Raw genomic sequence first — 444,275 nt, forward strand, 5'->3', positions numbered from 1 at the left:
GGAAGTTACTTTTATATCAAATTAACTGTGAGAAGTAATATATTCTATTTTTGTTTTTAAATTACAACTTACCATTTCACTTCTAAATTTAACCCTTGAGGGGTTACAGTATCCAAAGTGTGTTGTAGTTTATTTTATGTCCATCATTTTGTGTTTTAAAATGTATGTTGATTTGTGAGTCTCTACAGGCCTTGGTATTAGTGGCATATAAATAAATTCTAAATAGCTCTTTAGGATTGTAACTAATGCCTAGTATATGTTTAGAGAAATGGACTTTCTTCGTTTCATTGACTTTGGATCTGTATTCAGCAAGTAAGCTATTAGAGGAGGATAGGAGTTCAGTTGTACGATATGTACGCCATTTGCATTGGCTTTCAGGCAGAAGACTCCTCACACTTTTTTTTAAGGCTGGGGTTCACCATGGTTGAGTTATATTAGAATGGTGTAGAATAACTTACAGAGGAGCAAGCCTGTCAACAACTGAGCCCAAAATTGAGTCCTATTTTGTAACGCTGGAATTAACCTCACTAGGGTTAAAAGATGTTACTTTTACTAAGTTATATCAGTAAATTCCTCACAGTCAATGTGTCCTTTCTTTACAATAACGTCATGAGACGCAACCTTTGGCTGACATGTTATGAGGCAAGTTAAAACTAGTTAGGGCATGGTCAGACCATGGAACATCAGAGAGAGCACAATGGACTTGAGGCAGAGGTATTAACAAAGATTCGGTCTAATGTGTGTCTTGAGTCTTATGAGTGGGCTGGTGAACTAACTGATTCCAGCCCATAGAGAATAATTTATCAAGGAAACAAACACAAGGTAAAGGCAGAGGGACCAATTCAACATCTAAGTTAGAATCCCCAAGAATTACCATATTGTTTAAATTGGTCTTGGAAGAAATCAACTGTTCAAAAAAGGGGGACCAATTAAGACTGCAATAGTGAAGGTGGATAATAAGAGTGGCAAATACTGAAATGCATTGAGTAAAGTATTAACATTTCGTTAAGGAGCATTGCCACTGATTTTCCATAGACTTCTTTCAGTGATCTTTAAAAATAATCATAATGGCCTCTTTCTGGATTGAGACACGAACACATAATCAACTGGATACGGTTGATTAAGAATCACATGGTCTGAATCTAACATCCAAGTTTCTGTAAAATGGAACAAATCAGATATTTCGTGCATACACTACAATTGCCGCAGGGTCTATGTCCTAAATGAATTTTAACCATAGGTTGCATAATGGGTAAAGTAGATGGGGACAAGAATTCTTTCAAATTCTTGTCCCTTTTATTGGCTACCATAACACTAGTATCTTGAAATGCCGGAAGTATTTGAAGGATGTGCCAGGTTTTTTTTGATAATTTTGATGATGTCGTGAGATAACCCAGTAAAAGTAAGGGGACAAATGATTATTTTATTTTATTTTATTTGTTTATTTATTTATTTATTTATAGTCTGTTGTTCTTGGCTGGTTTCTGTTTGGGCTTTAATAGAACAGAACGTTCCTGTATTTCTGCTCTAGAAAATCCATCGAGGATATCTTTGTTCGGGTATCCCCTTTCCAAAAAACGGCTTTGCATCTCCACGGATCTTTTGTGAAAAGTATTTTCATCTGTGCACAATCTCTTAAGGTGAAGGAATTGGCTATAAGGTAAATTGCGTAAAAGTGATTTGTTATGATTACTACTAAACTTCAAAATTTTATTGGTGTCCATTGGTTTCCTGTAGATGTCTGTTACAATCCCTGTCGGAGTATTTATATTGAGGATATCTAAAAAAGGAATTTGTTGAGTATCATATTGCATCTTAAATTGTAAATTGGTATCCAGGCTGTTGAGCCAATTTTTGAAATCTACAAGATCATTGGTAGTTCCTTTCCAAATTAATAGAACATCATCAATATACCTTTTCCATAGAATGATGTTGTTTGAATATTTGTGATGTGTAAGGAATGTCTTCTCGAAGTTAGCAATGTAGAGATTGGCAACAGATGGAGCCATGGTGGATCCCATGGCTACTCCCTTAATCTGTAAATAATATTTACGATCAAAGGAGAAGAAATTGTCGGTGAGGGCGATGGTGGCCAATTCTAAAATCAATTGGTTAGGTATTCTTATGTTGGTGTTTCTCTCTTGGATTGTCTGCCCAATAATTTCTATTGCTCTTTCTTGAGGGATGTTGGTATATAATGAATCCACGTCCAGTGTGACCAGAATGATATTGTTATTTTCAAGATGTGTGTTCATGAGAATAGTAATCATGTGTGCAGACATGATTACTATTCTCATTATATACCATGTTATAAAATCAGGCTTACATTTGTGAGTGCCAGGTTGCACGCACAAATGTATGCCCGCGCGTACCTCTTAAAATCCGGCCCTAAACCTTATGCTTTCCTTTGATGCAACTCCAACATTACTCTGCAACAATGGCAGGGGATGGCAGGAAGTTTGAATCAAACAGTTACCAACAAGGGCCCTGAACTTGGTGGTCAGTGAAACAGATAAGTATGGGGAAAAAAGTGTGGGAGCTTGCTGGGCAAACTGGATGGGCTGATTGGTCTTTTTCTACCATCATTTCTAGGTTTCTATCTAGACCTGTTGGCAACCTTCAAGAACTCAAAGGTTCCACGCTTCTTCAGTCACAGGTGGGACCCAATATCAATGGGCATCAACACTCTTGCTCAGTAGTGGCCATACGGTGGTCATACGGTGCCCTTCTGTATTCGTTTCCACCCAGGTTGGTCCAGAAGACTGCAAGTCAAACCAGCACCGTCCTTTTAGTGGCTCCGGATTGGGCTCCAAAGGCTATGGTATGCCGATCTCCAGAGACATCTGGTAGGCAGTCCCTTCTGGCTACTGTTTCAGATGGATCTATTATGTAAGAGGTCCATTCTGCATGAGGATCCGAGTTGATTCTCTTTTACATTTAGGCCATTGAAAGGGCGGTGTTTTTCACCTACGGTAATTTCCACTCTTCAGGCCCGAAAATTTTCTACTTCTCTAGCCTATGTTAGAGTTTGGAGGGTCTTTGAGGCCTGTTATTCTGAGCAAGGTTCTCAACTGCTCATGGTGGATATTCTTTTGATTTTGGAATTTTTCCAGGACAGCTTCCTTAACACCTTGAAGGTTCAAATTGCAGCCCTGGCTTGTTATAGGGGAGAGTCAATGGAGGACCTATGTCTTCCCATCTGGATGTCCTGTTTCTTGCAGGGAGTTAAGCATCTTTTTCCCCCATTGTGGCTTCCAGTGCCTCTATGGGACCTTAACTTAGTCCTCAAGGCTTTAGCAAATCTGACTTTTTGACCATTGCATGCTTTTTCCTTGCAGCTGCTTCCCTTGAAGATAGTTTTTCTGGTAGCAATCTGTTCGGCATGTTGGGTCTCTGAGCTGCAGGCTCTTATCTGCTATGAGCTTTTTCTCTGTATGACGCCGGGTGTGGTTCAACTTCAAACTGTGCCCTCCTTTCTGCCCAAAATAGTTTCAGAGTTTCATTTGAATCGGTCCATTTCTCTGCCTGCCTTGAACAGGGACATATATGAAGCTGAGTACTGTGTTTTGCATTCCTTGGATGTCAAGCTTCATTTACTGTGGTACTTGGAGATGACTAAGGCTGTTCGGAAGTCTGATTGCCTGTTTGTACTCCATGGAGGAGGTAAGCAGGGAGCACCAGCGATGTGAGAAATGATTATCCACTGGGTTAATTACGGCAGCCTATGTGGCTGCTGAGGTTGCCTTACCAAAACAGATTAGACGACATTCCACGAGGGCTCAGGTGGTATCATGGGTGGAACTTCGTTTGTTGGCACCAGCTGAAATTTGCCGAGAGGCAACATGGTCACCTTTGCACACCTCCAAGCTTGGATGTTAGGGCTAGGGAGGACACCGTGTTTGTGTGGGTGGTATTGAGCGCTGGCAGCCTCCTGCCCTTTTCAAGATTATCTGTGGTACATCTCACTCGTTGAGATTAACCTGCCCAAACGCTGAGGAAGGAGAAATTACTACTTACTTGATAATTTCCTTTTCTCTAGTAAGGGCAGATCAATCTCAGACCCACCCTCAGCTGCTGTATTTAAATTTCTGGTTAACCCTCTTCAGGCAAGCTATGCAGAGTATGATTCTTGCACTTCTGGGAATACTGGTAAGTGGCTTCTCTAGCCCTTACTTTGGTAGATATGTTCCTTCTTTTAGCTGAACTCGGTGTTCCTGTTTGTTGAGAAACATGAATGATTGGCTATTGATAATCATGTTCCAAGTATAAACAGTTTTGTCCATAGTTTGGCTTTCCCCTAGAATACTGGCAGGCTGATGACTAGGTGGAACAGTATAGCCATCACATCAGTTTTTGCTCCATCTCCATCTGCTGGCAGAGATGCATAACCCACTTCTTGGGATTGACCTGCCCTTTCTAGAGGAAAGGAAATTATCAGGTAAGTAGTAATTTCTCTATTTTTTTCTCTGTAAAGTCAACAAAATATGTCCCTTCCTTTCTAACACACTACCAAAGTACTTATCCATTTTTTCATCTTCTCCTGCTTATGGCTATTGCAGCCTGCTCCTCCCATATCTTCCCCTACACTCTATTCAAGATTCAGCTGTATGACTCTTTCACCAGTCTCGCTATACCCTTATAACCCCTTTACTCAAGTCACTGCATTGGCTCCCTATTCACTTCTGTGTACAGTTACTGCTTCTCTTGCTTGTCTACAAGTGCATTTATTTTTCGGCTCCTAACTACTACTACTACTACTACTTATCTTCCCCTGCACCCTTCCTCCTGAACTTCACTCATTAGGCAAGTCATTCTTATCCATGCCCTTCTATACTGCTATAATTTGGGATAGACATCCTGAATTTATCATGCTCCCTCTCTGCTCTTAATCAAATCCAGTGTAAAGACCCACCTTTTCCTGACTGCTTTTAAATCAGAACTTCTGTTTCTTCTGATCTCAGCCTTGTTGATTTTTAACAGTTTTCTTAATAAACTCCCAAAGTCTCATTTGTCCTCTTTGTCTTGGGTAGATTGTAAGCTCTGTTAAGAAGGGACTATAACTTGTGTGTGTTTGTGAAGAGCTGCATACTAGGAGTGCGCACAGAAAAATTTGTTTTTGGGAGGTTTTTTTTTCACAAGAATTTAGGTTCATGTACTGTTTGATTTGTTTCATTCGTGTGAAAAATGAATCACATTTAAAAAAAAAAGAGGACAAAACGAAACTGGCCCTCCCATCTCTCCCTGCTACCTACCTGGATAAATATTGGGGCCAGGATACCCCCAGCACCCACTTACAGTCCAATGGAGATCCACCAGCAAGGCCCAGGCCAAAGTCTAAGCCTTGCATTGGTTGAAGAAGTGGTAGGTCACCACAACCTCATCCTCAGCCAATGCAAAGCCAATGCCTAGGTTGGAGACCAGGCTAAAGCCAGAGGCCAGGTCCCAATGCTGGGGCACCAACTTAAAGACGGTCCAAATCTCTAGGCCTCAACCTAGAACCAGGCCCAAGACCGGAGCCAGCCTGGAGGCCAGGACCCAATGCCTGGGCCTCAGCCAGGGCCTGGGCCTAGGGCCAGGTCTAATGCCAAGGCCTGGTTACCAGGTCTCAGAACAACTCTGACTTCAACTGACACCATCCAATGGGAGTTAATTAACTCTGGTGTGACCCCAGCGGACGACATCAATTGAAGGAAAGAGGATGTCATCGGAGCTGCTTGGTTTTGTCCTTCTTAGCAAGTTCCCACCTTGAACTTCCTAAGAGTATTTCCCTAAAAGTTCTTACCTTGAAGATAATCTTTCTCATGGCAATTTGTTCGGCCAGACAGATTTCAGAACTGCAGGGATCCATTTTTGGAATTTATAAGAGATGGTCAAGATTTGTATGGTTCCTTCCTTTCTTCCAAATGGAGTGTCAGTTTTTCATATGAATAAAACAGTCTGTTTACCTTCCTTTCGTAGACATACTGAAGGACTTGGGTACAATGCACTTCATTGTTTGGATGTCCGGAGAGTTTCATTGAGAATAAATGATTTCAGAAAATCTAATCACCTGTTTGTTTTATACTGTGGTTTGCAAAAAGGTGAGATGGCTAATAAAGCACATGGGATTAAGTAGGTCATAACAGCAACTTATATTAATTGAGGAAAGACCTTGCCTAGTCTGATCAAAGCACATACCTCTAGATCTCAAGCAGCTTCTTGGGCAGAACTATGGTTGGTATCTCCACAGGAGATTTGTAAAGCAGTGATGTGGTCTTCTTTGTATTCTTTTTCAAAGCATTATCATTTAGATGGGTGGGCCAAAGAAGAAGCTTCATTCGGTGTGGAGGTATTACAAGCGAGTGGTCTGAGTGGAGGAAGTGGAAGAAGAAATTTGTACTTATTGGATAATTTCCTTTCCTTGATTCTAGGCAGATCAATCCAGAATCCTCCCAATTTGTTTGCCAAACCAATACTTAATTTCAGTCAGAAACGCAGTTGCATGTGTCTCAAGATTTATAGGTATGTTAAACATTTGAACCATGAAATAAAAAAAAATCCATTATTGAAGGGTTCATTACATTTTCAGAGTTAGCTTGTTACATATAATACTAGCAAATTTAAGTCAGCATGAATGCCTATATAGGGTGAAGCTGTTGATCTTTGTCTCCATCTGCTAGTCAGTGAGCATAACACACTCATCTGGAATGGTCTGCCTGAACTTGAGGGAAGAAAATTATCTGGTAAGTACAAATTTCTCTTTTGTCATAGGAAGGACATTACATTATCCTGATTAATCAATCTCCTGGTTGTGCAATGTGATGGAACTTGTGAGATTTGTGGTGGCAATACTTCACTTTCAAATTGTTTTATACTTAGCTTGCCAAAGTTATCTTAGTTTATGGTTTCACAATTGAAAACACAGTTCCTCCCTGCTTAGTAGAACAGTCTTGAAGTCTTTCTTGTCAACTGCTCTGTAAGAGGAGAAGGTTAATTCTGTATTCAAGCTCTGATGAGGGCCAAAGGTAGACTTGAAGTAGAGATTGTCTTTCACATTGGTAGGAAGAGTTCAGAAAATTTCATGGAAAAGACAAGAAAAAGTCAATCATACTGTCTTTGCAGGCCAATCCAATAAAATCTTTATGTTGCAAACTTTTCATCACGATAGACATTCTAAACAATGTTCATTGATTTAGCTGTCCAAAATAATTTTAAAGCCACAGCATCAACAAGTACCTTAAAGGAATTTAGTTGGCAGTTAAAATAAAATTATGATCCCCTTTGTGTATAACATGTTTGAAAGATACTCTTACCTAACCACTTCCAGTCTGAGTGCTGCTATGCAGATCTTCATCAGAACCCCATACAGTTACTACTAAATCACCTCTTTACAATTAGACTTACTAACTCATTATCTAACCTGATCCTTCTGGATTGAATAACTTTCTATATTATTGACCCTTCTATCCTGTTAGACATACTTCATTTTGTGTGTTTGTAGTTCTTTTTCTTGATTGGTTCTCATTCTGTCTTTTGATGTTTTCCAGAGTTTGATCTTTGCTCCTCTCTTAGATATATTCACAGTTCGGGACCACTTATTTTTCCACTTATTTCTATGGTTATCACTTTTGTGGATGACACCAGATCTGTCTTTCCTTTTCCTTCCTCCTCCTCAGTATTGGTTACTCTCTTCCTGCTGTCATGGATGTATTCATACTATCTTATAATGAATGTGTCTAAAACGGAGGTCCACTTCTTTGTCTAGCACTTGGGTTTCTTTTCATTAATTCCATTTCCATGCCATTCCCAGAATCTGCCAGGGATCCAGTTGTCTGTCCTCTTTCACTCCGCTCTTTCTTTCTGTTGTCAACATAGCTATGCATGACTAAAAAAGATATCTGTAGTTTTCTAGCGTGTAGCCAGATGGACTCAGGACCAGTGGGTTATGTGCTCTTCTGTTAACAGATGGGAGACTGAGTCAGATTTCAAAGCTGGCGCACTCTAGATATACCTCTGCAGTACTGCAGTAACCTCAGCTCTTCAGTATCTCTCCATCTCCTAGCAGATGCGGACACTATCCCACACACTACACAGTGTTAAGAAAATTACAGCAAGAACACAAAATTACCTTAAAGAAGATCGAGCCCCGCTCTCCTGCAGTGATACCTAAGGGTCCCTCTGGTAAGCGCCGAGCCCAGGTAAGCAGAAATCTTTAAAATCAGGTCTCTGGTCTCCAGAGCTCGGATTGCCGTACCGATTCCTTCTTCCAGCGAGGTTAAAAAGGGAGTACCGATTGGGTTGAGCAGCCTTGGTTGGGCTAGGCCCCAATCCACTGCAAGGGTCCACACATGTGGAGACCCTCGGGGAGGGGGCACCATCTTACGTGCAGGAGTCGTCGAGGGAGCAGATTCAGTCTCCTCTTCTGAGGAGAGGTATCGGCGTACCCAGAGAGACCATCTTCAACTTTTCTCTTAAGAGAAACTTGTTCAATGCCCTGAGGTCGAGAATGGGGCGCAAGCCCCCACTACTGTTCGGTATGAGGAAATACCTCAAATAGAACCCTCGGCCCTGCTGAGAGTGAGGGGACGGGCTCTACAGCTCCTGCCACGAGAAGGTCAAAGAGTTCTGTCCGAAGTATAGCATGTTGGGTGGATGAACCTCACGATGGACATGGGGAGAGGTCCCTGGGAGCCGTCTGAAGTTGTTTGTACCTCTGACGGACTATAGTAATGACCCATTAGTCCGAGGTGATTTCCTCCCAGTGATGGGTGAAGTTGAGGAGCTTGCCTCCCACTGGGGGATCTGGCATCAGTGGTATACTCGGCTGACTTGTGCTCCCTCGCCACCAGTCAAAACCCCATAGCCAGGGCTTGTGGGGCACTGGCTGAGGAGGATAATATTTCCTCTGCCTATAAAAGGACTTCTTGGAACTGAGCCTGGAAGATTTCCTGGCAGAGGAAGGGGCGTCAGAGGCGGTAGCGGAGAGCTGTTGAAGGGTATCATGGTGGTCCTTCAATTGGGCCACCGCATCCCAGACCTTATCCCAAAAGAGGTTGTTACTTGTGCAGAAGAGGTCAGCTAGCTTCTCCTGTACCTCTGGATGGAGGTCAGAGGCCCTGAGCCAGGCCATCCTGTGCATGCAGATCCTCACAGCAGCTACACGAGCCGCAATTTCAAAGACATCATAGGTGGACCACACCTCGTGCTTGCTAGCCTCTAAGCCTTGCAGGATAATAGCTGAGAGTGCCTCCTGCTGCTGCTGCAGGGTCTCTGCGAGATCCTGGAACCGCTTCCATAAGTTCCAGTTGTACTGAGTCATAAACAACTGATAGGCGGCAATATGAGCAATGAGAATAGTGCTCTGGAAGACTCAGCGGCCCAAGGCATCAAGCTCCCTATGCTCGCAGCCCGGAGGGGCAGAAGCGTGGGTACAGGAGCACCTGACTTTCTTGAGGGCAGACTCCACAACCATCTACTGGAGGGGGAGATGTCACTTCTTGAACTCCAAGGCTTGCTGCACCAAATAGGTGGCATCCGCCTTCCGATTAACAGGAGAGATGGAGATCATGTGCTCCCGCATCTGAAGAAGGAGGTCCTTGAAGATGTTGTGAATGGAAACCGCCAAGATCTCCTTAGGAGCGTCGACAAAATGGAGTACCTCCAACATCTTATGTCATGCATCCTCCTCTGTAAGCAGTTGGAAGGGAATGGCCTCCGCCATGGCCCTGGCAAAGCTGGTGAAGGACAGATCTTCCAGTGGGGACCACTGCCTTTCCTCAGGCGGGGAAGGCTTGGAGAGGGAGTCATCCGAGTATTCAGAGGAAGACTCTGTGGAATCGTCCCCTCATGTGCTGTAAAAGGCCCTTCCTCCTCACTAGGGCCAGGGAGTCACAGGTGAGGCCTGTGGGGGATACCAGCCCTGGGCTCCAATGGCTTCGGAGATTTCGAGGGCACCACAGGAATCTAAGGTTCCCCTGGCATCGAGGGGACCGATGGCCGTGGGAGGCTGGAAGGCCCCAGTAAAGGCTAGGGGAACAGAGGCCTTGGGAATGTGGCACCGGCCGCGTTTTCAGGACCTGATAGGGATCGCTCTGGAGGGGGGCATCGGTGGCCACTGGGGAACTGAAGGTCCCTCAGGCACTGGTTGCATTGGTAGGGCGCCCAACAGGACGTCCTGACGCTCAAGTAGAGGTGCTAGGATAGACAGCAGAGGCTCCAGCACTGGCATGGGGGCCGGTGGCATGGCCGGCTTGACGCTTGAAGAGCTGTGAGCACCACGGTCTGCACCTTGCAGTCCAACTCCTCCTGAAAGTCTGGAAAGGCCAGGACTGAGGGAGGGGGATGAGGTGTCACTGGCTCTTTCTCGGTTCTCCGAGGTGGCACGGTGCCAGCATCTATATCAATGGGGAGCACCTGGGGTTCCAAGGGACGTCGGAGGATGGGGCCTCCGATAGCCAGGGTCACTTTGGTGGCGGTGCAGCCGCCACTGACACCACATCGGAACTGGAGCTGCGTGCTGACAGTGACCCTTGGCGATGCTTGTGGGATCTCCCATGGTGCTCGGCTCAGTCTTTCCCCAGTGCTGAGGAGGCAGAGGATCCCAACATCCGGGCCACTGGTGAGATCATGGAGGAATGGTTTCCATCCCTGCGATCCTTCGAAGAAGTGGAGAGAGGAGTAGTGAGAGGGAGCGTATTGAGGGGCTCCCCTCGACCTCTTGGCATCGATGACTCTGCTGCGGGTGTGGATGGAGCAGACTTTGTGGAACCGAATAGTTTCTCCATCTTATCAAGATGCACATGACGGCCTTCGGGGATCATCTGGACATACAGCTGACACCCATGGACGTTGTACGAGGTCTCCAGGCAGAGGATACAAACCTTATGTGGATCGGTGATGGACATGGTCCTCGGACACTGGGGGCACCAACGAAAGCCGGACGACGCCATAAAAACTACTCGACATGCGGTCGATGACCGGCAGTTACCGAGAGGAATTGTGCCAGGAATAGACTGCAAAAAAGCGAAAAACAGTGACTTTAAACCTACCACACCGATGAGGCACCGACTGCGAAGGGGGACCCGATGATGGAACAGGAAAGACACTGTACTTTTCAGAAAAAAACAAGAAAAAAATGGAGCTCCACGAACCGCGAGGCAACTGCACCGTGGAAAAGAAGAAATTGAAGGGGGACTGTTGCGCTTCCTGGCCACGTTCGCTTCGTGGCCATGCCTGCTCACCTTTCTCGTCCATCCACGAGCTCCGGGCTATCACACTCCGCAGCTGCAGCCAGTTCGCGGCGTCTCCCTTACGGGCCTCATGGCAGGGCTCAGCATCCTCCGTGGCGTCGGCCCTGCGCCTAGGCGCGTGCACGCACGGATCGCCCGGCCTCTTAAAAGGCCAGGGGTGGATCCCACCTCCGCGGTGCGCCCTGATTGATGGCTGTATTAAAGGAAGTGGTCTGACACCACTTCCTCGCCTTGGCAATCGGGTCGTATACTCCGGTGTCTCTAGTTTGCCTTCCAGCGTCACCTGTTCCAGTGTCTCTTGTTCCAGTGTCTCCTGATCCTTCGTCTCTCCATCCCTGGTAGTACCCTTCGAACTGATCTCACGGTAGTGACCATTGCTTGCTCCTGACTACTCTTGATTGCTGCCTGGAACCGACCTCTGCCTGACCACTGACTACTCCTGATCACTGCCTGGAACCAACCTTTGCCTGACCACTGACTTCTCCTGATCACTGCCTGGAATGTGACCTCTGCCTGACCTGACTACTTCCGGATTGACTACAGGTACTGACCCCTGCTTCGGCTGACCATTCTGAACTGATACTCTGGCCTTGATCCTCGCTATACACTCGGACTCTCTGTTCTGGCCTCCTGTGACCTCTGGACATTATTGTTTGGACATCGACCGTGCACCCTTGTTCATGGTGGGCACTCCTCTGCACTTCCTCTCTAGGAATCCTGGAGGCCCACCTAACACCAGGCGGCCCGGGCAACCAAGGGCTCAACCTGAGAGAACCCCGGGTTGCTATTGGTGAAGCTCCAGCTAGCCTCTGTCTCCTCCTGTACTCCGCCTCCTGGTGGCAGGCGCTCTCTGGGTCCAACTGGAGGGTCGTACCAATTCTGCACCAGTCCAAGGGTCCACCTCCAGTGCAACAGGGATGCCTGGATAGTGGCATGCTGGGCATGCTCAGTGTGCAGGTCAAAGCTTCTAGAAAATTTGACAAAGATTTTCCGTGCTGGGCTCCATCCGATGATGTCACCCTCATGTGAGGACTACCAACCAGCTTGTCCTAGGAGAAAGCTAATTGCACTATGATAATTTTATTGGCTATCTGCTTTCTGAAGGCTCTTTTAGAACTGCATGTAACTCTAAAAGGTTGCTGGTGAGACCCAAAGGTTTTGGGTATGCAGCCTCTTAAAATAGCCTCATAGAATTCATTGTACGATCATTCTGGTATTGAGTTTAGAAAGGAAGCATGAACAAGCCAAAGTCTCTCAGCTCTTCCATGACATGAAATTAGTCCTGCAATCTCTGGGTGGCTTCAACCTACTAAGATGTTAAGGGCCACTGGGCTTGTATCAAATTGTCAAGTGTCATCAGAGTTACATAAAACAGTCCATAGTTGTAAGGCCCAATATTCTCAACATGGACTATCTGAAGTCTACCAACTCTGAATTATCCTCCCTGTCAGGGCTACAATGTTATGGACCAGGTTATCAATGAGATGTGCCTTGACATAAATCTCAAGGACAACAAATGGCAACTTGATACTTCTGCCAGATTGTTTTCCATAGGTGCCAAATACGTGATTCTTAGATCATCCTGACAGCTTCCCAGCACAGAAGGACATAAGAACTGGCATATTGGGTCCATCAAGCCCAGTATCCTATTTCCAACAGTAGTCAATCTGTATCACAGATACTTGGCAAAATCCCAAGTTCCTCTTCTTGAGGCAGTCTATGGCTACCTAATTTTCCGTGTGGATTAAGACAATTTGAAGAGCTACATTGTGATTCAGAAAACCTTTAAAGCATAACACATTCCTCTAACTCCAGGAGCTTGATATGAAGTCTTTTTTTCCCCCTAGAGTGATCAGGGACCCTGTGTACGCAGCCCATTTAGGTGAGCTCCCCAGATCAGGTTGAATGTATCTTTACTTAGGATAATCGAGTAACACCTGTTTTTACCCATATAGTTCTCAACTAAGACTTTGAAAACTTACAGCATGTGATTCCCTGACAGAAAACCCGTGTTTAACTATGCAAATTGCTAATTAAAGACAAATATGCTTCTTCACGTTATAGCAGCATATCACATAGTATATAGATAGATAGATACACATTCACATGCTATTATAAATTATTATTTAAAAGGGTTACCATTTTGTAAAGTAGTTAAAAGTACATTTATATTTTGGTTTACAATTTTCTGTTAAAATATTTTATAATATTTAGAAAAACATTAAGAAATCAAGACTTACAAGGTGCATAATACATAATTTAACAATATAGTATACACAATTAAATGAAGTGTTGCTACAGTAATTCAGAATAGTTTTTGTTTGCAAAATGTGAAATTATCAGAATCTGCATCTATACACAGACTAATCAGTTACTGAAAATTAACATTATTATCAAGCCCCTTGTAAAAATTATATAATGAACAAATATACAAATTTAGGTACTTAAAGCTGTTAAACATGATTCTTTAATATTAAACTGTGGGTTCTCCTAAATATGCTTTTACTATAACATAATTTTCTGTCTTAAAACCAAGTTAAAAAAAAATCTCATTGGTAAAGGTTTCTACAGTTAATATGTAGAAATAAAGAGCCATAAACAATTTGAATCATATCCTTAAAACTTGACTAACATAGCCTTCACCATAAATTATGGGACACAGTTAATAGCAAGGAAAATGGCTGATTGACAAGTCCCCTGAAGCTAATTTAACCATGTTTGAAATTACAAGTAATGAACTTGATTTTGGTCCACCAGACTAAGGGTCAGGTAATTTCATAAATGTTTCAGTGTGCTATTATGGTTTGCAAAGAACTGCTTTCTCATTTTATAGGTTCATCTATTGCGAATAAGTGAAGCAACATATATCCACACAGAAAGTATGTTTTTTGGATAAGCATGAATATACACTGCCAAAGCAAACTCCACGTTGGGAACTTCTGTGTTGTGGACTCCTGTGCTGTACACAGCTTCTATGAGAGGTCTCACTTCAGAAAAGGCCACGTGAATAGGAAATCCAGAAAACTAGGGGGGAAAGAAAACATTAATGAATCATTACACATAATTCTCAAATACATTAAAGGCCCGATTTTAAAAGGCCTGCGCGTGTAAAACCCGGTAGATGCACAAGTGCCGGGCCTCTTCAAGGGGCGGGCCGGGGAGCAGGGTCTGGGCGGGGGGAGGGGGGTTGGCTGGGACAGCGCCATTGTACGCTGTCCTGATGACTCACATGCCGACAGCCGGCCGGCACGCACAACTTACTTCAGCTCCGGCCCTGAAGTAAATTGAAAAACAAAAAAAAAAAGGATAGATAGGGTTTAAGGGGTGGGGAGGAGAGGGGAAGAGGGAGGGAGTTGAGTGTGGTGGTGGTGGGGGGGGGGTTAGGGAAGTTCCTTCCCAGTCCGCTCATTGATTGCGTCGCCGCATGTTATTTGCAAAAGTTCATCCCCCCCTTGCATACACGGCCACCCAATTTTATAACATGCGTGCACATGTTATAAAATAAGCGCGTCCATGTGCATGCTCCGGGAACTGTGCGCATCTTTTAAAATCTACCCCTTAGTTTAATTCTTGTATTCTTTAATTTTTTTATTATAGGTAAATTGGAAATAAATGTTTCAGCAGGTAAAAGCAATTATAAAATTTAAGCTACAATTTCCAAAACCTTGTAAAATCCCTAACTTCATTAAGGCATTATGGTTAGGATACAGTACTATGAAAGCTGAAACCCCACAGCTCATGTCCATCACTCATACGCATTATGACCTCTTTTCTCCTGTTTCCTTAATCCTTTTGAAATAGAGACCTGTGAATATTTATGTGCCATGTGATGCAACAGTACAGTATACATTTATAAATATGAATAGTATTAGTATAAAACTGTCCAGTCACCATAAAGTGAAGCAGAGAAATCTGAAGATATGTAAGAGATCCAATTCCAGATCACTAAAGAAACCTTCTTTCCCCCGCTGCCACCCACCAAAAAACAAAGAAACAGAAATGACGGCAGAAAAAGACCAAATGATTCACCCAGTCTGCCCAGTAAGCTTATGCTTATGCCAGTATCTGCTGCACTGTGCAGGTTACCCCTATGCTTATCAGTTTCCCAGAGCGTAAAAGTCAGGGCCCTTGGATGCTTTTGAATCCAATTTCCCTTAATCCTTGTCGTGGAAGCATAGAGCAATGTTGGAGCTGCATCAAAAGTATCAGGCTTAGTGATTAAGGGTAGTAACAGCTGCATCAGTAAGTTACCCCCATGTTTATTTGTTCCCCAAACCGTAAACGTTGGGGACCTCTTTGGTTGCTGTCTGAATCCAATTCCCCCTTTCCCACTGCCGTTGAAGCAGAGAGCAATGATGGAGTTGTATTAACAGTATCAAGGCGTATTTGTTAAAGGTAGCAACTGCCACACCAGCAAATTACCCCCATGCACTCTTTTCTTTATTTCCATCCTCTAGCCTTTAGGGATCCACAGTGTTTATCCCATGCCTCTTTGAATTCCTTCACTGTTTTCATCTTCACCATCTCTTCCAGAAGGCCATTCCAGTCATTCACCACCCTCTATGGGAAGAAATATTTCCTGACATTGGTTCTGAGTTGTCCTCCCTGAAATTTCATTTCATGCCCCTAGTTCTATTGATTTCTTTCCAATGGAAAAGTTTGATGATTGTGCATCATTAAAACCATTCAGGTATCTGAAAGTCTATCATATCTCCCCTGCACCTCCTCTCTTCCAGGGAAAGCATATTCAGATCCTTCAGCCTCTCTTCATAAGTCTTCCAATGCTGACCCCTCACCATTTTGGACGCTCTTCTTTGAACCGCCTCTAGCTTGTCTTTATCCTTTTTGAGATACTGGCACTAGTACTGAACGCAGTACTCCAGATGAGGCCTCACCAACGACCTGTATAAGGGCATTATCACCTCTTTTTTTCTTACTGGTTATTCCTCTCTATGCAGCCCAGCATTCTTCTGGCTTTAGCTATTGCCTTGTCACATTGCTTCTCCGCCTTCAGACCATCAGATACTTTCACACCAAGGTCCCTCTCCCAGTCCATGCACATTAGTCTTCACCACCCATCACATGCAGCTATTTTGGATTGCCACATCCCAGATGCATGACTGTACTTCTTGGCATTGAATCCCAGCTGCAAAATCTTTGATCACTCTTCAAGCTTTCTTAAATCACTTTTCATTCTCTCTACTCCTTCAGGCATGTCCACTCTGTTGCAGACCTTAGTATCATGCTCAAATAGCCAAACTTTATCTTCTTTCCCTTCTGCCAGGTCACTCACAGATACTGAACAGAACCAGTCCCAAAACAGATCCCTGTGGCACTCCATTTAACACCGATCTTTCTTCAGAATAGGTTTCATTTACCATTGCAGGCTATCTCTCAATCAACCAGTTTTTAATCCCCACTACTACCTTGGCAGCCACTCCCAAGCTTCTCATTTTGATCATGAGTCTCCTATGTGAGACCGTATCAAAAGCTTTACTAAAATCCAAATAAATCACATTGAGCATTCTTCCCTGATCCAATTCTCTGGTCACCCAATCAAAAAAATCAATCAGATTTGTCGGTCAGGACATTCTCCTAGTAAATCATTGCTGCCTCAGGCTGAGCAACCCACAGGATTGTAGTTCACTATCCTTTCTTTCACCAGAGTCTCCATTAATTTTCCCACCACCGAGATGAGGCTAATTGGCCTGTAGTTTCCAGCCTCCTCTCTGCTCCCACTCTTGGGAAGTGGGACCACCACTACTCTTCTCCAATCTTAGCACCACTCTCGTTTCCAGGCATGTACTGAACAGGTCCTTCAGCGGATCCGCCAGTACATTTCTGAGCTCCCTCAGTATCCTGGGATGTACCTCATCCAGCCTCATGGCATTGTCCACTTTCAGTTTTCCTAGCTCTTCCCATACATTAATTTGTGGAAATGGAGTTTCATCTACTCCAACCCCATCCACAGTCTTGTCAACAAGCGATGGTCCTTCTCCAGGGTCTTCTTTAGTGAACACCAAACTGAACTATTTGTTTAATATTTTGGCCATTTCTTCGTCTCTCTCCACACATTGATCTTTGTCACATTTCAATTTCACTATATCATTTCGGACCTTTCTTCTTTCTCTCATATATCTGAAAAATGTTTTGTCACCTTGCTTTACCTCTTTGGCAATCCATTCTTCCACCTGACTTTTTGCTTTCTTGATTTATTTATTCATCTTCCTCAGTTTTACCAGATTTTCTTTTCCTGTAGTCCTCTTTTTGGGATCCTTTACATTTCTTGAATGTTTAATTATGGGGATGGGGTGAGCTAGCATGATTTGCTGAGTGGGGAGGTGTATATACTGCAGAGGAGTTGTTGGAGTAGGGGGAATTGTGAAGATGTGGGTGGTGAGAATGAGTGGAGGGATGTGGCAGGCTTAAAAATGGCAGGGAAATTGGGGATCGGTGAGGAGGAGGGCAGTTGGGATGTGTGTGAGGGAGGAAGGTTCTAGTAGTGGGATAATATTAAGGAGGTTGAAGGGGTTGGAGACTGGTGTGGGGGTGGGGGTGAGGGAGTCTCAGGGGGCTGCGCGAAGGGGCAGGCTCCTTGATGCCCGGCACCTGCAGCCTGCAGGCAGTTTTAAGGCCTGTTCCTGCTCTTCGCTCCCGATGACGTGGAAGGCAGTCTTAGGGCTGAATCTGGAGCATTGATGGAGGCGGCGGGGCGGGCCTAGAAAGGCCGAGGGGCTCTTACCCTGATGAGTGTGCGCTGAGCTCGAGGGCCGCGGGTCGAGGCACCGGGTGGCTCCTTGTGGGGGAGGTGGGGCAGGAGATCATCCTTCTCACATTTGTGAGGATCACATTAGTCTCCATGAGCCTAAGTTAATCATCACCTCTGGTGTGCTGGATGACATAACCTCCCCTGCCTCCTGCCAGCATGCTCTGGCAGGGCAGTCTCTAAGAAGGAGTGGGACAGTCCTAGCATGGGACATCAGCTCTTCTGATGCACTGATAGAGCCATACCTCATCAGATGCCTGTGCACATTCAAGTCCAGAACATATGTGGGAATTGATACTGACTACTGCACATAGCCCACGTGAGGTGCCATTGAACAGCAGTGGGTGCTGTCCGGTATCGGCACCATGCACAACTGGACACCAGGTGTTTTCAGCCATGGTCGACAGTGAATGCCATCCAGTAGCATTGGGCACCGGCTACTGAGGGAATCCACGCAGATGAGATGCATACTCCATACTTCTAACAGGCCAATGAGAGAAATATCCAAAGGAACGCTACAAGCCCCTCCAACCAAAGCCACACGACTCATCGCATCCAGGGACCGAGCATTTTCGACAGCAGGCCCAGCCATCTGGAACAACCTCCCTGCAGAACTTAGGCTGGAACCTTGCCTGCTAACTTTTAAGAAAAAACTCAAAACGTGGCTGTTCCGCCAAGCCTTCCCAGAACCCTGGGATACACATTAGGCGTTATCTACCCATGATTAATGGATCCTCCCCTCCTCTGAATACCTTGACAGCATGGATACCGACTCTAACATGTGGACTATCTCTAGTCTGGACTACCTCTAGTCCGGAATTTGTTTCTCTCCCTTTAACTTAACTTTATATTTCTCTTCTAGCTTCCTAAGCTTCCAAGTTCACAGTCCTCGTTGTAATGTAACTTTGTTTTTTCTTCCTTTATCTAGTTATTTTACCCCTGTTCGATGTAAACCGTCCTGATATGGTATTTAACCATGAAGGTCGGTATAGAAAAATGTTAAATAAATAAATAAATGGTCGACAGTGAATGCCATCCAGTAGCATTGGGCACCGGCTACTGAGGGAATCCACGCAGATGAGATGCACAATGGGCGATGGGTGACATCAGCATAATTGCAGAGCAGTACTGTGAGCTCCACTGAAATTGATGACTGTTCCTGCCATGATGTGGGCGATAAAACATGCCGCACTATGGGCATAGGTAGTAATACTGATGTTGAAACATTGTCTGGTGCTGTGTCAAGTACACCTGTGCCAATGACTACCCACTCAAGCACCACTATTCTGATGTTAAAGTGATAGAGACTGTAATGATGTTGGTATTTAGGGGGAAAGAGAGTTTTTAATTGAAATCAGAGTAGCCAAGGTACCCAGGTTATAAGCGCAGAGTATCCCTATTTGATACTCTTCCCATTTGCTCTCTGAAAAATGATTTAGCAGCTTCTCAGTGTCATCTGCCAATTCGAACAACTTACAGGTAGGGAAGGGGTCTGGTCGCATATATGGAGTGTACATTGACCAGAAGCAAGGCAGGCTACAGCCCCTGCATGTATAAGTGACTATTGCTAAAGTAGGAAGTCCATTGTTAAGTATTGTGTTTGCTTAATAAAGTTTTATCTGCACCAGAAAGGCTGGAGTCAGTGTGACTTTCTGTCTCCAGCCAGGGAAACATCGCTCGGTCTCCCACAAAATAATTCCAGCAAGTCTTCTGGTTATGGGAACAAATGGTTTTGATCTACTCTTCCAAACTCCAAGCCACCAAACCTTTTGTCCTGTGTGACTTTAGCAAAGAATTGCTAATAATATTTTCTCAGAATGTACACAGAGATCCAACTCAAATCTATAATCAAATCTGCTAGGCTTTTGGCCATCTGAGTGGGCTTTTTATTACTAGCTAAGGATGGCAATTATTTCATCAACATACCAATGTTAATATTGAATGTGATTTCTTTAACCTTTATAAAGTACAGATGCAAAGTATTCAGGCACTGCCCTACTGTATCTTAGTTCTCCGTTAGAAATAGTCCCTGTTCAAACTTGCAGGTTCCTTTCTGTTCATTTATGTAGTACTGCATTTTTAGTTACTTCTGCTTCTGCATTCTCACTATTCATTTTTCTCCCAAACATGTTATTTGTCTATACACTAATCCTCACTGGTTTCTGTATTTCTGGATACTTTTTCTAATACAAGATTAATATGGTGAGGATGAAATGGTATCCAGATTTGTTCCATTACCCTGTAATCGCCTAGTTGTTTCTGCAGCTCTGCTTGATGATCATCTCCTATATCTCTTCCTTGATTTTGCTCCAGCAGAGGCAAGAAATGTCGAAGTGTGGAAGTACAGTATCTGTTCCATCGAGTTGGGTGCCTTGGCCTCCAGTCCATGATTTTCTCCTTCAGTATCTTTTCAATTCTGCATAGAACATGGTTATCTGTCAAATTGGTTTATGCTTTGCAATGTAGAAAAATAGTTACTGTATTTATTGTCCATTCACTTTTATTACCTGTCTTGTAGTTCTGCAGCAGAAGCTTTATCAGTAGGATGATAAATTAGTTCTTCAGGCTAACAAAAAAAAATGGATTTGTAAATAAAAGTACAGCATATTTAATCTGAAATTAAAAGGAGGATGTTTCATTAGGTAGATTACAGAAATCAGGAACTACTCCATTCTTAAACAGGCTCTGAATTTTACAGGGCTATGCTGAAAGAAGACTACTCTTTTTTTTTTTTTTTTGATCTGGTAGCTTACTCTTACTCCTACTCCTTTGGGCTTCCAGCTCAGTTGGAACAAAGACTAGGAACAGGTACCATAAGCATTCATTTGTAACTACACAGGAATTATTCCCTGTCTTTATATCCCTTTTGAACTTTCTTTAGTCCAGTTATAGTAGCAACAGTCCTTGGATGTGGGCCAAAACCCTGCAATCATGGGTACCAAATCAGGCAACAACAGTGCCTTGTAAAAGTCTTGAAACCCTTGTACATTTTTCAGATTTTACTGTCTAAAGAATAAAATCAAAATTCACTGAAGAAGGAGTTTGTTTCACTGATCAACACAATGAAGTGAATTTTCAAAGGAGTTGCACATGTAAAAGTACATATTGTAGCAATTTTCAAAGTCCATTTATGTGTGTAAAACCTTTTGAAAATTCAGCCCTATGGAGTGAATTTTCAAAGGAGTTACACACATAAAAGCACCAATTTTCACAACTATATGTATGTGTGGAAAACCTTTTGAAAATTACCTCCAACACACTCTATACTTTGATTGTGAAAGAACAATTATAGAAATATTCCAAAATAAGTAAGAAACTAAAAAGTCTTGATTGCATAAGTCTTCACAACTTTTGTTATACTAAATCCAAATTAGCTTTGGTTAAAACAATTGTCAAGGTTCATAATAAGTTAGAGTCTAATCACAGTCCTCGAGCTGATTTGAATACTCCTGGATTAAGAATCAAGCTGTTTGAAGTGAATCTGAAGACAGGCTGAAACATGTCAAACAAGGAGCTGCTGAAAGAACTCCAGGATATTATTCTTCAAAGGTACAGATTGGGAGAAATTATAAGAAAATGTCAGTGTTTGAATATCTCTAGGGGCACTGTTAGCTCTATCATTGTAAAGTTAAATTGTTTAGCACCACCACAATGCTGCCATAATCAGGCCATCCCTCTAAAGTCAGTAGGCATGTGTCAAAGATACAGAAGGTCACTGTGAGGTCTATGATTACTTTAAAAGAACTACCGAGGTCTCTAGAGAAAATGATGAATGTTCAACAATTTCAAAATTATTCATAAACATGGCCTGTATAGGAGGGTGGCAAGAAGGAAGCCTGCACTGAAAGAAAGCCATACGATCTGCCACATAGCGACTGCAAAGGATCACTCAGGGGACCCTGCACACATGTGGGAGAAGGTTTTGTGGTCCATTGCGACCAAAAAGGAACTTTTTGTTCTCAATACTATATGTGATGTAAAACAAACACAGCACATCACCCTGCTAACACCATCTCTACAGTAAAGTATGGCCATGGCAGCATTATGTCAAGGTGTTAGCAGCAGGGGCAGGGAGGCTTGTGAAGAGCAAGAACAAGATGGATGATGCAAAGTAAAGACAGCGGCTGGGAGGAACGATTTGCTCCAGTCTACCATAGACCTGAGCCTAGGGAAAAGAGTCACCTTTTGACAGGACAATGATCCTAAGCACAAAGCAAAAGAAACAATTGAGTAGCCCAACAAGAAACAAGTATAACCCTATCCCCAGGTGCAGATTGCTCCCCGATAGGTCCATAGAAGTATTTGTTTTTACTCTTTAGGGATGGAATCTTCCCAGGCTATCTTGAACACCAACCCTTCCTTTCAGGGCCTAGGATCCTTTGTCGAGTTGGTGGGGGGAGATTACTCCCAAGGCCCTGAGTGCTAAAAGTGGCTCCCGTGTGTCCTTGTCCTTGGGGAAAGGGATACTTGTATGTCCCAGTGTGTGCTGTAGCTGCCAAATAAAGTCACTGGAGTCACTTTGTTAATGTCCAAAATAAATCTTTACTGTTGAAAATGTATGAAAGATGGCACAACACACTGTCCACAGCACAACAGAATCTTTCCTTTTACAGTCTCCTCCTCAATCTGCGCAGGAAGACCTACGGCCAGAGCCAGGAGAACTTTTAGCCTCCACAGCTTGGAAAAATAGAACCCTCAGGTGGGCAGGGAGTGTTTTGAATGGCAGAACACCCCTTCCGACTGGCCAGTATTACACAGATACTGTCTCTGCACAGAGAGAGAAACTTTCTCTTGCCCCAGGGATTTGGGAGCATCTGATGAGTGTCTTCAATGATGTTAGGCTTTGCCTTTACTCACAGTTAGCTGATTTCCTACTTTCTTTGTTTCTGAGGCAGTCTTTTTGTTCTTTGCTGTTGTGATCCCTGATGGGAGGGATCCCCTGAAGCAGGACACTCTGTTGTTCAGTCAGGAAGGGCAGTCAGAACTTCCTTCTGATTCTTGAAAACCAAATCTTCCCAAAATCCGAAGATAACACCGAGTGTATCTTTATAGCAGGTCACAAGCACTGCTTCCTTGTGGAGGGTATAGAGGACATGTCTTCTAGGGATGTGAATCGTATTTCGGACGATTGAAAATATCGTAGGATATTTTCAAAATCGTCAGAAATCGGGGACTCCCCGAAACCGATAGGAAAACCCCACGATATTGTTCGTGGGGTTCTCTTATCGTTTTGGGGGAGGGCGGGAAAAACGGCACACAAAAATAATCCCTAAACCCACCCTGACCCTTTGAAACTAATCCCTTAGCTTCCCCCACCCTCCCGACCCCCCCAAAAACTTTTCACAGGTACCTGGTGGTCCAGTGGGGGTCCCGGGAGCAATCTCCCACTCTCGGGCCGTTGGCTGCCACTAATCAAAATGGCGCCGATGGCCCTTTGCCCTTACCATGTGACAGGGTATCCGTGCCATTGGCCGGTCCCTGTCACATGGAGGGAGCACTGGATGGCCGGTGCCATCTTTAAAAATGGCACGGGATGGCCGGCGCCATCTTTAAAAATGGCGCGGGCCATCCAGTGCTCCTACCATGTGACAGGGGCCGGCCAATGGCACGGATACCCTGTCACATGGTAAGGGCAAAGGGCCATCGGCGCCATTTTTATTAGTGGCAGCCGACGGCCCGAGAGTGGGAGATCGCTCCCGGGACCCCCACTGGACCACCAGGTACCTGTAAAAGGTTTTGGGGGGTGGGGGAAGCTAAGGGATTAGTTTTAAACTGTTGGGTGGGTTTTTTGTTTATCGGCTTGGGCGCAGCCGATAAAAAAAACCCAATCGGGCCGGACGACAAAAAAATCACGATGTGAATCGGAACCGGAATCAGAACCGATTCCGGTTCCGATTCACATCTCTAATGTGTTCCCTAACCTGCAAAGCCCAGATCCAGGGTTTCCTGTTCCTTGGGCCCAAGAGGTGTACAGGCTCCAGTAAGGCTCCTACCCCTTAAAAGGTTAAATCCAAAAAATGTACCCAGAACGGAAACACCAAGACCAGCCATTGAGTGGACTGGAAAGGAAAAAACCCTCCTGACCTTGGTCAGGACCACCAAACAGGATTTGCTTGGCTCCTCTGACTGGGCCTGTAAAAACAACAGATAAAAAACTGTCTACCTCTGAACTCTTTGTCAACTTAAAAGGACTGCCTCCCGAGCTCTAGCCAGAGCACTGCTTTACCAGGGGGACGGCCATTCCAGACCCCACAGAGGGAATGGCTGTATTTGAATGGAACTTCCTCATGAACCATCCTAAACTAAATAGCTGACATTTAACACCCAGCACTTACTGGTAGCATGACAGGTAGTGTCCACTACACAAGTGAACGCCTCGATTTTCCCAGTCAAAGCCCAGACCGGAATCCAATAGAAAATCTGTGGCAGGACACAAATACTGCTGTCCACGGATGATCCCTAGGCAACTTGAAAGAGCTTGAGCTATTCTGTCAAGAAGAATGGGCAAAAACTGCACCGTCCCGTGCAAAGATGATAGATACATCCTAAATGACTTATTGCTGCAAAAGGAGCATCCTCCAAATATTGGGTCAAAGGATGTGAAGACTTTTTTTTTCTTTATTTTGGAATATTTCTAGAATTGTTCTTTCATGATGAAAGAGTTGAGTATGTTTGTGTAGATCAGTGAAAAACTCCTACTTTAATACATTTTGAGTTGTATTTCTTAGTTATTAGAATGTGAAAAATGTATAAGGGGGTGGGGGGGTTAAGATTTTTACAAGGCAACTGGCAGATCATGTTAGACCAATAATTCCTTATCTGTTGTTTTTGACCTTATTACTACGTAACTCAGGCAAGAAATATTTGGGGCACTAGACACTGAAACATCATCTTAAACATACAAGGGCTCCATCACTGCATCACCCTGTCATATTCTATGTCTCATCTATTATACATATTGACATAGCACTTCTAGGCTAGGATGCCCTGTGCACCTCCTATTGACAAAGCTCTGAACAGGGGTGCATGCTAGCAAATTCAGAGGTAACCATGTTAGATGTACACAAATGGACATAGTTGGAGGCCAGAGTGACTGCTGTCAATCTCTTTTCTTGCCCCTTCTCTAAATATTATTGTTAATGATCATCAAATAGCACAGGATGCCTGTCAGATATGCTAGAAGGTACAAACGGAGGTTAAGCAATACCTCCAACTGGAGATATAGTTGTATATGCTGCCGCCTTTCCTGCTTTGCACTGTTACTTTCAGTGTTTTTGTGAAGCATCGTGATTGGCCTTTTAACTGTTTTTTAACTTTGCACTTACATGCTGCTGCTCTGCATCTAGGTGCAGTAAGAGGAGAAAAAGAGACCCCTGCCCCCGAGAGGCAGGACAGGACCTGCAATGCCCCATTTATCCCCCCCCCCCCCCCCCCCAACCATAGAGGCATTATGACATTACCGCCATCTATACCCAGGAAGGAAAGGAAAAATTAATATTTTTAGTGGATTTTATTTTAACATAGTAACATAATAGATAACAGCAGATACAAAAAAAAAACAATTGGCCTATCAGTCTGCCCAGATCGCTTTTATTTTTTGATAATTTCTGTGTCCTGTGTGTGCTATGAATAGGTTAAATGATATGTGAATGTGAATGATGGGTCTTACTGTAAGTTTTAGTACTTTAACTGTATTAGAGTGATGTTTGAAAGCAGGACGCAGTGGGATTCTTGCCACGTAGGTGGGAACTGCCAAAATCACTTTTCAAATGTTAATTGCCACCATGTGCTGCAGCAAATCATGATACTGTCTCTTTAAAAGCAGCATAAACTGGGCTTTATTTCCAGTTCTTTCCTGTTTTTTTCTGGTTCCACTCTGCATGGGGCTAAAAAGCCTGATAATGGAGAATTATAGATTAGTTTTGCTTCCTGTGCAATTCAAATATTTTATGGGGGTGATTCCCAAAATATTTGGAGTGTTTCAAAAACACTGAATAGTGGCTGACTATCCCCTTTTATGATTATAGAAATTTGCAAAACATGAAATTTGGGAGATAATCACCTAGTGGAGGCACAAATCTCTGGAACAGAATTGAGCACATATTTAGCTTCACAGAAAACTCAACATATGAACTGAAGTCAAGTAAAAGGGTTTCTTAGCAAGTTGCCTAGCTGACAAAAAATGTACCGTATATCCTTTTCAACATGATAAAAATAAAAAGAATATGATCATACTGTACCTGTACACTGGAAAGACCAGGGTATGGAAAGTTTCTGGAAAAGAAAGGCTTCCACAATTTGGGTTTCTTCACATCAAAATTTAGACTCATTGGAGAATCATACTGCTGCATGTTAAACCAAATCTAAGAGAGAAAACATTCTTAAAGGTGATGCATTGGGATCTTTTAAGGAGATAAAGACAGCCTATAGATACTGTATATGTATATTCTCTCATGCACTATTCCAGAAGAATAAGTGAGAGCCCAAGAGTGACAGGGAAGCTATCAGGGTACAGAGAGCACCGTGAAAGGGCATTTTTCTTGAGTTTGCCATTTGGATTTAGATCAAATACATCTACATACAAGAGATGGAATAAAATGCCACTTTCGTAAATTCCTTTGTTGTCAAGGGGCCCTCCGGCATTGCCACTCCATGTTTCTTTACCTTCCAGCAACTGTAGGGGTACTACCCAGCGATTAAGGTGATAAGGAGAAATTACTACTTACCTGAAAATTTCCTATCCTCTAAGGAAGGCAAGCCAATCCACACCAGTGGGTTATGCACTCCTACTAGCTGATGGAGTAAAGCCGACTCGCTGACATCACTGACAAAGCCCTGCCCTGACATCAGCCCGCCAATATTCTCTGGAAAAGCCAAACTGTGGACAAACTGATTAATTTGAACATGACTATTAACAGTCAACCACTCATGCTTCCAACCAATTAGGAATGCTGAGCTCAGGGAACAGAGTTTTCAAGATGACGGCTTGAACGGTTGTACTCTCTGCAGCAGAACCCGGTACCACCCCAGAGCAGAGATTTATATCCCAATACGCCGTCCCATTACAAACCATGCCGGGGCTAAGCCCCATTGACGAGGTAAGGAGAGGAGACTTAGTCTCGTCCGGGGATGTTACTCTGTCCCCGCCGGATCCTAGACTCCCTCCGTTGGCTTCTTCACCAGGCGCATCGGGGCATGCGGAGGCAGTGGATGGTGCTCCCGTCGGAGGCCTCGTGCCAGCTGGGATCCCCGATGCTGAACCAGAAGTAAACCCTGCTTTGGGAGAACCAGCACTCCGAATCCCTGAGAGTGGAGGGGCAGTTGGTGGCCCCGAATCCGCCGAAAGGGTAAGAGAAGTGCAAGGAGTCCCCCGTGGAATATCAAGTCAGCGGTATGAGGATTTAATAAAACCGGAGGTGGTGACGATGGACTTCCTTTGGGAGTGCATGGCAAGCATGTCGAAACAGTTACAGGAACAGTCACTTCGGGTGGGGAATGTGGAAGGAAAATTAGACTTAATAATAAGAGAAGAAGGCTTGGCTGTACAACAGCAGTCTCAAATTGTGGAAGCATTAAACAAGATGTGAAGGATATACAAAATTCTACTGGGAGTCTTGCACGTGAAAATGTTATCTTATCGCGGAGACTGGAATCGGTCGAAAATTACTTAAGACATTTAAATGTTAGATGTCTGAATTTTCCTAAGATAATGGGAGAATTGCCTCTACTTACGTTGAAACGATATTTTAAAGAGGTTTTAAAAATCCAAGATGATAAGATTCCATCATTTAAGAAGATCAGTTTCCTGACTCAGAAAGCTGTTATTTCTCAAGAAGAAAGGGAGATAAAACCAGATTTTCAAAATCTGACTCAATATCTAGAAAATTCGGACTTTGAAGTTGTGGATAGAGCGACATTGTTTGTGTCATGTTACTCAGAACAAGATTTTGCCTTTATTATGAAAGCTTATTTTAAGAATATAAATGCTCTATTCCATGGTCAGAAAGTACGACTGTTCCTGGATTTGGCCAGACCTACTCAAATAAGGCGAAAAGAGTTTATGCTATTAAAGTCTGAAGTAACAGCAATTGGGGCGACGTTTTTATTGCATTACCCTTGTCGCTATATTATAAAAAAGTCTAATAATACTTTTGTTTTCTTTATGCCAGAACATTTGAAGCAGTTCCTAGTAACTAGATGACAGGACAGTGCTATTGAACAGAACTAGGACATGAAAGAATGTAATTGGTCCGCCTATCTGAGAAGTTTTTCTATATAAGATTAATGTTCTAATGTGTTCCTCTAAATGAATAGAAAATACTCTCCCAAACTTTTCTTTTTTAAGGTTCGATAGTAATGTAGAGTTTTGTCTCTCTCATATAGGGCCTTATTTTCCAATATCGCATTGGTAACGCATTAGGGGGCGTTACCAATGCAAATGAGGCTTCTTTCGTGCAGTGGGGAAAAATTGCGTGCGGCCATTCACGAAAACATTAGCGCCGCACGCGATGTTTTCCCAGTGCATGATGACTCTTTCAGTCTTTTATCGCGGTGCACGATATTTGCCGGTTTCTTTTATCGCGGTGCACGATAGTCCCAGACAGCCTGTTTCAGGCTCCCGGGGGGGGTGGGGGAGAGAGAGAGAGCCTTACTATAGTGCCTATGCCCTACATAGGTATTTTAACCCCTATGGGAGGGCCACCTACTAACTCGGGGTGGGGATTAGATATGAGCGTTGGGGGTTGGGGGCCACTTTCGCATTCCACATGAGACCTACGGACAGAACAGTGGTCTCTAGTGCAGATTTTCTGGCTGTCGGAGTGAGGACGCTCACTCCAAGAAGTGGTTTGGGCAACGTTCTCTCTACCTAGCTTGATGGACACTCTACCTGGGCAACAACATGCTAGGTGGAGAGAATGTTGGCCAAATCTCCGCTTGGAGTGAGCGTCCTCACTCCGACGGCCAGCAAATCTGCACTAGAGACCACTGTTCAGTCCGTAGGTCTCATGTGGAATGCGAAAGTGGCCCCCAACCCCCAACGCTCATATCTAATCCCCACCCCGAGTTAGTAGGTGGCCCTCCCATAGGGGTTAAAATACCTATGTAGGGCATAGGCACTATAGTAAGGCTCTCTCTCTCTCCCCCACCCCCCCCGGGAGCCTGAAACAGGCTGTCTGGGACTATCGTGGATGGCGGTAATCCTTTTCAGGCCCGTAACGCAGTCCATAACGCAAGGTTGGAGTTGTAGTTATTAGCCGCGATAGCAGCCGCGCTAACACTGCGGCTGTTTCGCCGCACACGATACACAGGTTCCCGCTTTACATATGCTCCGCCCCAACTCCGCCCCCTGAATACCAAATGACTAATTTGCATTCGCAAATCGCGTTAACAGCTGTTAACGCGATTTGCGAATTTATCGCACGCGGTAAAGTGCTCGGAAAATGAGGCCCATAGTGATGTATTGTGGTTTATAACCTTAAAATATTTCCTATTACTATTATAACCATATTTCATGCAAAATATATTCTTTGTTTAATTATTGTATAATTTTCAGAAATAAAAAATTTAAAAAAAAAAAAAAGGAATGCTGAGCTCAGCCATAACAATTTAACATGCACTAATCTTAGAGACTGGTTATGTCACTTACCAGTCCTTCAAACGAATACACAGTAATAACACTTCATCATCCGCATATAAGGGATGAACTAAAAGCAAATAGGCAGCTCAGAGTGAGTTGTGAATTGGCCTACCTTCCTTAGAGGAAAGGAAATTATCAGGTAAATAATAATTTCTCCTTCCTCTGACTCTTGCAGGCCAATCCACACTAATGGGATGTACCAAAGCTACTCCTGAAAAGGGCAGGAGGCTGCCCACACTCCCATTAACACCACACGAATGAAGGCTGCTTCCTCCTGGGCCTGAATGTCCAAGCGGTAATGCTTGGAGAAAGCGTGTAAGGAGGATCACATTGCTGTTTGGTAAGACAGCTGAAGCTCCACCCACGATACCATCTGAGCCCTAGTGGAATGAGCCCTAACCTGTCTAGGCTATGGAACATCGGCATCCACATAGGCGGCCGTGATGACTTCTTTTATCCAACAGGCTATAGTAGCCCACATCGCCGGTTCATCCTGTTTACCTCCACCATGGAGCACAAACAGATGATCAGACTTCCTGAAAGATTTAATAATCTTCAAGTACTGCATCAGATGCCACCTGACATCCAAGGCATGCAACAAATGATAATCACGATCGTCTCTATCCATGTCCAGCATGGGCAGGGAAATAGTGTGATTAAATAAACTACGAAACTACTTTCGGCAAAAAGGAAGATACTGTTCTAATCTGTACCGCCCCCTGAGTCATTTGGAAAAATGGCTCATGGCAAGAAAGAGCTTGTAGCTTGGAAACCCATCATGCTGAACTGATTGCTAAGAGAAAAACTGTTTTCAAGGTGAGCAGCCGCGCAGAGAGATCATGCAGTGGCTGAAAAGTAGGACCCTCCAAAATCCTCAAGACCAGATTAAGGTCCCAAAGAGGCACCTGTAGTCACCACTCAAAAACTTGGGCACATCTGAATGGGAAGACAATGCCCCTCTATTGACTCACCCCCTATAACAAGCGAGTGCTGCTACCTGCACCTTTAGAGTGTTAAGGGCCAAGTCTTTAAGCAAGCCTTCCTGTAAAAATTCCAGTATCAGTGGAATTTCAGTTCACACCAGTTCTCGAACACTCACCAAACTCTAATATAAGCTAGAGATGTTGAAAATGTCCTGTTAAATAAGCCGACTGAATGGATGGAACTGATAGTAATCCTTTATTGGCTGACCTTAAGTTTCTTTCTGGGGTGTGAAGGTGAAGCGAGGCATTAAGCCATTCAATGCTGTCATGATTTATGGATTTATGAATTAAGCATAAAACTTTATAATCTATTCTATAATGATAGCCAGCCAATGTAGGTTGATAAGTGTAGGTGTGATGTGCTCATATTTTCTACCGCCACAAAGGACTCTCGCAGTTGCGTTCTGTAAACTCTGAAGAGGTCAGATGTAAGAAGATGGTAAACCAAGTAATAGAGAGTTACAATAATCGAGAGTAGAAAATATTGATTGTAAAATGGTTCGAAAGATGTTGAATTCTAGTACTGATTTTAGCAATTTTAGAACGTGAAGTTTATAATATCCTTCCATGATTTTGTGTTTTATGGCAACTTTCAAGTTAAATTTACAATATGTGCAGATTCAAGCCTCCTTTTAAACCCCCCCCCCAACCTCCCGGTGCCTGTTGCTCCCTGCCCACTTATTTGTCTAAGTAAAGAATACACCAGGCTATTCGTGAGATCATGAATTTTGTGTGGGTAAATTAAGGTCGCAGCACAAGCTTAACATGACAAACTTTTATACAACCAACATTTTGAAATTACATAATCGCTATTCAACTATTAAAACAACTCTTGTGCAAGAAGGGGTTTTGGTGACCATACTGTTATCGCTGCTGTCTATTTTCTTTGTTTCCTTTGCTCAATGTCCTCGCCATCCCGGCTATTGAAGCCAAAGTCTGTTGGCGCTGTTGATACTTATTTTAGCTGGAATCCCCGTTCCGTAAAAGTGCGGGTACCCCCGACTATCTGCTTGGAATGGTTAGCTGCCCCCGCCGTTGAAGCGAAGGGTGTAAATTCTGCAGACCCCAAATGCCGGGGCTCATCACTGCTCAAGGCCAGATCACACTGAGGACTCCTTTGTTTGTCCTCCTTATCCATTTGTCACCCCGCCACGGTCTCCCGGTGATGAAACTTCTATCTGGCAGGGAACTTTATCTTGTATAATCCCTAAATCTCTAACTTGGGCTGCGGCATCTATCTGCATTAAATTAGTTTTAAAATGGAACTTTTCGTCTAAGGTAACTTTTCTGCTCAACAAGATTATTTCAGTTTTTTGATGGTTGAGTATTAATTTCATATGTGATAGAAGCTGTTTAATAGAGGAGATAGAGTTCAACTAATTTAAGAGTTTCAGTCAATGAGTCTTTGATAGGAATCAAAAGTTGAACATCATCTGCGTATATAAAATGAAAAATACCTAATCCAGTTAAGAGTTTACAAAGGGGTAAAAGATAGATGTTAAACAGGGTCGCTGAAAGCGAGGATCCTTGTGGAACCCCAGTGTTGGAAGCAATTTTTTAAGACATTTTTAATTTAATTGGTCTTGAAAATAACGATCAGAGAGAAAAGATTTGAGCCAGGAGAGAATGATTCCATTTATTCCAATATTGATTAATCTTTGCAGTAAGATGGAATGGTCCACAGTGTCAAAGGTTGTGAACAGATCTAAAAGAACAAGCAGATAAGAAGTACCATTGTCAAAGCCCCCAAGGACAGTATCAAAAAGAGCTAGTAAAAGGGTTTCAGTGCTAAAATATTTTCTAAATCCATGCTGTGAGGGAAAGAGAATATTATTTTTTTTGAACTATTTTTTCAATGATTTTAGCAAGAAAAGGTAAATTGGAAACAGGTCTGAGATTATTGAAATCAGAAGGATCTTTCTTGTTGTTTTTAAGTATTGGCTTGACAATTGCACTTTTTAACGGAAGGGGCATAAATCCTTCTGATAAAGATAGGTTAACTATATTGGTAAAAGCAGGAAGAATCCCGTCTGAGACAGGTTTTAAGAATTTTAAGGAGAATGGATCCCAAGGATGGTTTGCTGGTTTAAGATAAGATTAATGAAATTTCTAAAGAACTAGCCGGCTCAAAAGTAGACCAGATGATGGAGGGATCTTCTGCCAAAGAGATTGTTTGGTTGAATATGGCTGGTAATTTCAAGGTAAGGTTGGATATTTTTTCTTTGAAGAAAATGGCAATGTCATCACATTTCTTCTGAATATCATCACAGTTAAGAAATAAGATAGAAGAAGAGGAGTGATTAAGCTTTGTACAAAGGTAAATAAGGCCTTAGGACTGAATTTTAAGCCATGTATTTCGTTTCCATAGAATGTCTGTTTAGCCTTGTTAATGATAGCTCTATATTTAAAAAGCAAAATTCTATAACTGGAAAGATTATCCGTATTTGGATGTTTCCTCCAAGTTTGCTCTTTTTTTCTAAGTAAAGTTTTCAATTCTTTCAAATTTTGTATGAACCAAGGGTTTGTTTTTTTATGTACTAACGTTTTAGTGATGAGTGGACTAATTTTGTTGGCTACTTTTTCAAGGGCCCTGGACCATTGAGAGGTGGCTGAAGCAGAGTTTTCAAACGTAATACTATTGATTGCATCGGGAAGATCATTGTTTAGGTCTTCAGATTTAAATGGTTTCCGAAAAGAGAATAGTGAGTTAGTCGTGGATTGTACAGAGGGAAGAAATTTAAAGGTTAGGATACAAGAAATGAGATGATGATCCGACCATGGGATGGCTTTTATGTCACATCTAGAATCATTAGAAAATTGATTCCCTCAAAGCCATGGGTTGGACTTATGATGATTTGATCCCATCCCATGGCTTTGCAGGAATCGAGAAAAGTCTCACAAGAGGAGCGCAGGACAATGTCGGAATGGAGGTTAAAGTCAGGGCATAAATGTGTGGCTAGAAGCTCAACTAATGGTGAGCAGTTAAAATCTAGAGAACCTGGAGGGCAATAGGTGAGACATATTTGCATAAATTTAGATTTAAAAAGGTATTCTTTAAAAGGAGCAGAGATGTTGATCTGCACTTGTTGTAACATTATTTATTTTTTTCATTATTAGCATGATGCCTCTGCCCTTGCGGTTCTGACGTGGAAAAGAAAAAACATCAAAAATATTTTTTATTTGATTAACTAGAGCAATATCTGACAATGTCCAACATAGCTGCCATCGACCCCAGATCTCGCAGATAAGACCACACCTATAGGAGAATAGTCCTTCTGAGGGCATGAACTTGAGTAATTAACTTCTGAATGTGACTCTCTGGCAGAAACACTCTGCCCTGCTCTGTACTGAATTGCATGCCAAAATAATCTACAATCTGAGATGGCTATAAACTGCTGTTGACAATTTCACCATGCAACCTAATCCCTGAAGCAAGGAGATCACCTTGCGAGATGCCAAGTGACTCTCTTCTGCACTTTTGGCCCAAATCAATCAGTTGTCCAGATATGGATGGACCAAAATGCTCTCCTTGTGTTGATATACTGCTACCACCAACATGACCTTGGAGAAGATCCTGGGCACAGTAGCCAGCCCAAAGGGCAGGGCCTGAAATTAATAATGATATCCCAGAACGGCAAAGCGCAAAAAATGCTGATGTTCCTGGAAAATGGGGATATGTGGATATGCCGCCATCAGGTTGAAGAGATGTGAGAAATTCCCCTGATTGTACTGCCATTATCACGAAACGTAGAGTTTCCATTCGGAAATGAGTCACAAGCAAATGTTGATTGACTCATTTGAGATCCAGGAAGGGCTGAAAAGACCTCTCCTCTTTCTTGGGCACAACAAGATAAATGGAATAGCGACCCATATTTTCTTGCAATCTGGGAACAGGAATTATGCCCTTCAATCCAATATCATCCTCAACATAGTCTCCACTGCCACTCTCTTCAGTAGAGATTTGCATAGAGAGACCATAAAGACATCCGGAGGAATTCAGCGACATTCCAGAGCATAGCCATCCCTCACCACTGGGCCCACCTTTGATAAGAGAGATAGGTGCCTGCCTATCTCCTAAACCAGTAGGTGAGCCCTGATGCCTTCATTGTGAACATCAAGGTGCTCCGGTCCCGGAGCCCACATCCTGATGAGGCTTTCTAGGCCAAAAGGACTTGAGATCTTCCAAAGAGACAAGACCTTTGAGTAGATGCTCCTCTGTAAGGAAGAAACAGATGGGAATCCCTGGAGCGTCCCTTTGCCCCAAAGAGATGCGATGCCACCTTCTTGTCCTCTGGTAAATGAAGAACCTTGGATTCCCCCCAGCTATTCACCATTTTCTCCAACTTGCTGCCAAATAAAAGAAAACCCTTAAAGATTAACTTTGTAAGACTGGACTTGGAAATATTGTCTGCTGTTCAATTTTGCAGCCACAACTGATGTCTAGCTGCTGTCATGGAAGCCACCCTCTAGCAGCTGTGTGCACCAAGTCACAGCCACATTGGCTAAGAATTTGGCTCCCAGTTCCATCACCGATCCATTATCAGACTCCGCTCCTTGTGTCTCCTGAGAGACGGAAACCAACCCGAGCACCAGGCAGCAGCAAGAAGCAATCTGCATATTCATTACCATGGTCTCAAAGGCCTACTTAAGGATAGCCTCAATCCTCCTATCCTGAGAATATTTTAGAGCTGCCCCTCTTCACCAGAATGGTGGTTCGCTTGGTAATAGCGCATACCAAGGCATCCACCTTTGGGAATCACAACTGATCCCTTGCCTTCAGTTCAAAGGGGTACAAACCTGCTAAAACATGCCCCCCCCCTTAAAACTTGCTTCCTGGGCACTCCATTCAAGGTTAACCATGATGCTTTGCGTAAGGTGACTAATATGGAATCCTTCTTTTGCAAGACTACAGCGTCACCCCCATCCACACTGAGTGTCTTCAGGGTCTGAGCCAATAGACTTGGCAACTCCTCTTTGTGAAAAAAATGGAGCAGAGTCTGATGAGGTTCTAAATCAGATGGAATTTCTCTCATTTCCAGAGGAGAGAAACCAAAGTCCCTATTGGAGTCATCTGACATCTCATGATCCACATCCCCCTGACCATCACCAGGGATAGCTTCCCTGCAGTACTGACAAGTGGGAGGCTGGAGTATGTGAGCCCTTCTTAGTAGGTTGCTTCACCTCCACTGAGCGCCCCTACAGAAATACTCCACCCAGGAAAAGGAGGATGAATCCAGACCAGGACCTATAGACCCAAACCTGATATTCACCAACCCTTCTGTCGGAGATGTCTCTGTCATCGGGAACAAGGGGGGAGGGGATACATCCACTGTGTTGCCTTCTGCCCCACTCCATTCTGGAATCACTATTTGGAGGGGATGGCCCAACATCAGCAAAATCCATACAAGCCAAATCGTGTTGAGCCTCCAAACAGCACTGACACAGGCGTACAGAAAACAATGGCTGGATTGCTCTTATATGGCAAGCCTCAAAGACAGCAAGGTGCTTAGACGTTTTGGCTCCCGGCGCTATATCCTGTATGCATTGTACTCTAGGCGATCTCCTGCATGCCCACCAACAGTGTTCAGAAGTATACAAGCAAATATACACCCAAAACTAGGCCGCGCACAAATACCCTCGCATGTGCATGCCTATGTCAGTACACTGCCACGAGGTGAGAATGCACGCACACACCTGTGCATGGGAAAAATCACTGCTGCAGCCTACTACGTGGCTGATTGAACCGAGCCTGAAGAGCAGGGCCTAGACAAAACCTGCTCAATCCACCGAGCCCATGCCACCTCCACCTCCTCAGAGAAATGAGAGGGAAAGGAGTAAGGGATGCAGAGCAACAAAACACCGAGAGAAGAAGACCCGGTAAGGAAAAAGAGAGCGGGACTAAAACTTTCCTACTCTCATCTTTTTTTTTTCTCTGTACCTGAGCTCAGCTGGCTGACAGCATGATCAGGTCACCAGCTACAGTGAGAGAGAGCACAAGCTCTCACCACAAAGCACTCCTCTAACCGCTTTTTCTTTTTTGTCTACACTTGCCAGGCTCCCAGACTTAAAACACTCAACTGAGGGTGGGACCAAACAGGTCCCACCCTCAGTTTTCCTGATGGACCCAAACAGGTCCATCAGGAGCTCAAGCGACGTGCTGAAATCTTCTGTCTTCTCCTATTTTCTCGTCTCTCTCTCTCTTTTTTTTTTTTTACCACAAGCAATCCTTAGTAGGGAGATGCTTGTCCACTATCTGCTGTAGACAGAGAATACTAGAGTAGGCTGATGTTGGGCTAGGGCTACATGTCAGTGGCATCAACAAGACAGCTTTACTCCGTCTCCATCTGCTGGTAGGAGTGCATAACTCACTGGTGTGGATGGGCCTGCCTCAGTGTAGAGGAACAATAGTTATGTTCCGTAAATAATGAAGGCTAAAGACCATTAATCAGCTGATTAAGTTGAAAAAGGACATGGATGGAAATCAGCATTAACACAAGAAACCAACACTTCCCAGTGCACAATAAAATCCAACAAATTCAAAAAGATATCTATTTTTATCTTTAATTAAACTCAATTTCCCTATGCACACTAGTAGTGTGCACCATAAATTATTTTCACGAAAGGGAAAACTTTAGCCTACACAGAAAACATTCTTCATTCTGTGTTCTACACATGGGCTTCAGCTGCAAACATTGGAAATCAGCATTGACCTAAGGCATTGTCCAGCACTTCCTGTAAAGAATGGGTAAAAACTATATAATCTAAAACTAAAACATATAAAACTCAGGTTAGGAGCCATGAAAGTAAATAATCTTTCTTTACTGTCCAAATGGAGCTTTTCGGAAAGTTAGGTAGACATAGACATTAGATCTATCTCTCAGTTAACAAATCTGGATATGAGAGGGGCCTCATGACTTAATATGCCTGGAAGAAGAGGTAGAGATGTGGTTGATATTAAATTGGGCAAAGATGAGACAATGGTCATTTCCTGTGAAAAATAAATATGAAAGCAGCTTTTGAAGCTCACTTTTCACTTGTTCATCATCTTGGGACTTTGACTAATATTTCTGTGTTGCATTAATTGTCAAAGATTGTTTTGTTTAATTTTTTTAGTTATTAGATTTTTTTTTGGCCCAACAGTTTCTTCCTGCACATTTGGATTTCCAGCTCAATTGGAACTGGACAATTGCTTGCCAAGAGTTACTCACCTCCAGAACCCAGTATATGTGAACCTTGGCTGGTTAAGACTCCCTACCTTTAACCCTTGCCAGTCCGAGGAGCAGAAGCCATGTTTGGGAATAAAACCCTGATTCCCACATGGCAAGATACAAGACTGCCACTGAGCCAATCAGCCTCAGCAAAGGTGTTTAATTTTTAATGGAAAAATGTTATTCTCTACAGTAACACTTTTTTAAATACAATTTTAACAGGTTATACCTAAGTGGCTGATGTATTAAAGTGCATTAACATTAGCTGGTAATGCTCTCAACACAGTGTTTTATATACATATTAATGACCAATGTTAATGAGATGCAAATGACACAAACAATACCACAGACAGTAAAGTAGGCATGTCAATGCAGAATGTATTGCAAAAACATAACTAGATTTCTGAATAAAGTTTCTGGTATTAATGCATCTGTGTTACATTTTGTGCATTTTAATGTGCAGACTTTATTATTGTACTCACAGATAATGAGTTATTTTGTATACTTTTGCATCACATTACCTCATTAGGATAGATTTCTTGTTATAAGTATTGCAAGCTAATTTATGTATGTTAGCATTGCTAACATGCATTAACTGCTTGCGGTAGCATTTAACATACTATAGTATGAGTTCCCCAATAAAAATAAGTGATTTCTTCAGTTGCTAAAGGACTTGTGGCCCAGTGAAATATTCTGGTTTTGTCCAACACTTTGCTCTAGAATACAGATATATGAATATAATTAAAAATGTTATTTCTGTTTAGGCTGTTTCCCCAGTGATGCCACATCCAGAATCTAGACTGCAAAGTTCATTTATCCTGAAAGATGATCCATCACAGATCATTTTAAAAAATTTGGCTTCATGGCAAATAGATATATCAATAGCAATAAGTCATATTATATATTAAATAAAATGATGATTTTTAGTGTTCTTCCTTGAAATACATCTCAGTAAATATGTTGCAAATGTGCTTTCATAGGTCTAACCCAGTACATTTATGAATAACATTTGGGAATTATATTCTTTTCATTAATGCAATGCAAAATGAGTCAAGGATAATGCCCAATTACACAAGAGTGATGGTGTAGTCAATCCGAGGTGTAAGCACAAAACCAGAGCAGCCAATACACTGGCAAGGTGAGTCAGATGGGTTCCAAATGCAATAGCAGTAGGGCATCTTCCCTTCAGGTTGAGCCCTTGGGTGCTGGTAGCCAACAGGGCTTAGGTATAACGCCGGGAACCAGGAACACTTTGGGAAGCACTTGTGAATACTGGAAACAAAGAGACAAATCAGAAGATCTGGAGAAAGGGAGGAATACACTGGAGTCAATGCAGCGAGACAAACTCTGGATGCAGAACTTCAACAAGAGGGCTGGAGAATGAGAACCAAGCTTTGGCAACCTTGGAAACACTGAGATCCATATTCAAAAGTCATTTAGACGGATAACTTTTCAGACACGTATCTGGCTAACTTATAGGCAGATAACTACTTATCCAGCTACAATTTAGCTGGGTATGAAAGGGGTGTTCCAGGGGCGTTCTGGGGAGGGGCTCAGTTATCTGGCTAACTTAGCCAAATATTGGGTATATCTGGCCTCTTGTGGCCAATTAACTAGCTACTTACCTGGATATCTTCAGAGATATCCAGGTAAGTAGCGCGTCTTAAGAAAAACAAATCTGAAGTTGCAGGTCTCCGGGCCCAATGCCCACCCTTCACCACATGTCTCAACCCCCCTTCCCCGCTCTGCTCTCCCAGAAAGTTGGCACCTAAAAAAAATGTTTACATTTAAAAAAGACGATCACCGCCAGTCCATGCCTCCCCCCTCACAAAAAATCGTTAACTTGCCCCTTCTGCCTCCCCGCACAGCCCCCCCCACCCCAAGATGCCAACTTCCCATCCACCCATTATCTTCGAAATTGTCCCCCGCCTTGTCCTTGCCAGGATCATTGTCTTCTGCACTCCCAGCCGCTTCCAGTGTTACTTAGGTAATAACGCTGGAAGGGTACTGTTTGGTGTACTGTTATGCTGCCTTCAATTAAAACAAGGGGAAAACTATTTAGAAAACAGTGCCAATGGGCAAAGTGTTTTTGGGTAGTAACAGGCCACTTTCTCATTTTATTCTTTATTTTTTAAAAGGCAGCCTGGAAACAATAACAATGGGCCCTAGGGGAGGGGATGAAGAGACTCTACAGGACCAATTTGGGTTTTATGTACATACTGTTGATTTTAAAAATTATGCAAATAAATTGACCCACATATGCTATGCCTTACAAAGACCAGGCATAATTTATTACAGTTTAGTTTGTGCATGTCTCTAGGGAAATTGTCATAGTGAACTTATGGCAATGCATAATTATACGTGTTATAAAATTACTCTCCCTATAGGCTATTTCGGAGTACATGTAGGAGTTCTACATGCCCATCCTAAAAGCATATACACATACTTCTGTATGGAGTTGTGGTACCTATTTGAACATTGCAGAACTGACCAAAGCATATGCATGACAAATCAACTGTCTTGCCAGGAGACTTTACACAATAATGGGATGTGGATATATGGACTGAACTCCACATCACAGCTTTGCAGATCTCGTCCATGGAGGCTGATCTCAGGTGGGCCACTGATGCTACATGGTTCTAACACTATGAAACTTCTAGAAGCATTGTAGTAATCTGCGCTGGCCAAACTCTGTCAGATGACATCACCTATCTGTGAGGACTGCACATCCTGTTTCATTTTATGATTTTAAAAATAACATTTATATTATAATCTGATTGGCAATTAACTTGTATATTCAGACAACATCTTGACTCATTTTACAATGACATCATTAAGTAAGTATAAATCTCATAAACTAGGCACAAATATCTGAAGTTAGTCCAACACAAAAGAGATTACTTGTTATCTTTATTTCTATATAAATTAACTGAACTAACACAGTGACTTCATTACTTTAGCCAATATTTATTTATTTATTTAAACAGTTTTATATACCGTCATTAAGTTATTCACCATCATAACAGTTTACAATAGGGCACCTATATCAAAGGAAAATATATCTCATAATTTACATTCTATTTAAAAATGTTTTCTAATTTATTTTTACTACTATCCCTATAGTTAAATAAAACAGACTCCATATAGAGCAGAATTTCTGTGTATGGATATGAAACATACTTACGTTGTCCATACCAACCAAACAACCCACGCTCTGCAGTGGACAGAAAGTGTCATATTGCCCATAGAAATAGCCATTACTGGGATTCCAGATGATGTACTGATTCTGTTCCCATGTGAGAACATATGAAGTTGGTCCCTGGAATAGAAATCATCATGCAGCTAAATAGACAGTTAAAGTTTCTTATAATGGAAACAAGACTAGAAAGTAGAAAACTGAGGTTAAGTCTTAATGCACAAACCTAGGTTACTGCAGGACTAATATGGCTATGAGATCTTGGTTTGGTTCTATGATAAAAGTGATAGACTAAAAATGGTTTTCTGTACAAATGACCTAATTTGGGGGCACTGAGGATCAGGATTCAATACACGTCCCTTTAGTCATGTTGAGGAGTTGGCATTCTCATGGAGGTGTGTTTAGGTAAGGGGAAGAAAAGTACACATGTAGATTGTGTTTTCAAATCTTCATGTGCACTTTTCCAGCAAAACTCTACCTACAGAAAACGCAGGTGAAAGTATACAGAGTTCACAGGGATAAGACATACATGGTCTTTGTCTTACTGTGGACAGTTTGAAAACTGCCCTAATAACATACTCATGCAGTAAACCCACATTTCTATTTTTATCTCGGGACTGGCTGCAAGCAATAGAATGACAAGTAGTTGTAGGGTCTCATTTTGTATAAACCTGTGACCTGAAATTGTGTCATGCACCTGGCTATATGGTTAGTCTGCAGTACCTCTTATAGTTTACAAAGGGCATTGGCCCAAGCAGCACAGGAGTGAGGGTAACAATGGGAATTTGGGTGATGCTGGCCTTGGGAATTCAGTGGTTGAGCTCAGCTGGAGATGAGCCAAGGGGTTTGGTTTGGCTCTATCATCCACAATAGGAGCTAAGCCAATCAATTTAGCAAGCTTACTTTTATATGGTGTGATAGAAAAACAGATCAAAACTCTAAGGAGCTGTGTTTATAAGTTTATTATGGCCAATGTCATCTTGCCTTTTCAAGCACCTAGCTTATTAGCCGGAGCTTAGCTTGTAGCTATATACTGAGCTGCAACAGTAGACAGTAACTTTTATTAGGCAGAGAGCAGATATGCATACCTGCTTGTGCAGTAATGAAACCCACGCATCTGCCAACATTCTGGATGTTTGTCTCTCCTGGCCTGCTATTCTGACAACTGTTCCTTCTGTTGTACTGCTACAGGGAGTTTGCCTGCTACTCTACTGTCCTCTCATTAACAACCCAAACAGTACAATTAAATGTAAAATATAAAATGTCATAAATTACTGGGTGAGCTGCAATATGATTTGTCTATGTCCCTCCAGCAGGAAAGGCTAGATCTGACTTTAGTCTAGGTGAAATCAAACTCCACATCCCCAAGGGATGTCAACTTAACCATTTCCCAGAACCAAACACTATGATCCCCTACTTTGCTATGCTTTTAACATACCATTTAAACAACCAGACTCAATGGTAAGCACTGCCATCTAGTCAGAGGACCCAAGTTCAATTTCTGGGCATGTCCTAAGAGATACAGCATGACCTCAACAGAACTAGTTTCAAATCTTTGCAAAATCCTCTGTTAATCGAATTGTGTTATTTAGTCCACAGAATCTCAACATTAACAGCCTTAATTTTAAAAGGCCGGCGTCCGCCAATACCAGGAGATATGTGCGAGGCTGGGCCGTGCGCGCACTGGGCCAGATTTTTAAAACGTTACGCGTGCGGCCTATTTTCAAAAGGCCCAGCGACGCACATAAAGCCCAGGGATGCATGTAAGCCCCGGGGCTTTACTAAAGGGGCGGGAAGGGAGCGGGGCATGGGCGGGGTCAGAGGCTCCAGGCATAGCGGCCATTTGCCGCTGTGCTAGGGATTGTGTGCTGGCAGTCGGCCGGCAGGCGCAAAAGGTAAATTGAAAATTTTTTTTTGGGGGGGGGGGGGGTTACAGTAGGGCTAGGGGGAGGAAAGGTTAGGGGGAAGGAACGGGGGAAGGCAGCGCGTGAAAGGTGCATAATTGTGCACCCCCTTGCCCAGGCCAACCCCTGATTTTATAACATGTGTGCGCGCCTGCGCACACATGTTATAAAATCGGGCGTACATGTGCGCGCGCCGGGTAGCGCACGCACATATAGGCCGCACACGCTTCTTTTAAAATCTACCCCACTGCGCGCATTTTCAAAGCACCGCGGTCACATGTGTATCTCCCAGTACACGTGGAAGAACCCGATGCGAAAAAAGGGGTGGGGCGGGGAGGGCCGGGACAACGCCTAATGGCACTGTCCCCTGAAGCATGTGCCAGCAGCCTTTATTGGAGTGGACTGGGAGGGAACTGGGAAAGGCCCTATAGTGTCACAGCGCAATTCTTACAAAATTTACCACCCTTATGCGTGCGAGTCAGCACTCCTGCGCACATGCCGATATAAAATCAGGTGCGCATCGGCGCATGCATGCTATAAAATCGGTGTATCCATGTGTGCACCCTGGGAACCGTGCGTGGGTCTAAAATTCACGTTTATGCATTTAATAATATTTTCTTCCAAACAAAGGTTCCACAGCTTAACTAAACACCTGTGAAGAAAATGTGAGCATAAGCAGATGCTGGCTGTCTGCCTTCTGAAGGTAACTGTCCGAGGACATTAGTGGTCTCTGGTTGCATATTTCGCTCCAACAAGGAGGTATTTGAGGAGCACAATTTCAAAGTCATTTATGTATGTAAATAGAGATTTTTGCGCATAAACTGGCAGCCTGAAAATGGTCATCCCTCAATACGCACTTCCAGCCTCATTTAGAGATCATGTTTCTGTTGGGTGAGGAAAATACTGAGCGTAGATTGCCTTTCCAACTGCATGCACATTATTTTTTGTGGGAAAAAGCAGGTGTGAATGTCTGCAGCAAAAATGTATATCTGTCCCTAGGCTGATGCAAAAAGCTAAACGTTAAAACTGTGCACTGAAATTCAGCACACAGTTTCTCAATGTACAAGCTCATTTTTTGTTCAACTCCCAATGCAATAAGCTAATGTTATGCTAACAAATCGGTAGTTAAAATATGCGTATACACAGTTAATATGTCTGCTTAGCATAGGCTGAACGCACATTTTAACTCGAGGGAGTGGGGAAATCTCTAAGACATATGATTTATGCATACAGACATGTTCTATGCACATAAAAGACTTATGCACACAAAACATTTTTGTGCCCATAAACAAAGGGAACACAATAAAACTCAGCAATGGTGTTGCAAAATAAAGCAGGGATTCATGCTATGACACAGATTAAAACCCACCGTAACAAGTGCTTATGCTGGTAGGGCATAAATAGTAAAGTTTTATTTTATTAGTTGTAAAACACTGGCTCCCTTTCTACAAATATCATCTGCAAATGGAATAATAAACAAGACAATTGCTCTAAAACCTTTTGTATTGCAAATGAGTTTTTTTGCCAGTCTCTTTCTATTCACTTGCACGTCTCGGTTGTGTGTTGCAAGATTTCTTCGGAGTTTGAGCTCCCATTTCCCCTACAAACCTGAGAGTGGAGCCATTGAGTATATTAAGATATATTTAACAAAAAAAACCAAAACAAAACAGAAAACGGAACAGGCCACCAAAAAAATCTAGAGAAATATAGCTGCACCTTTTGAGTTACAAACTTCACCACAGACTGCACAAGTCCTGAGATGGCTGGTAGTATGGATTTCTTCCAATCGATGATCCAGCCAGGGCTTGTTAAAGGGACAGCTCCTCATATGCAGCTGCCATTCACACCTGGAGGATTTGCACCTCTCAGCCCAGAACACACACTTTATGCACAAAGAACATGCTTTTTCTGCCCATAAAATACCAATTAGAGATCCAGGCATCAAATTCTTGCTTCTGCCCAGCTAACAGTGGAAACTTTACTCCACCTCAGACCAGGATTAAAATTTCCAGCATTAAGAAGATGTGAGTTAAGCCAGCACACCTCGCTGCATTGGGGGACAATAGTTAATCCCTTCATTTGCATGGGATTTCCTTGTGATGGTATTAAGCAGGATACACAGTTTTACAGGCACATTTTATGCACATAAAACTCATTGCTGCATCGACAGAAAAATTTATGTGCACAAAATGCATACACAGGTCAAACTGTGCATTCAGGTGAACATGTCTTATTACATCACTCTGATAGGCAGTTTGAAAATTGCGCTTTTCTTTTGAAAATCTGTATATCTCACTCTGTGTTGGATTTGGGTGGATGTGTAATACTCTCATGCATGGATCAAGGTGGATGTGTAATACTCTCATACATGGAATTATTGTTATATTAAAAAGTTCACTGTTTATGTTTTGGATTCACAATAAACATTAAACTGAAAAAAAAAAGAAAATTGTGCCTTTCAAGTGTTTATTTTATGTTCACACTGTTTTATAATGCCAGTAGCTGGCTCTTACACAAGGACATTTTCTTGCAGGGTAACCATACTGGAACTTGAAAACTAGCAAAAAACACAAGTAAAATATGAATGGTAAGGGATAATCATTTTGTAATCTCTGGATATTAACCTCTGAACATACCAAAGAAGGGCAATGTAACAAGAAATTATGCCCCACTGAAGGACAATGATTTATTCTAAAAACCAGAGGACTATGATATTTGGGATATGTGAAAACTGTGTCTCAAAACCGCCTTTATACATGCTATAATACAGTTTCCTTAACAACAAATCCTACTAATTTTATGGCACTTGAGTGGTTCTTTTCTGCATGCATGCTGCATTTATACAAGCAGCTGAGAGGCTACTGCACATTCCTAGGACTTTTATATTAAACTAAACTAATAATAATAATAATAATAATAATAATAATAAAAACTAGGGTCTTACCTCAGGAACAGCATTTCCAATTATGAGCCAGGCACTTTTGCCCATAGCTAGAAAATAATTACACAGTAGAACTGCATGTTCTTCCTCATCCCCAGCCAGCAGATCCAGAAATTGCTATTTAACAAAAACACAAGCGTAAAACTTTTACTGCCAACCTGCAACATATAAAAATATTTGCTGTGTGGATACTCACAGGAATACTGTATCACCATAGCCAGACTCTTACTTAACCCTAAGGGAGTCACTAACAAAGCTGAATGGTTTTAAGAACTGGCAAAAGGCAGGACATTGATTATTTAAGTGTTAGAATGTCATGGGTCTTGAAAGCCAAAAAAGTCTAGAAAATTGTGGCAGAACACTGAGTCTTTGAAAGAACATTCTGGGAAATTAGAAGAATTATCTGCTAAATGTTCTTCTATGAATGAGTGTCAGATTTCCTTGATTAATAAAATAAGATTTTGTTGCAGAAAATTGAAAAATGTGGTAATCTTGCAAAAAAATTTGAAACTGATTTTTAGATTCTCAAAAGTGTGCACTGATTCCACCTTTAGAGATGCTGCAGAAATGTTCTTTTTACTATCTCCAAGGAGCATATGCCTACCTTTTCAAAAGCTTATTATTTACCTTCTGATATTCATAAATCATATTCTCAGAATTTGGGTAGAGTTGAATCTTTGAATAAGAGTTTTGGTAGTTCAGAAATTTTGGAATAATCTCATTATGTAATTAATGAAAGAACCACCTTGTTTAGTGACCTTTAAATCTAAGGAAGATAAAAGATTGACTTTGAGATTTTTTTTAGAATTAAAGATACTTGTTTCCTAGGGAAAAAAATTGTGATATTTCTAGATGTCGAAAGAGTGAAGTGTAGAAGTATTTCTTTTGAAGAAGCAAAGAGTTCTTGCCCTTGGAGCTATGTTTTCTTTTGAAAATTCCCTGTAGATGCTTAGTTAAATTCCAAGGGAATAACTATGTGTTTTGTGATCCAGTGCAGCTGGAGAGCATCCTGCAAAATAGGGAAAACCACGGAATGTATCCTGACCTATTTGACAGGCTTGTAAGAATTTATTAGTTGTAATCCTTTTTTATTTGTTTCCGTAATTGTTCCTTCTTCCCTTGATGTAGTTTACAATTGCATCTAAGTTCCATTTATTTTTGGGTTCTTGGATTGTATGTTTCTATACAAAGTTTTACTTTGTATAGAAACATACAATCTCCTCAACCATCACTGACTCTCACTCTCCCACCCCTCCCCAATCCCTACCCCCCCTCTTTTCCCTCTCCCCTTCCCCCCCACCCAACCTCACCCTTTCCTTCTCCCTATGGACATACCATGCTAATAACTGCCTAGGATAAACCTATGTTTATGTATCTTATAGTTTTTTGTTGATTTATATATTTATCTCTCTCTAATCGTTTCTTAGTTTAAACTCTGTACTGTCTTCCATTGCCCAGGTTTTACGCTCCCTGTTTAATGTAACTTTACTTTCTACCTTGATGTTAATTGGTTTCCCCTCAGTTACATTGTAAACTGGTACGATAAGACCTAGTCTTGAGCATCGGTATAGTAAAAGAAACTAAATAAATAAATAAATAAATATTAATAAACTTATTAAAAAAAAAAATAATAAAAAGAACTATGTACACAAACACACATTTCCAGTTTCTTCCCCAGCATTTATAAAGCAAAGGATTATGCATACGCCCAGAAACATATTGGTACATTTGAAGATGAGACTGCAACAGACATTAAAGGCCACTGCAGCACAAAACTGTTGCATGATCCTGCTTGTAAGACTACTTCATCAATTGAAGCTCATGGGTGCAAAATTGGCAAAACTTGCAAATTTGTGAAACAGCGCTGCAGTTAGGCTTTCAATAACTTTTGCATTCAGTATGTACTCCAATTAACAATGGGCTAACTGCATCATCGACTTCTCCGCAATGACTTGTACAGCCAACCGGTACTGCAGAAGCTATGGGATCCCTTCAGGGATGTCCAGCGACATTATAAACGCAGTGGCCTCTGCCTTGGTGGAGAAAAACAACACTTTGTTTTTGTGATGCACCCGCAGCTTAGCAGGGAGGAGAAGGGAGAATCAACTACCTCTGCGGTGTAGTTCTGTGCAAGAAGGCGCCATTTCTCTTCGATGCGCCGCCACGTGAGCAGAAAAATCATTAAACAAGAGAATCTTGCTACCAGATATTCTACTTGCCTTTGCTGTCGGTATGCTCTGAGCAATTTGGTTTTATGAGACCAGTTTAATATTCTTGCCATCACGGGCCACGGTCTCCCATCTTTCTCCCTTACTGGCCCCATACGGTGTTCCCTCTCACAGCAGCGGCAATATCCCAAATCGGCTAGGCTCAGGTACTCAGGAAGCCATTTCTCTACAAAATTACATAACTTCTTCTCTCGCATTGTTTCTGGCAGCCCCATTATTTTAAGGTTATTACTCCTGTTCCTACTTTCTTGATCTTCGATGTAAGCAAGGAGATCAGTGTTTCTGTCCCGAAGCTCAATAATATGGCATTGCACTTCCACCAACCTGTCGTCTTGTAAGGAGATTCATTGTTCTGCATGGTCCAGCCATTTGGTATGGTCTTCTAGCCCATTTTTTATCTCGCCCATTGCGGCTTAGATTTTTATCAGTCATTAGTGTACAGCCAGGGTGACACTATGTGAGATTTGCTGGAGCCTGTCTTCCAAAATGTCTGTCCGCCAAGAACCATGCCTCTTGACTTTCAAAAAGAAGCTTAAGACTTGGCTATCACCCAAGCTTTCCCTGAGAGCTAAAACCTGATAATACAATAGTCGTTATATATACCTATGTACATATGTTTTCTGAGTTTGGATCCTAGTTTCAGTTAACTGAGTTTTTGAATGTCTCCCTAAAACTGTTCCTGTACACCTGTTATAATGTATTCAGCCCCAGAGGCGACTGTTCAGTTCCATGTAAACCGGTGCGATATGTATTGTATACAGGATCATCGGTATATAAAAACAAACAAATAAATAAATAAATAAATAAATAAAATACTAGCGAGAGTTTTATCTCCATTGGGTCATCATTTTTCCTCCAATGGATTTCTTCTTGGTTCTGCCCATAGGCATAGCAACACCACACACAGATCCCTGCTTCCTTAAAAATAACAGAACAATACTGTCCTATCCGTGTTGTGTAAAGGCAAAAAAATATATGATGTAATTTGCTGATTTTCATGGAGACGCAGTGGAGCTCTTACCCCCGACATCTGCTCAGGACCAAGCCATAACCATATGTCCAGTGTTTCTTATTAGTAGAAGATGTACATATACCCCAAGAACATAAGAAAGAACATAAGAAAATGCCATACCTGGTCAGACCAAGGGTCCATCAAGCCCAGCATCCTGTTTCCAACAGTGGCCAATCCAGGCCATAAGAACCTGGCAAGTACCCAAAAACTAAGTCTATTCCATGTAACCATTGCTAATGGCAGTGGCTATTCTCTAAGTGAACTTAATAGCAGGTAATGGACTTCTCCTCCAAGAACTTATCCAATCCTTTTTTAAACACAGCTACACTAACAGCACTAACCATATCCCCTGGCAACAAATTCCAGAGTTTAATTGTGCGTTGAGTAAAAAAGAACTTTCTCCGATTAGTTTTAAATGTGCCCCATGCTAACTTCATGGAGTGCCCCCTAGTCTTTCTACTATCCAAAAGAGTAAATAACCGATTCACAGTGTACACAGTCTCCGATAACTGGGATTTGAAAACAGAGTGGGGTAGATTTTATAAATTTACGCGCGCGCGTACTTTTGTTCATGCACCAGGCGCGAACAAAAGTATGCTGGATTTTATAAGATACGCGCGTAGCTGTGCGTATCTTATAAAATCCGGGGTCGGCGTGCGCAAGGGGGTGCACATTTGTGCAACCTGTGCGCGCCGAGCCCAGCACGCGCTGCCTGTTCCCTCCGCCTGCCCTCACCTTCCCCTCCCTAACTCACCCCCTACCTTTGTTGGCAGATTTACGCCTGCCGAAAGCAGGTGTAAATATGCGCGCGCCAGCGGGCTGCTGGCGCGCCATCACCCGACCCGGGGGGCTGGTCCGGAGGCCTCGATCACGCCCCAAGGCCGGCACCACGCCCCCGGTCCCGCTCCCTCCCGCCCCTTTTACGAAGCCCCGGGACTTACGCGTGTCCCGGGGCTATGCGTGCGCCGGCAGTCTATGCAAAATAGGCGCGCCGGCGCGCGAGGGCCCTGCGCGCGTAAATCTGGCCGGATTTACGCGCGCAGGGCTTTTAAAATCCGGCCCAGTATGTCTATAGAAGCTAATGTTCAATGCTGTCCTGATGTGTAAAAACATTAAGACAGAGTTACACATTTAAACATTTATTACGTGTGCTAAGAATCCAGTTTACAGTATTTTGTATGTCAGAATGCTAGATTCTTCTGATGTACTACATTTTAAAATATAAAAATATTCTAATATGCTATAAAACTGTGGATGATTTCATAACCCCTCCCCCCCCCCTTTTTTTTTCTGGCCCAGAAGTTTCCTCCTCCTCGTCTGGGCTTCCAGCTAGAGATGGGCTAAGGTTGCCACCTTGCCTACATCAACCCAAACAGTTTATTCCAAGACCTAGTTTTCTCCCTTGTATTCATAGAAACATAGTTCTTATTTCCTTAGGGAAATCAGTACTACAACTCCATGTAAGCAATGGGCCAAAACTAAGACTGCTTCAGCCTGTTTGGGCTGATCTGCATGAGATGGCACCCTTAAGAAGGGCAAATCAGGTAATTTGTTAGACAAGCAAGTGAAGGAGTCTGACTTGACTCTAACACCAAAATATGAGCTGAGCTGAAATAAGTGGAACAGACAAAATAAAATCCGGGACTGGTTTCATGGCTTGGCTGCAGTGCGGGGATGCAGGGGGGCTTGGTTTTGCATATTCTGATGGGATATCGAAGCTTGGGCGTGCTACAGAGCTGGTACACTGAACTTCCAGGAAAGGAGAGAATAAGGCATGAAGGCAAGTTTCTCCTTTAGCCCTAGACAAGTGAGGGAACCTGAAGAGCGTAAGCTTGGGTGGAGGAAGGGAAGGGAAGGAAATTTAAAAGCTGAAGAAAACCAAAGAGCGGAGAAGGAGAAAATCAGCAGGCAATCCTGACCAAAATTAAAATAATCCATTTCCTAATCTTTTAGTAACTCTCATTTGATTTCTCCTGTGGCTATTTGCTCTTTCCTTTCTTGGTGTTCTCGCAGTTCTCTCTTTAAATGGTCATTCATTCTCTTTTCAGACTTCTCATTTTCTGTCTTAGTCTTCTTTCTAGAATTTCTCTATTTTTGTTGCATTGCACTTTCCTTCATATGAATAAAGCAGTTTATGCCTATCTGCTGATCCCACATGTCTTTACAGCTTTCCCCCTCTTCCTGTCTCTGCAGTTCAGCTTGACTTTTCCACTCTTCCTCTTCTCTCTAGCTTTCTGCCCCCCCTTCAGCCCAGTTTCTCTCCCCATCATCTCCTCCCTCCTCCAAACCTAACAATTCCTTCCCTCACTTTCATCCAACCTGCAGGAGGCACAATTCATCAAGGGATCAAATGCAATAAAAACAAGTGGAGGTATTCTCCTCCTCCTTTTATCCTTGCAGTTTTGCCCCTCACTGATCTCTCATTCTTCCTCTTCCTCCATTTTAACTTTTCTTTTTCTGCCTAATTGTTTCCCTCCAGTTCTCTCCATCCCCACATTTTCTCCTTCCATGTCTTCATTCTCTCCATCTCTCACACTCCTAGCCCTATCCTTCCATCCATCTCAGTCTCTCACATCTCATTCAACCTCCCATTACACTCCTTTCACCCTCCTCAACCAGGTTAAAACTCAACACTAATCCCACAACTGGTTAATCTACCCTCCCTTCCCTCAGCAATGCCATTTAAACCCTTGCTCTCTCTCTCCGACCTGATTACCTCAGTTAACCTCTTCTTGCCCAGTCCCATACTCAGCAAGCCAGTTCTCTCTTTATTAATTTGGATTTTGCTTATATTTTTTCACTGGTAGCTCAAGTGAATTACATTCAGCCACAGTAGGGTTTATAATCCAAGGGGCTCATTCACTAAGTCGCATTAGGCTGTTTACCAAGCAGTAAATGTCCTAACGAAGGGATAATGTAAGGCAGAGGTCCCCAACCTTTTTTGCACCAGGGACCAGCTTCAAGCAAGACCATTTTTCCATGGCCCGGCAGGGCGGGGCAGGGGCGGGGCTATGGAGGGGGTTGGATTTTAGTGCACACTTATCATTTAATTATGACATTTATAATGTGAATGTGACTCAACTCACCATAGGTTCTCACATGCATGGCACACTGACCCATGATCATCACGGGGCTAGATGTAAAAGTACAGTTTGTATCCACGGGAACCCCCCTGACCCCCAATAATGGATGTAAAGCAGAATTATGACATTCCCCATACAACTCACCCTACAAAAAAGATATTCTGGTTCTGGTGACATCTCAGTATCAGCAACTCAAACTCCTTCTACTTCCAGGCTCAATAGCCCTACTTATGAAAAGACAGCAGTTTACCACCAATGCATGTCCTCTTGAGAAAACACAACAAATAAGACCGATACAAACGCTTACATGCTAGCAAAATATCTCATCTCGGTAACAGACACAGAACCGACCTAACATACTCCCAGGATCTGTAGTAATGCACATAAACTAATCCGCACACAGTTACACCTGTATTATGGAATACACTCAAACAGGAGCAACCCTATCTATGAAAAGGCAACACTACAAATATTAAATCAGGACCTAAAAACCAATACACCTCTTACTAGGAAAACAGAACAAGCAAGCAGCTATAGATCCCCACACAGAAATAATTGTAAAACTATACTAATAAGCAGAATAAATGTTTCAAAACAGCTATGAACAGAATAACATCCAACAATTAAAAACTCATAAAAACTATTAAACATTCTCCAAACACCAATAAAATATTTCAAAAAAACAGACATCACACAATTAAAATGGCAGTCAAGAAAAATAAACTTAAAAAGCCACCTTTACTTACCCCCTCAGCAGCTCTCCTACTCCCCTTCCCTGCAGGCCGTGGCACACACCAGAAGCAGCAGTAGAAGCTACGCTCTATACTTATGGTCCTCTTCCTTAGTGCCCATGTCTCTCACACACACACCATACCAGTCATGCTCCCATGACCAGTTTCTGTCTCTCACACACCAATCATCTCCCAAACAGTCTTTGGCACACACACACCAGTCACCTTCCTGAACAGTTTCTCTCATGCCATACACACACACACAGGCTTCCCACTCCCGTGTTCTACTTACATATATGGGCTTCTCACTCTCATAATCACTTTCTCTGTCTCTCTCTCTCTCTCTCTCACACACACACACACTCACTCACTCACCAGTCTCTCACTCCCATGCTTGTTCTCTCCACATGCACAGGCTTCTCATTCCCATAATCACTTTCTCTCTGTTACACACACACACCAGTCTCTCTCATTTCCATGCTCACTCTCCACGTGCACAGGCTTCTCATTCCCATAATCACTTTTTCTCTCTCTCTCTCACACACACACACACACCAGTCACCTGATCTCGCTCATGCATACACACACACACAGGCTTCCCACTCCCATGTTCTCTTTCAGATATACAGGCTTCTCCCTCCCATGCTGTGTCTCACACACACCCAGGTTTCTCACTCCCATGCTCACTCTCTTCACATGCACAGGCTTCTCATTCCCATAATCACTTTCTTTCTCTCTCTCACACACACACACACACTCACCAGTCTCTCACTCCCATGTTCTCTTTCAGGTATACAGGCTTCTCCCTCCCATGATGTGTCTCACACACACCCAGGTTTCTCACTCCCATGCTCACTCTTAACGTGCAGAGGCTTCTCATTCCCATAATCACTTTCTCTCTGTTACACACACACACCAGTCTCTCTCATTTCCACGCTCGCTTTCCACGTGCACAGGCTTCTCATTCCCTGAATCACATTCTCTCACATTCACACACACCAGTCTTTTTCACTCACACACACCGTCACCTTACCAAGCAGTCTCGCTCTCTCATGCATGCACACTCACCCAGGTTTCTCACTCCCATGCTTTCTTTCACCCCCACAACACCAGGCTTCTTACGCCCATGCTTTCCCACATACCCAGACTTCTCACTTCCATGCTTTTTCTCTCTCTCACACACACATCAGTCACCTCCCTGAGCAATCACTTTCATTGTCTCTCACATACACACACACATCAGCTCTCTGACCAGTGAATCACACACAGGCTGGCTGCTGCTTCTCTCACTCACTTCCTCTCCCCACCCCCCGAGCACAAATGGGAGCTGCAGCAGCCCCCCCGCAGGCCAAGAAAGAAGATTCCCATCGGTCGCGGGAGGCTCCTGCTGCTGACTCCTTTCTCGATTACCGGCTGTTTCAATTGCTCGGGGGCCGATGCTGCAGCCGCCGCTGCTACTTTATCACGCGGCACGGCTCTTTCTCCTTCCCGCGCACTGCGTATCACGTCCTGTTCCGGGTCACGGGAGGTGGGGGGACAGGCGCGGGAAGAAGAAAAGGCCCAGCCACGGGTGCCACAGCTTCTAGTACCGCTGCCGTTCCCACTGGGCTTGAACGTACTTATAGCCTGTGGCAACGGCAGCGGGAGAGACTGGGAGCGCGCAACACACCTGCCGGTGCTTGGCGGCGCTGCGGACCGGCAAAAAACTCCCACGGCCCGGTCCCGGTCCGCGGACCGGTGGTTGGGGACCCCTGATATAAGGTATTTCAAATACTTCATGTTATTCTGGCCCCTGCACTGTGCGTATTTAAATGAGTTGATTTCCAAGCAAATGCATGCTAATCATCTCATAAATACACTAAATGATGCAAATCAAATAACACAGTTTGCCAGAAAAATTGCAAGCTGTGTTATTTGATGTGAAGTTAGCTACAACTCTTAATATGTGTTATTTCATCTGAAGTTAGCTACAAGTTCCACCAGGAGCATCAGGATGCTAACGCACATCCTAATATTTCCGGGGCTTAGCCTTAAAGGAGCCAATTGACCCTGAATCATTCCCCCCCCCCCCACAAGAAAATGTTTACAAAATCCAAGGGGTCTGCATAGACCTTCTGTCCTGTCCTATATCTCCCCCCCCCCTCCTGTCACCCTTGACAGCAGCCATAATAGAAACACATTTTCTAAATCATTTAAAAAGTGCAGCACAGGCCCTGCCCCTAACCCATCAATGCAAAAATCTGGACCCCAAGGCCAGAAACCCATCCCTCCAAACCACCCCAATACTCACTACTTTGTCCCTAGTGGTCTAGTGAGGGCCCAGAGCACCCTCTAGGCTCTGGACCCAGCAGCAGCCATTTTTAAAAATTGTGCCAGGCTGTTCTTTGCCCCTATCACATGACCTAGGGCCCAGATAGATCCTAGTGGGTGCTCCAGGCCCCCACTGGACCACCAGGGACAAAATAGTGAGTAAGGGGGAGAGGCAGAGGGTGGGTATCCTGGCCTTGAGGGGGGGGGAGGGAAGATTTTTGCACTGATGGGGAGAGTTTGAGGGCAAGGCCTGCACCGCACTTTTAAAATGATAAAAAATTTGTCTACTACAGTCGTCTCCAAGGATGGCACGAGGAGTGGGACCAGGAGTCTATGCAGATATCTGTTTTTTTTAAACACTTTTGGAGGGGTGGGGTAGGAATCTGGTCCAATCAGTTCCTTTAAACCATGGTGATCTCACCAACCTGAGGCTGCTATCGCACATTTTCTGGGGGCATTTCCTAATTTGGTATTTTTCCCCGCAGTAAATACCGCAGGAGTCACAAAGCAGCATGTGTAATGAAAACATACGGTACAGTATAGTCCCCTAACCCTTTCCTGAAGACACGCCACCTATCCAATCTGGTTTTCAGATTTCCACAATGCATATGCCTGACAAATGTTTGCATATCCTAAGTTTCCAATGTATGCAAATCCATTTCATGCACATTCATTATGAATATTCTGAAACCCCAACTGGTTAGGTATGTCCCTTGAAGAGGGTTAGAAAAACACTGCAATAGAGAATAGTCAATATATTGAAAGAATTCCACTTTCCTCCTGCTGGTGGTAGAGGAAGCGAGAATTAAGCTCCAAGGGACCAAGGTTAGAAGAAGTTGGAAATGAGCTACCCAGAGTGGGCTGCAACGGAATGGGGAATGAGTCATCTAGAGGGGAGGAGTCACAGGATGAAGATTAAGGGATGGATCAGGGAGCTAATGACAGCAGGAGGAAAAGCCATGCAGATACAGTAACACTAGCATGGGATGGAATGACTTGGCTTAGCTCACTTTTCCTTGTCAGGAGTATGAACCAAGTCAGAGCTGGGTGTTGAGATCGAGCAATGCACGAGTCTTCCAAAGCATACCCAGCTCTACTTTCATCTCAGTTGGTGTGTCCTAATGGAGCCAAGGCACCAAGAGCCATTTTTCATAATTTACCAGGATTTTTCTTCTTTTTTTATTTCATCTCCCAGTTTGTGTAGTCAGAATGGAGGGGCTCTTGCCAGCCCTGCTTCACTCAGTAAGACATTTTTTATTTTCATAAAATAATTCAACAAGGGACTCCAAAGAGTTCATGGGATCACTTTCCAACACATAACTGCTTTCCCTGCTCCCCTCTAGCCCAGTCTTACAACAATAGTGATCTCTGGCGGAAGTGCATGGACCGCAATTCCTTCCATAACCCAGCACAGGCGCACGCTTCAGCAGGTTAATAGATGCAGTTCTCAAGTGATGATGGGGACTTCCTCTCTCTGGACCCCAGATAACTCAAGGAGCAGGAGTGGGTCTAGGAACTGAACTTGGACCCTTTCCACAGGCCGTGAGGCCAGCCCACAGAAACATATTTGACGTCATTGGGATGTAGTGATAAAGACAATGGGTGTTGAATTCCAGATTGTAGGGTGCCTAGAACTCTGAATTTTCTGGTTTGTATGTGCTTATCTTTTATGCTTTTACCTTATAGCCTTCAAATTTTTGCAAATGAACATAACAAAATGGCTTTTGAGAATGTCAACCCTAATTCCAGAATCAAATGAAAGTTTAGACCTTTACTTACATCTGATGTACTCCATAAGTCACAGATCCCAGAAAATGACACATTGTCAGGCAGGAAAGGGATCAACGAAACATAATGAGCAATCAGCTCCTATGATAAAAATAAATGGCACTTTTAAGGTGATATTGAATGTGAACATACAGTAAAAGTTCAATCTAGCAATTATTATCAAGCTGTGGATAACAGGGTGCATTCGTATGTGTAAGCACCCTGCATGGTTCAATATTCTTTTTAAAATTTGGTCTCAAAAGATTCACATAGTATGGATAACTTTAAAACAAGTGCACGTACACCCATATATGCAGCTATATGGACATGTGTGCAAGCATGCACATATATTTTATATCATGTGTACAAGTGTGTGCATACTATATAAAATACACTTAAATATACCCAACGTGTTCACATATCTAAAAGATACGCAGCATGTATTTTCCACATAGCTAGATAAGTAGCAGTATCTTACTTAGCTGGATAAGTAGCGGCTCTTGAGACTTATCCAGCTAAGTGGAATCAAGTCACCACTTACCCGGAGAAGTCAAAATTTATCTGGATAAGTGGCACAAATCTCCTAATCACGAGTATTTGTGCTCCTAATTTTAAGTATTTACATGTGTATTTTCCACTCGTGTAGCATTTGTCAGCTATTACATATGTAAATCATCACATTTTGTAACACACACGTGTGAAGGAAATTAACAGTTTTATCAATGAGGCCACCAGTTTGTCCAGACTATCTCTAGGTCAACAAAACTCTCCTGGTTCTTCAGCCTGAACTCTCCCCAGTTTACCCTGACCCCTCATTCAGTCAGTATTTGGCTATAAAGAATTTTATTCTCACTTACACCAGATAATTAACAGCTGTAAATATGTGCAGGCCACAGACATACAAAAATCTTTTGGCAGGTTATAATATTGCAACTTATATGCGCATATGTTGGTTCTATCCTGTGACGCCCCAGCAATCCCTTTTTTTATATGAGCAAATTTATTTGTGCACCATTACTTGCACATTTATGTTTGAGGTTTATAAAATAGCATTGACGTGAATATGTGCTACTGGTGAGCACATCTGCTAATAAGTGCACGCCTAACTCTTTGAAAATTTACCTTTAAGTCTTCAGCAAAGAATTGTGGTTGCCCACTTGGCTATGTGGAATTAAGGGTCACAGATGCAATAAGTTAGTTCAATAACTTGTTTGCTGACTTTTAATTGCACTAAAGATAGAAAACCTAGTGTGGTGGGATTCAAAACCTGATGGCAAGCTTTTTAATATCTCTGCTATGCTAGTACATTTCCGCAGTTACAAATATTTAGCGGCTGATTTTCAAAGGGTTTAGGAGCCTAATTTTGGGAGTTAGGACCCTAAATTGGCCTTTTTGAAAAATTACTAGGGCTGAGTCCTTAAATTTAGACTCTGAGGGGCCAATATTCAATAACTGAGCACCGAAATTTAGGCTCCTGAGTTAGGTGCCTATTTTCAGCCGAACTTAGAGAAAATTCACATAAATTTAGGGTCCTATAACTTGGGATCCTAAATAAAGGCCTGCTAGTCATTTGTTTAGATTTAGGAACCTAATTTTGGTGTCTAGTTCTGAAAATCAATGCTCCTTTGTTTCCCCTCCCTAATTCTGCCTCTGTAGCCATTCACTTTTTAGTCTCCTAAAGAAACTAGGAGCCTAAATTTAGGCACTCGGTCCTACAAAATTTAAAAAACAACCAATTTATGAGCCTAACCCCAAAAGTTAAAAGCATAAACCCTTTGAAAATTGACCCCCTTAGTTTCATTAAGGCTCTAAGTTTTAGTTCCTAAAAGGTGGGTGGCTACAGGGGTGCATTTTGGACTGGGAAAAACATGAAGCCTTAGTACTTATTTTCAGTACTAGGCACCTAATAGGACCCTAAATCGAGGCAAATTAATAGCAATCCTAAATTCCAGCACCTAAGTTAGGTCTCTATTTGCAGCTAAAAACTTAGCCCCATAAGTTTCGCTGAAAATAGGCACCAAACTTAGGAATTTCAGGATCCATTTTCAACATCCAGCCAGCTAGCAAAGTTAGGGCCAGATTCATTAAGGCTTTTCTCCCATTTTGTATCTATGGGGAAAACCCTTAGTGAATCAGATACTTAGCTAGATAAACTTATCCTGCTAACTTTGCTCAGATATTCAGCAGTGCGGGCTGTGCAACTGAATATACCCGGCTATGTGCAAGATAGCCAGGTACATTTATCCAGCTACCTTTAGGACCGCTTCTGGCAGACCTAAACTTCTTTGGCTACGTCAGCCAGATAACAATGGAAATTAGCTTTATCGGGCTAACTTAGCTGGATAACTGTCTCCGCTGTGACCTGGACTTATCCAACTCATTTTTTAGCTGGATACAAAGTTAGCCAGCTAAGTCAAGGGCGGAAAGCCGCTTTCAATATTAATCTCTTCACTTACTGGTGGATTTTAAAAGCCTTACAAGTGCCAAAACCAGGAGATAAGTGTGTCTCTGACCCCCGCGCGCTATGCAGATTTTAAAAGGCCCACGACAACACATGTATCTCCCGTTATACACAGAAAACTTTTTTCTGAAAAAAGGGGCCAGGCATGGGCATGGTCTGGGTGGGACATGGGCAGGCTGGGTCTGAAGCATAAATTCAGTGCATAAGTATTTACATGCACAAGTGGGTGCTGGGGTCGCCTACCATGTAACTTTACTTCTGCTGTGGACGGCGTGTAAGCTGTGAAATAAAAAAGACAGGGTAGCAAGCGGGGTTTTAAGGGTCAAGGCTAACAGGGTAAAAGGGAGGTGAGTTAGCTAGGGGGGTTAAGAAGGTCTCTCCTTTACTGGGACGAACTGGGAATGAACTGTGTCTAGTAAAATTCCCCCCACTTATGCGAGTGAGGTAGCATTTGTGTGTATGCGTGCGTCAATATGAAATTGTGCGTACATCTACTCGTTAATAGAAGATTTTAAAATACACGCACATATATGCGCGTATGTTTTAAAATCGCCGCATCCATGTGCGCAAGCTGGCAAACATGTCTTAAAATTTACCTCTTAGGTACCTAAATTTGGGAGTTAAATTTTTTTTTTACTATTGAGCTCAACCACATTTGGGTAGATTTTTTAAAGTGTCTAGTCTGCTAAATTCAAGAGTTAAACAGTTAGATGTGAGCTTTTGAAAATTAACCCACCAAGGCAGTTATATTTAGCCACTTAAAATATAGGCGTCCCTGGAGACGTGCCTAATTTGGGCATGGGGAGGGGGAATAGCAGCTGGCTATCCTGCTAAGTTAGGTGACTATCCCTATGTGCAGGAATAGCAGGCTTAAATCTATCTCTGTTATGCTACATTTAGGATAATTTTATGCTACAATTCAGTTGACTAGGTTGCAATTGAAACTTCATCTAAAAATAGCTGGCTACAACTTACCGTATATAAGGGTATAATTTAAAAATCTGACTGAGAAGTAGAGAAACACAAAGGCAAGTATCATTCTTCAAGAGAAAAGTAGAAGCTTGAATTGAATGTAGGAATAAAACCAGTAAGGGGACTCAGATTTGAGAAAAAAAATATTGCTGCTGCATTTTGGGATAATATGTGAGAAATGGGAGCCAAAGAGAGTAAATTGGTTCAAAGCAAGTGCTGATCAAGGCATGCATTACAGTTCTGACATGGAGGGCCAGAGCAAGGAATGATTTTGATTATGCTATGGAAAAAAGACCCTCCCTCAACTCAAGTACTTTTAGCTACTTTAAGGGAGGGCTTCCCTTGGCCATGTTTATATTGGAGAAGGAAAATAATATGCATGGTTTGCATTTTCAATATTTTCACATTCTTTTCTATGGTAAAAGTGCCTGCATGAAAAGGAACTGTAAAAGTCCACAGGAACTTTGTACCTATGGGAAGTTTCAAAGTGCCAGCATGTATGCACTTTCACTTTGAAACCTGATGCAAAGTCCATGGGTAGAAATTGTTCATGGGCTTTGCTCCAATATGGGCAGTTTAAAAATTGCCTCCTGAAAGAGGTTGTTCAGAAACATAGAAAGAGGAAGGGTCCTAGACCTGAGCCTTAAGGGACATAGGACTATGGACGACCCAAAGGTGAGACACACTAAAGGAGAACCAAGAGACAACAACATTATGGAGGAGATGAACACACAGGAGATGGTGGCATAAAAGTGGTCAACAGTCAAATCCTCAAAAAAAATTTTGACTCCACACTAGAGTCACAGGGTTATGCCCATAAGTAAAGAATGACTACATCACCTTTAAAAAAAGAACACTTTTAAATTTGATTTGATTTGTTATTTATATAGAGAGCAATTTTTAAAGACAATTCTGGTAGTAAAACAGCATTTTACATACAGAAATGGAATCTTTAGAAATTGCATACCTTCTCTGTGCATAAACTACACGCGCGTTGCCAATGCTGCAATAGCGAGAGAAAAGCCCGGAGTGAAGAAGGAACCACGATATTGCAATCACACTCCTAATAAGATTTCGGAAGGAAGCTAGCCTAACCATCCTACACCCTGCAGCAAATGAGGCAGTCAGGCCAGGGAGTGTGTTATGGTTAATGGTGTTTGGGTGGATCCTTGGACACTGTGGCAGCTGACTACGCCCATGGGGGGCAGTCCCGTTAGGGACCACGGTGTCAGGCTAAACTCTGGACAGACAAACACAGATTTGAATCTTTTATTAGACAGTTTGAATCACCGCCAGAGGTGGCAGTAGCGAGTAGTGGTTGTAGAGCCCGGCTGGGCACGTCTTACACAGAACGCTGGAACAGTGGATCCTCTGCAGGGCAGGGCTGTAGTGGAAAGAGACTGAGAGTTATGAGCACACCATAAGAATAGCATTCAGAGTCCCAATGTAGAATTAGGAGAAGCTCCGAGGCAGGGAGAGCAGAGAGACTCGTAACGTTGTACTCACTTAGCAGTAACAGATATTCCACTAGACGAGAGGTCTGGCACCGGAGCAGAGAGCAGGCCCTCGAGGAGCGAGTACCTGATTCCAGTGAAGCAGTACTGTGGAGAGAGATGGATTCTGTACTCACTGATGGTAGCTGTAAGTTAGTTCTTCCAAGTAGAAGGGTAGAGGTTGCAGGGAACATGGGCCCTCGAGGAGCGAGTACCGGTTTCCTGATAGCACCTGAAAGAAGCAAAGAGGCCCCAGAGGAGCGGGTACCCCGTTAGAGACCCCGAAGGGTAGTAAGAGTTCCAGTAGAGCTGGAGTGGCAGAGTAGCTTAGGAACAGAGAGCGAATCCCATCCATATGATTCCTGTTGCTAACTCAACGAGCTAGCAAATACTGTAGGCAGATATACCCGGAGGTTGTGATGTCAGAACAGAGGTACGCCCCTGAGGTTCGCGCCAACGTGGAGTTAAAGATGAGGGCGGTGTGCGCGCGCGTGCCCTAAAGGTACCTTGAGGAGAATGGCGTGAGGCAGCACCAAAACCGCTCCGGGAACACCGGAGAGAATGGAAGACACCGTGGCGGCCATCAGTCCAAGGTGAGCAGGAGGAGCCGAAAGTCGAGAGAGGTAGGTGGGGCGAAGCCATCGAAGACCGACGGACGCAACAGAGTGGAGGAGAAGAGCTGGGTTGCGTGAGAGAGTGCTCAGTGCAGAAATGGAACAGTATCGGTGGAAGCATCCTATCTGTTCTGGGGCCTGTGACTCAGCAGGAACCAATGGCAGAAGAGTGTGGGATTGTCAGCTGCAGCAGTAACACGCTGCAGGTGAGGAGCACAGCTGATTGCCACTGGTGGAGAGCAGGGACAGGGCCTGAGCCTTAAAGGGACTCCTGATTTGCAGGGAAACTGCCTTAAAGGGGCTGAGCCCAGTTTGGAGCCAGCAGAGACAAAGAGAGCAGTGCCCTGCTGCTGTTCAAAGAAGAGATTCCCTGCTTATGGATTTTGGGCAGTAGCCTCAAGGGACCCTTTCTGGGAGGACATGGAGTCTGCAGGGTGTCCTCGGGGCCCCTACTGCCACAGCCTCAAATGAGAATTGATTTTGTGTTGCAATGGATGGTGCTGGGTGGCCAGTGTAACTCTGACATAGTATAAGGAGACTTTGAGCTACTGTACGAACTGCCTTTTGTTGTTCCAGTATTCCAATTTAACCAGCATTTTCCCCACTGTATGTTGTGTGTGTTGTTTTTCCTTCTAGGTGACCTGGTGCCTGGTTGGCTGGGACGTTGTGTCAGCCCTCAGGCAAAATACATATATATCATGGTGGTTAGTGATAGACATGAACCTCCTGCACAGGAGGCACATATGGAAGCCACTGGCTTTCTTTTCCTTCTGAGACATCAGACAAAAAATTAATACAGCAAAATCAAATGACTTGATAATGGGAGAAAAACCATGACTGATGCTGCCTAGTTGCACCAATGCTGGTGTCCCATGCACCTGCTGTAAAAAAGAAAAAGAACTTACAAAATGCTCAAAACCTACTGAAAGTGACTAAAGGGGTAAGAAAAGACTACAAAGTCCTGTGAAGACTGATTCCTGGACTTCTGGGAAGCAAACCATTCCCTAATTGCAGGAGAGAGAGAAGATTCATAATCTGTGGGATGCACAAAAAAGATGAGACTGAGCAGCCCATGTACAGATTCGTGGTAGGAGAGCAAGCTCCAAGTTTCAAGAAACTTTGAAATCAAATTTCTGTGCTGGGCTGTATCTAATAATGTCATACACATGTGAGGACTAACAGCTGGTTTGTCCTCTGAGAAATATGTATGTGCTAGACAAGAGTATAGAGGGGGTATATGATAGAAATATTCAAATACCTGATAACCATAATAATACATAAGAAAATAATTTTCAGTAGAAAGGAATTTCTTAAACAAGGGTCATAAGAGGCTCAAAGCAGGTGAACTGAGGAGTAATATGAAGAAATATTTATTCACAGATATCTATTTATTTATTTATGTAGATGTTTATATTCCACTTTTCATACTTTTTTCAGCATTTCAAAGCGGATTACATTCAGGTACTGTAGGTATTTCCCTATCCCCAGAGGGCTTAAATCTAACCCCATCATTCATCAAAAAGCATTATGGCGTTAACGCACGTGTTAATGCCATAACACACGCGAAAAGTATGGTAACGCATGGTGCAAATGCAAATCTTTTGGGGGGGGGGGAGTTGGGGCGGGATTTAGTTAAATTAGGGGCAATATTGCACCGTGTGATAGCATAACGCATGCTATCGCACGGTTTTAACGTCGAAAATAACTACATCTTTTTTCCTGGTGTTAGGCTATGCAATATGCCCGAAATGGCCATAACGCAATTTGTGATAAATTTTTGGAATTGCATTTTGGCCATTTCTGGGCTTGGAGGGGAAGGGGGAGAGGGGGGAGAGAGAAAGAGAGAGCACCTCTGGGTAGAGCCTCACTGTGTGCACCTAATTATATCTCTATAGAAGGGCCACCTAATAGGTCGAGGTGAGGTGTTGATGGTGATTTAGGGGCCAGTTTTGTATGTAGAGTAAGACATATGAACAGCACAGTACACCTTGGTGAAGATTTGACATCTTTTGGAGTGAGGAAAGTCTCAAAAAGATGAAATTCTGTACTATGTTATCTCACCCTAGCTTGATGGTACCCTATTATAGAGTTTAACGCACAAGTTGGGTTTTCCACTTCCCAGGTTAGAACATAAGATATGCCAAACTGGGTCAAGCCCAGCATCCTGTGTCCATCATTGGCCAATCAAAGTCGCAAGTATATGGCAAATATCCAAATATTAAATAGATCCCAAGCTACTATTCCTTATTGATTAATAGCAGTTTATGGTCTTCTCCTCTAGGAACTTATCCAAACTTTTTTTAAACACAGTAACACTAACTGCCATAACCACATCCTCTGGCAATGAATTCCAGAGCTTAACTATGCGTAGAGTGAAAAATAATTTTCTCCAATTTTTTAAAATGAGCTACTTGTTAACTTCATGGAGTGCCCCTAGTCCTTCTATTATCTGAGAGAGTAAATAACAGTTTCACATTTACCAGTTCAAGTCCTTTCATGATTGTGTAGACCTCTATCATATTTCCTCTCAGCCATTTGTTCTCCAAGCTGAACAGCCCTAACCTCCTTAGCCTTTCCTCACAGGGAAGCCATTCCATGCCCCTTAACTTTTTGGTTGCCCTTCTCTGCACTTTCCCCAGTGCAACTATATCTTTTTTGAGATGCAGCAACCAGAATTGCAAACAGCATTCATGGAGTGATACAGAGTGATACAGAGGCATTATGACATCCACTGTTTTACTTGCCATTCCCTTCCTAATAATTCCTAACATTTTTTTTGCTTTTTTGACTGCCGCAGCACACTGAGCTGACAATTTCAATGTCTTATCCACCATGACGCCTACATCTTTTTCCTGGGTGGTAGCTCCTAATATGGAACCTAACATCATATAGCTACAGCATGGATTATTTTTCCCTATATATATCACCTTGCACTTGTCCACATTAAATTTCATCTTTATCAGATAGCCTTTTACTGCTCAATACATGGCCCCAGACGCCTACGTTTCCAAAATCACTTTCTTTACACCCTGTTTTGAGCCATGTATAAGAAAATTATTATTTACCTGCTAATTTTCGTTCCTGTAGTACCATGGATCAGTCCAGACAGTGGGTTATGTCCCCAATCCAGCAGATGGAGTCAGCACAAGCTTTGAGGGGGCGTATCCATATATACTACTACCCCCTCTGCAGGAGTTCAGTATCGAGTATATCAAAGCCCGAGTAGAAACCCCCGAAGGATCAAGTTTGTGGAAACAGATAATGAAAACAATTGTAACCGCAACAAGTAACTGCAAACATCCTACCAACTTGTAGGGAGCTGTGAAAAACAGCGAAAAGAAACAACTGTGAAGACACAGAACACTGCGAGCAAGAAGCAGCGCAGAGCTGAGCAGGATCAAGAACCCAAACGCGGTGGGCGTCTGGACTGATCCATGGTACTACAGGAACGAAAATTAGCAGGTAAATAATAATTTTCTTTTCCCTGTACGTACCTGGATCAGTCCAGACAGTGGGATGTACCCAAGCTTCCCTAAATCGGGTGGGGTCCTGCGAGGCCTGCTCGGAGAACCTGCTCGCCAAAGTGTCTAGAGACTGAAGAGGCGAGGTGCAGACGATAGTGCCTCGAGAACGTGTGTAACGATTTCCAGGTGGCTGCCCTACAAATTTCCTGCGAGGATACCGAGCGAACCTCCGCCCAGGAAGCCGCCTGAGAACGTGTAGAATGCGCTACGATTCCGGGTGGGGGAGTCCGACCTGCCCCAATGTAAGAAGCAGCAATGCCGGCCTTCAGCCATCTGGCAATGGTAGTCTTCGAGGCCTGAGACCCCTTCTTAGGACCGGCCCAGAGTACAAAGAGATGGTCAGAGGTTCGGAACTCATTTGTAGCCTCCAGATAGAGGCGCAGAGTGCGCTTGACATTCAAGAGACGGAGAGACTTCGGCTCTGAGGAAGAGAAGGACAGCAACTCCACCGTCTGGTTCACATGGAATGCAGAAACCACCTTCGGAAGGAAGGAGGGAACGGTGCGAAGCGAAACTCCAGAGTCGGAGAAACGGAGATAGGGCTCTCTACACAACAGAGCCTGCATCTCCGAGATGCGTCGAGCGGAACAGATGGTCACAAGAAATACAGTCTTGAGAGTGAGATCCTTTATCGTTGCGCTGCGCAGCAGCTCGAACGGTGGTCCCGACAGGGAGCAAAGCACAAGGTTAAGACTCCAGGAGGGACAAGGGTCCCGTAACGGAGGACGCATATGCTTGACACCCTTGAGAAAACGAGCAATGTCAGGATGCTGTAGAAGAGAGCCCCCATCGCTCAACAGCGAACCAAGGGCGGCCACCTGAACCCATAGTGAATTATAGGTGAGCCCTTTTTCCACCCCCGCCTGTAGAAACTGAAGGATCTGAGGTACAGAAGCCTTAGCGGGTCTCGTGGCCTGGCTGGTACACCACAGCTCGAACACCTTCCAGACTCGAACATAGGCCGATGTCTTTCGTGTCCGCAATAGCGTGGATACTACCGCCTCCAGGTAGCCCCGACGCCGGAGGCGGCGCCTCTCAAAAGCCAGGCTGCAAGACAGAAGAATTCTGCCTGCTCGAAAAATACCGGGCCCTGATGTAGGAGCTGGGGGAGGTGCCCCAGCCTGATTGGCCCGTCGATCACCAGCTGTAGCAGGTCCGCAAACCAGGGTCGCCTGGGCCATTCTGGGGTGATGAAAACCACGGTCCCCTGATGGCTTTCTATTCTGCGGAGCATCCTGCCCACCAGGGGCCATGGTGGAAAAGAAAGATATGGCGGCCACGGGAGGACCAGGGCATCCACTCCCTCCGCGCTCTCTCCGGCGACTGAAGAAGCATGGAGCCTTGGCGTTGAGAGCGGACGCCATCAGATCCAAGTGGGGGGCCCCCCACCGATGGACGAGAAGTTGCATTGCTTTGTCGGAGAGAGACCACTCTCCGGGTCCAGCAGTTGACAACTGAGGAAGTCCGCCTGGACGTTGTCCACACCGGCGACGTGCGAGGCTGCCTGCCGGACGAGATGACGCTCCGCCCATTGCATCAGCAGCGCCGCCTCGAGCGCGACCTGCGGGCTGCGCGTGCCTCCTTGTCGGTTGATGTAGACCACGGTGGTAGCGTTGTCCGATAGGATTCTGACTTCTCGGTTCCGAAGAAGCGGGAGGAAATGTCGCAGAGCTAGCCGGACCGCTCTGGTTTCCAGACGGTTGATTGACCACTTCGCCTCCACCGTGGACCACGTCCCCTGCGTGGCGCTTCGATCGCAGACTGCACCCCAGCCTGCTAGACTGGCATAGGTGGTCACCACCACCCAATTTGGCAGATCGAGGGACATGCCACGGGCCAGGTTCGGCGGATCCAACCACCAGCCCAGACTGTCCCTGGCATTCTGTGGGAGCGGGAGAATCATCTGATAGTCCTGCAATACTGGTTTCCAACGGGAGAAGAGCGCCCACTGTAAGGTCCTGAGGTGCGCGAAAGCCCAAGGTACAAGGTCGATGGTGGACCCCATCACTCCCAGGAGTTGCAGGTAGTCCCAGGAGGTGGGCTCTGGTAACGCAGAGAACCGTCGTGTGTGATCCCGCAAGGATTGAGCTTTGTCCTGGCGCAGAAAAACTTTGCCCAGTAGGGTGTCGAAAGTTGCCCCCAAAAAAAAACCCAAGCGTTGCGAGGGCATGAGGGAGCTCTTGGAGAAGTTCACTACCCATCCCAGGGAATGTAGAAACCGTACTACTCGAGTCACCGCTGAGCGTCCATGATCGAATGACTTCGCCCGGAGGAGCCAATCGTCCAGATAAGGATGAACCAGGATGCCCTCCTTCCGGAGAGCTGCCGTCACAACTACCATGATCTTGGTGAAGGTGTGCAGCGCCGGCGCCAATCCAAACGCGAGAGCCGTGAACTGAAAATGCTGGTCCAGAATTTTGAAACGAAGGAAACTGTGGTGGTCCGGGCGGATGGGAATGTGCAGGTAGGCCTCCGTTAAGTCCAGGGAGGCGAGGAACTCCCCCCGATGCACCGCCGCAATCACTGACCGGAGCGTTTCCATGCGGAACCGAAAGACTCGAAGGGATTTGTTGACTTCCTTGAGGACTAGGATAGGCCGGAAGGAACCGTCCTTCTTTGGTACGACGAAATAGATGGAATAGTGGCCCGAGCCCACCTCTCCGAAGGGCACGGGCGCAGTAGCGCCTATCTCCCGGAGTCTGTCCAGAGTCAGCTGCACCGCTCCTCTCTTGAGGTCCGAGCCACAGGGGAAAAGATGAACCTTCCCTGCGGGGGGCGGACAAATTCCAATGCGTAGCCGTGTTTTATGGTATCCAGGACCCACTGGTCCGAGGTGATCCGTGCCCACTCCGCTTAGAAATACGTTAGTCGGTCCCCAATCCTGGGGACAGGGGAGTGGGCGAGACTGGCATCATTGTGAAGACTTGGTATAGGGGTTCCCGGTTCCGGGAGTAGTGCGTGCGGGCCGATGCCCGCGGAAGGCGTGCAACCAGGGCTGAGACCTGGGGGCGGATGGCCGGGAGCCCGTCTGTCTGTAGCCCCTGTAGCGCCGTTGCGCTCTGGCTCTGGTCCGAGAAGAAGAAAACGCTCTGGATGGTCGAAACCTATCCTCCGGCAGCCGATGAACAGCGTTCTCCCCCAGGGACTTGATGATCTGGTCCAAATCCTCCCCGAAGAGGAACTTGCCCCTGAAGGGAAGAGAGCCCAGACTGGACTTAGAGGACGTATCAGACGCCCAATTGCGTAGCCACAGTAGTCATCGTGCTGCCACTACCGAAACCATGGATCTTGCGAGGACCCGAAAAAGGTCGTACGAGGCGTCCGCCCCATACGCCACTGCGGCTTCTAGCCGATCTGCCTGGGCAGCCTCATCGGACGGCAGGTTCTGAGACGTGAGGAGTTGTTGCACCCAAAGGAGACTAGCCCGCTGGGCAAGCGAACTGCACATCACCGCCCGCATACCCAGAGCGGAGACCTCGAAAACCCGCTTAAGGAAAACTTCCAACTTACGATCCTGTGTGTCCCGCAACGCCGCACCTCCCGTCACTGGGATAGTCGTCCTCTTCGTGACCGCCGACACTGCGGAGTCCACCTTTGGGACCTTGATGAGGTCCAGAAAATCTTCGGGGAGCGGGTACAGCTTTTCCATAGCCCGGCTGCTCTTCAGGGAGGCCTCCGGGGTGTCCCATTCCCTGGTGAGAAGTTGTAAAAACGAGTCATGAATGGGAAAAGCCCGAGCCCTCGGCCGGAGTGCCGCCAGGACAGGATCTCCCTTCCTTGAAGAAGTGATGACAGCGGGAGCTACTGGGGCAGGCGGGTCTGGTGGCGGATCCAAATCTAATTCTTGGATGATCTGCGGGATGAGGTCGTCCAGCTCTTCCCTCTGGAAGAGGCGTAGGGTACGCGGATCATCCCCCTCCTGTGTGCCGTCCCCTTGTCCCCCGTCCGGGAGGTCAAGTCCATGTCCCGCTGGGTCTGGCACCGCCCCCACTGCCGCGGGCGTGGATCGGACCCGGGTAGGAAGGCGGGAGGCCCCCACTCCCGGAGGGTCGGGGGGGGCCGGCGTCGAGGGCGACATCCGAGGGATCTTAGGAGGGGGGGGGGGGGGGGTCCCACAGGTGCTTCCAGCCCCTGCAGATAAGCGGTATGCATGAGCAGGATAAACTCCGGAGAGAACCCCGGCCTGCTCGGGTGCGCTTCGGGGGCGGCGTGGTTCCTGCTCCCTGGCTCTGGGTGCTTGGTTCCTGCACCAAAATCGGGGGAACACCCCCGCTGGTAGAGTCCTCCAGGGATCCGTTCTCCCTCGTGGCCTCCAGGGATCCGTTCCCCCTCGTGGCCTGCGCCTCAGGGCGCTCAGAATGTAAAATGGCCGCCTTTCCCGCCAAAAATGGCGGAGTGGCCGGCCCGCACCGCCCGGGCAAAAAAGAGAAATCAGTCAGGGACTGTGAGGTACCTTCCCCCCCGGGAAGGCATCATGCACAGATGCCCTCCCGGGAAATCCGGGACCCCGGGTCTCCGCAGGCCGCACAGCGGGACGGCCGCGGCATCGGGATCGCTGCAGGAGAAAAGAAAAAGCCACGGGGGGGGCCACGCGCACAAAGGCGCCGCTGCGGGGGGGCCCGGTCGGCCCGCACTGCCCGCTGTCTGAAAATAGAGGAGGGTGCCGCGGGGGGGGGGGGGCCTTCCTGGCCACACGACCCGCCCCAGACATCTTTCCCTAAATGGCTCAGCAGCCCATGAGGAGCTGTAAAATGGCCGCGGGTGAGGGAGTAAAGAGCGAAGAGGCCGGCTCCACCGGCTTTCGCGGGCACCAGGGGCTGAGCTGTAAAGGAAAAAACTACAAAGGAAAAACAAACTTACCCCTGGCTGCAACGAGAAATAAACAGCAAGGCCGCAGAGAAGAGACAAGGAAGATAAGCCACTCCCCAGAAGTTGAAAGAACTCTGCCTTTTTTTTTTTTTTTTTTTAAACTTAATACAAACTTGATACAAACTTGATCCACAGAAAAAGACAACAACAAGCCATAATCAAGCAAGAAAGTGAAGGAAAAGGAGGGGAAGCCTGATTCCCCTACTCGCATCTGCTGGAGTCAGAAGATACTGAACTCCTGCAGAGGGGGTAGTAGTATATATGGATACGCCCCCTCAAAGCTTGTGCTGACTCCATCTGCTGGATTGGGGACATAACCCACTGTCTGGACTGATCCAGGTACGTACAGGGAATGAAAAATTATCTATATAGCTTAGCTTTTCTTTTCCCTTTCTACGAACAAGTAATACTTCAGAAAAGGCAATAGTCTTTGCCATGTTTCTAATCTTCTTTCCTAGATTTTGGAAATCTTTCTGTACTGCTTAGATATCATTTCTAGTGAAGTCATTGGTCCCCAGATGGATGATAACATTAATATTAGAGTCCCTATTTTCTTCTATAATTGCATTGACTTCCTATTTTGCATTTCTTCTAGCTGAGTTCTTCCAAAGTTTCCCTGCAGATGAAGCTTTCTTTTAAGGTATCTGATAATGGTTAAAGGGTTTCTGGGTGCATTGGGTGAAGTCTGCCCTTTCAAACACTTCATTTTCTGCTGCTGGAGCTTCTTCATTTTCCATGGTAGAAAAGGCAGCATGCAAAGGAATCATTGGGGAGAGTGGATGATTCTTCATCATAAGTCTTACTATGCCAGAGCCCACTGTAATCTATTTATTCCTGGATGTCTGACTCCTCTGTGGAGTGGAGGCAGATATCCTGGATGCTCCACAGTCGGGGAAACTGGATATCTCTGGGTCACAGGTCTTGTTCTACCAGAGTCCATAGTAAACCATTTATTCCTGGGTTTTGGAATACTCTGTGGGAGTTGGGGGAGATATTCTGGAAGCTGCAAGGTAGGGGTGGTTTTTTGAAAACTAGACAATTCCTCTTTCAGATGAGTCAGTTCCTTTTTCACTGCAGACAGCTGAAGGCCAATTGAACAACCCTTAAATCTCCAAATGCTAGGCCTTGGGACATAAACACCACAATTGTCACACTGATAAAAGACATTCTGCTAATAAGTGACTAATATATAAGTTGTTACACTGGCATTTGGGTCTTATATTATTCATGTAACCTAAATCTTTGGAAGAACTATTTAAGAAGAAAACATCCTAGGGGTGATTGGGGGAGGAAGGGAATAAACAACATCTGCAGATTCAAACCCCATTTTTTCTGTTTTTAATAAACACAATTCTCAAGTTCTATATAGCCAGAAAAAAAAAAGATTTCAAGCTAAGCAAACACAAATTATGCAGAAATTCCCAGCAAGAAAAATAGTAAGATATGTTATGACAGCTAAAATAAAAAAGCTAAAATAAAAAAGGCTAAAATAAAAAAGGCTAAAATAAAAAAGGTTACAATGTAAACCGAGATGATATGTAAATTTTGCATGAATCCCGGTATATAAAAATGTTAAATAAATAAATAAATAAATAAATAGAAACAGATTCTTAAGTTTTATATAACTAGAAAAAACAAAGAGTTCAAACCAAGAAATCATAAATTATGCAGAAACTCTCAGCAAGAAAAAAAAGCTATGTTATTGAAAAGTTAAAAAAAAATTAAACTCCAAAGACTTATCCAAGCAACAAGTTCATGTAGGTGTGTGAGTCTCAGTATAGATACATTTCTGACAGTGATTAGTTTGGGCCACAAGTACCCAGCGGAGTCCAAAAAGTAGATCTATTTCTTGTTACTCATCCCAGGAATAAGCAATGGCTATCTCAGTTCTACCTGGCCAATAACTGTTTATGGACTTTTCCTCCAGGAACTTGTTCAAACCTCTTTTAAACCTTGCTATGTGAGTTGCTTTGACCATGTCCTCTGGCAAGAAATTTCACAACAGATTCCACTGCTTGATTGTGCACTAGGTGAAAAATATTTTCTACAATTTGTTTTACTTCTGCTGGTTATTAGTTTCATGTTGTTCCCTATTTACTTGTTCCAACCTGCTAATGATTTTATAAACTTCTATCAAATATCCTTTCAGTCATCTCTTTTCCAAGCTGATAAGTCCTAACCTATTTAGCCTTTCTTCAAACGGGAGCTGATCCATACCCACTATCATTTTTGTTGCTCTTCTCTGTAACTTTTCTGGTTTCACTATATCTTTTTTGGGATGAAGTTATCAAAACTGCACATAGTACTCAAGGGGTAATTCCAACATAGATTGATACAGAAGAATTATGATAGTTTCAGTTTTATCCTCCATTCCTTTCCAAATAATTTCTAACATTCTATTTCCTTTCTTGACCATCGCTGTAGAATGAGGTGAGTGTTAAGGGAGTGCTAAGGAGCGATCCCAATTCCGGGGAAAGTTGTGTGCCCTTGGACCAAGACGCGACTGCAGAGAGCTCTGTAGAAGCGCTGAGACAGGTGAGACATGTCCAAGCACAGGCAGACAGGCTGAAGACCAGGGACTCTGACCTCCGCCGAACCAGATACATCAGAAGAGACCCAACAATGCAATGCTGGTCTCTGGGGTAGCCCTCCGGCCACATCAATAGCCCTTTCGGTCCTGCCGTACAGGAATGGCAAATGCGCCAGGATGGACAGAGGTCAAGGACAGGTGATGATACTGGAACAAGACTTGAAGACTGAAGACACAATCAGACGAAGACTCTTGAAAACATGAACAGACGATACTTGAAGACATGATCAGATGATACTTGAAGACAGGGTCAGATGATATTTGATAAGGTTGAGGCAAGGCTGAAGAGAAGAACATCAGGGACACTGATGAAGCCACTTGATGAGTGGACAGATGACAGAAGAGTTAAAACTCAGTATGAATAGGAATCCGGCCAAGCAGCAACCGTCCTGGACTGAGCTTCGGAGACCTGGCGTGATCGACGCAGGCCAACCTACAGAAGCGAAGGCTTCAGAGCCAGCGCGGAAGACAAATCAGAAGGTCATACCGAAGATGAAGAGAGGACGGCCCACTAGGAGGTAAATCTGGAACCAGGACTTCCAAGAAGAAGGCTACCCTGACGAGGGATCCAAAAGGTCTGAACGCTCGAAAGCGAAAGATCTGAAGATGAGGACGTCAAAGGAATCTGAAGACAAGGACATCTGTACACGAAGACATCTGGAACGTCAGGACATCTGGACTGCAACCCCCCCAGACACTTAGTCAAGAGCATCAAGGAGGTGTTGAGAGAACTGGAGAACAAGACATCTGAGACATCTGGACTTCGGACCCCCAGGTCACTCAACCAAGAGCATTGAGGAGGCACCAAGAGGCAGAACAACTGGATGATGGACTTCAGAAGAGACAGGACATCAGACGGGAGGACTTCAGGAAGATCTGAAGGTAAGGACATTAGGAAGGTTTCTACGATGAAGGCATCTGAAGACAAGGACTTAGGATCCGGTGAGAGACCAAAACATAGAACAAAGAAAAAGACAAAGGATCAGGAACCACAAATGAAGAAAAGGGATTTCCCACGAAGAAGAGAGTGCCTTGAAGAAGTGGAGGAGGACATCGGAATCTCCTGGACCGAAGAACTGGAACAGAGGATCCAGGAACAGTCCAGCTCCATCACTGACTCCTTGCGAAGGCAAAGAAGAACTGAAGGCTGAGCCCTTTTGTAGGGCTGAAGAGGAAATGTCGGGGATGACATCACTAGGAGGAGCCACCCCTTGCACCATGCCCTGTTTTCCACTGAAAACTAGGTCTAAAATAGTTCCCCTCTTGTTGGATCCATGACCAGCTGTTGCATGAAGCAGCCTTTTAATGGCATCAAGGAACTTTAACTCTTTAGCATGTCCTGAAGTTACATGTCCAGTAACTGAAATCTTCTATTATTGTTTTGTCAGTTCTATTACCTGTTTAATCTCTGTTAGCATTTTACAGTCTGTTTCCTCATCCTGCCAGGTATGTGATAGTATACTCCCACTACTATAACCTTCCCAGTCACACTTGGAGTTTCTAGTAATAAGGATTCCAGAAAGCAGTTTGTTTTCTGCAGAACCTATCATGCATACAGAACATGTATGCCATTCTTAACATATAGTGCCCTGCTATATTGATATAATTTGTACACTTGTATCACAGTGTCCCACTGGTTATCCTTCTTTCACCAAGTCTCTGATATGCCTATTATGTTACACCTTTAACTCATTACTACAAACTTTTGCCTCTTAGTTAATTTTTTACATTACGTTAACATGTTATCCCTCCAGTTTTCTTTCTTTTTCTCCTTTTTAGTTTTTACTTTAGTTGTTGCACTATGTTGTCCCCTGCCCATCTTCCCTGTTATTTGTATTTTCCATCTACTGTTTGATGTAAACTGATATGATGTACCCACTAAAGTCGGTATAAAAAAGCCTCTAAATAAATAAAATAAATAAATCTTTATTAAGTGTCATACATTCTAACTCTCCAATCTTTTTTCTCATACTTCTGGTATTTGAATATAGACATTTTACAATATGTTTTTTATTTTTGTTTTCACAGCCTGCTTATTAACAGATGATAGAAGCAGTCTGGAGTCATTCATATCTGTGTACTCTTTCTTTAAATCCATCTGGGCTACTCCAATCCTTACCACAGTTTCTCTATCGGTACATTCTAACTTCCCTGTTTTGCGTTTATTTTAATTCAAGTCAGGGGCATTGTTCAAGATGCTGGTGCAGCACGGTTACTGTTTCAAATGCAAGTTAGTTTGGAGTGGCAGTTTTTCTTTTTCTTAGGAGCTGAGATATGGATGATGGAGATATGAGGTGAGGGTAGATATTATCAGTAGGAAGGGTTAATAAGTGTTTTGTTTTTTGTTTGTTTTTTTTTTTGGAACAAGTTAGTTGGTACAAGGATAGATGAGATATGGATTTTTAATGAGGCATTTGTTGTAGTTTGCATTGCTGGTGGGTGTTTTATGATGTTTTTGAGATAGATTGATCTATGGAATATTATGTGTTATTTATCTACTGATGTCTAATTGTAGAAAAAATAAACATCAATGTACTAAAAATACTAAACATGCCATGATGGAAGACTATTTTTGTGTGTGGTTTAATTGTTTTTTAAATCCCAATTTACTTCCCTCTGTAATTTTATAATTTTCTCATTCCAGTTTTAAAAACATAATTTCAGCAATAAAGTCCCAGTGGAGCAATGCTGGCTGGAATCCTACACCTTTTGCTCTAAGTCTATCTGGGAGCCATGAAACAAGACAGCAAAAGAAAACAGCAAAGTTTGTCACAATACCTTTCTGCATCTATTACATTTATCTTTTGATGTCTGAATGTTGCCTCCTTAAAGGTATTTATTTAGAATTTGTAAATAACATAAACTGAGAAATCTTTTTTTTTTTTTTTACTTGGATTGCTATGTAGCTTATTTCCACCTCTGTGCAAGAAACTTGAATGTGGATCCCTTCCAACCACTTAAATGAAGCCAGAGGGGTCAGGGTACATTCCTAAGAGAGATGTATTCAGGTCCATAATGATGAAATTCCTCATAGTGTCTTTTTCTTCTAGTTTGCAAGAATGTGAGGTGAAGCAAATATGGATAGAAGCAGACTTTCCCTTCCACCTCTACACATACCTCCCTTCAAATTCAGATAAATCTTATTGAGGAAGGTCACCTATAATCCAGGAAGCAAAACAAGGTCAGTCAATCCTAATTATTATATTATTTCAATAAGTATTTGAAGCACAAATTCAGAGCTGGAATAGGGGATGATAAGTACTAATTTTAAATTCGTTGTAAAAATTAGTGAAACTGAGGTGTCTATTGAGTTTAAATAAGATGCTTACCGATGTGGCTTGAAGATTGCTGGGATGAGCATCAAGCAGCTCCCGTGGAGGGTTCAGGGGCTTGATATATCTGGTAATAAAAACTGTTGATCCACTGATATCAATGACAGTGGTCAGGCACTGGCGAGTAGGAAACTTTGACATAGCTTCTGCTTTGTACTTCTCTGCTGCTTGGAGCAACTTCTCTTCCTCCTGACTATCAAACTTCACGGAGAAAATATAGCACACATAAAAATGCTTGTCAGTATACATCACAATCATTAAGATGCTAGTGGTTTCAGAATTACAACATACATGCCAGCATTTCAGCAATATTAAAAGATACATTTTGGGAAGAATGGAGCAGTGTAGGAGATCTTTTAGGAGGGGGAATGGGAAAAAAATGGCAATTTTTAAATATACCTTTTCCATCTTGGACCCAAAATACCCTTTAACCAGAGGTGTTAAACAATGAAGAAATCTTTTTCTAAAGGTTTTCAGAGTGCTTGAATATTTTTAAAACAAAACAAACTTGGACAGAGTATCGTGTTATTTCTATGTATTATTACAGAAAAGTATCTTATAAACAAAATATAAAGCACTAACTCTTCAGAATTACCAAAAGTGGATCAGAATTATAGAAGAGAACCAAATCAGCAGCCAAGTAAACAATTCTCATACAATGTTGGTACCACATAAATCATTATACAACTCCAGGTGCTTGTGGAAAGTGGTTTTGGCACATGAAGCCATGTGAGAAAAATGATTAATTCCAAACTTTGATCTCCACTCAATGGCCATCTAGGACTGGAGACATTGTGCAGATAAGTGTTTACCACTCCAGATATAGAGGCCCGCCTCTGCATTGTTCTTAGAGTGATATCTATTGGCATTGTTCTGCCTTGATCTGGTTTAAATAATTTCTTTTAGAAAGATTTCAAATAGTGTCAGTGGCTATGTTATCTTCAAAACTGTTGCATTTAGAGTGGGGAGTCCCACAGTCATCCTGTTTGCCACCTATCCTTTTCAATGTTTACCTTCACTCCTTGGTTCCACTTATTAGAGCAGATGACACACATATTTTGATTCCTCAGGGTCAATTCAGAAATTATACCTTAAAATTATTTAGTAAATGTACGAAGGTGGTGCCAACTGGACCAGGATCTATAAGGTTAGGCTGAATAAAGAGAAGACAGAGGTACTGTGGGTAGGCTGTATATTTGGCCTGAAAATTATTCCTCTTTAGAGATGTGAATCGGAACCGGAATTGGTTTGAATTCCGGTTCAGATTCACATCGTGTTTTTTTTTTCGTCCGGCCCGATTGCGGTTTGTTTATCGGCTGCGCCCGAGCCGATAAACAAAAAACCCACCCCGACCCTTTAAAACTAATCCCTTAGCTTCCCCCATCCTCCCGACCCCCCTAAAAACATTTTACAGGTACCTGGTGGTCCAGTGGGGGTCCCGGGAGTGATCTCCCGCTCTCGGGCCGTCAGCTGCCACTAATAAAAATGGCGCCGATGGCCTTTGCCCTTACCATGTGACAGGGTATCCATGCCATTGGCCGGCCCCTGTCACATGGTAGGAGCAGTGAATGGCCCACGCCATTTTTAAAGATGGTGCCGGCCATCCAGTGCTCCCTCCATGTGACAGGGGCCGGCCAATGGCATGGATACCCTGTCACATGGTAAGGGCAAAGGGCCATCGGCGCCATTTTGATTAGTGGCAGCCGACAGCCCGGGAGCAGGAGATCGCTCCCGGGACCCCCACTGGACCACCAGGTACCTGTAAAAAGTTTTTTTTGGGGGGGTCGGGAGGGTGGGGGAAGCTAAGGGATTAGTTTTAAAGGGTTGGGGTGGGTTTAGGGGTTATTTTTGTGTGCCGTTTTTCCTGCCCTCCCCAAAACAATAAGAGAACCCCCACGAACAATATCGTGGGGTTTTCCTATCGTTTTGGGGGAGCCCCCAATTTCTGACGATTTTGAAAATATCGTACGATATTTTCAATTGTCTGAAGCCCGATTCACATTCCTATTCCTCTTTTCTACTGGCAGGGGCAGAATATGTGGTGTTCTTGGACGTGAAAAGTCTAGGGATTCTATTAGATTCCTCTTTCCCATTAGAGATGTGGTCAGTAACCAACAAAGCTTTAGTAAATCTGAAGATGATAAATCACTAACAGCTAATGTTACAATAAACACATTTTAAGATGACAATACAATGCTACGTATGCAATGCTATCTATGCAGATCTTCCAAAAGAGAGTTTAGGAACACTATAGATTGTTCAAAACATGGCGTGAGGCTGATTCTGGGGCAGAGGAATTGAAAAAGAGCTACCCTTTTGTTGATTTCTCTCCCCTGCATGCCTTGTATAAAGTTTAAGATTTTCTGTCTTACACTTCGAGGTAGATATTGAAATGTTACTTAGCTGGATACATCAGACTTATCCAGCTAATTGAATATCTGCCTATAGCACTTAGCTGAATAAATGACTAATCTAGTTAAATAGGCATAGAGTCAGTAAACAGGCAGTGTGCATAACTGGGCAGTGCCACCTACCTGGCTAACAGCCAGATAAAGTAGCGATATTGAGCTTTATTCAATTAAGTTAACTGGATAAGTTAGATATGGCCCATAGCAGGTCTAACGTTAGCTGGATAAGCTTATCTGGTTAACTTTAATACTTATCCAGGTATATTCTGCGGCATTGCCGTGCTGCTGAATATCCCGTGTAAGTTAGCCACATAAGTCTTACATAGCTGGATATATTTTAATATTGGCTACTTGAAAAAATAAGAATTGTCTTTTTTGGATGAAAATATGGAATGGCATGTGCTCTCTAGAATGCTGCAAGGAAAAGGCTAAGAAATCAAGTACGAGTCAAGAGAAAGGCTAAGAGTTCCAGGACCTAAAGAAATCTTAAAAACTAAGGGATCAATATTCAAAGCCATTTAGCAAGATAACTCACAAATTATCCAACTAAATGCCAACTTTTTAAATACTGGGGTCCTCATCCAGATAGATTTTAGCCAAATAAGTCATTATCCTGGATCAAAAAGAGCTGTTCCAGGAACATTCCAGAATAGGACTAAGTTATCTGGCTAACTTAGCCAACTTTCAGTTGTATCTGGATAAATTAGTCAGAAATGTTAGACCAGCTTCAGAGTATATCTAAACTAACTGGATATCTTCAAATGATTTATTGGTTAAGAGGAACTGATTTTTTTTTAAAGTGCAGGCCTGAGGCCATATTCCCACCATCCTCTTCCTCTAAATATTTAATTAATGACCTTGCTGGGCTCGAGACCCCTCACGCCTCCACAAAAACCCTCAGAAGTGGATAAAAAACTGTGTGGTGGGGTCCTCAGGTCTGAGACCCCCTTCTTTCCCCATATTTTTTCCTTAATCTGGCTCCTCCCTGCTCCCCTTCCCATCCTCTACCCATTCACAACCTCTTTGTAAACTGTGTCTGAGCCCCCCACCCTGGATGTGTAAAACCCTGGCTGGAAGTAAGGTATTTACTTTACTGTTCCCAGCACTTCCAGCTCTGCTGTGAACTAATACCATATCCAGTTAAGTGGCAAGGTATAGGCCACACAAGGCCAGATAACTTTAAAACTTAACCAGTTATATTCAAACATAACTGGTTAGGTTTAAAAGTTATCTGGCTATATGTAGTTGGCTAAATTCCAACTTATCCAACTAACTAGAGCCTTTGCTGCTACTTAGACAAACAAATTTTAACTTATCTGGATAAGTAGCGGCACTTATTCAGCTATATTCTGATTTATCTGGCTAAGTAGAAGCAGGAGCTACTTAGTAGGGATGTGAATCATTTTTGAACGATTAAAATTATCGTCAGATAATTTTAAAATCGTCCAAAATCATTAGAGTGCACGATACAATACAAATGCCCACGATTTATCGTCAGGGGCATTTGTATTGTATCGTTAAATAGGGTACACCAAAAAAGCCCCTAAACCCACCCTGACCCTTTAAATCGACCCGACCCATCGCTATTTTTTTTTTACGGAGGCCCGCGCCGCAAAAAAACCCAAAAAAACCCATCCGACCCTTTAAATCGACCCCACCCCCTCCTGACCCATTGCTAATTATTTTTTTACGGAGGCCCGTGCCGCAAAAAAACCCATCCGACCCTTTAAATCGACCCCCCCCTCCCGACCCCCCCAAAACCTTTTAAAGTTACCTGGTGGTCCAAGGGGTCCTCAGGGGTCCTCGGGGAGAGAGCCAGGGGGGCCTCGGGGAGAGGAGAGATCCAGGGGGGCCTCGGGGAAAGATTTCCCAGGCATCAGCTGTTCTAAAAAAAAAAAAAAAATGGCGCCGATGCCCCTTTGCCCTTACCATGTGACAGGGTATCCGTGCCATTGGCCGGCCCCTGTCACATGGTAGGAGCACTGGATGTCCGGCGCCATCTTTACTCATCAGCCCATATTATACTATGGGCTGATGAGTAAAGATTGCCGGCGCCATCTTTAAAGATGGTGCCAGCCATCCAGTGCTCCTACCATGTGACAGGGGCCGGCCAATGGCACGGATACCCTGTCACATGGTAAGGGCAAAGGGGCATCGGCGCCATTTTTTTTTTTTTTTTTTAGAACAGGTGATGCCTGGGAAATCTTTCCCCGAGGCCCCCCTGGATCTCTCCTCTCCCCGAGGCCCCCCTGGATCTCTCTCCGAGGTCTCCCGAGGCCCCCCTGGACCACCAGGTAACTTTAAAAGGTTTTGGGGGGGTCGGGAGGGGGGGGTCGATTTAAAGGGTCGGATGGGTTGTTTTTTTTTTTTGCGGCGCGGGCCTCCGTAAAAAAAAAATAGCGATGGGATGGGTCGGGTCGGGGGGGGGGGGGGTTGATTTAAATGGTCGGATGGGTTTTTTTGGGTTTTTTTACGGCGCGGGCCTCCGTAAAAAAATAATTAGCGATGGGTCGGGTCGGGAGGGGGGGGGGGTCGATTTAAGGGGTCGGATGGGTTTTTTTTGTTTTTTTTGCGGCGCGGGCCTCCATAAAAAAATAATTAGCGATGGGTCAGGTCGGGAGGTCGATTTAAAGGGTCGGATGTGTTGTTTTTTTTTTTTTTTGCGGTGTGGGCCTCCTAAAAAAATGTGAATTGGAATCGGAAACGATTCCAATTCACATATCTTAACGATCAGATTCGAGCCCCCCCGCAGCCGAATCTGATCGTTAAGACGATCTGGCACACGATTCACATCTCTACTACTTAGCCAGATAAGTCTGAAAAAATTACATATCCAGGTAAGTCAGATAACTGGAGAAGTCTCAAAGCTCTAATTATTCAGCTATCAGATTTAGTCGGATATGTAGTGCTTTTTACAGTTATCCAGTTACCTGATTTAGACCTAGAGGCACTAAGCCACAATATTTTATCACAGAAGGGGTTCCGCTATTATGGAGGGGTGACGCTGTGATAACGGGGCCCCTCCCCTGCAAAAGCATCATAGCTATATGGCTCGTTCTTTTGTCTCACGGGCAAACACCGCAGGACAAAAGAATGTGGTGCGCAGCCCTTTAATGCAATGGCAGACCCAAATTCACAGGATTGCCATCAACTTAAAGGGCCACTAGCCCTAAAAAAAAAAAAAGTTGCGGCAAACGGGGAGATAGAATAGGGATAAGTGCTGACCCCGTCTCAACCTGGAGTTGATAACTGAGGCAGTGCCAAATTCCCCAAAATTGAAAAAATAGAATTAATTTGACTTGTGAGGTGAGAGGGCTAGAGCTGTCTCTTGTGGGGGCTTGGGGATGGGAAGGGGGGGCTCGAGCCTCAACTTTATTTAATAGATTGGTGGGGTGTAGGGGGGGCTTTCACTATGTGCCAACATTAATTCTATTTTTCATTTTTGAGGGACTCGAGGCCACCTCGACTGGCAGCCCTGGTTGAGATGGGGATCAGCACTGACCCCAGCTCAACCACATTTGCTGGCATTTTTTTTTTTTGCCACTGCTTTAAATATAAGGCGGGAGCCTCAGGACCCATGTTAGAGTCTCAGGTCTCCCCCCTTGCATTTACTGCTTTCTCAAAGCACAGAAACCTTATAACTAACTGTGTATAATGCCAAAATGGAGTCTCTGGTCTCACAATGTTGAACTATTTTTTCCTGCACTGGGTATGTGGACCTGAAGGAATTTCCTGACCAAGCAGTTGAACACCTGGTTTATCTTTCTCTGCAAAGAAATATTATTTGCAGAGCAGCTTGCAAATAAGGACTAACTGGTCTCTGAGCACACACAGAAAAGCAAGAACAAAAAGACTAACAAGTAAATTTTAAAAGGTGCACACGTACTCCCAGAAATATGCAGTATTGGGCACACGAGCAAAAATATGCACAGTTTTATATCATGCATGCAAGTACACACATACCATTTAAAAATATCTCTATCACACATACCGCGTTGTAGCTTTTACACGCGTACTCACAAGTGATCGGGGGGGGGGGGGGGAGAGAGAGAAAAGAGTCTTTTAAAGAGACAATATGACACTCTCTATATATCCCACTGTAAAAGGGGCACTTTCAACTCAGGATGGGTTTTTGGGGGGGTGGCAGGGATACAAGGGTCTACAGACCCTTGCACCCTAGGCAGACCAATGTAACACCACCCTTCCCCCAAAACCCACCCTGAGTTGAAAGTGCCCCTCTTACAGTGGGAGATATATAGAGTGTCAGATTGTCTCTTTAAAAGAGTCTCTCTCTCCTCTCACCCAAGTGTTTCAGAAACCCTCTAGCCCAAAATCTACAGCCTTGCACCTCACTAGGACCAGTAAAAAAATATATGAAATATATGAAATCAGGTCTAGTAGTAAAGCTACATAGGTAACATGGCGCGTTGCCATGGTCAGCCTTGCAAACTTTTGGGGTTATGCGCATATGTCCACATATCCACGCCGGCTCTGTAAATAATTAATTATGATGTTAACTTACTTATGTCTTTCTCTCTCTTCTCCTAGTTCCATTACCCTTGTTCATTGTAACTTCATTTCCTATGCACTAGTTTCAGTTTTATTGTTATCCTGCACTCCTTGTTCCAATGTAAACCGACATGATGTGAATTTATCATGAATGCCGGTATATAAAAAAAACCTAAATAAATAACTAAATAAATAAATAAAATAAATATGTCTTGGCCCCACCCTGGAATGCCCATTTCCTGCCCCTTTGGTCAATGCATCTCTGTCCAAGAGACATTCCCACAGTTTTAAGAAAAAACACAAAAGAAACAGGGCACATGGATCAATCACACTGTGAATTGTGGACATCTAGATCACACAGCCAATCCCTTGGTTAAACGAGAGGAAGAATCTTCTGAAGGGAGTTCTTCTTGAACCTCACCCAAATCAGCAGCTTGTTCAGTCTTTGCAAGACCAGTACAAGCCTCAGTCCCCTTGACTTCTTAGAGATTTGAAAATGCAGGAACAGAATCCCTGGCCACATTCCTAGGAAGAAGTGACTCTGCTGCCAATCGCAGAAGGGCAGATTGAGAAGGGTCAGAGTTGAAGATTGAACTTCGTTGAATTGGAGGAGTGTGAGAGAAGTGTTAGTGGTAACCATATTCCACAATTTAAGAAGCTATTGGTCTTTGGTCATCCAGAGCCATTCTGGAAGGAAAGACTGAACTGTTTCTCCCACCAGAGCAGTTGGGGAGGCAGGCTTTGGAGTTGTCAAAAACTGCTGCACAGTTTATGTTGCATCTAATGCTGAGCCTTGGGTTTACACCTTTCTCTCTACTGACCTCGAGAAGGCAGCTGTTCTTACTGAAGGAGAACCTCAATGATGTTGAAATGGGCATAAGGGATGTCCCTTGAAGAATGGCACTTGTAAGAGAAGTACTGGCATTGGGCAGGGGCCACAGCTGATAACTGTAGGTTTTATTTATACTTCTTAATCAGAGCTACTATCTCTTGAATGTTTTCACATCTGAAGACAATCATGTGTATGTCTTCTTGAAAGTTGCTCAACTGCAACTATTTGAGCCTTTGGCCCCTATAGAAGCTGCTGAAGTCCTGGTCACAATATCAAAAGTTTTGTATATGGAACTGATAATGTGCTTCTCTCATTCTTGCTTGATAGAAGAACACCTGTTCTGAGTCTGATTATTCCATCAAATGTTTTAGCTTCTGAACTCATTTGTGAAATTCTGCACCATATAGAACTGGTAAGCTACAATCCAGTCACACAGCATGGAACTCTGGAAGACTTTCTTTCTAAATGCAACCAATGCCATTGGATCCTTCTCTGGGGATGTGTTAAAGTGATCCTATTCTATTCCACTATGCTGATTCTACTACCGCGGAGTGGTGCGGTAATTGGACTAACTCAAATCCAAGAGTGGCCAGCATTCTATATTTTAAGGCCAACTTTCAGGCCACCAGAAGACAAGATATAGTCATCTGCCATGTCCTCATCTGTATACCCTGGAAGAGAGGAGGTGCAGGGGAGATATGATACAGACCTTCAGATACCTGAAAGGTTTTAATGATGCAAAATTGTCAAACCTTTTCTGTTGGAAAGAAAACAGAAGAACTAGTGGTCACAAAATGAAACTCCAGGGAGGGAGACTCAGAACCAACATCAGGAAATATTTGTTCATGGAGAGGGTGGTGAATGCTTGGAATGCCTTCTGGAGGAGGTTGTGAAGACAAAAACAATGAAATAATTCAAAGGGTATGGGATAAACACTGTGGATCCCTGAAGGCTAGAGGACGGAAATGAAGAAAATAATGCACTAGGGTAACTTGCTGGTGTGGCGGTTACTACCCTTAACCGATAACCCTTCATACTGTTAATGCATCTCCATCATAGACTTAGTTTTTGGGTACTTGTCAGGTTCTTATGGCCTGGATTGGCCACTGTTGGAAACAGGATGCTGGGCTTGATGGACCCTTGCTCTGACCCAGTATGGCATGTTCTTATGTTCTTATTGCTCTCTGCTTCAATGGCAGGGGGAAAAGAGGAAATGGGGAATTGAATTCAGAAAACAACCAACAAGGCCTCAACTTTTATGGACTGGGGAAACAAATAAGCATGGGGGTAACTTGCCAATGTGGCTGTTACTACCCTTAAACAATAAGCCTGATACTTTTAATGCAATTCCAACATTGCTCTCTTCTTCACTGGCAAGAGATAACAGGGGATTGAATTCAGACTGCAACCGAGGGCCCTGATTTTTACGGTCTGGGAAACTGATAGTGTAACCTGTACGACACAGCAGATACTACCATAAGCTTTCTGGGCAGACCTGATGGACCATTGGTCCTTATCTGACACAATGTCTATGTTGAAATATTCTGGAAAAATCTGTGAACTGGGATAGCCGCAGAATCTGCTGGGAGTTGAAGAAACTGAGAGAACCTGAAGATATCTGTTCTCATGTCCTTTTCTTTCCTGACACTGATAAAGAGAGTATTTGCAGCTTATCAAAGAACCTGGAATAGCAATGATCCTCTGAAGGGGAGGTACGGTGAGGCTGCTCTGGAATAAGATCAAATGGAATCCCTGTGGGATACTTCTTGTCCCCTGACCATGAGGGAACACCAAGATATGATGCTGACGATGATGAAGGTGACTAAAACGGAGGCCTCCGCTTATTTGAAGGGGAAACATCTGGCAGAAACTCAGAGTGGACAGAGCTCACTTCTTCACTCTCCAATCCGTGAAGGAACTCTCTTGGTGAAGCCTTAATCTCAACACGAGAAGCTCTGAGATGAAGTATGCACTGGCATGAAACTTGGAGCAGCCCACCTATGCAGGAAAGTGTCCTTTATCTTGGACAGGAAATATTCTAATCTCCTTCTTCTGTATTCAGGGCTTAAGAAGGTAAAATAATTCTTCACTAGCTCTGATAACTAGATTCTCATTGGTTGGAGAGCCCTCTGAGCCAGAGGTAAAAGAGAGACATTCTCTTCAGAAACCCAGATCAGCTCGCCCTCACTCAGAGTGAGCTGATCTTGGTTTCTGAAGAGGATGTCTCTCTTCCAACGTCACAGCTGCTACTGCTTTAACAGCAGCCAGCTCAGATATATTCCATGCTAGTTGCATCAACAACTCCTGTTGACTAGCACCTCGCTTCATAGTTGGTGCCAGTAGCTATTTCTGTGCCGTGACATCTATCGCAGTACTCAGACATAAATACCGGAGCTCCCTGCTCTGATATTACTGATGATGCTAATATCTGCCCTTCTGAATATGTTGACTGTGCTTTGGAATATGAACTTCGCATTGATGACATGGGTGGTGCCCTGATAGGCCATGGGTCAGGATAAAATCAATGGATCAATGCATGAGGACATTCCATGCCATGCACAAAGTGGTGCCTGAGTCAATGAGGCTATGTCTCACTTTGGCATCGAGGAGGGGCATGTGCCTTTTTTAATAAAGCCCAATGACTGTACTGGAGGAATTTGACTCACAACAATAAGTTATAGTTTAATGAATGTCTAAAGCATTAAAAAATAGACTTTAGTTTTTACTCAGGTTAATTACTAAATTTCTGTAATATAGCAAAATCTGCGTGAAATCATTTTTATGTTAAAAATAAATGTTAATTTATTGTGCAAAGTAATTCATCATTATGCAAACTGCAATGATATAATAAATTATTAGAGGCAACTGGGGTAGGCTTCTGTCCTAAATGCAAAGTAGATTCACATGATCATAAAGCACTATGATCCCTTTCCCATACACCAGGGCAAACAGTGGAACTATAAACTATTCACTACAGTAGATTCCCTGAAAATAAAATCAAACTGCACAAAAGGGGATTACTCTTTATAGGAATATATACTGCCAACAGCATCATATTTAAAGATATAACAGTAAAACTACCATATAGATGGCGACAAATTCCTTGTACCTGTTCTTATGAAAATATAATTATTTGCCTGCTGATTTCAAATGGAAAGCACATCAAAGAGAGATGCCAGAGGAGTTATTTACTTACGAACATTTGATATCCTACTTTTTCCCAGTCTCAAGATAGATTATAATAAATTTAAATGAACAGAGGCATTAGTACGGCTTACATGCTTGCATGCACTGATTTGTTCATTATTCAAATTATAATCACTTGCAAAACAGCTGAAGTACATGAAAGATTTTTTAAAAATATATATTTGATAATTTCAGATTATATGCATGCATACTAACTAATCAGACATTTTTATAAAGAAAAAATACGTGATTTGTGAGAAATAATAATTAGCCACTAGAGCAGTCCATCTCAGCTAGAATTATATAGTCAAACCAAATTCTTCCAGAGGGTGTGTATAGTGTACTCAATACTTTAGTTTTGTACTTTTTTGTCTCATGACACAAACATTCTTGAAGAATGCAAACAATGAAATAGCTGAAGATATTTCTCTTTAATCATTTTTTCTCATGCCACAAAAAAAAAAAAGATATCTTGGCCAGTTTGCAGGATATGTGTCTCTGTCTTGCAGATATTTGCTTATATGCACATATTTTTGTAAATCTATTCATTTTTTTTATAGATTAGAGGACTTTATCTTTTAAAAATAGTATTTTTAAAAAGTAGACTTTTTGGGGATTATAATTAAAGGATGAATTACAAATAAACTAATCAAAAAGTAGGATCACCTTGAGTTCAAAAATCAAATAGTGGCTAAGTGACAGTTGCATTCTGGTTGGTTGGCACCCTTCTCTCAATGGAGAGGAGAAAGTAAACAGAATTTCTATTTATTCAATTACTCATTTCCTGAATTTAGAATTATTTCAAATTCACAGTATATTTAGTAGCACTATATACACAATGTCTAAGATAATCTGAAAAGCTGGCATACTGACATGGAACACTGCTTTCAGTTTGCTAATTACTGTTTTAAGATGGGAAAAAATGTGTGTAATTAGCTAAAATGCTCTAATATTGAGCTTCTTGACTCCAGTTCACAGGAAGCCCCAGAGGTTAGATTTCAGAATAACTAAAGTATTTGCAAATATGATTAACAGTATGCAAATTATTAAACTAGGATTATCCAGGGTGGGTGAACAAAATTATGAGGTAAGTAAAACATTAAATTCTTGTATAGAAATGGGAAAAATGTAATATTTGGAAAGCTATGTACACTAATGCTCATAATATGGGAAATAAAGTCCAGATCTAGGGACAGTCATGGAAGAAGCTGATTTAGATGTTGTGGCTGTCACAGAGATGTGGTACATGGAAAACCATGACTGAGATATCATTATAACAGGCTACAATCTATTCAGAAAGGACAACCTAGGAAGGAAGGGAGGAGGCATGGTACTACAAAAGAAATAATGTTAAAGCAGCAGACTTGCAGGGTTTATGAGGTGAAGAGCCGGCACTGTGGGTTAATCTGGAAAGAGAGCAAGAAATATCTATTTATATTTCTGTAATATACAGGCCTCTATCATACAGAGATGAAATGGATAGAAATTTAATGGAGGATATTCACAAAATTGCTATGGTGGGGGAGGGGGGGGGGGTAATAGTTCTAGGGGATTTAAATCTGTTGAGTGCTGATTGGTTCATCCCATTGCAGTGTCTTTTAGAAGCAGGGAGATCCAGGATTCTCTGCAAGGAGAACTGTTCTGTCAACTAGTAATGGAACCCACACATGAGAGGGCAATACTGAACCTAGTGTATACCAGTGGGGACAGTATCTCTGATATAGTGGATGATCATCTAGGATCAGTGATTACTGGATTGTGTGGTTCAGTATTAGAGCACAGGAGATGAAGGTTCATTCAAAGGCAAGGGTCCTAGACTTCAGGAAAACTTTCTTAAAATGGAGGAGTACCTTAAGGAGTCATTAGCGGACAGGAAAATCTAGGGGGAAGTAGAAGAGCAGTGGGCAAAACTAAAAGGAGATATTATAAGGGTAACTAACCTTTTTGTTAGGAAAGTAATTAAAGGAAAAAGAGGACATTATAGTTTTCTAAAGTAGTTGGAAATGTAAGTGAGAAAAGGTTAGCTTTCATAAACTACAAAAGATTGCAGAAAGAGGAAGACAGGCAACAATATCTTGAGTAGCTGGGAGAGTAGCAAGGAACGCAAACATCCCAATGGGAAAAAAAAGCAAATATGGTAAAACAAGGTGACAAGACTTCTTTTTAGATATGTTAGTGATAGAAGGAAGTGCAAGTGGAATAGTCTAGGGTTTGGCAGCTAAGATTTAATGCTAAAAAATGCACTGCAATGCATTTAGGAATCAAAAACCTAAGGGTGAGGTACAGTATAGGAAAATTGGTTCTTACCTGCTAATTTTCATTCCTGTAGTACCACAGGTCAGTCCAGACTCCTGGGTTTTGCCTCCCTTCCAGCAGATGGAGACAGAGAAAATTTCGCTTAGGCTGGCATATAAAATGGTGTGCCACTTACAGTCACTCAGTATTGATCTGTATTCAAGCCAAGACAACACGGAAAACTAATCAAACATACATACCTTAACATATACCCTTGAATGAGCAGTGGGATGAGTAAACCCAAAAATGAAAAAGATGCTTTCCAACCTTAAACAACAGAGGAAACCAAATAGAACTTGAGTCATCCTTCTGCCTATTTACAACAACAGATCAAGCGGACTATCTTAACTTCTTCCACGATAACCGGGGTGGGACTCTGGACTGATCTGTGGGACTACAGGAATGAAAATTAGGAGATAAGAACCAATTTTCTTTTCCCTGTACATACCTAGATCACTCCAGACTCCTGAGATCTACCGATTTTCCTTTCTCTGTACATACCTAGATCACTTCAGACTCCTGAGAAAAGGTGGACCTCCTTGGGGTTGTCTCTCTCTGGGGAATGACCTTGCCCCTCATCTGAACCTTGATGCTCCGGAGAAAGGTCCGGCACCGGGAGATCCCCAGGCAGAGGGTCCCCAACTTCTGACTCGCCCGAAAGGTTGCTTGTGTCTCCCGAATGCTCTGGCTGCCTTAGGATTCTCCAAACCCTGGTAGCTGCCATAGACTGCGCCGTTCTGGGCCGCTTGGAAGAACACGGTTCATGCAGCCCCTCATGTGCAGGAAAACGGCGTCCCATCGCTTTCATGTCCAGATATGCTTTATGAAGCAACAGAACGAAATCCGGGGAGAAACTTGAAGGGTCCTACGGATCTTCCCCCAGGACGCTCTCATCATCTTCCTCCCCTGACGGGTCTTCTTGGGTCTTTCTGGGTCCCCTGGGACTCCGCGGACCTGGCACTCGCTGGGGAAAGTGGAGGGGGAAGGCTCTCCTGTTCCATCTGAGCCTGAGTCACAGCTTGAAAAGGTTTCAAATTGGCCTCTGTTCCCAGGTGCAGCGGGAAGGGGTCGGCTGCAGAATCTGACTCTCCTGCAGTTCCCGCTGCGGCCCGATGCTGCCCTGCTGCTTTTGCCGGCATACCTGAGCTGCCCTCTGCCTCGGAGAGGCAGCTGGAACAAATGGCGGCCTGATTGTGCCACGGATGCAACTGCCCGCACACCAAACAGCAGCTAGCATGGCCCCCAAAACATGCCACTATGCCAACGGGAGGATGCCAAGAAGTGAAGGCAGAAAAGGGAGCTTTGTCGGCCCACTTGCCTTTCCTTTCAGTGCACGAATTGACCGCACTGACTAAAAACAACAAAAAGTAAAATTACCTTGTCTTCTTTGATTTTTTTCTTTTAAACTTTAACAAACAAACCCTTATATCAAGGCTGCTGAAGGGCTGTAATAGGCTCCAGACCCCTGAAGGGCAGCAGCAGGCTCGAGGCGTCTTCCTGAGGGGGGGGGGGGGAGGGGGGAACTGGCCCCATCAGTTGTATACTCTGAACGGCAGAAAGGACCAAGCCACAAAAGGGTTCCTAACCCCCTGCTCGTCCACTTCAGCACCTGAAGGGATGGTCCCACCAGGACCTGCCAACCTTCTAGGAAGTTTTAGTCCACTCCTATCTTCTAATCTCCTTTTTATTTTTTAAAGGCTCTTCAGACTGCAGGTTTTGCACTGCCACCATCTGCTGGAGACAGAGAAATACTGAGTGACTGCAGGTGGCACAACAAGGTTATATGCCAGTCTCAGTGAAACTTTCTCTGTCTCTGTCTGCTGGAAGGGAGGCAAAACCCCGGAGTATGGACTGATTTGGGTATGTACAGGGTATGGAAGCAAAGTCTTCTAAGCATGAAAGACGAGTGGGATCTGGGGGTAATTGTATCTGATGATCTTAATGTGACCAAATAGGTGAAAAAAGCAGAAAGATGCTTGGCTGCATAGGGAGAGGAATGGTCAGCAGAAAAAGAGAGATGATATTGCCCCTGGTGAGACTTCATTTGGAATACTGTGTACAATTCTGGATACCACACCTTGAATAGGATATAAACCGGTTAGAATCAGCCTAGAGGGCTGCTACTAATGGTCTTCATTTTAAAACATACAGGGATAGACTTAAAGATCTAAACATGTATACCCTAGAGGAAAGGTGAGATGAGAAGATTATACAGATATTTAAATATCTCAAAAATCTCCATGCACAAGATGTGATCTTCTTTCAACAGAAAGGAGGCTCTAGAATAAAGGGTCATGGGATGAGGGTGAAAGGTGATAGACTCAGGAGTAATCTTAAAAAAAAATTTCTTCACAGATATTGTAGTGGATGAATGGAACCACCTCCTATTGGAGGTGGAGGAGACAAAAACAGTATCTAAATTCAAGAAAGCATCGGATAAATACAGGGAATTTCTGTTGGAGTGATGGGAACTGTAAAGCTAAATTACTTGGGTGGATGGGTAGACTAAATAGACTATACAATCCTTTTATGCCATCATATTTCTATGTTTCCATTTCACTCAAATAAGGATATGCAATTTTAATATGTGAAGCTAAGGATCCTGACCCGCTAAGAGCATCTAGTGACTGGAGTTGGAAAGCTCTACTATAAACAAAAAAAAGGAAGTTTTTAAAAGAAAGTGTCAAGAGGGAACATAGAATTATAATTAAATATCATAGAATATTGGTAAGAACAGTTTGTACCTTCTTAATCATTTCATGCATCTGTCAGTCAGCAAGGAAAGAAAACAAAAGACAAAACATAGAAAAGCCTCCAAAACATAATCTATATTGGTGCAACTAATTCAAAATCAATGAAAACATTAGCAGCTCATATAAAGTAATAATTCTATGTTGATTTGATGCAAAATAACTAAATAAACAAACTTTTGGCATTAGCTGAATAAAACCTGAGATCTGAATATTTACCCCTCTTCCCTGTTTAAATTGTGTTCAGACAATTCATTGCCCATGCAAACTTTAGCCAGGTAAAAAGAGATGGTGCTTGAGGCATTCTTGGCTAAACTTTATCTAATAAACACTGATATCTGATGCTAGCCAGATAAAATTATCCTGATCACTCAGGTCAGACAAATAGTTGTCCTGAGGTTATCCGGAAAACCAAGACAAGCCCCAATTCCCCTTCCTCCCACCCTCTAAGAAATAAAAACATATATAGCTGAAGCAGTGCCAGATGCCTCTCTTCCTCCTGCATTAAGATTTCAAAAAATGTAGTGGCAGTGGTGTCAGATCCTCCATCCTGTCTCCCAAGATAAAAACCATAATGGTGTGTGGAATTCCCTAAGGCCTCCTGCCCAGCAAAGACAAGTAGCAGGAAAGCCCCAACTGCTTCAGAACTAAGTTCTCAACTGGGACTGGTCTCTTCTGTGTCAGTGAGTTCTTAACAGGGATTGATCATTTTACTGAAAGAGAGGGATTGGCCTATTCATCCTGGGATGCATAAATAAATACTAAGTGCAGGTAACTGTCAATTTTACCCGCACTTAATTTACACCACTTACACTTTAGGGCAGTGGTTCTCAACCAGTGTGTCGGGACACACTGGTGTGTCACCAAGGGGTGGAAGGCGTGTCACCAAAAATTTGACATAGCAAGACTATGCTTTCTATAACAGCCACATGTGCTTGCTGCTTGAAGTGAGTGCAGAGTAAGGAGCTGGTACTTAACAGTCCCTCATCACCGCTCCCTGTTGATGCTTTTCCCTCAACCCTGGCAATCACTGCCACCATCCATCCAAGCCAGAAATGTTGCAGGCGTACTGTATCCTGCCCCACCATCACACCACACCTCCCCCTCCTCTGCCCCTTACCCGCTTCTTGGAGTTTCAGTTTTTCTCTGTATGCTTGTTTATAATTTATGGTCTTTTATTCTGTATTAGATAAGGGTCTATCTGCATTCTGCATGTTTGCCAGAGGTGAGGGATTCTGCTAACTAGGATGTAGGAATCTAAAGCAGTCTGGCTTGCTTTGTTTTTCCAATAGTAAGTGTACTGTGTTCTATATTTGCAGTCTTACTTTTTCATAGGTAAGGTTGTTGCTGTTCAAGTCCTGGGTGTTAGTGCTCTTATGGCATTGCTGGTACGCTGGTATGCAGGGAAGAGATTTTGAAATACTATCACTGAGGGGGTTATCAGAATTTGAATATATTGTTTGTATGGTGAGTTGAAAGGGGAAATTTCCTAACTCTGCTCTGTATAAACTCCAGAAGATGTCAGAACTTTCTGAGGTTGACAGTGAAATGCATGAGAGTATGTCTGTATCCAAAAACTGTGTGCTGCATATGCATATCAGTCCCAGATTTCTCACTGATGCAGTAAGCAAAGATTAAATTTTTTTGTGAAACAAAATAGCATTTAATAATATTTTATAAGCAGTTATTGAAATTAAAGAATGCTATCTTTCTCCTGCATCATTTTCAAAAATAAAATATCTAGGATTTTTTTTTGTATAGCTGTTAAATGTAGTGTGCAATGTATCACACACATGCGCATCATCTGTCAGGTGTGTTGTGACAGAAAAAAGGTTGAGGACCACTGCTTTAGGGTATTCTGTGGGGGGAAGGGAGGGTGGTGGGTTAGGGATTTGGTCTGCACTTTTCTTTTTAGCTGGAGTATGGGGGTTCAGGGCTCAGCTGCTAGTTGTCTTTGGTGGGCAAAAGGGAGTAGGGTCCACATGCATGCCTGCTACAATTTTATCTTGAGAGGGGGGATTTGGTAATGATCCCCGCTAGATTTATTTTTCCTGGGTGTGGTTGCGGGGGGGGGGGGGGGTTCTAGTGCCACTCCCCTTCCTTATTCAAAAGACCAATGAGTGGTAATCTTTAATCAGTATATTCAGCAGTACTTTTGCTCAGATAAGTGCAGCAAAATATCTGCACAAAGTTACCCGGATAAAGTTTGCCACTCAATGGGCTTTTGAATATGGAGCTCATTATTTTTTAAAATTAACTGATCATTTTCTTTCCATTTACAATATTTAGTTGTATTAGCAGTAATTCTGTATCCATCTGAAAAAAACTTCAGAATGGGACCAATCATGAACATCTGTTTAAACTCTATTAGTTCTCCAACATGTCTCTGGCAAATCAAGATTAATATTACAGCAGTGTACAACAATTAATCATTCTGAAGATTTTTTTACAACTTACACAAATATGTTCTGCTGGAGGAGTTCCATTGTAATTTTGACTCTTGCCACTTGCAGTTTTTATAACTGCTGATGTGTATGAAATGGGAATGCATTTTTCATTAGCCTTTAACAACAGGAAATTCCAGCTCATTCGGTCATATGATTCCTCACATCCGCTCATCAAAACCTACTGAGGTCTTTTTTTTTTCTCAGCTTAACTGGAAAATGTAATTCAGACTCAAACTAGTCTAATATGATCAATATTTTTAATAAGATCAATCCCTCAACCCTCCGTCTAACCTGGAAATTCCTTTGGTGTTCAAACTATCTGGACTTCTTCAATGTGATTATTCTCAGGTTGTGATCATTTTTATGTTTGGACAATAAAAAGAATCCAAAGATAATGTAGTAATGAGATTTCAGATCTGAAGAATAGGGCCTCAAAAGATTATATACAGTACATCATCAGCTTTGGATAATTAAATTAATCCAATAAAAGGTATCACTACCTGCAAAGAATTCAGTTTTTTTCAAGATTAAAAAAGCTACTACAATTCTGCCATTTACACAATTAAACTGTGTGATGTAAACTGTTATACTATCTAAAGCTGGAAAGACTGAAAGCTTTCTGAGTACACCTTCTAGCTATTAATCACTATAACAACACAGTTCTGTTATAGTTTTGACTCTACTATATACAGTGGCTACAGAAAGACTACATTTGTTTCCAAAATCTTCACCTTTTGTTGCTTTATATCCTGGAAGTAAAATGCATTAAAACAGAATTTGTTCCACCTCACAACAGCAAAGTGAAAAATATATTGCAGAATTCCTTACAAAATTAAGTAAAAATAAAAATATGGGGATAACTTGGTGTCCCACTCCCTTGTTCTTCTAGCAATCCTAAGTACTTAAAACTCTGGTGCAACCAATAGCCTTCAAAAGCACACATTAAGAGGTCCATATTCAGCTGCTGCACAGCTCTGCTAGTTAGGCAGTTATACTTAACCGGTTAACTGGTGCAGTATATTCAGCAGCACAGCTGCGCCACTGAATATAACCAGCTAACTTTAGGGCAGCTCTCTGACCCAAACAGAGTTGGCCTGTTAAATCAGCTGGCCAACTCGATTCCTCGCCAATCCGCCCATTCCCCGCCCCTGTTTTACCAAGCTAAAAACTTAGCCGGCTAAGGGGGTTATTTTCAAAAGGGATTGCATGCAAACAGTCCCTTTTCGCTTGCGATACCTAGATCGGGGCGGGTTCTGGGCGGCGTCCGCACCGGAAGGGGAGGAGTTGGGGTGGCACCGGGGCGGACGCCGCAAAGATGTTGCTGATGGCGAAAAGGTAAGGGCCCTCTTTGCCGCCAGTTTTGCGCCCAATAGCACCACCTTTTACCAAAAGTATACCTGTTTTTTATTTTGCCAACTGTTAACTGGTTTAGGATTCATGTAAGAAAGAATAAATAAAAAATTATATTTTAAACATGAACTCCATTGAAAGCATTTATTTTTTAAATAAATGTCTAGCTTGACCTTATGTATCTGTAGGATTGCTCTATAACACAAAACCATGATTTTTAATTGAATTTAATTAAAAAAAAATGTTAAGGATCTTAATTAAACACATGTGCACTGGAATCCTCACATCTGACAAGGATTGATATATAACATTTTGTGGCATCTCTGTATATATTGATACCTAGAGATGGTCATTTCTGGGGTGCTAGATTATCTAGAACCTAAAAATGAGTGCCTGTTTGCTGTTAGACCGACCCCCAAAAAGGTGTTGCTGCCAGCATTTCAGCAGACCTGGGTCCGACAGAAGAAGCTGCATATATGTGTGTAAGTAGCATGTACATGCAATATATACCTATTTTGGAAACATCACAAGAATACAAGTATGGAGAGAGTGAGGAGCCCTACTTGAAGCCTTGCCTGCACTCCCGTTGCGATTGAGATGAAGCTGATCTTATCTGGGTGAACAGGCATATTTAAATCTGATCGCTGCGGTGTGCCAGCTGAGAGAATGAGGAGGAGCCCTACCTGAAGCCCTGCCTGCACTTCTGCCATGATCAAGGTATGGCTGTCAACTGGGTGAGCCAGTATATTTAAATCTGATTCCTGTAGCGTGCTGCTGCCGGTGCACCAAAGGGGGTAGCCGCTGGGAAATCTGTTTTGTGGGCTATTCCTTAATTATGAAGTTCCTGAATCATGAAGCCAAGAAAAGAAATGGAGCTATGAGAACCTTCCCATTGGAGACAGCAATTCCCCTTGTCCTATCTCAGCTGACTCTGGAAAATTTCTTTCATTTACAAGGAGTTCTAGGAGCATCTGAGCTTGAACCCCTCTGGGTTCTGCTCTACAAGAGACCATGGTCTCTCTGAGCCCTGGAGGGATTAATTCTTCGCAGGCTATTTTGACCAGCTCTGAGAAAGATATGGAAGAAGGGGTAACTTCTACGCCTTTGTCTGTCTGCAACGGGGAGAGCTGTATAGTTAGGGATAATGAGTTTGTTGCTCTTGAGCTTCCCAGGCCTGCAGTTGTCATTCTAGAAGCATTGGGGACAGTTACATCCTACCTGGTGAAATTGGTCTCTTCTAATACCATGGGAGGAATTCCTGATAAAATTAAAGAACATGAGAGAACAATTCAGGAACAAAATGAGAAATTGTTGAGAATAAGACAAAAATTCTACAAATGCATGAATCGAATGTTGCTCTTATTAAAGATAATCAAATTGTATATAGAAAGTTGGAGAATATGGGTAATTATCTATGTAGATTCAATTTAAGATTTTTTAAAATTTTCCACATAATCCTTTGCTTTCAACTGTGAAAATGCTACATAGGTTTTTTTGGAGTGACTGAAATTGCCACAGGATTTTGTTCCCTTTATTAATAAGGTTTATTGTCTTCCTGATAAGGTTAAATCTGAGATATCTGATATTAGAGGAACTCGTTATGAATTTGATAATTTAACAGCCCTTTTAGAGCAATCTCTGTCTAATATTGTAGATACGGCTACATTAGTGGTAGCTTTTAGACAAGAAGCAGATAAACAACTAGTTATGAAGCTGTGTTTTCATTTAAAAGATGTTTTCTTCTTAGGTTAGAAAATATTTTTTTTCAATGTTGTAAGAGAAACTCAACAAAGGAGGAGCTGTTTCTTCTTAAAAGACTCCCAGTTTTGGCTATTGGAGCAACATTCATATTAAAATATCCATGAAAATGTTTGATTAAGTTTAAAGGGGGCAATTATTGGGTTTTTTTTTTGATCTTATACAATTGGAAAGTTTCTTGTAAATCATAGTCTCCTGGAAGGATAAATTCCATAATGCTTGAAAAGATCTGTAATGTTGAACTGATTGTGTTTCCAGTTGAATACTTCTTAGTTATTGCTGTCTCCAAATTTGGACCAGGTGTAGCTGTTCTTTTATTTTCTTCATTGTATTTGGATTTCCTTTATTATAATACATCACTGCCTTTATTACTTGATGAAATTATTTTGAAACTAATAAAGAGATGATTAAAAAAATATAAGTATGCAAGTACTTGCAGTGTTGTGTGTAAATGATAACAATGGAAAAAAGTTGCTATTTAGGGATGTTCCACAGTGAGGTTTGGAAGTACACACACAAGTGGCTACTTTGTAAGCAGTATACATATATATATTACTGAATCTGTCTGTATATTTTTACAACTGCTAACTGAGTTACAGAAGTGGAATTGCACTTGTCTTTTGTTTGCAATTTTTGGGTGAGAGGTCTGGGTTAAGTGCTGGAGGGTCTGGGTGAACTAGAACAGATACTGGTAAACTGGTGATTGCAAGTATGTGCACAAGCATTTTCATATGTGGAATACACAGATTCTGTATAAAATACATGCCTTTGTATTTAACTCAGTGTTATTATGTGCATACGTTATAATTATGAGGTGCTTAAAACATATGCGCACCATTTTATAAAATGGGTAGAGGAAGTTTGCTTTTTCATGCATTATAAATATTTGTGACTACTAAAACATATGCGCATACTTTCAGGACAGAAATATGAAGTATTTTATAAACTGTGCATTTCCCGCCACACAATTTATAAAATACAAGCACAAAGGTCAGTGGCCCCACTTACGCATGCATCTGGTGACTTACACAAACTATTGAAAATTGGGCTCCCAGTTTCTATAGCCCTGCACCTTGATTCAGAAACAATTTCACTTCTTGTTTGCTACTGCCTTCTTCAGCCCCTCCTCAATATACTCCTGCTGGCTGACTGAACTGAACATGGGACTCATTTTATGAAAGATGGAGTGTCCATTGTAGCAAACCAGATGTGACTACATGCCTACCTTCCCTTTTAGGATCTGAAGCAAGACAAAACTAATTCATATCTTTTTTTTCTTTGTCTTAGAAGTAAAACATAGAAATCCTGATGCTGATATATGACAAATTAGGACAAAAAAGAATACACATAAGCTTTTGGAGGTCCATATTCAGAAGCCATTTAGACAGATAACTCACAAGTAATCTGTCTACATGGCAAGGTTTCCTATATTCAGCCATTTATCTGGCTATAATTTAGCCATATTAAAAAAAGAAGCGTTATGGGAGCATTTCTGGAAGGGGTTTAATTATCTGGCTAACAGGGTCATTTATCAAAATAGGTTATGGCGTTAATGCATGCGATAACACCATAACGCACGCGATAGTTATTGCAACACGCAGTGCAAATACAAATGTATTCAAAGGGGAGGGATTGGGGAGGGGTTTGGGTGGGATCACTGAAAATGAGGGGCATTATCGCATTGTGAGATAGAGTAATACACCCTATCGCACATGTTTTACGCTGGAAATAACTACACCTTTTTCCCCGGCGTTAAGCTGTGCAATATGCCCGAATCACAATTTGCGATAAATATCAGAAATTCTGTTTCAGGCATTTTTGGGTGAAGGGAGAGGGAGAGGGGAGGGGAGGGGAGTGGAGGGGAGAGAGAAAGAGAGAGAGAGAGAGAGTCTCTGTGGTGGCCCAAATAGTAGTCAGATATTTATACTGTTATAGGAGGGCCAGCTAGTAGCTCAAGGTGAGGATTTGGTTGTGGTCTAGGGTTTCGGGGCCAGTTTTACATGCAGAGTAAGATGTACGAATAGCACAATAGAGCTCGGTGAAGATTTTAGGGAGGCAATTTTCAAAGGGATTTCCACCTGCTGTACATCCCTTTTGAAAACTGCCCCCCTCCAATACATGGAAAAGTAGCAGTGCTGGGGTACTTCAATTATAAGTGGGCTTTTGATACTTTATTTAATCGAATAAGACAACAGCTTTATACCTGAAATTTTACGTTTATGTTAACCAGAAAAGGTAAAGAATCCTTCAGAGGAGGAAGGATAAAATTATAGTAAATGAATGTTTACAGTGCAAGTATACCATTAAAAAAAAATCAAAAGCAAGGTGAAAAAAATAGTCACACACTACAAAAACAGCAAATATCTTATAACATAAATGGGGATTCTCTGAAGCACAGCAATCCACCTGGTTTAATCATAGTCCCACATTTTCATATATTTTTTGTGTTTCTTAAAATCCAATATGCACAATTCAAAAATCCCAAATCAAACTTTCTGCTTATCTGTAAATTTTGAGAGGTCACTATGATTATATATATATACACCTAGTATTTACAAACAAAAATATATTGATGTGAGATATTTGCTAGTGAATGTTTTCATAAAGTGCAAGTATTTCATGACCATAGCTGTGGACTTGATTTGTCAAAGGTTTCCTCTCATGTTGTATCAGAGGGGAAACCTTTAATAAATCAGGCCCTAGGAAAGCAATCATTTTCCTTTCGTAAAGCACTATGAATACAGACTTCCTTAGCATAAAACTATACACACACTCTTACCACCTTAAAGTTTATTGTTTGCTACCTACTCTGATCTTTGAACAGGACTTCACTAAGGCTATTCAACTTCAATTCTTCCACACAGGTGCTTTTTGCTGGACCTTCAGACAGAATGAGATCTTGTTCCCTTTCTACTGCTTTCATATCTAGAATTCTTGTTGCTAACAGCTAACTAATATCAGCCCTGAAATGAAAAAAGAAATTAGGAAATGAAAAAAAATCATCAGGATTTAAATATTATAAAGCACTGATCAATCAAAGAATTTGAAGGAAAGGGTCCAAATTTTATAAAGCACTGATTAATCAAAGTATTTGAAGGAAAGGCACCACAAAAATATTTGCTCCTATTTTACATACTCTGGGTAGCATCTACAATGGATCTATATTTGGCCCTAATATATTTTTCCTATTATAATCTTCTATTTTAATCTGTTTTGATCATTTCCTAAAACGAGGCTGATCTTTTGCTGTCTCTCATAGCATTATTGATAAGCAACTCACTTTGAAGAGGTCGCTGTGCTTGAGAAGCCTGCACTATTGCCAGCTTAACTCCAAGTCATCACAAGATTGTGATCCAGTTTTTTCAGCATCTACTGCAGGGGTCGGGAACCTTTTTGGCTAAGAGAGCCATGAATGCCACATATTTTAAAATATAATTCCGTGAGAACCATACTAACTACAACCCCCCACCCTCCTGAACCCCCCCTCAAGACCTACCAAATCAATTTACTACAACCCCCTACTCTCCTGACACCCCCCAAGCTCTGCCAAATTAATTTACTACAACCCCCCACCCTCCTGACCTCCCCCAAGATCTGCCAAAAGTCCCTGGTGGTCCAGCGGGGGTCCAGGAGCGGTCCGGGAGCGATCTCCTGGACTTGGGCTGTTGGCTGCCAGTAGTCAAAATGGCACCGACGGCCCTTTGCCCTCACTATGTCACTGGGGTCGACCAATGGCGGCAGCAGCCCCTGTGACATAGTAAGGGCAAAGGGCCGTCGACTGGCTGCCGACGGCCCTTTGCCCTTACTATGTCACAGGGGCTACCGCCGCCATTGGTCGACCCCAGTGATATAGTGAGGGCAAAGGGCCGTCGGCGCCATTTTGACTACTGGCAGCCGACAGCCCAAGTGCAGGAGATCGCTCCCGGACCCCCGCTGGACCACCAGGGACTTTTGGCAGGTCTTTGGGGGGTCAGGAGGGTGGGGGGTTGTAGAAAATTAATTTTGGAGGTCTTGGGGGGCGTCAGGAGGGTGGGAGGTTTTGTTAGATTTTTACTTTTTTATAAAGATTTGTCTGCGAGCCAGATGCAGCCATCAAAAGAGCCATAGGTTCCCGACCCCTGATCTACTGTAATACATTCTGCAGGACAAAAGCACCAAACTGCTGATAAAGTGAGAAATCTAAGACTGGATTAATATGTCATGAGGACAAAGAGTTTAGTCAACAATACTGATAAAGGAAACAAAATCACAGTATCATACTTGTCAGTGATTATGCTAAATCTACAGCAACCTTTCTGGATCTTTTCTTGCTGCCACATTAGAGGGGAACATTTAAAAATAAAATACATGGGTGTACATATGCGCGTGATTCCTGGCGCGTGCACATGGACGCACCAATTTTATAACATGCACGCGCCAACATGTGCATTTTATAAAATCTGATGCCCATGGGGATGTTTTTTAAATACGTGTGGTGATGTGATCCTACTTTTTCCCAGTTCCCTCCCAGTCTACTCCAATTAAAGAGCGGACTGGGAGGGAACTTTCCTATCCCCCCTAACCACCCTACCTACCTTTTCCCTCTCTTCCCTGACCACTAACCCTTACCTATCTACCCTAATTTTTTTTGTTTTATAACTTACCTGCTCCTTCAGAGCAGAAGTAAATTATGCGTGCCAGTCAGCTGCCAGGGCGTGGTTCCCTGGGAAAAGGCCTAATGGCTGCTGTCCCGGCCTGCCCCTGCCCAGACCCTGCCCCCCGATCTGCCCCTTTGAGACAGGCCGGCACTTCTGTGCATACCAAGGGATACTTGTGTGGCTGGGCCGTTTTTAAAACGCACTCAGCGCGCACACGACCCGGCCACGTGTATATCCCCTGGTTTTAGTGCATGCAGCGCTTTTAAAATTTGGGCATCAGTGCACAGTTTTAGGTAGCTATAAAACTTCAATATGTTTAATAATCTAATTCCTGGTTAGAACATCAAATTAACCAAGTTTCAATAAGAGAGAAATTTCAATACTGTACAAAATTGTTAACACACTTGAAAACTAGTCCAGAGGATAGCCATGTTGGTCTGCAGTAGCGAAAACGACACAGAGGACGGTGGCACTTTACAGATTAACAGATTCATCAAAGCGTAAGTTTTCAAGGACAAAAGTCCATTTGTCCTCAAAACAATATGACTCAAAAAAGCAAAACTGCTTAGCTGTAATAGGTGTTCTCAACAAATCAAACACACAAGTGCATGATGTCATCAATGATGCCAATATGAAATGCACTATCTTAAAGCTCAGAAATATCTTGAAGTCTTTTTGAGTATACATTGGTATTTCTGAAGAGTTGCCAATTCATAAGCTAATCTTTAACTCTATGGGGAAGAGGGTGGGATTGTATGGCTGATTTGTTCTGCTGTTCACAGAGTCACCTATTACAAGTAAGAAACTGTATTCTCTATGGATAAATAAACACAAATACAGCCACACAAGTGGGATTCTCCAGCTGAGATTTGCATCATACTGAATTATCTTTTGTTGAATAAGAGTCTTTGCAACCCAGAAGAAAAGACCATAGAGGGAGAGTTGAAGCTTTTATTTAATTATGTTTTTGTAGAACTGCTTGTCTGAAGTTTCTATCAGTACAAGAGTCTTCTTCAAGACATTAATGCTTGATAAAAGTATATATGAATGATGAACTGGCTGCTTTGCAATTGTCTTATTTTATTTATTTTATTTAGAACTTTTCTATACCGACTTTCCAATAACAGAATTACTGATCAATTCGGTTTACATTTTGAACAATAACAGTGACAAGAAAATGTCTTACAAAAAACAGGTAGAAATAACTTGGAGATAAATATATGGGGTTAAATAACAAAGAAATACAATATACAAAGCCTAATATAGGCTGAGGCAGATAACATCGGTGTGGGGTTGTGTAAAGAGTTTAGGACTGACAATAGGTAGGGAATTATATGTTGGACTTTTGAACTGCCAAGGAGTTGGAGTTGGAGTTGGAGTCTTAAATTGAAGCTGAGCGAAGATGGGCTACTGAAGTTACAGTTGCTCAAATATGATGACCTTTCACCTTATAAGGAAGTTGAATTCAAGAATTAGTGAAGCAAAACAAAATACACTGAGAAATCCAATTTGATAAGTTCTAATTTGGATTGCAAGGCTTTATTTGGTGGTATCACAGAATTTTTTTAATGACTTGGTTCTCTTCAAATAGAATAAAAGGACTCTTCTGCAGTCTAAGTTTTGACGAGATTGTTCAGCCCAAGTTGAATGAGATCTTGGGAAGAAAACTGGAAATACGATGGATTGATTTAAATGCTACCTCAGGTAAAAACTTAGGGGTAGATTTTCAGACGAGCGCGAACAGCCTACTTTTGTTTGCGCTCCAGGCGCAAACAAAAGTACGCTGGATTTTAGTAGATACGCGCGTAGTCGCGCGTATCGGCTAAAATCCTGGATCGGCGCGCGCAAGGCTATCGATTTTGTATAGCCTGCGCGCGCCGAGCCGCGCTGCCTCCCCCCGTTCCCTCCAAGGCCGCTCCGAAATCGGAGCGGCCTCGGAGGGAACTTTCCTTTGCCCTCCCCTCACCTTACCCTCCCTTCCCCTACCTAACCCACCCACCCGGCCCTGTCTACACCCCCCCCCTTACCTTTGTCGGGGGATTTACGCCTCCCGGAGGGAGACGTAAATCCCCGCGCGCCAGCGGGCCTGCTGCGCGCCGGGCCGCGACCTGGGGGCGGGTATGGAGGGCGCGGCCACGCCCCCGGGCCATAGCCACGCCCCGTACCCGCCCCCAAAACGCTGCCGACACGCCCCCGCAACGCCGCACGCTCCGGCCCCGCCCCCCGACACGCCCCCGACACGCCCCCCTCCGAGAACCCCGGGACGTACGCGAGTCCCGGGGCTCTGCGCGCGCCGGGAGGCCTATGTAAAATAGGCTTCCCGGCGCGCAGGGCCCTGCTCGCGTAAATCCGCCCGGTTTTGGGCGGATTTACGCGAGCAGGGCTCTGAAAATCTACCCCTTAGGTTGTCTGCTCAATACTATCCTGTTTCTTAAAGTTTGTGTGTAGGGAGCATGTACTACTAGAGCTTGAAGTTCACAGACTCCGCATACATGGATCATAATTTTAAAGCGAGGGCGGGCATATTGGCATGCAAGTGAAGGTATACTGGAATTTTAAATCATGCACACACTTGTGTGCGTATGTTCTAAAATATACCTGCATGCAAGTAAGCTTCTAATTTTAAGAGGTTACTCAAGCAAAGCTAGTAAGCATGTCTTCTATAGGACTTTGTCAGCTTTTACGTGTGTATGTAAGTGGATTTTTAAACATGCTTGCGCGTGGCATATTCCCAGTTTTACAATTAGTCCACCAGTTTGACCAGTTAATATCTAGGTCTTTCACAGCCCTTTGATTCTTCATCCTGTATGCCACCCAGTTGACCGGACCCTTCACCCTGTCCTATAATCCCTAAAACTTGAGATCTACAGACTTGCTCTTCATCAGGAGTAGCAGTAAAGTTACACAGATATTTAACTTATGCATGCTGTGGTTTTTGGTTTTAACATATGGACTTGCACATGCAAGTGCTGGTCCCGCCCCAGAACGCCCATGCCACGCCCCTTTCCATCCCTTAAGTTTTCATGTGCACACGGGTAGATATGCGTGTAATTTGTGGCTTTTTAAAATCCGTGTTGCTCGCACACAGTCCACATATACACATATGTGGGCATTTTTGCATGAGCAACTTTTTAAAAATCTACCTCTAAGGTTATTCATATGACAAAAGTTTCCAAGCCATAAGATCAACTGTTAATAACATTTCAAACAGTGGTTTCATCAATTGAGAACATCATCATCAAGATCCCATTGTGTAGGAGGTATTTTGATAGGCAGGTGAAGATGTTAGAAAACTTTGATGAATTTTGCTATTAGATAACAAGATATGGAAAGTGTTGGTGATATGCACTATAGCACTCGAATGAATCTGAGTTTGATTTTACTACATAATTGGAAAGTTCAAAGAGATATTGGAGTAGAAAGGAAGTGGAGCAGTGGAATGGTCCCCATTATATCAGAAGGAGAACATTGTATGAGTATCTGTTGGATGGCTTCCCAGAAGCTAAAATAATCTGTTTTACATCAACAGGAAAAGGCATCGCCAGCACTACTCTGTTTTCAGAATCCATGCTCTGAGCGCTAGAGGTTAACAGATGGCATGAAGAAGTAAGCCACTATACTGAGTAAGGAGATAAGGAAATATTTGAAGATGGATTGAAAGAACCACCACTAATATCTGAAGCCATGGAACCCAGACTTGACGCAGCCAGAAAGGAGCTACAAAATTCCCTTATACCTTCTTAATTTGAGAATCATTCTTGATATGAGAGGAACTGCAGGGACAGTGTACATCAAAGTCCTGTTCCATAAAATTAAAAATGCAACCAATGCTAGGGAATTAAGTGTTGACCTTTTCAAGCAGTAGAGTGGACATTTGCAATTGCTTGGGGGATGCAAAAAATTCTATATGTGGTGTTCCCCAGAGTCGAAATACGAACTGCACAGTGGAGAGATCATGTATGAGGTTGAAGATGTTGACTCAATAAGCCCACTACGATATTATCTTTTCCTGGAAAATAAATAGCATTTAAATGCCTTTTTCTTACTGTTGCCCAGTTCCATATCTTCACTGCTTCCTTGAAGAGTTTTGAAAAATCTGTTCCTTTGTTGTTCCTTTGTTGTCTCTCTGAATTTGAATCATTGATTTCTTTAACCATATTTTGAAAACCAGAAGTGCTCTGAAGATGGCTTTGAGTTCCAAGAGATTGATGTGATGATTCTCTTCTCGAAAGGTCCAGGCTTCTTGGGAACAAACTGTTTTGAGATGGGCAACTGAGCCTTGTGGGGAAGTACCTCTAAATCTGCAGATGATGAAAAGTCTGATTGCAAATTAACCGGGCATTTATCATTTCCCTATAGAGACTTAACGCTAGTGATAACACTATAATGCACATGTTAAAATGCACAACGCACATTAGTATGCAAATGTTACATTTGCAATGCAAGTGGGTGGAGTTTGGACAGAGTTCATGGTAATAAGCAGCTCCTAACTTGGAATGCAATAGAGTAACGTGTGTTTTAATGCCGGAAATAACTACACCTTTTTTCTGTGCGTTATGCCTGCGTTACCGAGGAAAAGGTTTTTATCACACATGGAGAGAGAGAGAGAGAAAGACTCTGTATAGAAATCAATATGTCACTCTTTATTCATACCACAATAAGAGGGGGTACTTTTAACTCAATGTGGGGTAGGTTTAGGGGGGGGGGAGGGTTACATACACAGTAAGAGGTGTGAACAGCAAAGCTGACATCACTGAAGATTGTCTGTTATTTGAATTGATGAAAGGTACAAGAGGAGTTGATTTGTACAATGGACTCTACCTAGCTTGTTGCACTCTCTACCTAGCTTATGAAACCAGAACTGGACTCAGCACAGCTAGAGGCAGAGAGAGCGCCACAGCTACCCAAGTCAGATGTCCACCCTAACCTTCAAAAGGACACTGCTTCGGAGGAAGCTGGAAGCAGCAAAGCAGCTGATATCAGATCCTGACTGGCAAGCACTCACAGAGAAGTATGCAAGTCGAGAAGAGGAACCCGATGGTTACTGTCTGCCTGACAGAGATAAAGTGGGAAGCAGAGACTGCACCACAGCTGACTGAGTCACCTGTCTGCAACTCGACCATTCAGAGGGACTCATCTCCAGAGAGAGATGAAAACAGCAAAGGGGCGGAAGGCAAAACAGACCCTGAGTTAGAAGAACAGCTTGCAAACCAGGCTAAGGAACTTGTGACGGAGTTTGGGATACCAGAAAGCTCATGGAAGAGCTTCATAGCCTGGCCTGGAGAAGAACATACAGACTGCTGTGCTGGATGCAGCACTCATTGGCTACTGGGAGGTGCTGCAGAAAGGCCAGACAGAGGTGCTGTAGTGGGCGGATGCAGATGTTGCAGCAAGATGCGAGAGAGGCCCCACAGGAAGCCCAGACAGTAGTATTGTAGGCTGCTCAGATGCCAGCACTGCAGAAGGACCACAGAGAGGCACTGCAGATGATGAAGGTGCAAAAAAGTTAAGATGACCCGTGAGGAAGGTTTCTAGTGTAACAGTAGGGAGACAGGAGCTGAAGAAGAAGCAACAGCCCATTCATGACATTCCAGGTCTCTCTTAGCCAGGACCTTCTCAAGTTGCTAAGGCCACCAGTTATGTAAACGAGATGGAACCCTATACTGGTAAGGAGTGCCAGAAGAATGAGAGTCTGCGGAATGTGACTGACTTACAAAACAGCCCAAAGAGAGGTGCCAAAAAGAACTGGAGAGGGGTGCCACAGTGATCCCCAAGAAGGGGGGCATGGAGAGCCCAGAGATAGATTCCATGGAGATCCCAGCAAGAGGGACTGTAGAGGAGTTAAGGTGTGGCATTACAGAGGAGACTCTCAAAGAAGTGCAAGATTTATAAACCCAAGTGGTGGGTTTGCAGGTGAAGCTGAAAGCAGAAAAGCAGTTGTGCTACCAAGCAGAGAAGCAAGAGGAGAGCCTCAGGATAGACCTGGAAGTGGTGGCATTAGAATTAAATAGCTGTCAGCAGACCAGAGAGGACCCTGCAGAGCTCAAGGACCAGATCTTCATTCTGACTTCCCAAATTTAGAGCTTTTTGACAGAAGCAGAAGATGCCTGAGCGGCAGTGAACAGCTGATACAGGAGCTGGCGGCCGCAGTGCAGACTCAGCATGTGCTACTGTGGCAGCACAATGAGCTAATGAAAGCATATGAGGTCACAGTCGCTGACCTGAAGGCACAGTTGGCAGATGTAACCAAGAAGCAAGAGAACAGCCAGTTGGAAAAGGAGCAGCTCTTATAGAGTATATGCCATCTGCAGGCAATCTACATTTCACCAGAGCTGGGTGAAAAGTAAACTGCTGCCCCGTAAAGTAACATGGTGCAGCTGCAGAGACAGCTGGAGGAACTCAGAAGGAGCCATGACCAGAAACAAGCCAAGACATGGGATCTGGAGGTCACCAATGTTGAGCTTCAAGCCCATTCGCAGGAGGTAGCTCTCAGGGAGAACCGGGCCCAAGAAAGAGAAGAGGCAATCCAGTAGGAGTGTGCAGAGATATCAGAAGCATATGTGGCTTGGCACAGCGGCTAGCAGACTTGCAGCACCGGACCAGCACAGAGTACATGAGTGAATAAAAATATAAGAAGAAAGTGGCAATTCTGAAAAGCACCATGCAGGTACTGCAGAAACAGGGGGTAGCCATCAAAGCACAGATCCAGGAGCTGAATACTGTCCAGGAGTGCATCCACCTCAAGTACACTCCTCTAGTGAGCGCCCAGGAGCTAGAGCAGCATCTCCAAGCCATGGTGAATGAGCTCAGGCAGCAGTGTATGGAGCAGGAGAAGAGCTGAGAGTGAGTCTGGAGGCAGCGAAGAAGAAACAATGGGAGAATGAGAGACTATAGGCTGAAATATTGTCCATGCAGGAACAGGAGCAGGTACTCATGCACAGAGTGCAGGAACTGAGCAATACTCTGCAGCAACTTCAAGAAGAAAAAACAGCACAGATGGATCATGTGTACCGGCAAAAGTTTGATGCCATGCAGCAGAAGACCTTTGAATACGTGCAGGTGAAGGAGACACTGGAGAGAGTCATTGCTGTATCACAGAACAACCTAGCAGAGAAGGTGACTGCTGTCCAGGCTAAGGACATTGAGCTAGAGTTATACCTAAGCTTGCAAGGAAGGGACATACTAAAGCTTTGGCAGGAATTTTTAGAGTCTGATATAACTAATGGATGCTGGGGACACTTCTATTTTTCTGGAAAAAGACGTTAGTAGTGTGCACAGGCAAAGTGATTCACTGAACTAGGAGCATCAAAATGAGATCATCAGAAGGCAAGAAAGTTTAAAAAATGCTACAGAATCTCATCCAAATGTCCTGCAAATTAGAGTGGAAAAGATTTTTAGAGAAAAGGAATCTGTGAAAAACAAGCTTGAGTATGCCAACAAGGAGAACACAGAGGTGATAGAACTTTGGAAGTTAAAGCTGAAGTCAGAACAGCAAAATGTAATGGGAAGTTTCAAATCAACCAATATGCCGAGAGGTCTGTTCTTGCAAAGGAGATTGGTGCATTGGAGAAAATGAATGTAGATACCATGGAAAGAAAAGAGAAAGCATTGGAAGAATTAAGGTCTAAGCTAGAAAGTGAAGCAAAATAGCACCTGATAGAAAAGAAAGATGCTTTGAGCAAACTGCAGCTGGCAAGAATTAAAATAAAGGAAGCGGAGGCATTTAAATAAAATGCAAGAAAGAATTGGGTGAGATAGATCGTTTTACAATTCAGTTGAAAGCAGATGAAAGCAGGTTGATAAACCTTGACCTAATATAGGATGCCAATTCTGAAGGGAACTTGAATATTTGAACACTGAAAGAGAACTTGAAGCAGTGGAGATGCTAATAAAGAAAGAGAAAATGGGAAACGTTTCTCAGAGAAGCCAGACATTTGAAGTAGCTAAAGTACTACAAGAACAGGATGAAATGCCTGATAGTCTTGAGAATATTACATCTGTGGAGTGTCAATTCCAAGATTATTCGGCAAAAGAGCTCTAGGTTTGGAAAGAGAATTGGGAGTTAAGAGCCTTCAAGAAAGAAAGAAAAGCTAGGAGACAAGTAGAAGATAAACTACAACAGCAGCACCCAAGAGATGTCGCAAGAATCCTATCGGAGGAAAAGTGGAATTAAGACCTCCAGATGGATTAAAATAAAGGACTATGGGGTGGACACCGGGCAAAGGATGCAATGAGTGGTACTAATAGAGCTATCTGGGGTAATCTTAATGTGTGGAGGTGAGCTTGAACCTATAGCCCTGACCCCAAGCTTAGATAGTGGGAGGCCAGATGAAAGGGAATGGGGATGTGAGGCCCTTCCCTGGTTCAAATCCAGGGGGGAGTAAAAACACTCAGACCAATGGGTATGGGTCCAAGCTTGAGAGGGGGGTATGTGATGAAGGGATCCTATTTCCCCTATTTAACCTGTACAGGACTAGGCTAGATGCCTGGACTACCTTAAATTCCATACAGGGAGAAAGCTCTATGGGCGGGACCCTGCTAGGATGTTAAGAAGTAGAGCCCAGCTGGGATCAGAGGTACCTGTGTCTCCAGGAGCAAGGAGCTACTGATCCTCTCTGAAATTGTGTTGTGAGTACACTACAAAGGTAGGCAATATACTGGTATGTTGATTTGCTGTTTATGATAATAAAAGTTGAGATTGTATTAGAAAAAGCTGGAGTCAGTGTGGTTTCTGCTCCAGCCCAGAAGATTTGTTTGGTCATCCTCACATGACATATAGTAATCCTGAATTGTAAGGTAGCTGATTGCAACGATTTTTTACCTCTATTGTCCAAGCACTTAAATTCCTTCCATAGAGGAGTACTGGAATAGGTTTTTAATTTTTTTAAGCTCTTTTTAGAGCTGATTCCACTAACAATGAATTATGAGAGAGCTGCATCTTGGTATCTCCTGGACATTTTTTATCTCTATATTTTAAGGAGAAATTATTACTTACCTATTAACTTCCTTTCCCCTAAGGAAGGCAGGCCAATCCCCACAAGTGGGTTATGCACCTCTACCAGCAGACAGAGACAGAGTAAAAGCTGACATCACAGATATATAGCTCTGCCCTGACATCAGCCTTCCAGTATTCTCTGGAAAACCCAAACTGTGGACAAACTTATTATACTTGAAATGATTATTAACAATCAATCACTCATGCTTCCAACCCAGAGAAACACTGAGTATGGATCAAAGAATTAACTTTCACTAAACTGAGGGACCGGATAAAACATTTACTAGTCCTCCAATGAGTAGCAGGAACACCACCCTGCAACATCTGCACCTAAAGAGCGAACCAAGGCAAAAACTGGCAGCTGAAGACGGGTCGGGGATTGGCCTGCCTTCCTTAGAGAAAAAGAAATGATCAGGTAAGTAGTAATTTCTCTTTCCTCTGCACTCAGGCAGGCCAATCCCCGCAAGTGGGATGTACCAAAGCTACTCCTGAACAGGGCAGGAGGCTGTCTGTGGTCCAGTTAAGATTCCACGCATGAAAGCTGCACCCTACAGAACCTGAACGACCAAGAGGAAAGCTTGGGAAAGTATTCAAGAAAGACCACAACGCTGCCTAGGAAAACTCGGCTGGCGACAATAATTAAGGCTCCGCCCACAATAGCACCTGAGCTCTAGCGGAATGCGCTCTAACTCATTTAGAGAAAAGAAGCTCGGCAACCACTCAGGCGGCTGTGATGACATCATTTTTCCAATGGACTAAAGCTGCCCACATTCTCAGTTCCCCTTGTTTACCTCCACCATGGAGCAGAAACAATCAATAAGACTTCCTGACATGTTTAGTAGCCTCCAAATATCATCTCAAATGCCACTCAACATCCAAGGTATGCCATAAACAATAATCAAACTAATTTCTATTCCTGCCCATCATGGGCAGGAGAAACAGACCAACTGAACCATTTTCGGGAACAGAAGGTACGGTCTGGAACTGCATCATCCCCAGAGTAACAAATAGAAAAAATGTTCTTAGGGAAAGTAGTTTCAAGGAAAAGCTACATAGTGGTCAAAAGGTAGGAGCCGCCAAGTATCCAGAACCAGATTAAGGTTTCACAACTAAATCAGAACGCTGCGGAATAGGTGATTTTTGGAATGAAATCAAAGGAAAATATAACACTTAGTTTAAAACAATTATATTAGTTACCGATTGCTCAGAGAATAAAATTTAAGATACTGATTGTATTGCATAAAGCCATTTATGCTGAATCTTATGGTCTGAAAGATAAGGTAACTTAATATGCTGCAACTCACTCTTTAAGATCTTTCTCCCAATTGCTTTTGCCTGTACCATCAGTGAGGCAGTATTCTTTATGTGCTACAAGAAATAAGGCTTTTTATATTATGGTCCTGATATATGGAATGCAGTATCAGCTGAAATCCACGGTGAGTCTGATTATTTACATTTGAAAATTGATAAAATCATTTTTTAGCCAAGCTTTTAATTAATTTTTATTTTACTTTATTTTTATTCTAATTTTTTTAAGAGTAGGTATAATTGATGCTCTGTATGTTTTTTCTCCCCAATGAATGAACATTGTTAGAACTGCAGATCATACGAATTGTTAAGTAAAAAAATAAATAAATAAAGCCTCTGAAGAAAAGCAGGATATGACCTATCTTCAGATGGTGTAGTACTTCTAGGTAGTTCCAGTGATCCTGCAGATTCATAATAAAAACGTAGTCAATAAGATTCAAAAGAGGAATAGGAATCCTCTTTGGAGTCTGATATGATCAACGGAGATTCCTTTTTCAAAGGTTTTTCCTCTGGAGCTACAGAATGAGGAGATTTCAATTTGCTTGTGATTCCTGAACTCTTTGATAAGGCACGATGGGAGAACAAAGATAGCAGAAAGTTTCTCCATCAAAGGTTCTGAAAAGAGTGCTAGAGCTGATTGGATGGCATCTTTTTCATAAAAGATTGTACAAAATCAGTCCTTAGCTTAGGAACAAATGTGTGGCATTCCTGAAGAGGATGGAGAGGTTGTGCAATTGAAAAAGAATTTAACTCCAGGAACAGAATAGGTGTGTAACTCTTTGAGAAGATGTAGAACTTGTGTGACTGCACTGATGAGAACTTTTGGCACTAATAGCTTTGAAGACTCAAATACAGATGGTGCTGATAGTGCATACGACATCAGCTTTTCAGCACCAAAGTGGCTCAGCATGTAAGGTCCATATTCAGTGCCACTTATCCGGCTAAGTGGTGGCAGGTGAATATCTGCCTAGGATCAGTAGCTGCCGCTTAGCTGGATAACTACTTATCTGGCTAAATCATTAGCTGGCTAAGTAGTGGGCAGTGTGGGGGTGTAACTAGGAGGAGTTGAGCTAGCCTGATAACTTATCTAGCTAATTCTGGTCGTGCCGGATACATGTCCCAAAGTTAGCCAGATAAACTTATTTGGCTAACATTTAGATAACTGCATATATTCAGCTAACTAGCTCAACTGGATAGCAGCTGAATATGGACCTCGGTGCTCTTTTGTTTATGGTGTCAATAAAGAATGCTTCCTATCTTTTTTGTGTTTGGAGGGATGGGAGGGGAAGTTGTCATCTTGCCCCTCTTCCGAGACTTTGACCCTTTAGATTTTGGTGCTGGTCTCTTAGAAGTTCCTTCCATCTCTGAGGAAGAAGATATCTTTTATTTCAACTTCATGTCCCTGAATGCACAAGCCCGCAGGGATTTTCAGCCACTAGCCTCATAGTCTGAGGGTTCATGCTGGACTGGATGGCATCCTTTGGGCCTAAACATCTGAGGCAGAGACCATGCAGATCTTGACATCCCATTTTGTATCTGCACCTAATGCATGCTTTAAAAGATCTCTTACCAGCCTTCAATATTTATGATATAATAGGAAACTGAGGAAAAAAGACAATTTTGTTTTAGAATCAAAAAGGGACGTAAAGTAAAAGAAAATAATGAAGACAACTTGAGACAAAGAATGCAAAAAAAGTGCAAAAAGAATACCTCGGCAGCAAGAGAGAGCAAAAAAACCATTTCAAGTGGAAGAAAAACAACTGAGAAGACTTTCATCGCCATGGCTGCACAGAAAAACCTGTGCATGCTCAGAAGCCTTCAAGATCTTCCTGAACTCTAAGCACATTCCACGTCAGTGCAAACAATGACATCACCTATGTGCAGCTGTATTTGTATCTGTCTGTCTGCAGAGAAATCTATAATTCTATAAGGTGCTACCAGCCTCTGAAAAATACTGTATTTGAAATTATTTCTTCAACCAGAAAGTATGTTATAATTCTTTACAACTTTGAAAACAAAGAATATAAGGTAATTGAAACTAAAATGATCAAATGTTATCAAGCAAGCACAAAGGGACTCAACAGAGACATTGGTTCTCTCACTCTACTAGTCAGTCTTTCTACAGCAGCAAAGTCTGTTTACTCATCTCCCTCATCTATCACACTTTTCCTTGAACATATTACTTCATCTTTTTACTTTACAACTCTTTGCAAACAGTGACCCTGTGTAATCCAGTTTACAATTTATTTGCATATTCAGATAGCAGCAGTCCGATGAAGGGAATGTAGCTCCTGAAAACTAGTTGCAAATGAATTAAGTTAGTCCAATAAAACATTATTACCTATAATTTGTTGTTGAAGCTAGAAAGAAATCATAAACACAATTAAAAGCTACCTTTTCTCTGACTGATTTTCCAGGCACAAGCTGAGGTTCAATGGTGACGAACAGGGTTAAATAGGAGCCCTCACTTAGACTCCGAACTGCATCATAGCCCCCTTCATTGCCTAGGTTCCTCTCCTTGCTGTATCCCAGAAGAACTGGAGGGGTATCAATCTTAAAAGTGCCATCAATCTGGGAAACATAAATAAAAGCACATACCTATTTTAGTCACATAGTTGCAATCATCTTAAATCTCTTCTCAGGCAAAAGTATTCCCAAATCAAAAATGGAACAATTCCCATGCTATTTTGCTGTGGTTAGATTTAGCCATAAAAATGTTTCGTTATTCTTCTCTTCAATTTTGTTTTCTTTGTTAAGAATGTTGAAACAAAAAATAAATACTGAAGTCACAAGTATGTGAGACAATTAAAATAAGGCTATACTCCCAGGCTCAAATGATAAACACTGGCTTTTTAAATTGATCCAACTCAATTAGAATAGGTCTCTAGTGGGCTTTGGCATCATGAAGCATCACTCACAACTAGGGGTTTCTGCATTTTGTATTACAAGCCTCCTTCCTGTTGAGCCCAGACTTTGAAGTGAAAGTCATTGACAAGGGGCCACAGGCCACATCTCTCTCCACAATTTAGAACATGTGAATCTGGAGTCTAGCAATCAACACTAAGCGACGTCTGAGAGTCCCTCAGTCACCATAGCATCCCCAGCCTTGGCCAGCCTGAGAAGCAGAATCCAGTCTGGGGAATCAAAGCCAGCTTGATATAGATTGTGTGCAGCACTGCCTCTGATATGGCCCTTAACTTGCTCTGTCTCAAAGTAAAGCAAACTCCAGGCACTTCATGCACTGTTCTTCAAGAGGCATCCTCTGAGGAAGTGAAAATAAAGTTTGTTCAAATACTGCAGAATGCATATGGTATTTACTACACTTTAAGACTGATACATTTTTTATTATCTAACAATCTATAATGCAACTCAGTTTTGGTAGGATGTTAACAATAGTACTTGGTTTGCCACTGGAAGTGCAATATGAGCATCTTTTCCACTGTTACTGCTATAGGACATAGATGTATGGTCCTCACATGCAGGCCAATACAGTAAAGCGCGGCTGCGGTTACCCTGTTTCTAACCCGCTTTGCACGCACAATTTGGACGCGTATGTCTCACCCGCGATTCAGTATCCTGTTTTACGCGTCCTTACCGCTTCTTGAAATCGACGCGTATCCCTTTCTGCCAGCGTCATGTATATGATATGTTAATGATCGGATTAGCTATTCCCTCCAATACAGTATCATGTGCCCCGATTATCTCCTTTTTAACCTATTTTGCTGCGTCTTTAACCTGCTAATTTACCGGCTACCCTTACCCTGGCGTTAGTGTGGTGTTCGGTCAGCTTCGTACCGGACAGCGCCATGGACAACATTTATATTATTGCTCTGGCGCTATTTTTCGTTCGGTTGAGAAGGAGAATGAGATTTGCTCAACCGAGAAACGCTGGAAATGCTCGGCAGATTGGAGAGGTGAACAGGGGGGGCCCGCAGCAAGGAGAACCCATCCGACCGGAGAACCCAGCAGCAAGACCGGAGGAGGTATGTGATATGTTTCGGTTTAACTGTACCATCCATCCATCCCTGGGCCTCTCTGAGGCTCCGGACACGGACGTAGAGATTGGCGCCCGTAAAGAATGGCGTCCATGTCTCCGGACGCCTCTACGGACGCCGGAGAGATGGACGCCCGTAAACATCGGCGTCCGTAAAGGCGGAGACAGGGACGCCTCTAAGGATGCCGGGGAGATGGGCGCCCGTAAACATACGGACGCTGGAAAGATGGGCACCCGTAAACATAGGCGTCCGTAAAGGCGGAGACAGGGACGCCTCTACGGATGCCGTAAGATGGGCGCCCAAGGCAGCGCGAAGGTCCACGAATGGACCTTTGAGCTGGGCGCTGAAGGCAGCATCTTGTACGCCATTCGTGGACCTTTCCCCTGCCTTGAGCGCCCAAGCTGGACGCCCAAGATGCGACTTCATGGACCTCGAGCGCCCGGCCGGACGTCCTTGAGCGCCCAAGCTAGACGCCCAAGGTCCATGAACCCCCGAAGTTGCTTCCTTGAGTGCCCAAGGTGTCTTGAGCGCCCAAGCTGGAGTGCCCAAGCTGGATGCCCAAGACGCGACTTCATGGACCTCGAGCGCCTGGCCAGACGTCCTTGAATGCCCAAGCTGGACGCCCAAGGTCCATGAACCCCCGAAGTTGCTGCCTTGAGCGCCCAAGCTGGAGCGCCCAAGACGCGACTTCATGGACCTCGAGCACCCAGCCGGACGTCCTTGAGCGCCCAAGCTGGACGCCCAAGGTCCATGAACGCCCGAAGTCGCGTCTTGGGCGTCCAGCTTGGGCGCTCAAGGCAGCAGGAGTTCACGGACCTTGAGCGCCCGGCCGGACGTCCAAAGGTCCACGAATGACGTCCGAGCAGCGAAAAAAAAAAAAGCAAAAAACCATCCACTTACCTGTTGGAATGACATTTCAAATGACATTTCTGACATTTTCTGACATTTGAAATGGCATCTGAAATGACAGGTACCAGCGCACCCGGGATACTGTATAGGCGCTGTATACCACTCTATACAGTAAAATGGATTACGCACTCCTACCGCTTCATGGATGCACTTTGGACGCCGCTTGCATTTGCATCTCATTTGAATACTGTATCGAGCGGTATGAGAACCAAACTGTGCGTGCGGCAAACGCGGGTGCGCCCGGCACTACCGCACTCTTTCTTACGCGACCTTACTGTATCGGCCTGATGATTACTTACATTCTTAGTGCTAGGATATTTGGACAAAAAAAATGCATCTGGCAGGAGCTGCAGACTGCTATTGCTGAATGTCACTGGGCCTGAAATTTGAAAGGCTTCTTTCCATTCTGTCTCTTCGAGAAATCTGAATCAGTATGTTTTACTACCTCCCAGTGTTTTTTCAACTGCATTTTTAAAGTTTCCACAATGACACTATTGCACTTACCCTTGCTTGAAAATAGATGGTAGTAAAAGGAATTCGAACAGATCCTAACCAATGTCTTTCAGTACGGGTGTGAATCCTACTTCCTCTCTCTCTGTCATCCTTAAAAATAATTTTTTAAAAAGTGTTCATACCTTAAAGATCAAAACTGAAGTAAGGGTCATAAATATTTAGAAAGTGATTTAGAAAACAATTCTCATTCTCTCAAAGATAACACATGACTTGTAAAGGACAGCATAACCCTCCTCATAGATTCTGCAAGGCAGATGAACTTTTGACACCAATATCCACCATCTTGAATTTTTTTCTATCAAATTCCCTGATCCCCAACTTTTTCTCCATTAAAATGTGTTATGAAACAAACAAATCTAGTACCAAACATATTACTGTTTCCAAATTTGAACATCTATATGAACTAGAAATGAACAAATATATATGAGGTCTAGATTCAAGGGTAAGTCCGACTAACACTTGGAGTCAGCTAGACAAACCCAAAGATTCCAATATTGCACCCTGCTCCCCAGTTACATTTTATGGCCGCACAAACTTTACTCAGTTAAGAAAAGGAAGAACTGGCACATTCCTGGGGGACAGTTTCACTTTGTCTAAGCAGCAAAGATACTGAGCACTGTGTGGACAAAGAAAGCTGGATAAGTCTGGTCAAAAAAATACCTGTGCAAGGGTTAGCTGGGTAACTTCAGCTGGGTATATTGAGCAGAACACTTTTCCAGGTATGTTCCACTAAATATCCGGGTAAAGGTTTCCAGGAAATTTTACCCAGATAATTTCCATGCTAGACAGCTTATACAATATGGACCTCATATATATATATATATATTTATATTTGCCAATTTCCTCATATATATATTTGCCAGTTTCCTCTGTCTCAAACCGAATCTTCACCCTACTAGCATTTTTACATAGTTTTACGAGTTATACCCTCTGTTTGTTCATCAGTTTTCATGATCCTAGTTCTGTATTCCTTTGTTCAATGTAATTTGCACTCTATGAGGCACTGTTTTCTGTTACAATGTAAACCGCATTGATTTGTAACTTCTTACAAGAAATTCGGTATATAAAACTGTTAAATAAATAAAATAAAATAAATATATCTTAAGTTTATTGATTGAGTTTTTTGGCCCAGCAGTTCTTTTGAGCTTCCAGCTCAATCAGAACCAGTATCTTGTGAGCTATGGTGCCCTGAGCCTTCACTTGTTGCTATTCAATGATTTTTTTTTCCAGTTTATAACCCTTTTTCTTCCATTTAGCTTAAGCATTACAGCTACAGTCCTTGGCTGGGAGCCACAGACTGTCTTATTCTGGAAAGAAGAACACTGTACAAAGACAGAAACTCATACATTTAATTTGAAGTGTAGTTTGGCCATTGTGCTGGCTTTTCAGCCTGAAGAAAAACATCCATTACCACAATCCACATCACCTGTGGACCCAAAAGTTTGGAAGTCTCTGGCAGTTGCTGATAAGACTTCTATCAGTAAGATGTTATAGGCTGATAGAGACCATTCAACCATATCTTTTGGCATAAGAAGGGTCAAAATTATGTCCCAAACCACGTATGTTATATTTTTACAAGAATTATTCTAGGTGGTTTGGAGAAGTTTTTAGTCACCAAACTGTAGCTCATTAAAATATGTACTAGAAAAAAATATTAAGCAAATTCACAATATGTATCTTCTGAAAATTATATTTAAATGACAAATATTTTATATCTAAACAATTATAGCTTTTTAAATACTGATTGGGAAGCATTCCAAAGACACATTTATAAAACATGTGTTCCAGATTTGTCAATGAAGACTTTGCATTAATTTCTATGCCAATGAAACCTAAAGCAATTTTTGCTCTGAAGCAAATAACTTTTTAAAATTTGCCCCATAGTATTATAAAGATAAAATCATAGATTTTTTATGGATATAAGCCAAAGGAAGTAATAACATTTAGATCATTATTCAAAGACTTTCTAAAGGTAACTTTGAGTTACCTGTAAAAAAGAAATCCAAACATTTGAATATTTCCTCCTACTGACTGCATGAAGTTTGTGCACATAAAATTTATCTGGATTAAAAAAGATGTTGCTGGAGAAGTGCCGAAGCAAGGTTAAATGTTAACCGGTGAGTGTACATATTGAACACTCTCTGGCTAAAGAAATGTATAAAAGTCTATTTAGAAAAAGAGCCATCCCACACTTATCCAGGTGTATTCAGTGGCTGACTTATCTGGGCAGGTCCTGCTAAATGTCCAGGAAAAGTTATATGTGGTTACTTTACCCGGATAACTTAACCATTCACCGGCTCTGTAATAGGAAAATTGGTTTTTACCTGCTAATTTTCGTTCCTGAAGTACCACGGATCTGTCCAGACAAGTGGGGTTTATGCAACCCTACCAGCAGATGGAGGCAGAGAACAAATCTTTGAGGCACTGCTACATATAACCGAGAGTACCACCTGCAATCCCTCAGTATTGACTTGTACCCAAACTAAGATGTCTATGTGAACAAACCCCCTATAAACGATAAGGCGAACAGAGAATCAAAGTTGGAGTCCCCTGGAATTAGACCCCTTTAACACAGAAAACACATACCAACTATGTATACTTCTCCTTCAGCTGAGTATATCACATACCAGTGCAGCAACATCCAGAAGCGAGGAAGTCTTTCGAAAAGATGGGGATGAGTCTCTGGACTGATCCATGGTACTTCAGGAACGAAAATTAGCAGGTAGAACCAATTTTCCTTTCCTGTTTGTACCCCGGATCAGTCCAGAGAAGTGAGATACATCCAAGCCCCTCTATTCTGGGTGGGAACTTGAAAAACTCGCGCGCAACACACTTTTTCCCCAAACATCGCCTCTTCTGGTGCCCACACATCCAAGCGGTAATGTCTGGTAAAAGTGTGATGAGAAGACCTCGTCGCCCCTCAACAAATCTCCTGCAGAGAAAGCAGATGACACTTCACCCATGAGGTTGCCTGCGCCCCAGTGGAATGCACTCTCAACCCCTCCAGCACTGACCGGCCCTTACAGATGTAAGCTGAAGCTATCGTCTCTTTTAGTCATCATGCAATAATGCCCTTGGAAGCCTTATTTTCCTTCCTTGCACCACTGAACAGAACAAACAGATGATCAGATCTCCAAAAGTCAGATCTTATGGAGACCAGATATCGCAAAAGAATTCAACGCACACCCAATAAGTGAAGCTCCCTTGCCACCGAAGCATTGGCTGCCAAATTCAGAAAGGCTGGTAGGTCAACAACCTGGTTAAGGTGAAAAGAGGTTACCACCTTTGGCAAAAAGGAAGGAATCATATGTAAAGAAACCCCATCCTCCAAAAAACACAAGAAAGGGTCCCTTTGGGACCACACTTGCAGCTCAGATATTTGTCTAGCCGAACAAATAGTCACCAGAAAAACTGCCTTAAGAGTTAAATCTTTTAATGATGCCCTTCACATTGGTTCAAAGGGAGGATCACACAGCCCATGAAGAACCAAATTCAGATTCCATGCTGGACAGATTTTCTGAACTGGAGGCCATAGATGTTTTGCCCTCTTTAGGAACCGAACCACATCCAGATGAGACGCCAACGGTCTTCCCTGATTCCTACCTCAAAGGTAACCCAAGGCTGCTACCTGGACCCAAAGGGAATTATAGGCCAAACCCTTAGTCAAACCGCTTTGCAAAAAGGCCAGGATCTGCGGAATGTCCACTTGCAAAGGCTGCACCCTGTTCTGAAAACACCATGATTCGAACACCCTCCACATTTGGACATATGCCATGGATATGGAAGGTCTCCTTACTTGAAGCAAAGTCACAATCACAGGCTCCAAATAACCTTTCAAATGAAGTCGTCACCTCTCAAAAGCCAAGCCACTAGACAGAAGCGATCCTCCTGGTCTGAAAATATGGGTCCCTGTTGCACCAATCCTGACAGATGGGTCAAGCAAACAGGACCATCCACTGCCAGACGCAGAAACTCCGCAAACCATGGCTGGTGTGGCCACTCAGGTGCTACCAGAATCACCCTGCCCAGATGAAGCTTGATGTGCCACAGTACTCAACCTATAAGAGGCCATGGTGGGAACACGTACAGCAACCGATATGCTGGCCACGGTTGAACTAGAGCATCGATGCCCTCCAATCCGACCTGTCTTCTGTGACTGAAAAACCAATTCGTTTTTTAATTTCCCGGAGTCGCCATGAGGTCCACTCTGGTCTGCCCCACCTTGCCTGCAGCAAGGTGAAGGCTTCCTCCGACAATTCCCACTTACCTGGGTCCAGACGCAGTCTGCTGAGGAAGTCCGCTTGCACATTGTCCACCCCGGCGACATGAGAAGCAGCTATTATCACCAGATGTTTCTCCGCCCACAGGAACAGTTCTTGCCACTAGATGACTTTTCGTATCGCCCTGACGATTGATGTATGCTACTGTCTTCACATTGTCTGAGAACACTTGCACCGACTTGTTCCAAACATGTGGAAGAAGCGTTTCGCACTGCCCTGGTTTCCAGCCAATTGATAGATCAGGTCACCTCCTCCGGCGACCACCAACCCTGGGCTGACTTCCCTTGACAAATCAGCCATCAGCCAGAGAGGCTGGCATCATGGTCACTAGAACCCAGTCAGGCACTTCCAGATCCATCCCATTCTCCAGACTGCACTGAGACAGCCACCATGAGAGACTGGACCTGGCATCTTCTGGCAACGGTAAAGGAAGCTGAAATTCTTCCGATAGCGGATTCCAATGGGATAACAGATCCCTCTGCAGAGGACGCATGTGAGCAAAGGCCCATGGAACTAATTTCAGCGTAGATGCCATGGAACCCAGGACCTGCAAGTAATCCCAGACCCTGGGCAATGACAGGTGCAGCAGTCGAAGGAACTGACTCTGCAACTTGATGACTCTCTCTGTAATCAGAAACACCTTCCCTATCTGGATATCGAAGTTTGCCCCCAGATACTCCAACAACTGGGTCGGCTTCAAATGACTCTTTGCTAGGTTTGTTACCCAGTCCAATGACTCCAGAAGCTGTAGTACCCGCTGGACTGAGCCACGGCACTCCACCTCCGATTTCGCCCATATCAGCCAATAATCCAGGCATGGGTGCACCAGAAAACCCTCCTTCCTGAGTGCCGCTGCCATTACCACCATTACCTTTGTGAACGTTTGCGGCGCTGTCACCAATCCAAAGGGAAGAGCCTGAAACTGGAAATGTTCTCCCAGAACCATGAACCTCAGGAACCTCTGGTGTTCAGTCCAAATGCGGATATGACCCCTAGCCTGGTCCCTGCCTAAGTCCTGCTGGCCCTGGCACCCAAGGGCTCAACCTGAGGTGAACGGGGTTGGTATAGGTGAAGCTCCTGCTGGGTCTCCTGGATCTGTACTGCCTCCCGGCTACGAGGTCCTCTGGGGGCCGACCCTCAGGGGCGTTACCAGCGCTCATGCCGGCTCAAGGGTCCACAGGGCTAACAGTTTGATAAGGCCATGGACCCGGCGGACTTGTCTGGCCTCCAGGCCATTCTGGGCCTGGCCCAACGACTTCAACAAGAGCAGCAGTGTCTGGACGTGATAGCGGCTACCGTCGAGCGCCTGGCCAACCGCTTGGACACGGCACCATTGCCTGGGTATTCGCCTTTGCCAGCAGCCTCTGTACCAGTTTCTTCCACTTCTGTGCCACTGCCAGCACCTCCCCGATATGCCGGGGACCTGAAGCAGTGCCGTGGGTTCATTAACCACTGCTTCATGCGCTTCTCTCTACAGCCAATACAGTTCCCATCGGAACAGGTCAAAACGATCTTCATCTTGTCTCTACTAGATGGCAAGGCTCTGGTGTGGGCCTCCCCCATTTGGGAGTGTGGCAACTCCTTGTTGGGGGATCTCCCACGGCTTGTCCATACTTTCAAGCAGGTCTTTGACAAACTGGCTCGTCAATCCACGGCTGCCTCTGAATTCCTCCACCTTCGCCAGGGGTCTCGCCCCTTGATGGACTACGCGGTAGAATACCGTACCTTGGCTTCTGAGAGGCTGGCAGTAGGACAGCCTTTGAAACATTTTCCTAGAGGGCCTGGCCTCTAAGATTAAAGATGAACTGGCAGCTCGGGATCTTCCCAAGGATATGGAGGCTTAATTGACTTATCTGGATGAATTGATCGCCACCTACAGTAGCGTCCTACATGAGCAAAAACCAGGGCGCAAGCCGGTGTCATTGGCTCCTTCCTTCTCACGCCCACTAGTCCCAGCCTCGGCTCCCAGGCTGGGGTCATCATGCTCAGAAGAACCAATGCAATTTGGTGTAGTCCCCTTACTCCTGAAGAAAGGCAACGACATTGGTCACTAGGACTCTGCCTTTAATGCAGCAGCAAGGGCCACTTGCTGGCCCAGTGCACAGAGCAATGGGGAAACATCCGAGGCTAGGCATCACAGGGGAGCTGATCCTAGGCTGTGTGAACCCTGCTCCCCAATGCACCGTTCCAGTGACTCTCCTTTACCCTGGAGGATCCTTCAATACCTTGGCCTTCATTGACTACGGGGCTGGAGGGAACTTTATTTTGGCTGACCTGGTGAAGCAACTACAACTTCCTGTACAACCTAGGGCTCCCCCCTTATGGATATCCTCGATTCAGGAGGACCCCCTACCAGGCCGAGTCACTTCAGTCACCTCACCGGTGTCACTCCGCACCGGAGTCCTTCATGAGGAGAAGATCACCTTTTTTGTGTTAGAGAAGGCCATCCACCCAGTGGTGCTGGAACTCCCATGACTCCAAAGACACACTCCACTCATTGAATGGGAGACCCTACCAATCGCCTCTTGGGGCCCTGGCTGTTTCTCCACTTGCCGATCTGGTCTGCCCTGAGCTCGACTTCTGCTGGCCACGGCCTCCTTGGCTCTCCCAGTTCACTATGCTGATTTTGCAGACATCTTCTCTAAAGAAAAGACTGAGACTCTCCAGGAACATCGGCCCTTTGACTGCGCCAACGATTTACTGCCCACACCACTTCGCCTTGAGGTCGAGTCTATCCACTGTCCTTGCCCGAGACTCAGGCAATGTTACAGTACATACAAGAAAATCTGGAACAAGGCTTCATCCGGCCCTCAACCTCCCCAGCAGGGGCCGGGTTCTTTTTCGTAGCAAAGAAGTATAGCTTGTTAAGGCCATGCATCGAGTACCGAGGCCGCAAAGCTATAACCGGTCGGGACAGGTATCCTCTCCCACTGATCCCTGAGCTTCTGGACCGCCTGCAAGGGGCAAAAATGTTCATTAAACTAGATCTTCGTGGGGCCTACAACCTGGTTCGCATTAAACCTGGGGATGAATGGAAGACCGCCTTCAAAACGCAAGTTTGGCACTATAAATACTTGGTAATGCCCTTCCGATTGTGCAACGCCCCTGTGGTCTTCCAGAACCTTATGAATGTGGTTTTCCGGGACATGCTCCACACCAATGTCATTGTATACCTTGACGACATCCTAATCTACTCCAAGGATCTTTCCACCCATCACATGGAAGTACGCCGCGTACTGCAGCGCCTCCGTGATCATTGTCTCTTCGCTAAACTCGACAAGTGTCTGTTCGAGCTCAAATCCCTTCCTGGGATACATTGTGTCTATCACCGGCTTCCATATGGATCCTGAGAAGGTGGCTTGCATCCGAAACTGGCAACGCCCAAAATGTCTCCGTGCCCTCCAGCGCTTCCTCAAGTTTGCCAACTTTTAGACACTTTATTCCCCGGTATTCACAGTTGGTAGCGCCTCTCACTGCCCTTACGAGAAAAAGAGCCAACGCCAGACTTTGGCCGCCTGAAGTACTCCAAGCCTTCCTCCGAGAGCCCTGTCTCCACCATCCTGATCCCTAATGCCTGTTTGTGGTGGAGGTGGACACCTCGGATATGGCAGTAGGAGCTATATTCAGCCAGCACTCTGACTCCGGAGCTCTATTACCATGCTCCTACTTCTCCTGGAAGTTCTCTCCTGCCGAAAAGAACTATGGCATCGGGGACAAAGAACTTCTAGCAATTAAAATGGCATTTGAGGAGTAGCAGCAGTGATTGGAGGGGGCCCAACACCCCGTCACAGTGTATACCGACCACAAAAATCTAGAATATCTCTGTCATGCCCAGCGCTTGAACCCCTGGCAGGCCTGCTGGTCGCTATTCTTTGGCAGATTCAACTTCAATCTGTGGTATTGCCCAGCCTCCAAGAACGCCCGAGTGGACGCCCTATCCCGGACCTGTGAAACGGAGGACTCACCAGTTGTTCCCCAGTACATCTTGGACCCCGCTAAAGTCCTTCTCTCGGCCACAGATGTAGTACCCATAGGCAAGACAGTCGTACCACTCCACCTTCATAGGAAGGTCTTGTCCTGGGCGCACGATTCCCTAACAGCTGGCCACCCTGGCAGAACCCACATGCTAGAGCTCTTATCCTGGTACTACTGGTGGCCCGGCATGAAAGAGGATGTCCAAGCATATGTTGCCTCTTGCCCGACCTGTGCCCAGCAGAAACCTTTGCCAGGTCACCCTTGGGGTCTTCTACAGCCACTACCAGTGCCGCAGGAGCCATGGACCCACATCTCCACAGACTTTGTGGTAGATCTTCCCTCGTCTGATGGAAATCAAGTTATTTGGGTGACCACTGACAGGTTTTCTAAGATGGCACACTTCATGGCTCTTCCAAAGCTCCCCTCTGAACTAAACTCGCTCAGTTGTTCACTCAACACATCTTCCACCTCCATGGTCTTCCTCGACATATAGCCTCAGATCAGGGCTCCCAATTCACAGTAAAATATTGGAGAACTTTATATAAAAAATTCAGAATTCAGCTGGACTTTACATCTGCCTTCTACCCACAGGGAAACGGCCAGGTGGAATGTACCAACCAAGTCCTGAAAACCTTTCTTCGTTCCTTCATTGGAGACAGACAGGACGACTGGGCAGCCCTAATACCAAAGGCCGAATTCTCTCATAATCCACATGTCCAATCTGCTACGGGGAAGTCGCCCTTTCAGCTAGTCTTTGGGAAACAACCAGTACTGCCTTTACCAATACCTCTGACGGTGTCCTCTCCGGCTGCCCAACTTACTGCTCAACAACTCCACTCACTTTGGAATGCCACGCAGGCCAACCTACAATGTGCTGCAGAGGTGGCCAAGAAAGGCGCAGAAAAGCATCGCTGTGCAGCCCCACGCCTCAGTCCCGGGCTGTTGCCTGACAGAATTCTGCTTCTGCGACTCTGGACCAAGGCTCCTGCCCATACGAAACCTCCACACCTCCTGAAAACAAGCTCGCCGCGGAAAAGTCTTCTTAGCGGCCTTTCTGTCCTCCGGTAACCTATTACCCTTTGACTCTCCCAATTGTTTCATGAGCTGCTCTAGGTCTTCCCCAAAATGTAGCTTCCCCTTGAAGGGGAGATTCAACAGCTGGGCTTTAAACCATACTTCTGCTGACCATTTTCGCAGCCAAGGAGTCTCCGCACTACCACTGCAGAGACCATACTCCTGATGCAAGTCCGGATAATGTCATAAAGAGCATCGGCCACATAGGCCACTCCTGGTTCCAAGCAGGCTACCTGTGCTGACTCAACTGACGTCCCTGACCGCTTGTCATGTGCCTTCTGCACCCAGTATAAGAAGGCTCCCTGCATCAAACTTCCACATTCCGCCGCCTGAAGACTCAAAGCTGAAACCTCAAACAGTCTCTTGAGCAGAATCTCCAGTTTCCGATCCTGGATATCCTTTAGAACTGCTGACCCCGCTACCGGAATAGTCGTCTTTTTGGTAATCACAGACACACCTACATCCATCTTGGGTATTCTCCAGAACTCCAAGGTCTGCTCTGGCAAGGGATATAACTTCACCATAGCCCTTGATACCTTGAGGCCAGCCTCGGGAGATTCCCATACAGCTCCTTCACCTTCTTCAGCACCGGAAAAGCCTTAAGTGAACCCCATAATCCCTCCAGAACTGGGTTCACTCCCTCATTATCCAAGTCCTCCTGGATGACTTTAATCCCCAGCTCCTCCAATACCTGGGGAATCAGCAGCCCCCGTTCCTCCTTCCAGAACAGATGGACCACCAGCGGGTCATCACCTTCCATAATCGGTACCATATCCGGATGACTCTTGTCTACAGCTCCAGTCACCGATGTCGGGCTACTTTGGCGACAGTGTCATTCGAGCAGGGCTTTCAGGGGCCCACCCTATGTAGGGAAGCTTTGGTACATCCCATCGTCTGGACTGATCCTGGTACATACAGGGAAAAGAAAATTATTCCTTACCTGCTAATTTTCGTTCCTGTAGTACCATGGATCAGTCCAGATGCCCTCCCTAAGAAATTTGGGGGATTGGGGTTTCCTGCTCGACTTCCCTTCTGACTTTGTTAATCTGTTTACTCTATTCAGCTGTTATCCCCTATCTTTAAGGGGCTGTTTTCCATAGTTCTTTTTGCAAGTTCACTCCAACACCAGTTTTGAGGTGTCTGTTCTATGCATTATTATTCATAGTCATACCTGGTTATTTGCTTGATCCATCCTTCTCTCTTTATGGCTTTGATATGCTATATACTTAGGGATCCTAGAGGGTGCTGCCTTATAAGCCAGAGCACCCTCTAGGAGCCCTCAGTATATAGCATATATACCCTCTGAAGCTTTGTTCTGACTCCATCTGCTGGACGGGGGACATAACCCACAGTCTGGACTGATCCATGGTACTACAGGAATGAAAATTAGCAGGTAAGGAATAATTTTCTTATATCACATTGGTTTACATTCAGGTACTGTAGGTATTTCCCTATCCCCAGAGGGTTTCCAATCTAAGTTTTGTACCTGAGGCAATGGAGAGTAAAGTGACTTGCCCAAGGTCACAATAGCCTAGTGGTTAGAGCCCACCCACATCTGCTGGTCATGCACCCTGACCAGCAGATGGAGACAGAGTCAAACAGATTCGCTGCTATTAATTAAGTTGACTTAGAAAATAGCCACTGCTATTACTAGCAACAGTAACATGGAATAGACTTAGTTTTTGGGTACTTGCCAGGTTCTTATGGCCTGGATTGGTCACTGTTGGAAACCCTTGGTCTGACCCAGTATGGCATGTTCTTATATTCTTATGACTTCACCCTTATATGCATCTGTGTTGACCTCATCCTGCCAGTATTCTTTCTCCAGCAGATACTACAGGTGTGCATTTCATGCTGTGGACTGAGACCTGGTAAGCTGATTTGGAATTCTGGCTTGAGTGCCTCCTGAGGTGAAAGACCAGTTCTTCCTCCTTCATTTGAAGGAGGAAGACCTTCAAATGAAGGAGGAAAGACCTCAAAGGCCTCCTGAGGTCTTTCACCTCAGGAGGCATTTGAGCAGTGCTTCATTTGAGCAGTGCCCTAGAATAGCTGTAGACGATAGTGCCTTGCGAATGTATGCAATGATTTCCAGGTCGCCGCACAACATATCTCCTGGGCGGAGACAGCCTGGCTTTCCGTCCAGGATGCCGCCTGAAATCGAAGAGAATGTGCCTTGACCCCCATAGGAGGTTGTCTACCTGCCCCTATATATGCCGCTACAATAGACTTCTTGAGCCATCGGGCAATGGTTGTCTTCGTCGCCTTGTGGCCTTTCTTTGGGCCTGACCAGAGGACAAACAGATGGTCCGAAAGACGAAAATCATTGGTGGCCTCCAGGTAACGAGGCAGTATGCGCTGAACATCCAATTTTCGGAGCTCCCGTGAATCATTGGTAGAGAAGGACGGGAGTTCTACCGTCTGGTTCAGATGAAAGTCCGAGACAACCTTAGGCAAGAATGAAGGTACTGTGCGCAAGGAGACCCCAGAGTCAGAAAAACGGAGATAGGGCTCCCTGCAGGACAGCGTCTGTAGCTCTGAGACCCGGTGGGCAGAGCAAATGGCCACCAAGAATACTGTCTTGAGAGTGAGGTCCTTGAGAGTGGAGGAATGCAGAGGTTCGAAGGGAGGTCTGGCCAGTATCCGGAGCACTAAGTTGAGGTTCCAGGAGGGACAAGGACTCCGGATCGGGGGCCTCAAATGTTTTAGCCCTTTGAGGAACCGAACTATGTCAGGATGAGAGGACAGCGGAAGGTGCCCTTGCAGGTGGACCAGGGACCCAAGAACCGAGACTTGGACCCTCAAGGAGTTGTAAGCGAGACTCTTATCTAAACTGTCCTGAAGAAACGCAAGGATCTGAGACACGGAGGCTGATCTCGGCTGTGTGGAATGAGGAATGCACCAGGATTCGAAAACTTTCCAGACCTGTACATAAGCGATGGAGGTTGATGTTTTCCTAGCCTTCAGAAGAGTCGTGATTACGGCCTCCAGGTATCCTCAGCGCCGGAGTCGCCACCTACAAAAGCCAGGCCGCAAGATAGAAGCATTCTGCCTGGTCGAAAAATACTGGGCCTTGGCGTAGTAGGCGCGGCAGGTGGCCCAGGCATAGAGGACCGTCCGCCGCGAGGTTGATTAAGTCTGCGAACCAAGGACACCGTGGCCATTCTGGTGCGACCAGGATCACCGGACCCCGGTGGGCCTCTGTTCTTCGGAGAACCTTGCCCACTAGTGGCCACGGAGGAAACACGTAGAGGAGTAGATGACGCAGCCAAGGAAGGACCAGCGCGTACACGCCTTCTGCACTGTGGTCCCTTCTGCGACTGAAGAATCGCGGTGCTTTGGTGTTGTGAAAAGTGGCCATGAGATCTAGGTGGGGGGTCTCCCAGTGATGAATGAGAAGCTGCATCGCCTCCTCGGAGAGTTCCCACTCCCCAGGATCCAGAGTTGTCGACTCAGGAAGTCCGCCTGAATGTTGTCTATGCCCGCAATATGGGAGGCTGCGAGGTGAGAGAGATGGATCTCCGCCCATGACATCAGGTGGTCTGTTTCCAACGAGACATGTCGACTCCTCGTGCCCCCGTGGCGGTTGATGTACGCTACTGTGGTCGCGTTGTCCGAGAGGATCCTGACCGCCCGGTGCTGAACGAGGGGAAGGAACCGCTCTAGTGCCAGATGTACTGCCCTCGTTTCCAGGCGATTGATGGGCCATGCCGCTTGAGCCTTGGTCCACAGATCCTGTGCTGAACTCGTCTGGCAGACTGCCCCCCAGCCAGCCAGGCTGGCATCTGTGGTGACCACCACCCAGTCTGGGATTTCAAGGGGCATGCCCCGTGCCAAGTGGAGTGGGTTTAGCCACCAAAGGAAGCTGTCCCTGGCGAGCTGGGGAAATGGGAGGACGACCTGGTACTCATGCGACACCGGTTTCCAGCGAGAAACGCCCGTTGTAGTGGGCGCATATGTGCGAACGCCCAAGGTACGAGATCGATAGTGGATGCCATGGATCCCAGGATCTGTAGGTAGTCCCAGGCTGTGGGAAAAGGGAGGCAACAGAAGCAATGAAGCTGCTCCCGGAATGACTGTGCACGATCTGGTCATAGGAAGACCTTGCCCCTGGCTGTGTCGAAGCGTGCACCCAGGAAGTCCAAAGACTGTGACGGAATAAGACTGCTCTTGGTGAAGTTGACAACCCAACTGAGGGATTGGAGAAGTAGAACCACCCGGGTGACCGCCACATGACCCTGTGTCAGTGTTTTTGCGCAGATGAGCCAGTTGTCCAGATATGAGTGAACGAGGATCCCTTCGTGTTGGAGAGCTGCCGCCACCACCACCATTACCTTCGTGAATGTTCGGGGGGCGGTCGCCTGACCGAACGGGAGGGCCTGGAATTGGAAATGCTGACCTAGTATCTTGAAGTGGAGGAAACGCTGATGCGCTTTGAGGATAGGAATGTGAAGGTAAGCCTCCGTCAGGTCCAGCGAGGCAAGGAATTCCTCCTGATGAACTGCCGCGATCACAGAACGCAAGGAAATGAAGGACCTTGAGAGACTTGTTGACCACCTTGAGATCCAATATCGGGCGGAAGGATCCCTTTTTCTTGGGTATCACAAAGTAGATGGAATAATGTTCTGATCCCACCTCCGTGGGAGGCACTGGAATGATGGCCCCGAGTGCGAGGAGTCTGTCGAGCGTCTGGCGAACAATGAGTTGCTTTGAGGGGTTCCGCAGGGCGAGAAGAGGAACCTGTCCCTTGGGGGTTGAACAAAATCCAATGCGTAATCGCGCCTTAGGATGTCTAAAATCCACTGATCTGAGGTGATGCGGGCCCACTCCTCAAAGAAGAGAGCAATTCGTCCCCTGATCCTGGGGGTCGAGGAGTGGGTGAGACTGGCATCATTGAGAGGACTTGGAAGGAGCCCCTTGGGCCACCCCGTCCCTAGTTGGCCTGCGGCCGCGAAAGGAACGCATCCACAACTGAGACTTGGAAGAGGGCATCTGAAGCACTGTCTGTCTAGTGGTGCGGGAGCATCATTGTGTGCGAAACCTACTTCTAGAGGGATTAAATGATCTAGAGGATCGTGGTAGGTCCTCAGGTTGGTGATGTACCGCATTCTCCCCGAGTAGCTTGATGATCTGGTCCAGATCCTCCCCGAATAGGAATTTTCCTTTAAAGGGGAGTGATCCTAGCCGTGACTTAGAAGAAGAGTCTGCCAACCAGTTACGAAGCCAAAGAAGACGGCGTGCCAAGACTACAGAGACCAATGACCTCACCAGAACTCACAGGAGATCGTACAGGGCGTCCGTTCCATAGGCGATGACCGCCTCAAGGTGGTCTGCCTGACTTGCTTCCTCCGGCGGTAGTCCCTAAGAGGTAAGAAGTTGCTGAACCCAACGGAGCCCCGCCCTTTGTGTGAGGGAGCTACAGATGGCCGCTCAGACCCCCAGAGCGGAGACCTCAAATACCCTTTTGAGGTAGACCTCCAGCTTCCTGTCTTGAATATCCCCCGCAGGGCCGTGCCACCCATGACCGGAATTGTTGTCCGCTTTGTGACAGCCGATACTGCAGAGTCTACCTGCGGGACCTTAAGAAGATCCAAGAAGTCTTCGGGAAGAGGGTATAGCTTATCCATCACCCTGCTAACCTTCAATGAAGCTTCGGGCGCATCCCATTCTCTGGCTAACAGTTGTAGAAAGGTAGGATGGGTAGGAAAGGCTCTTGACGGGGGGGCGCAGCCCCGCTAGTACTGGGTCCCCTTTCTTTCTTGAGGTAGAGGGTCCAGGCGGCTCCTGGGGGGCCTCAATGTCTAACTCTTGGAGGATATGCGGGATGAGGGCATCCAACTCGTCCCTCTGGAAAATCCGTAGAACCCTCGGATCGTCTCCTTCCATCTGTGCCATGAGCAGTGGGTCATCCAGGCCAAGCAGGGGCTCGCCTAGTCCGGGATCTGGAGCCGGAGCAACTCCCTCTGCCAGGGGGAGTGCGAGCCCCAGCCGGGAGACCCCCCTGGGGGGTCCCTGATGCCCCCTCCCCCATGTCCTGGGCTGCCTGGAAGGCTCCCCCAGAGTTATCCGCCACCCTGTGCACCTTGGGGGGCGGGGGTCCTGTCATGGGGTCTGGGGGCTGAGACATTCTTGCCAAATAAGCATTGTGCATTAGAAGCACAAAATCTGTAGTAAATGAGGAGGGGCCCGGGGGGGGGCAAGGTAGACAGAGTCTACCTTGCTGGATGGGGGACATAACCCACCGTCTGTACTGATCCTGGTTCATACAGGGAACTCAGATTGAATGTCGGTATATAAAAATAATAAATAAATAAATAAACGATCCATTCATCTAGAATGGTCTGACTGGATGAAGAGGAAGTCTGCTTTGAAAATTATCCCATCAAATCTACCTGCACAAGTTACATCTGCTAAAATGTCTGCGCAAATGTTTTGATGAAAATTTACACACAAACTCTTTAAAATCCAAAAGTATGTATGCAAGTCCAAACCCAGTCCCCAGCTCGGCTCAATCTGGGTAAACTTTCACATCACATAGGTGCACAAGTTTACCGCATATCAGGTGGGCAATTTTCTAAAAGCCCATTTCTGCAGTTAAAACACTGTGCTCTAGACATCCACTTTATATTTTCAAAGATTTAAAAATGATAACAATTAACCAGAAAGCTCACAATGTTGTTAATTGATGTCCTTTATTACATTCCTGATCAACAGCAGGCGCAAAAGAGATTGTAAAAATGAGACTGTTAATGTCAACTGGGGACAAACAGTGAGCTGGTAAAGATACACATGACCTATCAGTACTCCTTTTATGCAATTAAAGTTCCCAGTCACTATTGTATTTATTTATTTATTTTTAATTTTTATATACCGACATTCTTACATCCGATGTAAATCATACCGGTTTACATTAAACAGAATAGCAGGAAATAAATGTATGTAGCTGAGCTTTTAAGAATAACTTTCCCTTTCAATTAATTCTAAAATTAAAGGTTTGACAAATGATGTAACAGGTATTGGCTGCCCTTCAAACCCTGGACTCACCTCTAAGATGTCATAAACAACTTCATCAAATACATTGATAAACATGTCATCCTTCACAGACTGTAAACTGGTTGTACTGTAATCACCATTTGGAGCTCTACAAAGAGAGAATACTAAAAGTCTTAGGAAACAAACAATTCATAGCCTATGAATGACTTTTCTGCATTACAAACAAAAGCAGTATCATAATTTGTGAAGTAATTGCTCCTACAACTCGCCCATGTTGCCAAGGTCTCCATCTGTCTCACAGAAAGTCTCAAAAAAGTACAGAAAAGTAGCAGCATGCAAAATGTTTTCTTAGGCTTACAAGCATTAGAACATTACTGTCTTCCTCCCTAAAGGACCCAGCAGAACATATGATTGGCACGTTTTGGCATGCCATTACCCTTCCTGGTAAGACTGCTGCAGTAGTACTGTTACAAACCAAAGCATTGGGTAGAATTTAATTTCACTTCTCCTATAAAAAGTACTGATAAACTGACATGAATGTAGATTCTGCACACCAGTGATGAATTAGTTTCCAAAAGGAAGGAGCCTGATTGATACCTGAACGGAAGCTCGAGCTCTTCATTCCAGTTTGGGTTTGGTCCCTCTGCTCTTGTGGTCTGGCAGACTGTACGCTGGAAAGAAACTTCTACGAAGGGATGGACTAAGACCTAAATTAAAAGAACAAAATAAGGCAAAACTCCACTCATTCACTGATACATTTTCATAAGCTTATTAGGGACTTAGACATGTAAAATAAAGGATTACACATGTAATTTGGCCTGATGTGCTCAGGGGATAATTCTAAAACTGCCTCCTTTGGTGCAAAGTCTGCAGTGCTTTACACTAATTTACAAAGTAAACGTGTGTCCATACTTTACCTGAAAATTATCCCAGAAAAATTACCCACACATATTTATCTCTGCTAATTTGTCCGGGTAGTTTTTCAAGAAAAAGTACATGCATAACTTTTGAAAATCCAAAAATATGCATGTAAGTGCAAATCCCTCCTTCCCCAACCCTCAGAAAGTCTCCCCCTACTACGGCTAGAAGTATGTACTTACAGATTCTATGACTGTATGTTTACCCACATAAAAGCCCATTTCCATGGGTAAAGCACCGTTTTACCTATGGAGAGGGTTCAGGATATGATTTTCAAAGTGCCTGTTTTACTTATGTAAGCAGCACTTTGAAAATCAATTACATGATTGTGCATGGAAAAGAACATGTGAAATCCCATTTCACGTGTACTTTTAACCGCACTAGCAAGTGGCATTCTTGTAGGCGGAGTCTGGGTAGAAAAAGCATTTGTGCACCTACTTGCCAAAGTATGCACGTAAATGTATAGACAAAAAATACTGGTGCTCAGAAGCAGGTGTAACTTTTTGAACATACGTGTATATGTGTACTGAAATAAACTTGCAAGCTAAAGTCTGTGGGTACTTTGTGCCTGCAGACTTTGGCCCTATGTGGGTTGTTATAAAATTTTCCTCCTAATGTGCATATTCAGTTGCTTAAAAATATCTGCACAACTTTATTACATTGATAAATTTACTCACACTAAATGGAGAATTCTAGAGAGAGAAAAGGGGGAGGCATGTTAAAGATTTTCAGACATAACCTGGATTTTCCAAAAGTTACTTATGTGCATAACTTTGCACCAAGTTTTGAATAGGTTTAATTATCATCATCATCATCATTGTTTATTTAGGAAATGCTTTTCCAACAAAAAGAGATCAAAAGGTGTTACAACAATAAAATCAGTAATCAGGAACAGTTACAATTAGTCAAGGTTCTGTTTCAGTACACAAAGGCAATATCAGCAGCTGCTTTGGGCTTCCGCCTGGCGGTGCTCCAATGGGCGTGTCAGCATTGCTACACTGGTGGCATGGGATAGGACCTCATAAGCAAGAACAACTTAAGGATTGAGTAGTTTAGTGGTGCAATTTGTTTGGTATCCTCTGTATGTCAAAGGTTGTTTATAGTGGTTTGAATGGTGTGATATGTTAGAGGTCTGCATGTGGGTTTTATGCATTTAGGTTTGGCTAGTGCCAAAAGCTACTTCGAAGAGCCTGGTTTTTTTTTTACTGATTTTCTGAATGTTAGGTGATCTAAGGCTGCCCTGATGTATGGGGCAGGGAGTTCCAAAAGGCTGGGGCAGAGCCTGCAAAGTTCTTTTTCCTGGTGATTGTGAGGTGCATAGTTCTAGGGGATGTAGTCACATGGCAGGCTTGAGACAGTGAGCATAGTGGGTGAGCTGGCTTGTAAGGGGTGATGGAGCTTTGGAGGCAGGTAAATGTCAGCTCTTTGAGGGATTTGTAGGCCAACATCAGAATCTTGAAATTGGTGTGGTAAAATGTAGGCAGCCAGTGTACGCTTTTCAGGATTAGGGTGAGTCAATAAAATTTGTATGCATTCATTTTCATGCAAGCAGCAGTGTTTTGTATAAGTTTAAGGCAGTGGTTTAGGGTGTTGGAGATTCCTACATACAATGCATTACAGTAGTCCAAATGTAAAATTATAGTGACTTGGATAGCAGTTGCAAAAGCTATGTTTTCTAGTCGTGGATGGAGATGGCAAAGGTGGAAGACGTGCATATGTTATAAAATCAGTGCGTCCATGTGCGCACGCCGGCAAACATGTGCACATGTGCACCCGCACACGACTCTAAAAATCTACCTTTAAGCTCTTGACGTGAGAGCTAACAGTAAGAGTTGTTCTCCCCAACAGTCACTATCAGGAAAGGGTGATTGGTATCCTTTTTTCCCAATCCAGAACATCTCTGTCTTTTGGAGGTTGAACTTGAGTATGCTCTGGTGTTTCCAGTTTGCAATATTCTCTAGTGTTTGGTTGAAGTGTGTGATAGCTTGGTCCTGTTTTGAGCCAATTGGGATTAATAGTTGTATGTTATCAGCATAGGAGTAATGGGAGATGTGGCAGTCTCTCATGAGTTAGCCTAGGAAGGCTAGATAAATATTAAAGAGGGTGGGGGGTGAGAGAATGGAATCTTGAGGTACTCCACAAGAATATGAGTGGGGTTTGGAGCAATCTGCTATGATGGAGATAATTTGGGTGGGTCTTGGAGAAAAGATGAGAACCAGATGAGTGCTGTGCCTGCCAGTCAAACGTCATGAGGCTGGGTGAGGAAGAGGTTGTGATCCACTGTATCAAAAGCAGCTGAGAGATCCAAGAGTATGCGTAGGGCTGAGTTTCCCTGATCCAAGGTTTATGTACATATATTTAGTTTAAAAGTCAACCTGTACATGTCGCCTATACTTGTGCATGCTTAAAATTACACACACACTGTTCCTTTGCAGGAAGGCACACTACTGGAAATTTACCTCTCAGTGTCTAAGTTGTAAATATTCACTGGACCCTTTATATAGCTCCAAAAAATAATGTAAACTAGCAACTACATGCAATAAGACATACCCGGCTAATTTACACATGCTATTCAGCAGAATGGCCATGCTGCTGAATATCCATGTATAAATCGCCATTTAGCTGGATAAGTTATATCCAGCTAAGTTAGACTTGCTCTATGGCAAGTCTAACTTATCCGATTAACTTCATTGGATAAATCCAAATATTGGCACTTATATGGCTAAGTACCATCGCTCCATTACTCCCGTTGCCCGCCTCTGACTTATCCAGCTGTCTACTTAGCTGGATAAGTAGTGATTACAGAATGTAGCCAGATATTAAGCGGCCATCAATTAGTCAGATAAGTCCCTAATTATCCAGCGAAGTAGCACAGAATATCGGTCTCCCCATGTCTCCTTAAACATTCATACCATACTATACCTGGTTGACTACCCAGTCAGTATTTGGCGTTGGGCTCTGAGGAGATGGAGAAGCTGCAGTCATTTCATTAAAAGACCTTGACGATCTGGACTGTATGGGTTTGCTAAAGAAAATATGTGAATGTTATAACATCGATATACTTTCCTTGCATATATTCAAAAATGTATACCATGTGTGTGAGAGCTCAGTAACAATCACACAGATGTTTTTATTTGAACAGCTTTTAAATAAACTTTCAGGAGTCACTACAGATTTCTTTAATGATTTTTAGAGCTCTTGAGTATGTCTTTTGAACTGAAAAGCAATTATATAACAGACCATCTCTGGCCAGATGTGACTGTTGAATCAACTGCTTTCACAGGGTTCAGTGATATCACAAAGGCAGTCTGTAGGCAAACCAAAATAATCAATTTAGCTGTTAACTGTATTCTAAACAAAATGCCACTTTTATGTGTCTCTTCTGTATTACTGAGAACACCAAGGGGATTCCATATAAACCAGCTGCTTTGTATAAAATGTCCTAACAAAATGTTTTGCAGTTCTTGTATGTATGTCATGTTCATTTCCTAGAATTATCCAATTAACATTACCAACATACTGGAGTGGATTTTCAAAACTTTTGGAGCATTTGCAAGACTAGTCACTCATTTTTGTAGACTATTTTCTGCTAGGTTATTAAAAAACAAACACTGGATATGACTGTCTGGCTCTCTTCCAAGGAAAGGACTAAATATTTATACTGGACATTAACACTACTGATGCCAGTCCTCTGGTAGACTCTTACCTTGTAGATGGTTTTCGTACAGGAATATCATAGGCTCTAATGATGTTGACTAGAAGTTTAATGTTTCCATCTGACAGATTCTGTGCTGTGACTTTCTTTCTTTCCTTTCGTCTTGGTTTCAGTGGTCGTTTTGGTTCAGCTAATTTGAAAAGGCCAATTCCCAGAAGGCTGATATAGCAAAAGTAAGACTTTAAACATTATTGATAATACATACATTTGATAAGCATATTTCCCCCTCAATTCCTACTTGTTGAAATAAAGGCAGGCAAAGAGTTGCAGGTGATACCTTTTTATTCTGCACTAATTTGTTCATTTTGAATTGATCTGATGAAAAGAGTATAACTATTAAAAACTAATCAGAAATATATTGATAGCTCAAGAAAGCAAAGCCGCTTACCTGTAACAAAGTGTTCTCTCAAGACAGCAGTTCACAAGTCATAGAAGTGGGTTACATAACCATTCAAGGGGTCAAGAGAAATATACTTTCCAGAACTTTCTGGGAAAGATTAAGAGGTCAATATTCAGATGGTATGTTTTGCTAACTGTTAGTCAAATAAATTGGTGTTGTTCAAATTAGGGAGAAATTTAAAACCTGAGATTTGTCCAGCTAAGTCTACATGTCCAGCTAAGTCTACATGTCTACATACCTACATGTTCAGCCACAAAAAAATAGCTGGATATGTTGGAGGTATTCTAGGTTGGAGTTGTTAGCCATATAATTTATCCAGTTAACTCCAATATTCAACTTAGCTGGATACATTATCTGGCTAAGTATAACCATGATTTAGGGCAATCTTAAAGTTAGCCGGATAAGTTTATCTGACTAACTAGGACTTCATACAGCTATATTGGATTTTAGTAAAGCTTTGATACGGTCCCACATAGAAGACTCATGAACAAAATGAGAAGCTTGGGAGTGAGTACTAAGGTAGTAGCATGGAATACAAACTGGATGATGGATAGAAGACAGAGTGTGATGGTAAATGGAACTTACTCTGAAGAGAGAACGGTGTTAAGTGGAGTGCCAGAAGGATTGGCGTTGGGACTAGTTCTGTTCAACATCTTTGTGAGTGACATTGCGGAAGGGATAGAAGGTAAAGTTTGCCTATTTGCAGATGATTCTAAGATCTGCAACAGAGTCGACACGCTGGAAGGAGTGGAGAGAATGAGACGTGATTTAAGGAAACTTGAAGAGTGGTCGAAGATATGGCACCTGGGATTTAATACCAAGAAGTGCAGAGTCATGCATTTGGGACGTGGTAATCCAAAGGAACTGTATGCGATAGGGGGTGAAGCGCTGCTGTGCACGGAACAGGAGAGAGACATTGGGGTGATAGTGTCTAGCAATCTAAAGATGGTGAAGCAATGTGACAAGTTGATAGCTAAAGCTAGACGAATGCTGGGCTGCAGAGAGAGAGGAATATCTAGTAAAAAAAAAAAAAAAAAGGAAGTGATAATCACCTTGTACAAGTCCTTGGTGAGGCCTCACCTGAAGTACTGTGTTCGGTTCTGGAGACTGTATCTCAAAAGGGACAGAGATAGGTTGGAGGTGGTCCAGAGAAGGGCAACCAAAATGGTGAGAGGTCTTCATCAAATGACTTATGAAGAGAAGTTAAAAGACCTAAATATGTATACTCTAGAGCAGTGATTTTCAACCTTTTTTGAGCCGCGGCACACTTTTTACACTTAAAAAATCCCGGGGCACACCACCAACCAAAATGGCACAAAATGACACTAAAACAGTACATATTATACATATGTTTAAAAATATAGATTCTAAATGTATCTATACTCATTCAGTGTGAAACCTGGGCCTGTTTCGATGAACACAAAAGGGATATCCTGGCAGGAATGGTGGAAAGACACACACGAAGCTCTTCCTCAACAGTTCTCAGTCTCTCCCTGTTTTTAGTTTTTATGGCAGTCAAGCTTGAGAAGCCCAGCTCACATAGATATGTGGTTGAAAATGGGAGCAATGTCAAAATAGCTTTGTTGGCCAGAATGGGGAACTCCTTGGCAACAGATAACCAAAAACTGTCTAAAGGAAGATCAGCAAACTTTAGCTTTAAACCGCGATCTTGCTTCAGTTCAATGAGTTCCTCTTGCTCCTTTAAAGTCATGTCCTTTCCAGCAACGGATAATGAACTGTATGGGTCCCTAACCCAGTCAAGGCATTCTGTGAAGGCTGAAGAGAAATAAAATGACAATTTCTCCTCAAGAGTTTTCAAATGTCTGCCAATCACCTCGCACATTGCAGCAGTGTTGCCATCATGCAGTTTCTCGGTGAGCGGGAACATCTGAAGGTTGCCACCCTGAACATGTTGTTGCCAGAGCTGCACCTTTAAACGGAATCCGTTCATTTTATCAGTGCTTGTAAGCAGGTTTTCATTTCGGCCTTGCATCCGTGTGTTCAGTTCATTCAGATATTGAAATATATCAGCCAGGTATGCCAGCTTTGTACACCACTCATCACTTGCAAGCAGCTTTGAAAAATTGGACCTCTCGTTTGTCAGAAATATTTTAAGTTCCTCTCGCAACTCATACACACGGGCCAGCACTTTGCCGCGTGACAGCCACCGGACCTCCGTGTGGAGCAATAAGATTTTATGTTCCGCTTCCATTTCTGTACACAAAGACGCAAATAAGCGACATCGCAAAGGTCGCATCTTCACAAAGTTCACTATGCGCACAACATCATCCAACACAGGAACTAGATCTGCTGGTAAGGTCTTTGCAACGAGGGCCTCACGGTGCAAGAAACAGTGGGTAACAAGAACATCTGGGTTTCTTTCTTTAACCCTACTTACAAAGCCTTTGATGCGCCCGACCATGGCTGCGGCTCCATCAGTGCAGACACCTGTGCAGTTTTCCCATGTAAGCCCACTTTTATCAAGATATTCCGATGTGACCTGGAATATTACCTCTCCTGTTGATTTTTCTGGCAGTGCCTTGCAAAATAGGAAGTTTTCTCTAATGGCTTCTCCATTCACAAAACGCACATTGGCCAACAGCTGACAATGTCCACTGATATCCGTCGACTCATCAAGTTGCAAGGCAAATTTCTTACTGATGCGCACCTTTTCCAAAACAACTGTTTCAATGTCAGCAGACATGTCATCAATCCGTCTGGAAATTGTGTTATCAGAGAGAGGCACTTTAGCTATCTCTTTGGCTGCGTCAGGGCCAAGCATCTCATTTACAATAGCTTTACAAGCTGGTAGTATTAATGTTTCTGCCACAGTGTGAGACTTTTTTGATTTAGCTATGAGTTCAGCAACAAGGTAGCTAGCTTTGAGGGCTCTCTCATTTACCTGTGTGCTTTTTCTCAAAAAAGTTGCTTCTTTCTCATTGTTTGTACGTAAGCGTACAAAATACTCCATCGGCTTGTTTTGAACGGAAGAGTGTTTCGTTTGGAGATGGCGTTTAAGCTTGCTTGGCACCATGGTGCTATTGGATAGCTTCTCACCACACACCAAGCACAGTGGTGTTGGTGCTGTCGCATCCCCAGTGAAAGTAAATCCAAATGAAAGATAGCTTTCACTGTATTGCCTTGAGCTCACCGTCTTGTCTTTTTTCTTTTGTCGACCTCTCATACTAGGGCCTTCATCTAGGTCAGAATTGTGTCCAGGGTCCTGTTCGGCATTTGCCTTTTCCATTCTCAAATACTTCTCCATCACTGCTGAGATAGTGTGCGCAGCCACACACTAAAATAGAAGAGTATTACATTATCTGCCACACTTAAAGGACCTCTGCCAAGCATATACTGCAATATAAAGGGGTACAATGAGAAATACTATGGTCATGAGGCCAGAGTACAAGTACCAGCTCGGTGATGTCATTAAGTCGCGCGAGCGTTCAAAGCTCGCGCATGTGTTATTGTACACGGCTCCTACACTGTAGGAAGCGTGACTGCGCATCGTAGGGGAACAAAACACAGGGGGCACTATAGTTTGGGGAACTTTCCCCGCGGCACACCCGACCATGTGTCGCGGCACACTAGTGTACCGCGGCACACTGGTTGAAAATCACTGCTCTAGAGGACAGGAGGAGTAGAGGAGATATGATACAGGCCTTCAGATACCTGAAAGGTTTTAATGATACACGATCAACAACAAACCTTTTCTGCTGGAATGAATCCAATAGAACTAGGGGTCACAAAATGAAACTCTGGGGAAGATGACTCAGAAGCAATGTCAGGAAATATTTTTCATGGAGAGGGTAATGGATGCCTGGAATGCCCTTCCAGAGGAGGTAGTGAAGACAAAAAAGGTGCAAGATTTCAAAAGGGCATGGGATAAAAACTGTGGATCCCTAAAGGCAAGGGGAGGGGAATGAAGTAAGGCATAGGGGTAGCTTGCTGGTGTGGCAGATACTACCCTTAACAAATACGCCATCACATGGGGGTAACTTGCTGATGTGGCCGATACTAACCTTGGCAAATAGACTTCAAAATGTGATGCAATTCCATCATTGCTTGCTGCTTCAATGGCAGGAGGAAAAGAGGAAAGGAGGCATTGGGTTCAGACAACAACCAACAAAGACATTGAACTGTATGGTCTGGGAAAACACTTGAACATGGGGGTAAGTAGCTTGATGCGGCAGTTACTACCCTTAACCAAAAGCCTGATCCTACACTTCTGATACAACTCTAACACTGCATATTGCTCTCTGATTCAACAACGGGGGGGGGGGGGGGGAATTGATCTCAAACAGTAACCAACAAGAGCCCTGAGTAACTGATAGGTATGGGAAACTGATAATTATGGGAGCTTGATGGGCAGACTGAATGGCCATAGGATCCTTTTCTGCCATCATTTTCTATGTTTCTATGTTCAGCAAAGCGCCTAATGAGCAGTGCTCTGCTGAATATCCATGACAATTTATTTGGCTGTCTTAAGCCAGACAAACTATTCACTCACCGTACTTCTGAATATTGACCTCTAAAGGTTTTTACTGGACAAGCGCAGGACTTCCCATATTGTGGTACCCTTGCAGCTTCTTTCAGTTCTTCTTTCAGTCAAGCTTACAGAAGGGAGAGAACAACTCCAAAGGTTAGGACAGAGGGATTGTATGTTTGAACTGCTGTCTTCACAGAACATCTGTTATAGATACACAACTTTGTGTTCTCTGAAAACAAGGAGATTCACTAGTCACGCTACTAGACTCCATAGCTAAAAGTTGTGTTCGACAAAAGATGTGGAGAATATACAATAGTGAGTGACAAGATGTTTTTGTTGGAGTGATCTTTTTGTTTTGTTCTTTTTACCTTGGTTTCAATTTCTTAGAAGCTAGAACAAGTTGAACCTATTTTTGTGTGGAAGTAGTCCCTGGGGAAGGGAGAAGAGGGAACATCTGATTTTTATACCTTTCAAAGTTGGCAAGTGATTAGGGGGTGGGGCACACATGGTTGGGGAGAAAATTCAGCTCAACTCAAGAACCTCTGGGCTGATACTACTGAAACTTGATAGCATGACATAGGGTATAAGGAAGGTTATTTGGACAGAATGAAATTTAGGTCAGTCCTTAATTGCCGACTGTTTATATGGTAATGTAATATTTCCTCCTGCATATATTTTCTAAATGATTTGATTTGATTTTACCGAACCAATTTTTGCGTAAAGCTACTTTCCTAAAGGGAACTTCTGACTTTTGTAACTTTCAAAAGTCACAAGTGATTGTGGGGATACATGAGACAAAGATGGAAATTTTCTCATAAGAAATGTATGGGAGGCAACTTAAATGCATTATATCTTGAGAACTGCTGGGTCAGTTCTCACAAAATTGAGTACAATGCCCTTTAAACGAGACAGTTGAAATGTTACAAAAGTTGCGCTCTGTATTGATTGCATTAACAGTTGACATTTCTTTTTTTTCATGAAGAGTTACATGCATATGAGTTACATATTTGGAGTTAACTTTTTGGGCATATCCTATTTTTTTACTGTTTGCTTTTCTCTGGGGGGGAAGAACAAATGCAATCCCTCATTATATGTTTTATTGTGGGTTCGGATGGGAGGGGGGAGAGGGAGGGATGAATGGGGGGAACGGAATGCACAATGGTGATCTCCATCATTTAAGGGTTTAGACACATTAATGAGTATTGGGATAGCGGGGCGGTGGGGAGGGGAGGGGGTGGGGAGACGGGATTTGGAGGGGACTGGGATGTTCAGAGGGGAAGGCACCTGATCTCATGTTTTGATTCGGTTACTTGTTCAAGAGGGTACTTACTTAGTCGCTTATTCTGGAAGTGGGGTAAACAGTTGGATGTGGGGGTCTTAGCTGGGGAGACTCCCATTATGCAAAATATTCGATTGTTTTTCATAGAATATGTTGCTATTACCTTAAATGGCTAGCGGCGACACTAGGAGTTTCTCCTGGAATGTATGTGGTGTTAACTCTCCTATCAACCGCTCAAAAATTTTAACGGCTCTAAGGAGAAAATCAGCAGATTTAGTCTTTTTACAGGAAACTCACTTAAGTGATTTAGAGCACACTAAATTACATAGAGGCTGGGTGGGCGTGGTACACTTCGCCTCTGCCTACTTCAGATCAGCAGGAGTAGCAATCTTAATTGGGAAATACGTTCCTCTTAAGGTTCAAACTGAAATTAAGGACCCCCGAGGCAGATACCTAATTTTAGTAACTGAATTCCACCACTGCACATATGTTTTTTTGTAATCTATATGCTCCCAACAATCCCAGTTTAGACCTCTTCTGGGAAATCCATAATCACCTACTCCCTTATGTGGACCATACGATTGTCGTGGGAGGAGACTTTAACTCGGTCCGGGAGCCACAGTTGGATAAAGCTACACCCCATGCGGGTGTTTCCGCCTCTGGCAATGGCATTCTTATTTTGGAGCATTCATTGCAGTTAGTGGATGCTTGGCGGATGCTGCATCCTTCGGAAAGGGACTACACCCATATCTCCCGGGCACACCCTACCCAATCCAGACTGGATTATATACTAGTCAGTGATCATATTTTTTGTAAAGTGCAAGAGGCTCGTATAGATGATCTGGTAATTTCCGATCATGCCCCAGTGTGGATTTCGCTAACTGGACCTCACTCTCTACTGCAGGCATTCCTTTGGAAATTCCCATATTATCTGGCTGATGATATCCATTTGGTGGATTTTCTCCGTGGAAAGTGGAAGGAGAATCAGCATCTTAATAAGGAGCATTTGATTGACCCTATTCTTTTCTGGTACACAGCGAAGGCAGTTTTGCGAGGGGACTTTATTGCCTATACGGTGCGTCGAAGGAAAATGTTAGACAAACAACTACCGTCCCTAAGTGCTCAATTAAAATTGGCAAAGGGCGCTTTGACGAAAGCCTATACCCGCCTTAACAAAGATTGTTTTCTCACTTTGCAAAGTTCTATTAACATCCTGTTACACCAGCGGGCGAAAAAGAGCTTAATTTATTATCAATACAAGCTATTTCAATTTGTCAATAAATCTGGCAGGCTGATGTCTAATTTGATACGTACACAATGGGGCTCACGTTACATACCAGCTATTCGAAACCCTTCTGGGCGAGTGGCATTTGATACCCCTACCATCCTGAAAATATCTTTATCGGTTTGAATCTTGGGATCCCATGGCCTGTACCCGATTCCCCTCTTCACTTAATTTGCCTTGCTTAACTCCGACGCAGCAACACTGCTTAAACCAACCCATTTTGGAGGACAAAGTGAGGCAAACCATTGGCCAAGAACATTAAGACCCCAGGCCCTGATGGATACACAGCAGAATTTTATAAGCCACTGACAGATTTATTAGTCTCTCCCCTCACTCACACCTTTAATGCCCTCCTCTCCACTGGTTCCTATCCTCCTCATACTAATATGGTGCACATCACTCTCATACCCAAACCCGGGAAGGACCACCTGTCTCCCACAGCCTATTGACTCATTTCACTATTAAATCAAGATAAAAAATTCTTGGCTACAATCTTAGCAGATCGATTGGTGTCCATACTTCCCTCCTTAATCAACCCCTGTCAGATAGGCTTTGTGCGGAAAAGATATGGCCATGGCACTTTGTACACAAGCAAGAGAGCCATACTTAGTAGAAAGTTTTGATGCTGAAAAAGCGTTTGATAGAGTCGAGTGGGGATACCTCTTTCATATCCTCCAACATATGGGGTTTGAGGGGCTTTTTATGGCTGCGGTTCGGTCATTATATCACTCTCTGACTGCTGTGATTATAGCCAATGGGTTGCGATCCGAGAATTTCCCCATCAGTAGGGGTACTAGACAGGGCTGCCCATTGTCTCCACTGCTATTTCTTATTCAGCTTGAACTTTTTTTGCAAATGATCCAGCAAGCTCGAGAAGTGCAGGGAATCCATTTTGCTTCAGAAACCTTTAAATATGCTGCGCTCGCTGATAATCTACCGGTGTTTCTAATCCATCCCATGGCTTCCCTCCCAGCTCTCTTACCGATATTCACAGACTTTGGATTATTTTCAGGCCTTAAACTCAACACAGATAAGTCAGAGGCCTTAGCATACCTTCACACAGTACGGGCTAACTGGGAGGGTCCATTTCCCCTCCTGTGGACGCAGGGGAAGCTAAGATATTTGGGGGTCTGGCTTTCAACCCGACTGTCTCAACTTTACTCCTTAAACATAACTCGATTGCTTACTGACACCCAAGAACGTCTAAGACCTGGAAGTCCCTCCCCTTGTCCTTAGGTGGTAGAATTAACTTGTTTAAAATGGTGCTTCTCCCTCGGTGGCTTTATCTATTTCAGAACTTACCTTTGATTTTAAAATGCAGAGATCTCTTATGCTTGGAAAAGGGGATGCGGGCTTTTATTTGGCACGGTAAAAGAGCTCGGATCTCTTTTAGCCACTTGAAGGTACAGTGAAGGAGGGGGTGCCTGGGGATCCCAGACATGGGGCTTTACAGTTTGGCCAGTAATTTAAGACTGGTCAACGATTGGGTGTTAGGGGACGCCGCTTATGTGAACCTTTTGGCAGAGCAAACTCTTGCTGCCCCTCTAGATTTGCACTATGTGATTCAGGCTCCCAGAAGGGAACTGCCTTTTTCAGCCCCACTGACCACCTTAATAGCTCCAGTTCGACATGCCTGGCTGACACTTACCAAATTGCTGGCGCTGCCTTCACTGTGTGCCTACTTGCTACCAGTTCGGGGTAATGCAGATCAGCAGATTTCCAATGATGGGGTAGTCAGGGTATTGTACAACTGGGCCACGTATTGGATGATGCTGGCCAGTTGCCACCTTTGCATGAATTACAGGTGATGTACGGACTGAATGGCCTACAGGCTTTTCCTTACCAACAGATTCGCCATTATGTGAACTCCTTACCCCAACCTTCTCTGCAACCCACTGTTTTTCAAGCTAAATAAACGACAAACACCCTTGCTCTCCTGCTACAATAAGCAGCTGTGGCTTCAGAGAAGGATGGACCCCAGTCCGATGCTAGCTGAACACTGATGGAGTACTTACAGTGTCAGACACCTTGATACGTTCCAGTTTTCACTTATTACTCACAGTGTCACCCAATATGTATTTCCGTGAAATGCAATATAGGTTTTTATGGTGGGCGTTCATTTCCACCATGCTAGCCTTTCGCTTTCATTTGGTCTCCTCGCCAATGTGTGGGAAGTGTGGGCGAGCGGAGGGCTCACTCTCTCATTTGTTTTGGGCCTGCAATTATATTAAACAGTTTTGGTACAAGATCGTGCGATATCTGACGACCCTCTTAGATATTAACATAACACCCACACCTCAATTGCTGTTATTCGACAGTATCCCGTCTTCATTAATACGAGGGATGGGTTTGCACATCTTTGTTAAGAAAGCATGTTATATAGGGAAGAAACTCATCTTGCTGCACTGGAAGGACTCAGCTCCGCCCACCTTCTGGGCTTGGCGCAACCATCTTCATAGGATGATGCAACTGGACTGTTTGGTGTCCAAAACCTCACCTGCTCAACGCTGGAAGTTTTTACAGTTCTGGGACCATTATGTTCAATCCTTGCCGCATAGATCCAGGAGTTTGATTCTGAACAATTGATGGACTGCATCCAGATTCTTTTCTAAGTACCTGAGCGCCTCTCTACATTACTGTATTGATTAAGGTGGCTTTCATCTCTGTCTTCTAAATGGGGGGTGGGGGATGCCCTGAAAGGGGAATAATTTGCGGGAGATAAATGGATTGGTTATGCTGTTCTCTTGTTAATCCTGATGGCATTAATCTGTGTGGATGCATAAGGATTCCTGCACCCACGCAGCGGTTATATGTATTTTACATGTAAAACAATAAAAGTGCCATTAGATCCATAATTAGCCTTCTCCACTAAGCCATCATTAGGGTGAAAGTCTCTCTCCCAGGTCAAGAATGTGCCAATTCAAAAAATCCAATTGGATATTTTCCACTCCTGCTATATGAGCTGCTCAACGCACTCATAAGTGCTTCTCCATCCAATGGATAAAAGGCTCACGTCTTCAGACATCTGCAAACTCCTAGTTCTGCTTAGCGATTCACATATGATGCTGCAGTTGCATTGTCCAAAAGGTTCACCTGGCCTGTCCTCGAATGACCGGGATGGCTCTCATCTCTAAATAACTGATGCACCAACTGGCCTCCAAAAAACTCCATGCTCATGGTGCAAATTAATCTCGACAATGAGGTCTCAATCCATACAGACTGGCATTGTTTGTCTATTCATATATCCAGATTCTTGTCACCAGTCACTGGTCTCTGCTGATAGGGGAAGCTTCATGGAGCAGAACTACGATTGAGATGCCCACCAAGAAGGGATTCATGTAATGGATGCATGTGAGCCCTTTCCCAAGTCACCAGGTCTAGGGTAACTGCTATAGAACCTAGAAATTGTAGATAGTCCCTTATTCTGGAACTCTAATCAGACATCAGATTATGCACATGGTTCTGAATCTTCCAAATTCTATCTGCTGTCATGTGCCCTTCATGTTGAAGCAAGCCTCCAGATATTCAAAGTACTGAGTGGCCTCTAACTTGCTTCTGGCAAAATTCACCATCCACTCAGCTCCTGCACGTGCCTTACTACCCAGCAGTACTAAGCTAACTTTCTACCAGCGACTTTGGACAACCAATCATCCAGATATGGATGCACTTCCATTCGGTGGGAATATGAAGAAAGGCCTCTGTTAAATCCAGGGATGTCAAAAACTCCTTCTGTCACACTGCTATCATGCCTGATCTCAGAGTTTCCATCTGGAAATGAGGAATTCACAATGCCCTATTAATCTGCTTCAAGGCCTGAATAGGCCAAAAGGTTCCTTACTACTTGGGAATCATGAAATAAATAAATACTTTCCTTGGCCCCGCTCTGGGACCAGAACAGCGATCAGCCAGTCTGGCAGAGCCAATTCAGCATAATCTGGACCACCTCCTACTTTAAGCAGGAATGACAGTGAGACACCAGAAAGGCATTTTAAATAGGTCAAGAAAATTCCAGTGTGTAACCATCTCTCATGACTTCCAGAACCCACCAATCTGAAGAAATATGGACTTACTTCTGGGAAAATAGGGCTAAGTGACTGCCTATTGGAACCTCTGGAAAAGGGGCCCTCCAGCTTCACTGGTAACAAGTATAGTTGGCACTACTTGCATTCCCATCTCGTCAACCTCTTCTTTCCCCCAGGGCTAGGACCTACAAAATGGCCAGTTTAATTAAGAAGCAGCAGCCTTTCAAAGGTGGTAATGTCTAGCCTCCCTGAAGCAACTCTGAGCCAGAGTATACCAATCAGAACCACTAGACCTATCTTTTAAAAGCCTAGGAAATTTAGATTCCCCTGAATCCTTGGCCAACTTCTCCAAATCCTCTCCAAAAAGGAAATTTACCTTAAATGGAAGTTTCGAAAAGTGCACCTTGGAGGCTGAATCAACCACTCAGTTCCTCAGCCAGAGCAAGTGATTAGCAGCCATCACCGAAGCCATCCTCCCTGCAGATGCCCAAATAAAATCATATGAAGTGTCTTTATATATCCAGCTATCTAAAAGCTGGACAAGTCTATCTCGCGAAGTTTAGGACAGGTCAATAGCCCGACCAGATTTACCCGGATAAGTTATTTGGCAAACTCTGAATATCGGGGTTAGCTGGACAACTCAACAACTCTCCATTATGTCCCAGGGTGCCCACCACTTAGCCGGCTAAGTACTTATCTGGCTGAATTGTAGCTGCTGATCCTGAGCAGATATTCAGCTGCCTTCACTTAGAAAGATAAGTTTCAACTTAGCTGGCTAAGAGGCACTGAATATCTACCTCAAAATGTTTAATACTGTAGACAAGTGGATTTAAAGTATAGCAGTTAGTGATAGTGTAAAACTTCCTTTTTCTTTCCCCTGTTTGTGAATGCTTTTCTGATAGTTCTGCGACTTCAGGATATTGTGAGGTCCCAGAGTCCCCAGAAACCATCATGGAGTAGCTTGTGAATACGGCACCTGCCCAGAAGCAAGAAGAAAACCCAGTTGGCAGTGAGAGGTTGTCAGGAGAGAGGCACATGTGCAGGTCCAGGAAAGGCCTTTGCAGTGCTTGCTGGAACCCTCAAGTGGCCAAAGCATTAACCCCTGGTGAGTGGTAGTGATAGTAGGAGGCATTATGTGATACTACTTCACCTGAAAACATAAAACTTTCCAGTGAATTCCATTCTAAATGCCAAAAGAATTTGGGATACCTCATCTAAACAAGTGATCTACTTACATCCCCCTCACCATCCAGACCATGACAGCTAGAGATTGGATGTTGAAGTGGAACAAAAATGCCTGGTATAGCATAAATAAGGCTGAAGTAGACCCTAACCTGACTGACTTCCTGAGGGACAGATTCCATAAGAACTGAAAACAAATTTGTCTTAGACAAAAAGTATCAGAATTCCCTGTGAACAAAAACATGCTATGAGTATTAGAATAACAGAGTTCCCCGATCTGTTCTGAGTTTTACCAAGATCTTTGCCAAGGTATTGAGGGAACATAGAGAAGTCCTGGCAGCTCCATTGGCTGACCTTTCCAATGCTTCTTTAGAGTCAGGAATAGTGCCAGAGGATTAGAGAGGGGAAGATATGGTTCCTATCCACAAAAATGGAAGTAAGGAGGAGGCTGGCCAGTTAGTCTGACCTCTATGATGAACAAATTAATGGAACTGCTGCTAAAACAGAGGATAGTGCAGTTTCTGGAATCCAATGGATTGCATGATCTGAGAAAGCATGGTTTTAACACAGATAAATCTTGTCAGATGAATCTGATCAATGTCTTTGATTAGGTAACCAGAGAGTTGAATTAAGGAAGAGCACTAGACGTAGTGTACTTGGATTTAAGTAAGGTTTTTGACATGGCACTACACAGAAGGTTTATAAATAAACTGAGCACCCTTGGTTTGAAACTTAGAGTGACTGACTGGGTTAGAAACTGGCTGAGTAGGAGGCAAAACAGGGTAGTGGTAAATAGAGTTTATGCTGAGAAGGCGGCATTACTAGTTGTGTGCTTCAAGCATCAGTCCTAGGACAAATTCTTTTCAACATTTTCATGTGTGACATGGTGGAAGGATTGTCGGGAAAGGTTTATCTTTTTGCTGATGATACCAAAACCTGCAACAGAGTACACTGCCAGGAAGGTATGGAAAACATGAGAAGGGATCTAGCAAAGCTACTTTCAAAGGATGTAAACTGGTTGGAGTTGGTCCAAAGGGCAGCTACTAAAATGATCAGTGGTCTTTGTATTAAAGCATATGTAGAAAGTCTTAAAGATCTAAGCATGTATACGCTAGAGCAGGGGTGAGCAATTCCAGTCCTCGAGGGCCACAAACCTGTCGAGGTTTTAGGATATCCTAATGAATATACATGACATAGATTTGCATACAACTGAGGCAGAGTGCATGCAAATCTCTCTCATGCATATTCATTAGGGATATCCTGAAAACCAGACTGGTTTGTGGCCCTTGAGGACCGGAATTGCCCACCCCTGCCCTAGAGGAAAGGTGAGATAGAGGAGATATGATAAAGACATTCGAATATCTCAAAGGTTTCAATTCACAGGAGGTGAGCCTCTTTCAATAGAAAGGAGGCTCTAGAACAAGTGGTCATGGGATGAGGGTGAAAGGAGGTAGACTCAGGAATAATCTTAGGAAATATTTCTTTACGGAGAGGGTAATGGATGAATGGAATGGCCGCCCCGTGGAGATAGTAGAGGTAAAAACAGTATCTAAATTCAAGAAAGCACGGAATAAATACAGGGAATCTCTGAAGGAGTGATGGGAATTGTAAAGGCTAGATAAATTGGATGGATAGGCAGATCAGATGGGCCATATAGTCTTTTTCTGTTGTCATGTTTGTTTTTATGTTTACCAGAAATATTCAAAAGTTCATTCTGATCAGCAACACACACAATTATATAACCGATTCATGTGACTGATGAACCTGTTATCTTCAGAGAAAAAGGTATCATCTGAAAATTGTTTGCATACCTTACAGCTTTATTTTGGTACACTAACACAATGGCTATATTACTTCATTCATCATTGTTGACAAAGTGTGTTACACTGCCGTTTTGTGTTTTATAAATGTATTAACAGTACAGTTTGTTTCATAATTGTTCTCTTTAAACTTTATTAAAACATTTTTTCAAGTTTTAGGGCAAAAGTACAACTTTTATGGTACTATTAAACATTTAATACGGAACTATAAATAAGGACTGATGAGAAATACAATGTCCTATGCAGAGCAAACACTATGTTTAATAATCAATGAAGTAGTTTGATCCTACAAAAGGAAACCCCAAGCAACCCATAATGCGCTTCACTAATGCTATCTGAGCCATAGCTAGCTGTGGCATTTTCATAGAACAATTATAGACTGCCAGTAGGTAGCACCCAGCATATATATATACAAAACTATACAATAAAGGAGTTAAAGGGCTTACTCTCAGTTTAGTGATTTATTGTTGCATAAAGTGCACAATTTTTAGTACCATTTAATCCCTAAAGTAGTGAGATTTTGACATTCTGTTCTGTGAGATAAAATTGTGAATCATGCATACTCATATACTATTGATCGATTAAATGGGAAACTCTTTCTTTTTGCTTTATTTGGAATGTGAACAACCTGAAAGGAAAAATCTCTACATACAGAGGCCTATACAATAAAGTTTAACATGCACATAAAGGCCACTTTTCATGTAGTAAAAACAGCATGCTATGCAATATGTCCTTAACGTGCATGTTAAGACGGTCCCCCAACATGTTAATATATATACATCAATGTAAATTAGGGAGCATTATAAGCAAATGGTGCTTTGCTGGGCTCATAGTGCTCATAGTTGGGTTGGGTATGGGAAAACTGAGTTGCTTACTTATATCTAGTGTTCTCTGTAGATAGCAAGATAATCAGCCTCACTGTGCCAACATGGAGAATTTTTCTCAAACAGAAAAGCCTAGAAGATTTTCCAAACATGCATGGACATTCCTTTGCAATTGCTGCTGCACAAACCTCTTCAGTTTTAAATCTAATCAGAAAAATTCCAAAAGGGAAGAGTGCATGTGTGTCTCATTATCGTGCTGTCTAAGGAGAACACCCATTACAGGTTAATCTCCATTCACAACCAGGATGAGCAGTCACACAAGTGGGAAACCCTAGCTATGGGATGCCTTCCAACAGAAAGGGAAAAATAAATAAAAATCACCAACATGTGGGACACTATATTTTCATGGGACAAAACCCTTTTCAGATTTCTTTTTTTTTTTAAAGATGACCCAAAATAATAAAAATAGGCCCTGCAGGATGGAGTTGGATTCCAACCCTAAAATAGACTGGCCAAATCTGCTGTCTCATCACAAGTCAATATCCATACAATAATAGATGTAAATGTATGGACAAAAATCCACGTCACAGTCTTGCAAATCTCAATAGATGCCAATTGAAGACAGGCAACTGGCATAGTAATGGCTATGGCATTATGAGCCTAAATTTACCCATCCAGTGTTAAACTTCCTTGGAAATAATAGAAGGTGATGCAATCTGTTATTCAATAAGGGGCGGATTTTAAAATGAGCGCGAATAGCCTACTTTTGTTTGCGCTCCAGGTGCAAACAAAAGTACGCTGGATTTTAGTAGATACGTGCGGAGCCGCGCGTATCCGCTAAAATCCTGGATCGGCGCGCGCAAGGCTATCGATTTCGTATAGCCGGCGCGCGCCGAGCCGCGCAGCCTACCCCCGTTCCCTCCAAGGCCGCTCCGAAATCGGAGCGGCATCGGAGGGAACTTTCCTTTGCCCTCCCCTCACCTTCCCCTCCCTTCCCCTACCTAACCCACCCGCCCGGCCCTGTCTAAACCCCCCCTTACCTTTGTCGGGGGATTTACGCCTCCCTCCGGGAGGCGTAAATCCCCGCGCGTCAGCGGGCCTCCTGCGCGCCGGGACGCGACCTGGGGGCGGGTCCGGAGGGCGCGGCCACGCCCCCGGGCCCGCCCCCGGAACGCTCCCGACACGCCCTGAAAACGCCGCACGGTTCGGGTCCGCCCCCCAACACGCCCCCCGACACGCCCCCTCCGAAAACCCCGGGACTTACGCGAGTCCCGGGGCTCTGCGCACGCCGGTAGGCCTATGTAAAATAGGCTTCCCGGCGCGCAGGGCCCTGCTCGCGTAAATCCGCCCGGTTTTGGGCGGATTTACGCGAGCAGGGCTCTGAAAATCCGCCCCTAAGAGAGGATACATTTGGCTATAGCAATTCCTGACCTGTTTAGGTCAAAAGAAACAATAAGTTGATTGGAGTTTCTAAGAGCTTGAGTCCTCTCCAAATAGAAAGCATGGGCTTTCACACAATCCAAATTGTGTAGGCTTATTCACTCTTTTGAGCATGGCCTTGAGGCCATTCATGGAAAAAAGGCAAAATATCAAATGTCTATAAATAATAATAAAAAAATGTTGGTAGAGCAACTGGCTGATTAAGGTGGAAGTCCCATACCACCTCAGGTAAGATCTTAGGATGAGTGCACAGTTCTACTGTATTATTATAAATGTTTGTATGAAGTAGATAAATCACTAGGGCCTAGAACTCATTAACTCTGGGCCACAAAAATATGAACTTTTAGAACAGATACTTGAGCCCACAAGAGTTCAAAGACTTGAAAATGGCTGGGAAAGTGCCACATTGAAGTCTCAAGATACAGCGGGTGGCTTAAAGGAAAGCTTCAGTTGAAGCCAGCCCCATATAAATCTGACAACAAGGGACTGTACAGAGATGGGATTTCCTTCTATATAATTACGATAAGCACCAAATGCACCGAGTGAACTCTAATGGAGTTAGTCTTTAGTCCAGATTCTGCAAGATGTAGAAAGTACTCAAGTAGTTTTTGTGTGAGGCATGAGAAAGGGTCTAGGGCCTTGCTCTCACACAAGATGGTAAATCTCTTTCACTTCAACCGGGATTCCTTTCAACTCAACATCACATTCAACATCCAGTCTGTAAGAGCTAGAGACTGTATGGTGGAGTGAAGATGTCTCTCTTGGTCCTGTGTGATCAGGGTTGGAACATTTTCCAACTGAATTGGTCTCCTGAGAAATAATTCTTGAAGGAGAGGTAATCAAATCTGTCTTAGTCAGTGAACAGCCAATACCCATTCAGAATTTAATTCTCAGTGGGGACTGGTCATTCACCTGTCAGTGAAGAGCCAATCACTACACAATGAAGTGAATAAATTAATACAAAAGTGCCCAGAGCTGTCTGAGGAACAGGCACTTTTATATTAAGAGAGTGGGAGGAGGTAAGAGATTGTACTCCTCCTGCTCTGCATTTCTGCAACTTCTGAGAGTCCTGGGTTGGAGAAGGGGGTTTGGGGGTGTCAATTTGGGGAGTGGGAGGGGATCCACTCTTCCTACTCTGAATTATTATTTTATTTTTTTTTAAATCAGGAATGGAAATGAGGGCTCTAGTTATTTTCTGTGTGGGACCAGGAAGGAGCAGGGAGTTGCCACCACTAAATATTCTTCATGTGGGATCGGAAAGTGGCAGGCACGGCATCTCAGTCCTTTGTTGTTTTTAAATTTTGTGCTTTAACATTTATTCAGCTAACTTTAGGACTGCTATGTAAAAGCCCTAAAGTTAGCCAGATAAGTTAACAAGATAACACTGAATATTGGTGTTATCTGGCTAACTTAGGTAGATAAATCCGCTCCACCCCAGAACACCCCCAAAATGCCCCTATATTATCTGGCTAAATTTTAGCTGGATAATGACTTATCCAACTACAATTTAGCTGGATGAGTGCCTATTATATTGAAAAGTGAGCATTTAGCCAGGTAACTCACAATTTACTCAGCTAAATGCCTTTGAATATGGACATCTTTGTGATTTGTTTTAATTATATTTTAATTTGTATAATAACACTGAGCTTTCTTTGTTATACTGCAATCTATAAATCAAATGTATAAATAAATACATCTTCAATCCCTAGGCTTTGAGCACCAAAGAGGAACAGCACCGTGGCTCTAGTGCCTCTGCATTTGCCGTGACCCTTTGAGGCCGTCAATATGAAGGAATCCATCTCCTGTGATAAGTGGGAAGTGTGCCTTGCTCCGGGACCTCTTCTTAGGCTTCAGCTCTAAGGAATGTGACTGGTTCTGATAAGCTACCAGTAGAAAGCAGAGCTCCTTGGTCCTTTGGTGCTGATACCATTGGTGCCAATGGAATGTTAGATATAAATGTTAAGTAACTTCATCTTTCGAAACTTGACAGCCTGAAGAGAAACCTTAGTGCAGACATTACAATTAGGAACATTATGTTCAAGCCCCAAACACCTGATGCAACCTCTATGATAATCTGTAAGGACATCCTTCAATTGCATATGATGCATCTCTTGAAGCTGATGGCCTGCTTTACTGTCACTGTGAGAAAAATAATTAAGGAGAAATCATACAAAATTTTGACAAGTACTATGAGGCTGACACAAAGCCAAAAAGAGAGAGCTTGGAGGATCAGTGATGACAAAAAAGGGAAAAAAACCCCTAACTAGTGAAACTACAAAGATGACCGAGGAGGCCTGCAACAAAAAAAAAAGCAAAAAATAATCACCGAAGACAAAAAAAAATCAAATTTCCAATCAAAATGACTGAAAAGACTCCTGCAGCAGTGGGAATGCAGGCTCAGGAAAGTTTTCTAGGTTTTCTATGCTCTGAAAGAAAATCTCTGCTTTAGCGCTATTGGAAGGTATCACCCACTTGTGTGACTATCATCTGGCTTGTTAACAGAGATTTTATATGCTTATCTATTCAAAGTGGAAAAATTGCAACTGGGCAGACTGGATGGGCCAATTTGATATTTTTATATCATCATTTAGTAAGGTACTATTTAAGCACCATATGGGGACCTCCCCCTCCCCCTCATGGCAGCTTCCCATGAATGAAAACCTATTTTCACTCATGGGAAGCTGCCGTGGCGTAGTTATTAAGCCCTGCTGGAATCTTTTCTTGGAAAGTTTGGATGGATATATCTGAGCAACAATATCTTTCATCATAAAACAGAGCAAAGATGAGACCTTCATGAAGCAGCCATATAGTGAAATGCAGACTATCAGGATTGGAGCTGAAGCACCAGGATTACATATTCTCAAGAAGCTGGTTTCCTTATGGTATATGAGATACATATTTTTTTTCACTGTTACTCTGTTTTTGATTATTTTCTTTGGGCTGTGTATTAGAGGGTTTGCAAGAAAAGTATAAAGCATACTATAATTAAATGAAATCATGTGAATCTGGGTTTTTTTTTCACTAGGTGATAATGTGACAATGTGTTAATGTAATACACTTCACAGCATGCATGATTGCACCATAAAAATGAAAATAAAAATGAGAAGGCAACATGGTAGACAAGAGAGACTGTGTATCTTGTGAGACAGTTTGAATAACTTCACAGTTGTTCAAAGGCTCAGTACGTTGAGTGATTAGCTCTTTTGTGGTTAGTACTTTAAATTTACTTATAACTAGTAGTAATATCTTGCATCAGCTTGAAAATGTAACTTTTAAGTTGCTATCTGTAAGTGACTAGGAAAGAAATCTCCAATTACATCACCAACACAGAGGGGGCAATTTTTGTTTGTAAACTTCTGAGTTTGTTAAACTTTAATAACTTACATGTTTGATCTTTTTCTTGTCAATTTTAGGCATGCCATTCTTACATGGGAATATCCATCTCCCAGGGCAACTTTTCCCCCAAGGGAAGAATACAATTTTAGCATATGTTACAATACAGAAATATGTATGGGGGTTTTGTGCACAATTTCTGTGGCATGAATGAATAGCTTGAGAGTAGGACCCTTATTCCATACCAGAACAAAAAGAATAGGATGTAAAAGGAAAAGAATGACAAATTTGTCATGACATACCCTGGACCACCAGAACTTAGAGAATACGGAACAGCAGAAAAAGAACAAAAGAAACAATGAAAAAGACAGACATGCTAAAATAAATATGTAGGTTAACCATATATGCACATAAATGGCATTTTGAAAATTACTCTGTGGATTGTACGTGTTGAGGGGGGCGGAATCATTTACGTGCATACTTTTGTTTTTCTGAAGCATACACATAAATCTCGGCATGAACATTTATACCTGCTCTCTAGCAGATAACAATGTGTGTGCCTATGCCGTGCTACAGTATGCATGGGCCTGCTTATGTTCGCAGTGGAGTTGCACGTGCAAGTCTGCTTTAAAAATTAGGGCTGAAGTCCGCTTTACCCTAAGTGGGCTTTTCTATAAATGGGCTTAAAGAGTGCTCAAAGAGAGGAAATATAAAATAAATGATGCTACAGTTGTCATCAGTGTTATGTTAACAATGTGGGGACATAGTATAATTTAAAAAAAAAATCTAAAAAATGTGTTTTCTCTTTTACATAACAGGGAATCAGAACTCCATGAGGTATGCTACTCTAAAGCTCACTTAGATGGTAACAATCAAACCTAGAACCTTTCTAAGTTTACAGAAAATTTAGTAGCATGTCTAATTGCATGAAAAAAGAACAAATTAATTTATACCAAGTATCTATTCAATAATTAAATGGTCCCCTCCCCCCAGCACACAGTCTCTTTTCAATTGTGCAATGAAAAAGAATTATTAGTATAATTCGTCAATTTCCCAAATCCATGCACAGAATGGAAGAGGAAGGATGAGCTGATTAGTTAAAAACACAATACCTCCAAAGAACCAAACAGGTCTAGTTTTCATGATATCCACAATGAATATTCAAAATTACATTACATTAGATAGGAAAATTTGTTCTTACCTGCTAATTTTCGTTCCGGTAGTACCACAGATCAGTCCAAACAGCTGGGTTTTACCTCCCTTCCAGCAGATGGAGACAGAGAAAAAATTCGAGAGCACCCCCTCTTAATCTGGTGTGTCAACTGCATCTTCTCAGTACTAATGATTACCAAAGCAGAAAAGTATATGTAAAACAAACAAACAAGGACAAGAAGGAAATGAGTAAATCAACTATGACCATGAAAAAATCTGTGAACAGGATAAGGAGAAACCTGTTCCCCTTTAAGAACCTGTAACGGAGTTCATGCGGACTCTCAAACCTGACCACCACCAATGGGCAGGAATCTGGACTGATCTGTGGTACTACAGGAACAAAAATTAGCAGGTAAGAACCAATTTTCCTTTCCCTGTACGTACCCGGATCAGTCCAGACAGCTGGGATGTACCAAAGCTACCCTACCTGGGGTGGGACTTGAGAGTCCCGTTCGAATGACACTGCTTTCGAAATTGTTGACATCCGGAGCCTGGACGTCCAAACAGTAGTGTCTGGAAAAAGTGTGCAGAGATTTCCATGTCGCCGCCCTGCAAATTTTTTGTAGCAAAACTAACTGGCACTCTGCCCAGGAAGTAACCGGCGACCAAATGGAATGCGCTTTTAAACCTTCAGGGACAGGCCATCCTTGACAAATATAAGCAGAAGCAATAGCCTCCTTCAACCACTGAGCTATAGTCGCTTTGGACACTTTATGTCCCTTGTTAGCACCATTCCAGAGAACAAAAAGGTGATCGGAGACCCGAAAAGCATTAGTAACTTCAAGATAACGTAAGAGGATTCTCCTAACATCCAAGCGCCTCAGTTCTCTAGCGTGCGGCGCGTCCAACTCAACATTGGTAAAAGCCGGAAGTTTCAATGACTGATTCAAGTGGAAAGCTGAGGCCGCCTTTGGCAGAAAGGAGGGAACCAGTTGAAGTGAGACCCCAGTATTGTAAATTCATAAAAAAAGGTTCCCTGCATGAAAGAGCCTGAAGTTTCAGAGCAAATTGCCACCAAAAACACCATCTTCAGAGTTAAATCCTTCAAGGTGGCCTGCTTAAGAGATTCAAAAGGAGCGCACAGGACTCTGAGAACCAGATTAAGGTTCCAAGACAGACATACCGGATGAACTGGGGGATTCAAATGTTTCGCCTCCTCGGAGGAAACACACCACATACAGATGTGCCACCAAGACCACCTAATGAAGCTTGCCTCTCAAGCATCCTAAAGCCACAACCTGCACCCGGAGGGAATTAAACACCAACCCTTTACTGAGGCCTTTCTGTAATAAAGCTAGAATCTGCGCCACTGAGGCCTGTCGAGGCAGAGTCCCCTGTTCGCAATACCAAGATTCAAAGACCTTTCAGACCTGGCATAAGTCAAAGAAGTAGAGGTCTTTCGGGCTCAAAGCAGGATAGTGATAACATCTTCAGGATAGCCCTTCTTTCTTAACTGTTTCCTTTCAAAAGCCAGGCCGCTAGACAAAAGCAATCTACTTGGTCGAAAAATATAGGGCTTTGCCGCAGTACGTATGGAAAATGGCTCAGACGAAGGGGTCCGTCCACTGTGAGACTGACTAGATCGGCGAACCAGGGCCTCTGAGGCCATTCCAGAGCCACAAGGACTACCATCCCTGGGTAAACTTCTATTCTCCTCAGGAGATTGCCAATCAGTGGCCATGGAGGAAATACACAAAGCAGAACATTGTGCGGCCAGGGAAGCACTAGGGCATCAACCCTTTCCGCTCCATGTTCCTGTTGGTGACTAAGTAACGTGGTGCTTTGGCGTTTGTCCGAGTTGCCATTAAATCCATATGAGGAGTACCCCATCTGCGTGAGATGAGGGTCATTGCTTCTGATGATAGCTCCCACTCTCTGGGGTCGTCTTTGGCGGCTTAGAAAATCTGCTTGTACATTGTCAGTCCCCGCTATGTGAGATGACGCCAGCAAGGCCAGGTGTTGTTCCACTCAGGACATTAACAGTTCCGCTTCCCAAGCTACCGGATGAATCTTGGTTCCTCCTTGATGGTTGATGTAGGCTACTGCTGTCACATTGCCCGAAAGATACTGGAGCCGGTTGTGCAAGGGCGGGAGAAAACTCTGTAAGGTTAGACTCACCACTCTGGTCACTAGGCGATTGATGGACTACCATGCCTTTTTCTTCGCCCATTCTCCCTGAACCGACTGGGACTGGCACACTGCCCCCTAACCCGAGGCTGGTGTCCGTGGTCACTATCACCCACTGAGGCACTTTGAGGTCCACCCCATGCCTCAAGTGGACACGGGCAAGCCACCATCTAAGACTGGACCTGGCGGACTCTGTGAGCGGTAAAGCCATCTGGAATTCCTCCGACATCAGATCTCAACGGGATAGCAGCGCTTTCTGTAAGGGCCTCATATGAGCAAACGCCCACGGGACCAACTCCAGAGCAGATGCTAGAGAGCCAAACACCTGCAAGTAGTCCCAGACTCTGGGAACTGAGGTCATCATAAGTTGTTGAACCTAACACTGGAACTTGGTGATCGATCCTCCATGAGGAAGACTCTGCCTAGACGGGTATCGAAACGTGCTCCCAAGAAGTCCAGAACCTGAGAAGGGCAAAGATGAATCTTGGACTGGTTGACAACCCAACCGAGGGACCTCAGATGGTGCATGATCTTTAGTACCGCTTGCTTGCAGAGCTCATCGGATTCACGCAGATGAGCCAGTCGTCCAGATATGGGTGAACCAGTACATCCTCCCTTCGGAGGGCTGCCGCCACTACTACCATCACCTTGGTGAACGTACATGGAGTGGTAGCCAGACCGAAGTGAAAGGCACAGAACTGGAAATGCATTTCAAGGATCTTGAATTGGAGGAATCTGTTGATCCTCGTGGATTCCGATGTGTAGATATGCTTCCGTGAGATCTAGGGAAGCAGAAACTCTTCCAGGGAGTAAGGATCCATCTGTGCCATCTGGGTTCCTATTGAGAAGACCAGCAGCAGATTTAGGCGTACCCTGACACTTACTTGCAGCACCGGGCATGTGGAATTTCATCGCCTACGATCTGAACTGTCAAGATTGAAGTCCTTGAAAAAATTCAATCCAAGAAAAGGCAGAGGGATCCATGCCAAAACAAGGGGGCACCTGTCCTGAGCCCACTGAACTACCTTCCGCTGCTGAAAAACCAGTTAGGGGAGCTCCAAATTCAGGTGACCCTTATGGCAGCTCTTTTTCCTGTCCTGCATCAGGCTCGGAAGAACCAGGCTTAGCAAAATCGGATGAAGGCAGTTCCCCCCGAGCCTCCAAGCAACACTGACACAAATTAGAGGGAGCACCAGGCTGAAATGCCTGAATATGACAAGTAGCAAAGAGGGTAAGGTGCTTAGGTTTCTTTGCTATAAGTGCCACAGTCTATCAGTATGCAGTAATAAATGTCTGAGGAGTGTGCATCCAGCTGTAATCTCACTGCAAAAAATTAGGTGTCCAAAATTTAGGAGCTCAACACTGTGCCTTGATGGGTGCCCAAAAATTGGGCTCCCACGAGGTCGTACAGACTTGCGCGCACAGATAAGCATGTGTGAATGAACGCATAGATAAACACCCCTAACCAAGAGGATGTCCAATCAGGTGCCCAACTAAGCGTCCAAGTAAGTGCCCCACTAGGCGCAGAAATTGAATGTACACTTGGACGCTCTCACACAAACTGACAGAACTGAAGAGAGCAGCCTATTGCGCACGAAAAAGCATGCAAAACACCACCTCAGCCTACCAAGTTGCAAACAAGAAATGCCTGAAAGCGGGGCCTAGCCAAAAGGCTGCTCAACCCACCAGGCTGCTCACGTCCCCCAAACTCCCACGGAGGAGGAAATGAACATTAGATTGGCGCGCCAAGCACAGAGACCGAATGAGAGAGGAACCCTACAAAAACTCACCTCCCTCTCTGATTATATATATATATTTTTTTTTTACTTTTTACCTGGGCTCAGCCCATCCCGGCTGAGTACAGAATTGGTCTCTAGTTGTGGGAGGAGAGGGCGTATACCTTCACCGCTGCCCTTGGCTTCTGCACAAGCTGCCTTTCAGCTGCTTTTTTTTTTTTTTTTTAAACAGTTAAGTCCAAGCCGGCTGAAAACCAGTTACCGGAGCAAGGTGCTCATCTGAGGGAGAGATCCTAGGATATCACCTCAGGAATTCTCGACTGAGGTAGGGATCATATGATATCACCACAGAAGAGCAGGGCAAATTCAATTTTCCTTCTTCTTTTCTCCTTCTAAAATTTAAAGCAATCCCCAGTAGGCAGATGCATGTCCACCATCTGCTGGAGGTGGAGAATACTGACGGGCTGATGTCAGTGCATACACTGTGATGTCAGTTTTGCTCAGTCTCCATCTGCTGGTAGAGGTGCATATCCCACTTGTTTTGGATTCATCTATCTGAATACTAAGAAAGACTGTAGATTTAAATTTGAGCATGAGTGAATATCTGATGCCACTTATAAGGATATTTTTGAAATATTTATGAATACTGGTCTCTTTCTTTAATATGTGATAGTTCATTTTTTATGAAGGATTCCCTGCTCTTTCTTTGTTTCATTACTATGTAGCTTGCTCCATCTCAGGAATTTCCTTTCCATCCATGAAAAGACTCTTTGTGGTCCCTCGGGACTTGTAAGAATGGAAATTTAGGACAGTAATGTCTCAATTCTTTAAATTGCTGCTGCTGCATGGGCTCCTTGGGTGTCCCATGGTGCTTATTCTATGGTAATCTCTGGGGCTTAAACTTTAGGGTACCCATCTTGCGTGGGATAAACACTGTGGATCCATAAAGTCAAGAGGCCGCCAATGAAGAGTGGGTGACTCGCCAGAATGATGGCTACTGCCTGGAGACAATACCTTTATTCAATAAACATACACATGGTTACTGTGACTCCAACATCGCTCTAAGCTTCAACAGCAAGAGGAAATGTGGAAAAAAAGATTTGCACTCACAAAGACGGGAGTAGCTGGCTTGTTACGGCGGTTACTACCCCAAACCAAATAAGCCTGATACTTCACTTTCAATGCATATCCAGCATAGTTCTCTGCTTCAACGGCAGGGGAGAAGAAAAACTGATACTTCACACATCCAGCAGAGCTCTCCGCTTCAACGGCAGGGGAGAAGGAAAAAAAAAAAAAGGGTTCACACTCACAAAGCGGGGAGTAGCTGGCTTGTTACGGCGGTTACTACCCCAAACCAAATGTGCCTAATACTTCACTTTCGATGCATATCCAGCATAGCTCTCTGCTTCAACGGCAGGGGAGAAGAAAAACAACCAATAAGGGCTGTATAACATAGTCTGGGAAAAAAACAAATGAGCATGGGTGTAGCTTGCTTATTGCGGCGGTTACTACCCCTACTACCCCTAACTAATCAAGCTAGATATTTCACTTGGATGCAGCTCCATCACTGCTCTCTACATTAATGGTGGGGGAGGAAGGGAAATAGAACCAAGAGCTAAGAGAAATAAATAAGTATGAGAGAAAAAATGTGTGAAGCTTGCTGGGCAGACTGGATGGGCCGTTTGGTCTTCTTCTGCCGTCATTTCTATGTTTCTATGTTGCACTTCTAGAGTAGCTTCCCTAGCAACCATATAAGTGCAGGGCTTGGGTCATGTAGGCTGCTACCATGATCCGGGCAGAAGACCTTTCATATCTAAGGTACCATGAAGGTGGAAGGGTTAGGGTTGGGGTGGTGGGGATGGCCAGCAAGGCAATTTGTGTTGTATTTTTGACTGGATTGGGAAGTGGGCAGGGGGAGGCTGTATCAGCCCTTTAAAATTAACTTTTTCAAGATGTTTGAGGGGTTTCGGGGAGGGGGGAAGGGTCCTGGACTCAGCCCGGCAAGGTCCTGGTTTTAGTGTGTGTGGGATGAAAGGTTCTGGATTTTCCCCAGCAGGGCCCTGAATTTAGTGCGTGTCGGTGGAAGGGGAGGGGTGGGGGGAGGAGGAGAGGAGAAGGGAACTATAGGGCTACTAGCCCCACAATGTTTTTTTATTATTTTTTTTTTTTTAAATGCACCTTGGCACTTAACCAGATATATTCTTTTAAATATAGCTGGTTAAGGATAAACTTATCTAGCCACATGGGGCAGAAAAATGTTATACTTGCTAGCAGACACGTCTTCAGTTAGCCGAATAACTTATTCAGCTAAGCCGGCTAAGTTATTCAGCGATTTCAACCCCACCCCAGAATGCCCCCAATATGCCCCTTTCTTTTTTGGATAAATCTTAGCTGCATAATGACTTATCCAGCTATCTTTTAGTCAGATAAGCAAGGGGAATATTCAAAACTTGCAATTTAGCCGGATAAGTAACTCCTCCCTGAAACACTCATTTCTCACCCACCATTTAGTCACTAATTATGGCCAGATAGTCAGTTGTCACCAGTTAGCAGGATAATTACTTAATTATCCTGCTAACTTAATTATCCTGCTAAGTGGCACTGAATATCAATCTCTCTGCATATAAATGGCTGTTGAAACAACACCCAAAGAGGTAAATTTTCATTGTACAGAATAGGCAGTAATGAGGGTAGACTTGCTGAATCCCCACAAGTGTCTTTCTGTCCTCTGAAAGAATACACTTACTTTCACAATGAAGGTACCTTATGTTTGAACATCAGCTGGGTTTGTGCACGCTGAAAAGTACTGAAAAGTACATTGCAGTTAGGAGCCCTGTTGAAAATTTTCCCCAGATTGTACACAATGGAGGAGTTACTGTCTTACCCAATAGTTGGAAGTTCCTCTTCAACAACCAGGTCAGACAGAATGAAATGATGTTTTGCAATGAGGAATCTGTTCATCACGGATTCTCTAACCTGTAAACAGTACAGAACTATAGTTTCACATTTAGAATTAAAAATACTTAGGGATGCAATTTACTGATAATAAGCTCAAGAAACACATAGAACATATGGGGCAGATTTTAAAAGCCCTACGTGCGCCGGACCTATTTTCAAAAGGCCCGGCAGCGAGTGTAAAGCCCTGGGACGCGTGTAAGTCCCGGGGCTTGAAAAAATGGGTGATCCGGGGGCGTGGCCAGATGCCTCTGCAAGGCCGCTGGGCCAGCAGGCGTAACTTCTGAGACAAAGGTACGGAGGGGGTTTCGGGTTGGGGGGGCGGGAAAGGTAGGGGAAGTGAGGGGAAGGTTGGGGGGGGGGGAAGGGGAAGGAACGGAGAAAGCCAGCTGGTCTCCCCGAGGGCTCGGCACGTGCAAGTTGCACTAGTGTGCATCCCCTTGCGCGCGCCGACCCCTGATTTTATAACATGCGTGCAGCTGCGCGCGCATGTTATAAAATCAGTCGTACATTTGTGCGCACTGGGTTGGACGCACAAATGTACGCCACGCGCGTAGGTTTTAAAATCTGCCCCTATGTGTGCATATGTAAACAGTATATAGAGAGATGGAAAAATATTTTAAAAACTTGGACACCAACCAAAAAAGTTTTTTTTTATTTTTTATTTTGCTCATTAATATTATTTTGTTTTTGCTTTTTGATGCAAGTTTAGTTATGTCTGAATTTTTTTTTTGCTTGTTTTTTTGTAATTCTTGGATTTCTTATTTAGCTTTTTTTTTGTTTTATTTAGCATTTGGAGATTTTATTTACTTGTTTTTTTGTTTTTTCTATTAGTTTAAAGTTTTTTTTTGTGGGCATCTCCACTCCCTCCTTCCCTTCAATCTCTCTTCTTATGGGCAGCGAACAGCCATAGTGGTAGCAGTTTCACCTAATCCCAAGGCCTGTTCGCTTTTTTTTTTTAAACTATTTTCAAGTTTTTAGCATACAAAACCAGCAATAACAAGGCAAAACCATTGAAAAAGTCGTAACAAAAGGCAATATATAGTATATCAAGTAGCATGTATGCTTAATAATACAGAATTCAGTCCCACCTATTTGGCCCCCACTAGACCTTCATTAAGCTAACAACCCAGCTCAGCAAAATTGGAGATAAATGCCCCATACATTTTCATACTTGAAATTCTCTCCCTTCAAATCAAATCTCAACTTTTCAATATCAGCTAATATGCATACTTGTTCCCTCCAATAGGTAAGGCTGGGGTTGGACTTCCAAAATGTCGCTATCATAAAGCAAGATGCTAACAACAATTGCCCAACCAAAGCTCTGTGTTTTTAAGATCCAAGGATCCATCCCAGCATCCCAACAGTCCCAGAATGGGCCCAGTATGAACTGGCTGACCTAAGATATCGACCACCTCCCGAGCAACCCCCGATCAAATGTATCGTGTGCCCTGATAGTCTCACCACATATGGAAATAGGTGTCAGCCTCTCCACATCCTCTCCAACATGCTGTGAACACATTTGGAGAGCTCACCATATCTGGTCATTAGGTCAAGCAAGGCTTGTCCTGTCTTTGGTATTTCAGTCATATAAATAAGGACATCATCTGCATTCAGAGAAATCCACTGGTCCCTTCCCCCAAGGATGAATCCTAACATAGGAGCATGTTGCCTAACTACCAGAGCAAGTGGCTCTATTGCTAAGTCAAACTACAAGGAAGAAAGGGGACAACCCTGCTGAGTTCCACAAGATATAGGAAAAAAGGGAGAAAGAGAGCCACTGACAATTATTCGTGCTTAGGTTGAGCGTACATTGCCCACACCCACTGAATAAACATTCCTGGAATTCCAGCCTGTTCCAACACCGCAAAAAGAAAAGGGCAGGAAAGCCAGTCAAAGGCATTTTCTGCATTTAATGAGGTCACTAAGCCAGACATTCCTCTGTTTTTAGCGAGCTGCAGAATATTGAATCATCATCTAATGTGCTAGGTAGAAATGTTGGGATTACTACCTGATAATCCCCTTTTCCTTAGTGTAGACAGATGGACTCAGAACAAATGGGATAGTATCCGCGTGCTAGCAGTTGGAGACGGATCTGACGTCAGCACGGGGGCGTATATATCCCCACAGGAAGCGTAGCTATTCAGTAATCTTCCTTGCAAAAGCTGTTATAGATGTGTGTACTGACGCTCAGTTAAAAAGTGAAACAGGATTCCCCTGACCGATTGACAGGAGCTGGAGACCGCCAGCATTCCCAACCGGAAGGCGTGGACACCTGGTAGAGTGTACGCTCTTATGGAAACAGAGGACATGGCTTACCTTGAATCGGTGATACCCACGTACGCAGGCAGCTGGGCGGGATGCTGTGTCCATCTGTCTACACTAAGGAAAAGGGGATTATCAGGTAGTAATCCCAACATTTCCTGGCGTGTAGCCAGATGGACTCAGAACAAATGGGATGTACAAAAGCTTTACTCCCAGCCTGGGCGGGAGGCTGCCTGAGGCCCATGTAGTACCGCCCGCGCAAATGCCGAGTCCTCCCCGGCCTGAACATCCAGACGATAGAACCTGGAGAAGGTATGGAGGGAAGACCAAGTCGCCGCTTTACAGATTTCCGCAGGCGATAGCATCCTGGATTCCGCCCAAGATGCTGCTTGTGCTCTGGTAGAATGAGCCTTGACCTGTAGAGGCGGAGACTTCCCGGCCTCTACGTACACTGCTCTGACAACTTCTTTAATCCAGCGGGCGATGGTGGGCCGCGAGGCCGCTTCACCTAGCTTCTTCCCGCTGTACAGGACGAACAGATGGTCCGTCTTTCGTAGGTCTTGTGTAAGTTCCAAATATCTGGGCAGCAATCTGCCAATGTCGAGATGGCGTAACAAACGCCCTTCTTCAGATTTCTTCAGACCCGCCGTGGTAGGCAAGGATATGGTTTGATTAAGATGAAACTGTGAAACCACCTTAGGTAGAAAGGAGGGAACCGTACGAAGATGGATAGCCTCTGGAGTGATTCTGAGAAAGGGATCACGGCAGGACAATGCTTGTAGTTCTGAGATGCGGCGGGCTGAACATACAGCCAGCAAGAATACCATCTTCAAAGTGAGGGAACGAAGAGACAGGCCCCGAAGGGGTCTGAAGGTGGATCCCGCAAGGAAATCCAAAACAAGGTTGAGGTTCCACAAAGGCACAGGCCACTTCAGTGGCGGACGAATATGCTTGACTCCCTGCAGGAAGCGAGAAACATCCTGGTGCTTGGCGATGGTCTTGCCATCCCTCCTGGGACCATAGCAAGACAGCGCAGCCACCTGAACCTTGATGGAGCTGAGGGAGAGACCCTTCTGAAGGCCATCCTGCAGGAAATCCAACACAATAGGGATTGTGGTTGCATGAGGATTGGTGCCGTGAGTGTCGCACCATGCTTCAAATACTCTCCAGATCCGGATGTATGTGAGGGATGTGGAAAACTTGCGAGCTTGGAGGAGGGTATCAATCACGGGCTCCGAGTAACCCCTCTTCTTCAATCTAGCCCTCTCAAGGGCCATACCGTAAGAGAGAATTGAGCCGGATCCTCGTGAAGAATGGGACCTTGCTGTAGAAGGTCCCGGAGAGGAGGCAGGGGAAGGGGCTCCCCTGCCAGTAGTCTTCTCATGTCCGCGTACCAGGGTCGTCTTGGCCAGTCTGGCGCCACTAGAAGGACTAGGCCCCGGTGTCTCCGAATCTTGCCGATGACAGCGCCTAGCAGAGGCCACGGAGGAAAGGCGTACAGTAGAGTCCCTGGAGGCCACGGCTGAACCAGGGCATCGATTCCGTGTGAGCACGGGTCGCGCTTGCGGCTGAAGTATCTGGGTACTTGAGCATTGGACTTGTCTGCCAGTAAATCCATGTCCGGAAACCCCCAATGATCCACAATCATCTGGAAGGCCGTGGGCGAGAGCTGCCACTCTCCCGGATTCAGGCTTTCCCTGCTGAGGAAGTCTGCTGTGGTATTGTCCTTCCCGGCGATGTGGACTGCGGAGATGTCCTGAAGATTCACCTCTGCCCAAGTCATCAGAGGGGCGATCTCCAGAGATACCTGTCGGCTTCTGGTTCCGCCCTGACGATTGATGTATGCCACCGTGGTGGCGTTGTCGGACATCACTCTGACTGCTCTGTTCTGCAGTCTGTGGGCAAATTGAAGGCATGCCAATCGGACAGCCCGGGCCTCTAGACGGTTGATGTTCCACGCCGACTCTTCTCTGTTCCACCGCCCTTGCGCGGTGAGTTCTTCGCAGTGTGCGCCCCAGCCGCTTAGGCTGGCATCTGTGGTGAGCAAAATCCACGTGGGTGAGGACATCTTCGATCCCCTGCTCATGTGGTTGGACTGCAACCACCACCGTAACTGGGTCCGTACTCGGGCTGGTAGAGGTAGGTGCGTGGAGTAGGTCCGTAGACGGGGGCTCCAGCGAGAGAGCAGGGCGTGTTGGAGAGGTCTCATATGGGCCCGCGCCCAGGGCACCACTTCCAGGGTGGATGCCATGAGACCAAGAACCTGCAGATAATCCCAGGCGGTGGGTCGACTGGCTCCCATCAAATACTGGATACGCTGCTGAAGTTTCAGCGTCCTCTTGGTGGTGAGACTGACCGTGTCTGCCCGGGTGTCGAACTGTACTCCCAGGTATTCCAGTGACTGGGAAGGCTGTAGGCAGCTCTTGCCGAGGTTGATAACCCAGCCCAGGCTTTCCAGAAGGGCTATCACTCTGTCGGTGGTCCGAAGGCTCTCCTCTCGAGACTTTGCCCTGATCAGCCAGTCGTCTAGGTAGGGATGGACCAGAATTCCTTCCCGCCTGAGCGCCGCCGCTACTACTACTACTACCTTGGTGAATGTCCGTGGCGATGTCGCCAACCCAAAGGGCAGAGCCCGAAACTGGAAGTGGCGGCCTAGAACCTTGAAGCGTAGGTAGCGCTGATGATCCGGATGGATCGGGATATGCAGGTATGCCTCTGACAGGTCTAATGCCGTGAGGAATTCCCCTGGCTGTACTGCGGCCTTGACGGAGCATAGAGTTTCCATGCGAAACCTCGGGACCCGTAAGTATCGATTGACAGACTTGAGGTCCAGGACAGGCCGAAAGGTACCCCCTTTCTTGGGTACCATGAAATAGATGGAATAATGGCCAGAATTCACTTCCCAGGCAGGTACTGGGATGATGGCTTTCAAGGACAGGAGCCTTGCCAGGGTAGCTTCCAATGCTGCCTTCTTGTGTATGGGATACGAAGATTCCACAAACTTGTCCGGAGGGAGATAATGAAAGTCCAGATAATATCCCTCCTGGATAACGGCGAGAACCCACTGGTCCGATGTAATCTCGACCCATCTGGGGTAGAAGAGGGTCAACCTGCCCCCTATGGCTCCGTCCCCCAGATGAATCGGCGGATTCTCATTGGGAGGCGCGGCCGGGACCCGAGCCTGGGCCCGCTCCCCTCTTGCGCTGCTCGGTCCGAAAGGACTGATTCCTGGCCGGAGGACGAGGTGCCTGGTAACGACCCCTGTAAGGAACGAAACGCTGGGAACTCCTGCCCCTGGAGGGCCTTGGAAAGGCGCGCTGGCCCCTTCGGAACCGATCTTCCGGCAATCTGGGCACTGGAGAGGCGCCCCATGCACTGGCCAGTTTATCAAGGTCGCTGCCAAATAGAAAAGAGCCCTTGAAGGGCAATCTGGTGAGGCGGGTTTTAGAAGGCGCATCAGCCGACCATCTTCGGATCCAGAGCTGCCTCCTGGCGGCTACGGAGGATGAAATCCCCTTAGCTGTTGTCCGGACCAGGTCAAATGCCGCATCCGTAAGGAACGAAAGAGCGGATTCCATGTCTGCCGCTGGAGCGTTGTTTCTAACCTGTGACAAACAGGCACGCGTCACCACCGTGCAGCAGGTGGCGATCCGTAAAGATAAAGCTGCCACCTCAAAGGCCTGACGCAGAATGGCGTCCAGTCGCCGATCATGCGGCTCCCTGAGGGCCGTCCCCCCTTCAACTGGAATGGTAGTGCGCTTGATCACAGCGCTAATCAAGGCGTCCACCTGAGGGCACGCCAGCAGATCCTGGATAGCCGGTGCCAATGGGTACATGCTCGTCAGAGCCATAGCCCCTTTGAAGGCAGCCGCTGGAGCCGCCCATTCTAAATCGATCAGTTGTTGCGCCGCCTGTAAGAATGGAAAATGGCGGGCCGTAGGACGAAGACCTTCCAGCAGGGGGTTCTGCGCAGAAGGTACCGAAGCGCTGGGACCTGTAATATCCAATTCTGCCAGACACTGAGACACCAGGTCGGAGAGATCCTCCTTAGGGAAGAACCACCTCATGGTTCGATATGGCTCAGTCCCTGGAGGGAGGTCTCCCCCGTCCGGGAGTTCGGACTCGTCCTGTGAGACCTCCTGGTCTGATTGATCTGGGCTATCCATCGGTGGGAAGTCCCGCTCGCGATAAGGTTGTGATGGTCCAGGAACCGGATCCGCAGGAGCCGCTACCAGAGCAGCCGCCGCAGGCGCAGCCACCGCAGGAACCACAGGAACAGCAGGAACCGCAGGGCCTGGATGGGCAGCCGTTTGCATCTGTAGAAAAGCATGAATTCCCTTAAAGAGATCCACCCAGGAAATGGAAGCAGCCTCTAATCGCCGGGGTACAAGCTCCCCCGGGATGCCTGATTGGTCGAGACTGCCCCCTAACTCCGGGGTAGCCCCTGGGGAACTGTCCACAAATCATGGTTGAGACAGGTCCTGGCCCGAGGGTCGCACGGCCCCCTCACATTGGGCACACAGAGAATCTGGCTCATCCCTGCGCGTGGCCCTAAGGTGGCATGCTGGGCAGAGGCCAAGGGCTGCAATGCCTGAAGCAGGCGGCGCCATCGCCGAAGACTCTGCAGCTTTCTGATCCATTGAACAATAGGCGCTCAATAATAATATGCGGCAGCAATAGGCGCTCAATACAACAGGCGCTCAATAATAAGTGGCAGCAATAGGCGCGTAATACAACAGGCAATAAGCGCTTAATGTGCCCTCAATAGGCTTTCAGCAATAAGCGACCAGCAATATGCTCGCAATAGGCATTCAATAAGCTTTCAGTAATAAGCGGTCAGCAATATGCTTCTTAATAGGCATTCAATAAGCTTTCAGTAATAAGCGACCAGCAATATGCTTGCAATAGGCAGTCAATAAGCTTTCAGTAATAAGCGGTCAGCAATATGCTCTCAATAGGCATTCAATAAGCTTTCAGTAATAAGCGGCCAGCAATATGCTCTTAATAGGCAGTCAATAAGCTTTCAGTAATAAGTGGTCAGCAATAAGCCCTCAATAGGAATTCAATAAGCATTCAGTAATTAGCGGCCAGCAATAAGCTCTCAATAGGCATTCAATAAGCATTCAGTAATAAGCGGCCAGCAATATGCTCTCAATAGGCATTCAATAAGCTTTCAGTAATAGGCGGCCAGCAATATGCTCTCAATAGGCATTCAATAAGCTTTCAGTAATAGGCGGCCAGCAATATGCTCTCAATAGGCATTCAATAAGCTTTCAGTAATAAGCGGCCAGCAATATGCTCTCAATAGGCATTCAATAAGCTCTCAGTAATAAGCGGCCAGCAATATGCTCTCAGTAGGCATTCAATAAGCTCTCAGTAATAAGCGGCCAGCAATATGCTCTCAATAGGCATTCAATAAGCTTTCAGTAAGGAGGAAGAAAGCCGCGCCTATTACGGGCGCGGAGTACCTGAGCAAGACCCAACCAGGGCGTCCTCCACGGCGTGCCACGCCGCCGATCCTCTGCGCTTCGGAGACCTGTAGGAAGAGCCGTACTCCTTACCAGCTTCGGCGCTTCCCGGCTGGAACACAGGCGGTCTCCGGCTGCGGGGGAAGGGAGCACCTCGCCACCGCAATTGAGGGAATGCACCCGGTACCTCGTCCCCGCCGGGACCGAGGGCCTCGTATACCTCACACGGACTGCGTCCGGGGACTGCGTCACTGCCGCGCTTCGGCAGGACCGAGGACTTTCCCACCGGGGGAGCACGGCAATCACCCCGGGAGCTCGCTGCGGGAGGAACCCTTGGGTATCTACCGCAGGAGCGCGGGGCTCTAAGTCGAATAGACAGCAAAACGAAGTAGAATCTAGAATGAGAAGAAAAGAGAAAAATTAAAGTAGTCTTGGAAAGCACGCTCAACTAGCGTGCAGGCACTCCAAACTGCTTTGGAGACGGAAATTACTGAATAGCTACGCTTCCTGTGGGGATATATACGCCCCCGTGCTGACGTCAGATCCGTCTCCAACTGCTAGCACGCGGATACTATCTCATTTGTTCTGAGTCCATCTGGCTACACGCCAGGAAAGTCTCCCTTTTACAAATACTGATGGATCCACATGTATCAAGCTAGGGAGGACTACTTCTAAACCCATTTATGTAATCATATTTTAGTAAGGAAATAGGTCTATATGAGCTATAATCAGCCTCATCTCGTCCTTTCTTGTGAATAAACGATATATATGCATCCATCATATCTCTAAAACTCAACCTCTCCCCCACAGGGGTGTTAAATAAAGGCATAAGGAAAGGACCCAAGTCTGATAAGTGCTTCTTAAAAAGAGCTACTGACTAGCCATCAGAACCTAGGCTCTTTCCACCAGGGAGAGCTTTGACAGCTTGTTGTATCACCATTAATGAAATGGGACTCGATAATAATTCCCTTTGATCAACAGAGAGCCTTGGTAAATCCAGGGAGACTAAAAAACCCCTTGTGTTATCCTCTCCTGCAGTCTGTATATAAATATGCGAAATACTGAACAAATAATGTCTCTATATCAGGACCAGTATATTTAATCTCACCCATGGGCATCCGGATTCCCTTAATAGTAGATCTGCAAGCCTTTTTTTTTTTTTTTTACCACTCTTGCTAATAGTGCAGCCAGCTTATTCCAGTGCTTGTAGAATTTTAATCTGGTATACTTTAGGGCTTGACTGACTTTCCCCACCCCTAAAGATTTAAGCTCTCATTGCTTATTCTCAAGTAATTTATACATTTATGTTGGGCTTCCAATTTTTGTATATCCAGTAATAAGGCATTTACTTTCTGTCACCTTTCCCTCTGGAGAAAGCTCATTTATCCAATAATTTTACCCCTGAGAAAAGCCTTAAAAGCCTCCCATCTGAGCGTTGGCGTGAAATCCGCCTCTGGGTTATGTAAATTGTACTCCTCTATAGCATCTCGGAGCAAGGTAGGGAAATGTTTGTCCACAGGAGAGAAGTGGTAAACTTCCAAGTAAGTATTTTAGGTTGATGCGCAGATAAAGAGACAAAAATCTCCACTGGGTGGTGGCCTGAAAGGGCACAGGTCAGAATATCACTACTAAGAATTTTGGTTAACATTTTGGAAGTTCACAGGAAGAAGTCAAGTCTACTATACATATTGTGCCGTGGTGAAAAGAAAGTACAGTCTTGTTCTTTGGGATGCTGTAATCTCCAGATATCTGTTAGTTGAAAGCCCTCTAAATAGCAACTACAGGAGAGGCCTGTAGTTGCCTTTGAAGTTCTCTTCAAGTCCAGGCCCATCTTGGTGGTTCCTCTTATTTCCTGGCCTGTTTTCTCCTGGGCCCACCACAGCAACTCTGTTCAGGCCCAGACTTACAGTACTAGAACTGACTCCTACTAGGCCTGGACTCGCCTGCTACAATGGCTCTCTTCAGAGCCAGATCTAATAGTCCAGGTCTACCACAGCAGCTCATCTTGGAAATGGGCCAGCAACAGGTACATTTTCCACCTCTGTATATGTGAGACTTCACAGATTAGGTCAGTGAAAAATACTTAAACAGAATTCACCACTTGCAGATGAACTGAATGACGAGGAGGACCATTTTCATACTCCTTGTGGTGCTTGCAGTCCCAGGAATACAAGACCACAAGCTCATTTTCAAAGGAAAACTTATTGTGGATTTTATATTTGAAAATGTAGTCAGTGTGCATAACACGAGTGCAAAAGTACTTGGGTACTTTGCACCTACATGGGGATAGCATGCACCAGAAAGTATATGCAGAGATTTGAAAATGAAATCTCTTCATGTATTGTCACTCTCCTGACCCAGTCCTCTTCTATGATACCAAAACTATAAATGTTGTGAATAGCACGAATACTCATACCTTCATTGAGAGGGGGAATATTCAAAACACATTTTTCTGCATATAAATGTGTGTCTAACAATGTAAAAAGCTTTGAATACTGCTCCCTATATAAGCAGAGTAAGAAAGAAGTCTGGTTATAGTTTTAGTTACGTGTCTCTCCTCATACACGTATTCTCTCGCTCTCCATAGACATAAGTGTATGATATGGACATGAACTTGGTAAAAGATGTGTAAGAGTGGGATGCTGTACTTCTTGCTGTTCCAGTATAAGGTGTTACATTCTCTAGTCAGTATGAGCTGAGATGTTTCAAAAGGCTAGAAAACTCCAGAACTGAGACGTTTGTTTGAGGGGACTGTGGAGAAAAGATGGTGTCTCAAACTTTGAGCTCTGTGACAACAATTTTCAAAGCAATTTCTGTAGGTAAGAAGCATTTTACCCATGTTATTCAGCTGTCTGATAAATGCCCTTACTCAATGTAGAATAAAGTGTGCACTTTTTGGTACATTAAATAGGAATTGTCAGGAACATATTTAGGTCGGGGAGGAAAATTATACATGTAAATTGCATTTTTTTTCTTTTTAATTTTATTTTTCTTAATTTCATCACAAACAAGCAAGAAAACTCTTACTTCTGAAAATAAAATGATATCTCAAGCAAATATAACATGAAATAATTATAAAGAAACTTCTTTTCTAGTTACATCATTTTTCTTAATGGAAAAAATGGCTGGAGGGGCCAGTATACAAGAGGAGAATATCAGGAAACAAATTATAGGAATAAACTTAACGTGCCTGGCAGATACATTTTATTGGATCATCTAGGGACCTACTGTTCCCCAGGATGTGCTGGTACTATACTCCTGGAATTTAGAAAATATTTTAGTTGCTCAGGGAAGAAAAATACAAAACATTCATTTTGACCATGGATTACACATTTACATGGGTATCTTAAGATAAATGTATATCCCAATGCTATCACCTGGGATCTCATTGAAAGGAAATCTCCCCTCCTAACTTGGGTCACCCTTGCAAAATCTGGATATATACATACTGATTGACCATGAAAGGTAGAAGAGATATTTTTAAAATACCTCTTCATGACTTCATTTAAATCTTATTTATTTATTTATTTAAGAATTTTTCTATATTGATATTAGGGGCGACATCACATCGGTTTACAGCACAACTATAGAATGGCAATTATAATAAACAGGTAAAAAAGGGGGTGGTATTATATAGGAACTGAGAAATAGCAATGAAGGAGATAATATGAACACAAAGGGCTGCTTGGAAACAAGTGCTTCTTGTTCCATAACAAAAGAAACAAGAAGAGTAGATCGCTCAATGTCCTCAACAGCCGAGTCCTCCAGAAATTGGGTTAAATTGGAAATAGCTTCAATATGACCGTCTTTAGGAAGACTGTCTTTACTGACACCAGGAAGGAAAAACACTTTATTTATTGAAGGAATCTTCTCCATTTCGAACCCAAGAATTTCATGAAAACATTTTTTCAGAGTGCTGTATATATCTTCCCCCAGCACCCTGGGTAAATTCAAAAAGCGCAGATTCGAGGGCCTAATGTGGTTTTCAAGGAATTCCAACCTCCGGGAACAAGTCCCATAATCTTTAATCAGCTTTAGGTTACAAGCTTGGGTTTGAGATATAACCTGTTACGAGGACACCATTTGATTTTTCAAGTCTTGAATTTGACCTTCATATTTTGCATTCTGGGAATTCATATTAGTTGTTAAGGTCTCAATTTTGTGTTGACAATCTTTCACTGAGCTTCCAAAACTTACTATAAGGTCCCATAACGCTTCTAATGTTACAATGGCTGGTTTAGGAGGGGGTTGAAAGCACTCACCCCCAATACCAGCTGAAGCCTCTCCTGAAAGTCCCGCCTCCACTTCCACAGTTCTTCCTTCCCACTCCTCCTGAGCTTCCACAGGAGACAAGGAAACCACCGGAACTACAAATTCAAAGGGCAAAACTGACTCCAGCAAGCTAGAAGAAAGCTGGAAACTCGGCAGCAAACCTCCACTCTGACCCCTGGCTGCCATCGCAGCAGTGATGTCATTATCCTGCGCTGCAATCCTGAGAGTAGGGACAATGGGTACTGGAGCCGGCAGTAAGTGCAGATCCGGGGGACTCAGCGTGGTTTCCCCAGGCGACACCGGTAGTCGCAGCGAGGACAGGTACCCCCCTCTTTTTCTGCCAGACCAGAAGCAAAAGTTGTTATAAGATGCTGTCCTAAAGGTAATGTGGTGTCTGGGGGAAGACACGAATTTTGCCTTTACATTTGGAAGGCATTTCCAAAAGAAATAAAGATTGTAAGGAGAGCATTCCTCTGCGTCTGTCATGCCGCCATCTTGGCCCCCGATTTACATCTCGTAAATTGCATTTTTGTATCTACATATGTACTTTTCAAACAGAATTGCACCTGCAAATGGCCTTGTGTACTTTGCATTTGTGGCAATTTTCAAAGAGAAAACCCCATCCCAAATGTACTGTACCCTGATATAGGCTAGATATCACATATGATTGCATATAGGCCAATTTTCAAAGGATCTAAGCAGATAAATGTAAGTGTTAGTGCCTAGATCTGGAAAATTGTATTTATATTCCAAAATTTAGGACCCAAAATTTACAATGCATCTTAAAAGTGAATGGGGCTAGGGGAGGCGCTAGGTTGGGGGAATGAAGTTAGATGCTCAGCACTAATTTCCAGTCCTGGGCGCCTAACTTAGGATTCTAAAGTTAGGAAACCAGTATCAAGCATAAATTTAGGTGCCTATACAGTTTCAATTAGGCCCCTATATTCAGCCCAAAATCAAGGGCCTAAAGTTGGCTGAATAGAAGCACATATTTATTTATTTACTTTAAATATTTGTCGTCCACCTATATCAGAATATAGTGTGCTAGGTAATTTACAGGTCATTAAAATATACATTAGCTACCTAACTTAGGCACCTGAATTTAAGCTATGAGCATCTTATGAATATTGAGTATATAAGGCTGAAACAAAATGAGTGCCAGATAAAAAGAAATGTAGGTCTAAATTCCTATCTTAAGAGCAATATGCTTGATTCTGTTGATTGGGGTGGAAAACTATTTAGAAAACAAGGCACTGGAGGGTTTACTGATTGGAGTGGTTGGACTGCCACAGTCTTTTCATGATTTTTGATAACAAGGGATGGAGAAAGATCGGGGACCCTTCTCTCTGCTGGTAAAATACTGCAATGGCACTAAGATGAACCTTAACTAAAGAGATTGTAGGGGATACCAGAAGTTTTATTACTAAGCAGCAAAATATGATTTCTGATTCACAAAATAGTTGCCGACCTGTGTTCTAGTAAAAGATTGCAGAGATGATGAACTTTGTCCAGAATAGTAACAAGTGGCTAAGTTATTTGCTCTGCCAGCACAGCTGTTTAACAAGGCCCTTCTAAAGGAATAACAACTTCTCTCAGAAAACAGAGGTTCTGAGGCAAACAGTCCAGGTGTCCAAGACCTGCAGCAGAGCAAATCTGCCGGGAGTCAAGATACCCAATCCTGAAAGGGATCAGAAAGATCGGCTTGCAAATGAACTCTGTCACATCCAGATCAAAGCCCTGGTCAAAAAGTCACAAGATCTGATCACGAGGTTAGGTCAGCTCCGTTGTCAAGATATCACAAGACCAGATGTCACATGGCCAGAGATCACGAGGTCCGGGGGGGGGGGGGGGGGGGGCAGCAGTCCAAACTGAAGAAGAGACTACATTTTGTATTCCTGTTTATTATGTATGAGTTCCTATATATGCTGATCCTGGCCTTTAAAAGCAGCAGGGGAGTGGGGACAAAAACAGAAGATGATCCATTAACACCTGAAGACAACACCTGAGCCATTGCTCCCTGTCCTTCCTCATAGCCCAGAGGACGAACTTCAACATACTGGAGGTCACTGCTTGTAAGAAAGTCTCCTGCCTGCTGCATAAGAGCCCAAGACGCTAATCTGAAGTTCTAATCAAACTATTGTTACTTTTCTGTGACTTGCTTTTAAGTTGCCTTTAATATATGAATTTTTTCACTTGCTCAAGCATACTGTTGCTCCATCCCCTTGAGACAGTCCTGTGGTGAAACACGGCTCATGTCGGAATTCGGGACTCCTGCTAGCAACCTTCAAATCTTCTCTTTATAAAAAGTGACACATTTGGTACATTCTCAAATAATAAACCTAGAATCAGACTCTCTAGGGTGAATTTATCTTTATTATGATACCCTTCACTTCCATTTTCTAATAAACCAATATAACAAAAAATCCTTAGTTCAGAAACACAAAATCCTGATGGTCAAAGTACATTGTTATAGATCAAAATATAAAACAAAATATCAAACTGGTTGAGTCATACAAGACCCTGTATATTAAAATACGGCTGAATATAGTTTTTTAAAAAGTTAAAAAAGCAAAGATACTGAACTCTGTGATAAAGAAATACCTAATACCGTGTTGACTACAAAGCTAAAAGCCTGCTGAAATAGAAACGTCTTTAATGATTTTTTTTTTAAATTTGGGTGTTATCAAGCATCCGCAGATGATCTGAAAGGCATTCCAAAATATAGGACTGGCAACAAAGTCCTCTCATGTGTCTCTGCTAAATGGGCAGAGCGCGTAGAGAGTGCCTCTAAAAGCTCACACAGTGCAGATTTAAGCAAACATGTGGGTTTGTGTATACACAGCATGGTACTGACTGAGGAAGATGTATTGATACTTATGAATTAACATTGCTACATTATACTTAATCATCCATTGGACCAGTAAACAATGGCGGGAACAGTACAGAATTGATATGTTTCTGGGTACAGGTACTCATCAAAATTTGTGTAGTGGAATTCTTCATAATTTGAAAAAGCACGGAGGGCATTCGCTGGCAGGCCAAGAAAAATCAAATTGCAAAAATCAAAATTGGTAAAAAGGAGAGCCTAAAGGTTGAGAAGGTTTGAGGTCCAGTGGCCATCCTGAATGGAAGAGCTCTGAAATGAAAATGACTCCCCATCACCACAAACCGCAGACATCATCGATATTCCCCCTTCTGATGTAAATGTACAAATAAGCTTCTGTTGGATATAAGGATGACAGAAACTCTCATCTCACCTCCATTAAGGCTGACCACCTTGAGGCATTGATTGACTCCTTGAAGACACATAATGTGCTTGAAAGTGCCTTCCTTTTTTGGAACCACAAAGTAAGTGGAGTACCTTCCCCTGTCCTCTTCACTGGTTTGAAATGAACCCAGCCAACAAAGATTGCAAAATTGACTCTACCTCCGACCAACAAGGGGAGAAAAAGAAGGCATTTGATACTTATCCTCTGATAATCTCTGTGGCTTTAATTCTCACTTCCTTATCTTCACTGAAAAAGAGCTTACCATTGAATGGTAAGCTCCTCAAACAAGACTTCGAGGCATTATAAGCTGATGAGTGCTTCAACCATAGTAGTCTCAGAGCCATAATCATCACGGCAATGGCCTTGGCCAAGGCCTTAATCAAATCATACTGTGAGTCTGTCAGGAAAGCTGCATCTGGTTCCATCCAAACTAATGAGCTCAAATCCAGGGCATCTAAAAGCTGTTGTGCCCATCTCAGCAGAGCTCGGGCTACCCATATCCCACAAACTGAAGCTTGCAAAGCTAATGGTGATGTCTTAAAGGCCTGTTTGGACAGGGATTTCTTTTTCCTTCCATAAGAGTCTGTGAGAGCTGTACACCCTTCCATAGGGATTATGGTCTTGCGAGTAGCAGCAGTGACCAAAGTGTCTATCTTAGAGGCCTTGGCCCTCATCCAGAATGAGATAAAGTTCTTCTCACCTTCAGACCAATGTCAGGGACTTCTTAATCCACAGTAATCGTCTCTCTGATAGGAAAAAAACTTTGGAGATTCCAGTAGCCCTTCAGAATGGGATCCCTCTCATTTGAGATTCTTGGTTTGCTGATCAGAAATCTTAAGGTATTCTAGCACTTGGGATATGACAGACTAACTCCTCTCTTTTAAACAGCAGGACAGAGCACTCCTCCATATCTGCTTTGTGAATTTCCCATTCCTCTTCTTCCAAGACCCATAACAGATTGTTTCTTTTCCTATCCTGAGGTGAACTAGCTGGAAGTAAGGATTTCTCGGAGAACTTGGGAGAAGATCACTCTCCCAAAAAGCGATGTCTCTTCACTGGGAGGGGTGGGGATGAGGAAAACTCTGATTCTCCAAGGAATGCCGAGTTTGGGACACCTCTTAAGAATCAACTATCTTGAATCCTTCAGGCCTGGTCTGCAAGAAAAAGGCCTTGTTCAAAAGTAGCAGAAACTCCAGGGTAAAAGGGACATCCATCCCTGAGTTTCTCACAGGAGGCGCCCCCCATATCTTCAGGAAACAGTTCCGGGGAACATCCCAAGGAAGCAGAGATCGAGGGAGATGGTGTCAGGCTCTCCCTTTTTTGAGTTTGCTGCATACTAAAATGGTGGCATCTCCTGCTAAAAAATTGTCTCCACTGCCAAAGCAGGCCAAACTCTGATTGCCCTATGTTCTCATATTGGGGAACTTTGCTGCATAGGCTGCCCTATGCTTTTCCTCACCTCCTGCAGCTGCTTGTACACTCACTCTCTAGGCCCACAGAGGAACTCCGACAGTGGACTCCATACATGTGGCAATTCCTTCAGTCCTCTATGCTTCCCTTTCTCCCAGGACTCTCCAACCACAGCTGCAACAGCCATCAGAATACAAGCTGACCCATGCAGCCAATCCTTTCCCTGTTTTTTATTTAAAAATAACTTGATTGGCAATTCTGCTCAATACAAAGACCCCTTAAACAGAGAGGGAACACAATCAGAGCCCATAATATCGGAGAAAGCTGAGGTGGGAAGGAAGGAGGGAGAAGAAATCAATAGACAACAGCTTCACAAGAAGAATTTCGACTCCCAAGGAGATGGAGCTTCTCAAGACTAGTCTACTTCCTCACCTTGAGAAGCTACTGGGACCTCCAAAGGAGAGTCAAGTGGGAGCCCTCCAAATACTATACCAGTCCAGATATGTCTGCACATACTGGAGACAGAGAAATACTGACAAGGTTTACTACTATACCCTCTCATGTACTGCAAGTGATGTCATGGAAAACTTGTTGTTTTTGTCTCCTCCCTCTGGCAGGAAGGCATAATCCACTTGACTGGACTAGTATGGGAGGATGACAAGGAATATTGGATTTTTTTTTTCTTCTCCCCTCTTCCTGCAGCCTCTTTTGAGAGGACAGGGAAAAGTCCCAGTTAGTAATGGTGGCTCTTCCCAATGGACCCAGGCCTGTTGAAGCATAGCCTTTTTCCTGTCAGACCCAAGCCCACTGAAGCAGCAGCAGTAACTCCCTTTGGACTGGGCCAGCAGCAGGCTCCAGGCAATCTGGTACCTGGGAATCTCCCAACCCAGCTGTTGATTTTCATGGATTGTGGAAGCAGTGCAGTAGAAACAGTGCTATGTTCTAAGCTCAGCATGAAAATGTTTAAAGACCAGTAATGGAGAAATTCTTTCTGAGAAAATCTTACCTTCTGTAGATACTTGGCAACTAAGGCTCTATGTGCATCTAAATGGTCTTCAGTTCTGACTACATCTCTTTCACATAATCTTTTCTCATACTCCTAAAGCAAAAGAATGAATTTTGTAAGCTGATATTCTTTAGAAACGTATTTGAGATGGAAAGTTAGAAAATACTTTAGAAGCAAAATGCTGCAACAGAAAACAGGGATTGGCACGCTTTGCTTGGATTTATCAAACCTTTAAACCAGCAGTACTCAGAAATATTTATTTATTTATATTATTTTTAGATTCTGCAGTTGGCAGGCAATGTTTCCTTTAATTTTACTGGGGGTGTGTGCAGGTATACACTACTGTTGAGCACAATTTCAGCTGTGAATAGCCAAGTGGTGGTAGAGTTGGTGGGGATTCCTCCTTCCCCATATCCCCTTTAAATTTTATAGGGGAGCAGGAGAAGGAAAATGTACAGTACTAAGCATATAACTTTGCAATTGTGCAGAAAAGGGGAGGGTGAGTGTTCAATGTGTGCTTTTTCTACTCCATCACTGCCACCTACTGCTGCTACCACCAGGGATCCAAGTTCCATGGCTCTCCTCCTTCCTTGTTCTCTCTATTTTCTTCTGCTCAACTTCCATCATCTCTTTAGTGCTATTTCTTTCTCTTAGCTTTTCTCATATCTTTTAGTTCTATCATTTATCCTGGAACTCTCATTCCTTTCCTGTTTTCCATTCCCTCCAATTTCTTCTATTCCTCCATTTTTACGTTATTCCTCATCCCTATGTTGTCTCCCAGCTTACTCTTCCCTTCACCTCCTGCCTCTTTCCCCAGTATTCATCCCACTGGATACAGTTCCCATCCCTCTTAGCATGCAAGCCATAGCTGCTCACTTCCTCTTCTCTCCCAGTACCTGGGAGCAAAAGGCAGAGATCATATTTGATCAACAAGCTCCATTTCACAGGCCACAGCATGAAAACACAACTAATTGGTTGCAGGCAGGAAGAAGAAGTAGAAGGCAGCTGGTAAGGAGAGCAAGATCTGACTCCTTTACCCTCTCTTCACCCTGACCCAGGTCTGCAGGAGGCAAATCACTCATGCTTAACTGATTGGCTACAAGAGGCAGATGGGTGGAAGGACTCTCACAGGTTCAGAAGACATAGGTTGCAGGTAACCACAAAGTGAATTTGGAAGGCAGCCAAGTCCGGACCTTTATGAAGAAAGAGAAGCTGTGTGCAGGAGGTATTAATACTTATAGTACCTGAATGTAATCCGCCTTGATAAACACTTTGAAGTGCCAAAAAGCAGAATAAAAATCTAAATAAATTAATTAATTAAAGTTCTGAGCTGTTTTGCACTGCCCATCTTAGATGGAACATTGTCAACAGATTAAACAAAACAAAATCTTTAAGATCCATCTTTTTTGTTTAGATTTGTATTTCCTTCTAGGTAGATATTTTGGTTTTGAAAGCACCTCATACTTCACCGTTCCCACTATAATTAATCTAAGTTAATCAGGCAATACTATGCTGACCCTCCTCAGAATCATATGCAAGCATCACTTGATATATGTGAATTACAAATACTGTACAACATACAACAGCCAAAAGGTGGCCCTGGAGGAAACTTTGTAAAAATTGTGTGAATTATTAAATAGAATGAGGGTAGAAAAAAAAAAAAGACCAAGTAGTTAAAACAAAAGATAAAGCAACAGAGTCAAGAAATGGCTGGTTGATATTTGAGATACTAGATACGACTATGGCTTTAATTTTAAAAAGTCTTTCCTAAGGAAATTGTGTCACACTTAGAGCAAAGGTTGCCAATGGAAAATATCCAGGTCTCTGTTTCTTACAAATTAATTTTTTCTTGGAATTTCTTTTGAAAAAAGTCAGTAAAGTGATTTTATTGTTTATTTTCCCTCAATATGAAGATTAAATTTCCATTTAAAGGTCTGAAGTTTTGAAAAACTGACAAATGAAGCAGATGTTACAGCCATCTTGTTCCAATATGTAACTTATCACAATATTCTTTTATAAAATGGCTGTAATACATTGCATGTTTTGATTTGTCAGATATATATTATCATGTCAAAATCCTTTGATACGCAGTCAACAGACAAGGCATAGGCCAATGACATGGCAGCTATAAAAGTGGTTGGTGACATCCCAGTGTGCTCAAGCATCATTAAAAGTTTATCGAGATAGATTAACAAATAGGAAAATATTTTAAAATTAAAAAAAAAAAGTTTATAGGGGCAGGCTGGTTTACATTACAGAACATTTTCTTAGTGAATTAACACTTGCCAAAATGTGAGATAAACTGGAACAGATTTGGTTGGTTGCTGCCCTTAGGCACTGATTCAAATCAACTAAAACTTAAACATGAAACCTCACATAAACAAACTGATAAAATCTGGTTTCCTCAAACTCCGAATACCAAGCCGCCTGAAACCCCTACTGACTCTATCAGATTTCAGAATTGCTTTACAATCTCTTATATTCTCTAACCTGGACTATTGCAACTCTCTCTTTCTAGGACTTTCAGCAAGTCACCTTAAACCTCTCAAACTTCTTCAAAATGCAGCAGCCAGACTCCTGACCAGTAAAAGAAAATTTGATCACATTACTCTGACTCTGATTGCTCTACATTGGCTCCCAGTGCAAACTAGAATTATATACAAAGTTCTAACAATAATTCACCATAACCTGGATCCTAATAATGATCTGCTTGGAATAAAATTTTTGGCACATTTTCCTACACATTCTCTTAGATCTCATAATAAAGATTTACTGGAAATACTAACTATAAAAGCTATTACTTACGACAAACAAGAGAGAGAGCTATTCTATAGCAGGCCCTATACCCTGGAACTCCTTACATGAAAACCTTCGAACTACTTCTGACACCAAGAAATTTAAGACCGACCTGAAATCCTGGCTTTTCAACAATACCTTCTAGATCTCTTTGTAACTAAAAGTTCATCCTTAATATTAAGATTTGTTCATTGAATGTCTTTATGTTTAATGTCTTCCTCTCACCCTCATTTGTATTTTTCATCTAACGTATGCACCGTTGTCATCTAGTGATTCTTAAGTGGAATGACGATATATAAAAACCTAAATAAATATAAATATATATTAATGCCATTCTGTCCCCGTCCCCCCCCCAGCAAACCTCCAAGATATGGGGAATACCCCTGGACTGTGGCTCCAGAAGCAATCCTCAAAGTACAATGAGAGTGAGGAATAAGCCTGAACTCATAGATCCCACTGCCTCCCTCCACCTCCATGGAAACCCAGAGGGGCAGAAAATGTGATTGCAGGCTTAGTCCCTGCACTCACTGTCTTCTGAGGATCAACACTGGAGCCAAGATCCAGGGAGAGAAGACAGTGGAAGCAGCAACAGGAGGACAGCCTTTTTAAGTCTATGGCAGGATAGCAGGGCAGAAGGGGGTAGGAAATTTGCTGCCCTCTTCCCCTAAATTTTCCCATCCTAGGCATGGGTCTAACAGATCTGTATATATAAATCCAGGCCTGTTGTTTAAGGATCATAATGTACTTTCTGAGAGCTAAAGACACTCAGTTCTTGGCTACAAGCAAGAAAGTCCTTTGGAGGACAATTTTCAAAGTCATTTATACAGCTTAATAGTGATTTTCAGGTGAAATTGGTTCTCTGAAAATTGCCCTTCCTCAATATAGCTTAAAATACACATATTGTTCTGGGCAGCCTGGGTAGCTGGGCAAACTTATGTAGTAAAAACAATCTGAGGCTAAGATCTTGAAAAAGGAAAATAGGTTCTAACCTGCTAATTTTCGTTCCTGTAGTACCACAGATCAGTCCAGACTCCTGGGTTTTGCCTCCCTTCCAGCAGATGGAGACAGAGAAGGTTTTGCAGGCATTGCCTCTTAACCTGGTGTACCACTTGCATCTCCTTAGTATTACTCAGTACCCAAGCAGAAATTAGAAACCAAAACTTTTAAACACAGCTACTCTAAATTTAACCAGAACAAGCAGGGGAAGAGAATATCAATAAAACTTCAATCAAATATAATTGACCAGATACCACCCGTGCCATTCTTCAGAAATATGCCTTATAAAAGGAAAAAGACAGATCGAATGGACTCTTCATGTACTTTCTAACTCTCCTGGGCGGGACTCTGGACTTATCTGTGGTACCACAGGAACGAAAATTAGCAGGTAAGAACCAATGTTCCTTTCCCTGTACTTACCCAGATCAGTCCAGACTCCTGGGATATACCCAAGCTTCCCTAACGGGGATGGGACCTTGATAGTCCCGCTCAAATGACACTCTCACTGAAATTGCCGATGTCCAAACCCTGGACGTCCAACCGGTAGTGTCTGGCAAAGGTATGTAAAGACTTCCAAGTAGCCACCCTGCAAATCTCTTGCGGCGACACTAGCTGACATTCAGCCCAGGAAGCCACCTGGCATCGGGTAGAATGCGCCTTTAAACCCTCTGGGAGAGGACGACTGCTGTATATATAAGCGGAAGCAATAGCTTCCTTCAACCACTGTGCAATCATAGCTTTGGGGGCTTTCTGTCCCTTTTTGGCACCGCTCCATAACACAAACAGATGGTCCGATAGCCTAAAGCTGTTAGTAACCTTCAAACATCGCAACAAGACTCGCCTTACATTTATGGTCAATACAGCTGCGTGCCCTCCGAAAACTCAATATATATCACACCACAAATCAGAGGTCCTAAAGTCATTATCCACACTTAATTATCATTTATTGACAAAATATTTATTGTAAATACATTCCATTTGACTGTTCTTATATTACCTACTAGGACCCTTACCAAAACACTCTAAAATCACACTCATGCTTTACCCTAAAATACCTTCATTCATACCACACATATCACATTCATTCCCCACTCATTCTATACATAAAATATATAAAGTGCTAGAAATTCCTTTGCATCTAATGCAATTACAATACCTCATACATCATTTTTTTAATACTTATTTGACAAACTAACCCCCCATATACTTTTAAACATATGATGTGAATTGCTCTTATATTACTGTAAATTGGTCTAGTCCTGCTATAAATTGATCTTGTCCAACGAGAGCCTCGTTTCACCCTGACACTTAGGGCTTCTTCAGGGACGTAGTTTCTTTTAAAATCTAGAATACATGGGAAATCTATCATGGCTGTGAAAGATTTGAGATAGAATAAGAGTGTGTGATACGATGCCTGAAGATAGTCAAGCAGGCATACGTATATTGAAGTGCCACACACACTATTGTTTGGAAGCAGTTCTATATTGGAGAGACCCAAGGACTACAGTCAAGCTGATTTGTGAATAGAGTGAGAAATAAAGAGAGTGATTGTGAAAGTTTATGATATATGAAATGACACAATACCATGTAATGGAGCTATTGAGTATGAACATGTATGCTAGATTTTAAAAGAAACTACGTCCCTGAAGAAGCCCTAAGCGTCAGGGTGAAACGAGGCTCTCGTTGGACAAGATCAATTTATAGCAGGACTAGACCAATTTTGTCAATAAATGATAATTAAGTGTGGATAATGACTTTAGGACCTCTGATTTGTGGTGTGATATATATCGCCTTACATTTAGCCACCTCAATTCCTTAGCATGAGGAGAACCAGCCTCCAGATTCAGAAAGGCGGGAAGTTCAACCAACTGACTCAAATGAAAGGCCAACACAATTTTTGTAAAAAGGAAGGAACCATCCGTAACGAAACCCCCGAGTCCGAAATTCGCAGGAAAGGGCTTGAAGTTCCTACACTTTTCTAGCGGAACAAATAGCCACCAAGAAGACCACTTTCAAAGTGAGTTCCTTTATGGTAGCCCTCTTAATAGGCTCAAAAGGTGAGGCACACATACTAGATTGAGGGTCCAGGAAGGTCAAAACTTAGGAACAGGGGGACACAAATGGTTCGCTCCCCGGAGGAAACGCACCACATCCGGATGCAGCGCTAGGTATAACTCAGAGACCTTGCCTTGTAAACAACCTAGAGCCAAAACCTGAACCTTCAAGGAACTGACGGACAGACCTTTTTTCAGACCCTTCTGCAAAAAGGCCAGAAAGCCAGAACCTGCACCAAGACTCAAAAACCTTCCAAACCCTGACATAGGCCAAGGAAGTAGAGATCTTGCAAGCCCTCAGTAGAGTAGAAATTACATCCTCCAGATATCCCTTCTTTCTCAACTTTTCCTTTCAAAAGCCAGGCCACTAGATAAAAGCGATCTACTTGATCCAAAAATATAGGACCTTGACGCAGAAGGGTCTGCAGATGGCCCAGCCTCAGAGGACTGCCTACTGCCAGATTGACCAGATCTGCAAACAAGGTCTTCTTGGCCACTTGGGAGCCACGAGAATCACTCGCCCGGGGTGAATCTCTATTCTCTGCAGCACCTCACCCACTAGAGGCCATGGAGGGAAAACATACAGTAGAACTTCGTGAGACCAGAGCAGGACCAGAGCATCAACGCCTTCTGCTCCGAATTCTCTTCTGTGAATGAAGAAGCTTGGCGCCTTGGCATTCCTCTGTGTTGCCATCAGATCCATGTGAGGTCTGCCCCACCTGCAGAAGATGAGAGTCATTGTTTCTTCCAATAGCTCCCACTCTCCTGGATCCAACTGTTGTCGGCTGAGGAAATCCGTTTGCATGTTGTCGGACCCCACTATGTGCAACGCTGCTATTGAGGCTAGAAGATGTTCTGCCCAGGATATCAGCATCTCCACTTCTAGAGCAACCGCTTTGTTCTTGGTCCCTCCCTGGCGGTTGATGTAGGCAACCATCGTGGCATTGTCCGAGAGGATTTGGTCAGCGCAGCTGCACACAAGTGGAAGAAAATGCAGGAGCACCAACTGTACCGCCCTCGTCTCCAGATGATTGATGGACCAGGAGGCTTCCTCCGTTGATCAATGTCCCTGCACTAATTGAGACTGGAATCAGTAGTCACGACTATCCACTGAGGAACCTCGAGATCCACCCCTCGGATCAAGTGGTCCCAGCAAAGCCACCATGACAGACTGGATCTAGCAGACTCTGTGAGCGGGAGGGAACTGCTGTGACCTGGGATCCCACTGGGAAAGAAGAACTCTCTGAAGCGGTCTCATATGTGCAAACGTCCACGGCACCAGTTCCAAGGTTGAGGCCATGGAACCGAGGACCTGCAAGTAGTCCCAGACCTTGGGAAGATGAATCTCCAAGAGCCTGTGCACTTATGCCTGCAACTTCGAAATTCGCTCCTCCGTGGGAAGACTTTTCCTGCATGGGTATCGAACCTCGTGCCCAAGAATTCCAAGACCTGCGAGGGCGAGAGATGGTTCTTAGCTAGATTTACCACCCAGCCCAAGGACCTCAGGCAATGTAACACCACATTCACATTTGATGGCAAAGAGCTTCCAACTTCGCTCGGATGAGCCAATCATCTAAATACGGGTGAACCAGGATGCCCTGTCTTCTAAGCATTGCCGCTACGACCACCATGACCTTGGTGAAAGTCCTCGAAGCTGTGGCAAGACCAAAAGGCAAACTACAAAACTCAAAATGTTCCCCGAGAATCATGAACCTCATAATGATCCCAGTGAATATCGATGTGTAAATACGCCTCTGTCAGGTCCAGGGACGCCAGAAATTCCCTGCTTCGTATAGCTGCTATGACCGACCTCAGAATTTCCATCTGGAAATGGGGCACCTTGAGAATCACGTTCACCTTCTGTAAGTCCAGGATGGGGCAAAAAGTCTCTTCCTTCTTTGGCACCATGAAGTAAATGGAATAATGTCCTGCCCCCACTCTTCCAGGGGAACGGGAACAATGGCCCCCAGCATCCTTAGGCTTTTGGATGGTCTGGCAAATGATAATCTTTGCCGTGGCTATACAGGGAGAGACCAAGAATAGGTTTCTTAGAGGCTAGGCAAATTCTAACATGTAATCTTTTTCTATCACACTTAGAATCCAACGGTCTGACTTGATCTTGACCCACTTCTTGTAAAACAGGGCCAATCGACCCATGATGGTTGGCGTGGGGCGTGGGCCAGCCAGTCCTCATTTTCAGGATTTGGGCCCACTTGGCCTTTGGCCTAAGCCCTGAGCCCTCACGAGTGGTCCGATGGCTCCGAAAGGACTGGGGTCAGGATTAAGATCTTCCCAAGGCCTGCCTTTGACTTGCCCCCGGAGCTCTGTTCAGATGGAAACATCTTTGGTTCTGAATCGAGAGCAAATTGACTGAAAATCCTTGGATCCTTTAGGCCTGTCTTCAGGCAACTTGTGTACCTTGCTGTTGCCCAGGTGCTTGATCAACTGCTCTAGGTCTTCGCCGAAAAGCAACTTCCCCTTAAAAGGGAGAGCGCCCAGCTGCGCTTTTGAAGAAGCATCAGCTGACCAGTTGCACAACCAGAAGAGCCTCCTGGCTGAGACCGCGGACACCATGCTTCCTGAAGACATGCGGATAAGCTCATACATGGCATCAGCCCGTAGACTGCTCTCCAGGTGATGTATTGTCCTCTTGCACTGAGGATAAGTCTCCCAGGGCTACTGCACAGGAGGGAAGGGTTAGGCTGGCCTTCATAGTTGGTGATTCGATTATTAGAAATGTAGATAGCAGGGTGGCTGGTGGACGTGAGGACCGCCTGGTAACTTGCCTGCCTGGTGCAAAGGTGGCAGAGCTCACGTGTCACTTAGATTATAGACAGTGTTGGGGAGGAGCTGGCTGTCATGGTACATGTAAGGCAGCAACGACATAGGAAAATGTGGAAGAGAGGTTTTGGAAGCCAAACTTAGGATTTTAGGTAGGAAGCTGAAATCCAGAACCTCCAGGGTGACATTCTCTGAAATGCTTCCTCTTCCACGTGCAGGTCCAAAGAGGCAGGTAGAGCTCCAGAGTTTCAATGCGTGGATGAGATGATGGTGCAGTGAAAAGGGATTCAGCTTTGTAAGGAACTGGGGAAACATTTGGGGAAAGGGGAGACTTTTCCGAAAGGATGGGCTGGAAGATGTAGTAGGCCAGATTGACAAACTAAAGAGTAGCAAATCACCTGGACCGGATGGTATGCATCCTAGGCTCCTGAAGGAACTCAAAAATGAAATTTCTGATCTATTAGTTAAAATTTGTAACCTATCATTAAAATCATCCATTGTACCTGAAGACTGGAGGGTGGCCAATGTAACCCCAATATTTTAAAAAGGCTCCAGGGGCGATCTGGGTAACTATAGACCAGTGAGCCTGACTTCATAACTGGGAAAAATAGTGGAAACTATTCTCAAGATCAAAATCGTAGAGCATATAGAAAGACATGGTTTAATGGAACACAGTCAATATGGATTTACCCAAGGGAAGTCTTGCCTCACAAATCTGCTTCATTTTTTTTGAAGGGGTTAATAAACACTTGGATAGAGATGAACCGGTAGATGTTGTGTATTTGGATTTTCAGAAGGCGTTTGACAAAGTCCCTCATGAGAGGCTTCTAAGAAAACTAAAAAGTTATGGGATAGGAGGCGATGTACTTTCGTGGATTACAAACTGGTTAAAAGACAGGAAACAGAGAGTAGGATTAAATGGTCAATTTTCTCAGTGGAGTGCCTTAGGGATCTGTACTTGGACCAGTGCTTTTCAATATATATATAAATGATCTGGAAAGGAATACGACGAGTGAGGTTATCAAATTTGCGGATGATACAAAATTACTCAGAGTAGTTAAATCACAAGCGGATTGTGATACATTACAAGAAGAGCTTGCAAGACTGGAAGATTGGGCATCCAAATTGCAGATGAAATTTAATGTGGACAAGTGCAAGGTGTTGCATATAGGGAAAAATAACCCTTGCTGTAGTTACACGATGTTAGGTTCCATATTAGGAGCTTCCACCCAGGAAAAAGATCTAGGCATCATAGTGGATAATACTTTAAAATCATCGGCTCAGTGTGCTGCAGCAGTCAAAAAAGCAAACAGAATGTTAGGAATTATTAGGAAGGGAATGGTTAATAAAATGGAAAATGTCATAATGCCTCTGTATCGCTTCATGGTGAGACCGCACCTTGAATACTGTGTACAATTCTGGTCGCCGCATCTCAAAAACGATATAGTTGCGATGGAGAAGGTACAGAGAAGGGCAACCACAATGATAAAGGGGATGGAACAGCTCCCCTATGAGAAAAGGCTGAAGAGGTTAGGGCTGTGCAGCTTGGAGAAGAGATGGCTGAGGGTGCATATGATAGAGGTCTTTAAGATCATGGGAGGTCTTGATCGAGTAGATGTGAATCGGTTATTTATACTTTCGAATAATAGAAGAACTAGGGGGCATTCCATGAAGTTAGCAAGTAGCACATTTAAGACTAATCGGAGAAAATTCTTTTTCACTCAACGCACAATAAAGCTCTGGAATTTGTTGCCAGAGGATGTGGTTAGTGCAGTTAGTGTAGCTGGGTTCAAAAAAGGTTTGGATAAGTTCTTGGAGGAGAAGTCCATTAACGGCTATTAATCAAGTTTACTTAGAGAATAGCCACTGCTATTAATTGCATCAGTAGCATAGGATCTTCTTAGTGTTTGGGTAATTGCCAGGTTCTTGTGGCCTGGTTTGGCCTCTGTTGGAAACAGGATGCTGGGTTTGATGGACCCTTAGTCTGACCCAGCATGACAATTTCTTATATTCATCTCCCAAGCCATTGCACCAACCGTCGCTGCAATCATAAACAAATCGCTAGAAGAAGGTGATCTTCCGGTCAATCTAAAAGTGGCCACCATAAAACCCATCCTAAAAAAAAAAAAGAACCTAGACCCCGACGACCTTAGCAACTACTGCTTCATTTCGAACCTTTCATTCCTCGCCAAGCTAACCGAGAAGGCTGCCCTTAAACAACTGAATGACCATCTAGATACAAACAACATCCTACACCTAACCCAACATGGCTTCAGAAAAAATCACAGTACTGAAACGCTACTCACCAACCTAACAAACACCATTCTAAGAGGCTTTGACCAAGGACAACGATACATCCTCATTCTACTCGATCTATCGGCTGCATTTGACACAGTAGAACACAATTGCCTAATCTCCAGGCTATCCGAAATAGGTCTAACAGGAAAAACCCTAGAATGGTTCACTTCCTTCCTTCAAAATAGATCGTACAAGGTAAAACTAAACAACTACACCTCCGACACCATCCCTCTTGAAACCGGAGTGCCTCAAGGATCATCTCTATCGGCCATCCTATTCAACATTTACCTATTACCACTCTGCCAACTCCTTTCAGGTCTCTCCATCACCTACTTCCTTTATGCCAACGACATACAGCTACTCATCCCAGTATCAAACTCCATAGAGAACGCACTAAAAATCGCAGCCACAACCATCAACAAAATCAAAATTCTACTGAACCAACTAAAACTTTGCATCAACACCGACAAAACCGAATGTATACTGATCGAAAGAAGCAACTCCAGCGATCACCTGAACCACCCCATCGTCATCGACAACACCCCCCATCAATCTAAAAGAACTCGTCAAAGACCTGGGTTTCTGGATCGACCCTCAACTCAACCTCAAAAAACACATCACCATGAAAACAAAAGAAGGCTTCCACAAACTTTCAATCCTCAAGCACCTCAAACCCCTACTAAACCAAACTGATTTCAGAACCATTCTCCAATCTCTAATCTTCTCAGGCATCAACTACTGCAACTCCCTCATGATAGGTCTACCAAAATCAACTTACACCCTCTACAAATTCTACAAAACGCCACTGCTCGAATTCTCACTGGACCCAAAAAAACTGACCACATCTCACCCGTACTAAAAGACCTACACTGGCTCCCCGTAGAAAAAAGAACAGAATTCAAAGCACTGTCAATTATACACAACTCAATCCACCACAATGACTACAACTGCCTCAACACCCTAATTCAAATGCACCACTCGCAGTCCGCACTAGATCAACCAACAAAGCACTACTCAAAATCCCACCAGCCAACGCAGCCAAACTAACCACCACAAGAAGGAGAGCCTTCTCAATAGCCGGACCTCAACTCTGGAACTCACTACCACCCAGTCTCAGAACCCAAACCAATACCAAGATGTTCAAAAAATTACTCAAAACATGGCTCTTCAAACAAGCTTACAAAGATGGGATTGGATAAACCAACATATAGGACAACCCAGCAGCCCCTCTCCCAATTTTGTCCCTCCCACTCCTTATATTCCCCCCATCTCCTCCAGTCACTCCCACTTCCTTCCCCTTCCAATCACTCTTAATTCTCCTCTTGAACACCCCACTACTTAGTACCCCCACTGAACAACGTACTGATGATTTCAACACCCTTGTTTGGACAAGCTATTGTATCAAATTCTCCTTGATTAATATGTATATATCTCAAGTTTTTTCCTCGCCAACCCATGCGTTTTATATCGATCTCCCGAAATCAATGTATCTCCCCGCTGTAGTTACAAACTTATTGAAGTTGCTCTACTGATTTTTATGTATTTCGTTGTTAAAATGTAAATCAGAGTGAAGGCCTACACTAATACTTCGGTATATAAAAGCCAAAAAATAAATAAATAAATAAATAAATAAATGTTCCACCTGGGCGACAGATCCTTGGCCCTCTGCAACTGCTGCACCCATCGCAAGCTAGCCCATAGCATGAAACTGCTACAAACTGCTGCCCTGATGACAAGGGAGGGTATATCAAATATCCTTTTGAGATATACTTCAAGCTTTTGGTCCTGTAAATCCTTCAGTGCTGCAGCGCTGGCTATTGGAATGGTAATTCTCTTTGTGACCGCAGATACTGAAGCAGCCACCTTCGGCACCCTCAGGAGCTCCAAAGTATCCTCGGGCAACGGATACAGTTTATCCATGGCTCTACTGACTTTCTGGCCAGTCTCTGGAGTGTCCCACTCCCTGACCACCAATTGTTTCACCATCTTATGGAACAGCAAGGTAGTAGCCGGCCCACTCAAGCTAGCCATGACTGGGATCCACCATATCCTGGTCTTGTTCCTCCTGTGGGACCGCGATTCCCAATTCCGTGAGGACATGAGGAATGAAAGGGCCCAGCTCCTCTCTCTGAAAGAGGCGAACTACCTTGGGGTCATCACCTTCCAAAGAAGGGACCTTTCCCAACTCCTCTTCCTGAGGGTCCTGGTCATCTGAAAGTGATGACCAGGACCCTCAGGAAGGATCATTAGGGACCAAACGCTGATCCAAGTCCTCAGAAGACACCACATCTGTAGAGAGCTGCTCTCCCGGCAGTTTGAGCATGCGGATCCTATGGCCACTGCATGCTCCGCCCCTTCAACTTCTTCTTTGGGGGGGGCCACCTAAAGTCCTGTATTTAGAAGGGCAAGATTGTTTGGCTCAATCTTGCATCAATAAAATAAATTCAGGGGAAAAATCTGGATAATTTTGATCATCCCCCCACCAGGGGATCTAAATCCTCCTCCCTGTGCCCATCCATGCCCCCACCCCTGGGGCTCTCTTGGGCTAGAATCTGCTGGGGACAGCGGCAGTGGGAGGTCTCCTCCCTCTACTGCATGTTGTTCCCAGGCAGCAAAAGTATCTAAAATGGCCGCCATTCCCACACTCAGCGGGAACAGGGCTGGCGCACTGCATGAAGCAGCTCGAAAATGTGGAGGGCCGCGCTGCTGCGAAGTGTCTGCCGTTCTTCCCTTTGGCGAACCATCCCCTCCAGGGAGGCAGCAGGAACAAACACTGGACTGCGCCAGCCACGTGTAAATTTCCCCGCAAGCTGTACACCGGCTGGAATGCAGCATGGTTGGCAGCCCTAAAATCGCGCAGCCCACGCCAGCACCCCTTTAGCCACGAGGAGCCCTGGGAAAGAGCCTCTACTTTCTTCGCGACACCCCCAAAGAGGGAAAAATGTGGTCAGGTTGCTGCGATCTGGCTGTCAATCGTCATGCCTCACTTTCCTTTTTATCATTTTCTTTTTTTAAAATAAACTTTAAGCGGTGCAGCATACTTCCCTGAGATAGGCAAGGGCTTCCCTGTCAATGATGGTGAAGAGGGAGGGAGACAGACTGCTAGCTTTCACCCCCAGCGCAGGAATCCCGAGCAAATTTTGGGGTTCCCAACTCCTGCCCATTATCGCCTACTACTAAGAGGGATAATCCCACCAGGTCCTGCCAACCTCCTGGGAGGCACTGCTGCCCAGAAACCTAAAGAAAAAAATGATCTTTTTTTTTTTCCCCGATCAAGAACAGAACTGCAGGTTTTGTACCACCTCCATCTGTTGGAGACAGAGAAATACTGAGGAGATGCAGGTGGCACACCAAGTTAAGAGGCAATACCTACAAAACTTTCTCTGTCTCCATCTTCTGGAAGGGAGGCAAAACCCAGGAGTTTGGACTGATCTGGGTATAACAGGGAATGATTATTTATTTATTTAGTGACTTTTATATCCCACAGTTTCCACAGTGTGTTCAATGCGGTTAACAAAGTAAAACATTCATATTTGTACTACATAAAACAATTTCACAGATTACATTAGGGATTAGGGTCTGGGAGCTATATTTTTAGAGAATTAAGATCAAAAGGGCAGCAGCAGTGGTGTCTAAGTTTTGTTTTATGTGCATTTTAATTATGAGTGTATTACTATACACTGCTTTTATTATTTTTACTAATTATGTGGTATAAAAATGTAATAAATATATACAACAAGCACATATTTAAATGCATTTAAGAGAGGTGTTCCTGGGGAAGTGTTTTGAGCAGAATTGGAAAATAATACATGCAGATAAAATGTTTTAAGTTATTTTCCGTAGAAAATGTTCTTGCACACAAAAAAAGCAGTTGCAAATACCTGCAAGTTCTTTATACTCATGGCAAGTTTTAAAAGTGATTGCACACACAGAAAAACGAGGTGTTGCAGGTAAGAGTGGGCTTAGAGAAATGTTTCAACATTTGGGTTGCGATGGTAGAAGCAGTTGTTTTAGTAAAATCTTTAAGTGTTATGTTGAATGGTCATTGGAGATAATACCTAACGCAGCTAAGTAAATGACCATCTTAGATTGTAAGTCCTCTAGGGACAGGGAAATACCTACTGCACTTGAATGTAACTCACCATGAAAGATATGAGCTAAATAAATAAAAAAATAAATAATCAATCTCTCCTTTTCAGAGCTTTCCCATTACTTTTCTGGAAATGGCTTCCCTTGTTGTGTTAGGGGATTTTAATATTAAATGGGATTCTGAGTTGAATGGTCTAGCTATGCTTTTTGGTATGAGTTTACAGACTCAGGGTCTACACAAGTAATATGTTGTCCTACCCATGAGAGGCATCATGTTCTGAATTTATTTATTTTGGATGTGTTACCATCTTGTTTTTAGATATGGGGCAGTGTTGTCTCACTAGCAGATTGGCCAAATTATTTTCTCGCAACCTTTAGTATATTAGGCTCATCCTCTTTAGACACTAGACTTCATGAGGTCCATATTCAAAAGTATTTAGCTGGATAACTCAGAAGTTATCCGGCTAAATGAAGATTTGGGAACTTATGCAGCTGATTAATAAGTTAGCTAGCTAGAATTTAGCCAGATAAATTAGGAGCGTTCTGAGGACATAAATGGGAGGAGTTGAGTTAGCCAGATAAGTCTGTTCCGTGGCTGTGGGAGTATGTGCTGCGTAAAAATTGTCCCATAAAATATATTTGTTTACAAAAATGATTTCAATAGCATTATGTTTCTAATTCAAACAAACAGAAGTCAGAGTAAAGGACAAACAAAGACAAACAGACAAACAGTAAAGGACAAACAGAATAAAGGACAAACAAACAGAAATTCAGAGTAAAGGACAACACAGCGATTATAACTCAGTATCTGTTTCCATTGCTACATCATTGCAAATAACACAACTCTTTGACACAAATTCTAAAAAGAGAGTCAAATACCAGTCTGAGCACTGCCCACAGGTCTCTTTTTCAGAATATTCACAAGGCTTATTTCATCCAGCATCTTTAGTTTATGACGTACTTACATATTTTGATTGCCCTGAAAATCAAGCCTGTTGGCAGCCCTCCAGGAGTGCTGTAATGCATGGTGACTCTGCTCACATAGAAGCACTGCTTACCTGGAAAAACTTGTCTGTGATTTCTCTGTCTTGGATAGGAACCTGCTTATAGTTTCGGAATTCTGCCACTTCTTGATTTCTGAGCTGCAGCAGGCGAAACCTTTTTGATCTGTTGAATGCTTCATCTGAAATGAAATGAAATTCTTCTTGCAGCTGTTCAAGTCTGAAGAAATCTGGAATGTAGGCATCTCCAGTGGAGGCAATCTGAAGAAAAAAAGCAACCCAAAAAAATACAGCACAATAAAGTCTAAGAAATAGTTATCTGTAAAACAAACAGCTTTTGTGGAAAATCCCCTACACCTCACTTCTGACAAACTTGTAAGTATACCAATAAAAAAAAAGGCATGAGCTAAAAAAAAAAAAAAAAAGTAAGTATACTGTTATTTGGCATGGCCATATAATTAAAAACAGCATCACTGGCAAAAACAATCAGAAATTATAAAGATCCCTATATTCAAAAGACTTAAGTGCCTAATGTTAAAAGTTAGATGCCTATACTTTTGAACTGAACATAAGAACATAAGAAATTGTCATACTAGGTCAGACCAAGGGTCCATCAAGCCCAGCATCCTGTTTCCAACAGTGGGCAAACCAGGCTAGAAGAACCTGGCAAGTACCCAAACACTAAGAAGATCCCATGCTACTGATGCTAGTAGTAGCAGTCTTAATACCTAAATTTAGATCCCTAAAATGGAGCAGGGGACAGGGTGGAGGATGGAATTTAGGAGCTTGATGCTAATTTCCAGAACTGGGTGCTTAAGTTAGGTCCTCCCGATACCAAGCTTAACTTTAGGCACCTCAAATTAAGGCACCTAAAGTTGAAGTTAGGCACCTATATTCAAATAAATTTTGTAGGCATCCATTCTCTTTCAACATAGGTGCCTAACTTTCACATATATATTTGAGTGGTTAGCACTCTTTGAATATCGGTCTCACCACTTCAAGCCCACCCTGCTATTAGTTTTCATTTTAGACACTCTTAATAAAATAATTAGGATGTTTAGAGCTTTTCCACAGTCTAGATTTAACAAATTGACCAATGTGCAAAAATTGAAAAGATGACAAGCCATATCTATAGCGATTTTTATGGATGTATTCAAAGGAATAATCATTCTATGATCTACTAATTAACAGGGCAATTTTAAAATTCCCTGTAGGGCTTGCAGTCCTTCATTTTCAAAGGGAATCTTCTCACAAAGTTTCCCTTTGAAAATCCAACTGGCACATACAACATGAAAGCAGGTAGCAAAGTAAGTGTATGAAAGTACACACTGAGAGTCCAAAATGAATGTGTGTGAATTTTCATTCCTCTGACCTAACTCAGTCCCCTTTTTTGTGTGGGTAAAAGAATGCACAGTATGCAACAAGGTATAACTCAATTCAAGTAAAATACACTAAAACAAATCCTCTCCTTGCAAACCCTGTCAATAGCACAATTCTCATGTTTTTGTTCCTCAGTTCTTGATGTCCCTTGTACTCAAAAAGACTGCATCATGTCCTCATTCCAGTCACATAAGTATGTGTTTTCCAAATTTAATAAACCATTCAACAGCTGTAAAAACTTAGCAGTTCCCCAAAACATAGGATAAGAACTAAATGGAAGGAAAAAATAAGTTTAAATTACATATAACCTTTACAAAGTTACGGTATGATCCTCCAAATATTTCTTTAAACCTCATACACCCACAATGGAATCCTTCATAGCAAGGATCTTGAAAGAAATGGCAAATGTATCCAAATTCTGACAGGGACTCCATAATAAGGAGAACAGAGTTGAGATGTAACCACAGAAAGATGGAAGTTGCTTATTTTCCAGGGGCCTCCGTTTGCAAGAATAGGCAGAAAATCTAGAGGTTAGTTAGAGAAATGTGAATGGGAAGTGAACTGGTTATCGTTATGTATCCAAGTACAGATGATCTGTCTTATGAAGTCAGTAAAAATTCAAATACAGTTCAAAGAGTTAGAGTGTGATGTTGGACAGTTATGTGACCACCTCAGAAGACCTACCTGCATACCACCAGGGAGTATGAAGAATTGCTCTCACAAAAATCTTCAATTAATGGTTGAAATATTAGTACAGGGTAGATGATTTTGGTTATGGTGGTATACTTGGGAGGATAAGATCTATACAGAAGGAATAGTTTACATCCAACCAAGGAAGGTACTACAATCCTCAGCCATCATTTCAAGCAACTTTAAAGCATGGAGTGGGGATGGGGGAGGCCAACCTGCTCTCTTTTACAAGCAAAAACATTTGAGGCAATCAGGGTAAGCCCTGAAGAGATAAAAGCCTGTAATTAACCATGAAATAAAACATGGGAGACAACAATTAGAAGTAGAGGAAGAAAAGCTGATAAATTAGCTTATGGAAAAAGAAAAAAGGAAATAAGGAAAGAGGGAGGCAGAGCATTATCTTGGAGATTCAGATGTGCAAATGCTCAAAGTTTTATTAAAAAAAAAAAAAAATCAAAGACCTGGGGGTCACCATGGCAGAGGAAGATATAGATGTGATTGCAATCAAAGAGTCTTAGTATAATGGACATCAGTATTGGGATACGACATACAGATAAGACAGAATATGGGAAAAAGGAGTGGGACAGAATAGATTCTATTATCAGGAACACAATAATAGCCACTAAAGTGCAAACAGAAGCTGAATTACTATGGGTTGCCCTGGAAATACTTAAGAAGATTTCTATGTATGTTAGAATAATACACAGACCTCTAGCATAGGAAAAAGAAGTGGCTTTAAACATGAAGAGAGACAGCATTAGGATGGCATAAACAAGGGAGGTTGTGTTTTTAGGTGTCTTCAGCCTGCTGACTGTATATAGAGCCTACCTGTTTCAGAGAAATCCTGGATTCCTTAAAAGGGCCAATCCCTAGGCAACTAGTGGAAAAACCCATTCAAAGGGAGGCTAAACTAGATCTAGCACTGACAAATGGAAACTGTCACTGACTTGATGGTTAGGGAAAATGTAGGTCTAGTGATCATCATACTGTGTGATTCAATATTATATTCAGACATGAACAAAGTCATACTAAGACTAAAATCCTGGACTTAAGGAAGGCTGACTTCAAGATTGCGCTGAGGAAGATCTACAAGGAATCCAACAATATCTTTACATTTTAAATATGGGAAGCAGGAGCAGGTAGCGGGGGAGGGGCGAATAAATGGCATTATGGTCGCAGCCATGGCATACTTCTAGAAAATTAAAATCGGAGGTCTTTAGGGAAGAGGCAGAAAGTTTGGCCCCGCAGGGCCTTTGGAGTTAAGATGGGAGGGAGCCAGGAACAATTTTGGGCCTGCCAGTCTGTAACTTTTAGTTTTTGTTTTTCAGAAACTCTAATTAAAGGAAAATTAGTTTCTTACCTGATAATTTTCGTTCCTGTAGTACCACGGATCAGTCCAGACTCCTGGGTTTTGCCCCCCCCCCCCCCCCCCCAAGCAGATGGAGATAGAGAAGTTTTCAAAACAAAACTCCGCCTTATATAGGATGGTGCCACCTACAGTCCGGCAGTATTACTCAATGTTAAAGCAGAATGGCTCTCAAAAAACCACCATAACTATGTACAATAACCCTTCAACAAGAAAAAGAAATAACCGGTTCACTTAACCCTCCTAGGAACTGAACCTGTAGAACCACTTGAGGACGGTCAATCCAATTTCTGCAGATCTGAAAACAAATCAATCAATAACTGAGTGGACTCTCCCTTACTTCCATGCGTTCCCTGGGCGGGACTCTGGACTGATCCGTGGTACTACAGGAATGAAAATTATCAGGTAAGAAACTAATTTTCCTTTCCCTGTACATACCCGGATCAGTCCAAACTCCTGGGATGTACCAGAGCTTTCTTACCTGGGATGGGATCTGGAAAGGCTCGCTTTAAGCACTGCTTCTCCAAAGCCTCCTTCAACCGGTGCCTGAACATCCAGTCTGTAGTGTCTGGCAAAGGTATGCAAAGACTTCCAAGTCACCGCCCTGCAGATCTCCTGCGGTGAGGCCATTTGTCACTCTGCCCAAGAAGCCGCCTGCGAACAGGTAGAATGAGCCTGAAGACCAAATGGTACAGGCTTACCACGCAGCAAATATGCTGAGCCTATAGGCTCTTTCAACCAGTGCAAAATTGTAGCTTTAGATGCCATATTTCCTCATTTTGGACCAGCCCACAGCACAAAAAGATGGTCCGTCACATGAAACGTTTTAGTAACTTCTAGATAACGCAACAACGCTTGACAAACATCCAGCTTCCATAAGTGTTTAGACATAGGGTCTGACTGGTCCAAAACGGGAAACGACGGAAGCTCCACTGACTGATTTCCATTAAAAGCAGACACCACCTTCAGAAGAAAGGAAGGAACTGTCCACAAGGACACACCAGAATCGGAAATTCTCAGAAACGGTTCCCTACAGTATAGAGCCTGGAGCTCCGATACCCTGCGAGCAGATGTGATAGCGATAAGGAAAATCACCTTTAACGTGAGATCCTTTATTCTAGCCGTTTTCAGAGGCTCAAAGGGCGCCGTACACAGAGCTGAGAGAACCAAGTTCAGATTCCAAGAACGTCAAGGGTGCCTGATCGGGGACGAAATGCTTTGCCCCCTTTAGGAAAGGAGCCACATCGGGGTGAGCAGCCAACACCACGCCTTGAATGGAACCGCACAAACAACCAAGAGCTGCCACCTGAACCCTCATGGAACTACACAATAAGCCCTTGGCGAGTCCGTATTGTAAGAAACCTAAAATATCCGACACCGAAGACTGAGTAGGAACAATCGCCCAGTCCACAAACCAAGATTCAAAGATTCTCCACACGCGCACATACACAAGGTTGGTGGCTGTCTTGCGCGACCGGAGAAGTGTTGCCACCACAGCGTTCGAATACCCTTTGCTCCTCAGGCGGCGCCTCTCAAAAGCCATGCCGCTAGACAAAAGTGATCGACCTCTTCCAAACACACAGGTCTTTGATGGAGAAGGTCCGGGAGTAGTGGCAACTGCAGGGGACCCACCACTGGCAGATTGACCAGGTCCGCAAACCAAGGCCGTTTCGGCCACTCTGATGCTATGAGGATGACTTCTGCTGGGTGTATCTCCACTCTCCTGAGCACTTTGCCTATCAGCGGCCAAGGAGAGAAGACGTACAGCAGCATGTCGGTCGGCCAGGGCAGCACCAGGGCATCTACTCCTTCTGTTCCTGTTTCTCTGCGGCGACCGAAGAAGCGTGGAGCCTTGGCATTTTGAAACGCTGCCATGAGATCCATGCGGGGTACGCCCCATGTGTCGCATATGAGCTGGAAAGCTTCGTCTGTGAGCTCCCATTCCCCGGGATGGAGGCGGTGCCAACTGAGAAAGTCCGCCTGAACGTTGTTGACTCCTGCTATGTGAGATGCTGCAATACTTACTAAATGCTTCTCTGCCCAACTGATCCTCCAGGGGAACTCCTCGGGATAAGTTGTCCGAGATAAGCCACCAATTGAGACTGGAGCATGCCGTATCCATAAGAGGGAGAGATAAATGAAACTGTTCGGAGACTGAATTCCAACGCGAAAGCAATGCTGACTGTAAAGGATGCATATAAGCAAAGGCCCAGGGCACCAGCAACAGGGTGGAAGTCATGGAGCCGAGAACCCACAAATAATCCCCCACTCTGGGGAAACGGTTGGCCGAAAAGTCCCACACTTGTGCTTGTAGCTTGACAATTCAGGCCAAGGTAAGGAACACTCTCCCCTGCTGAGTGTCGAATAGAGCTCCCAAAAACTCCAAAGACTGGGTGGGCACCAGTCGGCTCTTGGCGAAGTTGATCACCCAACCCAGCGATCACAGGAGTTGAAGCACTTTGCGAATTGCCAACTGGCCGAGCAACTCCGACTTTGCCCGAATTAGCCAGTCATCCCGTTATGGATGCACCAGGAACCCCTCTCTGCACAGATGAGCCGCCACCACAATCATTACTTTGGTAAACGTTCTGGGCGCGGTAGCAAGACCAAAGGGCAAAGCTCGAAACTGAAAATGGCAACCCATCACCGAGAACCTCAGAAACTTCTAGTGGTCGGCCTGAATGCCTATGAGAAGATACACTTCCTTTAGGTCCAGTGACGCCAGAAACTCTCCTTTTCTTACCGGGGCAATGACTGACCGTAACATCTCCATGCGAAAACGTGGCACCCTGAGGCAGAGGTTTACACCCTTCAAATCCAGAATGGGTCGGAAGGACCCCATTTTTTGGGAACTACAAAGTAAATGGAATAACGCCCTTTTCGCTGATCCGCCTGAGGATCCAGAGTGATGGCGTCGAGTTGCAGAAGGCGTTGCAAGGTATCTTGTACTGCCTGTTGCTTCTCTTCGTAACTGCATGGGGAGACCAGAAACTGCCCCGGAAGGCGGAGTGCAAAATCTAAAGTGTAGCCTTGATTTATCACAGTAAGGACCCACTGGTCCGACGTCACCTTGACCCATTCCTCGTAAAATAGGGACAATCTGCCCCCAACAGCTGGAACTGAGGAATGGGTCAGCATTCCTTCATTGGGAAGACTTGGCCCCAGATGCGGACTGGGTAGCCCTGGTTCTGCCAAAGCGTCGGCCATGAAAGGGCTGAGACCAGGACTGTTGGCGACTGGATGCTTGCTGAAAGGAAGAAGCTGGAGCTCTGGACGGACGAAATCTCCAATTCCCTCTGAATCGAGACTGTGAAAAAAAGGAGCCCTTCGACTTGGGCCTATCCTCTGGCAGTCAGTGAACCTTGTTCTCCCCCAGGGATTGAATCATATCCTCAAGGTCCTTGCCAAAAAGCAAGTTACCCTTGAATGGCAACGACCCCAGCTGAGCCTTGGAGGAAATATCCGCCGACCAGTTTCTTAACCACAACCAGTTTCTTAACCATAGGAGCTGATGAGCCGAGACTGCCAATGCCATGGATCTGGCCGAAGCCCGTAACAGATCATAAAGTGCATCCGCACTATAAGCGAGCGACGTTTCCAGACGCCCTGCTTGCTGTGCTTCTGCATCGGAAATACCAGCATTAGCCTGTAACTACTGAACCCAGCGAAGGCCCACTTGTAAGGCAAAATTGCTACACATAGTTGCCCGCACTCCCAGTGCCAAGGCTTCAAAAATTTTCTTGAGCTGCAGCTCCAACTTTCTATCCTGCAGGTCCTTCAGGGCTGTAGCACCCGTAACCGGGATTGTGGTCTTTTTGGTGACTGCGGACTCTGTCGCGTCCACCTTGGGCACCCGCAGAATGTCAATTGCTTCCTCCGGAAGAGGATATAGCTTATCCATAGCCTTGCTATCTTTCAATCCCAGATCCGGGGTATCCCATTCTCTATATAGCAAATCCGTGGCAGAAAAATGAAAAGGAAAGGAAGTAGCCGGGTCCCTCAGACCCAACAACACTGGGTCCATGGCCCCTAGCCTGGACTCCTCTGGCGGCTCATCTATGCCTAGCTCTCCGAGTAAGGCAGGGATAAGCGGAGCCAACTCCTCCCTCCTAAACAGATGGATCACCTTAGGGTCATCTCCTTCCACACTGTTAGAGCCTCATGTTGGATCCTGTGGATGTTGATCAGGGTCTGTATCCACCCCCATCGGAGGCTTGCCCTGCGGGTCCTGACCCGTGAAATCAGTATTGGTCTGATGAGCCCCTGTATGCAAGGTGCTTAGCTTTGGAGGACCCAGAGACTCTAGACCGCTTTCGAGAAAGAGACTTAAGACCACTAGAGGAAGTTTTACCCCCAGCCTGCAGCTTCCCTTCCCTCCTGGCTTTAAAAGCCTTATGGAGAAATAAAATAAACTCAGAGAAGGAGGAAGAGGAGGAGGAGGAGTCAGAAGCCCCTCTCGGGGCTATCCTCTATTTCAGGTGAGAGAGACTGTAAAGGTTCGCTTCCTCCAGGAAACCTTGGCTGAGGAGAGAGAGGAGGCAGGAGAATCCCCTCCCCCATAGCTGCACGAGTCGCTGATCTAAAAGACTCCAAAAAGGCCTCTATTCCCGTGCTCAGTGGGAACGGATCTGCCTCAGCTGATCTCGGTGCAGCTAACACTGAAGGAGCTCGGGCAGTCTTGCCTTTAACCATTTTTGCAACCCCAGAGGATCCCTCCCCCCGGGAAGACACACCGAACCCCAGAGGATCCCTCCTCCCGAGAAAGACGCATGCGGGCCGAGTCACATGCGATGCAGATTGGGCAGCGGTCCTGAGAAAGCTAAAATTCAATTTTGAAAAAAATAGAAAAATAATTGCGGTCCGCCCAAGCGCCCAGTCAGGGAGGGAAGAGAGAGCCGCAGCGCCAGTGACACTGACAGAAAATGAAAGAAAATCAAAACTTTTTATTTTTTTTTTTTAAAGACTTGCCCGACAGTGTTCCATGGTCCTGATCCGGCGGGTGGAGTGAACCGGGCTCCCCGGTGTCGCACCCAGCTGCTAGCTTGGAACAAGAGGGCCCTCGACCCTGTAATGCAGCTGCCTCAATAACCAGTGGGGGATGGTCCCCTCAGGGCCTTACAAACCCCCTGGGAAGCTCAGGACAGAAACTGCTCTCTAAAATTCACAGAACTCACTACTCTAACTCCAATGAACAATCAGCCCAGACTGTAGGCCTTGCACCTCCACCATCTGCTGGAGACAGAGAAATATTGCCGGACTTTATTTATTTATTTATTTATTTATTTATTTAACTTCTTTTACTATACCGATACTCAAGACCAGGTCTTATTGTACCGGTTTACAATAGAACAGGGGGAAACCAATTAACATCTAGGTGGAAGGTAAAGTTACATTAAAACAGGGAGCGTAAAAAATGGGAGATGGAAGACAGGGCAGAATTTAAATTATAACAATAGAAGAGTGATAAATATAATCAACAAAAACCAATAAATTAGTAATACATAAACAGAGATTTATCCTCGGCGGTTATTAACATGGTATGTCCAGAGGGAGGAGAGGAGGGGAGGTGAGTAGGGGGGAGGGATTAGGGAGAGATTGAAGGGTGAGAAACAGTGTTGGTCGAAAGAGGTTCCTTCAATGGTAGGCTTGTGCGAACAGCCAGGTTTTAAGGTTTTAAGGACTGTAGATGGCACCATCCAATATAAGGCGGAGTTTTGTTTTGAAAACTTCTCTGTCTCCATCTGCTGGGGGAGGGGGGGGGGGCAAAACCCAGGAGTCTGGACTGATCTGGGTATGTACAGGGAATTGGATATATTCTTTTAAATATACTGAGTTAAGTTTTAAGTTATCTGGCCACACAAAGCTGCATAACTTTAGACCTGCTTGGAAGCAAATGTTGAGATTACTTACCTGATAATCTCCTTTTCCTTAGTGTAGACAGATGGACTCAGAACGAATGGGTATAGTATGCTCGTGCTAGCAGTTGGAGACGGATCTGACGTCAGCACGGGTATATATACCCCCATAGGAAGCGTAGCAACTCAGTAATCTTCCTTGCAAAAGCTGTTATGGATATGTGTGTACTGACGATCAATGAATTAGTGAAACATGATTCCCCTGACCGATTGATAGGAGCTGGAGACCACCAGCATTCACAACCGGAAGGCGTCGACACCTGGCAAAGGGGACTCTCTTATGTAAGCAAAAGGACATGGCCTACCTTGAATCGGTGAAACCCATGTATACTGGCAGCCTGGGCGGGATGCTGAGTCCATCTGTCTACACTAAGGAAAAGGAGATTATCAGGTAAGTAATCTCAACATTTCCTAGCGTGTAGCCAGATGGACTCAGAACGAATGGGATGTACAAAAGCTTTACTCCCCGCCTGGGTGGGAGGCTGCCTGAGGACCGTGTAGGACTGCCCTCGCAAATGCTGTGTCCTCCCTGGCCTGGACATCCAGACGGTAGAACCTGGAAAAGGTATGGAGGGAGGACCATGTCTCCACTTTACATATTTCTGCAGGCGACAGCATCCTGGATTCTGCCCAAGATGCTGCTTGGGCTCTGGTAGAATGAGCCTTGACTTGTAGAGGCGGTGACTTCCCGGCCTCTACGTAAGATGCTCTGATGACTTCTTTAATCCAGCGGGCGATGGTGGGCCAAGAGGCCGCTTCACCTTGTTTCTTTCCACTGTGCAGAACGAACAGATGGTCCGTCTTTCGTACTTCTTGTGTCAATTCCAGATATCTGGGCAGTAACCTGCCGATGTCGCGATGGCGTAGTAAACGCCCTTCTTCTGATTTCTTCAAACCCGCCGTTGTGGGCAAGGATATGGTTTGGTTGAGGTGAAATTGTGAGACCACTTTAGGTAGAAAGGAGGGAACCGTGCGAAGATGGATAGCCTCCGGAGTGATTCTCAGAAAATAGAAAGTAGATTGGAACCACGCTCAGCGAGCGTGCAGGCTCTCCAAACTGCTTTGGAGACGGAAATTACTGAGTTGCTACGCTTCCTGTGGGGGTATATATACCCGTGCTGACGTCAGATCCGTCTCCAACTGCTAGCACGAGCATACTATACCCATTTGTTCTGAGTCCATCTGGCTACACGCTAGGAAATCTAAAGTTATTCAGCTAACTTACTCAGTTTTACTTGAAAATTGAGTTAGCCAGATAACTATCATACTCCCCAGAACACACCCAAAAACACCTCTTTTTTATCCAGCTCAATTATAGCCGGATAATGACTTATCCAGTTATAATTTAGCCAGATAACAGGCTGAATATCCCACAACTTGCCATTTAGATGGATAACTTTAAGTTATCCGCCTAAATGGCTTTTGAATATTGACCCAAACAATCTTAAATAAGCTCTTTTGCTCAGTATTGAAAGAAGGGGAAGGCAGTAAACCTAAGGCAGGAAATTAGGAGCATGAATGATTGTGAAATTATTACAAATCCATTTACAGATGAGGACATACTTAAAGCGCTTATACAAATGAGAGTAGGTAAAACCATGGGACCTGAAAGAACCTATTCCAGCATAATAAAGAGCTCAAGCAAGTGTTCGTTGCACCCTTCACAGCTCTGTTCAACTTGTTTTTGGAGATGTGAGATTCTGAGAGACTGCAGGAAAGGAAATGTAATCCCACAACATAAAACTGAGAAAAGGAGACAGTAGGTAACTACAGACCAGTCAGTCTTATTTTGGCCCCAATGCAATAAGGTATGCTAGGTGGCCTTAGAACTGTACTCTCTATGTAGTAAGGCATTTTGCACACGAAAAAATATGTGTGTACAACTGGAGTAAAAATGTGCACGCAGCTTGGCACGTCTCCATGCAAATCCCATGTTAATCAAGGCATTAGCTATTACTCCCCAATGCAGAGACGTGCATAGGCTTAAGTCATGTTTTCCTCATTCTGGAAATTTAACTCCTGGTCAGAAGTGGAGTAAAGTGTCTGGGGCTAGTGTAGGTCTATGAGGCTAAACTTGGAGTTCATGGTGCCAGGGTCCTAAACTCAGGATTTATGTGCATAAAATGTGAGTTTTGTGTGAACAACCTATGAGCATAAATTTTATGCTCTTAACTCATGTTTTAGGCACTCAGTGTACTTAATTTAATCCCAATGCATTTGCATGCTATTCGCTTACTGTATCATGAGTTATCTTTTTTTTGTGTGTGAGCATTAAGAAAAGGTGCATTGAAATATAGAGATATTTTTTACTCCTGTCTTATTACAACAGGCTCTTTGATAGCCACATACACATTGTTAAAGAAAAAGACCTCTGACAACATAGTTTCACAAAATGAAGATCTTATCAGACAAACTTGTTCAAGTTCCTCAATGAGATAACAAAAGTGGTGGATGCTTCCTATCCAGACAAGTAAAACTTTTGACACTGTTCCACACAGATGACTGGTATGCAAGCTAGCTAGTATAGGAGTTGGACAGAAAGCAGGTAATTGAACCAGGAACTGGTAAAGCAACAGAACTCAGAGAGTGGTGGTCAGGGGAAAATATTCAGATGATGCTAAAATGAACAGTAGTGCACATTGGGGCTAGGATTGATTTTTTTCAATATCTTTATTATCAACAATGCTGAGGGACCTGAAGGAAAAACAGAGTTGATTATTTGTAACTGGACTTCTCTGTTACACATGTGGACTGATGTCATGGCACGAAAACAATACAGAGGTTGATCAGCTATTGGCTGGAATAGTCCAAATGTTTTACCTGTGTTTAAGTGCCCTGCATCCAGCAGCCCCTGGCTAAACTCCTTTAGTCTATAACATAACGTACAGAAAGGAAAGAGGTGATTGAACTCTATGGGGAGGAGGAAAGGTGTGTGTGACTTAATTTTGTTGTCCAGGCAGAACACCAGTTACAGGTGAGCAATTTTTCTTTTCTCCGTGGACTAGTAGAATAAACAGCCACACATGTGGGGATTCCCAAGTACACAGTTGTGTTCACATTCTCTTCCTCCCTTGCATAAGGCAGCCCACATTTCGGGTGACTGCAGAAGGAGTTCCACCTCCCTAAGATTTAAATAGATTTCTGAGGACTGACTAGATTTACTGCCCTAACAGGAGGTAGCCACTAAGCCATAATGAGATGCAAATGTGTGGGTTGAACTCTATGTTGCCACTTTACAGATCTCATGTATGATAGCGGATCCCACAAATGCCATGGAGGCAGTCATTGCTCTGACTTGGTGTGCGCTTATCTCTTTTAAGGACAATGAATGGATGGAAGCAGTTCAGAGAAGGGCTACTAAAATGACACAGGGCCTGTAACACACACCCTACACAGAGAGGCTTAACACACTCAAAATATATTTGCTGAACAAAAGAAGAAAAAGGGGCAATATGAGAGAAAAACATTTGAATAGTTGGCAATCTTCAGTAAAGCAAAGGAAAGTGCAACTTTCCACAGAAAAAGAAATTCAAGAACTTGGGAAGTCATTATTATGAAGCTGGAGGGATGGTATCTCAGAGGAAATAGAAATCAATACTTCTTTACTGAGGGGGTGGTAGATGCCTGGAATAATATACTAACATGCTTGGCACTGATACAGAGGAAGTGATTAAGAACAGGGTTGAGAGGCTGAGCAAAAGACATGAGGAGAGAGAGGGCATAGGGGTGCTAGTTTAAGTATTAGAACTTGTATGCTTGTTTACCCAAAATAGTAGAGGACTAAACAGGGAAAACAACAAAACTAGATTGGATAAGAAATGATATCCTGCATATGGTCAAACACATATGGCTAACAACTGGGACATATCCTTAGCTACAACAGAGCAAGATGAGTGAATCAATTGGTCCTTATTTGCCGCATTTTCCATAGCACTATGTTGTAGTACATGAGCTTTCAAGAAGTGTGTCCCTTTTTCAGGCTGAAACCTTGACACTTAGTATTATTATTCACAAGTATCAAACCAATGCCTATTCAACTCCTTTGTGCGTCTGTTGCAATATGTCCAAATATAGCAGAGTTGCTTACCTGTAACAGGTGTTCTCCCAGGACAGCAGGATGTAGTCCTCACATACGGGTGACGGAACACTTTGACTGGCACACTGACTATGCCCAGCATGCCATGATCCCTGTGTCCACAGGGGTCTCCCTTCAGTCTCGTTTGTAGCAAAAAAAGTGCAAGTGAAAAATAAAATAACAAAACATAAGCTGACCCAACTCCACAGGGTGGCGGGTGGGTTTCGTGAGAACTACATCCTGCTGTCCTGGGAGAACACCTGTTACAGGTAAGCAACTCTGCTTTCTCCCAGGACAAGCAGGATGGTAGTCCTCACATATGGGTGATTAGCAAGCTACAGGCTGACTCACATTACAACAGGCCAATAGCAGACAACTCGTGCAACAGGCACAATAATTGGGGTGCTATTGGCAATGATGAGGCAGCCTGAAATCACAGCAGGTGGTTGTGGAAGGAGTTGGGCATTATAGTGGAAAAAAACATTTCAAGACAGATTGTCCAAAGGCAGAGTCTTGACAGCCTTCCTTATCTAAGCAGTAGTGGGCTGCAAATGTGTAGAGAGCTCCATGTCGCAGCCTAACAGATGTCGGCAATTGGTACTGAACGATAGTGTGCTACCGACATTGCCATGGCCGTTACAAAATGTGCCTTCACTCACCCCTGGAGAGGAAGGCCTGCTTTTTCATAGCAGAATTCGATACAGTCTGCTAGCCAGTTGGAGGGAATTTGTTTGCCCACTGCAACTCCCAGCTTGTTTTTGTCAAAAGAAACAAAGAGTTGGGTGAATTTCTTATGGACTGCAATGCGGTCTAGATAGAATGCAAGTGCACGCGTACAGGCCAAGGTGTGCAAAAACCTCTCGCCCTGGTGAGAGTGAGGCCTTGGGAAAAAAGAGGGCAAACCATAGATTGAGTAAGGGGAGAGACTGTGTCCACCTTAGGAAGAAATTTAGGGTGAGTACAGAGGACCACTCGGTCACGGAGGAACCTAGTGTAGGGTGAGTATGCAACAAGGGCTTGTTACTCACTGACCCTTTGAGCAGATGTAATGGCTACGAGGAAAAGAAATTTCCATGTTAGAATTTTTAATGTCATAGGAATGCAAAGGCTCAAACAGAGAACGCATGACCCTTGTGAGCACTACATTTAGGTCCCATTCCGTAACCGGTGATCGTAGAGGAGGCTTAAGTTGTAGAAAGCCCATCATAAGCCAACTCAGAAGGGGTTGAGCCGTTATCAGGGCATCCCCTACTCCCTGGCACTGAGGTGTACCTGTGCAGAGGATGTCTGGAGACCAGAATCCTAAAGGTACCCTATATAGCCTAATAAAGATGGAGTGGGGCAGAAAAAGGGGCCAATATCTTTTTGTGTACACCATTTGGTAAATCCTGTCCATTTTGAATGGTAAGATTTACATGTGGAAGGTTTTCGTGAAGCTACAAGTACCTGAAAAACATTAGTGAAAAGATTTGAAGGTTCGGATGGTATAAATTGCCATGATTGTGTGTTATGAGAATGAACTGTGGACAGGCGAATTGGTTCCTGGATTGATAGGTCGAGAAGTATGGGGAAGCAAAATTGTCGAGGTCAGTATGGGGGTATGAGAATCATTAAACCCCTGTCCTGCTGTAGCTTCATGAGAGTTTGTTGGCTATGAGCGGTATCGGAGGAGACATATATAGGAGGCCTTTGTTCCAGGGGCGAGCAAAGGTGTCCATGGCTAACACGTTTCGTTGCCTGTGTAGGGAGCAGACTCTGTCCACTTTGTGATTCAATTCGGACGCAAAGAGGTCGATGGTTGGTTGATCTCAGCACTAGAAGATTTTGCTTGCTACACATGGATTCAGAGACCACTCGTGGGGATGGAGACATCGATTGGGATGGTCTGCTAGTACATTTGGTATACCTGTTAGATAAGTGGCCCGGAGACGCATGAAGTGTGCAAGGGCCCGGGCCCAGGCCCAGGCCCAGATCTGTGCGGCTTCCTGGCAGAGCCGATAAGAGCTTGTTCGAGTACCACCCTGCCACTATGTTGTCTGTCTGTATCCACACAGTTTTGTGTGAGAGGCAGTGTTTGAAGGCATAAAGGGCATAACATATGGCTTGAAGCTCTAGGAAGTTGATGTGAGACTGTTCATTGAGCGGCCTACACATCTTGGGTTTGGAGGTTGTTAATACGAGCTCCCCAACCCAAGCTGGAAGCGACCGTGGCCAAGGTCACCTGAGGAATTGGTTACTGGATCGGTGACATGGATCAGGGACGAAAGTGGTTAAACAGTTTAGAGCCACTGAATTTTAAAGTGCCCTGAGTTTTTCCCATGGCTAGTCTGGCCATGGGAGTGACGTGGACCATGGAAGCCATGTCGCCAAGCAATGGGAAGAGTTGATGGGCTGAGGCTATGTTGCATGCGCGCAGAGATGTGGACAGTTTGATAGAATGTCTGTGCGGTTGTTGGGCAGGAAGGCCTTTTAATTATTATATACTAGTTCAAAATTATTATAAACTTTTTATATGTATTATGTTTCTATTTTCATAGTTATTTTATATTAGTTCATAATTATTACTACCATGTTCTATGTACAACGCTCTGACGTTTTGTTTTGTTTTTACTGTAAACCGACGCGATATCCTTGGATGAACGCCGGTATATAAAAACCATTAAATAAATAAATAAATAAATAAAATAAATAGTGCCCAGATTTGCTCCGAGGGAGGCAAGGAGGTGAGATGGATCCATATGGGGTTTATGGTAGTAGATCAGAAATCCCAGAAAATTTAGTATATTTATAGTGAGTCTTAGAGAATTTGGAGCTCCTTGTTTGGATTGACTCCTTATTAGGCAGTCGTCCAGGTAAGGAAACACGTGAATGCTGTTTTTTCGTAGATAAGCGGCAATCACTGCTAGGCATTTGGTGTAATACACGAGGTGTCGAAGCTAGTTCGAATGGCAGAACTTGGTATTGAAAATGCTGTTGACTCACTATGAAGCGTATTGAAGGTCATGAGAAGAGAGTCAACCTCCTTGTTGTAGTAAGGGAAGCATGGTGCCGAGAGACACCATTTTAAACTTTTCTTTCTGAAGAAATTTGTGAGATTTCTGCGGTCCATGATGGGCGGAGGTCGCCTGTTTTCCTTGGAAGTAGGAAATAGCAGGATTAAAATCCTCTGCCTTGCTGTGTCCGGGGAACGGTGTCTCGAGCCTTGGTCCTCAGTAGAATGGACTGTTCTGTTCTCTGGCAAGGTTTCAAAATCCAGAAGCCTGCCTGACTGGTGGAGCTGGTGTGATCTGGATATCAGTTGTTGACGTGTACATGCTTTTAGAAGAAGACTGGTTGGTCTCACGCGGGAGCTGGTTAATACTCGTGTGAGCGGTAAAAGGTCCTTCTAACATCCCTCTTCGCTGGTTTTCTAGCCGAGGAGGGAGGATTTGCAAGAAACGTAGAGAGCTGTCGCAGGGTCTTGCGGTGGTCTTGCAATGAGCCACTGTCTGTTGGACCTTGTGCACGAAGAGATGATCTGTGGTGCATGGCAGATCAGCTAGTTTATCTTGGACTTCGGGCCGTAAATCAGGGGCCGTAAGCCATGTTCACAATCTAAAAACATGGATGTTCAACAAAGCATACCAACTCACCCAATGAACAACACAACAACATCACCCTCCACTCTAACCTGAAGAATAAATGAAACTTATCACAACTATGTATTATAACTAAGAAGTGAAACGTAAAACTGAACAGTAACTAACTTGCATATGATACCCCTATGTTTAACAACAGTTTGAACCTTTTTGAAACCCTGTTTATCCCCCTTAACCTTGTATTTTTGTAAACCGTTATGATGGCGTTATTATGATGAAACCGAATGAAGGTATATAAAACTCGATAAATAAATAAATACATAAATCTAGCACTGAGTCCTGTTGCTGGCAACGGGAGGACGTTTCGAAGCAATCACATGTTGTTCAAACTTCATGTTGATGGCAGTGAGGTTCCCTTGGTGTTGTGTCAAACAAAGCTGGTAAACAGCAATATGTGAGACCAACATGGATCCCCGGAAGATTTTACGACCTAGACCCTCCCGAAAACTTCTGGTCCTCTTTACTGACCAGTCGAAAGGGATGTCATTTGGAGGGATCGTCTCCACTCTTCTGGTGGAGAAGGCTCCGAGAGGAGGTTGGTTTAGGTCTCGATGGGATCGGTGCCGAAGAAGGATTAGAGTTCCCCATCGCCCTTCGAGGATCCTGGGATAGGAATAGGGGCCCGTGGAGGCTCAGAAGGATGAATCAGCGTCGATGACTTAGGCTGTCAGTAGGGTACCGATGAGGGCAGCGAGGCAGTGCCGCAATGGTGCGAATATCGATGGCTCCGGTGTTGGTGCCGGTATGGGGGCCGGCATCGATTGAGGTTGTAGATTCCGGAAGGCATCGAGGACAGCCTGATGGACGAGGATGTCCAGCTCCTCCCTGGAGTTGGTATAGGTAATGCAGCTATAGGGGGAGGCAGGCTAGGCGTTACTGGCACTTCCACATGGATCTGTGGTGGGGAATGCCTCGGTGCCTCAGGTGCCGAGAAGCATGGAGACTCTTGTACCCGGGCCTGCATTGCAACTGGCTCGATGGACACTGATGCCGATGAGGTATCGGTGCCGGCACCAAACGCGGAACCCTGTCGGTGCTGGCGACGATGTTTCCCTCGGTGCTCGGCCCGGTCATTCTCAAGCACCGAGGAAGCTGCCAACGATGTCCAGGATGGCGTCGGTGATGGATTGTTACCGTGGCGGTGACGATGTTTCCCTCGGTGCTCGGCCCAATCATTCTCCAGCACAGAGGAAGATGCCACCAATGTCGTGGCATCAGTGACGGACGGTCACCGTGCCTCTACTGCTCCTGGCGTTGTTTTTTGCCTAAGGATTACATGGGAGCTCTGGTTGAGGTCCCGAAGTATGGAGCGTTTTCGTTAGTCGAGGGTACTGAGGCATTGATGGAGGTATCGATGGCGGCTTTGACAGTATCGACAGCATTGATGGTGGCGTCGACGGGATCGATGGCGACGTCGACGGAATCGATGGCGACGTCGACGGCCATATCGACAGCATTGACGGTGGCATCGAGGGTGGCCTCGACAGAATTGACAGTGACGTCAACGGTGGCCTCGATGGAACCGATGGCGGCATCAAAAGCATCGATGGCGGCATTGACACAGATGATGTCGATGGCGGCCTCGACAGCATCGATGGGGGCCTTGATGGAATCAATGGCGACATCGACGACATCGATGGTAGTCACGACGGGATTGATGGCAGCCTCCACGGCATCAATGGGAACCGTGGACACCCCAATCCCTCTAGCCCCAATGGACCCGGTAGAAGATCACAGCAAGGACACCCGCGGGCATCGTGGGGCAGACAGAGTGTGATATACATAGGGAGAGAAAATAGAGGGCCGCAAAACTGTTGGTAACCTGCGGGAACTGACAGTGAGGTGACTGGAACCGACCGGAGAACACATAATAGTACTTACCAAGTGTTGATGAAAATGTACGCAAAGGGAGACACGAGTAGGGAAATTATTTGTGAAGTAAAATTTCAAGTTTTTCCGTGAGGAAAAGTTGTGAGACAAAATCTCACAGAGCTCCTAAACGCGAGGCAACTGCAGCGCGGAAAAAAAAGAGACTGAAGGGAGACCCCTGTGGACACAGGGATCATGGCATGCTGGGCAAGCTCAGTGTGCCAGTCAAAGTTTCTAGAAACTCTGACAAAAGTGTTTCGTAATAGGGCTCCGCCTAATGACGTCACCCGTATGTGAGGACTACCATCCTGCTTGTCCTAGGAGAAATTCTTATACCAGCTGGGTATGTAAATAAATGTTTGATATTGTTTTTTTGACTAGTTCAGTATGCAGGCTTTTTGTTATCTAATAAATGATCTACAAAGATAACAGACACATATTAATATTTTTGAGGACTGCCTTACCATAATTAACTGCATTAGGGCTGCATTATTTGGGTCATTGGGATCCAGCTTAGATTCTGCAGCCCACTTGGCAAGTTTTTTCATGTCCGTTAACCCTGATGCTCCAATGCATGCAATGGCATCAATATTTTTCCAAACTCTGAAATGAAAAAAATTGTCAGACAGTTCTTTACTGTAATAGTTTTTTCTTTTAGTTGGAACTCGTCAGTTTCCTTCTGTTCCTTTGGTATACCAGGATAATCAGGACCAGGAATGGGATCTGACACCATAAACTTTCATTTCAAACTAACCAGAAATGGTTTTTCCTCTATTTTATATCTGCCCCCAGCTCACTTAACCCAGTCATTGCAGCAACAGTCCTCAGCTAGAGGCCATATACCAAGGGCCCTTCCAGAACAGTGTATTCATGGGCCCTAAATCTGTCACTGTTGCAAGGTGTGAGGATGGCTAAACAAAACCCTCACTCAATGGAGTTAGGAAACATGCTGACTCCAGCTTTTCTTATTGAAAATTTAACTTTTATTAACACAACCAGCAAACAACATAACAGTAGACTGCCTACCTTTACAGTGTACTCACAATACCTTCCAGTTAAGTCGGAGATATTATAGCAGTTGCCTTCTCCTGGAGACATAGAGGCCTCCTGATCCAAGCTGGGCTTATTCCCCTCCCAGCAGGATCCTGCTCACAGAGCTGTCTCCCTCTGTAAGAGTTAAGGTGGACCAGGCTAAATGCCTGGTCCTGCACAGGCAAAAAGGGGGAAAACAGGGACACTTCATCACATACCCCCCCCCCCCCCCATTCAGCTTGGACCCATTGGTCCAAGCGTTTTCCACTTCCCCTGGGAAGGGCCTCACATCCCCAATCCCCTTCATCTGGCCTCCACCAGCTAAGATTGGGATCGAGGCTTTTGAGTCAGGCTCACCCCCACATATTAGGGTTACCCTGGATATCAATATTAGTACCACCCACTGCACCCTTTGCCCAGTGTCCACTCATAGTCCTTTAATTGAGTCCATTGTTGGCTTCATATTCCAATTCCACCCTAGTGGGATTTTTTGGACTGGCTGTGGGTCTTGTATTGAGCATTCTTCACTCTTCTCTCTGGTGATTTGTGCCTCCTCTGTATTGTCATAATCACTGTCCTCTAGCAATTCCACCATCTTCTCACTGACTCCTCATCAGCTCCATGCATTGGCTCCTTTGTAGCCCCTCTTGCTGAGGTCTCTACGCTCCCTTTTTCAAGACTCTCCGAGGTCCCTCCTTCTGGGCACTCCATGGTAATGCCTCCATCTGGCATCTCTGTAGCTCCTCTCGCTGGGGTCTCCATGGCCTCTAGCCCTTCCATCAAACCTCTTGGCAGTGCCTCTCGCACTCCATGCTACTTTCTCAAGGCCACTCGGTACTTCCCCCTTCTCGGCAGTCTGATTTGCCCACTCCGGAGCAGGCTATGAAGCTCTACCATGAGCTTTTCTGTATCACCATTCAGATAATGCAGGATCATTCCTGTGGGACTCCTCTGTGGGCTTTTGCCACTCAAGATTTGTGTGCTTCAGCCCTTTTGCTGCTTTCAGCCCTTTCTGAAGTGTTGAGCCTCATTCAGATAACTCACTCAGTTGCTGCACTCTCTCCAGGCTCTCTGTGGCACCTCTCTTATGGGGCTCCACAGCATCTGTTTCTTGGCTCTCAGTTGTGCATCTTGGTTCCTCAAGAGCACATTGCCACATTTTACTTAGCACTTGGTCCTTTTTTGCAGCAGCCATTGTCTATATTTCAGCTACAGTCTGTAGCCATTTCTCTCTCTGGGCATCTATGGCATCTGGGAGTGGGTTCCCTGGCCCCACTAGCCTGGCTGTCCTTTCTACCTGCCACACCTCCAGTCCCAGGATTTCCCTCTTGTCCAGCTCTTGAGAGTGGGAAACTCTGATCATGCAGAAATACATGCCTGCTCATTTTTCCCAAGCAGTCTGGCTTCTTCCTTCCTTTCTTCACCTGTAGTGCAGTATACCCACTGGCTCCAGGCCAGGTTTTCTGTAGTAATGCCCAGGCCTCGGGCAGCTGCAATCTCTATAGGGACCATACCCTGTATCTGCACTGCTTCTTTGTACAACTATTTTCTCTCTGTTTTCCTTTTATATAAAGGTAAAAAAAAAGAAAATAACCTGCATGTCCAGCACTAACTAAACTGAGAAAGGAAAATTGGTTCTTACCTGCTAATTTTTGTTCCTCTAATACCACAGATCAGTCCAGACAAGTGGGTTTATTCATCCCTACCAGCAGATGGAGGCAGAGGACAAAACTTTGGGCACTGCTACTTATCCAAAAGTGCCACCTGTAGTCCCTAAGTATTGACTTGTACCCAAGCCAAGATAATTTAACAACAGGGTGAACTAATTCCTCTGGGATGGATACCCCCAAAATGGATAGCTGCCAACCAAAGAAATACCACCTCCCGTAAACTTTGAAACTCCAGAAAAAAAAACAATCTTAACAGAAATTTAAAACACTTTCTTATGAGCACATAGGCTCAGCAGCAGAACAAGCAGTCTTTCGGCAAAGATACTGAGGACGGGCTTCTGGATTGATCTGTGGTATTACAGGAACGAAAACTAGCAGGTAAGAACCAATTTTCCTTTCCTGAACATACCCAGATCAGTCCAGACAGATGGGATGTACCAAAGCCCCCCTATAACGGGTGGGAACCCGAAAGACCCACTCAGCACATTCTCACGAAAGGATGTGGCCTCCAGCACGCGTACATCCAAATGGTAATGCTTAGTAAAAGTGTGAAGTGAGGACCAAACTGGGGCCCTACATATCTCCTGAGGAGACACCAGCTGACACTTGGCCCACAATGCCACCTGAGCGCGAGTAGAATGAGCTTTAAGACCCTTCTGGCACTGAGCGGCCCTTAGAAACATAGGCAGAGGAAATATTTTTTTTCAACCAGCAGACTAAAGAAGCTTTAGATGCTTTCTCTCCCTTCTTAGGACCCCCGAAAAACACAAATAGATGATCAGATCATCTGAAAGAATTGGTGACCTTCAAATAGCACAACAGGGTGTGCCTTACATCCAAGAGATGGAGATCCCAACCCACAGAGGGATCACGAGACCAGTCCAGAAATCTTCTGGCCTGCTGGGACCCGACCCAGCAACCCCCTCCTCAAGATGCTGAACCGTGGGAGAGCAGAAGCTCCCCCCCCCCCAGCACACATGGTGCACAGGGAGAGGGAATTTGGGTATGCCGACAAAATGCCACAGGCCCGGCTCCTCCATAAGCGGCCTGTCTGTCATCGAACCCAAAAAGCAATCACAGGAAGGACAGAAGAGTTCACAGGAGGGAGGGTGCACCACGCAGCCACCGCCGCAGAGGCAGAGAGAGGGCGCACTACCGTGGAGTTCCCACTGGCGCGAAAGCTCCAGGCTAACGCTGCGGTAAACATGCATGCGGACCGCAATTCGACATGGGCACTTCCAGAGACACTTTCCCCCGTCCGGGGATTCTCTCATGCAAAGGCAGGAGCTGATTCCCCCCTCCCCGCACACTTACAGGGGCAAGTAACTTTGCTTTGCCTGCAGAAGTGGCCTTTTCTAAAATTGCCTGCCCGATATATAGGTAAACATATATATGTGTGTGTCATATTTGCATATAAATTAATCTAAAACGAGCAGAGGCATTCCTGGGGTGGAGTTGCGATGGAGGTTTGACTTGTGTAAACTCTTTGTAAAATTTGATCATATACATGTAAATTTTCAGGCAAAAATTTGTGCACACCAAATAGCAGGTGCAATATGTATGACAGATTTGATGGGATCATTTTCAAAGGGGACTTAGGTGCATAAATCTGCTTTACAAATTAAATTGATATAACTTATGTACATATTTGCAGCATAAGTTATGCAGAATATTTGAAAATTACCATCATTGAAGTTATTTATAACAACCTGCCTAACTTATGCATTGCCAAAATGCAAACGTTGCTCCAGTTTTCAAAGTGAATTTATGTACCTAAGTTTGTTTGAAAATTATCTGAAATAACTGACACAAATTAACTCATACAAAGTTACGCCTGCTTTCTGCAGCATGTGCCAATAACAATGAAGAAGAATCTTTTATTTTCATCAGGTGAAAGGAACAAGAGGAAGCTCTGTCCCCTCAACCTATACTGGTCCTCGATGTCAATGAAGAACAATGCCTTTTTGATACTGATGCAACACTGATGCATCCAATGCAACTCCTGGTCCCCACGATGTCAAGGCCTCTAATGACAGTGCAAATGGCTCAGACTTAACCATTCCAAAGAGATTTTCCATGTGTGTTAGATAGGTTTGATGGCCTTTGGGAGTCATCTTTTAGTCATCTAAAAATAAATAAATAAATAAATAAATAAATAAATCTTTCTATATGTGTAACATCAGAGATAATGTGGTCACGCCCAGGAATAGCATACATCTGTCATATGGTTTTGTGACTATACCTGAGGCACTTTGAGAAACTACTGGTCCTCTTTGGTTTGGTGGACACTGGAGGAAAAACAGTGAAGCAAAATCAAATAATTCGGTGTTGAATTAAAAAATGGCCCAGATCAATGCAGACTGATTCACTGCCCATGTGGCAGAGAAAAAAATAAAGAAAACTAAAGAGTTAAGGGGGGTGATGAAAATGCCTTGACTAGAGGGTGCTTTATGGAAAAAATGTGGGAACAGAGGGTTTTGGGGGTTTTTTTTTTAATATAGTTGAAGAAACTTCACCTGAGAGAAGATGAACAGATCTGTTCCATGGGAAAAAAGAAACAGAGGATGCCTATGATATGGGATAATCCTTTAGTTTTCTTTAGCAAACTATCATCTAGAACAGTGATTCTCAATCAGTGTGTCGCCAAGCACCAGTAGGTGTATCGCGGCTCCCAGTGTCCCACTGCCAGTGGGAGTAGGCAGGAGGAAGAATACCTGGGTGTGGGTGTTTGGGTGTTTGTGTGTGTGTGAATGACAGCCTGGGTGAGTGAAAGCTTGTGTATGTCGTAGAATGGGAGTGAAAGTATTTGTGTGTGATTGAGAGCTTGTATGTAAGTGAGAGAGCATGTGTGTGATTGAGAGAGAGACTGGTCAGGGAGATGACTGGTGTGTGTGAGAGACTGTTTGGGGAGGTGACTGGTGTGTATGTGAGAGACAGGTCAGGGAGGTGTCTGGTGTGTGTGTGTGTGTGTGTGTGTGAGAGACAGATTGGTCAGGGAGCTGACTGGTGTGTGTTTGAGAGACAGTTTCTGGTCAGGGAGGTGACTGGTGGGTATTGAGAGACAGAGACTGGCCAGGGAGGTGACTGGTGTGTGTGAGTAAGAGAATGATTGTGGACCCTAAGAAAGAGGACCATGAGGACAGAGCGACAGCAGCCACTGCTGCTTCTAGTGTGTGCTTTTGGCCTGCAAAGGAAAGGAGTAGGAGAGTTGCTGGACAGGAAAAGTAAAGGTGGCTTTTTAAGTTTATTTTTCTTAATTGACTTCCATTTTAATTATGTATTATGTGATGTCTACTGTTTTGAAATATTTTATTGATATTTGTTCATTTTTAAATAATGTTTTAGTTTTTAATTGTTACTTTTTAATTGTTAGAGGTTAGTATGAGGAAAGACTAAAGAGGTTAGGACTGTTCAGCTTGGAGAAGAGACGGCTGAGGGGGGATATGATAGAGGTGTTTAAAATCATGAGAAGTCTAGAACGGGTAAATGTGAATCGGTTATTTACCCTTTCAAATAATAGAAGGACTAGGGGGCACTCCATGAAGTTAGCATGTGGCACATTTAACACTAATCGGAGAAAGATCTTTTTCTCTCATCGCACAATTAAACTCTGGAATTTGTTGCCAGGGGATGTGGTTAATGCAGTTAGAGTAGCTGGGTTTAAAAAAGGATTGGATAAGTTCTCGGAGAAGTCCATTACCTGCTATTAATTAAGTTGACTTAGAAAATAGCCACTGCTATTACTAGCATCAGTAGCATGGGATAGACTTAGTTTTTGGGTACTTGCCAGGTTCTTATAGCCTGGATTGCCACTGTTGGAAACAGGATGCTGGGCTTGATAGACCCTTGGTCTAACCCAGTATGGCATGTTCTTATGTTCTTATTTATTAGTATAGCTTTACAATTATTTCTGTGTGGGGATCTATAGCAGCTTGGCTTATTCTGTTTTTCTAATAGGAGGTGTTTTAGTGTTTATTTATTATTTATTTATTTATTTAACTGCTTTTAAAATATACCGACATTCATAGGACATATCATGCCGGTTCACAATCAACTTTGGAAAGCGAGAAGGAGAAATTACAAAAAACAGGGAGGGGGGAGGTGGAGCAGGAAGGAAAGAGGAGAGGATGGGGGCCAGGTGACAGCAAGCGCAGGAGATGCGGGAAGGAGAAAGGTAGTGAAGAGCTAGGAGAGAGAGAAATTAAGAGGAACTGTGTTAAATAATTGGGTATAAACATTAACAAATTTACAGAGTCAGCAGTTCCATACGATGCAACATTAACAAATTTACAGAGTCAGCAATTCCATACGAAGCATCAACGGGATAGGTGGGAGGGGGGGCGGGGATGTGGCAGTAGAGGGGGGTTTAGGTCTGGTTGGGGTCAGGGTAAGCTTGTAGGAAGAGCCAGGTTTTGATGCCTTTTTAGAAGTTGGGTAAGGATGGTTCAAGGCGAAGGGACGTGGGTAGGGAATTCCAGAGGGAGGGGCCGGCTATGGTAAAGGCTCTCTCTCTGGTGGTGGAGTGGTGTGCTATTTTAAGGGGTGAGATGTGTAGGGTGCCAGCCGTGGAGGCTCTGGAGGGACGATTGGATGTACGGAAACGTGGTGTTTCCTTGAGCCATTCTTGGTCTTTTTTGTGGAGCACATTATGGAGAATTGTGAGGGTTTTGTATTTTATTTGGAATGGGATGGGGAGCCAGTGTAGTTCTTTTAAAATAGGTGAGATGTGTTCTCTTTTACGAGTGTCAGTGATGATTCGTGCCATGGAGTTCTGCATGATTTGTAGAGGTTTAATTGTGGGGTAGGGCAGGCCTAGGAGGAGTGAATTGCAGTAGTCCACTTTTGATAGGATTGTGGACTGCAAGACCAGGCGAAAATCTGGAGGGTGGAGAAGGGGTTTGAGTTTTTTGAGGATGTGGAGTTTGTAGAAGCCGGCTTTTAGAAGGGATTTGATGTGTGGTTGGAAATTAAGGTGTTTATCTAATATAACACCTAGGTCTCTTACAGATGGCAGGAGGGGGGGGGTTGTGGGGGGTGTTTTAGTAGTAACCTGTGAGGTAAACTCAGGTTTGTTGGAGATGAGGATGATTTCAGTTTTTGCTGTGTTAAGAGCGAGTTGGAGGCTGTCTAAAAGAAAGTTAATGGAGGCAAGACAGGATTCCCAGAAATTCAGAGTTTCTTGGAGGGTTTTTTGCAAGGGGATGAGGATCTGGACATCATCGGCATACATGAAAAAATTAAGACCAAGGTTAGAAAGGAGATAGCAGAGGGGGAGGAGATATATGTTGAAGAGGGTGGAGGATAAGGAGGATCCTTGGGGGACACCCTGGAGGAGGGGTATGCGTGGGGACTCGGAGTTGTCAATGTTGACAAGGTATTCTCTATGGGTGAGATATGAGGTAAACCATGATAGAACAGTGCCAGATAAGCCGATTTCTGATAGCCGGGATAGGAGTATTTGGTGGTTGACAGTGTTGAATGCAGCAGAAATATCTAGTATAGCGAGTAAGTATGAGGTTCCTTGGTCCATGCCTATATGGATGGTGTTGGTGACTGCAAGAAGAAGGTTTTCCGTATTGCAACCTTTACGGAAGCCGAATTGTGCGGGGTGCAGAATGTTGTGGTTTTCGAGGTAGTCAGAGAGCTGGGTATTGACAACCTTTTCTAGTATTTTGGATACAAAAGGGAGGTTGGAAATGGGCCGAAAATTGGCAGGGTCTTTGGGGTCTAAGGTGGTTTTTTTTAGGAGGGGCTTGATGATCGCAAGTTTGAGGGGGTCAGGGACCTTGCCAAAAGTAAGCGAGCAGTTGATCAAGTCAGCTAGGAGTCTGGAAATGGAAGTGGGGGAGGATAGGAGGGTCTTGGAGGGGATGGTGTCAGCAGAATGGGAAGCAGGTTTCATTCTTTTTAGTATGGTTTCAATTTCAAGGGTAGATGTGAGTTCGAATGTTTGCAAATTGGTTCCAGATGTTTTGGTGGGTAGGTGGAAAGTGGTAGGGGGCTTGGTGGAGAAGCGTAGGAGAATGTTGTCAATTTTACTCTTGAAGAAATTAGCGATTTCTGTGCACTTCTCTTTGGCGTTTTCTTCTGGGGAGATGGGGCGTGGGGGGGCAGTGAAATTAGCAACAAATGTGAAAAGGGCATTTGCATCGAATTGATAGTTGTGGATTTTAGGGCCTGGTTTGATATTTGTAGTGTTGCCTTTTCATAGATATGGTTGTTACTGTTTGAGTGTGTTCCATAATACAAGTGTAACTCTGCGTGGGTTAGTTTGTGCGCATTATTGCAGATCCTAGGGCTATGTTAGGTGCTATATTTCTCTTTCCATTTCTCCAGAGTGGCTGTTTTGGTTTTCCATTCCAGTTTCTGTCTCCATATTTATAATTTGTGGTCTTTCTGTACTTTCTTTCTTTCTGTACTTGGTGAAGGTCAGTTCTGTCTGTGTGACCGAGGTGAGGTATTTTACTAGCATGTAGGCATTTGTATTAATCTTATTTGTTGTGTTTTCTCAACAGGACATGCATTAGTGGTAAATTACTGTTGTTTTATAAGGAGGGCTATTGTGCCTGATAGTAAAGGGAGTTTGTTTTGCTTTTACTGAGATGTCATCAGAACCAGAATATCTTTTTTTTTTTGTATGGTGAGTTGTACGGGTAATGCCCTAGTTCTGCTCTGCACCCATTGTTGTGGGGCGAGGGGGTTCCTGAGGATGCAGTGTGTATGTTTACATTTAGCCCCGTTATGGTCACATGTTCAGTGTGTCACGAATGTGAGAACCATCTGTCAGATGTGTCCCGGCCGAAAAAAGGTTGTGAACCACTGATCTAGAAGCTCATAATGATTTACAACAATCATTAATACCAATAAAATACATTATCAGTAAACATAAATACAAACTATATAAACCCATCAATAAAAACCACCCCTGCCTAGCCACCTTTTACAGATGGAATATTAAATTCAATACCAACGATCAAAGCTATCGAAGCTAGTGAAGCATCAGTAACCAAAACTATAACCAACAAAGTTAACCTATCCCTCGTAGCAGGAAACTACCCAGACTCATTAAAATCAGCTGTTATCAAACCCATTTTAAAGAAGACCAACCTAGACCCAAACAACCCACTAAACTATTGACCCATATCTAACCTACCCTTCATCGCCAAAATAAATGAAAAGATCGTCCACTCTCAACTATCTGACCACCTAGAAAAGAACAATATCCTATTCCCCACACAATTTGGTTTCAGGAAATACCTGAGCACTGAAACACTACTCTCTCTAAGCGACACTATGCTCAGAGGCTTCGAAAATGGCCAAAGCTACCTATTAATCCTCCTAGACTTATAAGCCGCATTCGATACCATAAATCACGCAATCCTTATGGATTGACTGATTGAAATAGGATTAACTGAGAAAACTTTGCAATGGTTCTTATCCTATCTATCACACAGAAGCTACCAGGTATTAATAAATACCTGGTATTTATTAATTCTGGCCCACTTGGAAAACATTGGCATCACAGGCCTGGCACTAGCCTGGTTCAAATTCTTCCTATCAAACAGAAAGTTCTCTGTTAAAATTGGAAACACCACATCCACCCCCCACCCTTTACATCAAGGAGTCCCACAAGGTTCATCACTTTCATCCACCCTCTTTAATGTCTACCTCACCCCTCTCTGCCAACTCCTATCTGATCTTAAACTAAAGTTCTACCTCTACGCTGATGATGTCCAGATCATCATCCCCATCCACAACTCCATCTCTGATGCCCTAAAGCACTGGGAAAGCTGCCTTGCGGCCATCAACTCCCTACTCACCAACCTCCACCTTGCTCTCAATACAAATAAAACCGAACTCCTGGTTATCTCCTCTCACGCCTCCCCCTCCACCCCCCTAACTACTGATCCTAAGCCCAACCCCCCCACAGCACAACCATTTGTAAAGGACCTAGGAGTTCTCCTTGATCATCAACTAAACATGAAAAACTACGTTAATTCCATCCTTAAATCAGGTTTTTTCAAACTCAACGTACTTAAAAAGCTCAGACCACTACCATACAACCAAGATTTTCGTACAGTGATCCAAGCCACCATACCCCGCAAACTGGACTACTGTAACGCTCTCTTCCTAGGGCTCCCCTACTCCACAATAAAACCTCTACAAATGCTACAAAATGCTACAGCAAGACTTATCACAAACACCAGTAAACACGAACATACCACCCCCATACTTAGAGACCTACATTGGCTTCCTATCCCCTCCCGCATTCACTACAAAACATTGACCATAATATACAGATGTATCCATGCCCACAACTCCAAATGGCTAGACCGATTCACATCTACCCGTTCTAGACCTCTTATGGTGCTAGACTGGTGTTCCATGGTGAGACCGCACCTGGAATATTGTGTACAATTCTGGTCGCCGCATCTCAAAAAAGATATAATTGCAATGGAGAAGGTACAGAGAAGGGCTACCAAAATGATAAGGGGAATGGAACAGCTCCCCTATGAGGAAAGACTAAAGAGATTAGGACTTTTCAGCTTGGAGAAGAGACGGCTGAGGGGGGATAAGATAGAGATGTTTAAAATCATGAGAGGTCTAGAACGGTAGATGTAAATCGGTTATTTACTCTTTCGGATAATAGAAAGACTAGGGGGCACTCCATGAAGTTAGCATGTGGCACATTTAAAACTAACCGGAGAAAGTTCTTTTTTACTCAACGCACAATTAAACTCTGGAATTTGTTGCCAGAGGATGTGGTTAGTGCAGTTAGTATAGCTGTGTTTAAAAAAGGATTGGATAAGTTCTTGGAGGAAAAGTCCATTACCTGCTATTAAGTTCACTTAGGGCCGGATTTTAAAAGGGTTACGCGCATAAGGTACGCGCGTAACCCTTTTAAATCCCCCCTGCGCTCGCCAAGCCTATTTTGTATAGGCTCGGCGGCGTGCATAAGCCCCGGGACGCGCTTAAGTCCCGGGGCTTCGCTACAGGGGCGTGTCGGGTGGGCGGCGCAAAAATCGGGGCGTTCCCGGGGCCGTGTCGGGGGGTGTGGTGCCAGCCCGGGGGCATTCGGTGGCGCGGCTGAGGCCTCCGGAACAGCCCCCGGGTCGGGAGATGGCGGGCCAGGAAACCGCTGGCACTCGTGAGTTACGCTTGCCGGAGGCAGGCGTAACTTTTAGAATAAAGGTAGGGGGGTTTTAGATAGGGCCGGGGGGGTGGATTAGGTAGGGGAAGGTGCGGGTGGGTGGAAGGAAAGTTCCCGCCGAGGGTCCATCAAGCTGGGCTTGATGGACCCTTGGTCTGACCCAGTATTGCATGTTCTTATGTTAAGAACATTTATTTATTTATTTATTTATTTTTAATTTTTATATACCGAAGTTCTTGTAGGATAAGAAATTGCAATGCTGGGTCAGACCAAGGGTCCATCAAGCCCAGCATCCTGTTTCCAACAGAGGCCAAAACCAAGCCACAAGAACCTGGCAATTACCCAAACACTAAGAAGAACCCATGCTACTGATGCACATAATTAGCAGTGGCTATTCCCTAAGTATAATTGATTAATAGCCATTAATGGACTTCTCCTCCAAGAACTCATCCAAACCTTTTTTGAACTCAGCTACACTAACTGCACTAACCACATCCTCTGGCAACAAATTCCAGAGCTTTATTGTGCGTTGAGTGAAAAAGAATTTTCTCTGATTAGTCCTAAATGTGCTACTTGCTAACTTCATGGAATGCCCCCTAGTCCTTCTATTATTTGAAAGTGTAAATAACCGAGTCACATCTACTCGTTCAAGACCTCTCATGATCTTAAAGACCTCTATCATATCCCCCCTCAGCCGTCTCTTCTCCAAGCTGAACAGCCCTAACCTCTTCAGCCTTTCCTCATAGGGGAGTTGTTCCATCCCCTTTATCATTTTGGTTGCCCTTCTCTGTACCTTCTCCATCGCACCTATATCTTTTTTGAGATGCCGCGACCAGAATTGCACACATTATTCAAGGTGCGGTCTCACCATGGAGTGATACAGAGGCATTATGAATTTTTCCGTTCTATTAACCATTCCCTTCCTAATAATTCCTAACATTCTATTTGCTTTTTTGACTGCTGCAGCACACTGAGCCGACAATTTTAAAGTATTATCCACTATGATGCCTAGATCTTTTTCCTGGGTGGTAGCTCCTAATATGGAACCTAACATCGTGTAACTACAACAAGGGTTATTTTTCCCTATATGCCACACCTTGCACTTGTCCACATTAAATTTCATCTGCAATTTGGATGCCCAATCTTCCAGTCTTGCAAGGTCCTCCTGTAATGTATCACAGTCTGCTTGTGATTTAACTACTCTGAATAATTTTGTATCATATGCAAATTTGATAACCTCACTCGTCGTATTCCTTTCCAGATCATTTATATATATATTGAAAAGCATCGGTCCAAGTACAAATCCCTGAGGCACGGGAGAGCGTGAGTAGGAGAGAGGGGAGAGCGTGAGTAGGAGAGAGAGACGCCCCCGACAGAAAGAGAAAATCTTACTGACTTACTGTGCCTTGAAACGGAGGGAACAACTCCCGCACCATTGAACCCGGAGTGAGAAGCAACCCGGAGGGAAAAGCTGGTGAGCGGGGAGACCCGGGAGAGACGCACGAGTGACGTCAGTAATCGGCGTCTGCTGCATAAATTGAAGCTGCAGACCCGGGGAAGTCGGAGAGCGTGAGTAGGAGAGAGAGACGCCCCCGACAGAAAGAGAACATCTTACTGACTTACTGTGCCTTGAAACGGAGGGAACAACTCCCGCACCATTGAACCCGGAGTGAGAAGCAACCCGGAGGGAAAAGCTGGTGAGCGGGGAGACCCGGTAGAGACGCACGAGTGACGTCAGTAATCGGCGTCTGCTGCATAAATTCAACCTGCAGACGGCGCTCCGCCGTCACCGGCGCGCCGCCTAAGCCGCGCGCCACCCAAGGGGCGCGCGACTCTGTCCGGCTCAGTCCGGAGAAGGCGGGAGAAGGTGCTTTCTTTATGTCTGATTGCTAAATTGGAATATTTTCCCGAGTACTCCTCAAGTTTTGATGGGGAGGAAAAGGAAAATAAAATCTATTCCATTGTCACCAATAACACCAAGGGGACCCATGGACAGCCACGTTGTAAGGCTGACCGATTCACCAAGAGAGGACGAGGGGGGGGACCAGTTTTCTGCATCTCTAAGTCCTGGTGAAGGACCTGCATTTCCACCACAACCTAAGCCATTAATTTCAGATGATTTTCTGCAGCTGGGAACGAGCAGCCCACTGAAACATGGGGACTGTGAAACTCCACCAGAGAATCAGATAAGTGGTGTAAAAATGTTGGAAGGAGTATTGCCAGGAGGATTGAATAGGTCTGAGATATGGCCAGTGAACCCCCCTGAGAATATAACCCTAAATGATATATGGAAATTGATGACAACAGTAAATAATAATGTCTCGCGAATGAATGAGTCACTGTTAGGAATTGTAAACGTGAATAAACAACAAATAGAAGAACAAGGAAAGGAAGTAGCTGGTTTAAAGGATAATATGGTTAAGTAACAACAAAAATTAAATTATTAGAAAATACTGGAGTTGCCCAAATTAAAGATAGTCTCTTTACTCGTAAAGAGTTAGAGAATATTGAGAATTTGGTGCGATATAAGAATTTATGAATAATTAACTTTCCCCAAACCAGACTCCTATCTCCTGCAGAAATGTTGAAAAAATATTTTAAAGAAATTCTTCAATATTCAGAGACAGAGTTACCAGTTTTTTCCAAAGCTTTCTACTTTTCTAGGAAAGTTAGAGGGCAAGAGGAAGGAAATTTAGGAACATCTTCGATTGGAGTCTCCACATTTTTGGAGGAGTCAATCGATATAATACAAAAGAGGGCTACCTTATTTGTCTCTATGTTATTGGAATCGGATAAAGATAGAGTGTTTGGGGATTTCCTCAAACACAGGGATATGTCCTTTTGTGGACAAAAGATTCTGATGTTCCCGGATGTCTCAAGGGCCACTCAGGCCAAAAGGAGACATTTTCTGTCTTTAAAGAGTAAAGTAGTAGCCCTAGGGGCAACTTTCTTTCTGAAATATCCAGCTATCTGTATTATTTCTCTTAGAGGAAAGAAATACAGTTTTATAGACCCATTACATTTGGAGACTTTTATTTCAGATAAAGATATAGATGGAGGAAATAGTTTAGAAGGTCAGAAATAGAATTTTCATGTCTCTCTCTCCTATCTTAAAATGAATATTGTATAATTTAATATATGGTTTGATCTCTCCCAGTATATAGGTAATGTAATAGAGATAAAGGTTTTTCTTTTTATATTGTTTAATAATGATATGGATAAGTCTTAATTATCTGTATTACTTATTTGAAATTTTGTTTAAAAGTTTTAAATGAAAATTCAATAAAGAAATAATTAAAAAAAAAACCAAACAAATCCCTGAGGCACTTCACTGTTTACCCTTTTCCACTGAGAAATGTTAGGAGCCGCGCTCGCGGCACGCCGCGCCCGAGGGGCGCCGCTTACCAGCGCGGCAGACCGCCGCAGTTGCCCTGATGTGGTGCTGAGTCGTGGGTCCGGGGCCGCGGACCGCAGCACAACATGGCCGCGGCGTTTCGGCTCCTCTTCCTGGTTGCTGGCTCCGCCCCCCTTCAGGGACTAACATCATTGCCTCTGATTGGCTGCTGGATACCTCCTGCAGCGGGATTGGCTCTCCCCTGGTATGCCAGCTGGAAGGAGCTATTTAAAGGCAGGTCTTGCACCTCAGACCTTGCCTTGACTTCCTCTGGGCTCCTGGCTTGTTCCTGTTTGTGGTTCCTGTACTTGATTCGTGGTTTTGACTCCTGGACCGGCTTTGGTGATTTCTCTGGCTTCTGACTCCTGGACCGGATTTGGCGAATTCTCTGGCTTCTGACCCCTGGACTGGATTTGGCGTATTCTCTGGCTTCTGACCCTTGGACCGGCTTTGGTGAATTCTCTGGCTTCCGACCCCTGGACTGGCTTTGGGGTATCCTGTGGCTTTCGACCATCGGACTGACTGTGGAGTTTCCTTCAACTCCCTTAATCCGAACTGTTCCACCTTTGAGTCCACGACCTGCTGGAGGCGCCAGCTCAGTTTCACTTTCCACAACCTGCTGAGGACATCCACCTTTGAGTCCACGACCTGCTGGAGGCGCCAGCTCAGCCTTACTTTCCACGACCTGCTGAGGACATCCACCTTCGAGTCCACGACCTGCTGGAGGCGCCAGCTCAGCTTTACTTTCCATGACCTGCTGAGGACATCCACCTTAGAGTCCACGACCTGCTGGAGGCGCCAGCTCAGCTTTACTTTCCACTACCTGCTGAGGACATCCACCTTTGAGTCCACGACCTACTGGAAGTACCTGCATCCAGATCTCTGTGAGAGTCCTGGTCTAGGCCTCGCCAATCAGCGATCGAACATTCATTCCTCGCTGAACCAAGGGTCCACATCCCGAAAGCACAACAAGAAAATTGACCATTTAATCCTACTCTCTGTTTCCTGTCTTTTAACCAGTTTGTAATCCACGAATGGACATCGCCTCCTATCCCATGACTTTTTACTTTTCGTAGAAGCCTCTCATGAGGGACTTTGTCAAACGCCTTCTGAAAATCCAAATACACTACGTCTACCGGTTCACCTTTATCCACATGTTTATTAACCCCTTCAAAAAATGAAGCAGATTTGTTAGGCAAGACTTCCCTTGGGTAAATCCATGTTGACTGTGTCCCATTAAATCATGTCTTTCTATATGCTCTACGATTTTGATCTTGAGAATAGTTTCCACTATTTTTCCCGGCACTGAAGTCAGGCTCACTGGTCTATAGTTATCCGGATCGCCCCTGGAGCCTTTTTTAAATATTGGGGTTACATTGGCCACCCTCCAGTCTTCAGGTACAATGGATGATTTTAATGATAGGTTACAAATTTTAACTAATAGATCAGAAATTTCATTTTTGAGTTCCTTCAGAACCCTAAGATGCATATCATCCGGTCCAGGTGATTTGCTACTCTTTAGTTTGTCAATCTGGCCTACTACATCTTCCAGGTTCACAGTGATTTCGTCCAGTTCGTCTGACTCATCACCCCTGAAAACCATCTCCGGAACTGGTATCTCTCCAACATCCTCATTAGTAAACATGGAGGCAAAGAATTCATTTAGTCTTTCTGCAATGGCCTTATCTTCCCTAAGAGCCCCTTTAACCCCTCTGTCATCTAATGGTCCAACCGACTCCCTCACAGGTTTCTTGCTTTGGATATATTTTAAAAAGTTTTTATTATGAGTTTTTGCCTCTTTGGCCAACTTCATTTCAAATTCTCTCTTCGCCTGTCTTATCAATGTTTTACACTTACCTTGACAATGTTCTTATGTGTGTGAGAGAAAGAGAGATTAGTCAGGCAAGTGACTGGTGTGTGTGTGTGTGTGTGTGTGTGTGTGTGTGTGAGAGAGAGAGAGACATTGGTCAGGTAGGTGACTGATGTGTGTGAGAGAAAGGGAGATTGGTCAGGCAGGTGACTGGTGTGTGTGTGTGTGTATATGAGATAGACTAGTCATGGGCCCTAAGGAAGAAGAATGTGAGGACAGAGCTTCAGCAGCCCTTGCTGCTTCTGGTATGTGCTATTGGCCTACAAGGGAAAGGAGTAGCAGAGTTACTGGAGAGGGTAAGTAAAGGTGGCTTTTTAAGTTTATCTTTCTTGATTGTCTGCCATTTTAATTATTAGGTATTATGTGATGTGTCTGCTGTTAGAAATATTTTATTGGTGTTTGGAGAATTTTTAATAATTTTGAAAATTTTAATGATTGGATGTTCCATTTATTGGTTGTTTTGAAAGATTTATCATATTCTAGTTTTAGAATTATTTTATATTTCTCAGGGAATGTATAAATAGAAATGTGGAGACAAAAACTGATCTGGAAACAGCAAAAAGCCAAACTCTGTATGTAGTAAAACAACGCAAAAAACAAAAACATTAGCTTTATGGTCACTTTATTCTGTATTTGGTGAGGATCTGTCTGTGTTCTGCGTGTGTGACCCAGCTAAGGGTGTTCTGCGAGCTTGTAGTTTCTTCGTAGGGATCTATAGCAGCTTGGCTTGTTCTGTTTTCCTAATAGGAGGTGTATTGGTGTTTAGGGCCTGGTGTAATTTTTGCAGTACTTCCTTTTCATAGGTAGGGTTGTTACTGTTTGAGTTCCATAATGCAGGTGTAACTTATTTCAGATTCTGGAAGTCTGATAGGCGCTATATTTTTGTTTTGTACAGAATGCAGAGTGGCTTTTTTGGGTTTCCATTCCAGTTTCTGTTTCCATATTTGTAATTTGTGGTCTTTCTGTACTTGGTGAAGATTGATTCTATGTGTGTGACTGAGGTGAAGTATTTTACTAGCATGTAGGCATTTGTATCAATATTATTTATTGTGTTTTCTCAATGGAACATGCATTGGTGGTAAATTACTGTTTTTCCATAAGGAGGGCTATTGCACCTGGTAGGAGAGAGTTTTTATGTTGCTGTTATTGAGATGTCACCAGAAATATCTTTTTTTGTATGGTAAATTGAATGGGGAATATCCTAGTTCTGCTCTGCACCCATTGTTGGGGGTTCCTGTGGAATGCAGAGTGTTTGTTTACATTTAGCCAGGTGTGTCCTGACAGAAAAAAGGTTGAGAACCACGGATCTAGAACACAATAAAAGGGTAATTTTCAAAGCCATTTCTGCAAGTAGGAAAAAGTATTTTACCCCAATAAATAGGCTTTTTTTTCAAAATCACCCTCCTTATATGTGGGTAAACTTATGCATATAGGGCCTTTATGCATATAAGTTTTCTTGCAGTGACAAGAGGTATACCCAGGGGCAGGGCTAGAGAGGAGTTTGAAACTACTGAATACAGAGAAATGTATTCTCTCCTGATGACGTCCTTTCCTTGAGTCTAGCCAGACCAGTCCAGATGCACAGGTTATGCCCTCCAACCAACAGATTGGAGATAGAGAACAACAGATTTGCTGACATTGACCCTTTTCCTGTACTGCACTTAGCTTGCCAATATGCCACATAACAAACTAAGAAGTAACAAGCAAGCAAACCCCCTCCTCAGCCTTAGAGCCAAAGGGCTTCTGGGAAAAAAACAAACAAGATAAGGTAAGATCAGAAAGAAAGCACAGAACAAAAAAAGTTAACAGTTCCTTACCTGAAAGGAATCAAACTATGGCTCAAACAAAGCTGCCACTGATGATATCCTTTTCCAGCAAGAGCCTCAAGAACTTACACAGTCAAAACATAATACAGAAAGATTCTTAGGAGTTAGGGAGGGCTCTGGACTGGTCTGGCTGAACTCACGAAAAAGATATCAGGTAAGAATAACTTTCTCTTCTATTTTCATCCAGCCAGACCATTCCAAACTCATGGGATGTACCAAAGCTATCTCTCAACTGGGCAGGTCACTGCTATCCTCACTCTCGACTCCAAGCCAAAGGCCCAGTAGGTGCCAGTCAAAGTTCTAGAAACTTTGACAAAAGTGTTCCATGACTGGGCTCCATCCTGTGATGTCACCCATATGTGAGGACTACCATCCTGCTTGTCTTGTGAGAACTGGGAGCCCAGAGAAGGGTGCTGCAGAGAGGCCTGAGGCAGGAGCTGTAGGGTGCCCAAACACAACCACTGCAGAATGGCCAGAGGGAGACGCTGCAGACACAGACGGCGTAAAGGAGTTAGAAGTCGCCATGGCAACAGTAAAGATAGAGTGGACGCCTGAAAGACGCCCTTCACTAGAACACTTAAGAAAAGTCCAGAGAGTCCTGCCAGAGAAAAATTGGAACTCACAGCTACATATAGACTCATATGAAGGACTAGGGGTGGACACTGGGCAAAGGGCACATTGGCTGATGTTAATGGTGGTTGGAATTTGGAGTAACCCTAGTGAGGGGGTGGGGGGGGCATGTCCCTGTAACCTCCAACCCCACCTGAGGGTTTACCTGGCGGGAGGCCAGAAAGAGCATATTGGGGTGCGATGCCACTTCCCTGGTTGGAATCTAGGGTGCGTGAAGAGGCTTACCCCAGCGGTTTCAAGCTGAGGGGGAGGGTTTGTTTAGGAGTTTCCCTAGATTCCCTCCTTAACCTGTGTGGGACCAGGCTAGATGCCTGGTCCACCTTAATCCTCATAGAGGGAGAGAGCTCTATGAGCAGGACCCTGCTGGACAGGAAGCGTCCTGTGGGCAGGATCCAGCTGGAATCAGCAGACCACACCTAGCTCTCCAGAAGAAGGCAGTTCTTGTATAATATTGCTGTCCTCACCATTCAGGAGAAGGCAGCTCCTGTGCAACATTACTGAATACTGTTGATGTCTGTGTTTGCTACTGAAGGTAAGCAGTTGTGCTCTAAATTTAATGTGCACTGTAAATAAAATCACTGAATACAAGCCTGACCACTCATTTGCAGTACCACAGTCACCTTCAGAGCTCTGTTGATCTGCTTCAGATCCAAGATAGGATACTCTCCTTGGGAACAACAAAATAGATGGAATATTTTCCTTGGCCCCTCTAGGATGCCAGAACCAAGTCAACAGCCTTTAAGTGAAGGAGACAGTCAAGTGTTACTGAGAGGAACAACAAGGGTACACCATAAAAATCATCTAAAATAAGTTGGGAAAAATCCAGGGCATAGCCATCCTTGACTACCTCCAGAACCCAGTGATCTGAAGTAACCTGGACTCATCTTCGGTAAAAATTTGACAAATGCCAGCCTATCCCCTCTTTCAAAGACTGAGCCCCCAAATCTTTACTGAAAACCCTGAATGCCTGCAGCACTGCTAGAGCCTTTGTCTTTGCCTCCTTTCTTATTACTCCAAACTGACTGTAACCTATTACAAAATCTAGAATGATAGATATCCAATGACCTGCCTGATCTTCCATGCTACAGATCCCGAAAACGACTCAGAGCTGGAGTGTATCGCAAAGCTCCTTTAGGCTTAACCTCTGGTAACATGACAGCCTTAGACTCCTCCAAAGCTTTCACAAACTTCTCAAGGTCTTCATCAAACAAACAGAAGTTTTCCCTTAAAAGAAAATTTATCCAGCATAGTTTTGAAAATAGAGTCAGATGACCAGTTCCGTAGCCACAACAAACACCAGGCTGCCAAAATAGAGGTCATACTTCTAGCTGAAGCTCAAACCAAATCATAGAAGGCAACGCCAAAAAGGCTGTCCCTGGATCATTCTGGACCATCTCATCCAACACCAATCTAGTACTTTCCGGAGAACTAAATATGCTGAGACAAATGTAATCTAGTTCTTGCCATAATTCTGCTGCACACAGCTGCCTAAAAAGCCAGATGAGATGCTTCAAATTCCTGTTTAAGTAACACTCCATCTTCTATCCTGCGCAACCTTGAGGGAGGACCACACTCTACAGCAACGGAGACCCCAGCTTTGAATTCCCACAGTTCCAAAATGGATATTTCTGCCGCATCAGTATGTATACTGGCTAGAACAGCCAGGCTGGCTGACCCCCACCAATATGGCCCATCCCCCTGCCCAAAACTGCTGGTTCTTGAATTTGCTCTCTCCCACAGCTGCAGCAAACATTTCCTCCCCTGATGTAACTCACATGTTCTACATACAACACACAGCAGGCTTCTTTTCACACACTCCATTGAAGCATCCATAGCTGCCTCTCACTTTCTGCAGCAGTTTTCCCAAAGAAAGTAATCAACAGAAAAGATCTAGTCCTGCCCCTTCCTTATTTATTTATTTTTTACATTTTCAGGGAGGAGAGGCTGTGGAATAGGGAGAGAGCCAACAAGGCGCAGGGGGAGAAAGGAAGAAAAGGAGGGGGTAAGGCGGAGGAAAATTTCACAGCTCTAGCTGGAAAAATCTCGCTCCAAATGGAAGTCCCCGGGTCAAAAGGCTATGCCCCTACCAGGGGAGGGAGTCCGAAACTATCACCCCAGGCTCAGCTCAGCTGAGGGAGGGAGATCATAGACTATTACTTCAGGAGCAACTCAATCCACCAGCTTCTTTTTCACCTGACTTAAAACCATGATTCAGTTGCAGCATGGAATACTTGCCTACCATCTACTGGAGAAAGAGCATACTGCCAAGCTGAGTGCAGCACAGGACCCTATAAGGGATGATGTCACCAAATCTGTTGCTCTCTGCCTCCATCTGCTGGTTGGAGGAAATAACCCATATGTCTGGACTGGTCTGGATAGATGAAGAGAAATTTAGAAATTTCAAAAGTATGTATTTTTCTCATAAAAATTAGTTGCACAAAATAGCAGGTGTAAATGTGTATGCATACTAGCGTATTTTAAAAGTGCTATGTGTGCCAAAGCCGGGAGATATGCAAGTGACTCGACTTGGCGCACAATGTCTGGATTTTAAAACCGCGCGCACCGGGGTCCCCTACTGTGAAACTTTACTTCTGCTATGGTCGGCGTGTAAGTAATAAAATAAAAACTAGGCTAGTCAGCAGGGTTTTAAGGGTTGGGGCTAAAAGGGAGGCAAGTTAGCTAGGCTGTCTAGGACGTCCTCTCCTTTACTAGGGCAAACTGGGAATAAACTGGGGAAATAGGCAATTGTGTCAGCGAGCATATCTACTAAAATCCCCCACACTTATGCAACTGAGGCATTTGTGCACACATGCACATGTCAATATAAAGTCGTGGCACACGAACGCGCGTATAGCCAATTTTATAACGCGCGCATATTATAAAATCACCATGTCCGTGTGTATGAGCCAGCAAATGCGCACCCATATACGCAGGTCTTATAATTCAAATCACTTTCACTTAGATAATTAGTACAAAGTCCATGGGTAAACAGTACCTGCAGACTTTGTACTTAAGCAACCAGCTTTAAAATAAACCCTTATGAGCCCAACTTTCAAACCTATCCGCAGTACAGCACTTGCATGCATAAGCAGATACATGAAGATTAATGCTAGTATTTTATACACCATACAGCAGGAGCTGCATTGTTTATAAAATACTGTGTTATTTGTGCTCTGAAAGTACACGTGTATGTTTCAGTTTATGCATGTATTTCCAATGCAAAAAAACACAAATTCTCTACCTATTTTAAAAACATACTTTATAAACTTATTTTACACGCAAAATAATTGTGACACTGCATGAATAAACACGTAGAATTAAGCACAGTGGGGCGGATTTTAAGAGCCCTGCTCGCCTAAATCCGTCCAAATCCGGGTGGATTTAGGCGAGCAGGGCCCTGCGCGCCGGTGAGCCTATTTTACATAGGCTCACCGGCGCGCGCAGACCCCGGGACTCGCGTAAGTCCAGGGGTTCTCCGAGGGGGGCGTGTCGGGGGAGTGTTGGGGGCGGGCCCGGTTGTCGCGGCGTTTGGGGGCGTGTCGGCAGCGTTTTGGGGGCGGGTCCGGGAGCGTGGTTACGGCCCGGGGCGGTCCGGGGGCGTGGCCGCACCCTCCATACTCGCCCCCAGGTCGCGTCCCGGCACACTAGCGGCCCGCTGGCGCGCGGGGATTTACGCCTCCCTCTGGGAGGCGTAAATCACCCAACAAAGGTAAGGATGGGGTTTAGACAGGGCTGGGCGGGTGGGTTAGGTAGGGGAAGGGAGGGGAAGGTGAGGGGAGGGCAAAAGAAAGTTCCCTCCGAGGCCGCTCCGATTTCGGAGCGGCCTCGGAGGGAACGGAGGTAGGCTGCGCGGCTCGGCGCGCACCGGCTATACAGAATCCATAGCCTTGCGTGCGCCGATCCCGGATTTTAGCGGATACGCGCGGCTCCGCGTGTATCTACTAAAATCCAGCGTACTTTTGCTTGCGCCTGATGCGCCAGCAAAAGTAGGCCAAATCGCGCGGTTTGAAAATCTACCCCAGTATGCACATATACTGTTTTGAAAATACTAGTGCACATATTTGGAATCACCAGTTCACTGATACTTCCACCAATTCACCCACTCCTTCTCTAGTTCATCTAGACCTTCTAACACTTCACCCAGACCTCCTACTCAAAAACTGCAGAAAACAGACCAGTCTGATTTCACATGCGCAAGTCAATTAGCAGGTGTAAAAGTGTATGAATAAGTTCAGTAATGTAGATATGTATAATTTGTTACAAAACAGCAACTACCACAGGTACTTCTGAACCTCGCCACGGAATGAACCCAGACCCTTTTTTTCCCCCTCAGTAAAATGTACATGCTAAACCAAAAATACACACCTACTTTCAACATTTATAAAAAAAACATATGCATGCATATAAGCTATTTTTATGCATGGAACTCCTTTGGAAATCCTCCTTTAAGTGGTTAGTCATGTAACAAATGTTCAAATAAATAATTCAACTTGGAACAAGCTTTATTGTATAATGCAAATTATAAAAATGTTAAATATATAAATAAGAATAAATTCAGGAAAGATCCATCATGCAACCACATTTTAGCATTTAATTGAATATCTGTAGTGTTTATATTTAGGATTCCCAAGACAATACATTTCCTTACCTAGAAACCCCACTGTTCTGCTGTGAAATAGGAGGAACTAAGGGAACCCCATTGTCTCCAACTGCCCACGAAACACTGTAGGACACTTTACCAGAAGTCATTAGGATCATCTTATTGCTGCCATCAGCTTCAAAGGAAAACGGTACATCTAAAATAAAGAGATTGTCATTAAGTAGTGGCTCACAGAAAAGACACTGTGCAACTGACTATTTGTGGATTACAAGACTGAGCAGGCTCTCATAAACATATCTGGAACATTCTAAACTGCCAAAGAAAAATGAAAATGATGTATGCAAATTTAAAAAAAAATGCAATTTGGCATTTGAGAGGAGATGGTGTCTTGCAATGCCTTTAAATTCATTTGGGAGAATTAGGTCACTTAAATGTGTCTTACTCATCCAACTCTGCCCCTCCCTGTGTCTCCCATTCTCACTTCCCCTTTACTCAAATGCAAACATGGAAAAACTGTGCAAGAAAAATCTGTGCAAAATATTACTGTAAAACATTTTCCCAGTTATCAAATTTAGCTTTTTTGAACAAAAGTCCCACAGTGCTTTTTGTAGAAGTTTTCATTACATGCCTTTTTCTATGGAATTTTTTCCTTTCCTGAACATACCCGCATCAATCCAGACAAGTGGGTTTGCATCCCTACCAGCAGATGGAGGCAGAGAACAAAACTTTGAGGCATTGCTACATAACTGAGAGTGCCACCTGCAGTCCCTCAGTATTTCTCTGATTCCAGCAGATGGTAGAGGTATAAACCTTCAGTTCTGACTTGGAGACTTGAAAAGTTTTGGATTAGTTACCCAAGGTGCTAGTTTCCTCTATGGGCCATTCCTCAGGTTGAGCCGGGATACCCCTGACTGTTGTGGCCCACTAACTCTGGGGACCTTGATAGCCAGGGGACTGGCTCACTCTGGGTTTCCCAAAGTCCCCCTCCTGCCCACCGTTGTCACTACTCAGGGAAGTACCCTCTTTTGTTCCTTTGCATTAAGTTTATTTTAGTTTAAAAAAAAAAAAAAAGAATACAAGATTTGGCTGAGGAGAAAGATAGGAGAATCGGCCTGAGGTGCAGCACCAGGGCATTCAACCAGTGGGAGCTGCTGGGTTCAGCAGGAGGGTGAGGGCGAGGAGTGCCGCGTATTGTATAATTTTCCTCAGCAGGAAAATTTCTTTGTGTGCACTGAGCTGGTCGCATGGACTCAGGCTGCTGACATTTTTCTCGTGTGCCACTTGCATCGGCGCGATCATGTTATTGATACAACTTGGCAGGGCAGTCATGTGGTGCGGCCTTCCTCACAGCGGTGAGCTCGGGCCTTGTAGCGACCGTGAGCCTCATGGTGGATAAACCGCACATGGAGGCTTGCAGGGCCTGCGGGCTCTGGTCAGCCCAACTGAACACCCGTTCCCTCTGTACAAGTTGTGCCTCAGGGGAGGAGGGATCTTCCACCAAGGGTCCAAAGGCCAGGAGGGCCTCCCGGTCTGCGGCTGTCACCAAAGGGGGGGAGGGTCTCTGCTTCATCTGCACCTGCGGAAGATCATAGCCAGGGGACCTCGGCCTGGCAGGAATCAGGTGAATCCCTTCCTCCACTCTCTCTTGCAGTGTAGAGGCCTGAGGAAGGTCGTAAGAGTGGGGCGGACTCGGAGTCCAGTCTCCTTGAGCAGGGGTTGAAGATCCAGATGGGTTTTCCCCTGAATTTGTCCTGCTGATACACAAGGCTTTCTTGGCTAGGAAGGGTGCAGATGAGAGGAGATCCAGGGACAGATGACCAGTGCTGCCCAAAAGACCTAGGATGATTTCATTGGACAGTTCTGGGCACTTGCTTAAGTGGCTAAGTTTGCATTGCGTTTGTGTGAAGGGTGATCCTAGGGATTTGGATGACTCGAATGAGATGCAGGAGAATCCTGAGTCTCCAAAGGGGGTGGACCCGCACGTGGATCAGGATGGGGGTCAGACCCCGATGATCCAAAGCTTGATGAGGGGCCTGGGACCGAGGGAGATAACCCGCCTGTTTAAGGAGGATGAGCTTCGACCCCTCATTCCTCAAGTGTTGGAAGAATTGAGGGGTGAAGCTGACTGAAGAGGAGTTGGACAATGAAGGCATTAATCGGTCCTAGATGGGCTGTGGGGTCCGCCTAGTGCCTTTCCGTTACCTAAAAAGATTCAGAAGCTGATTAGCTGGGAATGAGATTTCCCAGAAGTGGGCTTGAAGGTCAGTAGAGTGATAGTGAAGCTTTATCCCTTGATGGAAAAGCATTTGAATCACCTGAAGACTGCTAAGGTGGATGCAGCGGTCTTGGCAGTGACTAAGAAGACCACGATTCCGGTTGCGGGGTCAGCCACTCTGAAGGATGTACAGGACCGCAAATTGGAGATTCAATTGAAATGCATGTTTGAGGTGTCAGCCTTGAGCCTGCGAGCCGTGGTGTGTGCTACCATGATGCAGCAGGCTTGCTTGTGCTGGATTTAGAAGCCGCAGGAGTAGGCCTCTTCTTGTGTGCTCACCTCCATTCAGATGGCTTGCCTGGAGGATGGGGTGGTTTATGTGGTGAATGTGTTGTATGATTGGTGCGTACGTCTGCCAAGAGCATGGTCTCAGTGGGGGCTGCACGCAGGCTTCTGTGTTGAGCAATTGGTTGGCAGACATGTGGTCCAAGTCTCAGTTATGCAATCTTCCTTTTAATGGAAAGCTGCTTTTTGGGGAAGAGCTGAATCAGCAGAAGTTCCTAGGGGAATCCAAGGGGAATAGGCTGCTGGAGGATAAGAAGAGCAATAAGAAGGTCTTTCCACCCCAGTCCCATTTTCGGGATTCAAACAGGTTTTGGTCCGGGAGAGGGCCTCATCCTCAGGTTCCAAGCAGTTGTCAGCAGCCCTTTTGAGGTTCTAGCAGGTCCTCCAGAGGTGGGTCTGGTCAGGGGACCGGAGGGAGTAAGGCCTCTCAATGAATTATTAGAAAGGGATTGGTGAATAAAACAGAAAATGACATAATGCCTCTGTATCGCTCCATGGTGAGGCCACACCTTGAATACTGTGTACAATTCTGGTCGCCGCATCTCAAAAAAGATATAATTGCGATGGAGAAGGTACAGAGAAGGGCTACCAAAATGATAAGGGGAATAGAATAGCTCCCCTATGAGGAAAGACTAAAGAGGTTAGGACTGTTCAGCTTGGAGAAGAGACTGCTGAGGGGGGGATATGATAGCAGTGTTTAAAATCATGAGAGGTCTAGAATGGGTAGATGTGAATCGATTATTTACTCTTTCGGATAATAGAAAGACTAGGGGGCACTCCATGAATTTAGCATGTGGCACACTTAAAACTAATCGGAGAAAGTTCTTTTTTACTCAACGCACAATTAAACTCTGGAATTTGTTGCCAGAGGATGTGGTTAGTGCAGTTAGTATAGATGTATTTAAAAAAGGATTGGATAAGTTCTTGGAGGAGAAGTCCATTACTTGCTATTAATTAAGTTGACTTAGAAAATAGCCACTGTTATTACTAGCAACGCTAACATGGAATAGACTTAGTTTTTGGGTACTTGCCAGCTTCTTATGGCCTGGATTGGCCACTGTTGGAAACAGGATGCTGGGCTTGATGGACTCTTGGTCTGACCCAGTATGGCATGTTCTTATGTGTTTTATTTTTATTTGTATTATTGGTATGCTATCTGTAATATGGACAGATATTTGTTCAGTCAGTTTGCAATGTTGTAACATGCTTAGAATTTGTTAAAATAAGCTTGTAATAAATAAGTAAATAAAGAAAAATCCAAGGTTTCCTTTCCTTTCTCTCCAAAAAGATTATGACTAGTGCAATGAGCGTCTGCGAGCATTTGTGTCAATCCTCACATAGCCCAGATTCAGGCAACCGAGCAAACCTTCTGGCTCCAGTGGCTACAGCCGAAGTCCTGGAAAACGTATCATAAACAGTATATGCCGACCTTATTACCGTAGATGTTTGCTACAGTCTTCTGCCTCCTGAATGGCAGGAATAAATTTGTTAATCTTATCTATCAGAAGTTCTTCCGGTAGAGATTGTAATTTTTGTACACAAATGAATCATATGCAACAGGTGAGTTGTATTCTGGAGCTTAGCATAGCCCTTTGGAAGATGTTTTTTTACCATGCTGTCCAGAATCCTGTCAAGGAGGAGTACTGGAATGCATCTTAAAGCTCTCTCCTCTTAAGATTGACTCTACTACTACAGAGTGATGGAGAAATTGAATTTTATCTTGCTCTGGAGATGGTTGAACTCTGTATTTTAGATTTATCTTGATACAGGGACAATGGACTCCGGTGTTTGCCACATTCTGGCCTGATGTTCTAAAGCAGCCTATGCACTGGAACGTCTACTATCTACCTAGATGTGTGAATATATTTAAGTAAACCAAAAATATCTTGCCTCACTTCTAATTCTTCCTGCAATCTGAAAAGAATTTCATTAGCCATCTACTGATCAAAGCTGGGATAGGACATATCTTCAGATAGAGACGTACTCCTAGGCTGCTGACAGGAGGGATCAGAAGGAAGACCAATAAATTCATCATCTTCTGAACAAAAAGAAAGTGAGGTACTAGAAAGAAGCAAGCCTTCTTCAAAATCCAACATTTCAATAGGAGTGACTTTGGGTGTCTTATCCTTGAAAAGAGAAAAACTCTGTGATTCTGAGAGGGTTTAGACCATTTCATCCCTGCATTTATAATGTGGAATAGTGAACTGAATTATCCAGTTTTGAAGCCATTATGTCCAAAATAGGGGTTACTTTCTCTAATTGAAGAGAAGAAGGAAAACTTTAGCATCTCTAAAATAATTCTTTACTAGGTCTTCCCACATTTTCTTAAGAAGAGGATGCTGGCCCATTGGAGTGATAGGAACTGCCGAAGAGGAACCATCTGATTCTGGGACCAGAATTGGCATTTTTATTGATGAAGACTACTCTCCCTCTTGGCAGAGATTTTGCTAGATTATTTCCAGTTTTATCAGCATGTTCAGCAGCAAAGAAAAATATTGGCACCAAGAAGATTTGTGCGCTGACAAGGCATCAGTGCCTACATTAATCAATGATGTCAGATTACTGTCTGACCAAAGACAGATTCTGCAGACAAAGTCAACTTTTGTGTAGATCTTCTATCTGCGTCATATGCCTCAGAGAACTTCCCCTGCTTTACTGCACCAGTGATCCTCAGTGCCAGAGTGTGGGAGAAGCCTCTTTCTTTTTCCAAGCCAGTATCCCTTGGCACGAGAGAGTATGATTTACCAACCACTTTACTGGAGTGGGCATGGCACTTGTGCCCAGATGGTGCAGAGTCTTGACTCCAAGTGTTGCGTCCGTCGGTCTCAGACGGCTTCGACCCTTGTGCCTCACCTTTTTCTCTGCTCTCCCCACTTGCCTTGGGAAGATGGCCACCACCGCGTCTGCAAGTCGCTCTCTCCGGCATCCCCGGAATGGCTATGGCGCTGCCTGCCACCATGTTCCTCCCAAGAGCTTCCTAGGGTGTGCGCGCGCGCTACCCACGTCTTTATTACAGCTATGGCGCGAACCTCGGGGGCGTCCCCCTCAAGTGATGTCACACCACCCGGCTGTTTAGCCTACGCTTGTTTGCTAGCTCATTGAGTTAGCAAGGACTGGACTCGTCCAGTCTAAGCTACTCTGCCGCTTCCATGCTGCCGCTGGAAGCTCTCTCTGCCCTTCGGGGTATTCTCTAACCTGGGTACCCGCTCCTCGGGAGCCCTCTGCTTTCCTTTCAGGTACCTTACTGGGATCAGGTACTCGCTCCTCGAGGGCCTGCTCTCCCTGCCTTGGTGCCTGTAACCATCTACTTCAGCCTGGTGGAATCGCCAACCTTACAGCTACCATCTAGTGAGTAATCTATTTCTCAGTCTGTCTCATCTACAGCTTTGCCGTGCTGGGAAACCTACACCTGGATCTCCCTATACCAACTTGGTGAGATGGGTTCCCTCTGCAAAAGGTCCCTGGACTGTGAATCACCTCACTACTGTCACCTCTGGTGGTATACATCAGCTGTACAATAAAAGATCTAATTCTGTGTTTGTGCGTCCTGAGTCTAGCCCAGTACTGTGGTTCCCCACGGGGCTCCTCCCCGTGGGCGTGGTATCTGCCACAGTACCCAAGAATCCACCCAAACACTGCTAAACCATAACACCAAGAATGAGAGGATTCTGTCCTCTTTACCTTGGGTGAAAAGTTCCTCTGCAGATGTAAGTTTTCTCTTCTTTGTAGAAGACAAAGAGTAAGGAGATTCTAAGAAGTCATAGTGTGTGTGACTCCTGGATCTTCTAGCCTTGGGAGACATGCATTCACAATGGGCACAGTTCGGCACATTGTGGGAAGGCCTAAGACATCTCACACAGTGATCATGAAAGTTGGTCAAAGACATCTTCCTCAAGCATCTAGGATATCTCTTGAAGCCCAGCTCTACTCCAACATTTTGAAAAATAATTAAAGCAATGTCAAATTCAATCTTGAAAAGGGGGAATTTTTGGCACATGCCAAAAAATAACAGAATTGAGATTATTTTTTCTTTTTAAGGAGATTCACTAAAAAACGAAATATGTCAAAAATTATAGTAAAAGAGAAACAGGAAAAAAGAAAACAAACGAGCAATTGAAAATGTTTTCAAGAGAGCAAATTCACATGAAAGAAAAGACTGAGGAGACTTGCATGGCAAGTGGCTGCACAGAACTCTGAGAGAACATGTCTTGGCAGGACGATGAAATCATCCACTTGTGTGGCTATTATGCTGCTAGTCCACAGAGAAAGGGTGCATACTGTAATATGAACCTATATTAGGCAGTATAATGGATCCAAAAGTGTTATTTGCATCAATTATGTCAATGTGCTATAGATCAGAGTCTAATATATAAAGCTCAAGCCAAGAAAAACAGAAAATCTTCTCCAATTCACAAAGCTTGTTTTGGCAAGAATGCAAAATTTAAAAACTAGGCTCTCCCTTTTCTGCTGTAAAACTCATCCAATAAACTCTTCCAGCAGATGTTGCTGGTTTTTAATCCAATTAGAAGGGTTACCATCATAATTCAAACAATCAGATATTATTTGGATGATATTAATCGCCTATACATTACTGTAGGAGATTTAGGGATGTCTGCTAAATCTTTAATCAGCACTGCATTTTACTTGGTAAATTCTGATCAAATCGGACTAAAACTTACAAAGGTTGTTATTCAGTTGGCCAGTGCGTAGGAAAGCTATTCAGGTAAAGTAAGGCAGGTAAATCTGCCGCTGTATATACCCAGCTAAAGTTACTTTAAGACAACTATTTTTAGACCAGACTCACACAGCTAAGTATGGCCGGGTAACGCTGAATATCCCAGGGGCATGGCCAATTGTTTGCTCACTGGCAAACATTTGGCCATGCCCCTGGGAATGTCTCCATCACTGATTCTTTTTATTTGGCTAAATACTGTCAGGGAAAATGTTATCCAGACAAAACTCAGCTGGGAAACAGAGGGAAAGGAGACATTACTTCTTACCTGATCATTTCCTTTTCTCTAAGGAAGGCAGACCAATTCACATCAATGATGGAGATGGAGACAACTGATTCGCTGACATCACCGACATACAGCCCTGTCCCGACATCAGCCTGCCAATATCTCTAGAAACACACCAAAACCCTAAATCCACCAATGTAGGTAGTAATCACAATCATGAAATCAAAGAACCCACATTACAAATAGAACTTCACGCTGTTCTTACTTTTTCTTTATAAATCTCCAACAGGAGTACAAAAACACAGTTGCGAAAAAAACTTTTTGAGAGAACAAAAAAAGAAATAAAAAAAGCTTGGGTTTTGGAGATTCAAGTGGTGGACTATTCCCATTTTTCTAGGCAATGAAATTTATAATCTATAATCAATGAGTTTTTAATTTTTGATAAAATGAATTTTTGAGAAAAGAATTAATAAATTATAAGGTGGTTGGTGGTTTGTTCATGATTAAAACAAAGAACAGGGGTTACCTGGATGGTACCACTTGATGCATGTTTATGAAACAACCACTTTCACTTTAAAAAAATGTTTTCTCTCAAAAAAATTTTTTCGAAACTGTGTTTTTGTACTCCTGTTGGAGATTTAAAAAGAAAAAGTAAAAAAGTAAGAACAGTGTGAAGTTCTATTTGTGATGTGGGTTCTTTGATTTCAATATCTCTAGAAAAGCAAACTGTGGACAACTGATTGTACTTTACATATGCCTCCTTAACAGTCAATGACTCATTACCTCCTCCTAACTAGGAAGCACTGAGCCCAGGTAAAATATTAATTTCCACTGATTACATAGGCTGGCTCTCACTTACCAATCCTTCAACCAACCCATAACAAAGAACAATCTGCATTGTCTCTGTAGGGAAGGATGAACTGTAAACAAAACCTCAAGTAGGCAGCCCAGGGTAGGTTGTGGATTGGCATGTCATCCTTAGAGGAAAGGAAATTATCAGGAAAGAAGTAATTTCTCCTTCCTCTGCACTCAGACAGGCCAATCCACACCAGTGGGATGTACCAAAGCTACTCCTGAATGGGGAGGAGGCTGCTTGTGCTCGTCAACACCACCCTCGCAAAGCATCCTCTTGCACTTCAACATCCAAGTGGTAATGCTTGAAGAAAGTATGTAAGAAGGAGCATGCTGATGTCAGACAATTCTTGAAATGAGACCACATTCGAGTTTCCACCACCTAGACCTGACTTGCCTAGGCAATGGTACCTATGCACCTACTTAGACTGTAGTGAAAACCTCTTTAAACCAGTGGCCCACTGCAGCCCATGATGTCAGTTCTCCATGTCTATCTCCATCATGGAAACCAAAAAGTCGAGCAGACTTTTGCCAGTACCAGGTGACCTTCAGGCACCATAAAAATGTTGCTTCATATCTAAGGTACATTACTACTTATTCTTTCTCCATTCTTCCCCTGACCAGCACCAGCAAGGAAATATACTAATCCAAGTGAAACTCCGATTCCACTTCTGGAAAACAGTCCTAATGTGCACCGCCACTGGAAACATTTCCAGAAAATGCTCACTTCAAGAATAAGCTTACATCTAAGAAAAAATATTTTGTTGAATATATAGCAACCAGGAAAATTACATTCAAGATAAAACCATTCAGTTGCCTAAAGATGGAGGCCTGCCCCCCCCCCCCCCCCAAAAAAAAAACCAAAAAACTCAACACCAGACCGAGGGCCAAAGTGGCATTGGCAGCGCCAAGACAGCCATAGATGTTGATCCATCTTCAAATCTAAGTAAACATCTGGATGGGCAAACAAGGTCTACCATTAATACGATCTCTATAACATGCCAATTCTGCAAACAGAAGCTGCAAGAAGTTTTAGGGTTAAACTCTTACTAATCCTTCTTACAGAAAACCCAAGATTAGCAGTAGTTCCACTCTGAAAAGGTGAAAATCTCTCTCCCTGCATTAACCTTCCAACATTCTCCAAACCCTGATATAAGGTAGAGATGTGGAAAACTTCCTAGCTTGGAGCAGCATAGTACCACTGCTGGAAAACAACTAAGTCACAGCAGTCGAGCCCTCTTAAAGGCCGAGCCATAAGACCAGAGCACCATAGACTTTCAAATAAAATCAGTTCCTGTTTCAGAAGATCCTTCGGGAATGGGCACCCCGTAGGACTATCTACCAGTAACCGAAAGATGATCTCTATGGCCAACCAAGTCACCAGGCGTACAGTTTTGGAATGACTCATGATCCTCCATATTACTCTGTCACATACCAATCAAAAAGGGAACCCATATAGTATGTCTCTCCGCAGCTCACTGTCGAATAAGAGCATTGATTCCCAATGTCCCTGGATCCTGTCTGTGACTATAGAACTATTGCATCATCGCGTGATGGGAACACGCCATCAGATCCAGATTCCTCTGGTCCCTTCGAGAGATTATGAGTAGAAAAATGTCCTTGATCCAAGTTATGTCTGCTGAGAAAATCAGCCCTCATAATGCCCATCCTTGCAATGTGAGAGACTCCTATTGCTTGGATATTTTGTTCTGACATATCCGACACCTGGTGAAATCTGCTTCAGCCTCGAAGGTTTATATAGGGGACTTGCCTGCATTACCTTCACCACTCGTTCTATCAGCTGCTCAATGAACCGTAAACATGTCTAGTGACCAGGACGATCTTCCAATCAATTGATGGTTCCCTGTCGATCCTCAGCATTCCACCAACCTTACTCCATTAACACTTGATAGGGAATCTTCCAGGCTAGGAGACTCGTCCCTCGTTGAGAGCACCTATCATTCTGAGGCCTGTAAGGGTATCCTTCTCGGGAGGAGGTTTCTTTGCAACCACCACAGCAACTTTGTGCTCACTTTCATGAGCTGGGAAAGCCTCACTGCCTACTGAGACTGCATAGTGCACCGCACCAGTAGGGCCTGCTAAAGCAGAAGCATATGCACCTTTGTCCAAGAAACTACCTCCAACATTGTCATCATCAACTCACAAGATCTAGAAAGAACTCCACATCATTGAACGGGTGGCCAATCCCAAGGATTGAAGCTGAGTCTCCTACTGTCAGATACGGTGCTCTGGCAGGTTCCACCTTGTGCCAAATCGAATCTCATTCTGGTGTAGTCCAAGTCCATGGTGATGGCAGACTGCATTTGTAAGCCTACTATGCAGCCCTTGAGAAGGCAGATTCCTTTGAGAAACAAACCTTAACTGTCGACCGCAGGCTTGGTGCAAATCACCCAGTCGTACAGATATGTATGGACCAACATACCCACCATGTAGAGACACCGTACCATATAAAGACCACCTACAAAGATGCCGTTACTATCTCTCAGATCCTGAGCATCATAGTCAGACTGAATGGCCAGGCTTGACACTGATAATGTCATCCTAGAACGGCTAAATGCAGAAAACATCGATGTCCCTGTCTTATGGGGATATATAGATATGTATCTGTCAGATCGAAAAAAGGGAGAAGGTCTTCTTACTGCACTGTCACAATGACAGAGTGCAAGGTTCCATTTTGAAGTGTGCTACGTGCAAATGCCATTTGACCCCCTTTCAGATCCAGGAGGCGACAAAAGGAGTCCTCTGTCATCTTGGGTATGACAAAATAAATGGAATAACCCCAGTCAGGATTCTGCAGTTTGGGAACTGGAATTATGGCCCTAAAATTTGCTAGCCTTCTTTTCACTGCCCCGCTCCAGGACATCTTGGATAGAAGTGAGATAGTCACCTATCTATCTCCAGAACCTGTAGGCAGACCCCCATACTGTCATTGCGAGGTCCAAGATGTTTCAGCATCAGAGACTGAGTCCATATTCGATTCTTCGGCCAAGCGGACAGCAAACCTTCAATGGGACACAACCTCTGATTCGTTGATCCTCTATAGAGGCAAAAGAGCTGGAAGCCCCTGGAGTGATTCCTCACCCCAAAAGAGTGTGTAGCCACTCTCTACTGCTCCAGCAAATGCAAAACCTTGAAATCATCCCATTGGTTTGCCATCCTCTCCACTCAGGATCGAACCAGAGAGAGAACCCTTTGTCAAATTTGACTTAGAAAAGTATCTGCCTATCAGTTCTGCACCCACCAAAGGCATCTTGCCGCTATTTCGGAAGCTAGTCCTCTAGCAGCTATTCTCACTAGCTAAAAATGTGGCTCTCGGGTCCAACGCAGGCCTGAGTGGGATGCAAACATGCTCAAACCAACCTAGAGCAGCAAAAAGCTATTGGCAATTGCATTGCTACTACCTCAAATGTTGCTCGAGGACAGCCTCAAACTTTTCATCCAGGGTTCCTTCAGAGCTGACCCCACTTCAACCAGGATTGGGGCTCACAGTGACCATACCCACCAGGGCATCAATCCACTCTTGGGTCTAGGCTACAAGCCTGCCAATATTGCCCCCTTTAATTTTTTTTTTTTTTACCGGGGCATACCACTCAAGATTAAGCAACTCCTGCACTTGTTCCAAGAGTAGCAATAAAAAACAGTCTCCTTACTTAATGTGACCAGGATGGAACTTAGCACTCCCATAGCACCACTCCTGTCCACTCCAAGCAAATTCAGGGTCTGAGCTAATAAACTCAACCCTATGGAAGAAAATGGAGCAGAGACTTATGTGGTTCTAAGTCAGGTAGAATTTAACCTTCTTCCAAAGATGAGTCCAAATTTTCCCTGAAATCATCTGTTAAATCGCTCCTTATGGTGCTTGCCTGACTTCCTCACAGAATGGGAAGGCCTAGGATGCTTTCCTTCCATAAGGGTTCCCTCTTAGAATGGTTTTCAAATCATGGCAAAACAATATCCACCCAAGAAAAGGATGCCAAATCCATCACTGGATCCATGGGGTTGATAACAGCCCAATCCACCCCCCCCCCCCTCCCCTCCCTGCAAGGATACCACTCCCCTAGGGAACCTGGGGAAAATAAGCGGGAGCAACTTTCACTATCCAGTACATCACCTCCTGGTCTCCCCTTCACCAATCTGATTTGGCAAAGGGAATGCCTACATTGCAGCTAAATCCTTATTGGACTACCCCTCTTGAGCCACCAACCAATGCTGAACTGGGCGAAGAGAGAGTGACAGCTGAATTACCCTTATTTAGCCTGCTCGGCATAGGAGACCTTTCAGTCTCTCTAACCTCCGGCGCCATTATCCTTCTCAAAAGGACTGGCTCCTGATCAGCGGCCTCCTGAGTACTGCGAAAACACTGCCAACAATGCACCAGGGTGTGCACGGCTGAGTACACACACGTACACACATTACATGAGTCCACAGTGTTGTGCGTGTATATGTGCACATGGATCCAGGCTACAGCCTTACGGTGCACACTCGTGCATGGAAAACAAACTCCAGCTGCGACCTTACTGTGCATTACAGCGGGCTATCCTTTCTGCATGTGGCCGACATATATAAATGGTGGATCTTAATAATAGATTACAAATTAATTGAAATAGGTCTGAAATTTCATTTTTTAGTTATTTCAGAACCCTGGGCTGGTCCAGGTGATTTACTACTCTTCAGTTTGTCAATCTAGCCTACCACATCTTCCAAGTTCACCGTGATTTGGTTCAGTTCATCTGAATCAGCACCACTGAAACCATCTCCAGATCTCCCCAACATCCTCTAGAGTAAACACCGAAGCAATGAATTTGTTTAATCCTTCTGCGATGGCATTATCTTCCCTAAGTGCCTCTTTAACCCCTCTATCATTTAACAGTCCAACTGACTCCCTTACAGGCTTTCTGATTCAGATATATTTTTAAAAGTTTTTATGAGTTTTTGCCTCTACGGCCAACTTCTTTTCAAATTCTCTCTTAGCCTGTCTTATCAATGGCTTACATTTAACTTACCAATGCTTATGCTTTATCCTATTTTCTTCTGATGGATCCTTCTTCCAATTTTTAAATGAAGATCTTTTGGCTAAAATAGCCTCTTTCACCTCACTTTTTAGCCATGCTGGCAATCGACTGACCTTTCTTAATGCAGGGAATACATCTGGACTATGCTTCTAAGATTTTATTTTTTTACAATGTCCACGCCTGTTGCACACTCTTTACCTTTGTAGCTGCACTTTTCAGTTTTTGTTTTTTTTAAACTATTTTTCTCATTTTATCAGAGTTTCCTTTTTGAAAATTTAGTGTTAGAACTGTGGATTTACTTATGTCCCCCTTCCAGTCATTAATTCAAATTTGATCATTTTATGATCACTATTGCCAAGCAGCCCCACTACCATTACCTCACTACACCAAATCCTGCGCTCCACTGAGAGTTAGATCTAAAATTGCTCCCTTTCTCTTTGGTTCCTGAACCAATTGCGCCATAAAACTGTCATTTATTCCATCCAGGAACTTTATCTCTCTAGCATGTCCTGATGTTTCACTTACCCAGTCAATATTGGGGTAAGTGAATCTCCCATTATTTCTGCACTACCAATTTGGTTTGCATTTCACTGACTGTCTCACCATCTTGGCCAGGTGGATGGTAGTATACATTGATATGGCTTGGCTTGCCTGAATGCAGAGGAATTTCCTTTTCTCAAGTTTTGTCTGGTTAACTTGAAAAGTTAACTGTACAAATGCTTTAAACATTGACCTTTCAATGATATTTTAACTGGCAAAAGAATCAGGAAAAGAGAAATAAAACCAAGAAAATATTTTGTGAATACTTTGAGGGCAATTATCAAAAGCCATTTACCCATGTAAACTGTCTGTCTGAAACCTGCTCACTCTCCCTGCAAGCAAAAGTATGTGCATTGTTCTGCATGGGGTGGAGGCATTCTGAGAAGTGACAATAGGAGGAGGAATGCTACAAGGCTCATAGTTTTGCATTTATAAAACTATGCATGTTATTTGGAAGGAAAAAAGTATCCATCTAAGAAGCAGGTGCAAATTTCTGGTACTACATTTTCCCAAGGCAATTTTCAAATGGAAAGTACTATGTTCCCTTTGAGAACTGTTGCAAAGTCTACAGGTTAAAGTACTCAGATTTTACAACTACCCACATAGTTTTGACAATTGTCCCCTTTTTACACTGCATACTCACGAGGGGAGGAACTACCATTGCTATCTAGTGATTATCTATTTAGAGAAATTCTCCCTTTATATAACAAAGAATGATCCTAACCACTGCCAACTCCTTCATGCTCAAACATCACACGCTGGTTGCTGCTGAACTCTGCTTCTTCCACCGGAGCTCTTCCTGTGAGTATCGTAGTCTCTGGGATTGGTATAAATACTTCTGCTAGTAAATTAGTGCCACTGAGCCCAATCGTTTCATATACCTGAAATACACAACAATGCCACAGAAGAGTTGTAAGTGAAAAACTCCACAATGTTTCTGGTCAGTTTATAAATTAAATTCTGCAATTCTAGTACAGAGATACTTCATCCTTTATAAGAAATCCCTTTCTACCAAACAGCAGCAGATGGAATCTTTGTTCCTCAGAACCACATCTTTTAGTCTGTAGTAGCAATCCCAATGAAATTTTACTGTAATAAAATTCTTTTTACAAAATAATCTCTTGGCTTGGTTGTTCTAAAGAGGAATCTGTATTTAATTCAATAACATTCCACAGGAGAAAAATGTTCATGTTGAACTTTTCATTCAGAATGAATTTTTTCAAAGCTCTTAGGTCTAAGTTGGAACGGTATCCTCCAATTGTAGAATAGGTTCAAGTTCTCTGGTCTGTAAGAGAAAGAGAGCTCTATTTCTAGCAGTTACTGGGGATTAGGAAAGAAAAAAAATCCTTTGGAGGGCAATTCGTTGAGATTCTCAATAAATGAAATCCGTAACCCTACTTTATAATCTGGATGACCCAGTTGTCTGAAGCCATTAAGGCCAATGGTTTACATCAGTGGTTCCCAACATGGGGTCCACACAACCATCCCAGGGGTCCTCCAGAAGGGATACAAGAAAGTTTAGCTAGGGAGAAAATGAGTGGGCTGCTACTACCTATGAAAATTACATTGCAGGTCTGTGGGCATCAGTGCTGATTTTCTGCTAGGTATTAGCCAACCTGGAACTTTTTTGAACTTGCTTCTTTTTCCCCCTTGTAACTGGATTGGAAGGTGGAATGTCTTTAACTTTCAATTATGAGGGCAATTTTTAAATAGCTTTGGAAATTTCCCTCTCTACATATTCAGTATACATCAAAGTTTATACATTATGAATAATTCTGGTGTGCATTATTTCTGTTATTATGGCATGCAAAAATTGAAGAGAAGTATTGGGAAGGTTCGTGAAAGCTTTTGAAGCTGAAAAGGTATGTGTTCCCTGAAAGTTTGGGAACCCCTGCACTAGGCTTTCCTTTTGTTCAGAGCTTGATTGCCTTCAGAAACATCTTTGAACAGATGCCACAATGAGTGACATTATGCTCTAGCACCAGGCAATGCATGCAGAATATGTAGTGGTCGATTATGAACATCTTGAAGTTGCATCAAAAGAGGCCTTGAAGACACTGAACTTCAGACATATTGATGAATATAATGCAAAATCAAAAAACAACTTTTCAGTGAAAAGGGCCAGCCAGATACAGAAAAAGAGTCAGGGCTTCACAATTGCACTGAAAAAGAACTAAGACTGAACAGAGACGCTGATAAGGGCTAAATAAAAACACTACCAAAGTAAAGGTGGTAAAAACAAATCTTACTGAAGGAGCATACCGCAAAGGTGAAATTTAGTCATAACTGCTAATTTCCATTTCTTGAGTCCAGCCAAACCAATCCAGACTAATGGGTTATGCTCCTCTAACAGCAGATGAAGGCAGAGAGAAACAGGTTTGCTGATGTCACCCCATATAGGGTTCTGCCAGTATTTTCTGTAACAAACTACATATAATTTACTCCCCACATCCCTGAAACGAGGGAGCTTTATGGGGAAAAAAACCACTGAAAACTCACCGAACTTGGGAGTTGCTCTAAAAAGAAAAACCTAATAAGGGTCTGCAACTGCAAACACTTGAGAGCATAAAAAGTTTCTCAGAAATATTGTGATCCTGCTAGCTCCACTGCAACAGCACAGATAAATGAGGCAAATCGGCAGTTCAGGAGGGTCCTGGACTGGTCTGGCTGAACTCAAGGAAAGGTAATTAACAGTAAAGTCTAAATTCCACCAGTTGGATGTATCAAAGCTATCCCTCAGCCTGAGTGGAAAACTGCCAGCTCTATTTTGCATCTTTTCTGGCCCAAACTTCCAGACGATAATGCTTTGTGAAAGAGTGCAGGGACACTCATCTTGCTTCTCAATCAGAGAAACAAGATGAAGCTCCACCCCTGATGGAGCCTAAGCCCTATTCGAAAGAACCCTAAAACCCTTAGGTGACAGATTACCCTTAGCAACATATGCTAAATCAAAAGCTTCTTTAAACTAACAAACTATTGAAACTTCCCCTTCCTGTGCTGCTAAAGAGAACGAGCTAGATCCATAATAGACCTTCTCCAATTTTCACAATCAGGGAGAAGGCTCTTCCAACATAGTCCCTTCTCTTGGATCTGATGGCTCAAAAAAATCTGTTTGGACATCCACTCCTGCTATGCGAACCACTAAGCGTGCCCATAAGCACCTTTCTGTCCAGAGAATAAGAAGATTCAATTTCTTCAATACCTGTGAACTTCTGATTCCCTCCAATGGATCACATATGCCATGCTTTTGTAATGGCTCTTGTCTCCAAATGAATGATGGACCAGCTGGTTTCCAAAGGGCATCATGGCCCTAAGTCACCTATTTCCCACAGTGGGCCCCCACCCATATGAACTGGCATTGGTTGACATAGTTCACCAAAATAAGGTTTCCAGTTCCACTCTCATTTCTAGACTGTGGGTTATGCCTCCCTTCCAGCAGATGGAGACAGAGAAAAACTCGAAGGGCACCCTCTCTTAACTTGGCTTGCCACTTGCATCCCTTCAGTATAAAGATTATCCAAGCAGAACAGGAATAATAATAATAACAACCACAACAATGAATCAAGCAATAACTGTAAAAACAGAACTTCTAGGAATTATTTTCCTTTGAACAAGAAAGCAACCTGTAGCCTTTTTCCTTAGTCTTCTGCAATAAAAGTGAATATCAGCGCGGACTCGTCGTGAAACCCCTCCCTGGGTGGGCGTCTGGACTGATCCGTGGTACTACAGGAACGAAAATTAGCAGGTAAGAACCAATTTTCTTTTCCCTGTACGTACCCGGATCAGTCCAGACTGTGGGATGTACCAAAGCTTCCCTAGACAGGGTGGGACGTTGAGAATCCTGCGCGAAGAACCCTATTGCCAAAATTGCTGACATCTGGGGCCTGAACATCTAAGCGGTAGTGACGAGCAAATGTATGGAGCGCCTTCCACGTAGCAGCTCTACATATTTCCTGTGGCAATACCAGCTGGCATTCAGCCCATGAAGCCGCCTGGGAACGAATGGAATGGGCTTTTAAACCTTCGGGAACCGGTCGTCCTCTACAAATATAAGCAGACAAAATAACTTCTTTTAACCATCGCGCAATAGTTGGCTTAGAAGCTTTCTGACCCTTCTTAGGCCTGCTCCACAACACAAACAAATGATCTCAAAAACTGAAAGGATTAGTGACCTCCAAATAGCGTAAAAGAGATCGTCGAACATCCAAACGCCAAAGCTCCCTCGCATGCGGGTCATCATAGGACGAATTGAAAAAGGCTGGGAGCTCTACTGATTGACTTAAATGAAAACTTGAGACCACCTTTGGCAAAAAAGGAAGAAACTGTACGAAGCGAGACTCCCGACTCAGAAATTCTCAAAAAGGGTTCCCTACAAGAGAGTGCTTACAGTTCCGAGATTCTGCGAGCTGAGCATATAGCAACCAAGAACACGGTTTTCAAAGTGAGGTTCATTAACGTCACCTTTTCAAGAGGTTCAAAAGGCACACAAGACTCGAAGTACCAAATTAAGGTTCCAGGAGGGACATACCGGACGGACGGGAGGATTCAAATTCCTCACCCCTCTGAGGAATCGTACTATATCTGGATGTGATGCTAAGAAGCTACCTACCAGGGAGCCCAAGGCCACCACTTGTACCCGGAGGGATTTAAAAGACAAGCCTTTCGATAAGCCGGCCTGCAAAACACCAAAATATGAGCCACCAAAGCCTTTCTGGGGAGTACTCCTTGGTCACAACACCATGTCTCAAAGACTTGCCACACTCTGACATAAGAGAAGGAGGTAGAGGTTTTCCTGGCTTGCAATACAGTAGTAATTACCTCCTCTGACTACCCTTTCTTCCTTAATCTCCTCCTTTCAAAAGCCAAGCCACTAGACAAAAACGATCTGCCTGGTCGAAAAACATAGGACCTTGATGAAGCAGATTGGGAAGATGTCTGATCCTCAAGGGTCCGTCCACCGCAAGATTGACCAGATCCGCGAACCACGGACATCAGGGCCACGCTAGAGCAACTAGCATTACACTCTATCCTGCGTAGAACCTTGCCCACCAGAGGCCATGGAGGAAATACATACAGGAGAACTGAGGCAGGTCATGGGAGTACCAGCGCATCGACTCCCTCTGCTCTGTGATCCCTTCTGCGGTTGAAGAAACGAGGAGCCTTGGCATTGTCTTGCATCGCCATCAAGTCCATGTGGGGAAATCCCCAGCTTTGTGAGATGAGATCCATTGCTTGGTCCAACAGTTCCCACTCCCCTGGATCTATTCGCTTCCGACTCAGAAAATCCGCTTGAATGTTGTCTGTCCCAGTGATGTGAGACCCCATAAGCAGAGCGAGATGTTTCTCCGCCCAAATCATGAGTTGTTCCGCCTCGTTGGCTACGGCTTGACTTTTGATGCCGCCTTGATGGTTGATGTAGGCCACTGTCATCACATTGTCGGACAGAACTCTGACCGCCCGATTGTGCAACAACGGGAGGAAATGCCGCAGCGCTAACTGAACCGCCTTGGTTTCCAGGTGATTGATCGACCAGCTGGACTCCCTGCACCAGCATCCCTGGACTGAGTGGGACTGACCGACTGCTCCCCAGCCAGAGACTGGCATCCGTGGTCACCACGATCCAATTCGGGACTTCGAGGTCTACTCCGTGAGTTAAGTTGTGCGGGCAAAGCCACTACCCAAGACAGGATCTGGCGGGATCGGTGAGCAGCAGAAGGAACTGGAACTCCACCGACTTGGGGTCGCAATGGGAAAGTAACACTCGTTGTAATAGTCTCATGTGAGCAAAAGCCCAGGGGACCAACTCCAAGGTGGATGCCATGGAGCCGAGGACCTGTAAATAGTCCCAGGCTTTGGGGAGTGGAAGCGATAACAAGCAATGAACTTGCTCCATCAATTTGGTTACTCAGTCCGGCGGAAGAAATACTTTCCTGACACTGGTATTGAACCGTGTCCCCAGGAAGTCCATCACCTGCAACGGGATGAGGTTGCTTTTGTCTTGATTGACAACCTACCCTAGCGACTCCAGAAGAGTGACCACTTTGTTGACCGCTTCTATGCAGAGGTCCCCTGACTTTGCTCAGATGAGCCAGTTGTCCAAGTAGGGCCCACATCCCTACTTTCCATGGTACCATGTGGATCAAGATGGACACTGTTCCTGTGGCATCCAGAGCTGCATTGGCTGTAAATTTTGACACCTGAGAAATTGCTGCAGTCAGCAGACTTTGCCTAACTGGGACCCATGCCAAGGATTTCCCTCCCTTCTCCATACAAGAAAAGCCATGACCAACAAGTCCTGGTGCCTTACAGCATAGGTTAATGTCCAATGCAGATCATGGCGCCCTTCCCATGCTCTCCTGGTCCCAACAGCACTTGTTCCCCTCCTACTCACTGTGCCATGGAAGATAAGGGCGGCAGTTGGAGCCAAAGCCGATCTGAGCTACTGCTGTGAAAGCCTTCTTAATCCCTCTGCTATACCAACATAACTGTTTGGAACTCTTCTCCTTTTTTACAAAAAAAATATATTAACTGGAGGAGGGAGCAGAGCAGAAGGGAGAGCCTGAAAAAAGGAAGAAGGCTGAAACATGTAAGGCCATCCTCCAGTAGAGGATTCTGGAAACTCCCTGTTCCAAGCACACTCAACTGAGTGAGGATCAGATCTTTCACCCCATGAGACTAATGGAGAAATTTAGTTTTAACTGATTATTTCCTTTCCTTCAATCCAATTACATCAGATAATGTGGGTTATCTCCCCCTTCTAGCAGATGGAGATAGAGGAAACACATTTTCCGTGACATCATTAGAGGTAGTTACCATGGTGCAGCTCCAGTAAAAAGCTAATATTCTTATGTCAAAGCCATGGGAGAAAAAAATGAACAGATTCAAACTCTTAAATAACATGCACATAATTTGAAACACTTAAAGGATCTTCCAAATAAATGATACTTCTAAATTTTTCTTGGAGAAATGAAGAAGAAGAAAAAGGAAAAGAAGAAGCAATTACTTCATCACAATCTCTGTAAACTGAGGAACACCACTTCAAAGACTGCAGAGGCCCAACTTCCTAGGAAGATCCTGGACTCATGTAGCAGGATTCAAGGAAAGGAAATTATCAGGTAAGACTAAATATCTCCTTCCTTATCATCCTGCTACACCAGTTTGGACATGTGGGAAGTACTCAAGCCCAATTAATCAGGGAGGGAGGAAGTTAGAGCTGTCCTGAGAATACCAGCTCCAAAGGCTACATTCTCTTTTGCATGAAAATCCAGATTGAAATGTTTAGTGAAATAACATAAGGAAGACCATGTGACTGCCTTACAAACAAATTCCAGGGCAGGAGTGGAAGCTCTGCCCAAGAAAAAGTGTGAGCTTTCATTGAGTTTTCCGGAAGGATGTCCTGAAGATGTGGACCTTTCAATAAATAAGCTGAATAAATTGCTTTTTTCCCCCCTTCAAACACCCTAGCCAAATAGGCTTTAGACGTTTTGTCACCGTTACAGAGCACTGCAATTAAAACAATGTCAGATTTCTGAACAAAAGATTAAAGACTATAAAATACCTAAGAAGAACCAGCCCGCTCTCCCCACTGCTTTTTGCGCTTTTTCTAGAACCGCTGGCTATTAAAGTACGGGCGAACACTAGAATTAGTGGCATAGTAGTGGGGGCACAGGAATACAAAATGTCCATGTTTGCGGACGACATTCTGTTCACCTTGGCCAATCCATCAAGTTCTTTAGGTACAACATTGGAAGAACTTCAGGCTTTCGGTAAAGTATCCGGTTTCATGTTAAATGTTGATAAATCGGAAATCCTAAATGTAACTACCCCATCAGCAGAGTTAGCGTTATTGAAATCAAAGTTTCCGTTTAAATGGGCATCTAAAAAGATTAAATATCTTGGGGTACATATTAGTGCTGATATAGAGGAGTTATATTCTTTAAACTATCCTCCTCTCCTTCAGAAACTTTTTAAAGATTTAGACCGGTGGTCTGACCTTTACCTATCATGGTTCGGTCGCATTGCTACTATAAAAATGAATGTGCTACCCAGGCTGAACTACCTGTTTCAATCCCTTCCCATAGATATTCCGACTTCCCAAATTAAGAAATGGCAGCAGAAAGTCTTCTCCTTTATATGGAAGAGAAGGCCACCTAGGATATCTCAGGCAACACTATATAGGTCAAAACTTAGTGTGGGGCTGGGAGTTCCAAATCTTAGATGGTACCTTACAGCTGTTCAATTTCGCGCCATATTCGACTGGCACCGGTCTAAAGACCAAAGATAATGGGTTGATATTGAGCAGACCATATCAGGGGGAACCCCACTCCGCGCACTGATATGGCAACCGAGAGATACTAGACCCCCTTTGACCACTCTACCAATGGCCACTACCACCACCTTATTGAGTTGGGAAAAATGGAAGGTTCGGTTCGTGGGAACTAGACGATATTTCTATAGCTCCCATATTCGAACTAATGCCCACTTTGCAGTGGGTAGACAATCTGCATACTTTAAAGCGTGGGAGGAGAGAGGGATACTGACTCTGGGTAACGTGTGGGGGGGGGGGGGGGGGCGGGCTATCCTTCCCTTTCCCGCACTCTCTGCTAAATATCATCTACCAGAGGTGGATAGATTTCCATACCTTCAGCTTCGCCATTTTTTCCAAGCTGACAACGTAGCTAGTGATCTCACACTTGGAAAGACCCAGATGGAGAACTGGTGTGCTCAAGCAGATCTGCTTAAGGGGGCGATTTCCCAGGTGTACAGCTTCCTCAATAAAGCTCCCAAAACCAAACCGGTTTTTATGAGAGCCTGGGAAACAGATCTGGGCAAGACTTTATCTGAGGATACATGGGACTCCATCTTTTTGCACACAAGAAAAAGCTCAGCCTATGTCGCTCTGGCAGAAAATAGTTACAAAATTCTGCTACGTTGGTATTTTACACCAGAGCGTATTCATAGGATACGAATGTGCAGCCCGATGTGCTGGAAGGGTTGCGGTCACATCGGCTCGTTTTTTCACATGTGGTGGACCTGCCCTAAAATAGCCATCTTTTGGCAATTTATTACACGCCTTATCCGTGAGATCTCTGGAGTTGAGGTCCTACTAACTCCTGAATCCGTGTTGTTGAATATTCCCCTTGATGTTCCAACAAATAAATTAAAACTGGGTCACTTCATTATAATGGCAGCTCGTAGGGAACTGGCTAGATATTGGCGAACGGAGAAAATACCATCCGGGGAGGATCTCAGACTCCAACTAGCCAAATTGGGGTCTGTACACAAGGCAATTGCTACTCACAACCCCCACAATCAGCATATCTTGCATGCGTTACAGCCGCTCTTCGTATGGTTGGCCCAGACAGACTCCTAGTGACTTGTCCCAGGATATGTTTATTAAGTTATGTTCTCCTGTGCGATCCGCTTGAATTCATGATGCTTCAAATATGCCTTTACAAGCGGTCAACCCAGTCCGCATAAATACCATTCTGCAACGGGAGGGGGGTGGGGGGGAAAAGAAGAAAGGGAGTTCATTTAGCAGCTGAGCCTGAGCGCGGAGGAAGTACCTGGGTGAGCTGCAGGAGCGAATTACCACCAAGTTCCTTGCCGGCCCTGACGTCATCTTTGGGACCCGAGGCGCCTACAAAATCGGCGCTTTTTGCGGCGTTCAGGCTGCAGCTGAGCCTGAGCGCGGAGGAAGTACCTGGGTGAGCTGCAGGAGCGAATTACCACCAAGTTCCTTGCCGGTCCTGACGTCATCTTTGGGACCCGAGGCGCCTACAAAATCGGCGCTTTTGCGGCGTTCAGGCTGCAGCTGAGCCTGAGCGCGGAGGAAGTACCTGGGTGAGCTGCAGGAGCGAATTACCACCAAGTTCCTTGCCGGCCCTGACGTCATCTTTGGGACCCGAGGCGCCTACAAAATCGGCGCTTTTGCAGCGTTCAGGCTGCAGCTGAGCCTGAGCGCGGAGGAAGTACCTGGGTGAGCTGCAGGAGCGAATTACCACCAAGTTCCTTGCCGGCCCTGACGTCATCTTGGGACCCGAGGCGCCTACAAAATCGGCGCTTTTGCGGCATTCAGGCTGCAGCTGAGCCTGAGCGTGGAGGAAGTACCTGGGTGAGCTGCAGGAGCGAATTACCACCAAGTTCCTTGCTGGCCCTGACGTCATCTTTGGGACCCGAGGCGCCTACAAAATCGGCGCTTTTGCGGCGTTCAGGCTGCAGCTGAGCCTGAGCGCGGAGGAAGTACCTGGGTGAGCTGCAGTAGCGAATTACCACCAAGTTCCTTGCCGGCCCTGACGTCATCTTTGGGACCCGAGGCGCCTACAAAATCGGCGCTTTTGCGGCGTTCAGGCTGCAGCTGAGCCTGAGCACGGAGGAAGTACCTGGGTGAGCTGCAGGAGCGAATTACCACCAAGTTACTTGCCGGCCCTGGCGTCATCTTTGGGACCCGAGGCGCCTACAAAATCGGCGCTTTTGCGGCGCACCGCAGCCGCCGGCGCGCGGCTTTGTCCGGATCAGTGCGGACTGGCGGGGTACTCTCTTCTTTTCGCTAAATTTAACTGCCACAGAGGCTCAGAAATACACAGTAGTTAGCCATATACGCGACCCCTGTCAGAATCGGAAAGTTTTAAAGTTTGTTATGCCTCCTAAACGGAAGGGGAGGGTAAGGGTATACCCCCAGGTACCCCTCTCATCTCCAATCCAACAGGAGATCGTTCGTTATATGACTAATGTAGCTCTGAAGTCACCAGCAACCAAGGATACTGCAGACCCAGCTCATATGGGAGAAAGAACTGGGTCATTAGAGGAGGCTTCGCTGAGCCCAAATCTGGGACTACCACCAACGCAGAGGGGAAGTGAGGCCTCCCCTGGGAATACAACGCAGCAGTTAAACTCCACAGGGTCCAAGTCAATCTTGGTGAACCGTGATGAGAATTCTCTAGTGATGGAAGGTGGTGAGGAAGAAGCTACAGATTTTCTGGAAGCTTGTTCAACCCAAATTACCAGGACTGGAGGAGAAGACGACCCTGCTGCCAGAGGTAAGGCAATAGAGATCTTAACACGCCCTCAAGTGGTAACACTGGAACAGTTGTGGGACTTGATGACTGTGATGAATACTAATATGAAGGGGTTGGAAAAAAAGATAGATCTTATAGCAGGGAATAATCTACAGGATGTAATGGCAGTGCATGAAGAGGTAAAAAAGTCTGAGGAAAGAATCAAAAAATTAGAGGATAAAGAAAAAAAGAATATGGAATTTCAGGCTGTTGTAGCTAAGGATAGAGATTTTATATCTAGAAGATTGGAAACCTATGAAAATAACTCTAAACGTTTAAATTTAAGAATGCTCAATTTTCCTAGGGTGGTAGGTCAAGTTCCTATGGAGACATTATATCAATTTTTGAAGGAAGTTTTATTATTTCCAGAAGATGAATTAGCCTCTATAAGTTTCTGTTACTTCCTACCTAAGAAAAGCCCGAATTTGAATATATCAGAGTTACCGTTTCAAGGTAATCTTACCAACTTTCTAGAAAGTTCAGAAAGTAGAGTAATAGATAGAGGGGTATTGCTTGTTGCTTTTCAGAATCTATTAGACCTTAATAAGGTAATGAAAAAATATTTTTCTATGTACCCCATATCTTTCTGTGATAATGTGATAAAAATTTTTCCCGATCTATCATACGCTACACAGCAAAAAAGAAAAGAGTTTTTGGTTCACCGTCAGGAAGTGATTTCTATGGGATATTCTTACACCCTGAGATTTCCCTGTAAATGTATATTAAAGAAAGAGCAGGATATTTTTGTGTTTTTCATACCTGATCAGTTAAAAAATTTTATCGAACAAAGGAGAATAGTCACCTCTTCCCCACTTCCCAGTGAATAGAAAAATTAGTATTCAGAGCATAACTGTGGATGTTATATGGAAAGAGAATTTTGTTCCTTTAGAGTACTCCCTTTATTACCAAGCATCTGTTTGTTTTAGTTGATAGACAACTATTTCTGATTGATGATAAAAAATAACAAGAAAGAATTGTAGAGATATTAAGTTGGATGATTTACATAATGTATACTTATTATTGGTTTCTGTATTAACTTGAAAAATCAATAAAGATATAAATTACAAAGAAAGGGAGTTCATTTAGGGGAGGGGGAAAAAAGTGGGTCATACACATTGTATTTTTGCAATTTTGTATCTTTTCTTGTTATCTCAATGTATATGGTTTTGCTGTACAAAGAAGTTGTTCTTTCTTGTGAAGTGTTGACACGAATAAATATTAAATAAAAAAAAAAAAAAAACCTAAGAAGAACCTGATGGAAATCCAATAACTGAGTGACTTCTCTCTTTACCATGACAGTCCCCTCTCATTAACACCAACAAAGATACCGTAGTATCTGATTTAAGTGGAACACAGAAACCAGTTTAGGGAAAAGTGCTGGTCTGTAAGACTGAAAACAATGAGAATACAAAAAAAAAGACTTCTGCAAGACAAGGTTTGTAATTAAAAAATGCCTCTAGATGAACAAATGGCCACCAGAAAAATCTTCATCAATAAAACCTACTGAAAAACACTGTTAAGCAAGCCTACCAAAGCTTTATGAACCAAATTAAGGTCTTGCTGAGGAACTAAGAACCTAAAATAAAGTCAAAGATGTTACACTCCTTGGAGGAAAACAAGAAAAAAAATCAAAGTGAAAAACTAAAAAAAAAGCCTGAACTGTAGCTTTATAACAGGAGATAACAGCCACTTGAAACTTCAGAGAAATTTAGGATCAAACTTGAATGCAACCTTCTCTAGAAGGCCGCCAAAATTTTGGAAGAATCCAGTCACCACAGCTATACAGACCACTCTCTGAAGCATGCTTCAAACAAATGCTATTCTTAAACATAAGAAGGCGAAATGGCATTCCTATGGGCCTTCAACAGAATAAATGTTAAAGACAGGAAATATTCCTTACCATGCAATTGCGACCTTTCAAAAACCAAGCAGTAAGATAAATGGAGCTATACCCTCCTTGAAAATAGGACCCTGAGAAAACTTTGATCCCCTAGGCATCGTATCAGAGAATCAACCTGTAGACTCACAAGATCTGCATGCCAAGAACAGTTTTGCCAATTTGAAGCCTTTAAAATGACCCACAAAAACTATTTCACTCTAGTTTTCAAGGTCCTCTCTCTCCTTGGCATTCTTGCAAGTTGATGTCAGGACCATGTGTGGAAGTTGCCAATGATCCATTACCTTCTAAAAAGTCTCTCAGCTGAGCTCCCACTCTCTGGGAACCAACACATCTCTGAAGAAAGAGACAAAATGGATACTTCCCAGTCCCAAAATGTGAATTGTGGAAATTGCAGAAGATTCTGCTCCATCCATTAAAAAATAGAAGGCTTGTTTCCTTGAAGACTCCTCGAGTCCAGGTGTCTGCTCACATAAGCCATTGCTGAGGTACTGTCAGAGAGAACCTGGACTGACATTTTCTTCAGCAAGGACAAGAGAAGTAGAGGATTTTACACAGCAAAACCAATCTGAAGGCCATAGTTTCCAGCCTGTTGATGAACCATGAGCCCTTCTCCTGTGAACAGAGACCCCTGAGCAACCTGGTCCTGGTAGTGGGCTCCTCATCCCAACAATCTTGCATCTGTTTAGAAGAGCACCCATTAAGGAGGTTCTAGATTCATTCCCCTCAGTAAGTTCAGAGGCATCAATCCCCAAGAGAGGTTTTGCCTCCCCAGCCCTGGGAGAGGAGGACAAACTTTGTAGTTCTGAGATTTAAGGGACCAATGAGACAGACAGAAAAACTGCAGAGGACACATATGGGCTTTGGACTACTTAACCAAATCTAAGGAGGCTGCCATGAAGTCCAGGAACTGTAGATAATCCTAAGCTTAGTGAGCCTCTAAGCATGAAATTTATGTGACTTACAACTGGAACCACTTTTTCCTGAGTCCAATAGGTTTGACCTGCTTTGGCATCAGAGAGATCCCAAATTTTTTGGAGACTGGGAAAACAATAGCTTGCTCTTGGCAAAGTTGACTACCCAGCCCAAGCCTTCTAAACTTCAACAACTCTGTTGGACACCATAAAGACCTCCTGGTGGGACTTGATTCAGTTAAGCAATTGCTGAAGTACGGATCAACAATAATCCAATAGTTTCGTTAAAAAGTTGCCATCATTACCATGGAAAGGTTCTTGAAGCTGTGGCAAATTCAAAATAAAACCATTCCTGAAACAAATGCTGAACGCAAAAGTGTACAATCATCTCCAAGGAGGGGAACCACTAATTTTCATCTAGTGGAAAGCAGAGTTGCTTACCTGTAACAGGTGTTCTCCCAGGACAGCAGGATGTAGTCCTTACATGTGGGTGACATCATCAGATGGAGCCCTGTCACGGAACACTTTTGTCAAAGTTTCTAGAACTTTGACTGGCACACTGAGCATGCCCAGCATGCCATAATCCCTGTGGCCACAGGGGTCTCCCTTCAGTCTCATTTGTAGCAAACGTTGCGAGCAAAAAATAAAATAAGAAAACGGTTTCGGACCCAACTCCGCAGAATGGCGGGTGGGTTTCGTGAGGACTACATCCTGCTGTCCTGGGAGAACACCTGTTACAGGTAAGCAACTCTGCTTTCTCCCAGGACAAGTAGGATGGTAGTCCTCACATGTGGGTGATTAGCAAGCTACAGGCTGACTCATATTTGTTTGGACCAACAGCTCACAACTTGTGCAACAGGCACAACAACTGGTGTGCTGTTGGGAAAAATGAGGCAGCCTGAAAGTCACAGCACGTGGATGTGGAAGGAGTTGGGATTACACTGAAAATAAGTTGTTCAAGACGGATTGGCCAAAGGCAGAGGCTTGACGTCCTTCCTTGTCTAGGCAGTAATGTGCTGCAAATGTGTGTAGAGAGCTCCATGTTGCAGCTTCACAGATTTCAGCAATCAGTACTGAACGATAATGTGCTACTGATGTTGTCATGGCTCTGACTAAGTGTGCCTTCACTCGTCCCTGAAGAGGAAGGCCTGCTTTCTCATAGCAGAATTCAATAAAGTCTGTTAGCCAGTTGAAGAGAGTTTGTTTGCCCACTGCAACGTCCAGTTTGTTTTTATCGAAAGAAATAAAGAGTTGGGTGTATTTCTTATGGACTGCGGTGCAGTCTAGGTAAAATGCAAGTGCATGTTTACAGTCCAAGGTGTGTAAAACTCTCTCGCCCAGGTGAGAGTGAGGCCTTGGGAAAAAGGTGGACAAGACTAAAGATTGATTCAGGTGAAAGTCCTTTACCACCTTGGGAAGGAATTTAGGGTGAGTACGGAGGACTGCTCGGTCATGGAGGAATCTTGTATAGGGTGAGTATGTGACAAGTGCTTGTAACTCACTGACCCTTCGAGCAGATGTAATGGCTACTAGGAAAAGAACTTTCCATGCAAGAAATTTAACATCACAGGATTGCAAAGGCTCAAACGGGGAACGTATGAGTCTTTTAGGTCCCATTCGGTAACTTTTAGGTCCCATTCGGTAACTGGTGGCCGTAAGGGGGCTTAAGTTGTAAAAGGCCCCTCATAAACAGACTCACAAAGGGTTGCGCTGTTATCAGGGCATCCCCTACTCCCTTGTGGTACGCTGAGATGGCACTGAGGTGTACCTGTACCGAGGAAATCTGGAGACCAGAGTCTGAAAGGTGCCAGAGATAGTGTAACAGAGATGGAGTGGAGCAGGAAAAAGGGTCGATCCCTTTTGTGTGCACCACTTGGTAAATCTTTTCCACTTAGAAAGATAAGATTTCCGTGTGGACGGCTTTTGTGAAGCTCAAGCACTTGAGAAACCCTTGTTGAAAGATTGAGCGGTTGTAGGATCAGGCTTTCAACATCCAGGCTGTGAGGGATAGGGTCTGAAGGTTCGGGTGGCGTAACATGCCTTGTTTCTGAGTTATGAGATTGGGCGCTGTGCCCAGGCAAATGGGTTCTCGGATGGAGAGGTCAAGAAGATTGGGAAACCATACTTGTCGAGGCCAGTATGGGGCTATGAGTATCATTGATCCCCTGTCCTGTTGTAACCTCATGAGAGTTTTGGCTATTAGTGGTATCGGAGGATACGCGTATGTGTTCTAGGGGCGAGCGAAGGTGTCCATGGCTAATGTGTCTTGCTGCTTGTGCAGGGAGCAGAATCCGTCCACTTTGTGATTCAGTTCGGATGCAAAGAGGTTGATGGTTGGTTGACCCCAGCGTCGGAAGATTTTGCTCGCTACACAGGGATCCAGAGACCACTCGTGGGGATGGAAACATCGACTGAGGCGATCTGCTACTACGTATGCCTGCCAGATAAGTGGCCCGGAGATGCATGGAGTGAGCAAGAGCCCAGGCCCAGATCTGCGCAGCTTCCTGGCAGAGAAGATAAGAGCCCGTTCCTCATTGTTTGTTCAAATACCACATTGCAACTGTGTTGTCTGTCTGTATGAGAACAGTCTTGTGTGAAAGACAGTCCTTGAGTCATACAGAGCATAACGTATGGCTTGAAGCTCCAGGAAGTTGATTTAAAACTGTGCTTCGAGTTGTGTCCAAGTACCTTGAGATTGAATGTTGTTCACGTGAGCTCCCCAACCCAAGTTGAATGTGGTCCGTGGTTGTCACTTGAGGAACTGGTTGCTGAAAGTGTAGACCTGCCAACAAGTTGGCTGTGTTTGTCCACCAGAGAAGTGACAGGCAGAGCTGATCGGTTACATGAATCCGGGATGAAAGAGGTTGAGTAGCTTGGAGTCACTGAGATTTCAAAGTCCATTGAGTTACTCTCATTGCTAGCCTGGCCATTGGAGTGACGTGGACCATGGAAGCCATGTGGCCCAGCAACATGAGGAATTGATGGGCTGAGATTGTTTTGTATGTGCACAGAGATGTAGCCATTTTGGAAAGTATGTCTGCGCAGTCGGTGGGCAGGAAGGCCTTTGCGACTGTGGTGTCCAAATCTGCTCTGATGAAGGTAAGGAGGTGAGATGGATTCAGGTGGGATTTTTGGTAATTTATCAGAAAACCTAGCTAATGTAGAAGATCCGTAGTGAGCTTTAGAGAGTTGAGAGCTCCTTGCTTGGCTCGACTCTTTATTAGTCGTCCAGGTAAGGAAACACGTGTATGATGGTTCTGCGTAGATGTGCGGCAGCCACTGCTAGGCATTTTGTGAAGACTTGAGGTGCTGAGGCCAGACCGAATGGCAGAATTCAGTATTGAAAATGTCTGTGACCCACTATGAAGCTCAGGTATTTGCGGTAATGTGGGGATATGGCAATATGTGCCTAGGCGTCTTGAAGGTCCAGAGAACAGAGCCAATCTCCTTGCTGTACTAGGGGAAGCATGGTACGAGAGACACCATCCTGAATTTTTCTTTTTGAAGACATTTGCTGAGATTGCGAAGGTCTAGGATAGGGTGGAGACCGCCCAATTTTTTTGGAATCAGAAAGTAATGTGAGTAGAACCCTGTGCCTCTCTGCTCCAGGGGGACGGTTTCTACAGCCCTAGTTCACAGAAGGGTGGAAATGTCTAACTCTAGAAGCAATGTGTGGTCTTTTTAGGCCCACAGTGGATTGGGTGGAGAGTCCGAGGGTACTGTGAGGAAGTTTAAATGGTATCCCTGGCTATGATGGATATTACCCACTGATCTGTTGTTATGAGGCGCCAATTGTGTTGGAAGTGGTGCAGATGTCCTCCTACATGTATTCCTGGGCTTGGATTCATTGGCGATTGGCTGCTTCTCTCTAGAAACGCATCAAAATCCAGAGGCTGGACCAGCTTGTGGGGCTGATTGTACTCTGGGTGCTTTGGGCTGGTGTGTATGTCTCCTTTGAGGGGCTCTGGCTGGTCTTGCTCGAGATGCAGGAGGATAGTACTTGTGTGAGCAGTAGAATGGTCTTCTAGGGTCCCTTCTCATGCTTTTGAAGGATGAGGAGGGAGCCTCCATAGTGACTGTAGACAATTGACGTAGGGTCTTGTGGTGGTCCTTTAACTGAGCCACTGCATCTTGTATTTCATCTCCGAAGAGATTGTCTCCAGTGCACGGGAGATCAGCAAGCTTATCTTGGACCTCGGGTCTTAAATCAGCAGCTTTCAGCCAGGCCCATCTTCTAGCATTGATTCCTGTTGCTGACAATCGGGAAGCAGTCTCGAAGGAGTCATATGCCGCTCTTTCCTCATGCTTCCCTGCTTCAAACCCCTTGTGGATGATGGCAGTCAGGTTTTCTTGCTGCTGTTGAGGCAAGGAGTCTGCAAAATCTTGGACTTGCTTTCACACATTTCTTTGGTACTGGGTCATATATAGTTGGTAGGCGGCTATACGGCATAACAATATGGAGCCTTGGAAAATTTTCCGACCTAGACCATCCAGGAATTTCTGGTATTTACCACGGGGAGCTGAGGAATGTGGGTGCAATCGCTTGGCCTTCTTTTGTGTGGATTCAACCACAACAGATTGATGAGGCAGTTGTGGTTTTTGAAAACCTGGAGTATGTTGCACCAGGCATGTTGCATCTGTCTTTCTGTTAACTGGTGGGGCAGTGCCAGGATGCTCCCATAGGCGGTGAAGGAGATCCAACAGGACTTCACGCACTGGAATGGTCATAATTTCCTTGGGGGCATCAACAAACTGTAAAACTTCCAAGGTTTTGTGACGGTTGTCCTCTTCTGTCACCAGGTTGAAGGGAATGGTTTCAGACATTTCCTTAATAAAATTGGCAAAGGAAAGGTCTTCAGGAGGACACTGCCATCTCTCTTCGGGATAAAAAGGCTCTGAAAGCAAGTCTTCTGATGTGGATGTATCTGAGTTCACATCCTCCCATGGATCATAGGGAGTTCCTGAAGGAGGGAGAATGTCTAACATTCCAGGGCATGTAGGCATCAATGGAGGCCTCGATGGCTTCGATGGAGGCATCAATGGAATCAATGGCATTGAGGGGAACGGAGGACGTTTTGGCCTTGAGAGCCCCAATGGATCTGGAAGCGGTTCCGGCATCGATGGACCTGGAGTCGGACTAGAAGTTGTGTCATCTTCCTCCGAGGAGCCCAGAACAGGTATTGGAAGCTGCAGAGATCTCCATGGCCGACTCGATGCCGATGGAATGGGCTGAGTCGGAAAAGCACTGATGAGGGTATCGAGTCAGTCCAGCCTCAGTGCAAACATCGATCGTTCCGGGGTCGGTGCCGGTATGGGGGCTGGCATCGATGGTGGTTGCAGGCTTCGGAAGGCATCGAGGACTGCCTGGCGGACAAGGACGTCCAGTTCCTCCCTGAAAGCTGGTGTGGATAGCGTAGCAACAGGGGGAGGTAGGCTAGGCGTTACTGGCCCTTCCACAGGAATTTGTGGAGGCTCAGTTCCTGGCACCTATATCGGTGGGGAATGCCTCGGGGTCTCGGGTGCAGAGGAAGATCGGGGCTCCTCTCCCCGGGCCTTCTTTGAAGGCGGCTCGATAGCCATCGATGCTGCTTCGATATCAGTGCCGGCACCGGGCGTGGACTCATGTCGGTGCCGGTGGTGATGTTTCCCTCGGTGCTCGGTCCGGTTTTCCCCGGCACCGAGGATGATGCTATTGATGTCCTGGATGGCTTCGGTGACGGACGGTCACTGTCTCCCTGCTCTTCCCGGAAAGGTTTGTCGGTGGATGCCCATTTACTCTCTTGTGATGACTGGGCAGAAGTCGATGGAGTTGGTTTTAATTTAAAAAGAGACTCAATTTTGTCAAGATGAGCCCGTCTGCCTTTCGGAGTTATTTGGGCGCAGTCAGGACACCGGTGGACATCGAGCAAAGAGCCCAGGCACAGGACACACATGGTGTGCGGGTCAGTGATGGACATTGTTCGTGGACACTCTGGGCACTTTCTAAACCCGGTCACCATCGAAAAAAGGGACTGAAATGGTCGGTGACCTGCGGGAACCGATTGGTAGGGCAGCAGGAACCGACCGGAGACAGGGGAAAAGTTCTCACCGAGCGTCGGAGAGAACGGAGCACGATGGGAGACCCCTGTTATGGAACTTTTTAAAGAAGTAAATTTCAAATCTTTCCATGAGGAAAAAAGGTGAGAGAAATCTCACAGAGCTCCTAACCCGCAAAGCAAACTGCAGCGCGGAAAAAAAGAGACTGAAGGGAGACCCCTGTGGCCACAGGGATTATGGCATGCTGGGCATACTCAGTGTGCCAGTCAAAAGTCTAGAAACTTTGACAAAAGTGTTCCGTGACAGGGCTCCATCTGATGACGTCACCCACATGTAAGGACTACCATTCTGCTTGTCCTGGGAGAACAGCTGGACACAGAGAAACTAGATGATTTACCTCTTGGTGTTATGGCTATTTAAAAAGGTTGATTTATTCTTCAGAAACTGAATGATCAGAAATATAAGATTTGCCATACTGGGTCAGACCAAAGGTCTGTCAAGTCTGTTTCCAATAATAGCAGGTTCCCAAAAGGTTGATAAATTCTATCTTGTTTATTCCAGGGATAAGAAGTGAATTTCCCAAAGTCCACCTTAATAATGGTTTATGGACTTGGATTTGGATTTTGAATTTTCTGAAGGCATTTGACAAAGTTCCTCATGAGAGGCTTCTAGAAAAAGTAAAAAGTCATGGGATAGATGGCGATGTCCTTTCATGGATTACAAACTGGTTAAAAGACAGGAAACAAAGTAGGATTAAATGGACAATTTTCTCAGTGGAGGGGGTGGGCAGTGAGTGCTTCAGGGGTCTGTACTGGGACCCGTGCTTTTCAATATATTTATAAATGATCTGGAAAGGAATACGATGAGTGAGGTAATCAAAACTGCAGATGATACAAAATTATTCAGAGTAGTTAAAACACAAGCGGATTGTGATAAATTGCAGGAGGACCTTGTGAGACTGGAAAATTGGGCATCCAAATGGCAGATGAAATTTAATGTAAATAAGAACAAGGTGTTGCATATAGGGAAAAATAACCCATGTTATAGTTAGACAGTATTAGGTTCCATATTAGGAGCTACCACCCAGGAAAATATCTAGGCATCATAGTGGATAATACATTGAAATTATTGGCTCATTGTGCTGCGGCAGTCAAAAAAGCAAACAGAATGTTAGGAATTATTAGGAAGGGAATGGTAAATGAAACGGAAAGGACTCTTCAGCTTGGAGAAGAGACTGCTGAGGGGGGATATGATAGAGGTGTTTAAAATCATGAGAGATCTAGAACGGGTAAATGTGAATCGGTTATTTACTCTTTCGGATAGTAGAAAGACTAGGGGGCACTCCATGAAGTTAGCATGTAGAACATTTAAAACTAATCGGAGAAAGTTCTTTTTCACTCAATGCACAATTAAACTCTGGAATTTGTTGCCAGGGGATGTGATTGGTGCAGTTAGTGTAGCTGGGTTTAAAAAAGGTTTGGATAAGTTCTTGGAGGAGAAGTCCATTACCTGCTATTAATCAAGCTGACCTAGAAAATAGCCACTGCTATTACTAGCATCAGTAGCATGGGATAGACTTAGTTTTTGGGTACATGCCAGGTACATGTGGATAAGTGCCAGGTACATGGAGAAGTCCATTACCTGCTATTAATTGAGTTGACTCAGAAAATAGCCACTGCTATTACTAGCAACGGTAACATGGAATAGACTTAGTTGTTGGGTAATTGCCAGGTTCTTATGGCCTGGATTGGCCACTGTTGGAAACAGGATGCTGGGCTTGATGGACCCTTGGTCTGACCCAGTATGGCATGTTCTTATGTTCTAAACTTGTCCAAACCGTTTTTAAACCCAGCTACACTAACAGCTTTTACCACATTGTCTGGCAACAAAGTCCAGAGTTTAATTATGCACTGAGTAAAAAAATATTTTCTCTTATTTGTCTTAAATGTATTACCTAGTAACTTTACTGCGTGTCCTTTAGTCTTTGTACTTTTTGAAAGAGTAAACAACTGATTCACATTTACCCATTCGAGTTCATTCAGTATTTTATAGACCGCTGTCATATCTCCACTCAGCTGTCTCTTCTCCAAGCTGAAGAGCCCCAACCTCATTGGTCTGTAATTTCCTGGAACACTCCTTGATCCCTTTTTAAAAATTGGTGTTACATTGGCAACCTTCCAGTGTTCGGGTACCATAGTGGCTCCCCGGGTTGAGCTGGGGATCAGCCCTAATTCCTGCTCAAGCTTTTTTTTGCCATGGCACTTTTTGTTTTTCCCTGGGCTCTTGAAACATAATGTGGGAGCCCTGGGACCCACATTATAGTCATAAGGCACCTGCATCACATTTATTGCTTTTCAAAAAAATGTTTTTATTTTATCACGGCTGACCACTTTCTTGGTTGGCTGCAATAAAATATTTGCATCTGATTGCCTATTAATGACCTGTTTTACATGCATTTGCATTTATTCATGCAGGAAAATCACATGAAAATAAAGTCATTGTAATAGGGAAGGGAACGTGGGCAGGGCCATGCATAATATAATGTATATTGTGCTCTATTGTATGATATTCGCTGTTTATCATGCATTAGAGTACTAAGGTGGCTTGTTGCACAACCCAGTAAGTTAGCCAGATAACGTAGAATAATAAAAAGCCTACCTGCAAAGTGCTCATTTCACCACTGGAGGGGGAGAGAGAGCGAGAGAATGAGAGAGAGTGTTGATAAATGACCCTGTTAGCCAGATAATTCCACTCCCAAAATGCCCATGGAATTCCTTTGGATTATCTGATTAAGATTTACACGATTAATTACCTAGGCAAATAAACCGGAAGCATCCATCAAATGGGCATTATTAAATCCTGACATTTGTCCAACCAAGTACTGAACTTAGCCAGATTACGCAGGCCAGAGATGTGGTGGAGAGGGACAATATGAACTGAAGACTTTGCCACAATCAACAGTAGTAGCAGCAGGGGGTAACCCACCCATCTTTTCCCTACCAGTGGCTCTGGCTGACCAAGAGAAACATTTTGTAGCACATCTACACTTTCACCATAACACACCAGTTGGGAAAAACTGTATTAATGAACAGGAAACATCTAATCACATGATCATCACTGTTATTGTAAAGATATCTGAGATTTGTAAACCAAAGTAAAATAAAAACAGAGGAAGATAAAGCAAAAGTAGGGTAAAAAGTTCAAAAAGCTTGCAAAGTTCATAAAGCCTGTAGGTTAGTTTGCTTGCACAGTTTGGAAACAACACATTTTTCACCCAAGAATTTAACTTATTTAAACTTTAGAAAGAGAAAAATATAAACTTTAGAAAGAGAAAAATATAAAAAATATTGCACTAGCCAAAGCTTGCAAGTTTCTAGTACACACGTTTGGTATTAAGCCTGATGGACTATATTTTTCTACATATTTTTCAACCATGTCTGCAGTAGAAGAGTGATATGGCAAATTACCTAGTCTTGTGGTGGAAGCACCTCTACTTACACACAGTTCTGACGCTATTCCCTGTGCTTTTGCTTCTTTTACTATTTTTGCTAGTACTGATACTTTAATATACTGAACATCACTGTAAGTGCTAAACCAAGCATGATACTTGCCAAAAAATTAACAGTTTGAGAATGCAACTGATTGAGTACCTGAAATTTTATACTCTCTGGCCAGTTGAATATTTGTAAGTTGAAAATTTGTCCAAAATGAACTCTAAAGTCTGAGCTCATGCGGCAGCTCACAGTCCTCGAAACTTCCTTATTATTGAAAAGGACCTTCACAAACATAGAGCGCTTCTGGACATCTTCCCTTCTCCAAACTTCCCCCCTGGGAAAATGCCAAAAAATAAATTCAGAAAGCAGCTTTATCATCACAGCACTTTCAATTCTGAGTGCCAATAGATTTTCACCCCCACGGCCATCACTTTCTTAGGGGTCATGCTAGTTTATTATTGTGTGCTGAAAAAAATAGGCCTTTTCTCAGCTATAAATATTCAACAACAACTTGATCCTGTTCATACCCAGATCAGTCCAGACCGTTGGGTTTTGCCTCCCTGCCAGCAGATGGAGACAGAGAAAAAAATGTTTCACAGACGCTGCGTATAACCTGTGGTGTCACCGGCAATCTTGCAGTATTTCTCTGTTTCCAGCAGATGGTAGAGGTGTAAAACCCGCAGGCGACTGGTTGGCTGGATAATTTACTCCTAGAAGTAGGCAGGCCCCTGGTGGGGGCTATCCTCCTGGTCAAGTGAGGACAAGCAGGGGATTGGTGATCTTTGGAATCTTTAGTCCTTTCCTGAGGAGGATTGAAAGCCAGTGGTGCTGGCTCCCTCATTCCTCTGACTTTCCTCTCCTCCTAGGCTGCTACCAGACTGTTCCTCGATACTCCGGATCAGGGAAGGGAATTTTTCTTGCTTATCACCCTTCTACTCTGGTAGGGCTGCACTTAGCTAAATCAGTAAGACTCCTGTGTTGTGGGGACTGATGGAGATCAGCAGTGTGGGGAAGAGAGAGCAACAGCAGCTGCTTGGTGGGCGGCGTTAGCCTTTGTTATGACTTGTAGGTGTGTGGGCCCTGGGCCGAGGTGAGAGATGGTACCGCCCACAGGAAGGAGCCCTGTGAGCCTCACCGTCGGGAGGTTCAGTCTCAGCGGACATCAGACACAGCTGTGGAATAAAGTCTTTATTATAAAAGTAGAAAAGGCACAGCCCGTGGAGCAGGAGGTGCAGGAGGAAGAGATAAGGTCTGAGAAGGGGTTCACCCAGGGGGAATGCCTCAGATGTGAATATCCAGTAATGGTCCACAGAGCGGGGTACACCGAAGAAGTCTCTCCGAAGTAATGATGTGGTAGTGGCCTGCTGTGCAGGATACACCGAGGGATTCCTCACTCAGAGATGGTGCTGTAGTGGCCCGGGTACGGGTACACCGGCGAGGGACCTGTAGCGATGACGTGGCAATGACCTGCAGTGCAGGGTAAACCGAGGTGGTTCCTCACTAGAGTTGGCACGGTATTGGCCCGAGACCCAGGGTACACTGGAGAGGGCTCTGTAGCGATGACATGGCAATGGCCTGCAGCATAGGGTACATCAAGGTGGCTCCTCACTAGTAGTAGTCCGTAGAGTCAAGGTACTCACAGAGTGATAGTTCCAGGAGAGGTCCCGGGGAATGGGAACAGACCGCAGTCCAAAGCAGAAGGCTCTCCGAGGAGCGGATAGCCAGAGACTAGGAAGGGCCCCCGAGCAGCGGGTACCCAGAGCATCTCACGCCAAAGTGCAGGAACTGGAACAGGAAGTCCGTACAAGAGAAGTGGATTCAGCAATGAGGGAACTCCTTGCTAACTCATTGACAGGCAGGGCCAGGCAGCTTAAAAAGGCATTAAGACCTGGCTCCTCCGACAGGCTTACCACTGCTCCAGCCCCTCGTAGTCCACCCCCCTAAATCTGCCCCGGCCCCCTATAGTCTACCCCCCTGAAACCCCCCCAATCGCTCCCCCCTGTCTCTCCCCTGCCTCACCACCCTGAATCCACCCGAGCCTCACCCGTCAACCCACCCATACCCCCACCCTCCCTCCCCTTACCCTTTCCCTATACCCCCGCCACCCTCCCACCGTGCTCCACTGTAACCCAGTTAAAACTTACAACCTATATGTCGAAATCAAGACTCCGTTATTACCTGCTGTAACTGCTGTAAATAAGCTAATACTTTATATATATGTGTTTAATTGTTAATAAGTTATCTATATAATCCACCATAACTGCTGTAATTAAGCTTTAATATATATCATTATATAATCTATTTATTCCTCATTAACCGCTGTAAAAAATCAACCTTGTTCTAACCTCATTAAGCAACCTATCCTGTAAATACTGATATGTTCCTTGTACCTTTCTCAGCTGCTGTCTTTCCTCCTTTACCTCTCTCCCCCCTCTTCCCCCCCCCTCTTTTCGCTCCTGCTCCACTCCCCCACTCCCTGTTTTTTGTAATTTCCTCCTTTCTCAAGTTTATTGTAAACCGGCGTGATGTGCTTGCACGAACACCGGTATATTAAAAGCTGTTAAATAAATAAATAAATAAATAAATAAGTACAGCAGAGTGTTAGACATCATCCGGAGGGGACGCCCCCGAGGTTCCCACCATGACATGCTTAATACTGGCCCATGTGCGACTAAGTGATCCCATGAGCAAGATGGCGGTCGGCAGTGCCCACGCTCTCCCGGGAACGCCAGGGAGGTTGGCGATAGCTGGCGGAGGCCGCCACTTTCCCCAATGATGTCAGGGCTGCATAAAAAGAGGTGAGCATTAGTGGTTGCAGCCGTCTGCGACCGACGAGCGTAACAGCCTTACAGTGCCAATTTTTAGGTCAGACCCCAACAAGAAAAGTTTGCCGTGATTTAAATAAGTGAGACATGCAGTGGTTCCTGGCAGTAATGGCCTGTTTCATGGCTCGTCACTGCAGCTCCCGCTGAGCGTGGGAAGCACAGTGAAACAGGTGGAGACATAGGACTCGCAGTTGTTCCTGGCGGTGATTGCCAGTCTAGGGACCCGGCACAGTGGCTTCCACTGAGTGCGGGAAATGTGGCGAGGCAAGGAGCAATGCAAAGCATGTCTTAATGCTTCGGTGCTGCATGGGGCTCATGTCAGTATTGATTGAAACAGTTCAGGGACTGTTAATGCTGCTGCAAGTATAAGGAAGCCAGCTGGGAGGAGACAAGCTTTGTGGACTGCAGAGACAGGCAGTGCTGGGCTTTCCCTGCAGCGTGGCAACAGCAGCCATTTGGGTTTTCATTCTCATAGTGCAGGGGTTCGCGAGAGAAGAAAGACTTATCCTCTGCAATTGTCTCCTACAGCTAAGGGTAACAGAGCTCAGAAAATGGTCTGCTAAGCCTCAAATGATTTCCTGTGTTAGAGTACTGATCCAAAGGGGCTTCTTTTGGTAGTGGTAACTCCTGTGGGGCGGGTTCTGGTTCTCCTCTTGTGCCTTCATGTTCCTAGAATAAAAAAAACAAAACAAATGGCAGAACCTGTTTTTTTTGCATTGGATTTTGGCTCAGGGGACAGCTTTTCCTGCCGGTACTGGATTTTCTCTCCAAACAAACTGTCCCCTGTGCAGGGAAGGTCTGCTAACCTATCCTGGACTTCTTGGCGCAAGTCTGAAGATTTCAGCCATGCCCATCGTCTAGCACTTATGCCTGCTGCTGACATTCAGAAGGCAGTCTCAGAGATATCATAGGCAGCTCTGACCTCGTGTTTTCCAGCATCAAGGCCCTTCTGGAGGATGGAACTCAATCCCTCTTGAAACTCCTCCAGCAGGGATTCAGAGAAATCCTGAACCTACTTCCAAAGGTTTCTAGAGTATTGTGTCATGTATAGCTGGTAGCCTGATATACGTGCTATCAACACAGAACCCTGGAACACCCTGCGCCCAAAGGCGTCTAAGGATTTCTGCTCCTTGCCAGGAGGGGCAGAAGAATGATGCCAGGACCTCTTAGCCTTCTTCTGAGCGGATTCGAAAACTACGGAGTGGTGAAGGAGCTGGCTTTTCTGGAATACTGGAGCTGATTGAACTAGGTAGGTAGCATAAGTTTTCCTGTTCACTGGTGGAACTGTACCTGGGTGCTCCCAGGTACGATGTAACAGGTCAAGCAGAACTTCATGGACTGGAATTGCCATCACTTCCTTGGGAGCATCCACGAATTGCAGAACTTCCAGCATTCTGTGTCTAGCATCCTCATCAGTTTGCAGTTTAAAAGGGATGGTTTCAGACATTTCCTTTATAAAACTGGCAAACAAGAGGTCCTCTGGAGGAGAGCGGCATCTTTCTTCCGGAGGTGAAGGCTCCGATATGATGTCCTCAGAATCCTGGGAGTCAGAGGAATCATCACCCCAGGGATCGTATCGTTGGTCTCCTCCACCCTGTCATTCTTCCAATGGAGGCAGAAGTCCTAATCCAGCCGGATCAGGAGGTGGCACCGATGGAATCTGTGGAGGCACCGAAATAGGTGGAGGCAGCACAGAGGCCGGTGGAGGCATCGATTGCATCAGTGTTTTCGATGGTCTCTGGGGTAGAAATATACCCGAACGCCCCAGAATCGGGTCCGGCATCGATGGATCACGCTTTTCATCGTTCAGCGACAGAGGATTTGGGGTCAATGCCGGTGGAGGAATCGATGACCTCGGAGGGGGTACCAGTCCTGAAGGAGCGGGCACCGATGGAAGTGCGCCAATAAGGGTATCTAGCCTTTCGAGGAGTGAAGCCAACATTGCAGTCACTGGGTCAGGCTTCGGCATGGGCATTGCTGCCGATGGCAATTGAAAGCCTCGAAGCATTTTTGTTGCGTCCGTTGGTCCTCGACGGCTTCGTCCCGTTTGCCTCACCTTATTCACGGTTCCTCCCGCTTACCTGGGAAAGATGGCTACCGCAGCATCATCAAGCCGACCTCTCTGGTGTCTCCAGAATGGCTATCGTGCAGTCTCCCGCTATTGCTCCTCCCAGGTACCTACTAGGGTGCGCACACAACCCACGTCTTTGTACCACCCTTGGCGCGAACCTTGAGGGCGTTCCTTCATGCTGTCGTCACGCCATCCGGGTATATTATCTTCACTCATTTGTTAGCTCCCCGAGTTAGCAAGGACTCGAATCCATTCCTGTCTACGCTACTCTGCTGCTTCCGTGCTGCCGCAGGAAGCTCTCTCTCGCTGCCCTTTGGGGTAATCACTAACCTGGGTACCCGCTCCTCGGGGGCCCTCTGCTTTATTTCAGGTGCCTTACAGGGAACAGGTACTCTCTCCTCGAGGGCCTGCTCTCCCTGCCTGTACATTCTACAACATACCTGTTGGAATCGCATACCAACAGCTACATCTAGTGAGTACTCTAACTCTCAGTCTATCTCATCCACAGTATCTCCTCGCTGGGAGACCTGCTGCGGAACCTCCTGATGTCATCAAGGAGAGAAGGACTCCCTCTGCCAAGATTCCTGAGAATACAACCACAGACTGCCTCACTACTGCCACCTCTGGTGGATATCTTCAAGCTGAACAATAAAGAACTATTCCTGTGTTTTGTGTGTACGAGTCTAGCCCAGTGCTGTGGCTCCTCACGAGGCTCCTCCCCGTGGGCGTGGTCATCCCCACAGCACCCAAGGATCCAGAAAACACACGTTATCATAACAGTTTGTAGTACTGACTCTTGGACCAACAGGTCCAATTCCTCCCGGAAAGCTGTTGTTGGTAACACAGCTACCGGGGTTGGAGGCTCAATAGGCGTTGCCGGAGGGTCCACTGGAATTAGTGGAGTCTCGGCTCATGGCACTGTTGTAGGTGGGGAATGCCTTGGTGTCCCGGGTCCAGAGGAGGATGGGGGCTCCTCTCCCCCGGGACATTTTGGTTGGTGGTTCCAACGACGTCGATAGTTTGTCGGTGCCCGCTCCCAAAGAGGATTCTCATCAGTGCCGATGCCGGTGCTTTTCTCGGTGCTCAACCCAGTCCTTCTCCGGCGCCGAGAATGATGATGTTGAGGCCTTTGAGCATGACAATGCCAGTGAAGACGTTCCCCGACGTCCTGATGCTGAGACGTCGATGGAGATGGAGTCAATGATGTAGACGACTTCCGACTCGGTGTACTCTTGGCTTGAGTAGACGGGGACGAGCGCATAGATTTGAATAGATGCTCCGTTTTTTCTAAGTGGGCCCGGCAGCCTTTAGGAGTCATTTGGGCACAACTGGTGCACAGTTGGACGACATGGGAAGGCCCCAAGCATAGAACGCAAACGTCATGCGGGTCCGTGATGGACATAGTCCTCGGACACTCGGGGCACTTCCGAAAACCGGTTGTCATTTTTTGAAAAATAAATGCGGCGCGCGGTCGTTGGGCACCGATGAGTGTACCGTAGGAAACAGACTGCAAAAAACAAGGTAAAAACTTACCAGCGCTAGCGGAGGTCGATGGGGGGACCCCAGGATGGGGAAAAAGTTTTGAAATTTTGAAGAAAGAATTCCGTGAAGAAAAAAGTTGCGAGAAATTCTCACAGAGCTCCTGAGAACCGCGAGGCAACTGCTGCGTGGAAAAAAAGAGACTGAAGGGAGACCCCTGCTTGATGCAGGGTTAGTGGCATGCTGGGCATGCTCAGTGTGCCAGTCAAAGTTCTAGAAACTTTGACAAAAGTGTTCCGTGATAGGGCTCCATCCTGATGATATCACCCATATGTGAGGACTACCATTCTGCTTGTCCTGGGAGAATAGCCTAAACTAGCCTGGCAGAATTTAAATGTCTTAAGTTAGAGTTAAGGTCCCGCTGGAATTTATCAATTTGAGAGACGGAATCGTCCGGGATAAAGCATCTGTTCCATGATCTGTTGCAATTGACTCCTGAAGAAGCGATATTGATCGCGAAACACCAGCCGCTGTCGGGCTCATGAACTTTCTATGGAGGAACAGATAATGTTTATAATTCTTTGAAAACACATATTTTGCATGGACATACCAACACCGCAAATGACGAGTGGTCCGAACGGCAAGTGTTTTCACGGCCGTTGTCAGGCTTGCTGATGCGGTTTCACAAAAATTTCATTAAGATTTTTGCAGCACTTTGCATTATATTGGGTGCACACAGTTTGACATTAGACTTCACAGCCTTTTTGTTTGCTTGGTTTACGGTGACAAGACTAGTTTTGGTTCTTTTGTTTTTTGTTAAGTTAGAGTTAACCATGCTACTGAAAATTGCCCCAAAAGGCTCAGATGAGTTTATTTGGTGAATTACAACCTGAACCAAAAAGTCCTTTACAAGTACTACCATCATTCACAGCCTGGAAGGGTCAGGCATGACTTAGACATAACATGTGAGAATTGTCAACGATTCATGACATCATTAACCCAAGTCAGTCTAAACTCAGCTGATAAGTATATTGATGATGACTACTGCAGAAACACTAACTCTGCTTTTAATGGCCCAATACATTTTTCAAATTTAAAAAATATCTATTCTGATAATTCAGTTCATTCACTGTGATATTCACTGACCATTCTTCACAAATGACTGAATAGACATGGTGGCTCAGTACAATTTATGGTATCCATTTGGACTTCTTGAAACTCCTCTAACAGGTGTGTAAAGATCAGAAATAATTTAGCATAGTTCATAAATCCATACCACTTACCTTGGGCACAATTCATTTGGTGTTATACCTCCCGCCAGGCTGAGCTCTGGGATTAAAACAGGTTCTCCAAGTTTCCTTCGGATGTTAGTGGCTTTTTCTCGGACTTCTTGTTCTACTTCCTCTCTTTTCATTGGTTCAGGAATTGAGGGTTTCACAGGCTCCTCTCCCAGTTCCAAATCTTCGGACTCTTCTTCTTCTTCGTTTGCTTTGTTCTTTTTTCTCCTTCTGACTTTCTGTTAAGCGTTGCCAAACAATTTTTCATCTGTTACTCTATTTCTGATTTAGTGTTATATAATAACATTTTCTGTGTTAGCTTTTCCTTTCTAAAACAGTCATGAAATTAAAGCAAAATATTTATTTTCAACTTTAACTATAGCCAAAAACCAAAAATAAAATATAACACCATGCCACTCCGCAAAACCCTCCTTCCCTGTCTCTGTATTTTTTTTTTAACTTACCTGAGCTCAGCCTTACCTGTCTGAGTACAGAGACAGTGTCAGGCTGCAGGAAGAGAGGGCGCTTGGCTTCCTGCACCCGCTGCCTTTCAGCTGCCTTTCAGCTGTTTAACAGCTAAGTTCACACTGGCTGAAAAAACAGCTACCAGACCAAGGCACTCATCTGAGGGACCATGAAAATCACTTCAGAATTCTCAGCTGGGGGAGGGACTATTTGGTATCAATGCAGGAGAGCAGGGAAAATTTATTTTCCTTATTTCTCCTTTTTCAAATTGAAGCAATCCCCAGAAGGGAGATGCACGTCCACCATCTGCTGGAGATGGAGAATACTGGCAGGCTGATGTCACTGCAGGGGTATATATACTGTGATGTCAGTTTGCTCCACCTCCATCTGCTGACAGAGGTGCATAACCCACTTGTTCTGGATTCATCTGACTGGGCACTAAGAAACGCCTACTTTTTGGCCAAAAAGTTTATTTTCTAGTGTCGAGGGTAGGACTCTGACATATAGACCATGCTCATGAGCTGAAGGTTCTATAATAATCATGTAATGGAGAGATTACTTACCTGATAATCTCGTTTTCCTTAGTGTAGGCAGATGGACTCAGTACAAATGGGTATAGTGTGCTTGTGCTAGCAGTTGGAGACGGATCTGACGTCAGCACGTAGTACATATACCCCTGCAGGAAGTGCAGACGCTCAGTAATCTTCCTTGCAAAAGCATTATGGATATATGTGTGACTGACCGATTAATTAACTGAACATGATTAACCTGACCGATTGACAGTAGCTGGAGACCGCCAGTGTTCTCAACCGGAAGGCGTCGACACCCGGCAGGGTGGATACCCTATGTAAGAAAACATGGCTTACCTTGAATCGGTGAAACCCCATGTATATCGGCAGCCGGGTGGGATGCTGAGTCCATCTGCCTACACTAAGGAAAACGAGATTATCAGGTAAGTAATCTCTCCATTTCCTAGTGTGTAGCAGATGGACTCAGTACAAATGGGATGTACAAAAGCTACTCCCGGACTGGGTGGGAGGCTGCCCGAGGTCCGTTTAGGATTGCCCTTGCAAATGCTGTGTCCTCCCTGGCCTGGACGTCCAGACGGTAGAATCTGGAAAAGGTATGGATAGAGGACCACGTTGCCGCTCTGCATATCTCTGCAGGCGACAGCATCCTAGTTTCTGCCCAGGAGGCCGCTTGTGCCCTGGTGGAGTGAGCCTTGACTCGTAGAGGCTGTGGTTTTCCCGCTTCTACGTAGGCCGCCTTGATAACTTCTTTGATCCAGCGAGCAATAGTCGCCCGTGAGACCGCTTCACCTTGCCTCTTCCCACTGTGAAGGACGAACAGGTGGTCCGTCTTTCGTACTGTTTCCGACATTTCCAGGTATCTGGACAGCAGCCTGCCGATGTCGAGATGACGCAGTATTCGACCTTCTTCCGACTTCTCCAAACCTTCCGTGGCTGGCAAGGATATGGTTTGGTTGAGGTGGAAGTGTGAGACTACCTTGGATAAGAAGGAAGGAACCGTGCGAAGATGGATAGCCCCTGGGGTGATTCTGAGAAACGGATCGCGGCAGGACAGTGCTTGTAGCTTGGAGATGCGGCGTGCTGAGCATACGGCCAGCAAGAACACCATCTTCAAGGTTAACAAACGGAGGGACAGGCCTCGGAGGGGTCTGAAGGCGGGTCCCGCTAGAAATTCCAAAACTAGGTTGAGGTTCCACAGGGGCACTGGCCATTTCAGTGGCGGGCGAATGTGTTTGACTCCTTTCAGGAAACGTGAAACGTCTGGGTGTATGGCAATGCTGTTGCTGTCACTCCTGGGGCCGTAGCAGGATAGCGCTGCCACCTGAACCTTGATTGAATTGAGGGACAGACCCTTCTGAAGTCCATCTTGCAGGAAATCCAGAATGATGGGGATTTTAGCGGCATGTGGATTGGTGCTGCGAGTTTCGCACCAGGCTTCAAGTACTCTCCAGATCCTTATATAAGTTAGTGATGTAGAGAACTTGCGTGCTCGGAGTGTATCTATTACCGCCCCCGAGTATCCCCTTTTCTTCAGTCTAGCCCTCTCAATGGCCAGACCGTAAGAGAGAATTGAGCTGGATTCTCGTGGAGAATGGGACATTGGTGCAGCAGGTCCCTGTGAGGGGGCAGGGGTAGAGGATCCCCTGCCAGTAGTCTTCTCATGTCTGCGTACCAGGGTCTTCTTGGCCAGTCCGGGGCCACCAGAAGAACTAGGCCTCTGTGCCACTGAATCTTGTGTATAATGGCGCCCAGCAGGGGCCATGGGGCATATAGCAGGATCCCCTGAGGTCATGGCTGGACCAGGGCATCGATCCCCTGGGATAGAGGATCCCGCCTGCGGCTGAAATATCTGGGTACTTGAGCGTTGGACCTGTCCGCTAGTAGGTCCATGCCCAGAGTCCCCCACTGATCCACAATCATCTGGAAGGCCGTGGATGACAGCTGCCATTCCCCCGGGTTTAGGCTTTCTCTGCTGAGGAAGTCTGCCGTAGTGTTGTCCTTCCCGGCGATGTGGACGGCGGAGATGTCCAGGAGATTTGCTTCCGCCCAAGTCATCAGAGGGGCTACTTCTAGGGATACCTGTCGGCTTCTGGTTCCGCCCTGTCGGTTGATGTACGCCACCGTGGTGGCATTGTCCGACATCACTCTGAATGCTCTGTTTCGAAGTCTGTGGGCAAATCGCAGGCATGCTAACCTGACTGCCTGTGCCTCTAGTCGGTTGATGTTCCACCCTGACTCTTCTCTGCTCCACCACCCTTGGGCGGTTAGCTCTTCGCAGTGTGCTCCCCAGCCGCTCAGGCTGGCATCTGTAGTGAGCAGGGTCCAGGTTGGAGAGGACATTTTTGACCCCCGGCTCGTGTGGCCGGGCTGCAGCCACCACCGTAACTGATGCCGTACTCTGGCCGGTAGAGGTAGATGCACGGTGTAGTTCTGTAATCATGGGCGCCACCGAGATAAGAGCGCGTTGTAACGGTCGCATATGAGCCCGTGCCCATGGTACCACTTCCAGAGTGGAGGCCATTAGGCCGAGGACCTGTAGGTAATCCCAAGCTGTGGGCCGGGTGGCGCTCAGCAAAGTCTGTAAACGATTCCGGAGTTTTGATTTCCTCTTGGAGGTCAGGCTGACCTTGTCTTCCTGGGTGTCGAATCGGACTCCTAGGTATTCCAGCAACTGTGAAGGCTGTAGGGAACTCTTGCTTGTGTTGACTACCCATCCTAAGCTTTCCAGAAGAGATATAACTTTGTTGGTTGCCCGGTGGCTCTCCTCCGGTGACTTTGCCCTGATCAGCCAATCATCTAGGTAGGGATGGACGAGAATGCTTTCCTTCCTGAGTGACGCCACCACCACTACTATTACCTTGGTAAAGGTCCGCGGTGCGGTGGCTAACCCGAAGGGTAGAGCCCGGAACTGAAAGTGTTGATCCAGGACTTTGAAGCGTAAGTAGCGCTGGTGATCCCAATGGATTGGGATATGCAAATAAGCCTCTGACAGATCCAGGGATGTGACATACTCCCCTGGCTGTATTGCACTTCGGACTGACTGCAGAGTTTCCATGCGAAATCCTGGGACCCTTTCGTGCCGGTTGACTGACTTGAGGTCCAGGACAGGTCTGAAGGTGCCCCCCTTCTTGGGTACGATGAAATAAATGGAGTAATGCCCAGAATTTATCTCCCATGCAGGCACTGGGATTATGGCTTTTAGGGACAGGAGCCTCCCCAAGGTAGCTTCCAGCGCCGCCCTTTTGAGGGGCGGACAAGGAGATTCCACAAACTTGTCCAGAGGGAGATGAAGGAAGTCGAGGTAATACCCTTCCCGGACAATGGCGAGGACCCACTGGTCCAAAGTAATCTCGACCCACCTGTGGTAGAATAGGGTTAGCCTGCCCCATATGGCTTCTTCCCCCAGATGGGTCGGCTGATTCTCATTGTGGGGTGCGGCCAGGACCCGAACCCGAGCCGGTTCCCCTCTTGTTGTGCCTGGTCCGAAAGGACTGGTTCCTGGTCTGAGAACAAGGTGCTTGGTAGCGAGCCCTGTAAGGGTTGAAGCGTTGAGAGCTTCTATCTCTGGATGGTCTAGGAAAAGGGCGCTGGTTCCTCTTTGACTTGTCTTCTGGTAGACGGGGTAATGGAGATGCGCCCCACTTGTTAGCCAGGTTCTCGAGGTCGCTGCCGAACAGGAGGGATCCCTTAAAGGGCATTCTTGTAAGGCGTGTCTTGGAAGAGGAGTCGGCTGACCAATTTCGTAGCCAGAGCTGTCTCCTAGCTGCAACTGAGGATGACACTCCCTTGGCTGCCGGAGGCAGCGTCAGTGAGGAACGAGAGGGCTGATTCCATTTCTTCTCCCGGGGTGTTGTTCCTGGCTTGTGATAAACAGGAACGCGTCACCACGGTGCAGCAGGTCGCAATTCGTAGGGACATGGCTGTCACCTCAAAGGCTTGTTTCAGAATGGCGTCCATGCACCGGTCATGTGCATCCTTGAGGGCCGCCCCTCCCTCCACCGGAATGGTGGTGCGCTTCACAATTGCGCTAACTATGGCGTCTACCTTCGGGCACGCCAGCAGCTCCTTGGTTGCCGGGTCCAGGGGGTACATGCTAGACAAAGCCCGACCCCCTTTGAATGAGGCCTCTGGCTCATTCCACTCCAGATAGATTAGCTGCTGTGCTGCTTGTAGGAGGGGAAAATGGTGAGCCGTTTGACGCAGGCCCTCTAGCAGGGGGTTCATTCTAGGTTCCCCTGGGGTGCCTGGGCCCGGGATAGCCAGCTCTGACAGGCATTGAGAGACCAGGTCTGGAAGATCCTCCTTAAGAAAGAAGCGTCTCATGGTTCGATACGCTCTATCCCCGAGGGAAGTTCTCCCTCTTCGGGGAGCTCGCCTTCTTCCTCAGAGTAATCTGAGTCCCCATAAGTGGGGCTTCCGGGTGGCGGGTGGCCGTGCCTAGGTCTAGAGGGTCCAGGGGCAGGGTCATCCGATACGTATGGGTCCGTTCGGGGATCAGACTGCATCTTGACAAAGGCGTGAATCCCCTTGAATAATTCCACCCAGGAGAGCGAAGCAGGTTCTAGCCGTAGGGGCACCAGGTCTGTAGGGTTCCCTGGCTGCTCACCGCGCCCTGCTAGGTTCGGGGTGTTCTCTGAGGAACTGGCAGTCAATCTGGGCTGGGACTGGCCCTGGCCTGGAACTCCCAGGGCCTCCTCACATTGGGCACATAGGGAGTCTGCTTCCTCGCTCTGTGTGGCTCTGAGGTGGCATGCTGAGCAGAGGCCTAGAGCTCTTATGCCTGATTCTGGAGGTGCCGGCTCTGCGGACGCATGGGCTCTCATACGCTCCATCGCGTCTGTTATCTCCGGTGTGCTCTCAGCCGAAAATATGTGCCTTTCAATGTGCGCCTATCAATGTGCGCCTATGAACGTGCGCCTACGAACGTGCGCCTATCAATGTGCGCCTATCAATGCGCGCCTATGAATGTGCGCCTATCAATGTGCGCCTATGAACGTGCGCCTATCAATGTGCGCCTATCACTTTCGGGCGCCTAACATACCCGCCCGATGCCTGTGCGCTTAATCTGTACGCTAGATTGAGGCGGCGAACCAGGGCAGATGGCGACGGCGAGCAGGCAGGCAAAATGGCGACCTCCTTGGTGGGCTGCCACGTAGGCAGACCCCGCTAATCCTCGCTCTTCGGAGACCAGGAAAGTAAAGATGTACGCCTTTCCTGATCTTCGGCGCTTCCCGGCTGCGACCCGAGAGGTCTCCGGCTGCGGGGGGAGAGGGTGAGTACCGTCACCGCCGCGCTCGAGGAAGTGCACCCACTGCCTCTAAGCCGCGCCCGAACTCGTCTTGCTCGGGGGCCAAGTCCTCACCGCGAACGGATCGGGACCGAGGCTGCCTCTATGCCGCGCCCGAGCCCTTCTCACTCGGGGGCTAGGTCCCTGCCACAATCCGGCCACCGGACCGAGGCTCTTACCTCCGAGGGACCACGGAAATCACCTCGGGAAACTCAACTGGGGGAGGGACCCGAGGGTATCACCACAGGAGTGCGGGGCTCGTCTTCAGGTAGGATTCTTCTAAGAATTTAGTCGTTAGAATTTGGAAAAACGCTCAGCGTGCGTAAGGTAGCTCCAAACTGCTTTGGAGACGGAAATTACTGAGCGTCTGCACTTCCTGCAGGGGTATATGTACTACGTGCTGACGTCAGATCCGTCTCCAACTGCTAGCACGAGCACACTATACCCATTTGTACTGAGTCCATCTGCTACACACTAGGAAAAACTGAATTAATGAATGCTGGAGCCATGTCATTTGATAATTCTCCTTAAAATGAAATAATATTTAACTAAAAAAACTCATAGAAATTCTTGGAAAAGCTGGCTACTATTAAAAACAAGTTATCATGGTTCTTGCTTTCCTTCCTTTACTAAAGGACACCTCTAGTCTCTCTTGCCTCTTTTTCCATTACTCCATTATTCATCTCTTGATATCCATGTTCTCTTAACCTCTACTCTGTGAAATTCAGAGGTGAATAAATTATTATACACAGGAGTAAATCTCCATGGGTCATAGTCAAATAACCCCTGACCTAACCCAAATAGCTTGTTTGCAGCATGAGAAAAAATATTGTTGGCTGAATCTCTCCAGATATTTGCTGATCTACACAGCTCAGGAATTTTGCATAATCAAGGCATTACTGCACTTTGGTGCCATTTCCCTTTATTCTCCTCCTCTAGCTATTCATATTTATTTAAAGTAGTAATACTCCAACTCTTTCAACCAGGGAGCCAATTAAGCAATGAGCCAAATGCGAGAGCGCCACTCAAACATGTCCTTGTTTAATCTTTAAGATGTAAATATTGGCTTTATTTGTAGTCTTAAAATTTCTGGGCTGCAAAAAAAAATCACAATAAGAAACCTGAACACAGTCATAGATGGTTACTTAGTCTGAGAATAACTATCATCAGTTCTTACATGGTTGCATACTTCTCAGTATTAATATCTACAAATTCACTTTCTTAAATATTTTTTCACAAACCTGTGCCTTTTTCCAAGTTTTCCACTGCCGATACTCTGTTTTATATTCTTCAACCTTTTTTTCATAAACTTCCATGTATTCTTCCAATAGTTCATTTATTTCTGCTTGAATTTCTGATTCATATGCATCTTCATCTGTTTTCGGGTCAACTTCTTCCCTTTAAAGCAATATGATATGATTTACCTATATATAACATTTAAACTAAGATACAGGCCAATTCAGTAAAAGTCATGGCCTGTGCGGCCACTCTCCTGTGCGTGCGATTCAGGAGGGAAGAAGATGCAAATGAGCGCCTGCGGTAAATAGAGGCGCTAGGGACACTAGCGCGTCCCTAGCACCTCCTTTTTGACAGGAGCAGCGGCTGTCAGCGGGTTTGACAGCCGACGCTCAATTTTTCCAGCGTCGGTTCTCGAGCCCGCTGACAGCCACAAGTTCAGAAAACAGACGCTGGATAAATTGAGTGTCTGTCTTCCGACCCGCGGGCCAATTTTTAATTTATTTTTTTTTAAATTTAACATTTTTTTTTACTTTTGGGGCCTCCGACTTAATATCGCTATGATATTAAGTCAGAGGGTGCACAGAAAAGCAGTTTTTTCTGCTTTTCTGTACACTTTCCTGGTGCCAGCCGAAATTAACGCCAGCCTTTGGCAGGCATTAATTTCTGAAAGTAAAATGTGTGGCTTGGCTGCACATTTTACTTTCTGTATCGCGCTGGAATAACTAATAGGGCCATCAACATGTATTTGCATGTTGCGGGCGCTATTAGTTTCGGGGGGGGGGGGGTTGGCCGCGCGTTTTCGGCGCGCTAGTACCCCTTACTGTATAAGGGATAAAGCTAGTGCGTCAAAAATGCGCGTCCAAACCCGGGCTAACAGTGCGCTCCGGAGCACACTGTACTGTATCTGTACTGTATTGGCCTGTTTGTAACATAGTAATGACAGCAGAAAAAGACCAAAATGATCCATCTAGTCTGCCCAGCAAGCTTCCCAAGGTGATCCTTTAGACCAGTGGTGGGAAAACCCATGGGCCAGATCTGGACCCCAAGAGCCTTTGATACAGCCCACACGTTCTATTTCCTTTTGGTCCCCGAGAACAGCTGCAGCCAAGCATAGGTTGGCAGCGATAATGTTTGAGCTGCTTGGGGGCCCCAGGTACAGTTGTAGCTGTGGGGTGCCATTGGTAGTGGTGAGACTATTCAGGCCATACGCCTAGGGCAGCACAGAGGCTGGTAGCAGTGATTTTACAAGGATTAATGTGCTCAACATGTGAACTTTCATCATTCTCTGGTACCCCGTAAGTACCACTCCACTATTACTCCCTCAGGCTACAATCAAGTGTAGTATGTGACAACTGCAACACAACAAAGAATTCAAATTATAATTGTTGTTCCTTTTTCAGGTTGTATTACATTTCATAATCAAATTTAAATGAGAGAGTAATTTTGATTAATTACATCAAAGACATATGTTTAAAACAGCTGTATTTCTACAGTAGTAAAACAAAAGAAAATTGGTTCATACCTGCTAATTTTCGTTCCTGTAGTACCACGGATCAGTCCAGGACAGCTGGGTTTTGCCTCCCCTCCAGCAGATGGAGACAGAGAAGAACTTTGCGGATACCCCTGAGGTGCCACCTAGAGTCTGCCAGTATTACACTGTACCCAAGCAGAAAATAAACCAAAACTATAACCTTTACTCAACTACAACCTCCCCCCTAAGAGCGGAGGGAGTGAAGAAAACCTGAAACTGAATGAACGCAATCATGCCCAAATCCTGACCTTGAAAAGGGAGGCAGTTAAGATACTTTCAGCAAACAAAGAACTACCGGCCGAGCGGACTCTCTGTTTCCTCCTGAGCGGGCATCTGGACTGATCCGTGGTACTACAGGAACAAAAATTAGCAGGTAAGAACCAATTTTCCTTTCCCTGTATGTACCCGGATCAGTCCAGTCCAGTCCTAACCAGGGTGGGACTGAGAGAATCCCGTTCGGAGAACACTAGCTCTGAAGGAACCGGGCTCTGGAGCCCGGACATCAAGGCGATAATGCCTTGCGAAAGTATGCGGAGACTTCTAGGTCTCCGCATACTTTCCAGGTCTCCGCATACTTTCCAGGCCCTGCAAATTTCCTGTGGTGACACCTGTTGACATTCCGCTCACGAATCCGCCTGCAAGTGCGCCTTAAGACCAGATGGAATCGGATGACCCTGAACCAGGTATGCCGAAACAATCACCTCTTTTAACCAGTGAGCGGTCGTAGCCCTGGAAACCTTCTGACCCTTCCTAGGTCCATTCCACAGAATAAAGATATGGTCCAAGAGACGGAAACTGTTCGTAACCTCCAGGTAACGCAACAGCACCCACTTTACGTCCAACTTGCGTAACTCCCTAGCCTCTGGAGTAGAGGAATCTAGACCCGCAAAGGAAGGGAGTTCCACGGACTGGTTCAAGTGAAAAGAGGATACCACCTTTGGGAGAAAGGAGGGAACCGCTCTCAAGGAAACTCCTGCCTCCAAAATCTATAAGAAAGGCTCCCTGCAAGATAAGGCCTGAAGCTCGGACACCCGCTGCGCAGAAGGAATTGCTACCAGGAAAGTGACTTTTAAGGCCAAGTCCTTCAGGGTCACCCGTTTCAGTGGCTCGAAGGGAGCACCACCAAGGGTGTGGAGGACCAAATTCAGCTTCCACGACGAGTAAGGGCTCTCAGAAAATGAGCCACGTCCGGATGAGAAGCTAGTGCAACTCCCTGTACCTTTCCGCAGAAACAGCTAAGAGCTGCTAACTGAACCCGCAGGGAATTTAACGCCAGCCCTGCCTGTAAAAATTCCAGAACCTCTGGGATGGAAGCCCTAACCAGCTGGTCCTTGTGAGCAAGACACCAAGACTCACACTCCCCAAACATGAACGTACGCCCTGGAGGTAGAAGTTTTACGGGAGAGCCTTCTGAAAATCCAAGTACACTACATCTACTGGTTCACCTTTATCAACATGTTTATTAATGCCTTCAAAATATTGAAGCAGATTTGTGAGGCAAGACTTGCCTTGGGTAAAGCCATGCTGACTTTGTTCCATTAAACCATGTCTTTCTATATGTTCTGTGATTTTGATGTTTAGAACACTTTCCACTATATTTCCTGGCACTGAAGTCAGACTAACCAGTCTGTAGTTTCCCGGATCGCCCCTGGAGCCCTTTTTAAATATTGGGGTTACATTATCTATCCTCCAGTCTTCAGGTACAATGGATGACTTTAATGATAGGTTACAAAATTTTACTAATAGGTCTGAAATTTCATTTTTTAGTTCCTTCAGAACTCTGGGGTGTATACCATCCGGTCCAGGTGATTTACTACTCTTCAATTTGTCAATCAGGCCTACCACATCTTCTAGGTTCACCATGATTTGATTCAGTCCATCTGAATCATTGCCCATAAAAACTTTCTCCGGTACGGGTACCTCCCCAACATCCTCTTCAGTAAACACTGAAGCAAAGAAATCATTTAATCTTTCCACGATGGCCTTATCTTCTCTAAGTGCACCTTTAACCCCTCGATCATCTAACGGTCCAACTGACTCCCTCACAGGCTTTCTGCATCGGATATATTTTAAAAAGTTTTTACTGTGACTTTTTGCCTCTACAGCCAACTTCTTTTCAAATTCTCTCTTAGCCTGTCTTATCAATGTCTTACATTTAACTTGCCAACGTTTATGCAATATTCTATTTTCTTCTGTTGGATCCTTCTTCCAATTTTTGAATGAAGATCTTTTGGCTAAAATAGCTTCTTTCACCTCCCCTTTTAACCATGCCGGTAATCGTTTTGCCATCTTTCAACCTTTCTTAATGTGTGGAATACATCTGGACTGTGCTTCTAGAATGGTATTTTTTAACAATGACCACACCTCTTGCACATTTTTTACTTTTGTAGCTGCTCCTTTCAGTTTTTTCCTAACAATGTTTCTCATTTTATCAAAGTTTCCCTTTTGAAAGTTTAGCACGAGAGCCGTGGATATGCATACTGTTCCTCTTCCAGTCATTAATTCAAATTTGATCATATTATGATCACTATTGCCAAGCGGCCCCACCACCGTTACCTCTCTCACCAAGTCCTGTGCTCCACTGAGAATTAGATCTAAAATTGCTCCCTCGCTCGTTGGTTCCTGAACCAATTGCTCCATAAAGCTTGCCAATCCTGCACTCAATGGAGACAAGCCCGCTGCGCGAAACTGCTGCAAATAGCAGCCCAAACCCCTAGAGCCGAACCTCAAAAATCTTCTTGAGCTGCAGCTCCAACTTGCGGTCCTGCAAATCTTTCAGCGCAGTGGCCCCCGTGACAGGAATGGTGGTCTTCTTTGTGACCGCTGAGACCGCGACATCCACCTTAAGAAACTTGAAAAGATCCAAAGCCTCCTCTGGAAGCGGGTACAATTTGCCCATAGCTCTACCCACTTTTAAACCAAGGTCAGGAGTGTCCCACTCCTTAAATAAGATATCCATGGCCGACAGATGAAATGGAAAAGATCGAGCCGGACCCCAGAGACCCACCATGACCGTACCCATAGCCCCGAACCTGGAATCCTCAGGAGGCACTTCAATGCTGAGCTCATCCAGAATGGCAGGTATCAGAGGGCCCAGTTCATCCTTCCGGAACAGCCGTACTACCTTGGGATCATCGCCCTCCACCACTGGTAAGCCATCCGGTTTGGCCGGCTGAAGCTGGGGATCTGGATCCGCAATCTGCCTCTCTCCCGGAGCTTGTGGAGAAGATTGATCCTCATCTGACATGTCCTTCTCTGAAGAATCCGCCGGACGGGACCTCGACCAAAGAGGGCACTTTGCCTTGGGATCCTCTTTGCCTCTGGATGATTTGGAGCGCTTGCACGAAGAGGAACCCCTACCAGCCCCCGAGGGCACAGAGAACGGATGGGGCAACTTAGCACACAAGTCTTTCGCCGCCTTACGAGCCTTGAAGACCTTGTGCAACATCATAACAAATTCTTCGGAGAATGAGGAGGAAGACCCATCCAAGTCCTTGTCCTGCCCCTCCTCTGAGAAATCACCTTGATCCTCGCCCCCTCTCCAGGGGCAGGTGGTCTCGGGGAAAGTGGTGGTGGAGAGGACCCCTCCCCCAAAGCTTTTTCTTGGTCCTGCAAGGTGTTTAGTAAGGCCTCAGTCCCTGCACTAAGTAGAAAAGGATCTGAGGCCTGCTGCATCCAATCGGGCCTCCCAGGCTCCCGGCGTGGCCTGGAGCTGTCCCTGTCAGCCTTGTGTTGAAGCGCTGAGCGAGACGGGCCTTCACCCCCTGACAAGCAGCCGGTACATATCCCAGCGCGCGTGTACTGCCACACGCCTAGCAGGCCGCGCCACGAGGCATAATCCCCGGCCTCGATTTAACAGCGATCCGAAAAAAAGAACCACGGCAAAAAGGAGACTTCCTGGCCCTAAAAAAGCCAGCGAAAATGGTGAAATAATGGCAGAACAGAGTGATCGCTAGGCTGGAACAAGAAAATAGTTGTTTGAAACAAAATCCTTTTTTTTTATCTGGCTGTGGTGAGTGAGCCGGGTCCCCCGGTATCACTCTCAGCCGCTGCAGTTTCAGGGTTTCCAACCCTCTGCTCTCAAGCCTCGAATACCAGGGGGGATAGTCCCACCAGGACCTGCCAACCCTCTAGGAGGCTAACAACAGCTATCCTTAAGTTTCTCTTTTTTTTTTTTTTTTTATAAACTTAAAGGGACCCTTCACCTATATCCCTTACTGGCCTCATTGGAAATAACTACTAGCAAGAAAACTACAAGTCAAAACAAAATTCACCACTAAACTGCCACTAGACACTAGGTTTTGCACCTCTACATCCGCTGGAGACAGAGAAATACTGGCAGACTCTAGGTGGCACCTCAGGGGTATAGGACGGAGACAGCAAAGTTCTTCTCTATCTCCATCTGCTGGAGGGGAGGCAAAACCCAGCTGTCCTGGACTGATCCGGGTACGTACAGGGAATGCAGGTTGATGATGACATCACTAGGAAAAAAAAGGTCTTTCCCTATATCATTTATCTATAACATGATCATTAAGAGGTCCATATTCAAAAGCCATTTAGACGGATAACGTAATAGTTATCCATCTAAGTGGCTTAACTGGCTGTATTCATCCTTTATCCAGCTAAATTCTAGCTGGCTAATAAGTTAGGAGCTAGAATTTAGCCGGATAAGTTAGGTGTGATCCAGGGACATAACTGGGAGGAGTTCAGTTAGCTGGCTAAGTTAATCAGCTAACTCCGATATTCAGAGTTAGCCGGATGACTTATCTGGCTAAGACTGGTCAAGTCAAAGAGTTGTCCTAAATCTAGCCAGCTATAGTTAGCCAGCTAACTAATTGAGGTAGCCGACTATATTCAATAGTGTGGCTGCACTGTTGAATATGTCTCCAAAGTTAGCTGGATAAGTAAAATGCTTTCTTCACTTAAAGGATGCAATAGGATAGAATTCTGTAGTACCCCATTATAGGGTTGTCTTTCTATCACAGACTTTTCTTCTATTTCAAGATTTTTTTGGTTGTTCTTTCCTAATTTGAACTTTACATTGTGAGGACAAATTGTTTTGCCACAAACAAAGAAAGGCCAAGGGCATTAATTGTTTCACATTGAAATAGAGTCCTTCAGTCTACTGATTAGCTCTGATTACTTCTTAATTTTCAAGCAGTTTTCTTTGGTCAAGTTGAGTATTTTTACACCAAAGCAAAAACATGTTAAACTATGTTAACTTAATAAAATGGTGTTACCTATTTGTCCTTTTTTACATTTTGCATGACAATGTTTAATTCCAAAGGGATAATGATATTAAAAAAAATATTGCTAAACTAAGATGCAATAGAAATATTGCCCAATATACTTTCTCAAGCAGAGTTTCATGGGTGTGTTGGTAAACTTCTGAAAGTCACGTAGAGACTTGATTTCTCTCCAAACTTTTATGATGGTCTTAAGCAATGCTCGATCTTTTTCCTGCTCAGCATCACGCATTCTTCTGGTCTGTCTGAAAAAACATGTGGCCACAAACAAACAATAGTATTTAAGTCACTGCTTCATAGAAAGCAAAAACTGTGCAAACTCATGATATTGTAAACCAATTAATATAACTTTCAGCTAACTGGCTACAGTGCTCATAAATTTAGACACCAAAGGGTAGTGCAGAAAGAAGATTGGAAAATGTGGTTCTTTTTAACATCTCTGTTATTCCCTTTCATTCTGAACAGTCTGCTTTCAATTACTATAACATCTCTTGAGTTGTCCCACTCAAAGAGACTCTGATATAACATAAAATGGTTAAAAATATATGCAGAGTCCAACTTTCAAGTAATGCACTTTATCTATGAGGTAATTAAATCACATTGAGACCCTAGAGGATGTTGAATACTAGCAAAGTTCACTATTTCTTTTGGCTCAGGGGAGAAATTTACTAAGTGGAATTACTTCCATGTTTTAGTCTGTTATTGAAGGATTTGTATTAAAGTGCAATGCATTTCCCTGTGGAATCAATGAACTCATTAGTACAAGAAGTTTAAAAACGATTCACAGATTTGACAGAACTGAAAGACCAATGCATGTACCATATTATTACCTCAGAGAAGTAACCTTTAAGCAAAAATGTTGATGTGCATTGAAAAATACTAAGGTATTCTGAAGAGAGAACAGTTTACATATCACTTGTGCTTACTGGACAGTACAATAAAATGTAGCTTGAGGAGTGACTAGATGTTGACTTTCTACCAACAAAAATCACAAAGTGAAAGTTATCACAGCTCAAAGAAGGAGAAATTAGTTCTTACCTGTTAATTTCCTTTCCTTGAGTCCAGCGAGACCAGACCAGAAGCATGGGTTATGCCACCTAACCAGATGATGGAGACCAAGGCTAATAGGTTTGCAGACATCATCCCTTATAGGCTCCCTTGCTGACCTCTGCCTGCCAGCAATCTATGTAACAAGCTAAGATAAACATTTTTAATACACTAAAAACTTTCCCTCATTGCCTCAAGCAAAAACCAGAGGGCTTCCAAAGGAGAAATAAACAACAGAAATAAGAAACAGAACAGACATCACCTGAATTCCTTGATAAAGTTTATTATCTTAACATTCAGTGTACCGACTATCAGGAGGATAATACACTTGGCAGAAAGCAGAGTTGCTTAATTGTAGCAGGTGTTCTCACAGGACAGCAGGATGTTAGTCCTCACATATGGGTGACATCATCAGGATGGAGCCCAATCACAGAACACTTTTGTCAGAGTTTCTAGAACTTTGACTGGCACCTACTGGGCATGCCCATCATGGCAGTAACCCTGCATCCAGCAGGGGTCCCCCTTCAGTCTCGTGTATAGCAAGAACTACATGCGAAAAATAAAATAACAAATTGAAAGCGAACTCAATTCCGCGGGGTGGCGGGCACGTTTCGTGAGGACTAACATCCTGCTGTCCTGTGAGAACACCTGTTACAGGTATGCAACTCTGCTTTCTCACAGGACAAGCAGGATGGTAGTTCTCACATATGGGTGAGTAGTGAGCTGAGGATGCCCGAGCAATGCACCAAATGCACCCAAAGACATGCAACAGGCACAACAACATAGGTGGATTTGGGTAGGAGGGCATCCTGAAAACCCTGAATAGGTCGCTGGTAGGCTGTTGGGTAGTTAAGCTGAGAATAAGTTTCGTAGGATAGATTGGCCAAAAATGGAATCTTGCCGGCCAGCCTTATCCAAGCAATAATGGGCTGCGAACGTATGGAGAGAACTCCAGGTCACAGCCTTACATATATCAATAAGTGACACCAAACGAAGGTGTGCCACTGAGATTGTCACGGCCCTAACAGAGTATGCTTTCACACGGTCTTGTAGCGGAATGCCTGCTTGCTGGTAGCAAAAGGAGATGCAGTCCGCCAACCAGAAGGAAAGGGCCTGTTTTCCTACTGGATTTCCCAATTTGATGTTATTGAAAGAAACAAATAATTGAGTGGACTTCCTGTGGGCCGACGTGCACTCCAGATAAAAGGCTAGGGCACGTTTGCAGTCCAGGGAATGTAGAGCCTTTTCTCCTGAGTTTGAATGGGGCCTTGGAAAGAAAGTAGGTAAGATGATGGATGGATTAAGATGAAATTCCGACACCATCTTTGGTAAAACTTAGGGTGTGTACGGAGGACCACTTTGTCATGTAGAATTTTAGTGTAAGGTGGGTAGGTGACTAATGCCTGTAACTCGCTAACTCTGCAAGCGGATGTTATAGCAAGAAGAAAAATTACTTTCCAGGTGAGATAGTGGAGATCGCAGGAGTGGAGAGGCTCAAATGGAGGTTTCATAAGCCGCCCTAAGACCACGTTAAGGTCCCAAATGGGGGCCGGAGGGCGCAATGGAGGTTTCAGGTGGAGCAAACCTCTCATGAAACGTGTGACTAAGGGTTGTGTCGAAATAGAGACATCTCCTATTCCGTTGTGGAAAACGGCTACCGCACTGACATGCACTCTTATAGAGGAAGTTTTCAGGCCTGACTCTGACAGATGCTAGAGATAGTCCAGAAACTTCACAGTGGAACAAGTGAAGGGGTCCATGGACGTGCACCAGACCGTAAACCTTTTCCACTTGGAACGATAAGAGATTCTAGTGGAAGGCTTTCGTGAAGCTACAAGGACTCGGGATACCGACTCCAAAAGGTTAAGGGGTTGAAGTATTAACCTTTCAAGATCTAGGCCGTCAGAGACAGGGCATGAAGGTTGGGGTGGCGAAGGCACCCATCGTTCTGAGTTATCAGAAGTGGATTCTCCCCTAGAGGGATGCGCCGGCGAACTGATAGATCCTGGAGGTTTGGGAACCAGACTTGGCGTGGCCAGTGAGGGGCTATCAGAATCATTAAGCCCTTGTCCCTTCGTAACTTCATGAGAGTCTTCGATATGAGTGGAAGTGGAGGGTACACGTAGAGAAAACCGCTGAACCACGAGTGGGTGAAAGCATCTCTCGGCTGTGAGTGGTGGCTGCGAGTGAGGGAGCAGAAGTTCTCTACTTTGCGGGGGTGGATGGACGCAAAGAGGTCTATTTGTGGATACCCCCAACGTTGGAAGATTGTGTCCGCTACCTTGGGGTTGAGAGACCATTCATGCGGATGGAAGGTTCGGCTGAAATTGTCCGCTAAAACATTGTCCACGCCCGCCAAGAAGGTTGCTCTGAGGTACATCGAGTGGGAAAGAGCACACGCCCATATTGGTGCAGCTTCCTGACACAGAAGGTAGGAGCCTGTTCCTCCTTGCTTGTTGATGTACCACATCGTTACCTGATTGTCGGACTGAATCAGGATGGCCTTGTTTGAGGGGCAATCCTGAAAGACTCGAGGGCATATCTGATCGCCCGAAGCTCCAGGAAATTTATCTGGTGTTTGGCGTCCCTATGGAGACCAGGTTCCCTGAGTTTGCAAGCCGTCAACATGAGCACCCCAATCTAGGTTGGAGGCGACAGTTGTCAGGATAATTTCAGGCTCTGGAACTTGAAAGGGAAGGCCTTGAAGTAGATTGGAGAGCTGCATCCACCAGGTCAGCGACAGGCGGAGCTGCTTGGTTACGTGGAGAATGCTGGACATTGGATGATAAGCATGAGCCCACTGGGATTTCAGAGTCCATTGCATGACTCTCATGGCGAGATGTGCCATTGGACTAACATGTACAGAGGATGCCATGTGACCCAGCAAACTGAGGAAATGAAGAGCTGTTGGGTAATCTCAATCCTGGAGACATTGCGCTAGGGTCATGAGAGTACGAGCTCGATCCTGAAGGAGGAATGCTTTCGCCTGCATGGTGTCCAGGTCGGTTCCTATGAAGGATAGGGTTTGACATGGAACTAGGCTGGACTTGGGATAGTTGATCAGAAACCCAAGAGACAGCAATGTATGGAGAGTTAGATGTAAGGAGGCTAGTGTGTCCTTTTGAGTTGGCGCCCTTATCAGCCAATCATCGAGATAAGGGTAGACATGGACGCCCTGACACCTCATGTAGGCTGCGACCACTACAAGGCACTTCGTAAAGACTCGAGGTGCGGATGCTAGACCGAAGGGCAGTACCCGGTACTGGAAGTGCCGGGGGCCTTCAAGGAATCGAAGGAATTTGCGGTGAGATGGATTGATCAAGATGTGTGTGTACGCGTCCTGAAGATCCAGAGAGCAAAGCCAATCTCCTCTTTGCAGAAGAGCAAGTAGGGAGCCCAAGGTTACCATCCCGAACTTTTCCTTCTGTAGATACTTGTTTAAATCACGCAGGTCCAGGATTGGAAGAATGCCTCCTGACTTTTTTGGAATGAGGAAATACCGGGAATAGAACCCCTGCCCCTGCTGGGAGAGGGGCACCTGTTCAATCGCCCGGGACTTCAGGAGGGTTGAAACCTCCTCCTCCAGAAGAGAGGAGTGGTTGGATGATCCCCAAGTCAGCCGAGGTGGGGAGTCTGCTGGTACAGACAGGAAGTTGAGGTGGTAACCTTGAGTCAGTACAGTGAGTACCCACTGATCCGAAGTGATAGTGTGCCATATGTTGGTGAAGTGGCACAACCGACCGCCAACGGGAACTGACGGTAGAGGAGGCTGGCTTATGCTCTCCAGCGAGGAGTCAAAATCCAGCAGCTGGGCCTGGTGGAGGTGCTGGCTGAGTTTTCTGAGGCCTGGATTGTCTGGCCTGACCTTTCTGGTAAGGTCTGGCGGGGCGACCTCGAGTAGCAGGAGGATAATATCTCCATGGCTTGAAGGACGGCCGCTTAGAGTCTCTTCGGAATGTCCTTTTAGAGATGGACGGAAAATCAGAAGGCACCAACGAAAGCTGGCGTAGCGTCTCGTGGTGGTCTTTGAGCTGTGCTACAGTCTCCTGGATTTTGTCCCCGAAGAGATTATCTCCAGCACAGGGCAGGTCAGCCAACCGGTCCTGTACTTCTGGTCTTAAATCAGAGGACTTCAGCCAGACCCATCTTCGTGCACTAATCCCCACTGTGGACACCCTAGAAGCAGTGTCAAAAATATCATAGGCAGCGCGGACCTCGTACTTGCCAGCATCTAGACCCTTCTGAGCCAGGGCATTAAGTTGATTCTAAAGCTGGTCGGGTAAAGATTCAGGGAAATCCTGGATCTTCTTGAATAGGTCTCTGTTATACTGGGTCGTGTATAACTGGTAGGAAGCAATGCGAGAAATAAGCATTGATCCATGGAAAACACGATGGCCAAATGCATTGAGGGACCTCTGTTCTTTCCCTGGAGGAATGGAAGAATGAGGCTTAGAACGTCGTGCTTTTTTCTGGGCTGACTCCACAACCACAGAATGATGATCCAGCTGTGGTTTTTGGAAACCAGGGGCTGTCTGTACCAGGTAGTTGGCATCTGTTTTCCGATTTACTGGTAGTACAGAGCCTGGATGCTCCCAATTCCTCTTCAGCAAGTCCAGGAGAACTTCATGAACAGGTATGGACATGATCTCTTTGGGTGCATCTACAATTTGGAGCACGTCCAACATTTTGTGTCTGGAGTCCTCTTCTGTCTGAAGCTGGAATGGTATAGCTCCAGACATTTCCTTTATAAAATTAATAAAGGACAGGTCCTCTGGGGGAGAACATCTTCTCTCCTCAGGGGGAGACGACTCTGAAGGTAGATCATCCGTATCCTGGGCCTGAAGGATCAGGCCTAGGCACCGACGGCATCGGAGGTGGCACTGATGGAGGCACCGATTGAGGACGATGCGGTATCGATGGTATCGGTGACATCGATGGGCGAGTCGGTGGCAAGATCCCAGACGGCCTGGGCATAGGTTCCGGAATCGATGTTTCCTCATCGTCCGATGACAAAGGAATCGGCGTGGAAGGCGGTGGACATCCTGGTATCCTCAGTTCCACCGGTGGAAGGGCACCAATCAGCGCATCCAGTCTGCCGAATAGCGGTGCAAGCACCGTGGGAATCGGGTCGGCGACTGGAGCTGGCATCGGTGCCGGCGTCGATGGAGGCTGGAAGCCCTGCAGTGCCTTACCGATGGCCTCTTAGATCATCCGATCCAATTCCTCACGGAAGCCTGGGGCATGCAACCCCGGCTCCAGAGTAGGAGGCAATACTGGCGTAGCCAGAGGGTCCACTGGTGAAAGTGGAATCGCGGCTCCCGGCACCAATGAAGGTGGGGAACGCCTCGGTGACCCAGTCGCAGAGGAGGATGGGGCCTTCTTTGGATGGGATTTCTTTGTCAGTGGCTCTGTTGACGCCGATGCTGAGGGCTTGCCTGGATCAGCGGACTGAGCCTTCCGATGACAGTGTCAACGTTTTTCACGATGTTCTCCTCGGTCCTTCTCCGGAGCCGATGAGGAAGAAGGCGACACATTCGGAGTAGTCGATGCTGGTCGGACAGCATCGGTGTCCTGCTGCTGGCGAGAGGTCAATGGCACCGGCTCAGATGATGTTGAAGAGGTCGATGGAGTCGGAAGCTTTGCCTGAAAAAGAAACTCCATATTCTCTGAGCGTGCCTTACGGCCCTTTGGTGTCATTTGGGCACATTTGGTGCAAGTTAGGATGTTATGGTCGGTCCCCAAACATAACACACAAACCCTATGTGGGTCTGTGATGGACATTGTCCGAGGACAGTCGGGGCACCGACGAAAACCCAACACCATGGCTTCGACAAAAATTTAGCCGTGGTGCGGTCGATGGCCAGTAGGCCCCGAAGGGAAAACTCGACGGGAATCGACCGCAAACGAGGGTAAAGTCTTACCTTTTGACCGCGGAGTACGGAATCGATAGGGGGACCTCTATGTGGTAGAAAATTTTGAAAGAAGTTCCGTGAGGAAAATTCCTGTCAGGAATCTCTAGAGAGCTCCTTAACCCACGTGGCTACTGCTGCGTGGAAAAAAAAAGAGACTGAAGGGGACCCCTGCTGGATGCAGGGTTAGTGTCATGCTGGGTATGCCCGGTAGGTGCCAGTCAAAGTTCTAGAAACTTTGACAAAAGTGTTCCATGATTGGGCTCCATCCTGATGATGTCACCCATATGTGAGGACTACCATCCTGCTTGTCCTATGAGAACAGGGAGGGTCCTTACTGGTCTGGCTGGACTCAAGAAAAGAAAATTATCAGGTAAAAACTAATTTCTCCTTCCTCTTCAGCCAGCCAGACCAGTCCAGAGACATACCAAGCCTGCTTTCAAGACTTCTGAACCAAAGAAGCCAACTTCCCTGGCTCAAAGGTTGAGATGACAATGCTTTCAATAAGTATGCATAGACGACCAGGTCACTAGTCTGCAAATCTCAAATAGTGAAGATTTGTCCAGGAAGCCACCTATGCCCTGGTAGAATATACCCTCAATTTATTGGGAAGTGGCAATCCCTTGGATGTAAACCTCCCCAACACTTCCTTACTCCAACAAGCTATCGACACCTTCGAAGCTGTTCCAACTCTTCTAGAAATACTAAACCGAACAAATCATGCTATTAGTAACTTTAATTACAGAATTTTCTGAACATCCAAATGACAAAACGGAGCATACTCTTCTCCACCTGATTCTCTTTGAAAGGACGGGAGACATACCATCTGATTAAGATGAAAAAATGCAAAATCATCTTAGGAAGGAACAAAGGAGCCATCAGAATAAACACCGAATCATCCAAAGAACGCAGAAAGCGATCTCTACACAATAGGGTCTACAGCTCTGAAATTCATCTGGCCGAATAGATTACTAGCAGAAAACACTGCCTTAAGAGTAAGCAACTTAAGAGGCTCAAATGGATGACTAACCATTTATGACAACACCAAATTTTAATTCTAGGGAGGTACTGATTCTCTTACCAAAGGCCACATATACTTCACTTTTTGAAGGAAACAAGACACATTCAAGGATAAAGATCTACCCATCACCCAGCTTCTGTAATAGGCATCAGCTGCTACCTATACCTTAGGGCATTAAGGCCAAACTTTATCCAATCCCCTCTGCAGGAATTCTTAGATACCACCATGGAAGCTCTTCTAGCTGAAATCTTCCTAATCTAGCACCAATCCTCAAACTTCTAGACTCTTGCATATGCCAAGGAAGTGAAAACTTTCTTAGACCGCAAAAAGGTACTTGCAACCTACTGAGAATAAGAACATAAGAACTTACCATCCTGGGTCGTCAGACAGAGGGTCCATCAAGCCCAGTATCCTGTTTCCAACAGTGGCCAATCTAGGTCACAAGTACCTAGCAAAATCCCAACAGTAAATAGATCCCATGCTGCTGTCATGGCTATTCTTAAGTTTACTTGGTTAGTAACAGTTTATTTGCTTCTCCTCCAGGAATATATCCAAACCTTTTTTAAAACCAGCTACTCTAACTTCCTTTACCACATCTTCTGGTAATGAATTCCAGAGCTTAATTGTGCATTGAGTGAAAAAGTATTTTCTCTGATTTGTTTTGAATATGCTACATACTAACTTCATAGAGTGCCTCCTAGTCTTTATATTTTTTGAAAGGGCAAATAACCAATTTACATTTATTCATTCTATTCCATTCATGATTTTATAGAAATCTATCTTATTCCCCTTCAAATCTCTCTTCTCAAAGCTAAACAGACCCAACTTCTTTAGCCTTTCTATGTAGGGGAGTCGTTTCATCCTCTTTATCATTTTGATTGCCCTTCTCTGTACCGTTTCCAATAAAACTATATCTTTTTTGAGATGCAGCGACCAGAACTACATATAGTACTCTAAGTGTGGTCTCACTATGGAGCGATATGGGGCATTATAACATTCACCGTTTTATTCTCCATTCCTTTCCTAATAATTCCTAACATTCTGTTTGCTTCTTTGACAGCTGTCACACACTGAACCGAGGAGTTCAAAGTATTATCTACTATGACACCTAGGTCATTTTCCTGGGCATTAACTCTTAATATGGAATCTAACATTGTGTAACTACAGTCAGGCCTATCCAGTACCGAGCGGTAGGAAGAGCTGCGTTAGTGCCTACGGCACCCACGGTTACCGCCCGCACAGTGCAGCTCACCTACCGCTCGATCCTGAAGCCTAATTATATGTAAATGTAAGCCGCGTCCGAAAAGCCTTAGGCCCGCGCAACCCAGGATACTGGATAGAGCGCCTATACAGGATCCTGGGTGCGCGGGCCTAAGGCTTCACGCCGCGCTGGTATCTGTCATTTCAAATGTCATTTGAAATGACAGATACCAGGAAGCAACGGCGGCGACAGCGCAGAAACAACGGCGAAACGACTTGTCAGTGTCCCCCCTCCTCTCGGAGCAGGGCGCGAAAAGCCGCCTTGCTCCGGGAGGAGGGGGGACACTGACAGCGGCGAAGCATCGGCGAAGACAGCGGCGAAACGACTTCTCAGTGTCCCCCCTCCTCTCGGAGCAGGGCGCGAAAAGCCGCCTTGCTCCGGGAGGAGGGGGGACACTGACAGCGGCGAAGACAGCGGCGAAACGACTTTTCAGTGTCCCCCCTCCTCTCGGAGCAGGGCGCGAAAAGCAGCCTTGCTCCGGGAGGGGGGGGGGAGAGATGACAGCGGCGAATCAAAAAAATAAGCGAAAAAAACTTAAAAGCTAAAAGTAAGTTGCTTCGCCACTGTCATCTCTTCTCCCCCCCTCCCGGAGCAGGGCGCGAAAAGCAGCCTTGCTCCGGGAGGGGGGGGGGGAGAGATGACAGCGGCGAATCCAAAAAATAAGCGAAAAAAACTTAAAAGCTAAAAGTTGCTTCGCCACTGTCATCTCTTCTCCCCCCCTCCCGGAGCAGGGCGCGAAAAGCAGCCTTGCTCCGGGAGGGGGGGAGAGAGATGACAGCGGCGAAGCTTTCCCCCAGCCCGGACGCCGGCAAAAACTTACTTTTTTGCAGCCATCAGCCCTGAGCAGGAACACGATCTGGCCTGCCTTAGCTCCTCCCGACAAGATGGCCGCCTGCACGGGGGAACTCAACGCTTCAACTCAACTCAACTTCAACTCAACTCAACTCAACTCAACTCAACTCAACTCACTCAACTCAACTCACTCAACTTCAACTCAACTCACGCTTCAACTCAACGCTGAACTCTTCAGCGGCCAATTGGCCGCTGAAGAGTTCAGCGGCCAATTGCACGCTTCCCCCGTGCAGGCGGCCATCTTGTCGGGAGGAGCTAAGGCAGGCCAGATCGTGTTCCTGCTCAGGGCTGATGGCTGCAAAAAAGTAAGTTTTTGCCGGCGTCCGGGCTGGGGGAAAGCTTCGCCGCTGTCATCTCTCTCCCCCCCTCCCGGAGCAAGGCTGCTTTTCGCGCCCTGCTCCGGGAGGGGGGGAGAAGAGATGACAGTGGCGAAGCAACTTTTAGCTTTTAAGTTTTTTTCGCTTATTTTTTGGATTCGCCGCTGTCATCTCTCCCCCCCCCCCTCCCGGAGCAAGGCTGCTTTTCGCGCCCTGCTCCGGGAGGGGGGGGAGAAGAGATGACAGTGGCGAAGCAACTTACTTTTAGCTTTTAAGTTTTTTTCGCTTATTTTTTTGATTCGCCACTGTCATCTCTCCCCCCCCCCCCTCCCGGAGCAAGGCAGCTTTTCGCGCCCTGCTCCGGGAGGGGGGAGAAGAGACAAGCGGTGAAACAACTTACTTGCACGGGGGAAAGCGGTCTCCGTGGCAGCCCCAGTCCTCTCCCCTCCTCCCGAAGCCAAAAAAAAAAAAAGCTTTTTTTTTTGGCTTCGGGAGGAGGGGAGAGGACTGGGGCTGCCACGGAGACCGGCACCCATGATCGCGGCCGGGGCAGGTGAGCGGGGGCTGGGGGAAAGCTTGCCACCTACCCTTACCCATGCCTCTACCGCCTGGGTCAGGGTAGGCGGTAAGTTTGCAGGTTAAACGCGCGACAAAACGGCAGGGAAAGGTAGCGTTAGTCGGGGCGCGGGTTACGGGATGCTAGGGGAATAGCTAATTGGCTCGTTTGCATGCAATATCGAGCTAATTCGCTCGTTTGCATGCAATATACATGCCGCGGGCGGAAGGGGTTACCCGGGGAATTTAGGACGCGGTAGGAGTAGGTTAAAGGGGATTCGGGATCGCAGGAAGGGCTAACGCGGCCGGAACGTGAGTTAAAAGCGGCTTAGGAGCAGGGTAAACGCGGCCGCACTTTACAGGATAGGCCTGAGAGTGAGTTACTTTTTCCTATGTGCAGCATTTTGCACTTGCCCACATTAAATTTCATCTGCCATTTAAATGTCCACACTTCCAGTCTTGCAAGATCCTCCTGAAAAGTTTTACAATATGCTTGTGTTTTAATAACTCGGAATAATTTTGTATCATCTGCAAATGAATCACTTCGCTCATTGTTCCTGTTTCCAGATAATTTACAAATATATTAAAAAGCACCAGGCCCAGTACAGATCCTTGAGACATTCTACTGTTTACCCTTCTCCACTGAGAAAACTGACCATTCAGTCCTACTCTCTGCTTCCTGTCTTTTAACTTGCATGCAACACACAACAGGACATCGAATTTTTAATTTTCTCAAGAGTCTCTCAAGGGGCTCTTTGTCAAACACCTTCTGAAAATCCAAATACACTACAACTACTGGCTCACCATTATACATATTTATTAACCTCTTCATAAAAATGTAGTACATTGGTGAGGCAAGATTTCCCTTGTATAAATACATGCTGTGTCCCATTAACCCATGTCTTTCTATATGTTATGTGATTTTGTTCTTTAGAATAGTTTTCATGATTTTTCCAGCACTGAAGTCAGACTCACCCATCTATAGTTTCCTGGATCACCCCTGGAGCCCTTTTGAAAGATCAGGGTTACATTGGCCACCTTCCACTTTTCAGGGACAGCAGACTATCCCAACAATAGGTTACAAATTACCAGTAATAGATCTGCAATTTCATTTTTTAATTCTTTCAGAATATCAGGGTGCATACCATCGTTAATTTGGCAATATGCCTCACATCATCTTCTAGCTTCACTGTGATTTGTATCAGTTCTTCTGAATTATCACCACTGAAAATAGTTTCCCACACAGGTATCTCCCCAACGACCTTTTCAGTAAACACTGAAGCAAAGAATTCATTCAGTCTTTCCACAATGGCCTCAACTTCCCTAAGTACCCCGTTAACCCCTCAATCATCTAACAGTCCAACCTATTCCCTCACAGTCTTCCTGCTTCGGATATATTTTTTAAAGATTTTAGTATAGGTTTCTGCCTCTAAAGTCAGTTTCTTTTCAAAAAATGTTTTAGCCTGCTTTATTAATGTTTTATATCTAACTTGCCAATGCTCATGCTTTTTCCTATTTTCTTCAGTTGGATTCTTTTTCCAATTTTTGAAAGACGCTATTTCATCTCACCTTTTAACCATGACAGCAGTCATTTGGCCTTCCTTTTACTTTTTTAATGAGTGGAATACATCTGGCCTGGGCTTCTAAGATTGTATTTTTAAACAATAACCACATCTGATATAAACTCAATCTTTGAAACTGCACCTTTAAGTTTTTTTCCAACTATTTTCTTCATTTTATCAAAGTCTCCCTTTTGAAAGTTTAATGAATATCTGAATATCTCAGAAAGCACAGTTGCTTACCTATAACAGGTGTTCTCCTAGGACAGCAGGATATTAGTCCTCACAGATGGGTGACATTATCAGATGGATGCCAGCATGGAAAAACCTTTGTCAAAGTTTCTAGAAGCTTTGACTGGCACACTGAGCATGCCCAACATGCCACTATCTGCGTGTCCATGTGAGGTCCCCTTCAGTCTCGTAACATAGAAAAAATACAAGCGAAAAAATAAAATAACAAAACAAAGGAGAAACCAACTCTATGGGATGGCGGGCATGTTTCCTGAGGACTAACATCCTGCTGTCCTAGGAGAACACCTGTTACAGGTAAGCAACTGCACTTTCTCCTAGGACAAGCAGGATAGTAGTCCTCACAGATGGTTGAATATCAAGCTCCAGGCTGTTCCCGGCAACAAACAGGGCCAACAGGTACCGAACAAGGTATAAACAAGCACAAACACAACTGAGGCACTGTTGGATGGTGGGTTAACAGCTTGGTTTCATCTTCTAGGGGGTTCTGGTAGGAAGAGGTGGGTTTAAGTCTGGAAGAGATTGCGTAGGACAGATTGGCCGAATATACAGTCTTGTTGACCATCCCTGCCCAAGTAGTAACGGGCAGCGAATGTGTATAGGGAGCTCCACGTCACAGCCCTGCAGATTTCAACGACGGAGACTGCCTGAAAGTGGGCCACCAATGCCACCATAACCCTCACAGAGTAAGCTTTAACTCTGCCATCTAGATGTGTATAGCAGAATGAGATGCAGTCTGCTAGCCAGTTGGATGAGTCTGTTTGCCCACTAAAACCCCATTCTGTTCTTGTCAAAAGATATGAACAATTGGGTGGACTGTCTATGGTTGGATGAGCATTCTAAATAGAAGGCCAGGGCCCTTTTGCAATACAACTTATGTAGAGCCCATTCTCCTTTGTGAGAATGAGGCTTCAGAAAAAAGATGGGTAACACAATGGACTGAATGATGTGAAAATCAGTCACAACCTTCGACAGGAACTTAGGATGCATATGCAGGACCACAAGATGAAAGAATTTTGTGTAGGGCAGGTACGTAACCAAGGCCTGAAGCTCGCTTACTCTACGAATTGAAGTAACTGCCTCCAGGAAAAGGACTTTCTAGTTGAGGACTTTCAGCTCACAGCAGCACAGAGGCTCAAAAAGAGGACGCATGAGCCATGCCAAGACGATGTTGAGATCCCAGGAGACAACAGGAGGCTACAGAGGGGACTTTAGCTGAATCAGGCCTTATATAAAGCAGCCTACAATGGGCTGAACCTAGATGGGTGCACCAGCTACTCCACAATGGTAAACACTGACCATACTCAAATAGACCATGACTGAGGTGGTTTTGAGTACAGTCTCGGAAAGGCGCCACAGGTAATCCAGAAGTCTCAGCACTGGGCAAGAGAATGGATCTAAGTCCCATTCCCCACGCAAGTCTGAGAACCTCTTCCACTTCAATTGGTAAGATTTCCTAGTGGAAGGTTTTCTGGAGGCCACCAGCACCTGGGACATGTTATCCAACAGGTTCAGGGGCTAAAGGACTAGGCACTCAGCATCCAAGCCATCAGGGCCAACACCCAGAGACTGGGATGGCGTAGCATGCCCCAGACCTGAGTTATCAGGTCGGGTGCAGTCCCCAGGCTGATGGGAGTTCTTATTGACATTTTGGAGGTGAGGGAACTAGATCTGCCTGAGTCAGTACAGCGCCAGTAGAATCATGGTCCTCCGGTCCCATTGGAGATTCAGGAGAGCCCTCATGAGAAGCAGAATAGGAGGATATGCATACAGGAGACCTGCACCACCCAGTGGAGAGCAAAGGTATCGGAGGCTGGGCGTCCATGCGTCCTGAAGAGGGAGCAGAAGTTGCTCATCTGCAATTGAAGGGGGAGGTGAAGAGATCTACATCCCGAGTTCCCCACAAGGGGAAAAGCTGGACTGCTATTGCCGGATTTAAGGACCACTCGTGCGGCTAGAAAGAGCAGCTGAGGCGGTGCGCCAGTACATTGAACACTCCAGTCAGGTACATTACTCGTAGGGACATACCCTGCGACAGAGCCCAAGCTCTGACAGAGGAGGAACGATCCCATGCCTCTCTGTTTGTTGATACACCACATTGCTACCTGATTGTCTGTACGAATCAGGACCACTTTGTGGGACAGCCGATCTTGAAACAACCAAAGAGCACAGTGGATCGCCCAGAGCTCCAGGAAATGTATTTGGTACCGAGCTTCCTGAGTTGTCCAGTGCCCTTGCTTGTGGAGGCCATCTACATGCACCCCCCAGCCGTGGGGGGAGGCATCAGTGGTAAGGACTACTTGAGGTAACGCAGGTTGGAAAGGAACCCCCTGTTCCAGATTGGAGAGATTCTCCCACCAGGACAGAGAAATCCTCAGGTGCTGCGGGATGGTGACTAGAGCCCCGAGGTCTTGGGATGCCTGCTGCGACTGCGACTGCAGAGTCCATTGCGCCCTGCGCAAGCAGAGGCAGGCCAAAGGGGTGACATGGACAAAAGCTGCCATGTGGCCCAGCAACTGAAGCAGAAGACGAGCAGTTACCTGCTGACTGTTGCCCACCAAGGCCGCTAGCGAGGACAGGGCGAGAGCCTGATTGTGAAGCAAAAATGCCTTCGCCTAAGTCATGTCCAGCCTGGCTCCAATGAAGTCCAGCTGGAAGAACAGGCAGAGGTTGGATTTTGGGTACTTGATGACAAACTGCAGAAAGTGCAGAACCTGTATGGTAAGAGTCAAAGTGCTCAACGCTTCTTCGCAGGAGTTGCTTTTGATGTCTGAGGTGCACTGCATCCACTGCCAGGCACTTGGTGAAGACTCAAGGAGCTGTCCCCAAGCCAAACAGCTGCACTTTTCAACTGATAGTGAGCTTGCAAGGTGATGCATATAGAGAAAAATAACCCATGCTATAATTACACAATGTTGGGTTCCATATTAGGTGCTACAACCCAAGAAAGAGATCTAGGTGCCGCAGCACACTGAAATCATCGGTTCAGTGTGCTGCGGCAGTCAAAAAAGCAAACAGAATGTTGGGAATTATTAGAAAGGGAATGGTGAATAAAACGGAAAATGTCTTAATGCCTCTGTATCGCTCCATGGTGAGACCGCATCTTGAATACTGTGTACAACTCTGGTCACCGCATCTCAAAAAAGATATAATTGTGATGGAGAAGGTACAGAGAAGGGCTACCAAAATGATAAGGGGAATGGAACAGCTCCCCTATGAGGAAAGACTAAAGAGGTTAGGACTTTTCAGCTTGGAGAAGAGACGACTGAGGGGGAATATGATAGAGATGTTTAAAATCATGAGAGGTCTAGAACGGGTAGATGTGAATCGGTTATTTACTCTTTCGGATAGTAGAAAGACATGGGGGCACTCCATGAAGTTAGCATGGGGCACATTTAAAACTAATCGGAGAAAGTTCTTTTTTACTCAACGCACAATTAAACTCTGGAATTTGTTGCCAGAGGATGTGGTTAGTGCAGATAGTATAACTGTGTTTAAAAAAGGATTGGATAAGTTCTTGGAGGAGAAGTTCATTACCTGCTATTAAGTTCACTTAGAGAATAGCCACTGCCATTAGCAATTGTAACATGGAATAGACTTAGTTTTTGGGTACTTGCCAGGTTCTTATGGCCTGGATTGGCCACTGTTGGAAACAGGATGCTGGGCTTGATGGACCCTTGGTCTGACCCAGTATGGCATGTTCTTATGTTCTTATGAGTACTTCCTGTGCCTCGGGAGGATGGCAACGTGAACATAGGCGTCTTTGAGATCGAGGGAACAGACCTAGTCTTCTCTCCTGAGGAGTGGTATCAGAGTGCCCAGAGAGACCATCTTGAACTTTTCCTTGTGGAGGAATTTGTTCAAGGCCCTGAGGTCGAGAATGGGGCATAAGCTCCCAGTTCTCTTTAGTATCAGGAAATACCTCAAATAAAATCCCCGCTCTTGCTGACAACGGGGAATGGGTTTTACCGCTCCCCACCACTAGAAGTATGGAGAGTTCCGTTAGAAGTATATCCTGTGGGATGGACAAACCCCACGACGGACATGGGGGAGAGCCTTCGTGACGTCTCTGAAGTTCAGACAATACCCCTGTTGAACGATGATGAGGACCCACTGGTTCGACGTGATAAGCGGCCAGTGGTGGGTGAAGCCAAGAAACCTGTCCCCCACCAGGGGATTGTGTACCAGGGATAGGACACACTGACTCATGCTCCCTCACCTCCAGTCAAAAGCCAGTAGCCGGGGCCAGTAGCTGGGGAGCCAACTGGGACCTGGGAGTTCACTGTTGATGGGGGCGACCTCTAGAAACAGCCTGGGAAGTGCAAGACCAGGTGGCTGGAGGATAATATTTCTGCTGCCAATAAAAGGACTTCCTGGAACTCAGTTGGGAAGATTTCTTGGCAGAGGAGGGTAGGTCAGAAGCCCTAGCAGATAGCTGTTGAAGGGTTTCATGGTGATTCTTCAGGTGGGTTACCATGTCCCTGACCTTATCCCTAAAGAGATTTTCCCCTGTACAAGGGAGGTTAGCCAACTTTTCTTGGACTTCTGGATGAAGACTGGAAGCATGGAGCGAGGCCATAATACTGACACTGATGCCCAGCACGGATGGTGGCCATCTGTGCTGTTGTTTCAAAAACATCATAGGTGGATTTCACCTCGTGTTTTCCGGCTTCCAGGCCCTGTTGTACAACAGCAGAGAACCACACCTGTTGCTGCTGTGGCAGACATTCTGCAAGCTCTTGGACCTAATTCCACAGGTTCCGGTTGTACTGGGTCATGTACAACTGATAGGAGGCAATACAGGTGATGAGCATAGCGCCCTGAAAGACCTTCCTACCTAAGGCTTCCAGCTCCCAATGATTTTATCCCGGGGGGGGGGGGGGCAGAGGAATGGGTGCAGAAATGCTTGGTCTTTCTGAGAGCGGACTCCACTACCACAGACTGATGGGGCAGATGGCGTTTCTCAAAACCTAAGGCCTGTTGCACCTGGTAAGTGGCGTCCGCCTTTCTGTTAACCGGAGAAATTGTTATCGGGTGTTCCCACAGCCTAGGGAGAAGATCCTTGAAGATGTTGTGGATAGGAACAGCCACTATCTCCTTAGGTACATCAACAAACTGGAGAACTTCAAGCATCTTATGTCAGCATCCTCCTCAGTTAGGAGTTGGAAGGGAATGGCTTCGGCCATAGCCTTCACAAACTCGGCAAAGGAGAGGTCCTCTGGGGGAGACAAAAGCCTTTCAGTGGTGAAGGTTCTGAAAGGAGGTTACCAGAGTCATCAGAGGAAGACTCGGAAGATTTATCTCCCCGGAAGCCTTGTTGAGGAGAGCCGCACTGAAGGAGCGAGGACGAACAAGATTGAAAGTTGATGAGTGGAAAAAACCTGTCTCCCGCCACTTTGATGTCTTCCGGATCCGACGGCTGCTATGCCTATATAAAGACCTGCACAGCGGCGCGCAGCCGACAGTGCGCTGCCGAAGCCGCGCACCAAAGGGGCGCGCCCCTGTGAAAACATTTTTGAAGAGAAAGTTTCTGCATCCTTTCAATGGAGAAAAAAAGAAAGATGAAGTTGGTAACATCTATTCCCGTGGTAAAAGAACTGAAAGGACTGATGGACACCCATCTACTGTGAAGGGTGAGTCAGACCTCCAGGGAGGTTATACAAGATATATCCTTTTCGTCGGGGGCTACTGCTAGTCCCGCCCAAGACCAGATATCCAATAGTACTCCTGGAAGTGAAGGGGTAAATGTTTTAAATACTCCTAACTTAAGGGAGGTGTCAACACCTAAAGAGGGAGAGAAGTTTCTAGAGACAGTTACAGTTGTTAAGGATGTGGAGGAGATTGAAATGACTAAACCTGAGAAAATCTCTCTAGTAGACTTATGGAAAGCTATTACAAAAATGGAAAGGAGGTTGTCCCAATCCATGACCCAATCTACAATATTTTCTAATGAGATAAGGGAAAAATGGACGACCATGGGAAAAGAATAGAACAAATTGAGGCCGCAAGTCCAGTTTTGAACACACAGATTACATCTTTACAGGCAACTGGGACTACCTTTATAAAAGACATTTTATTTATTTATTAATTTTAATTTTTTTTATATACCGGTGTTCAATTTTACATATCACATCGGTTTACATTTAAACAAAATTTGCAGGAATATATAATATATAAAAATTTGGAGGGATTAGAAAATAATATGCGTAGAAAAAATTACGCTTTTTGAATTTTCCATACACAAGGCAGTTGTCAGCACAGGAATTATTTAAAAAATATGTAAAAGAGATTTTGTGTATTTCTAATGATCTACTTATCTAAAAAATATATTATATATCTGATTTCAAGAGAGATGGTAGAGCTCCTGAAGGTGGGATAGATGTATTAGCTGCTAATAGTCCAAACTTAACATCTTTTTTAGAGGCTTCAGTTGATGATATCCCAACAAGAGCCACCTTGATAGTGGCTTTTGTAATGGAACAGGATAAAAATCTAGTCCTGCAAAAATATTTTAAAAATAAAAGTTTTTCTTTCTGTGGTAAATTAGTCCAGGTTTTCCCAGATGTGTCGAGGAATACACAGTTGAGAAGAAAACAATTCCTACTGTTGAGGCAGAGAGTGTTGGCCCTAGGGGCCATATTCTTCTTCAAATTTCCTTGTAAGTGTCTTGTTACACTTCAAAAAAATAAGTTTATATTTCTTGAACCTGCTCACCTGCAGATATTCCTGTCTGATAAAGGTGGATGAGGGATTTGCAATAGCTTATATTGGATAAGTGAAGCTAGTCAATTAGTAATTTATTCTCCATATATTCATAAAGGGTTATGAATGTTGCTTTAATATTTTTCTTTGTGATATGGCTTCCCAGATAATGTGGACTTAAATATTAGAATTGCATATGATTTTTTTTCTTTATGTAAAATTTCCCTGAATATATTGCTATGTTATCCAAATTTACTTATTTTCTTTTTCATTGTAAAATATATGAGATATTTAATAAAGTATAAATTAAAAAAAAAAAAGATTAATTTCCCCAAGGATCATATGGGCCCTCCTCCTCCTTGCTTAGGTCCCCCGGGGGCCTGAATGGGTGAGGTCTGTCCTGACTTTTCGGTCAGGGCACCAAGGGACCCAAGGGCACCGATAGAACCGAGAGGACCGATGGTACCTGCTCCCATGCAGGAGTAAATGTGCACATGGGTGCCGTGCAAGTGTTCGTGTGTACCTGCTAATTTTCAAAGCGGACTTAAACATGTAAATCCACTTTGAAAACTATCCCTCAAGTCCCAGTACATGCAGACTTCAATCCTAACCACTATCTTATAAAATTGGGCTCTACATTATGATGACTGCGATTTATTTCTTATATGAAATGCAGTACTATTAGAGGATATTAAAACCTTAATTTTCCAAACCTTGTACCTTCATTAGATGTCTAAAATAAAAGCACATATGTGCAAATGTGTTTATTAAAATTGTGTTTCTATATGTTGACATTTGTTGTCTAGTGAGTTGATGCATTTGTGAGTATGTTGAATGTTGTGTCTCTAGTCTTAGATATGCATAACTAGAAATGCTGAGATCTTATGTATGCTGAGGTTGTAACTTGCTTACAGTACTATAGAGTGAGGTGGGAGAGAAATCCAATAAATAAATAAAATAAGTCATTTATACACAGCTAATAAGTTTGAAAAGACAAAGGTTAAACATCTAACCACATCTGGATGCCTAAATGTTAGCAATCAATGAAAGTGGGTGGTTTAGAGCAACTGTACATGTTAAGCCAACTTTAATATGTTATTTGTCTAACAATATCAAGTAGATAAGCATTTTGTTGCACATTTAGCTATCCAATCTGAAATTCTGATAGCATTTTATGTGTCTAATATCTATTCAAAATCAATTGCATTTTTTAATCTCAGACTGTCCTCTTAGATGCCCAACTGTACAACTTTGAAAAATCTTATCCATAAGTGTCACAGATCTATGTGATATAGATTCATTAAGTACTGAATCTCAGTCTGATTCCAACACGGTTCTAAGGTCACAAAACTGGTATGTGTCAAACAATGCTATTCTGATAACTGTTTAGATTCAAGGAAAAGCAAAACAATATTGCCATATACTTTACAAATAAAAACTAAACACTGCATTAGGGCTTGTAAAAGCTCAAATGAAAAATAATATGTAAATTTGTATTAAAACAGAATGTGTGTTAAGGCAGCAGAAATGTTATACAATGAGGAGTGAGAGCAACAGAGCAGAAGCATTCCTTGGAAAAAAACACTCTAGTGAAGAGGCAGGCTTTTGGGATATCTTAATACTTTTAGTCTAGGAGAGGGGAGGACTATGTTACTATCAGGATTGGACATAGAAACAAAGAAAGGTGTCTAATCCACATGTCACCATCCAAGGATGTTAGGTCTCTATGTTTCAAGGTGTAGTTCTGCAGTAATGACTAGTAAAGAGATAAGGGGAGCAGGAGAAATGAGATGGAGAATAAGGTAATCGCTGACAAATATTAAGGAAATCTACAAGAAGACTCAGTTTAGAATCATGTTCTTTTGATAGCCTCCTACATTGGCATACATCTTGCAATCACAGTTCTATAGTTAAGAAAACAGTAATTAAACAACAGTAATAACGCTTTGCTTACCTGATTTCAACCTTGTACTCAGCGATACTTTGTTGTGCTACAGAGCTGGACACATGAGTTTTGTTGCTTTTCAAAATATTTTGTACTGCATTCCTAAGAGCGTGAAGCTTTAAATTGTAAATAAATACAAAAAAAAACAACTTTAGTGGAAATAGTTATACAGTACAAACAGGCTGTAGAAACATTCACATTAAAAATCATACTGCACTGGCTACCAGTACAGTGGAAGATCAAACTCAATATCCTAACATGTGAATACATACACGTATGTCATAACCAATCTGGCTCAAAGTACCTCACAGACCTTTACATGCATTACCAATTATGAGAGTCCCTTTGTTTATCTGAGCAGACACCATTACCCATCCTGCCTCTTCTAAAGTCAAACTGGTGGCTACTCGTCATACTGCATTCAGATAGTTACCCCTACTTTAAGGAATTCTCTTGCATTAAACATTCATTTGGAAACGTATTTAACTTTCAGAAAGAAACAAAACTTTTTTCTTTGAGCACTTTCTGGCCTCAGGCCTGACAATGGTTATTTTTGGATGGCACTGGAGAATTGATGTTTGTATAACATGTGCGTGCATGTTATAAAACATGTTGGCCACGTGCACATGCGTGTCAGATTTTACAATCTGCGCTCACATGTGCAGGCGACGTGCACAGTGGGGGGGGAGGGAATTTTCGCTAAATAAGTGCATCGACGCAATTGGGCCTCCCCCAGTTCCCTCCGTCTGCTCCAATTAAGGAGCGGACTGAGAGGGAATTTCGCTGCCCCCCTACCTAACCTTCCTCCCTCTTCCCCTCTCCTCCCCGCCCCTTAAACCTAACCCCAAAACTTTTTTTATTTCAGTACTTACTGCTTCTCTGGAGCAGAAATAATCTGTGTGTACCGGCGTGCACATCCCCGGGACAGCATCGGATCGAGCTGTCCTGGCCCACCCCTCCCCCTCGGCCCGCCCCTTTGGAGAGGCCCGGCACTTCGGCGCGTACCGAGGTTTATGCGCGTGGCTAGACCTGTTGTAAAATGTGCGCGGTATGCACAAGACCCAGCCATGCACATAAACCCCGAGATTTGCGCGTGCAGGTCTTTGAAAATGTACTTGCATGCGCATAGTATGCTTCTATAACTACAACGGTTTTCAGTATTGTTTGTTTATAACAATGCAGGAAATCAAAACCTGTAAATAATAAATAGATATTTTTCCATTAACAAAGGAACATAAGAAATGCCATGCTGGATCAGACCAAGATCCATTGAGCCCAGCATCCTGTCTCCAACAGTGGCCAATCCAAATTGTAAATACCTGGCTGATCCCATAAAGTAGATCAGGACTGGCCAATTCCAGTCTCAAGTACCACAAACAGGCCTAGTTTTCAGGAATATCCATAATGAATATACATGACATAGATATGCATACAAAGGATCAGTGCGTACTAATCGATCTCAGGCATATTCATTGTGGATATTCTGATGCAGTGCATGCTAATCTCTCATGCATATTAATTGTGGGTCTGTTTGTATCTCTTGAGGACTGGAGGTGGCCACCCCTGAAGTAGATCTATTTCCTGTTACTCACTTCCAGGGATAGCAATAGCTTTCTTTATTCTACCTGGCTAATGTGTTATGGACTCCACAAACTTATCCAAACCTCTTTTAAACCTAGTTGCCTTTGTCACATCCTCTGGCAACGGATTCCACAGCTTGATTGTGCAAAGAATGCAAAATTACTTTCTAGTATTTGTTTTAAATCTGCTTTTTATTTTTAAAAAGAATAATTTACCATCCTTGATTTACCTAGTACACCCCTCCCTCACTTCTATCATGTCTCCTCTCAGTCAACTCTTTTCAAAGCTGAAGAGCCCTAGTCAGCATAGTCTCTCATTATAGGAGAGCCATTCCATTCACTTTATCATTTTTGTTGCCCTCCTATGCACCTTTTCTAGTTCCGCTATGTCTTTTTTGAAATAGAGTGACCAGAGCTGCACACTGGTTGCTTTAGCCAGAGGAAGAGCCTTTGAAGGTTGAAGAATGGGATCCACAGGAGACAGAGAAGGAAGTTAAACATTAAAGTGAAGAAGCTTCATCTGATAATTCAGTTTATAAGTCAGTACTTCACCTGAGTCATAACAAAAAGGTATGGAATTATGTAGCACTTTGTCTTTTGACAGCTGATTTAGGTATGCTATGGATTGTGTATGTTTGCTGTTATCTTAAGGACATAACAATAAGAACATAAGAAATGCCATGCTGGGTCAGACCTAGATCAGTTGAGCCCAGCATCCTGTTTCTGACAAAGGCCAATCCAGGTCACAAGGTCCTGATTGATCTCATAAAATAGATCTAATTCCTGGATTTTTTTCTCCAGGAACTTGTTCAAACCTCTTTAAAATCAAATCTTCTGGCACCAGATTTCACAGCTTGATAGTGTGCTGAGTGAAAAAGTGCGTTCAAGGATTTGTTTGAATCTGCCGGTTAATTTCATGGAGTGTCCCCTTGTTTTAGTTTTATTTGAAAGGATAAATAACCATTCTTTATTTTCCTGTTCCACCCCACTCATGATTTTATTAACTTATATCATGACCCCTCTCAGCCATCCCTTTTCCAAGCTGAAGAGCCCTAGCCAGCATAACCTTTCATCATAGGAGAAATATTCCATCCCCTTTATCATTTTTGTCACTCTCCTCTGCAGTTTTTCTAGTTCTGTTATGTCTTTCTTGAGATGGGCTGACTAGAGCTGCACACAATGGGGCAGATGCGGCATGTGCAAGCCCCAGGACGCGCGTACGTCCCGGGGCTTTCCGGGGGGGGGATGTCGCGGCGGCGCGTCATCTGGGGGCGGGGCCGCGGGCATGGTTCCGGCCCTGGGGGGTGTGGCCGAGGCCTCCGAAACTGCTCCCGGGCCGGGGTATCACGTGCCGGCGGTCGGATGGGGCAGGCGTAAATTTTATAATAAAGGTGGGAGGGGGGGTTTAGATAGGGCTGGGGGGTGGGTTAGATAGGGGAAGGGAGGGGAAGGTGGGCTGAGGCGGAAGGAAAGTTCCCTCCAAGGACCTTTCCGGAGCGGCCTTGGAGGGAACGGGTAGCGCACGAAGGGCTCGGCACGTGCAAGGTGCACAAATGTTCAACCCCTTGCACGCGCAGACCACGGATTTTAAAAGATACGCGCGGCTACGCGCGTATCTATTAAAATCCGGCGTACTCTTGTTTGCGCCGGGTGCGCGAACAAAAGTACGCGCTCGCATATTTTTTAAAAATCTGCCCCATTATTCAAGGTGCACCATGGCTCAATAAAGAGCAATATGATATTTTCCATTTTATTCTCTACTACTTTTCGGCTCATTCCCAACATTCCATTTACCTTTTTGACTGCTACTGCACACTGAGCTGAGCAGATTGTCCACAAGGATTCCAAGGTCCTTTTCCTGGGTAGCAACTCCCAATACAGAACCTAGCATCATACACCTGTTTTCCATATGTGCATCACCTTGCACTTTTCTACATTAAATTTCATCTGCCATTCAGTTGACCATTCTCCTAGTCTCCCAAGGTCCTTCTGCAGTTCCTTGCAATCTGCTGCTATTTTATCAAATTTGATATAATTTGTGTCATCTGCAAATCTAATCATTGTACTCGTTTCCTTTTCCAGATCATTTATGAATATGTAAAACAGCACGGGTCACAATACCAATCCCTGTGGTACTCCACTAATGCCATTTCTCCTTTCTGACCATTTAGTCCTACCCTCTGTTTCTGGCTTTTTAACCAGTTACCAATCCACAACAGAACACTGCCTCCTATCCTATGACTTTGTAATTTCCTAAGGAGGATGTCATGGGGGACTTTGTCAAATGTCTTCTGAAAGGCTAAATACACTATATCAACAGATTCACATATATTTACTGTACATGTTTATTGAAACCTTCAAAATATTCTAAAAGATTGGTAAGACAAGACTTCCCCTTGCTAAAACCATGTTGACTCTTCCCCATTAAGCCATATCTATCTATATAGCCACTGATTTTGTTTTTAAGGATGGCTTCTACTATTTTGCCTGGCATTCACATCAGGCTCACCAGTCTATAGTTTCACAGATCAACTTGGAGCCCTTTTTACTCCTCTGATGACAAAGGATTATGGGGCCTTTGCACTAAATTGCATTCTTTTTAGAAAGTTACTGTTGCAACCTTCAAAAAATATCACTTTTGCTAAATCAAGCATTAGAACCCTATGTACTAAGTTAAAATGCAGCCATGCTAAATGACCACATTAAAGACAGTGTGATCCTTCGATTGATCTTTGGATACAGTAAATGGTGATAGATAAAGACTACAAGGGCCACTAGTTTGCCCAGCAGCAATTTTATGTGCATTTACCCAAAGTAGATCAAATTCCCACATGGAACCCAACCTCTAATCCCACTGAGGTGAATTTTACGATCCGCGGGCATGTGCATGTGAACGTCAGCTTGCGCACATGGAATTGGCGATTTTATAACATACGCATATATTTGCAAGTATGTTATAAAATCGGTTATACGCACTTACATGTGCACTCAATTCTACACAGACATGCACATGTGCGTGCAAATGCCGTATCTACTACATAAGTGGGGGGAATTTTATAAGGGGTATGCGCAGAAGCTGCTTACTTTTTTCCCAGTTCGCCCACTGTAGGGATAGTACTTCCTAACTCCCATAGTTTTAAAGGTTCCATTCATCCCTGTTAGACCAGACCCTTAAAACCCTGCTGACTAGCCCTGATTTATTTATTTTTGGACTTATATGCCAGCAATAGCAGAAGTAAAGTTACGCAGTAGGGACCCCTAGCGCGCACTTGTGTGCGAAAGTATTTACGCGCACATCTCTTGGTCTCTCTCCCACATGCCCACACCTCGCTCAGACCATGTCCCTTTTTTAAACTTTTGGATGTGTGAGTACCAGGAGATACATGGGTGATGGGCGCTTCTTAAAATCTGTGCGGCACTCGCCGGCCTGAGACACGTGTGTATCTCCCAGCTTTGGCGCATGTAGTGTTTTTCTATTTAAAATGTTTTTTGATTTTTTCAAAATAGTAACAAATCAAGGGGAGAGCGGCATGACTCTGAACCACTCCCCCACTGCCAGGAAAAAATTAGACAATTTAACAAAGTTCCCCCCCCCCCCCCAGAACACCAGTCCATTTGAAAGTCCAGTATCCACTAAGAACAACAAATTCAGCCACCAGATAAAGCAAGTGTACATCAGGGATCACTCATTGAGAACAGAACTTCGAGCACGCTGTGGAAGAGACTGTAAGTAGCTATCCCAAACATCCAAGAAACGCTTCCTGTGACGCGGAGATAGCCGCAGTGCCACTGCATCCATAAGCATCATACGGTGAAACAGGTTGCGCCATGTCCAATATGAAGGAGGTGACGAGTCCCGCCAGTGTAGTAAAATGACCTTTTTCCCCACTAGACATGCTTTACGTATAAGCAATTGAGGTCCCAAACCACGGATTTGTAAGGGAGAAATGCAACCAAAAAGTAACCACAAGGGTGAAAACTGGGATATGAACCCCTAGTAGTGATTCAAGATAGCGGACCATCTTGACCCAGAGACTGTATACTATAGGGCATTCCCAAAAGGCATGTGATAGTGTGCCCTGGGCATTGCCACATCGTAGACAGGTAGGGGAGGAGGAAATCTTAAGATGAAAAGCCCCTTGCGCTGAAATATAACTCCTACGTAGAAATTTGTATTGCATTTCTCTAAAATAAGAATTCACAGAGATTTGGGACACTCGCTTAGAGGACGCTTTAATTATATTTGCAGTAATAGTGAAAATCCCATCCCCATTCCATCTCTCCACCAAAATGGAACACGTGTCCACTACTGTTAACTGTTTAAGAAGCTTATAATAATGCGATAGCAAAGGCATCTTCTCTTTTTCAAAGGAGAAGATAGCATCAAGAGATTGGAAATGAGATGCCTGTCTAATGGAGGAGGAAAGGGAGCCCACATAATGCTGCAACTGTAAATAAGGAAAGACCTCAATAGTAGAAAGGGCATAAATCTCCCGAAGTTCAGCAAATGGCAAAAGCGTACCCTCTGGAGTCAAAACATGTCCCAATAAATAAATGCCCCGGGTTCGCCACCTCTGATAGACTGTGGTCTGGGAGCCCGGGGTAAAATCAGGGTTCCCTTGGATGGAATGAAAATAGGCACAGACCCTCGAGATCCCCAACAGGCGCGTAAGCCTAAACCAAGACGACCAAATAGGTCTGGTAAGCACATTCTGTACCAAAAACGTAGGTAAGGCGGCAGCTAGGGCCTGCAATACAAATTTAAGAGAGAAAGAGGTGGTCAACTGCCCATCCACAGAGAGATTAATAACAGTAGATCTATCTAGTAACCAGTCCCTGATCACCCGAAGATTACTAGCCAGATTATACAGAGCTAAGTCAGGGACTCCCAGTCCCCCCTACCCCAGCGCTCTCGCAGCCAGACCAGGGGGATGCGAGACTCCCCCCCCCCCCCCCAATAAAATTTACGCTGAGCCTTATCTAGCTGTCTAAGCTCCGCGGAGCGTAACTGTAAGGGTAAATTCTGAAATAAATTCAGCCATTTCGGCAAAATATTCATTTTGAAAAGGTGAACTCTGCCCCCTAAAGAGAGGGGTAAATGTGCCCAAGTATGCAGTTTATCCTGGGTATGTTGTAACAAAGGGAGCACATTTAATTTGTATAAGTGCGAAAGCACACAGGGTATAGTGATTCCAAGGTATGTAAAGGAGGGTCCCGCCCATTAGAGAGGAAATTCCTCACCCCAAGTATCCTGCAAAGAGCCCGGAAATGCCAAGGCCATCGATTTACTTAGATTTAAACGAAAGCCTGAAAAAATCCCAAAGGCCCAAAAAATATGAAGTAAGGGTTGAAGGGAATTCCGGGGATCTGTAAGAAAAACTAAAATATCAACCGTGAAAGCGGCATATTTAAACGTATGGGATTGAAATCTCATACCTTTAACTGCTTTTGCCATTTGTATTTTCTGCAATAACGGCTCTAGCTGGAGAACAAATAGAAGGGGGGAGAGAGGGCAACCCTGCCGTGTACCCCGCGTCACTGAGAAAGCCTCAGAGTTGGAGCCATTTGCTATGACAGTAGCTTCAGGAGCCTGATAGAGGAGCCGTACCACATTTAGAAACAAGCCTTCAAATCCCGTTCGCTGTAAAACCCAAAAGAGATAATCCCATTCCACCCTATCAAAAGCTTTTTCAGTGTCAAAACTGACAGTGAGGGGCGCACCCATCTGCTGACACATCGTCATAGCTGCCAACACCTTTCTAATGTTAGTCAAGGCATATCTCTTTCGGACAAAGCCAACCTGATCCTGACCCATAAGGGAAGGAAGTATATCAGATAAATGGTCCGCCATAATTTTGGCCATCAATTTTTGATCAAAATTTAATAAGGAAATGGGTCGGTAAGATTCAGGAGCTAAAGGGTCTTTCCCCTGCTTATGAATAAGGGTAATATTGGCTGAGTTAATGTGGTCCAGAAAGGCTCCGGTAACAGACAAAGCCGTAATAACATTCACTAAGGGAGGCCCCACAAGATCCAAGATACACTTATAGAATTCTGCACCATATCCATCCGGCCCAGGAGCCTTAAGGGTTTTTGCCTTCCTAATCACCGAATTCAAATCACTCAATGTAGTTGGCATATTGAGAAAGGTTTGCTGATCCTGGGTTAGGCGAGGGGGACACAGCTGCTCACAGAAACGGGTACATGCTGCAGAATTCCAACCCTCGGTAGTATAGAGGGTACTGTAAAAAATCTCTAAAACGGTGCAAAATGTCAACAGTATTGGTCAAAGTTCGACCAGACGCGGATCGTATAGCAGGAATGTATTGGGATCCATGGGCTGCACGAACCAAATTTGCCAGCATCTTACCCGCTTTATTACTATGCTGGTATAGCTTGTACTGATAGTACAGAAAACTCTTCCGATCCCTTTGATGCAGTAAAGTATTGAGTTCCCCCTGAATCGTGAAGTATTGTATCCTAGCTTTATGTGAGTTGGTATGATTCAGCAAAGCCTTGGCCCTATTCAAGTGAGCAGTTAACGCTAAAATTCTATGGTTAATCGCCCGCTTCCGATGGGCCATATAAGAAATAATATCCCCCCTGATAACAGTTTTAGCAGTATACCAAAACAAGGCCGGTGAATCCACATGTTGGGCATTTAAAGTGGCAAAGTCCGTCCACCAGGCTCGTAAATACTCTTGGAATTTAACATCATTTGCTAAATAGAAGGGAAAACGCCAATGAAAGGTGGCAGGGGAGCAGCCTCCCAATTGTAGGTCCAGATGTACTGGAGCATGGTCTGAGATTATAATTTCTCCAATAGTCACAGCCTCCACCTTAGCAAGGCTACGTGCACTAATAAGAAAGTAATCAATACGAGATAAAGTACCATGGGCCCTAGAAACATGAGTAAAATCTTTCTCGCCTGGGTGAAGGAGATGCCACACATCCACCAAATGTAAAGATTGCTCCAAAAAAGTGGGGCCCTTTCCATAACCTGTCTGAGCTCCTACAGGGGAGGATCTATCTAACTGATCATCGCGGATGGTATTGAAATCCCCTCCCACCAGCATACAATCCTCCGCATATGGTAAGAGCCATTTATGGCGCTCCCGGTAGAAATCGGGATTATAATTATTGGGGGCATAAACATTACACAGAATTACTCTAGTTTGGTGCAATTCAGCTTCCAAGATAAAAAGCGCCCTAAAGGATCTTTGATCATATTATGAACCTGGAGGGGGACATGTTTATTAACCCAAATGACCACTCCCGCAGATTTAGAGGTACCAGATGCATAAAAAACCTCCCCACCCCAACATCTACTTAATTTATCATGTTCAGTATCACTAAGATGGGTCTCTTGCAAAAATGCAATATTCGCTCGCTTGCGCTTAAGAAGAGAGTGTATCTTGGACCGTTTAATAGGTGAGTTGATCCCACATACATTCCACGTAATTAAACCAGTGATATTACTAGAGAGAAATCCAAGAAAAGTTTCCCATGAAAAAACCAAACAAGTTCGTGGGCAGCAGGGGTCCTCCCAGCCGGAACCCCCAGCCACCTAACACTGGATGACTGTGAAAAACATAAAGAAGAAGTGGATACAACTGATGGAATTGCACCAAGTGGATCTGAACCAATTCCCCCAAACATCCCAACATCTTCCTAACTATACCCCCCTTAAGCTTCGCAACCCCATTTGCGATAGCAACCCCCATATAAAACCTTGAGACCACTGCCATGCTGGCATATCCCAACCCCCACCCCCCACCCGCATCTGAACAATCAGGAAGAACAAGGAAAGAAGTATGAAAACAAAGCAACAGCTAAATAGTAGATCTGTAAAATAACCAGAATAACTTATGAGCAACCTGGGGAAAATAGGAGACCAGGTCACCTATTGCCCACTGGAGAGATATGACCAATCATAACCTTTCAAACAATAGGTAATATAAACAATTATAACCCCATGTATACTCTTAAATGCAGGCATCACAGGAGCTCTCCACCAACCAGCTGAAAGAGAAGAAAATGTGATATAGCATATGCATAATTACAGCCCAATACAATACACAAATGAGGAAGGTGCAGTAGGCCTGAGGATGACCTCCGCAGCAAATAAAGAGGCAGTAAGAGAAAGATATGGGATACATAAATGCGCCCCTAGCAGTTCAAGGAATCTCATGATGAACCGTAAAGAACACCAAATGAGTCAGGGCATTATTAGAGCTGAATATATCTCAGTCCAGGTAAGAAGAAAAAGAGAGAGAAAAAAAAAACCCCACAGTGTCCCTGTGAGCAGGTCCAGAAAAAACAAAAACCAAGTCACTGCTGTAAGTTCAAAAAGAAAGGAAAGGAGAGCTACAAGCCACCCGAATTAGGAAAAAAAAACTCCAGAGAGAGGGAACGGGCAACCAGGCCTCAAATCCACGGGAGCCAAGGAATACACGCCACTGGAACCAGCGTTCAATCGGGAAAACTAAGCAGGCTTAGATCTGGCTGCAGCAGCCCCTGTCTCCTTCAATAAGGATTTGGCTTCTTGAGGTGATGTGTACCATGTCACTCCGGCATCAGTTGCCACCCGCAGACATGCCGGATAAAGCAGGGAGGCACAGAATCCCTGTGCCAGCAACTGTGAACATATTGGAGCCATGGCCTTTCTCTGAGCCGAAACAGCAGCCGAGAAATCCTGAAAGATGAGGACCTTATGACTCTCATAATACAGGGCATAACCCTTCCTCATAATTGTCATTATCTCCTGTTTTTGCGTGAAGTTAAGGATTTTAGCCACCACTACACGTGGCTTTGGGGCTTCAGGCCTCCAGATTCCCTGCCTGTGGGCCCGCTCAATGCGCAAGCGGCCCAGAGCTGGAGATAAAGAAAGTTCCTTGGTCAGCCAAGATTCCAAAATAGCAGGAAGGGAGCAATCCTCTAAGGATTCGGGCAAGCCCACAAATCTTAAATTTGATCTCCTGGATCTATTTTCCAGGTCCTCGAGCTTTGCAGAGTGTTTTCCCAGCTCTGCCTTCAAGGCAGCGATATCTCTCTATGCCGTCTGGAGGCCATCTTGTGCCTCTGACATGCGGCTCTCCAATTCCCCGAAGCGACTTTCAAATCTGCTTAGATTAGCAGAAATGTCAGCCACCGCCGCCGAGATCGTTTTTAAATCTGGCCCCAGAGCCTCCAAAACTGAGGCTTTAATTTCAGCGAGTGACGGCGCGGGGCTGGGTTCGGCTGAGGCTACAGCGGCCATGACAGGGTCTGTGGAAGGCTGCGCTGCTTCTCTCCCCTTTTCTTTCGCCGGTTTCGCGGGGCAAGCCGGCATGCCAGGCAAGAAAAAGAACGGTGAGGTAAAGAGCAACGCCCTGAGGTTAGTAAAGTCACTTAGCTGGATGATTTGGATGCCGAAGGCCAGACGCCGAGAGGGAAGGAATCACATCCTCCTCCCTCAGTGCATCACCACATGTAGTGTTTTTAGACTCCACCAGATTGTGTCCACATTAGAATTTCAACTGCCACTCTATAGAGGTTTCCCCATGCCACTCAGGAAGAACAATGCAGCCATATGACTTCTGCCCTGGGCTGCAACCAGTGTTCAGTGAAGGCTGAGCAGCTCCCCCATTATAATTATCTTGCCACCGGGAATCCTCTGTGTTTATCCCATGCTTTCTTGAAGTCTATCACTGTCCTTGTCATCACTACCTCACCCGGGAAGGCATTCACCACTCTCGCCATGAAAAAATACCTCATGACATTGTTTCTGAAACTACTCCCTTGGTGTTTCATATTGTGACCCTTAATTCTTCCCGGTGCCGGAAGAAATTAGCGCCGACCTTTGGGTCGGCGCTAATTTCTGAAAGTAAAATGTGCGGCTTGGCTGCACATTTTACTTACTGAATCGCGCGCGCATACCTAATAGGGCCATCAACATGCATTTGCATGTTGAGGGCGCTATTAGGTGCCGCGGGTTGGATGTGCGTTTTCCTCCCCTTACCGCGTCCAATTGCAGGCTAACAGTGCGCTCCGTTGGAGCGCACTGTACTGTATCGGCCTGGTCGATCAAGTAAGGGCAGGTAGGAAGAGCTGCGTTAGTGCCGGGCGCACACGCGGTTGCCGCACGCACAGTCCGGCTCACCTACCGCTCAATCCTGTACTCTAATCTCATGCAAATGTAAGCAGCGTCCAAGAAGCGTTAGGCGAAGCGTTAGGCCCACGCAACCCATTTTACTGTACAGGCGCTTAATACAGCGCCTATACAGTATCCTGGGTGCGCTGGTACCTGTCATTTCAAATGACATTTGAAATGACAGGCACCGGGAAGTGGATCCCAACTTTAACCCTAAAACCTAAAACCCTAAAATCCCCTCCTCCTGAAACGGCTCGACATGTTATCAACTTATTTTGTTGCTTTCAGCCCCTTCAACCTTCTCTGCTGTGCTCTCTGCTGTCCTCCGGAGGGGGGGCAGCTGGAGGCGAAAGCGGCTTGCTGCGGTGTCCCCCCCGGTCCCGGTTCTCCTGGCTCTCGATGCCTGGCTGCCTCCAGCGCTCACGTCACCAGCGGTCAAGAAATTAAAAGAAGAGTGCGGGTGCAGCCAAGGGGAAAAAAAACAAAACGTCATGCCCGCCCGTCCCTGTGCTTTCATTGGCATGAGCGCCCGTCAATTTGGGCGCTCAAGCCAATGAGTGGGCATGATGTCTTTTTTTTTTTCCCCTTGGCTGCACCCGCGCTCTTCTTTTAATTTCTTGGCCGCTGGTGACGTGAGCGCTGGAGGCAGCCAGGCATCGAGAGCCAGGAGAACCGGGACCGGGGGGGACACCGCAGCAAGCCGCTTTCGCTGCCGGCTGCCCCCCCTCCGGAGGACGGCAGAGAGCACGGCAGAGAAGGTTGAAGGGGCTGAAAGCAATAAAAAGTAAGTTGATAACATGTCGAGTTGCTTCGGGAGGAGGGGATTTTATGTTTGGTGCAAAGCTCCTGGGGAGGAGGAATAGCCTAGCGGTTAGAGCAGTTGGCTATGAACCAGGAGACCAGGGTTCGAGAACCGCTGTCGCTTCTTGTGACCTTGGGCAAGTCACTTTACCCTCCATTGCCTCAGATACAAAACTTAGATTGTAAGCCCTCTGGGGATAGAGAAATACCTACAGTACCCTGCATGTAAACCTGACATTCTATCTCAGATCGAATGTGGGTATATATAAATAATACATACATACAGACTTTGTACTAATATGCGCAATTATAAAATTATCCCTTTTATATTTACTTCAGCTCAGGACCAGAAAATAAAATAAAAGAACTAAAAAAGCAATTTAAACAAATATTTTAACAGAGCTTCTTTATTATTTGTTAGACACAACCAGGCATCTAAAAACAAGCTTGTTTGTTACAATAACTAATTCATTAACATATTTTAGATAGTACCCCGACTTTTAAATTCTATTTAGTGTTAGAATTACTAAGGCAGCATTGGGATGCTGAAATACTACTTTTCTCCATTGTAAAGAGCACAGTATGATGGACAGAAAAGAGGGCAGAGTGTGTACCTTGTCTGTAAGAAGATTACTACGGTTTCTTTGTCTCCTCACCAGATACTGATCATACAGCTGAGCCAGCTTAGCTACCAGAACATGCTCACGGCTGAACAGGGCATGATGGGTGAAAATTAGGCCGGAAATATCTATGTCCAGTTGGAAGTGTCCTTGAGGCTCTCCGGATCCAACAATATACTGATGGGCATGAGCTGCTTTCACTGCCTGAAATAAGGAAAACAGAATATAATGCATTAAATGGATCTGATTACTACAGGGGTAATTTTATAACTGCCCACACATTAGAGCAAAGTCTGTGGGTGGTTTTTTTATCCATGGTCTCTGCACAAGTATTCAAAGTACATGCATTATTTCTATTTGAAAATTATCAGAAGAAAACTACCCACACACATTTGTACCTACTAATTTGTGCAAATAGTTTCTTCAAGAACAATTATGCAGAAACTTACAGATTTCCAAAAGTATGCGTGTATACAGTAAGGGGTAATAGCGTGTGGAAAACGCGCGGCCAACCCCCCGAAACTAATAGCACGCATCCCATGCAAATGCGTGTTGATGAATCTATTAGTTAGTCATGCTCAATACAGAAAGTAAAATGTGCGGCCAAGCCACACATGTTAATTTCGGTCGGCACCGGGCAAGAGTACAGAAAAGCAGAAAAAACTGCTTTTCTGTACACCCTTCAACTTAATATCATAGCGATATTAAGTCGGAGACCCCAAAAATAAAAAAAATAAAAATCTTTTAAAAAAAAAATCTGCCCGCGGCCCATGGGTTGGAAAACGGACGCTCAGTTTTGCCGGCGTCTGTTTTCCGAACCCGTGGCTGTCAGCGGGTTCAACAACCAACGCTGGTAAAATTAAGCGTCGGCTGACAAACCCACTGACAGCCGCCGCTTCTGCCATTAAGAAGACGCTAGGGATGCGCTAGTGTCCCTAGCTCCTCCTTATTAGCGCGGGCCCTCATTTGAATACTGAATCGCGTGCCCAAGAGAGGTGCCTGGGCGCGCGTTGGGAGAGCGGGTGCCGGCTCTCCCGCGCACTTTACTGTATCGGCCTGAGTGTGAGTAAAGTTATGGGTGTGGCGGCACAATGTGTGTACATTTACATATACAGAGGGCAATTTTAAAAAGCATTGCTTTATCCGCAGAAATTACTTTGAAAATTATGTTAACATTATCATACTATAAGGAATCTATATGGAGAGAAATTTTTAAATAAATCAGCCAGGAGAATGTGCAGAATAAATTCAATTTCCACACATAGTTCAATAAGAGAGTGTATTTTCTCAAAACGGCAACTTCACAGTGTTATTATAACAGGATTCAATACAGAGCGGGTCCCCCAACACAGACCTGTGTTTCGCCGCGAGGCTGCATCGGGAGGGACAAACAAAACTTTAGTTGTTCTGTGTACAGTTCAATATTCAGCGTCACCCAGTGACGCCGCAAAACATGGGTCCGTGTTGGGGGACCCGCTCTGTATTGAATCCTTGTATAATAACACTGTGGAGTTGCCGTTTTGAGAAAATACACTCTCTTATTGAACTATGTGTGGACATTGAATTTATCCTGCACATTCTCCTGGTTGATTTGTTTGCTTGCGTGCAGCAGTGCTCCTTTCTTATTCTTGAGAAATTTTTAAAGCCATTTACCTTGGGAAATTAGCTGTCCGAAAGATGATCTCTCTCAATCTGGTTACAAGTATGTGTGGCCTTCCAGGGGCATGTTTTAGATGGGATTAGAAAATAACGCACATAGGGGCGGATTTTAAAAGGGTTATGCACGTAATATACGCGCGTAACCCTTTAAAACCCCTCCTGCGCGCGCCGAGCCTTTTTTACATAGGCTCGGCGACGCCCACAAGCCCCGGGATGTGCGTATGTCCTGGGGCTTGCAAAAATGGGCAGGGAGTAGGCGGGGGTGTGGCCAGAGGCCTCGCCACTGCCGTAGGGCCCGGGGATCGCGTGCCGACCGAGTGCCAGCACGTGCAACCTACGCCTGCCCAGAGGCAGGTGTAAATAATACATCAAAGGTAGGGGGGGATTTAGATAGGGCTGGGGAGCGGGTTAGATAGGGGAAGGGAAGGGAAGGTGGGGGGGGCGGAAGAAAAGTTCCCTCCGAGGCCGCTCCGAATGGGAAAAGCCATTAGGGTTCCCCTAGGGCTCAGCGCGGGCAAGGTGCACAAGTGTGCACCCCCTTGCAAGCGCCAACCCCAGATTTTATAACATGCGCATGGCTGCGCGTGCATGTTATAAAATGAGGCGTAGATTTGTGCGTGCCACGTGCACAAATCTACGCCCACACGTAGGTTACAAAATCTGGCCCATAGATTGTATTTTCAAATCTATGCACATTATTTTCCATACAAAATTATACTCACACAAAAATCAGATGCAATGTCTGCATGTAATTTGTGTCCGTGGCAATTTTCAAAGTGAATATAAATGTGTACTCTTTGAGAATTAGGTACAAAGTCTGTGGGTATAGAGTACCTGAAGTCTTTGCACCTAGATGAACAACTTAAAAACTGCCCCCATTACGTTTAGATCCCAACAACAAGGGTCTGCAGATATATTAATTCTGCAGTTTCAAAAAAGGAATGATTCTCAGCAAGCAGTCATTACTGCTATTGCTGGCAGGCAGGAAGGTATTATTTAAACCCCATTTTGGCTTTAAGTAATTCATTTGTTACGCACAAGTGAGAAGCCCCTTGCCTCATGCTGCCGCATTGTTTTAGGTTCTGGTACTGGTAGCAGTCAACCATGTGAGAGAAAAAGAGATGCACAAAAGGTTAGATTTTTAAACTCGCCCATGGGCATCTATGTACGTGCGCTGATTTTATAACATGCATGTGTCAACGTGCACATGTTATAAAATCCACTACCCACGCGCACATGCACACTTGATTTTATATTGATGCGCGCATGTGCACCCGAGTGCCGACTCGTGTTCGCAAGGGAAGGAAATTTTAGTACATGTGCGTGGCAACGTGATAGGGCCTTTCCCCAGTTCCCACCCAGTCTGCTCCAATAAACGAGAGGACTGGGAGGGAACTTCCTAAACCCCCTAGCTAACCTTCCTCCCTTTGCCCCGATCCCCCCTGACCCATAAAACCCCCCTAACTAACCTAATATTTTTTGTTTTTTTAACTTTTCTGCTCTCCGGAGCACTAGCAAGTTGTACAGGCCAGCTGGCTGCCAGCACACGCTTCAGTGGGACAGCGCCTAATGGCGCTATCCCGGTCCACCCCACTCCATCCAGACCCCAACCCCTGGCCCTCCCCCAGCCCGCCCCTTTTTTCAAAGCCAGTTCTTCCACGTGTACTAGGAGATATGCGCGTGGCCACGGGCCTTTGAAAATCCTCGCGGCCCGGCCACATGCATATCTCCCGGTGTTTGCGCACACCGGCTTTTAAAAATCTGACCTAAATTGTACAATTGAAGACTAGATCTCAAAAAATTGCTTTGTTTTGCATTTATTTCGCAAATCACACTTACCTTTCTATAAACCATTTCAAGCGCAGGTTCCATGCCTTCTTGCAGGGAGAAGATTGGAGGCCTTGTGGAAGATGGCTTTATTGGATTGGGGAGAGCTATGATTTTTCCATCGTCTCCAAACCATTTTCTGGCCTGAGAAAGACAAGAGGAAAACATACATTCTTTTTCACCTTATAACTCTGATATGGAACTCAGAAAATGTTCCAGATAAGATATGGGGAAGATAATTTTCAAAGCAATTTACATGAGCAAAAAAGCATTGTACTCTCATTAATTGGCTGCCTGAGAATTTGCCCTCAGTGCAGGTAAACGTCCATGCACTGTGAATGCCAGGAACACACAGAGAGGAGGCATTTGCGGAGGACGTGTTTAGGTCAGGAGAGGGAGGAAAGGAAAAGTCTGCACATAGAAGGCATTTTCAAATCTACTAAATCTCCCCGTCTATGAATTTCTTTATTCTAATATGATGTCAAAATAATCTTTACTCTCCAAAAACACTGAATGTTAAACTTAAAATATATTTTTATTTTATTTGAAATATATATATATATATATATATATATGACCATCATATAAAGTGGAAAATACATTCACACTGTAATATCTTACCTCACACACACTTCATTCTATTTCTGCAAATTGTAATCATAGGTCCTCCCAGACTCAATATTAACTTTTTGTTTTATTTTCCACTATTTTTTGAAATTAAAACAGATTACTTCTTAATTCCCCAATAGTGTAATACAATACATACGCTTCACTCCAAATTAAAGCACACTTATCTTTAGAAGTGAACCAACATGTGATAATCTGAAGATGAAACCTTCACAGTCCCAATAAGGTCCATATTTCAGAGACACTCCTGAATCAGGGGGTATTCACTTTTTGCTTGAAGAATCACATTTGATATCAACTCCCAATGAGGGAAAAACATTTTTCAATTCAGAGACCATCAGAAGTTGATATCAAATGAGGTCTTTCAAGGAAAAAATGAGTACCCCCTTCTGCAGGAGTTCCTCTGAAACACAGATCGTGTTGGGACTGTGAAGATTTCATCTTCAGATTAACACATGTTTATTTTTATTTTGCTTCTATTACATACTTTCTTAAATATCAATGCGGTTTACGTCTCACATACATAATAATATGATAGTACAATACATATCTACATACAATATACCAACATTTAATTAAAAGTATCTAAAAATAACATAGTGTGTTGATTCACTTCTAAAGATAAGTGCACTTTAGTCTTGGGTGTAGTGTTTCTAATGTATTACACTACTGCTTCAAATGGTTTTGTTTTGATACAGCGAATTACGAAGTAACATAGGACATGATGGCTGGAGACGACACAAATGGCTCATCCAGTCTGCATAGTCTGACTCCAAGGTATACTGAGAAGTCTCAGGATGTGAAGGTAATGCAGTGACTCACTTGCTCTTGTTGGAGTATCCTGTTCTCTAAGATGTTTTGATTAGCCAGTGACATAACTGGTCGTTCTCCTATATATAGACCCTCATCTTCCAAGTACCGGGGCTGCATGTTTTCAGGTACCTTCTGAGAAGCAGGTACTAGGAAAGAGACCACAGTTTAAAATCCAACTAAAGCAATTCTAAACTATTTAAACACAAAGAGAGCCACATTTAATGGCAGGTCTTTTTATTCTTTGTACATGCAACATGTTTTAATTCAAAATTGAAAATGAAAATTCCTTCTTAGATGTAGAAGATGGTTGGACATACACACAACTGAAAAGTCAGCTCCTAAAAAAAAATTCAAAGCACTATAATGAAAATGAAGATAAATCCTCACACTACTACATTTTTACTGATGATGCACTAAGTCACTGGGATTCACATTGCTTATAAGGATATTTCTAGGGTGTGAAAAACAGGGTGGATTGCACATGGCATACAAGGTCCAAAGGCTTTTGCTCAGGAAAACAAAATAAATTATTTAAAAATCCCCAAAGTTATGATGTTTCATATGTGAAAGTGTTTGATGGTATACATCACAAACCTAAAAGATAAAACAATTCTAGAACACAAGTGTTTATCTCCCTTCTGTCATGGCTTTAGCTAAAGGGATATTAATAGATAAGGCCAGAGATTAAAAAATCCTGGATGTCTATCACATGCTTCGAAGTGCAGAAAGTGTCACTGTGGCTATTTGCAGCCCCCTGCTATTGGGCTATGACGACGAGCAACCAAAGCAGTTAGGTGGAGAAAAGAGTACGAGACTAGAGGGAGGGATGCAAAAAAAAGCTTTAAAAAATAAAATTGTGCAAAACAAAAAGAAACAGCATTTAAAAAGTAAACAAATAACAGAGAAATTACTTACCTGATAATTTCATTTTCCTTAGTGTAGACAGATGGACTCAGTATTGGTGGGTTTATGCTCACCTGTCAGCAGATGGAGACGGAGCAAGCTGATGTCACAGTTTATATACTGCTGCAGTGAACTCTGCCTGCCAATATTCTCTTCAAAAGCAACCATAGACAGACTAGCAAAAAACTTGATTAAAACATGATTAAAAACAGGTACATAACTGTATTCAATCCTCGCGTAAGATTCTAGGTACCCAAAGCTAGGGACTGGATGAAAACTTACCAGTAAGTCCTTGGGATCCGAATCCCCACAGGAGGACTATTGACACACTCATGCAGCAGCCGAGAGCGGGAAGCTGAGTCCATCTGTCTACACTAAGGAAAACAAAATTATCAGGTAAGTAATTTCTCCATTTCCTAGTGTGTAGACAGATGGACTCAGGACAAGTGGGATCTACCAAAGCTACTCCATAACATGGTGGGAGGCTGCCCACAGTCCAGACCACACCGCACTTGCAAAGGTTGTGTCCTCCCGGGCTTGCACATCCAGACAAGAAAACCTGGAACAAGTATGTAAGGAGGGCCACGTCGCAGCTCGGCAGACATTGACAGGAGACAACAATCTAACCTCCACCCATAACACTGCCTGAGTCCTTAGTGGAATCAGCCCGAACCTGCATAGGAAACAGCTTTCCAGTATCTACATATGCGGCCGTGACTAACTCCTTAATCCAGCGAGCTACGGTAGCCCGCAAAGCTGGAGTGCCCTGCATACTCTTGCCATGGAGAATAAATAGCTAATCCGTCTTTTAAAAAGGTTCAGAAATCTCCAGATACTGCACGATAAGTCTCTGGACATCCAAGGAGCACCGGAGGCGATACTCTTCCGCATCTCTGACCTTATCCAGGGAAGATAAGGAAATAGACTGACTCAAATGAAAGCCCGAGTCTACGTTGGGCAAGAAGGATGGCACAGTACGCAGCTGTGAAGCCCCCAGACTCACCCAAAGGAACAGCTCCCAATTAGACAAGGTTTGCAGCTCAGAAATTCAATGCGCAGAACATATAGCCAACAGGAATATATAGCCACGAGGAACACACTCTCCAAGGTCAACAGCCACAAGGAAAGGCTATTCAGTGGTCAGAAAGTTGGGCCCGCCCAAAAAAAAAAAAATCCAGCACCAAATTAAGACTCCACAAGGGAACCGGTAATCTCAAGGGAGGCCACAGATTCTTCACTCTCTTCAAAAAAATGGGTCACATCAGGATGAGACGACAATGAAACACCATTCAACAGACCCCTGAAACAGGTGACAGCTGCAATCTGCACCTTCAAGGAATTATGGGCCAAACCATCCTGCAAAAAATCCAGAATGAAAGGGATCTTAACTGAATGAGGAAGAACACTCCGCTCCTCACATCGGTCATCAAAAACTCTCCAACCCACACATAAATCAAGAAAGTGGAGAATTTGTGAGCGTGGAGTAAGGTGGCAATCAACGCACAGGAATAACCACACTTTAACAGGGGAGCCCTCTTAAGGGCCAAACCATAATACAGAATCGAGTTGGATCCTCGTGAAGAATTGGTCCCTGTTGTAAAAGAGCCATTTACGGCAGAAGACATGATTCCATCAGAAGTCATCGCAAATCTGCAAGTCACGGATGCCTGGACCAGTCTGGTGCCACCAGGAGTACTAGCCCCCTGTGGCCTTCGATCTTGTGAATTATCCTGCCTAGCAAGGGCCACGGAGGAAAGGCATAAGACAATCTGTCTTCCGGCCAGACCTGTACGAGAGCTTCTATTCCCAGGGACCACAGATCTCTCTTGCAACTGTGGAACTGAGGAACCATCACATTTTGAGAAGTCACCAGCAGGTTTAGGAATGAAAGGCCCCAATGATTCACAATCAGCTGAAATGCCTCGGCTGATAACATCCACTTGTCTGGGTCCAGATTCCCCCTGCTGAGAAAGTCCTCTCTTATGTTGTCTTTTCCTGCACTGTGAGAGGCCGAGATCAACTGCAGCTGACCTTCCGCCCATTCCATAAGCTGATCTATTTCTTGCGACACTTGCTGGCTCTTGGTTCCTCCCTATTGATTGATATAGGCCACTGTCGTCATGTTGTCCAACATCACACAAATCACCTGGGTCTGCAGGCGATTGATGTTCCAACGGGTCTCTTTGGCATTCCAACACCCTTGGATCGTTAACTCTGACAGTGAGCTCCCCTACCCTGCAGACTCACATCTCTCGTGAGTACCAACCAGTTCAGAGAGGACAAGGGAACTCTCTTTCTCAGATGATCCTCCTGCAACCACCACGGGAGGTGGGAGCAGATTTCCATCAGAAAGTGGAGCTGAACAGCATAAGACTATGGGTTTCAACGAGAGAGCAGAGAGCACTGAAGAGGACGCATACGTGCCCTTGCCCATGGCACCACTTCCAGGGTAGCTGCCATCAAGCCGAGCATCTGTAGGTAGGACCACACCATCGTTTGTATGGTGTTCATCAACTGCTGCACTTTAGAAACCAATTTCTAGATCCAAACTTCCAGTACGAAATCTCTGTCCTTTCCCGCATTGAACCGGACCCCCAGATATTCCAATGACTGGGATGGCTGAAGATTGCTCTCGGTCAGGTTCACCACCCAACCAAGCTCCTGCAATAAAGAGATCACTTGTGGGTCACCAGGTAGCTCTCTACCAGAGACTTGGCTCGAATCAGCCAGTCAACCAAACATGGGTATACCAGGATCCCTTGTCTTCACCACTACTACAACCACCATAAACCTTGGAAAATGAACTGGGAGCAGTGGCTAGACCAAAGGGCAGTGCCCAAAACTGATAATGGCGCTCCAACACCAGAAAGTGTAGAAAAACCTGCTGCACCAATCAGATGGGAATATGAAGGTAATCCTCTGACAGATCCAGGGAGGTCAGAAATTCCCCTGATTGCACCACCATTATCACAGAGTGCAAGGTTGCCATGCGAAAATTAGTCACCTGCAAATGATGGTTGACCCTCTTGAGATCCAAGATGATATGGAAGGAGCTCTCCTTCTTGGGCAAAACTAAATCAATGGAATAGCGCCCCATACTTTCTTGAGACCTGGGCACCACAGCCCTCAGCCTGAGGAACCTTTGATTCTGCCTGATTCTTCTGTGGGGAGTTGGAACACCATGAACATGGCCCAAGGAATACTGCGAAATTCCAGTGCATATCCTTCTCGTATCATCTCCAAGACCCATAGGTCCAATGTGATCTCGACCCCCCTCTGATAATAGAGAGAGAAGTCTCCTATCTCATGTTCCCGAAGGAGGGTTGGCAAACCTTCATTGGGAGGCTTGGGAGGATCCACAACTCGAGCCTGTGCCTCAACTGACGCAAACGCCTGGATCCTGCATCACGATCTCTCATGATAAAGAGGCGCAGTGCCTGTCTCTTCTCCTCTGGCAAAGGAGGAACTGGAGATGCGCTCCACTTACTGGCCAGGTTCTCCAGCTCGCTGTCAAACAAGAGTGAGCAGTGAAAAGGCAATTTGGTGAGATTAGCCTTAGAGGCCGCATCGGCCGACCAATCTCTCAACCCTATCTGGCACCTGGCCGCCACAATCGAAGACACCCCACTGAACAAGGTGCGGATCAAGGCAACATGAAGTAACGCAAGGTCACTGCCACATCTTCAAACGTCTGTTCAAGGATAGTCTCAATCTTGCTAACATGAGCATCCTTCAAGTCCTTTCCTCTTTTCACAGAATAGGGTCCACTTGGAGACTGCACACACAAGTGCATTTACTTCAGAAAACGGAAGCGCTCTCTCACCACTGAATCCAGAGAGTATAGGCCTTCCAAAATCCTACCCCTTAGGAAATAATCTCTGGGATACCACACTCAAGCTCAATCAATTCTAGAATGGCTTAACACAAGGGAAACCAAACTAGAATTTTTCCTTGGACCAGAAACAGAATCTGCCCCAGAAACTCCAAGAATCATCAAGGTCTGGGAAAAACCAGAGCTGGCAATTCATCTCTATGAAAGAACCATCACATAGTTCTATACGGCTCCAATACGGGGCAGGGGGACCCATTCTCAAAAGAGGCAGGACCGGTGCCATCCTCCGAGCCAGCTTGAGCTCCATCCAAAGAACCCACTGCCACTCAAGAGGCACTGTGTGCTCAAAAAAAAAAAGTTAGAAGCATCCAGACTGAGAGGCATCTGAGGACTACTTACAGAACCACCATCCCCTGCTGAGAAACAGTTAGGGGAGGGACAAGGTCAGGTGCCCCACCTGAAAAGTCTTCAATCAGACCACATCCTGCTGGGAAGAACCAGGCTTAGCTAAAAAACAGAGGAAGACAAGACACTCTGATCCTCCAAGCCGCGCTGGCACAAAGCAGTGGGCACTCAGAAGCTTAGGCTTCTGAGGCACAGGCGCTATTCAATTCACTGAGCGGCAGCCACAGGCATGTGTCTAGCTGCTTTTTGGCTTTTTTTTTCATATATGCACTCAACTAGGCACCCAAAGATTATGCGTCCAATACTTGTGAGCATACATCTCAGCACTCAACTATGCACCCAAAAATTATGCAACCAAGATTTATGTGCACACACCTAGGTGCTCACCCAGATGACCAAAATGAAAGAGCACAAAAAACTCAAGCGCACAGTGCCACTTGAGCGCTGATGGAAGCGCACAGCCACAAGGCGGCTCCTAACATGGACGCTCAAAATTCAAGGCTCTACTGTGTGCCCAAAAACTGGGCACACAACTGGACGCACAGCAAGACACATATACCAGACCGACAAGCCAGAATAGGGCAGTCTCCGAAAGCGTGTGAAAGCCGTTGCAGCCTACCACACTGTGAGCAGCGAAAAGCCTCAGAGCAGAGCCTAGCCTACAGAGGCTGCTTAACCCGCCAGGCTGCCCACATCCCTCGACCTCCCACAGAGCGGGACAAATGTTGGAATGGAGCACCGAGCTCGAAGACCAGGTGAAAGAAGGAAACCCTATACAGTAAAAACTCCCGCTAAGTCTCTGTATATATCTTCTTCTTTTTTTATTTTAAACTTACTGGAGCTCAGCCTTACCTGGCTGAGCACAGAGATGGTCTCCAGCTGCGGGGGGAGAGGGCAATTGCCGTCACCACCGAGCTCGGCTTCCTGCACCCGTTGCCTTTCAGCCGCTCAAGCAGCTAAGTCCATGCCGGCAAAACCAGCTACCGGACCAAGGCACATCTCTGAGGGACCACGGAAATTACCTCAGGAACTCTCAACTGGGGGAGGGACCTTTAGGTATCACTGCAGGAAAGTGGGGCTTTCTTTTCCTTAATTTAGATTTCAAATTTCTCCTTTCAAAAACCTTGAAGCAATCCCCATAGGGAGATGCACGTCCACCATCTGCTGGAAATGGAGAATACTGGCAGGTTGGGGTCACTGCTGGACTATATATACTGTGAAGTCAGCTTGCTCTGTGTCCATCTGCTGGCAGGGAAGCATAAACCCACTGGTCTTGAGTCCATCTGTCTACATGCTAGGAAAACATTTTCCCTGGCTCCTAAAAATGTTGCCTGCTGTTCAGAGTTTAAAAATATTTTTCTACCCAGATAAGGTATACAATACAGTTGCTGAATAGGATCAGCCAAATAAAGGCTGAATCCTATTGACTCTTTTGTTTAATCTAATAGTATGCAACTATGTCCATAGCTGTAAAACTCCTGGGTGCAAGGTAGCCCGAGCACCTAAAAATTTGGGGCCTAGAGCCTGATGAAAGAAACACTGTCGGGGCCCAAGCAATGGAAAGTTGTGGCTACCACTGACATGGCCAGGAAGAGCTGCAGTTGTTGCTGCCAGCAGGGAGAAGGAGTCACACTGACTGCTGAATGCAAGAAGCTGGGGTTTGTGAAGGAGAGTACCTTGAAAAGAGCGAAAGGAAAAGAAAAAATAAAGGAAAAGAAGCAAAAATAGAAAAAAAAACCCACTAAAAAAAAAATCCCAAACAAAATATAAAAGCCAAAAAATAAAAAAGTTTCCCAGGCTCCTAAAAATTTCTGACTAACATCTAAGTTTTTTTAATTATTTTTCCACCCTTCACAATGCTACCATGGGTTAGATTTAACATAGGTTCTCTCTAATTCTGCTGTAACTCAAAGAACTCCTCCATGGAAAACACAGGGATGTTTTCATTTATAAACAAACAAGTCTACTACAAGAGATAAAACTGGATAATTTCCCCCCATAGATCTTCTTAACTTACTTAACTGTAATTGGATTGCTCATCTGAACCTTCAGTGGAACAGGACAATTGGAGAAAGGACTCCAATGTGGCTTGAATCATCCAAGGTTCCACGACTTTTGTCCCAAAGCACTTCCAATTAAATCTGAGCTGACTGTTCTTGGGTCACAAAACTCTGAGCCAGGCCTCAACTCAAATCAGATTCCCATCTCTGATCCTGCTCCTGAAATGAACACTGCTGTAGCAAGGAGCTGCAGGAGAGAGAAGTGACAAAGATCTAAATAAATCTTTGCACCTCATATCCCACTGGGCAAACTGGTCATCAATGAATGGAATCTTATCAAAAACATGATCTGGAACCCTTTTTAACTTTTTTCCTTTTCTCTATTGCAGTTGGAGTAGAAGGTGAAACTGAATGAACCCAAAATAGCTGTGAAAATTTAGAAGTTGATGCAAGATGGAGTGTTTGAGCTAGAGTCAACTTGACAAAGTGAGTGAACATCTGAGATGAGCTGGCTTAATTTGAACCAGCACTGAATATAGGACATGATCTGTTTGCTCATCCATAGAAATAATTTCATTACTGGCATTTTTTCCTTTCCATCTTTGGAAGCTTTCCTGGAGTTCTGATGCCAGAGATGTACTATCCAGTCACTCAGATACCCTAGAAATGTCTGCGTGTGAGTTTCTGAAGTATTAAAACTATAAAAGATATCAGTGATCTTACATGGATAAATCTCACAATATACAACTCCAATATCACTACTACAAGCACTGATGTACCCTGCACCTAAGTATTCAATAACTAGGGATGTGTATTTTATTTTCAGTTATCATAGCCATTAAATCCACTATAACTTTCTATGACCAATTCTGATTCCCAATGATAATACCTTTGTGGCTTACTCTCAAGACCATCAGTTAGCAACTATTGCTTTGACATGAAAAACTGAAGGCAATAATATGTATATGCACCACTTATTCTTTACTTCAAGGCAAAAAAGTAACATATACAAGATTCTAGTACCTGTCAGGAGACTAGGCGTAAAGAGTAATTCTTGTTCCTTTTGCAGCTGACTGTGGTAGCCATCATATTCTGCTGAATTTACTACTAGAAAATCCCAGGCTGTTTTATCCACAATGAACAAGTCTTCATCACCCTCTTTACTCTTCACAAGGAGCTCATCTTCATCCTGTGTTTATTCAGTAACAGAAATATTATTTCTCCCTTTCCCTCTTTTTTATTATACAGCCTTCCTTTAATTTCTAAAGCTCTGTCTTTAATGATACAATAAACAATATTTGCGATATCACTTTTTCACTCAGTAATACAATGCAAATAATTTTATAACGGAGGCAAAATTTAACTGGGTAAAACTTGCGAGAAAAAACTCTGAATATTAAACATTTAGAGGTCCATATTCAATCACTGTCCAGATACGGCTAACATTGGAGGAATATTCAATAATGCAGTGCACTATTGAATATAGCCAGCTATCTTAAAGTTAGCCTGCTAACTTTAGGACAGCTCTTTGGCCCAAACAGACTTACAGGATCATTCATCAAAATGCATTATGGCGTTAGGGCCCTAACACCTATGATAACGCCATAACACATGCAATATTTATCGCAACGTGCAAATGCAAATTTTTGGAATTTATTCAAAGGGAAGGAATTGGAGAGGGGATTGGGTGGGATCTATGAAAATGAGGGGCATAATTGCAGTGTGAGATAGCATAACACACACTATTGCATGTTTTTAATGCCAGAAATAACTACACCTTTTTTCCTGGCGTTAAGCTGTGTGATATGCCCGAAATGGAATTTGCGATAAATATCATGAATTCTGTTTCGGGGAGGGGAAGAGGGAGAGAGGAAGAGGGGAGGAGATTGAAGAAAAAGGAGGGAGAGAGAGGGAAGAGGAAAGAGGGAGAAGGGAGAAAGGAGAAGGAGAGGGGAGGGGGCAGGGGGAGAGGGAGGGAAGGAGGGAGATGGGAGAGGGAGAGAGAGAGGGGGAGGGAGAGAGGAGAGAGAGTGGGGAGCGGGGAGAGGGGGAGGGAGAGAGAGAGTGACAGGGAGAAGGGTGAGGGAGAAAGAGGGGAGAGGGAGAGAGGGGAGAGGGAGAGAGGGGGCGAGGGGGAGAGGGAGGGAGAATGGAGAGGAGGGAGGAGAGAGGGAGAGGGAAGAGGGTGTGAGGGGAGAGGGAGAGAGGGGAGAGAGAAGGAGAGGGAGGAGGGGAGATGTTATTGAACTAGTATTGAATTATATATATATGTTTTTTATTGTTTTTATATATATATATATACATATATATATATATAAATACACACACACACTATAATGAATAAATAAAGTAGACCACCCTTAGTTTACACTCAATCATTCAAGAAGATTTATATTAGCTGTAAAAGGAGAAATCTCTTTTTAAAAATATATAAATTTACACAGTAAACCTAAGCCATATTTACATATCTTTGTTATTTTATTAACAATGCAGTGTAAACCAGTGGTAAACTACTTTATTTATTCATTATAATGTTACACTTTGCATGGTAGCTCCTTCCTTACAGGCCGATTCAGTAAAAGTTGCGGAAGAGCGGGCGAGCGACCGCTCTCCCGGCGTGCACAGGCCACTCTCCTGTGCGCGCGATTCAGTTTTTAAATGAGGGCCCGCGGTAAAAAGAGGCGCTAGGGACACTAGCGCATCCCTAGCACAACTTTTTTGACAGGAGTGGCGGCTGTCAGCGAGTTTGACAGCCAACGCTCAATTTTGCCGGCGTCGGTTCTCAAACCCGCTGACAGCCACGGGTTTGGAAACCGGATGCCAGCAAAATTGAGCGTCCGGTTTTTGAGCTGCGGGGCGATTTAAATTTTTTTTTGTTTGTTTTTTTACTTTGGGACCTCTGACTTAATATCGCCATGATAAAAGTCGGAGGGTGTACAGAAAAGCAGTTTTTACTGCTTTTCTGTGCACTTTCCTGGTGCCGGCAGAAGTTAACGCCTACCTTTGGGTAGGCACTAATTTCTGAAAGTAAAATGTGCGGCTTGGCTGTACATTTTACTTAGTGAATCGCGCGGGAATAACTAATAGGGCCATCAACATGCATTTGCATGTTGCGGGCGCTATTAGTTTCGTGGGTGTTGGACGCGCGTTTTCGACGCGCTATTACCCCTTACAGGCATTTTCTGTGGACAGTCGGACAAATCAGCTATACAGTCTCAACCTCCTCCCCATAGAGTTGAGCTTAGTTTGTGAAGTGACTGAGGAGACTTTTTCTGCAGTAGCTGAATATCTGTGCATGCTGAGAAAGACTTCTAGGTCTTTCTGAGCTCCAAGAGAGTATATTCTGCATCAGCACCATACAATGACATCACTACTTGCGTGGCTGATTTGTCCTGCTGTCCCTGAAAAATACCTGTTACAGGTAAGCAACTTCCTTTAGTGGACTAACTTAATATATTTCCTGATTAGCTTTTGGGAGTTAGTACTCCCTTTCTCCCCTCAGACCTATTCTGACTGGAGTAGGAGTGTGCTAGCTTCCAAAAGCTAATCAGGAAATGTATTAAGATAGTCCAAACAAATAAGGCACTGATCCTACCTATTAACAGGCCGGAGCGCACTATACTGTATTGGAGCGCACTGTTAACCTGAGTTTGGATGCGCGTTTTCGACGCGCTATTACCCCTTACTTTACTGCTCTTCCAGATGAGGAGCAAGTCTGTAGATGTTGAGTTTTAGGGCTTACAGGGTGAGGAGTCTGAGTCAACTGTAGGGCATGCAGGATGAAGAACCAGGGCAAACTGGTGGACTAATTCAAAATACTGGGTTGTCCCTCACGCAAGTATGTTTTAAAATCTGCCTACATAAGCACATAAAAACTGAAAAATCCTAGGAAACATATGTGAAGTATGTTTTCTCGAGCAATCTCTTAAAACTAGGCGCATACTTATGCTTGTGTTGTGTGATTTAAACATACTTGAGCAAGAACACACACAAATTAAAATTGCAGTGTATCTCCACTCGCATGCCAATATACGCGTGTATGGGTGCATGCCCACTCCTTTTAAAATTAGCCTGCTGTTTTTTAAGCCAATATGGCTGCACAATAAAAAAAATAAAATAAAAAAATAGCTTTAATAATAATATTATACCATTTCCCCCTCTGCCTCTTGTTCTTGTTGGGGGCTCACAGTGGATTCTTCTCCGCTTCTTTCCTCTTCTTCCTGACTTGAATCTGTTTTTTGGGGAGTTTTTATTTCATCTATCACATCCTCGGAATCAGGGTCAAAATTGAAACAAAAGAAATGATATGCTTCTTGAGCAGTAGGAAACCCAGTTTGTACCTAAAATCAGAATGCAACACAGAATAATTAGATGAAAAGCATTATTTTGTACTGTATGAGATCTGAACCAATTAAAACCCTAATAATCTATAACAAGGTATTATCAAGCTATGGCGAGAAAACACTGCAGAAATCTCATCTTTGTGAGACTTTCCTCACTCCAAATGACATGAAATCTTCACTGAGTTGTACTGTGCTGTTTGTACATCTCACTGTGCATGTAAAACTGACCCCTAAACCCTAAATACCACCAACACCTCACCTTGAACATAAGAACATGCCATACTGGGTCAGACCAAGGGTCCATCAAGCCCAGCATCCTGTTTCCAACAGTGGCCAATCCAGGACATAAGAGCCTGGCAAGTACCCAAAAACTAAGTCTATTCCATGTTACCATTGCTAATGGCAGTGGCTATTCTCTAAGTGAACTTAATAGCAGGTAATGGACTTCTCCTCCAAGAACTTATCCAATCCTTTTTTAAACACAGCTATACTAACTGCTCTAACCACATCCTCTGGCAACAAATTCCAGAGTTTAATTGTGCGTTGAGTAAAAAAGAACTTTCTCCGATTAGTTTTAAATGTGCCCCATGCTAACTTCATGGAGTGCCCCCTAGTCTTTCTACTATCCGAAAGAGTAAATAACCGATTCACATCTACCCGTTCTAGACCTCTCATGATTTTAAACACCTCTATCATATCCCCCCTCAGTCGTCTCTTCTCCAAGCTGAAAAGTCCTAACCTCTTTAGTCTTTCCTCATAGGGGAGTGTTCCATTCCCCTTATCATTTTGGTAGCCCTTCTCTGTACCTTCTCCATCGCAATTATATCTTTTTTGAGATGCGGCGACCAGAATTGTACACAGTATTCAAGGTGCGGTCTCACCATGGAGCGATACAGAGGCATTATGACATTTTCCGTTTTATTCACCATTCCCTTTCTAATAATTCCCAACATTCTGTTTGCTTTTTTGACTGCCGCAGCACACTGTACCGACGATTTCAATGTGTTATCCACTATGACACCTAGATCTCTTTCTTGGGTTGTAGCACCTAATATGGAACCCAACATTGTGTAATTATAGCAAGGGTTATTTTTCCCTATATGCATCACCTTGCACTTATCCACATTAAATTTCATCTGCCATTTGGATGCCCAATTTTCCAGTCTCACAAGGTCTTCCTGCAATTTATCACAATCTGCTTGTGATTTAACTACTCTGAACAATTTTGTGTCATCTACAAATTTGATTATCTTACTCGTCATATTTCTTTCCAGATCATTTATAAATATATTGAAAAGTAAGGGTCCCAATACAGATCCCTGAGGCACTCCACTGTCCACTCCCTTCCACTGAGAAAATTGCCCATTTAATCCTACTCTCTGTTTCCTGTCTTTTAGCCAGTTTGCAATCCACGAAAGGACATCGCCACCTATCCCATGACTTTCCTAGAAGCCTCTCATGAGGAACTTTGTCAAATGCCTTCTGAAAATCCAAGTATACTATATCTACCGGTTCACCTTTATCCACATGTTTATTAACTCCTTCAAAAAAGTGAAGCAGATTTGTGAGGCAAGACATGCCCTGGGTAAAGCCATGCTGACTTTGTTCCATTAAACCATGTCTTTCTATATGTTCTGTGATTTTGATGTTTAGAACACTTTTCACTATTTTTCCTGGCACTGAAGTCATGCTAACCGGTCTGTAGTTTCCCGGATCGCCCCTGGAGCCCTTTTTAAATATTGGGGTTACATTTGCTATCCTCTATTCTTCAGGTACAATGGATGATTTTAATGATAAGTTACAAATTTTTACTAATAGGTCTGAAATTTCTTTTTTTAGTTCCTTCAGAACTCTGGGGTGTATACCATCCGGTCCAGGTGATTTACTACTCTTCAGTTTGTCAATCAGGCCTACCACATCTTCTAGGTTCACCGTGATTTGATTCAGTCCATCTGAATCATTGCCCATGAAAACCTTCTCCATTACGGGTACCTCCCCAACATCCTCTTCAGTAAACACCGAAGCAAAGAAATCATTTAATCTTTCCGCAATGGCCTTATCGTCTCTAAGTGCCCCTTTAACCCCTCGATCATCTAACGGTCCAACTGACTCCCTCACAGGCTTTCTGCTTCGGATATATTTAAAAACGTTTTCACTGTGAGTTTTTGCCTCTACAGCCAACTTCTTTTCAAATTCTCTCTTAGCCTGTCTTATCAATGTCATACATTTAACTTGCCAATGTTTATGCTTTATCCTATTTTCTTCTGTTGGATCCTTCTTCCAATTTTTGAATGAAGATCTTTTGGCTAAAATAGCTTCTTTCACCTCCCCTTTTAACCATGCCGGTAATCGTTTTGCCTTCTTTCCACCTTTCTTAATGTGTGGAATACATCTGGACTGTGCTTCTAGAATGGTATTTTTTAACAATTACCACGCCTCTTGGACATTTTTTACTTTTGTAGCTGCTCCTTTCAGTTTTTTTCTAACAATTTTTCTCATTTTATCAAAGTTTCCCTTTTGAAAGTTTAGCACGAGAGCCTTGGATTTCCACACTGTTCCTTTTCCAGTCATTAAATCAAATCTGATCATATTATGATCACTATTGCCAAGCGGCCCCACCACCGTTACCTCTCTCACCAAGTCCTGTGCTCCACTGAGAATTAGATCTAAAAATGCTCCCTCTCTCGTCGGTTCCTGAACCAATTGCTCCATAAAGCTATCATTTATTCCATCCAGGAACGTTATCTCTCTAGCGTGACCTGATGATACATTTACCCAGTCTATATTGGGGTAATTGAAGTCTCCCATTATTACTGCACTACCAATTTGGTTAGCTTCCCTAATTTCTCTTAGCATTTCACTTAGCAATTCCCTCCCAGTCCTCTCTTAGCATTTCTCTTAGCAATTCCCTCCCAGTCCTCTCCAATTAAGGAGCGAACTGGGAGGGAAGTTCCCAACCCCGTACCCTAACCTCCCTTCCCCTTCTCTACCCTCCCCCTATCTCTATCCTAGCCCCCACCCCATTTTTGTAACTCACGTTTTGCTCCTGCAAAGGAGCAGGAGCAAGTTGCAAGCGCTGGCACAGCAGCAAATGGCCGTTGTTCCAGGTGCCTCTAGCCCCGCCCTGCCCCATCTCCCAGACTGCCTCCTTTAAAGGCCCCGGCACTTACACGCGTCTCGGGGTTTACTCATGTGGCCGGGTCCGTTTGAAAATTTGCCCGGCGCACGTAAAGCTCGGCCACGCACGTAAACCCCAGGATTTACATGCGCCGGGGTTTTAAAATCCGGCCTTTAGTTAGTGCATTAGCTATACCAATTTTCAAAACAGATTTACATATGCAAATCCATTTTGAAAATTATCGCACCAAATATAACCCTCACAAGTTACACCTGCTATTTGCTGTGCACCAAATTTTCCTGAAACTTTAAGTTCATACCAAATTTTACAAAGTATGTTCATAAATCCAAAACTCGCCCCAATACCACCCTATGAACGCCTCCACTCAGTCCAGATAAACTTTATTTATTTAAAACTTTTGTATTCCACTACTTCCAGTAATTTAGTTCAATGCGGATTACAAATTAAAACATTCATAACATTGTGTTGGGAATCCTGGCAGCGGGCAGCCACGGCCGGGTCCCCCCTTACCTTCGGGCTTGTGTTTCTCACCGCGACCTGCTCTGTTTTACCTCGGGCCACGTCGGGGCCTTCCTGCGGCGTCCTCCCCACGAGGAAGATGCCGTCAGCATCTTCGGGCTGCCCCCCCACCCCTTAGGCATGCGTGCACACCTCACCAGCATTTAAAGGGTCCACGGCGGGAAACCTCGGCCCGGCACCAAAGTTCACGTCATCAGCTGGGGACTATATAAAGAGTCTCGGAGACCTTCATGCCTTGCCTTGGCAACTGGTCGATTCATTGAGTAGCTAGTTGCTGATCCTGCTGTTCCTGTGTTCCTGCCTGCCTGTTCCAGCTCCTTTCCTGTGTTCCTGCCCTCCTGCCTGTTCCATCTCCGCTCCTGCTTCCTTGTTCTAGTTCCTGTTTGCTTGATCCTCTGGTTTTGACCTCGGCCTGGCTTCTGGTATTCCTCGTCTGCAGCCCATCCTGATTCCTGGTTTGTCTTCTGGCTTCGTCTGTCTTCCGCCTGCCCTGACTACTGGCCTGCTATCTCGTCTCACACCTCAGCTGCCTGCCTAGACCTCTGGCTCATCTCCGACTACTCCAGTCTTCAGCCTGCCTCAACTTGGACTGTCCTTCAGATTCCTCTTCGCCAGGAGACCCTCGCCTAAGTCCTGCCGCCCCGGCACCCAAGGGCTCAACCTGCGGGGAACGTGGGCTGGTATAGGTGAAGGTCCCGTCTGGTCTCCTAGCTCTGTGCCGCCTCCCAGCTACGACCATCACTGCAGGTCTCCCTTCAGTGAATCCTACGTATACATTAGCCAGCCCAAGGATCGACGTGCTCAACACACTGTAATACAAACTTCAAACACCACCAAATAAATATACAACAAATATAATGTAATAATAGAGAAAAGTTCAGCAAATAGTGTATAAGATCAACTTTGGTTTCAAGTAAGCTTCCACAAAATATACAGAGCTTTCAGCTTCTTTTTAAAATCCTTTAAATCTTTTTCATTTCTTAAATGAGTGGGAAGCACATTCCATAAAGTGGGAACCACATGAGAAAATACCCTATTACTGATCCATTGAAGCTTGTATGCACGTCCAGATGGCTGCACTAGCTATTATCAACCGAGTGAACCTTAAAATTCATGCAGGAGTATATGTCTGCAATTTATCACCCAGCGTGCATATAGATTCAGAATACAGAAGTTTATGAGCAATCTTAAATTGGGCCCTCCATTGCATAGGTAACCAGTGCAGCTCTTTTAATACAGGCATTATGTGCTCTCAAGGTTTAACACCTGTAAGTAATCTGGCAGCAGCATGCTGTGTGAGTTAACCAATAAGCCTTGATGCTTTTGATGCAATTGAAACATCAATCTCTACTTCAGAGGAGAGGTTTGGGGGTGGTGGGAAAGAGGAATTTGGAATCAGAGACAACCAACACAAGCCTTGACTTGTTTAGTCTGGGGTACTGTTGCACAGATATTAAGGAAAAAACACAGGACTGCTTCTACAGCCAAGTTCATAAGCAAAGCACATCAAGCAGCACTGACTGATACATGGAGGTAACCTGCACGGTGCGGCAGATACTACTATGGGAAGCTTGCTGGTCAGACTGGATGGCTCATTGGTCCTTTTCTGTTGTCATTTCTATGTTTCAATGAGTTGCTCACCAGCATAAGGTTTTTTAGGAAACCTAGCAGCAGACTATTACAATAATCCAGCTGACCATACACCATAGTCTGTAACACAGATCTAAAAAGTTCCATTTGGAATAAAAAATTCAGAGGTCTCAGCAGCTTAAGTTTATAAAATGTAGTCTTTGCAATATTCTTAACGTGGGCCCGAAACGTCTAAAATGACGCCTAAAATTCTGACCTCTGTATGAAACTTACATACAAACACGACATACATGCATAAGTTTACACATAGGGACAGTTAAGGAAAATTGCTTCTTACCTGCTAATTTTCGTTCCTGAAGTACCACAGATCAGTCCAGACAAGTGGATTTATGCATCCCTACCAGCAGATGGAGGCAGAGAACAAAAATTTGAGGCACTGCTACATAACCAAGAGTGCCACCTGCAGACCCTCAGTATTGACCTGTACCCAAGCCAAGATGTCTGCCTTAACAAAATCCAATAAATCTGGGGTGAAGAGATACTTAAAGGTTGGAGCCCCCTGAAAAAAAACTAAAAACTATGTACACTTCTTATTACTCTGAGCACATCACATATCAGCTCAGCAACATCCAGAAGCGAAGAAGTCTTTCAAAATATGGGGACAGGTCTCTGGACTGATCCGTGGTACTTCAGGAATGAAAATTAGCAAGTAAGAACCAATTTTTCTTTCCTGTTTGCCCAGACAAGTGGAATGTATCTACTCCTGGGGGAAATCTGCACAATAAAATTTAAAATTCTGCTCATAAAAAATGTAAATTGTGGGGCGGATTTTAAGAGCCCTGCTCGCCTACCAAATCCGGGCGGATTTAGGCGAGCAGGGCCCTGCGCGCCGGTGAGCCTATTTTACATAGGCCTACCGGCGAGCGCAGAGCCCCGGGACTCGCGAAAGTCCCGGGGTTTTCTGAGGGGGGCGTGTCGTGGGCGGGTCCGAACCACGCTGCGTTTTCGGGGCGTGTCGGGAGCGGGCCCGGGGGTGTGGCTACGGCCCGGGGCGGTCCAGGGGCGTGGCTGCACCCTCCAGACCCGCCCCCAGGTTGCGTCCCGGCGCGCTAGCGGCCCGCTGGCGCGCGGGGATTTACGTCTCCCTCCGGGAGGCGTAAATCCCCCGACAAAGGTAAGGGGGGGGGTTTAGACAGGGCTGGGCGGGTGGGTTAGGTAGGGGAAGGGAGGGGAAGGTGAGGGGAGGGCAAAAGAAAGTTCCCTCCGAGGCCGCTCCGATTTCGGAGCGGCCTCGGAGGGAACAGGGGTAGGCTGCGCGGCTCGGCGCGCGCCGGCTATACGGAATTGATAGCCTTGCGCGCGCCGATCCAGGATTTTAGCGGATACGCGCGGCTACGTGCGTATCTACTAAAATCCTGCGTACTTTTGCTGGCGCCTGATGCGCCAGCAAAAGTACGCCAAATCGCGTGGTTTGGAAATCTACCCCAGCGTGCACAAAAACTTAAAATTCTGCAAAATTCAGCAAACTTTATATTGGCCAAAATAACACAATTTACATGACGGTCCGTAAGTAATTACATTTTAAATTAAAGAAAAAAGTTATTACTTAAAGATGCAGAATTTTAAATATTTTGAGCAGAATTTCCCTACAAAATCACTGTAAGAGTGTCCCTTCCACTCTCATTCCCTACTCTCCTGGCCACTTTGCCCTCTCAGGCCCCAACTCCTGCACCTGCCGGTATCTCTCCCCTCCATCTCTAGGTTCAACCCCTTCCATTCTATCTTCACTCCCAGAGTTTGACCCTATTCTCAGTACTGCCCCTCACACAGGCTCCTTCTGTCCCTCCCCTCTCTCAAACTCATGCTCCCTTTCTCTAGTGCACATACACACACCCTCATACAGGCTCCCTCACTCTCTCGCACACACACATCCCCTCATACAGGGTCCCTCTCTCTTGCATGCACACTCTCATAAGCTCCCTTTCTCTCTCACGCAAACACCCTCACACAGACTACCTATGTGTCTCTCTCACGCATTCCTTCACACAGGCTCTCTCTCACACATACACAATCCCTTCACACAGGCCAGCACCCTCACATACACAGGATCCCTTTTTCATACTCATCAGCTCCCAATCTCTCACACACATACACACTCCTTCACAATCTCCTCATATAGGCTCCTTCTTTCTGGCACCCACACTCAAATACTCCCCTGCTCTCTCCCCCCCCCCCCCCCCCCGCTTACCCTCCCTCGTCTCTCTCACATGCCCCTGGTCTCTCTCACACCCTCCTGCTTACCCCCCTACTTTCTGTCTCTCACCCCCTCCTCTCTCTCCCCCTCCCCTCCTCTCTCTCATACCCTCTCCCCCTCTCCCTTCTCAGACTCCCTCACACCCCCTCCCCTCTCTCATACCCTCCTCCCCTCCCCTCTCTCACAACCTCCTGCTCACCCCCTACTTTCTGTCTCTCACCCCCTCCCCCCCCTCCTCAGACTCCCTCACACCCCCTCCCCTCTCTCAAACCCTCCTCCCCTTCCCTCTCTCACATCCTCCTCCCCCTCCTCACACACACACACACACCTCTCTATATATATTCATGCTCACCGAGACCTTCATCTTTGCCATGAGTGGAGTGCGTCTCGAGACACACAGGGGCCTTCATGTTCACCTGGAATGGCACACACACTCCATTTGCAGCACGCCATGGCCTTCATCTTCGCTGCGAACAGCGCGCCGGGGGCCTTCATCTTCATCACAACCGGCACGCTGGGGATCTTCATCTTCGCCACAAATAGTGCGCTCTGTTCGCAGCATGCCGGGGTCTCCTCTGCCATTTTCTGCTCAGTATTTGGCAATTCTGCGCAGGGGGGAATTCTGCACAAATTCCCCCAGGACTAGATGTACCCAAGCCCCTCTATTCTAGGAGGGAACTCGAAAGACCTGCACGCAACACACTTTCCCCAAAAACGCCTCCTCTGGCACCCGCACATCTAAACAGTAATGTTTGGTAAAAGTGTGAAGAGACGGCTACGTTGCTGCGTGACAAAACTTCTGCGGAGAAAGCAGTTGATACTCTGCCCAAGAAACCGCTCACACTCTAGTAGAATGTGCCTTCAGAGCCACTGGTATCTGATACCCTTACAAACATGAGCAGAGCAAATTGTCTCCTTCAGCCACCGAGAAAGGAATATGTGTCTTCCAAATGCTGCAACTGAGTGCGCCACACATTCAAAAGATGCAAGTCTCTCTCTTGCGGGGAATCTTTAGACCACTCTGGAAAGGCCGGCAACTCCACCATCCGATTCCCATGAAAAAAGGACACCACCTTCCATAAGAAAGGGAACCCTGCTCAATGTGACCCCCACATTAGAAATATACAGAAAAGGATCTCTGCACGACAGCACCTTCAATTTTGAAATCCACCTGGCAGAATAAATGGCTACCAGAAACACTGGTAGCCATTTATTTTCAACATCAGGTCCTTCAATGTCGCCCTTCTCAAAGGCTCAAAAGGCGCTCCACAGAGTACCTGCAAAACCAAATTGAGATTCCAATCCAGACACAACTTCTGAACTGGAGACCGCAAATGCTTGACACCCTTCCAGAAACGAGCCACAACAGGATGAGAGGCCAAAGACCTCCCCCCACAACTTGCCCCTAAGGAAACCCAAAGCGGACACCTGAATACAGAATGAGCAATAGGCCAAACCCTTAGACAAAAACCCTCCTGCAAAAAAAGCTAAGATCTGAGGAACATCCATGGATAAAGGATCCATTTTCTGAAGTAGGCACCACAATTCAAAGACCCTCCAGACTCTGGCATAAACCAGAGACATAGAGGGTCTCTAAGTCCGGAGGAGCGTGGAAATAACTGGTTCTGAATATCCTTTTAGCCGCAAACTGCCTCTCAAAAGCCAAGCCGTGAGACCAAAGTGATCCTCCCGATCCAAAAATATGGGGGCCCTGCTGAAGCAAACGCAGCAGATGAGCCAGCCTGAGATGCATTAGATTGTGAACCATGGAAGTCACGGCCACTCTGGTGCCACCAGAACCACCTCCCTGGATACAACTTTATGGACCGCAGAATGCAACCGATCAGAGGCCACAGAGGAAACACATACAGAAAAATCCCAGTAGGCCAGGGGCACACTAGAGCATCTAGCCCCACCGAACTGGACTCCCTCTTGCGACTGAAAAACCTTAACGTCTTTGCATTGGCCCACGTCGCCATGAGGTCCAACTGGGGAACACCCCATCTGTCACAAATGTGAATTCCAGGCTTCCAGGGACAGTTCCCACTCCCCCAGATCTAGCTGCTGCCTGCTGAGGAAATCCACGTGCATGTTGTCCAGTCAAGCGACGAGCGAGGCCGCAATCCCTTTAAGATGGCATTCCGCCCACACAAATAACAGCTGGTTCTCCCGAGCCACCGCGGGACTCTTGGTCCCTCCTTGCCGGCTGATGTAAGTCACTGTTGTCGCACTGTCCGAAAACACTCGAACCATGTATCCATGGACCAAAGGCAGGAACACCTCCAGGGCTCTACGCACTGCTCTCGTCGCCAGGCAATTGACTGACCAGGTTGCCTCCATCGCTGACCAAAGACCCTGAGCCAACTGTCCCAGGCACACTGCCCCCCAGCTCTTGAGGCTGGCATCTGTGGTCACCACCCACCAGTTTGGGGCCTCCAAGTCCAGTCCTTTTTCCCAGCTGGTCCTTGACAGCCACCACGAAAGACTGGACCTGGATTCTCGTAGAAGAGTTAATGGAAGATGATTACTCCTCCGACAATGGATTCTACCTGGCCAAAAGTGCCTTTTTGAAAAGGATGCATGTGAGCAAAGGCCCAGGGAACCAAAGTCAAGGCCATGGAGCCCAGCGCTTAACGAGTAATCCCAGACCTTCGGCACCAACAGGCTCAAAAACGCATCACCTGCGCCTGCACATTCGACAACCTGCCACTGTCAGAAACACTCTTCCCTTCCGGGTATCGAAAAAGGCTGCTAGGTATTCCAATGTCTGAGATGGAATCAGGAGACTCTTATCTACATTGATCACCCAACCCAGAGATCTCAGGGCATCCATCACTTCTTTGTACTCTTCCTCCGTCTTCACCTGAATCAGCCAATCAGCTAGATATGGATGGGCCAGGATTCCCTCTTACCTCAAGGCCGCCACCACTATCACCATCACTTTCGTGAAGATGCAGGGAGCCATAGCCAACCTGAAAGGAAGGGCTCAAACCTCTGATGATCCTTTTCTTACAAGCTTTTACCTAATGCTCTTTCAACCTCATAAAAGTAGCAGATATATCCCCCCTATAACTTCTCGCAGCCTTCCATCCTTTACCAAAGCCTTCCATCCTTTACCAAAGCCTTAATAACTCCCTCCTAACTGCTAGAGCTGCAATTTTTTTGCTCATATTTGCAACATATAGTATCTTCCCGCACTGTAATATAATGTAATTGTCTATTTTTTTCTATTGCATTTGTTCCTTCCTCATTCCTCTTCATATTGCACTTGTTCCTCCCCAGCAATTTTCCTGCACCCCCCGCCTTAATCTTCCCCTCTGCCTGACCCTTAACAATCCTCCTGTTTATATTGTTTGCAACCTGTTTTTCACTTATTTAAATGCATTTTACTCTGCCTCTTAAAAATTAGCGTGTACCCCACTTCTTTAGTATTAGCGTCTGCTTTTTATCACCTTCAATTGTGCCTTAGATGTAACAAGACCTGTTTCTTTACTTGAATATTATTCTATCCAAGTTCAATTGTTCAATTGTAAAGCACTGTTGCTAGTCGTTTTTGTTAATTGTAAACCGATGTGATGTTACTAAACGAATGTCGGTATATAAAAACTGCAAATAAATAAATAAATATGCCTCAGTCCAAAGACCCCAGAACTCTCCTCTGCGGACCTCTGCTATCACCGAATGCAACAGCTCCATGTGAAAAAGTGGAACCCACAAGGCTACGATTACCTTTTGCAAGTCCTGAATGGGTCAAAAAGTGCCCTCTTTCTTGGGAACCTCAAAATAAATGGAGTACCTCCCTCGCCGTCGCTCGTCCAGAGGGTCGGGGACAATTGCGCCCAAACTTATTAGCCTTTGCAGGGTCCCCTCCACTGCTTCTCATTTGTTTCGCAATGAGCAGTGTGACTTCAGAAAAGCCTCCCTGACCAGGCGCGAAAATTCGAATGCGTAACCGTCTCTTACCCCTTCCAGGACCCATCGGTTCAAGGTGTTCTTGTCTCAGTCCCCGTAAAAGCGGGACAACCTGTCCCCTACCACTTCCACTGAGGAGTGGGCAAGTCTGGCATCATTGGAAAGACTTTCCTGCTCCGGTCCCTTGACCGGCTCCGTCTCTAGAGGACCTGCTGGAACTCCAAAAGGATTGCTGGTGTCCCGACAACTGTTTTGCCCCTGAACCAGAGGTCTCTTTGCTGGAATGAAATTTCTGCGAAACCTGAAACCAGGACCTGGAAGGAAAAATCTTCTTATTGCTTTTCTTATCCTCCGGTAAACGGTTCCCTTTGGACTCCCCCAAATACTTCATCAGCTGATCCAAATCCTCACCAAACAGAAGTCTTCCTTTAAAAGGCAGAGTACAAAGCTGGGATTTGGACCCCCAGGTCTGCCGATAAATTGCACAACCACAAAGGCGTGCATGCCACCACTGCCAAGACCATGCTCCTGGTGGATACATGTAAAAAAATCATACAGCACATCTGCCACATAGGCTAATCCCGCCTCCAAGCATGTGAAATGCCCCGGACTGAGTGTCCTGGTAGAAGCCTACTCCTGTGCTTTCTGAACCCAGCACAAACAGGCTCACTGCATCAGGCTGCCACCGCAGGCTCAAGGCAGACACCTATAACATGTGCTTTAACTGAATTTCCATCTTGCGGTCCTGAACATTCTTCAGAGCGGCCGAACCCGCTACTGGGATCGTAGTCTTCTTAGTCACAATGAAGGTTTTCCTCCATCCAAGGACCGAGCTTCACCAAAGTCTTACCGACCATCAAGCCTGCTTCCGGGAAATCCCACTCCCAGGTGATCAGCTTCTGAATCTTCTTAGGCAACGGGAAGGCACTGGGAGGATCATGCAGCCCATCCAGAACCGGATTCTCTCCCTCACTGTCTGACTCTCCTTGAGTCATCTTCATCCCCAACTCCTCCAACACTGGAGGGATCAGGGGACTGAGCTCCTCTTTTTTAAACAGACAGACCACATTAGGGTCAACACCTGGATGAGGATCCTGACTCCATCAGGGTCCATGTCTGCTTCCTGATGTGAGGCAGGATCATCTTGCATATCAACAGAATCATCCAGATCCCTGGGATCAACCTCAGCACCAGCACGCCACGAGCCCAGGTGTTTAAGCAGATCTCTCGAACCTCTCGCCATGCCAGCCTTGGCCTCTTAGATGGGGCACTAGTCCGTCTTTCTCTGGACCTCTTCTCTCCTGCACCCTTCCGTGCCAAGAAGTCTCTGTGTAAAAGCAGGACAAACTCTTGAGAAAAATCCTCCGGTTCCTCGGCCCCATGTGAGAGAAGACTGCCATCGGAGCCTGTACCTCCCTCCTGATTCTCTTCATCCGCCTGCACCACAGGGGAGAGGGGAGGGGAATCTCCGGGATCCCGGAGGACTGAAGACTCCAGGACTCGATCCCCCGAGGTCACAACAGAACCCGCGGCTGCCCCCCGCCGGGCCACAGGCATGGCCCCCAATGATCGGGAGGCCCTCCTCTCCTTGGAGCCACCTGCAGAGCTTCTCTCTGCTCCTGATGCACAGCCTGTGAAGAGGGAGCAGGAAGTAAAATGAGCCGACCAGAACCAGCAGGCCCTATAAGCCGCCTTGGGCGGCTTAGGTGCCATCTGCCATGTGTTAGGAATTTCAATGCAGCTCGAGTGCGCCGACACTGAAGTAGGCCGCAGCATGTGGCTGCCACACCACTCCGGTGAAAATGTGCGAAATGCGTCGGCTCGACCCGCACACAGCAGGACTCAGTGGCCAAAGCGACGCATGGCCCAGACTGACTGCTCCACAAGCTTTCCCCGCTGAGGAAAAAAGGAAACAGCAGCAGACTCCTTTAGCTCTCCCTCCTGCAGGCCTGAACATCTCCCGCTGACAGACACCGGCCTCAGACTGAATCTTCCAGCCTCACAGGTACAAACAACCCTGCTCTAGTTTTCCCTTCCTAAAAATCCTTTTTTTTTTTTAAACTTAATAAACAGAACAAAAAAAAGAGTACTTCTCTGAGCAGCTGCTAGCAGGAGGAGACATCGGAGGTAAGAGGGAGCCAGTACCCTAGCTATCAAAACCTCCGGAAGCAATGGGCTATAACAGACAGGAGTTTTCAACTCCCCAGATGCCCAGCTCAACCCAAGGAATGGCCCACAAAGGAACCTAACACCTCGGGGAGCTCCATCAACTTCTTTTCACTCTCACCACACTTTCAGACAGAGAAATACTGATGGATTGCAAGTGGCACTCTCGGTTATGTAGCAGTGCCTCAAAGCTTTGTTCTCTGCCTCCATCTGCTGGTAGGGATGCATAAACTCACTTGTCTGGACTGATCCGGGGTACGAACAGGAACTTTCAAAGCAGCGCTAGGGTTGCTACTAGCTCCAGATTTTCAGGACAGGTTGATACAGTCCTGGTTATACCCCACTGCATGCTGAGACTTATTCTGATTTTACTAAGAAAAGCAAGACTCAAAGTACCTGCATGCAGGAGAGTAAAACCAGGGCTGGATCAACCTGTCCTGAAAATCTGGAGCCAGTTGGCAACCCTAAGTGGCAAGCAAGCACACACTTGCACGCATTTGTCAGCCCATGCCAAGGGATGCAACCATTTTATAATATACGCGCATATATGCATGCATGTTATAAAATAGCCTGACCGCATGAACGTGTGCTCAATTTTAAGTGGAAGCACGCCTGTTCGTGCAAATGCTGTTTCTACTGTGTAAGTGAGGGCATTTTAAAAGACACTCATGTCAACGCCATTGCCAGTTTTCCCAGTTCATTCCCAAATTGCCCAGTTAAGGGACCGGATTTCCAAACCTTAGTTTAACAGCCACCCTTCCCCCGTTAGCCAGGTCCTTTAAAAGCCTGCTGATCTGCCTAGATTTTTGTTTTACAACTTACATGTCATCCATAGCAGACGTTAAATGGTAGGGGACCCCAGTGTGCGACCATTCGCGAAAGTATTTACAGGCAAATTTTAGGTAAAATCACGGAATGCCCCTGCCCCACCCATTTTGGAAACTTTTTATTTATGCATTTCCGGGCGACTTTTAAAATCCGCTTGGCACGCACCAGCCCAACATATTCACATCCCATAACTGATGCATGTGTCGGCTTTTAAAATTCACCTTATATTGGGTGGACAATTTTAAAATGAAAATTACCCCATGCTGTTTGGATTCTAAAATAGACTTAAAGGATTACTACTTTTTTCACTACAAGAACCCACCCCCCCCCCCCCCCCTTGTTCTTTGAAAGAATAGGAAAAAAGGCTGTGGAAAAAGTGCTTTGAAAGCATCTTTTTAATTTGATTAAATTAAAAACAATTTTTATTACATTTATTTTTTCTAGAAGTCACTTGATAATACTTGAAATGCAGTTTAAAAATCAATCAATAGTCTGAGATGTAGACTCTTACGTGTGACTTTTGCTGGAATCTTTTGACAACATTGTGAAATTTCACTCTTGAAGGAAAGGGAGATTCCTTATCTTCTATTTTCTGTAATTCTTCTTGCTGTGTAAAAATGAAAAAAAAAATGTGCATTATTCGAAGAGAACTGAACTATTAACTGACATGCCATGATAGCCTAATAAATAACTTATTGGTTTAGAAGGTAAGATGCTTACTATTACAATCTGTAACTTAAATTCATATAAAAGTACAATGTCAACAACTATTTTGACGAAATTCAGAGTTGCTAGTTTCCCCTCATTAAAATAGAGACTCTATGTCTTGTAATCAATAGAGTTATTCTCCATCTACTGTCTCTATCCGAAAACAAATTCCCAACTCCCATCTGCTAATATGGGAGGTTAAAGGGATGCCACCAGCATTGTTATAATGACAAAGACAGAGGTCTATGTTTAAAACTGTGGTGAACAGGTAAGTTATCCAGCTAAAGCTAGTCAGATAACTTAATTCGGATATCTAATGGAGCACTTCAGTTTAAGTGCTCCGCTGAATACAGATGGATAAAGTCCTAGTCAGTCAGCTAAAGTTATCCATCTAACTGCAGGACTTCTCTCGGCATAACTAAATTTAGATGGATAAAACTGAATATCAGAGTTATCCTGTTAACTTAACTCCATCTCGGAATGCCTATGACTTATGGGCTAACTTTTATCCAGCTAATGACTTAGCCAAATAAATTAGTTATTAACCGCAGTGGCAAACTTAAAAATCATGGTTTGTTCGGCCAAGTCTCGAACTTGGCTGGACAAATAATATGAATATGGACCTTATATATATTTTTGACATTTTTTGGTAATCTAGATTTTTAATAAAATCACATAATGGTAATTAGCATTTATAACATTTTTTGCTGGATTTTTCAAATTGAGTTTGATATAACCTTGTAGGTGTGCTACAGCCGACATTCACTTACTTCTTTAGAGAACATAAGAACATAAGAAATTGCCATGCTGGGTCAGACCAAGGGTCCATCAAGCCCAGCATCCTGTTTCCAACAGAGGCCAAAACCAGGCCACAAGAACCTGGCAATTACCCAAACACTAAGAAGATCCCATGCTACTGATGCAATTAATAGCAGTGGCTATTCCCTAAGTAAAATTGATTAATAGCCATTAATGGACTTCTCCTCCAAGAACTTATCCAAATCTTTTTTGAACCCAGCTACACTAACTGCTCTAACCACATCCTCTGGCAACAAATTCCAGAGCTTTATTGTGCGTTGAGTGAAAAAGAATTTTCTCCGATTAGTCTTAAATGTGCTACTTGCTAACTTCATGGAATGCCCCCTAGTCCTTCTATTATTCGAAAGTGAAAATAACCGAGTCACATCTACTCATTCAAGACCTCTCATGATCTTAAAGACCTCTATCATATCCCCTCTCAGCCGTCTCTTCTCCAAGCTGAACAGCCCTAATCTCTTCAGCCTATCCTCATAGGGAAGCTGTTCCATCCCCTTTATCATTTTGGTTGCCCTTCTCTGTACCTTCTCCATCGCAACTATATCTTTTTTGAGATGCGGCGACCAGAATTGTACACAGTATTCAAGGTGTGGTCTCACCATGGAGCAATATAGAGGCATTATGACATTTTCCATTCTATTAACCATTCCCTTCCTAATAATTCCTAACATTCTATTTGCTTTTTTGACTGCTGCAGCACACTGAGCTGACGATTTTAAAGTATTATCCACTATGATCCCTAGATCTTTTTCCTGGGTGGTAGCTCCTAATATGGAACCTAACATCGTGTAACTACAGCAACGGTTATTTTTCCCTATATGCAACACCTTGCACTTGTCCACATTAAATTTCATCTGCCATTTGGATGTCCAATCTTCAAGTCTTGCGAGGTCCTCCAGCAATGTATCACAGTCTGCTTGTGATTTAACTACTCTGAATAATTTGTATCATCTGCAAATTTGATAACCTCACTCGTCGTATTCCTTTCCAGATCATTTATATATATATTGAAAAGCACCAGTCCAAGTACAGATTCCTGAGGCACTCCACTGTTTACCCTTTTCCACTGAGAAAATTGACCATTTAATCCTACTCTCTGTTTCCTGTCTTTTAACCAGCTTGTAATCCACGAAAGGACATCGCCTCCTATCCCATGACGTTTTAGTTTTCGTAGAAGCCTCTCATGAGGGACTTTGTCAAACACCTTCTGAAAATCCAAATACACTACATCTACCGGTTCACCTTTATCCACATGTTTATTAACCCCTTCAAAAAAATGAAGATTTGTTAGGCAAGTCTTCCCTTGGGTAAATCCATGTTGACTATATTCCATTAAATCATGTCTTTCTATATGCTTTACAATTTTGTTCTTGAGAATAGTTTCCACTATTTTTCCCGGCACTGAAGTCAGGCTCACTGGTCTATAGTTACCTGGATCACCCCTGGAGCCTTTTTTAAATATTGGGGTTATATTGGCCACCCTCCAGTCTTCAGGTACAATGGATGATTTTAATGATAGGTTACAAATTTTAACTAATAGATCAGAAATTTCATTTTTTAGTTCCTTCAGGACCCTAGGATGCATACCATCCGGTCCAGGTGATTTGCTACTCTTTAGTTTGTCAATCTGGCCTACTACATCTTCCAGGTTCACAGTGATTTCGTTCCGTTCGTCTGACTCATCACCCCTGAAATCCATCTCCGGAACTGGTATCTCCCCAACATCCTCATTTGTAAACACGGAGGCAAAGAATTCATTTAGTCTTTCTGCAATGGCCTTATCTTCCCTAAGAGCCCCTTTAACCCCTCTGTTATCTAATGGTCCAACCGACTCCCTCACAGGTTTCTTGCTTTGGATATATTTAAAAAAGTTTTTATTATGAGTTTTTGCCTCTATGGCTAATTTCATTTCAAATTCTCTCTTCGTCTGTCTTATCAATGTTTTACACTTAGCTTGACAATGCTTATGTTTTATCCTATTTTCTTCAGATGGATCCTTCTTCCAGTTTTTGAAGGATTTTTTTTGGCTAAAATAGCCTCTTTCACCTCACCTTTTAACCATGACAGTAATCGTTTTTCCTTCCTTCCACCTTTCTTAATGCGCGGAATACATATGGACTGCGCCTCTAGGATTGTATTTTTAAACAATGTCCATGCCTGTTGAACACTTTTAACTTTTGCAGCTGCACCTTTCAGTTTTTTTCTAACTATTTTTCTCATTTTATCAAAGTTTCCCTTTTTAAAATTTAGTGTTAGAGCTGCAGATTTACTTATTGTCCCCCTTCCAGTTATTAGTTTAAATTTGATCATGTAATGATCACTGTTGCCAAGTGGCCCCACCACTGTTACTTCTCTCACCAAATCTTGCATTCCACTAAGAATTAAATCTAAAATAGCTCCCTCTCTTGTTGGTTCCTGAACCAATTGCTCCATGAAGCAATCATTTATTACATCCAGGAACTTTATGTCTCTAGCAAGTCCTGATGTTACATTTACCCAGTCAATATTGGGGTAATTGAAATCTCCCATTATTATTGCACTGCCAAATTGGTTTGCTTCCCTGATTTCTCTTAGCATTTCATCATCTGTCTGACTATTTTGTCCAGGTGGATGGTAGTATACTCCTATCACTATACTCTTACCCAACACACATGGGATTTCTACCCATATAGATTCTACTGAGCATTTAGTCTCTTGTATGATCTTTATCCTGTTGGACTCTATACCCTCCCGGACATAAAGTGCCACACCGCCACCAAGTTGATCCTCCCTATCATTACGATATAATTTGTACCCTGATATAGCACTGTCCCATTGGTTATCCTCCTTCCACCAAGTCTCTGTGATGCCAATTATGTCAATCTCATCATTTGCTGCTATACACTCTAACTCTCCCATCTTACTACTTAGACTTCTGGCATTGGCATACAGACATTTCAAAGTGTGTTTTTTGCTTGTTTTAACAACCTGCTTTTCAGTTGTTTGGGATAATTAGTTTCAATTTGCAGAGATAGGAAAATTGGTTCTTACCTGCTAATTTTTGTTCCTGCAATGCCACAGATCAGTCCAGACTTCTGGGTTTTGCCTCCCTTCTAACAGATGGAGACAGAGAAAGTTTTACTGACATTGCAACATAACTCGAGATGCCACCAGCACAATCCCTTCGTATTGATAGGTACCCAAGCCAAGATGGAAACAACAGTAATCACTATAACAAATTTATATTCTCCTGAACGAGCAGTGGGAAGTTAATAACTCAGAGCAGATAACCTTGACCTCAATTAAAAAAAACATGCAGGACTACAAAAAAAACCTGCGCCTATAACAGATCAAGCGGACTCTCCAAACCCAAGACTTCCACTGGGCGGAACTCTTGACTGATCTGTGGTTTTAAAGGAATGAAAATTAGCAGGTAAGAACCAATTTTCCATTCCCTGTATGAACCCTGATCAGTCCAGACTCCTGGGATGTAACAAAGCTTCCCTAAATGGGGTGGGACTGTGAGTGTCCTGCTCAAAGCATACTTTCTCCAAAGCTCCTTGACTCTGCGGCCTGAACATCCAAATGATAACGCCTTGCAAAAAGTGTACAAATTCTTCTAAGTAGCCACCCTACAAATCTCCTGGGGCAACACCTTTTTGACATTCAGCCCAGGATGCTGCCTGAGAACGGGTCAAATGAGCCTGTAACCCCTCCAGAACAGGATGACCCTGACAGATGTACATAGAACCAAGAGCATCCTTCAATCACCACGCAACTATGGCCTTTGAAGTTTTACAACCCTTTTTTGCACCACTCCCTAGTACAAAAAGGTGATCAATTAGCCAAAAACTGTTAGTGACTCAAGGTACCTCAACAAAGCACGCTTGACATCCAAGCGTCTAAACTCTCTAGCATGAGGCACCACAGCATCTAAACTTGAAAAGGAATGCAAGTCCACTGACTCATTCAAGTGAAATGATGAAACCACCTTCAGCAACAAGGGAGGAACCGTCCCCAAGGAAACCCCGGAATCCGAAATCCTCAAAAAGGATTCTCTACAAGACAATGTCTCAATTCTGAAATCCTTTGGGCAGATCAAATGGCCACCAAGAAAACCACCTTCAAAGTGAGTTCCTTCATAGTGGCCCTCTTAAGAGGTTCAAATAGCGCAGCATACAGGTTTTTAAGGACTAAGTTAAGGTTCCAGCAAGGACACAACTTCTGAACCGGAGGACGCAAATGTTTCACCACCCCCCCCCCCCCAGAGAAAACACATTACATCTGGATGCGCCGCCAGAGACGCTCCCTGTACCTTGCCTCGTAGGCAGCCAACACCACCACCTGAACTCTGAGGGAGTTAAAAGCAAACCCTTCACCAAGCCTTTCTGCAAAAAATCCAAAATATGAGCCACAGAGGCCCTCATAGGCTTCACTCCCTGTTCCAAGCACGAGACCTCAAAAACTTTTTAAATCCTCACATATGCCAAAGAGGTGGAAGTCTTTCTTACTTGCAAAAGAGTAGCAATCATGTCCTCAGAATATCCTCTCTTCCTTAAGCACTTCCTCCCAAAAGCCAAGTCATGAGCAGAAGCAAGCCACCTGATTGGAATATATGGGACCTTGTCGCAGAAGCTTTGGCAGATAAACTAGTCTCAACAGTCCATCCACCGCTAAGTTTTTCAGGTCTGCAAACCAAGGTTTCCTCGGCCACTTCTGTGCCACCAGGATCACCTTGCCCAGATGGATCTCTATCCACCACAAGACCTTGCCCACCTGTGGCCATGGGGGAAATATGTACAGAAGAATGCTGCTCGGCCATGGCAGAACTAAGGCACTGACTCCTTCGCTTCCCGCTCCCTTCTCCGACTGAAGAACTGCAGGACCTTGGCATTTTGGAAAGTCATCTTTAGATCATGTGTGGCCTGCCCCATCTTCAGGCGATGAGGCGTATTGCTTCCTCTGAAAGTTCCCATTCTCCGGGATCCAACTGCTGACAGCTGAGGAAATCCGCTTGCACATTGTCTGCTCCCGCTATGTGAGAAGCTGCTAACAGCCCCAGATGCTCCTCCGCCCAGTTAAACAACTCCTAGTCTCTTGAGCTAGTGCCAGATTCTTGGTACCTCCCTGTTGATTGATGTAAGTGACCATCGTCTCATTGTCTGATAAGATTCTCACAGGCTTGCCCCTCAACAGCGGCAGGAATGCCTAGAATACCAACCGCATTGTCTTCGTTTCTAGGCAGTTGATGGACCACAATGCTTCCTCCTCCGACCATAGACCCTGAACAGACTGGGAACTCTCAAGAGAGTAGTGACCACCGCATCGGAATAGCCTTTGCCCTTTAGATGCTGCCTCTCAAAAGCCAAGCCGCTAAACAGAAGCGATCAACCTAGTCGAAACAGACAGGTCCCTGATGGAGTAGGTTCGGAAGATGGGGAAACCGCAGGGGACCTTCCACCACCAGATTGACCAAATTCGCAAACCATGGCTGCCACGGCCACTCGGGTGACTCTCTATGCGCCTGAGTACTTTGCCTATGAGAGCCCAAGGAGGAAATACGTAAAGCAGAATTGTTGTCGGGCAGGGAAGAACTAGAGCATCTACTCCTTCCGCTCCTGTGTCTCTGCGGCGAGCAAAGAAGTGCGGAGCCTTGGAATTCTTGAACATCGCCATCAGATCCGTGTGAGGAGTGCCCCATCTGTCGCAAATGAGTTGAGAAGCTCTGTCCGACAGCTCCCACTCGCCTGGATTGAGTCGATGCCGACTTAGAAAATCTGCGTGAACGTTGTCGACCCCGGCTATGTGGGATGCCGCTGTGCTGAGGAGGTTCTGTTCCGCCCAGTCGATTAACAGACGAGCTTCCTCCGCCACCGGCCGGCTCTTGGTTCCGCCTTGTCGATTGATGTAAGCCACTGTGGTCGCATTGTCAGACAGAACCCTGACCGACTTCCCCTTGAGAAGTGGAAGGAATGCCTGCAATGCCAGCCGTACCACTCTGGCCTCCAAATGATGGATGGACCACCAGGACTCTTCTTCAGACCACTGTCCCTGCACCGATTTTCGCAGGCAAACTGCACCCCAGCCGCAGAGGCAGGCATCTGTGGTCACCACTGTCTAATCCAGGACCACCAAGGGAACTCCCCTGCTCAAATGATCCGCGAGCAGCCACCAATGCAGACTGGAACGAGTGGAGTCCGTCAGGGGCAGGCACTGATGGAATTGTTCGGAGACTGGATTCCAGCGGGAAAGTAAAGCTGACTGCAAAGGACGCATATGAGCAAAGGCCCATGGTACCAGCTCCAGAGTCGAAGTCATGGAACCTGGAACCTGCAAGTAATCCCAGACCTTCGGATGAGGTTTGGAGAGAAGTACTCTCACCTGGCCTTGCAACCTGACAATGCAATCGGATGCAAGAAAGACTCGCCCCTTCTGAGTGTCGAACACAGCTCCCAAATATTCCAACGATTGGGAGGGGATTAGGTGACTCTTGGACATATTGACCACCCAACCGAGAGCATTCAAGAGTTGCAGCACATGCTGAATCGCTGCCTGGCAAAGCGTTTCCGACTTTGCCTGAATCAGCCAATCATCCAAGTAGGGATGCACCAACAACCCTTCTCTGCGTAGCTGTGCTGCGACCACCACCATGATTTTGGTGAATGTCCTGGGAGCTGTAGCAAGACCGAAAGGCGGTGCTTGGAACTGAGTGTGCCGTCCTAGGATGGCAAACCTCAAGAACTTCTGGTGATCCTCCCTGATTCCGACATGCAAATACGCCTCCATGAGATCTAGAGACGCTAGAAATTCCCCCGGACGAATGGAAGCAATGATCAACCAAAGCGTCTCCATGTGGAATTGGGGGATTCGAAGACATCTGTTGACCCCCTTTAAATCGAGGATGGGTTGGAATGACCCTTCTTTTTTTGGAACCACGAAGTAAATAGAGTAACAGCCCCTTCGCTGCGCTGAGGGAGGAACCGGAACAATGGTGCCCAGGTCGAGAAGGCGTTGCAAGGTCTGCTTTACCGCTCGGAATTTTGCGGCATACCCGCATGGTGAAATCAGAAACTTCAAATTATAAATATTCAGCTGGAAGAGAGCTCATAATGGATATATCTTGCAACCGTCATAAATGGCCTCAATATATTTGTGGCTTATTAATAAAGCCTATGATACTTAAGGCTAGTAAAATCATAGGTTGCAGATATATTTGTTTATGCACCCACCGGTGCGATAAGGCTGAGGCACAGTCACTGTATGATTTAAGTAAATAGTGTGTGCACTTATCTTAAATGCCACGTAGAGAGAGCTGGCTTGCACAGTCCTGAAACACTATAGTGTCGGAGGTTAACTTCAGGACTGTGCAAGCCAGCTCTCTCTACGTGGCATTTAAGATAAGTGCACACACTAGTTACTTAAATCATACAGTGACTGTGCCTCAGCCTTATCGCACCGGTGGGTGCATAAACAAATATATCTGCAACCTATGATTATACTAGCCTTAAGTATCATAGGCTTTATTAATAAGCCACAAATATATTGAGGCCATTTATGACGGTTGCAAGATATATCCATTATGAGCTCTCTTCCAGCTGAATATTTATAATTTGAAGTATTCTGTTTTTCAGCTGCACTTGTGGGTCATATTGAAATCAGAAACTTGGCATGGTCGGTGTGCAAAATCTAAAGTGTAGCTGTGTTTTATCACAGAGAGGGCCCACTGGTCCGAAGTGATCCACCTTGGGTAGACTGTGAGTTACCGGGTCTAACGAACCATCGTCCCCGAAAGGGCTGAGCCCATGATTGCTGCCTGCCAGCATTCTGCCGAAAGGAAGGAGTGGACGAGCGGGACGTTTTCGATTCCCACAAAAGCAGGACCTAGAAGAAAAAGATCCTCTCGACCGTGGTTTGTCTTCTGGTAGCCGATGAACCTTATTCTCGCCCAAGGACTGAACCATGTCCTCCAGCGCTTTGCCAAAAAGTAGCTTTCCTTTAAAAGGGAGAGAACCCAACTGGGATTTGGAAGACACATCCGCCGACCAGTTTCTCAACCATAATAATCTTTGGGCCGAAACAGCGGAGACCATGGACCGAGCAGAAGTCCACAGGAGATCAAAAAGGGCATCCGCACTTTAAGCTACAACGGCCTCCAGGCATCCTGCCTGAAGAACCTCTTCCTCAGAAGAGAATCATTGGCCTGCAGCTGTTGCACCCAGCAGAGTCCTGCTTTCAAACCGAAATTGCTATACATCGCTGCATGGACCCCCAGCGCAGAGACTTCAAAGATTTTCTTCAGCTGCACCTCAAACTTACGATCCTGCAGATCCTTGAGAGCCGTGCCACCTGTGACCGGGATAGTCGTCTTCTTCGTGACCGCAGCCACGGCTGCATCCACCTTCGGGACTCGGAGAATGTCCAAAGCCTCCTCCGGCAGAGGATAAAACTTATCCATTGCTTTCGTGACTTTTAACCCCATATCTGGGGTGTTCCATTCTCTGTAGAGCAGATCCATAGCCGAGAAATGGAAAGGGAAAGCCGTAGGAGGACCCCTCAGACTCAACAACACAGGGTCCATAGATCCTAAGGAAGCCTGTTCCTGCACTGCCTCAATGCCAAACTCTTTCAAAATGGCGGGAATAAGAGGTGCCAGTTCCTCCCTTCGGAATAGCCTTACCACCTTAGAGTCATCTCCTTCCACGACATGGGACTCTCGCTCAGCACTCTGTTGCTGGTCCCCCTCACCCTCAACCCCCCTCGGAGGATGGGTAGGCAGGTCCTGATCATCACGGTCCGGTGAGATATCTGAGGATGAATCTGAATCGTCATGTGGCACTATGGACCTCAAGGGGCGCTTAGCATTAGGGGCCCCTTGATCCACCCGGTGCTTGGACCGTTTCCGGGGCTTAAGGGGCAGTGAGGATGAAATTTTGTCTGAGCCCTGCTTCTTAGAAGCTCTTCTGGCCTTAAAGGCCTTGTGTAAAAAAAGTATAAAATCCGAATTAAAAGAGGATGAGGAGGAGGAATCCTCCTCCTCTGCAAGGTCATCCCCGAGTGAAAACGGGTAAGGGCAGGTCGATTTGGCCACCCTCCCCCCCCCCTCGAGAGCGGTCGCTGAGGCGATAGTGAAGGCGACAAAATGTCATCCCCCGATGCGGCCGGAGCTGCCGCGCTGAAAGTATCCAAAATGGCGCCCGTTCCTGCGCTCAACGGGAAAGGGGCAGAAGAAGCAGCAGGAAGCTCCCTGAACATGTGGGAAACTGAAGTAACCCGCAGCATGACCTCCCCAGCGGTCGCAGAGGTGCCCTCCCCCCCAGGTAGACAGGCGGTGCACAAACTGTCCCACGACAACCGAGCTCACGCTGAGCCGCATGCCCGGCATACTGACTTCCACGGCATGTTGGGTGGAAGAGAGGAAAGTCAAAAAATCTTTTTTTTTTTTTTTTTTTAAATAGCTGCAAACTGGGGAAAGTTCAAAATAAGCACCGCAGGAGGGAAAGGAGAGCCAAGACAAAACAAAAGAACGTATTTATTTTATTTTACTTGCCCGGTACAGCTAAGGTCGTGCTGCTGGTTCTCCTGGGGTGAGTGAGCCGGGCTCCCCGGTGTCAACCCCGAAGCTGCCGTGTACTGGCTATCAGGTCCTCGACCACAGTTGCAGCTGCCTCACGAACCAGGGGGGATGGTCACTCAGGACCTAGCAACTTCCTGGGAGGCTGAGATCTTTTGTCATTGTATTTTTCTTTTTTTTTCTTTTTAAATGAGACAATCCCCTCAAAATGAAATTAAACTAAAACCAAATTTAGTCACCTGAAACAACTGACCAACAATCAATCACACTCTGCTGGAGACAGTAAAACAGGCAGGCTGTGAGTGGCACCTAAGCATATAAGGCAGAGTCTGTCAAAACTTTCTCTGTCTCCATCTGCTGGTGGGGAGGCAAAACCCAGGAGTCTGGACTGATCCGGGTATGTACAGAGAATTCCAATTTTTTTTTTTAATCTCTTTTTTCTGGGGGGGGGAATACAGACTGCAGCTTTTACACCTCCACCATATGCTGGAGACAGAGAAATACTGAGGGACTGCAAGTGGCACCTCAGGTTATGTTGTAGTGTCAGTAAAACTTTCTCTGTTTCTATATGCTGGAAGGGAGGCAAAACTCAAGGGTCTGGATCGATCTGGGTATGTACAGGGAACTGCTGTTACACCACAGAGGAAGATGAAAGTAAAGTATCTTGGAAATGTGATTCAACCATTATAAAATCTTTGACTTAAAATGTTAGATGCTAACCAAATGACACTGCAACAATGTCTTACTATGCCTGGGTGAAGCAATGAACCAATAGCACTTGTCGTGATAGCATAATAGCCCCAATTAAATATGACCTGGGATTTTTTACTCTGATATAATTTTAAAAATAAGTTGCATAGCATAAATATTTCCTTTAGTATATGCAAAAAACAAACATTTTCATGTGGTTTTGAGATTCAATTACACATGATGTAATAGTAATATTCTGTTTGAAAGATCAAACAACCTTCTGAACAAACATGTAAGGCTCTATAAACATCATATTTAATGTTCTAACTAGTTGTAAAAATGAATGTTTACTTAAATAGGGAAGTGTATGTACTATAAAGCATTTGACACTCATACTTGATTATTCCATTTTCTTTTACAATGCTGCCAAATAAAATAGCATACATACTACATGCTTTTGCGCATAAATACATGCACACTACATGCCTTTGCGGGGATAAAAGGAGGAAGACAGGTACTTGTCCTTCCACACTATGTCTCAGGACCATCCAGGCCATATGAGGAAGCTCAACTTTCTGCCAAGGGAGGTTGACCTCCTTGTGAAGGAAGACATGAGGGTACAAAACGTCCTGTATGGCACTGGGTCAAAGAGAGTTGGCTCTTACCAAAAAGAGCAAATTTTGGAGTGCATTCGCCACAAGAAAAATGCTATTTTAAGACTAGCAGAAGTGTGGTAGAATTATGCCACAAGTGGCATGACCTGGTCGAGCTGTAAAACACATGTAGTGTATTTTACACAGATGCGTGCCGCGGGGAGGGTCGGGGCACACACAGGTCACCTTGACGGCAGTAGAACAGCTGCTGTTGACCACCATTTCAGAGTCGGCTGTGGCTGGGGTGGTGGAGCTGGACACCTCCCGACTGCACCAGCAGCAAGGAGAGCATGGTCTATAAGATACCTTGTCTTAGTGTATGTAAACAGATTGATTTCTACATGGCTTATAGTTTGTGTGGCTATACCAGGTCCTTTTATTATAATGATCCATGGCACATGAACACCCAGAGAAGGGCCAGATTCACCCCTTGGCTCCAGAACACCAGGTCTGGTGTGTAGGCCACTGCACTATAAGATAGGTGGATCGGTTTTCTGAATGTACTATAATACTATAGTAGCACCTAAGTTCTGCACATGGCTTCCATTATAGAGGGCTTGCCTTCCTAACTGAAGACAGGCACATGGTGATATTCTGTTGCATCCATATCTATATGGACACATGACCTAGTGCTGTCCACATTCCTTTCACCTCCGACCCCCAACTAAATGGACAATTCATAGGCATATTATCTATTCCACCCTATCATTTGAATGTGAGAGCTAAACTTGCGGAGCGCCATAGTTAGAGCAAACAACCCTTTCAAGAGGGTATGCTGATAGTTGGTGCCCTCAACAGTTAAGCAGGCTGAGTAAATATATGTTTGGAAGAGGTACAGATTTGAGACTTTCAGTGGAGTATCAGGACGTGCTGAAAGAGGGCTTGGGGACCTGCACTATTAATATTGAAATTCCTGAGATACACACCTAAGATGTGAACCTAAAACATGTATCATTATCACTACTGCAGGGGCCAATAGGAAGAACAGGTAGGGCTGACCAGTGTCCAAAGGCCTCACCACCACATCCAACAGCTGCCAGACACATCAGAGGAGGAGAAGGAGACAGATGAAGAGCCACCCGGGGGGGAACAGCAGTGGCAGCTATCTACTGAGCCAGAGGAGGATATGGAGGAGGAGCAGGAGGAAGAGCAGTGAGCTGGGCCTGAATCACTGCAAGGTGAGCTGGTAGGCAGACACCTGCAGAGGAGGAAGCTGCATAACACCTACAGGTGGAAGCCAGGCCAGCTGATTGCCTCCTTATACATTTGAATGGACATGTCCTGGAGGAAGTGGATGTACTCCGCCCAGAGCTCCATGACCTCCAGCTGGCCATGCATGAGAACGGACAGGCTCTGAGAGGAAATCCCAGGCCTTCGAGAGGCAATGCAAGACCACACAGTCTGGAGGGAGCTGCGTCAATGGATGCCCCCTTGGCAGCCGCAGATTCTACCAGCACTTTCCCCAGTGGGCAGACCCTCCTGCAGCCACCTTCCAGAGCAGCCAGGTCCTGCGCTATGAAGAAGCTCTTGACAAAGACAGTCCAAGGCACCTGCATGTGGCCTACCCAAGGGAAAAAGAGGCAGAAAGAGCCTATAACTTTGTTTATTGAAAACCACTTCTATGGGAGTATATAAATACATGCACTTTCATCAACAAAATATCTTTGTATCAGAGTGTTCCTTTCCCCTATAGCTTGTCGTTGACTCTGGCAATGTATCATTTGCAGTTCCTCCTGACTGAGCTCTTGTCCCTCCTCCTCTTCCTCTATATTCTCATCCAGTCCTAAAAACATAAGAAATTGCCATACTGGGTCAGACCAAGGGCCATCAAGCCCAGAATGCTGTTTCCCACAGTGGTCAATCCAGGAAACAAGTACCTGGCAAGTACCTAAACACTAAGTAGATCCCATGCTACTGATGCCAGTAATAGCAGTGGCTATTCTATAAGACAACTTGATTAATAGCAATTAATGGACTTCTCCTCCAAGAACTTATCCAAACTTTTTTTAAACCCAACTACACTAACCACATCCTATAACAACAAATTCCAGAGCTTAATTCTGCATTGAGTGAAAAAGAATTTATCCGATTAGTTTTAAATGTGCTACTTTCTAACTTCATGGAGTGCCCCCTAGTCCTTCTACAGGGTGGCCCATGGAAAAGTAGCCTGCCTCCAATACCAGTGCCACGCAGGCAGGCTACTTTTCCATGGGCCGCCCTGTTTTATCTGAAAGAGTAAATAACTGATTCACATTTACCCATTCTAGACCACTCATGATTTTAAAGACCTCCCTTTGGAGGAGGCATGCATCTGGTTTTGGAGAAGTTATGTAGCATACAGCAGACTAGGAATATCTCACAGACTTTAGGTGGATGTAGAGGAAGCATCCCCCAGATCTGTCCAGTCAGCAGAAGCGTGTTTTGTGTAGGCCGAAGTTACTCTCGATGACTGCTCTGGTCAGTCATTGAGCCCTGTTGTGTCACACCTCTGTGGAGTGGCCACAGGGATCATGAGCCAGGTTTTGAGGGGATGGCCTCCCTCACCTATAAGGGAGAAGTAGAAGAGGATAGGCTTTGAAGATGGACTGCACATTAGAGGATTAGGCTGGGTCCAAGCTGTCCTCCTGAGCAGACAGGCCAGCTAGATATGTGGGAGACTCACAGAAGAGATTTGTTGTGATGTGGTGTTAGTGATGGATACTTTCCTACCCAGTAGCCAGCCCCAAGTTTTGTGTCCTTCCTGGAAGCAGTCATGAATTCCTGACTGCAAGAGATGTAGGCATCGAGAGTGGATCCAAGAAACTTGGGCATGACATCCAGGATGAGGTTCTTAGCATCATAGACCACCTGCATATTGAGGGAGTGGAATCCATTGCGGTTGTGGTAGGTAGCCTCATCTCCCTCTGGTACCCTTATAGGAAAGAATGCACAATCAATAGTCCCCAGAACAAAGGGAAAGCATGCCACATGGTAAAAATCCTACATGACTTCTTTTTGCTGCTATCTGTTCTGAGGGAAGAATATATACTGGCATGTTCTCCTTAGCAAGGCGGTCAAGTCCTGATCAATGCACATGGAGGTGGCAGACTGACTTATGCCAGCTGTGACCCCAGAGGAGTTTGGAAGGTACCAGTAGCAAAAAAAGCTAGGGCGGTGGTGATCTTGAGATGTTCAGGCAAGGTATGGCTACCCTGGCGGGTGGGTTGTAGGTCCGGCTCTAACTGCTAGCATAAATACCATATTGCTTCTTTATTAAACCTGAACCTGGCATGACTTCCTCATATGACAGATCTAAAAACTGAGTCCTTGTCCTATAGACCCTGTTTGGGGGTATCTCCTCCTCCTCCCCTTTCTCCTCTGCCTAAAGCCATGAGTACCCATACCGCAATTAGAGTCATTTTGAAATGAAAGTATGATCCAGTGTCTCACACCCTTCAATATGTGGCTGCTACTCCCCCTCCAATGAGCCAAAAGGACCCGTTTGCTGCAATTTTTTCCTCTAAGGCCCAAACAAATGCAGGACAGCTGGTGTATCCCTGATACTCTGATGGAATTCCCCGTGTGTGCCTGGCTGTCCCTGTTCCTACAATGAAAGACAAGGCTTTCCCAGTGTCCCCCAGTAGGTCCCAGTAGGCACTGGAGGTCCTACCTCCTGTCCCCTGGCAGTTTCTACTTCCACTTAACAGGAAAAGGTGGCCTAGCAAACCCAAAGCGGCTATTCACAAATCTCTCTGGCAGCTGTGCGTGTACACCCACTGTACCAAATTCATGCACATAAGTGCTTGCGTGTCAGTGCATAAGTCAGTTTTAAAATATGTCATTATACATATATATATATATAGTCATGAGCAGACTATGCCCCTAACATGTCCCTTTTTTATGTGCATGCCATTGCTCGAGCACACGCATATATGCACATACTTTGCGGCTTTTAAAGTGTGCATTGCTCAAATGCAGCCCACATATATGCATTTGTGGGCATTTTTGTAGAAGCAACATTTTTAAAATTGACCTCTAAGTCTTCAAATTTCAATCTCAAAGTTAACTTTATTTATGCCTGCTCTATCAAACCCAAGGCAGCCATGATCCACAATCTCACTACTGACTAAAATCTGAACATTATGTGTATCATGGAAACATGGCTACATGCCGCAGACTACATTACACCTAAAATCTCTGGAATACACTGCATCCTCCTTCCCCAGGGATACACAAAGGGGAAGGAATGGCAATGACAATTTCTCTGCCAAACAAACTGACAAAACCCAACCACAAAGCTCAGAATGCTTACTCCTCAAACTGCTTAGGACAACAAACCTGGACATCCTAATGATTCATCAAGCAATACAAAACACAATACACTCCACTGACCAGCTAACACATCTAATCACAAATATAAACCTCAAAGCCATGAACCTGTTCATCCTGGGAAATTTCAGTATCCACACTGACACAGCCTTAACAGGAGCCACTAGAATTCACAGCATCCCTGGAGGCTCAGGGCTTCACACAGATCACCTCCACCCTTGCACACAAGACTTGAACCCTAGATCTTCTGTTTTAAAGCATCTCTCTGGTCTCACAACTACCCACTGAGCAAATAACCACACCAATGATATGGTCATATCATTCCCTTAAATATATGTTCCTCAATTCATATTGAAACACATAAGACACCACAGAAGTACATGACAGCAAAAGAGCTAACAGCCACTACACAGATCGCTTCTTTAGGTTACCTAAATCACGTTTCTCAGTACCCAAATACTAAATTTTTGGAAGACAATTGGAACCAGGCTATCCCAAAGGAATAGACAAAATAGCTCCAGCCAAGATAAAAGGAGGTAACCCAGAAAACTACTACCCCTAGTTTACAGAGGAACTACAAGATTTAAAAAAAACAAAACAAAAAAAACTTGGCAGGAAACGAGAAAAGATCTGTAAGGGATACCTGGTGGATTGGGTACACCTATAAGGTACATGTAAAATAACAATAAAGTATTTATAATCTCCTTTCTAAGCTGATGTTCTTAGACGTTACAAGACTGAGGCCAATGTAATAAAACCAGCGCAAAATTTAGATGCCAATTTTTCATACCACACGTGTTAGAAACACACATCTTCACTTGATGCAATAATTGTATTCAAATCAAATAAGTGCTAAAAACCCACAGCAATCCCAAAAAGCGTTCCAAAACCAGTGGCAGTGAAAACCAGTGCTAGTTTGAAACATAATGCTGTGTTCCTTCTTGGTGGACAGAAGTGACGTAGCCTGACCTGTGGTGTGATTGGTGGTGAACAGATGTCCATCTGTTGTCTTGGACACTCCTCCTTACATGAAAATAAAAGGCATTCTCTTCCAGAGTCATTTTGCCAGTGCTGGGTGGCGTTAGGCGAGCTCTGGAGTAGGAGTGGTGGATATTCTTGATTGGTGCTTTGTAACTGCTGAGTTGCGACTTTTGTGCTGTTTGTTTTTTCCTTGCTGTTTCCCATCTTTTTGGCTGTGTTCTTGAGTGAATCTTTAGAGTGCATCTGATTGATGTCTGTCTTTTTGTCCACTTTTATTTATTTGTTTAGAGATTTTATATACTGTCGTTCCATGTATAGATCACAATGGTTTACAAGATGACATTCATTTTTGTGTTTAGGTACCTGAAATAGCAGAGTGGGTATTCATGGCTGTGGAGAGAATGGAGCATAACAGAGGGGGTGCGAGTAGGGGAATTGATGAGTCTGACAGGCAGGCAAATGGTGATAGAGAGGAAAGGAGTGCACTGCATGAGCTGGTGTAGCCAGGGAGGGGAGATGGGGCAGGAAAAGAGTAAAGTGCATGAGCAAGAGGGGGGAAGAAAAGAAAACAGGTAAAGGTGTCAGAGCAGGAGAAGAAGGATAGTGCTCAGGACAGTAGGGACCCACACCAGTCATCTGGGAGTAGCAAGCAGGTGGGAACCAGCAACCAGCTGCTGGAGAAGTGGCATCAATGCGATGTGCACTTTGCGAGGAAGAGAAAGATCTTCTAGTGCGATGGCTCTGAGAGAAACACAGTGTGGTCTTCGGGCAGAAGACATCCTATAAGTACAAGAGGAAGATTTGGGAGAACAATGCCAAGGATGTCAGCAGTCAGTGACATCCAGGACAATGGACCAGTTGAAGCATCAATGGCAGGACAACAGGATGGCTGTCAAGATCAAGCTGGGTTTCATCGAGAGGTCCGAGCAACAGATGGGAGGAGACCCACCATGCAAAGTGCAGCTGACACTGGTGGAGGAGCTGGCCCCAAGGACTCAAGAGCAGGACTACTTTGCCAGAGTCCATACTGGTGGCACTGATACAGGTGCTGCAGAAGGAGCAGATGATTATGGCAAGGAATGTATTTCTGGGATGAAGAGGGCTGGCTGAGGGGGGAGTCAGAAAGATGTAATAGTTCTTGGCTCTGATATGTCTTTTGTTATTTTCCCATGTGATCATCAGCCGATGATCACAGAGGGCCCGTGACAGAGGGCAAGGCCAAAGAGAACCAGCCAGCACCTCTGATGGGAACAGCACTCAGTACACAAGACAGTCAGAGAACTAAGCTCCCCTTGACATGGCCAGACACATCAATGACCAACATCCCAGACATACCACCAACACCTGACACCAGTGTGGGCATGGTTTCTACAGGAGCCACTATGGTCAGCAGTGGAGCTCCAGATCACAGCACTCTGCCACCAACAGGAACACTACTCTCTGGCATTGACGCAATAGCAGAACACATAGTTGCGGAATTGCTTGCAAGGCGGGAACTTACTGAGACCAGTGTGACGGTGGGATGGATGACTATACACCAGGAGAAGGAATACATGAGGAAGTAAATGAATTGGCTATGAAGAGAGTTCAGACTGTGTGCAAGGGAGAGCACCACTGCAGTCAATGTTTTGGCTAATCGAGTTAGAGCTTCATCCAATGACTCTGTCAGTGTCCTATGAGGAATTGACTCGTCCATATGGGAAATGAACAGGACCCTGAACCGTGCAATCAGGCTCGTTTCCCTAGGTATCACACACAATATAAGGTGTTAACTCTGATTTATAACCTTCTTAACAATGATTTGTCTCTATGGTTAAGAACAATACGTTGACTATATTAATCTCCCAGACAGCTACGCTCCATGACTAAGAATCTTTTGGAGGTACCATCTATTACGCTAACAAGATTGGACCTTACCAGAAACCAAGCAATATCTGTCGCTGGTCCTCAACTGTGGAACTCCATACCGTTACGAGCCATTACGAAATGCCCCCACTTTGAAATCTTTTAAAAAGCTATTGAAAACCTACTTTTTTTCTCTAGCTTTTAAATCCAATGCGTAGGAATAAGCGCAACAAATTACTCCTTGCACCATTATCTACAGTTGTTGAATTTGTTTTTCTTTTTTATTGTATTTTTTAATCTATGTATGTTTTTACATGTAAACCGCCATGAACGATTAGAAACACTCTGGTTATAAATCTTAAAATAAATAAATAGGTGGCAAGCTCATCGTCCAATGTTCTTATGATCTAATTCTGAAACCACAGAACATAGCAGCTCCCCATGCAGAGCCAGATATGGGAACCATGGACAAAGGCCATATACTCAAGGAAAGTTGCCACTATGCTGAACTGTTCCTGACTTTATTTGGACTGAATCCCACACCGGACCATCAATGACCATCCCGCAGTCAACTGTCTTACTGGACCACCAATGATTTTCTCTGAGTTTTATTCTGTGACTAGTTGCTGGCACATAGCTGTCCATCAGGTTTTCTAGCACGCCACTTCCCACCCCCTTGTGATGTGCAGCTGATACTGGTGACGGAGCTGGACCCTTTAGTATGGTCCATTTTTGTTTTAAGGCCCATCCTGGACTATCAATGACTATCCCACACTAGCAGGAGACAGTGTTCCAGGAACCACCTTCCATGGAGAACAGCAAAACATTGGCTGTCAGCTGCCATGCCAGATCACCAATGATAGCCTAAGGAAGCACCTCCCATGGGAAAAGCAGCACATCACAACTCAACTTGTGGATCTTAGCTGTCACTTGCCAGTGATAAACTGAGGTAGTGGCACTGATATCGCGAGTGCTAGTGTCTAGATGTCCAGTTACAACTGGATGTCAACCTGATGTGGTCTGCACAATTGCTATGAATGGTTTCCCTACTGCACTGTCTTCTTAGGGCTGCCTGTTGAGAGAGGCTTTATTTTCCAATAGTGTGGTTCTGGATAAGCCCCAACGATGCCACCAATGCTGATCTCCTCTCCTCCTCTTGAGAAGCTCCAGCGCATCCTTGGGCAAAGGATATAACTTGTCCAAGGCCCTGCTGACCTTTAGGCCGGTGTCAGGAGTATTCCACTCCCTAAACAGCAAGTCGCTGACAGACTTATGGAAAGGAAAAGCATGCATAGGACCATAAAGGCCAAATATGACCGGATCCACTGCACCCAACTCAGAGTGCTCCTGCAGGACTTCTATACCCAGTTCCTGCAGAACAGCTGGTATAAAGGGAGCCAATTTCTCCTTGTGGAACAGCCAAAACACTTTGGGGTCATTGCCTTCGACTGCCGGGACATTCAATACTTCCTGATCCATATCCTAGTCCACCAGAGCCGGATCTGATCCCAAAGGTCCTTGCACTGGGACCTCATCTGCCCTGCAATCCTCAGGAGAGTCGGCTGTGGCAGGCATCGGATCCGAAACGCCGGGAACCCGCCTGATCCTGATGGCCCCCGGAGCCCCAGAGGGCTTGAAGTGTTTAGCCAGAGGCACAGGAGCATCTTGAGAAGCCCTGCACCTCAGGGGCTTTCGTGCCTTAGAGGCTTTGTGCAAAAGAAGCACAAAGTCCGAAAAAAAGGAAGAAGAGGAATCAGAATTCTGCTGGACCTCCTCTTCACAGCCAGATGGGGGCCTCCAGGCACTGGACCCCCACCGGAGGCCCCTGGCTCTAGCAAAAAAGCGGGAGGGAAATCCCTATCCCTATCCCCCTCCCCCTCCCCCTCCCCCTCCACGGCCCGCGCGGCAGCTCTAAAGGAGAACAAACTGGCCTCCGCTCCGTGCCGGAGAGTCTCCCAGGATCTCGGCATCGGGAGTGCTTGCTACTCGCTGTGCTCCCCGAAGAGCCCACCCCACCAGAGGGGCATTGGGAGCACGCACGTCCCCACACGAGTGCAAGCCGCTGTGTGCAGCATGCTGATCAGCACCAGGAACCCCAGAAGGCACCACCGGAGGACGGGGGAAGAAGCTCCAAGCCAGTCGCTAAAGTAAACAAGCACGGTAGCATCAGAGAAGGTGTGCCATCCCACGGCACTTCCTGCAACTGCCGGTGCTCAGCTCTCAAGCAAAAGTTCCTTCTTTTTTTTTTTTTTTAAAGAAACTTTAATAATCAAAGAATAAAAAGAGTCTCTTCCCTGCTGAAGATTGGCCAAAGGCTCGAGCAGTCCTGCAGGGCGAGGGAACTGGGACCCCCAGGTTTCAGCCCTGCACAGAGATGAAGGACTGAACAACAAAGGGTCTCCGACCCCCTGCTCATCTGCCTCAGGAACCAGGAGGGATGACCCTACCAGGATCTGGCAACCCCCTGGGAGGCACTTGGAAAACTCTGAAGAGAAGATTCTTTTTTTTTTTTTTGGGGGGGGGGGGGCGGGTTCAGTCAGACTGCAGGCTTTGTACCTCCACCATCTGCTGGAGACAGAGAAATACTGAATGACTGCAGATGGCAACTCAGGTTATGTGGCGGTGTCAGTAAAGCTTTCTCTGTCTCCATCTGCTGGATGGGAGGCAAAACACAGGAATCTGGACTGATCTGAATACGTACAGGGAACCCATTTTTAGGTGCCCAAAGGTTTCCTTGGCAAAACTATAAAGAAAAGACTTTCCTTGTTTCCTGTGGCATCAGCAGTTCATGCTGCTGGACCCTAATGTGAGCCTCTGCCCAGAATACCATCTGTATGATCACTACCATAAATCCTTGAAAGCAAAGATTGTACTGACATGGATTCCTACATCATCAAGCACCTAACCTGTTCCACCAGTGCACATATCTACCAGAAGTCTGTCCAGTCCGGACAGTGTAGGATCTAGCTTCCTGGTGAGAGTTCTGTGCAGGGGCGGGACACAACTTTTCACATTTCATAACAGAGCATGGGTCTGTAAGGTTTCCATCATTTTGTTCCTTACCACTATGGCCTCCTAGAATAAGAATGCCTCAATCAGTAAGTCGTCAAGATATACTACCTATGCATTGAAAATGCTTCTCACGCAGGGGCCATCTTTAGACCAGAATAAACATGTGACTACATTAGTTCCTGCAGTTGAATGAGAGAGACAAACACAAAGGAGGGCAAGAGAGAGAGGGTTAAGCATAAAAGGACAAGAATAAGGGGAGTAAGAACAGCAAGAAAAGGGAGGGTGGCAACAGGAGGGGGGGGAGACAAAGAATAAAGAAAGAGAGAAATGAAGATGAAGAAAACAATGGTGACAGTAACAACATATGGGATGTGCTCCAGTCTCAAAATGGCTCTGACCTCATGCACCACAACTCAGAACTTTTGGTGGGCTCTGCCATTAGAATATGAAAATATACACAATTTTCTGGTGTAATGGACTGAAAGATAGCAGTTAATGACTTCATCTTGAGTATATATGGTATGGGACTAGGCAAAATCCTCCTGATCTCTCAGGGACTATGAATTACTTGGAGTACATACCCATGTACCTCTCTGACTGCTCCAATGATGATCTGGTGCCTAATAGACTCCAGCACTGCATCATCTCTCTTGGTCTTGGACCAGAAAACCTGTGCCTGGAAAGGTAACTTAATTCTATGCTGCATCTGTCCCTCACAATGCTGAAGCCGAAGAATCCTGAATAAGATAATACTGAAAAGAAATGGGAAAGTATGAACTTTGGGTCACCACCAGAGGTGGCCCTCTTATGTTAACATTTCTGCAAGATCTGGAGCTTCTCAGCCATAGCCAATTTGCCATCTTTGCTCTGCCCACAAAATAGTGTTTGAGTTCCAATCCCTGTATCCTCTCTGGAACTAGAAGGTATACTGCATCACAAACATCTTGTGAGCCGGGCAGTCCATGCCACTTTTGGCCAGGGATTTTCTTAGAATCACTAAGGGCTTTTTGGCCTCAGCATGATGCAGCACAATATTTTCCAAATTCTTTCCAAACAACCAGGAAACCTCAAAGGGAAGCCCCAGCAGACCAGTAGCAAAATAGGTTATGGGAAAGATGTGAAATCACCCTAATGTAAAGAATTAAGAGGAGCTGATACTCTCACCCCAGTAAGTGGCATTATACCTGTCTGCTACAATTCTGGATGAAACACAGCGGAAAGGACTGATTAGATACTTTAAAATCAAGGCACTGATCAGACGATAAAAAGTTCAGGCATAATCTAGCACTGGCACTTCTCAAGGCAACTCCCAAAGCACATTTTAAGACATTCTTAGCTGCTAAATACATACTTAGTTAAAGGAGTACACAAAGAGCAAAATGGCTGAGGCTGAATATGAGGTTGTAATAAAAGTTCCTTTTAGGGTATGTGTATCTTTAAGTATGTGTATCTTTAAGTAAAGTATGTGTATCTTTAAGTAAAGCTCCCTCTCAATACTGTGAGCTGACATAGTACAGACTTGGAATCTGAGCATGCATGAGTTCTTTGCTTGCTAAAAAATGCATTACTTGTATTTCTCCTGTGTAATATAGATGTGTTGTTCAGTTACTGAAATGATTTGTATATACTGAATGTGATGAAACTATGAACCTGCTAGAAGAAGAAACCTGAAATAAAAAGGAACTGCTTTTACACTTGTACCACTTAGATGATTTCTGCAAATCTAGCTCTGTTTATGCAAGGGTGGAAACCAACTTTCCAGTGCTTCACAATGTCTCTATTCAGCATCAAAACTATGTAGCTATATACTGTGTAATAATTTTATTTTGCCTCAATCATCAGTACTACATGTATAAAAAGTACAAGTTTCTTACCTCTTTTGCCTGCCTTGGGCCTGGTTCACCATCTTTGAGGCTCCGCAAACGCCGGGGCAGTGGAATGGGGGAATCATGCTGTAAAGCGCTTTCTGCTTTTGACTGCATCACCAAAGAGGACACTATTACTTGTTATTTTAAATACATCATAAACTATCTAGAACAGGCAGCTTTATTCCCAGAAATGTAAATGATTGGAAATGAAACTGGAAAAATCCCCATTCCAAATTGGTGGTTTTAATTGCTGGTATCCGATAACATATGCATGATCATAGTTCAACAGTGGCTTCCACAGTTTATAGTTTTGGTCAATATGGAATCAATATTTTCCACTACTGACACCACATTTGCATATACAAAGGTTATATATTTAATATGTGGCTCCCGAATCTGTTACCAAAACCACCTCCTCTATCCTTGCCAAACCTACCATTTTATTTTTTCAAAACAAGAGGGTTTACTGCAACAAGAAAATATCATCTGTTGCTTAAAATATGCGTAGAATACAAGATGCCTCATTTTCAATGGAAAGAAAAGGAACTACTTGAAAATGCTATACACCCATGGGGGAGGGGAGGGGAGATAGGAAAGGGATATATACAGATGTAAGCAGCCTTCTTTCCCTGGCAGGCTCAGCTGGGCACGATTTCCCCTTCTGGGCCAGTCACCTCCCTGTGACCAACTGCAGGCTCCTGATGTCATTCTCTGCCAAGCACCCTCTAGCAGGATATGTGCCAGGCACACTCAAAGCTTGCGGCCAACCATCGGCTCTAGGGCTCTTGCAACTGGCACAGATTTTTCACCACCATAACACCCTCTAGTGCCTACTTGCCCAGGATGTGCAGGTACTTGTGTCCAAGCAACAGCTCCATGGCCCCAGCTGCATTCCCTGTCTTTGCTGGCACAGCACACCCATGCATCACAGCCCTGAGAATTGCAACCAAGAGGGTCACAGATAGACAAACAGATGGACAAGACCAGGACATAAGGCCTTTTTTTTGCAGAAACAATACTTAAAAAGGGGCACCAAGTCTAAACCTTTTCAAATTAAAAATAAAAATCAATTAAAAAACACATCTGTCATGATTCTCATTAGCAGATTTTTTACAACTCCATGGCATAAGAACACCCAGCCAGAGTCTGCACACCAATGTACTATCGGTACATTTATGCTAACAGCCTCTTGCTCTCCAAAATATGACAAAAAAAATCCTAAATAAGAAATCAGATTAATAGGAGAAAAATGAAGCCTACACACAGATGACTTGATAGATTTTAGTAAATTTAATTTGGCACTCTTAGTCTTTGCTTGTATGAGTATTGTCACTTCCTGGGAAGCTTAAGTTGTAGGACCATCCAATATTAGTAAAGTAGTATCTATCAAATTTTATATTAATCAAAACTTAAAAATGTATTAAAGTGGTAAACACTTGTCCCACCTACTGTAATTGTAGAATGCATCCTATTAAAATTAATGAATGAAAAAGCAAGTTTGCTTACTGTAAACGGTGTTTCCGTAGATAGCAGGATGAATCAGCCATGCTATCAGCTTGTCAAAGCTATTACACAGAGTTCAACTCTGTGCGGCTGCGTGTGGGTTCCCGCACAGGAAAAGCAGATTCTCCTCAATCTGTAATATATAGTAGTCGTATGACTTTGATGTTTCTTGTTGTAAGTGGCTGTCCAGGGAGGTGGGCGGGTCAGCATGGCTGATTCATCCTGCTATCTACTGTAACACCGTTTACGGTTAAGCAAACTTGCTTTTTCCCGTCGATAGCAGGGCTGAATCAGCCATGCTGTCTTGGGAGTCCCAAGCTAATGATCACGCAGATCAGGTGTTGTTTATGTCTCTTGGAGTTAGCATGACCTTGGAGTGTGGACAGCCCACTGCTTTCGTTCATTTCGTAAGGCTGTTGAGTATTGCCTGTCCCAACTTAGCATCTGCTGTTGTTTGATGGTCTCGGCAATAATGTGATGTGAAGGTATATAGAGATGACCAAGTTGCCGCCTTACAGATGTTGATTGGCGGAACGTGGCGTAGATGGGCAATTGAAGTGGAAACTGCCCTCACTTGATGCGCATTTGGTGATGAAGATAGTTGTAGACCCTTCTTCTCATAGCAAAACTTTATGCATTGTACAATCCAGCCGGAAATAGTTCTTTTGGATACCGGCAAGCCGGGAAAATTAGGGTTAAAGGTAAGGAATAGTTGAGATTGTCTAGTTTCAACACGAGTTCTACTCTTGTAATTGGTTAATGCATGTTTACAGTCTAATATGTGTATTAACTTTTCTCTTTCAGTCTGATGTGGTTTTGGGAAAAACATTGGCAATTCAATGGACTGGTTGAGGTGAAAGGCAGAAACTACCTTCGATAAAAATGATGAATGTGTTCGAAGTACTACCTTATCGTGGTAGAATTCCATGTATGGACTGTAATGCACTAAGGCCTAAATTTCGCTGACTCTTTGTGCGGAAGTCACGGCTACCAGGAAAACTACCTTCCACGTAAGGTATTTGATGTGGGAGGTTTCCATAGGTTCGAATGGAGGTAACATAAGCTGTTCTAGTACGATATTTAAATCCCATGGAATTGGTGGTTTTGAAACTGAGGCCGAAGGTGGGAGAGGCCCGTCATGAAGCACGAAACCATTGGATGAGTGGCGATAGATTGGCCATTATGGAGCACATGTAAGGCCGCGATTGCACTCAGATGAACCTGTACGGAAGCTGTCGCAAGGCCTGCTGCATATAGAGAGTGTAGGTAGTCCAAAAGGTGTTCCGGCAAGCAGTGCCTGGGTTCGAAATGATGGGCTGTACACCATGTAGTGTATCTCTTCCACTTAAAATGGTAATTACGTCGTGTGGATGGTTTCCTAGCTGATAGTATGACCTCTTGTACTCTGTATGATAAACCCATTTCTGCTAGTAATGACCGTTCAATCTCCATACTGTCAGGTGTAGTGACCTGTGCATCAGATGTAGTAGAGAGCCCTGTTCTTGCGACAGGAGATCATTGCGGTCCTCTAATCGAAGTGGATCGTCTATCGATATTTGAGTAGGTAGGCATACCACGGTTGCCTGGGCCACGCCTGTGCTATTAAGATGAGGTTCGCCTTGTCCTGTATGCACTTCTGAATGGTGAGAGTGAGAAGAAGAATCGGTGGGAAAGCATACATGAGCTTGCCCGTCCAAGGAATTAGAAAAGCATCTGGTGCCATCCTTCGAGGACTGTGACATAGTGAACAAAACCTGCTCACCTTTGTATTGTGTTCTGTTGCGAATAGGTCCATGAATGGTGTACCCCAGCGGCAAAAACATTTGTCTGCAACTTGCTGGTGCAATGACCATTCGTGAGGATGGAAACTTCGGCTTAATTTGTCCGCTCGAGTATTGACTATTCCTGGCAGGTACATCGCCTGGAGGTGAATGGAGTGAAGAGCTGCCCATTCTAGAATTAGGATCGCTTCCCTGCAAAGGATCCATGAACCTGACCCCTCCTTGCTTGTTTAAGGAGAATATGGCGACTTGATTGTCCGTTTAAACCATGACTCTCTTGCCCTGCAATTGTAGAAGGAATGCTTTGAGGGCATTCCTGATGGATCTGAGTTCCAAGAGGTTTATCTGGTATGTGCTTTCTGTTTTGGACCATTGATTCTGTGTTTCAAAATGGTCGAGGTGAGCTCCCCAGCCCTTGTAGGAAGCGTCCGTTGTGAGAACCGCGTTGTGAGGCAGCGTTCGGAAAAGCGCTTCCTTGGTTAGCATTCATTTCCTTAGCCACAGTCTATATCTCTGGTCATCTGGCTTATTAGAGAAATGACTCGCGATAGTGGTTGACGGTGTTGCAACCACTGACTTTAAACCCCATTGTAGTCTGCGAATGTGGAGACAAGTGTTCTGGACTGTGTAAATGGCTGTTAGAATTTGATGTGCTGTTGGCCACGTTGTGGTCTTTAGCTTCCTTAATAGGTTCCTGAGCGTGGTTCTCCTGTCTTGTGGAAGGAAGGCTCTGCCTTGATATGTCACCAACTGAGCTCCGATAAATTGGAGATTTTGTGTTGGGGTAAGGTTGGATTTCTTGAAATTTACTACCAGTCCCAATGTTTGCAGACATTGTATTGTCTGGTGAACTTGTAACCGAAGAGTTTTTTGGTCAGATGCCACTATGAGCCAGTCTTCCAGGTATGGAAATACCTGTATCCCCTGTTTTCTGAGGTGGGCCATCACCACTGCCATGCATTTTGTGAAAACTCTGGGTGCCGCCACTAGTCCGAACAGGAGAACCCTGTATTGATAGTGCTTGCCATTGAATTGGAAACACAGGCATTGCCATGAGTTTGGATGCATCGGAATGTGAGTGTAAGCATCCTTCAGGTCTAGTGAACACATCCAGTCATTGGGTTGGAGAAGAGGAAGGATGGATTTCAGTGAAACCATTTTGAATTTTTCCTTTACTAGGTATTTGTTGAGGTCGCACAAGTCCAAGATAGGTCGTAAACCTTCCATCTTCTTGGGAATGAGGAAATATGGGGAATAAAAACCTGTGCCCCATGATGCATGGGGTATGCTCTGTATTGTGCGTTGTTTGAGTAATTGGGTGATTTCTTGTGCCAATTGTATCTGGTTTGTTTTGTGTCCCTATGTATAGGAAAGGGATGGGATGGATGAGAAATGAAGGCAATAACCCTGCTGCACTATATTCAGCACCCAGCGGTCCGAAGTTATCTGAGTCCATGCATGGAAAAAGGATGTTATTCTGCCCGCTATTATAATGTGTGGTAGTGGCCCTGTTATATTCAAAAAGAGGACGGAGTCTTAGGCGTAGATGCAGCTGCTTGACCCTGTGTGCGTTGGTTTCTAGGTCTTCCGCACCTGTTCTGTTGTTGCGGAATCTGCGATCGTTGTGGTTGCTGATAGGTGGGGGCTCTTTAAGGTGGGTATGGTCGGAATTGTCTCCTTTGGTATGGTTGATGCCGAGGCGAGGCCCTTTAGAATATGTGGGAGGGTTAACCAATGATTGTACTGTGACAGATTGCTCCTTTAATTGTGATACCGTCTCCTCCAAATGGCTTCCCTAAAGGGATTGTCCCCAGTACAAGGGAGGTTTGCTAGTTTGTCGTGCACATCCTCCCTTATGGCACTAGATCAGAGCCATGCAATTTTATGCGCTGCTACTGCAGATGCAGAAGTACGGGAAGATGTTTCAAACGATTCATACACCGTTCTGAGAAGATGGCGCAACCCTTCCTCCATGTCCTGTATAGGTTGAGGAAAACCGGAGGATGCTTCCGACATTGGCAGGAGTCTTCACCTGTTGTAAGCAGTCATATAAGTACTGAACAATGTAGAAATGGTGCTGTCCAATATGAGCCCCCAGCATTGCTGATTGGAATGATTTCTTGGCAAAATCATCCAAGTACATATGATCCCTTCCTGGAGGGTTATTGGAACGCGTTCTTGTCCTCTTAGCATGCTGCATAGCTGACTCAACCACAATGGATTGGTGTGGCAATTGTGGGGTTGAATAAAATTTTGATTGTCTCATCTTTTATTTGAGGTCTATCTTTCTAGATTCGGACGTGATGTTAAAAGGAGTTTCCCAGATTTCTCTAGAACTGCATCGAGGACTTTGTACGATGGCAGGCTAGTCAGCTCTGTGGGTAGGTCAAAAATTTTTAATAGACCTAAGGTTTCAGACCGTGGGTCAGGTACTGTTTGAACTTCCAATTACAAAGTAGATCCCACTTTGCCAATAAATTCTGGGTAGGGAAGATCTTCAGGAGGTGAGTATGGCTCCTGTGGTTCCTCAGCAGGATCTGATGGGTATCCTGTTGATGATGTAGGCGAAGATGGTATAGAAATCGGCTGTTGTGGTATTATGCAAGGACTTGGTTGTGCTGGTTGAATCGGCATCGGACCAGTCGGAGACAGTGACCTTGGAGATGTACTTCTTGGTCTTTCAGGTGACCGCACTCTCGAGCCCGAAGGAGAAAGTAAAGGACTCTGTGGCGAAAGTTGAGGAAGTTGATATACTGTTTGTATTGAAGTAAAGAGTCCAGTGAGTGCTGTGGAAATCTGCGCCAAAGCTTGTTGTGCCAGATCAGGCACCTGAGATAGTAATATATTCAGTGGCAGTGGTCGAAGAATGGGTGCAAGTCATCGGCACCTATTGGATCTGTTTGGGTAGGTTGAGGTAATAATCCCAATTCCCGTGTTTGTCGCCTATGGATAGGATCCCGTAACTCTGAATCCTTGTGTCGTGTATGCAATACTGAGGAAGAGTCTGATAATCTCCATGAAGATGACGATGAGGACAGAGAGGAATGAGAAGAAATTTGCACCTAGTTGTCTGTTGAAACTATCTGAGATGTCAGAGATCGATCATGACTAGAGCTCAATCTTAAAGGTTTAAATGCGCTGTAGTCATGAATGAGATGAGTGGTCAGCAGGCGTAGAAGTACCCAAGGTATATGAATGGACCACATGTTTCTTCTTATGTGAATGTTTCCTCGGAACCTGCTCAGATGGATGATTGGGTGGTGAGTTTCTTCTTTGTTTTTTCCCCTTAGTCACGTCTGGTAGGTCTGATGCGCCAAGGCTGCGCTTATGGGTCGACTTTGTTGGATGCGTCAACCTTGGGTCGTCTTGCGTCGAGGAGTGCGTCGGATGATGAGGTTACCATGTACCCTGCGACTTCCTTGATGGATGCTCCAGTGTCGATAATGGAGCTGGCGTCGATGGAAGCGCCGGCGTTGGTAGGTGCGTCAGCAGGTGCGCAGGCGTCGATAGATGCGCCGGCGTTGAATGTTGCTTTGGCGTCGACGACTGCGCCGGCACCGAAGGTTGCGTCGAAGTCGACGTCTGTGTCGAAGTTTGCTTCTGCATCGACCGATGCGTCTGTTTTGAAAGGGCCATAGGCTTCGATTGCTGCGCCAAACATGACACATCCCAGGGCTGCGTCGAACATGGCTTGGATTTCTTTTTATGAGAATGTCCTCGCTTATGGACCTGCTCTGTTCGTCCGTCTCCCTCTCCCGCGCCCGAGGAGGAAGGGCCTAGTGAAGATGCCCTTTTGGGAATCGTCGCCTGCTGCTTCTCCGGTCCCGGGGAAGAGTGCGATTCTGAGTGGGGGCATAAGGGCTCCTCACCCGCTTCAAATTTTCGATCTTTTCTGCCCTTTGGCGCCTTGCCCTGGGAGACATCCTGCCACAATATCTATAGTTAGCCTGATCATGGTCTGGGCCCAGACACACGTAAAAGGCAGAGTGGCCATTAGTAATTGACATAATTTTCCCACAGGCAAAAGGTTTGAACCCTGATGGACAGCCCAAGACAGCATGGCTGATTCAGCCCTGTTATCGACGGGAAATAAAATATAGCGGCTTAATCATTCTACCCCTACTTATGACACAAAAAAGATGGTTGGCAAGCAAAGTGAGGCAGAACACAGAAACTGGTACACAAAATGTATATTTGTTGTCTCACCCTTGCAGCTTTTAATTTCTCTCTCATTCGTTCCCTCATGGAAAATTCTGCAAAGCTTGTTCTTGGAGTAGAGATAGGGGATGGAGACAATTCTAGAACAGGGATAAAACAATTCCAAGTTTAGGCTTAAGATGCTTTTCTATCAAAGGCCACATGATCATAAACAAGAAGAAAACTTTAGGCACAACTGTGAAAATTTCATTATTATTGTTATTTGTTTAATTTGATTGACCATTAATCAATCAAAGTCAACATGGCAGTTTAAAATATCAAAAAGTTACATAAAACATTACAAACAATATTTTTAAAAAATCATAGTGCATTATATGTCTGCTGTAGACAACAGAGAAATTACTTCTTACCTTCTTTCCGTCTTTTGAGTCTGGTCAGACCAGTCAGACCAATGGATTATGCTCACTGACCAGCAGATGGAGACAAAAACTAACAAGTTCACTGATATGACTCCTTACATGCATCCAAGCTGACCCCAGCCTGCTAGTATTATCTGAAACAAACTAACTTTGGATATCATTAAAAACAATTTTCCTTGTTCTTTTACCCTTTTAACAACCAGAGGGCTTCCAATGAAAACAAGTAACTAGAAAGTGGAAAGATAAACTACTCACCTGCATTGGTGAAAAAAATCGCAAAAGCCAACATTGCTTCAGAGTTTGCCTGAAAGATTTCACCAATTTGACAGTGCAGGGAGGGTCCTGAACTGGTCTGACTGGACTCAAGGAAAGGAAATTATCAGGTAAGAACTAAATTTCTCCTTCCTCTTCATCTAGTCAAACCAGTCCAGACGAATGAGACGTACCAATGCATCTACTGAACAGGCAGAACACTGCCAAACCTGCTCGCAAGACCCCAGAAATGAAAGAGGCTTCTTCCCTGATGTTTACATCTAAGCCAGGAGTGGCCAATTTTTCATGCACCAAGAGCCAATAAATTAGAATTCACAGCACCATGGAGCCTCACATTTTCAAGAGACCAGAGGGATGAAATGGTTCCAACAAGGACCCTCCTTTTCCCTCATCTCCACCAGTATTATTAGTATGCCATTTGTCCCCACCAGTCTCTCTTTCTCTCTCTCTCTCTATTCTCTCACCCTGCTCTGACCAGTTTTCTCAATCCTCCCACTAATCTGTCATTCAAACCCACCACCTTGTCCCCAGCAGTCTTCGGGACTGAGCAAAAGAGGCTCTGATAAGGCATCTGATTCTCGAGGCCCTAAGATGGCTACCATTCCCACTGGGGCACTATCCTCCATGACAGAAAATAGTGGTGAAACTGTATTTGCTGCAGAAATTACCCTAGAGCTCCCCAGGGAGCTTGATTCAGCCACATTCCACCAGTTCTGTGCCTCACAGCAAACACAATTCAATCTTAAGATCCCCAGCTTTCTAGCTCCATGTTGCACACATAGCATGGCCTTTTTCCCTGTGCTCTGTTGCTGCAGCCATACTCCCTTGAATGCTGCTGCCAATGCCAGCTGAAAAAAAATCAGATTCTACCGAGCCTGCTCCAGTCACACCCAACTTCCCTCTGTAGCCAGCTGCAATTCCACAATCAGAACGGCCACTGAAGACTCCTCTCTGCTTTGCTTGTGGAATTTTTATTAAGCTTTATTTAGCTGTAACAAACAGTGACTCTTCCTCTTACGTTTTTTTTATTTGTAACAGATAGCTAAGAGGCAGAAGAGAAGGGCAGGAAGGAGTGGGAGAGGGAAGGAGATGTACCAAGTACTTACATTGGTAGCCCTCTGGCACCCAGTGGTGCTCCACTGAGGGAAAGAGCCTTAAATTTTCACCTCAGGAGCTGCCAGTCAGCACTGCCAATAACACTGGTTCAAAGTTATGACCGACTAAAGGAGGGTAGACTTGTATTTTACTTCAGAAGCTGCCCATTAGAAGTTTTCCTGTTCACCTAGACCTACCAGACCTTAGTTTACAGCATCCGTGCTGACCTCAGCCTACCATCTGCTGGAGACAGAGAAAACTGGCAGGCTGAGGACAGCACAGATGCATATAAGGAGTGACATCAGCAAAGCTGTTAGTCTCTGTCTCCATCTGCTGGTCAATGAGCATAATCCATTTGTCTGGACTGGTCTGACTGAATGAAGAGGAAAATTGTTTGTATTTACTTCAGTTATCTATATTGCAAACTTGAGCTGAGTGCTGGATACCTGTACTCCCAGCTTCCCTGGAAATCTCTCATGCCCCTAGATGAGTCTATCAAGAAGCAGGCTAGACCCAGCAGGATGTCAGAATGCTGCTAGCAAGAGGAAGGTCCTCAAGATAACCTCTCTAACTTTACGAACAGCAACAGCATTAGTGAATCATTATTATAGGTCATTAAATATATGCTTAGAAACAAAACATTTTTTTAAATGCAACAAAAATATAGAACAATCCTTGACACATTTTCCTTGGATCTAGAAGCCAGCCCAAAATCTTAGGAACCAGTAGCTGAGAGCTGCCTTAACTTCTCCTGTCTTCCATACTGAAGAGCTGAGGTTGGGGGGCTTCCCCTCTGAAGTTTGTCACAGCTCCTTTAGTGCCTGATTTACTACAGCTGTTTGCCTTTTCTGTGTCTATGAGAAAAAAAAGCTAAGTCAGAATTTTAAGGCACCATTGCTTCACCTATCACCCATGGCTGGGGTCCCACCAGTCTCCCTCTTCTCTGTCAACCTGTAAAGGAGTATACAGAAAGGAGTCTCAGAATACCTTAAGAGACCGACTCCAGGTTTCTGGTCTAGTCTACCTTAAATACCACAAAGGAGCAGGAGCTGCACTCAGCAATATAAGTACACACAGGAAAAGTGCAGAAAACACTTGCAGGTCTGAAGGTTTATCAATTCAAAACAGCAAATGTATTAATATTTCTTATAACGGCAACTCCACTGGGTTTATAACAACATTTCAGCGGGTTCCCCTACACGGACACCGTGTTTCGCCGTCAGGCTGCATCGGGAGGGACAGATATCTTTAAATTAGCATTCTGTAAACATAAATGTAAAACATCAGAACCAGGAAAAGGGGGCAAGCCGACATAAAGATAAGAAAGTAACTGCCTAAGTGCAGAGGAAAAGGGCATTCAGGGCAGGAAAATCCCAAGTGCCACAACAACCTGGCACACAGAACTTGTGAAGCACTGACACAGAAACATAGAATATGATACCAAAAAAACCAGTACGGCCAAATAGTTTGCCCAGTTTCATCTCTGGTGCAATGCCATAGACTCCAATTCATCTTTGAATTTCCTCTTTTTTCTTTAGAATTAAGGATCCACGATTCTTTATCCCATGCTTTCTTGAATTCTATTACTGTTTTTGTCACTGCGAGCTCCACTGGAAGGTCATTCCATGCACACTCCATCTTTTCCATAATTTTCTGATGTTGCTCCTGAGGCTACCTCAAACCATAACTATTTGTTGATTTGTACCATCAGGTTGATGATGGCTATGTACTGTCCAGCATGGTCCTGGGGGACTTAGGAGGCCATATATTCAGGCAAAGGCCTCACTAGTCTTGATAGTTATTTAGACTATCATAAAGCTTGGAGTTAAAACATGCCTATGTGGGAGTAGGGGGGTTGTCAGCTAAAGGATGGAATTTTGCATGTTCATCTACGCAGGATAGTAGAGAACTTATGAGTTAAACATAAACTGACTTAGAAAAAGATGCAGCTAATACACATCAAAAAGTTCATACTGATTCCTAATCAGCATTGATGCTTCACCTCTTTCCTTTCACAATTCCAATTTTGGTTTAGTTCATTTGGAAAGCTGCTTATCCAAGCAAAACCATCATGCACTTACTCTGCTGCCTTCGGACAATCATGTTGAGGTCCTCCACTGACTCCTCAGATGCAATGTCATCTGCCATGTCTAATAACTGAGGATAAAATTGAGAAAAAAAAGTCAGTGGTAACCAAAATATATAGTAAGATAGGTCGATATCTGAGCCGCATGAACACTCACATTGAAACTAACACTATAAAACAAACATCTTAAGGCAAGTGATAATATATCAAGGATAAAAATGTGTGACATTAGAGTATGGTCTTTTGCATATGATATATTGATTCATGTTTCTAACCCAAACTTTTCTTCGCAGCAGGATTAAAATTGAATTTGGAAAGTCTAAGGCTTTGTCTTTGGTGTCTTATTTACAGGAATCATAGGGACCTAATTTTCATTTAAAGTGGGCAGATATTTTAAATATTTCAGGATCACTCTGCCTAGTGATGCTTCTATTCTATATCATAGAAATGTTTCAATTCTGCTTTCTTTGACTAGGAATCTTTTGTAATGCTGGTCTAGATCTCCATTATTTCTGATGGGGAAACTCTATTTGTTCTGCCTGATAATGCTCCTAAAACGGCTATATGTTTTTCAGTTTTTGCCCATTTATCTAAACAAAAAAAGAACTTGATCAGGTTGGGACTATTTATCGGACATTTCTGTGGAAAGGAAAAATCTTGAGGATTGCATTGTCTATGTTAATGAGAAGCACTGCTAATAGAAGTTTAGCCTTACCTAATTTAAAATATAATTTGGCTTGCTTGTTGTAGCACTTCAAAATATTAGATATTGCAAGCTTCTGCCTATCCACCACTAGAAATAGAATTGGCATTGGTTGCTTCACTAGGATTTGCGGTGTTGCTAAATTAGGTTTTCTTCTGAAAGCTAGCTTATAGGTTTGGACAATAATGCATACTTGGAAATGGTTTGTCATAGGCTACAATTAAATTATAGAGTTTTACCATTTTTGCCTGGCTTGCACAGTCCAAAATTTCAAATATGGAAACCCAAGGGTTTGGACTCCATTTCTACCTTCATAAATGAGAGCCTAGTACTTAGTTTTCAGAAATTAAATCAATAGTATGCTTTAAATTCCAAACAATGTTTTATGTATGTACAGGCTCGCCACTACATTTTGTCACTAGATAGAAAGCAAGTGGGGAGGTTACATTTCTTTGAAGGGATGAATAAACATGTGGATAAAGGTGAACCGGGAGATGTGATGTATTTGGATTTTCAGAAGACATTTGACAAAGTCACTCATGAGAATCTTCTAAGAAAGCTAAAAAGTCATGGGAAAGGAGGTGACGTCCTCTTGTGGATTGCAAACTGGTTAAAAGACAGGAAACAGAGAGTAGGATTAAATGGTCTTTTTTCACAGTAGAAAAAGGTAAACAGTGGAGTGCCTCAGGGATCTGTACTTGGACCAGCATTTTTTGATTTATTTGGAAATAAATGATTTCCAAATCATTTATTTTTTCCAAATAAATGATTTGGAAAAAGGTACGATGAGTGATGAGATCAAATGTGCAAATGACGCTAAATTATTCAGAGTAGTTAAATCACAAGCAGATTGTGATAAATTGCAGGAGAACCTTGCAAGACTGGAAGATGGGGCATCCATAGGGCAGGGAAAATGTAATGTAGACAAGTGCAAGGTGATGCATATAAGGAAAAATAACCTATACTTTAGTTACACAATGTAGGTTCCATAGTAGGAGTTATCACCCAGGAAAAAGATCTGAGCATCATAGTTGATATTACATTGAAATTGTTGGCTCAGTGCGCTGTGGCGGTCAAAAGAGTACACAGAATGTTAGGAATTATTAGGAAGGGAATAGCAAATAAAATGGAGGATTTCATAATGCCTCTGTATCATTCCATGGTGAAACCACATCTTAAAAACTATGTGCAATTCAGGTCGCCGCATACCAAAAAAGATATAGTTAACTGGAGAAGGTACAGAGAAGCTTGCCTTCAACTTCGCCTGCATGCCTCAGCCTCTCCCATGGATCTTCGCTTCTTTGTTAGAGGCCCCCATTTAAGACCTGCTAGCCCCGGCACACAAGGGCTCAAACCTAAGAGGAACGTGGACTGGCATAGGTGAAACTCCAGCTGGGCCTCTGCCTTAGCCAACCCTGCCAACCAAAGGTGGGGATCTGGAGGGCTCCACCCTGCACGTTATGCAACTCCACCTCAGTCCAAGGGTCCACATCTGCAACAAGGATGTCATAATGCCTCTAATATTACTCCATGGTGAGACTGCACCTTAAATACTGTGCATAATTCTGATCATTGCATCTCAAAAAAGATATAGTTACACTGAAGAAGGTACAGAGAAGAGCAACCAAAATAACAAGGGGCATGGAACGGCTCCCCTATGAGGAAAGGCTAAAGAGATTAGGGCTTTTCGGCTTGGAGAAGAGATGGCTGAGGGGGGATATGATAGAGGTCTATAAAATCATTAAAGTACTTGAATGGGTAAATGGGAGTTGGTTACTGACTCATTTGGATAATATAAGGACTAAGGGGCACTCCATGAAGGTGGCAAGTAGTACATTTAAAACAAATCAGAGAAAATTATTTTTCAGTCAACGCACAATTAAGCTCTGGAATTCATTAAAAGAGGATGTGGTTAAGACAGTTAGTGTTGCTGGGTTTAAAAAAGGTTTGGATAAGTTCCTGGAGGAGAAGTCCATGAATTGCTATTAATCAATAGAGAATAGCCACTGCTTGTTGCTGGCATTAGTAGCATGGCATCGATTTAACGTTTGGGTACTTGTCAGGTACTTGTGACTTGGATTGGCTACTGTTGGGAACAGGATATTGGTTTGATGGATGTATGGTCTAACCCACTATGGCATATCCTATGTTCTTATGGACATTTTGACTGAGAAAATTCCTTTAGAGGATCCTGAAAATCATGCTATTTCATTTTTTTCACTCAGCATTGGTACAATCGGAACTAGCTTTTGTATGGGTCTTGTGGGGTGGAAATGGTTCCAAGATTTGGGGGTGCCCATACTCAGAATTTTTTTGGAGTGTTTTAAACGGATTAAGAAGGCAATAAAGAAGGTTTTGCTTCAAGAAACACAATAAAAATTGTAATGAAATTCACAACTCAGGGCTTTTTTTAAATTAGTATCTCAGCTTCAGACAAGTGTATTAAATGTGAGCAGGAAGTGGGTACACTGGGTCACTTATTCTGATCTTGTAAACTTATACAACATTTTGGGAAGTAAATTGTGCATTATTTAGGGAATTTTATAGACTGCTCCTTGCAATGAATAACTCTGGTGTTGTTTAGTGATGAATCTGTCTTGCAGCTTACCACCTTACATCAAGAACTATGGGTTCAGAAAACTTTGCGGCTGGGTAAAAAAATGCATTCTTCAAAGTAAGTTGTATAATGTATTTCTCCTTCTATAACCCAGTGGAGAAATGCATTACATAACTTACTTGTCATAGAAAAGTATTGTGATAGGGCTACACCAGTCATTGACATAATACCAATAGGAGGGGTTTTGACATTTTTTATTACTCCCATTGTTATAACCCCATTTTTTGGGGGGATAGGCTTTTTTGGATTATAAAGACCCTTGGAGCATGCTCAGTGCTTTAGTGGGTCAGAAGAACAGCTAGAGCTCATCCTTGGATCTCAAGAAAGTGGGTTAGAGGATGATGAGAAATGCTAGTGAGAAGAAGAGTGAGAAGCTGAAATCTCCTCAGGGCTTCAATAGAGAGAGGACTGAAGAGCAAGAGATTTCCCCAAGATCTCAAAACAAGTTAGTTGGAGAGCTGGAGATTCCCTCAGGATCTCACAGAAGGAAATTCAAGCATTTGGCAAAGAGGTTATGAGGAAGACATTTTTGGATTTTGACTGACCAGTACCTGAAGGAAGGGCATATCTCCAAGTAATCTCTCCATTTCCTGGCATGTAGCAGATGGACTCAGGACCAATGGGATATACAAAAGCTACTCCCGAACCGGGTGGGAGGCTGCCCGTGGCCCACTTAGTACTGCCCTAGTGAATGCTGTGTCCTCCCTGGCCTGGACATCCAGGCGGTAGAACCTCGAGACGGTGTGAATGGAGGACCACGTCGCCGCCTGACAGATCTCGGTGGGTGACAGCATCTTAGTTTCTGCCCAGGACACTGCCTGGGCCCTTGTGGAATGGGCCTTGACTTGTAGAGGTGGAGGCTTGCCTGCCTCTATGTAGGCCGCCTTGATTACTTCTTTGATCCAGCGGCCTATGGTTGCCCATGATGCTGCTTCCCCTTGTACTTTCCCACTGAGAAGGACGAATAGGTGGTCCGTCTTTCGTACGGATTCCGATCTTTCCAGGTAGTGAACTAGGAGTCTGCCGACGTTAAGATGGCATAGGCGTCGTGAGTCTTCCGAGTCCTTATTCTCGTCTGGAGATGGCAGCAATATGGTTTGGTTTAGATGGAAATGAGAAACCACCTATGGGAGGAAGGAGGGGACAGTGCGGAGCTGTATGGATCCCGGTGTGAATCTGAGGAACGGTTCCCGGCAGGATAGCGCTTGAAGTTCGGAGATGCGACAGACTGAACATATTGCCACTAGGAATGCAGTCTTCAAGGTCAGGAGCTGTAGGGACAGACTGCGTGTAGGTCTGAAGGAAGCTCCTGCTAGGAAGTAGAGTACTAGATTGAGATTCCATAGGGGTACCGGCCACTTTAGTGGTGGTCGGATTTGCTTGACCCCTCTCAGGAAGCGGGAGACGTCTGGATGGGAAGATAGACTGATGCCGTCCACTTTGGCTCTGAGGCAGGCCAGCGCGGCCAGTTGAACCTTGATGGAGTTGAGAGACAACCCCTTCTTCAGGCCGTCCTGTAGGAATTCCAGGATCATGGGAATTTTGACTGTCCGTGGAAGGATGTCACAGTCTTCACACAAGGCTTCGAATATTCTCCATATTCGTATATAAGTTAAGGATGTGGAAAACTTGCGTGCTCGGAGCAAGGTGTCAATTACTGCTCTCGAGTATCCGCTCTTCTTCAGGCAGGTCCTCTCAATGGCCAGACTATAAGAGAGAACAGAGTTGGGTCTTCGTGGAGGATTTATCCTTGTTGGAGCAGGTCCCTGTGTGGAGGTAGACACAGGGGTTTCCCCACCAGAAGTCTTCACATGTCTGCGTACCATGGCCTTCTTGGCCAGTCCAGGGCCACTAGAAGTACTAGCCCCCTGTGGTGTTCTATCTTGCGGATGATCCTGCCCAGTAGTGGCCATGGAGGAAAGGCGTACAGCAAGTCTTCCTGTGGCCAGTTTTGGATGAGGGCGTCGATCCCCTGGGATTGCGGGTCTCGTCTGCGACTGAAGAACTTGGGCGTTGGACCAGGTTGCCAGGAGATCCATGGCTGGGGTTCCCCAGCAGTCTATTATCAACTGGAAGGTTGTGGGTGACAGCCTCCATTCCCCTGGGTCTAGACTTTCTCTGCTGAGGTAATCCGCAGTGACATTGTCTTTTCCCGCGATGTGGGCGTTATCTCCATGGAAACCTGTTTGCTTCTGGTTCCTCCTTGGTGGTTGATGTAGGCCACTGTTGTGGCTTTGTCCAACATGACTGACAGCTTCTCCTCAGAGTCTGTGACTGAATCGTAGGCAGGCTAGTCTGACTGCCCAGGCTTCCAGTCGGTTGATGTTCCATCCCAACTCTTCTTTGTCCCATTGCCTCTGGACCGTCAGTTCCTGACAGTGGGCTCCGCACCCTCACAGGCTAGCATCTGTGATGAGCAAGAGCCAGGTCGGTGGGGATAGTCTTACTCCCTTGCTCAGATGGTCTTCTTGTAGCCACCACAGGGGCTGGGTCCGTACCTCCGCCGGCAACTGGAGGCGGACAGTGTAGTCCTGTGATATCGGCTTCCAACATGACAGTAGGGAGCATTGTAATGGTCGCATGTGGGCCCTTGCCCATGGTACGACTTCTAGGGTTGATGTCATGAGTCCGAGGACTTGTAGGTAGTCCCATACTGTGAGGCGAGCACCGTTCAAAGGTTTTCTCAACTAGTCCATCAATTTCCTTCTCCTTGTAGGGGGAAGAATGACTTTGTCTTGCTGGGTGTCAAACCGGACTCCCAGGTATTCCAGAGATTGGGAGGGCTGCAGACTGCTCTTGGTTGTGTTGACAACTCATCCAAGGTTCTCAAGGAGGTTCTTGACTCTGGTGGTCATCTGATGACTTTCCTCTGGGGATTTTGCCTTGATCAGCCAATCGTCCAGATATGGGTGAATGAGGATTCCTTCTTTCCTCAGTGTCATTGCCACTACTACTATGATTTTGGTGAACGTCCGAGGGGCTTTAGCTAGTCCGAAGGGTAGCGCTCGGAACTTGTAGTGATGGTCCAGGATCGCGAAGCGTAGCAAGTGCTGATGATCGTGATGGACTGGGATGTGCAGGTAGGCTTCTGACAGGTCCAGGGAGATCAGAAATTCTCCTGACTGTACCGCCCTTATGACCGAGCATAGGGTTTCCATGCAGAAGTGTGGTACCCTCAGGTAGCGGTTGACCGACTTGAGGTCCAGAAAGGGCCGGTACATTCCCTCTTTCTTGAGGACGATAAAATAGATGGAATAGTGTCCAGTATTTCGCTGGTGTGTGGGCATCGGTGTTATAGCCTTTAAGGTGAGAAATTTGGTTAGTGTGGTTTCCACTGCCATCCTCTTGGAGGGGGAATGGCAGGGAGATTTTACAAATTTGTCTGGAGGGATGCTGTGGAAGTCCAGAAATTATCCCTCTCGAATGATGGTTAGGACCCAATTGTCCAACATTATCTCGACCCATCTTTGGTAGAATTGGGCAAGCCTGCCCCCTATGGCATCTTCCTGTGGATGGGTCTGTTGATTCTCATTGTGAGGTGCGGCTGGGCCCTGGACCTGAGCCGGCTCCCCTCTTGTTGTGTTTGTTCTGAAAGGACTGGCCCCTGCCTGCGGGGCGAGGTGCTTGGTATGTATTATTGTACGGTCTGAAACGCTGTGATCCTCTGTCCCTGGTTGTCCGTGGAGAGAGGCATTGGCTTCTCTTGATCTTGTCCTCCAGTAGCCGAGGTACTGGAGATTCGCCCCATTTGTTGGCTAACTTCTCCAGTTCGCTGCCGAACAGGAGGGTTCCTTTAAACGGCATTCTTGTGAGTTTCGTCTTGGACGTTGCATCGGCTGACCAGCTTCGGAGCCAGAGTTGCCTTCTGGCTGTCACAATGGATGAGATTCCCCTGGCTGAAGTGCGCACCAGATTGGAGGTCGCTTCCTTGAGGAAGGATATTGCTGGTTCTAATGTTTCGACGGGTGTGGTTCTGTTCCTGGCCTGTGACAAGCATGCGCGTATCACCACAGCACAGCAGGCAGCGATCTTTAGTGACATAGCTGCTGCCTCAAATGACTGTTTAAGGATGGACTCCTGATGTCTGTCTTGGGCATCCTTGAGTGCCATTGCTCCTTCGACTGGAATGGTGGTGTGCTTTGTGACTGCGCAGACCATGGCATCACCTTTGGGGAACCCCAGTAGATCTTTGGCTGAGGGTTCCAGTGGGTATAGGGCTTCTAGGGCCCGTCCTCCCTTGAAACTGGCCTCCAGGGCATTCCATTCCAGGTCGATCAGCTGTTGCATGGCTTGCAGAAATGGGAAATGGCGTGAGGCCTGATGGAGCCCGACCAGAAGAGAGATCATCTTTGGCTCCGCTGAGGCGCTTGTGTCTGGGATGGCCAGCTCCCTCAGACTCCCCGACACGAGGTCCGGTAGTTCGTCTTTGGAGAAGAAACGCATCATGGTTCGGTATGGTTCCGTTTCTGGAGGGATTTCTCCTTCCTCCAGGGAGTCTTGGTCTTCCTCCGAGGTGTCCGTGTCACCTAAGGTTAGGCTTTTGTCTGGAGGAGGCACGTCTCTGGGAGGCTGAGCAGGGCCTGGGAGGTTAGGGTCCTCTAGTTGAGGCTGTAGCTGTGTCATCGGTGGTGCCAATTGCACCTGAATGAAGGTTTGTAGACCTTTAAAAAATTTCACCCAGGAAAAGGTTCCTGGGTCTATATTGAGCCCAGCGGCGTTCCCCAAGGGCCCCTTCTGGATGGCCGAGCTGGGGATAGAGAGGTCCGGGGTATTATCAGTGGATCTGGATTCATGTACTGGCTGGGGGGAACCTTGCCCTGGTTCTCCCAGAGCCGTCTCGCACTGTAAGAACATAAGAAAATGCCATACTGGGTCAGACCAAGGGTCCATCAAGCCCAGCATCCTGTTTCCAACAGTGGCCAATCCAGGCCACAAGAACCTGGCAAGTACCCAAAAACTAAGTCTATTCCATGTAACCATTGCTAATGGCAGTGGCTATTCTCTAAGTGAACTTAATAGCAGGTAATGGACTTCTCCTCCAAGAACTTATCCAATCCTTTTTTAAACACAGTGGCCTCTTCATGCTGCGCAGCTCTTATGTGGCAGGCAGGGCAAAGGGCTTGTGCCTTGGCTTTCTTGGCCGGTGGTGCCATGGTTTGTGCGCATAGGGGCGTTCAAACCCGGACTGTGCATATATATGCGCGCGCCGGGAGGCTTAGATATGCATTCTGAGGGTGTGCGTGCAGGCTGCTAAGATATGCGTGCAGGCCGGTCTGTGCGCTTACGGGATGCGCGTGCCGCTGTGCGTGCAACCAAACTTATGCGCCCGGCACCCTCGTGCGCCTCGCTGTGCGCACGGCACCTATGCGCACGCCGTTGTGTGCACAGCTGTTAGGCGGACAGTACGGCGATCAAGGGGGGAAAATGGCATCGGCGACCCCCCCAGGAGGGTCTCCACGTGGAAGGACCCTCGAGTCGGATTGGGGTCTAGCCTGGAAGGGGCTGCTCAACCCGATGGGACAGATGCCGACAGGCGATCTGTGCAGCTAACCGAGCCTCAGAGACCGGAGACTTAAGAAAGTTTTCTACCTTACCTTGTCTCAGCGCTTCCCGGTCTCAGGCCGGGCGGTCTCCAGCTGTGGGGGGAGAGGGAATTACCTTCACCGCCGCTCTCGGTCTTGCACCCGCTGCCTCTCAGCTGTTCCCTCCTGGGGGTTATGTCCACGCCGGGAACCGGCTGCTGGACCGAGGCTTACCTCTGAGGGATCTCGGAAATCACCTCAGGAATTCTTGACTGGGGGAGGGACCCTTAGGTATCACCGCAGGAGAGCGGGGCTCGTCTTGTAGAGGTGGAATTTTCTTTCTTCTTTGGGTTTGGATTTTCTAACGCTGTGCAAGCGTATGTAGAATCCCAAACTGCTATGGAGATGGAGAAATAATGAAGAGCAGAGCTTCCTGCAGGGATATATGTAGTGCTGACGTCAGATTGAAATCTGACTCCGTCTCCAACTGCTATCAGGAGCACACTATACCCATTGGTCCTGAGTCCATCTGCTACACATTAGGAAATTAAAATTTATTTTGCTAATGGCTTTCTGAGGACCAAGCCCATACCTCACATGAGTTACAATAGTCCTAATACCATATGTGTTCCAAGTGTCTTTTTTGACTTTTATGCAGGTTTTTCTGGTTGACAGTACAACAATGCATGTAAATATAATATACATGTTGTTATATTTTTACTTCAAAAGATTGTACTTTGTGTGTCCTTTTTCATGTAAAATCTTGTATTATAAATGCTTAATTTTAAATCGTGTGTGGAGAGGGCCAGGCACAAAGCTGTAAGATTCACTTAGTATGCCTAATACCCTTGTACTGGCAGATTAGAAAAAGAATACACATTAAGTAAAAAAAAAAAAACCAGAATGAGAAGGGGCCAGCAAAAAAGCTAGCACTAGCCCTGCTCAGCCATGCCCTATCGTGATGCATTATTAGAGGGGTTCCCATCCCTCCCCAATGAGAAGAGACCCCGCACAGTGGTGAGTGGAAGGGATGGGTTGAATAACTTAGAAGGAAGGGAAGGGGGTAAGTGACTGAGAAGGAAGGGAAGAGGGGGTGAGTGAGCAAGAGGGAAGGGAGAATGAAGATGTGGAAGAGAGGAGTAAGAAGAAGAAAGGGTAGAAGAGTTTTGTGGAAATGTGAGAGAGGAGAAAGTTTGTATGTTCCCTGCTCCCCTCTACCTCCTCTCCACTAATCCATGCCAATCTCAGGGTGACTGAAAATCAAAAGTTCCCAGGTGTAACTTCAACGCTTCTGGCAATGATAGGCTGTTACTGAGGTGGATGGGAGGGGTTGAATAACTTAGAAGGAAGGGAAGGGGGTGAGTGACTGAGAGGGAAGGGTTACTGAGGTGACACCAGAATTTGAATTTTGGTTTTGTATTCTGGACAGTTTGTCCCTTTTGGGTATCTTAGCAGGGGTGGCGGTGGAGGGGGGATGCACCACCAACTTCAAAATCACCCTATCTCCCTGATCTCAGTCTCTCAGATTTACTGATTGTGCTCTTCTTAATAATGTCATTGTGCCAAAGAGATTCTTTCTGAAGCTTCTACAATGTAATATATACAGGACACATATTGGGGTGAACTTGGAAGTTCTTTTCAACAAGACCAGTGGTGCCCAAACATTTGGGACTGCTTTTGTATCTTTAGGCCACATTTTCTTAGTCATCTCTTGGTACTTGATGATCTTCTCGCTTTCCATACATAGTACAGAATAATGTTCAGTACTGATATTTCTATTAGCAATGTGGTTTTTCCGTAACTTTCTCCTTTACCACTTTGTCTGATTTTCTAGGATGAAGCTTTTTATTGTTTGGTCTGGAAATGAATAATTATACTCTATGATTTAGGCAAAGTATATAAGAAACAAAGATATTAACTGGAAAGGTAAAGTAAAAAATTGGCAGTGGGAGCTGGGAATGAAGCTTGGATGATATGCTTGCTCCTTCCCACCCCTCAATCAAAAAAGGCTTTCCACTAACCCTGCCTATTCCTGTATTAGAGGAATAACTTTTATTTCTTTATTTATGTTAGGAACATGCTGGAAAATATCCCTGTGAATAGAAATATCATCTTTATTCAAAAGCAGAACTCAATTTAATAAAATATACATACGTGCAAAAATGTAAACAAACAAATGTACATAACCATTATACACCTACTGGTTTTTTCCGCCTTTGTCTTTGGACCTTCAAGGCCCTCCTCAGATTTTCCACCTGCACATCGTCATCTACAAACTCCTATGAGAAGTTTAATTCATAAAGAAAAAAAAATATTTGGTTTACCAATAATATCCATAACAATTAAGAAATTATAACTAAATTCCCTTGTTTTAAATATTAGATATTTTCACAGTTTGCTCCTTATTTTCTAAACTTTACTCTTAGTAACAATTAAGTGCATCTACTGGGCACAAACTAAACAAAAAGGGTTAGCTCCTGCAGTTTATCCTTAGCAGGCAAAGCAGGTCCATGATTCATCTGCTATCATATAAGCAAGACACGGAGTTTTTTGCATAGCGTTTTAAGGCTCCGAGACTTCTACATAATACTATGCATTGCCTTCGTTAACCTGCCCTTACCATTTCTGTTGCACCCACAATTTGCAGGGCAGCGACCAGCCTAGAGTATCCCGGGGCAACGGCCTTTGATGATGACCTCATCATCCAGCTGCCACATACCCACCCCGCCCCCGTCTGCTCCTACTGTACCACCTCCTTCGCGTTGGAATCGCCCGCCTCCCGTGTCTCCATGACAACATGTAAACGAATCCTCTTCCGAGTTGAGTACGTCATCTTGTCCGCAGGCGCAGAGCTCAGTAAACTCCTTCAATCCTTGGGAGGCAAAACTCCCTAATCCCACCATAATCTAAACTGTAGAGCTTTACGCATGCTTGATATAGGAAGTTGGCAGCTTTCTCTTCGTCCAGAGACGCTGCAGGTTCTCGCGCGGAGAAGGAAAAAAATGTGCCTTTTTTTTTTTATCTCTTTCTCTAGTGAAAAGCCTCCCCCCCCCCCTTTTTTAACGGGGGGCAAATCCCAAAGCACAACTACTGCTGCAGCAGAAGAGAAGTGATTTGTTTTTTTGTAGTACTGTTTCCTCTCCCACCCCTTCCTTCTCGTGCATACCGTTTTCTTTTTTTCAGAGCACAAGCCCTCCGGGGGCTTCACTTTGGAGCTGGAGACACGGCAAGTCTTGCAGACACCAGTGAGTCAACACTGCAACCGGGGGTGGGGGACCAGCTGAAATTAACTATTACGGCTGTATCCTACCCTAGACTCCGTGGCCTTACTGTTAAGTTTATATAACTGTAACACTCCTCTTTTAGTTAGAGAACCCTCGTTAAACTTTTAGTCCCAGCACAGTTGTGTTTGATTTTCTCCCTGCATTACACAAACCTTGCCGCTTTTTCCCTGTTTTCACACGAGCAGTCTGCTAATTAAACCTGCACCTCCCCCGTTGCTGGCTGCTTAAACTAATTCAGCCTTCTTTTGGGCATTGGTTTCCTCCTTTCTGCAAGTAAAGAGCTGGGAAAAGGGTTTACTATTCCCGCCCAACACACACTTTTATTCTGGTTTAAAGAGGGTCCCCTCCTTGAGGCAAAGGAGGAGGCGGAGAGAAGGGAGAAAAATAGGTGCTAAGAACTCCTCCTCCCTCTCTTTTCATTTTTTTTAAAGATATATGTATGGCAGATAAAATATACAGTCATCAACATTCAAAATTCTATACAACAGAACAATAAGCGATATCACCAGAAAGTGTCCCACATCTTATTTTAATTTGAGCCTCAAAGTAATTCCAAGATGTTGCACAACATAGACACCAGACAATCATGTGTCATTCCAAACTCACACCAAAACAATCAGTAGCTCTAAGGCAAACAATCGAACACACTGAGTAGGAAGCCCAAAATTTTCAGCAGACTCGTTTTTATTTCTTTCTCCTCCTTCATGAGTTTGGCTCCAGAAGCCTTAAATTCATTTGGGGTTTTATCCCACCCCTGCCTCATTGATCTTTTTTCCCTTCTCTGCTATTTTGCTCCCAATATTCACTTTCACACCACCTCCCCCCCCCCCCCCCCCCCCCCAACACACACTCACACTTTACAATAGTAGTGGCTGAGTAAGTTATCCTTCAGAAGATAGTCAGGCCTTCGCTCCTAATGCCAGAGCTAGTGGCTGTGATAGATCTGGCTGCACAACCCCCAAGAATTACAGTTCCCAAAAGAGATTACTAACACCAACAACTCCTTCCTCAGACTCCCTTGTATGTAAAGTCAGACACAGACACTGCCTTAGGGAACACTGGTGGGAACAAGGGACGGAACCTGGCTGCCCCTAAACAACAGCAGCGAGGCAGGAGGCATGTAGGTGGGGGGGGGGGGGGGGGGAGAAGGTAATCCCCAGAGGCCAACACTATCTAGCCCATTCCCAGGACCACTCCCAGGGAAACAAGAGGAGGGAATTATCTAGCTGTCACTACAGTCCCCAACACCATGAGCCAGGGTCCAGGCTTCTTCACAGCAGGGAACAACATCACTTATATCACTTAATAAGCGGAGGAAGAAAACATAAATCTTAGAACTGCTCTGCTCTGAAGGGACAGTCTTGCCCAGCAAGACACCTTCCCGGAAGAGGAAAATGGATGCTATGCTCCCTAAGCCTATGCTCCCTTGCAGGGGGTGGAATGAGTGAGGAACACCCCCACCATCCCCTTGCTCCTACAACTACAGTTGCTGGGGCGGAATGGGCGTGTGGAAATAAGGGCAACCACCCTCCTGCTCCCACACCAGGGGGGAAAAACAATGTATGCAGCCACAGCTGCAACCACACCCCCTTCTGGTCTTCTCAATAGACCCATAATTGACACGTCCTCAGCAGCCAGGGGAGCATCAGGCTTGTCTTTATAGCATGTGATTCAATGTCCCATGCTGGCCTCACAGGACATACATGAGTACATCTCGACCCTGGCAAAGATGGTTGGGCCTTGAAATGTCATCTCAACCAGCCGAACGTATGGCAAGGCATTCCTCTGTCCATTTATTTCCTTTGTTCAGTCGGGCAGTCGAGCAAGGCTTGGTGGTGAGCGAGGCGTTTGACCAGGTGGAGCCCCTCGTGGGACAGGGCATAAGGATGGTACTATCAAATGTACCACCCTTCCTCCTGGATGCTTTCCTCCAGCTGCACCTCCATGGCTTAGGGGACTTTCAGTCCCTGATTACTGCACTACAAACAGGCCATACAGATAAGGATCTGAAACATTTAACATCCTTCAGGCAGCAGGTCTGGGTGTATCCCTCAAAAGATGTGCAAGTGGGTGATCGTCCCTTCCAAAGGCGGCCATTATAAAATTTATTACACAGCAGAGGATGCCAGATGCTTCCAGTGCCTTCAGCTAGGGCACACTTGGCTGCAGTACTCCAGCTTGGCTAGCTAAGTACTGCTAGGAGCTAGCACCCACCCCATCATCTTCAAGACTGCTGCCCAGGCCCATTTGGGCTGTAACGCAGGAACAAAAAGGTACAGTGGTATTGTCATTATCCGCTCCAGGAACTGCACCATCTGCCGTGTCCCATCAAGGGATGACAGTGCCTCCACCCTCAATACTGAAGCGGTCGTAGAAGCCACCAGCTTCCCCCCACCCAATCTCTCCCTGCTGAGCCTGAGTCAACCACCACCCACTCCAATGCTACCTCCAGGCAAAAAGCCAAGAGGGAGCCTGCTAGGATCGAAAGAGTCCCTGGGAGGCAGTGGAGCAGCAGATGGGCTTCCCCCGGCCAGATCCCCTGCCTTCGTGCAGGAGGACACAGACCAGAGGGAATCAGTTGAGGCCCATGCTGCGAATCCTGTGGCTTGTCAATGGGGGGCAAGTACCATTATGCAGGGACAGAAGCACTTTATGGAGGTGGACCCTGCAGGAGAAATTATAGAGACTCCTTTTGACTCAACCTCGTCAACCCCTGCTCCCCCCCCCCCCCCCCCCCCCCCAGTTATCAGCTACTGAGGGTAAGGAAGAATCAGCACCCACTGAAGAGATGGAGGTGCAGAACCCTCCCCCCTCCTCAAATTAAAGGCCCTCAGGCAAAGAGACCAAAGTAGAGGCAACAGTGGGAAACCCCACTAGTACTCCTCTACATATCTCCTATGGAATGCAAGCCAGTGAGGCAATCAGGACGCTTGTCAAAATCTGGAAGATACAGGCCAGATTACCTAGACCCTTCAACTTGTAGGGGGGAGTGGCAAAACCATATGGTATTTTGAACAACCCCTTGCCCCCTTCTCTATATAGGGACAGTGTCCCCTGCCCCATCAAGGAAGTGATCAGGGTACCCTTCCAACTCGTCCAGGTCCACTATCAACCACAGATGCAGCAGAGCTTGTGAATGTCATGGGCGAGGGGGAGAGGCCTCTAACCTCCTGGTCCAGTGATCAGGGCAGGGAGCCGGGCCAAAGCCAAGGGAATAGTTCTGGTGCTAACCAAGAAGAACCACCTGGAGATAAGGGACTTGGGGATCCATCAGGAGAGATGGTAGGGGGACCTAAGTCTCAGGGACAGCCAGAGGTAGTGTGTCCCAGTGGTCCAAGGCCCTCCTACAGAGGGGTTTTCCTCTCACAAGGGGCTCACTCCGAGCTACAGAAAGGGGAAATTCCTGATACTGTATCCCTTGCAAAGTTATGGGAGGTACCCATGCCCCTCTGCTACTATTTCCCCCTCCAGGGTTATTCCTCCACCTCCTCTGATCATATCCTCACCCTCAGTACCGGTGTTGCCTCTGCCCCATTTTTTCTTCTTGCATTCCCTATTCCTCTCTCTTATGTTGGTTTAAAGCAGTGTCAGGGCCATAGCTCCGCAGTAGGAGGAGGATGGGAGAGGCCACCAGAGGACGTCCAGGGAGAAATCCTCAGTTCCAGAGGTCACTGTCCCAAGAGAGTGGCAATCAAAGATGATCCTAATCATGCTATTTGTGCAGGCGGGTGAAAGGGATGAGTGCATGTGCAAGGGGCAGACTAATGAAAGAGGGTTGCAGGCTGGCACAGAACCCATTGGCCCCTCTGTCTCCACTCTCCCCCTTAGAGACAGTTTCCACCTAATTAAGACCCAGGGATGGCTATTGTAGAGCAAACCAAACCCTGGGAGTTGACGTATGGAGTGGGCAGCCATGGGGCTGTCCATGCCCAGCACTCCTGGTGCCTAACAGCTGGAGTTATGCATGTTTCCAGAGGCTCTGTGATGGAGCTAGCCATGTGCATACCCGAATATAACTTGATAGAGGATGATTCTGCTATTTCGCACCCTTAACACCAACAGCTGCAAGAATGGTTCCCTCTGGCACTGAGTGCTAACCTAAAGCAAGGTTAGCACTCAATGGCATTTTTATCGGAGACCCATACCATTCCAGACACCGAAACTGCAAGATGGTCTTCAATCACATATCTGGTGCAGCTAGTGGGGTTGCCATCTTAGCTTCACAATCCCTGCAGGCAGAGGTGTTAAATACCAGAACCATTGTGGTGGGCAGAATTTTGCATTCAAGGCTGCAGATTGGGGGCTGTACTGTTAATTGTATAAATATACAAGCTTCCAACACCATGGCTGACAAGGTGGCATTCTTTCGCCAGTTGTCAATTTTCCTAAAGCACCTGCTCCACAAGGAGTAGGTGGCACTCAGGGTGATTTTACTTGCACTTTCATCCCTCTTGATTGGACTGGTTGAGAGAACTATCAGACCCCTGCAACAGTCTTAGGAGATACTTGGACTGTCTCTCCTTGGTTGATATCTGGTATGAGCAGCACCCGGAAGCGGCTTCCTGCTTCACCTATGTATGGGTGTGGCAAGAATTCTTGACCAGGTCTTGGATTGATTGGAAGTATTTTTCACACTGGGTATCATCTCGAGCCTGGAAATTGGAAAAAGACATACTGGGGAAACCTCCAGCAAAAGAAGTTCCACTTGTAGACCATTGCAAATATAAAAATGACAGCATCCTGCTATGTCCTGTGTGCACACATTTTATTATGTTTTATTGTTTATGTTTTGTTTTAGATTTACTATGCATGTGCATTTGTATCCCAACCTGAACTCTGGAAGGGCAGGTAACAAATATTTTAAATAAATAAATAAATTGTGCACAGTAGATGTGGCACCTCCGGTCCTATGTGTAGAGCCTAGGCTGCCACAGGGCAAAATCTCTTAATCTCAGACTCCTCGTACCCACAGCCTTAGTAGTCTGTGGGAAATGTCTCCAGAGCTGTTCTTGCTGGTGGTCCATGATGTGCACCGCCTTACCCTCAACTCCTATCCTGGCACACCCAGGTGGGAAGTGTTGGGAGCAAAGATAGTCCACACTGGGAGATTCTTCAATCTCTCCTCATAAGTCATTCGATGAAGACCATCCACCTTTTTGGTCGCCCTTCTCTGGTCCGCCTCCATCCTGTCTCTGTCCCTTCAGAGATACGGTCTCCAGAACTGAGCGGAGTACTCCAAGTGAGGCCTCACCAAGGGCCTGTACAATGGGATAATCACTTCCCTTTTCTTACTCAATATTCCTCTGCAGGGCTTCCTGAACCAGCAATGCTGGGTGGAGCCACATCTCTCCAGGATTGACAAACGTATGGTAATTATCTTATTTATACCTTAATTAGAGCCCTTATTTATACCTTAATTAGAGCCATGGCATGATGCACACTGAATAAATTGTATATGTAGGCTGGCTCCCTCCACTTTTCTTTTGTTTCTCACCCCTCTTTCTTATATTTGTAGTATACCCTTTCCCTCTTTGGTTGGGCAGCGGGCAGACCCATGGCAGCGCTGGTCTATATGAGGATAGTGAGGCATCCTCGCCTATCCGACTGTGAGCTTTGGAGCTGTGCAACAAGAACAACCCCGAAGCCTACCTTGCCAGGGAGATGGTACCCATCAATACCCCCACCCCCACATTTTTCCCCCCTTACTGCTGAATGCCACCGAGCAATGTGCAGGAAACATGGCAAGATGTTTTAGATAGATTGCTCTTTGTTTTCAGTTCTTTAGGCCAGGCACAATAGATTCCTGTCCTAGTTAAACCAGCTCAGTGACTGAAAAGGGTCTAGGTTTATTGTTTTAGTTTGGTATCTTCACTCAAGAATACTGAAATAGTATTGCAGTACCTAAAGGGGTGGAGCCACCTTTGGCAGCCCCTGCCCCCAATGACTTAAATAGTCCTATCCATTCCCACCCCACCCCTTTTTCTTTCTGTTCCCTTACCAATATGCATATAAGATCTTAGATTGCCCATGCTCTGCAGGTCTTCCTGAACCAGCAATGCTGGGTGGAGCCACATCTCTCCAGGTTTGACAAACGTATGGTAATTATCATATTTATACCTTAATTAGAGCCATGGCATGATGCACACTGAATAAATTAAAAAATTGCAAACAATGTACAATACATTTTTCTTACTGATTTAGTCTAATATTGTGTAGCAGCAGCCCAGACAGAACTTAATTGGTAAGTCACTTGAAGGGAAATAACTATCTGCCTAGCAGCTTTCCAGTTCTACTTCTTGGTTCATTATAGCTAATTAGTTGAGCCTGAGTCTGTCTCCTGTATGATGGGGGTGGAATTTTTTCTTTTTTGCTTGCTCCATGCCTATAGTGTAGCTACAGTTTCCCAAATCTGTTCTCTGGTTTTCAGGATATCCACAATAAATATGCATGAGCTAAATTAGCTGCAAATCCAATATATACTTTTATGCATATTATCCTGAAAACCTGTCTGCCTGTGAGATCCCCAAGATAGGTGTGGGAAGTCCAAGTCCTTCCTTCCCTGTGGCCTCTGCTTTCCTGGATACAAAGAGTGGAGCCAGGGTTTATTAGCAGGCCGATACTGTAAAGTGTGGTCAGCTGAGCGCACTGTTTAACATGCTGTTGGACACGCGTGTCCACAATCCCTTATACAATAAGGGGCGGATTTTAAGAGCCCTGCTCGCGTAAATCCGCCCGGATTTACGCGAGCAGGGCCCTGCGCGCTGGTGCGCCTATTTTACATAGGCCTACCGGCGCGCGCAGAGCCCGGGACTCGCGTAAGTCCCGGGGTTTTCCGAGGGGGGCGTGTCGTGGGCGGGCCCAATCCGCGCGGCGTTTTCGGGGCAGGACGTAGCGTTGCGGGGGCGGGTCCGGAGGCGTGGTTACAGCCCGGGGCGGTCTGGGGGCGTGGCCGCGCCCTCCAGACCCGCCCCAGGTTGCGTCCCGGCGCGCTAGCGGCCCGCTGGTGCGTGGGGATTTACGTCTCCCTCCGGGAGGCGTAAATCCCCCAACAAAGGTAAGGGGGGGGGGTTTAGACAGGGCCGGGGGGGTGGGTTAGGTAGGGGAAGGGAGGGGAAGGTGAGGGGAGGGGAGGGCAAAAGAAAGTTCCCTCCGAGGCCGCTCCGATTTCGGAGCGGCCTCGGAGGGAACGGAGGTAGGCTGCGCGGCTCGGCGCGCGCCGGCTATACGGAATCGGTAGCCTTGCGCGCGCCGATCCAGGATTTTAGCGGCTACGCGCGTATCTACTAAAATCCAGCGTACTTTTGTTTGCGCCTGATGCGCCAACAAAAATACGCCAAATCGCGCTTTTTGAAAATCTACCCCTAAGGGGTTTAGCATGTCCATAATGCGCTCCAAACCCGCCCCCCCCCCCCCCCCGAAACTAATAGCACTCATCACATGCAAATGCATGTTAATAAGGCTATTAATAATTCGCCCCAGATACCGAAAAAAATGTGCATCCGATCTGCACATTTTACGCTCAGAAATTAGGGTCTGCCCAAGGACAGGAGTTAATTTCAGAGCAGCCCGAAAAAGGGTACAGATAAGCAGGAAATACTGCTTTTCTGTACATCTTCCAACTTAATATCCTAGTAATATTAAGTCAGAGGAACCAAAAAGGTTAAAAAATAAATTTAAAAAAAAGTGCCGGCTGGTCAGGTTGGGAAACGGACGCTTAATTTTACAAGGTCCATTTTCCTAACCCGTGACTGTCAGTGGGTTTGGAAAATGGATGCTTGTAAAATTAAGCGTCAGTTTTCTGAACCTGCTGACAGCTACCTCTCCTGAGTTTTCACTACTAAGGAGGCGCTAGGGACATGTTATTGACCCTAGCACATCCTTTTTAGCGTGATCCCTCATGTAAATACAGCATCGCGTGCCCAGAAGAGGTGGCTGGGCATGCATTGGGAAAGCGGGTGCTCAACACTGAGCGTCCGTTTTCCCACGCAGCTTACAGTATCAGCCTGTTTGTGGGGGAATGGCCTGGAACACAGTTCCAGCACTTCTTTTCAGAATTAAGAGGCAGAACAGCAGAGGGTTTTTGTTCCAGCCTCTCCCCTTCCGGCAGCCTTCAGGGAAGAAGAGGGGAGAGGGTGAACTGTAGCAGACAAAGCAGAGAACAACCACTATGCTCCCTAATTCAGTCCATCTGCTCCTATTCTACAAGGAACAGGAGGGGAAGGAGTGTTACTAAAGCAGAAACTACAGAGCAAAGAGACATAAAAAGAGTTTGAATTAGCACGTTTAAAACTTAATGAGCAATAGTGTCAGTTGTGAAAGCTTCATCCTTGGCCTTGATGATTGGCACTACAGTTCACAAGTTTCAAACTTGTGCTAATTCAACATCTTTTAGTGTCTGTTACCCAGGACTTAATTTCTGGTGGAACAACCCAGAATTGTATTTTGCCACCTTTTGTTTCTAGGACCAAAGGAGCCAGTTCTTGTTCCCCCACAGAAACGGAACACAACTGGTGGCATGTATCATTTCGGGTCCCCAAGGCCCAGAGGACCCAAGCAGAGTGTGATTACATTGCTTACCCTGAGATGGGGGAGCAACATGGCTTTGATTTTTGTGCAATTTCCTGACATAGCAGATGAGGCCTTGAGGGATAATGACCAAAGTCAAAGAGAGATGAAGTGAATACCTGTCATCCCCACTGCTTCTGCTAATACTGGGTATATTGTCTTCCTGGTCTGGATGCTGCTTATGTGTAAGCAGTAGCCTTGAATGGTGTTATATTATACTATAGAACACACACTCACAATCTGATAAAAGCAAATCATAGTTTACTAAATATGGTAAAGTATGATAGAAAATTGTATATCCAGCAAAGACAAATAATATCACACAGCACCACAGCAATATTGCATAAATACGTGAAAAGCAAATAGTGTTGCAATAATAAAAAAAATAAAGATCTATACAAAGAATAAGATACCTCCCTCACAAGTCCCCCAATATTGTGAGTCCATATATCTGTGAAAAGATTGAGGGACACGGGCCCTAGCCAATAGCTCTTGTCTAAAGAATATTTTCAATTACAGCTTCTTATATTCTCATTCTCTGGCTTTAATCCAGGTTTTTTTGCAAGTGTTAAGTGTTCTGATTTGCATTCATATCATTGACAAGATTTATGGCCAGCTGTAGCTCATTAGGCTAAGGCTAATTAGAGGTCTAGGTACTGTCTGACTGTAAGCACTAGCGTTCACCAGCCTTATCACTTAGAAAAACAGATGTGTTCCTTACTCATATCTCAATGTTTATTACTGAGCAAACTTAGAGAAGGAAAGAAAAGTATACAGCAGTATCATGTTTAAAAATGTTTTAATAATCCTTATGCTAGCTGTGCACTATATATATATACAAGCCGTTAAGCCCTTTAAAACGGGCTACATTACATTTTGTTTTCAGTCCATTTTCTAACACAGCACCCTTCTACACTTTTTCTCCCTCTCTCCCCCTTCCCCTCGTTCACTCCTCCCCTTTCCTCCACTCAGTCTTACTCACCCTCTGTCTCCCACTGCCTTCTTCCCCTCACTCTCACCTCCCTCCCCTTCCCTCAGTCACTCCCACCTCTCTCCCCTTCCCTCAGTCACTCCCCACCCTCTCTCAATCCCATCCCCTCCCCCTCAGCCCTCCTCCACTCCCTTTTTCTCTGCTCCACAACTTCTTACCCTTCCACTTACTCACATCCCTGTCTCTCACCTCTCCCTCATTCTCCCTCTCCCCCCTTCCACTTACTCACATCCCTGTCTCTCACCTCTCCCTCATTCTCCCTCTCCCCCTTCCACTTACTCACATCTCTGTCTCTCACCTCTCCCTCATTCTCCCTCTCCCCTCACTCTTCCCCACCTCCTACCTCCCTCCCACACACTCACCCACTCCTCCCTCCCTCTCACTCAGTCCCTCCTTCCCTCTCACTCACTCCCTCTCACTCCCTCTCTCTCTCTCACTCAGTCCCTCCCTCCCAGTCCCTCCCCCTCACTCAGTCCCTCCCTCCCAGTCCCTCCCCTTCACTCAATCCCTCCCTCTCACTCAGTCCCTCCCTCCCTCCCACTCAGTCCCTCCCTCTCACTCAGTCACTCCCTCCCACTCCCTCTCTCCGTCCCTCCCACTCCCTCCCTCCCTCTCACTCAGTCCATCCCTCCCTCTCTCTCTCTCCTCCCTCCCTCACTACTAGCCGCTGCCGCCGCCGCCCGCCACTACCGCCACCGCCCGCTGCCGCTACCGCCGCCGCTGCCCGCTACCGCCACCCGCTGCCACCGCCGCCGCTACCGCCGCCGCCCGCCGCCGCTACCGCCGCCTGCTGCCGCCGCCGCTACCGCCGCTGCCCGCTGCCACCCGCTGCCGCCGCCATGTTTTTTTTTTCCTTACGCTGCCTAAGACCGGCGTGCTCGCCCGCACATGCGCAGTAGAGCTGCTCTCTACTGCGCATTTGCGGCACGTCGGTCAACCTTCATTTATTAGGTTGATGACCACATCAATTTATTGGTGTATTGGTGATTGTTTTGATTTGCTATTAACTCCAACTTTGCAAAGTCTTTTGATCTGCTAATTAACTCACTCTCTAAAATAGTCTTAATTTATTATGCTGGCTTCCTGAGCTATCCTGCCTTTACTAACTACAGTAGAGGAGGGGAAAGGAGCAAGAGAGTGAGTGAGGTGATGTGGATGGGGTGGGAGAGAGAATGAAGGGATCAGAGGAAAGCAGAATGAGGGTTGGGGAAGGGCAAGAGAGTGAGCAAGAAGATGTGAAGGTGGGGGAAGGGTTAGAGAGGAGATTGGTGGGAGAGGAGGGCAAATGAGTGAGAAGATGTAAGGGTGCTTAAAAGAGTGAATGAGGGGAATGGTGGGGATGTGGGTTGTGTAAAGATCAAAGTTCTGGGCTGTGAGGAAATTGGAGGAACTGTGAGGTATGAGTGAGATAAGAAAGGGAGCAGTCTCAGTGAGGCAATTAGAGGGGCAGGGAAAAAGTGAATGAGGAGGGAGAAAGAAATAGGAGGGTGTGTGATGGGAAAGAGATAGAATGAGTGAGGAAAGCACATGGTGCTGCTTCCTTACTTCCTCTCTGAGGAGGCAAAGAGCAGGATGCACTTTTGAATTCCAGACCCTCCCCCCATCCTATCTGAGGAGGCTGTGGAGAGCAACTGGTGCATACCAGTTTGCCTCCACCCTCTCAAGGCAAAGGATAGCTAGCTGATTCCAGCTCAGAACAGAGGCCTGTTCCTTACTGGCCAAGGAAAGAGAGGAGAATTTCTGGAGAGGATAATTTTCCAGGAAGGGGGACTTAGTGACCATCGGCAGGGAGAGGGAAACTTGAGAACTACCATAGATTGGAGGTGAGACTTGGAGGCTGTAGGACCAGTGGGGGGAAATGAGGACCACTGAAGGAATTATGGATGGGAATCTTAGGATGGAGAACCACGATCACCAGGACAGAGGAGGAAGAGAAGGATGGTAGACAGAAAAGGCCTCATTCTATCTTCCTCCTCTTTGCCTTAGTGACTCTCCATCCACAGCTCCCGACAGTGTTCAACCTCCAGTTGTCATTCACTTGCCATGCATTACTGAGCACTGGTGAGCAAAAAATGGCTAGGGATGAAGGATCACTGGGATAAAGAAGAAAAGTGTGAAGAGTGTGTTTTTATACATGTGAGAGAGAGAGAGAGAGAGAATTCACACCCAACTCCTATCCTGGTCTCTTCCCCCACACAGCTCATCCTACCCTGTCCTACTTCCCCAACTCTGTCCACCATTTCCTCTCCCCATTCAACAGTTCCACTTCTTTCTTGTCTATAAATTAAGTTCTTAGTGGACCTTGCTGCTTGCATTTACCACTTTAGCAACACATGTAAAAATTGTCATGACTGGCAGCCCTGCAATCAGTTCCTCTCCTGAAGAGCAATGATCAAGAGGGAGAGACAGAAGTCTACGCTCTGAGGAAATAGAAAGATAGACAGATGTTCTTGCTTCATAGCCAAGCTACATATAAAATCCCAACAAGGGTCAGAGGAGCCAGGAGCTTAGAGACTGAGAGACTTCCTTTCCAGAGATATCCAGGCTCAGAACACGTGGCTAGATCATCCTCCTAAGAGATGAGTTAAGTAATCTACTTTGCAATCAGAGTATCTTAGCAAAGGAATAAGAAGATTTATTTCCTTGCCTTTTGTTACAAATTCAGTACCTCATCTTAACTGTTTCAGCTCTTCAGCCAAAGTAAAGAATAAAACTTTCCTGGCATGTACAGAAACACAAGATAGGTCTGGGATAGAGAAGATGATGGACCATTGTCTTTCTGTAAGAGACTGAAAGCAGGCTAGCTTTCTGTTTAGTGCAAAGTAAACTATTTGGGAAGCTCCCCAGCAGAGACAGACCTTTCACACACTGCAGTGCTCATCTATTTGGTTTATCATCTAGCCAACTCCACCATCGAGGGACTTCTTCATTTTCTTGCTTGTTTTTTTCCACACAATTTTGTGTTTGGGACAGGGTGCATCCTTTACAAACTGGTGACATTGGGGTGGATTTGTTTCACCACCCACCTTTTTGAGTACTCAGGGAGAAAGACAATTTTTGAAAGCTGTGTACTTCACTGCCTTTCCCCCTAACCTTTCTCTATTAGTGTTCCTTTTTTTATTATTATTATCCATCTGAGTATGTTGGTGGCCCTGGCTAACAAGCCAAACCCAATGTTCTGCATTGTTTGATTTAAAATAAAAAGAACTGCAAGTTTATATTATACTTCACCACTGTACTTTTCCCATTTAATGTTCTGGTTGGATTTACTATCTACTTTCACAATACTAGTAAAAGGGTTAGTTACTGTTTTATTCTGGTGTTTTGATTTTATCTGGTCTATGGTGCTACAAGTGAGAGGTTGTTTGGGAAGGGCAAAGAAATGAGGTATCAGGGTCACCAGGACCCTGTCTCGTCCCTGACTCAGGCTATGAACCTGATGATAAATCATATTAGTAAATATTATTTCTCATATGGTACTCCCTACCTCAAGGATAGGGGTAATTCATAGTCTGGACCAAGAGAGGCCACATAAGAATATAAGATATGCTGTACTGCATTAGACCAAGGGTCCATCAAGTCCAGCATCCTATTTCCAACAGTTGCCAATCCAGATCTCAAGCTACTTTTGCATGTTAATTAACAGCAGTTTATGGATTTTTCCTCTAGGAACTTATCCAAATCTTTTTAATCCAGTTACACTAACTGCCATAACCACATCCTCTGGCAATAAATTCCAGAGCTTAACTATGCGGTGAGTAAAACAAATTTTCTTCAATTTGTTTTAAATGAGCTACTTGCTAATTTCATGGAGTGCCCCCTAGTCCTTCTATCTGAGAGAGTAAATAACCAATTTACATTAATCTGTTCAAGTCCTTTCATGATTTGGTAGTCCTTTCATGATTTGATAGACCTCTATCATATCCCTCCTCAGTCGTCTCTTCTCCAAACTGAACAGCCTTAAATTCTTTAGCCTTTCCTTATAGGGGAGCTGTTCCATGCCCCTTATCATTTTGGTCGTCCTTCTCTGCACTTTCTCCAGTGCAAGTATATCTTTTTTGAGATGTGGTGACCAGAATTGCACACAGTATTCAAGGTGCAGTCTCACCATGGAGCAATACAGAGGCTTTATGACATCCACCATTTTATTTGCCATTCCCTTCCTAATAATTCCTAACATTCTGTTTGCTTTTTTGACTGCCACAGCACACTGAGCCGAAAATTTCAATATATTATCCACTATGACACCTAGATCTCTTTCCTGGGTGGTAACTCCTAAGATAGAATCTAACATTGTGCAACTACAGCAAAGATTGTTTTTCCCTATATGCATCACCTTACACTTGTCCAGATTAAATTTCATCTGCCATTTGTATGCCCATTCTTCCAGTCTCACAAGGTCCTCCTGCAATTTATCAGAATCCGCTTGAGATAGAATTACTCTGCATAATTTTGTGTCATCCGCAAATTTGATCACCTCACTTGTCATACCCCTTTCCAGATCATTTATAAATATATTAAAAAGCACCGGTCCAAGTACAGATCCCTGAGGTACTCTACTGTTTACCTTTTTCCACTGAGAAAATTGACCATTTAATCCTACTCTGTTTCCTGTCTTTTAACCAGTTTGCAATCCACAAAAGGACATCGCCTCCTATCCCATGACTTTTTAGTTTTCGTAGAAGCCTCTCATTAGGGACTTTGTCGAACGCCTTCTGAAAATCCAAATACACTGCATCTACTGGTTCACCTTTGTCCACATGTTTATTCACCCCTTCAAAAAAATGTAGATTTATGAGGCAAGACTTCCCTTGGGTAAATCCATGCCAGCTGTGTCCCATTAAACCATGTCTATCTAAATGTTTTGTGATTTTATTCTTTATAACAGTTTCCATAATTTTTCCTGGCTCTGAAGTCATGCTTGCAGTGCATATTTTTCCATTTTAGCAGTGCATGATAATATTTATTTATACAATATACAGAAGAAGGGGAGCCAGGAATCTCCACCCACAATAATACCTAACACAAAGGAAATCCCAAAACAACCAAATATATATCAAACCTGTTTTGCAAAAAGAACTCCTTTATGCACACACATTGTATCTCTTTTAATAACGCAACAGCAAGTCTGACGGCGGGCCCTTCAACAAACGGGCCACCCAGACAGCTCCATCATTTGTGAAGAAAATTTTTTATGAAAAATATTTTTTAGTCAATTTTCTTTTGCATTTAAAACTCCATATATTCCAAATAACATCTTGATAGTGATCATGGGTCAACAGCGGCCGTTGTTTCACGTCCCAGCTTCATCAGGAGCTCTGCAATCGCTTAATCAAATGTTATATTATACACTAGTTCTCTTCATGAATTCAACATTTACGTAATATTTATTTATAAACATTTGATATTTTCCCTTTTTCCTAAGAGTGGCCTCATAGAATTACATTTTCAAATACAAAATAACTGTAAGAATAGATAGGAAATGCCTCTGTGTGTGTAACTATCTCAGGAAACTGATGGGAAGGACTGGAATGAGTAATATATAGGAATGAGTTTAACTGCTTTAGATATCATACAACAAATATATTATAGCAGGGTGTGATCTGCCAGCATGAGATGCTGACAAGCAAGGACCTGAGATCTGTACCAGTACTTGGCATAGCATGGAAAGAGTACAAAACTTGGGAATGCTCTGCGGTTAAGTGGCGTAGTGAGGGGAGAAGGGGGAAACCAATGCCCCCGGATGTGTTAAGGGGACGCGAGGCAGCTTCATCTTGGGGCAGCAGCAGGAGCAGCCGCCTGCAGAGCTGAGCCTGCCAGTTGCCGAAAAACATGGAGAGGCCACAATATCTGTGTGAGAGCCTGTGTACATGTGTGTGTGTCTGTGTGATAGTCTGTGTGTCTGAGTGCTTGTGTGTGTGTGTGTGTGTATGCCTGCCTATGAGAGCCTATGTGTCACATAGAGGCTTTCACAAGCACTACCATATACTGACATAATGTATCTGTGAGAGAGAGAGCCTGTGTAAGTGAGAGAGAGGGAGTGTGTGAGAGCATAGGCATGAATATGAGAAGTGGCACCCTGCATGTGAAAGCATGTGAGTGTGTATATTTGTGTAGGCATGTATGGGAATGGGAGCCTGAATGTGAGAGAGAGCATGTGAGAACCTGTGTTTGTATGGGAATATGAACATATGTGTGAGAGAGAATGTAAGAGTGAGAGCCTGTGTGTGTTTGTGTGTGTGTGAATGGGAGACTGCATGTGAGAGAGAGCCACTGGTGTAGTCAAGGGTGGGAAATGGCCCACCTGTTTAGGGCTTCGATCCACTCAATCAGCATTGCCAAGCACCCATGAAAAGGAGGCTGTGCCGCAGGGCCACCTCAGTGCTCATCCTGTGGTAACCCAAAAAGAGGAGGCTATGTTGCAGGACTGCCACGGAGCTTATCCTGTGGCGACCCGAAAAAAGGAGGCTCTGCCGCAGAGCTGTAGTGGAGTTCATCCCAAGAAGAGGAGACCTTGCAGCAAGGAGACCCAGAAGAGAGGTAGAGGCCCAGATAAAATGTGGGTGTATATGTAAGAGAGAGCATGTGGAAGTGGGAGTTTGTGTGTGAGAGAGCATGTGAGAATGAGTGTGAGAACCCATGTGTGTGTGTATGTGTTTGTGAGTATGTAAGAACATGTGAGAGGGAGAACCTGTATGTATGGGAGAGGGAGCCTGCATGTGAGAGTGAGAGCCTGTGTATGTGTTTGCATGTGTGTATAGGAGTGGGAACCTGTGTGTGAGAGAAAGTGTGGGAGTGGAAGCCTGTGTGTGTGTGTGTGAGAGAGAGAGAGAGAGAGCATGCGAGAGTGGGAGCCTGTGTGAGAGAAAGCGTGTGTGTAAGAAAGTACATGTGAGAGAGAACATGTGCGTGTGTAGGAGGAGGGAAGGAAAGAAGAGAGAAGACACAGAAAGAATAAAAGAGACCCTGAGAAAGGAATTAGGGAAAGACAAGATAAGGGGGAAAAAAAGACACGGGGACCAACTGATTAGAAAATAAAGTCAGATAAAAAAGGAAAAAAAATATATTATTTTGACTTTCAGTGATGGGAATATGCCATCTTTGGGAATGGAAATGTGCATTTCTTATATATTTGAATTTTGCTTTTTTTCCAGTATTCCACTGTTCACAGAGTCTCTGGTTTCTCAGGCTTTCCATTTCCATTTTGTCTGCATGTTTCTATTTCTAATTTGTAGTCCCTTATTCTGTATTAGATAAGGGTCTATCTGCATGTGTGACTGAGGTTCAGTATTTCGGCTAGCGTGTAGTTTCTCTGTAGGAATTTGTAGCAGTCCAGCTTGTTGTTTGCCCACTAGGTGGTGTATTGATGATTTAGGACCTGGCATGGTATTTGCATTGCTGCCTTTACATAGATAATGTTTCTGCTATTTGACCCCTGAGTTACTGCTGATATGGCAAGGTTCTTGGTATTTTTTATTTTTGTAGGGATTAAAAATGTTTTATTTTTTATTTTTGTAGGGAATTTATGTTAGTTCATAAAGGGGTAGATTTTAAAAGAAGCGCGTGCGGCCTACATGTGTGCGCACTACCTGGCGCATGCACATGTTCGCCCGATTTTATAACATGCTCACACAGGCGCGCGCATGTTATAAAATCCGGGGCTGGCGCATGCAAGGGGGTGCACAATTATGCCGAGCCTCGCTACCTTCCTCCATTCCCTCCCAGGCCACTCCAAAATCTTCCCTTCCCTCTAACCTAACCTTCCCACTCCTTCCCCTAACCTTTCCCCCCCTAGCCCTACTCTAACCCTCCTGACTCTTGTCTTACCTTTTGCGCCCGCCGGCAGCCTGTCAGCACACAATCCTCCGACACAGCGGCAATGGCCGCTATGTTGGAGGCCTCTGGCCCCACCCCCGGACTGCCCCTTTTGTAAAACCCCGGGTCTTACATGTGGAGGATTTACGCGAGTAACCCTTTTAAAATCCGGCCCAAAATGTTTAGCAATGAGGGAGTTTGTTTTGCTATTACTGAGGTGACACCAGAATTTGAATATATTTTTTTTTGTATGTCCTAGTTCTGTTCTGCAAATCTTAAGTTCTTATGATTATTATGAGTATTGTTGTTTTACTGTTGTTATGATATTCTCTTTTTGGGGAAAGAGGATTCATAAAAGAATATATTCAAATTTGTTTTATTACATGATTGGATGTTTCTCTTAAGTGTTTTTTGTTTACTTTTTACATGATAGTGTGTATTTTATAAATTATAATAACTTAATACAGATTAATAAGACAATTTTAATATTGGTAAATGCTTGAAATAATTTAATTAAAATATTTTAAAGCATCGAAAAATCACTTACCCTGGAGGGCGCTCTTGAGCAGCGACCAAGATGACCGCTTGAGTTTGCTGCTCCGCTTGATCACATCTCTTCTTTGGGAAAGAAAGCCATAAGAACGCGGTTTCTTCTTTTGAGATTCCTGCTAATATATCTCCTTTTCGCACAGTCGATGGCTTTGAATAAGGCCGGTAAGATTGAAGCCGCGTTTGCTGCTGCATCGGGCTCTAAGAGGGCGAAACCAGATCTACCATCCCCCGACAAGGCCCCTCCACCGAAAGTAATGGCTTCAGCCAACTTGGTCCTCACGGAGCTTAAACAGCTCAAAGATCTCATCCAAGTTAACATAGAAACCATGACAGCTATTGGGGGGATTTACAGAATATGTCCATACGTTTGGACTCGTACCAAAACCGAATCGAAGATGTGAATTCGCAAGTGGCGTCATTACTGCTTACGACGGCTCCCGTGCTGCGCCTCACACAAGATATGGAAAAATTACAACAGGCAATCGATGATCTCTTTAATCGGAATAGGAGGAATAACATCAGAATATTAGGTGTACCAGAAGGCGCGGAGGGCTCGGACATCATGCAATATCTCATGCAACTGATTCCCACTTGCCTGCGGGTAGAATTTGATTATCCTTTCGAAATTGAAAGAGCACACAGGATTCCCTCCCGACCCCTGTGGAATTCGAAATACCCTAGGCCGATCATTTTTAAGGTCCTCCGATACCCGCAAGCGTTAAGAAGTTTTACTTTTTACTCTGACCAGTAACAAACTATTAGCAATGCTGAGACGCAGATATTACAAACCCTCCGGCACCTTACACTCCATTGGTCCCCTCTTCACCTTACATGGTGGGGTTGATTGGAAACTATTAAGATGGTACTTGCCCCTAAGATCACTTGTATCCTCTCTATGTTGCCAATTTTCTTTTCTAAAGATTTTTATAGACATATGGATCACTTTTTAGTGTGCTTTTTATGGCACCAAAGAGCTCCCAAAATTGCACTCTCCAAGCTTAAGATGGGGAAAGCGAATGGGGGGGTTACCTTTCCTGACTTTTACTCCTACCACCTGGCGTTCATCCTCCAACAGGCCTATCATCATTATTCTTTTGAACAGTATGCAGGTGATGCTCCTTGATGGCTAGCGGCCGAAACACACCTTCTTTCCCCATATCCACTTGAGTGCTTTCCAGGAATGGTTTTACTAACCCCATTTTGAGGTCCCTTCACCGGGCACTTAAAGAATTTGATTCCTTTCGCCCATCCGACTTGTGTTCTTGGCACCTCTCCTCTATGGCTCCGCTATTGCATAATTCCTCCTTAAAAATTGGTTATCACTCTCTCAATTTGTCCGCTTCGAAGTCCCAAAATATTTGGTACCTAACTGATGTAATAGATGGTTTAGCTCTATCCCCTTTTTCCACATTGCAGAAGAAATGGAATATATCTGCCTCACAGTTCTATCACTGGTTTCAATTACGGAACATTATTATGTCCAAGGTATTCTTTAACTTTCATTTAGGCACGCAGCCTTTTTCTATTACAATTTTATAAGGAACACGGTCATAAAGGTCATCTGGCTTCTCGCTTGTTTAAACTTGTAATGAAAAACCAGTCCACTGACTCTCAGAGGTGTTTGAGATTAGCTTGGGCAGAAGACCTAGAGGTTACGCCCGAGGACTCAGTGTGGAAACACTTATGGATGGCTCTACTCATGTTTCACTCTCTTCTAGTATCAAACAAACGACCTACTTTCTCTTGCATAGGGCAGCTTGGACTCCTTGGAAATTGCATAGGGCAGGTCTTCTCTCCTCGCATAATTGTTGGTCTTGCAATACTCCCAAGGCCACTATGAAACACATGTTATTTCTTTGCCCCCAGGTGAATACGTTCTGGCATCAACTTTGAGAGACTCTATCTTCAATAATGCCCATCACTTCTCCACTGAGCTATGATCAGATTATTATGCGGGGGGGCCAGTCCCACACATCATCTACCCTTCCCTCACAGGAAATAACTGGATTTTCTAATAAATGTTGCCTTCCACAACATTATGTCTAATTGGAAGCATAGCGAGCTGTAGGGATGTGCAGAGGGACGGCATACATTGCATTCGGTATTCGTATTTGTCGGGGGGCAGATACATTGCATTCGGCAAGGGGGGGCCCCGATACATTCATGCGTTCATTCTTATTCATTTCCCGGCTAAAATTGAATTAACTACAACCCCCCACCCTCCTGACCTCCTGCACTCGGGCCGTCGGCTGCCAGTATTCAAAATGGCGCCGATAGCCTTTGCCCTTACTATGTCACAGGGGCTACCTGTTGCAACCGTCACTGCCCGACGTCTCCATTCCACCCATCTTACCTCTTTGGCGACTCCCTCTTTGGTTGATGGAAGTTTGGCTGCCGCAGTGTCAATTTGCCGACATCCTCTGGCATCCCCGGACCGGCTAGATGCTGCCTTCCGCCACGTTCTCCTGAGGCCTAAGGGCGCACGCGTGGCGCAGCCCCAACTCAAGTACCAGCTGTGGCATGAACCTCAGGGGCGTCCCCCTGAGTGATGTCATCATCGCCAGATATTTAAGGTTTCTTGTTTTGCTAGCTAATCGAGTTAGCAAAGGGTTTCCTACCTAGCTGCCTCCAGGTATCGCTGCGGATGGGATTCATTCTCCGCTTACCTTGCTACTCTGCCTCCTCGGACTTTACCAGGGGTACCCGCTCCTCGGGGCCTCGCTCTCTCTCTTGCTTTTCAGGTCGCAGTCTGAAACCGGTCCTCGGTCCTCGAGGGCCCACATTCCCGGACCTGCTACTGAATATAACTTCTGCCAGGAAGTCACTGCTGCCTACAACACCAGTGAGTTACCATCTCTCTCTCAGAGCTTTCCCTGGAACCAGGTACTCGCTCCTCAAGGGCCTACTTCATTCTAGCTCCTGGGCTGTTCCAAGAGACTATTGTGTGAGTGTTACCATCAAGGATCTTTTCCTGAACTCTGCATACTCTGCCTACTCACTATCTCAGTTTCTCTACAGTTCAGCCAACCTGAGATTGCTGTTCCGGTGCCTGAGAGACTACAGCCCAGCCGGGCTCTTCCAGCTCACTACTGCCACCTCTGGTAGTTCTCTAAAACAGTTTAATAAAAGAACTAGTGTGTGTCTGTCTCCCAACTCTGAGCCGGACCGGTGGTCCCTCTCGGGATCTTCTCCTACGGGTGTGGTCATCTGCCACCGGCCCAAGGATCCACCCACAATTATCACAAATAATAACACTACCGGTGCCATTGGTCGGTCCCTGTGACATAGTGAGGGCAAAGGCTATCAGCGACGTTTTGAATACTGGCAGCCGACGGCCCGAGTGCAGGAGGTCGCTCCCAGACCCCCGCTGGACCACCAGGGACTTTTGGCAAGTCTTGTGGGGGTCAGGAGGGTCCCCCAGGACTTGCTAAAAGTCCCTGGTGGTCCTGCGGGGGTCCGAGAGCGACCTCCTGCACTCGGACCGCCGGCTGCCAGTACTCAAAATGGCGCCGATAGCCTTTGCCCTTACTATGTCACAGGGGCTACTGGTCCCATTGGCCAGCGTCTGTCACATGGTAGGAGCACAAGATGGCGCTGATGGCCATGAGACAGGGGCTGACCAATGGCACCGGTAACCCCTGTGACATAGTAGGTCAAAGGCTATCGGCGCCATTTTGATCGAGCCAGGCCAGACAGTCCGATGGCACGGAGGGAGAAATCCCTCGCTGGACCCTGCTGGACCACCAGGGATGTTAGTAAGTCTTGGGGAGGGATCGGGATGGTGGAGGGGGGTTGTATTTAATGTATTATAGTAAATTTTAATGCTTGGGGTGGGTTTTTTTGAGCTTCATTTTCCCGCGTCGTTTTTTGGGCCCGTTTCGTTTTTCCCCATTTAGTTTTTGTTTGTTTTTCCAAAAAACTAACCGAGGAAAAACGAACTTTACCCCGAGTGTCCGACTCAAAAACGACCCGGTAGAAAAAAACGAAGCTTATCTCTACTAGCAAATAGTGTAGGCAGATATACCCTGGAGTCGTGACGTCAGAACAGGGGGACGCCCCTGAGGTTCACGCCAAAGTGGAAATAAAGATGAGGGCGCGCGCTCTAGAGGTACCTTGAAGGAGAATGGTGGGAGGCAGCACCAAAGCCAGTCTGGGGGTGCTGGAGAGGTCGGCAAGCAGATGCCGCGGCGGCCATCAGTCCAAGGTGAGCGGGAGGAGCCGCAAGTAGAGAGAGGTAGGCGGGGCGAAGTTGTCGAAGACCAAGGGACGCAACAAAGAGGGGATGAGATGTTTGTCTAGAGGGGTTGGGTTTGATTTGTGAATGAGGGGATAGGGTATATGAAAGGGAGACTGGGAGAGGGTGTATGGGTACATGTATATGAGCACCTGGGATGGAGCAAGAAAGAGAGCGGGTTTGGGGATGTGAGGGGGAGCAGGGCTGGCATCAGGGGAGGAACACTTTTCTTCCCCTATCTTAATTTTCCCCAACCTCATGATACAAGAACCTCCTTCTCCTCATTCTGTATTTCTCCCCTCCCTCCCTTCTCTCTTCTCCTCCTTCTCCATCCTAGTCTTCCCTTCTCTTCCTCCATACCTGCACTTCCCTCCTTTTTCCCCATAAGTGATATCTTCTCTTCCTCCCCCTCCTCACATCAATAACTGAAATTCCAAACGAATAAAATAAATTATTCAGACGCAAAGAAAGGTTGGAAAACCACTTTATTTTTATTACGCAAAATAAATGTGCATTATTTAATATGCAGAATAATTCAAATGTATGCAGATGAGACACATAAATGCAGAACTTTGGAAACTTTGTGTAGAATTTTCTAACACTTGCCACAGAATCTACCCCTGAGCTGCGGCAGGAAACAGGGGACTGGACTTATAACTTTGAAATGGATGGAGCTAGTTCTACAAACTAGTAGGCCGATCTAATAAAGCCGTGTAAAAAACGGGTGCTCAGGGTTGCGCGCCTGCTTTCCTAACAGGCACCCAGCCACCTCGCCTGGGCGCCACGATATTAAGTCAGAGGAAGTACAGAAAAGCAGTATATTGTACACTTTTTTGGGCTGCTCAGAAATTAACGCCTGCCCTGGGCAGTGTGGGTGAGGTGCACATTTTTTTTTGGGTTGAGGTAGAATAGCTAATAGCCTCATCAACATGCATTTGCATGTGATGAGCGCTATTAGTTTCGCACTAATCCCCTTATGAAATAAGGAGTTGTGGACGCACGTCCAAAACCCGCATCCAACTGCGGGCTGAAGAGTGTGCTTGGCTGAGCACACTGTATCGGATCGGCTTGTTTGTGTAGAGATAGGCCTTTATTCAAAGTCAGTAAGTGACATGGGAGGTGGAAGAGGAGGTTCAGTCTGGCACTTTTCTAAGAGAAATGCATGGGAGGTGCTGAAACGAGGCTATCTGGAACAGCATACTTTCTGCTTGTTATATACTGGGACAATTTTCAAACTGTTCGCAGAGACAAAGTCTGAAGGTACTTTGTACCCACAGACTTTGTATCAGTTTTCAAAGAGGAAGTAGGCACGTGCTTTTGCTTTGAATCTTGTTTATATCATTTTTATTTACCATATATTCCACATTTCAAAACAGATTATATTCAGATACAGCTGGTATTTCCCTGTCCCCAGAGGGCTCACAATCTAATTTTGTCCCTGAGGTAGTGAAGGGAGAAGTGACTTGCCCAAAATCACAAGGGATGGCAGTGGGAGTTGGACCCTGGCTTCCCTAAATCAGTGGTTCTCAACCTTTTTTCGGCTGGGACACACCTGACAGATGGTTCTCACATGTGTGACACACTGAACATGTGACCGTCATGGGGCTAAATGTAAACATACATTCTGCATCCACTGGAACCCCCTTGACCTCCAACAATGGATGCAAAGCAGAACTAGGGCATTACCCATAGAACTCACCATGCAAAAAAAAAAAAGATATTCTGGTTCTGATGACATCTCAGTAAAAGCAAAACAAACTCCCTTTACTACCAGGCACAACAGCCCTCCTTATGAAATGATAATAATTTAACACTATTGCATATCCTTTTGAGAAACACAACAAATAAGATTGATACAATTGCCTACATGCTAGTAAAATACCTCACCTCGGTCACACACACAGAACTGACCTTCATCAAGTACAGAAAGACCACACATAATAAATATGGAGGCAAACTGGAATGGAAAACCAAAAAAAGCCACTCTGCATGCAGTGCAAACCTGGAGAAATGGAAAGAGAAATATAGCACCTAACACAGTCTCAGGATCTGCAATAATACACAGAAATTAATCTGCACAAAGTTACACCTGCATTATGGAACACTAACAACCGTATCTATGAAAAGGCAACACTACAAATATTAACCAGGCCCTAAACACTAATTCACCTCCTATTAGGAAAACAGAACAAGCTAAGCTGCTATAGATCCCCACACAGAAATAACTGTAAAACTATATTAATAAATGTTTCAAAACAGCTGATGAACAGAATAAGGTCAAACAATTAAAACTCATAAAAAGTATTAAAAATTGTCCAAATATCAATAAAATATTTCAAAACAGCAGACACACCACATAATACTCAATAATTAAAATGGCAGTCAATCAAGAAAAATAAACTTAAAATGCCACCTTTACTTACCCTCTCCAGCAATTCTCCTACTCCTTTCCCTTGAAAGCACATACCAGGAGCAGCAGTGGCTGTTGAAGCTCCGTCCTCACGGTCCTCTTCTTTAGGGCCCACAAGTCACTCACACACACACACACACACACCCCCCAATTAAACTCTATGACAGTCTCTGTCTCACACAAACACCAGTCACCTCCCTGCCTAGTCTTATCTCTCTGTCTCTCAGATACACTCCAGCTACTTCCCTGCCCAGTCTTTGTCTCTCACACACAACCTAATCACTTCCCTGCCAAGTCTCTTTCTCTCTCACACACACACACACCCCAGCCTCCTCCCTGCCCAGACTCTGTCTCTCACACTCACCCCAGTCACCTCCCTGCCCAGTCTCTGTCTCTCACACACACTCCACTCACCACCCTGCCCAGACTCTGTCTCTCACACTCACCCCAGTCACCTCCCTGCCCAGTCTCTGTCTTTCACACACACTCCAGTCACCTCCCTGCCCAGTCTCTGTCTCTCACACACACACCCCAGTCACCTCCCTGCCCAGTCTCTGTCTCTCACACACACTCCAGTCACCTCCCTGCCCAGTCTATCTCTTCTCTCACACACACTGGGGTAGATTTTAAAAGCCCTGCATGTGTAAATCCTGCTGGATTTCCGCGTGCCTATTTTGCATAGGCCGCTGGCGCGTGCAAAGCCCCAGGAAGTGATTAAGTCCTGGGGCTTCGTAAAAGAAGCAGGAGGGGCGTGTCCGGGGGCGTATCGGCAGGCCGGGGGTGTGTCCGGGGCGTGGTGACGGTTCCGGGGCGGGCCGGGAGGGCGGTCCCGAGTCCCCCGGCACTGTTGCCTGTGCCGGGGGATGCCGAGGCGGCGCGCACAAGTTACGCCTGCCTCAAGCAGGCATAACTTGCACAGCAAAGGTAGGGGGGGATTTAGGTAGGGCTGGGGGTGGGTTAGATAGGGGAAGGGAGGGGAAGGTGGGGGGACGTGGAAAGAAAGTTCCTTCCGAGGCCGCTCCGATTTCGGAGCGGCCTCGGAGGGAACGGAGGCAGGCTGCGTGGCTCTGCACACGCAGGCTGCCGATTTTGCGTAGCCTTGAGCATGCCGACCCCAGATTTTATAAGATACGCGCGGCTATGCGCGTATCTTATAAAATCCAGCATACTTTTGTTTGCGCCGGTTGCGCGAACAAAAGTACGCGCGTGCGTACTTTAAGCTCTACCTCACTTTGCTTAGAGCCCCATGCTGTGTTCCCCTTTAATTTCGCAGTGGCAGATTTCCCAGGGCTGCCGCTGCCTTTTCAGTCACACTGAAGCAGCAAACATTTATTTTAGAAAAATATGCTACAGCACTCAAACCTTTCTTATGGCTGTCGGGATATCCCTAGGCTCCTGCGGCCCCCCATCTGCTTGCTTTTACGATCGCTGGAAGCTCCAATTGCCCCCTCTGTAATCAGCATGGCCGAGTGTCACTTTTACTTTAATTGTGGCTTTGCCGCGCTCTCTGTTGCATCGGGGGGGTGAGGGGGGGGATCCCTGGAGCAACCGGCTTCTTCGTGCTTGTGACTCACTGCTGCTTTGAGGAATCCCTACTCTATCACGGTTCCCTGCCGCTTTGGAAGCGGGAAATCCTGGTGTGTCTCGCTGCTGTGTTTAATTTCAGGACTTCCACGTGGTGGTCACAGGGTTGGACTTCTTCGCTGCCACGGGCCTGGACACTGCCACTTCTCCCAGCCCCCCTCAAACCACCCCCACCCCCGGGCTGTGAGATGCCCCCATTCTTCCTGCTCCACCGGCCAATCAGCGGCTTCCTCCTCCCACTGGAAGGAAGAAGGGAGGAAATTTACGATTGACCCGCGGGGGCAGGAAGAAGGGAGGAGGCTTACGATTGGCCCACGGGGGCTGGAAGAAAGGAGGAGGCTCCGATTGGCCCGCGGGAGCAGGAAGAAGGGAGGAGGTTTCCATTTGGCCCACGGGAGCAGGAAAAGGGTAAAAGGAAGTATAACTGGGGTTTTGGGACACCGGGAGCCGCAACACACCAGTTGGTGCTTGGCGACACATTGGTGTGTCGCGACACACTGGTTGAGAACCGCTGCCCTAAATGGCAGCCCACTGCTCTAATCCTCAAAACTGGACTACTTCTCCTAAACAGACATTAGCCCTTGATTTTTCTGTGGATACTTTTTTCATGGAAAATTGTGCACAGAGATCTGAAAGTATCATACCTGATACTAAACACGCCCCTGGCAATGCCTCATCTCAATGTGGATAAAAGCATGCATGTTGTGGAACAAGTCTGGAATGAAAATGTGCACTCTGTTTCAGCACACATTAATGACCCCTAAAAAAAACTCAATTAACTCCTGATGCAGTAAGCTAATAGTATACAAATGCCTTGGGAGTTAAATAGTATGTAAACCTGAAAACATGGTTTCTACACACAGACCATGTCTTACATGCATAAATCATGGTGCATGCACACAAAACATTAGAAGCATAAACCATGGTTGGTATGCATTGAGCAGAAACTATAACTTGTGCACATAAAAGTTGTACCCTAAAAGTT

The 444,275-nt window shown here is 44.9% G+C and overlaps 1 protein-coding gene across 3 annotated transcripts; it reads right to left on the reverse strand.

Moving 5' to 3' along the window:
- Positions 1-11,980: 11,980 nt before the first annotated feature.
- Positions 11,981-416,562, reverse strand: CC2D2A (coiled-coil and C2 domain containing 2A). Of its 3 annotated transcripts, XM_029590744.1 has the most exons (36): positions 416,476-416,562; positions 416,057-416,134; positions 405,009-405,084; positions 401,189-401,280; positions 393,705-393,806; positions 369,779-369,874; positions 354,665-354,856; positions 351,540-351,705; positions 343,386-343,522; positions 341,949-342,080; positions 338,445-338,654; positions 325,327-325,433; positions 304,005-304,145; positions 297,126-297,282; positions 289,609-289,841; positions 282,107-282,284; positions 259,277-259,433; positions 244,658-244,805; positions 220,901-221,039; positions 201,561-201,764; positions 185,489-185,581; positions 167,728-167,819; positions 139,686-139,853; positions 138,902-139,004; positions 135,659-135,768; positions 135,113-135,209; positions 118,734-118,832; positions 115,720-115,896; positions 76,848-77,051; positions 57,008-57,097; positions 45,868-45,981; positions 41,008-41,142; positions 26,235-26,357; positions 20,502-20,560; positions 20,233-20,410; positions 11,981-14,252 (listed from the first exon to the last, which is right to left on the reverse strand). In XM_029590744.1, the coding sequence occupies exons 1-36, from the start codon at positions 416,557-416,559 to the stop codon at positions 14,064-14,066; spliced, it is 4,860 nt and encodes a 1,619-aa protein (XP_029446604.1). In that variant the 5' UTR covers positions 416,560-416,562; the 3' UTR covers positions 11,981-14,063. The 3 variants fall into 3 exon arrangements, with proteins under 3 accessions (XP_029446604.1, XP_029446608.1, XP_029446617.1); XM_029590748.1 differs by lacking the exons at positions 11,981-14,252; positions 20,233-20,410; positions 20,502-20,560; positions 26,235-26,357 and adding an exon at positions 38,904-39,095; XM_029590757.1 differs by lacking the exons at positions 11,981-14,252; positions 20,233-20,410; positions 20,502-20,560; ... (3 more) ...; positions 57,008-57,097; positions 76,848-77,051 and adding an exon at positions 101,221-101,348.
- Positions 416,563-444,275: the final 27,713 nt, after the last annotated feature.

This window comes from Rhinatrema bivittatum, chromosome 1 (genome assembly GCF_901001135.1).
Source record: "Rhinatrema bivittatum chromosome 1, aRhiBiv1.1, whole genome shotgun sequence".
Classification (NCBI taxonomy): Eukaryota; Metazoa; Chordata; class Amphibia; order Gymnophiona; family Rhinatrematidae; genus Rhinatrema; species Rhinatrema bivittatum.

Bases quoted from the DNA above. Each gene is read 5' to 3' on its own strand.
- CC2D2A (XM_029590744.1), bottom strand. From the start codon at position 416,559: ATGATGAGGTCATCATCAAAGGCCGTTGCCCCGGGATACTCTAGGCTG. The intron at 135,210-135,658 runs GTATCAATCAGG...CTCTCTTTGTAG, and splicing joins GAGCTCGAGCTTCCGTTCAG to AGCTCCAAATGGTGATTACA. The intron at 41,143-45,867 runs GTAAGACCCTAG...TTTCTATTCCAG, and splicing joins TTGGAAATGCTGTTCCTGAG to GGACCAACTTCATATGTTCT.